Here is a 561513-nt window from a genome sequence, read left to right on the forward strand (position 1 = left end):
TGTTGTGTTTCCTTATTAAAAAGTAGGTCACAGGCGTTACTCTGTGGTTTGGGAAAATGTCATCAGCTATGAACTTTAGTGATTTAGCCACTTTGAGGTAATAATTAGTACAGATGGTGACAGTATTGGGAATACAACATATGAATGGTTTTCCTTTATTATAGGCAGAATCAAGGGCCTATGAAAAGTATGTGAGATTTAACAGAGAAATGAGGTGGTTTCTCTGAAATGAGTAGGGTCTTTCACCAGTAAGAGACCCAGCACAAAAAGTATTTAATAATTACAATTGTTTAGTGACTTTTATTTAGTTATCTCGGAGCACTTTGCAAAGCAGAGTCAGCAGCCAAAGAAGTTGAGTTGCTTCATGGTCAGTGTTACAAGGTCAATCAGTCTGGGCAAATCAGGAACAGGATCCCAGTAACTCTGATCCTTGGGATTTGCTCCAAACCTACAGAGTGCAGATTCGTCAGGATAAGCGGTGCAATATCAGTTAACAAAATCATTAACTATCAGGAGGACTTTTGCATATTCTGAGAAGATGAAAAGGCCAGTCCTGGTTGTTTTTTCATAAACTATTTATTGTTCAGAAGCCCAGACAATTAATTCTACTTTGTTTGAATGTGGTGATGTTAAAATTCAGATAACAACAAGCCTTTCCTATAACTCATTTTGCACATTATCCTTTGATAGTAATGTATTCCCTGCTTCATTCCTACTGAAAAATAGTCTTAACCTCATACTGGTTTAAAAACACTACCTACATTGACTTTATTGATCTAGTTCTTAACTTGAAAAAACTTCCACTATGTCCCCTTGAAGACTCTTTAATAAAAAGAAACACAGCTCCTTTAACTTTACAGCCTGTTTTTGCAGAGCTAGTGCAATCTTTGTTGACCTGGCCTGTACCCGCTCCAAGGTAATAACAACCTATTGATGTGTGCAGGGACCGATGCAGCACTCAGGATTTGAAATAGTGCTTGACAAGTGTCTTATACAGAAAAAGCATTGCCTTTTTGTAGTTTGTCTTTTATTGATACAACAGTAGGTGCATTTTTCTTTCTGAGGCATTAGCTGGCATGAAAATTCCAATTATTGTTTTCATACAAGCTCCAGGTCTTATTTGATTGTTCCATTTAGCACCTATTTCTTGGGCTGTTTCCTCAATCTTGGACTAATTATTTTACAGAATTCTACACTGAATTTCCTTTACCATCTGCTGGTCTAATCAACCTAATGATCCATGTCCTCTTCAAGCAGATTGCATTATTCCTCATTATTTGCTTTGCTTCTGATTTTACCATAATTCGCTCTGTAGACTGATGACTTGGCTCCAGTTCTTGGCTACTAGTGAGGGCAGTGACAGCACAATTTTAAGCAGATGCTAGCTAAGGTTACCTCCAGAGGTATTAGTATCATCTCCTAGCACAATTCAGATTAGCCTAAAAACTACCTGAAATGAGAGCAGGGACCATTGATCCCCACGTCTACAATCACTTAAATCAATGGATTCAACAAAATCATGGGGATTGGTGTTTCTTAGCCATGCTCTAAATGATGGCAGAGGAGGAGGGGTAACACAAAAGCCCAGTTAGTGCCTATATACTACCAAGACTGACTTAATGGCAATTATATACTATCTTCAAGGTGTAAAGCAGCTGAAGTGCTGTCAACATCAAACCCTTGGTTTTAAATGCTTCTTTTGATTGTCTTGATGTAAAATTGTTGACTATATGAATCGGGGCCCTTAAAACTGACTCAACTACTCTAACTGTAATGCCAGTGAAGCAGTAAATAATTGCTGAGATTCAAAATGTCACTTTTTTTTTTCTGTTTTAAAAGCATACAGCTCAACATTAAACAGAAATAAGCTGGAGTTTCTGCAACAACTGGTGTTTAAGCCCAGATCTAAGGTCTAACATAGCTACTTGTCCTCACTACTGCTTCTGCAGAGGCAGTTCCAGTGAACACGTTGACCGAAAAGGAAAGGAAGGACACATTGACCGAGAAGGAAAAGTACTTCTTATGAGCTGAATGCTTCTCTGCTCAAGTATAGGAGTCACCAAAAGTATTCTTAACATGTCTTCAGAGTAAAAGTCTACAGCAATGAAGTTTCTGGGGGGTTGGTGTTATGTCACTGGAATTAGTTGCTTTAGAAAGGTACCAGGATTTCCATGTATCTTAGAAAAGAGATACCTGCTTTAGTTACTCCTGCAGCAATGAACATTAAGGGGTCTATATTCAATTTCCTGCAAATAGGTGGTGAAATACCCTAGAGTACTGGAAACATGGGAGCAAATACTACTCAAGACCTATCACAGGAGACCCTTCTGAGATGGCAGCTGGAGGTGAAACAATATTCTCTAGGTGATGTTAAATAGTCCACCTCATTGAAGTGCAGGCAACTGAACTGACCGCCTAAATATAGCTTCAGTGTCTGTACCAAGGGCTGCTCCACCATTGCATGGAGATACTTTGCAGAAAGTATCTGTGGAGGTAAAACCTCCTAAAAATGGTGAACAGTGTCTAAGAAGGGCAAAATGGTGGGGAGAAGGCATTTTGAATGGCACGTTGGTTATCTCTACAATGTCAGGTGTTACTTTCGCAAAAAAACAGTGAAGCTTCACATACTGCGAGCCTATCCAGGGCACTGCACAGCTAATACTTCTTTATCAGCTGTGATTTATACGATCTTTTAAAATGACGAGAAAGATTTCTGTTGCACATCTGACTGCCTGGGAGGGTAAAGCACAGATAAAAAAATCAATGTTGCATGGAGGCTCTGCAGAGAGAGTGCATCCTGGCCCCAGAAAGCCTGACGACGTTTGCATTCTCATGGAGAAGAAGAGCTAATCAAAGCTGTGACACGGTTAAGTTCCCCTAAATTAGAAGATAAGGAGGAAGGGGAACTGAAGTCCCCAGGAAATTATTTGGTACTTCATTTGCACTCAAGAGACAACCTGACAACTGTCACTGTCATAGGGGTGACAGAAATGCAAGAGAGATGCTGATTCCTTAAGATAAGACTGAAGGAGCGGAGCACTGCTGATTTGAGCACTGCTGATTTGTTTCCTCGGCTTCTGTGCCCCAGAGAAATCTCACAATGACAAGTACACTGCAAGTTGCTTTTGTTGTTTCCCTTCCAGACCTTGCTTTGTAATCAGGAATTTAACCTTTGCTTTTCCATGTAGCTTGTATCATAGCTAAACTTGCTGAGCTTCTGAACTTGAGGTGAATCTGGCAAATCTATAGCACATGCATTGCCTCAGAGGGGGTGAATTCAGGGAGAGCACAGCTTGCAGGCATGCACTGGAGGGGAACAGGTCTGGAAATCCAAAAAATGGGATGTGTTGCTCACCATCTGGAAGTTTGGGTTTGGGGGCTTGCAAAAAGGAGAGAACCGCTGCTGGTAGAGCATTTACCAGAGCGGAATACAAGTGAGAACCATGGCATCCTGGTGCTGAAGATTATTTAATACAAATAAATACAACAATATCACTTCAAATGCTCAGTTCCATACAAATGTGCATTAAAAATTAAAATGTGTTTGCAAGTGACTGCATTCTTTAGACGAGAGTTTGTGAACACCAAGCCAGCCTCTTCTGCATTATAAAACAGAGTGGGAGTTGCATGACCTACATAGTTCAGGCCAGAAGACCTCCTTAAGTAAACTGCATTTGAGAGAACATCGCCTAGAAAGACCTCTGTTCATGACCTGAAGGGTTCCTGGCATGCAGGAATCACAACAGCAACTCTCAAATTCTGCCACTACTTTTAAGAGCCTATATCTAGCTGGAATTTATCTGAATTCAGTTTCTAGCCAGTGAATCACCATCTGCTCTTGTCTGATGGTTAGAAGACATCTATTACCATGTTTCTGTTCTGAATGTATAAGTGGGTTGATCAAGTCCTCTTGTAGCTTCATCTTTGCTAATCAGACAGACTTGGGATCCAGGGTCTTTCAGGTTAAAGCATGTCCTCTCCCTTCACTGTTCCAATCTTTCTGTGAACCATTTGTAATTAATTAATATCCTTCATTAACTGGGGTACCAGCATTACACATACCAGTTGCACCACTGCCAAATACTATCACTTGATTTTCTTCTACTTGTGCATCCAGAATCACATCTATAGAGATATCTTCCATAATTCATATGTGATGTAGATTTATAATTTTAATTTGTAAGATGAAATGTTACATAGAACTAAATTAAATAACATACAGAAATAAAGTAATATTGTATAAATAGTGTTAATAATATTTCTCTAAAAGCAAAGACACAACTGTAAAGTCTTTTAAAAGACTAAAGATTTTTTTTTCAGATGTGTGTAGAAGGTTGGTCCAACTCCCATAAGAAATTGTTATCTGGACTTAATGCTTTGTCTGACTCAAGAACATCTAACCACTACATTATTATAATGTATAATTCTCTGAGTGGGACTTGCAAAGACCATGGTCTCTGTAAAATTGATCTCTGGAAGTGATCCTAGGAAAATGGCTTTATGGAGAATTACTATTTCTTTTGTTGGCATAATGCAGTTAATGCTGCTAGTCCTACAAATCTAATGTAGTGACATTACCTTTCATCTTTCATATTTTAGTGCCCTCAAGGTTTTTGTTCAGTTTTACCTTGGGATTATATTTTGCATATGTGAAAAAAAAAAAAAAAGAGCTTCTATTTCTTATTTGTCAGGACAGATATGAAATTTTATGGCATCTATTGGAGGGAGATATCACTCATTTAATTGTTGTCTCTGGTGTTAAGGCACATGACAAGAATAGGTAAGGAGTCAAATGCTCAGATGATTTAGAGCTATTATGATTGAAACCACTCAAAAAAATCGGTCCCATGCAAAATGGAAAATTAAAAGACTAACCCCTGTGTGTAGATTTGCTGTGCAGAAAGATGAAATGTTTAGAGGCTGATCCAGCCTGTAAAAAAGTATCTGTTGCACACTTTCAGTAGCACTTAAGAGACTTTTAATTATTATACTAAAAAGCTATTAGCCTATTCAGTATCATGTTGAGATTGTGAATAGCAGGTGGAAGGATTAAATGTGCAAGTCCTTCAGTAAGGAGATGTCGTTCTGCTAGTGGCAGTGACGGCCGTTCCTCTCCGCCCTGTCCTGGAGGGATGCCAGCTCCTGGGGGGATGCTAACTGCCCCACGCTCACGGCAGGGCGTACCTGCACCCTCCCAGAGGAACGGTGTTTGCAGGCAGGAAAGGAAGGCATCTAGGCAGCCACTCACTGAGAACCAGAGTTACACCAAATTCCCATGCGGAGGGCTCTGGGAAAGCAGGGAAAATCCAGCCAGTGATGCATTATCTTAGAAGGCTGCAGAGAATGAATTGGTCTCCTGCCTGGGAGCTGCTCCCTGCTTTTGTACTGATGAGCCTTTTAAAATGTACAGCTCAGTTTGACCAAACATTTCAATGCTCAGGGGAGTCGCTGTGGACGTGCCAGAGTTGTACCTGAGTGGCACTGAGAGTCTAGTCTCTAATGTCCACAGTCGTTCTGGCATTGTTCCTCTTTCCAGTCAGAAGGAAATGTATCAATTAGGGAACAAAGGGTTTTTTCAGTCTACGCTTGCTCTAGATTGAATTTACTTCTGACTTGCAAACATGATCATGTTTCACTTCATGCGATATCTAGGAACTAAGAACAGTCTTTTTTTGGTCACTTGTCTCAGAAGATCTGTGAACAGTGGCAGCAGGTATTTTATCGTCTTTTGAACTTACAAAGGAGGGATTTTTTTTTTTAGGTTTTACTTTGCTTTGATACAGTTATGTATTAAAAATAAAATAAAAAACCAGCAAGAACTGGGTTTCAGCAGTAACACTGCACAAAACACAAGTAAGGAGTAACAAGAGGAGGTTATCATTCAGCTTGCCAATTGCTCTTTCCCAGGCTGGTGCCACTGTCACTTACTGGCTGCCACAGAGGCAGCCCAGGATGTGCCACTATGATACAGGGTGAGAAACCACCAAGGTTCTTCCTGAGACCAACTGTTGACACCCACTTCTCCGGAAACAATTTTTCTGAGCATCCAGATGGCTGGGAGGAAGTTTGGTAGCAGGAAAAGGATACAGAGAAGAAAGTGCAGCCTTGGAAAAGAGTAAAAATACTCTAGAATAAGGAAAAGCAAATGTGCAGACAAGGATACCAACCTAAAAACCCAACACCCAGAAGAGCAGGCTCTGGCTCCCCTGCAGTGCACAGCTCTGAATACAGAAGACAGGCCAGAAAAGGCAGTGAAGCCGACAGCTGGGTCAGGTTTGCCAAACAGAAGGGACATGGAATTACCTAGGGCAACAAAACAATCGTACCTCCTTCTGAAGGCAGCTGCATCTTTGCAGCGGGTCTGACGCTCTGCCTGCAGCAATGCCCATCTTGGGCACTGGCAGCTCCGGAGGGTGAACGGCTGCTGCCAGCGCGGCTCATCAGCCCTGAAGGTAGGGATGGGGCTGAGAGCACGGCAGCGCTCGGCACCGCCGCCCTCTGAACCAGCTCAGAGGTGCCAGGATGTATTAGATAAACATCTTCATCCAATTGAAGTGAAATAATTTATTCATAAATGCCTCATGAGAAAGGAAGGCACACCTTATTCAATATTTTATGTAGCTGATGTAGTTTGCAAAGAATTTGTAACTTCCCAGATAGTAAACAACCCTTTTCAAACTCCTGCAGAAGAAGCAGACAAATTCATTCAAATTCCTACAGAGAACACTGGGACCCCAGACACTGTCATGTCTCCTCACTTTTAACAACAATAGAATATGTTTACAGTTTTGCAGAATGTACAGCAAAAGAACAAAAAGGTAGGAGCTGTTTTCTCTAGAAATGCAATTGTGCTGCACTGTGTTAAAAGACTACATCAATTTCAATTACATTTGAAAGAAAATATCCTAAAAATTCAAGGCTGAGACGGAATCTTCCTTATGTTTAATTCCTTACAACTATATTTGCTATTGATATATTTAGATGTTTATATTACATATTTACTATTTTTCTTACTTCATTTAGTGCAAGCAAAGCAGTTCAGCAAGGTCATATCGGCATTTATGAACACAATTATTCTGTGATTTCAAAATTTTCACTTTTGGGCACAAAAATCAATCCCATCGCCAATATTGGCCTTGGTGGTGGAGCAAACCGTGGATGCAGAGTGCAACCCAAAGCACTGATAGAGAGCGTAGCAAGGTCAGGAGAAGATCACACTGTGGGACTTCAGAGTTCCTTATTCCTTGTCATGCATCCAGCATCCGTGGGAGCAGACTGAAGGAGACAAAAATCCAAGCGAGCTCTGCACAAAAGAGGCTGTCTACAAATAATTGGAAGTGATTTGTAGTGAGGTCTTTAATTCCAAGTCTGTCTGCTTTATAGAAGAGTTGGGATTTAACGATACTTGTTGCAAAGCTTTCCTCACATTCTTGAGATTACTGAGCACATACTTAAAGCAGCAAACCCTGCAAACCACTAATGTTAATTTTTCTTTATAGATCCTGTAAAAATGGAAACACTGTTTGAAACTGATGTGGCATTTTTTAATCATCCTAAATGGACTGCCAGCAAATTGTGGGTCAGTCAGCTTTGCAGTGATTCCTAGCAAAAGAATGGGAAATTGTTTTTTGTCAGATTAGAGTGTCAGAGTGAGAATTCCACATAGCATTTAACCTCCTGTTGTGTGACATTTTGATTTAAAAATTAACACTATCCAATATCAATATTGCAAGTACTAAGTGCATTAAAAAGTAACCAAAATGTTTTATGGGGTATTTCTTAAAGAGAATGCTTAATGGAAGAACGTATCTCTGAAAAGCTCTGCAGTGACGAGTGCCTGGCCCAGTACTGTTCCTTTTTTTTTCTTTTTTTTTTTTTCTGAAATAAAATAGGAACTGGCTAATAAAGTTCGCAAAAATTCATGCACTAGCAGAATGGTAAATAATGATGAGAACTTCCACCGAGTGATTCTGGACCAATCTGTAAACTGAATATATATTGCAGGGGGAAAAAAAAAAAGAACAAAACCAAACCAAAAAACCTTACTGCAGCCAATGACAAGATTCTTGCTGCCTTTGACAGAGATGGGGTTTACATGACTTGTTTTAACGGGAGTCAGACAAAAGGTTAACATATCTGTAAACAGTTCTGCCTGTGAAGACTGGGGCATTGCATTAGGATAAACAGGATTGAAAATATTCACGAGTCACGAGAGATCAACCAGCTGAATGAAAGTGCTGACGATAACTCTGCTGCTGCAAGGCTCACTGGGAAGGAAGAACGTTTTAGCCTCGCTGGAATGGAGTCTTTGGTCCAGGAGCATCCACCGTGTTACCAAACAGCTGAGTGGTCCCAGGGCAGATGCTTCACGTTTTCTGCTGCTCATTCTGTATTTCCTAGTTAATGAAGCTGTGGGCCAGCCTGGATGTTTCTTCCATCTCAAAAGCCAAACGATCACTGATAAATTGGCAAAGGCTCAGAAATGAGACAGGCGAGTAATCCAAAATCTGAGAAGTGCATATTACAGTGATTAAGCATCTCTGTCAGTTTGGCTTTTTGAAAGAGCACGAACTTGATCAAGGTCTTTAGTTACAGCTGTGTGAAGAAGATAGCATCTGATACATTACAGTTCTGTCATCTACTAGACAAAGTTACAGCAAAATCTAATATCTGGAAGCCGAATCGAGACAAATAATTACCATTATATGATATCCTACATCTTGTTCGGGGTCTTGTCACAGGCTGTCCCTAGGCACTTTTCTGGACAAGTAAATCTGCAAAACAGACCCAATATTCCAGTGTAGCATCCAGATTTCAAGACCTACATTTAGCTTCTGACAAGTTATTGTCCTTAGCTCTAGGGCCCCCAGGCCAGGCACAGATAGGAACACTAGAAAGGAAATAACCACATTATTTTTTACTCAGAATAATTTTCATTTATGAGCTGCAACACTGGAAACAGCCAAAGGCTGAAGGCCGCCTCCCTCTGCCAGATCTCCCCAGCCCAGGCACGCCAGCCCTTTATACGTCCCTGGCCAGGACATTTGCCCACCATGGGCTTCTGCAGAGAGACATCCTGCATGGCCCTGCTCTAAAAACCTCCTCAGTACAGTGGGGAAGAGCTGCATGATGCTGATGGCCCTTGACCACTTTGTCCCATCTTCTCCATCCCTGGTGGCTGGCGAGGACCAAGCCAGCACTGTCAGGTGGGGTCTCCAGCCGACAGTTACTTCTGCAGGACTTTTGCAAGACCAAATGGGATTTGTAGTTCGACAAGGAGAGCTCCTAAGCCGTGAGATGTTTTCCTAAATACATAACCTAAAGACCAACCAAAAGTTTTTGGTGTGGAGGCAGGATGTTCTGGGTGAATTATTACAACTTGGGTTTTTTTTGCAAATGAGTCTATTACATTCATTTCTCAAAAAGACACATTAGGAATCAAAAATCAATTCACACACTGTGAAATTCATTTTGAGTAATAGTACCAGGAGGAAAAAAAACAAACCAGATGTGCTCTGTTTCAATATTTTCAAAATTAAATGGTCTTGGTTTTGTTATCTAATACTTCTTCATTCTAAAATTGATCTAAGTTTAGTGTTAATAAATGGTAAAAATAGTGAAAAGCAAGCAACATATCTGACTGGATATTAGTTTTCTCTAATTTATTTTCAGTTTGTCCACCAAACAGAAAAATCAATTATTCTCACAACTCTATTCACTATAAGTGCGTGCCCCTCTTGCAACACAGCGCTCTCCACGGTTTTCTTCTCTTTTATGGAGACTCTTATTTTACCAGATATAGTAACTTGTGCTTTTCCCCAGATGATATCTTCTGATATTTCCATTCACATAAGTTTCCCTTAATTTCTTCTACTTCTGTTAGTGGTGATTATAACTAGTTAGCCTCTACAGTAAGTTTCATTAACGTGATGTTTATTGCATCTTTCAGATAATGAAGCTATTAATTAAAATTGTATCTAACAAGGATCCACTGGGTATGTGACTAAATATTGCTCCAATGTGGTTAAATGTTGGGTTTGATTATTTTCATTGTCTTTCAGAAGGTTTTCAGTACACATTCTAATGAGCCCATCCAAGTCTTTTAGAAAATTTTGGACAAGATACTACAAAACACAGTATCACGTTCTTCAACGAAATCAGAATGCAATCGCCCTTCCCTCCTACTGCCATTTAACTGGCAAGAAGTATGTTGGATAAAACATATATTGTGTATACGCCTATTGTTTACTGCTCATTGGTTTCATTAGCCTCTTCATTTTAGTGGCCATCTGCATCTATTTTCCCCATCATTGTACGCACTCTTGTTTTATGCAAAGAGTGTGTAATATTGCCAATTTCCGACTGTGAAACTCTTGATACTTTTTCCAGAGCTATTAAAGTGTTGGCTCCGCTCAACAGCTGTTTACCTCAGTACCACCATTAAGATGAAAAATTAGTTTAGACTCATTTTTGGGCCAAAGATGATTTCAGCAGTACACATGAAGTAAAGATTTATTCAAATCACAGCCTGGGGCTAAAAACAAGGAGACATTCCAGAAGCCTGCCAGCACCAGGAGAAAGACCAAGAGACTACAGAAAGTGTTGTTTTACTTCTCAATGGAAACAGAAAATTTGTAACAGGAGGATGAGATGACAGGAGGACTGAAATTTGGTAGGGATTTTTGTTGCTTTATCATGGATATTAAATTTGATTATATGGTTAACGCCATTAGCATCATTACAGAGAGGTAAAACTCCAAGTGTGGCATAGGAATAGTAATAGGAAAAGGAATAGGAGTAGGAGTAGCAACACGTTAAAGACCACATAGATGGGTCTGCTGATCAGGGGAGCCCATGGAAATTACTGAGGGAACTGTAAATCTTAAAGGCAAGAGGCTGAGGCAATATTATGGTATGCATGGGGGATGAGGAGTTTTAGAATATTAGAAAGGTTATAAAAAGACATACAGTGTCTGCGTTTAGAAAAGGATGAGGGAGGCATATGAACATGGAGAACAGAACGGAAGGAGTTACAGATCAGTCTGCCAAGCTTTAACTCCTAGAATAATATGGAAATAAACAATGTTTTTTATGAACACATGGAAGATAAAACAGGGATGAGTAACACCTAACATGGATTTATAAAGGAACAATCTTGTCAAATTTAATTAGGAATCATAGAATAGTTGGAAGAGACCCTTAAAGGCCATCTAGTCCAACCCACCTGCAAGGAGCAGGGACATCTCCAAACAGATCAGGTTGCTCAGAGCCCCATCCAACCTGGCCTGAAATGTTTCCAGGGATGAGGCATCCACCACCTCTCTGGGCAACCTGTTCCAGTGTTCCACCACCCTCATTGTAAATTTTTTTTTCCTTATATCTAGTCTGAACCTACCTCCCTCTATTTTAAAACCATTACCCCTCGTCCTACAGGATAACTCGCCTTGCAGCTAAAGACAAGGAGATAGGTGTCCTATATATTGGCTTTTAAGGCTTTTAATGCCTTAAGAAAGGTTGTTTAGGTGAAGCTCCTGGAAGGTGAATGCATAGGTATGTGGCAAGGAACACTTTAAAAGAGTAGCTACTGGTAGCTCACTGATATATCGAATGTGTGTATCTTTAGCAGTTCCACAAGACTCTGCCTTGGGTTTGGTGTTAGTCAATACTGTTATTAATGGCTTGAACAATTAAATAGGTTATATGCTTATTAAATCACTAGACTATATTAACCTAAGAGAGCTGCAAGCACTCTGGAGACTTAGGCAGCTAAGTACATAAGCATGATGCTGTGCCCAGGTTAGTATAACCTGCTTGTCATCAGGGTTAATTAATCGCATTAGCATCTTGCTAATGTGACCACACGGCTTGCAGTAGCTGTGATATCCCTGAATGGCACTGCATTATGTCACAGAAATACTCTGAAAGAGAGAAATTCCGTACTTTCTCCATTTAATCTCCTTCCCCAGTCTGCTCCAGATGAAAACGCTGATTTATGGGCAGGTTACTTAGGTATGTTTAAACATTTTACCTTAAATCCTCCTGGAAACACAGCAGACTTAGTTGTGCCGTGTTGCATAATGCCAGGGTGAATGCTCACTTTATGCTAGAATATCATCTTGTGCGGCACCAAAATCACTCTCTGCAGCTCCCAAGCTCCCCTTGTAGATTCCTCTATCCAAGTATTGATCAGATCCTGCATGTTAGAAAGGTCTACATAGTCCCTAATACCTACACTAGAACCCTGGTAATTTTCCTGCTTTTCCTGAGTATATATTAGATAGCAGCAGGACTGTGATTCTAGCAGATCAATGCCAGAGGAGTTAATATCACCTACTTTTGCCTCCCTGTAGCATAGCTCTAAAATTAGAAACAAGCAGAAACACTATGCAGCATCCTAATTGGCTTGTCACTAGGGTGAAGTAATTGGCCAGCTTCTAACTTACTGGAGATCAGAAGGTTCTTCTCTTGCTACACTCTCACTGGTCTGTTGTTTAACCTCTCAGGAAAAAAAATATTTGGAAATAAATGTAACACAGATATTTAACTGGATTATAATGTTAATCTAATTAAAGCATATTTTTTTTTTTTTATCCAGTGTGAGGTAAGGTATTTTTCATCATTCTCTACTGTGAAAAAAAACTATCTGAAAACATTACAAGTCACATCCTGACTGCAGCAATATTACCTTGTTAAAGGCAGAGAAGAGACTTCAGCACTGGCAGGTACAATTTTTGAAAGCCTCATCGATGTTACATTTACATTTAGCATCATATAATTCCTATTCAAATGGCTGAATGTTGATGGCAGTAAAGTTGCAGCCACCTACATGATGCTTGGGGGTCTGAAAAGAAAACCTAAAATGCATCTTGTTGTCAGAGGATTTCATGTACTTACCTTCAATTAGGCTGGTCTAGAGAAATAGAAGTCCTTCTCCATGTGAATTCCAGCCTAGGAGACATATCTTAACTAAACTTCTATTGTATCAAAAACCTGTCTAGACACCAGCCTTAACTGTACAGCTGTCTTTGAAGAGGTGCAGTAGATAGCCTGCAGCACAGTATTTCACAGCGCCTTTTGTATTGAATCTACTGACCCTCTGGCAAACAGCTGCCACCGCAAGAGGCAAAATTTCCATCATTTCAGGAGGAGTCTCTGATGGTCTCTCTGAACAGCACAACATAGTAAGCCACCTGAAAGCTCTGTCTGGGTTAATTAGCAGCACTGACAAGCTGGCTACACTAGCGAGGCAGAGCGCTGCACTGTGTGGCCGCTGTTGGGAGCCAGAAGTCCTAGATGCTGCGCTGGGCCATGCAGAATGCCCTTGGCATTGCAAAACACCTTAGCAGGCCCCGAGAGGAAGCATTGCTTGGCGGGCAGGGACTGGAAAGTTTAGATCCCGAGCTCCCAAACGACCCATAAAGTGTTTTATTTCAGCCAGTGTGTTTCAGAGTCGTCCTGCAACTCCTCCAAGTTAGAGAGGCTGAGGGAAGGAAGCCGAAGCAGGTCTTAGCTGAGTTGTGTGTCAGAGTGCACTAAGATTTCTTCTCCTTCGCCATGGATCTCAATAACCATGCTCTCACTTCCTGTGTACTTACTTCATCGTGTTTATCTGTATTCCCAAATGCTTTCCCCTTCAACAGCCACTGTTCATCCCGCTTTTTTGCAGGTGAGCCTATCCTGGGTTATGAAGTCCAATCTTCTGCTGTCACTGGGAACCCTTTCCCATGTTTTTCTTTCTGTTAAAAACTGGTGGGATCTTTTCTTCCTTTCAATCTTTGCTTCCACATGCAACCCAGGTACTTCTAACTTTCCTCACATCAGCCACTGCTCCTTGCCTGACCACCAGCCTCTCACCAGCCCCCTCTCTGTCTACTGAAGTGCACTTCTGGCATTTGCAGCCAACTACCTTGGTTCAGGGCAGACTTTGGGATATGTGACTTTTTCCTGATGAGTGCACCCCATTCCCTAGTTCTTTGGGATATCTACTCCTGCTTGGGATGTGGCTGTAGCAGGGCCACGCTGTGCTTCCCGGCTCTGCCCTGCCTTACAGATGCCCTACAGAACTCCCCCTCTGCTACCACCACCAACAGCAGGACTAAGTTCAAGAGAAGTGGGGCAAATCTTCAAAAGTCACTCACTCCCCAATTTTTAAGGTAGGCTTAAATTGGACCACTTCTGACTGAAACAGTGACGGCAACACCAGTTTCACTGACACTGGCAACAGTAATTCTAGCCAGCCCTTTGCTGTACATCTCCCACAGTTGTAAACACTACAGAAACAGAAGGAAATGCCATTCCCCAGTCACTAGGAAGGAACAATTCAGTAGTGCAGCCGGGCCCTGGGGGGAAAGGAAGCAAAAATGTGCAGAAACTATAATAAAAAAAGACATAATGTAAAAGTTAATGCTTTTTGATAGACAGCAAGAGCTCATCAGTGGTGAGGCTGTGGGTTGCCATGGTGACGGGGCTGCACACTGGGGCTGCCTGGGCTCCCCGCACTCCCTCCACCGCTGGCTCTCAGGCTTAAAGGGAATCATCTGCTGCTCCGGGCAAACACACCAGTGACTGTCTGTAGCCGTCTCCAGACAACGTGATACAAGGCAAAAACAGAACTGATGCATGATTTAAAATGCTGCCTACCAGTGCTGGAACCCTGCTAAGCTGTAATCAAGCCCAAAACAGGCTTAGGTTTTCTCGATCATCAGTGAAATGGCACAAAAATCCCTGCTTGGCCTTTAGCATTGTCCCAGCTTCAGCTCACACCGACTGCAGGAAAGCAGGGAGCAGGGTGGCAACTTTCTTCTTTTTCAGCTTCTGCTTTGGGTGCCTGCATGTTCTTGCACAGGGGTGGACACAACCTCGAGTGCCTCAAGACTGCCATGACTTGCCTTCCTCCTCTTTCAGCCTCAGATTTTAGGACAGTTCAAATTAGATGAGTTTATTCTTTGGACATATCTATATTAGTTGTATTAAAAGGTTGTAATAGGTATATGCAGCTATTTCAGTGGGATCAGAGTGACATTACCAGTTGTTGACAGGCATTGGGTGAACAGGATGGCCAGTGACTGATTCCACAGAAACCTGGGAGGAAAGTCACAGAGAAGTGGAGCAGTTCACGTGCTCTAACATGCAGCTACAGATACGAAAAGCTACCCGGTAGCTAGATCCACCTGTGAAACAAACAAACAGAAAAGCCTGTAAGGCAGAGCTGCATTTTAAGAGGACCGGATGGAGGAAAGTGCTCAGAGAGGTGGGCAAGATGCAGTTGCGTGCCTGAACGGGGGCATCTCCCTCCCACGGAAGTTTGCCTGTGTCTGGGTGGGCACGTTCTCATGCGCTCAACAGGTTTTCCCAGTTCCCTCAACTGTCACCCTAGCAGGGTACAGCCCCACCAAAACTGATCATTTCTTGGCAGACACCATTATTGCTATTTATTCTTTAACACATAACTTCCTACTGCCCCATTCCCTCCTCACAAGCTTCTTTATTTTCTGTGTAAGTGTCCTCTCTTGCTAACTCTTCTCCAGACATGCATTCACTCCTTCTCCCCGCTATCTTTCTCTTCGTTTCCCACCATGCGAATATCAGTGAATTCCCAGATGTGCATTTCTCGCCAGACACCGCCCACGGCCCAGCAACTGCATTCATTTGCTGTTCTTACCCACCGTATCCAAGGATTTCCCCAGCCCTTTCCCATAGCACCCTGAACAAGATGTTTAAGCAGTTCTCCACCACTGCAAGTAAGTGACTAGTTAAAGAGGAATGCCAAATTAACCAAATAATAAGCTTTTGGTTTGTGTTTTGTGTAGTGATCAATATATATAAAAAATGAGCACATTTGTGGTTAGATAAAATGACCAAAAGTATGGTCCAGGCCAATTTTGGGCACAAAGTATACTTTAAGAGATTATATAAATTATCTTTAAATGTGCCAATTTTTAACCACACATGCACACAAGAATGTTTTTAAAAACAATATTATGGTTGTAAAATCCAGTACTGAACAGGATGTGCCAAAAAAGAGCTGTCTGTGCCACTTGATTTACATCCCCTTTGTTCTGTGTTGCGTGCTCACATGCTAATTGGTAAACAGGATCCTGCCTTATCAGGTGCCTGAGACAGCATCTGCTGTCCAGAAAGATCAGGATGATGAGAATCCTGTTTCACCTGTTGAAGAAGCTTTTGGTGAAAATCCTGGCTTAACACTGACTTTTTTAGATAAGACTAGATGGCAGCCACAGGGCTGGGACCCAGTTAATTGCCGGGGAGAAAAATGGTTGAGGTACAACAGGTTGTTGGAGTGAAAGGATCATCTTCTGAGGATTAAGATGATGAAAGCTGTCCTGAAGAGCTGGAGACTATCCCTGCTTCTGCCACAGAATTCTTCTGTGATGCCAGGCAAGATGCTTAAACCTTTTATAGATGAGCAGCAACTCCGTATGGTTCCTCCTGAGGCTTCATTTGCAGAACTGCTGCAACCAAAATCCCTGGAAGCTCTGCTTTGAGAAATGAGGTCCCAGCTGCCTTTTAACTGTTCTGTCCAGAATAGACCAACCTTCTGTCTCAGAAAGACATGATATTTTCTAAGACTGTGAAGCACACATATAATTGTGGTAAGAACCATAAAAAAGCCTCCTGAGCCTGTCTCCAAGTATTCTGAAGAAATTTGTGGTACCAAAGAATCAGACTAGAGGACTGAAAGCTCTGGAGGGACACAGCTGGGGTGATTCAGATGCCCCCAAAACCAGAGATCTAGTACCACTTTCCCATTTTCAATGCACTAAACTAAAGTGTCACTTAGAGTCCATGTGAAATCTGTGCCCTTTTGGTGCTGGAGACCAGAGAGGACATCCTAGGACAACCAAACCAGCCACTGCCTGGACACAGGCAACTTTGTCTTCTTTCCCACACTCTTTTACTCAGCTTGTCAGCAGAATCCTAGTTTCTTCCCCTTCTTCTGACCTTTCCTTTTCTTGCCCAGACTGGCTGCTATGTTTCCCTACCCCAGTCTGACTCTCTTTCCCTAGCTTCTCCTCCAGTCTCAGTATTTTGCTCCCCTCAGCTCCCTTGGCCATTTCTTCTGCAGAGCATCTAATTTCTCCTCTCCTGACTCCTTCCCAAGTCCAAACTTCTTCCTCTTGCCTTACCAATTCCAAACTTCAACTTCCTTATGTCACATTCACAGGCCCACTATCCGTAAACCTCCCATTTGGCCCAGACCCCTTGCCCATCACCTCCTTTCTTTTTCATCTCTCAGAACTTCTTGCTCAACCTTGACTCCGACCTCCATTCCTGAACTGTTTGTTTCAGGCCACTTCAGCCCTCCACCTGCTCTGGCTTGTATCGTCTTCACCTCCAAATCTGATGGCCCCTTAGAGGGCAGGGAAGACAGGCATCCTGCAGCGAGCCCTGGGGCCCAGCCTCAGCCTGGAGAAAACAGGACGGAGCACCAAAGGGAAAGACCATAACTCCTCCTGCCACTCAAGGCTGCAACAAGTTCAGTTACTCTCTGAAGGTGGTGAATGAGCAGTCTGGTCACGTGCAGCAACTGCAGCAGCAGCAAGATGAGGCAGCGGAGCACACACGGCCCCCTCTGCCAGTGTTGGACAAAGCACCCTCGGTGGGGACTGAATCTCCAGGAATCTTAGCTCTAGCTGGCATGCTTGGATTCACCTCCCTCAGAAAGTGAGGTAAGCATGAGTATTCACGGTCTGTGCTGCCCACGTCTGAGCAAGCCCATGCCACGTTTACCACCCCACTGCCCTCCATGAGGGGAGCGCTCCCACGGGAGGGCAGTAGCAGCACGAGTGCACTGAGGCAGCTCCCCTTCTGCTCCCACCGCTCAGCAACAGCTTTCAAAGCTCTGACTTCGTCCCTGACACGAGCACGGGGGCCTGAAAACCTGTTCGCTGGTGCTGCCCCTTCTTAGCCCCTCTGCGGCAAACTTGGCAAGGGCCAGAGTGCTTGCTCTGTTGGGTTGCACCCGTTTTTTGGCAGTCGTGGGGCACAAATCAAACTTTGAAGCGAACGAAAATTTTTTAACCACTGCCAGGAGTAATTTCCGCACGAGTCCCCTTGCTCCTGGGCGCTGATGAGCACTAATATTTAATAGAGTGCGGCCCTCTGCCGGCACCCACCGGCAGCCTGCAGCGGCTGGCGGCCAGCGCGGCCGCGCACTCTCCCAAGCCTCCCTCCGCTCCGGCGGCGAGCACATCCCGGGAGAGGACAGCCCTCAGAGTGCCATCAATTACTGTTGTTAACTCAGGCTCAACGCATAGGTCGGGGACTGCAAATCCAAGTGTCACTGGCATAGGAATGATTATTACCAGATGCTAATTGCTCATTAATATATGCTAATCGCTGCTGCACACCAGCATGCTCAAGGCACCAAGTGCCAGGCCTAAGTCATTTGACTGGAGCGGAGCTGCTCTTCTCCACTGGTGCCACCTCACCCACCCATGCCACGAGCAACCACTGTGGCCCCACGGCCGCCCTGTGATCTTCTCCACGGCCGCCATCCTGCTTCCTGAGGCGAGGAGCAGCCCTTCGTTTCCCCGTCCCTCAGCCCCAAGCCCTCGCCGTGGCAGAGGTTTGCTGCAGGCAGGAGACACACGCGTCTCGCAGCTCCACCTGTGCCAGGCCGCTGCCCTCCTCACCGCGGGGCATTCAGCAGTTACAGCTCCCGGCTGAAGACAGGCTCGTGTTTTGTGAGGGAACGGATCACACAGGTTTTTAAAAAAAAAACCCACACACGAGCTTTAAACTCCAAAATCTGTCTCCCAGGACCAGGAGCACGAACAGAGCCGGGAGCAGCTCAACCGTTGCCCCGGCCGCGGGAGGCGCCCCGGGAGGCCGCCGGCGCAGGGTCTGAGGGGAGGCCCCGGCCGCAGCGCCCAGGCTGCCGCGGCGCCGGCCCTTCCCGCCCGGCCGAAGGGCGCCAACGCCCCCCCGCCCCCTGCTCCACCGCCTCAGGGACGGCGCCTCCGCCGTGCCCTCCCCACCCTCCTACGGCGGGGCTCCCCCGGCCCCGCGGCGGGCGCTGTGGCGCTTGGCGCCCGGCGCGGCGAGGGGCCGCGGCCGGCGGCGAGAGGGCGGGCTGCGAGGCGGGCGGTGCGCGGCGGGCGGCGGCGCTGAGCCCCGATAGGCGGCGGCGGGCCGCCTCGGTGCTGCCGCCGCCGCTGCCGCCGGTGCTGCTGGCGCGGAGCCGCTGAAGCCCGGCGGAGGGGCTCGCACGCAGCGGCGGCGGCGGAGCGCGTCGCGTCGAGCGGGGAGGAGGAGGAGGAGGAGAAGGAGGAGGAGAGGAGGAGGAGGAGGAGGAAGGGGAGGGGGGATCTTCTCGGCGAGGATGCCCGGAGCGGCTGCAGGGACGGCGGCGACGGGAGCAGGCTCGTCAGGAGCGGCAGCAGCGGGGATGCTCCCGGCTCAGGAGGCGGCCAAGATCTACCACACCAACTACGTGCGGAACTCGCGGGCCATCGGCGTGCTCTGGGCCATCTTCACCATCTGCTTTGCCATCGTCAACGTGGTGTGCTTCATCCAGCCCTACTGGATCGGGGACGGCGTGGACACCCCGCAGGCGGGCTACTTCGGGCTCTTCCACTACTGCATCGGCAACGGCTTCAGCCGGGAACTCACCTGCCGGGGCAGCTTCACGGACTTCTCCAGCCTGCCCTCGGGAGCCTTCAAAGCTGCCTCCTTCTTCATCGGGCTCTCGATGATGCTCATCATCGCCTGCATCGTCTGCTTCATCCTCTTCTTCTTCTGCAACACAGCCACCGTCTACAAGATCTGTGCTTGGATGCAGCTGACTTCGGGTGAGTGGGGGGCAGCGGCCCCGGCCCTGAGGAGGGAGGGGGCTCCGCGTCGCCTTGCCCAGCCCTGCCCTCCTCGGCCCCGCGGGGGGCACGGGCGGGTCCGGAGAAACTTGGGGCGGGAAGGGGCAGGGGGAGCGGGGCGGGGGCGGGCGGCCCGGGCCCGGGGTGCCCCCCCGGGGGAGGCGGTGCTCGGGGAGGCGGGAGGCGTCGGCCGCGGTGCAGAGTGGAGCCGGTGCCTTCCCCGGGCCGCCCCGCCGCCCGCCTGGCCACCGGCCGTGGGCCGAGGTCGGGCTCAGCCCCTCGCACTCTCTGCCCGGAGGAGCGGGGATACCCGGGAAAACTGTCCGATTTCGGCCTGTGAACCCACCCAAGAGCGTCAGAGCCCCTCAGGGAGGGCTGGCGGGCAGCGGCAGCCCCGGGCTGTCCTGCAGCGCTCGGTCTGGCGCTAAAGGTCAGGAGAAAATGGCAGTGGGGGCCGAGAGGACGCCTCAAGTAGGTGACGGTGGGAGAGGGTAACGGCCAGCCTGTTGAAGGTTCGTTCTGGGGCCAGGTTTCCACCTGGTCAAGGCAGAGCCCACTTCGGTTCAGCAGGACGGGATGGCGAGGTCTTCTGCTGGCCAACTGGAAGGGCAGCTGAGGTCGTTGGATGTTAAGTGCATGAGTTTGGGTTGGGGTCCATTCCCCCTGTTCGCACAGTTTATTTTCCTCTGTATGTTCAGAGTGTAAAGAAAAAAAATAATTTCAGTTGCTGGTTTTGACTCAGAAGGTCTCCTGACTTCATTTGACTTTCCCCATCACATCCAGTGTCTCCCTGGGGAAAGCACATGATAAGAAAGAGGGAGGACACCAGGACATCCCTTTCTGCATTTCCAACACAGCTTTCCCTCAGAGTTAGTAGAGAACTGGTGATTCGTGTGCAGCTGAGAGGCAGAGGAGAAAAGGGTGGTCTCTAGACTTGATATAGTAATAAAATCAGTTTCAGCAAAAGAGAAAAGATCAATGCTTCAGTAATTTGGAAAAAAAGTCTAAAATCAAAGCATACCTTCTAGTTGTCCTCCCAATAAAACCCTGAAATGGAGAAGTTTTGGCTTTGCAGGAATAAACTGTTAGGAAAACAGAGCAAAATGTTTCCAAAATGGGCTCACAATCACTTTTTTTCGGTCCCCTTAATTGACCTACATTCATTTCAGTTTCTGAGCAATAATTCTTCTGAGTTGTTTGCTGAGCAGCTTCAGCATTATTCAATTTGCCACATAGTCCATGAGGCTTAGTGGAAATTTCTGGTTTATATGAAACGGCTTTATCCATTTCTCTCTGCGATGCTGTTTTTATATGTGTTATGTACATTTTTATGCTGTTTCTGTCACTTAAGTTTCCGTATAGTTTCTTTCTTAATCAGTTGGGGTTTAATCTGCAGTCACTTAAGCTTGGTAGGGTTTTCCCCAATTCCAGTGAGACTGGGTTTGGGTTCGTTATCTCTGCACCGGGGATCCTCTTTGATGCTGGTGGCTACTTTGTCTGTTCAGTAACAAGCATTCCGATACAGTATTATTAATTGTACACAGTCATGTCACTTGGCTCCAAGGAGAGCAAACTGTTTCTTCTTTGCACCACTGATGTCTCCTCTGCTCCGTTAAGGACTTTTGCTTTCAGCTGTCTCCTCTGCTTATGGCTCCACTGGTAGAAGGTGGCATGAATATTCACTGGTTTGGTGCATCTTCACCCTGTTTTGTTCATGTCTGGTATGCAGTAGGACAGCACAATTTTCAAATCCCTTATACTTTCCAACATCAGAGATAATGGTGTTTTATTTATATGGTTCCACTGCTTCATGCCACCAGAAGCTAGTGCAAGGTAGATAAAAATTATTCTGATTCCTTTACTGCATTTCTGCACAGGTGAATAATAATTTTTAGAAACTACTGCATGCAGCTGATCTATAGGAGGCCAGCTGATCTGTACCATGCTGCACATATGCAGGTGTGACATGTTTTCGGGCAAAATAGCACATAATTTTTGTCATCTCCAAAGCTGGTACATGCACTGTTGACATTAAAAGTCAACAGAATGAGTTTTACATCAGCAGCAGAATCACTTTTCAGACTGCTTACCTCCAAAATTAAAATAGTAAGGGAATACATGTATGGCCAAGTGGTTATTGGCGTTCCTGAATGCCCTGGAAGAACTGCAACAATGTTGGGTGTTGAAAGAGCCTGACTTTGTTCTTTGCTGAATGTTGTACCTTAATTCAGCATTTACCTGACTGTTCCTTTCTGTATTACCTCAAAAAAAGTTTCCTTAAAGAGAGAGAAAACTACCAGGAAATTCATATTGGTTTGGGTTGCGTCCTTTGAAGGAGAAAACAATGGTGGTGGGACAGAAGGATAACTTAGAATAGAATGTGCAGGACAAGAGTTATAGTGAGTTCTGATAGGTTTTCTATGAGCTATATGACCTACTTCTGTTATGACTTTACTGTTTTGAGAGTATAAGTAAGTAATAGGCAATAGTAGGCTTAATATGCTTATCTCACAAATAAAAATGTAGTGATGTCATCTACATATGGATATAGTTCTGTGTAGTACAGGAGCAAAATTTAACCTGAAGTAGTAAAATAAACAAGTATGTGAATACAGCTTTGATTTTGCTTACTATTATGCACCTTAGTAGTGTTAGCATTCACTTAGATGGTATAATAATACTTATAATTGATGTAATTTAAATCTCCTTAGAAGCGTCTTTTTCAACAAGGGATCATGCTTGATTTAGGATTGCAAATAGAGGCTTTGGAATTAATGTCTTTAAAATAAAGATTTTGATCATATTCTGTCCTGCATGAGTCATGATAAATAGTCAGCATGATATAGCTCTTGTTCTGAAGAGGTGTTTTTTAAATAAGGAAAAGATAAACAATGTCTTGGACACAGCATTTTCAATCCTTGTTGCTGTCTAGTCATGTCTATGATATGATTAGGCAGAAAAATCATAGGAAAAAAGCTATTTCCTTTGTGTACGTGAGGACAGCATATATTAGACTCCCTTATGATTTTACCGTGGCTTAGACTGCTGTTTTTTTTTCTTGCATGTGCATAATACTGCCAGGGTACACTTGATATCTTGAGAGCCAGAGTTGGCAGCCTCATTGTCGATCCCTTAGCCTCCTCTTCTGCAATTTCAAAATTATATGGACAAACACTTGCATGTACGCTTGCCTAATTGGAGCAGCTGCATGAACATAAACACTTAGTGAAAGCATTAGAAATGAGGTGTTATTGCCCTTTACTACCCTACATCTAAAGTTTGCAGGAAACCTCACAAATAAAGATACTGCTTGAGATTTACTCCCTTGTAAGTTAAATAAATTAAATGCTTTGGTTCTCTCATTGTGATGTTTTTGATTACTAGGCATTTGTCACTACTTTTTTTCTTTACTAGGATGTTGCAAGTTACAGGAAAGAGAAGAGTAGAGAAAGCAAAAGAAAGGCATAGAAGTGTCCCATGGACAAGTAGGTTGAAACTTTGAGGACACAATAAAAGGACAGCTGAACAAAACAAGATAAAACTTCCATGCTTTGTCAAACCACAGTCCCATCTAGTCCAGTGATCTCCGACAGTGATCTCCCACGTGAGCCCACAGAAATATCAGAGCAGCAAAAGCTCTGGTACTCTCTGTCCTCCAGCACTTGTGTTCAGTGATTTCCTGAGATAAGTCTTGGCATTTAAAAACCCTTGCTGGAATTTCTTTTTTATGACTTGGGTAATTATTTGAACCTGTGTAAACTTTTAGGGTTTACAGTGCCCCAGAACGAGAAGTTCCATAGCTTAATATGTATTGGGTGAAGATTCAGTAGGGGTTTTTTAATGTTTTAAACCTTGTACCTGCCCTGCCCATTTTATTTGATCCCCTCAGCTCATATAGTGGAACAGGCTGTGAATAGGGAACTCCCAGACACCTTTCCTGTGCTGGTCCTGAGTACACCTCTGCTGTATGTCCTCAGTTACCTGTTTTTGAGACCTGATGAATCTTTGGCTTCTTAATCATTCCTTAGTTGTTATGTTGTACCGTGCCTGTGATCGTCCCTGCTGCCTTGCCCGCAGCCATTTCCAGTCTACTGTGTCCTTTCAGAGGCAGTGGGAGCTGAACTACACGCAGTATTAAAGACAGACAAACCAGCCATTTATACAGTGGCATAATAATATTCTCTCTTTCATTCTTTGTTCCTTTCCTAGTAATTCCTAATACTCACTTTTTCACTGTTAGTGAACAGTGGGCTGATGTTTTCACAGAACTGCCTATTATAACCCCAAGATCTCAGTCCTGAAGCGGTAATAGTCACCTTGGAGTACATCATTGTGTGTAGTTAGGTTTCTTCCCCTCAGAGAAATGACTTCGTATTTGTTTATCTACATTGACTTTAATTTGCTTTTTTATTGCCCAGTCACTCGGTATTGTAAAGTCTTTCTTCATAGTCAGCCCTTATCTGAGCTACCCTGAATGAGTAGGGTAGCAGCAAACATTGTCACCTCACCGTTTACCCTGTTTTCCAGCTCATTTATAAATAAACGACCAGCTCCCAAGTTCCAGCACAGATCCCTGCAGGACTCCACCATTGACCTCTCTCTGCTTGGAAAATTGACAGTATTCTCCTACCATCTGTTTCTAATTATTTATCCTTCCAAGGACAGTTATTTTTATCCTCTGTGAGTTTGGGTTTTTTAAGACTTATGAATGACAGATTTACCAAGTATCTTTTGGAAATCCAGGTGGACTTTGTTAATGAAAATCTCCATGGTATGCATTATTTTTTACTTCTTTGGAGAACTCTAGTAGTTTTGTGAAAAATGACTTAAAATAGGTGTCTTGGTCCTACCTTACTCATTTCCTTTCATCACACAAATATGCCGTGTGTGTGCACATGCCGACATACGCTGTTGTCTCTCATAGTTCTTACTGATTTACGTGGTACAGACATCAGTCTTTCTGTGGGTCCTCAGGTTTTCCCTGGACCTATTTTAACCAGTTTTAAAAACTAGTTTCATATTACTCAGTTGCCACTTCTTTGGAGCCAAAGCAGCCATAAGAGTTTATTACGTAGCACAGTTAAAAGTTCATTTAAGAGGGAATTGTTTCAGAATGAAAAGGTGAAATTCTTCATTGCAGCTGTGTTGTTGTTCGCCTTTATACTTCAAATCAGTCTGCAGGACCAGGTGACTTCTTTTATATAAGAGTCTTAAAAGGCTTGACCTTGATGCTCTCAGAGCCTGTGTTAGTGCTGTTTGTCAGATCTTGGTAGAGGGGTAAATTCCAGAAGGCTAGGAAGAAAACCAGTCTTGCACCAGTGTTTGAGCCAAGTGTCTAGTGGAGTCAGGCAAGGATCTTGCTTGTAGTCTTAGTATCCTTAACAATTATTTGGGAGACTAATATACATTTATGGCTGCTGAACTTTGCAAGTGGCACAAAAATAATTTGTTTAGCAAATTGTAATCAGCTATGGGCTGATTTGGATGTCATAATAACCCGGATTTGCTTTAACAGCCTGTATTTTAATACACCAAATGCAGTGTAACACTTCTGGGATCAAAATGTAGGAGGTGTCCGACTGATGGGAGAATTATGGAAATTATATGTTACGGAAAACAGTTATTTAGAAGAGAAATTAGAGGCTGTGGTAGATGGGCATCTGCATGTGAGCTCTCACTGCAGTGCTGCACTTAAGAAATCCAATGTGGTCCTGGAATGTGTACACAAAAAATGGGACTGCCCTTGCCCACAGTGCTTCCCGTGCACGCTGTCCAGGTCAGATATCTGTCAAGACTCCCTTTCAAGTATAAAGTAGAAAGGGTTTCAGGGCTGATTTCAATAAATGAAAGAAGAAGAGCTAAAAGGATGAATTTTCTTGCTATTCAAAAGAAGATTAAAAATTGACAGATTATGGTGTATGAGGACCTACAGGGAGAGATTTTAAGTTGTGCAGTGCTCCTTAACTTGACAAATCATAGAATAGTTTGGATTGGAAGGGACCTTTAAAGGTCATCTAGTCCAACCCCCCTGCAAGGAGCTGTTGGAAGCTGAAGTGACACAGATTTGCGTTAGCTGTGAGATATATACATTTGTAACCTGTTAAGTTTCATTTGTTAATTATCTTTGGAATTGTTTCTTCTTTGGATTGAGTGCCTCTTTCTACGAGGCATGGCCTAACTTACCAGGAGCAAAGGACCTTAACCAACACTGCGGCCAGCCTTTGTTCCCACCCTGTACCCCGCCTGTAAAGCCAGAGGCACATGGGAGGCCAAAAGGAGAGGAACGCAAGTCCAGGAACATCAAGCAGGCTTTTGAATTGAGTTTCAGCATTCATGCTGACTTTAATAAGAGCATTAAGCGCCCCCCTACCCCACCCACAGGGTGAAACAACAGGTTATTTAGTGGTCTGTGAGTAGCAGTGGGTGTTGGACCTTTGGGGAGAAAATTCTGAAAAATCAGGGATATGGAGGGCTCTGACCGTGGTAAAATGAGGATTGTCTCTGCTTCTTGGGGAAATGGGGTGCTGGAGCTGTGTGAGCGGGCAGAGAGCAGGGAAAGAGCCTGGTGCCCTGCTTGGCAATGCACAGATTGTCTTATCAAGCCTATAAGGACATCTAATTCAAGCGGGCCTGGTTCATGTGGTTCTTTTTCCCAGAGCAGAAATCATGCTGCCAATATGATTTTCTCTCCGTTCAGCTCCAGAGGAAAGTTTCCCATGAGGTTTAATGGAGATCCCCAGTGCCTCCCTCATCCTTGGGCTGGGAGTGCCCCGTGGCAGCCTCCGCTCCGCTGCTGTCACACTGGCTGCGATGAGTATTGCCATACTGGCTTGGGAAGTGCTCAGGTCCTCATGGAGTCAGAAGGTTAGCTGGGTAGGTTAGGAAGATGAAGAACTGAAGGTTTTATTGGGAGGTTGTGGGTAAAATGTATTATGGGCTGTGCAGCCTTTTTGGTTTCATTACTTTCTTTGAAGCAAATATTTTCATGTATTTCATGTTTTGGCTACAAAAATTAAGCTAAAAGATGTATCCAGTGAACAGTGGAAATGAGGGAGGAATGCTGTGCCCCATTGTCCCCTCTGCAAGTCATTTCTTTCCCCAAATACCCTGTCCCCACAATATCTGAAGTTCTCGCCTACATTGATTCATCCCCTGCCTTTGGTAGCTAAAATCTCCAACTCCTCACAGGCTCTTTATCTGTGTAGCTGACAAGCACACAGCAAGTGTTATAACTGGCAGCTATTCTTGTGTTGATTTGATGTCCTGAAGTTGCCACCTAGATTTGTTAAAGGATAAACTATCTCTGAATTTCCAGTTGTGGGAATTTGGGATCCTTTCTGCTCTGCCTGGGAACCAGCTTTTTCACAAAACTTGCAGAAGTTTAGTATCTTGGGGGCTTGTAGCATCAGTCAAATTTGGTTGAAATTGGGCATCAGGCTCAAAATCACACAGCCACAGCAGTCTTGATCCCAGAGGGAACCTGGTTAAAGTGTATAATGTAAGAAGTGTACATAACTTGTTATATGAGTGATTTTGAGATAGAAAAACTTGGTTTTGAAGAATAAAGGTGTTTTGGGAATGGAGAAGAGATATTTTCTTTTGTTTTAGAGTGCAATAAAAATTTCAGTCTTGTAACTCTCCCAATTGGCTTTTATGAATAATCTGGGGTCTGTGGTCCACTGTTTGTAAAACACAAAGATAACAGAACAGTAAGATATAGAAGGAAATGCATGAAGTTATCCAGGCAGTGTGACGACGAATTCCATTTCACTGAAAAAAAAAATATGTTTAGGAGAGAAGAAAGAAACTGGGAGAGAATTTAAGAGGGGAATTTTCACCTATTGAAATGTGGGGAGCTGAGAACTTGAGTACCATTCGGAAAGAGGAGGGAGTGAGGTTTTGGAAAGCAGCTGGTGTTGGCACAGCTCTACTTTCTTGCAACTGACGGGGCTTCACTGGCATAGGGTACAGCTGCTGCCAAGTTCTTTCAAAAATTCCTTCTGAAAGTTTAATGGAGAAAATTGCTATATGGGAAAATGAAGCCAGGAAGAGGAGAAACATATGCATATTATCAGTTATAGAAGGCATGGAATAAAAGAAGGCTAGATTTCAAACACTAAGGTTATTTTACCTTTTGAGAAGTGAACCTTTTTAGCACTGTGGTATAAGCAGCATTAGCTTTGATCTTGCAAACATAAAGACAGCAAACATATCAGAACAGAAAATCTGTGGTGTGATCAGGCAGTGTGGACTCAATATTGAAAACTAACAAGATCCAACTGCGAGGAATGGCAGGGTCACGGTAGTGAGGCATCACAAAGGAAAAAATAAAAACATTTTTGCTCAGAAAAGGTGAAATGAAAAAGAGACGTGAAGAAGCCTAGAGCCTGAAAAGTCTGCAGAATTCGATAACATCAGTTGCTATCAGCATTGTTAAAAATGCAGTGGCAGCATGACAGAGTGAATAGCTAGAATATGCATTACTGTGTGGAACAGTGTGCAAATCTCAATTACTAAGAGAATTATGGCTAGAATCCTTAAGAAGGGGAATATAATAGACTTCAAGATCTGTCTATTCTACGAAAGATATTATCTGTCTTCACGTTGGCATTCAGAGATGCAGAAGACTTGAGACAAGCTGGGCTTAGAATGAGAAGGTCATACATACTGGGGGAAAAGGTTCCTTTATTTTCTCCTTGAGAAGCCAGATGCAAATTTATGAATTTCATTGATTTTAAAAGGTAGCGGATGGCCTCTGTGGAGAGCCTCTTTGACACAAGCACATCATGTGCTATTTCAGAGGATATTATTCAATCAAGTAATTGAGACTGCATCAGAAGGAGAGAGCTGCAGAATAAATGGTTTGAAATAAATTATTACAAACCATTGATGAGTTGTCACACATGCTACTTTCCTAGTTTTTCTGGTTATCTTTCAGAAAGGAAAAGTTTATAGAGAAGAAAGCTAGACATACTGTACTTGCAAGGTTAAAGACAAATATTCTGAGTTGAGAGGTTTAGAAAACGCTACTTGTGAAACCTTGGGAGGTTCTTTTGTTTACTGCTAAAAGTCAAAAGTCATGTGCCTTACTTGTAGAAGTTCATTGAATAAGATGAGCGATCTCATGAGATTAACATGGCCAGAGCGTGTCCGGTACTGCTGTGCGAGGCTGTACCTCTGCAACCTCGGCCCTACAATACTTTGTTTGTCGTGATGAATTTGTGTGCAGCAGAAGTTTTAATAAAATAGGACAAAGTCTCATAAGATCAGGGAAGATTCTAGCAGGAAGGGGAGGAGGGCAGGCTAGCAGCAGTGTATTTTCCTCCTGTCTGACCTCCTGCCTCTTCCTCTGCAGTAAGAGGCTTCTGGAGTGGCTGCAGGAAAGCGAATGCTCCTCAGTTCTTTGTAACTTGGAGTCTCTTGGTGTGAGCCAGAAGAGTCTTGGAGAGGGTTGTTTTGCAACAGCCCAAATGACAGCGTATAAACATTAAACACCTACATAAATGATCCTGTGCTTCTTGGAGATTAACAGTCTTCAAAGTTAGGCTCAGACATTTCCATATCAGGTAATCTCCTCAGCTTGCCAGGGCCCAACAGAGGGATGCAGTGGCTATGTCTGTACCTGCAAATTAGGCATGTCCAGAACCACCCTCTGGTGCGGAGTCAGCTGGCACACTGGCCAGTGTCCATATTATTACATTTTTTTACCTTCTAAAACTGGGTCACCAAACTCATACTGCCTATTTGGAACCATTCCTAGCATGTCCTAACTTGCAAACTGTGCCCTGGCAATATTTTGGAAGATTGTTAGTTGGAACAGACTAAAACCACTCCTGTGACATGTGCTGTGGGACAATTCTAACAATTTAATAGCATAGACAGTTGAATTTCAATGCCTGGGAATGCTCCCCAGCACTGCTTAATTTATCCATGTAGACATGACCAATATGTAGCAAAGTCTCAAAATGAGGAGCTCAAGAATTATCTGTGCAGGAAAGGGAAGGTGACATGGGATTTAGTTCTGTAATTAAAACCAATTTATAACTGCAACTCAGTGCCATAGTATTCCATTCTGATTTTCTCTGGTTAAATTAACAATAAAAAATCTGAGGATGAAAAATTTGCATGAAGTGTAGTTAGCTTTGAAACTAGACTTAGTAATGACCTTGAAAAAGAAAGATGTTTGTAACCTCTGGCAAGAGGGAAGAAGCGATCAAATATGTAGACCAAGCAACAGAAAAGTTTTTCACCTAGAGATAGTGGGAGAATGTTACCCATGAGCCTAAAAACCATAAATTAATCTTCTCTCTGATGTAGACTGCGTGTTTCAAAATGAGATTTCCCCCAGGTATCTTCAGCTTGGCTAGTGCATCTTTGAACACTATAAAACTATTATGTGTTGAGTCTTTACTTGAGAGACATTCAGTGTAGCTTCACAAAGAGTTAATTCAAAGTTTTAAGATTGATTCCATGAGAGAAATATTAGACTTTCCATGAAAAGAAAATTATTCATCTGTGTATCTTTATGTTCCTCTAAAGTAAGTTAATTATTACTTGGTTGCTGTGTCTTAGTGTTTAGCCTTCCTATTACTGGTGAAGTTCTATTAGAACATCAGTAAAATAAAAAAGCTTAAAATTGCAATGCATGGTCATTATACTAGAAAAATTTAGTCCAAACATGCTGGTGGCTTACCAGCCACAATCACTTGACTTTAGTTCATGTCAGGCATTTGTATTTGATTAGATTTGTCAGTTAGTATGGCGTCATCAGCCGCTCACCAACAGTCATTTCCAGGCTGACACTTCACCGTTTATCAGCCTTGAGGAGTGAGACAATAGTGGTGGCATGGACTTCTGGTGCAGAATGAAAGGCCATGCGGCTGAGGATGGATGACAAGGAGTGAAGAGAGGACCTGAGTGTATCTGTTCACCAAAGGATGGCAATGGCATGTCAATGTAATGTGGCTGTGAAGAGGGCGTATGGGATCTTGGTGTGTATTTAATGAAGTATTTCTAGCTGATTTCGGGCAAGTTGAGATCATTACATGATGCACTGTGATTTTTCATGTGGGATTCTGGACACTGGTGTCCAATTCTGACTGAGACGACGATAGCTGAAAAAGGAAAATCAGTGACCAGTGACATTTCTTGCAAGGAGAAAACTAGGAAAGCTTGGGTAATTTAATGTACAAAGAGAAAGGTTGATAAGATGTCCAAGTCTGCTGTCTGAAAACACATGGAAAGGCTAAAAAAAAAAAAAAAAACAAAAACCAAGAGGAAAGGAAAAGAACTCTTTGAGTCAGTGATTTTCATTTTTATTTTATTTGATCTCCTAAACTTTTTCCAAAGATGATGCTACATGGCCTGTAGCATTGTCAGAGCAAATTACAGCCTGTTAGGCCTGCTTTGCTTCCTGACACTTTAAAAATCTCAGAAGTAGTTTATGAACCCCTCCTGCATCCACGGACTGTGCAGTGAAAACTAATGATTTTAAACTTGTGGCTAATGGTGGGACAAGAACAAATGGATATTACCTGGATATAAATCACTTCAGCCTGCAAAATAAAAGAAGGTTTCTAACTATTAGAGTGGTGAGGTTCTGCAACAACTTTCTAAAAGGAGGAGATTTGGTAAAATACTGAGCTGTACACTGGAAACAGATGAGCGTCTGGAAGAGATTACAGAGTGTGGTGTTTGTAATGGCCTGCCTTGTTCCTTTCTTCCATGTTTCTCAGAACTAATTCATCTAGGTGAATGCGCTTTTCTATTCTGCTCCCATTTGTTCTGTTTTTTAAACAGTATCGCTCCTATCTTGATGCCTTCTAGGATTAAAAGTAGACAGTGATCAAGATCTGTAGAGCTGTCAAGTGGAACTCCATTCCTGCCTGGCATTCTGACCAAACAAGCCAAGGTTTTCCTTAAATTCCCAGCAAAACTGTAAAATGCTGTCAACAACAGCTGGTGCAGTAATGTGCTTCACATTTTCCCTTTTCATGTGACTTGGATATTTAATTTCCTTTAAGAAAATTTAATTTATGTCAGCTAAATACTGAAATGAAAGTAGTTGGAAAAGACATCTTTCAAATATTCTGAAATACCATGGTTTCAGGAAATCTGTTTACAAATAATTAGTTCTATGACTAACCTGAGATTTAGTTTTGCTAAGGATGCTTCCTAAAGAAGTTGTCCCTTGTTATCTCTCCATGCATGTAATTATTTTGTGATGCCATGCTGCTACCTAACCAATCTTCCTAAATAGCTAATAAACATGTAAAATCTCTTCATCTTGTTGATGTGCTACCAGATGCTTCATTTTTTTGTGTGAATAGGTTTGTGTCAGACGCATTGGATGTTGTTGAAAGAACAGGCTCATCAAGTGGTCTTTGCTCACGCAGGATGGGAAGTGGAGCAATGCAGAGTTCCCTATTCCGTCCTTGCTGCCTCCTTCCCTGCCTTCTGTGGCCATTGGAGAGGGAGAGAGAGGAGGGAGCACTTTGTCAGTGGGATAAACAAGTGTTCAGTGCATCAAACAACTGTATACAAGGCACACCCTGAGCTTCAGATGAAACACTTTTAATCTTGTCCATGTCTGTGAAAGCTATTGCATGCAGTATGTATACTTAAAAATGTCCGTTCGGGATTTTAGACCCTTAGGGACAGATCTGCTGATAGAAGTGTCTGGGTTTAAATTTAGCCTCACTGAATTCCCTGAGTTTCTCTGTGAACCTAAGATGGTGTATTTAATAGCTGAGTGTTAAACATATAACACAACATTTCATCTAGTTTTAAATATGTGGTATGTTGGAGGAATTGTAACTGAGGCAAAATTGAGGTTGTCTGGGAAATTTGTCTCTTCCCAAGAGGTGTAATCTTTTTTATTCCTTAGGGCTGCTTTTTCCCAAATCAAGTCTGAACCAAATGCAAAGCACACTTCTACAGACAGCTCTATTTTACTTTACACTGCGTCAGGTGATGGATAAGCATAGATACAACAGCAGGGATGTGCCAGAAAATGTGCGGTGAAATACCTGACTACACACATCTGGCTTAGCCTGTTAGATTGCAGTAGGGTGGCATCACCATCGGCCTTGGCAGACCTAACCTGGCTCTGGCAAGGCCACTGGAGTGTTTCTGCAGTGAATCCAGGAGTGTTCAGGGTCCTGGGATATGATGTCAATCTGTGGAGGCCAAGCCATCAAGCAGATAGCTAGATCCAGGTATTTGTGGTTAAAGTGCCTCAAGGATCCTGTCTGACCTCTAAGTGCTTTTCCCGAAGGACACAGATCTTCTATAGGTTCTTTGTCACCTGCACATGGGTGTCTCACAAGTGGTAGAACAGCTAAAGTGGCATTAGGCACCAACGTGCTAGCTTCTCCTATTAACTTACCTGCAAACACTTTCATTTAGATTTCTCAGTCTGGAGCTGAATCCCACTCTGTGGTTGCGAAGCCGGCCTGGTCTCTGACACCTAATTAGCCCTGGATGTGAGCTGTCCTGAGCAGAGCCACCATGCATGGGTGACATGGCTGTTCTGTCGTCTGGATAAACCTTCAGAGATCCTGGAGCTGACCTAGTGCTTATGCAGCCAGCTAAAACTGCCTGCTTTGGCCTGTGGTCTGCAAGGGGACCATCCATGGGGCTGACTGTCAGCGTGTTTTAGTTTTGGTCAGGAGTACATTTTTAAAGTTAATCTTCCAGTTGTCCCAAGTTACTACAATTTGATTCACATTTGGAGCTGTCTTGGGATAAGCAGACTGGGTTTCTTTCTAAATAAAATAAATGCGATGTTCTCCAGGAGTACACCTGGTGCACTTCTGCCACTGCTGTATGTGCCTTCCACCACACCAGACTAGGGCTGGTCCAGAGTGAAACCACTGTGAAAGGCCTGTTGTGGGTATTTGGTCCTAAGCCCTGCTTCACTTCTTAGATCCGCTCCGTTGCAACACACAGCTTTCTAATGTAGGTATAGGCTATGCTTTCATACATTGGATGGTATTAAGTTATACTTGCCTGTGTCTTGGATTTATAAAGTTGAGTTTAGGGATGATTAAACAAGTATTTTGTTCTGAATTAGCAATATACTGTTAATCATAGTTCCTCCTTAATGCGCTTTTGCCTGGGATTCAAATAAAGCCGCAGTGTCATAAATGCAGGTATCAAAAACATTATCGAGGAATTTTAATTACCTGATGCTGAAGGAGATTAGTGGATAGTATATGAAGAGCTGCAAAATAGGTATTGACAATTGCTAAATGAAACTGTTGTTATTTATTGCTTCCATTAATCATAGTACTAAAAGTGAGGTTCTAATCATTTAAGTAAATACTTCAGTTCTGCTGACCTTCAGTGATACCTGTCAGAGAGGAATAAAGGCAGGTAGTAATGTGTACCTAACATCATTTTCTGAAAAATGTTAGTAGTCTAAAATGAAATTGCATTAGTAATTTTTATGTAAGTTCTGCAGTACTTTAGTTTTTGCTGCTGTATCCTCAACAGACGTTGTGATAGTTCATTCATTTGTATGTGGATTTAGCCAATTGAGAATAAGAGCAAGGAAAGTCATTGTTTTGTATTCTTTTGTTCTGTAAAATAATGTATTTAAATTGTTATTTCTCAAGCTCTTCTAAAGGACATTATGGTATTATTGTGCTGATCTAGAATCTGTTAACATCAGTGAAAAGCTGCCCCTTTGTTTCAACAGACTCCATCAGCTGAGCAAAGGATTTAAGCATGTGCCTTGATAGGTTGGAAACATTTTTCAAATGCATGACTTAATTGAAATCCAGAAAAAATACTCACCCATCTGAGATTATGGATGTCAATCAAGTATTTCCTGTATATCGTTTTTCATTATTTATACAAATACCTGCATTATCATAAATAATGGTATAGCAGATCCATACCAGGAAACTAAGAGGTTAACTTTTAAGGACTGTTCAGCAATCTTGACTTGGTACTGAGCAATCTTACTCTTGAAAATAATCCCATTGTGTCCATGCCATTCAGTATTAGAGGAGCTATTAATTCTTACACTGTATGACATTATATCAAAATCTCACTGCACACTTGTAATGTTCAGTATCCTGCTGTACCATCAGATGAAACGCAGTGTGACTCCACAAGAAGAGAAAATTTGTCTTTATGATGTAAACACAGAGCGAGCCTTCTGCAATCAATTTTATACCCAGTTAAGTCTTGTAAAGAGCAATGGCTATAGGGTCATTTGGTACGTAACATACTGCTAGCGTGCAGCCACATTGGGATGCGGTGACAGACGGTAAGGTGGGAGTTAACGCACATTGTACTACTGCAGATCTTAGTAAAAGCATAGCTCGTATACCAAATTCTCACGTGCTGAATATTGTGTAAGCACATATCGCATGAAAAGGTCTACAGCAAGAGTTGCCCTAGCGGCAGATAAGGGAGGGAGTTGTAAAATTAAGTATAGCATCACTCTTTAGAATGTACAGTGTAACGTAAGTATGGGGTGGGGTTAGTGCGGTGTGAGTCAGTGCCCGGAAGAGCGTGTAGCGGGATCCAGTTGCTGTCTGACAATGTCATCAAAGACCATAGGAGGGAAAGTAAAGCGTTTGCGCAATTAAGATTATGAAGATAAACTGCTACCTAAGTAACTAGACAGGTGGCTGTCAGTAACATGCTTATATTTCTTACCCACCTAAATAATTTAAGTAATAATAAGCTTCCAGACCTCACAGTTAATCCAAAACAACATGAAACTTTACATGCAGGTTACTGCCTTGTTCCCCTCTCTCTCCTTCCCTCCCTTTCCATTGCGTTTTGTGTTCTCACAGAATTACATCCCTACTGGGACTGCAGGCCCCCCGGAGCAGGGGCTGGATTAGATCTGATATTTGAACAGAACCCAACATAAGCTGAATCCCGACTGTGGCCTCCAGCCTTGACTGCTGTGCAAATTGCAATAAAAATAATAATTATTCTTTGAGTTTTATTTGAGTGGTGTGAGTAGCAAGAGCTTGATGAGCTAGCCAATTTCCAACAATAGTAACTATGTACTGAGCAGAGCCTGCTGTGCGACCTTGGGGAAGTCATTTCACCTTTCTGAGTTTTCCTAGCTGTAAAATGAGAGTGAGATAATTTCTTAAAAATACTCTATGGGCATGGCTGTTATTACTGCAAAGCACTGATTGCATGCGGATTCTGGGTCTGCTTTGTGCAACATGACTTCTCACCCTTAGAAAAACTCAGAGATCTGTAGGCTATCTTAGTAGTAGTCAGTATAAACAAGGAAAAATGGTAATTACCTAGAATAGGAGAAAGCAAAATTAAACATATTTGTGGTTGTACATCACTGTGAGCAACCATCTGTACAACGATAAATAGTGGCATACATATATAAACACACTGGGTTGTCATTCCAAACAACATATTCTGTGTGTTTATCTCTGCATTAATGAGGTACGCAGCTCAGTTTTGACATCTGTCGCTTTACAATCATGGCAGTGCAGTGCTGAATCTGAGAACAAATTCAGGGGGATTATTTTAGCCTTTCATCCCGAGCACAGGAAGTAGGTGTGATGCAACACATTTGGCCAAACCAGGTTTTTCCCTTGGATGACAAGACCAAAATGAGTGGATAACGTAAGCAGATGACATGGCTTGAAATGCATCAGTTCAGGAACCCAAGTGAATGCTGAGGCCGTGATCATCATAGGCAGGCTTGAGAGGGCTGCTGTCATACAGGGAGGAATGACTGACAGATGAGCAAAGTTTAGCTGATCCTATTTGTTTGGTCACTTCAGCATTCAGCAGAGTGTTACACTTCCTTTTGGACTTGCTTTTTCTCTCAGAAAAGAACTGCAGCATATCCAGATACATAGCTCATGGCTCATTTACTCACAGTGCCAGCGAGTGCTACCACAGTGCTTCTCTTTTGAACTTACATGAGTGACAGATTGTTCAGATCACTGGTTTTCAGCATCTCCAGCATATTGGCGTGCAGTAGGGTTTTCTGTTGGCAAGAATTGCTGCAGGGAACAGAAGTGCAGTTGATACCCAAGCAGTTACCAAAGATACTCAAGCCACATCCTGGGACCATGCAGCTGGGTGCACTAGCTTTAAGTTCCCACAAGATTTAGCATTTCACTTTTTCCTTCTTTCTATATGTGTTCTGTTTGTTCAACCATGCCTGCTTTCAGTGGAGAGATGGTGGCATGCAGGAAAGATGACACACATAGAGAAGGGGATCTACTTACAGAGTGACTTAGAGGAACAGCAGCCAACACTGATTTTCTGCAACTGGATGGAGAGGGGCAACCTGACCTTCATCAGAAGGACCATATCTTGGAGTCTTTCAGTGCTCTCCACTATAAATCAGAATTTAATTTAAGTCTCTATGTAGAAGGAGGACTTTCTCCTTCTTCACTATTGGCTCCACTTAATGAAGTATTTTTCTTAGAAATACATTTACCCTTTTTGAAAACAGTCTATGCAACTGAGGTGTTTCTCATGTAAGACATGCTCATGAGAAAATGCAGGTAGCACAGAATTACAGGAATGGGTAATTAAGCACCCTTTGTGCAGTCATGGTTGATGGCTGCCTAAGTGGGTTCCACTGTAAAATTTTAAAAGCAAATGGGAAGTCATTTGTGGTGCATTGCTGCAAGCTAGATTCCTGGTGTCTGAAGAATAGAGAAAAACCTGCAGATTGTCTCTTAGAAATTCTCAAAGCCTGTTGATGCTGTGTGTGCTCTGGTTGTCACTTTACTTGCAGTTCTGGCAGAAAAACAGATGTGAGCCGGGAAGTAAAAGGATAATAGTGAAACTCCAGGTAAATAATCTTTGCTATTGTACTACAAGTATATCAGTTTCTTCTCTAATGCTAATACCCATCTGGGAAGAGTTTCCTTCCAAACAGCACGAAAGCAATAAGAAGATAACAGTGTTCACCCAAGGCTAGTAATCTGGCAAAGATCTGGGTACTATTCCTGAGCTGTGAGTTATGGAGCTACTTGCTCCAGAGATGGTGGATGGATAATTTCAATCACAAACACTTCGAAAAATCTGATGTGGGGCACTGTTCCAGGAAAGCAGTGCCAAGAAGGATAATTCTATTTTTCAGTGAGTTTTTGTGTGGTACTTACCTTATGCACTGAGAACCCTTTATAGGTTATTTCTTGAACCATGTTTTGTCGATGAAACTTCTGCTCCACAACCAGGGAACACATCTGGCTGGGGGAAAAAAAAAGATCTATAGTGTTGGCAGCAAGTTTTATGACATATTGGGTGATGTCATTAAGGGAGCTGTTAGCAATTTGTCATTTAAGGAACAGCTTTGGCTAGTCCAATGTAAGGGAAGTGATTTAATTTCATGTCTGCTTGGATTTCTCCTACATAATCAGTGGAGGCCCAGGAGTATTAGGAGGCACAGCATGATACTCTCCTGATTACTTTGCTGTCATCTCTAATTTATGGCCTGAAATGCATGAGAATAAAGTGTTCATGCCCAGAGGATCTCACGAGGGTTTGTTTCAGGGTGCTCCCCTGATTCACTTAGCTATGGTGACTGTACAGGGTAAGCACTCTTGCGCAAGAAGTAACTGAGAAGACTGTAGCATCTAGTTCAGGTTATGCAAACACGATTGCTAACAAATGGCAGGGGAAGAGAAGTCTTCAGGAGTGTCCATGAAGAGGTGGACACACATATACATGAGGAAGTGCTCTTCCTAGTGGAGGGCTGCACATTAACCCAGCTTGTACCCATCCCCTGAAGGTTATTGTGACCATTACAGCTTTCTATCAGCCTTCATTTCACCTCCAGGTAACTTAATCTTGTCTTCTGTGAGTTTTCCCGTGAGGCAGGGAAGTGAAGGTATGGGTGTCCCTCAGGGAGGACAGCTCACTAGAAATGGAAGAAGGACACATTCTTATGTTGCCTCTTGGAAAGCTCCTCAGCTCTTCAGTGCAATATTCTGTTTCTATTGGTTATTTGTGTTCTAGATCAGAGAACAGAACAGCAGAGAATTGTCCCACATTGTGGTTTGGACATGCCGCATGGCACATCCAACCTCCCTCTGCTTTTACTGTAAGATGCAGAAAGCTGGTTCGGGAGTACCACCATCAGGAACCAAGTTAGTCCTTCTCCCCCTCCCCGCAGAGTGCAGAGCACAGTGCTGTGATGCTGGTGTGGGGCTACAGGGTGATAGCTCCAGTTTGTTGCCAAAGGATGTGGAAAGCAGAAGCACAGGTTGCTTCAGAAAAGGATTAGACGATGAAGAGAGAAGAGATCCAGTGATGGCTATTGAACTTACTGGTCTGCATGTTAGTCACTGATTCACTGTCTGGGAAACAGATCGGTGGGAGTAAGGAGGGTGTGATGGGGGAAGAACACTTCGTATTTGTCTTGCTTCTAAGTGTCTGATACTGTCTGCTGTCGGGAATGTCATTTCAGGCTAGATGAACCTTTAGTTCCACCAAGTATATCCATTGTTGTGTATTACTTGATACTTCACAGGTACATTTAATAGAGATTATTTGTTCTTTCTGTGAGCCATGGCGTATTCCAGCCTGAAGTGTCAGTCAGAGGATTGCCTGACCATCCTGGTTTGAATCTTGAAAGTTCTTTGGGAGACTTTTTATCTTCATAAAATCGACAGACTTGAAGGCCTGACAGGTCCGTTGGTAAGCTTTACTGCCAAACATACACTGTAGAATTTTACCAAGCTATTGCTGTACTGAGCCCAAGTACGCTAATATTTGTTCCTTTGCTCTGATAGAACCTGTAATGAGAATGCAGGGAGTGTTTGCTGCTAGAGTTAGGGTAATTCTTTTCCCTTCCCAGGAGATGGCTACTGAGTTTATCTCCTCCAGATATCCAGTGATTTAAAAAACATAGTTGAGGTTGATTTAGTAAATGGTTTGTGCATAACATCTGTGAATGAAAAAGTGCCCTAAAGCAGGAGCAGTATCTAATCATAAGTAGTTAGCATTTATATAGTGGCTTTCAACCAGCTGTTTGAAAGTATTTTGTACCTAAGGATAGGCATGGTTATCACTCTCCCAGTTTTTTTTTCGGTCTCAGCAACTGAGGACAAAATGCTTTACTGTCTGTCCATTCTTGTGTTGTACACCACTAGCAGAACCCAGAGTAGAATCCAACCTCGTCCTCTGCTCTGTTGTCGTCTGGGCCTAATCAAACTGGTACAATTCAGGCACAGCCTTCTATAGGGCCAGTTCTGCAAGTTCTTGAGCTTGAAAGGAGTGGAGAACCTTTCAAGACCTTCAGCGACTCAACTTCTGAAATGCAACTGTTGTCCTCACAGTCCCTGGGAGATGGTGAAGATGAGATCAGAGCTGGGAGTGGAAGTCATGACAGGCAAAGATGTATTGACATTGCAGACCTGGCAACAATGTGAACTCAGATGCAACCGTTAATGATATTTGAATTCTTAAATCAGATTGTAAACTAACCATGAGTCAACTAACTATGAGTAGTCATGAGTCAAGATCCTCTAGAATCAGAAGTCTGCATAAAAATACAACATCACAAACCCCAAATACATTTGGTAAGGACTAATTGCCATTTAGAGTCATACCCTTTCAGATTCTCATTTCCAGAGTTTGGTCTACAAGTCTGAAGGTTACCGTGACATTCTTGTGCACTCATAGATCTCTAAAAACTGTCTCTTTGATAAATCATAAAATATCTGAGATACTTGGTGAAATTCTGAGTGAGCAACACTGAGGACAAAATGACAATTATCCTAGGGAATGCAGACTGTGCTTCAACGGTAAACAATTCAAAACGTGCTTTTTAGAGGGGAAGAGTAGTTCCTGAGCAAGAAAACCAGATAGTGGAAGAAAAATTTTGAAATCTAGGTAAAGTGACAGGGCTGGATGATGATGCTATTTAAAAAAAAAAAGGGTTTATGTCAAGGGCAGAAAAATGGCAGAAGGGGTAAATGTGTCTACAAGAAAATTTACGACAGGGAAGTGCTAGCATGTGGGGAAGTGTCAGAAACTGGAAAAATACCTGCCTAAGAGGGCTAAATTTGGCTATGCAATGATTGTAAAAGCAAAGTTTAGTACAAAAAATCAACTCTTGTAGGTTTTTAAAAGAAATCTTAATTGTGTGATTTCTAATAAGCTGTAAGTCCCACATCCTTATCATAAAATTCCTCTAAGTGAGAATTAAAAAAAAAAAGTAGAATGAGATTTTCAGTTTCCAAAAATAGTTTGCCAAGAGTGGAGATTTTTCTCTCCTCCTGATTGCAAGAGAAATCACTCTGCAGTGTTTTATTGAAGAACAAGTAGTATTGAGTAAAAGAATAATTGATAAGTGATTTTTCTACCTTTCTATTCTGTTAAGCTGGATTTTGTTGTGCTGTCTAGATGAAATATTCACGATGGCACTGACCCCTTTCTTGTGCAATTTGTCCAATGTTTGCTAGGAGATGTTCAGAAGTAGTGGAGCAGAAAATCCCTTGCTACAGCCAGCATTTGCTGGGGATTACTCTTCACACTGGTATATGTTGAAGGAGATTCAGTGGACAAAGTGATGAAATGGCTGTGTGGTTTCAAGACTAGAGAACTTTTGTGAGTGTGATCCAACCAAACACAAAGATGGACAGCTGTGTTCTATTTTTATGAAAGGGGTAAAAATACAGATGATGTTGAACAGTTCTTTGAAGCGTGTACCTTTGAGCTCCAGGTTAGCGAGGGAAGTGAAGATAGTGCTGCCTCTTTGCTTCTACCCTAGGAAGAGTATTTTGGGGGTCAGCTGGGGCTCTCCATTTCTCAAGTAATGCCAAGTTTTTGCTGATGCATTGTACTTGACCATACTGACTTTGCTGCATTGCTACTGTGAAGGGCATTCTTAAGCACGGGGCTTAAGTCTCGGTTAATTGAGCTATCGAGTTAAGTATGTGTAGAAATAGGTACGTATCTTTCAGACAGACCAAGGGATTTCTTTTCTCTCTTCTGATAATTGGCCAATTTTGCTAGAATTCAGACTTGGGAGCTCATCAGAGCAGTGACAACTCCTGCTTTCTGAGAAGCACATGCTTCTCTTTGGGTGCTGACAGTCATATTGCAAGGGAAACTGCAGTCACTTACTGACTTCTGCCTCTGTAGCCTGTCTCCATTACCATATTGTTGCCTTTTGCTCAGTAGAGGCAGCTAACAATGGCTGACAGCAGAGCAGGTGCAACCTGCAGCATGAGCGAGCCCTTGGCTGCTCTGTTCTCTGTGTCGAATGTGTTGCGATGGACACCTGGCTCCAGTACTGGCATTTGGGAGCTGGAAATAACAGCGTTATCCCTTCCAGCCTAAGCAGCTGTCTCAAAGAGGCAGAGAGGACAGCATCTCATATCCTGCTTCCTCCCTGAACTTCTCTTATGTTCCCTGGATTTCTCATGCCATTTTTATTTCTCTATATAATCCTTCACAAAAAAAAATCTCTTCTCTCTTTTGACTCTGTTCTGCTAATTGACCAAAAGGATTTGTGGCAAATTCCCAAGAAGGCAGGTCTTACTGCATTCAGCACCAGTTCCAGGAACTTACTGCTTGTCAGGATAAAGAGTGATTCCTGATGGGAATGGTACCCCTTTGGTGATGGTGGAGGTCAGGGAACCTTTCAGTGAAGGCTCGCATCTGCTGTACGCTCCTCCTGGGACTGTAGGCAAGTAATGTTCTGAATTTTATTTCTTATGGTCAGCCGAGCAGAAGAGGATGTTATTTCAGCAAACTCTCAGCTATGCCAGGTAGTGAGGAGGTTGTTGAGACAACCTGGATGATGCAAAATGGATGGTATCAAACATGCAGGTAAGGCAGTAGGAACGTGCGTGTGGAGGACAAGCAGGCCTGTGATGTTGTTAGTTGCATGGTGGAGCAGTCCCTAGGCGATGTCGGAGTAAGTGCATAGAACAAGGTGCTGTGTGAATGCAGCTCTACTGTTCCCTTTATGAGATACCCATGGTACACAGCACAGAAGGTGTCCGGCTGGGATCTGAGCCCTGTTGTGCTGAACCCTGTCCAGAAGGAGGTACAAAGAGACCAGTGTGTCCCAAAAAGTTCATGTTCAGGACAGGCAAGGCAGGAAATGAGATAGTGTCAGAGAGAAGAGAGATGGCTTAAGCACAGTGTCCCGGAGAGCCAGAAGCGCAGTCTCCATCCTTTGACTCATGGTCCAGTCCCAGCCACTAAGCTCCGCTGCTGGAAAGCAGTTTTGAGAGGGCTCTTTGGGCTAATGTCTGTGGATTGAGCTGAAGTGTTTCTAAAGAATGTTCTACGAAACTTTGCTGAGAGATATTGGTGATAATTACATATCATCTTGCACCATGGTCCTCATTTCTAATTGGTTGGTGTTTTCCTCTGCATCACTGTAGCACAGCTTGGTTCTGCATCCAGTCCATCTCTGCTCCACTGTACTCATGCCTGCTAAAAGTTGTTACACTGAATAGCTGCCATAAATGTACAGTATCAGCTTTCCCAACCTGGTTAACTCTGTATTTTTTTCATGATTTAATTATTACAATATCAAAAGGTCTGAGTGCCTTTGTGGATGGATGACTAAAGAATATATTTTTGTGAAAAGGATCTCTTTTTTTAGTTAAGAAGCAATTCTAAAAATGCCTGAAAAAATCCTTAATGATATTTATTCTACTCATCTGTCCTAAAAATAGCTACAGCAATTTGAGTAGGAATCAAAAATTGTTTGCATGTGGTGCTTCAGCTCTAAGTGGAAGGCAACCTACTCTCAGATCAAACAGTGAGGTAAAAGTCAGGAATTCCTAGTTTAGAATCACAGTTTTAATACTTTGCAAAAATATTTGTGGCTTTGAGCACATCATACAGTGACTCCTTCTTTAAGTCAGGTATGTGGATTACTTACTACGTAGATCTGCTGTAGAAACATGATAGTTAACATTTCTAAAAGTGCTTAGCAAATCACGTCGTGCTACTTTGTAGTTGGGATGCATTTGGACATAGCCGTAGCTTAATTTCATGTAGATCACATCATGTTAGTTGAGTTTGCCTGAGAAGTACTGTTGGAGAGCAAGAGGTTAATATGTGACCTGCTAAAAGCCTGTTTGGGCCTCAGGAAGAGAAAGATTTCTCACCTCTGCTTTGCTCTCTGATCTGAGAGCAATGGAGCACTTTGCAAATGTTCATGAGCTGAGCTTCTTAACCCCAGTGGAAGGGCAGCTCTGCTGCTACTTAATGAGCAGAAAATTGAGGTTCAAAGAAACTTACACCAACAGCTTAGACTCAAGAGTCTAAGGCTGAAGATGCTGGTTTTCTGAGACTGGGTCAGGGTCTCTTGGGAAAGATGTGACATGTCCAGGTCCGTAGCCTATAGCTCTAGTCTCTTAATAACCGGATTACCCCTGCTGTGACTGCCCCTCTGTTCCTCTAAATGGAAGAGTTATAACTGCTTGAACCTGGGAATATCGACACTGTATTAGCTAGAACACAGCCAGTGACCCTGACGTGAAAATATGGCCTAGATTAACCAAAAATTCAATGCTGTATTTTCAATGAGACATTATTTAGTATTGAATGACCTTTTCCGTCACTTTCTTTCTGTTACTTGTAAATGAAGGTGAATCCAGATTTGTCTAAGGTCACAGCTCTGTGGTGTGGCTGATGATAATCTTACAGTAAAACTATGTAATGAAAAGCCTGTTATTGTGAAATCTCTCAAATGACAGTCCTCTTGCGAGCATGCAGGGAGCTGGGGCCTCTGTGTGGTGTAGTCTGTAGGAGTCTGGTGCACAGAGGCTAAAAAAGCAGCACACTATCTATCTGCACTGCTGGAAGGACCTTACCTTAGCTCAGGGTAAGAGCCTGGAGAATAGCGTAAGAATGCAGTATGAAGGGATCAGTGCCTTTTTAGTGACTAAGACATTGGGCACTGGTCTTCAAGCTGATCTGTCTGTTAGAATCTGCTCTGGAGAGTGAAGTGCCTTTTCTTTCATCTGGAAACTCCATCTTCATTGATTTTCACAGACTGTAAGGACAAAGGGGACCAATTTGAACCCCTAGTGTGACCTTGTAGTTAATGTGGCCCACAGAGCATCCTGGAATTAATTCAGGTTTGCATTAAAGCAGAAAAAAAAAAAGAAAAAGAAAAAGAAAAGAAAGGAAAAAAAAAGAAACTAGATTCCCCTGCCAGTCCGTCAGACTCCTAACCAACTCATATTTCAAAACTTTTAATCGTAATATTTCTACTGCAGTTACTATTTCTTCTCCAGTTTCTTTCTAGTTCAGATCTGGATTGCAAACACAGTGTGTGGTTTTTCCATTCCTACCAAAGGCTTTGCATAGGCAGGGGTCTGTAAGGAGGAACTCATTGCAGAAACACTCCACCATTGAGTAGGGGCAGGATGAATCTAGTTTGCTTTGCTGCCATGTGGTTGAGAAAGTGTAAGGGAGCAAAGAGACCCTGCACAACAGCCTGGGAGCAAACGACTGTAAGAAGGCAGAGGCTGGGTTTGCTTACAGTGAGATGAGCTGAAATTCCTGTCCCTAAGGCCTGGAGGTGAAGAAGGAAGCTATATAAGTAGCTTGTCAGGTTAAGAGTGTTTTGATAAGCTTTGAAGCTCTTCAGCAGATGAGATTGGTCAGGAAAAAGATACTCCGTGATGCGGCACCTTCTGGGCTTCTGACCAGAAAACCCAAAGCTCATGGACCTCAGAACCTACTTCTGGCTTCTGCCCTCTCACTTTGTAGGAGGAATGAGGCAACAGCAGCTGGACTGTCTGCAAAGTCAGAGGTCTGTTTTCCATTTCTGCTCTTCTCCATCCCTTCTTCTCAGGGGAACATGACTCAGCAGCCCTTCAGGGGCAGGGCTGCACTCAAGCCTGAAGCATGAGGTCAAGATGCCTAGCTTTGCTTGGCTGCTGGAAGCAGTACATTCATTCCTCTTGACAAGAAGCAGCAAGAATCATAGTGCACAGAAGTCAGTGTAGTCCGTGTGAGATAACTGTCTAGGGTAAAAGCAGCCCTGAAGAGAAGGACTTGGGTACTGGTGGATGAGAAGCTCAACATGAACTGGCAATGTGCACTTGCAAACCAGAAAGCCAACGGCATCCTGGGCTGCATCAAAAGAAGCGTGGTCAGCAGGTCAAGGGAGGTGATTCTGCCCCTCTACTCTGCTCTGGTGAGACCCCACCTGGAGTACTGCATCCAGCTCTGGAGCCCCCAACATAAGAAGGATGTGGACCTGAGCTAACCACATTGTGTAATTCCAAGATAATCCATATGGCTGATTAGAAGTTTTAACAAAAAGGTTTTCCATTAGAAAATGCTGATTTGCAATAATCAAAGTCCAGAGGAGGACAGGAAGATGATGAGAGGGCTGGAGCACCTCACTTATGAGGACAGGCTGAGAGAGTTGGGGCTGTTCAGCCTGGAGAAGAGAAGGCTCTGGGGAGATCTTATAGTTGCCTTCCAGCACCTAAAGGGGACTTATAAGAAAGACAGGACCTGTTGTGATTGGACCAGGGGTAATGGTTTTAAATTAGAAGAAGACAGATTCAGATTAGACATAAGGAAGAATTTTTTTACAGGGAGGGTGCTGGAACAGTGGAACAGGTTGCCCAGAGAGAGGTGGTGGATGCCCCATGCCTGGAAACGTTCAAGGCCAGGTTGGACGGGGCTCTGAGCAACCTGATCTGGTTGGAGATGTCCCTGCTCCTTGCAGAGTGATTGGACTGGATGACCTTTGAAGGTCCCTTCCAATCCTAACTATTCTTTGATTCTAAGTATCAACATCTGACAGTTGTTTGCAGTATGAACATACTTTAACTGCTATGTATGGGACATTTTTTTCCCGCTGATGTGTGCTCCCCAGCAGGAAAGCGGAACGCAAACCAAGGTTTTCATAGAGGGAGGGATGCTGGGAGCTCCTGCTCTGCCATACCAATCATAATGAACTTTTCTCCTTTTATAGTTCAGCATATCCTGAAAATGTGGCCTTTGTCTGTACCTGATTCAGCTGCCAAAGTTCTTCAGTCATCACCCTGGTGCCAAGCCAGTCACTCATCCTATGCACATATCTGATTCACCCTGCTTTCAGCGGTGATGATCCGTGCCCTCATTCTTCCGTCTGCCATCGTCAGTGAGCTACCTGGCTGTCAGGTCTGTCCATCTGGGATGCCAAAGAATGAGTCCAACATTAATTGCTGGTATTTTACAAAAATATCTTACTGTTTAGTGAGTGAGAGTTTTTCTGCAGTTAGCAGCATTTAAAAGTGGTGCATAAAATGCTGGCTTCTAAGGAAGACCTCATTTCCAAAACAAAAATTGATTGTTTTTCCTGACTCTGTTTCAAATATATTCATGTCCTGCAACTCCCTAAAGTGGTGAAAGGTTGTGTAAAAGAGGCCACAGAATATTTACTATAGGATGTCAATATTATTATCTTCCTCTTAAATTTTAGAAATCTATTTAAAGAAAAAAAACTTTATTTAAGAAAAACATACGGGCTCATGGCTACCCCACTTTGCTGCAGTAGGTAACAGGGCACTTGCAAATGGCACTGACAGCCCGGGGCAGAGTGCTGGGGGTTAGTGGTGTCGTGACAGAGCTGGTCTAACCTCTTTCCTGACTGTGCTCTCCAGTCTCCAGCTTTGCTAATCACCATGTAGCACAACTAAATAAATAACACATGCTGCATTCCTCTGAACTTACAGATAGGCGAGCGTTACGCAATCATACAGACCTGCCCATTAATGGTGCTCTGAAGTGGCCTGTCTGCTTGAGTAGAGGCCACAAACAGAGACAACTGTCCTTCTGTTTGGTGAGAGACTCTGTGAGACGTGAAGCTTTTCAGCTTTTCTGCATTTCCCAAATGCGTGCTGGTAATGCTGTGCCTCACATCCCTAATCCGTAATGATACGGCTGAGAGCTGTTGATTTGCATGCATCACTCACATTCTGGCTTTGGTCACTATCAGTTCACACTGTGAAAGCTTTGCAATTGCTTTATCCAATGATGAACAGCAATAAGGAGACATTTCCAGTGTCTGTTTATAGGATTTAGTAACAACAGTGGTTTGGAAGTAATGTATGCAAAGGCATTTCCAAATCCATCAAAGTAAATGTCTTGGGAAAAATTGGTTGTTTTCTGAGCTAACCTCATTGTGTAATTCCAAGATAATCCGTATAGCTGATTAGAAGTTTTAACAAAAAGATTTTCCATTAGAAAATGCTGATTTGCAATAATCAAAGCCACATGTAGCACTGTGCCAGTTCCAGCAAAACTGAAGATAATGGGAAAGGGATCTCCTGTCTAGGGCAGGAATTACCAAGGGGAATACTCCACAGTAGCCCATTGTCTGAGATGCCAAACACCCACTAGCAAATCTTTGCCCTGAATCAGAAAGCCAGGATACTCAAATCTTAGAAATTCTTCCCTGCCCTGACAGTCAGCCTGTTGGCTGTCCCAGGATGTCTCTCACTTTTATGGAGAATTCCAGAACAGTTTTGGTTGCATTGCGATGAGGAGTGGGCATCTTTGAAGTTGGGCAGAAAAGCCATTCTCTCTCCAGGGTAACAGCACACGCACAAGACCATCCTGCAGTGCTGAGAGCCAGTGTAAACCATTGCTTCCCCCTTCACCTGCAAAACAGTGGCAGCATACAGGAGTTTCTGAGATGCCGTTTGCCGGGCCGCTACGCGTGCTGTGCTGCTGGGGCGGCTGAGCTCAGCACGGTGGGTCAGGGTCTCGGGCAGATCTTGGCCGAGCTGCCTCCGGCTCCATTCCTGCCCCTGCAGCAATCCTGCCTGCCGCTCGCTGGGAAGTCGGGAAAGGAGGAGAAATCTTCTTGCATGCTCTTTCCTGCTGTGCAACTCAACAGAACCAGGTCTTAAGGCTATTGTTGTGCTTGCCCCTTATGGAGGGAATAAACGGGCCAAATAAATAAATGAAAAAGGCCAAACGCTTTTTGTCAATTATTGTTCTTTAATTGTGTTTGGATCTCTTTCCCTCCTGCCTTGTCACTTACAGGAAGCCCTTTAGTACCAGTTCTCATTAATAAATGAACGAGTCCTTATTAAAGACCATACATTCCCATACGCTTTTCCCAAATTTAATATCTGTCCTTCCTGGCCTCTGTGAGAATTTGAAGTATTTCTCGGGGTGTTATTGTGGTGTATTGCACTGCCTTTTTCTGTATGAGGATAATAATGAAAGCATGCTGTAACCCCTATTTTGTCTATCTAACGTCTCATTACTGTTGCCTTCTGAATGGGAGAAAAAATTGTAATGTGGGTACTTTCCTCACTGAAAATTAATTTCCTTGATCACGTAGAGAGAGCAACGTTACCTGTAATTATATGACTGAGAGCTACAGTCTTTAGCAATTTTCGTAAGCTTTTCCATGTCATTACATAGATGGCAATGCAGTCAGATTAACTGTAAAGAGGAATGTTTTGTCCTTTATCCTTTTGTGGCTGTGGATGTGTCACAAGGTCACATCCATGTTATTAGTATGTTTGGCCTGCATTTTTCAGTAATTAATTCAGTTCTTATTACTCTAACTTGTTTAGATAGTATTTTTTATTTCAGTTAGTGCTTTCCCATTTACATTAATATCTGTAATATGCCAGATAAAAATACTGTAATGACTTTGCCGACATAATAGATGCGCTAAGGGTGCCTCTGAGGAGCTCCAGAGGGACAGCTACCCACTGGTGTGTGAGTAACTATGTTTGGTTTTAGGAATTTTTCTATTTTTTTAATCTGTTATTACTGTGTGTGCTTGATAAATAGATCAGATGGAAGGCTTTAAAAGGTGTACAGGAGCCTAGCAATCCTTAGCAGTTCAGATAATTCTGTTTGGCTGAATACTGATATAGGAAATTTAACTGGAATGGTCTCCCATTTCCCAGGCCATTTGAAACTGATGAATTTGATGTTCCTATGAATGCTGGCCTGATTATGTGGCCCAAATATTAACTTAACTTTGATGTCACTGAACTGGTAGCTATAGCACATCATTTTCTGTCCTGTGAAGGCAAGTCCTGAAGTTCATAAATTCAGCTGACTGGAGACCAACCGGTTGGGTTGCAGCCTGCAGAGCTGTCGAGGTGTGACAGGAGGCAGTGTTACAAACCCAGCCTGGCTGATTCATTTCTTCTGTTTCACTAATGCTGACAGTGTGCTAGGTACCGTACCGGCAGCACCTACCCCAAATAGTTTGCTTTCCTAAGTCAGCAGACAATAGATAAGGGACAAGGATAGAATATATTTTCAAGGGTGTCTCTTTGAAAAAAATATTTTAATGGTTTCTTTATTTCATCATCAGTGCTTGCCTATGTTTCTTGTGTAAATCAGTGTAGAAATTATTCTAACTGGAGGCTCAAAGAGGACATTGTACCCGTACAGAGTGAGCAGATAATCTGCTATATAGCCAAAGGATGGTGCCTTAATCGCAAACAGCATTCTTAGGATTATTTTAAATTTCCTTAAAAACTTACCAGTAGACCTCTAAGATATTTGTAGTGACTTAAAAAGGGGTAGGCATAACAGCAATAACGGTGTTGCGGAAATGAATCACAGAAGTCTGCTTTTGCAAGTTTCTTTGCTATGGCAGATCCAGACCCAACAGTCTGTCCATGGGCCTCCGTGCGCAGGGTGGGATTCTCTTTGTAAGTTAGGTAAGTTTATAAAATCTGTCCTCAGGGATGCCGGGGCAAACCAGTGATTTCCTCTTTGTCTCGCTCTTATTCAGTCTTTATCAAGGGAAACAGTGGCTGCAGTAAAGAGTGACGGGTTCCAACTTCATCAGTGTGTAGAGGACCCTAAATCCAGCTCTTCTGGTGAAAGCAACCATTGTGAGTCTTTGCTTCTTGAGGGAAGTGTCACATTGAAGGGAAGACCTCACCGACTGCAAAACTGCTAATGCTTAACTGAGCTCAATTTTCCAGTGTCCTGCTCCAGTGAATACTCTATACAATACATTCTATTGCAAAACTTCTACCATTGTGCTGAAATCTTTGAGCAGTTTTAGATCTGGCTGTCTTAGAGACTGTCCCTGCCGTTAGCCTGCACTGCATCTGCTGCTGTGGGATGTTGAGAGCACGCAGGCAAAGGATGCTTGTCCCGGCTTTGCTGATGAGCTACTGCTGGATGTTGATGAGTGTGATGCTTTAGCCCGAATTACCACACAAGTTTCTTGCTCACCCTCCTCCTCTCCAGTGGGATGGGGGTGAGAATTGGGAAGGAAGGAGAACTCATGGGTTGAGATGAAGACAGTTTACTAAAATAACAAGGGAAAACTACAATACTAACAGAATATAAGGATATTAAAATATACAAAGTGAACAATATATGTTTTCTCACCACCCTGTGTCCCAAAGACCGATACAGCCCATCCCGAGCAGCGATCATGGAAACAAAACTGAGCGGCAAGCAAAGGAGCAAAAGGGAGCAAGCAAGGTAGAGGGAACGATGCCAGCAAAACGAGGAGCAAATATGGATGCGAGGAAGGCAGATACCCACCCTCTCCTGCCCCCACTTATATACTGAGCATGACGTTTATGGCATGGAATACACTCTTTGGCCAGTTTGGATCAATTATTCTGTGTCTTTCTCCTAGCTTCCTGCATCTGCAAGTTAGCGAGACTTGGAAAGCAGGACCGTCTCCTTGGTCTCATTCACAACAACTCATATCATCAGAGTGTTTATCAATATTCTTCACACACGAAATCCAAAACATACCGGCTACTGAGAGGAAAAATTAACTCCATCCCTGCCAAAACCAGGACAATGAGGAGCATTGCCTCCCCAAGCCTTCACTTCTCCCTTGCCCTTTTCTGTGTTCTCCAGACTGTGGGTCTGCTTCTTACTCTTTGGCCAAGCAGCATCTAAGTCTGTGAGACTAAAATCTGAACAGGGACTTTTGAATGTCGCATATGTGACCATAAAAACCCACAATGCACCCATTTATTAATGCGTACATTTCTGTTGTAAATGCTGCAAATTTGTGCTTCCCTGTTTATAACTGTTTTTTTCTCCTTTTAATTATTTGTATCTTTTTATATTGAAACAATTTGCATCTATTTCTGCTGCAAGATGGTGTAGGGTAATGATAGGCATTTATGGGTCTCTTTGTTGAGCTGCAGAAAGTGTTTTAAAAGCCTTGTAGCTTTATTTTTCTCTTGGAATGCCATGCTACTTACAAACTAATATCTTCATCAAGGCTCACTTATGAAAGGACAATGCAACTTCCTGTGCTCATTGACAGTCCTTGGAGCTTATTTCACTCCCTGCTTTTTTTCCGGAGACTATATTTGAAGTAGGTAAGATCACTGAAACCATGGTGAGCTGTGAGAAGCTCCAGAGAAATTAGATGGCTGAAGTAACAGTGATTGCTTTTAACTTGATTTCTCTTTTTCTCTGTTTGCAGGCAGATGGGAGGAAAGGTCTGTATTGCAGTCATTTACTTGATTGCCTACTTTATCCCTTGACCTGGGAACCTGAGTAGTGGTAGGTAGCTAAGCTCCAGTCAGGAAATGAAAGGCCAAAGTGAACAAGAGGTTTCTTTGTTTAACCCTTCCCTACTGCTTCCCTACTGAATGCAGCTAATTTCTGTCACTTCCGTACAGAGGCATTTTAAAGTTGAATAGTGATTAAAGGGACATTTTAATCTATCCAGCTTTCTTTGTGTGGAAGATCTACATTTAACAGTTGATTTTATTAACAATTCAAATGTAACTGATGAGTTTTCTGTATATTGTGTCAATCTTTGTGGCAAATAAACATTTCTGCAAACACTAAAGAGCTCAGAATGTACATGTGATGTACGTCTATTACTCATCTGAATTCATCTTTTCTACCTGAAATGGTGGTGGATGAGAGTCTTAGAATTGAAAACAAAAGTATTTAGCAAGGTAAATTTGAGATGAGAGCAACATCATGAATTTTGAAAAAAAAAAGATACAGAAGCAGAGAAATCCAGTGAAGAAAACTTGGAATAGACTCTTTGGGAACAAGGAAGCTGGAAGGGAATCGGACAGGAAAATCTCTCTTTCCCAAAATTTTGGAACAGGTGATGAGGTTGCTTGCGCAAACAAGTGTATTTGGTTTCATCCCTAATGCATATACAGGAATGATGGAAGCAGACTGAGTGACATGAGTCATAGCACCGCTGAACTGCTGTTCAGCAGTGGTGAAGACTACAGAGATTAAGCCAGTGAAGCCCCACAACCCTGAGGGCAATGGAGCAAGGAGCGCACCAATGAACATGCCTTTGGGTGTGTCTCAGGTCGACTCTTACGCATGCCAGATCTATGTGTAGAAGTAAGGGAGATTAGCTTTCCAGCTACAGACAAGTAATTCAATGGTAGTTATCTTTCCCAGAAAGGTTTTTGAACAGGATTTGTTTTTCTAGGCAAGCCGACACCTGAGCAGCTAGAAGGCAGTTTTTTTTTTTCTGCCACAGAGCTAGTGATTTGTTGACTGCCTTAAAATAAGTTATCTAGTAAAGGAAGCCACAGTTTAATGACTTGCTGCTTTTGAGGTATATTATTTGATTTGATATTAGAAAGGAAAAGATCATTCTAATACTTTATTAGAACCTTTAAAATTGCAACCATAATTGCTGCTATGGTCAAATAACTTTCTGCTGCTGGAGTGGGATAACTTAATTGCATACAATTCATGACTTAGGTAATTTTCTATAAAAACTATATACACAGATATGCTTGAATTTTTAAAAATAATTAGAATAATAATAAACATAATCAATGAGTGTTTTAATAATGAGCTCCTGTTATTTTAAATCTGAATATAATTCCAGAAGTCCTGGACCAAATAAGTATTAGACACGTAGAATGGATACATATTTATATTAATCATAGTCTTTGTCATGACCTTTTCAGAGTTCAGGTAAAAGTAGGTATCTCTGGTGTCATGTCCAGGTACTGTGTAACTATTTTGGGGTAACTTGTAGAAATCTTGAGGATTTTTAATGATGATTGAGTAAAATGTTTGGAAGCAGAAATGATGCCTCTGCTTCTTAAAAAACATGTTATTTTGCTCGTCAGAGTGGTCCTTGAAGACATCATGCAGTTTGCCACATTGCTAATTCCGTTTATACACCTGTCAAACACAATTTATTTCTAAAGATTTTGAAATGCCTTGCAAATGGAGTGTTCTCTTGTTGTCATAGTAAATCTGAAACCTGGAACAGCAGAATTCATACAATGAGTGAAGTGAGGATAACCAGGGTCAGCCAACCCTCAGGAACCACCAGACATGTCTGTGGTGAGGAGGCAGCTCCAAGGTCAGGCAGGGAAGTCTGTGAGTGAGGGCTGGCATGGCACACGGCCAGGTGCTCCCATCCCTGCAGTATAGCTCAGCAAGGGCCAAGAGGAAAGGTCTAAGCCCAAACACAGCTCCTGAGGCAAGCCTTCTCAGCTTCTTGTCAGAGCAGAGCAGAGCAGCTGCTCTCCACTTGCCTGGCCCCGGAGGCTGCCGCTCTGGGGACATTTGCAGGTGCTCCCCATCCCCAGGGGAGGCTCCTGCCAGCTGCACCTTCAAGATTGCTGTTTAAATAAAAAATGGCAATTGATATTTGTGACTGCTGCTGTTTTCCATTGAGAAGACTTGTGTAACCTTCAAATTCTTGCTGGTGTTTTTTGGGAAACTGACACTGTTCCCAAAGTGCTCTTCATGCTGGTTATTATTCACCCCAAATCACCATTCAGAGAGCTTTTAGTTGCGTCCTCTCTGGAGATGCTTCCTGAAATTCGTCTGAGCTGATGCCTATCTTAAGGTACATGCCGGTCAGGAAGATAAAACCACACAGTTTGTGGATACATGTTTCACAGTGGATTTGATCATGATTGTGAATATGGTTTCCATTCTTTTAGTGAGAAGATCTAGCTGTCCAAGTAGGCAGAAACTAGAAATGCTAACCCAGCAATTATATCCTCAGAAAATAACCGTGACTGTCACGGCTAAAAACTTACCTTCAGGGAGCTGATGAATTCCATTGATGGGGACTTCTTTAAAGAGTGTATATGCAGAGCAGGGATTTTGCTTGTTTTGTTCCAGAGCATTGCAGTAGTAACAGGTGAGGTTTCTCAAAAAAATGAAAAGACTAACTCAGGGTTCAGTAAAGAGCCAAGTGAATGACCTGGAATAATTCCTTCCCACTGCTTTTCTGAGATGCTGCTCTTTATTAATTTGAAGGGAATCTAGGAGCAAGGCCTGTTAATAGGCACTGAACACAGATACGCCAGGGAAAGACTGGATCCTTGCATTTTTGTGAAGTTAAACCTTTCCCAAACTGCCCCCCCCCCAAACAGGTAGACATAAGATATTTTGTTTAAGAATTCAAATTTTAAATATATATAAAACCAAACTGCTTTGACTTCTAATAAGTCTTGGATCAACAAGGGCAAGATGTAGTGAGATTTGGACATTGTAAGAAAAAACTCCATGTCCTGGAGAAGTTCTTCTGGACTGGGAAAGAAAGGATGCCGAGGAAATTGCTGATATAAAAATGATAGCCCTTCAGATCTGAGTACACAGGCAAAATCTAGGATTGAGTAGGTAATTTTCTGGAGTCTGTTTTGGGATGTCTCACTGTTTCTCCACCTGAGCTCTTACTTTCTTATTTCCTTATCGCACACATCCCAGCCCAGAGCAGCGCTCAGCAGAGCTCTTCTGCCCAGGTCATTCAAATCACTCTGTACATCCTTGCAGATAAGCTCATCTGGGCTAGTGCTAACCAATCTTTGCCCTCTGTCTGGAAGGCAAAACAGTGGCTAATTTTGTCACTTTCTGCAAAGTTTAATCCAGACATCGTAATTAAGGCTCTTCCTTCACCTTCTGTCATTGCCCACTGGGCCTCGAAAGGTAATAATGTGAACAATTTGCTGAACAGAAAGCAGAGAAATAGTTCAACACATGAGAGGTGGAATTAATATACTGACAAGTTCTGTCTGCCGGTTGATTTGTTGTAGTGAACCCAAACAGCCTAAACCACTGAAGCCTCTGTAGGTACATCCACTGTCTGCTGATTTCTCTTTCAGCCTCCAGAGAAGTCAAAAATTCCTTTTCTGGGTCTGACTGCAGGGCCAGAGGACAACATAGTTGTTACACAGACCATGATGCTTCATCATAGAAACTGAACTAGTGAATACATGGAGTACATGGGCATGGAGACACAGCATTGATTTCAGCTTAGGGTCCTTGCCCTTTGCAGAACCCTCTTGAACTCACCATCAGAGTGTCCGTCGTTTGGTTTATTTTATCAGAGGCTGTCCTCTCATAAAATTCCCTCTAGAAATCCCCAAATTTTCAGTGGTTTTAAAATTATGAAATATATTCATAGTGATGTGAGAAGAGAGGAAGGGGCTGCACTTTTATCTGTTTTATTTCTTATGTAGTCTGGAAATTGAAGTCCCTTTACATAGAAGGCATCTAGCTGCTCTGGCATCTGTTCTTCCAGTCCCACTGTCACCAGTGGGCAAATCAGCAACATTTCCCTTTCTGCAGATTGCAGGATGAGAGAAGACAGTAATTTTTTTTTTCTTGTGTATGCTTGCTCCTTTGAGAAATCAGGTTTTGGTTTCCTGCTTAGGGCAGTGTTTGCAGTCTGTCACTTCAACGAGGCTGTCTTGACAGGGCATCAACATTGCTTTCTGGTGGCCATGTGAGGCTACACAGGCACAGTGGTACAGTTTTTCCAACTATGCAGCAAATTACTCCTCAGGCTTGCAGAATCTCTTGGAGGCGTTGTATGCAGAGAGTCTTGCAATAATGATAATCTATTTTTTAAAAGATAGTCTATAATAGGAATCGGGTCCTACAAAACTGTACATACTTGTGAACATTTGAAGAGCTGGGCAGTTCAGTGCACAACCTCCTTTCTTTATGCTGATGGAAATGTTTGTTTTGCTGATGACATACCTCCAATAAACTTCCAGGCTTTGGAACCACTCTCAGTCATTTGGCTTTAGGTTCAGACTAGCGGTTGTCAGTTTATCTCAGATCGATTTTAAGTATTTCAGTTCCTGCAGAAACCTTTTTTAGCTGGCCTTAGGGTATCATTTGCAGATAACATAGGGGCTCAGAGAGGCGGACTGTGTAATACTGCCTCTGTAACTGTTGGATACAGCAGGTACTCTGCCCAAGCCAGAAGTATGACTGTACATTGCTGCAGTCTGTGTTCAGCTGTGAAAACACTGTTTTCTCACTCCTTTCTGTCCACTTCACCTTGCCAAGACCCGTTTTTGTATCTCACTGGGTTGAACCTGCTACTGAGTTAGGTTATCATCTATCTGTAATAATGGATAAGAATAATTTCAAATTACTTTAATTTTCATAGACTCATAGAATAACCCAGGTTGGAAGGGACCTCGAAAGATCATCTGTCCAACCTTTCATAAGGTATCTTTTCTCCACTTCTGATCTGATTTTATCATATTTTTTTTCTTAACCAAAACTATAGATGAGCTTAGAGACTGGTTAAACTCAGTTCTGCATTTCCTTACTGACTAGCAATGCGTTTCCCTCTTGGGTATTTCTGTATGGCAAGGTGGAAGGGGAATGGGTTGATGTCCTCCAGTGTCATTCCCTTGCTGCCCCTCCCACAGGCAAACTAAGTGGGACTGGGAGAATGATGCCTGCTTATTAACCAGAAACATCTTAGACCTCTATGCTGGAACAAGTCCTGTAGGTTATATCTTAAATGATGTAGAGGAAGAGCTCTTAGCTCTTGGTGCATATCCTGGCTGTATCTTAGGCCTGCACTGGGGTAGGACTTAAGTGCCTAGCTTTCCAAGGGAAGGAAATACCAGCACATAAGCCATATGCTCTCGTCAGGCCCCTTCTCTGTAAAACTGGTGGATCAGAACCTTTGGACATGACATGTACTCTTCATGGCCATAAAGTCTCTTGAAGCTTAAGCTTCTACTCTTTATTCCCCACAGTATTCCTTTACACCAAACAGGATGACTGGTTTGTTTTTTTTTAAGGTTTTCTTCCATCTTTCATGATCTTTGATCGCCTTCTTCACAGCAAAAATATGTCTCTGTTCTTTTCACCTAAAGGGCAGTAGCACCCCCAAACTCCCCAACATCCTAGGTCCCAAAGCTGCTCTATCCCATCTTTTTCCTTCTGGAAACTATCCCGGTAGTAGATAACTATTACATGGAATTTTTCCTTGAATGAAGAACAATTTGTTTGCTGACATACAATTGTGTTTAATTTGTTTCATCTGACCCACATCTCTCCTTTCTTTTTTCTCTTTTTTTCTTGCAATACAAAATAACAAGTATCTAGCCAGTTCTCATATATCTCAACTTTGGTGCCCTATCTTCTTCCATTTAACCATCTGCTTCCTGAACAGAATAGGGACTTTTGCCATAAGTAAGTCTTTTCTTATGCTTAAACTATTCTTATTTTTCTAGCTATTTTTCCACTGTGCAGGCATTAGCTAAATTAGTTCCTATAGTTTTTCTACTAGGTCCCTATTCCCTTTGGCTAAGAAACCACTTTTAGCTTCTTTTTTGTCTACTAAATATCATTAATCCTTCTTTAACTTCATACATATTGAACACAGAGCTGTGCTTACAGAGCTTGTGGCAGTTGGTTTTTCTCACCAATGCTGCCTTCCTATTATGGGAAGCTATCACAAGGAAATATTGCACGTCCTCTCAGAGGCCTCCATTTCCTGATCTCACCAGTAAGTCCAAGCCCAGCTGATAAAGTACCTGCTGATTCACTGACACTTCATCCTGTAAATTCCCAATGGTACTGGCAAGTTTTCTGCATCCTTTAGCCTTTTTAGTTCTCCCTAGACAGTTCTGGTTTAAAGCATTTTTGCCTGTACTTCAAGCTCTCTGGACCATGTTCCTCTCACATGGGAACTGGCTCCATAACGGACAGAAAGGGCAGGATCCCAATCTGCGTCATTCAGTCTCTTCCTAAAGCATAGGTCCTTTGAGTGGCCCCAAATGGGCATCCGGTGGCTCCCTTCCATTCTTCTCTCTTGCATATCCTTTGATTCTTTCCAGAGCTGATGTTTTGTGAGGTATTTTCTAATATCCTTGCTATAGCTCATCTCTGTTAGCAAATTCCAGACCAACAAAAGTATTTTTCCGTACACAGGAGGAACGGTTAGTCTTCAGTAGATACACAGATTGCTTTGCTTTGCTTACTGCTCCAGCTGGGAGTTTTAACCAGAGCTCTGCTCTTACTTGCGTTGTCCAGTGCAGCCATACCCTGGGGTATGTCCTCCTGTTTCTTCACGTATGCAGTTTCCCTTAAACATGCATGGCCATGCAGTCCCACCTACACCCCCACATACATCCCTGTACCCCAAAATACTCAGCATTGTTGTTTCTTTCAGAAAATTTGAATACTTGCTGTGCACTGTGCCTAGATTTTAACTAGAAAGAAGGTAGATTTAGACTAGACATATAGAAAAAAAATTTTACAATGGAGGTGTTGAAGCACTGCAACAGGTTGACCAGAGAGGTAGTGGATGCCCCATCCCGGGAAACATTTCAAGGCCAGGTTGGATGGGGCTCTGAGCAACCTGATGTGGTTGAAGATGTCCCTGCTTCTTGCAAGGGAGTTGGACTAGATGACCTTTGAAGGTGCGTTCCAACCCAAACCATTCTATGAATATAAATGAGATGGCACAGTAAATCACAAGATGTAAGAAGAGGAAGCTTTTTGCCGATGAAGGTAACATGTTTTGTTCTCTTAGTCTCGAGACTTGAGAGACTGAAAAACCGAAAGAAGAAAAATGTAAATGAGCACTTGGGGTTTAGTGATGGGTACAAACCACAGGCTGGAGTCTTGCCCAGGCTTCTGTAAAACCAGAGGTACTGAACTGAAATTAGAAAAGCTGCATTAATAGAAAGCTGATAAAAGTGCTAATCAGACTCTGTATGAACAATCTGGAGTTCATCGTGACAGCTGAAGGGTTTGTACTAGACAGGGATATTTCAGGTGGCAATGGAAGCAGTTCAGAAGAGGCTGGTTTAGCCAAGGAGGAGATAATTTATCTAAACATTGTTATACATTTTCTGGCTTACATTAATGGCTGTAAACATTCCAGTAGTGAGTCAGTAAGTGACTGTTTGCCGTGGCCAAGTTCATTAATAGAGAGATCTGGAACATCTGTTTACGCAGGCAAATTAGCACCCCCTCATTGCTTCTACTGAGCTCTGTAAGTGTTTTTCTGAATCGGAGGCTGGGAAAAGTGGTTTGTTTTTTCTTCTCAAGTGTGATTTACCTTGTAAGATGTCTATTTAAAAATATTATTCTTTTAAATCCTTTGCCATCTTTTTTTTCTTTCAGATGTAGTTCATGTGGAAAGACTGATGGTGGAAGCAAGATGTATGATATGGCAATGTGACTCTCATGCAAGAGTCTGTTACTCAAATAATCTGTAGATGGGAATTACCTTATTTCAAAGATTGCGCTGAAAATTTTCAGCTTTTCTAAGGGAGGATTCTAATTCTTAAAAGATTTTTTTTTGTTATCAGAGAAATTCTAGACAGAATCAAAAAACAGTAAAGTATGTGAGATCCTGAGCTGTGTGTTTGTGTTGCAAGTGTGGCTACGAACAGGGTGAATGGAGGGAAAACTTATTCTCACCAGCAACAGAATATTCATTTTCCTTTGTTCCTGAAAAGATTCTGTTGAGAAATGAGATCAGAGCAGCCCCTCATGAAATCTCTTTACTTTTTTCTTAAACCTTTCCTCTTCAGTGAGGTTCCTTTTCAGTTAAAGGAGAAATGAGCATCATGCTGTTGTGTATAGAATGTGTGACAGAGCAGCCTGGAGATCTGCTGTCTGAGTATGTTTACAGTCTACTGCAGTGTGAGGCTTTGATGTACAGGCACAAGATTGTCTTCATATTGCCGTGAACATCAAGAGTTATTGTTCCACAAAGAAATTATTGACTGCAGGTTGCCTTGCTAGATATTTACCCTGAGGTCCGTAAATCTTGATATTGATCTGAGCAGAAATCGGTATCTACTTATTAGTGTTATTTTTTAAAGGAAGATTGTTGATAAGAGTACAAAATAGCCAGGTGCAGGTGGCAGGCTGCTGATAAACATCTTGAAGATGTTAAATCAGAATTGTCATATGATAGAGAGGTAAACTACTAATATCTAGAAGATGAAGTCTGTTTTCTGAAATACATCAACTACAATCGAAATGTAGCAAAACACAGAATGCAAGTGCTTGCACCTCGGGCATCCGGGAAAAGAGGGAAGTGCTTGGACCTTGTATGTTTACCACAGAGAAAATTTACATGGAATAAATTTTGAAATTCAGCAAAATAATAATATGTGGACTGTTTCGTACATTCAGTGGTATTTATTATTGTGCATGCTTCTTATAAGGTAATGGCTAGAGTAGCAAAGAGACGTAAGATCATTAATTGTCTTGAGTATGTGGTGTTTTCTCCCATAATGTGGCAGATACTATATCCACTGATAATCAGGAATATTGTGCTTACAGCCAAGAGAAAAAAAGCCTAGAGAACTAAAAATATCTTGTAATGGAGCTTGTTGGCATTTCTAGTGGACCTTTCATTGTTGAAGCTTTCTTGGAAGCAGGGCAGAATTTCTAGTCAAAGCAAGGAGAAATAAAAAAAGGAGAAATAAAGAAAATAACCCTACATTTTATTTCCTTTTCATCAATGGACATCAATAAAATTCTTAGTTGGATGAATTTACACTCTCTCTTTCTTTCCTTCAAAAAATTACAGAAAATAAAACAAATTTTGTTTTGATAATTCTTATTTCTCCTTTTTTTATTTCTACAGCACAATAGAAACCAGAACAATTTACAAAGCATCCAGATCCATCCTGGACAAAAGGCTGCATGTTGTTTGAATTGGTAATAGTCATATTTCAGGATACCTTTTATGTTTCTTGATCACAAACATCTATAAGGGAAGTAATAATATTATTTCCTTGTATAATATCCATTTGTTGACTATTTTGCAAGTCACAAGGGAAGAAAAATAAAGAAAATACTGGATTTTTAATGGTGCTATCCTTCTGAAGACAGAAATTCTCAAGAGAAGTCGTAGTTGAAGGAAACTACCTCATGATACTTTTGATAATGTAGGAAGGAGGGGAAAAATCAGATAGAAATAATAATTTGGCTTTAAAAAGACACATCAAGATAGAAGATTCTTCACAAGAATACAAGAATCAAAAGCAGTTCAAGTCACATACATGTAAATGAAAAACTTACTGTATACTGACTGAAAAGTGCACCGAATAAAACTAACTGAACCACATTTTATGAAGAGAGTATCGAAGCTGATAAAATTCTGGCTTATCTACAGGGAAGAAGGAAACATGAGGAAGAAATTTGTTAAATAATAACTGAAAGTAATGTGATAAGACATTCTAGTTCTATTTAAATCTGCCTTTCAGGGTTCCTCATAAATGTGTATGTATCATGAAAAAGAAAATCTACTAGAGGATTTAAAAAGTAGAAGTTTCAACCTCAAGAAAGCTGCAGTTGCCTTCAAGAAGTCAGTAGCCTAAAGAGAGACTGAAAGGATTGTAAGCAGTTTAGAGTTTGGGAAAAGCCCAGGGCTACTTCTGTACGGTAACAGTCTGTAAAATTACAGACCTAATTACACCAGGTGTTTGTTAACGTTCTGACAAAGATGCTCACCTAGAAGCATGCACTGACTTACTATCAGATGACTCACAGGAAAATAATGCCACAGATGGGAATGCTTTTTTTTTATTACTAGTGGCTCAAAGATAATAATTTTAAAAAATAATTACATTGTATGCTGGAGAGAATGACCGCTGGCCTTGTGACCTCAATGAGGCAACTTGGGTCTCTAAGGTAGACGTCTACATCTGAAGCTTCCTTTAGAGCTAAGTAAGAGAGAGAAGTTGCGTTGTCCTATTTTCGGATTAGATAAATATCTGCTCAGACTCCTCAGAAGGGTCTGTTTTATTTTCCATTGTCTCCTTTTGCTTTGCCTTTAAACAAAATCTAGCCAGCAAACTTAGATGTACCTATTCACCAACTTGAAGTCTACCTTTGAGCGGATGCTCCAAATGCTTTAGACTGTGAACATACTTATTTCTTAGAGCCACTTTTCAGATAACTTATAATATGTACTGATGTTCCCTTGATGCAGTGAGGGCCTTTGACTTAGCTGAAAGACCGATTTTGATCTTTAAATATTTCTACCTGTGGTCCTTTGTGTAACAGTAGCTAAATGTTTTATACTCAGTCTGAGATCTAATTTTCTAGCAAAAGGCTACTTTAAAGGGAAAGTGAGTAAATATGATCTTTTGAAAACTTTTATTTGCCTAGTTAACAGAGCAACTAGTGATACAAAAATCTTGTGTGTCTGCTAAATAATCTGAAACTGAAGTATAACATGAAATGACCTTATACTTAGATGATATTTTACTTCATTTTGCATGAGTTATACCTTCTGTATCATCTCCTTTCTGGGATAATTTTCATTTTGGCCAAGTATTGAGCTAAAAGTACTTAGTTCTTAGAAATGTTATTACTTACACTGATGAAGGAGAAAGTCAAAGTTCAGAAGTTTCATCTCGTACTACAAGGGCCACTACAAAAATATTTTTTAAAGTACGTATGTACATAATTTAACAGACTACTTACTGAGTATTACTTGTTTTCTGAAGTGATCACTGTCTAAAATAAAATATATATACATTGGCTAGGCAGATAGCATCCTCTACGTATGAGTTATTTGCCTCATGTCTTACACTTTTGCACGTGATTTTTGCACCTCTAACATTTCTACCTGGAAAGTAGAAAAGGAGATTGTGAGAAGGAGACTGCAAACTGAATTTAGGATTATTATCTTCTATTTTAAGAGTCATGGTTTCTGAAGTAGAGTTTGAAGGATGTTTGTGTTTCCAAGAAAATAGTTCTCCTTTGGAAAGCATTTAATCAGCATTAATTTCAGGCAGGTGATCCTTTAAGGGTAGAGAAAATACACCAACTGGGGAGGAGAGACAAGGCAACTGTTTAGTGGTAAAACTTCTCCAAACTCCTCCATGTGGCACCTCAGTTTTTATAAACCATCTTTTTGAGTCCATGTGTTTACACTGCCACTGGCTTGTAGGGGTTGGGTTGCAAAATGACTGGATAGATGGCAGGATGATAGATGTGATGCCACAGACTTTGTTCAAAGTAAATGGCCATATACATAACGGCAACTGTAGTTGGCAACTGTAGTCATGGACAAAATCTAGAATAAGTGGGGTTTATTTGTAATTGGACTTAAAATTTTATCTTCCTGCATTGGCATCTGACCATGCCGTGGAGTGAACGGAACCACTGGCTGTGCTGTGATGTCTGCTCACGCTGCCGCGAAGTTTCACGCACCATTTTGGTTTTTTTCCCAGCTCAGTCCTTCCAGGTTTCTAAATGTGTTTGTTACAGCCATTGCAGATCCTGAAGCACTCTGGTAAAAACATCAGCTCGGTTACTGGTGTTCAGCCAAGAAGTACAGTGCAGGCACTTTGTTTCAGTAGTTTTTCCTGCACCCGAGATTGGTCACAGGCAGAAAAAAAAAGCAAAGACCTTCTCAGGCAAACTCTTTCTACAATTGTGCATGTTGTTCTCCTATTCTGATTAAGACAGTCCAGCATTTAGTCTGTACTTTGGTTAGTAAAACTTGCTATATACATCTGTTGATCAGGTCTCTCTGAAACTTCTGGAGGACGAAAGTCAAACTCTTGCTTTCACTCTTTATTGACTGACATTTGTAACGGGTTGAGCTACGTCAGTCCCAGTTGCCCACCACAGGAATGGAGGGTGCTGGGCTTCTCCCTGGCTTGCATCCTGTGGGCAGGGTCGAGGTCACCAGCCTGTGCTCACCCTCCAGCCTCGAGCTGGCGGAGCGAGTCTCCACAAACTGCAGAGACAACACTCCAAACAGCAAATTTAGGTGAGCTTAATTACCCTTTCTATAAGGAATACTTGATAGTCTCGTAATCTGTACAGCAAAATGCAGGACTGTTGCTAAATATCTTCACCTGTTGTGGGATGTTTAGTATATCATTGTTTAATGATTGCCATTATTGGTGTTAAAATGGTGCCAAGAAGCTCAGATTGGTCATCTATGCCCATCTTAGTTTTGGCGTTTCCTATCTATGGGATGCTTAACTTTGCAAGCCTAAACTTCTTACTTGTACCTTGGGATAATTAGCATTATAGTTCGTAAGAGAATACACAAGAATAAAGGATTAAACAGAAACTATTATCTTTAATTAAAATAACAATTTAACTAACGAATACTTTTCCCATAGCTTTACTTGCGTTAATGATGCTGGTGGGGAAGGTTATTGGAGCATAATAGCAATATATGCATTGAAATTGCTAAACAAAACCAGATGAGTCAGTTTCAGTTAACTCCAGTAAAATAATTAGCATATGCTGAAGGGAAAAAGGACAAAAATCAATATGGAAGAAAAATATTTATGCCATCCAGAAGGGATTGAAAAATGAAAGGAAAAAAAAGAATCTTTAGAAAAATGCACTTTCAAGTGTCTTTGAGAAATGAATCAGAAACAAAGTAAACAACCACTGAATGTTCAGAAATTCAATGTGGTGAAAGTGAAAATCTTTAGGAATAATTAAGGTGGACAAAATCTCCTTGCATTGTGAACAGTAGAAACAAAACCGTAATCGCAGTAGGAGTCAAGCTTGATAAGACAAAGACATCACTGACGGTGTCACAAATAAATCGTTACCGGGCTGTGATCTTACTGTCACTCCACGGATCAAATTTATAATTTTTTTTTAACTGGGAAATTTGTTTGGATGTGGACTGCACAATTCTGCTGGATGTTTTTAGAGTGTTTTTGCTTATGCAAAGTAAGGAACATCTGGAAGCCTGGATGTAAAATAAAACTCAGTGATATAAATGAAAGTATATCTAAGATACCTTAATAGGAATTTATCCTTATTCCTACAATTACCATTTTGATAAATTTTGGTATGCTGAAGTCAAGGATGGCCTTGAAAAATTTAGCTGAAAATTATGAGAATTTGGGGTTTTTTTTAAGAGAATGTATTGGGCAAAAAATGTTTCATAGCAAATGTAATGTGTACAGCAGAGGGAGGATGTTCCAAAGAAAATCTATTCAAGTGAGAAGCATCAAAGCATTCAAGCAAGACCTTGAATGAGTTATTAAACAGTAAATAGTCTGGGAATGAAGGTAGAAAAATAGATACGAAGGGGAAGGGACTGGATGTGATGAGCCTTCTGCAGAAGCTGTTTTTTCCCCTGCCCTGTAATTTGGATGTGAATTTATTCTTCACTGCACGTATTATTTATATCTTTTCTCACCACCTTTTTATCTCATGATTTTGGGTTTGGAGTGACTTTAATGGGAGCAAGGAACAAGACTTAGCATAAAATAAAGATGTGATCCTGAGAGGCAGGCCAGGGTTTGGCCTCTGTGAGGATCAAGTCCTGAAATATTAAGGGTCATAACAGTTGCTGATTGCCTGCTGGAGTTTCCTCTAAATTATTACTTTAAAATACTCCAAGTTTAAATGGAAAGTGTCATTTTCCCCCAGTAGACTATTTCTTTTTAGCCATTAATTGGAGAAAGAATACTGTGAGCCATCTGTTATTCTGCTCAATTTCTGCAGGTTATGTAGCAAATTTTAGTGATTTTTTTTTTTCCAGTTCACTGATTTCTCTAGTAGTATAATGTTTTGGGGTAATTATTTTGGCTGCTAAAGATCTTTTAAAGTATAGGTTTGCTATAAATATACACATGCACAAAAAGCATAGCTTAGTTGGAGGGCAAGGAGAAAGCACATTGATGAAAAGCGTTTCATGGGTAGGTTATCAATATAAATCCAGCCAAGCCCTGTAATAATGTAAAGCTTTAAGAAGGGGATTTGTTGGCCTATCCAGCCCTGTTTAGGACAACAGTCTTTTTCCAAACAGCCTGGAAGCAGGGCTCAGAACTGAGGTCTCTTGTCTACAGCATCCCTTTCTATCCTTTCCCTCTGTGAATCTTGCATGTTTTGTTCTTGGTAGCTCATTTTCATCAGGACTTTGCAGACTTCTGGACACTGGGATTTGGAATAATTCATCTACAACTGACATCTTACAACTTTGGGAATGGGTGAAAAAGGAAGATGTTGGTTGAAAAGAAAAATAAACTTTTCCAGGAGAAAGAAAACAGAAAAAAAAAACCCAACTTTTTTTTTTTAAAAAGAAATTTGTATCACTGATACATTTTTCCCTGATAAATAGACACATTTGTAGAGTGGTAGATTTTCAGGCTCCAAAACCAGCTAATACACAGGCCATGTGTTTTTCTGAAATGAGTTTAGGTTGAAATAGGACATACCATTCAGAGAAAAATCCTGTGAAGCTTTTAGTTTCTAGTGATGTGACATTTATCACAGAACTGAAAAGCTGTTCCAGTGGTACATCACCCTCCCTGTATGAAGTGTACACCATATATCTGAACGGATGGTCCTGACTCAGTTTCCAGTTCTTGGATCTGTTTGCCAGACTGGGGAACTCTCTAAATCCAATTCATATATTCGCCATGGTGCATCTTGGGCTGTGAGCACATACTTTTTGTTCTTAAATATCTTACGCACCTTGAACCTTTTCACATGAACTGTATTTTTGAAGTAGTACTCAATGGAGTACTGCATCCAGCTCTGGAGCCAACAACATAAGAAGGACATGGACCTGTTGGAGTGAGTCCAGAGGAGGCCAGAAAGATGATCAGAGGGCTGGAGCACCTCACCTATGAGGACAGGCTGAGAGTGTTGGGATTGTCCAGCCTGGAGAAGAGAAGGCTCTGGGGAGACCTTATAGCGGCCTTCCAGTACCTAAAGGAGGCTTATAAGAGAGATGGGCTGAAACTCTTTAGCAGAGCCTGTTGTGATAGGAAGAGGGGTAATGGTTTTAAAATAGAGGGAGGTAGATTCAGACTGGACATAAGGAAAAAATATTTTACAGTGAGGGTGGTGGAACAGTGGAACAGGTTGCCCAGAGAGGTGGTTGATGCCCCCTCCCTGGAAACATTTCAAGGCCAGGTTGGATGAGGCTCTGAGCAACCTGATGTGGTTGAAAATGTCCCTGCTCCTTGCAGGGGAGTTGGACTAGATGACCTTTAAAGGTCCCTTCCAACCCGAACTATTCTATGATTCTTCTGTCTCTTTTCTGAACTCCCTTTGACTACCAACATCTGCCTTGAACTCTGGGCATCAAAGCTGGATGCAGTATTGCAGGGCTGAACGCTGAGGTAAAAGCCTGTTACTCCATTCAGCATTTCCACGTACAGGGATCACATTTATTCCTTTAGCAGAAATGCCTGTTCAGCTGAAAACCCCTCAGTACCCCCCAGTTCTTTTCAGATTTGTTTTTTTCTGAGAATAGAGCACCCTCTGTTAACAGCATGGTCTCCATAAAGCTCTGTTGAAGTTGTTGTTGGTTGGTTGTGCTGATTCCCAAAGCAATCCAGTCCCCTCTGTACCGCTGTCCCTGTCTTCTCATTATTTAGCCACTCCTCCAATCTTTTTCCCATGTCATGATTTTATGTTCTTTTGCAGATCAGTGAAAAAATGTAAAGAAGAGTAGAGCTAAGAACTAACGGCTTTAGGATCCCACTGGAAACACATGTTCAAGAACAATTCCCTAATGAATGATCAATTACTCAGGCTTTAATCCTTTTAATGTATGTCATGTTGATTTTTATATCATTCAGGTTCATCAAAACATTATGGAGTAAGCACCATCTAAAGTAGCTTTTAGAAGTCTATTATAGCATCATGGTTTCTTTTAGCAACTTGAAACTCCATAAAAAATCCAATTAGTTTGACAAAATCTGCTTGCTATAAGCCTGTGTTGATTGGTGTTAATTATATTAGCCATCTTTATTTCTTTATTAATCAAGTCCCTCTCAGCCATTTCATTATTTTCTTTGGGATCACTGTCAGGCTGACAAGCCTTCAATTACCTGAGCTGCCTGCGTACTACCCGCTGAAAAGACTGGCACAACAGGAGTTTTCTTCTAGTTTTCTAAAAGTTTATGTCCTCACATATGAAGAACAATATTGATGGCACAAGCACCTCTTTTAAAATTCTTTGTCACCTGTGGAGCAGATTATTTAAAATGTTGACCAAACTAAGAGGGAGAAGGTGTGGCTTTGTTGCTTACAGGATATCTCCTTAGAGGATAACAAAAATACATAGCGGAGTTCACATTAGATGAGCAAGTAAAAATAATTAACAGACGTTAGGAATCAGGGCACATTACATGCAGGAAAAAGGATAGCATGTGTCTTACATGGAAAACAATTTTCTGATTGCAGAGGATTTTAACATTCCCTCATTCATTTGGAAATATGAGAGACTTGATAAGTGGGGAAATGTTACATGAAAGTAGCATTTATAAGTTATTACTTTCTAAGCATTTCTCCACTTATCTCTGGGCCTGTCAATCAATTTTTTTTTCTCAGCCACTCGTCAAAAATAGAAACAAATTAGAAAATTACTGAAGTTTTCTGCTGAAGAAACTTTACTAAAATCCTTGCTTATATATTAAATTTTTCAAATATCAAAGTCTTGCTCCAAATTGCTCTTTTTGCTCTCTGATAGAAGTGAAAAATGCAGCTTTAGTTACTTTAATTCATAATTAATAGACACAGATTTCCAAACCCAATATGGTCAAGGAGAGATCCCACTTTCTTCTGCTCCCACTCTCCTGGCCACAGTGTCCTCATCAGCTGGACGCTGTTAGCAGGGCTCTTGGACAGGGGCACCCACCAGGCTTGCGTAGGGCTTCAAAGCTCGGCGTCCCACAGGTTGGCTGTATTTGTGCTGTTTTCCTTTACTGATAGCAGGTTTTTTCTTGTGCACCAATCTGCCGAGCCACGTTGTACTTAGAGGTTCATCGTGCCACCTTTCTCCATGGTTGCACCGAGATCTCCTATCAGAAAAAAAAAAAATTACTCAGCCAAAGCATGGGAGCAGACTAGCACTAATTATAATCAATTATAATTATACATTAAATGTGCCTCAGTGCTCTGGCACTTAACAAATGTGAAAGTATTCATAAAGACACTAAGCTTTAAAAAACAAAAAGGAGTGGTATTCTTTACTCTCAGGTTACTAAAACCTTAGTTTTATAGTATCCTTACTAAAAAGATGTGATTTTAAAACTTCAGTCCTTGGCTTTGACCTGACAGTTGATGTGAGCAGACTGCTGTGCTCGCCTCAGATGTCACCCTGCCCTGTGGTAGCTGTTGTGTGGACAAACAGTTGGTCAAAGTCAGAGGGGAACAAAGCCTCTCAAAATCATGGAATGAAAGTCTCATCTTTGCCTCAGGACGCGATGTTATCTTTGTGGTGGGGAATCTTCCTGGCCTGTATTGCTGCCGTTCACTTGCAGCAACTATGGCTTAACTATGACATTGAAGAATCCTTCTTCCTTAGGAAGAGGTTTTATCACGAGGATGCTAATTTACAGTGTAAGATCGTTGTGCTTTTCCTTGTACTAATCATGGATGTATGTATATTTTTAGGTACTTTTATTTTTAAATGTTCATTCCTATATAAAAACTTGGTTTTATAATTGCTAATTATTTCTTAGGATTTTTCATATCATGCCCATTATTTTTTTCTTATAAATAAAATGTGCTCAGAGACAGACGTTCGCACAGATGGTATATCTTAATGGGCTTTGTACCAGCCTGGTAGTAGATACTGTTACCCATAATAGTTAACTTTCAGTTTTGAAATTCAGAGGTAGTAGCATTTTACCAAGGCTGGTCGGATACAGTGACATTGAAATCCTGTAAAGTTTATTATTATACTCACTGCTCTTTAAATTAGATTTGTTGGTTATGTCATTCAGGGTTTTAGGTTACCTACTTGACATTTCTTTGTGTATAGCACAAAATGTGCTAATTTTTGTATTCATAAAGTAAAATGTGCTGAGAACATGACAGGTTCTCTACAGCTGTATCTGAACACAGCATTTTTCTTTGTATGTCAAGTGAAGTCAGTATTCACAAAGAATACTATGTTAAGATCCCAGTCCAACAACTTTGGAAATCTGGTTTTGGTTTGGATTTCTAGCGCTGCTCCTTGTATCCCCAGTTCTCCTTTGGCTCACAGGCCGGTACAGCTGGAGGAGTCAGTCCTTTGCCCAGGGCTAAAGGAAGAGGAGAATGATGCTGCCGTGTTCACATCCTGATTCCCCGTTGGGTGTTAAGTGTGTTAAGTAAGTATTTTTTCCACTCCATAAATATTCAAAAGCAGAGGGAAAATCCTTATCTTTGCAATTATTTGTCAAGCTATCAAAATTTAAGGAGCATATGAAGGACTTTTTACAGAGATTGTCTTCTGTATAATTCACTCATCTAATTTCTTATCAGATCAGTCTTAACCAGATCTTTCTAGTGACTCAGGCCGTGGTGATCATGTAATCCTACAAAATGTTTATGAAAACCACAGTTTCTGTTCATTGCAGAGAAAGGTACAGAGTATATTATGTCTGATGTAGGGATTGATCGCTCTTCTAATAAAAGGAAATCAAATGTTGAGTGATTTGTCTTAATTGCCTATGAAGATGGTTTACTTAACTTGATCAAATATTCTCTGGAACCCACTCTAGTCCATTTTACTGAGTGCTTATTGTGGACGACACCATTGAGGTTACCTGCATAAATGACAGGACGTGAAGGACTTGGCCCTAGATATGAGGAGAAGCCATCATAATTTGATACCCCTGGTAATTTCCATCTGCCCCTTCTTTTTTGTTTCTTGGACTCCAGAGCAAACACCTGTATGCACATTTCATGCTGGCACACAAGAAATCCCTTCTTTGGTAGCGTTTTTTGTGTTGAGGCAGTGGGTGGCTGTAGAATTCCCCAGGCAGCAAGTGGGGTCTGACAGCAGCTACCTCCAGGTCCACAATGATTTCTTGCATTCATGCATATGAGTACCTGCTCCCACAAATGGAATCAGAGCAATGACTCCAGTGTCCACACATTCACTGTTGTGGAAACCGGGCACATAGCATTCTCCAAGTAATTCTTGTTGAAGAGTCCACACTTTTTTTTTACTGAGATATGCAATAAAGTTGACATATTGTGAGGTCAAATGATCAATAAATGATTAATTTTTGCTTTCTTATCAACTTCTGTGGGAGCCAAAAAAATACTTTCCTGCAGGCTGGATCTTGACAAGCTGTTCTTGATTTTATTAGGAAAGGATGTGGAGTTTGGAGTCCCTAAATGGGCGTCTTTCAGATGATGTTGTACCTGATTTTGGTGTCTAGGAAAAGGCTACGAAGGGAAAGCCAGGTGGTGTTCTGCTTTATTTTTTTCGTTTGATAAGTGATAATTGTGTATACCCATCATTGGCTCTAATGAGATCCTTTTTGTCTTATTTTTCCTTTGTTGCTTTTCCCATTATTCTCTCTCTCCTTGGACATACCTTCCAGGATGCCCGGGGAGTGGATGTACTGGCCTGGTTTGTCAGCTCCGTTCAGTGTTTCTTTAATCAGTGATCACCTTGGCTTGAAAAGATTTAGTTTTCCTGCTCAGGCTCTCTCTAGAGCTTTCTTTAGTTTTATTGATGATTTTCTGTCCAATCTGAGTTTTATACCTCCTTTTGGTAAAGGATGAGGAGGAGTCAGTATTTGTATTTTTAAATATTTGGAGATGTTTGGCTGGAGGGTAAAATCCTGTTAGTTTTTCTCAGCTGGTAAAGTTCAAGTGGATGGACTGCACAAAGATGAGGTGCAGGATTTTACCATGAGCTTGTGTATCGTATCTAAAATAACAAGAGTCCCTCAAAGAAATCAGTCATGTGTTCCAGAAAATACCATTTAGAATTCAGGGACACCCTTGCCCAAATCGTGTCCTGTGGTCAGCCATCAAAGTGAATTACAGATATCTCCCAGCACGATCACTCCTCTTTGGTATACTTTACAACAGAGATTTTTTTTTTCCCTTTTGAAAGTCTCCAGCTTTGTCTAATGGCTAGGCTCAGATGGTCACCAACTCGCTATTTCAGCTGCAGTATCATCCCTCTAGAAATGTCTGGCAAAGCAAATGAAACCAGGGTAGTTTTGATTTTCTTTGGTGAGAGCAGTGGGCAGTGGGTCTCTCCGACTTTCTGGAGCTGCCCCCCTCTGCCCCAGCATCCCCTGCACCTCCTAGCTCACCTGGGTGGGACGCACGATCGCAGCCACTTCCCGCAGCATCTGTCTACATTTGGTTTGGTTTATGGCAGCAAAGAGCCCAGTGTGCTTAGTCCTGGTAGCATTAAGAACTGAGTCTGTCATTTGGAAAACAATGGTCAATCCATCATGTGGAGATGGCGCTTCTGTACCAAATGTTGTATTTCCAGCAAAGAAAAACATTTGTGCTCCAGTGGTGGTTGCCAAACTTCAGCTCTCCAGCAATCAAAGGGCGTAGGAAAAAAGTTTTCTTTAATTTGTTAAGAAACTCTCTTCACTTTGTGGTTGCCATTATAAGTTGGAGGCTGCATGTGTTCTCCATGCACTGCGCTGGGCGGTTGTGTGTCAGAGGAGAAGGGGATGGAGACATATGGCTTGGTGAGCAGAGTCCTCAGACATCTGCAGGCAAGCTGGTGGCACAGCACACCAGCTTCACTTCACAGCAGCCCCTCAAACAAGGAGCAGTGCACCTCAGCGTGGCATTTCGTGTTGATAAAAGTGTGGCACATGGGGCTGGTTCCTCCCTTCATGACTGCTCACGGTGTCAGTCGTAATTGCTCCTACATGTAGAAGTAATGAAGGACTAAAGTCTGCTTTATTATCATTGTTTTATTGGAGACGAGCGTAGATGGTGCAGTTCTGGAAAACACTGCATAGGCAGTAAGTATTTTTTTTTTAACCTCCGGTTCACCTTCCTCCTTCTTAGCGTTTAAGTCTTGCTGCCAACAGATCTAATTGAATAGAAACCTGTGATGGAAATTAAACATTCAAAACACATGCTGGTCACAGCAAAATAACCATTATCCTTAATGGGAATTGTGTGTGCATATTGAGTGAGGGATTCGCTGCTTTGCTTTTAATTCCATGTCATTTAGAATTACCGAATGAATAGGAGTGTGTGTATCTGGGCTTGTTTTCATCCCCCTGATGTGCAAAAGATCAAATTCTAATTAAGGAGAAATAATTATCAGTCCATCCTCTCACAGCTTTCCTTGCTGTGTTCCACTGATATGGTTCGAATACATAGAGATGGAGTCAAAGATTAACAGTGCTTTATGGCCAAATTCTGATTTTTAGTCTTGCAGCAGGTCTGTCTCGTTCACTGGTAAGCTCATAAAACAGTAAATATGATGACTCCATAATTAGCCTGGTTTGTAAACAAGTACTGCTATTTAGCTTATAGTGCAAAATGCTCTTCAGCAACATTCATCAAATAAATACTTATTTGGGTGTATCTTTTGAAAAATGTGGATTATTTATTTAACAAACTGAGATTTCTTGTCAGACCATAGCATGGAGCTAAATTGCTAGCTTGTGCCTTCAAACCACTGCCCATGGTGAGTGGAAAATGGGGTGCCTGAAGGACAGTAGGTCGTTGGAGGCTGCACCTACAATTACCACACTGTTGTTAGGACACCTCGTTTGCACAGGGCAGTGCTCCTGTCTATCCCGGAGTTTATCAGACATGCCTGTCTGTACTACAGTCCTTCCATCCTTCAGTCCTCTCACCTCATCAGCATATGCCAATCCCAGCCTGAAGCAAAGTCAAGAGGCCTGGGTGCCTCTCCCTCCTCCATGTACCTACACGGCTGTCTGGGATCATGGAAGCAACCACGGCATCTCATTTTGGCTTCGTTCATGTCCACATGACAGCACTATGTCAGCTGTCTGTACCACAGCGAGGGCTGGAAGTAACGATGATTTATAGCAACTGCTCTGTCTCACAGCTTGAGGAAGATCATGCCGTAACAGGAGCTACAACACATGAAATGTCTCTGGTCTTGTAGTCACTGTACTGGAAGAGCACAAATTGTTCTGAAAAATAGCTTTAAAAAACTGGATCCTCACTGACAACCGTATATACTCGTTTTAACGAATGTTTGTGGGTGAGCTGGAAAGGATTTGGAAGGAGATGTGTGCAGCACGGGCACCTTTAGAGCAGCACCAGCAAGCATGAAGATGCCCCCAGATGCAGTCAGGATGACCAGATTGACTTCTTCCAGTCTGGAATATGACAGTGACTTTAATTTACAAGACATTTATTGTCTTAAGAGAAAGGACTGGGTCAGTCTGGCTGGAGGAAGAGAGATGTCAGACCCGTGGGATTTCTCTGAGAAACCTCCAAGAGAGGCAGAGGGGTAGAAAGCTCAGATTGCCCCTTAAAATGTTGTAGGTGGCAGTTCATGGGAGAGAGGGTTTGGCTTGATTCTCAGATTGCACTGAGAGTTTGCGAGGTGCAGGACTGTGAAAGGAAGTTTGCTTTTGCATTTTGTGAAACGAGCATACTTGAAATTGAAAGAAAAACTTGAAATGCCACAGACCATGAAATTAAAATTTCAAATGATATTTCTGAACAGAATTATGTGTTGGATGCTGTGCAGTGTCGGGATCAGGCTGCAGTCCACCTACAGTGGTCACAAGCACTTCCAATTTTCTCCAGCTAGTAAAGGCATTTTGGCTCATGCCACCAAGCCAAAGAAATCTATGAGTGTGTCACCATGAAAATGGGAGAGCATTACAATACTTTTGATCTGTCATTATTTAGGAAACACTGAGAAGACTGGAAATGTGGCGATGTTGGACATGGAAAAGCAGTGTCTGGAGGCAGCAGGTTAACGTGGAGCTGTCTGATGTGTTGGCTGACATGGAGAGGTGAGCAGTGTGGGGCACAGCAGGATTTCAGTCCTCGTACCCAGTGACAGTTGCCTCTCGCTGTGGGTACAGCATGTTTTTGTGTTTAGGAAGCTAGCTGAGGCCAAGGGAACATCTTACACCCATCACTTCCGCTGCCTTTAACTCATCTGTTGTTGGAATGAGAGCAACTAAACAAGATCTTAATAAAAAAAGACTGTCGTCTGAATGTTGTTCTCTTATGGGATCCCTTCAGCCTCAGTTACCTTGTGCATGGTAATTAAAAGAGCCTGCTGGAAAAATTAGAAAGAGGTGGGAGGAAAATCTCTACTGGAGCATGTGGAAGGCAAGAGTATTTCCTCTCGGTAAGAGTCATGCAAAGGCCAACCCTTAATGTCACAGAGCAGAGTACGCATTTGCCACTGCATTAAAAGGTATTGCTAAAAGATTTTTTTATAGCCTCATTTCCATAATATCTAAATGCCTCACAATCCTTATTCATCTTTATCCTCAGTTGGTGAAGAACAGAGCAGAGCAGGTTCTGTGTAGACATAGTTGGAAAGATGTAGTAGGCTGGAAGACTACCATAGACTAAAGGCAGATTGCTGAAGGTAAGAAGCAGATCATTTTCTTTAGCCTAAGAGATCTCTCTAAGGTGACATGGGATGATTGCGCCGTAGCGGGGAGTTGAATCCAGGTGCACTGAGTCCTCGATTAACCTTTGCATTATTATGCTGCCAAAGCAGGGCAGTTTAGAAATGCAAAGGTAAATGAATGTCTGTGTGATCCTTATGCCAGTTTGATACAGTGAATTTAGAGAAGATGGGGTTTGGGTGATCTCGTAATATTGTGATCAGCATATTTAGCACTTCTGATCCATGCTGGTAATACAAGAATTGTATTTCAGAGATGTGGAACAGCAGGCAAAGTTTCTTATTTTCAAGCCGTGTTTTATTCTTAATCAAAGCAAGGACAAATATTCCATCAAAATTCGTGCCCTGAGCAGAGAAACTGGAATGAATGATGTGCCGGTGATGAATAGGCCTATTACCTTGTAAATTGTATTGTATAGTACCTCTCATAACAACACAAGATGCTGATGCATTTTTTTATTTGATGATTTAATGCCTATTATGTTATTTTTCTCATTTTGGAGGCGTTATGGACAGGAAGACAGGTATCTGATATATATTGAAGTTAAAGTGGAAAAGTTTGTTTCATAAAACTGTGTGAAAAGGAACTGTGCTTGATATTAGTAATAATAATAATAATAATAATAATAACAGTCTGTAAGTTACACTTTTCTAGTACCAAGGTTGGAAAATTTCAAACAAAGCTACTTGTCTCTGTCGCTGTGGAATATTGCCTGCTTACAGACAGTGGAGAATTTTCAGGGTTATAAAGTCAGGATAAAAGTTTACTATCTAAGCTAAAGTTTTGCCATCCCTATGATGTTTGGATACCTTCTGTTCTGGGATACCATTGTTACAAATAATTCCAGAAAGGAATGCTAAATAATTCTTTTTATAGATAAATCAGTGATATTTTGGTCTACTTAGGTCACCTTGGTGTGAGGTGGAACCAGTTAATTTGCTGTATTTGATGTAGGGAAGAAATTACTAAATTGGATAAAATGGCTAAATTTGATTAGTTGCTTTCATCAGGAAGTCGAGGTTTCTGCTCCTTCAGAAAAAAAAAAGCCCTGCAAACCAACTTCTTTGTATGGAATCATAGTCACAGAATTTTTTTAGGTCCAAGTAGCATCTGCAAAAGGTCACATGGCAAAAGTCCCACTGGAAATCAGGGCTTTCTGCTCAAGCTGGCAGTGGAGTGCAGGCACCAAAACAATGCGCGGAAGGGGCCTCCAGCCCCCACGGGTGCTAGCAGTCATCTCATGCGACTTCTTCCATGTCTGTATCACCTTGTGTCTTACAAGTAGGCGTCACTGCTCAGTTCACATGTTGATTAGAAGTGCCATTCTTCCTTTTGGTGTAAATATGTAAGCAATACACCTGTACCTGTTTGTTTTCTTAGTGTCCTCTAGCTTTACCAGCTCTTTTTCCTCCTTGATAGTAAATATGCAAATTCTTACCCCACTACTGTATTTACACTGAATAATCACAATCTGCTCTCTGCTGCCCCTTGCTATCCAAACACATTGTGTTCTTTTAGTCTCTTTCTGTAAGTCAAACATTCTTAATCTTCCATAGCATCATAAATGCCTCATCTCTATTCTTGTTCCACTTTGAGATCATCTCAAACAGGTAGGCATGCTGTATTTTCATACACAGGATTGTCGGGGGAGATCTCACCATTTTCTTGTGCAATGCTGTTAATGCTATGTTAATGTGGAAATACTTCTGGTATGTTCTAAAATAATTTTTTTTTGTCATTTCTGCCTCATTTTCGTGGTTTGCAGTGATTCTATGATCAGCCAGGGCTTCTGGATATCTAGAAGTGTCTGTCTAGACATCGAGGTGTCTGTCTGCTACCGTTTCCTGATGACGAGCTCTGTTTATACCAGAAATGCTCTTTATTAGTCCCTACCTGTATGGTGTTGCACTTTGCACAATTGATTACCGTTTCTGTTAGTTCAGATCTCAAGGTCATCGGGTTATTACTGTGTGCAATCCCAGTTTTCTTCTGAACTGACAGAACTCCTCCGAACTAGGTATCATCAGCAAATTAGTACTTTGGTTACAGTCTTTAATGAGGTTGATCCCCAAAATGAATCTTTGAGGAAATCCCTTGGTAACCCAGAGGTTTGCTCTCAGGTTTCTTTGTGAACTGGCATCTACTGGAATTTATCTGCATCTTTTCCGATATTGTTGTCTGGTTTGTAGTAGTGTCTGATGACGACCGGCTGCCCCTCCTCGGCTGCCCTCTCCACCATGCCGGCAGGCTGCAAAGCAATTTCAGAGGAGACAATGGGATGGGATTCTCCACCCCAACCCGTCCATCCCCAACTCCTCTTCCCTCTTCTGTTTTCCCCTGCTGACAATTTGTCCTTACCATAAATACTTACACTCTATGGTAACTTTTAATTCACTGTAAATATCAAGATTGACTTAAAGTCAACACATTTTTCCATAAATAGAGTGCATTTCATGACAAGTACATAATTAAATTTTTCCTAATTAGTTGTTGGCTGCTTGCCAAATTAATTCAGTCACAATATGTATTATAATTTAGGATAATACCAAGCAAATTACTAGTGTGTCAACTAATTGAAAACGTTCAAATGTCAAAACTTCAGCAGCCTGCAGTTTCCATTCGGAGGGAGGTTAGAGAGGTGCTGCAGTAAATTAAAACAGAGAGGTTTTGTCCATAGTTTTTGTGTGAGCAACATTTATTGTCTGGGATTGATGCCATCCTCAGAAGTTAGAACCTAAGTCTGTAACTGGGTAAAGCTTGATCCTGGAGTAACTGGTTTCCATAAAGTTAGCTTAAGGGTGAGTTTAGCCTTCTCCTTATATACATAGAGTGCTTCCAGCAGAGCATGGCAGGCCACATGCTTTTGTGCAGTAATGAATGCTATTACCAGGTGGCAAGTGATTGACTTTAATTAATAAAAAATAGAAATCAAATTGATACATCTTAATTTCATTATTTGAAAACAGAAGTTTGATTAGGCTTGGAACAAGCCCCATTCAGTGCTCTGCCAGGAAATGCAGGGCTTTCCTTTCCCTGGTTCCCTGCCGTACTTCGAACTCCAGCCCCGGCGTTCCCTACTCCTGCTGCCATTCCAGCATGCAAGCAAGGGCACAGACGAGGCATCTGGCTGCATGGTCTTGCGTTTAGCAACTGGTGACCTTCAGCTACTGGAGAGATCCTGCCCTGATGCGTTTTCCAGGGGATCTCATCGGCAGCAAGACCATCACTCGGCGTACCGCAGCGTCCCTCTCCAGCAAGGCTCAACACCATCTCACGTGGTGCTCAGGGCAATGTGACCTTGGAAAAAAAGACTTGTTTCTCTCTCACTGGCTGGACACAGTGGCTGCTGGCAGCATGCTGCCCCACCACACCCCGCTTTTGTGCGGTACAGGCAAAGGATTTCATCTGTAAAGAAAACCTTTTACTGCTTAGACCTTTTTGTGGGGCTTGCAGCAATCACTGCCCTTCAGTTTTCCCATCAACCTGGCGCATTTAAAAAAGGTAATGATGAAAGAGGATTAAGGTATGTAATGCATTGTTGGTGTGATGGGGCAGTTACAGTGATCTTTTATTTTACTTTTGCACATGTTAAATTAGAGAGCAACAGGGAAGAAATGCTACACACCAGTTACAGACCTGTATTTTCTTCCATTTCACTCCTTTGCACTTCGCCAGCCTGAGGTGTGTTGACATGGCTGCAGTAACAGCCAGCGTGTGAGACGCCTTTTTCTTCTCTTTCAGCTTCTGATTCAGAATGCTCTGTGTGTGGCAGCACCTGGAGCGTCTGGTCTCTTCTCGCGTGGGCTTGCTCCGCGCAGGCTGAGCGCTCTCACAGCCACATCTTGGCTAGGCTGGAGGGGAGAAAGGTGCTCTGGGCCATATGGCAAATAAGTGTCCCCCTGTCCTCCAGCCCAGTCATTGCCTGCCCAGGAACTGGAGGAAGGCAGGCACTAGATAGCCATTAAGCCCAGCGAGCAGCAAGAAATGAAGTTCATAGACACAAGGTGTGTTATTTGCCAGTAATTGTAATTTGGGTGAACGCTAGCAAATCAGCCAGAGAGCTCGTGTCATTTTCTTAGGAGCTTTGCTGTGTAGTTAGGAAGTTAGTAATGGCAGGAGATAACAGAAGTACTCTGGAAGACCTTAGAAAATGGGCAAAATCCAGGTTGGAAGGAGGAGTCTGGATAGAGGCATGGTTGGTTTAGTGTTGCTTACAAACCTGCATCTTTAATTTCCACTTGATGTAAAAGGTTGGTAAAATCCGAGCAACAGCACAAGGTGTCTAGAGGAACCAGAACCTTGTCGCTGGCACAGGGGCTGCAGCCCTGCAGCGGAGATGTCCCTCCAGGTATCAACTGGCTCTGGAGAAGATCTGGCATGCACCAAGACTTTTCCTTGACCAGGAGCTATTTTCATGTGACAAATTGTCTAATTTCATATTTTAGCTGTAATACCACATAGGCATTGTTTTTGGTTGAGTTAATCTAAATCTGAATAAACAGCCTAAACCACTGAGCCCATTGTTTGGCTGCAGTAATCTCTGCGTGCGGCAGTTGTCTCTCAGGGTTGCAGTGTTGAGCTTGGAGGCTTTGTGCTGCTCTGAAAGTAGATCTGTTGCAACGATGAATCATTTAAAATCTCTTCCGTTGATGAAGCAAAGAGCACCCCAAAGGGCTGGATTCTGGTCTCTGCTGCCTCAGTGTGGTTTCTCTGGTGTCTCTGGCCTCTGGTTTTCACCCCAGAGTGAACCCACTGATTTCCACTAGCTCAAATGAGACCCATGTCTATGCCTGAGGTGAGTGCCCGCACGTGTGAGCAGAGCCTGTGCTAACGGAGGCCTCACATGACCGTACACAACGGGTTGTGCACCTCTGGGAAGACAGGAGGTCTGGCTGTTAGGGGTGGCAAAAGTAGGTGACTTTGGATTTTTTCCTAAACATGGCTTTTTGCAAAGCAGAGATCTGATGAACTTCATCCCCAAAGTGTATTTCTCTGCATTGACGTATGGAACTCTAAAGAGATTTACTTGAGTACAGAGTTAGGTGAGGTGAAAATATCCCTGTTTGGTATCAGCATTGTGGATATGATAGAAATTTCATATCTGCCTTATGTCTCCTTTTTCAAGTATAAATTATAAACTTTTCAAGGCAAGGTCCATCTTTTAGAGCCCTAGGCACAGCACCTTGCAGAGCGGGCGCTGAGCTCGTCTGAGGTCTTAAAAGGTCACTGTACTCCATTGTCACCTATTTTATCACTTCTCTATCATAATCTGATGAGTAGAAGAAGTGAAACATTACGCATTTGCGTTCTGTTAATGAACATGTCAGTCTTTAGTCATGAAGAAGTTGGGTTTAAAACGGTTTTTAAGCTAATGGACTGCAGTGGTCCCTTTTAAGTTAGCCATTATAATATACATTAAATGTCAAAGTGCTCTGGACTGAACAAAACAATATGTCAACATTACGCAGCAGCTGAATGCTAGATGCATTTTAGATGCCCAGCAAAGAAGGAGAGATGCTACATCATTGGGAATTCTTCTTGACTTTCAATCAAATAGCTGATCTGAAATGCCGAACACAAACTGCATTTCATTTAAAAATGCTGCTGGGTAGTCCTTGATTGAACACTTTGAACCTGATCAGAATTGAATTTGGTTTTGTATTACAAAAGACACTTATATTAGCACTTCTAGGAGATCACTAACAGATTTTAATGCATACTAATAAAAAAGGCCCTAATTCCAAATAGAGCTTTAATTTTCTCAAGAGCAACATAGTTCTTGCTAATCAAATATCTTTGTTGAACAAGAAGCAGTGAAATATAGTACTGTTTTCAGACAAATGTCTCGGAATTATACTAACAAATGCTGCAAAAGGAAACCACACTAATCTATTTTTCACAGTTGTGAGTGCAATTATATGACACGTTTTAGGAGAAAACGCTTCCTCGTGGGGGAATCCTGACTTCTTCCTGACGGTTAGTGTTGCTGCTCAGTGCATGTTGCAGTAAAAAGTTTCCCTTTACGACAATAAAAACTGTCATCATCTCTAGAATTAAGAAAATATGGAAGACATGATGTCCATACATGATTGCTCATACTAGCAAGTAGAGTATTGACTGGCAGAATGATTTTGCTCAAAGGATTTGCCATGGTTGTATAAACTCCATATTCAGCTAATTGATAATGACACAACCCTTCCTCTCTCTTCCATCCTACCCCAGCCAACGCTTCCTTGGCAGACGAAAGCCCTAGGAGTGCTGCTACAATAATAACTGTATGTCAATTTAGTAATATGTTCATTCAAAATTCTATAGATAAGATGCAATTTGATTTTCTTAGGATTTATTCTTATTTTCTATGTTGGTCTGTTAATTACATTACTGGATTTGGTGAGTAAAAATTGAACGTACCTCCCAGATTTCAGCCACCGATGCAAAACTCGAGAAATTGATCTTGGTGGTTTTGTGTAGGACTGCAGGGGATTCACTGTGTGGGAGGTGGAGGAAGATTTTATTGATCCCCATACTTCTATCATCCCACTGAACTGACCATTCCTTCTCCGCTGCAGTCATCCACATGTTGCAGAGCCCTGCTCCTCTCTCTGGTGCCTCTCAAGGAAAGATGCTCATGACTCTCCTTTACTTTACTGAGCCACATCTATTCCTTGGGACTTGCATTTCTACTCCGTGTTGTCGCTGGTTGAGGTTTTGGGGCTTTTTTGTGTGTGCATACAGTCCAAGATGATTTTTGCTGGGCCTGCAGGAAGAATTACACCTGTATAGTTTATCATAAAAAATATCGGACACCTAAGTCTGTATCTGTTCACCAAAGCAAAGAAAAAGTATTCGGAATGCCTGGGATTATATTCATAATATGATAAGGAGGAGGCAGACTCTGTGAATATAAATCAGTATTTGTAGGTTGGAGCCTCTGCTTCTGTAGTTCAGGCTTTTTCATTCTAGAGAAAGCTATAGTGATTTTCAATTAACAAGGCGAAATTGTTTCTGCAGTTATGTAATTGAAGCTCACAGTACGGTTGTGTTTCCATAGACTGGGGCGGTGGCGAGTGGAGCGCTGGTGCCTGAGCTCCCCAGGGAACTGGGGAGAGATGCCCTGGAGTAATTCAGGGATGCCCTCCAAAGCCCCCATCCCACTGCATGGAGGTTGCTGCAGTGAATGAGGAGATGGGGTGTGGGATGCTTTGGGTTTAAAATGCCCAACCTTTAGCATGGCACTGCTGTCAGCTAGCCTGGACTCCACTGGGAGAGACGGCCCTGCTACCACCAGAAATGGTCCTTGCAGCTGATTACACCAAAATGAGCACAAGGTCCTCCAGGCAGGGAGGATGCTTACACCTGAAAAAGAGAAAGAAATGGTCCCTGGAGAGAATGTTCCTCAGGTCTACATTGGTATCTCTCCCCTCCACCTCTCCATGGCAATCTGCCAGGCGGAAGTTACAGTGCCCAAGGCTGAGCACAGCTCTTGCTCCCAGGCTGGCTTGGCAAGCATGGCTCTGGCCAACAGCTGGAGTACCCACCAAACCCATCCCTACTCCAGGGACAGCTGCTCCGGGGACAAGGTGGGCTACAGTCTGGAACTACTGCATGCAGTGCATCTGGCAGTAAAATGCATCAGGAAGTGTCTGTGGTTTAGTTGGCTCGTAGATTCATGGATGTTTTATATTATAAAACTTCACACATTTTGGTGTAACTGAAACACAGACTGCTTTTGTAATAGGACGAGTTGACATAGAAATGGATGGATTTCCCTAACCGCAGGTCGTTGGCAGTGCTACGCTACAGCCGCCCCCAAAGTTTCCACTCATCTCAAAAGAAGTTTGCTTGTCAACCTCCGTGTGGTATTTGGTACTGTGGGTTTTGTTCTCCATACAGGTACTTTTTGTCACTCTACCTCAGAAAACAAAATAAAACAAAACAAGGACAGCAAACATATTATCTGTGAAGCTTGCGTACCCAATGGGATGGTTAGAATTTGGCTCGAGATTAGAGGCTGCTACAAATGGTGACAAATCTGATAAGGAGGTGTCACTGACAGAGTGATATATTGCTTAAGGCAAATTTTGCTTTGATTTCATAATTGAGGATTTCTTAACATATGTACAGTATTTTATATTATTTCCCTGCTGATTTTGTTCAGAAATTAATGTCTTTTTTTTGCATTTGTAGTTGATATGAGTAAGAATTTATCACTTAAAATTTTTTCCTTTACTGTTATTGGTTATACTGGAAACTCTTATTTGAAAGAAATAGATTTTGGTTATTGTTCATTCTGCAATAGCAAGGTTACTAATTAAAAAAAAAGAAATCTAGGTACAGTCCAGAAGTTTTTATTAACATTTTATTTGCTGATGACTTAAAGTCTAGAGGTTATATCAAGTTTAAACTATATTAACATTTTTATTGAGCATTAACTATTCCCTAATTACTTCAAAATTAGAGTTTGTTGCCTGTGAATAATTAATCTTGCTTACTAGCTTTTAAATTAGTGGAATAAATGCTGCTAAAAAGAAAAAAAAAAGTAATTCAAGCTATGTACGTGGTGAGGGTTTTGCAAAACTATATTTTATTATTAAACCTGCCGTAGTATTTGAAGTTGATTCAGGACTTAAAGGACATACTTATTTTTCATGGAGACCTATATGTGGAACATAAATAATTCTAAATACAGTTCAGCCAAATATAAATCAGTAAGAGGGAGGACAGCCCTCATATGTGTATCATTGCTTCTATCTCATTGCTTTTGCTACCTACTATATACAAAAAGAAGACCCAAATTCTTAGCTTTAATTGTTTCAGGGATATGTGCTCTCTTAGTACCCTGGTACTAGCATTGTCCATGTCCATTTGCAGCTTGGGAGCCTGAATCCATGGAAGGCGATGCCTGCCTTTCCCCAAGAAAGCCCAGGTGTGGTGGTGTTAGAGGTGCCTGTTTCACCCTGCTAGCAGCGTATCGTCAGGAAAACTGTTACCAATTTGCTGCATCCAAGCTACAGAATAAATTGCCTGAAACCCTACCAGCCTGTTACACTCGAAATGTTGCTAGGTGCAAAAGGAACACTCCTGAGATGTAAAGCCCAGAATTCAGTCTACTTTAAGTCTTAAGAACCCAATGAAAGACTTATTATTACTCCATTTACAATGATCGCAATGAGCATAAGTGCAAATTATATACACGCAAAACTTTCTAATACTCATCCAGTTCTCTGGTGTTATGCTCATCCTTCTATTGCTCTGCTGCGTCCTGCTGTCGATGGCTTCAGTCTTGGGGTCCGGAGCATCCTCAGCATTCTGAGTTGTATGATGTTGATGATTTCCTCCTGGGATCCTCTTGGGATTGTTTTTGTCTTTGCTAACGTGTACTGCAGCTTGGCTTTTCTTCACTGGCTTGCAAGTCCATGTTACACCCAAATTTACTGTGTCTCTTACATATAGTGGATATTTGGTCTTTATTCTTCTTGTTACTCCCAAAAGTGGTTTTACTCAGCTCTCAGTCCTTTGGTGACCAGTAATGCTGCACTGGTGAGCTGCTTATAGCCCTGTGGCCACTGGTATCATTGCTGTTACGAAATTGTGATCATTTAGAGAGAATTTTAAGGAATGTTCTTACTTTAGAGTGAGTTTTACTGAGACGCTGATAAGAAAACTGATGGGACTGCTTTGTTAGGCTGAGAGGGAGAAGTCCGAAAACCTGGAACATTTTGAAACTTTAATTGCAAGTAATTCTTCTTGCAATGCTTATCAGGTGAATTGTACGTATTACATAATGTGAAACACCGCTTTAATCATAGCAGTGATTATTATGCAAAGCCTTTTTCCAAGGTAGGTCTTGAAATGCCCTAAGGACTCAGCAGGGAAGCACTGGGGAATTCAGGATGCCTTTTCACACTTTCATTCTATTTTATTCCCTCACATTTCACACCACTCCGTGCCAATCATTTGTTAATGAAGGACAGGGACAATGAATCTGAAACATCCAGCACTTTTCTTGTTGTCATTTATTCTTGAAATTTTACCTTACCTCTGAGATATACACTGAAGGAAGAACTCTCCATTCAGATGTTGCTTTGCTTTCAATCAACCTTTGTAGATCAGATACAAAAAGAAGGTGACCTTGAAATGCAATGACCTTCTTGGTGCTGCAATCTCAAATCAACAAATGTAGAAGAAAATAATTAGGAGCTGTTCTTTGATATCATAAGGCTGTAGTATTCAGTTTGCATTTTTTTTTCAGTGAAAATATTGAAAATTATGATACAGTGATGCTCAGAAAAAGCGAGAGTATGAAGGTGTGGGATAATAACACCATTGCCTTCTATGACTAGGCTAGCATCTAGGTTTCACATAAATTGGATTATTCCACAGCATCGTCACTCTAAGTAGACTATTACCCTATAGTCTCCACATGCCAGTGTGCAGTGAAACCCAGCACTGGTCGCTGTGGCCGGGCTGCGACTCAGGACAACGCAGGTTCTGCTTCCAGCTGCCTCTGGGTACTCAGGAGGACATTGGTCTTTCCCCTTCACTCACTATTGTGTGCATTTAATTTTGCTCACTGCTGCAATTCCCAGAATTATACTTACTCTGAATTCTTGCATGCCAAATGACTGTCCATTTGTACTGTAAGAAGGCAGTTTATTCACTTTTCCAGTGGTGCCCCTGGCATAGCAATGGAGTTGGTTCTCTGGCCCGTTATTTATAGGAGTGGATAGTTAGGTACATGGACTGTCAACCATTAACTCAGTGTATTTCCTAGGGCATGTGGTTGGTCAAAGTTCAAAATGTGTGACTTTTTTTAATACTGGGGATTGTTTAAAAGCTTAACTCTATTTGTCAGGTTGTTTTTCTCTTTCGTTTAGTTGCTGAGTTGTTGAAACGATAGTCTTCAATCCTAGGGTCTTTCTTCAAGTCACAGCTGTAGTGGCTTTCCGTTAGTGATATCTTTGCCTGGAAGTGGTAAGTAAATATTTGTCTACACGTACAATGGTTTGTGAGTGAGTATTGGAGAGTATTGTAGGTATCCAGTCTGCCTGGAGGTCCAGTCAGCCTGTGGGGTGACCAGACTCACATTTCTCATCTCCCGGGAAAGCTTCCCACCTCCTTTTAGATGCAATATTAGGAAAAATTTCTTCACTGAAAGGGTGAATAGTTACCAAGCACTGGAACAGGCTGCCCAGGGAAGTGATTGAGTCACCATCCCTGGAGGTATTTAAAAGTCATGTAGATGTGGCACTTAGAGACATGGTTTAGTGATGGACTTGGCAGTGTTAGGTTTAAGTTTGGGCTTGCCGGTATTAAAGGTCTTTTCCAACATAACTGCTTCTATGATTCCATCACTGTGATTACGATGATATAAAGCCTTAGCCCTTGTGGAAAGGTGACAACTAATTTCTCTTCCTCTTCGGTAAGCACTTTAATCAGAGAGACAGGTTTTGTTCTGCTCCCTCTCTTTGCTCCACTTAGTCTCTGGTTACCTCCTACCAAGTAACAGCATTTCCCTCAGGACAGAGCACCTCCTGCCTACTCAGGAGGGAATAGCTGAGGACTTGATTGCCATCACCTGCACAGGTGGGTTTTCCAAATCCTCCATGGCCTGGAGTATTTCTGTCACCCCCATGACGTTTCAGGATGGGGAAGAGGTCAGGGATGTCCCTGGCCCCACCAAAATCAGCCACATTCACAGGGAGGTGTCTGGATGCCTCTACTCTACACACATCTCTCTAGGCAGGATGGGTCAGGAGCATCCAGAGAAGCTATCTGCACTCATCTCCTCCCAGGGCTGGTGTAGGAGGGTCTGGCTGAGGCTCCTGGTTGCACTTAGGTCCAAAGGAGGCACCAAGTGGTGCAAATCTGCCATAAGAGCACTCACTGTGAGGGACAACTCCAGATGTAGGCACCTCACAGGATTTGGCCTGATGTTGAGTGCCTCCATGGGCTGAGGCACATAACTTCAAAAATCAACTGAAGCCACCAAGTTCCTTTTGTTGCTGTGGGTCCAATCTGTAATGGGGCTTGAATTTCCAGTTTTCACTGTAACCCTTGACATCCCACTAACCCCTGTGAGGAGGGGAGGCTGCCCAGGTTGGCATTAGGAACCTGAATACTGTTGTGGTTCATGGCTCTGGCGAATTAGTTCCCTACTGGTAAAATGGCAGCAGTTGTCCTCCCCTTCCCAGGCATGCATTGACACCGGCTGATTTCTGGAGCATGAGGGTGGATCATGTTTCATCCAGCTTCCTGATTCTAGATGGGGCAAAATTCCACTCCAACATTTAAAGCCCAAATAAGCAAGTTTATAAACAAGACCACGGGCACATCACTCTTCCTTTGTCATAATAGAATCATAGAATAGTTATCATGGCAAATAAGGCTTTTAGGTTCCTCAAGTCATACTTTGCTTTTTTTTAGTAGGTCAGGGTTCTCTTTTTGTTTTAACGTGGACATTTATTTTTGCGCTGTTTCTGTTAGCTGTGCATGCAGGGATGCTGTGGGATGGTAACCATAGTAACTGCAGATCATGGAAGATGTAATTTCACCCCAAAATGCATACCACTGGGTTTGTGTTTGCTGGAAGTGAATCGTCTCATTCTCAGAACAATAGGAAGAAGTGAAAAGAAGTTATTTATTCTGCAGTGATTAAAGGAGAAACTCAGACAGTTAGCATCCAGCGGGAGAAATGTGCATTAGGTGCTGTTCTGGTACAGAAGCCAGTGTAAACAGATAAGATCAAACAGAAATCTAAGTGTTATTTCCACACAGTATTTAATGGCAATGAAATAACCTGGTCTGAGGCTTTCTTACCCACACTGGGCATTTTGTGGTCTTTGTGACTGTTGTCAGGGGTCTGGTGCAGGGGACTTCACTGATACGCTGCCCGTGGTTCTGCGTTACAGGTAGCGTGCAACTTCCCCCTTACTCCAAAGCAGATGCACCAGATACAGCAATACTGCAGTGTGGGGCTCAGCCCCTCATCTTCAGTGTCCGGCTTTGAATGTTCATCTACAGCAGGGGAGTGGGGGTCTCCCAGGGGCTGACCCCAGGTGATGGAGCTCAGCACCTCAGGAAATCACCCTGGGCACCGAGGCCCAGGACGGGGAGGGTGAAGTTGGGGAGTTAGAGCTGGAGTTTGTTTTATGTGGTTTAAAACTGCCTGGGAGGAAATAAGACTATGAAATAACACTGGAAAAGCCAAGAAGTGATTCCGCTGTAATGACATCTCCAGCCTGATAGAATTGGCCTGTTGTGTGACAGGTCAGATATGATGTTCTGCACAGGACCAAAACCTTTCTACGTACTTGATGGAGGTCTCAGTTTGACCCAGGGTATTATATCATATTGCTGCAGAATCCTTGTTGCAAAAAATCTAGTGCTTTTTCTCCCACCCTCTTTCTCCATACAAACAATCCTATTTCCCCCGTGCACAAGTGTCCAGAGGAGGTAGTACGGGCCCTGTGACTGTGGTGTTTGCTGTTTCCAGCTACACAACAGACTTGTGTGTTTTAGGGACCAAACCAAAATCATGACAGTACGTAGTAATGTGAGTTGTTATCATCTGTCTTCCCCTTGATAGCACTGAGACAGATAGCTCCATTTATTGTTGAATAAAAATAACTTATTATAAAAGCACTTCAGTTATAGGGATTTATTTTTGTGTGCATTTGAAAAATTAATGCCTTGGTGATTCATACACGAATACTTTTTTTCTTAGAAATACCTTTATTCAGGGGACTGTTAAGCCCAGCCCTGAGGAACTTAAAAAATTATTATAATGTTTAGAGTAATGAGATTCTGTTTGTAATACCAGATTTGTAACAACTTAAAAAATAAATTGCACTTTGCTTTTACACTGATATTTACTTTTTCTTCCTCTCAGAGGGAAACAAACTTTAAAATGAGAGAAGCTGAGTTTTACAGAAAAATGAGAAATCCACAAGTCAGATAATAATGGAAAACAATAATAGTGAGAACTGTTGACTTAATAAGAAAAGACAAATGAGGCAGCTCAGTACTCCTTAGCTGGTCCAACGATGAAATTTGATTTACTTATCTTTTTGGAACCTCCTCCCATTATGACTTTTCACAGACTTTACTTTAATATTAGTATTTTCATCATGTGGAAAGATTTGTTTCTCTCTGTTACACCCAAAAAATGTTACTTGGGGACAAACAGAAGTGTTTTTGCAACGGTACAGAAGAAGAACACGCAAAGCAACAGATGCATAACAACAGGCACCTTTCAGGCCACATTTTTTGCACTTCCACGTGGATGAGCAAGAGCACCTGCAACTCTCCAGCGAATATTTCAGGGGTTTGCATGCTGCATTTCTTCCCTACTTTGATCCCTGGTACACGTTCCCCATGAAAATGTTGATATTTCCCCAAATTCTGCTCATGGGTCTGAAAAAAATGGTACAATTCTCTGTTACTCAGCAGAGAAAGTGGGACAACACTGCGACAACTGCTGTAAGTTCAATAATAATAATAATAATAATAAAACCAACAATAATAATGGTTATTCACTTCATAAAACAATTACTATGAAAGTGCTAAAATGAGCTTTTTTTTTAGAGAAATAAACGTCCTTTAGAAGACTTCTGATGTACAGTAAAGGGTGAACAATGCAACAAAAATACTGACGATGACAATAGTTGATGAATAAATTGATTACAAGAAAAAATATGTTTTAAAGATCTAAGAATAAATGCAGTTAACTGATTCACTCACCATCACAATTAGCAAACCATGCCTGTGAGAAAAAATGTGTTGTCAATTAAATGTTTTGTAAGAAAAATCCATAAAGGAGGCTGGCTCTTGTACAAAAAGGAAAGAGTATTAATTGGTATTTTTAACTGAATTGAATAATATACTTTGTTCTCTGGAAGAATTTGATTTCTCACCTCAAAATTCACAGCTGTTCCCTTTCAAAAGGTTGTGAAAATATTTTTTCCAGCATTCAAAGGATGTCTTTCCATGTCCCTTCCTCCTAGCAAAAAAAAATAACAAAAACATCTAAAGTTCAGATGCTTAGAAAAATATTGCCCTGAGGTCTAAAATCAAGTACAAGAAATTTCCTGCTGAAAGCATTTCTTCTCCGTGCAAGACAGAGGCAGTGACAGGTGTAATTCTTTTAAAGGGAAGGTGCCCTAGCCTGTCTGCAGCAGAGATTGGAAGAAAACACTGGTAACTGCAACTTCAGTGGCTGTGGAGCTGCAGGCTTGTCAGTTAAAGAGGTTGCTGCGTCAAGGAGTAACATTACAGGAGTAACATCATAGGCATCCACCATAAGTGGATGAGGAGGAACAGAGCAGGTTGGATGTCAGATCTACGCTGGGTTATTTGCTCCTCATTCTCCGAGCCTGGCAGTGAATGAACAGGACCAACCCTAGCTTTGATATCTCTGAGGAAGCTAGTAAATAGTCTGCTAATCCAGCTGATGGAGGCGTTGGTTTCAGTGGCATTTGTCTCTTTCCAGATGGCATTGACCCAACATGACCAAAATGGGAGCTTGCCTTGATTACCTTGACTGTCTACCATACACACCTACTGAGAATGAGCCAGAGTATGGATGAGCAAACATGTTCTTAACATGTAATTTCTCATAGTAATTAGAAATATCCCCAAAAGTAGTTGATTTTGTGAGTTCTCCAAGCTCACCCTCCCTGCTGGTTTAAGACTTCGTGTTCAATTTATTTTGGATTGCAGTCTATCATTTATGCTGACATGATTTGACTTGGTTTTGACATTGTATTATTGTCTTCCCAGCCTTGCACTGCTGGCTCTCTGAGTGTCTGATGGTACTCAGTGGCATGCAAATAAAGAGACAATTACGGTTGGTACAAACATCCATTGTGTTTCACAATGTGCAGGCTCTGTAGTTGATTTCCAAACCTAAACATGTGTAAGCGGTTTCAATAAGCTGTTTTCTGAAAATACACATTACTGTCAATCTAGGCTACCCCATGGAAAATTTCCTTTTTAAATGTCTTTATTCTGTAGTTAGTTTTTGATCAGCCCAAAGATCTGAGAAGAGTCCTGCTTACCTGCTGGGATGCTGCATCACTCCTTCAGGATTGCTCTCACATTGCCCACAGCCCTGGCTCCCATCCCAGCAGATGGAAAGCTCAAACAACTTTCCATGTTATGTTTTTTTTTTTTGAAAAAACTCACAGTATTTGGTATGTTTCGACTCATTTATACTGGGAGAATGATCCCAGGTATCCTTCCTCTTACGTCCCAAGTGAGTATTAGATGATAAAAGAAGGAATGGAGCTTTTTCAGAGTTTAAATATTCAGTCCAACATGCCAGCAGGCTTTTGTGCAGTAATACTGCTCTGAAGATGTGACTCATGCCGTGGTATTCTCCATGCTGAATATTAGATGGCCTGGATCAGTTACACAGCATCCAGCTCTCTGTCTTTGTGGAAAGTATTGCTTCCAGGGTTAACGAAGTCTCCGTGGAAAGCTAACCTAGCTCAAGCCTTCATCTCTCTGTCCCTGGAGGAAATTTTCTACATGCTGGCTTTGGTCCTCCAAGAATCTTCAATTTGTTTGGGGGTCTCTTACACAATGTAAAGAAAGGAAGCCATGGTGACAGAGCTAGGAAACTGAGGAGTCAAGCCCAAAGGACCACTGAGAACTGTGGGCTGTCTCTGCTCACTGCAAGTAGTTTTCACTCCCACAGCTACTCCATGTGACTCTTCCATCCTACCAGGACATGGTGTGGATTTGAACAGAATCACTTTATTTCAGGATTGCTTTTGGGTCTTTGTCAGATTGTCTCCCATTTATAAAGTTCCAGACATCTAGAAACAGGAAGCTTCTTCCAGTGCTTTCCAGTCCCTCTCAGCGTGACCAGGTCCTTGGTTACAAGTGCCACCAGGGAACTGGTCCCCAGCAGCAGCAGCTAGATTGGTCTGAAGAGCACCTCCATCCAAAGAGGAGCACCTTTGCAGTCTCAGTACAAGCTGGATTTAAAGAAGAGAACTGTGAAACCACAGTGTGGTAGTGTTAAAATGGAGGATAGTCATATACAAGCACAGCGCAGTCTTGCATACAGACATTTGTGTTTCTTTCCTGTTGACCTAAGTTGCAAAGAGGAGAGGTAGGATTCACCGCTGCTAGCTGTGTGGTCTTCACTGCAGGTTGCCAGAGGATTCTGTGCAGAGCAATCACCTCCTAGGATAAGAAACAGCATGACACAATGGTGCTATTTTTCACTAGATCCCAGGACTTCTGTCCTGGCAAAAAATGTGTAGAGGAGAATCTGACTCTTCTCCATGGAGTGTCAAGTTGGTTTAGAGAGCACTGTCAGAAAGTTGTAGTATTCGGTGATAGGATTAAGGAAGCAAACTATGGCTGTCTGAAATTTCCGTGCTGTCCACCAGAGCTACACGGTACAGCCCATCTTTATGCTAGTTTTATTCCTAGGCTTAGCAGCATTCAGCCAAATCTACTAATAAAACTTCACGGATCAAATTATCTATTCCACATTAAAAAGTTGTGTATGCTCAGAGAGCTAGAAATAGAGCAGTTAAAAAAGACAATCGACTGAAATGTGGAGTCAAGTGATTAAAGAGCTTTACAAACACTCAAGTTTCATTTTTCTGGAACACATAATGAGGAAGCTCATCATGCAGATCCTCTGGCTTGCAAATCCTGGTGCTCGCCCTGTTTTACTTCTCCTCTTCTCTATTATGAGTGTCTTTTCCATTTGCTGTAAGTAGGATCCTGGCCCATGAAGCTCAACTTATTGACCACTTTCCTCCCTAGCTATCCATCCCATGCTGTCTGCTTGAGTATGGGAGCTGATCTGCTGATCTCGTGGCAGTTCAAAGCAAATGAGACAGCTGACTGTGACACGTGGCCTATCAGTTGTCTATCACTCCGTAAACTGAGGTAGAGAATATATGGAGATGGGACAAAGAGATATAACGTGAAGGGAAAATTCACATTGAGGAAGCAATGAAAGAAAACTGGAGAAGACTGAGGTTGGTCAATTGGAGAGAAAGCACTCAGCTCAGAGAAGAACAGTCACAAAGGTAGAGAAAACCTGGTCTGGGCAACTGAAAGAATGATGAAAAATGGAATTGAAGTTTTGAATTCAAAGCTGACAGTGGGAAGGAAAAAAAAGACAGAACCACTGCCAGGTAGTCCAAAACAGAAAAAGCAAATCTGGTTGTACAGAAGAAAACTGTAGCCTGATTGAAAGCCTGAGCTACACCTAATAAATGTTCTAAATTGTTTCACATGTAAAATAAACTGATGGGAACCAGGGTAACATCCTTATATGAGGACTTGCATCAGTTTGAGTAAACTGATTTAAACATACCTCCAGTTAAATTGTCTAAACAGTTTGAACATGGAAGAGTTCCAAGAGACAAGAAATCAACAGATGAAGTTGTCCTTAAACCTTCCTCATGGTTCTGGGCGTGGTACTGAATCCACTCATGCTGTGCAGACATGCAGTGGGACTGACTGTAGTGTGAAAGCAATCTTTCAACAAACCAGTTCATTTTAATATTTGCATTTTGAAGTAATATGTTAAAATCTCCACTATGCTTCATCTTAAGTTCCCATCTGTGCAATAGAATAACAGAAAATTGGAAAACTCTTCAGCAAGGATCCCCAAGACTTGAATTCAAACACAGCATTTCCATGCTCCTGCACCCGATTCCCTTCCCTTTCAGGTTTTCCAACTCCTAATAGAAAGTTTCAACAGTAATAACTGTCCCTATGTCAGCCATTAACCACATCAAAGGAATGCAGTTTAATACTGAATAGGTGTTCGTTACAGAGAGGTCACCTTGAATAATGAAATCCCAAGCACGGTGGCAGTAACGCTAATCTCTGTTTTGCAAATATTCCCCAAGGCCTTTTTCCATAAAGGAGCTAAATGCTCTTCTGCAAACATCAGATCTTCTTTAATTTCTTCCTTCATTTTCCCTTCTGTTTTTATAGCTACTATCTATTTTTTCGTTCCTAACTATCTGCTTAACCTAGCAGTGTTGGTTTGCACTCTTTGTGATGGCCTTGCAGGGTTAAATTTAGCAATTACAGACCCTGCAGCCCCCGTAATGTCAGTTTGGCTACGTGAATGCACATTTGTGTTTTTTTTATGCTGAAAAGGTTAATTTCTGAGGAAGGAAAATCACTGTTTGACTTCCCAGCAGCTCATTGATTCACTAAGAAACACAAAAGGTCATCTGATTTGTCCCTAAGTGGTTGCAAGTCTGTCGCTACTTCTTGGGGAGGTGTTCAGCAGGGATCCTGGAAGAGGCAGGATCATATCCCCACTTCCTTCCCCATCCATGTGAAGAGTAGTGCTGGCTTTATGGATATGTATTTTTTGCAAAGAAGCATGGCTATGTAATATTGCCGCACATGCTAGAAAATCCAGAATGGCCTCCAGGACTGGGTGGATCTGTGTGGCCGAACACTTGGGACAGTATCCAAATCTTGAAATACTTTTGAACATATTGGTAATCAGAAGCAATATCAAAAGTGTAATATGAGGTTGCAGCCTGTGTTGGTAGCTCAGTTTTAAATATTGTAAACTAGAAAAGTATGCATAACGGTTTGGTTATTTCAATTAGTATTCGTATTGGATGGACTTTCTTAGTTGATCATAAAGTCACAAATCAAAGCTTAGGCATGGTTGCCTTTTGGGATATTGATCCATGTCCACGTAGGAAGCCTGGCAAAGCCTCTATTAAATTAATGCAGCTCTCAAGAGTGACTGAGCAAAGGATTAATGTAGAAGACTGTTAATCAAATTAAGTGTTTCCTAAAATTCTGTAATACATTTTATGCACAAAGGAAACTTTGGTAAGAACTCGTTATTACAACAGAAATTATTTATTCTATTGTATTTCATAATACCAAATGGAAATTTGTTCTCTTCTTCAATGAAATCTGGTGTTCAAACACTATAGCATGAAACCTGGAAAAAAGCCTTTCTGCATAATGATTTGCAGCAGGAAAAGAGGATGTACAATATGGAGAAAAAGGCGAAATGGAGGTTTATATCTTGTTTAGTAACTCGTAAGTCACAGGGAGAAATTTATAGGTGTGTGTCTTTCTACATCTTATAAAACTGTCTTTGGTCTGAATTTCCCAGCAACTTTGGTGGTTGGTTTGTGCAAGGCAAGCAGGTTGTTGGCCGAAAAAAGTGGACTCTAGGCCGTGTGAGCAGCGACAAGAGAGCTGAATCAGCAGCGCTCTCCTCCGTGCAAAGCCCTTGTTACTGCTCCACCTGAGCACCTGAGCTGGGCAAGCGTGTGGAGAGGGATGAGGCCAGATTACGGCACAGTGACACTACACAGCGGTTCTGCAAAAGCTTCGGTCCATGTGGTAGCCTCCAGGTTCTCAAATTGTTCCCAGCTAGTCTGGTGAACGATGTTAGTCACACTTGGGAGAGTCAGTCCCATGCTGCCACGCTGGCAATAACCAGAGGAGAGCTTGCCCGTGGACAACAGGTTCAGCTGTAGCCCAGCCTTACTAGTGGTCTGCCGTCTCCTGGTTGTGGATCACTGAGGTGCTCTTGTGGTGACGAAGGCTACCTGGGTCCTGGGCTGTGTTACTAAGGGCAAAAGGACCTGACTGTTACCCTCTGTTCAGCCTTGATGAGGCCTCATTTGTTACACTGTGTCCAAGGTGGAGCTCCCCAAGGCAAGAGAGAGAGGCTGGAGCTGACATACTGGAGCAAGCTCAGTGAAGGGCCAGCAAGGTGGTTACGGGGCTGGAGCACGGGACATGTGAGGGTTTGTTAAGTTAGAGAAAAAAAGGCTAAGGGATGTTGTAATTCCTGTCTTTAGCTACCTTCAGGAAGGTTGTAAAGAAAGCAAGGCCAGATTTTTCTGAGGCCCACAGAAAAATGAGGAACAGTAGGGGACAGGCAGCAAGAGGAAATTCAAGAAGACAGAAGGAAATAGTTCTTGATAGTCAGAGTGGTCAGACACTGGAGCAGGAGCTCAGAAAGACTATGGAGTCTCCGTCTTTGGAGATGTCTAGGATTTGGCTGTTCAAGGCCCTGAACAGTCTAATTAAGCTTCAAAGTCATCCTGCTTTGAGTAGGTGATTGGCTTAGATGACCTCCAGATGTCCATCCCAACCTAAATTATTCCGTGACTCTATATTCCTGTTCAACTCTCCTGCTAGGCTGAATGGAGATCTCCACTGAACAGAGGCGAGGAGCAACTTCTGTCTTTCTTCATAGAAGGGACCGTTATTTTTTGTGTCTCCAAAATTATTTTGTATATCCACAAAGAAAAGGGATGAATTTTCCTTTTAATGTGTAGGGTTGTGGAACAAAGGTAGAGGTTCCTGTTGGTAGCATTTAAGTATATATCTGTAAATAAGTGAGTAATAGTGTTATTAACCACTGCACTCCTTCAGTTTTTCCACCAAAAAGATCCCCTTTCTGTTCCCAGAGTATTAGCAAACAGTATCTTTTTAAGCCACTGATAAACACTAAGAAGGGAAAACTGGTTCTCATGTAGGCTGAATTTTATAGCCACTTGTTATGGCACACTTAGAAATCCTTTCTCTAATGCAGACAATATACAGTGACACTGCCCTGTTGGCAAAGGGGTTATCCACGTAGAGATGATCACATTTCTTACAGGAGACACACACCTGGCTCCCATCCTCATGCCCAGCCTGAATGAAAGCATCAAATGAGTGATGCCAAGGGCTTTGGCACCGTCACAACTATCCCTCATTGGCAGCAGAGTCACAGTCACCCTTGAGACGTGAGTCTCCAAAGTTGCCCTCTGGCAGTCTGACACTGGGAGTTCTGTATGTTCACTGCACGCATGGGTGAGCTTTTCATGTGTGGTTTGATGTGCTGCAACAGGTTCATCCATTTTTTTCTTTTTTTCATTCCTAATTTGCAACTTTTACTCCAAGCTCTGTTTTGATCACCCTTATTCCCAGACTGTGCAAAAATGCATTGGACTTCAAGGAAAAAATTCAGACACATGGAATTGATATGCTCTTTGCATATAGGAAACTGCTTATTAATTTAAAGGCAGCCATTTGATATGTGAAGGGTTCATAATATACATGAAGTTTACATAACTTAACAATTACATATAGAATAGAATAGAATAGAATTGTTTGAGTCAGAAGGGACTTTTAAATGCCATCTAGTCTAATCTGCCTGCAAGGAGCAGGAACATCTTCAACCAGATCAGGTTGCTCAGAGCCCCATCCAGCCTGATCTTGAATGTTTCCAGGGATGGGGCATCCACCACCTCTCTGGGCAACCTGTGTAAACACCCTCAATGTAAAGAAACATAAATAAGTATCTGGGTCTGTGGTTGACAAGCCTGACTTATTTGGGCTGATAAATTACAGGCTGCATTAAGTAATTGGAGTGATTTAAGACTATTCTGCAGAAATGCAGCTGAGAGACATTACAATGGGTCTTTTTATTTTTAAAGTGTATATTTTAAGAGCCTAAATCGCTACCATAAACACTGTTTTAAACTTTAACCATACAAGTAGGTCTGTTTTCAAAGAAAGACAATTGTTTATTTGCCTAGCAATAAACAATAATTTATGATACTCACTCTTGGTTTTCATTGACTTCCCAGCTCTTTGGCAGCAACATAATGCTGTTTAGTTGCTTTTGCTAAAAAGACTACGTCATTATCATTTGTGTTATTATGTGAGACAAAAATACTTCCTGTGTTTAAGAAAATAATGGTCTGAAGATTGGAGGGAGGCCTGAGGTTTGTTTTGGTTTGAAAGTCCCAGTCCATGGCAGAAGTCTATTGGGAGACTTTCCCCTTCCTACGGGCACTTGGTGACGATATGTAGGGCTGGAGGACAGATCCTCCCGCTCCTGCAGCGTTCCTGGGGAGATTGGGTTAAATCTCCTTGGCTCTTGGGGCAGGTCTTTTCCTGGTCCCACACAAGCAACATCCAAGAGACAGCATGTGTCTGGACTGGGCTTTCCGAGTGCTATTTTAATGTCCGAGCGCTAGCAGGAGATTTTTTTTCTTTGATATATAAACCACCTAATAAATTGCATCTTGAATGTATGCAGTATTTCTTAAGGTCAAGTTACGCCAGTAGCTAATAAAATACAATCAATAACCATTGCGAGAAGCCCGTAGGGTGGTGTATCATTTATCTTCAAACCTTCTGCTCTGAATAAGAATTCTGACTTCACTTTTCAGTGCAAATCATGATCTCTCCTAGCTTCTGCTGAGGATACCATAAAATATGTCATTATATTAATCAAAGTCCCAGCATCCTGGAAAATAAACTATGAATTATTTCTGTAGTACAAATGTTCAAGAAAGAGTACCTCATCTTATCCCAGCATTGCTGAAAAGCGTAACATTTACAATGTGATGGTAGAGAGGGCAGGAGACTTTGTAAAAATGCTAATTAAACCCTCTCTTTGAAGATTAGATTTATTTGATAAATACACTTTAACACTTATTTCTCTCTTTATTACATGCCATAAACTACCTATGATCCTTTTTAATGTTTTAGAAATAAATTAATAGATTAATTAAATATTTCCTATAGGTTATATTATAAATAAATATTTCCAAATAGGCTTATGAAACATGACGTTCACCAAAAAGATCTATGCATGATGTTATTATCTAAAATATTTTCAACACTTGAATTAATGTTCAAAAGAGTTTGAGGGCAAAATCAGAGTCATAATTTTTGGAGCCAAAGCCTCCTCAGCCTTTGTAAAAGACTGCTCCAGGATTTTCTGTGAGTGACTGGCCTCACAAATTAAGTCTGAGCTTTTTACTTCATTTGCAGGGAATTATCTTATTTAATTTGTGCAGGGACCAGCTATGTTGAGCATTTACGTGGAAAGGATCAGCAAAACACAATAATGTGTCTCTACGTAAATATTTTTATGAACTGTGAGTAGACTGCATTAAAGATTAGGTAGGAAATATTTGGTTAATTCATTTATGTATGTATAAAGTTCTTTCATGTGTTTGAAATGGATTACAGAGAGGTAATACAATGACAGGAAAGAGCCAACATCAATTTGTCTAGAACAAACCATGTCAAAACAAAGTCATTCCTGCGTAGAACAAAGGCAGGAGATTTTGTGGACAGAGAGAAGCAAGGGATGTCACCTAAGGCTTTCAGTGCCAACTTGCAGGGGCATCTCAGAAGCAAGCTGGAGAAGGTCTCATCTAGGTGAAGCTGTGGTAGGGTAGGTGAGCACTGGCTTCTATAACCTTGTTCGCAGAATGAAGTCCAGGGTTTAATTTCCACCAAGGAGCTCCATAAGGCTCTGTCCTGAGCCTAAAACTGCCCAGAGATTACATCAGTGATATGAATGGGGGACAAAGGAGGACGCTTATTAAATTTACACGTGACCAAGACTGAAAGGAGCTGGAGGACAAGTTTAGAACTCAAAATTATCTTCCAGATTGGGACAAAAATCTGAACTATGTAGCATGCAACTCAGCAAGTTTTGATTACTTTTTCTCCAGCCTCCTTCTCCCATCGGCCACCGGCTCTAGCAGTGTCTAATGCCCGCGCAGTAAGTGCTGCACAGCGCATTGCTCACCCTCCAGGTGCAGGTGCCTTTTCCAGGTCCTCCCTCTAATTCAGTTCTTCCAGGTAGCAGGCCTGTCTGCTCAGAACAAAAATGACTTGGCACCAGACCCATCACTTGGCTTTCTGTATCCAGACAGCGTGGAAAGCGGTGAGCTTGTGACTCTGCAGGAGACTGACCAGAACACGCTGAGCCCAAATGTTCAGCAGCCTGAAACAAAACCAACCCCAGCCACAGCTTCCCTTCCTGTTCCTCTAATGAGTTCCACGAATGTTGTACCGTGCATTTCTCTCATGCACTTTTTAACTGGGTGACTTTGTTATCCATACACAATGCATACAGTCTCCTTCCAGGAGTCACACTGTTTGGCTCATCCAGTTTGTCTTCATGTTTGAAATTTCTCCAGGTGCGTGTCCCTCCATACAATGCTGTGTGTGTCTGTGTGAACCTCTGCCAGTCTTTTTGTAAGCTGCACACATCCGCTTGTCAGTACATGATCTAGCTGCTCATCAGCTGCACTTACATGTTCCTTGCTACTCCCGTTGGACAACTCCAGTAATGAGCCTGCGTATCTTTCAAGCTCCACAGCATTGCTCTGTGCAGTGGCAGCAGCTCTTGCAAAGCGCTGAGCATAGGTGGATTCCTGCTTAACCGTCACTTCGTTACACAAACAGTCCAAAATGAGGAAGCAAAGTCCTCTGGGTGGCAGAAAATAATGTAAGACATGCAGGGGATCTCAAGCAGAACACGACTCAGCTATGTCGTCTTCTCCAAAAAACAACAACCAGCATTGTGGGATGCAGAGCCATGATGTATACAAGACATTAAATAAGTAACGAACGAAATGTTCAACGCGTGAAAATTTAGCTGGAGTAATCAGTCCAGATTTGAGCACCGCACTTCCAGAAATGGAGTGGATTATGCTGGAGAGCAACAAAGGCAAACAATTAGACTAATCAGAGATTTAGAAAATGTGGTGTAATAGGAAAGCTTGAGAGAAAACTGCTTGTTTAGTTGTCGTAGTTCAGCCCCAATCGGGACCAGACTATGCGGTCTCTCTCTCACTCCTCCCACCCTCCGGGAGAATAGGGAGAGATAATATAAGGAAAAACGGCTCGAGGTTTGAGATAAGGACAGGGAGAAAATCCTTAAAGTTACCGTTACGGGCAAAACAGACTCGACTTGGGGAAAACTATTCATTTATTACTACAAACAGCAGGACAATGAGACAGAGAACAAGATAACCTCCATCCACCCCTCCCTCTTCCCAAGCTTAACATTATCTCTGCTACCTTGCCTCCCCGACCAGCACAGGGGGGAAGAGGGAATGGGGGTTGTGGTCAGTTCATCACGCGATGTTTTACGCCGCTGCTTCATGGTTGGGGGAAGAACTCCTCACATTTCTCCCCTGCTCCATCATGGGGTCCCTCCCATATGCCACAGTCCTTCATGAAACTGCTCTGGCGTGGGTCATCTCTTCCATGGGGTGCAGTCTCTCTAGAACGGCTGTCCCAGCGGGCCCTCCATGGGCCACAGCCACCTTCAGGCATCCACCTCCCCTGGTGTGGGGTCCTTCACAGGCTTCAAGTGGATCTCTGCTCCTCCGTGGGCCTCCATGGGCTGCAGGGGGACAACCTGCTCCACCATGGTCATCACCACAGGCTGCAGGGGAATCTTGGCCAGGAGCGGCATTACTCCTCCCCCTCCTTCTGAACTGACCTTGGCGTCTGCAGCTGTTTCTCTCACAAGAGAGGTCCACAGAGCTCTCACTGTTGTTCTTCACAACAGGCTGGCAGACGCCTCTCAGAATCTCTTCACATCTCATCTCCTCTCCACTTCTTGCAGCCAGGCTGGGCCAAGTCGGGCCCAGTCGGCCACCTGGCGAGAGGCCAGAGGGTGAGGCCTGCGCCTCCCCCTCTCCACCTCTGCCTCTGCTCGGCTTCTTCACATCTTCTCTTCTCTTTCTTTTTTTTTTTTTTCTGTTTTCTCCTTCTTAAATACGTTATTGCAGAGGCATTGTCATGGAACATTCTGCTACCAATTGGCTTGGCCTTGGTCAGCAGCGGGTCCGCCCTAGGCCCAGCCGAGTCCACTGAACAAAGGGGAAACAACTTCTAGCAGTTTCCTACAGAAGCTACCACCTTAGGCCCCACCTCACTAAACAAAACCACCTCACTAAACAAAACCACACCTCACTAAACAAAACCACAACATTAGTCTAGACAAGAGATGGCTGATGGAAGCCACGTGTTGCTGCACACCATAACTCTCCTATCCCCTTTTCTAGTGCCTCTCCTGTGAACGAGACTCTCTGTATCACCTGTGAGCTGAATGAGAATATACTGAAATGGAAAGACATGGAGAATTAGGTTTTATTTTTGAATATTGAAGCTCTGGAAGAGCTTGCTGAGGAAGACTATAGTATCCTCATCACTGGACAATCCTGAGAACAAGTCAAGGAAATTTGCGTGTCAGGAAGGATTTTAAGTGTCGTTGAGCCTAACTTGGATCTGGCAGAGATCAGCCCATCACTCAAAGACCTTTCCTTCCTCTCTGTGGGAAAACAGGCCTTTATCCTGAGGAAAACACTGGCTGTGATACCAACACTTAAGCTGTTGTCATATTTGCCCTGAGGCTCCTTTTCTTGGAGGAATGGGTGATCACAGAGCCAACTTTCAGTTTTTAGGAAATGAAGATTTTGTGATTTTTATTTTCAAAGTAGTGCTTAAAAAGTGACACTAAAAAGTACAATTATCAATAGAAAATTATATTAAAAGAATCTTTCAAATCTCATAGTTTTCAAGTTGACATTGTTATTTTTCATTGGACTTACTCATGTTTTGAAATGTTTGGTGTTGGCAGGCTGGTAATCTGATACTTCGCATTCACAAAAAAAATCCCTGGTCCCATTGAAAATGAGGGGAGATATCACCGAGTAAGAACTGCTTGTGTGTCTTGGGTCTTTGCAGAATTAAATCCTTCTTTGCAAATTCATAAGAACTGTCATCCGTGGACCTCAAAGCAATTTAGAAATATTATTTAATGTTAAAAACCAACTTGGCTCAGGCCGTAACTGAGTTCAAGCAGCTTTGTGGAGCTGGCTGCTTTTCAGTGGAGAAAAAATAATCCCTTTGGAAAGCAATTGGGCTGAGTGTTTGTAGTATTTGGAGTGCTAAAAAAAATTCAGGGCAGATATTCTTAGATTCCCACTGGCAACCATCTAAGTCAATTCACTGATGCAGTGAACCTTGGGTAACCTTGTCAGGGCTTATTCCTACAATGAGAAGGGAAGACTGGGGACAAACAAACTGTAGCTGGTGTAAACTTTTCACTCATTTTCTGGCTGTAGCTCCAGTACAAAATGTCCTGTGTTTCCACGTGTAGGAAGCACCCAACAGTCCTGGCAAAGTGGACCCTAGCACCTTGTTGCCACCTTCCTGCTCCATCCACACCACCCATGTTTGAATTTTCCAATCACATACTAAGGATTCGTATCTTCAGATGCAGAGATACTATGTTCAATAGCAATTCATCCAAGAGGATGTATCATAGGATTGTTCAGGCTAGAAGGGACCTCAGGAGGTCTCTTGTCCAACCTCCTGCTCCAAGCAGGATCAGCTATGGGATCAGACGAGGTTTCTCAGCGCTTTATCTAGTTAGGTCTTGAAAACCTCCCACAGACTGTGTGACCTCCCCAGGCATCCTCATGGGGAAAAAGTTTTTCTTTATATCCAGAATGAACCTCTAATGTTTCAGCTTATGCCCATTGTCTCTTGTCCTCCTGCTATGCCCCACTGTGCAGAGCCTGGCTCTGTCTCCTTGATGACCTCCTCATAGGTACTGTGGGTGCTGCTGTCAGGTCCCACACTACTGTCTCTTCTCCAGGCTGAGCAAGGCTCAGGTCCTCTGCTTCTTCTCACAGAGCACATGCTCCAGACCTGGCCACCTTGATGGCATTGTTTTTGGAAGCCTCAGATTGGACATTGTATTCCAGATGTGGTCTGATAAATGCTGAGCACAGGGAGGTAATCACTTGTTTTACTGGCTGTGCTCCTGTTAATTCAGCCCAGGATGCTGTTGGCCTTCTCTGCTGCCACCGGCTCATGTGTAGCTTGCTGTCTGCCAGGACCCCAGGGGCTTCCCCACAGAGCTGCTCCCCAGCCACTCAGTTTTCAACTTGTATCACTGCAAGGTTTTCTTCCTAGGAATAGGACATTGCATTTGTCCATGTTGAATTTGATAGGATCTGTCTTAGCCCATTTCTCAGGCCTGTTTGGGTCCCTCTGAATAGCAGTCCTCCTTTTGACCATATCAACTGGTCTCCCAGTTTGGTGTCTGGTGCAAACCTGACCAAATGGCACTCTTCTGCCTTCTTCAGGTGACTGGCAAAGATGTTAAAGGGGTTATGTTCCAGGACAGACCCCTGTGGTACTCCAGTTGTCACAAGTGTCCAGGTAGAGTGCAACCCGTTAACTACTACTTTCTGAGCCCTACCACCCGACCACTTAGTTTCCTATATAGTTATCCATCCATCTTGTATCTACTTGGATACAGGAATATTGTGGGAGATGGTGTTGAAAGCCTTGCTGAAGTCAAGGTAAATGGCACCATTGCTCTCCCCTTGTCCACAAGTCCAGTTATTTTATCGTAGATGGCCATCAGGTTGGTCAGGCATGATTTACGCTATGTAAATCCATGCTGGTTGTTCCCAGTCACTGCCTTTTTCTTCATGTGCACACAAATGTGTTCCTGGAGGACTCACTTTGTGATTTTCCAAAGGGGAGCTGGCTGACCTGTGGTTCCTCACAATGACTTTTGCCGTTTTTGAAAATGTGTACAATCTGCTTTTCCCTATTTATTGGGAACCTCTGCTGATCTCTCCTGCCTTACAAAGATAACATATAGCAGCCTTGCAAGGGCATTGGCCAGCTGTGAGGTTCCTTGGGTGCAGCCCATAAGGTTCCAATGCACTTGTATGGGTCAAGTTTTCTGATGTAATTCTGGTCTCAATCCTCACCCACTGCTGGTAGCAGCTCTCCTTCTTGAAACCTTTCACAGCACAGAGACTTGGGAGACCTTCCTGGTGAAGAGAAAGGCACAGAAAGCACTGACTGCCTCAACCTTACCTCTGTTCACTGTCAGTATGTCACCAGAATTTGTAGCAGAAATAGTTTTCTTCCACCAGTCTCTTGGTTTAGGAACCAAAGACACTTCTCGGTGTGAGTAGGCTGCTGGAATGAATTGTTTTCTCTTGCCAGATTATGGTTATTAGAGGGGTTAGGAGGAAGCCTGATGCAGACGAGGACTAATCAGAGAAGTTCACAGGCCCTGCTGGGTGCTCTAAAGATTTGGGTGCTCTGGATCCAGATTTAAGCAGACTGATGTGAATTATCCAAAGAAGTTTATCCTTCACTAGTGCTATGGATTTTTATTATTTAGAAGCTTATGGGGAGGCAGGATGTTTGGTTGGTTGCTTTTTTTCAATGCAAAATGATATACTGAGGCTGCAGTTCACACATTTTGCTTCACCCTCTGTAGTAGGAGAGGTTGGCTCAAGCTTAGTAACAGGGAAATGGAGATAATGTAAATTCAGCAAGTAAAAAATCTGTGGCTTACATTAGAGAAACCATGTAAAACACATGAACTGAGTATGCCACAAGTGTGCACATGGAGTTTATATGCAGTATGCTGTGTAGTCCATACTCCTTTATCTGAGCTCTTAAGCAGCCAGAAGCTGCAGCGTTTTTCTTTGTGCATAACTAAAAAAATAAAGGCATGAAAAATTGTAAGAATGTTATCCCAAAATAATGTAAGATGTTATCCCAAAATTTACTGTACTAATATAATCTGGCACATGCTGATGTGAAAGAAATAAATTGAATAGCGCAGACGATAATGAATGAAAAGTCTGGAAGTGACTGCCACGAAGCACAATCAGGACATCAAGCACTTGAGGACTAAGAAGAGTGTTCCTGCAAGAAAACATGGGAAGAATTTATCTAATTCTTTTGTAAAAATTTATAAGAATTTGTAATTAAAAAAAAAATTTACAAAGGAAAACATGGTGAAGGTGTTACCACAGGGAAAAATAAGCTGCACATACCAGTGCAGATACTAACAAAGTGCTCTGGGAAGAGGTCTATGCTAGCACTGAGACCCCGCCAGAAGAATATCTGAACCAGGAGAATAAGTACAGTATAGAATCATAGAATGGTTAGGGTTGGAAGGGACCTTCAAAGGTCATCTAGTCCAACCCCCCTGCAAGGAGCAGGGACATCCCCGACTAGATCAGATTGCTCAGAGCCTCATCCAACCTGGCCTTGAAGGTTTCCAGGGATGGGGCCTCCACCACCTCTCTGGGCAACCTGTTCCAGTGTTCTACAATTCACATTGTGAAAAATTTTTTCCTAATATCTAATCTAAATCTACCTCCCTCTATTTTAAAACCATTACCCTTCGTCCTATTACAACAGGCCCTACTGAACAGCCTCTCGCCATCTTTCTTGTAGGCCCCCTTGAGGTACTGGAAGACCGCTATCAGGTCTTCCCGGAGCCTCCTCTTCTCCAGGCTGAACAGCCCCAACTCTCTCAGCCTGTCCTCATAGGAAAGGTGCTCCAGCCCTCTTGTCATCTTCGTGGCCCTCCTCTGGACCCTCTCCAACTGGTCCATGTCCTTCTTATGTTGGGGGCTCCAGAACTGGACACAGTACTCCAGGTGGGATCTCACCAGGGCAGAGTAGAGGGGGAGAATCACCTCCCTCAACCTGCTGGCCACGCTCCTCTTGATGCAACCCAGGATGCAGTTGGCCTTCTGGGCCGCAAGGGCGCATTGCCTGCTCATGTTGAGCTTCTCGTCCACCAAGTCCTTCTCCTCAGGGCTGCTCTCAATCCATTCTCCACCCAGCCTGTATTTGTGCCTGGGATTGCAGGTGCAGGACCTTGCACTTGTTGAACTTCATGAGGTTGGCACGGGCCCACCTCTCTAGCCTGTCAAGGTCCCTCTGGGTGGCATCCCTCCCTTCCAGCGTGTCAATGGCACCACACAGCTTGGTGTCATCATTGAACTTGCTGAGGGTACACTCTATCCCACTGTCCATGTCGCCGACAAAGATGAACAGGGCCGGGCCCAACACGGACCCCTGAGGGACGCCACTCATGACCGGTCTCCACTTGGACATTGAGCCATTGACCACCACTCTCTGAGTGCGGCCGTCCAGCCAACTCCTTATCCACCGAGTGGTCCATCCATCAAACCCATGTCTCTCTAGTTTAGAGAGAAGGATGTCGTGTGGGACAGTGTCAAAAGCTTTGCACGAGTCCAGGTAGATGATATCCGTTGCTCATCCCTTGTCCACCGATGCTGTCACCCCATCATAGAAGGCCACCAAATTGGTCAGGCACGATCTGCCCTTGGTGAAGCCATGTTGGCTGTCACCAACCACCTCCTTGCTCTCCATGTGCCTTAGCATGGTTTCCTGGAGAATCTGCTCCGTGACCTTGCCAGGCACAGAGGTGAGGCTGACCGGCCTGTAGTTGCCCGGGTCTTCCTTGTTCCCCTTTTTAAAAATGGGGGTAATGTTCCCTCTCTTCCAGTCATCGGGGATCTCACCAGACTGCTACGACTTCTCAAATATGATGGCCAGCGGCTTGGCAGCTTCATCCACCAGTTCCCATCCGCCAGTATGCCCTCTTATAGTGTTCTTCACATTTACCAGTAGTAAGATGGTCTAGGAATATATACAAACTCAGCCCGAAATCCTACAAAATTACTAAAAGTCCCTAAATCAAAATAACTAAAAATATCTTTCAAACTGCTTTTGTAACATTCTAGGAGATAAAAGTTGCCAGGAAAATATTCTGAATGTGATTGCAAAAGCATGGGTGTTTGGATCTTTGTATTATATCCATCACTTTTACAAGTTACCAGAAAGACAAAGTCATCAGGGCTTCATGACAAGCACTTGTTTGAAATTAAATTAGAGTGGTGCTTTTATAACCCCCTCTGAATCTTGTGAAGCACTTTGAGGTGTAAATCTTGGTGTGACCCTCTTGGTCCAGAGTTTGGTTGCCAGAAAGTCAGCATATCTGGTCATGAGTGTCGTGCAGTTGTTGGTGTGGGGGAAACAACCCTACAGCTCAATAAAGCACTGTCATGCTGGTGCCACTCTCTATGTCTGGACTCAACTTTTCCTAGAAAAAAAACCCCAGCTTTTTGTTGAAATTCTGACTCCACTGTAGTCAAATGGCAAAATTATGAATCCATAATTTCACCCTCCTCTCTTGAGTGACTGTCTGTCATATGGAAAATTTCACCCAAAATATCCATTCTGGGCTGCTTTTTTTAAAGATCTGTTTAGCTGTTATGAATGTTCACTGCCTTTCCTGATGTTTCTTATGGCATTGAGTTAGTATGGAACTTGATCCTGGCATGCAGAAGTTGGAGATTTCTTCCTGACCACCTCAAAGACACATTTCTGCTTCAAGATCTGAAAAAAATCTCCATGAAAAAGACCTGTGACAGATCTGTTGTGATCCTCCCACTAGAAACTCTTAGGGGTCCAGGATTAAGCTCACCACAAACCTGCTGTACACTTGCATTTGGAAGGCTCCAAGGAGACCTTGTTGTCTTCTTTCAGTACTTAAAGGGGGCTTATAAGACAGATGGAGAGAAACTCTTTAGCCAGGCCTGTTGTGGTAGGACAAGGGTTAATGACTTTAAACTGAAAGAGGGTAGATTTAGAGTGGACATAAGGAAGAAATTTTTTACAATGAGGATGGTGGAACACTGGAACAGGTTGCCCAGGGAGGTGGTGGGTGCCCCATCCCTGGAAACATTTCAAGGCCAGGTTGGATGGGGCTCTGAGCAACCTGATCTGGTTGGAGGTGTCCCTGCTCCTTGCAGGGGGGTTGGACTAGATGACCTTTAAAAGTCTCTTCCAACCAAACTATTTGATGGTTCTGTTCTTCAAAAAACTACTTCCTCACTGGATTTACCTTTCTGGAATCTTGTCAAATATTCCCTCAAATCTATTAAAAGTGAAATAACATTTCATGCTGTATTGAAATAGCAAATTTTATTTGTTTGTCATTTACCAGCAAGGAAACACTGCAGAGAGTAATCCTACCAAGGATTACAGAGTATTTTGACAAGCAGTAAGCGCTCAGATTCAGCTAAAGCATGCTTCTTTCCAGGCTCCTCAGTAATCCTGGTTTAGACCTGCAGAATAATTAAGATGTTGCAGGAAAACAGTGTCCTTGAAAGGAAAGATACAGGTGAATTTGTAAAGTTCAAGAGCAACTGGACCATGAGAGGTAGCAGAAAACGCAAAGAACAGTGCACGTCTTGAAGAAATACCATTTGAGGAAGACATTTCAAATTATTTGTTCTGAAGTAATTCAGAAATCCTAAACTTTTTATTAGAGCAACTAATCCTCCTTCACTCCAGCACTAAAGTTCTAGGTGTTATATATGATAGCTATTAAAGAAAAAACTACAGTTTATCCTCTACAAAATGCATGTTGTATAAAGGCTGGATGAAGAAACAGGTACCAGTAAAATCGTTCTGAGAAAGGTAGTTTGCCTTTGTGTAGAAATTTGCCAAAGGAAAACATGTGTTTGAAGCTCTTTATTCCTAAGTTCTGGTTGTGGTATTCAACCATTCTTGACACGTTTTGTAGTGGTTATTGCCAACTGAAAAGATTTTATGCTAGATTCAGCGATAGATTGTTCAGAGTGTAATTACCAGTCTTACAAAATTTTAAACAGGATTATTGCTTGTGAAGCTGAAATTACATCTAGCATCTGGACACACTATCCTCCTTCCTCTTTTTCCTGCCCTTTCCTGTTCTTCAAAGAATCAGCATAGCATGTCATTATTGCTGTTGGGAATAAAAATCATGAAAATTCGTAAAAGCATTTCCAGAAATGTCATTTTCTCATTTCAAATTTTTAAAAGCCCAACAAACAAAGGGAAAACAAGAGATTACACTTGAAAGCTACCAACAGCTTCCACTAGCTTTCATTTGAGGAAAGATATTTTCTTACTTTTTTCATTACTGCCTATTGATGGTATTTGATAACACAACTCCAGTCATCACTGATGATGTATAACATACATAAAAGGAGCGAGCTACCTAGTACCAGGGTTTGCTTTCCTACAAAGAACCACAGTATTTTTCCAGAGGGCATCTGAAGTGGCATACTGCTGCTCTGATTAATTCAGCCCAAACCATGGATCCACCGCTGTTCCTAGTGATGTAGGTTCAGTAAATGATCTATGGTTCTGGGGGACAAACTCTCCAGAAGAGATGGTGGTACACCTTGCCAGACCACTGGGTGGTCGCTGCATGGCCCAAGAGTAAGTTACCTCAGTAGAAATTGTCCTTGACAACCTTTGGGAGGTCTGCTTGTCAAAGACAGTTGGAGGAAAACCTGATATGAAGATGATAAAGATTATAAGGGTTATTTATTTAAGAGCAGGCGTCACAATAAAAAGATGTAAAATAGGAATAATATCAAGGAGTCACAATGGCAAGTTGGAGGGCATATTCAATGAACCTGAAAGATGGTGATTCAAAAGAGGAACTAGGAAATACTTTTACTGGATTGTAAGTGGTGAGAATTGATATTCCCATGCCATTAAAAATTGTTGAAGCCAGGAGTTTAGTAGGATTCAAAACCACATTGTATGTTTATATGGATGAAACGTGGAATAGTAGGGCTTTACAAGTTAAGGCTAACAACAAACTGTTGGGAAACTGTAAATCCTTGAGTTTTAGGACTTGTTTTCAGAGCCAGGAGGAAAGTCTCCCAGGAGAAAGATCACCTTATAACTATTTAACATCAGGCCTCCTTGTAGGTCATGCCTAAATATCTGGTATTTAGCATTCAAGCATTTACTGGGAAAACTATTTTGATCTTTGCATTCTAATAGTTTGCATCTTTGGGAAATGTGGCGGTGTAGAACATTTGGAGTGCTGGTTTCTGGAAAGGCTTCAGTCCTTGCCAGTCAGCAGAGCAGTTTTTAGTTTATATTCCAAATAATCCTGTACCTACTATTTTCTAGTTGGGTTATGTTCAGGCAAAGCTTGCCTGAAAGCTTTTAGCTCACCTACTCTTTACCTTTGCCTTTACCCTTTACCTGAGCTAACAATAGATCTGGATAGAACACTGTTTATAAATAATCTGCTCCCACCGTTTCCTTAATGGATCCTTTTAGTTTAGGCTAGAGTCCTCCACGATATTCAGGTCCCTTACAGCTTTTCCAGATCACTGGAGTCTCTCTCATACACATCATCTCCTTGAGCTGCTTCCTTATCCTCTCTCTTTGTCCTTTGTGTCCCCTTTTGTCCCTTGCCCTTTCTCTGTCTGGCAGAAACAACATCTCTCTCACTTTGTGTGTATCTTAAAGTAATAAGCTTTGCTACATGTAGATCCACAGTCATGTAAAATCCAGAGGCAGCTTAGGGAGCTTAGGAAGAATCTCAGTACCTAGGTCCAAGAGTATGAACCTCCTTGTCCCATCTCATCGTTTTGTATGGGTCTATGTGTTGACACCTGAATTTTTAACACACAGTTTCCCTGGAGCCAGAAAAATGTCCAGAATGGCTCCAGCCTTGCCAGCGTTGAGCAGTTTGGTGCCCGTATCACATACAAAATGGGAGATATGCAAAATCTGTGTGACCAAAGTGACTGCAGGGTTGTACCACACCTTCATTCATGCATCTGCTTCTGTGGTTTCCCACAGGTCTCATTTTTCTTGGCTGTTTTTCTCCTGCAATAGGAGATGATGCTGCCATCCTTGAATCCAAACAGTCAAATGCTCAAGAATTTGCCAGAATTTCCAGTGTAGATGACGTAGTCCCAGATTTCTTATCTTGAGAAGAAGATAAGAAACCACAAACTGGGATCACCATTGGGGTCATGTTGCTTTGCAGCAGTGAAAGGAGAATTGATTTGACCCAAGAGAGCTTCACCACGGCCCAAAGGAGCCTGCAGTGCTCTCCACAGGCTGTTGCCATGAAGCAGTCCCTGGATGAAAGGCAGATTTCTGATGTGCTCTACCAGCCAGGTCATGTCACTGGCTGGGCACTGCTCATGGTTGTCCATTTCAAAGGCATGTGTAAAGCCTCCATCTCCCTGCTCCTCAGCACGAGGAGCATGAAGGGCAAGTCTTTTAGGCCTTTGAAGTATCATCAGCACTGACCCAAGGGCAGGCCTAACACTTACTTTAAAATCTACTTTTATTTTAAGCTTTTAATTGGATGTTTTTGGCACAGTGAAGGCATACTCTTTACCGTACTGATAACAGAAAATTCAGTCACTCACCTTTCACGTATGAGCATGATTCGTCTTTGAAATTGTCTAGATTAGTTGCCAAAACTCAGAGGCCTGCCCTCTACTCATTAATTACTCTTGCAAAACGAAAAAAGGACACAGCATTAGAGTAATGCACGTCACCACTCTTTAAAGGTTGAAGTTTTCCACGTGATAAATTTTAATCTTAGAAGAAACTTTTGCAATACCAAAAGAAGCAACTGTAGTGAAGGGTTTTGATCAGATCCAGAAAAGACAGAGGTATCTACTGGTTGTGTGTTGCAGTGCCTACCATTTAGGGTGCCTGATCCAGACAACTGGGTCCAAAACCCAGAGTCACTATCTCAAGTTCCTGTACAGTCCCTTGCAAAAGAGAGGAGACACAAGGAGATACATGCTTAATACTGTACAAACTCAAAACATATTTCGTCTTTCCCAAGGAGCCACTTCTCTCTCTAGAAACTGTCTTAGCTCTGAAGAGAAGAGAATGATAGGACCGTAATGTGCAACAGAGAACAATTTCTCTGCAAGAGCTTGAAATCAGGAAAGACATTACTTTCCCTCTAGTTCAGCACCATGTTTATGGAGAAACCAGTTTTTCAACCATTGTATCAGATACTGCCATCAAAATTCCATGTAATGTCCTTGTCCTTTGCCAACTTCTTTGTGGGGACTTTGTTATATTAAGTCTCTATACAAAGAATCACCCTGAATTCAGGTCCAATTTAATGAGCAAAGGCAACTCTGTGCAAGAGGATGAGGGAACTCTCCCAGCAGGTATAATTTGTGCTCACAGGGCAGAAGATCATAGCTGGTACCTACTCCCTCTATTATTTTTTTTTAACATTTTTGCTTTTATGAGGTTTTCCACAGGTCTCTATCAATCCATAATTTATCCCATCAAAACCAGTCTGACGTATATTTCTTCAAAGTGAATAGAAACCTAAGTTCCCATGGGACTGTGAGTAGAGGTGCACTGGAGTCAGGAAGAAAATGTAAGGGTGAAAAAAGGACATAGCAGCAAATGGAAAATGTTAAGAAAATAAGCGGATCTGGGTAGATTGAAGAAGGACTTTGCAAAGGCAAAAGGTGCAAAGGCAAAAGGTACAAAGTCAATTTTGTAGGCACACTGAAGTTCCACATCACTGAATTATGATGAGACTTAGATGAAATTTTCCTCTTGATTTCCATCTTGCTGAGTGCCAGTAGTGAAATGGTATTCAGGCTTTGAGGACTGTTTGTCCTCAGCAGAGAGTTTCCGGCTGTTTCCTATAGCCACTCGATTGGCTGTAGCATTACTGCCTGGAAACAGCCTGGGCTGCCTTTCCAGGAGAATTATGAAAACCCCATAACTTTGAGAGTAACTTTTCTGTGTAGACAGAGCATCCCAACAGCTGAAGCAAAAATTTAAAGACATGTAGCTTTTTCTCCTCAGCAACGACCATGGCTCTGTGCTACGGCAGTATTAAAGCTACTGCACAGATGTGCTGGGCACTTGCTGCCATGGGCAGGCAAAAAATCGAGGTTTAACAGTAGAGGCAAGAGCTGGGGAAGAGTGAGCTGGCAGGGAGCACAGGAAAGAAAAACAGGTAAGGTGGTGTTCCTCAAATAGCGATGGTATTTATGTTGGAGTATGAGGTTGATGTTAAGGGCTAGGTGAAGGAAGCCCATGCCTTACATTTATTGCTGAATCTGATTTCTTAAGGTTTGTCTGGTATTTGTGCAATATGAAAAATCCTTTTGAATCTCTGTGTATGTGTTTGCTGCAGGAGCGTGACAAAAAGACAGTGAAATTGGCAGCCCAGTGGGGTCAGAAATGTTCCAGGGCAAATCTGACACTTGAACAACTCAGCTGCAATAAATTCATTTGTGCAGGGTGGAAATGGAAGGAAAACATTGTTCTTTTCAAGGCTTTTGGTAGGCTTTTTTTTCCCATCTGTTCACTCATTCTTGTGACCTACAGTCATAGTTTAAGATATTTCCCCTTCCCAGAACCCTGCTTTGCACTTTTCCTTGGGTTTCCTTTTACTCTGTACTTTACTGTATATTTTACTGTGGTCAGACTATACCTCTGACCACAGACTTCAATATCAAAGCATTTTTTCCAAGAATAAACACTTTACAGGTTGTTCCAAGGCTCAAATAATGTTCAGCTTTCTGGTAACATCCAGCTTACTATCTGCTCCTGAGTTAGTACAGAAGAAAGAGTGGTATATTCTGAGAGGTAAAAAATGAAGTTTATCTGTCTAAAAAAAAAAAGGAATAATACAGAACATGGCCAACTGATAAATTCTGCACTAACAAAAGTGGACTTCAAAGCATACATAATTTCTCTTTAATACAAATTAATATGGCATGCTTTGTAAGATTTTAGCTTCCAGTTGACTTTAGAAGTGTAAAGATCAGTTGCATAACTTCAGAGGTGTATTTAAGCCCGAAGGATGACATGTATGTTACAGCATTTTAAATCACGAGAAAAGCTCTAGGCTGGCCTGGGACTCCAAAGTGCTCAGACAGAAATTAAAGCTGTAAAGAGAAGCATCAGAATCCTCCAGTGCTCTCCAGAACCCCACAGATGTCCTTTGATAGTGAAATCTGTCCCCTTGCAAGAGCCAACATGCCTCTTGCTGTCCTGTCCCTTGGAGCTTTTGAAAGGTGTTTTTAAGGCCTCTGAGCTGTCTGCAGAGAATTAATCATGCTGCATTTCTGGGGAGGGCAAAAGTCAGCAACTGGGAGGTTTGTACTTGATATAGGTTCACCCATAACCTGCAGAGAGCTCAGCTTTATAACATACCTAAAAAGATGCTTGCGGTGATCAGTAATTTCTGCCCTGGTAGAACGCCATGTTTCTGCACAGCCTGTTATTATCTGTTGGCTTCGCTGTTGTTTGGAGGAGCCCTCATCACATGGCGGGAGTGGGTACTGCTCAAACACAGGGCATAAAGGCAGCCAGGTGTAATACAAAACAAGACAGCGGATGAATGTATTCAGAGGAGTACAAAAAGCAGTGAGATAATATAGCTCATGAAATGCCATCAGATGTCAAGTTAGATTTTTTTAAGATGTCCCGATAAGTTGAAAGATTTGCCTTGCCTGGTTTGGGATAAACAGGATGTGCCTGCTAAATCCCCTGCTCCCTGTAATCCATGGAGAGAAATGGGCCAAAGTAATTGTCTCTGGCTGGTGTCTGAGCCACTCAGGACATGTCTTGGTCAGAACGAGTCCTTGCCAAGGACTCTGCCTTGGGATCAGAGACAGGATTCACCAGGTTTAATTCTCAGCTGAAGTTAAAAGGTGATCTCCTACCTGTGGGAAAAATGCAGAGCATCAGCATAGCCCTGAGCACCACTGGTATCAACACCCCCAAAACGTGTCAACTGTCATGCTCTGCCATCCTGTTCAGTCCTGTCAGCTCACAATACCCTCTTGGAGCTGCCCAGAGAAGATTTTGTAGCCGTCCTACCTTCACACCTTCTGGCTGAAGAAAATCTCCTCCCCAAAGGACCTCACGCTCTGCACTTTTGTGCTCTGGATAACAGGTTGACAACATGCGCTCCAGATCAACTTCCTAACTATGTTCGCTAACCTTAGTTGTGTCTTTTGGTCGCAGTGGTTTGATCTGTCACCCTTCCCATCTGTGGGGCATTTTGGTATCCATCTCGAGTGCAGGAATCTCAGGACAATTTCAGTTCCCCTGGAGTTTCGCTTTCTGTGGGATTCCCGGAGATATGATGATAAACTCCCAACTGATGCAGCAGAAACTACTCCAGCTCATTTTTTTTAATGTAATGCACAGCAAAGACACCCTTGCAAAGAGGAGAGAAAAGGAAATAATTAGCTCAGAGCTGAAAGCAAGGGAAGATTGCAGCATTATTCTTCAAAACACAGGCACTCTATGAAGAAAAAAATTACAGTTCTTTGCTTCTGTCCCTCCAAGATGGTTGAAAAGCCACAAGCTTCTTTCGTTATCACTTCTTCAGCTTTGTGTCAGGGAGTGTAATCAGGCATCCCCACAGACTGCCTGGCAGCGTCTTCTGTCCGAGTGCTCCTGGCACCAGGGAGCAGACCTGGGCTCCCCTCCCTCTGCAAAGAGACAACGTGGTCCTGGGTGCAGCAGCCTCACGCTGCACCGAGATCCACCACCCATCTCCAGCTCCCTTATGTCTAACACAGTAAGAAACCAACATCACCAGATCCATGTGGGCTCCTGTTAAATTCTTCCTTAAACTGAAAATTTTTGCTCTCTCCAGCTGCCCGAACATGCCATCCTAGTGCTTGCTGAATGCTGGAGGGATTCATCCAGCTTTTTCTATTTGCAGCTTAATACAGAAACCTGTTCCTTTGTCATCAGGAAACAGCGGGTAAAACAATTTCTTGACCTCTTCTGAGCCGGTGTGAGGCTTTCCTCAGCCCTGCCCCACTCTCTGGTGGTGTTTTTCCCTGGGAACAGAGCAAGTTGCTTTTAAAAGCCGTCGAAACGCTCGAGTGCCACCTGGTCTGCTTTAGCATATTAGTGGAAGCTGCTTAGGAGATCAGCCAGGAAGAAAATTCAGATTACAGTCAGTCTTTCTGAATAGGTAATATTCAGAGTATAAAAATTATTTAAACCCCATCAAAACGCCTTTCCCAGTGAAGATCCCATGCATGATATATAGTATTGACAGCTTTCTCTTCTCCACAGATATATACTGCTAATATTATTTTTACATTAAAAGATAAAGTCTGCCCTTACTGCACTGCGGACAGAGCTGGTCTCCTCTGTGCTGAGGAGGCAGCCGAAGTCATGGAGGACAACAGGAGGAGGAAAGCCTTCAAGGGTGGCATTGGTGCCCTCTTCCAGGAAATTTTCCGCTGTTTTCTGAGAATGGCTTGCATGAAGCAAGAGGAGGAGATTTAATAAGCAAGAGGAGAACCCACCAGCGAGCCAGCTGAGCATTGGCGCTAGCCCATGCCTGGTGAAGGTGAGCTGGGTTCTGCCTGCACCGTGCAATTCCCTGCCTGCTTCCCAGCCGCTGACAACGAAGCTCTCCAGGCACAGCCCTGGCAGGGTTCAGGGAACAGCACGTCCCAGGGCCAATGCAGTGTCCCTGGTCTGCGCTGTCGAGCTGGCGTGGGCTGAGCGGCTGGGGCAGGATGGTTTCAGCACAGCTTTTGTGCCTTTCCCTCTCCCTGGTTCAGAGAGGGAACCACGTGCAGGTCAGCCAGGCTGCACTCCCCCTCCAGCTGCATCGCGCATCCCTGAAGATGTGTTCAGTGTCTCTGCACTGGGCCTGAGTGTGGAGGGACAGCAGAGGAGACATAGATGGGACAGAGGTGTCCTTAGCCCTGGCTGGCAATAGCCCGAGGTAGATTTTCAGGGCTGTAGAAAGGCACTTTGCAGTGTGGCTTCTCTTGCAGTGAAGAGTGTTTTTTGTGCGTTGTCTCCTGTAACTGAGATGCTGATGATCTCCTGTGGGTGAACAAGACATCTGTATCAGTAACCCCATGGCAGGTGGGATGAGATTGTTGCAGGAGCAGTTTTCCACCAAGGCCAACTACACCGTTTTTCTGCACTCACAACTCGACAGCTTCGGTGAATGGCTCTCTCACACAAAATTGCTGAATATCCAGGCTGTTTTATATGGTTTCTAACTCAGATTAGTTCTTGTGAGGCTATGATATTATTTTTTTTCTGCTCAGTAGCATTTCACTCTGGCATCTCAAATGTGAAAATATAAACATAAGAAATGCCATCCTAGGCATAAAAAGGGTCTGCGTCACCCCGTTCTCTGGCAGTGGCAAAAGAACTTGAGAACACATGAGCCTGGCCACTTTCTCCAGCCACTGCCTTGCGCTCCTCCAGCATCCCCTGCCTACACCTCTTCCCCATCCACTGATGTCCTGCCTATTCCTTTTGAAAACTTGTTGGTGCTGCCTGCTCCCACAGCCTCTTCTGCGCAAAGAGGGCTTGCTCTTACCTCCGCCTGTACTGAATATATTCTCCTGCTGCAGTGGGCTTCAGTAAACAGCAGCTCTGCTGCCACCTTGCCCACCACCATCCTTGTGCTGTGTCACCAGCCAGGAACATATCCCAACACCATCCATCCTTTTCTCCCCTGCTTCTTCCCCAGACAGATTGTCCTGAACTTTGCTAGCACCTACCTTCTTTCTGCAGTTGTCTTAATGGCAATTGAGAACGCCCTCAGTGGGAGACCTCTCCAAGGACTTCCCAGTTTGGCCCCATTTTCAGAAGATGATGTGATAAATTCCTGTAGCTAACATTATGCTTAAATATCTAAGATATCTGAAACTGCTATCTGTGTCAGCCTTTTTATTCTTACAAAAGCTTGATCCTGCAGTAAGAATATTCAGTGGTAACCACCACTGACCAGATGTGTGTAGGAAGTTTTAGCCAGAGTGCAAAACCCAGCTATTTTCCCATTGAGTGATCTTCAAAATGGGCATATTTAAAATTCTACACCCTTGCAAAAACACCACGATAACAAAGATTACATGACTTTTAACGCAAGCTGCCTGTATTCCGTATCTGATCCAAGGGATCCATTTGATCTTTAGCTGTGTCAAACTTTGCCAGCCAAAAAAACATTTGTGAGCAATCTGAAATAATTTATGGAGCTGCTCACCTGTGCAAGGTTTACAGTGAAAATGAAAGGAAATAAATCCTACAAATTAATCAGGAAGTCTTTTTAAATTATTAAAATATTCTGTGCTTTCAATTAACTTTTTAAAATGATTTAAAAGCTGCAGAACATATAAAATAGGAATACATTTAAATTAATTCATAATTTTTCTATTTATGCATTCATTTACAAGCTCCCTGATACTGAAGCTTAAGATGTTTTCTAGGTTCTTGAATGACTTTTCAATGCTATAAATATTTTTTATGTTAGTAATAAATACTTATTTATATACTGGGAATTCAGCTGTGTATTTAAATGCTGTCATAAAGATACAACTAATAAAAATATGATTTTTGTGCTTTCCTTTATTGTCAGGAGACTCAGCAAGCTGTTGTGCTTTTCTTAGTGCTGAATACTGATTTCCATCCTGGCAAAGACTTCATTAAGGAAAATAAATTTGGTGTCAGTGCATTGAAAAAGCTGGCAAAATGCTGACAAAGTGGAATGCATTTGTCTTCAAAGAGCTACAGATTTTTAGATAATGCCATTATCCTCTGAGGCCAAAGATTTGGAATCAAGGAACTGTACCTTTGCTAACCTGCTTCTAAATAAGTATGAAGGGTCAACAGTTATTAAATTTAGCCATTGGATTAAGAAATATTAATACCTTACTTGTAACCACAACAGAATGTGACAAGATGCAGAACAAAACCAAAGGCAATCCTTTTATTAAGTTTCCAGAAAAAAATTATTGCTCTCAAGTAGAGAAGTGCCCTATTTTATGAAGCACAATATCATTCAAAGCAACTAAAATATGAAGAGATAGGTGTGACAGGGTGCAACACACACATGTCTACCATCACGTGTCTTCTCCATCACCTTCACTCCCTCTTTTTCTGCTAGCTGGGTTATGTTTAGAACAAACTTTCTCCATGGTCATTGTATTTCCTTCATTTTCCTTGTATTTTTGCCAGTTTGTGTGTATATCTGATGTTCAGTAAAGACAGGTTAAGCTTAATAGCATTCTTTACTACGGTATAGATTAAGAGCTTTTAGGGATTGTTGGAGCAGTTTGTGGCCCATCAAAATATCCCTCTGTAGTTAAGATGAAAAAGCTTATGAGCATTCAAGTGGAACAGAGAGAATCAGCCATCCCGGCAGAGGTAAATGGAGCCACTTATGTTTTACATTAAATGACATCTAAATCCTGGCATCCCTTATGCACGCAAATCCTTACCTGAGGGAACTTGCTGCATATGTTTCCACAGGGTTTATGTATGAGTTAGGTCAGGGATAAAAATATTTTGAGGTCTAGTCAGTCCCAGTGACTCCCTTGATAAAGTTTCTCTTATGAAGATGACTTGAAGCTCTTGTTTTCGGAAAGCCGGTGTTTGTTTCGGTTGCAGGTGTTTGTATCCATACCTTACTTTCACAGACTCTGGTAGTGAAGTGCAAAAAATATCTCCTTGCCTCTTACAGTACAAGAGCCTTCAAAACCAACAGGATGAAAAATAGATCTCGATAAAGAGCATGTTCTGAATATTTCAGTTATTTGTAAATAATCTCACAAATTTTAAAGTGTTGGTCGCGAATGAAGATGTTTTGCTAATTAAGACTTGTGCTTGTTTCACAGCACAGCGTGGTTGCTGCGTGAATCTTTGTTACCAATATTTTGCTTGTTTTCGTGTTTCTGGCTCTCTTAGCATTTACATGATCTCCTTTGTATTCAAACCTGCTTAAAAACTCTTACGTTAGATGAGATTGCTTCCACTTTACGGGAAATTAGGGAGAGTATTGTACCTCAGGAACCTGGTTTATTTTCCTCTTCCATCTGGTCACAAATTTTTTAAAGGGATTTTTAGTGTCAATTTTGCATCCCTTAAGTATATGTTAGCTTGGATTTTGGTGTGATCTGCAAAGTGATCAAAAAATACATTAAAAATATTATGGCTTGTGTGATGTTACTGTTGCCCAGTCCTTTGCCTATGTAAATTCGATATATAATATTAAAATCAGGTCTTGCTCATTTATCTTCCATTACAAAAGGCCATCTGTTGTGAATTCCACATTCAAGTGTTCTGAAGTTGTGCAAATACAGTATTGCAATGCCCATAACTCATGGTACAATATGAAAAAATAATAATACTCAAAGAGGTTTTAAGGGAAGGATTCATTGCCAGTCAGCTGATGCGAAGGCTGTGAAGAGAATTATAAAGTGCCTTTTCTAACCCATGCCATATGGTGACTGGGGGGAAACCAATGCATGGTTAATTTATGTGATGTGCGTTGAGGTAACCCAGTCAGTAGTAAGGGCTTTAGAAACTGAGAAACGAATAGCAGGTGAACTGGAAAGTCTCTGTTCTGATTTACTGGAAAGGAAAGAGATGAAGAGGTGAATATAAGAGAGGGGACATATGCTGTGAGAGGGGAGTAGCCACAGGGTGGGGTCTGCGATGTAGCCGTGGGTCCCACCAGCCCTGTGACGGCAGGACGGCCACCGCTGCCACGTCTTCTGCAGGCTGCCTTTCTTCTCTGTCCTCCCACCATCATGCTCCAGCTCACTCATAATACAAACCCTTATGAAAAGTATATTGGAACTGACATTCTGCTGTTTCATTTTGAACTTCTTACATTTTCTTTCCCTCCATGTTCAAGGGAAATAATTGTTTCACTGTAATTTGAGTGCCATTGTAGCTGAGGCTTGCAAAAAGAAGTATATATGTGTCCATGCAGTTGAATTGGCAAAAAAAAAAGGTACTGGAAATAAGAGCTTCTTGTTTCCTCTCATGCATGTATTTATTGATAAATCAGATCTTGCAAATATCATCCAGAGTTTTTCAGGAGAAGTCAAGATCACCATGTTCCTCTATAAGCTGTACATCCAGTAGGAATGCTACATAACTCACAGTGTGCACATTTTAAAAAAAAATAGGATTTTCAAACAACCTTGATGTTTAATTAAGATAATTATGTTCTATTTGTGCAAATTTGCTGTAGATATTTCTGTCTGTAAGTATCTGACACATTGCTATTTCCAAGACTTGATTGATACAGGGATTTGTTACAGAATAATAGAAATGCAGGCCTGGAAAAGACCTAGGCCCATTTCATTGCACTGACACAGAAAACTAATAAGCTAAAACATCTTAATTAAAAACATATTTTATCAAAAAAGTTGTATTATTTATCCAAAAATTTGTCTCTGATGTTTTTTACCCTTTATCTACTATTTCACTATTTAAACTGGTCCAGTCAGGAAGCACAAATAACACCATGTAGCTTAGTGAGGTACACAGAATAAATTAAGTCTGGTTATGCATTTTAATGCACTGCTTTATGGCAACTAATATGTCCCTACACTTAAGTGAATATTGAGCAAACTTTTTTGTTGGACTAGGGCAGAACAAATGCACGCTGTCTTCTCCTGACCAGTGAGAAATCCTGACTTATTTCTGTAGATCAATTTCCCTGCATTGATCTAACAATAGGGCTCATTATCAGATGTTTAATTGGCTCTAGGAGTTGTAGAGATAGCAACTACAAGAGCAGTTTGAACATACGCAGACCGTAACTATGGGTGGAGTTGAAGCTGTTTTGAGTGCATAGAAAGCTCTGGATGTTATTGAACTTGCACCGTCAAAGCTTTTTGTGGGGGTCCCATTTGCTGGACTGAGACCTTCACATCACAGACCAACAGGGCAAGCATCCCAGCATTTAATCAGCCCCGTTACCCTGTGCTCCAGCGGGTGATCAGCACTTGCTCCCACAGCACTTTTTCCTAGACAGTCTGCAGTGGCAAACAATCTCATATGCAGGCATGCTGGCTTTAGAGGAACAAATTATACTCATTGTTCTAAAAAGCTGAAATAATAAATTATGTCCATGAATCTCTGTTATTACTGAATTGTTGTTCAGCATAAATACGGCAACCAGTTTTTGGCCTGACTTCCGCCTCCTGGTTCTGTAGCAAAAAAAAATTGTAAAAAACCCTCAGAATAAAATAGAATAGAATATTTCAGTTGGAAGGGACCTATGCTCATCTAATCCAACTTCCTGGAATATGGGTATGAATTTATCCTCTGTAAATTGATTTTTCTAGCCCTTTTCTTATATATATAATTATTTTTTTACAGCATTCTGCAGCGTAGAATTCACAGTTCAGTTACTCATTTTGTAGGGGGAAAACATACCAATCCTTTTATTTGCTGTAAACCTCCTGCTTGACAATTTCACTATGTTCCTCATAGTTGTTGTATTACTAGAAACAGAAAAAAATAATTCCCTATGCACCTTTTTCATGCCCTTCAGGACCGTGTTGTCATCAGTCTCAGCATCACAGGAGCGTTCCCACTGTTGTACCCCGCCTGGCTGTGAGATGGGACAAGGCCTCTCCTGCTGCGTAGCTCAGACAGAGGCCAAGGCTGGGAGCCTCAGCTTAAATGCAGCTCCTAAGAAAAGCTGAGGGACCTGTACTAAGGTTTCCGGCAGCTGTCTTCAAGGCCGGACACCTACAGCCCCTCTAAGCTGGCTCTGAGCCCAAGCAACCAAACCCCAAGGGAAGAGAGAGGAGACCAACCCCCAGCTACAGCCCTCTGAAAACTCAGTGTCTTATCTGTTTAATAGTACCACAGCTCTTGATATCATCATTATCCTTTTCTATTACTTGTGCCACGAAAGACTCAAATACGTACTTATTACTAGGCCTCAAATAAACTCTTTCTCCAAGTCTTTTTTTTTGTTATGTTTTGTTTGCAGTCCTAGTTGGAGACTTCAGCATGTAGTCTGAATGCAACTACAGATCTGGTATTTAGAGCTGCCCAATAGTTCTTTCCTAAGACTTTAATTCTGTGAAGCATACTGCAATTTACTGGCAAAACCACAAATTCTTCTAGGCCAAAGGAGTAAGTTTTGGGGAGAAGGAAAGTGGTTGTGTTCTTCCAGAGACAGCTCAATTAAAAAAAAAAAAAAATCACTTATTTGGGATACCAGACTGCAAAATCATGAAGCATAGGCTGAGAAGATCTTTCCGAAGCCATCATCCCTTCAAGTCATAGAATCGTAGAATCATAGAATAGTTTGTGTTGGAAGGCACCTCTAAAGGTCATCTAGTCCAACCCCCCTGCAAGGAACAGGGACATCTTCAGCTAGATCAATGTCATCACCTTTTCCCTTTATTGCATCCTCCAATAATTGAATTTGTCTTGGCAACTAAAATGAGCCAAGGACCATTCTGTGGCCATGCGGCCAACTGGCTGGACATGACTTAAAAAGATATAGCTCATCTACCAGACTGCATCCAACAGCCTACTTGAACTGACGTTGGCCTGCTAAGCCCTGAGCCATTCGTAAACATTGTATGGGAGAAAAACTGGTGGTTGTGCCAAAACCATGCCAGGAATTGAACTAACAGTGAAAAATAATAGACAGTAATGGGCCAGTGCGTGTGCCCATGCCCCACCAGTTTGGTTTACTTGTACTGATGTAGGGTAAAATATTGTTTCACTTCTGCTCCTGCAGTGGCCGCTGCCTGGCAACAGCTCACCTTCTTTTTAAGTCTCCTCTTAGCATCTATCACAGTAGAGAATGGTTCTTTCCTCTTATACAATGGAAATTGGGATAAATTTGCACTTCCCTGTAGAGCAGCCATCCTTTCAACTCATCCTTTCTCCCGCAGCTCTGCCTCACTGGGTTAGCAGTTTGTCTTTAGAGCTGATGTGCTCTGGCAAGGGTAAGAAGGATGGTATCTACAGATGCTGCCTCTCCCTTGATGCCTGTTCCTTGGGGCATTTCTATTTTCATTGCCTTTCAATATATGACATGCAGGGAAGCATGTAGCCCTAATTCCCTATTCTAATCTGAGCCTTTATTAACATATATGAAATTTTAATGAATATTGCTTTCTGCTACCGTTGAAGTAACACAGGCAGAAAAGAGCTGGTTGCCAGTACAGCTGTCAGACATGCCTATGAAGGAGAAGTTGGAAATCTCTGCTAGAGAACTGGTATCTGCAATTCCTTACACTGGGTCATTAATGCAACACATTGCTGCTCAGTAACGCTATGCACCATTTTATGCCATCACCATCCTCCAGCACTTTTATTTAAACACACCAGCATCAGCTATAGGTGACACCAGTCACTGAAAACTTCATTAGCATGTCTCTTTGGTCTCCAAGAAGTTTTGGAATTAGGTGAAGTCTTTACATGTTGACTATTTTGGCAGACTATATTGTTCTACAGTTTATCAGTTGATAACTTTTGCTGCCTCACAGTCCTTGTGTTTTCCCAAGTGAAGAACCTTTGGCTAAGCTCTGGAAATATATGCGTTTCACAGAAATGAAAAGTTATTAAGTCAGTACTGCAGGGGAATGCAGAGGAATGATCTGTTTGTAATTCTGGGAAAAACAATTTAGAACACTGTTTTTAAAGCTTAACGAAATTACTTAAAATCTTTCACAAAAACAACCGACCTTTTTCATCTGGTCTCCAAGGATTTTGTTTATCTTTCAGATCTAGTTGCTGCAAAATACTGATAACGCAGAAATTCCATGAGGCGTTAAATCTCCGTCTACCAGTGGCTTGCCGAATTAATCAAATTACCTTTTAAAGTTAATGCAGTCGGTGAGAAGAGTTTAATGATATTCAAAACCTTCATGGTAATAATTACAGATGAAGAGGGTCAGTCAGTTGAGAATTAATGCAAAAAGTGCACAGAATGATAATCTGAATTAATGTATCAGACTATGCAGAAAGCATTGGGAGAGTGAGCCATGAAAACAAAATTCATTTGCTTCCATTCAGAAGAGTGAAATAAACTTGCGTGTGTGAGAATTTGAAGTAAAGGATGTATTTGAGGCTTGAGATATGCTAGAGAGGAGGTGGCGGGTTGAGAGAGGTGGAGGAAGGGAAGAAAAGGAAGAGAGAAGATGAACAGGGATTAATCTGGATTATCTCACAAAGTTTCGAGCTGTCAGTCTTTCTGTCATGACTTGAAGAGCGAAGCTTTTCTGTGAATTTCTCTCACCCTGAGGCTCTCTCACCCTTTTGATTTTCTCTATTCTGCATGCATTTTTTTCCACAGTTTTAGGAATGATCAAATACCCAGTGATAGCAGGGTTTTAGGTGTCCTTTCCCATGAAGTTCATAGTGCTTTTGCTAATGAATAAATTGAACAATCCTGAAAGGACTTTCTTAAAAATTAATACAATGTGCTCCCACTTAGAATCTGAGTAAGTTCAGACTGCACTCAGGGTTTCACAGAACTGAGCAGAAGAGCAGTCTGTGTCCGAGCGAACACGGAGCTGAGAATGTAAGCAGAGACCACTGCCTCTGAGCACCTCTTCCTTCTGGTGCCTGGCTTCAAAACCTGTCACTGAGAATGTCACGGTTCCTGGCTGCCCAGTTTCAGATTTGAGATACATTGCTGTCAGAGGAAAGTTACTCAGCATTTTCTGAAAACAGTCCTCTGTTGCAACTTGACTTCCCTAAATATCTTCAAAATTATAGCCAATTTTTGAAAACCTTGTCCATCTTGATCATTTATTTCCCACTTACCATTTTTGTCATGTATCTGTGACTTAAATATACCTAAGTTTGTTCTGTTCCTCTGAGAGATGTTGTCAGTTGCTGCCTTTTCCACACTATTAAATCAGCTCAGGCATCACACTGTAAATGCTCCTAAAAACTGAGGCAGTGTTGCTTTTATGGTTAATTGCATATTGAACTTTCCATGTGCTGTTTTCACATTTCAAGCTGCACTGCATATCGGTAGTTGTTTTGTGTCTATGAAGGGATTATCAAGCCCACCGAGCCCCCTGTAGAGAGCTTCTTTACATAGCAGTATGATTATGCAGTTGGACTACGAGGGTATAAGTGATGTTTCTACATAACTATGTACTGCACTCTTCAGATCAGCAGTACTCAACTTGCAGCAGCCAGAGAATTGCATTGACATTAGAGATTTCCAAAGACTGAAGTTGATCATGGATGGATCCTTCATCACAGTTGTGAAGTCATACCAACTTTTGATGATGTGCCATTGTTGTAACAGTCTCATTGCTTGAGGCTGCTTTGTTGTCCACCTGTCTCCCTAGGGGATTACTCTACTCAGGGGAGCAATCATATGCTGACATGTGCTGGTAAGTGTTAAACCCTCCCTTCAGGGGAGGTTTAGGTTGGATGTTAGGAAACACTTCTTTATTGAAGGAGTGGTCAGGCACTAGAACAGGCTGCCCGAGGAAGTGGTGGAGTCAGTCACCATCCCTGGAGGTGTTCAAAGAACATGTAGATGTGGTATTCCAGGACACAGTTTAGTAAGTGTGGTGGTTAGGTTGATGGTTGGACTTGATGATCTTGGAGGTCTCTTCCAACCTTAAGATTCTATGATACTCTTGCTGCTGGTTTTGTCCTCCAAGCGTATTCCCAAGAGAAAACTCAGCAGCTTCTTCCAGTTCTTCCATGAATCTCACAGTGTGGCTGTGCCTTCCTGGGGCTGTTCTTGCTGCTTTATGAAACAACCAAAGGACAAATTGAGCACATTATACTCTGGCTTTGTGCTGTGGTAGTCCAAAGTAGCGACATAAGGGCATGCTGCAAAATCAGAGGCTGAATATGGTTCAGCTTCATTCAGCGGAGCTGACTTTGCAATAACACCTGACATATTGTCCCGTTAGGAGTTATAACTTTTAATCAAAGCACTTAAAAATACTGCAATTCTTGGTTTTTTGTTGCATTACAAAGACATTTGGCACTGTCCTTGCTTTGCTGCAAATATTTTTGTTTGCTTGTTTATCATTTGAGAATTGTGGATATTTGGTTTGGCTGTGTTTGATCTCACAATCTGGCAAAAAAAAATATAAAATTCCTGTGGTGTAAGGGTTTTTTTTTATATGAATTGCTGAAAAGTAAAAATTATGCAATTATAAAATGTTATAGTTAATCCCTTAGTGATCTTGACATTTGCAAAAGGGAGAAGTGTGGAAATACTCTTGGAAGTCCTACGATTTACGAGCATATCCAGCATAGGTCGATAGTTGTTTTAAAAACAAGTATCAGTGTTTTGTGTGACACATAGGTTATGTGGGTAGAGGTTAATACCCTCTTCTGCACTGATTTCATCTGGAAGATACAATAAGATTTTCCAAATAAGAATTCTGTTATTGCAGCTATCAAATCTAAGGATTTGGTTTGAAGGGCTCTCTGTAAGGCTCGTCAAGATCTTGCTTCAAACCATTTTCCAGTAGCTTTTTACCTAGACACAGACTCCAGCGAAAAGTGGCTGTAGACAACGTAAACCTTTCTTTAAAAAAATGAGCATGAGAATAGTTTTAGCCAAAAATGAAAACCAAATCCAGGTTTGTGATGCTTCAACCCTAGATATGCTTCAAACCAGTTAGAAATGCCTCCTTCCCCCTTCCCCACTCCCATCACCTCCTTCCCAGCACCATTTTGCACCAGTTAGGCAATGGAGGAGACTGTGCTGCAGAGTGTAGGTGCAACCTGGTTTGATGTTCTGGTCCAGATGTTATTGCAGGCTGTGAAGTGACAAAATACAAACATCTCCTGTCGTGTCATTGGCAACAAAGAACTGACCAAGGAGATGTTAGGTCTGGGCAGATTGTGCCCATCTTTTATTTGCTGCTGCCCAATCAGTGTTTTCCTGGAGCAAAGTGCTTCGATGGTGGTAGTGGAGTAACTCGCACAGAGACATCACAGCTGCCATGTAGCAGATGGACTTCTCTCATTTCATATCCATGTCGTAGAACCAAAGATCAGATTTATCGGCTTTAAAGTAGGTTTCCGATTTCAGTGTTCTTTAATAATTCTCTTTGATGTAATGCCTTTCATTCCTCACCATTTGTGACAGCAATGCATTAAAGTCAGCCTTATACTTTTGTCGAGGAAGTTCACCAGCTCCCACACATAAATTGTCATCAACAGCCCTTTGTTCTGATCATGGGGAAGAAGAAAACTAACAGTAATTTACTTCCTCCTTAGAAAAAGGTGTTACTGATTTGGGTAATTAAAGAGCAAAGCTTTCTGCATTCGCTTTACAGCTTTAACTACTACTAAAAAATACCAAACATAATGATGCCTTTGGCCAAGTGTTTCTTACTCATGCCCTCTCCCTCTCTCAGGGTGGCAAAACCCAGTCCTGGCAGTCCAGGCAGGTCCGTGCAGGCAGCACACCCAGGACTCACAAGTCTTTGGGATTACTCAGCTAATTTCCTCCTTGAGCTGGGACTGGAAAAGCGCAGTTATCATCTGTCCTGACAAAACCTGTACAGCTCCAGCCTTAATGGAGTTCAATGGTTAAATGGGAGTTCTCTAGCATGCTAGAAGGTCACTGCCACAGCTGGAAGCCTGTGCTCGGCAGAACATCATAGGGTTACTAAAGTTCAGGTGTGCTGGTAGGGCCCCGAAGGCGAGTTTGTCTGTGCAGACATGGAGCAGGTACACTCGGATTTATTAGTTTCTCAGTTTCATTTCTGACTTATGCATGGCTGTGACAGCATGTACACTTTGTATAACACAATGCAAGTTCTTTTAACGCTTATCAGCGTATGTCATCCTTGCCCAGGGCTGGGTCCGTGATGAAAGCAAAACTCATGAGCTTTGTACATTCCCATTTCTCATTTTCAGCGGATATCTAATCCCACTCCTGTGCTTCCCCAGTGCTATCTGCAGTCCATGAGCAGCTGTTTCTTCTACCTTTTTCTTTGCTGAACCCAGAAAGTCCGTTTACATGGCATATGGTATCTCTGGCATCAATCATAGAATCATAGAATAGTTCGGGTTGGAAGGGACCTTCAAAGGTCATCTAATCTAACCCCCCTGCAAGGAGAAGGGACACCTCCAACCAGATCAGGTTGCTCAGAGCCCCGACCAACCTGGCCTTGAATGTTTCCAGGGATGGGGCATCTACCACCTCTGTGGGCAACCTGTTCCAGTGTTCCACCATCCTCATTGTAAAAAATTTCTTCCTTATATCTAGTCTAAATCTACCCTCTTTTAGTTTAAAACCATTACCTGGCTTAAAGCATTATCCTTGATGCACTCCAGGAGTCTCCTGCATTGCCTACATTCCTCACCTGTCTCTTCTTTCTTAAAAAAAATAAAACTAGTAGAAAATATCAGCTTTCCCATGCTCCTTGGTTTCTCATGCCACCTAAGGTTGAAATCCAAAATTATGGTCAAGTGTGCATATCTAGCTTTGTTGTCTGAGACTTAAGCTTGAAGGAATCTCAAATAAAATACTTGATCTATGGAAAATAGTACTAAAAACCACTTATTCACACACAATACTAGCTGAAAAATAGCTTTTGAAGTGAAAAATTAAGTAATCCTTAGCCGGTAGTTAGGAAACAAGTTGTCCAAGCCTGCAAAAGAAATGATCTGTGAGTATGAGGGATAATTAATCTATACCAGTTCAAAAATTCTTCCTGAGATGTCAGCTGGTATCTTACATTACAGAATGAAATATTTGAACCATATAGTTTCAAGAATAATCCTAGAAAGTCAGTAAGAGTCCTAAGGATAAGATAGCTGTTCATTGGGCAGTGCTATATTTCACTTCATGTCCCGGTTTCTGCAGCGGGAAGAAGACCGTGCTTCTGTGGTGAAGGTGTGGCTGGGCTTCCCCAGCCGTGGACTCCTGACAGACCAGACTTGGAGACCTGAGCATTGGGGAACTCTTGATGGTGGCCAGGGGCACGAATGTTTCTGTATTGGTCTGAGCTCTGGTGAGGTGCTGGATCTTCCACTGCTGCACTTGTGCCACCAGGGACGTCTTTGGGGCAGGGTGTGGTGGTGGTGGTGGACTTTCAGGTGCTGCGGCACTTGCCCAAATGTTTTTGCATTTCCAGGAAGCTCAGCAGAGCTGCAGGCAGATGTTATGGGACAAAGATTGGACAGCCTAGAGCGAAACACAGTTCAGGGTTGAATGTCTACTTGTCTTGGGTTCCTCAGCTGTAAAAGGAGGAGAGGATCTCCCTCACATGGACAGTTTAAAAAGAATAAAGCTGTAATCTATTAGAGAAAATCCTTGAATAGACAGTACTATGAAAAGTGTGCAAAGCACAACTTTCTATGTCGTAATGTCCTTGAGTTGTGCCTTTCTTGACATTAATGCAGGGAGAGTTTGTGGTAGGGAAGTCCTTTGTATTTACAGCTTTGCATTGCCTGTCCATGCCCTAACTAGCACCTGCTCCTTCCCAGTTTCAGCAGGCAGCTTGCAGTCTTCAGCCCTTCAGAAATAGCTCATTTTTAAAATTCTCATTCCTGTTCCAAGTAAGTGTCACCTCTTTCATCCTCTGTGCAGATCCAGCACCACTCCTGGGCTGATTGCAGAGGCTGTGTGTGTGGGACATCCCAACCTTGAGATTCCAAAGCTCCATTCGAGTTTGAGCCCTTCCACCCCCCAGTCTCGCCCTGGAGGAGAAGACAGGGGCAGTCCACCATGATTCTGCCAGCAGATCATGACCATGCATGTTGCTGGGCTGGACGTGAGGCTGCAATGAGGGGGCTCTCTGAACCATGCCCTCACCTGAAACCTGGGAACACAGACTCTGAGGTCACCATTTTTGCTAGCTAATGGCTTGCTAAAAGAAGGCAAGTTAGATACTGGAGTTCTTTCAAGGTCCCTAAAGACTGGCATTTTCCTTATAATTAGTGAGCCTGTTACATGGTCGGGCTATTGCATTTCCCAAGGGTGCAGGGTGGGGTTTAATTACTTAGCTGTACCAAATACTGAGAATGTATAATGCTCTGAACATGAATTTTGGTACTGATAGTTATAGAAAACCACTAGGAAAACTTTAAAATCAAATCAAGAGCATGAGCTCAAATTTGTATTTTTTTTTAATTAAATCAAGAATAATTTAGCTCTTTATTGGGCATGCTACAAAAATCAGCAGGATAAAATCCATGCTTGCATAATACTGAGCTTTTATCCTCGTGTCTGCATATTGAAATTCTGGATTAATTAATTCTCTGTAGTCTGTTTTTTAATTTAGTTTTGTGAACAATTTATTGCTCTGGAAACTGAAGCCTTTTTAAAGCAGAGAACAGGGGGGGGGTTAGCAATGACTATGTGAATTTCCCCAGAATACATTGCCGGTGAATTTTAGCTCCACCGTTATTGATTAAGAGGTTATTTGGCATTTGTGCTCTTTTGATCTTTGACTCTTCACTGAGATTGGAAAACATCCCTTATGGTGGTGTGTTGTCAGGGGACCATTGTATTGATAGTAAGTCTTATCTTACATAAAACCCACCTGAATGTAAACTCCCAAATACTTGTTACATTTGCTAAAACAAGCTATAGAATATATAACAGAGTAAAGAAAAAACGTCAGTTCCAGTTCTTGGAAAGAAACAGTTGGATTTTGGCTTTGTTTGGGAGAGCAACTCTGTGTTCACGGTGGAGATGTACACAGAAAAAGAGGAATGTGGTGGACATGCTTCAATCCCTCCCTGAACCCCTTCTTGTTGACTGGAAGCCAAGGTGCCACCATCTTGGCAACTGAAATAGCAATAGCTACACTGTGGTGAGGTTAAGTGGTAAGGGCAAAGATAAAATAATGATATTAATCAAGGTAACCAAAGTTGCCCTCCAGGGATGAGCACCCAGACCTCTGTACTGTTGAGGTGCTCATTTTCATGTCCCTGTGTGTTGCATTTTCACACGTGCACCCTGCACCCTAGGTAACCGGCATGCCCTTGAAGAATCTCTTCCTTCAGGCTTGACAAGAAGGAGATGGCTGTGGGGAAGCCGAAAAAAAAAAAGCAGGGGAGATGCTGGGTGGAAAGAGTGCTCGCAGTAAACCTTCCCTTGTGAGACTACACGTATAACCCCTTTTCTCTCTGGAACTGTAGAGAATCAATTTTTTCTGCACATCACTTGTGGTTTGTATGCATGAAAATACAATATTTCTGCTGCAGTGAAGAGCTTTCCCATGTAGTTTTACAAATTGTTTTGTTGTATTCATGCCTTTTTTATGGCTTTATTCTCTTCTTAGAAAGAGAAATAAGGCAAGTATGACTCCTTATAAGCTGCTCGCAGATCACAAACTGCAATCCATAGAATTATCTCCCTTCGAGTCCTTCATGAATCTCAGTAACTTTGGACTCACGAAGCAGTAGATCTTTTGTATGCAACCTGGTTATAAAAATGTCATGCAATAGTCTACCACATCCATTGATCATGTGTTTCCGTGCTATACTACTCTCCCTATTACAAATGCATGAGTTATTTCTTGTTTTCACCAAAGATTCATTTTTAGGAATGAAGAGCATTTTTAAGAGGAAAAACCCTAGAACCAAAGTACTTGCCTCAAAAAAAAAAAATGAATGGGACAAACAACTCCCCACTGTGTATGCATCTGGTAGCCAGGATCAGAAAACTCCTGTGATCCAGGAGGCCCAACAGGAGCAATCAATGCACCCATCTGCTCCTCCCCAGAGCAGTGTGCTTATGTACGGTGCGCAGAACATTCCTTCTCATGGGGACGTGTTCTGCGGCTTATCAGCTCCCAGTGGCAGACATCCAACTTTCGGAGCAGAATCTACATTTTGCAGCCAATATGCAAATAATATCCAATCCCTGAAAACATCACCTTTTGTGCTTTTGTTGTATGTACTTAAATCCATGTTTAGTGGAGTCTGCGGTCATTGAAATACACTGGTTTATCCAAAAATCCTGACATCCCAGAGACTTGTATTGAAATGCGTGAACACAGCTGTTATTTGGCTAGACTGAGTAATTGCTCCTAAGCTATCTGACGAAACCCCCTCCTTGCTGAATTCAGGGAAACATGTTATTTAATATAACTAATCCTTTCTCTTTCACAAAAACAGATCAAATAAATTCATACTGTATCTGTTCAAACATCCTGGTCTCTCTTTGGCTTGGAGGAGGTTGAGTTGTTCTTTGCTGTTAAATGAGGTATTGATTTCCTCTTTCTGCTGGCTGACATCCTGTCATATGAAAGACTTTAATCAATACATCATATGTCGGCTATAGTTATTTCACATATCATATTATTATTAACATCATCATCATTTTTATTAGTTTACATTTCTACTCCAGAGTATTAGTGTGTTTTTCTTCTTGCTCCTTCCTCTAGTTCCCTTTCAATGTAGGAGACCTCGCATGAGAGCTGGATTGAATCTTCATTTCTGTAGAGAGACATTCTGCTGCCCGTATTGTCAATCCACACGCCTCATTTTTCGCAGGATCCGTTGGGACTCCGAGCTGCTCAGAATTAGCCCATGTAATTTGTCATATCTCCTTTTCCCAGGCTTTTCTACAATGATGCATTTCTGTTGTGTCTAACATGTTGCTGTCTACTTTCAAGTCCATTATTGGAAAAAGACACAGCTGGAATCTCTAACAGAGGAATAGCAAGCAGAAATTCATTTCTACTGTCGCATCCTTTTTTTAGCTATGGTGTCCCTTGCGTATCTAGCACCTAATTAATGGCAAACTACTCTTTTAGAAAGAAGTTAATGCTTCAGCATTTTCAGATGATATGGATATTCAGGGGAATTTATTCACCTTGTTTATGAATGTATTTTTTTTTTCATTTGCAGATACATAATCTTTATTTTGGTCAAGAAAACAGCAAAGACTTATGTTAGAGAAGTGATTTATGAAAAATATTTAACTTATATAATTAAGACTATCTTAAGAAAATTTGCATTTCTATTTTAAACATTTTTTGTAGCTTACATTCAAAATAAATTATCTGCATAATGAATACATTTTAGAACATCTACTAATGAGTTTTATGAGTCTTTTTTCTATAGTTGTAGACATTTTGGCTTCTAATTGATAGCAATTCTACCTTCTCCTGCTTCCAAGAGGGCAAAGCAGCATTCTCAGAAATACAGAGAAATCCTGTAGAACATCTGACCTTCAGGTCTTGAGAGACAGTTATCCAAAACATAAAGCTTTGCACTAGAGCCCAGAGCAAGTCTTGTGATGCAGAAGCAAATCCTTTCATTCCACTGTCTGCAGCTGATAGTCTAATGATGAATTTTTTTTCATTTTAGGCTGTTTAAAATGTCCATTTAAATGACAGAGAATGTAAGGCGTTTAAATTATTTGACTTAGGAAGAAAATAGGAGCTAGCAAGATCCTAAGTTATATGCTAAGACTTAAATTGTGTATGTGCATAATTTGAAATTTATACGTGAAACCGTCTGTTAGGTACTCATCCTACATTTTCAGTTTGTTTTCAAGTTGTCATACCGGACTTTTATTTCAATGCAGTCATGAAAAAAACCCTCTGTACCTGTAATTTCATGTAATTGGGCTGTGATGGGAGCTAATGGACAGATGAAATAGCTTTTGACAGCTTTTCAAAATTCATGGGGAAGGGAAAATACCCGTTCTTTTTACATAAATTCATCTATGACTAACAGCTGTGATTATGATACTCGTAACTGGGGGAAACAGTACCTTATACCAGGATTACTTCTGCCGAGCTGAATGGGGCCACACAAGGAATTAGTCTCCCCAGCCTGACAAAGGGGCTATCTGACATTTTAACTTTCCTGCTTTCACTTGACCTTCAAAATCATACCCTCAAGATTTTTACTTTTGACTTTGCAATGAACTTCTCCTAATTTTCCTGAAATTCTTCCTTTCTCTCCACAAACTATTTGTGAACACAAAACCTTTGATTTCTGGCCTTTCAGAAGGCATCAGTAGTCACCCAGTGATCAACAGGAAAATCATTGAGTACTGATATGAAGCGGTTGAAAATGTTGACTTTTTGAAGTCATTAGGAATTTTGTCTGTGTTACTATTTTTGAATTTGTTCCCAAATAGGTTATGTGCTTTCACAGGGAAAGAATGTCCTTTCAGATAAATCCAAGCCCAATGATAAGTTGTATATTTGTTTGTAAAATAAGGTCTAAACCTTAGTTGTTAATTCAGCCAAAACTCCCCATAACCCGAGTAAATCTGTGGGTTTTTTAAACTATTTAAGCAGCAACTTTTTTAGGTGTTTTCACTGGTGGTTGGTATTAACTCTTCGTAGATGAAAATTTCATTTGAGCCAGAATGAGGAAAAAAAAACAGCTGGGATACCCTGACTAAAGAGTTTAGTCTTCAGGACACCGTCAGGAGGAACGTGCAATGCTGAGTTATCACTTGTGCATTTTCATTTACTGTTTTGGTCTGTAGATTCAGGCAGAAAATAAACATTCACTTGGAGATTATTAGCAACACATAGAGAATGGCTAGAAAAATTAATTTGCTAACAAGGAGTTTTGTAAGCACCTGTTCTAAAAAAGCCTAATTTCCTATGTATTTCTGTTTCTTGCTTGATCGGCTTTATGGTCGAATTATAGTGAGATTTTCTGTTGTCCCTGCTTATATGTGCGATCTCCTCCTGCAGAGTAATTTGACAGCAACGTGCAGGCAATGTGCATCTCAGCCAAGACTCAAAAGTGACTGGGGTGAGCTTGTGGGTATCTGAGCCATAGTGTCTCCTCTGTGTAGCTCGCAGCTTTCTGTGGAGTCTGTAGGAGCTCAATTCTCTTTGATACCTTCACTCTTTTGTCCAATATGGTTGAAACTGGCCAGTGGATTGGGAAGTTATTAGTAGCCAAGGGAAAATGGGGTCACATGTAAGTATGCTTTTCAGCGCAGTCCAGAGTGATGTGAGAATAACCAGGAGCTGGTCTCCAGAAGGAGTATTTCCCAGGTCTGCTGAAAGGTGGAAATACATAAATAAGATACTCGGGATCACTCAAGATGTAGAAAACCATGGCACATTTTACCAGGCCTCCCAGGGCAGAGCTGGGTAGCTCCAGCTGAGCCCAACCACACTTCCTTCTCCAGAGACTGCCGCTGCTGCTGACCTGGAGGATGATGCTCTGTGGCTGGTGGAGACCCGTCTGGCTTTTCGAAGTGATTTGCAGCCAGACCCTTTGGAGGCTGCACCTCTAGACACTACAGCACAGAGGAGATGAGTGACAGGAGGCAGCGCTTCACTCAAGCTTGCCGTTCCTTTGTAGCTCTAAAAGTTTTTTACCCCCATCACCCTTTTCCTGGCTGAGGACTTTGAAGGTGTCTGTCCCTCCTGTGAATCTGCTGATGTCTTGTACAATTACTGCCTCAGCTCACCTGCTAGACCTGTTCTTTGTCCTGCTTTCGTTCCTTGATGTCATGGAAGATGAGATACCAGCTGATAAGCTTGACCTTAAGATTAATCATCCTTGCTGCATGGTGGCGTTTCCTCTCGTAGTCTGAGCCTGGCTGCCCTAGCGGTCCCGCAGCTCCTAATTGAGGAGGTATGACTTTATTCATCTGAAGATTTCTCTCTCCTAATGCAGTCAAGGTCTTTATTCCTCTGGATCACATGGGAGGCCCAATGTAATATTCAATTCCATTTAAAAAAATGAATCTAGACATTTAAAAACAGTATTTTAGAGAATACTCAGGTAAGCTTTGGATTGTCAAGAGTCTGCTTGCAGCAGTTTAGATTTTAATATATTTCTCTCTCCTGGACATCCGTCACTTCACAGGTTTCACAGTTGGGATGGATTTCAGAATTATGTCTGCCATTATTTCAGTGTTGTCTCTGACAGTGAATCACACAGTGAATGCTGGATGGTAACTGAACTGTGTGTTGCTTTTTAAGGTTCTCTTTATGACTATGCCTCAACAGTCTTGCTGCAAAGAGGCAAACATTTTTCCAAGTTAAGATTATAAGGACTTTTTAATTGTCATGCCAGTTATGACAAACCTACCTAAACATACATCAAAACTAAATTACTTGATTGTAAATTTTTCTCACAGTCAGGGAAGCTATAGAGGAATGTCAGTGCTACTCAACATCGGTTTTCATCATCGTTTAAAATCCCTAACACGTACCTGAGTTTTCCACCTTTGGAAAAAGCATCATAAACCTTCATCTTTCTATGTTGTGGCTAATAGCTGGAGGAAAGGCAACAGAAATCTTACCTCAAAGCTCACTACTTCTAATAACTATGGTTTGTTATGTTAGCTCAGACTGGAACCTTTTACTATTTTAGAGAGAGATTGTTGGGCTAATTTCAGTTAGGTGCTCCCATAGGAAGTCCCCTATATCTCCTGATTGATGGAAATCTATTTTCTCTGCAAAGAAAGTTGTAAGAATTGCAAATTTCATGGTCTATGTCTCTGGAATTTCAATAGCGTCTGGAAGATTTCGGAGATCCTCACTCCCTTCCTGCAAAGCCTCTAAATGCTGCAAGAGCGGAGACCTTCTGGTCCAGGTAGCATGTAGAGCTTATAAATTTTACAGCGACAGGGAGAAGTGCTGGAGGCAAAAGTCTCTCTAGTACTCCAGCTTCATAAATGCCACAGGTGTCATTAAGCTGTTGGGTATTATTGATCCTAGCCAAAATAAGATCAAAGAGGGATACCTTTTGATACTTCAATATGAATACATTTTACTCTCTTCTTGGTTTCTCAGCCCTGAACTGTAAAATAAGGGTCAGCTACATTGGAAAAAAGTTCTGTCCTTCTGATTCTCTACCAAAGAGAAGAGATTTCTTGTGAAATCAAAGTAACCTATGAAGAAAACAGCCATTTTTTTGTAAAAAAATGCTTGTGTACTATATGTGAATATGGATGTGCATTTTCATAAAGCTGCTAAGCAAAGTGGTACATTTCTGTTTCAAGAGGAAAAGAGACAAAAATGAATAAACAATACAAGATATTCCCCCAAATTGGCAGACTTATGCAATGCATTTCATTCCTGGTAGTTTAGAGGTTCTTCTACAACATCTTTTTTCTTCAGCTACATTGATGCAGATGGGGCCCATTGGGACACATCTGAGCTTGGTCCAGCCTACCAGGGGTATTGATGACAGAGCAGCCAGAGCAGCACAAAGGGTAGTGCGAGCTTGAGTATTTTGAGCAAGTTTTGCTGAAATTCAAATTGCATATTTGTGTCCACCAGTAAAGCAGTACAGTAGGGCAGATGGACCTCACCACACAGCTGCAGGGGAGAGGTTCAGTTTGGTACGGGTAAGTACATGCAGAGCAGGCACCTGCAGCTTGGGCAGACTGGAACATCAGAAACCATGGCAGGGAAATGACAGAGGTGGAGACTAGCCTCTTAATTTTACATATATTAATTTTTCAAGCAATAGTCAACCAAAACAGATTCACATTTGACAGAATCCATTCAAAGGGAGGTTACATGTTTTGTGGAGTCGAAAGCATTTCATTAGTACTGTTTAGGAAACAGGATATTATGCTATACAATTTAACAATTTACAAGGAAGTCATGCTCTCTGCAGCAATCCAAGAAAAATTACTGGCTTCAATAAGGCTGTTGAGAGGAGGAAGCAAAGAGCTTCTGGCCAAACCAGTTGTAACAGCTATTACAATTTTTGGTGAGATGAATCTCCAAAAATATAAAGAAATGTTCCTGGAGATCGATTGGCATTCATTACATACAGTGCCATCATCTTCATCTTTCAGACCTCACAGTCTGTTGATATTTTAGCTCTCTGGATCATGGTATTTATTAGTCACACATTGGGTTCACTTGCTGTCATTGCTGCCCTCATTGTTGCTCTGCTCAGTTGTATCTGTTCATTTTCAAGCTTTTAAGTAAAATTTCAGAACTTTGTTATGGCAATGTAGCTTCTGGAACATCTAAAAAAAATACTGATATTCTGGAAATTTCAATTAGAGATTCATAACCAATTCTTAGCCCCACACTACTCTTAAGCTCCGGCTTCACCTGAGCTAACTCATATGTACACTATTGTACTGAAAGAAAATTAATCACTCCTTGCATTAAAATAGTCCTAGATCAAAGATTTGCTTCAATCTTGTGTCTGCCTATATCCAAGTATTGCATTTGCTGTAGGAGGGGATTTTCCCATCAGCTTTGCTCCCCTGGTATGCATGCAACACAAGGAGCCAGGTAAAGCCAAAAGGAGAGCTCTTGCTTCACCCCCATATCATGTGCCCTTCTGAAGAGCACACAGGAACATTTTGTGGTCAGCCCATCCTTCCTGGCAAACATCTCCCCTCCTGTGTCCACAGCATGATACCTGCCAAGTGCACCCGTGCCTTGGACCAGTACATCAGCTGGAAAATGATGTGATTCTGTCATCTGCCACTCTTCACCCATCTGGGGCTCTGGGAACATCACCACCACCAGGGAGAGTGGCCAGGGAGCCTCAGACCTGCATCTCACACCACCACCTGGTACCTTCAGTGAAGAGACGTACACCTCCAGCTGCTGTAGCTGCCCTAGAAGCCTCTGGCTATGTCTCTGTGCGTTCTTTGCAAATGGAGGGGTTTGGAGTGACTCCTTGGAGCTCCTGTCTCTGGGGACTGCAAGGGGAGCATGGGATAACAAACCAACTCACGTCGTCAGCCCGAGTAGGTGGCTGTGCTCTGCTGCAGGCTTAGCGTCTGCCCCCACTCTCCAGTATGCAGCTAAAGGTTGTCTTACTGGTTATACGGATGCTCAAGTGCAGGCTGCTGCAGGAAAGCATCCAGGTGCTGAGATGGTCGGTGCTTCTTGCTATATAAAACGTGTCTGCTGCACAAGTAGATAAACATCACTTCAGCTCTCTGCTGTGGGCAGGAATGGACTCAGTCACCCCCATAATATGCAACGAATCAAATCAAATAAATAATGAGACTAAATAATGATGTGCTTTCACAGGCAATGCTATCAAGTCTCACTCAGGCTAGAAATGCCACAGCTTGGGGGTATCTGCCAGGAAGAGAAAGAGAGAAACCCAAGAGTTTCTGGCAGGTACTTCGTGGATGGTATCATGTGCTCAGTTATGCCAGAGATGTGTTACAGAAAGCTGCGCATACAGAATATGAGCGTGCACGTCTATCAGACAAGCACTTTCTCATTCTGGCTCCTGCATGACTCTCTGGTATAAGCAACTGAAAATACTGGTTTTTAACTGCTGGCTCTAGCAGGTGAGACTGGAGGTCTTAGAGAAACTGTACAATTGCAACCCTACCCTGGCATCTCTTTCTGCTAGGAGATGGCTCCATAGATTCCTTTGGAGAAAGAACTCCGTATCTGATGTTGCAGACAAGATTTCTGGTCACAGGAAGATCAGGCAGTAGATGAATGCAATCCCATTCTGTCTCCTTCAGATCAGAGTAATATAACCTGTTCCTCATCCCCACGGAGTCAGGATCAAAAGGATCAAGCTTTCACCTGAAGCCTCTAACAGGTTCCCTAATGGACATCACCAGCAGACAGAATTCAATAAAATAAAAAAAAAAAAAAAGGTTATTTGTTAAACTGAAAAGCAGATGTGAACCCTTCCAGGAGATACATGTTTTTCAAGCAAAAAGGTTCTGTATTCCCATGTTGTCCACAGGTCCAAAAAAGGGATGTTTTGAACTTCAACATCTGACACTGTCTCGTGCACACTGGCAAAAAAATACCTGATTTCAGGACAGAGAGGCCAGGGTGAGCTGTAGCCTGATTTTGAGCTGTGCTGCCAGGGTCAATGACCGTAGGAGCACCAAACCTTGCTCTCCCCAGGCATGGTGCTGGAGGGCAGCTGCGGCACCAAGGTCAGCATGGCTCCTCTGGTGCAAGGAGCTTCCAAGAGAGGAAAATCAGCTGCAGGCATGTGATAACAAAACTGAGGAAAAGTGCTAAAAATACTGATAAAATCCCTTGCCATTCCTACAAGAGTTCAGGTGCCAGGAACTGGTGGTCCCCAGCTGGACACCAGGTCTCCTCGGCCCCGGCACAGGTGGAACTCCAGCCCTGACCTTCCTTCAGCTGCAGGTTGCTTGCTCTGCAAGCGCTTTTGATCCATTTCCAGCCACGGTCAGATCTCTCTGGGGTTTTTCTCAAACTCGCCTTGTTACGAGGTTGCGAACATAACCTTGCTCGATTTTTCTCCCCAAAGTGCTGCGGTCTTTTTCAAGCCTCTTTGAATGAAGGACTTTGCTACGCACAGAGGTGTTTCTGGGTCAGCTTTATCAAATAATCCTGATACTGGAGGCACATTTTATACCAGTAAGATAACTTATATCACTTTCCCAAATGAAATAAGTTTTAGTGGAAAAGGAACTTTTTTTAGCGTGACTGTTTCTGACCTTATTTTATTAGTTGTGGGAATACTTTTCTTTCGTACTACCAATTGAGTCATAGAAATGACTCAGCAAGTTTGCCAATGACACCAAGCTGTGTGGTGCCGTTGACACGCTGGAAGGGAGGGATGCCATCCAGAGGCACCTTGACAGGCTGGAGAGGTGGGCCCGTGCCAACCTCATGAAGTTCAACCAGGCCAAGTGCAAGGTCCTGCACCTGGGTCATGGCAATCCCAGGCACAAATACAGGCTGGGTGGAGAATGGATCGAGAGCAGCCCTGAGGAGAAGGACTTGGGAGTACTAGTGGACAAGAAGCTCAACATGAGCCGGCAATGTGCCCTTGCGGCCCAGAAGGCCAACCGCATCCTGGGCTGCATCAGGAGAAGCATGGCCAGCAGGTCGAGGGAGGTGATTCTCCCCCTCTACTCTGCCCTGATGAGACCCCACCTGGAGTACTGTGTCCAGTTCTGGAGCCCCCAGCATAAGAAGGACATGGACCAGTTGGAGAGGGTCCAGAGGAGGGCCACGAAATGACAAGAGGACTGGAGCACCTTTCCTATGAGGACAGGCTGAGAGAGTTGGGGCTATTCAGCCTGGAGAAGAGGAGGAAGACCTTATAGTGGTAGCTCAAGGGGCTTCTAGTACCTCAAGGGGGCCTACAAGAAAGATGGGGAGAGGCTGTTCTGTAGGGCCTGTTGTCATAGGATGAGGGGTAATGGTTTTAAAATAGAGGGAGGTAGATTTAGTTGGATATTAGGAAAAAATTTTTCACAATGTGAGTGAAAACACTGGAACAGGTTGCCCAGAGAGGTGGTGGATGCCCCATCCCTGGAAACGTTCAAGGCCAGGCTGGATGAGGCTCTGAGCAACCTGATCTAGTTGGGGATGTCCCTGCTCCTTGCAGGGGGGTTGGACTAGAAGACCTTTAAAGGTCCCTTCCAACTCTAACCATTCTATGATTCTAAATAGTCATGTGACCCCAAGTGAGGTAAATAGTCTTTCCATGGGAAATGGCTCCCCTTTGGATATTTGCCACCAAATATCACATGCAAGTGAAAAAGAAAATACAAACCATGCTTCATAACACATTTCCCAAAACCAGACTTGGTTATCACAGGGTAATCACACCTTTTCATCATCTGAGCTTTACCTTTTCCGCAAGCACAGCTTTTAAATGCACTTGTTTGCTCTGTGTGTTTTCTGAAAGCAGGGGATTTGTTTCCTTTCTGCTCTTACCCTCTGGAGCAAAGAGCATGGCACTTCCAGGCCTATCCTGGAGATATACGTGGCTCGGCATGCCACATATATCAGAAACCTAAAAACTTCCAGATTGGTTAAAGGCCAAAAGGGTCCATGGGTGACTGTGAGATGCTGAGGGGTTGCTGTTTCACTGAAGTCCCAAGGATAAAGCCCTTGAGGTACCTCTCAGAAGATTTAACTCATTTCTCCAGACCCATATAACTGTTTAGCAGCTGCACACTCCATCAATATGGTTGCGGTGTTACTGGTGCACTTGCAGTGTGCCCCAAAAGAGATGAGAACCTTCTCCACTCCCAGTCAGCATTTTCAGACTGCTCCAATGATTGTGTAAAAGTGGGAATTTACATAATTTCCCCACCTGACAGGGAGACAGTACCCGGAGAATCATTTTGCAGGTGTAGCTTTAGAAAAGAAAATCTGAAAAGAGTTACTTTGAAAAGTAAGGGGGTAACATTCATCAGAATTCAGGTTCCCCCAGAAATTTAGGCTTAGTCTCTGAATCATAGATGTTCTTCAAAATTCATGTTCACTCCAAATGAAGCCATATCTGCAGCCTAATACATTTCTTCTGGTGAGCTCAACCATCCATCTCAAAAGTTGAATACTCTAATTCAGAGCATTCAAGATTTACTAATGTAGCTCTCAAATTGTAATGCAGATAACAGTGCCTCTCTGTGAAAGCATTCAATTTAGAGATAAAATAGAAAAGGACTCTATTCTGCGTTTCAGTATTGATATCATTTAAATGCCGCAACAGTGCAATTCATTCTTGCATGCCTTTGGCTAACTGCCAGCACAGAAATGTTTTGTGGGGAGTGGGAGAAAAAGAGAAGGCATTACAGAAAATAAAGCATACTGGGAAAAGGGTGATTTTAATGGTAGGAACTGTACCTGTGCTATTATTTTTGTTGTACAACTCAGTAAAACTCTGCCCATAAATTGTTCGTGTGCGGGCTTGACCCATAAAGTGCGTAATTTTTCAAGGTCTGCCAACTATTTGCCTATTATCAATTCTGGTAATTACTGCATTTGCAAACAAAGAAACAGGAGAACTGAGAACTGAAGAGCAAGACACTCAGAGGTCGCCCAGGTTCAAAAAGAGCTGCCTTCAGTAGGCAGCTCAAACGTTCTGATGTGGGGCAGGGCTGAGGGGGCTTTCACCTACATGTGCTGCAGGGCTAAGAGTTGGGGTGGACCCATTATCTGAGCAGGAGAAGTTGGGATATTTTGCACTGAGATTTCCCTGGTTGGATTGTTTTAGAATAGTTTCTTCACATTAGAGTCAGTGCCAATAAATTATTTTTAACTAACTAAATATTGTGACTCATGCAATAAAAAGAGATGTATACTTGCACTTTAGCAAACCTGGAAACAGTCTCGTAAAGATTAAAGAACAGTACACGCTTTCTGCAAAGTCCCTTTAAGTGAGGCTGCCCGTTTCCAGAGGGCAACCATGTCTCACGTCTGTTTAAATGAAAACTGGCAATCATGTTCCTTTTAAAATAAAAGATGGGGTGAAAGTTTCTGTAAGAGCTCATTTCCAATATAACTCGCCCATTCTCAAGACAATACTGTGGTCCGTAACAAATGTTCAGGTCATCCACAAGGTATTTCTGTCAAAACAATGAAACAGCTGTCAGTCTTCACCGTCTGTTTCCTTACAGTAATTCTTGTTTTCACTTGATTTCCCATCTTACAAGTCTTTCAGGTTGTCCAGAGACAAGCTGGTTTCTGCAGTCTGCAAATGCTGTGTGGTTCTCTAGAGGAAGCCCCAAGTGTGATCATTTGAAGTTAGTGAATTTTTAGAACACAGAATTAAATTGCAACATATTTTGGCTGTGTTACAGTAAGAATTGTAGCAGTAAGGAGTGCTGTTTATTTTTTATTAGGAAAATAAAGCGTAAAGTGACGAAATAGAAGAATGCAGGTAGGGAGTTGTACTTGTTCTAATTGTGGCCTTAATACAATCTCACTGCTGTCTCTGCGTCCAGTGGTAGGGTTACTATCGACGTAGTGTTGATTTCTATTTGGAAACACAGGAAGCATCCTGTGAAATAAGGCTAGATGTCTACCTGGTCCATCAGGTATGCCTGAGTGCCTGTGCATACAGTGAGGTGGAGCACAGCAGAGAGTTGGTGTGGAGAGGGTCGTGGAGCAGTGCTTGGTGGTCTTCAGTGCTTGCAACCAAACTTATTGTGGTCATGTGAAGCTGATGTTAGCACAGAATTATAGAATCACAGAATAGTTTGGGTTGCAAGGGGCCTTTAAAGGCCATCTAGTCCAGCCCCCCTGCAAGGAGCAGAGACATCTTCAACTAGATCAAGTTGCTCAGACCCCCATCCAGCCTGGCCTTGAATGTTTCCAGGGATGGGGCATCAACCACTCTGGGCAACCTGTTCCAGTGTTTTCACCACCCTCATTGTAGATTTTTTTTTTAATGATATCTGGTTTGAATCTACCTCCCTCTATTTTAAAGCCACTACCCCTCATCCTATCACAACAGGCCCTACTGAACAGCCTCTCCCCATCTTTCTTGTAGGCCCCCTTGAGGTACTGGAAGACTGTTATAAGGTCTCCTCGGAGCCTCCTCTTCTCAAGACTGAACAGCTCTCTCAGGCTGTTAGCACTCCTTGGTTTAGGCAAAGCACTGTGCTGGTGTGGCTGGACCACACCTATGTCAAAGACGGTGAAATCCAGGTAGCCCTGCGCTGCGCTGCGCTGCGGAAACACAAGTCTCTGCTCATTCAGGCGTGTCTCCAATCACACACCATTTGGTCGCATACGTTCCGAGTGGCCCCTGAAACTGTAAAAATCTTACAGTGATGAAGCTAATGGCTGGCTTAGAAAAATACATGGGAGTTTATATCTGGTTTATTCTACCTAATGTCAGTGTGTGCTATCTCTAGAAATGCTTGGTCCTCTTGTTGACTCTATAAAGCTCTTGGTTACTTGATACATTGAAATAATGATATCCGTGGGTTATTTGGCCATTCTGTTTTCTAATTAAAATGAAGACATCTCTGAATCTGAGATTTAGATAAATGCTGCCTTCCAAACATTTGAAATGTTACTTTGCTTTTGACTTATGACAAGACGGAGACGCTTACACAATATTCTTTAGTATATCCTCTTTTGTTCACTTACTCTCTGAACAGTCTCAGGCTTTTCAGTTTCTCTCTGACGCAGTACTTATTTTCTACCTTTATTACACTGTAGCCATTAGTATTTGTGCTATCCCTTTCTGATATCTTTCTATTTAAACTCTATTCTTTTGAGATACGAAGTTCAGAACAGACACAGACACACTGTTAAAGGAAAGGGTGAGCATCTTTTTTACCCTGGGACCTTATCAGTTAAGAATTGTCTGTTCTGTTCCTTGTGCATCCCAACATTTTGACTGTTTCTGTAAGCAGGAGTTCATTCTGAGCACACACGTAGGTCTTTTTCCTTTGTGGCTGCATTCCATTTCCAAGCTAGTAGTGCAGAGTTGTTCAGACCACTTCCTTTGCGTTTGTCTGTGTCCCAGCTGTCACATCACTTTGTCAGGACTGTCTTGAGCAGTTCCTCCTGTATTTTTCTAGTTTTGATTAATCTAAAGATTTTTTTTTCTCTTTGTCTGTTCTCTAGTTCTCTCAAGTCATATATGAATATAATTACCCCCACTGGTTTCAGTCTGGGACTTCAGCACGCTCAGGTGTAACCTTCATTCATACTGAGAAGCGACCCTTTATTGATGCATCTGTTCCTACCGTGTTTGCAGGCCGTGTCACTGCTTATCTTTCGCACCATGATTTACTTATCTTCTTGTACAGAACTCTGGCAGTGTGTTTTTGAAAGTGCTGCTGAGCCACATCAGCTGCTTCCATCCGCTATCTCGTAGGGTGGTGAAAAATGAAACGATCTCTCTGAGCCCCTTTGTCTAAGCAGAAGTCTAAGAAGGAGTGCAAGAATCATGGCTGTGACTGATCCATTTGCCTTTTGTTCCTCTTACTCGAGAAAAGGACAGTTGAAAAAATCTTCCCTACTACAACATTTGACTTATGCCTTTCTTGTTGACTGATTCTCACTTTTACAGCCTTGTCTTTCCCTATCTTAAATTAAATCAACATCAGATATCATTGAAGCCAGGCATCCTTAGAAACTTCATGCTGATAGGCAGAGGTAGATATCAGCTAAGCAGCAGGAATTAAAATACCAGGATCAGCTTTAGGAAAGGAAGATATAGCTACTTTACAAATGCATTTTCGTTTTTTTGTTCTTCCCTGTGCTCCTAAAAGGAAAGCAGCAGCACTCTTTGATCTTAGAAGACTGCAACACGTTGCAGAGCATAGCAAAACTGTTTCTTTATGATAAGAGCCAAAATGTTTTATTCTTTCCCATTGTTTTAGTATTAGATTGCCCTGCAAATTGCAGAACAAAGCAGCTGATATTAAAAAGCAATACTTCATCTCTGCTCATTACATGAATAAAAAAGGAACTGGAGAAGGAACTGGAGAAATGCGTGGCATGAAAAATCCATTGGAGCCATTAAATACTGCCTCTGGCTCAAGGAGTCCCTGACCTGCCACATGCTGCTGAGTGGGGCAATATCCCTGTATATTTTCCCTGTGCAATCTTTCCTTTCTTTCTGTGCTATCTGCTATTGGCAGCTGATCAAGAAAAGGTGCTGGGCAGAATGGAGACCCTCTGCGGAGTCCCGCTCTCCTGAGGAACGGAGGAAGGACAGTTATTGAGTGGTGGCACCTGTCTGGATGTACATGGAAAGCCAGGTTTGTCCCGGAGAGACGAGGATGAGCCGTTATACCTTGTTGTGAGGCAGTCGGGTCTTCGCTCTTTACTTACGTGGCACACGGGAACTGGAGCTGCTTGGACGATTATCTGATCGTTTCCACCTGAGCAAAAGCAAAAGCTTCCCTAGGAAGGCAGACAGAGGGTATCGCTGCTTTGCTAAATTCTTTAACAAAGATTATAGAGACTGTATTCAGCAGCTTTGAAATACGATGTCTTTAATCAGCTGCGTGTGCAAAGATGGGCTGAGGTAAAAGACAGGGAGAGAATGCACGGTTCCTTTTAATTAAAATGATTGATTACTACAGTGTGTGATAGTCCAAAACTGATTAATGTTCTTAATGAATTACTTTAATCTATTTGTGAGTTTCTTTTTAAGTCTCTGGTGGGTATATGTTATCAATATCTTCCTTTGCTAAAGCAAATTATTTTTCCTCTTTTTTTAGGACACTTTATCCAGAGAGCCACATTCAGAATTACAGATGTTAGAAATCTGAGGTTGCTTATTCAGAGGCAGGAGATTTAACTAGTTGTTATCTAAAACATACAGCCTTTTAATGACCTTCCCCAGAAGGGCAAGATGCAGAATGAGATGGTAGTAATTAGAGAAGTCATGAATGTCAAATTATAGCTTCTGAGTAACAGTTTAATCAGTGATTAGTTAATGCTGGTCAGTGTCTTGCCCTTTAGGAGGACATGGTATAAATCCCAGTTGATGAGTGACCTTATTGCCCTCCTGCATCATGGGGTAGTAGGGGAGCTCCTTGCCACAGCCTGGTCCTGCTGGAGCATCCCCTGCTTCCTGTGGTGACGCCCAGGAGGTGATGGTCCTGTGTTCCCCCCGGGACTCAGCAGCCCTTCTCAATGGGAGGATGCTGAGGAACCACAGGTTTTTCAGGGGTCACTGCTCTTGGCTGAATCAAGAAGAGGAGATATGTCTGCACCTAGGATTTGGAAGAGGTGATGGCAAATTGGTCACCTTATTGATATTGTTTATGCTCCATTAGGAAAGCATGAAAACAGCATGTCTTCACTGCAGTCCCTGGGCCCGTCGCACATCCCATGCACAGTGACAGCGCTGTGCTGTCCAACCAAAGGTCCCAGTCTCTGCAGGATTTCTGTCTCTTCTCTTTAATGGAAGTTGGTGGAAGGAAATATCTCTTAAACTTCAAATTTAGTAACTCTGGAACAAGATCTTTGAGTCACCCAGCTGCTTAACACCTGGTTAAATGCCGCTCAACAACTTGGCAATAGTTAAATTCTCCTTCATTAGGCAGATTTGATGCCAGTGCCACTCTCCCTAAACTTCAGTCATCACCAGTCAGTACCGGTCCCTTTTAAAGATCCCAGAAGATCTCTCACCAAAGGTGATCAGTCATTCCAAAAAGGACAGAGGATTCTATAATTTTTCTTTTATCACTCGTCCTTCCTTCCTACAGCCAAGGCATCTCATCCTGTGTGGTGCAGAAGCTCATCTGCTTCCTGTAGATCTTCTCTCTCCTTTCTTTATAGACATGCCTCTGTTCTCACAGGAGCCTTTCACAGTACAGATGTGTTATGTCTGCATACCCAGCGTAACTCTGAGACGCTACGGAGACTTGGCAATGGAAAAAAATACTCATTCTTCCCAGCGTAGGGTGGTCTGCTGCTTCCTCATGCCAGGCGATCAACAAGCAGGAGTTGTTAGATACAGCCACCGTTGCTGGAGCAGCCAATGACTTTGGGAGTCTCATTTTACCTGGAGTACTGCATCCAGCTCTGGAGCCTCCAACATAAGAAGGACATGCACCAGTTCGAGCGAGTCCAGAAGAGGGCCATGAAGATGATCAGAGGGCTGGAGCTCCCCTCCTATGAGGACAGGCTGAGAGAGTCGGGGCTATTCAGCCTGGAGAAAAGGAGGCTCCAGGGAGACCTTAAAGCAGCCTTCCAGTACCTCAAGGGGGCTTGTAAGAAAGATGGAGAAGGACTTTTTTAGTAGGGCCTGTTGTGATAGGATGAGGGGTAATGGTTTTAAACTAGAAGGAGGTAGATACAGACTAGATATAAGGAAAATACGAGATTGATGGAACACTGGAACAGGCTGCCCAGAAAGGTGGTGGAGGCCCCATCCCTGGAAACATTCAAGGCCAGGTTGGATGGGGTTCTGAGCAACCTGATCTAGTTGGGCATGCCCCTGCTCCTTGCAGGGAGGTTGGACTAGAAGACCTTTAAAGGTCCCTTCCAACCCTAACCATTCTATGATTCTATGATTGCTTTCTACATCCTACACAGAGCCTGCAGGCAAGTATTCAACATTTTGTTGCCTGGAAAAGGAAGTGGATCAGCTCCATCCATCCAGAAGACTTCAACATTAGATATTTGTCTTCTGCTTTAAATTCAGCCTGAGAATGTAGTACCCCTACCTACAAGGGTAGTACCTATGATCTGATGAGTGCTTGTGTCCAGGGCTGGCACATCCCCACCACAGTCACCCGTGCTGTGAGGTGGTTAAGGAATATTATACAATGAGGAAGTAGGCTGCTTTTTTTCTTCTTTTTTTACCCTGAAGTTCTCCATGCTCATCAAGTTTGAAAGCCTAGGGCAAGATTAATTAAAATCAATGGAGCAAAGCAAATTAAGCACTTAAAAGTGCTCTTTGGGGGCTATCAAAAGCAGAATAACTCAAAATAAATATTCGAATGTCTGGGGCTTGTTATGAGACTATTTTATCGTTCAGCCCATTCATCCTCTCTCTCTCTCTCCCTTATTTCTTTGTCTGCTTTTCACATGGCTCAGTGGATGCTCTTTCCTCAGCATTTCACACCAGCATCTCTCTGTGCAATCTCAGGACTCTGCTCCCACGCACCTAAAATAAAAATCACACTCCAAACACACAGCCTAATCCGGGAACTCTTACTCACACTAGTAGGCCTTGCAGAGATATAATTAACACTGTTCAGGTTAATGGGATGGTTTGTGAGAAAAAAGAGTAGGCTCACAGTTCTAAGTGGCAATCATGGGATGAAAATCTGCATTTTGTTTTGACTCGAAGAAGCACAATTTTATATTGTGTATACATGATTATCAGGAAAAAATCCTATTACTTGCCGGTATCTCCACATGCCTTAAGCTGTCTCCCCAGTTGTTTTCCAGACTGAAGCCCAGACTAGACTCAGCATGCTACGCTAGACTCAGCATCCTCCATACAGGAGGAGTTGTAAGGTAAATATTCATTCTATGAAATCTCAGCTCTGTTTGGTTTTGGTTTTGAATTCAGTCTGTGCTTCTGTGCCACCTGAGTGGTCCTATATGACCTTGTCCAGTAGGAAAATCTGCTAATTAATATATGCCTGCTTCTGCTGGAGGTTTTAGTGACTCTTAAAGTGATTCCAGCCGTAGAGTCCATCACTCGCGAATGGGCTTATTCGATACTTCCTAGTATAATTTCAGATGTTATGGGAGGACTATGAAGGTGATCATTGAAATTTCTAGCAAAATAGTAGTTTTCTACTTAGGCTGTGCTCAACCTGATTACACAGGGTGAGCTGTGGCATTCAGAACTCTGTTGCGTATTTAGCAAACCTTATATTGAACTTTTGACTTGAAGGAGTAGCATCCTGGAGCTAAATTGTCCAGATTACACTATGTCTTTGGCTCCATGTGGTAGGAAGAAGCTTCTGAGTCCCCAGGGTCCTGGCTGCTTGTCATGTGCTGCGCTGGGCTGTGTATATTCTGAGTCACCAGGCTTCTCTGGATGCTAAAGAAGTGATGCTGCATGGTGAGTAGGAAACACTTTCAGTTACCTGCAGCCCAAACGATGCTCTTCTTATTTTTGTGGTATCAGAAAACAGATCAACACACATTTTGAGCTACCAGATAGAATTGTTACTTCAGATCTGGATTTTTTTCCCTCTCTTAAATAATTTTTTCGGTCTCTCCTTTTAGCTGGGAGATTGCAGGGACACTGAATGGTGTTACACTTGTGCCAGCCAGAATGAAAACTTACTTTCAGAAGGCTCCTTTATTCCTGAATGTGAGAGATATTGCTACCACAGAAGTGCTCTGGCTCCTGTAATAACCTTGTAGCCCCTGAATACAATTTTTATTTTGGAGAAAAAAAAACCCAACAAATCAAATCTATTTGTTTGTTTGTATGGTTTTCTCTGCTGAAGTTAAACGTGCCATGGTTTGCTTAAATAAATGTGGAGGCAGGACCAAAGCTGTGCCATACGAGCCACTGCACAGAGGCTTCACTGAGGGAACAGTGCGGTGTTGACCCCAGACTTCATTAGGAGGATACTGCCATTTTCGTCCTTACTGAATCTCTCTTCTTCAAATGCAGACATCTAAAAGTGTGAAGTACAATTTTCTATGTGATGCTTGAACAGAAAATAAACTGAGGGCTGATGTGTGACCTGGGTGAAGAAATACACACACTGAGTTCTCCTAGAGACACACCAGTCTAAAAGGTTCAGCTCAATAATCTACAATTAACAGTTTCTGGATGAATAAATTTCATCCTGAGGCCTGATGGAAGGCGAGCAAAGGTAACGCAAGGGGTTCCAGGGGCTTAGCAGCTCTGATCGGTTGCTGGATTTTGTAAGTGTAGTTGACAGACAAGAGAAATTAATGAAAAAAGTAGTTAATTCAGATAAAAACCCTTTTCAATGGTAAATGGCACAGCTGTTACTTTACTTTTAGGACATTTTGATGGAAAAATTAACAACTTGGTAAAAAAAGTGAATACTTTCAAGATTTTAGTTGTTGAAAATCTGGAGAATACTGAATCTAAGTCTTCAGAGACCTTTTCCTCTAATTACCTTTACAAATTATTTCAAGGGATATTGCTAGCAAAGAATATTCCTGTTAGCTATCTCCATGGGAGAGAAAAATACCTTTTGCCTCTCCTCACTGCTTTTAAAACAGAGGAAGATAAAAATAAGCAATTTACTTAGATGCATTTCTGCATTAAGGGCTAACAAAACTTTCTTATTTCTAAAGAGCCTTTTCAAGATTTGGGTGTTGTATTGGCATGTTACCTTTACAAAAACTCAGCTGGATAGGGAAGGGCTTACTGAGAATTTACGTTCCTGAGGGAAGTTTAGACTTATTCCAGTTAACAAAAATAATTCAAACATTACAGAAAAATTATTTCTGATCAATTTATACTTTCAAATAACTAGTTGAGTTTGGGCTGCCTTGCACCCAATGTTTGCTTTTCATAAACATTTGAGTGATGAAATTTTACTAGCATGGATGCTCACAGGTAGCGTATATATGCACTAAATATTCAATTGCTTTCACGTAGAGATTAAAGGCCCCCACTGGGACTGTTGCCCCCAGGAGCCTGTTTACACGAGGAAATGCCCAAGACTCCATCCTATCATTCATGGTGTCCTTTTGAAGGCCACAGTCTCTGCCCTTCCTCTCGAATTCCTTCTCCCCTCTCTGGTCCCACATTTAAAAAAAGTCACAAATGAAAAATAAAAAAAAAATTAAATCTAAGTTTCTTTCTTCCTATGCCCTGTCCAAAACTTGTTTTATCCTTGTATCTCTTTCTCTATTTTTAGTGTTAACACAACCCTTTAGTTTCTTTGGAAAATTCCAATTCTGCAAATTTTAATGTTCAGGTGTTTGTAGAGAAAAATCTATTTTATCTAGGAGGCATTTGGTCTTCTGCCATCCTCCGAGGTGATATAAATATTACGATCATGTACTGACAAGTAGACATACAGCTGCTGTTCTCCTGTCTAATAAAAAGGAATATGAAGCAGAAAGGCTTCACCTTATATATTTTTTTTCTTTAGAAAGGTTACTAAATTGTAGATTGGTGGCTTCCTTAGACCAGCAAACTGACCAGCCTTGCTCAAACAGCAGCTTTTGACAAGAAAATGTCCCAAAAGGGCAGACACAATGCAAAAGCTATCAGAGCCCTTTCTGTAGTCTTCCAAATGCTGCCTATTTTGGTGTGAAGTAAATAGCTGAGATTTTGCTCAGTGGAAAGCTAAGGCCTAAAGCCATCTCACTGGGTTCTACTTTGAGAAAGTTAATCTAGTATAAGAAGGTTTTCTAGGCTTCCTCAACAGTTAATGAAGAGAGTGAAGTATCTCCAAGGAGTGAGTCTTGCCATGCTGAGATCAGTGCCGGAGCTGTACGGGATGAGTCATTCATCAGATTTGCTTTTCTTTTCACAAAGTTGCAGACAACAGGCTTAGGTCAGAAGAGCTCTGCTCCTGGGTGTTTTTTGTGAAGCAGGACGGATGCCGCTGAGCAGGTGAATGCTTGCTGCAGTTCTCCATAGAGACAGGAACCATACAAGAAGCTCTGGTTCCTGCCAAACAGCATCAGTTACTGGCAAAAGGCTACAGCGGAGCCCCAGCAGCACACAGGGTCATTGTGCCCAGATTCAGGTGCCCTCCACAAGCCGATGACTGGGAAGTGTTAAATGGGTGACAGGCAGCCTGTAGTGGGAGGAGAGCAGACCTGGACCCCCGAGTCAGCCCTCAGAGGCAGAAACTGCTGGGAGGGGTCCATGTCCCCATCCCAACATTGGCAGATTGATGGAGAAGGCTGAAATAATATGCAAACAGTATTTGCTGCTTTTCAGTATTTTCTTGCTTTTCTGGTTTTCAAGTTGCTGCTGGCATTGTTGCCTGTGTGCACGTCTGTCGCAGGAGAGCATCACGAGCTGTGGATAATGCTCTTGAAACTGCTGTTAGAGTAGGGGTCCTGTCCTTCCCTGCATTACTGGCTGTAAAAGTGGCTGCCAAAAACATTTTAAATATATTCTTGTGATTAAGTCACAGTTGAGGGTTGCAGAGATGAAGGAAAATGGCTCATGGTGGAAATCCTGCCCACAGCCCAGCTCCTGTGTCTGTTAGCAGGGGACTGTGCTGTAAGCGTCATCCCCATGTGCTTGCCAGACAAGAATATTTTACCCATCATGGTCTGTGACAAGGCATTTTCACCTGTAGCAAATCTGATCCATAGAGAAATTCTATATGTGTATTTGAATACTTCTCCCTAGACACAAAATTCTTCCTCACCACCAGAATTAAAATGTTGAAGTTACAATGAACTACTGTTGTTCAAAAACCAGTATCCTCTAATAATCATATTAATTCTCCCCCATCTGTGCTTAAATGAAAACCTGTCCCTGCCACTGTGCGGTTTCCCTGGTTACAGTGACTTTCTGTTATTCAGGTGCGAATTTCTGATATTAAACACAGTGTCTTATTGCTTTTGTGCTGTGGTAAAGGTTAGAGGGGATAGGTGAGCTTTTGTCTGAGCAAAACCAACATATTCTTATTAACTTACGTAAAAATTCTAGTGTTTACACTATGTGCACGTTTGTGTTTTTTAAACAATTAGAGGAGTACTTCTTAATCAACAGGGGAGTGAAACTGGGAAAATATTATTGTGCTTGGTTACCAAAGATGCAAGTTTTTGTACAAAATTTGATGAATATTTGATTTACATCTTTGTAATCTTAAGCAAAGGCAAATGGATATTGTGAGTACATAGTAAAATTTTGCCTTTGGTGGTCATACGGTACCTTCTGTATTGCTGCTTCAGCTTCAGCAATGAATGAAGGGTGGCAGCTTTCTCACCTGTAGTACTGCGGGTTGAGAGGGTTAGGAAACAGTTTCAGAATCCCCTTTGCCAGCCGTGTGAAAGCAATGGGGACAGCTCGCAGGATTAAATACTTTCTCACATTTATACTTCCACCCCACCATCTCTTCCAGTGCTGGTTCAGATGCAATGATTGCTCTTGCCTCAGGCTGCCATTTAGACCATCCCATTTTAGAAGGTTACAACTGAAAAGATTGCAAATCTCATTCCTTCTTTCCTCTCGTGATGTAACATACATTGCTTTTCATTCTACTTGGACAATGAAAACTGGTTACACAGAGGGTTTTGCAACTTCTGCTCTGGCACTGGAGGAGAGTGACTGGAAGTGAGCATCCTTGACTGTTTGCACTGTGTGGTTCCATGATAGCATTGCTTTGGCTAGTAATTTCTTTTGTACTAAGAGATTGTTTGGGGATTTGCTTATTTCACAAATATTCCTGCTGTGCAAAAGGGAAAAGGCCGTTTATTATGAGTTTTATCCAATTACGTTACGTAATTCCTCAAAAGACAGAAATTAATCTTTTCTGTTTTGTCAACTCTTGTACGCTGTTCTGATATTACCTGACATGCTCTGTCCTGGCTCATGTCTGTTGTAGGAGCATAGAAGCAGCCATTTTAGATCAAACCATAATTTCCCTATGCCTAGTATCCTGTCTTTGACAGCTGGGTGCAGAAAAAGTATAAATTAGAGTGAACAGGCCTTCATTGTGGGATTTTTCTTACCTGAAAGAGTGTAAGGTAAGATTTACAGATTAGGGAACATCGTTGGTTTTCCTGGCCTGGTGTGGGGTTATTAATGGATAATTGTTTATTTTTAGGCTTAAATAAAAGTTTTCCATCCAGAAACAGTATGGAAGACTTTCTATGTGACGGATCAGGAGTTAATAATCTCCTAGGCAAAGGGCTGATTTCTGAGAAGATACTACAGTGAAAAGTCAAATGCCCATCCTAGCAGTTAAAGCGAAGTCCCGGCTCTGATGGCACTCAAAGGGTATGGACATGTTGTGCAAGCACTTCCATCTTACGGACGCCCAGGACAAACCCACACAAGCGCACCTGCACAACCCAGCACAGTGCTGCCCAAAGACAGTGGCTGGCTCTGTAAGTCGTAGCCACATCAGCACAGCGCTATGCCCAGATTCACCATCTCTGCTCCTCAGCAGAGCAAATATCCCCAGGCATAGGTCCACACTGAAGACCTGTGTTGCTCCCTGTCTCAGAGCTTGCTATGTCAGCATTTTCTGGGGAAACTCTGCACTTTCTTGTACTGCGCCTTACCAACCTACCTGCACACTCCTTGGGAGAAGTGCAGATGTGCTTTCTGACAAATAAGCTACAAGGCAGCTGTGCAACATCCTTGACCAGGCTGGTACAAAAAGTGCATTTCCAGTTCAGAGTTGCTATTTTCCTCCCCAGTGCCATTTACACAGTGGAAATGGGCAACCTGCCTATACCCAGCCATCCTGGGTTGAATTTCCTTCAGACATCACCCAGTCTGTCAGGGTCTCCGTGACTGCATGTATTTGTGTCAAGTGAAGTGGTGTTAGGAGGGACCTGCAGCTGGAGAGCTGGATGGAATTGGAATTGGAAGATCAGGGAGACGGTAGTAGAAACAAAAGAGTAACTGGGAGCAATCTCTCATGTCAGTAGCTCATGGTCTTCAAGTAAGTTGTACACACCTGGATGGCAGGATGAGAGCTTTGCTGGTAAAAATAACCTTTAAAGCAATACCACAAAAGTTTACACCAAATAAAATCTGATAAATTAGTTTATTTCTTAACACTTGCACATCCTTCTTTACATTAAAGACACTATCTAAATATTTAAAATTCAGTTGCACGAGTCAATTTGGTTGAGATTCCTTTTACCTAATTGTAACTGTCTAGGTGGCTTTCCCCCAGTAATTGCTGGAGGGAGAGAGAAAGGCGCTTGCAGGGTGATTCATTCAGACAACCTCTGATGTGGGTTCCCCTACAAGTGCCCAGCGAGGCTGTCATATTCAGCTTGTCAGCATCGTGTGACCCTGTGAGAAACACATAAAAATCAGTCAGAAACGCTGCATAAAGCAAGAGATACAGAGAGCTTTCAGTTTAGCTTTGTGTAACATTGAACAAAAATACCCTATGGACTCTTCTGTATAACAAGATTTTTAGCCTAGTTTGCCCTTGAAATGAGACATAGGCAATCATGCTGTCTTCCTATCTGTAACGTCCTTCTCAGAAATTTTATTATCAACGGGTGTACTTCAGTCAGATCTAACAAAAGAGACCCAAATGTCATATCTTCCTGAGAGGTCTGACACTGACTTTTTTGACAAGAAAGTCCCAAATTACTGTGTTCACTGGATGAAAAACAGCAACAAGGGCTTAGTGGTTATCAGTTTGACCTCATGGTGTACTGACAAGTCAATAAACACACATGGAGCTGAGAACCAGTTACAGCATCTGCTGCTTTTTATCTGGTCAGCAATTAGAGGACAAGGGAGTAAGGAGGTATCTTTATGTTTGGAGAATTTGAACAAGAGAAGTAGGGACTTGGAGATACTGAGGTGTTGCATCTGAGAGCTAGTGGTGTAGGACACAAAGCCATAAAAAGGTTGCCTAGTTCTGCTGCTCCCCAAAAAAAAAAACATTTTAGCCTGGATTTTTAATGTCTCTGGATTAAGTACTAACCAACATTTTCACTTCACAGCACTTACCTTAGAACTGACACAGAAAATAATTATGAACCCACACAGCTGTTTGTAGAGTATTCTCAAATTATCCTCTCATGTATCTGTATGCACATTGTTCATGTTGAATTTTCTGAATTGAGTGTCCTTCCAGGACATGATTACTTAAAGCACTGCCCATATACCAATTTCTCAGTATAACCTAAATGTTAATATTTTGCAAGTTTGAAATGGTTGAGCGTCAACATGATTTACAGAGTCTGTTTTAATTATCTTGAACAAACAGTTATCATTTCAATTCTGTAACTATGGAAATGAAAAGAATAAGACAGGATGGAAAAATAAATGACAGAATTACCTGCGCAGAAGTTATAATACATAGGTTAAATATAGGCCAAGAGAGCAGAATGGTGGAAAGTGGCAAATGGTGAGCCAGCTTCCAGAAAGATTAATAGTAAGGGCCATTATTTTGCTGTTCAGTTTGAAATGGGATTCCCCATTGACCTAAAAATTGAGCCATGATATTGCCAGGATATTCCCATTACTGCCTCACTCATCTTTTGCTGTTCTTGAGGAGTACTCTCTTGTTGGCATAATATTTTTTACTATTTTTCTTTTCTTTCCTCCCGTATACCTCCTCCTGGCTACACTTTCTGTGTTTCTTTTAGCAGTCTTCTCTCCATCTCTCCAGCAGAGCCACCTGCATCAAGACAGCCTCTCATACCCCTCCTTCCCACTTTACCCAGTCCAGTCTCTTTTCCAGCAGCCTACTCACTCTTTGTATTCTCAAAGGCCAAAGAGCTTGTCAACAGTTCAGCTTTTCCCTTCCTCACTCAGTGCCCTCCAGAGTATTCATTTCTGTCATCTTCCCTATGTAAAGTGAGAGAAATTTAAGGAAATAAATGTGATAATATCTTCATGCCCCACTGAACTATCCCATCATCTTTTTGTTGGCACCCTTCTCTTTATTGGTTTTCCCTTCTGCCATCTGTCTGCCTTGTCTTGGGTGGTAAACCACACGTAGACCTAGGCAGCAAACTCTTTGAATCAGCAAAAGTATTTTTCCATTTCAATGTTCTGTGACAAGGAATGTAAGTGAGAATATGTTCCATACTTCTAACTACTACATATTTCACAAGCTCTGATTTTGATGAGTCGACACCAGGGAAACCCTCTATTTTTCTATTCCTCACAGACTGTGTTTAGATTTTACTATTTAATCAAGCGACACTTAGCTCATTTGAACTGACTTATGTACAATACTCAGTCTTCAATGCCTGCATTCTAATCAACAACTTAATAACACACAGTAAACGGTCATCACACTCAGTCCTAGCAGAATGCTGCATGTTGAGGCAGCGCTTTTGGATTCAAGGGCAAAACTCACTCCGCATCCACCCTTGTTGGGCCAGAGGCTGATTTTCATTTTCAGTGGCAGCCTGGAGGACAGCATGTCATGCAGTGCAGTAGATGTGTAAATTTCCTTTTGTTTTCTTTTTTTTTTTTAGTCAAAGAGCAAATTTGGCACAGGGTTGTACTTTCTGTACAAAAAAAAAAGAGTACCTGGAGGGAGTTAAATGGATGCTAGTGAAAGCGGCTGTAGCTCCACAGGCTTTATGAGTTGTAGAATGTTTGGGCAAAGCCTGTTTGAAAAGTGCTAGTGCAAGTAAATTTAAAAGTGATTTCTGAAGCTGAGTTCATCAGTTATTTCCATTAGAAGTCAGAAATTGGAAATATATACTGTCCCCCTGAAAACTCATTATGTAGTTGTTTCTTTTCATTACAGCATTAAGTGAAACATCTATATGAAAATATTTCAAATTATTTGTGAGGAATACACAGCTCTTTAATTTGTTCAGTCTTCTCATAATCTCATATTATAAGAATAAATTCACCAGGTGGATACATTGATGACACCAGGATGTATTTTTATGTGTTAAGCTGTAATGACATCATTATGCTGTAATGGCATCAGTGCCAGTAATATCCCACTAAACAACATTTTTAGTTAAGGAACACTAAATCCATAAATTTACAGGCTAAATTTACCATTTCAGTAAACATACATCACACATATATCACAGGCAGAGTTATGTGTGTGCGGGTGCAAATGGCAAAACTCTGCCTGGAGTAACCTGTCTTTAGTAGCTCAAAATCTCTGTGTGTTATGGTTGGTGAGTCAGAGATGTTGTTTGAATTCCATCGTTAATTTTCTAGTTCTGAATTGCACTCAAAATCATAATGTTGCGGTTAATAACTAGCAACAGTTTGACAAACAGGATGACATGATTTGTTGCCGAGATAAATCATTTCTTCCAACTGGAAAACAGAACATCACTCATAATCTAAAAGAATTGTGTAGGGAAAATGTATCTTTTAATGGGAAAGTGGCACTGATGTAATGAGTGTATAATTACATTTTAAAAAATTATTTCCCAAACTTCCCTCAGCAGGGGGATGTCTCTTTGGATTGGCATTTATATACTTTTTCTTGCTTAGGTCCTGCTCCTGCGGTTTAACTTTGCATTGCTAACAGACAAAATTAACTTTCTATTCATAATTTTCTATTCAAAGAAAAGAAATTTTTTATCAGAGGGAAGTTACAGTTTTTGAGAATGTAAACTCAAAAAGTGTTAGGAAATTTGGTTATGGACTCCACATCTGGTGTGACTTGCCTCCCTTGCACTTTCAGTGCATTGTTCCTTGGTGTTTAAACTTGCTTCAACGTTTGCATGTGTCTGAGGTACCATGAATGGTTTGGGACTAATTAAAGAGAGAAAACACAGTTACATTAATAACTCCAGGGCAGGGGAGGTGGATCAAAAGAAGGGAAATCCAAAGTTCACCAAATTTTTCAGTCCAATTTTGATGATAATTCTGAATTCGGAATTATCAGACAGAGTGCATTTGCATTTTAAATGTTTGGACAGAACTTATCCAGAAGCAAATAGTCATTTGGGGGTCATATTGAGCATTTTAACAAGGCTGAAGGATAACAGAATAAATTGTGCACTAATATACATCCTACTTAACTCCATCAGAGACAAAAAAAAATGCAGAAACATGGGGCCAATGCCTGCAGTAATGTTTTTCTTTTCAGACACACTGTAACAAAATGGTATTTCTGTATTATAAATATTGGCTTAACCAAATCAAATATTAAAATCTGGTTAAATTGATATCGCTTACCACGGGCACAACATGTAAACCTATCTAACATGTGAGTGTAAGTTTATTACACAGCAGATGACCACACAGTTTGTGATGGAAAGCTGTGTGTCGCCTAAGTTCCTCTGAGGTGTCTACCTGTAGCTGAAGAGGACTTCGACCAGAAAAAGAAAAACAATTTTTGAGTAAAAGTATCTGAAATATCCCTTGGCTGAATAAGATGAACTGCCATCTTCTATCTCTAAAGCTATCTGTCTTGTAATTCCATACAGCCATATCATTTTTCTGTGGCCCAGATTCTGTTAACATTATATTAAATTTATTGCACATTCATTATTCTGTTTAAAATACGGGACTGACTTCAGTGTGACCACACTGTGTGAGATCAGAATTTCTCTGTGGTTCGAGTATAAGTGGAAACTCCTGTACTTTGGAAATAGATATGTTGAGGGAACTGAAAACTCTAAAGATATAAAGGGAGTTGTATTTAAGAAGGGTTAAGCAGGCTTTACTTTTAATCCTTTTTTAAAAAAATAGACATGCTAAACAACTATTCATTCAGAAATGGTAAACCATCAAAAAAGACAATGCTATAAGGTAAGAAGTACAAATGAAGTAAGGCCAAAATCCCTTCTAACATGATCATGGTTACACATTAGGATATTCATGATCTATCAAGAGCATCCAAGCCCTGGCTTCTCTGCACACAGTTTGGTTAACAGAGCAGAGGTAACATATTTAACACAGCTGAAGCCAACGTGTTTGTTTTCTTTTACAATAGTAAATGCCTGGCTTTGCTGCCTGGCTTATTATTTCTGCAGCAAAGGAAAATAAATCCCTAGACCATGGAGTGGGAGGCAGCAAACAGGCATGACGAAACCTCCTAGGGTGATGAATAAATTTCTAATTAATGACAGAGCTGTTGGTAGTGCACGGGTACTCTGGCCTTCTTCACCTACAGTTAGCACTTTGTGACTTTCTTCATGGCATTTCATGCAGTTCAGATTTACACTGCAGAAACATTATGTTAGACAGACCAGAAGAAAGACTTCAGGAACAGTAGTTCAGAAAAAAGTAATAATACACCCTGGGGGAAAATGAAAGTATCTTCCGATTCGCTGGGATGTGTGTAGTACTTCAATAAGTTGCTCTAATCCAAAATCACTTGTGACGTGCTTCAGAGAATGTGCAGGAATGTATTTCGGTTTATCATCTTTTTCTTGACCAAAATTTAATTCTGTCCCTGACACAGTGAGAGCTGTGTTAGTCTCTCATTTGCCCAAATGCCAGTGTTAATAAAACCAGGGGAGATGAGGCAGGCAGGATTCAGCTTGCAGGGTAATACTTCAATTTAGATGTCTGTATGTGGAGGGCTACATGCAGACTTAGTGTCCAGTAACTCCCAGTATAGTTACAGGAGATGCAGTCAATACAGTCAGTGGAACCTGGAGAGCTTTTCAGCTCACCTGGTAGCAGCATGTACAATTGATGAGTGAATTGCCACCTAGACTCTCCTAACTGTATTGACCACATCTCCTTGGACTGCAGTTGGAGTGTAAACAGTTCAATTCAGCTGTCTTAACTGTGTACATTGCCGACATGTGTGTGGGTTCTTCTAATTCATGTCACAATGAATTACTGAATGGAGCTAAAACAATCCTGAATTATGTTGATATTACTTGGTAATATGATGAGCAAGAATCTCTTACGTAGCTATGGAGTTTGGCTGCTTAACCAGACCTGCCTGAGTGTTTGAAGCACCCAAAGCTGATGTGCTTAAAATCCCCAGTTGCCATTTTATATCTTTCCGTACGTAATTACACACGAGTTTTTAAAGAGCCAAAGGACCATAGCGATCATCTATGTTGTCTCTGCTGAATACAGATAATTACTGTGTCAGCAGGTCAAGGGCATTTAAAGGCATCATTGCCCCTAGTCGCTCCCCTTAATGCTAGTAGATATGGATCCACTCCAGGTCATGGAGTCAGGCAGCTGCGCAGCCGTGTACCTCCCAGCATAGGTTATGGCTATTGCCAGTCCTCCACTTATGGAACAAATGCATCTCAAAATTTTTTTTCTCCCTGCACTGGTTTGGGGAGGGCACAAGGTGAGGAATAGATGCACTCACGTTAGAGACTTTGAAGCTCTAGTCTTTGAGACAAGGATTGTATTTCTGCAGGTTGAACTTGGATGCTGAAGTACCAAAAATGCCCTACATGTCCCCATGAATAACTGTTCACTTTGAATATTTTTGATTGAAGATATCTAAAAAAAATTGCATCTTGTAACAATTTTTATATGAACTTTATGAGACAAACTCCCTGTTTCGCCATAATGGGTGCAGAGGGAATGACCCTGATGCCATTTCATCAATTTTGCACTTGAATTGTAGAAGCAAAGAATGGGCCCATGGTGAATGCACATCCTGGGGAAATTACACCCAGGTGCTTTTCAATGAAATATTTGTCCAATTTAAACTAAATTACTTATTTCTTTGTTTTGACAGACAGTATTCTCAGTTACTTCAGTCTGGCTTATACATGTTGCCTTTCTCTACAATGTATTTATGTAGAAAAATCTAAGCTCAGCTGCAGCCTTTGATGCTGAAGGAGGTGTTTATACATGACTTTACTTAGTAAATTCTTTCCCAGCCAAATCTACTGGAGTGTCACACTGTGAAGCACAGTTTGAGTAGTTAATATTACCTGGAGTGTACAGGGGAAAGAAGGTTTTGAGGATATTCATGCTTGCAGCTTTTCAGGTCTTGTGTGCATGTATTTACAACCCTTAGATATCTTGCATGTATTTCATCAGTGTCAGCCATAATATAAATCTTCCCTGAGTGAATTATAAAATATTATCTACATAATGAGTAAAATGTACTGATATATCTGGAAATGTTGCCTGGAGTTAGGAGCTGTTACAAGCATTATGATCCTAGACACTATTATTAACCTATCAGGTTGTTTAAATATGTCAAATTAGAAGTCTGACAGCAGAAGGCTGGTTAACATTGCAGAAAGAAAAAAGGCATGTGTTCAAACATTTCTACTTGCATAAAAGCTTTAGAAACAATGTTATGTATCGGGCCTGGAATTAGTCTGCTCAGGCCTGGTGTGTTTTAAAAGAACAATAAGTGAATTTCGTGTGTTTGAAAGTGAAGCTCTGGTAACGCTATTCTTGATTCCTCTCCTGAAAACCAGCCCAGTGTGTGCTGGCACCAGCACACTTGCACCAGCAGCTCACCACGGCCATGCAAGGAGGGTCTGCCCACCTCGAGATGAAGCTGTGCCTCCAGGGCTGGTTCTTCCAGAGCAGGGCTGAAGTACGGTCTTCAAATGATGTGTCTGTGCTGAAAGTTTCCTACCATAAGTATCAGGATTTGGGGTGCAAAAACATGGTGCCCTGAAGGTTCCCCTTTCTACAGAAGGGTGGGATGTAGGAACAAGATGTGGTATGCAGAGCAAACCCTACAAGGTGCCTGCCAGGCCGTACTGCCTGGAGAAGGAATGGTGCTAACAGTGCCACAAGTGCTCTCCTGCTCGTGATGAGCATCGGGGTTGAAGATCTAGTTCATGGGTCTCTATGGCTGCGGGAGACCAGGCCAGGCACAGGTTCCTGTGTGCGTTGGCCCCGGCGCGGTTCCCAGCAGAAGGCTGAAGTGGCAGATCTGTTTTAACTTACTTTTAATTATTTTATCTGCATACCACCCTTCAAGTGTACTTTCAATATTTATTTTAAGAAAATGTCAAAATCTTTCACGTTGAAGTAACTATTTAAAAACATTGCGAGATTCACACTGAAATCATGAGAGCTGACCACACAGATACGTGGCGTGCCTGAAACGAAGGCCGCTCTCAGGCCCTGAAGTGCTGTCGCACACCATTCCCACGCATTCGGGGCGGTCAGCCAGAGGCGACGTTTGAACACTCTGTGATTTTTCTCCAGCAGGAGCAAATACATAGTTTCTCTCATACTCGAAGATAAACATTGCACTTATTAATGTGTCTCACAGAATTTATGACTGCTGCATCAGCAGAGATGAAACGCAGCAATCGTGGACTAAAATATTGCATCTCCTAGAACAGGGTTTGGGATAGCAAATTTACTAATTTTTCTTTTCTATATATCTTGGGAGATGCAAACACTGGACAGCATCTGAGTTTGCAAACCCTTACTATGACTGTTCATAAGAGCAAATGGAGCACTGGGCCCTTACCAGTTCAAATACTCCCTTTAGGGGATTAGGCCTACAGCTGTAATTTGTGAATGCTGGAGCTTGGGGGAAAAAAAAAAGATAACTTTAAACTCTGGCAATTTGACTTTGAATTCAAGCATAATGAAGCAGAACAAAAAATACAGATTTGAGGAACAGCTAGTAAAAGGCATAAAAACTACTAATCCTTCTGGAAAAAAAAAAAACATCAAAAGGAGGAAATTTTCCAGAAGGCCAGGAACATGATCAGAGCTTAAAGTCTCTGAGAAGTCTCTGATAAAAGTCTCAGTGAAGACAGGGATATTGTAGGAAAAGAACCTAAAATAAATCTTCTGTAAACACAGTTACTTTGGAGGAGTTTGGGGAGGTTCCCACAGTGGAAATATTCCCTCCAGGAGACCTATCAGATGTTCTTTTTCAGACTGAAATGGAGATAGCAGAGTTCATTGAATAAATGGACAAAATTAATGATAACGTGTCAGAAGGATCAACAGGAACAGGTAGGCCGAAGAGTTTTAAAGGAATTCAAGGGTAAAGTATTAAACATTTCAACAGCACTGTTTAACCTCTTGTTTAAAATTGCCTTGGTACCAGTAACTGGGAGATAGTTAGCTTGATACCAGTTTCATAGTTAATTTGATACCAGTTTTCAAGGAGTTCAGAGGAGAAAGAAGAAACTGCAGAACAGTAAGTTGATGGTTGTACTGGGAGAAGTGGTAGAAATTTTGAAGTAGTGGCCACATTGGGAAACATGATATAAACGTTGGGAAGAGTCAGCATGGATGTTAGAAACAGAAATTATGGTTTGGTAAAGTAGCTCTGAAAATACTCAGACGGGGCAGCAGAGATGAGCAGAGACAGCAAACCTCTCCCATACCAGGACAGACTGAAAAGGACAGGACTCTCCATCCTTGCAAAGACATGATTCACCAGACATAGGAGAAGAGTTTTTGTAAAAGTAGCAGCCACATGGATAAGTCTGGTAGAAGAGTATTGTCCACTGTAATTTCCAGTATGGGAATTAGGAACCATTAATAGAAGCTAGCAGGTGAAAATTTGGAAACAAAATTATTTCTTTTATTTTCGTCATCTAATGGATAGCTGAGCTGTGGAACTCTTTACCTTGGGACATTGTGGACACTGAAAGTTTACAAGAATCAGCTGGAAAATTTAATTGAGAAAGGAAAAATTAATGAAATCTTGCTAATTGTAAAGATACCTCCACTGAGCTGCAGATTGTTTGAGACTGGCAGAATGCCCTGGGGAAACACTGCTTGCTCTCTTCTGCTTCCCACTGCTGGCGGGATGGGAACGAGGACAATTATACAGGAAGAAATAGCTGACCTGGTGCACCTGGAGTTATATTGCTATGTTCTTCTAGGCTTTTGATTACACTGTCCTCCTCAGTTGTCCACACAGAGATACATGGAGGATCAGATCAATAAAGACTTTTGGGTTACCCATTCCAGCTGATTTTCAAATGAGCTAAAACAGTCAAGTAGTGGTAGGCACCTAAATAATATATACTCATTTACTGTCCAAATAAATTATTTTGCTTTAAAAAATAGCATCAGCAGTGGCATTTATTCAAATGGAAGCTCACAGACAAGTGATATAGAGTCTATTACCAAGAAGTTATGTGTCAGCAAAGGGAGGTTGCTTCGTAGAGGTTAGATGTGTTATTGCAAGTGACAGGGCTGTGACATCATAGCAGTCCTGCCCATCAGTGCTGGAAGAGGAACGTCCCTGCGGGACCCATTCTCGCCGTTGAAGTGAGCAAGCCAGTGAGGTGCCTCTTGGTTCATGCACTCATATTTTGAAATAAAAAGAATTAAAATGTGATGTTAACAGAAACTGCTAGAGAAATGTGTAGCACTTACATTTGTTACTGATTTGTGAGGATATTGATACATTGATAATGCAAACTAAGGATAGTTGGGGGGCCTGGACTCCAAATGTATAGGCATGTTAAGCATTCAGATACAGATAAAACCCTACAAACCCTAAGTAAAGCCAACTAAACCCAGGTCCCAACAGAAATATTTGAGTTTTTTCAAAAATATACGTCTGCAGCTCACTAGAAAGGGAAAACAGGAATGTGACTGAATGACTGACAGGAACAAGGGAGCAATCAGCCTGCAAATGTTGCTGGTGTGGTCAAGGAAGAAGATAACAGGCAGGAGAAGACAGAGAAATACCAGGGGGAAGCACATGGAAACATTCCACTGAGAAGTAGGGAAATTCATTGCAGAGAGGTTAGAGAGGTAACATGTAAACAGAAAAATGAGAGAACAGAATGGAAGACTGGGAAAAAAGAGAAGGGAGCTCAAGAGCACTTCCCAAAGTTGAGAAGACCATCAGATGCCACCTCTTATCCCACCCTCCCATGCTCTAGATTTGTCCACTGTAGTCCCTCTTAAATCTCTTGCATCTTGGGTCCTCACCAGCTTGTAGATGTTCACACAAAAACCATGACAAGCTGTTAATTTTTATGTCCCCATTCAGCTTCTTTGGGGAGATGGAGATCTCATGACAATAACTGTGGAAGCTGAAGAAGCTGGAGACAGCCAATGCTCCTGCCTGTCTGGGCCAATATAAGGGCACATTACAATTGCACTCATTGTCGTATAGTGCAGTTTTGGATTAAAATCAAGATACTCTTGCAGTGCTCTATGGGATACCAGCACTCCTCCTAGGAAACCTCTGGAGAAGTTTCCACCATAAGGATAGTCATCTTGAGCCATCTGTAAAGGAGTCAGGTGAAGGCTCATCTACCAGTCTTGTGATTAAATGGACGATTATTCACAGATGGGACTGTTTCGGTACTGATGTGCCTGCACAGGGAGGGGACAGGAGAGGATCCTGACTTGTTGAGTTTCAGTCATAGCGTTTTAGCTGGGTAACATCCATGACACAAAGTAATTGAGTCTTCAGCAGGCATTCGTTCACACTGGAGGCTGCATGAGTTCATTCACCTTCACAAATATGGTACACATACCCAAAATATTTAATAGCAGCACACATCTGTGAGAGAGAGAGGTTTTTCCACTTCCCCAATTCAGACAAATATGTTGGAAAATATGAAACCTTGGATATAATCTGTCTGTTGTGTTGTATACAATGTATAAAACCCATCCATTGTGTGCTGAGTGATAAGAGGGTTGGCAGACAGAGAAAATATCCTGAGCAACAGATGGTAGGTGACGTGATAACTGAGTAGTGATAACCTTAATCTAATTAGTTTCCTAATCAAGATTAAGAAGACAGCAAAGGTGTGAGAGAAGGGGAAGAGGAAACCTATAATCTATAAAACAAATATAAGAGGATGAAAAACATGCTGATGGATAAGATGTGAGAGAGGAGGGAAATAGCAAGAAAAATTACTGTGTGTCTTGTCAATATGAAAATAAAGCATCAGCAAACATGCACAGTACAAGAAAAAGCAGGGTATATGTCAGTATTGTAAACTGTTGTATGGATAACTGAGCGACAAGGACAGAAAGTTAAGCAAAAGTGGTAAGAATAATTTTAACAGTGTATAGACATTTGGTAAGAATGAGTGGTGTTACCATTCAAACACAGTTGGAGGTCACCAAGTTTCTGCTGGGATTGTGAGAAATTGAAAGATAAGTGAAAGGAGGGGCTGAGGGATATCTAGATGAAACTTTTGCCCCAAGCCATGTCTACAGTAAAAACTGTTAAGAGGACCGTTTCCAGCCTCGCCCTTCCCCTAGGAGCTGTGTACATTTAGCTCCTTGCCATGCTGGGTTTTTTACACCAAAAGCCATCCCAGCAAAACTCCCACTGCTCCATCAGCACCCTGTGAAACCAGTGCCACTGATCAGCTTAAATCTCTGCAGTTGCATCAGCTGAACTCTCCTCTCTCTTTTATATATGGGACAGATGATCTGGTTTATGCAGCTCCTATAACTGCTACAACATCTGCTTCTGCAGCACTGAGAAGGGGCACGTGCAGAAGGCGCAGAGCATGGACATTGCCAACATGCTCCAGGCATTTGCTTCCCAGATGCAAGCGCTGGAGTGGAGCATGTGTTTATGAACCAAGCTTCAGCAGGTGGGACCAGGCCAGGGGACACATCTGGAAGACTCAGCAGAGGCTGCAGAGCATTTGTTTGTGGAAAGTGGCATTTCTTTCTTGAGCCATGCACTGCCAAACTTGGCAAGAAAAATCAATTGCAGATGAACCTCAAATTACATCTTTTCTACCTCTGGTGAAAATGCACTTTATTTTCGAGGGATTCTCAATAAAAATGGAGCACTTACAGTTTTTCTCAGAAATGCTTTTGGTTTGCGTTTGGTCAGTAGAGTTCACAATGATCAGCCTGAATGTTTGAAATGTTCCCACCGACCTGCTGCACTCTTTATTGGCAAAAAAAAAAAAAAAAATTTCAGACAAAATGTTTCACTCAGTAGTGCCAAAAAATGAGAGGTACTTTGACACTGGTAAGAGGGAAAGCATTAGCTGGCAGCCTTGACTGGCAAAGGGTGTAAGGGCAGCAAATCTTTATTGAGAGAAGCTGAAATCCAAGTAAGTGAGGCTGTTAATGGGTCTTTCTGCACAAGACTATGAGTAGGGCTTTGCATAGGATCTGCCAGAAAGGTCTGCTCACTGTCAGATTGGATTGGTGAGATTCAATACGAATAATTATGTTTCTTAGGTTTGCCTCTGACTGGCCACAAAGATATTATTACAGAAATAATAGTTTGCTTAATCAGGAAGAAAGAAAGCTCCAAAGAACCAGTCCTTAATTGTGCCTTTTAACTAATTCATGCATTCATTTTCAGGAGGATGTAAGTTAACACATGACAACATAATTCTTGGATACACAAATTAGTTCCATCAAATTTGTATCAGCACTTTATTATTTTGTTCCCATGGCTACACTATTAGTACGATTGAACATGGCTCAGTCTTGCTTACCAAAAGCAATTCTAGCAATCAACACAAATAAAAATACTTTGTTGTTATTGTCCAGTTTAACCACTGGGCAAGGTCAGTATAACTTCTCTGGTCAGTGAGGTAGCTCTTATATATGAATATACCAACAGCTGAGCTTACTTTCATCCGGCGCTGTTAGATGTCCATTTCTCTGGTCTCGGGTTGCTACAAAGCTGCAAAGAGCCCCATCTGCACACTGTCAATAAATTTGATGCAGTGGATTTCTAGAATTGTAGTATGTCATTAGTTACCATTCAAACTGGGATTCCATTCCACATGCACGGACTTGTCAAAAGGAAACTCATCTGTGGTGGTTCACAAATGCATCCACCATCATGAGTTACATAGGTACTAACATAGAATGATCTTGAGAGATTCATTTTTTAAAAGGCAGCACTACAAATAAGAATGTTTCTTCAGAGCATCATAGTTGGAGTGGGAGGGATCACAGCACCAGTTGTACGCCAAGGAGTCCAAGATGCTCTTTGCATCTGTGACTCAGTCCGCCTTTCAGACTTGACTAAGAGTGAAGTTCACTGTTGTCTGAGTAGTTGCATGGATGAATGCTAAATGTGGTTCTCATTAGGCTGAAAACATATCAAGTTGGTCATATTTCAATTGATGTGAATCAAATATTTATATTATTAAGGCTGTGTGGTGTATCTTTATGTTGTACTCATGAACTCAGATGGGAAATATTATTCTCGTGGTAGATAGGCTAAGGGGAAAGACTGTCTGATTTTGAGGGGCTCAACAGCAAGGTAACTCAGGTGCTGAGCAGCTGGGTGCCCTCTCCACACACTGTGAGTTAGTTTGTGCTGTTCCTGAATAGACTGTACTTGCCTTGCCTGGGTATTGTAAGCAAACTGTTCACACATTTTAGTGAACCTGATGGACTTATTCAGGGACCTTGAGATATCAAATGCCAGCTTTCAAGGAAAAACATTATACAATATTTTAAACCATGCAAAATTAAAAGTGCGCACTTGTCATAGTTCAGCCCCAATCAGGACCAGACTACACAGTCTCTCTCTCACCCCCCCCACCACCGAGAGAACAGGGGAAGAATTGGTAAACAAAAGAAAACCAGGGGAAAAAAAAACAAACAAACAAAAAAAAACCAAACACGTGGGTTGAGATTGAACAAAAAAGTAAATTTAACAGTAATAACAGAAGAAAACAAAACAGTGATAGAATACAAATACAGTATAATGGCTTACAACAAATCTCCACACCTAGTTTCTTCCAAGTAGCAGGGAGACTCCCTTCAGCACCCTCCTCACTTATATACTGAGCATGATGTCAGATGGGATGGAATAGCCCTTTGGCTAATTTGGGTAAATTAACCCCAGCTGTTAGCTAATTAGTTAACTATCCCAGCCATAGGGGCCACCAGCTTCAGTTCTCCACCCAGCTCAGGTGAATATTAACTCTATCCGAGCCAGAACCAGGACAACAGTGTAGGCTGCTATTCCTGCATGAATTACAGGTTGTCCCTGTAATCTTTATTGGCTTAATGAGAGGCAAATTGTGACATGGTATTGTGTCTTCAAACTCAAATAGAGAGAGTCCATGCAGAATGACTGCTACTGTACAGTTTTTAAGGAAATTTGATTTTACATTCTCTGTATTTGATATCTCAGGAGTTGTGTAGCATTTTGTTACACTTCTGTGCATTTCTTGGAGTCCTTGTGTTTCCCCTGAACCAAGCACTCCAACCTCTTCTTTCCTTCAGAGTTTGAATTTGGACTTTTGGAGAGAATTACAGAACCTGTTTTCCATACCCCCATGTCTTCATCATCATGGTTAGGGTGTTTGTCAGCAGATTGAATAAGGTGCCTCCCCAAACTAAAGTTTTCCAGAGAAACTGTCATGAACTCTGAAGTAAGTTGGATTTACTTCCAACACACTTGTTTGGAATAGGTCAGAAGCTCTCAGCCCCATCACTTTGCAGTGCTGCTTTCCAATGCAAATAGTCCTGTGAGACTGACAAATTAATTCACAGGTGTCACTGGTAATAGAGGTAGGAATAATGCATTAAAGATTGCTAACTTACTATAGCCTGTGGTAATTCTGATAGGCTGAGGTGATGTTTATATTTACTCTACACATTTGTTTATAAAAATCAAGCAGTCTGAATGACAAGTATCTACTGAATTGTTCAGAGGCAGACATTATATTTTCTATACATTTATTCTAATGCTCAAATATATTTTACATTGTATTTCAACTGCTTGCAGTGTAGTGATAGAAACACTTGCTGCCTGATGCATTCAGGAATATTTTGAGTTGTGAAATTTCTTCTCTTTTTTTTGCTGGTGCACACCAACAGAGATAAACTAAACCAATTTCTTCAGAAAACAATTCTATTATACATGTTTTCAGCCATTATGTACTTACAAAGAGAGTACTGGAAAAAGGACGGGACTCCAGGACCTATGAACATTTTTGAAAGAAGACAGAGTTATTGTAGTCCCAGTTAAACTTGTGTTTCCTCTGGCTCCATCTCTGGATCCAGTTGGGTTAGAGTCCTCTTACTCCCTTTGGAAACACCACATCTCCTAGTTCACCCTTCTTAATGAGCTGGTGGGCAGCACGCACTCCTGGCATTTCAGAGGTCACCTAGCAAGCCCTCAAGCTTCATACTCAACTTTGCAGGTACCCACCTTTTCTGGCAGCCCATGTCAGTCTCATTGGTTTTGGTGGGACTGTCAGATTTTCCCTTTGCCTTGCATGCTGCTTTGCCTTACGTTATTCCAGTTCTTTCAATGTCTGAATAGATATCTTAATTTCCAAGGCAGAAACCACCAGCATACATTAACAGACATATGCCAGAAATTTTTAATGGAGGGAGACCTACTTTCTGTAACTTTTGGCCATCAGTCCTGAAAATCAGCACCAGAGTGGTTATTTGCTGTGTTGGAAGTACTAAGGATTACTTTACCTCAGAGGCATTGCAGCACTAGAACAGTACATGTGCTGGACTTACAAAAATGTTCAAAAGGGTATTACAACTTGATGTCATAAACCTAGGCAGGGCTTGAAATTTCATGTGCATGCACGCAAGGATTTGCTGACAACTAAACTGGTAAACTGCAGTATAGTGCAAATCTTGGGGTCAACCAGCAAGACTAAAAAAAAATAAAGGCACAGAAATGTACCTCTGTAGAAGTGAGAAGACATTTCAAATTAACTCTTACAGTTAGGAACTGGTAGGAGAACCAGGATTACCAAAGTACCAAGACAAGGATTCTTGCAGTTATACTGAACAAAATGGGACACATTATTGATCAGACAGACTTGATAGCAAATGGAAGATGAGATGTGCTTGCCAGTATAGATGAATTATAATAAGATATTTAAAAAATTAATGCAGATTTCTTCCACATTTTTTCAAAGATTTTAAATTTTCTCACCTCTGGCATGCCAAAAGCAATGCATTCAAGAGGCTCAGCAGTCTCGTAGGCTTGGCCCTAGGTAAAAGGAGAGTCTTCCCTTTAACAGGAAAAAGGCAAAAGAGAAAAAAGATCACCAGTGTCACTGGTCTCATTCTCCAGGGCTCTCTCCCACCATCCAAAGCTTGGATGCTCAGTGGGAGAGACATTGCCGCCCCTGATACCTCTGCTGCTGTTAGCTTCAATGAGACATCAGCTCCTGAAAAGCACTAAGATCTCGCTGCCAAATGTCAACTTTAATGAAGAAGCAGTGCAGCCGAGCGCTCTCAGGGCCTATTGTCCATTTCTCTTTTCTTCCGAGCGAGGCTGTTAGGAGATCAGGAAGAGCTATAGCAGAGATAAGTGAAGAATAGCACATGACAAGCTATGCAGGCATAAAGACAGATGCGTGCACCTCAGGGGCATTGGAAGGAACTATACAGCAGTCGATGCCTTTATCATCCATTCAGAACTTGCCTTGCCTCTGTGCCGGTCCATGTGCAATATCGGCCTGCATTGCTTTGGAAATCAGATTTAAAAGATTGAAATTACTTTAGTTAAACGTTAACATTTCCAGCTCAAGAACAAGGCTGCCTCCTTCTGCTTCCACCTTTTCATAGGAGACTGCCCCATATTCCCGCCTCCCAACTGCCCATCTCCTCCTCATATTAAGGTCCTCCCCTCTGCAGGCCTTTAGCTTTGCATTACCCACTTCCACTTGCCTGCAGCGTAAAGGTGCTTCTCAGTTTTTTTTCCTATCCGACAAACCACTCTGAAGTACAAGCATGGGTCCCCTCATTCAGAGGAGACGGGGAGCAGGGTGCAGACTGGCTTTGGGAAGGCTGCTGATTTTAAAGAGGGGAATGAAACTAGTCTAGAGCCCAATCTTCCCATAAAGAGCTAGCTGGAGCCCTCTGGCAGAGTACATGGAGAGATCCCCAACCCTGAGGAAACTGATGAATCCTGAACACATTTTAATTTTAATACTTGGAGGATGAGACAATGTCTTGGAGAGGGTGAGTCCAGTTCCCACTTGTCCAAGAAAGCACAGCATTTAGTCAACTGCAGGTAATTTATAGCAAAACATTAATGCTTTACAAAAGACAAGAGGGACAAGAGCCTTCCCCTTGCTCTGCCAATGCACACAATTACTTCTCTTTTCCTTGCTATTGTGGTTTAACTCAAGTTGGCAATCAAGTACCACGCAGCCGCTTGCTCACCCTCCCCCTTCCCAGAGGAACAGGGGAGAGAATCAGGAATAAAGAAAAACACATAGGTTAAGATAAAGATAGTTTACTAGGAGGGCAAGTTTGGGTCAACTACACTGGCTATATCACTCCCAACTTCTTGCACCTGCACATTAGCGAAATCTAGGAAGCTGAAAAAGTCCTTGGTCTCTTTGGCAACAACTAATAACATCAGTGTATTATCAACATTCTTCGCATACCAAATCCCATACTAGATCCAAAACACAGTAGCTACGGGGAAGAAAATTAGATCCATCCCAGCCAAAACCAGGACACTTGCTGATGACAGAATGTTTCCTTGTCCATCATGTCATCTTTCTATTTGACTTTAGGCACTTCCTCTGAAACCTAGCTCTCTCCACTGAAGTACATGGGAAAAACAAAGCTCCAAGTTTGGGCAAAGGGAATGTGGCTGTTGTGCCCACAAACAGGTTGTTGAATGCCTATAAATTGTAGATCTTAAAAGACTTCTTCTTTCAACATTAAGTCACATTTCCTTATCATGATGCATTATGTTCTGGGAATAATAGCCGTGCTTTGGCAGAGAACATCACAGTGACCATGAACCTCCGTCTCAGCTTACAGCAGAGAAACCACACCAGTGGCTATTTATCTTATCCACTGCCAAACAACTCCTTTAATCACTCGATCAGCTTTCATAGGAGAGATTTCTCCGGCTCCTCAGTGACCAAGAGCAGGAGCAGGGATGTGCCCGGCAGCTGTTTGTATTGCACGTGTTTCACTGCTCCCCATCTGCCACCCAGCATGCTGAGTCAGCGTTCTGCACCAGCACTGTGAGGGGGGCTGCAAAGATGGAAGAGAAGCTCAGCACATTTAAGAAATCTTTTTCGCCCCCCTCTCTCCTTTTATTTCATTTCCTCTTGCAAGTGTTTTTATCATTTGTGTTCCTTTCATGGCATGACAGGCAGCGAAGTAGAGGTCAGATAACAATTGGTTAAATTCTTGGTGGCTATTTTGAAATTGGTCACTCAATTGTTGACTACTGACCCGTGCTATTTCACATACTGGATGGTTGAGTTACCCCATTTTCCAATCATTTCCAATCATGACTCTCAGATACCCTTAAGTGGACAAGTAAATGAAACGGTGAACACAACCAGGACGTCATCCCAGATGTTCCTCTGAAGCAGTAGTTGTGGGGGCTAATTCTTTAATGCATTAATATTGCTGTTAGTGTGCTCCATGGCACATACCAGGTGAGACGCACACAAGCCCCTGCAGCTGAGGGCTGCAGCAGTGTGGATGGAGTTGGGTAACAACGCCATCACAACCAGCAAGGGAGGCCTTGCTGGTTATGAACTCAATGGTTACACAGTGTAAGCTGAACTGATTTCACAGCGTGTAACCATAGGAAGAAAAACAGTCAGCAAGATGCTTTACTGACTACAATACAGGGCAAGGTTTATCCAGGTAGAGTTTTACTAAGATTTATGGTCAAAGGACAATAAATCTGAGGTTTTTCAGCAAAATGGCAGTAGTGCTCAAGCCTGGAGTTTGCCTTCAGTGCTGCTCCAGCCCTAAGGCTCAAACAGGTGGTGTTTGCGTTGTCCTTGTGTCCAGCTCTGCAGCTACGGCAAAGCTCATATGCTGAGAAAAGTGACGATCCCAGTTTCTGATGTCTGTAGATACATGGTGTAAGACCTTTAAGTTCTTGCAGTTATTTTAAAGTCCCAAAGTAGCTGAATTTAGCCTCACAGAGAAACATATCCTAATAATTATTTAATACACTGATCAAACTCCATCTTTAATAACTTTAACAGCATCAACTTGGACTACTTAAAACTTTTCAGCCTGGCTACAGCTACAGAGTTTGTGCCAGCACCTCTCCCCTGACAATTCAAAGCTGCCTTCTATTTTGCAGCCTAAATGTATTCCTGGACCGTTTGTATCCATTTGTTCAGGTGCCAAGACTGCCCTTCCAGTTAGATAGCTCTTCCCCCTCTCTGGGATCCATTCTCTTGTGTTTATACAGAGTAATCGTAAAATTCTTCAGTGCACCAGCACCATAAGGCATGCAGATTTGTTTTCTAGGCAACACTACGTGGTTTTTTAGAGGTTTTCACCTCCTTTTTCTGCAAGTGAGTACTTACTGACTGCGAAGTTGTTAGTTTTCAAGAGCAAAAGACTGAAACAGTGGTATTTATTATGGACTCTGCTGTAGACTGAGTTGTAGGAATTCCCTTTTTGTATGAATATCTCTTGCTTCTGCATCTTGCTTCCATCTCAGAAGCCTGCAGAACTTTAGCATGTTTATCCTGAAAATGGTGGGTGGTGCACTCCCAGGCTTCCCCACTCACCAGCACATTTAGATTTGTGTGCAATTGCAGTAGCTTCGGAAAGAAGTTGAAGGCATGCGCTTCCCAAGTACAAACCCAGGCTGTTGTAGTTGCTTGATGTTTAAAGGGAAGTCAGGACAGCTTGGATGAGGATTGGCAAAAAAAAAAAAGAAAATTACTTTATGCCTCTCCTCTTTCTTTGCCATCATGTTTTCAAACCTTTAATAAACAAGGGAAAGGGCAAATTTCTATAAAGACCACAGTGGGAGAGTTCAATAGTGAACTCCTTTGCCTCTTACCCTCATTTATCTGCTAGATTTTCTTCTCAGTTTGATATAGACAACACTATTTTTGATCTTAGCTTTCTGTAGTTCCATCTAGCTCATAATTCTTTGGCTGCTATTCCCCTTAGATATTCTTCTTTATTAATTTTGAAGATGTTTATCTCTCAGCCTTCTCATTGGAACATAGGCCTGGAAAAGACCTACTAAATCATCAGATCTGATCCCCTTATGGGCAGTTATAGCATCATGCAATATCTTTCCTCAAGTATAACATCTTAAAATTACATCTTAAAATAATCTTGCTCTGATTAACTGGTTGTTCCAAACATCACTTTTTTAAAGATTAGAACCCACCAGCACCAGATGACTCTAGTGCTTACATTATGCTGCAAAAATTTTCCCTGGCACTGCCAGTGCTCAGGTTTACCTTTTTCACAGGTGCATTTTACCGATGACTCATGATCCTCTAAGGGCTAATTGAGATACTCATGTTTTCGCTTCCTTACCATTTGTCCCAATAGTCTTCTGCATTGATAGTGTCTCCCATCTGTCGATTTTACTACCAAACCTCCTCTCTTGCCAAATCTCCTAATGAAAACACTAAATGATTGACACCCAGGCTGATCCTTCAGGTGCCCTATGTATCCTCACAACAGCTCAAGACTTTCCCTTCAAGCAAAAAAATGTCAGCTCCCCATGAACAAGTACCGTAAGCACCTTAAATTCTCATGCTAATCTCTGTTTTCTCCAGGTTAGTAAGAGTTTCTAGATGATACAGCATCAAATACTTTCTGATGAGTGTGTTACTTACTTTTCTTTTATAAAGTTACTGCTTCCTAGCTGTCAGATAGAACCATACTAACATCACTCCACTTTGTATTTCTTTCCATGTCTTTAATTATTCTTTCCTACAATAATTATTCAAAGAACGAAGGTCAAATTGATGAGTGAGTGTTTGCTCCAATTACTTTTCAATTCTCAGGGTTTTTTTTCCTAAAAATTATGTAGCACATGTACTGTTCTCCAGTATCTCAATAATAAATTTGTTTAAAAAACCTTCCAGTGTTGGTTTTTTCAGTATTTAGGGTTGGAGGGTCCATTCCTCCAGCTTGAGCACATTATGATCATTTTAGGTTTGCTATGCGCTTGGAGGCAGGAGGTCCCCTTTCCAAATGTTCATGCTCAGCTGTCAGGGCATTGAATTCCTGTTCTCTGTCATCCTCCTCATTGAAAAATGAGGCAAAGAATTAGGTCCTAGCCCCAGCCTCACTCCACAACTGCTTTTCTTCTTTCTTTGTTAACCTAATTGAAGATTATTTGACTTTTTGTTTCAATTTCTCTTGAAAGATTTAGCACAGTTTGACTTCTGGCAAGTTGTCTTTTAGATCTGCATTATCTAACATCCAAAATGTGTTTTTCTTTGCTAGCTAGTCCCTTTTCCTATGAATTCTAAGGTCTCTGCTCACACCTTCTTTCCTTTTTCCAAAGCTTTTTAGGGGATTAGATAATAAAGATAGACGGAAACAGAGTTTACTACTCATTCAGATGAAGCTGAAAGTACCCTTGGAATTTTATTCATCTTGTCAAGATACTTCAGAAAATTTACATCTTTGCCTGAAAGAAATTCATGGCATTCCCTACAATTAAGTATGGACTTCTTCAGTCTAGTTAACTTGTTAGCTAGTTTCTTTACCTTATCAAAGTTTGTCCCTTTGAAATACGCATTTTCTAAACTCAAGTTCAGGATCATTTTTATTCATATTCTCATTTTGTTTAAATCGAATTGACTCATGGTCACTGAAGGCAAGATTATTTTCAGCTCTTCCTTCTCTTTACCAAAACTGTGTTTAAAATAGCTTCACTGCTTGGATCAGTAACTTGTGATGAAGCGTCAGCTGCATAAATCCCAAGCGATGTCTAGTCTATGCCATTCATAGTAGCACCTATTCTCCAGTCTGTCTGCTGTAGCCCACACTGTATTTATATTGAGTTTATTCGTTAATTAAATCGAGTATGCTATGGTTTGATATGGTTTGGCTAAAGACCAGGTTCTACAAAGAGAAGTTAACATTAAATTAGAAAGCTGTAACACGCCTCTGTGACAGCATTCAAAATAAACACTTTCAAATGTAGGTTTTGTTTCCAAGTAAAGCCAAGCCAAAATTGCATTAGATGGCTGTGATCTGACAAAAAAAAAACCCCAAGGATGCAATATAAACAAGTAGTTCCTTCATTACTTATGCAGTTCTTTTTCAGGAGACTCTAGCATGTGAGAGAAGCGGCTTTTGGAAATCCTTGCATTGTCAAACAACCTGGCTTCATGGATGTTGAGTTCCAGGTCGTGGCCCTCTGAGCTCCTGCATTGCAAGCAGCTTTGTCCTTCTGTGATCTCTGGTCATGGACCTTGAGCTGACACACAGAGCTTGTAACACGCCTTCTGTGATACAAAGACATGTTAGAAAAACTCTGCTGGGCTATGACACAGTTTTCGTGTTATTTTAGTCACTTTAAACAGAAAAATAGGAAGAAAAAAATTATTAGATCCCAGGGCCAGTGAACACCACAGGAGGTGAAAAGGTGTAAATGTAACTTTTGACACGAACCTTCCTGTGGGCTTCTAGCTGTACCACCTCCCATACCTGCGTCGTTGTAAAGAAGTATTTTTATCTCTGTTCGTATTTTCACCCATTTTTCACTACTTAGTAATTTACCTCTGCTATAGCTGTTAGCAACTCGTTGTCATGACATTTCTAGGGATTTTTTGCCCACATGGTGATTAGGCCTGCATCCATTAGTAGTCCCTGGTTTCCATATTTTTTCTGGGAAAGGCACTATAAATACCTGTTGCCTATGACCATGACTGGAACACCAGAAGTTGTGATCTTTTGCAAAGAGTCATTGGGATGCATCTTGTGAGTCACCTGCCGCACACTCATAAAAATCTATGATACTGTTATATTATCTGTATGCTCAAGCTAAGACAGCTGTTGTACTAACTAAATTATTCATAGAGCTACATTAATCTCAAAGTTTAATTACCATGGCTAATGATCAAAACTTGGAAGTTAAGTGCTCCCATGATGATACAACCCCTCACAGAATTTCTGTATCATAGCAAAGAAATCTGTATCCATACATGAATCCAACACTTGAGGTCTAAACCAGGCCCCCTTAGTGCAGTAAAATGTCTCTTACAGACCTTCCCCCAAGTGATCTTAAGTAGATTGCACTATCTTTGCTGTTCTTTTCTAGGTATTTACAGCTTAACACGTTCCTCACATATAACATTACTTCACTTTCCCAATTGTTTCCATGTTTCTGAGCAACTCGTGCTCTTTAGTGCTTGTGTTTGAGAGTGGCTGTTGGTCAACCATATTTCTGTTGTCCAGCTTCACATCATGCAACAGTTGATCAAATTTGTCCATTTTGTTGTCTAAACATAACTAGAAGGCATCCAAATATCTCGATTGTCTGTTGACTCAGACAAGTTACGGCAAGTCTTCTACAGCTACCTCACTACTGCTTTTCACAATATTATTTTCTTTCACTTTGCTGTCCAGTCACTGAATATTTAGTGGTTTTTTTTTCCTTTTCTTAAAATCTGCATGGGAAATACACGTATCTCTTAATATAGAATCATAGAATGGTTAGGGTTGGAAGGGACCTTCAAAGGTCATCTAGTCCAACCCCCCTGCAAGGAGCAGGGACATCTTCAGCTAGATCAGGTTGCTCAGAGCCTCATCCAACCTGGCCTTGAATGTTTCCAGGGATGGGGCATCCACCGCCTCTGTGGGCAACCTCTTCTAGTGCTCTACAGCCCTCAGTGTATATGTTCTTAACAGATTTGGCCTCAAAAAGTCAGTGCCCTAATAAGTCAAGTGGCCATAATTGTATCGGGTCTTTTGTTTTATCACAGGAATGTAGTGCGAGGTTCTTCTCCTTTTCTCCCCCATAGCACTGTCTATAAATGTTCTTAATCCTGTGGAGAGTTTCAGACTTGTCTACATTACCAAGTAAGATTATGTAAAATAAGAGAATATTTAGATTAAAACAGTTACTGCTGAAGCCTCTCATATCCTCATCATATGTGGTTCTAGGGTTTTACTTCAAATGAGAGTACTCTTGTCTCCTAGAGCAAGTGTCCCCATTATACATTTTGTTTGAAGCTTTCTTAAGGAAGATTAGCCCACAAATCTTTGCTCCTTCACTTGGGTGGGGTCAAGGGGGAGCATTTTTGGGCCTCTCTAGGAAGGTCTGCTTTTGTATGTGTCACTTAGATCAAGGTGGCACATCAGTGTCCTGGAGAAGTTCCACAGGGCACCTCCCTTATCCCACATGGGAGCCCAGGGCACAGAAGTCCAGATGTGATTTTGTTATTCCAGCTCTCCAAGAACACTGCCCTTGAGTCTTGAATTTTGTGCCACTTTTCTCACTGACTGTCTCATACCCAACAGCAATAATGTGCTTAGCAACCCTATATGAGCACCAGCAAGATATCCTGCTGCCAGAGAAACTTTCAGTCTGCTTATGGCACAAGTTAACAGACTGTCTCATCTCCTTGGAGAGCCAGTTGGCACCTCTCTGAAGAACCTCTCCAAAGCTGGAGACTGGATCTGGCAGTCTTCAAACAAAGCAGCAAATAAAAGTCTTATATGACATTTGCTTTTTTGCACAAGAACCGTTTCAGGTGTTAAAGCAGCTCTGCATGGTTCAATAGCCTTCTTCTAGGCACAGGTTTTGTGGTGATGAAGCCTGCACATTGAGTCAGAATTTTAAGGTCCCCATCCAGCACTGAAGAACTTTTGGAAAGGAACTTCTAAGCTCCTCCGAAAATAATCTGGTTTACATGCACCAGAACTGTTTCTGTGAATGGAATCAGTAAATGGAGAGAATCAGGGGGTTTGCCTCAAAATTACACATTTGCTCCAAGCCAGAACACAAATGTAAACACAGAGAATTATTCTCCCACTCGTCAGTACAGTTCATATCACTCAAAGCAATCGCAGCTGCATGAATGTGCAGCCTCTCTGTTCACTCGGGACTGATTTGATCCTTTCTTTCTTTCCCAGGTACAAGCTCCTGAAAGACTGTAGTCCCAATGAATGTACCCTGCTAGAGTCCTCACTTTTCATTTCACTCTGTCCTGGAATTTCACTCTGCCAACACAGCTGGCAAAAACTTTATTCAATTTGTTGGCATTTAATGGGTCTCTGTTTTTGTAAATAACATTTTAAAAAATATCTGAAAGCAAAGAACCTCTCAGTTTTTGGAGCTGTGGAGGTTTGGAGGCTCTTGCCTGTGTGAGTATGGAAAGAAAATTACAGTCAGCATAATTCCCATTGCATTTTTTTTGACTCCCTGTCAAGAAACTTGCCATCATCATACTCTACATGCAAGCAAATTGGGTATGTTGTCAGGAAAAGATTGAAGATGAGAGAGGAGTCCTGCCAGCGGGAATTTCTCGGCACTGGTTTCCTGTATAACAGTCAGCCTTTTTATAAATAGAACCTCATTCCATGCAATGATACAATATTAATCTGTCACCGTATTTGGCACGACCAGAGGATCATGAACTACTTGCTTGCTGATTACCATTTCAGCTCATGCACAAGAGCGCGGGCTGTGATAATATTAGCTTGGTCAGAGTCACAACTTTGTCAGTGCCAGCAACAACTCAGTGTCTGTTTCCAGTCTCTGAAAGTGTCATATCTGCATCCTTTCGTCCCAGGAGGTAAGATCCTGGACTCCCTCTCTTAGTATGAATAATTTGTCTTGTCACTCAGAGCCCTAAAGGAAAACCATGTGACAGTTTCTGTTAGCTGTTCGTAGGATAAAAAAGCTTTTAACAAGAAAAGAAAATGTATATCAGGAATGTTTAGCTACTACTTATTCATTATTTTTTTTAAAGCTTGAAAAGCTTCATCAGACTCCAATGTGTGGAAGAAACAATTTGTTACCCTTTGTTTCCCCATGTCTTGTATGAAAATTAGAAGAAGGACTGGAGGAAGCCCAGGGCCATCATTACGAAGGCACTACTCCTGCCAGGAGTTTTCTCGAACAACCAAAGGGAAAACAGTGTGGATATGATTCTTGTTTTACAGTTGCCCAAATAGTTCTGAATGGTGTCGGTGGCACTAATCAGTCATTTATCAATGTGCCCTTGTTGCTTCTGAAGAAAGCTCTTAGTGAGCTGCAGAGGTCCCAGGCTGGGCTGTCTGCAGGCTCGGGCCGATGTTGCTGCTGCGAGGTATTCAGCTCACATGCAGAAGACTGCCTTCAACCAATATAGATTTAACTTTTTCCTTACTTAAATTTAAAAAGTCTGTAGGAACTGATATTTGAAGTCTTTTCATTCAATAGGTGAGCTTACCAAATCCAAAAGTTTCTGAATTTATTAATACTGGATAGTAGTAAAACAGTAGTAGCCTTTGTTACATTTCCTTTTCAGTGACATTGCCATTGGAGTCTGGAAATTTAGACAAAGATATGGGACCCATGTCTGTGTAATAAAATAATCTCTTAGCAGTTTCACTGAGATTGCATAAAATGGTTTCCATTTTTCAAATTTGTATAAAACTGAAAGTAATTTCCTTCTGGAGAAGGATCTTCTAATCCTCTTTAGAAGGATTAAAATGTAAAAATTTCTAGCAATACAAAGTCGATCGGTAGGTGGATTTTGTACCTATCTTTTCGGTCCTGTAGCTGATAAATGAATCATTACCTGTTTCATATTATTGAGTGAGTCTGTATTCTTAAAGGCATTCAGTGCAAAATATTCCCTCAGCAAGACTAGGGGTTGAATAATCTTATGTATGTTAACATCTGCAGGTAAGAGATGATACCTGCATCTGAAGATGTTGGCCAACCAGTCACCTAGTAGAAGGCATTTAAACTGTATAGGCAAAGGAAATAATAATAATATCCCCATTTTGATACCCGCCTTTATGTAAAGGAATCTAGTCCAACCACCATTTCCCTGTGTGTCTTACTACCAAGAGAAGTCCAACTGCAATCAATAGAATGACTCCAGAAAGTTAAGCAAGAATATGAAAGGGTGCAGGAACAGAATTCAGGAAAGATGAGTTAATTGGAAATCTGAGGAGCACAGCTTGGAAGCTGTGCACTGAGTTCCTGAGATAAGGGCCCACATTTTTAATTACCTAGGTGGAAAACAACGAAGTTGAATTATTTTTAGAAAGTACTAAGAACATATGTCTGATGTGCTACGTAATAAAAAACCACAGAGATGTCAGTGTTTGCTAATTATTCTTGCAAAATTAACAGAAAAATCCCACATCTATTGATCATTAACTGAGTATTAAGCTTCCTCTCATTTTGAGGATGATTAATAAAAGCAAGCTGGCTTTGGTAGTTGCTGTTATATAGTAAATCAAGCTTTTGTCAATAGTTACCTGGGTAAATGTGAACATTTTCGTGAGCACCAGAAGTATGTAAATTTGCTGCATCATTTCAGTGGAGCCCCTTGCAACTGTGAGGGCAATCCTTATGTGTTGACTTTGAGAAATAATCTTTCTGGAAGCGTGTGTAACCAGCTCAAGAAAGAAAATTATAGAATCATAGAATCATAGAGTGGTTAGGGTTGGAAGGAACCTTCAAAGGTCATCTAGTCCAACCCCCCTGCAAGGAGCAGGGACATCCCCAACTAGATCAGGTTGCTGTACAAAATTATTGTACAGTTTGGCTCTGAAGTCTTTGGAACATCTTATGAATTTGTGTTAAATGAGTTAAGGCAGGCAGTAGGCAGCTTACAATTTGTCCAACCTGCATGTTCTGAGTAAATCAGTCCTTATCTAATTGTCCTTGTTTCTAAGCCTAATTGTCCTTGAAAGTATTATAAGCTGTTATATTTTCACACAAATTAACTGCTCAGGAAGAATTTGTCAAATGTGCTAGGTGCAGCTTTTATTCTACGTCAGATGCTTTCTGCAGACGTGCTACTGAGGCTTTGTCTACAGCAATTGTGGAGCTGTCAAAAGCTCTGGTTTCCCATCCTTCTTCCAGCATTTCATCGTATTGATTCAGTGCAGATGTGTTTCTGTTTGTGGACGTTAGAGGTACATGAAATGACAGTGACTATGCTTGTCCAGAAAAGACAAGAAATCATTGCTATTCCCACAGCGATGGCAGGTGTGGTTGCACAAGCGACTCTACGTATAAACTATGTTTTCCAAACAGAGTTCTGATTCAGCAACCACTTCAAAGGCTGAAAGCCACACAGTGTATTTTTTTCAATTAGCACATATACTTGCAGTTTAGAGCACAGTGTGCCGATACAACATTAAGACTTGTAAAACATGGTTTAGGATTCATTGTATCTCATCAGCCATACTAAGAAAGAGGAGCTTATGCTGGGAATATGCTTGTTTCTAAGTTAGAACAGACAGTACAGATCATTACTGAAAGCATATGAATTTTCTGATTATCCTAAATGCAATAAAAACTGAGGAATGAACCCATTCAACATAATCTTTATTTTTAATTTTTTCTTATTTTACTTAATTTTTGTATCCTGTCCCCCTTTACTGAGGATGCCGCCATGCCATTGCCCTGGCTAGTGCTGTTTGCTTCAGCGAAGCCAATGAGTCTGTCAGCACGACCAAGGGCTGCAGTTAAGCATATCCCTCCACTATTCCCATTGCTCTGAAAGGAAATGTGCTGTGAGTACGCAGCTGCTCTGCCCTCTGTACTAATGTGCCACCTCCCCACCATTCAGGTTGGATGGGACCTATGGAGACCACCTGGTCCATCACCTCACTCACAGCAGGGCCAACCCACATGGGTTTTCCCAGGGAAATACATTGTCCAAAAGCAACTGGCAAGGTACAAGTCATGCCTTTGCTGCACTCCTTCAGCTGTGCCTGGTGACAGTGCCTGTGGGCAGTGGGAAGCCAGATCCTACGCAGAAGTACATTTGTTCCAGTCCTTTGGGACTGGCGTATTGGCATGTTTTCTCAGCCCATGGATTCTCTCACTTAGTGACTCAGTAGGGAGAGACCATGTCAGTGAATATTCAGTGTATGGGTTTTCTGTTTTGTGTGTGTGTCTGTAATGATGCATCACCACCTTAGGACACATCATATCCTCTCAGGGGCAGAAGCCCTGCTGCTGCATCCCTGTCCTGGTCCCTCCACTGTAAAGCACACACTCCAGTAGCAAGAGGAGCAAACAATCTTCATGGAGGCTGCTCCCCAGTGACCACAGAACACGTGTCCTGTGGTCAGCAAGTCTTGTGCCAGCTTCCACGTGGGCAGAGGCTTTTCGTCTTTCTTGGTGTTAAAAGGATCAGCGCTTTTTCATGTTTGAGACGTCATGTGGTGATTTCTTAGGTGAACTAGATCAGAAGTTGACAGCAATGTTGACAGCTTATTTTTCCTTGCAGAACACTTTCATTTCTTGTGTTTTTGAGGAGTACAAACCTTATGCATAAAACATTTCAGTTAAAGGTGTACTGCAAACTGACAAGAAAAAAACCCTTGCTATTTCCTATGTGTGTTACAAGCATTTAGATTACCAGAAATGATGGGTAGGTTTTTTCCTCTATTTTTCTCTGGTTTGTTTTCCTGACCATTTGACAGTAATCTGATGTTTCCTTTGAATATCTGGGTTATTAATCATTTTCCCCTTTTGTTTGTGTGAGCCTTTCATATTACAATGAAGAAATCAGTCTCACCAGGAAAATGTGATTGTCCTGGTACAAAAACCAGCCAGGAATTCAGGATGTATCTTCTTTTTTTTAAGCAAGGTACACAATTGATGTTGTATCTTAGGTTTTTGTACTAAATACTTAATCACAGCATGTAATTCTGTAACTTATTTTTAAGTAACCTGGCTTTGAAGCTCAGGATGGAAAAGTGTGTTGCTTTAATGATAACTGTGTAGGTTCTCATCAAAATGAAAGTTTGGTCTCATTATTCCATTGTTCTCCTTTTCTTTTTTCTCCAAGCTGCCTGTCTCGTCCTGGGTTGTATGATTTTTCCTGATGGCTGGGATTCAGATGAGGTAAAACGGATGTGTGGTGAAAAGACAGACAAGTACACGCTGGGGGCTTGTTCAGTCCGCTGGGCATATATCCTGGCGATTATTGGAATCTTGGACGCCCTGATCCTCTCATTTCTGGCATTTGTGCTTGGCAACAGACAAGACAGCTTGCTAGCAGAGGAGCTCAAGTTGGAAAACAAAGGTAGGACTGCTCTAGAAACACTATTATGGGGTGGCCTCAAGGGCAATTGCTTAAAAACAATGATTGTTTTCATTTTATTTATGCTTAAAAGTTGGCATGCTGACTTACTTCCTAAGTTGCTGGGAAAGAAGAAATACAAGGAAGAAGAGGAAGTTTTGTTTTTCAGCCTCCAAAATCTAACAAAGCTGGAAATTGCCATAATTGCTGAACTATGCATGACTTATCCTTAACAGTTTTTAGAGCTGTAGATGGGATGGTTTTGTGTAACCCACTTGTACATGATTTCATTAGCATGTAAGTGTCACTGTCACCATCTTTTCTGCACCCCATGCCAGATTTGTTCATTTTGTTCCCTTAGGATTTTGCGTTGTAGTATGAATGGCTGTAATATGGCGTATGTGTTAGCACAGTGCATGGTTTGGAGGGAGTGTTGTCGTGGGAGATTTTCAATGAGCTGTGTGATGGGACTGCCTGTACAATGAGGCACTGGTGGGCTAAGGATCGGAGCCAGGAATGAAGAGGAATCCTAGTTCTTGTTTGATTGTGTTGCTTGGAGTTCATTAGTCAGCTCACAGGAATCTAGGATGTTGTAGTAACTGAATATTTATGCAGCGGGTTAGGGGTAAAACGCACTTCTAGCTGGAGAACATGAAACTGGCTCAGGCCAGTAGAGAGCAGAGCGTCTGCAAGCCTGGCCGATTTCTGCAGCCCCTTCGCCTTGTACTCCCCCAGCATCCACTGCTGTGTGTCTGATATGACAGGTACCACAGAGGGCAAGTCCCTGCCTTGTCTTTTTAATGGGCCCCTTTTCCCTGAATCTGTCTAATCCCTTCTGAACCTACAGATACTGTCAGCTTGTACAGCATCACGCAGCAACGAGTTCCTGAAGCTCCCTACTGACTGCTAAAGAGTACTTTCTTTTATCTGTTTCAAATTGATTCCCTACTAGTTTCACCGAGTGTCCCCTAGATCTAGTAGTGCAGGATTCTGCATTCAGCTCACCCACCTTTGTAATTCTGTAGGTTGCTTCTAATAATAGCAAAGATATTAGGAGCCCTTCACCACTGGATTGGAAATCAAAAGCTGTTTGGCAGCCTGTGCTCTACGAAACCAGCTGGTCTCAGTCCTGCTCCAGAAGGACCATTATCCATACATCCGAAAGCACTAGCACACCGGCCCCGGCTTGCTGAGTTGCAAACAGTCAGCACACTCAGCGCAAAGATAAATGGACTTGAAGATTGAATCTCACATGCGATTCCAGACCTGGTTAGAGCCTATTAATGTTGTAGGTTAAGGAAAGTGTATGTCTTTTGCAATTGCGTGTGTACATCTGTCCTGCAGGTAAACTGAGGGCATCAGTTTCAAGGACTGTCCTTGTCGCCCTTTTCTGTAAGGATAATATTCATCTGCATTTTAAAATTAAAATACTTATCAAAATAGCATTCACAGCTATGTCACAAGTGCTTTTGGCATCAGCACTGTGTGTGCGTACGGAACTATGTCTGTACCGTACGGAACTCATGAACCCTACAACTACTCGTATGAAAGAACCTAATCTGTTTTGGCACCTTATGAGCAAAAAGCAGCTTCTGGAGGCTCATCACATCTCACGTCGCTGGCACAAGCTCCTGCCAGAACATTTGGTCCTCAGCATGTCGGACAAAATCATTCAGCAGCTTATTTTCCTTGAATTAAGCACAGAAATGTACCACACCCCCAGCTTCAAAGCAAACCAGAACTCAACAAAAAGGGACTCACCCCACTTTGTCCTTCACTGTCAAGCCTGATGTTCACCAGTTTTTCAAATGAAAAGAAAAAAAGGCAACTTGTCTTCTAAAAAGGCCATCCTCTTCCTGCTCATCACAAAAAGCTTCTGCTAAGCAACAACAGGGCAAGTATACATACTCCTGCAGCCGCCCTGGCCTTTCTCCACCTGCATGTGTTGCCACCAGGCACAGCCACAGAGGAGTCCTAGGAGAGCAAAGTGGGGGCAGTGGTGGACATCACCACCCCCATCAGTGCAGGGGATGGGGCAGGTACCAGTGCCAGCAGAGCACCAACTCTCACTTTGCTGTCCAGAGTTCAGTTCTTCTTCTGGCCTTTTGGATGCCAGGAAACCTGCCTGCGTCCTAGTGAGCAAATTCCTACCGAGACAACAAAGCACAAGCACTTAATTCCGTCCAGTGGTCTCTGATCTCTGTACAAGATCTCCTACAAGAAAGATGGGGAAAGGCTGTTTAGTAGGGCCTGTTGCGATAGGACGAGAGGTAATGGTTTTAAAATAGAGGGGGGTAGATTTAGATTAGAAATTAGGAAAAAATTTTTTACGATGCGAGTTATAGAACACTGGAACGGGTTGCCCAGAAAGGTGGTGGAGGCCCCATCTCTGGAAACGTTCAAGGCCAGGCTGGATGAGGCTCTGAGCAACCTGACCTAGTTGGGGATGTCCCTGCTCCTTGCAGGGGGGTTGGACTAGATGACCTTTGAAGGTCCCTTCCAACCCTAGCCATTCTATGATTCTATGATTCTATGATAAGATGGACTACAGCTTGCTATCCCAAACACTGTACTGATGGAGCAGGGCTCTGGGCCATGGTCCCTGCAGACCAAGGAGAGATTTCTGCCAAAAAGTCTGCACTCTGAAGCAGGCACTGGGATGTGTAAGCAGTACTCGTGTTTTTGCAGCTAGAAGTCATTTAACAGTGTTTAGGAGGAAGATTTTGTGTTCATATGGCCAGGATTGTGAGGCAGGTTTTGTAATCCTGGCAGTCAGTGGCTCAGGTGACCATTTTGGGGCTGTGGTCTGTGGTTAGGGAGGATGATGATTATTTACACTATAATGCTGAAGAAGCTGGTAGAACATGAGGTGACTCCACCACTTCCTTGGGCAGCCTGTTCCAGTGCCTGACCACTCCTTCAGTAAAGAAGTGTTTCCTAAACCTTCCCTGCCGCTACTTGAGGCCATTTCCACTTTTCCTATTACAAGTTATCTGGGAGAAGAGACCAACACCCGCCTCCCTACAACCTCCTTTCAGGTAGCTGTAGAGAGCAATGAGGTCTCTCCTCAGCCTCCTCTTCTCTAGATTAAACAATCCCACTTCCCTCAGCTGCTCCTCATAAGACTTGTTCTCCAAACCCCTCACAGCTTCCTTTCTCAGGGAGGAGTCTGTGCAATGCTACTGTCTTTCAAGAGGCAAAAAATGTGGCTGGATGGTCAGGGTGGGACCCCAGTGACCCCTTCCGCTTGGTGATGGTGATGTCCTCTGGTCACAGGCCTGGATATCCCATAGCCTATGATAAGCAAGGTGTCCCCTTAAGGGACAGTCATGGCTCCATCAGACTTTTTGAGAGAAGGCACCTGGGGAGCAACCAGCACTGTACCCCAGAGGAACCTCAGCTTGCCCTGTTAGCTCTTCCTCTGCTGCTGGGGCTTTGCCCCACGCATGTAGATATCTTTATGTGGTAGCTCAGTGGAGGGGAAGAGACAATAAATTAGAGTCACAGCAGTGTTCATTTATGTGGAAAACCTTTCAAGAACAAGATATTATGAAGCAATGATCAGACAGCTGGGCAGCTGTTTTCTTCATCAGGTAATAGTTCTGTCTGGAGGCTTCATTGCAGGTCAGCTCCCTCATTAGCAAGAGTCTGCGGTGGCTGTGTGAGTACCTGGCACCACAGCTGGTTTTGAGCATTGGTGACAAGGAAACAGTTAAAAGTATATGAAGCACACCAAGATGGCAAAAAGGTGAGAAGATGACAGAAAAAGAGCAAGCTGTTCTTCTCTGTAGACTTACTGTGCTGAACTGCCCACCTGCTCTGTCCTTTTGATGACTACAGTTCTGGATATTAACATGGGTTAATGAATGCTCCTAAGTAAGGAATTTGACTGTTAAAATTATTCATGGCAGAAAACGGCTGTATTTTTGCTATAAAAGAAAGTTTAGTTTTTCGCTACATGATAAAAATAGTGCTTACTCACTTCTTAGTTTTTAGGTGTGAGAGTAGACTACCATACGGGTTTCACGTCTGAGAAACAGAACTCAAGTTTAGCAGACTTTCTTCAGGTTATAGTCTATGTAATGCAATTTCCTAATCATGCAAATTTTACACAACAATCTGTACCTTTTTCATTTAAAAAACTTCCTTTTGAAGAAAAAAAAAAGGTATTTCTAAAAAGACTTTCACATTATGTTTATGCCAGTAGCAAAAGGAGGGGAGACAACAGTAATACAAGGTTTTCTTTAATTTATAGGAACTAATGCTGATACCTTAAAGGTCTGTATGTTATTAAACTAATGGCATGCAGGGTGATAACAAAAATAGTCAGAATTCATCTTTGCTTTAAGCTTCATCAACACCATTTTCAGTGAGCCATCAACATCAGGCATAAATCTTTATGTGTTGTGTAATGACATAATTTAAATTTTGAACTGTAATGTCTTAACAACATACAATTAAAGATCTGGCCAAAGGCTACAGAGACCAAATTAGAAGTTTCCAAAAAAAATTGAGAGTGCAAAGCAATTACTTTTATGGTTGAAAGTGGTAATATGCTCTGCATTATGAGTGATAAATACAAGAGAATTCAGAAGAAACTATCCTATTAAGTAATATCAGTCAGAGCAGGTGGATTATGTGCTTCGTGGACAGCTGTGGCTTTTCTGATGAATAGAACAGCTTCACAAGATGTTTATGTGTAACATTTGACTCATCTTTGGGGTCCGTATGGTCACAGATAAGCAATTTGCACTAAAGATTTCCTGGAGTTTCAGCCAAGGGCTGAAATAGATAAAAGGATGAGGGAGCTAGACAGGAGATTTGAAGGATTCATCTGCCTTGCAGTGATTGCAACTCACACAGACTCAAAGTACACCACATCACTCCCAACAGCCACGTTGCAGAGAGCTCGTCGCAGAGCACAGTGCAGGATGCCCAGCCCAGGACTTGCCAGTTGACGCTTATACCTTCGTAATTCTCCATACCAGTGGTGTTAGGGCCTGATCCACGTTGCTGAAGGCTGGCTCCACACATCTGCCTGAGCTGCAGTCACTGCAGAATAAAGATGCTTAAAGACAGAAGCTAAGGGGAAGTTGTTTCTTGATGACAAAGCAGTTTTCTGTAAAAGAGAAAAAATAGTCTTGCATGGAGATTTGAGAACTTTTGGCTAGAGAATTATCTTCTTTAAACAGGAATAGTCTACCCACATGATTGTTGCTGCAACAGAAAGCCATCTGCAAAAGCCCTAGTATCTGAATATTGAGTGACAGGAGGCCAGCAGCATGCTTGTCCCATCGAGGGACTACATGACAGAGTGCGCATCAGCTGTCATTCTTCAAAAGGAAAATAGCTCAGGTCACAACACATGGGCAAACTGCTGCAAAATTGCAAAGCCCTGTTGATTCTCATGTAGTTCTTGTGGTGTACGCTAACAAACATCCAGGCTAACTTGTTCAAAATTTGGTGAATAAACATGAATATTGATACCTGATTTAAGTTTTCATGTATAGCTACAATGCATAAAATAATTGCCTAGTAGCAACAAAGAGTACAAATCAAGTCAGAGCACCATATGTATCCCTGTATACTCATGTTCTCTGTCTGATAAAGTTATATAGTCCCTTCTTTGTAAAGTTGTGTATCCTTTGACTCCTCTTGATACACAACAAATTCAGTGTACGCAACTTTTCATTTCAGTTAGCATGTACTTTTCAAAAATAAAAATACTTTCAAAAATAAAATGCACAATTTCTGTTACTCTTTTCCCTTTCTTAGACTGATATTTCTCATCATGTTGGCTGGTCTCTTCCCATCCTTCCTTTCTAAAGAGTTTGAAAGTCACCCACTTCAGCCTCTTGCTTCTTCAGTGTGTGGCTCCATGTTCAAAGCTCTTAAGGTGACTTTGAACTCAGAACCAACTTGGCCACTTGAATTTCCACTTGAGAAGGGAAATGTGGAAAAACACTCAGTGGGGAGTGATCTGTGATGGATTGCTGTAGACAGCCCGCCACATGCACTTGCCAGGCTGCAGCTGGCCAGAGGAAGCTGGAACTACGTCAAAAGGTTTCTGCTCTTGCCTCAAAGGAGAAGTATTTAGGTACTCTGCTTTTCAAAGGCAAAATCAAGCTCTTCTTTGAAGCCCACAGCCATAGGTTCAAGGTTGAGAATTTCTGGCCTTCATTTATAGCTTCAAAACATGATTCTCTGCCATGTCAGCCAAGAACAAAGTCTTGTCACAGCTGTGAAGAGTTCACATGTTGTCTTTCAGCTTCAACCAACAAGTGACTCATCTATCTTAGCATCCCTGCAATTAGCTCCAGGTGTGAATTTCTTTGTTTAATTACAACTTATTTTCTTCAGGTAGCACCTCCATGAGCTGGAGGTGCTACTTGAGGAGCTCTGAGTATAAGAGCAGCAGGCAAGTAGTGCAAGATGTATTTCATCTAGAAACCCACAGCTAGAAGCCAAATTAACAGTGGTTTGGTTTTTTTTTAATTGAGTTTTTCCCCAAAATTTCCTGCTTTAGATAATGGTGACCATTTGGTTGTGATTGCAACTATATGAATAACATTTTATAAAGATAAACATGGAGATTTCGTTGTGGTGGTGTCAGGGTGAAGTTCATCTCTCCAGGATGAAGATTCTTATAGCACTGCTGTAGCAAGAATACATAGTGGTGGAATTATTATCGAAGTATGTATTCTGAGACTAAGCCTTGATAAAAGTATTTTGTCAGGGAACTACTTTGCCAGTGGGCTAAATGATGATACTTTTAAGGGGAGGCAAATGAGGCATCAAAACTAAAAGTTGAAAGCTGATTAAAATACCTTATTAAATAAAGGTCAATCTTGCAGTAGTGCTGATTGATACATCAGCTGATCCAACAATTCCTTTCCAGCTCTACTTTCTATAATAAGAAAGTAAAATTAGTCCTAAACGTATGCATTAATTACTTAACTGAAGAACTTGGAGACCATGAATAAAGAGTCCTAGCTCCCCACTGATTAATGAAGGAAAAACATGGTGAACTGCTTTGTGTCTCATGGAAATATGGATCCCACCTTTTAAGGAGTCTCATACAATAGTTCAGTTAAAGAAATTATAATTTTCATTGAATGAGCTCATGATATGAGGGACCAACTATGGGAACCTGAAGGCAAGCTGGTAGCAAAAATTTAGGCAGCCTCAAAAACATGCTTCTCAAACAGTATAGGAAACTCAGTACATTGCACAGGCATTGTGCTCAGCTGAAAAATTCTGTAGGGCAGCAAGGCACAGAGAGGTTGAGCCTTACAAAGCGGAGTGGCATGATGCATGGGAATGGGGGGTGAAGTCATTAGACAGTGCTGTTACAGGCTACAGACAGATCTCTGGGCTGGTCAAGACAAGTCCGTACAAAGCCTGGACAGATCTGGCGACCTGTGCTGTGAACTTAAAAGGAAACCTATGGCCTGTTACAAGCAATATCATATTTACTGAGCTGGAAAATGATGAGTCCGACGGTGCCATCACTGGTAGTTGCATTAGAAATGGTGTTTTGAAGCTTGGACAAAAGATCAGAGATATTTCACAAGACATGATATGTAAAAGGAAAGTAGCTGGCACATATTGCATTCTGGGTAGGGCTAGTCACACACAGAGATTATCATACCCCACCATCCACATCCCCTTCCCTACTGATAGATAGATGTGATATTCATGAGTAATATTGCACTCAAGATTGCTATAGATGTGTACTAAATTCATTTGCTAGAAAGGAGCACAACAGATAACAAGTGAAATTATAATCCAAAGATGTTTTCCCTATCTCTTGTATATATATTTTTTTTTCTTAAGTCGTGTTTTTAAATGAAATAAATGAATTTGCTCGTATCACATGGTCCATGTTATTATGTTTAGTCTTTCAGGCTTTTGGAATGCAAGCACTCCAGCTGTCAGAAATATTTTTATGCACCTACTTCAAGAGCATTTAGCATGAAATGTACTCCACAGACACAGCAGAACTGAAAATAGAGGTTTAGCTGCAATCCCGTTTGACTAAACGTGTTTACAACGCCAGAGCACATTTGATTTTACGAATGATCTTCACCTTAGTTCTGTAAATCTAAAAATTTTCAGGATCATTATGAGCTGGCATGAGGATCTCATTGCACGAAGTTATTCACCTCAAAATGCTCTTTCATCTCAAAGCACTTGCACCTTTCTAGGTGGCAGCATTTGACATTTGACATTGCTCTGGTTCCTGTATGCTATTTCCCTCAGTTCCTGCCTTCTGATGTTCCCGGCTGATTCTCTCCTAATTACTCAGTGTATTGTTCCTGTCTAGTACCTGCACACTGAAACCAAAACTCATTGCTTTTTGTATAAAGCCGTGTCTGGTAAGAGGCTGAAAGGATCAGCATGACCATTTAAACTACTTTCATACATCACACAGGCTGTAGGATGGCCTGTGTCCCCTCCAGTTTATTAGCACTGCTTAAATTGTGGGACCAGAGCTGGACACTCTTCCAGGAGTAGCTGTGACTCTGCTGTGCCCAGAGGTGACTTTCAGCTGACTTTCCACGTGCCCTCTGTCAGTGTGTGGGTATGTTTTGTGCTCCCTGATCTGTCATTTTGCATCAGGCCATGCTTACAGAAAGAGCCATTTGCTAATACACATGAAGACTTATTCAGTCCTCTTCATCGCAGCAGCTGAGAGAGAGAGAAAATGGACATTGCCACTGGCTCCCAGCAATCTGGAGAAAATCTTGATGGTGTAGTCTATCTCCTCCTCTTCCTCACTAGAAGGAGATTAAAAGACCTAAAGAAGAAGAGGAGACCAGGAGCCACCTTCTTTCTTTTCCAGAAGAAAGAAAGGTGCTGAATTCTGTGCTGAATTCAGACACAAAAGCATCCAAACGTAAACCCTGTTCTCTGAACTAACACAGTGCCGGGGCACTTTGGGCCTCCCTAGGACTTTGTTTGCTGTCCTTCCCCACTCTTCCAAGTATTTCATAACCTCTCACTGCACTTGGACAGGTCAGTCAGTAAAGGCAAATCTGTACAGTATGAATAATTCCCACTGTCTGATGTAGCTGAAGACCCTGAATGCCCACGGTCTAATAAGGGGACAACCATCTTGAAATACTGAGTAAATCCACCAGCAATGAGGTGTAAAAGCAATTTCTTGCTTCCAGAACACAAAGGCAGTAGTTTAGCTGTACTTTTTATATTTCTACCGTAATAATATATGTGAAAGATAAGTGCATATTGGATAAGAATTGAGAAAAATACCTGTGTTATGTAAATGCCTGCTAAAATGGATGCATCTGGAATCTCTGCATAGTACAATAGTTCAGTTATTTAGTGGTTACTTCAAAAAGAGCACATTCAGAAAGCAAATTAGATTGGCATAGCTAAAGTGGACTCATTTTATATGAAATGTTTACTACTATTCTTTTTATTTTTAAGTACATTATTGAATCAAAAGCTCAAAGCTTTTCCGCTGGGCACGTTGGACATAATTATGCAGTGGGGGTTTTATTCATCCTGTGAAATCAGTAAGAATTTGAGAGAGTGGGAGTAAATGGAATCTGTTAGAACAATTCATATACTTTTTAAATGGTCATGAATCTTAACTACACTAATCCTTGAGCACAGAGTTTCAAACAACATTTTTCAGGTGGTTTAATATTTGAGATGTATCAAATATGTTCACATTTCCTTTGAAAAATTATCATAACGCTCTGACAATAAGAACTGACCAACCCCTTGCAAATAAAACTCTGATAAAGCAATACAGAACAGACATCATATATGCAGAGACAAATATTGGTCTACTAGAGGAAGTGGAAGTATTATTGTCAAAGAGTTCATTGGAAATTCACTACAGGACTCATGCTGGCAAAGTAGAAAAGTGCCATACTGTCATAGTTCAGCCCCAACGGGGACCAGACTACGCAGTCTCTCTCTCACCCCCCCCCCCCCCCACTCTCTGAGAGAATAGGAGGAGATTTGGCAAACAAAAGAAAACCAGAAGAAAAAAAAAAAAAAACAAACACATGGGTTGAGATTGAACAAAAAGTAAATTTAACAGTAATACAGAAGAAAACAAAACAGTGATAGAATACAAATACATTACAATAGCTCACAACAGATCTCCACATCCAGTCTCTTCCAAATAGCAGGAGACCTCCCTTCAGCACCCTCCTCACTTACATACTGAGCATGATGTCAGATGGGATGGAATAGCCCTTTGGCTAATTTGGGTAAATTAACCCCAGCTGTTAGCTAATTAGTTAACTATCCCAGCCATAGGGGCTACCAGCTTCAGTTTTCCACCCAGCTCAGGTAAATATTAACTCTATCCTGGCCAGAACCAGGACACATACTTAGGAGAAGAGCCACAAAAAAAATCCCCAGTACTTGCATCCTTAACGGACATGCTGGAATTGGCAACATGGAAAGATGTAATGCCAAGTGGTTAAGGAGCAATTTTGCTTGGGAGACTCAAAATTTCTATCAGCGTTAAGGCTGCATTTCTGTGCCCTTTCAGAACTAGCTTGCAGCATCTAATTGTTGAATTTAAAATGATAGCTGAAAACCTCTGAACATTCCCTGTCCTGGAGTCTCAGCACTTCCAAGCAGAGGCTGTAGCTATCTAAAGAGCAAAACTGCCCTCCATTGTTCTGCCTCAGTTTTATAAGTATGCTCCCTGCTGCTCCATAGATGTTAATTCTTAGCCCATATGGGCAAAGATGGTGTGTTATTAAGTACAATAAATCTTCCTGTATAACCATCAGCGCAACTATTTTCCTGAAGAGGACTGACAAGCTTATCTTAAATAAATCCCTAAAAGGGCTCTGTCAAATGATTAGAAGTTGTATGTTTACAATGATGCCGGAGAATCAGCAGGTTTATACACTGATCAATCATTTACACATTAGTGAGCAGCTGCCATCTGAGGCTGTGTCTGCTCATCTATCACGCAGTTCTCACAAAGGTTAGAGGTAGTAAAGTTGTACTTAGACACAAATATAGGCATAAAAATGCTAGGTATTAAGAACTAACCTTACGGTTACCAAACTAGGCATTTATAATAAATAATATTAAATATTCCATTTGCTTTCCCAACCAGCTTTCCTGGGCTGTGCCTCGATTCCACCTTGGTTCCCTTTCGTCTTTCCTTTCCCTGCCTTTCCCACCTCTTTTCTTCATAGAGCTTGTATTTATATCCCATTTGCTTAGCAAATCTCTTTTATCACTTTTATTTCAGACCTTCAACTTTCATAATCCCGGGACTAGTTGTTTTCTTGATTTATATTTTCATAATTATAGAAAAAAGATTATATCATCATTTAAGCAGACAAAAAACAGAATTGAAAGGGAATTTTTCTATTTTTTTTAATTTATATCTCATATTACTTTCTAAACTCTAACAGTAAAAGCATTATAAATGGTGTTGTCATTCTTAGCCTTCTTGGGAAGAGGAGGTGAATGTTATCATGTAATAAGTATACGTGGACCGTTATAGCTATCACTCAGCTCAAAGCCCACTGCATTGACCAATTCCATTTTTTTTAACAGGAAAAGAATGCAGCGATTCATCACTTGCCCAGTCAAGTTAATGTTTTGTGGCTTTTTTCTAAGAGAGGAATTTGTGAACTGGCTAGCTTTGACAGCCTGAGGTACTTGGTACTTTTCATTTCTAGATCATTGACTCAAGTATAGCATGTATTTCATGAAAATTGACCGAAAATTGAATCTGGAGGATGATTGATGGCTGAAGTATGTAAAAAAAAAAGCATTGTTTTCTGCTCAGCTGATAGTAGACAGATGCCAATAACCAAACATATATCATAACCCTGTATTAACAAACATTCTAACTAGGAAGACTCAGAAATGAACGGAGAACACGTCTACCTTTGGATGCCTTCATCATTGGACTCCTAACTTTAGCTGTCTAGTATCTATTTCCAGAATTGGAATTTACCTAGACAAATCTCTGAAAATCACATTGTCAGTATTGAGTCTCATGCACCCAAAAAGTGAGGTCTCTTCTGAAGAACAGTAGCTGCTTGCTTCTGACAGGACTGTCCTTGCAGGTTTGCTATGTGATGGAAATGGATGCTGTGTAAATATGTTAGGAGAGAGCTGATGCCTTTTGGTAGGGCTACGTGGTAGAGCTAAAGGTCAACTTTCAATGGCTTGTGTCTGCTTTGGAAAGTACAGTAGTCTCTCTTCATTCCCACTCCACCTCAACATTTGAATCCTATTGAATTAGTAAAGTGAATTAGCCTAGTATTCGACACTTCTTTCTTGAAGTTTCCAAGAAATTTAATCTCCAGTGGTTACGATTTTGCTTTGTCTGCCATTTTCTAGTGACAGATTAACTCCCAGTTCCCGATGAACATAATGAGGTATTTAAGACAAAAATAGTCCTCCTTCTGTGCTCCACTATCCCATTTGGATAATCTTATCTTTAACTTCTCATTTAAAGAAAGAATTTGTACCTTATAGCAATGGATGGCTGACTCTCCCATCTTTCCAGGACTGCATTAATATTGTTGCGTTTAAAAAGACAATGACAGGGAAACCAGCCTTGGCACCACAGTGGCAGGTCGTACGCTTGCATGCTGCAGTACACATTTGGATAACACAAGTAAAGGAACTGTAGTTCCCTGGTTAGATTTGCAGCTTGTCCAAGTTCTGGAGTTAAATGCACATACTTTCAGAGCTGGTAGCAAGGATAACATTTCTAATTGTTGTATTTCCCTGTCCTCCAAGAAACAGAAGGACTTTTTCAACAACAATCAATATGTTCAGAAATTTGACTTTAGTTTCAACAACGTTGCTGTGATTCCTTGTGGCATGATGCATACCAGCTGGATCTCAAACCAACACAAACCCAATTATGGACTCTTCTGTGACAAACTGCAATTTCAGTGAGCAGTAGTATTTCAAGAAACAAAGCCTTTTAATGGATGGCTGTTGAATTTAATACTTTGCTTCAGTTGGAATTCTTTTTTTATGCTAGTACATTTCATTTTGCTCTCTGAAAGCAAAAAATTCTTATTTTCCCATCAAAATAATTTCCTTATGAAATCACACTGCTTATCTGCCCACTTGTTTATCAGTCCTCCTTCCTAATAACTTTTAAATCCATTGTCCAGTTTCAACAGAATTTAACAAAAGGCTAACATCTTAAAAATATCCAACTCCCAGAAGTGTTTTGAAGTTCAATGGTTGGATAAAAAAAAAAAGAGAGCATTAGCTAGTGATCCCACTAAGGGAAAGCCAGGAGATTCAGCGCTTAACGGCATTTGGCTGATCAAGTCCACTCCAATCTCATTTCACATATGCTGCACTGCTTGGTGTTTCTTGATCATCTGTCATGCTAAATAAAGTCAGGTAGAGTATATGGGAAACATGGCAAGTATTTCTCTCTGTGTGTGTGTGTGTGTGTATCTATCTATCTATATATAAAAGTATTAAAAAATGTAGGGAAAGTGGAATGAAGTCAAAAGTCCTGTAGGAGGGAGGCTGTAAGAGACGTCTGGGGCATGTGGGAAGCATGGAAGTTTGGAAAGGTCCTGTGTGTGAAGGGATCTGAGGAGATGAGAAAGACGAGTATCACAGGCAGAAGATGCATGGGTGTAAGCGCAAACAGGGAATTGCTATGGAGGTGTCATGGGCCATGGCAAAGGAGCTGGGTCGTTGTGCTCTGGCCATGTAAGAGGAGGAGGACACATGCTGTTCATTGAACGCCAGGCTTCACTGATTCCTTGTACCACTCATGCAGTGTCAGGTTCATTTAAAACTGACCAATAAAAAGGTTATTCAAGTATCTAAATAACACACAAAGCATTTAATGAAATATTTCAGTTTATCTTTAAAGAAAACAATACAATAGGAAGCATTAGAAACCAATTTTTTCAAAAGAAACTAAAAATTCTGTTTCGGTTCAGCCCCAGACTCTTTTTTCCACTGCTTGCTTCAGCCATTGAACTGAAAAATTGGTTATTTACCTAGCAGTTATACTTTAAAATATTTGCAACATAGGCAAGACCAGTACCTTTCATTCAGAGCTTTGCTGTGGGGGTAGCTCACAGAACGTGGCATGGAACTGGTGCTGCCTATTAAGTTCTGGCCGATAAGATCTCAGGCTGTGCTTTGGAGAATTTGTTCCCTTGTTCAGCAGAAGATAAACAAGGTGGAACCAACCGATCTGCCTCCACTGATGATAATCTTCCTAGGAGATACTATCATTTCAGCAGCTTCTGTAAGAAACTTTTCTGAAGGTCAGTGCATACAAAATAATCAATTCTCATCTACAGATCACAATTCTAATGTGCCAAATGCTACCAGAGCTTATGTTACCGGGTTCGTGAGATGAAGTCCACGATGTTTGCCGCAGCTGACAAACTAAATCCACCATGGACCATGCCTGGGGAACTTTCTTTAGCTTCCAGAAACTAGATATTAACTATTCCTAATGAGCAGTAGGCAAGCAGTGCCACCGTATAAGTGGTTTGTAGATAAGCAAAAAGCTGTATTCACAAATGCTGTCAATCAACACTTTGCAGCAATTTCCTTTAAAGAGAAAAAGATAGAGATGGTCTAGGAAATTCAGCATTTTGAAGAGGCAGCACTTCTCTTGTTACGGCTGAGGAAAACGTGAGATAAAAGCAAGTGATGTTAGCTTGCAGCCTTGCCAGCACCGCACCAGGATGTGCTGTGTTCGGCAGCTCCATCCAGGCTTCACCCACTGTTTAGACTGAACTCAAACCCAGCGCCTCCAGCAGACAGCGTGGGGCGTGAGTGGGTTCCGCCAGTGGACTGGGCATCCAGGATCAACCTCCATCACCTGGTTTCTGCTGTAGCTGCGATAAACTACTTCAGCCCTCACAGAGGTGTGAGCAAGATCTGAATCAAGCCGGTAATCTTTGTTCTAACAAAGCTGTGAAGACAGTTTTCTTCTCCTGAAACAAGCACCTCATTGTCCTCTGTCTAGCTGACTGTACCTAGAGATCGACCTGCAGTCAGCTTATAACTCCAGGTTCAAAGCATCTAAAAAAAAAGATGGGCAGAACACGAAGTTGTTGGTACCCAATGGAAAAATCTTCTTAATTGAATTACTTTGCATGCTGAGACAGTTTTAGGAGAGTGTTATGTACATCTAAACTTAGCCTGTGGCAGCGTATTATTCCATGCACGTCCCTCCCTGAACTTGGGAGGGAAGGAGGTCGTGGCAGCGCTGCAGTGATGCAGTGGGGTTTGGAGATGCTGGCCCTTCAGGGACGCTGCTTCTTCCAGGCCTGGAGGCAGCTGCAGCGGCATGGCTCCGTACCAGCACCCAGCCCAGAGGTGACGCGCCTCGGCACGGCATTGAGCTGACACAGCCATATTGGGTTTAGGACTCAGCTAATATCCACACAGTACCTTGTGCCAAGTGAATGTTCTTTGAGCTGCTGGTTTGGTCTCTGCATTTCAATTTTGATTTGTCATTTCCCGCCTCTGGATGTTGCTGAAATGCTATTTCCATCTGGAAAGGAACATTTTGGGTATTTTTGTCCTTGGCCATGTGTTTATCAGTTAATGGAGCACAGTGCGCAGATCCCCTAAGCTCCCAGCAGCCCACGCAGACACAGGGCAGAGCCCAGCTCAGATCTCCACAGCCCCATAGCTGCTTCATTGCAATATTGGCTGAGCTAAGAAACCCTGTTGGCGTGCAGAATTTGTGGGCTTGAGCAGAGAAGTGACCTCCTGTTGCGGCTGCATTCTTCCTTTCAGACACAGGCAGCTGGGCAGGGTCCTCTGAGTTCTGTCATTTTGTGTGACGAACAAACACCAAGGGTCCCCCAGCATCACTGCCCAGTCTGCCTTGTCAAGAGCGTGTCCAGCCCTCTGCAGTCAAAGGAAATACAGTTAGGTGCAGGAAAGGGAGAAGTAATTCAGTGCTGGAATAACTACAGTTGCCTGGATTCAAAATGAACACCTTATTTTTGCTCAAAAGCACCCACAAAGCAGAACAGGAGGAGGCTGGAATCAGCCCTCACCTTGAGGCCAGAGCAGAGCAGTGGGCAGTCGAAAAACTGTTTCTAGTTCTGAATGACTTTGGACAAAGCACATAGCTGCTCCGTGCCTCGGTTTCCCCTGAAGCTCCAGTACTACTTGCTTGCCTCCTGCATCTTCTGTAAGGATTTTTCAATTAACACTTCTGAAATGGTTGGAGTTCCTCACAAGGAAGGTATGGTAAAAGAGCGTATTACTGTAAAAAAACAATTTGCTGAAAATAACTGTCATGAAACGTTTGTAAAATAAAGTTGAAAGGAGGAGCTGTTTTGTTCAAATAGCGTAAGGGAGAGCCAAAGAGGAAACGGCACGAATCTCATCCTGCTCAGAGGGACGAGGCCAAGCGGCATTGCAGGTGCTGCGTCCGCACGGCGCGGCTCTGCGTCCCAATGCGACCAGTGTTTCTCCGGCAAAGGCAGGGGGTGAGGTGCATCTACACAGAGCAAGCAGGACAGGATGTGATGGGAGGGCAGCGGTGCCGGGGGGCGGATGAGGTGACGCCTGCTCCTCGCCATGCTGAGCGGCTTGGCAGGCAGCTGCCAGTCAGGATCCAGCCGGGGCTGAGCTCTGCGCTGATTAATGCCGTGCTCTCATTAATGCCACGCCAGGGTCCTCTGCACTCTGGTCAGCCCAGGGCTTTTGCTTTTTCACTTGCACAAGCAGCAACTCCCGAATCTGTACTGTACGGAGAAAAAACTGTGTTTCATTGATCAGCGGGTTCAGCAGGGCCCGTGCGCAGTGAGTGATTGCCATGAGAAAGTTCTGCTGCTGTAGCAACTGCTCTGGCTGAGCTGCTGGAGATCGGCCATAACAAGCGTTCACCAAGACACGTACAAATAAAACTCGTGCAGCTGCTTTGATGTCACCGTCTTTGTTTGCTACAAGCAATTATATCAGTGATCAGCTAACTCACAGCAAATTCCAAGAAAGAGAAAGTTTGACCAAAAAACGTTGCACGTCATGCAGAGGTTTTCTCTGTGTGGCTTCACTTCATTAGTTAGAAATGTTTGATTTTTTTTTTCTACTTTCTCTGAAAGTTTCAGATATTTGATCAGGAAGAAGAAAAACACATCATATGAAGTTAGGAACCATCCTCCTAGAACAAACAAGAGTAGCAAGCAGAAGATGGAGCAGCCCAGAATAGCACAAGCAGAACAAGCAGGTTGAGCTGCAAACAGCAAACATGCGGAAATCAAACCCTGTTAGCACATAAATAACCATCAGAAATCATGGATGGTTAAATTCAATGAATAAAACGTTTGCTCAGAGAAGTTTTCCCCTCTCCCAGTTGAAGATAGAGTGGTTTCCGTGCAGTTTTCCAGCAGATGTTTGGTCCAAGACAGCGAAAACTCGGTCTGCCCAGCGAAGAAATGAGTGAGTTTCTCCAGGAGCAGCCGTTTCTGCCCTGAGACCAGTTAGGGTTGGAGTTGCCATGCGCTGTTGTGCACCAGCGTCTGCCATCACCCCAGGAATGTCCAGACCACTTTGGCCAGGAGCTGGATAAACCAGCTCTGTCTCCAGCTTATACGTCTTTCCGTGATGATGAGGCTGTCACGATAAAGGAGGTGAATTGACCATTTTAAGGCACATTCTAAATGAAATACTGCCCTGTCCATGAGGAGGTGCCTCCAGCCCTGGGGGTTTTTGTGCTCTGTCAGTGGATGGATACACATCTTGTGCTAACAGAATTCCCTCTAAATGTATTTTCCTTGCAGGCTGTCTGTACAGCTAACATTTTAGTAGCATCTGAAAACTCAAGCTTTAAGAGCCTGAAGGAGCTTTACAATATGTATCATTCTATCTGTATCTTCTTGAATAACAAAAAAAAAGTATCAATTGGTTAGAAACCAATCATTTTTGATGTGTGGCTTTCCATCTGAACCACTAGTATTTTCACTTCGGGGAGAGGAGAAGCAGCTTTTTTCTAACACAGTGGCAACACAAAAGTAAGATTTTGATTCAAGTAAGTGAACAAAACCAAGGATATTGGATCATAATTCTATTTATCATTTGCGTACACACTTTTAGTCTCCATAAGAATATTTTTACAATGATACTTTTACATATTACAAAATATTTTTACACTGAGGGTGGTGGAACACTGGAACAGGTTGCCCAGAGAGGTGGTGGATGCCCCATCCCTGGAAACACTCAAGACCAGGTTGGACGGGGCTCTGAGCAACCTGATCTAGTTGGAGATGTCCCTGCCCCTTGCAGGGGGGTTGGACTAGATGACCTTTAAAGGTCCCTTCCAACCCAAACTATTCTGTGATTCTATATAGTCTCCATTAGCAATCAATGTGTTGTGGCATGGTAGGGTGCTTTGGATGTTCATATTGATAATGTGCATTGGGTAGGAACTCAGCTCATCACCACGAAGTGAAGGAGGTCCAGTTGCCTTCCCCACCTCAACACTCTGCCCCCAGGTGCAGGCTCCATCCTCCTGCCCCGTGGCTGCTGGGCTGCATGTTGGAGCTCACAGGGCAAAACAAAAGTGAGCACATTCCTGTTGTATTAGTGATCAGATCACAGAAACGTCCTGCAAGCACCAGCAGGACCCGGACTGCTATTGTACAGCACACAGTCTGTGGGTTCATGGGGGAGGGAGGGTCAAACCTCCCTTGATGGCAACATGCTGCTGCTTGCTGACCAGAGATGTCTCTCAGACCCCGTGGAAAGACTGGCGCATCCCAAAGCGATCAGTACATACTGCAAAGGAGGTCTTAGCCAGCTGTGTGGTTTCATCTGAGGCAGTGTTAGGAGGAGTTTTCCACTCAGGTCACTGCACAGAAGCCTTCCAGCATTGGCACGTGTTTGCATTAAACGCTGTATTCACTGTGGTTAACTGCAGCGTCAATGTGTGAATGAAGCTGGGCCATCCTTCCGCAAAATCTGCATATGGCATTATTAACATGTCCATCGGCTGTCAGGCATGTGATACGTTTTGCAAACTGCTCATTAATTCTGTACAAAACCAGTGACAGGCACGGTATTGTTTCCACAGCTGGGGGTGAAGAGTGTCTCACATGCAAACCTGCAACATCTGCCTGGTTTGGGGATTTACCAATCCTTTTCGTAAAATGAGTAAAATGTGGATGAATGTTGGAGACATTCACCTGAACTCCTCGAAGTGAGTCAGTAATTACTATAAATCCCATTGTACTTTAATTTTGTGGGTTTTAAAACACTTTTGAGTGTCAGATTGTCTGATCCACTTGGGAGCTGATGAAACCTAACAGCAATGAGCTCTTTCTTTTCGAGACACATTGCTCTCTTAGAAAAGTACATGAATCCAAGTGCCTTACCCCCCTGAAACTAAGGCTGATGTTACCAGAGCAGGGGGCAGAGAATAGGGCAGTGATTTCCCATGGGTACAGGGAACCTTAAAGCCTTTCACAGAGTGAGCTCAGCCTCGCAGAGAGTGTGAGCCTACCCTGCTGAAGCTACTGGGAGCTTTTCACTGACCTCAAGGAGAGCTGGATCAGGCCAGCGTCCAGTTCCACCATAAGAGGAGAGTTAGACCATGTGATAAAAGCACTGTCATCCTTTGTAGTGAGGGCATCCATGCAGGAATTAAGTGTGCTTTATAATCACATCTTCAGCTAAATTCCCTCATTTTTCCTCAGCATCTGCCTTTAGACATTCCCACCTGAGCACAACCATTTCATGTTGGCACCACACGATTTAATGGGGTTGATTGCCGAAAATATTTGGTGTCTCCCCTGCAGCCTTACAATAACATATATTCCTGTATTTAAATATTGCATGATTGCACAAGGAAAACTGGAATATGTGTAAGGAAATATTTACAGACATTCTGGGACTCACAGTTATGGTTTTGGAGTTATATGCATGCTTTTTTTTTCCCCTCTGTGTTTAGAAAGGATATGTATAACAGTACTACGATATTATTACACATTGTAATTACACAGCCTAATTACGTGATTATATGTCTTTACACTAATTACACAATTAAAAACCATTACAGAAATGATGTGAATGATTTGAATCAATTAAAATACTTTTAAGCCCATCGAGGCAATTGCCTAACAAAAAACCATTGAGGGGTAGCAGGCCAACCTGCCAAATACATGGAACGATTCCCCACTGGGTCCTGTCAGAAGCGCTTTGGCGCTGTTGTTTTACTCTCAGATGAATGGGAATGTGGAACATCACAGGTAAATGTTAAAAAGAACCATTTTGTGCTCCATGGACCCGGAGCAGAATTTTGTAACGCCTCTAGCATGGTTGCTCTATAGCAAAAGATTTATAGCCAAGATCTGGTGCCAGTTCTCTCTTGAGAACCTGGAAAAGGCATGTCGTTAGTGCCGAGTCACACTGCTGATTCACTGGACTGAATCCAGCCCTGTCTGTCAGGGCTTGAACCAAGTAGGATGGCTGTGAACATGTGCAGAGCGGGGAAATTATAGAGCAGGGCTATACCAGGAGACCTGGACAGAAAACAGACAGCCTCTGGCTTTGGTGCCAGCAGAGAAGATGGGGAAGACAGAGACAACGCTGGGCTGGGGTGCTGGTGGCAGCTCCACTGCAGTCGGATTTACTGGGGAAGGATGCTGGAGGCCATCACCCAAGCAGCAGAGTATGAGCACAGGTAGGCACGTACATCCACTCCGCCACGCGACGTCTGGGTGCCCTGCGGTGAGGAGCACAGATGCTGCCTTGCTCCATTGAGGAGAGTCTGCAGAAGACACAAGGATCTTCCTTCTGCTCTTAACAAGAGGCATGGGAGCCAATAGGTGGGAAATGGCAGAGAAATCTGTCACTACTGGGCATGCTTCTGCTCTTTGGAAGCAAAGACTTAATTTTTCAAGGTTGTCAGTGTAATATTTACTGTAAGCATTAGACTCACCTGAGAACATTCTAAGCCCTGGGACATTTGCGGACTGAAAGGGAATGTGACTGGCTCATTTATCCAACACCTTGCCAAGGAACAGTCTCATTATGATCACTAGCATAGACAATGCATAGAAAACAATAATTTATTGGGGTTTTCTATATCTTGCTTTATTTCTGTCTATGCAGTAAGGGATATTAATGCACCCACAGGATTTGCGTATAGATTAACAGCGGATCAGTAACCAAATTGATGTAGAATTAGTCGTAGGCTCCCAGCCCTGCCAGCAGTCAATGAGTAGATATTTTTCTGGCACGAGCCTGCTTTGGGGAATCCCACTCCCAGACTTTACAGTTTCTCTTTATGTTTGAAAGCGAGAACATTATTTAGGCTTTGATAAGCAATGTCTTCTACCTGCAGCATAACCATTAGAGGCTCAGCAGATGTGTTTCATGAGATGTATAACCCTTTCAAGCTCCTTTTTATCCTGAAGGCACAATAAAACCTTCACACAAGATACAGATAGTGAATCTAACTTCTGTGCTTTTGTTCAGCTTCATGTAAATTTGTTCTGTTTGCAGTTCATTTTGCAGTTTCTTTCTCCATTTATTCCATATGGTTGTTCTAAAATACCTGTATCGCTGTCTCCCTGTGTGTCTCCCATTCCATTGTGGGCTTTACTTTTCCTTTTTGAATAGCAGGACTGCTCTGTTCAAGAAGCTCTTCCTTTTTCCTCTTCATTTCTCGCAGTTCAATCACATTTAATAAACTTCAGAAGGCACTCCTGTGTTTTTCTCACGGTGACTAAGGTGCCTCCCCTGTAAGTCCAGGCAAGGCTCGGACAGCAGCACTAGACGTGGTGTAGGTATGGAGCCCATACGCTGGTTTCACGCACACCACACCAGCAAACCAATTTCAGCTATGTCTCTCTTGGCCAAGGCTTCACACATCCAGCGGGGCCAGCTCTGCTTCTCTCCCTGTTTGACGTGAGTGGATGTACCAAGTTACACAATCACAAGATCTGCGTTATGGTTGGAGCCCCGTTCTTCAGCCCAGTCTGGGGACTTCATTTCCACTCCAATTCAGAGATGCAAACAGATTCCACGCAGAAGGGCCAGGGCTAACATCAGGCTAGCTTGTGCACGGCTGAATGTGTCCATAAATAAATGCATCTGGTTGCTGGGTCATAGAAGTGAATGACACCTACATCATTGCACCTGCTATTGCTGTTAAGTCTCACAAGGTGGAGGATAGGTCACGACTGTCCTTGTTTATTCTTGATTACAAGCTGCAATCACATTACCAGATAGCTGTAACGTAGATGTATCTTCATTTGGTTTTGCCTTGCATACGTCTCTTCTGCAATAGCATGGCCAATGACAACACAGCCACTAGCACAGTTCGGATGGGATTCAGATCCAGAAGAAGGCACCTCTACATAGACATCTACACATGTGAGGTACCTAAGCTCATGTATCAAGGGAAATCTAGTCAGTGCTTGCCAGTGGAGGGCAGAGTGCAGAAACAGCTCATCCTTCATGGGATGCACATCAGGTGCCCACGGTTCAGTGCCAATTGCCATTTGAGATTCCTGAGTGGATACGAGATATCCACAACAGACCCCTAAACTACCATCTGGATATACCTGTTTTGACTTTTAAAGGGGCCTGAAGGTTGTTTTTTATTAGATTACTGGATTTTAAACAGTTAATGAACACTGCAGCCTTCCTCCCAGTGTAAATGAAACTGAAATACAAAAGCACACCATCCAACTCATTCATCAGAGAAGGGCAAACACATCTTCCACAGCATGTTTGGGCTCCCTGGCTACAACTGTATTAATAACCTGTACATGAACAAGGGCTGAGGCACTGTCCCCCATTGTCCAAGCTGTTAGTATACTGTTGGTGTGTTCTCTGGGCCAGTTTTGACTCATTCTGGATAGCAATGTCTGAGACATAATTTGTGACATAACATGGCCTGGAGCTGCTAGGTGTTAGGGAGGAGGTAATTTTGGGTGGAGAGGACTGGAGGAAGACAGGGCTGGGGAGGTGAGGACGGATGCACACCATGCTGTGCCACTTCCCCTCAGGACTAGAGAGCAAGATTTGGCCTGTTTTTATCTACTGGTGTAGATGTAACCCCAGGTCCCAGCATGAGGACCTAGTCTGGCAGGTTGTGTGAATGCTCCGTATGCTGCAGCAGTCCCTGTTACTGGGGCTTTTCCTGCTATCTCTGCTGGTTTTTCACCCATGCCAGCACCCTCTGGTAAGTCTTCCTCCACATCCTCTCACGTCACTCCTGCTTAGTCCCTCATGGCAATGGGAACAGAAGATTTCCATTCCAGCTTTACCTCACAGCAGTAAATACACATTGCATGTGGTCTAAATTCATCCCTCCTGCTGGAACTTACCTTTGTTTACTTGAATAATAGCACAAGATAAACCTTAATCTGAAATTCCTCTTGACCTTGGCAGTTTTCAGAAGCTTTTCCTCTACAGGGCTCCCAATGAGCCGAAGAAAAGTGTTAGCCTTTTGGGCAAGGGCAATAGGCATTGAAAAGTGCAAATTATTAAGTATGTTTAGCAGGCTGACTGGATTTAGAAAAACAAATGTGATAAGTAATTGGAAATTAAGCCAAAGAGCAAGATTTTGTGGTTGCATCTGCCTCACTGAAAAACAAAGGCATTTCATAAACATAATGACATGTGGAAACCGAGTTAAATTAGGCATCAAATACATCTGATAGTGTATTGTTACAAATAAAATTGAAAAATGAAAGATTTCAAATGGCAATTCTTCAAATGAGAAATACAGTGCTTCATTTGGGGATCCCTGTCTGCTGTGGGGTTTTTCTTGAGGGCAGGAGAGGGAGCAAGGGAGCTTGTAACACCTTGCAGCCATAACCAAGGCCTCGATCCTGCATCCCTCATGCAAACTAAATTCCCAGAGCCCATTTTTTAAGCAAACAGAGCAGGACCTTTCCTTAAATATCTGCTGCTGAGTCATCAGTGCTGGAGGATGAGGTCCTCTCTCTGCTCAGATGCAGCAATAGGATTAACGCCCTGCTCTCAGGCCCTCCTGCAGCCTGTTCATCCATCAGTGTCAGTTCTGCTTTTCCCTCAAAATTAGATTAATCTGTCATTCTGGAAATGACAGCTTAAACTATTTTCATACAGTATTGCTGCAAAGAAACCGTCTGAAGAACTTCTTTCTCCACTCACTGATTGTGCGCCTTTGCTCCGGGTGGCCGGCAGCGACTACACCAGGCTGAGACCAGAGCAGATCCATCTGTGTGACTGCCTGATTTCATTAAAACCAGACTCTCATCCTTTTTAGTTCCTGAGTGCCCCAATACAATTTCTTGAAGGGTTAGATTGTGCCATTTACTAAATATTCTGTATCTGTAACTAGACCGGATAGCAACCTGAAGCCTCCCATAGCTTTACAAGGCAAACTTCCTCCCTCGCATCACCTCAATCAAATTACAGAGAAGTTGCCCCCATGATATATTTGACCTAACTAAGGTGATTTAATACAGTCCTGATTGATTTAATCTGTGTCAGTAGGCAAATAACTTGAAAAGTTCTGGCACTTGAATAACTTGTGGATAAATTTTGTACATCTCAGTTACGTAACAAAATTTGGCAAATAAGTTCTTCAAACCACAGGTCTGGCACTTGGGTTCCCGACTTTGGTTTCGACGGTTTACCTCAAGCAAGGTTCCCAGCCCCTCCACAGCATATGATGGGTTTTCTCAGTATTCGACACTTGTAGAAAGCTCCAAATGGAAATTTGGTACTTGAGCAAGCCAGTCATTAAATTGGACAGCAGACATTGGTGAGGCTGGCTGACATAGGAGACAGCCTGCCACTGACCCTTCTGCTTTTCACTGGTTTTCATGGTTCAGCAAGTGTGTTGTGTGCACAGATCATAGATAGCATAGCTTCTGAACACAACTAAAAATACAGAAAAAATGAAAAAATGGTAGATGGAGACAATTTTTCCCTGTTGGGACTCCTGCCAACCTTGATATAAGCATTGTTGATTTTCTGTTTTCCCCAAATATTTTTTTTTTCTAGAAGAAACAAAAGAAAACTTTTCGTTTCTCTTTTGAGATAAACTTAATATCAAGGAGATGATGCTGTGTGGGCACAGCAAAATAAAATCAAGCTTTACTTTCTATTAGAAAAAAACCCAAATAATTTATGACTTCAGGAAGGGAGTTTAGCTAAGCTCTAACTAATTCGACTAGTATCAGCTATTTAAGGTTAGAAGTGCATTCCTTGCAGATAGAAAGATTCTTTTTTGATGGTGGAAAACAAAGACTGCTTACAAATTGTGATTGACTTAGTGATACAAATGATTTTTCTTTTTTAGACAAAAATATTTACATTTCAATTTAGTTCACGATCTTTTTTTTTTTGTTTTTAATCCATTCACATACAAAAGCTAACAGCAATCTAGAGGAATATGCATAACGTTTAGACACCTCAAGGTTATCTTTATGTGTGTATTCTATTATTAATGTACATAATAATTTTTATTTTCTTCTAATCTGTCAGCATTCAGGAGAAAATGTGCTGGAATGTAAAAATTCTCCACAATTTGCAGGCAACAAACAACAAGATTTTCTTGACATTTATTTGGGAAGGAGAAAACATTTCTAAATAATTTTTTAATAACCAAAGGGCCAATGCGTAGTTTGCTCCCTGTCATTCCTCAGCCTGAAGTGAAGCACAGGTAGCCCCAAGTGTTCATAAGCCTGATCCCACACTTCATATTCCAGAAAAAAAAACAACCACTTTTTGCTTTCTCCAACCCAAAACCCTAATAAAAGAGCAGAAAAACATTTTTCTCATTGAGGTCAAATTAGAATCATAGAATCATAGAATGCTTAGGGTTGGAAGGGACCTTCAAAGGTCATCTAGTCCAACCCCCCTGCAAGGAGCAGGGACATCCCCAACTAGATCAGGTTGCTCAGAGCCTTATCCAGCCTGGCCTTGAACACTTCCAGGGTAGGTCCCAATCCACTTGGGAGCTGGGGATTTGCAGGCACTGACGGTGTGTCCCCAAAGGCTGCTTCCCCGTCAGTCTGCAGTGAGCATCCAGGATCTCAGCCTTGCCCCATCTCCCTTCCGAAAGGAAAAAAATAATTGACATGCTTAAAAAAATTAAAGACGTATCTACTCCAAAAAGAAACTCTGAATGAGACATTATTTAATGTGAGAAGTACTTTTTTTTGGTGTGTATATATAGTATATACTATACTAACAATGCTTTGCATTGCTTCGGCACAGAAATCTTACTGCTGGTGTAAGTTATGCTGGCAAAGAAATGCAGGGGAGGAGGGAAGCTACGGGAGGGCCTGGCTGTGAGAAGTGACGTTTCCATAGCTTCCATCTCCAGATCTCATGGCTTGACCAAATTCCACCCCGCTGTGCATGGGACCATGCAGTGAGGGGGCTGCGAGTACGCTGAAATGTGTTTAAGCTCCCTTGGGGTACAATCCTGTCACCTCGGTTCAGAAAAAGGTGCCATATCGGGGCTGGGACATTGGGTTTGTGACCTGGTCCTCTAGGACACTCATTTCTTTGTGCCTCAGGCAAGCCTCGGCTCCGCTGCGCAGTTATGGATGAGATGCATGTTCCCTAAGTCTCTCCCTGGAAAGCCCTTTTCCTTTCCCTCTCTTGCCCTCACCAGGTAGCCCATTGCCAGGAAAGAGTATGCAAGTGGGTTCTGCACTTCATCTTGCAAAAAGGGGTCAATAACACTGCAGGGGAAAGGAGAAGCCACTGACCCACCGGGAAGCCCTGGGGAGGTGATGGAGCAGGGGGAATGGGGAAGCAGCAGGCTGATGCTAATGGGACAAGGGACCTGCTGGTAACATAGCCAACGGGGAGAGCAAAAACTGAATCAAGTTACAACTTGCTGGCTGACAGCGGGAGAAACACAGGGTCTCTTCAAAGAAGGTGTTTGATTGTTGCTGTGGTAAGGGCCAAATGAAGGGTGACCTTCAGCAACCTGACCTGGTGAAAGGTGTCCCTGCCCACGGTAGCAGGGTTGGACTAGGTGATTGCTGAAGGTCCCTTCCAACCCTTATGACTCTAGGGTTCGTAAGTCCTTTGCTGATGATGGGCTAGGACATTTCTTCACATGAAGAATTACAGTGTGGTTTTACCCTTTTTGTATCTTGAGAGCAGGGTGAGGGAGTGAGCCATATGCACAGGTGACCCAGAGCAGACCACCGTGACCACCAGCCCTCACTGCTCCCAGGGCAGGTGCTGCGGCATGGCTGGTCATGCGCAGATCTGGCAAACCCTGCGCCAAAGCTACAATAGTCCCTCCCACTTCTCCCTCAATTGGAACCCTTTCACTGCTCCATAAAGGAACTTGTGGTGTTGCAGCGAACAGAAATCACCCAACAGCAGTAACTTCACTGGAGCTCCGCCACCCCAGCTGTTTGCAAATCTAGATTTTATGAAGCCTGATCATTTCAGTGAACAATCTCTTGACCCTGGTGTCCATCTGTCACGTAGAGCAATGCGTTTGCCAACAGGAATATCCAGTTGGACAGTCAATCATTTAATAAGCTTTTCTTTCTACACAGAGTTTGTTGATTTTCTCTTTTAGTGAGAGCAAAAGCCTATATTGTCAGAGTAGGTGTTCTGCAGCTCTTCTATCCTTTCTTCATGTACCCTTTGTTTTATTTCCCTCTGTATGATTTCCATCATCCCTTATTACCACAGATATGCTTCCTGTCATCTCTATCCCCCGGAGCATCTCATTTTCTTTTCACTTGTACCTTGATGAATGTCTTCATAAATTTTGCTTTCCTCTACTTTACTGTGGAGTAGTTGCCCTAGAAGGCTCTTTCTGTAAAAACCGTTGGGTTTTGGTTTGTTTGTGGGTTGTTTTTTTTTTTTTTTGTAATTGTCATTAATTTCCACTTCTCCATTTCTCTTTGGCAATTCCAGATATTTTATCCTGATCTCTCTATTGATTTCTTTGTTGTACAAGTTAGCAAGGTTTTGTTTAATTGTTGTTAAATCAACTGATTTAAATGTTCATCTCTACTAGACAGAATGCTATACTTCTAATTGCCTGCAAATGTGGACTTTGTTGCTAATTTGCACCTCACTTCTGATTGTTTAATTAGGACAATTATAGAAAAGTCAATGGATTGCACCACAGCCAAACTTGTAGAGTCCCATGACAGAAACTGCAATCAAGCCTTCCAATTTTCCATCAAATAACTCATTCTCTATCCTTTTGAAAACACATAAGTGACTCTAGTTTTACTGTTTGTTACTCCTCTCTACCTCCTTAAAAAAAAAAAAAAAAATCCGGAAATATTTCTGTGCTTAACCACACATTAGTGAGTGATATTGCTCAAGGAAGAGCTTTTTTCCTTGTAACTCATCTACCTGCATCCTAGGAGCAGATATAGCAGCTGCTTTCCCTATGAAGTCCTGGGAAGAAAATATGTGAGGGCTCCTGGAGGAAGGAGTGTTGGCTGGGAAGAGAGTAGGATTTTAAGTTTCTGACTATATCATCATGAGACAAGGCAATTGCCTGCTGAGCACCCATGGGTGGTCAGTGGAGATTACTATTTGGGAAACATCCATGAGCTGGAGGAAAGTTACTCCCTCCAAGTGTTGAATCCTCAGGAGTTCCAGACATGTAGTCTGAGATAATGCAAGGTACTGCAAATTCAATCACAGTCCACATGTCTTTCTTCTCCAAGGGCTGCTCCACCATTGCTAGCACTGTTCAGGTTTTTGCTCTTCTGTGGCAAATGTATGGAGGTTTGATAATTTGTTTAAACTTTGAATAAAGGACTTTCCATACTGAAAAAGTCTAGAAACGTCATGATCTAGAATCATAGAATAGTTTGGGTTTGAAGGGACCTTTAAAGGTCATCTAGTCCAATCCCCTTGCAAGGAGCTGGACATCTCCAACCAGATCAGGTTGCTCAGAGCTACATCCAACCTGTCCTTGAATGTTTCCAGGGATGGGGCATCAACTACCTCTCTGGCCAACCTGTTCCAGTGTTCTACCACCCTCATTGTAAAAAATGTATTCCTTAAATCTAGTCTGATAGGGTGTTAGCATTCCCTGTTTATTTCCAGCCTAGCTCTCCTCTCACTAAAGAGATGTCTTTTGTCGAAGATAAATTTATGAAAGCCTCAAACATCATTCCATGATGCCGTCACCTTCCTGTTGCAAAGCCAAGTGTGGGAGTTAATTTTTGCCAGCACCTTGCTATGAGACTGACAACTTAAAGGAATAAAAAATAGCTACAGTCAGCTTCAAAGAAGGTGGGGGTTATTGTTTTGCCATAGGTGACATCATACTCATCTTATTTTGAGCCTTTTAGCCTGTTGAGTTCAATCCTGCTGTAGATTGAAAATATTATAATTCTATTAGAAACCATTTGCTAGACAAAAAAAGGAACAGCCACAGCACAGCGCAGCTGGCCTGGGCTGCAGGACTGACTCACAGACAGAGAGTGCACAGCTGAGCTCACCGACAAAATGAGGGTGAAGCTTTCTAATAGGCATTTGAAGGATGTATTGCTCCTCTGGGGAAAAAATAATTGTTTGTCTCTGTGGAAGATGGGGACATGGAGAGAGGAGGAGGGGGAGGAAATCTATTTCAGTTAAGAAAAAGTATTGAGTTTCAGATAGAAAACTCTCTTAGAATGAGGAGACATGTTTTGTTCCTGAGTAATCCCCCCCGAGGAATGTATCACCAACGGGAGTCGGGTCAGCCTGGCTCAGTGCCCCGAGCTGCCTGCCCTGCCGGGGATGGGCGTGAGCCGGTGTGGTCACTCTGCAATGCCCCGCCGTTTCCTCTGCTCGTTAGGAAGAACTTCAGTGAGGACAATCAAGGGGTTTGTTATGCTGCAAGGCATTTTGGAAACACAGCCAGACAGGTTTTTAGGAGTTAATCACAGTGCTGGTTCATAGAATCATAGAATAGTTTGGGTTGGAAAGGACCTTTAAAGGTCATCTAGTCCACCCGCCCTGCAAGGAGCAGGAACATCTCCAACCAGATCAGGTTGCTCAGAGCCCCGTCCAACCTGGCCTTGAATGTTTCCAGGGATGAGGCATCCACCAAGAAAATGTTGGGCCCCTTCTTATGTTGGGGGCTCCAGAGCTGGATGCAATACTCCAGGTGGGGTCTCACAAGAGCAGAATAGAGGGGCAGAAACACCTCCCTTGACCTGCTCCTGGCAGTAGGAGGGGAGAGAGAGAAAACGGAGGCCTTTTCTCCCTGTTTAGACCCCCAGCCAGGTGCATATCCCTCTGCATCTCCAGACAGCTCATACAGGGTCCCAGATCTTAAAGTTGGAAGAGAGAACTAGATTTTATCACAGGTCTTAAAATTTCCCCCAGTTGTGCCTGTATTGGGATGGATTGAAACATAGCAGGTGTACAAGAAAATTGTCTCTCTCAGAAAAGCATCGTGACATCTTCATCAAGCACTGCAGACTCCTTCCCTTCCCTCAGCAGCTTGTTTCCAACCCTCACTATTAGCGTGTTTTGCCTAATTTCCTCTTCAGATATATCTGGTTTTAGCTTTCAACCATTCATCCTTTTCCACCAAAGAGCTCTCTTCTCCCTGTGAAGATAGTTATTCACTGTAATCAAGACCTTTCAATCTTCTTTTTTGCAAGCTAGACAAATAGTGTGTTTTAAATCTCTCTCTCCATTAGGTGCCTTCTCTAGTCCTTGGCCCACTTTTGCCATTCTTCTCTGCATCTTTCCCAGTCTTTCAGCATCCTCAGTGATACGTGGATGCTAAGACTGGAGACAGCACATGCATGTCAGCCTCGGCTCCTGCCTCTGTCTCAACATCCCCTGCTTAGCCATCCAAGGTCTCATTACCCTTCTCAGCTATTAGAGAACCTGAGGTTTCATCTTCTTCTAAATCCTCTAGAGGAAAAATAGCACTTAGCTAGACCAGCCAGTATTTCTTCGTCTGTGGATTTTAACTCTGTATTTGGCTGTACTTAAAAACAGCAGATCCGGCTGACCAAGCAGCAGGTCTTGCATGACTGCCTTCTCTTCATCATTTAAATATAACATTGGTTCTTGTGCAAGCTACAGATTTTATCAGCCATAATCTAATGTAACATCTGCACTGCTGATGAACAGTTTTAGGTCTAGGAGCAATCTCTATGCATCACTACTAGGAACACCCCTGTTTAATGATGGTGACTCTTTGGCAAATGGTGCTCAGAGAAAGTAGTTCTTCATCTTTGTTTCCTCTGTGCTGTTTTAAACCGACATAGTGCTAGTGTTATACCCTGCTATGTCAAGTCAAACACCTTAGAAAGTCTTTTATATTGCTTAAGTCCACATTTTTATAAGCTAACTTGGAATCTGGGACAGTAGCAAAATGTTTGTCTACGCTGCGGGCTGCACTATCTCCACGTTAGATCGGCAGCTGGAGGCGATCTCTAGCCGTAATAGCAGAGCACGCTGCGTGTGCTTATTTACCCTGGCAGCCTACCTACCTCATTAGCAGCGCAATTAAAGAGCCAGTTCAAGAGAGAAACTCCTCCACATCAATTCACTGGGAAAGTTATGACAGTGTTAGAGAGAAACAAATGTAATTTGGTAATAAGCATTTTTCTGGGGAAACATAAGCATTTACTCAATGATGATTCCCTTACCCACACAGAGGGAGGACCTACCTGTAGGAGATACTTATTTAGGTGTGGAAGGGAGACTTGGAGATCTCCAGGGAGCGTTTCCTGCTACCCAAAATCCCAGGCGGCACACTATGAATGGGAAGATCCACACAGCCAGAGGAGGCAGCTGTGGCTAGGAATGAGTACTACAGCCAGGGACCAAGGTTTGGTCCGTCCTGGCCCTGCGGAGGTCTCCAGGAGAGCTGTGAGATGTCCCAGCAGACTTTTCATCATGATAGCCACCTGAGAAGATTTAATACAGTGGAAGGGAAGAGGAACAATACCTACCTTCCTGGAATACAAGGGTAGGAAACAGCAGGGGTCCATAAAAATGCTCGAGTAGAAGCAGCCCTCCAGCAGCCAGGAAAAGCTGAACATTTCCTCTGCATCTTTGTGCAGAGCTCAGCAGGTTTGCATTTCAAATGCATCCTGGCCTTTACTTTTTCCATCATCTAGCATAGATGGTCCTTCTGCCTTGTATTGGCTTTTCTAGATCCCAAACTTAGGAACTCATCTCTCCTCTCATACTGCAAGCTACCTGCCTGTTACATCCTGCTTTGAGAATGCTTGAGGAGGGTTAGATCCCTGAAAGGTGGGTGCTACTTCATCATGGCACGGCACTATGACCACTTTGTGAATCTCACCCACAGGGCACGAATAGCCTCAGAGCGCTCTGCACCAGCACAGCAGTGCTGGGATGGGTCTACATTGACATTTAGTTGTCAAGGTCTTTATGCCTGATTTTCACAATCAAAATTCAGAAAAACTCCATCCAAATGTAATTTGTTTAATATTTGAGTACTACTGCGACAGCCACAGGAAAGCTGATGAATTTTGTCTTCTGTCGGAGTCAGGAACTCCTTAGGCAATGATACAGGTTCTCAAAAACTGCTGAACTGCTGTGCTGAAACTTTAAAGAAAAAAAAGCAACCTGAGGCAGAAAGAAGTCACAGAAGATTCCAGCCCAAATTATTAACGTTGTGAGTATTTATTAGCAACTGCAAACAGGAGTGTGCAAAGCACTCGGCCAGTGGCGGAGTGGGCAGCAGAGCGCTCGGTGCCTCTGCCTCCCCTCTGCAGCGGGGCAATGACTGCAATTGGGCTGTGCCGGGGGGACTCCCCCAGCACCCCACTGCTTCCTGCACTGCCTGGCTGCTGGCCATTGCCTTCTGATGATAAAGCAAATTTTATGAGTCCCTTTGTTTAAAGCAGTTGTTAGAGTTGCATCACTAGCTTGCTTCCTGCGAAGAAATAGGTGAAGTCTAGACCTAAGGCATTCCCGCTGAGCTGGATGCAAGTTTTCTTTGGGTTCCTTTGAAATCTTTCTCTTCCGTTGCAGAATTTCAGACTAATAATTCTTCCTTTTTCAGCCTTTCCTGCTGGAATAAGGAGTTTTCTCCCTTCACATGTGTCAGCAACACAGCTGCTGTGGGGCTGTGAGGAAGAAAGCAGTGCAGGAGGCTGGTGGCAGTTAATCTTTTCAAAAGGACTTTTGGGGGACCCAGTATGAACTGGGTTGAGAATGTCCAACAAAATCAATTCCTGTGCTGAGAAGTTTAACGCACCCAGTATCGTTAGCTACTTTTGAGAAACCTGGTCACAACATTCAGGAAAAGAGAGGGGCAAGGTGCAGCTCTTCCATCCTGCGTGAGCATCCTGGGTGGTCCTGGGTGACCTCCTGGTCTGTTTGTCCATGTTGAAGGACAGTGCTGTCACCTCACAGATAGAGTTTCTCCCTGGGCTGCTGCAGCTGTCGCTGTGCCATCCTGACTGGGTACCTGCCCAGCTGTGCTGGGGTGACCTTTATCACTCTGCGCTGGGGAAGCTGTCACACTTTTTATAAATGTCTCGAAATTCACTGCATGGAGGAACTGAAATTAGGGCTTCCTCCCTCTGACACAAGGAGTAGGACTGGCTGCTTTGAGTTAGACCCCTTGGTCTGCAGCCATGAGCTGATACAAAGAATGGTATTTTCCTTCCCCCTTCTGCACACAGGTGGTACTTGGGTTATAGTTTCTCTGAATGCTTTATTGTTGCCATTTTGCCTTTGAAATACACACTTTTTGGAAGTCACTCTAAATTCTGATTGTGTCTCTGTTTCTCCTGAGGAGATGAGGGAACACACTACCTATGTCCAAATTACATAGTTAGTTACCCCGGTGCCACACAGAAGCCAAGCGGGATGAGTGGTGGGAAGAGAGGCACGGCAGCAGTTCGCAGCCTTTGCTGTGTATTTTACTCCTTGTACTGTTAGCACATTAAATTGCTACTTGAAGAGAGAGCAGGAATGCCCATGAAAAACTGCAGACACAAGGATGCCAGGAGGGAGCTGTGACAGGCCAGCTGGCTGTCAGCTCGTTAGACTCAGCACTCGTCCTGTCTGCCAGCCTGCAATTTCAGGGGAGCTGTAGCTGCTCATCCCAGGGTTGAATTTGGGTCACCACTTCTCTTTGAACATTTTTTATGATTGCCTACCACATTTGCTAATGATAACTGCTCAGCATGGGGGAATTTACAGGCATGGTGCTGCTGCAAGCGGAGAAGCAACTTGGCTGTGACCAAAGAGAAGTAGCCCACATGGTTTCTGGGTCCCCTGGCCCTAGGCAGCAAGAGGCCGGTGGTGAGCAGCGCTGGCAGTTCCCAGCTCCTGCTGGAGAAAGCAGAAGGAAGCCGGTGGCCCACACTTGGATGGTGCAGGGAAGGCACTCTCCCTGTGAGGAGGTGCCTTCCATTGGCCGTGCCATCCAGAGGAAGACCACAACAGTAATGTCAGCTGGAAGACATCTGTTCTCGTGGGGTGGAAAGTCTCTTGGAGTTAATTACAATGACCGAAGTATTGCAGTTACACATAGCATTTATCCAATATTTGTCTAAATGAGTTTATTCTGGTTCCTGTATAACCGTGATTCCTGATTTATACAGTTTGAGATCCAAATCTGACCCCTTATGTAGTGTGCTGCATACTGATGTCTAGAAAACATAATTTGTCCTAGAATAGCCTGATTTTGCAAGATGATGTTGCACTGAGAGCCTTTCCTTGTATAATAATTTTGCTTTAGAAACTGATTACTCATGGTTTCTATCAGATCTGAATTGCAGATATCTGAGGGAGTGTAGCACTGGGATATTTTAGATTGAAATCACTCTGCTATCTGTTCTATTGCAGCTCTTTTCTAAAGTAGACTTTATGTTATAAATTACTTTATAGATTTGTAAAGCATGACATAGAAACATTATATATCCTGTAAGTGCTTTAAAATTAATTTGTTCTTGAACATGTCCATGTATGAATGAATTTGACATAAGCCTTTCAATTTTATGCTTCACTACAGAAAGTGTACAAAGTACAAACAGTAAATCAACCACCACGCTTGCTGAAATGACTACTCAGCTATGAAAAGAGTCTGCCCAATATTTAAAGAAGATTTAGATAAAAAAGTAATAATGTGTACAAGAGAGCTGACATACAGCCTTTGGACTTTCTAACCTAAAACGGTGAGAAGTAGCATCAATGCGCAGATCCTTCAGGTTGGGGCTGGCTCGCAGAGTGGCGAGGAGATTGCAGGGAGGCAGCTGAGATCATGATTCTGTCTTGACCACAGTGTTGGTGGAGCTGAAGGATTCACCAGGAGCCCTCCTGCGTGTGCAGATAGAGTTAGCAGGCATGGGCTGTCATGTAAAAGTGGTGGTTTCAATGTAGGTGATTGATGTTCAGAGGTGGTGAGCAGCACGTAACAGCGATATTTTTTGTTCTTTTATTAATTTAAAAATATAATAATTCTTTATGAATTTAGGTCAAATTAAGCAATAGTTTTATCTGATAAATAGTTTGGATCTTGGTGGTAGTTTCCCTTTTCCCTCTGGTGCACCGATGATGGTGATGTGTGACTCCAGCCCTTCCTTCTCTGGGAGAGAGGAGCCACCACTGCCCTCCTTCAGAGCAGCCACTGCTCACCCATCACGCTGCCAGGAGTTTTTGAGGAATATGTCTGAAATCTCTTCCTTCTATATGGTTTAATTTGGTGTAAATGGCTTCAATGGCCATTGTCACTGAGCTACAACCCCATGGTGCTGTGTCTCAACCAAAGGCTGTACCAGGCTGCAGAGTCACTCGAAGACTGCTGAGCATTTGTACAGTTGCAATGAAAAGTAAAATATCCACACTAGGAGAGCTGGAGAACATCTTATTTCAGGTGAGCTCTGACTCGAACTAGGGAACAGCTCTAGTAAAAGAAGGGCTTTGACTCAAATGTGTGGTTTTGACCTCAGTGAACGTTTTTTTACTTTGAGTACTGGGTCAGGGAAGAGTAGCTACTATACGTGACTCTTCTGCTCTTTGATGCTAGACTTTTTTCCCTTTACTTTTATATCATGTCCCTCAAATTTTGTATTTTGCTGTTCTGAAATTAGATTTTTCAGGATTGCATTTCGGAAGATTGATAGAAATCTTTTTCTTCTGGTTCTGCTGCTGAACCAAAAAATGATTGTTACAGCTGCTGCGCACTGCTGTGTCTCTGCTCACTTTGCCGTGAGTGATGCTGGGAGTCTAGGGACCACCCCTCCCCGCCCCCCCCCCCCCCCGCCTCAAAAAAGCAAGAACTTAAAAGGGAAAGAAACTAAAAGGGACCTCACCCAACTGCCGTAGAGATAAATACTGACATTCCTGTTGACTGTAGTGATTCAGCAAAAAGATCTTTGACCTTAATAACACAGGCAAGTTTACTATATGACATACAGCTCAGAAACAAAAGCAAACATTTTGATGGGGGAAATAACTTCAGGAACAGATCTTTTAAAAATCATACATGGATAATAATAACACAAAGGGATGAAAACGGCAGGTGTGATTAAACAGATTAAGTCCAAACTTGGTTGCTTCTCTGAGAAGACAATGGAAATAAGCTTCAGACAGGAAAAGATGTAAGAAGCACAGTTTTTATTTTCAATAGGGTGTTAAATGCTGTGTTCTCATAGTAACAGGCACAATGTGATGCTTTTATTCTCTAGTTTAAAGGATGTTTAATAGCTTAGGTAATGGAGGTTTCAGCACCCCTGTGTTGTACAACTTAGACACCATCCTTAACATATTTTGCACACAAAAGAGCTACTTAAATGAAAGTATTGTTATTACAAATACCCAATTTCTACTAAAAACTCACCAATGCTTTTTTGCAGGCAATTATTATTATTACTACTAGTTATCCTAGATACAACTAATATTACCACTACTGTTAATAGTTGCCTGCATAAAACATGTTGTTGAGTTTTTAGGTGTTTCTTTTTTTCCAGAGTAAATAGGGAAAGCTTTTCTACAAATGTTTTTATTAAAAAATATGGCAGAAGTACTAAGAGGCGGTACACTGCTCAGTTCAGCCTTGCTATTAGGGTGCTTCAGGATCCGGGCAGGTGCTAAGACCCTCATGCTCCTGTTCCTGCTTTGCTGGCAGCAATGCGCTGCCTTCTCTTATGCCAAAACCCGGTCAGTGCTCTCTCTGCTTCTCTCGCCCATCCCTTTCCTAGCCAGCATGGGAGAAGGAGAAAAATGCCTTCTCCTCCTCCCTGCAGGCTCCAGCAACGAAGGTAGATCTGGCTCTAGAGTGTGGGTCTCCATCCAGCAAAGCTTTTAAGCATGCAATTAATCCATCCCCATTTAGAAAAGTGCAGACACAGCTACATTTTGCCAAGCGGGAGCTGGGAGCGTACACTAATTAAGGCACTTTGGTAAGTGCTTTGGTGAGCAAGGATGGGCAGCTGTTATGGGACCGCAGAAGAGCAACAGGGAATGGGAGAGAGGGACAGCAGTTCTGGTGGCATCGGGGCAGCGGGAGCGAGGAGCACTGAGAGTCAGACTATGACTCAGAAAAGCCCACTTCTATTTCAGTGCCTTTGTTGGCTCCAGTGTCATCTTTTCCAAGTCACTTCACTGTGCCGTTAGACTCAATAACAGCGACCTACTTGACAACATCCTTCTGAGATTTACACACACAAAAAGCACATTGTGAAAGCCAAGTGTTGATGACATCTTTGGTGAAATTACCTGGCTTTGGTGGTAATTTCCATTCTCTCTGTAGAAGTTGCTTAAAGTCCTTGATTCTGACCTTGGGGACTCAGCTGAGATCTCACAGGTATCTTCCACTACTTCACACATTCGCAATCAGGATCTGCCCCATCAGCTCAGGGACATGGAAGGAAACACGAGTCTCCTCTTTTCTCAAAATGATGAGCTCATGGGCTTGGACTAACCCTACAAACACCATGGGCAGATTTAAGCGCAGCCAAGAGAAAGTAAAGCACAGTCCCTCTGCTAGCAGCAGGTCACGCATGTCATATTCGTGGGATCCAGCATCAACACCTGCAGGGAAAATGACAACTTTTAGGCAAGTTATTTCCAAGAATGAAAACAACTGAGTGGATAGGAAGGAGGGTGAGATTTTGTTGCTGGGAGAAAAAATGAACATGATAAACAAAAGACCAGATCGGCTGAAGAGCACAACCTCTTTCAAGAGGCAGTTAGCACTGTCCGGGGCTGAACCCCAACTCAGCAGAAGAGAGCAAGGCATGAATCCAAATGTTCATGTTGTCCCAAATTATGCGCTCAGAGTACTCCCCGATACCCAGGCAGCCTGTCACTGCGACTGCTAACTGCCTTTGGTACGTGGGCCATTAACTCACTGGTACGTTTGAAGGGCCTGATAAAAATGTCTCTGATTATCCCAATTTGGAAACCTTTCTTCTATAAAATGCTTCACAGGAAAGTTTCATTTTAGGAGATGTACATACTCAAAAAGTGCTAAAGACTGTATTGTTCAAGAGAAATATATGAATTGCTGTCATCTAAAATAAGCAGCTAGTGCAGTTTGATGTACAGCAGAAACTTTCTGGATGTTATAAAAATAGCCCCTTGTATTAATCTGACAGGCCTAGCCCCCACAGAGGTGTACAAAGCCTTGGCACTAGCAAATGCCTCTGATGATGCCTTGCTGAGTCACTACATCACCAGCTCCTGACACAAAGCCTTCATCTAAATATACGCTATATGCTTCCCTAATTGCTGTGATGTGTGAAATAGGGCATGTGAGGATGACACAGGTTACAGGGGCTGGGCTGTGATGCTTAATTATAAGCTACAAAATCTCAGCATCATAAAGATTGTTTCCATTAGTGATCTGATAAGGCTTCTTACATCTTACTGCAAGATGTTCGTGGCTTTAACTTAGCAAGAGCTTTCTTTTTCCCTCGAGAATAGGAGAATTTCATCTTAAGAAACAAATTAAGCAAATACTTTTTATACTAAATATGCTTAACCTAAAGCTTTCTCCCTGTTACTTCATAAATGCCTTGAGATTATAGAGGCTCGGCTAGCTTAGTAAAGATGAATTGCATGTGATCCTGGGCATACAGCCATCACATTAGTTATTCTTCCTTTCCGTTGCGTTAGGCTTTTTGTAAATAATCTGCATGTTTAATCAATGGAGACTAATTAAGAAGATAGGGTATGCTTTATTGTTGTATTAAAACCTGTTCATTGCCATAGGCAAGATGTCATCAGTATTTCTAGATTAAAATTACTGCTTGCAGTATACATCATGGAGAATTTTACTGTAATCATTAAAAAAGCTAGAGGAATATTTTGTCACTAAGTACAAACAGTGATATGTAGATTTAGAACTATGCAACCAAATGCATAATTCACCCATGTGTATGATAGTTTGTAAGAAAGGGATTATAACAAACTTGATTACTTCTTCCTATAGCTCTAAATTCAAGGATCCCAAAAGACAGAAGAATCCCGTTAAACTAGCTCCAGAGCAAGGCTGCTCTGTACATCTAAATAAAACCAGTCAAGTGTTAACGTCATTTATTCCACTGTAAATATGGACTTTCTTCAGTGACTTTAATAGATTTTTTCCTAAATTCACAGTGGTAACAAAACAGTTATCACTGCCTCAAACAGTTGATTTATATGCCAAATAATATGGTGGAGTAAATGCCACTTAGGCCCAGATGTATCAACTTTACTCGTACAAACAATCACATTGATTTAAACAGAATCAATCAAGTCAGAAGGATTCACTCAGGCAACGTCTACATTAGCAACAGGAGCAGCGCTGAGGGGTGAAACATCTTGTGCTGGGGGCCCAAAGTCCATGCCAGCGGTGTGGTGGAGAGAGGACATTATTCCAGCCAAACTCCTGGTTGGTCCCAGAGTTGCTCATTATCAGCTGGAACAAGCACAGTAAATGGGAAATTCTCCAGATCCCCACAGAAACATGGATGTGGGCATATTCACAGAGAGCCCCAGGCCTGCCAGTATCCCATGCGCATTGTCACAGTTTACCTAAGAAAAGAAGCTGGGGATTGGTCTTCCCAGTTCACCACCAAGTGCTGGTTCATTCCCACCACTGGACTTGTTCAAGAGACAGCTACCAGCTGCATGTACTTAACCTGCTTAGAAACCTGTATTGTATGTGTATTTTGGGGTACAGACTGATGCAGAAGGCTCAGTGAAAGGCACATCCCTTGCTGAAAGATGCCAAGGAGGAGCTCAAGGAAGGACCAAAGGAGAACAATGTTTATTAACCAGTTAAAGGCCAAAAATTATTCCCACTATGGCTACATGATACTTATGTACGTATGGAGGGGAAACAGTCCTTGACCTATCTAAGGGTGGCAGGAGAGTCTCCTGCGGAGAGCAGGTGTTATCTGTGCAAATCCCCCAGGAGACTTGAGTGGTGAGATAATGTATGTTATGTGTGCTTTATGCTGAGTGATAACTAAGCCTTCAACTCCATGGCCATGGCAAGCCTAAACTAAGGCCCATGGGACAGGCAATAAGCGCTTGAGCGTCTTTTCCACTGCATTCCAGGGGTGGAACCATACGTCCCGTGTCCCTCAGCGGCTGCACAGCCAGTATGTCCAGGGGGACAGGACAGGAAAGGACATCCTCAGGCAATCCTGGGGAAAGCTCATGTGTCTGGGGAAAGGCAGAGCATGAGGAGGGTCGGAGCCTTCGTCAGTGCTTGAATAGGTTTTCCTAGGATATTTCCCAAGTGTATCCAGTTGGTGTAATGCTGCTGAATCAGAACGACTGCCACCTAATCTGCACAAAACAGCATCAGTTCCACTTAACCAGGATGTGCTGGAGGGAGGCAGGGAGCCAAGCACAATTACATCGCTACAAATTCCGGATCGTTTGCTCTCGCAATGCAGAAGGAGCAAAGTGAAATAAGGGAAAAAGTAAAATAGTGTTGATATAATTTGTTTGATAAGGTATTTTACCTCATTTTTTCCAGCATTATAAATGAGATGGCTGCTTTGCTTTGTATCTCAGTACTCAACCAGTGTGGCATATCCTTTAGCACCTCTGCCTGTTCCATGTTTCATTGCCAAAATAATCATAGAAGACAAGCCAATGGAGACACTCCACTACGAGTGTACAAACAGTCACAGCTTCCAAGAAAGAAAGAAATCCAGCAAATTATTTTAAAATAAATATATGTACATGCATACAGAGGCATATATATATTTTCTTGCTGCCTACTGTGAATCTTTAGAAAAGTTAATGTATTTATTATTTTCACCAGAGACATGCCAATCATTTAATCAATGCATTTAGATATTTCCAGCTACTGTGCCTAATTTCTGTGCTGTATTTTACAGTTCTTCTGCATTAGACCCAGCTAGAAAATACAATTCTAATGTTATTTTGACTATTTATGATTTATATGTCAAATCCTCTTTTAAGTTCTTAAATTATTTTCAAAACAGTTTTCAAGCAATAGTAGAATGTGGTGGGTTGACCCTGGCTGGACGTCAGGTGCCCACGGAAGCTGCTCTGTCACTCCCCTCCTCAGCTGGACAGGGGAGAGAAAACATAGCGAAAGGCTCGTGGGTTGAGATAAGGACAGGGAGAGATCATTCAGTTATCGTCATCGGCAAAACAGACTCAACTTGGGGAAATTAATTTATTACCAATCTAATCAGAGTAGGATCATGAGAAATAAAACCAAATCTTAGAAACATCTTTTCCCTACCACTCCCTTCTTCCTCGGCTCAACTTTCCTCCCAATTTTCTCCATCTCCTTCCCCCAGGTGGTGCAAGGGGATGGAGAATGGAGGTTGTAGTCATTTCATCACACGTTGTCACTGCCACTCCTTCCTTTTCAGGGGGAGGACTACTCACACTCTCCCTCTGCTCCAGCGTTGGTGTCCCTCCCACAGGAGACAGTCCTCCATGAACTGGGTACTTCCCATGAGCTGCAGTTCTTCACAAACTGTTCCAGCGTGGGTCCTTTCCATGGGGTGCAGTCCTTCAGGAACAGACTGCTTGAGCGTGGGTCCCCCATGGGGTCACAAGTCCTGCCAGCATGGGCTCCTCTGTCCACAAGGTCACAGGTTCTGCTAGAAGCCTGCTCCAGTGTGGGCCCTCCATGGGCCAAAACCTCCTTGAGGCATCTGCCTGCCCTGGCATGGGGTCCTCCACGGGCTGCAGGTGGATCTCTGCTCCTCTGTGGGCCTACATGGGCTGCCGGAGGACAACCTGCTCCACCATGGGCTGCACCATGGGCTGCAGGGGAATCTCTGCTCCGGCACCTGGAGCACCTCCTCCCCCTCCTTCTGCACTGGGCTTGGTGTCTGCAGGGTTGTTTCTCTCTCATATTCTCACTGCTCTCTCTGCCTGAAGTTGCACAGGTATTTTCCCCCTTCTTAAATCTGTTATCCTAGAGGCACTGCCACCATTGCTGATCGGCTTGGCCTTGGCCAGCGGCGGGTCCATCTTGGAGCTAGCTGGCATTGGCTCTGTTGGACATGGGGAAAGCTTCTAGTGGCTTCTTATGGAAGCCATCCCTGTAGCCCCCCCCACTACCAAAACCTTGCCACACAAATGCAATAAATAGAATCATTGGTCTATGTTCTTAGTTAAGAAATGATTGCTTTAAGATAGTCTCTCAAATTCTGTCTATTTTAGCATCTCCTTTGAGACTGCTCTGAATAGCAGAAGTTTAGGCCAATTGATTTCTCTGCCACTCCCTCAGGAGTAACTCTTGTTTCTTCCACGCTTGCTATGGATTTTTAGCTGTTTAGCACTGTAATATATAGATATACAAGTACACATTTTTTCTTTATACAAATCCTTCAGGTTGTATGTCCTCATCAGACACACAAGGTATATATACCTACACAAAGTACTATAAATTCACAGTAAATTATATGAGTAGGTGACTGAAGATACACTTCTCCAAGGTCCAAAGTATCTTCAGGTTCCCCTGACCTTTCTCAGGGCATCACAGCATCACGCAGGCTTCTGTGGGTGCATAATTAAAAGCACAATGCATGGCTGCCCTTAAAAGCTAAGTCATTAGGTTAGTTTGTGCATATAAGGATTTGGCAGGTTGGGTCTTTCAAATGGTACCTATGACTTTGGAAGTATAGTAAAAAATTATGAGCAATGTGTCAACAAGATCCAGATGTATTACTTTTATTACTGTCATTTCTCATCTAGAAGAAAGATTTCCATAGATTTTGTACATACTGAGATGATAACTCATGCAGTTTTATCATTGATCTAATTAATTGTTCTGATTTATGGTGTGGTTTTTTAAATTTTGCATCTTTATTCAAATATTTTTGAAGTAGTCATATCAACATAGTGTTTAAAATTGCCCACTGATCAAAAGATAGCACTGGGAGTTTTGATTCTGTCATGAGAGCAAAAAAAAAATGCAGTGAGAAACAAAAATTCTTCCCTTTTTTTATGTGTTTATTTATATTCTGTCACTATGTTTCCTCTGTTAATCCTAGTTTTTTTCATCTGCCTCCTTAGTAAGCCATTGAATCACTCACCTGGCTTTCAGCGAGTTCTTTTCTGGATAAATTGAGACAGAAGCCTGAACCATTCACACTCTCCACACTACAGCCAATAATGAGATTATTTACAAATTATACTACAATGTGCAAGATCTCATTTGATTATGCCTTAACTATTCTGTTTTTCCCTCCCTACCTCACAGATGATGGAAATGCTTAAAACAAGTTAAGGTAGTGTGACACTGACTAATGTAAGTGTGAGCATGGCATCCAGGGGCCAAGCTGTGAAATGTTTGCGCGCTTCTGCCAAAATACATTGCATGGCTTTCTGCTGTTGTCTCGTGTTTCTGATGTTAGGCAGCATGTTCAGCAACATGTAAGCGTTTTGTCTGATATTTATATTCCCAGCTTTGGTTTCGCATAGTCTTAATAATCCACCTTTTTCAGTAGCTTGTGGCAGCTGCTAGTGGCAAATCTGCAAGCTGTGTGTTTTTCTTAAGTAACGTTCAGAAGTACCTGGAAGAATCAGGGCCCCGTTGGATATGGCTGTTCAGAAACCCATTGTAGAGTGCAAAAAACCCATTAAGTGTGCAATTCCAATGGGTTAGAAACAGCATTGACACTTCTGTGCTTGCCAGTGGAAAGCAGCAGCTCTCAGTTTGCCTTTTCTAGAAGTCAAGCCTGGTACTCGTGCAGCTGGCTGCTGCGTGCGGCTCTGCTACCCGCGGCTCTGCTACCTGCGTCTGTGCCTTTGCAATGTAAATGCTTTGGGACGACTCTTCTGTTGTCAAACATCTTGTGTCCTGTGACCGATGCCACGTTGGAATTAAAAATATTATTTTTCCACAGCATTCTGTTAAAAAAAAAAAGACTACTATGGAGAAATACATGTTCTTTTGTGTTTGTATACTTCTTTTAATCTTAGTGTATGTAATGCTTATGAAGGTGAGACCAATCACAATATCCTGAAACATACTTGTCCACACGGGTCTTCTGGTGCTGCCTGGTATTGAGAGGCAGAACTCTGTACCTGGGATTGGCACTCGTATTTTAAGCACACTGTGTTTTTTTTGTCATGAGGATGATCAAATATTGGCCAGGTTGTCCAGCAAGATAGTGTCATCTCCATCCTTGGAGATACACAGAACTTCACTGGACATGACTCTGAGCAACCTGCTGTAGTTGGACCTGCTTTGAGTAGGGATTGGATTACACGACCTCCAGAAGTCCTTTCACAGTTGTCAATGATTTTGCAATTTCATTACTGTACGTGTGGGGAGTTGAGTGAAGCCACCAAAACAACTTTTGCTATGCCATAAGCTATCATTTGAAACCAGATCACCAGAGGTCAGTTCACTGGTCACTGTTCCACTCTTCTGAGATTATCTAACACTGATTCCTACTCTCAGTATATCCAGCTCAGCTCAACTGAGCTACACATGTAGGTATTTGTTGTATTTTCTTATCAAGTAACAAAAATATCACTTCACCCAATACGTGTGGACTTACAGCATGTGTTGTGTGAGAACAGGATGACTTATCAGAAACACATCTACTTTTGAATTGTTGAAGCTATGCTAGTTGACACTGACAGCTGTCTGTGTGATGTTTTTATAGCTCTTCTCAAGTTTCCCATGTAAGACTCTGTTCCTAAGACATTAATGATTAGACTGTCAGAGCTGAGGAAATCCACCTGGCAAGCAAGGTCACCTTCGCTGTTCTCAGTAACAAAGGAAACCACCAGGCTAACAAGGCTAAGGAAGTCCTAATTAACGTCAGTGGTGAACTCAAAGCTAGGGCTGGCAAACTAAGACTCTACAGAGGTAGGACTGGTTTTTGAAACCACTGCAAAAGAAGCCTGGAAGCTGTATTTTCAAATATGGTTAGTGCTGGGGATGGATTGCAGAAAAGAAAGGGAATCAATAACATGTTTGTGATTTCCCTGCCTCCTTCCCCTTGGTGAGTTCCTACCAGCAGTCAGAGCCTCTGAGACTCAACCAAGGCCCCAAGGCAGGGGCTCCATAGATCTCTGTTCCCGTAGATCTCTATTCCTACCGTGCTCTTTCTTCAGCTCGGCCCCTTCGCTCCCCAAGAAATGTGCCTCCTTGGGGAAGCTGGAGCCATGACACACACCCAGAGCTAGACCACCTGCAACTTCCCACCTCCTGCCCTCGCTGGCAGGAGACCCACCTTCCCCTATCCTGCACAGCAAAGCAAAATGACATGCTTCACTCGTCATGCATGCTGAATGGATGTCCCACAGATCGTTTTTGATAGGAGCCAGCTGACAGATCTGTCTCTAGTAGGAGACAGACTCTCACTTAAGGATCCTGAATTTGCCTTTGAGTCTTGCTGTGCTGTGCAACTGTGACAAGAAATAATTCATCCTCCTAAGGCACCCAATTAAGCATTTTTGCTCCCATTTTCTTCCCCTAAACTACTCTTAGTCCAAAGTTCAGATTCCCTGAATTGGGCTAATTTCCCTGGTTGCTGCCTCCCTCCTCTCAATTCTCTGACCCCCATTACAGGATTGCTGCAACCAGTCATCTCTCAGACACCCAGATCTGGCAGAGAACTTGCTGAGCCATGCGGCATTTCAGCCCTTTCATTTGTATAATCTGGGTGTTTTCTGCTGATCTCCTTACTCAGCCATCTCTGGTTTCTGTGTCAGCCCAGCGCCGCTGGAAAAAGCCTCATTTCCCCACTGATTTCCCTTGCATGGCAGGGATGTCTCCAACTCAGTTCTCTTATTTTTACAAGTGTGAGGGAGCAGTCCATAAATGAGAGTGACTATTTTTGGTTTTCAGTGCCCATATGTGGATAATGGCACCTGCAACCATGTTTTAAATTGCAGAAAGAAATATTCAAATCAGATATGATGAGCAAAAATCTCACAGCCTTTTCAGCAGTGGGGAGAGTGAAGCAGAGGAAACAATTCCCTAAGGGTTTGTGAGCTTCCAGTGTTGGAGAGCCTTAGGGACAGATTATTCAAACACATCAGAAGTGACACTGGTGCAATTAAGCCTACCTGGGGACAAGAAGTGGTCTGTATGACCTCCTGAAATTCTCTCCTGCTTTGTTTTTGTATAGTTATTTTAGATTATGTTAACGGTCTCAGCCACAAAATTTAATCACCATTCTAAATTGCGCACACGTATAAGTGGCTGACACCAGGACACAAATTTGCCTGTAAGAGAGGACAGACCTGAAGAACCACAGCAGACTGTTGAATGTCACCATATCGCTTTTGCACACGTACACACAAGGGGGTAAGTCCACAGCACACTGCTTCTGCAGTTAGCGTAAGAACAGGCCAGTATTACATACTCAGCCAACGCCAGCAGCGTCCATAGAGCCAGCCATTGTGGTCCACCGGATGATGCTCTCATGTGCTCCTCTGCAAACCCTGTTATCTTGGCTGGCTCCCTCTTTGAGCCTCAGAGCATCCATCCTTCAACCAAATCCTGCCACACAGTTACAATCTCCTGTTACATCACTCTGAGCAAATGACAGGAATAGCTTTTCTAATGACCTACAGCACAGTTTTATCCCTCACATGAAGGTTAAATCCTGAGAAAATTTGTCACAGTCTGCCATCATTGATCAAAATGGTCTCCTACAACTTCGTTCAACCTTCAGCCACACACATCTCTGACCATGTCAGATTAGGAGACTGGTTTCCAACATCTCTCCCACGTGGCTTCTCTCTGCAGTCCTGTGCCTTGGGATTTTCCATGACACCCTCTGCACTTCCCAGGCAGGGACATAGCTCTTCACAGTGACTGGGTGGCCGTGAATCTGTGAGCACTGCTACTGCCTGCCGCTTCATCTGCCCAACAGCAGCAGTAAGCAAAAGCCAGTGCTCTCTGGAATGGTCACTCTCTGGCTCACTTGCCTACTGTTCAGTTTTCTCTGTTCCCTATGTTTAGATATTCTCTGCACCACGGAGCTAGGCATGCCCTCATCACGACATTTCTTGTGTGATGCCCTAATCCCTGGCAGTCCTTTTCTGCTAGATACTTATGTTGGTTTCTGTCATCTCCACAAGGTCTTCTGTCCTGACATTTCCACTTGACCCATCCTGTCACGCTCACTCAAGCTGCTGTTGCAGTGCCACCTTTGGGGCTCTGGGATCCATCTATTCCAAAAAGCATTACACACCATCTCTTCCTCTGCTCCCACCTGCTGTTTTCAGCCATGTGCTGATCCCCTCCAGCATTGCCAACTTTGAGCTCAAAGTCTTATTATTCAGGGAGTACAGGTGTTTATCACTGGAACAGTGCAGAGGCACATCTTTAATCTTCCTGATGCTCATATTGCTTGCAACCCAAAAGAATGGTACTTTTTAACTTTAAGCAAAAGCATACTCTACTCATTCATTTCTGAAAGTGTGGTTATGACTCAAGCGAGCAGTGCAGTCCCAGGCAGTGTCCACAGCCCATCCAGCATTTTAATGTGGCTTCACAGGATGTGAAAGAGCTTTACGCAAATGGGGACATGAGGGAGGTGCTGGACCCAGCCCAGCAAAGCCCATTGTTTCCTGGAAGTGCGTAAGGAGCCCTAACGAATTCAGCAGGATGATCCATGGACTGAGAGGTGTGCTTGCATCTAAGTGCTTTGCTGGCTGAGGGCCACAGACTGACTTGCTCCTGAAAGCCCATGGGACAGCTGAGAAAGTGAAATCTGCCCAGCAGCATACTAATGCCTCCCTTGCCCAAAGACTATCCAGCTTCCCGACATGTGAAAATTGTAGGGTCTTTATCAAAGATGTTGAAAAGCTCAGCCAACCTCAAGCCTTCCTTCCTTCAGCAGAGCACAGTTATAATCCTTCGTTAGGGCTGGCCAAGCCACAGGGCTGAACCACTCATCAAGCATAGCCAAAGGATTAGAAGTTATCCGCTGTCTTAAGGGTTGCATTTGCTGTCTATTGTTGGCTTATTTTATAATGGCAGCAAGTGACAGCCCTTCTTTCCACTCAGACTACCCAAAGAATTTAACAGGCAGAAGCCTGGACAGACCAGTAGTATCTCACAAACTGGCAATGGATTAACCTGGCAAGTTACTATACATGACTTGAGCTAGAACTGGCTGATGCTGCTGCACACACTGCTTTACCTGTCTTCCTGGTGAACGGCTATTTTGGGTTTTCCAGTCATTCAGCATGCTCGTCTTTAGGAGCATTTTCTTCTTTCTTAAGATATATTTCTCTTTCATAGGGAAATCTCCTATTGACAATCATGCTAGCACCATGAGACCTCAAGTGCTGCTTTCTTAATCACGGCATTTTCAGCAGAAAATTATCCTCTGGAAGACTAGAGACAAAAAAAAAAAGACTCTATACTGGTGCCTGTGGAACCAGTTCTATTCCCATTCCAGATTTCTGTTTCATAGCGAAATGTACACTGGAAACCGTACCTCCTGCTGTAGAGAACCATCTTCAACAGACTTGGAGTGGTGCAAAGGGTAATTAGTAGGTTATTCCCGTCTCTAACTTCTGTGACACAATAACAAAAGTTGTAAAATGCAAGAATCTTTCCCTGCTGGCAAATAAGATCTGTCATTAAGTTTGGTCCTCACTAGAGAGGGAAGGGGTGGTTAAAGGCAAGAAAAACATGTACCTCTGCAGCTCCCCTTGTCAACCAGCAAGAAAAGGCAGCAGGTTTTTTTTCATTTTGGCTCAGGACACACAGAGCACCACCATCTGGATGCCAAGGAAATGTAGAAAAAAAGCAATTTAACTGAAATGAAGACATACGGCTATCTTCAGCCTGTTATATATTAAGAGGAGGGCAGTCATTCTCCAGAATGCCTGAAGCCAGCTCTGAAGGCAGAGCTCATATATTCTCAGAGGTGCTTGAGCTCAGATCAACTCTGAGGGGGAGAAAATATTGCTTCCATCCAGTTCATGCCAGAGGAGATATCAAGAAGTAAATCAAAGGACACTGGGGACAAATCCTTTATAAAAGCATATCAAAACTTTGTTTAATTTGTTTGCACTGCTGTTGTAAAGCAGACTCACCAGAGACAATATGATCTACAAATGGAATATGTTACTAAATCAAGACACAACTTACTGGAAGGATAAGTAATGATTTCATCTAAGTCATTACATCTCCCTATCAATAGCACATCTCTGTGGGGAGCTTGCTTACCTCTGGCTGAATATCATATAATCCCTGTAGGACAGACTTTAGCTGTCTGACTCAAGGACATGACAAACCCAACCACCCAAAAATCAGTGGGTCAGATGATCCCTGGTTGAGATCAGATGTGCATAGATACGTACACTCAGTGGTACATGCAATATCCAGTACATAATCCCCTCGGTTTGTAAAATTTGCTTCTGCCCAGGTATGTGGAAAGGGACACTTGTTAAGACAGCAGAGAAAGGAGGTGTTTCTCCTGGATACAAGCATGTTCATGGGCACTGTGACCTCTGAGTCTGACACATCCCAGGCACATACTCATGGGACTGGTGCGCGATACAGATTGGACCAGGTAAGCACGTGTCGCACGGTGGGTGGATCTGCGCATATGCACCTCCAATCTGCTAAACTTTTGAGGCAAATATCCAAAATCCTCAAATGCTGCCCCGGCAACATTTCTGAACAGAGCGAGAGTACATGAACATGGGGGCTGCACCACATTTAAAATCAGGGTGTTGGATAGCTTTTCAAACAGCCTTGCCTTCTCCCTGGATCCCTTATCTCTGTCCTTCATACTGCCAAAGTCTATTTTGTGCTCTTCTTCCCTTACTTGTTCTGATATAGCTTTTGTCCACGCTTTTCCTAAATCCTCCTCCTTAGCAATGGCAACTTCTGGAAACTTCTTTCATTCCCCTGGCATCTCCATCTTTGTCTGTTCTGGTTTTTAAAATACCTCCTTCCCTTTCTGTTGGCAGATCTCCACTCTCCGGGATGGTAATGTCAGATGTTTTCATTTAACTATATAGCTATAGCTAAAACTGACCCCCTTATCTTAACTCACATGCCTACCCTGCTTGATTGTGGTTGGGAAACCTATTAGCTTCTGTATCTAGAAATCACACATTCTCAGTGTTATTTTCAATGCAATCACCATCTTCCCTCTTCTCTCCAGACTGATGCTGTCATTTAATCCTGCTGACATTCCCTCAAGAGCATCCTACAAAAATATCTATTACTATTTTTTTCCCACAGTAAAGTCCTGATAGCTTCATCCTCAGTCTCCCCGACCTTCTCTGTTCTGGGCTTCTTGATGCTTGTCTTCCCTCAAAATGTCACAGCTAAAATCGATTCCTTGCTTCAATTCCTTAGCAAACCACACTAAATCCTTTCACTGCCTCACCTTCATCATCTTTGTCAAGTTCGTGGTCCAACCTTTCAAAAGTGTCCATAAAACTACTCCTCTGGCTTTTCCTGTTTATTTTCTCCTTTCCTCCAGACTACCTATTTCCCTTTCCTCTTCATGGTGCCTCCTTCTCCCATCTCAGGCCTTCCGAAAAAAATAAAGTGACAGCATGACCACAAGATACTGTCTGAGTAGATTTTGTTTAGCAGAGTTGAGCATACTACCCTCAGAATGTCTGGAGGACATTCATTCACCTCTACCTTGTATATGGTGCTTGAGCTGGGTAGGAGCTGGATAGACTTAAAAATATTTACTGTAACCCACACAATTTCCCTGAGCAGCTTATTTCAGCTCTCTGATTTCCAAAAATTATTTGCCTGACAGCAGCCGCCTCTGAAGTAGCTGGTAATTAATATGTGCGTTTTCAAATTCCTTAAAGACAATGTTCATAACAGTTTAGAAAGATCAGAGATGCCACAAAGATTGCTAAATAATAAGGATTAGTCATGATTAAATAGATTACTGTAGAGTGGCGAATAGACTTCTCAATTACATATCAAAGTTCATAAACAAAAAAAGAGTACAGTTATTTTACACTCATGATATAAGAAAGCATGTGCAAGAGTAATTCATTCAAGTCTGTGACCCAGAGTACTTGTAGGTGGCTGGCAATTTTGGGTGCCTTGTACTAGACTTAAAGGGTTAAGTTTTTAGAGCCTGGATATTTGGATATTTTATGAAAGTTGAAGATGCTACAAAAAATTACATCCAAAATCACAGGGTTTGAAAGAGGTCCTTCCATTTTGCTGATGTCAGTCAACAATGGACATTATGTCCTGCAGCAAAGATTTCTAAGTCATTTGTAATAGGTTTTCAATAATGTTGCAAAATATGTGCAAGTCGTAACTTAACTGCATTGCTTGTACATCTTATGTCTAATTAGTTATAGCTTTTATAAAATATTATGATGCTTCATTCACGTGCTTAGAATTTAATTAACTTTTAGTTTACATGCCCCTAATAATAAATGTCTCTCCACAATCTTGGTCCAGAGACTTATAAAAGCACACAGCTTTTCTTCAGCTTTAAAGGCAACTCTGTCACTGACAGTGGTAAAGTTTACAGACTCCTACAAAAACTGCCTCCCTCACATAACCTTTGATGAGCACATCGTATGAAAGGCAACTGGCAGTATTTATAGACTATCCATGTGAACAAAAGCACAGGTTGCACTCAGACTCCCTTGAAAAGCCTATGAACCAGGTAGTAACGTGCTGGTGCTGGCCTGGGGACTCATATTAGTGCAGTAAATAGCCGATGTCACTTCCCAGCTACAAAATTCAACACAAAAAAAATCATCCAGGTTGCCTGAATACACTTCATCCTAGTGATGTGCAGGGTATGACAGTCTCCTCTTACTACCTGTTGGGATAGGAGCTGCTTTTTCAGTTAGAGCATCCCAAAGACTTATTCCAGCCTCTTTTCAGGACCAGTAAACTCAGTCAGTCGGTCAAATATGTTTTTAAACATAGTCTAATAGAAACATCTTGGAAAAACATGAATCTTTTGCTCAGAGGAATAGAAAAACAAGGACCATATATTGCTTTGGCAGGATTTGCTAAGCACTGTGCCATTATAGAATAACACAGTCATGTTTCTTGCTAAGGATAGCAGCTGTCTGGAGGAACCCAATTAGGTAACTTGGCCATTTACCCAGCTAATCAGATATCCTCCTGTTCCTATTTTTTCTCACCATCAGTGATGCTCCCAGAAGGTGCAGCAAACTGTTTCCATGATCTGCAGAAAGTCTCCCTCTGTGCTTTATCATGGAGCACACACAAGATCACTGCAAGCCATGCTGCTGGGATTGAGGGACCAATCTTTTTTTTCCTTTTATATTTGAAGCTACACACACACTGCTTGAAAAAATAATGACTGGCTGGGTGAACGTTGTCTGCTGGGGAGTTTGAAGTGAGGTCAATGCTGATTCACCCTCAGGAGAGGAAGGTGGTTTAGTGGTTGACACAGTGCCTTGGGCTGTGGGTTCAGGCCAAGCAGGCAGCAGCATCCTGTGTGACCTTCATTTGCCCGTAGTTCCCCCTCTGAGACTGTACATGCTAAAAGGGTTCACGAAACGGCTGTATATTTGTGGAAGAAAGACTTGCAAGGCCGTTACATGCGACAATATCTGCTGGGCTTCTGAAAAAAAAAAAGATGGGGAAAGGCTGTTTAGTAGGGCCTTTTGCGATAGGACGAGAGGTAATGGTTTTAAAATAGAGGGGGGTAGATTTAGATTAGAAATTAGGAAAAAATTTTTTACGATGCGAGTTATAGAACACTGGAACAGGTTGCCCAGAAAGGTGGTGGAGGCCCCATCTCTGGAAACGTTCAAGGCCAGGCTGGATGAGGCTCTGAGCAACCTGACCTAGTCAGGGATGTCCCTGCTCCTTGCAGGGGGGTTGGACTAGATGACCTTTGAAGGTCCCTTCCAACCCTAACCATTCTATGATTCTATGATTCTATGAAATCCCCATGCTGCAAATTGTTGGAGTACAATATTCTGCAGAAACATCCCTATGGCTTTCCCTGTCCTTCTACACTGCCCTGCATATCCACTGCTGGCTGCTGCCAGAAAAAAATGTATGGACGGAACGGACCTCTGGTCTGACCTTAGACAAAAAAAGTGGAGAACTGCATTTTCCCACCTGCCTTTTCCTAGGAAATGCCTGTTCCCTGGGGAGCACTGCCACCCTGGCTCCTCCGGCTGCTGCAGACCTGGCCCTTCATGTGCCCTCATGCTCCTGCCGAGCCTGTATTTATCTCGTTACAGCAACACCTCGTCAGGCCACCCCACCACCCCCAGGAGTGCTGGCTTAGCAGAACATCCTTAGTTCCAAAGCTCAGCCCAGGTCACCCTCGCTCCCAGCACTCTATCACTCATTTCTTGTGCAGTAGAGATCTCCGTTTTACTAACGTGCACAACACCCAGATTTATTTACCAGACTTACGAAATATATGAGCTGATACAACAACCAGTTTCCACCAAGGCTGCAGGAAAAAAAGGTTGTAACTTTCCGTCAGAGCCACAGCTCCATCAGAAAATGGGAGGTTTTGCATAAGGGAAGCACAACACGTAACCACATAATAAAAACAACCCAAGCCCACTGGGGAACCGGTAGAATTTACAGACGTTGTGCTGGGAACAGCAATTCAGCCCTCGCAGCCAGCACTGTTAAAAAACACACGGAAGAGTTAATATTTTGAGGTTGGTTTAGCTTCATTTGTGTGTCTTGATAGGTGACATTTCCAAGACACTACAAGTCTCTGCTGAGCTGGACGTATTATTAGTTATGAACAGGCACCTGAACTTTGAAAAATCCTTGCATGGCAGAGAAATAAAGCAGCAAAGTTCCCAGAGTCATTTATGTAGGGAAAGTTATTCCCTGAGGTTTTTTATCAGCCTTCTAGTCCCACTCAACCAGAGGCAATTGCCTCATGCTGCTTCTACAAAAGTGCATCTGGAAACCTACCTCTGTCTTGACCAGGGATCAGCTCCCTACCCTTTGCCCAAGTCCATTTTCTCATTCATTTCTGTTGTCGTAGCTAAATGTGGGTGGGAGTTTTCTCCCGGATGATGTTCGTGGCAGTTATAACATCGTGTGGGGTTTTGTTCCTCGCTGGCTCCCTGGCTGCCTGGCTCTCAGCCATGCAGATGCCCATATGGTCTCTTCCCTGATGGCACTCCAGCAAGGAGAGCCAAAATCCTGCGGGGCAATCGGCTCTGTCCCGACTCCCAGGCACCCTGCAGATGGCCATGGGCGAGATGTTAGCCAGAGCCAGGCCTACGAAGGGATAAACGTAGGACTGTTGTTTGAAACATTGATGTAAGGCAGGAGCTGGACAACAGATTTCATCACTGTCACTTCGAGAGCTGCTGGCGACTCAGGTGGATGTGCTGGCAGTGGCTGGAAGGGGCTGCTGAAAGAGCTTTTCAGTAACAGCTATGAATAAGTGTCTCTGAGACTCCTGCAGACAGTTTAACTTAGGGAGTTCCCATTTGTGGGAGCATGGCCACATATGGAAACAGCATTCACAATCAGAGCCCTTCTGAACAAGCTACAGAGGACAAACTCCCCTCCCCAGCATTGTGCTTGCCCAGCTCTTCACCACGAGGAGCACAGGGGAAAGCCCTGAGAGGCTTCAGGCTGTTGTGGCCCAGAATGAGACAAATGGGGGGGGAAAATATATATTAAACAGTTGTTTCAGCAGCTGAGATGACTGTTTTGGTTTCTTAGCAACTGTGGAAAAAGAAGCTGCTTGAGATCTGAGCTGTCTGGTCAAATGCAGCAGGCATCCCTCTGTGGAGGGCCGTCCTCCTCTCTGCTCATCAGCACAGGGAACTCGCGCAGCTGGTGGGAAGCCCCCTGCACAAGGGAGGATGGCAAACAAGCCCACCTCCCTCCGCTGAGGGACAAGGGGACAAGCTGCCAGTCAGTTTTCATGTGTGGTTCCTCTAGATGTGGAAAGGTTACTTGGGGTTAAACTCATTTGAATGAGCACGGAAAGGATGAGGAAATCTTGCACTAGCAGCTGTGATCAGTGATGTTCCCAAGTTGTGCCCGAAATAGGAATCACAGCAGAGAAGTTGAGCTGCGGCTCTTCTGTGCCTTGGTGGCAGGGCAGGGCCAGAGGGGAGCAGGAGGATGCCCCTGAGGCTCTGGCCATCAGCCACTCAAACTCTGCAAACTAAAAACGAGCCTGACATTTTGGTGCGGCGGGAGCCAGGCGTCCTCCTATGTAAGGCACTCACCTCCTCTCCTGGCAATGCAGGTGGCTCAGTTACAGCATCCTTCAAAGGTTGCTGTTTTGTGATCTCTGCTTTCGAGTGCATGAAAAGCTGTTTACAGCTCTTTTCTCAGTGATGAGCAGTGTCAGTCTCTCACAAGTCCCTTGGGCAAATCCACAGAGAGAAAGGGCTGATTTTTTCCAAACAGGTTCAGATCTCAGTGAGCGTCTGCGCTGGAGGAGGTTTCAGCACTGGTGCAGGGTTTGTGCAGGTCTCTGTACAGAAACAGCCATTTCATTGTTTTGATTTCTCAGTGACAGTTTTTAAATCCTTTAAATTTATGCCTGTTACTGACATACTGGTTGTACTCATTGCTAATAGCTTGTTTCCATCCATACTAACACAATCTCTTTCATTCAGATGTAAGTATGAGGATGCTGACCTGTAGTTAATCCTACATCCCTGACTTTTAATTTAATGACTATTAAATATTAATGGGAGTAGAGAATGGAAGGCAGATCACCTTTTCAACAGCTTAGTGCCCCCATCACCAGCTACAATGTCATCCTTGATCTTGCTTTTTTATTCCTTTTCTCCCTGTTTCACTTACAGGACAAAGAAAGCCCATTTTATAGAAGATTTTGCAGTCAAACAGCTAGTGCAAGGATTAGAGCTGAACCAGGATCTCCCAGCTCCTGGGCAGATGTTCAAACCACCACCTGCTGGGTAAAAAGGAGGTTGTTTTTTCCAGATTCTGGGAGGGGGCCCTACACCCCAGCCCACAGGCCGTGCTAGAGAAGAGGAGAAAGCACACAGAGACACCCATAACCTAGATCTCTCTGCTGATGCTCTGCAGAAAATAATTCAGTATTCAAGGAGTGATGTGGAGGGTGTCTGGTTGTTACAGCCCTCCCCACGGCATAGGAGCACTGATCACGGATCTCCCAGGCTCTGCGTAGTTCATTAAATAAACTACAATCTAGTGCTGAGGGTGGACCCAGAGGCTCCGGTGCACGTCTTAATCACTGCGATGCCATGTGCCCTGTTGTGTTCCCAGCCTGGTGGTGGGGAAACTCTCCTAGCTGGTCTAGAGTAATTGAAGTGAATCCTTCCTTCTAGAGTTGAGAGCTGGACATCACCCTGATGAGTATCATAATGTCTTGATTCTTACAGGAAGCACCATCGCTTCTTCTGGTCATGCTTCAACAAAAGAAAGCCATGTCCCCCATACAACTGTCCAGAGAACATTTCATTTTCAAGCCTCTAAGTCTTGTGGTGGTGGGGGGCAGTGGTGATGGTAGTGTAGGGATCTCTTTCTCTACATCTTCCCATGCCTTTTTTTTCTCATGGTCTTTTATTTTGCATCAGGCAGTTGTGACTGCATCCTTACAACAGCCACATCTAACTGCTGGAGGTATTTGTCTGTGCTTAGATCTATGTATCTTTAGATGATGATATTTTTCTGATTATAAAGCTAATGAGATAAAGTAGAACTCAGTCAAAGCAGCTGGGCTTGAAGGGCATTAATACTTAATACTACCTTCTACTATTGTAATTATGACTTATTTACTTTTTTAAATTGCTATCTGGTTTACTTATCTCTATGAGAGACATTTCTCAAGAGTATCTTTCTGACTATAGTGTTTTATTTTTGCAGAAAAATGCAGACATTTAGTGAGATGGAAATTACTTCCTTATTATTTAAAATTAATTCAGCCTGTCAAAATGAGCTCATTGCCATGCACAGTGCTTCCTTTTTAATTTAGTCTCAGCCTTTCTAGCAATTGAAATTCTGTGCTGAGATGATGTACATAGCAGGCTTTTTATACATATTAAACCCTACGTATTAGGAAGATTAAGGCTGCATATACATTTTAGAATAGGGCACATAATTATGAAACAAGTTTTGCAGCAGGGATGAAAGAATGTCAGTTTTCCATCGGTCTTGTAAACTGCTTTGCTAGCCAGGAATGAAGCTGCAAGGATGCCTGATGGGAATAGAAGGGACTCTGTTGCCTGCTCCTGCAGGACTCCAAATTTTGCTAAATCAGGACAAAAGTAGAGAAAATATTTACATATAAATAATTGAGATGCCAGTGCTCCCTCCTTTTCTCTTCCTGGAATAAAAAAGAAGAGAATGGAAAACAGAAGAGGACAGAGGAGATTGAAACTTGTGATGGGTATAGGAAGAGAAAACCTTAATAATGGGAGAAAAGTGTCTGTCATCTGCAGAGGGAGCAAAGAAAATAAGGAGGGAAAGAGAGGAAGGAGCAGCACCCTGCCATTCAATTGGGCCCATAGGAGTTTCTTCAAGCTCAAGAATCAAGTAGGAGAGAGGGGAAAGAAGAAAAGGCAGCTTTAAAAGATCTTCATACTTCCTACTCTGTCCTTTGAGCTGCTCTCATCTCCCACTGCAGTTCCTCCTCGTAGAAGCTGAACACGCTTCTGGCAGAGGTTCGGTCCTCTGGAGTCAGCCCAGCGTGTGAGGAAACACCCCAGTGATTCACCTGCTCTGGGCTGGTGTCCTGGTCAGGCTCCCTGAATAGAGGAGAGCAGGGAAAGAAGAGCTAGAGGATGGAAAGAGTGGTCAAGGAAAACCCTTGCTTGAGAGGACACCTGAAAAGACCGCCATTCCCATACTAACATGACCATGGAACTTATTTTTCTATTCAGTGATCAAATCAAAAAAGTCATTAAAAAAATTGCAATCAGTTTGGACATACCAGAGACAAGATATTCAATGTCACTCCTGTCTCCAAGAGGAAGGAGCTGTGTGGTGCCGTCTATTTTAGCTCAAAGATTTCTTTCCTCCTGTGTTCAGAGCCACCTTTCTCCCACCGGCCATGGCATTCCCCCCGCAGAAGCACGTTGGAGGTGGGAAGCACCTCCCGCTCTGTGTTTTGTTTCAGGTGTTTGCAATTAGCTAAGGATCCTGCCACCAAACTGTTTTGGTACCTCAAAGTGTTGGCTTTTGCAGATTTAACACAAATTACTGTGATTCATCAGGAGCACTTTACACATAAAGTTTCTGAGATTCAACAGACTGTGTTTTTATTTAAAGTATTTAATCTGTGCATTGCAAAATAATATAGAAAAACTCCCACATTTTTCAGATAAACTAGTAGACTTTAATCTCTTTTTAAATAAAGTCTGGTAGCTTCAAAGTACTTTTTAATGAAGGAACCTAAACCCAAGAAGTTGGGTTTTTTTTAAATTTTGAACATTTAATAACAGTTTCTGGCATATTCCAATTTTACATTTTTAAAAATTATTAATTAGTTTTCTTAGTAGTGCCACTTATTTTGAAATTACCAGTATTGCTGTGGGCTGGTAACTCCAGGTCCAGCACTCCCCTCTAGTGGGTGAAATCAGATTGTCCCGGTTTTGCAGGACCTGCTGCATCCTGCTCATTAACACTGGCTGGAAATAAAAGCTTTACTTTTCCCTCAATATCCTGAAGACTCTGAGTCTATTTTATCTTTTTAATTTTTTTTATTTATGATACGTTATTTTTACTCTGAATTATAACGGGAAGAAAAGAGGGGCACTCAGAAGAGGTACGTGAGGCTCGGGTTCAGTTCCTACTTGTGAACCTTAGTTCAGAGCAGTAATTCCCTACATGCTTTAGAAATCCTCCTGCTAAAAGTGCCATCAAAACTAGCAAGGTTTGCCTGAAATACTTTATTTACACAAAACATTTGTGAAGCTAAAATTATATTTTAAAAAATCAACATGAGACTATGCAATTCATGAAGGATGGGTTCACCAGACATCACTGTCCAGCTCCTGGCTCAGCAGGTCATCTAAACCCTCTTTAAAATCCTTATGAACTCTCTGGTTGCCCAGAGAGGTGGTGGATGCCCCATCCCTGGAAAAGTTCAAGGCCAGGCTGGATGAGGCTCTGAGCAACCTGATCCAGTCAGGGATGTTCCTGCTCCTTGCAGGGGGGTTGGACTAGATGACCTTTGACTCTAACCATTCTATGATTCTATGATTTTCTGATTCAAAATTACACCCTTATAATATTCCCCTGTTCTGTGAGCAAGAAGCAGTGATGTTTAGATTTTAGAAAGCCATTGTGGTCAATATAATAAAGAATACCCCCTCCCCCAAAACCATGCCTGCCCATTTGTGACAATTCCGCTGTGCTACAGCTATAAGGGAGAATTGCTTCTAACACTTCCCATCTCTTTTTTATTTTTCTATGACATAATTGTGGTCATGTTTTTAGTTACGTTAAAATAGGATGTTGCACTGAGCTCCTAAACAGCTTTCTGAAATTTGTGATCTATCCCATCAATCGACTGAAATGAGAGCACCACCTCCGCTGGTACCATGGAGTGCAAGCCACAGATATTTGCATGAACCAATTTATCTCTTAAAAATATTTCTTCTTGACTGAAGCATAAATTGCCTTTACCCTAATGCGCTCTGTAATGAATTGCATTTGAAATATGTTTATTTTTAGCAAACAAATGCTAATGGCAGCTTGCTGTTAAAAATAGACAGTACAGTTGGCACAGAAATAAGCACTAAGGAATCTTTCTTTCCCTGCTCAGTGGAAATGCCCTCTATGTAAGTCATATGGGAAGAAAGCATGATGTCCCTATGGAAGTTAATCCCTCCAGCTGGGGAAATTGCGAACAGAAAGTCACCGTTTGTCAGCCTGAGCCCTGCTTTACAAATGGCCTCTGCAGTCCATCGTCCCCAAGGGGCCATTGCACCTCCTACGGGGGCAAGGGCTGTAAGATGGAGACAGTGCCTTTTCTTTTCCTCTCTTCCTGTCAGATGTCTGTGGATGTAATACAGGTTTTTACTGTGCTTCGCAGGGAGCGAGGACACTTTGGCGAGGAGACCATCAAGGGGCCCCCGGCATCGTCGTCTCCCACCCTCCTGTCTCAGTATCTGCTCTGCTGGCCACCAGCCTTTATCATAGACAAGCTTTTCCTAATGTCTCCGTTAAATTTCCCTGGCTGCACTTTAAGCCCATTACTTGTCACATCCCCAGGTAGAATGATTTATTCCCTTCCCTTTTGCAGCAGCTTTTTTCATAGTTAAAAGTGTTACATCCAGTAAGCCTCCTTTCCTCTAGACTAAACATCTCAATTACCCATATTTTCTCTTACATTAAGATTTCCAAGGCTTCTGACCCATCTTGTTGCTCTGCTCTTGTCTTTACCCAGTAGGTCCACTTCTTTCTTATAGTTTAGTGCCAAGTTTAGTGCCAAAAACCAACTGTGCAGCCAAGGCCTGGCTGAGTAGCCTGGTAGAGTCACTTTGCACATCTTGCAGATAAATTTTCCTGCTTGCACATCCTGGTGGGGCATTTCTCTTTTTGCACAACAGAAGGGCCCCATGAACTCATGTGGTCAGTTGGTCCCTAACATATTTTGTGCAACTCTTCCTTCTGCCCATGCACATATTGCTAATCAATTGTGTTTTATTTTTTCAGACCACTTCTCTGATTCGTTATAAACGTTGAATACTGTTTCTGTCACACAACACACTTGAACCCCCTCCTGGATAACTCGCCTGCAAATGGAGGAGGAGATCCTCTATTCCATTATCCAAGTGGTTAATGAAAATATTTCAATATCAGACCTAATACAGATTCTCATGGAAGTATAATAAATGCAGTCCTTCAGTTGGGCAGTGAACCACTGGTCACCACTAAAAGTATGTCTTTCCAACAAGTTTTACATTTATTTTCATAGCAGTTTATCTAAATAGTGTTTCCTAAATGCTATGAGAAAGCTTTGCAGATTGTAGCCCCAATGGTGAAAACCAGAGACAAGACTTGAAGGGATGGTTCAAGTCTTTTAGTAGACTGATTTGTGTAAATGGAAAACAGATAACCTTCCAAGCACACAGGTGCTACATCAGCCAGTGTTCATCAAATACTTGTCTATCCTTTTAATAGACTTATTTTCATTTAATCCAGCATTGGTGGGGCTGCTGTGATACAAGGACTGGTCTTCTTACCTGATTTTAATTCCTGGGTGAAGTATTGTGAAAGTGCCAGTTCTCGTGGTAATTTGGTTACACACAGATGCCCTAAAACAAGAGGCATATACTCACAAGGTCTAGCTGCACCGTTAAAATCTCCTAGATGTGGTAAATGACACCTGGGAGCAACCTAGCTGCCAAGCTGCTATTGAATCCTGCTGTCGGCCTTGGCCATGTTGGCGGTCCCCTCCCTCAGATGAGGAGCAGTATTTTTACTTGCAGGTGTCGTATGATTCCCAGCACTGCTGGGGCTGGATCTGGCCTGGGAAGAGTTTCATGGTGCATCATGGAATAACTTGCCTCCCACCCACGCCACACAGAGGATATGTCCTTCAGCTTCTGATAAAATATCCTAAAGCACATCTGCTCCTCTGCGTCATACATCCCACCTGGAGTAGGGACCCAGTTTGGTACCTGTGAGCCCATTAATTTCCCAGGCATGAGAGTTACAGAGAGCTGGGATCTCCCCCTCAGCAGCAGCACAGACCATGACAGACTGCAAGATCTCTTGCTCTCAGGGCTGAATATCTGCCAGTCTCCAACGGGTCCTTGCACTGGGGCTCTTCTGGCCCCAGATAACTTTGCATTGAAAGCCCATGGTTACACAGTTAGAAAGGGTGCTCACCACACTAGAGGCATGGTATTAACTTTCCTGTGAGAAGTTTTCAGTCACAGACAGGGAAGTGCTTTAGAAATGAAGATGTGACACAGGTCTGCTTGTACAGGCTCAAGTCAGGAGACTGGCAGCTGCCACCATTTCACTGCAGAAGCACTGCAATATTTTCTGGCCCCTGAACTTGTATGAGACACAACCCCTGCTCAACAGAGATTACAAATCTAATTTTGAACATTATTTTCCAGCTTTTTGCTTGAAAGGTATGTTCAAGTAAGGCAGCATCTCCTTCTTGCTGCCAAAAGATCTTACACACTGAGCTCCAGCCAACAAATGATGCATTCATTAGGCAAAAAGGACCCAGTTTTCATGGAGGACCAGACAAGAAAGCCCATTGTGAGTCTTTCCTAGTTGAAAAGTACCTAAAAGGCTAAAAATATAACATTAACCAGGGACATTCCAAAATCCTGAAAAATAATCCAGTAAATATGATTTATTTATTTCATACATAATCAAGAGAAGGTTCTTATCTGGTAAAAAAAAAAAGTCCAATGTGAAGTCCTTGATAGATCTACAGTGCTTCTCATTATCATATGATCTTAGGAGTTGAGTTGGCTCTACTCAGTCAAAAAGGAACCAGAAAGGTCCAAAAGGGTTTCCAGCAGATGTAGATTGTAAGAGAAAACATGGCTGGGAGCCTAGATAAAAAGCACTAGTTTAAGAAAAGTAAAACTGGTTCCTTATTTACAGGCTGTAGCATTTCCTGGGACCAAATTCATTACTTCATAATTCTGGACTGCAGCCTAAACTGGGGTTATAACAGTCAGAAGTCAGGAATCCCAATTAAAGAAGTTTCACCCACTCCGGCATGTGTTTCATTAGCAGGTAACATGAAGAATCAATATTTTATGACCTGTCACATATTTGAGTCATCTGTCATGTTTTATCCTTAGATGTTGAAGTTATTTGACAGCTCTAAAGTAAAAGGAAGCAAAACAGAAAAGAAGTTTTTTATTGGTGTCACACTTTCAGACAACTTTAACAGGTAATCGTCTACAACAAGCAATTAAAACACCTTGGTCTCTTATTACAGAACAAATTCTATTCTGTGGGGCCTGAGGGAAATGCATCTCATAAAATTTGCTACAAGAAGACAGCACAAACTATATTTTCCCTGAATGAAAAAAAAAAAAAAAAGCAGAAATGGTGCTACTTAGCAATGCACAGATGAATACTGATTTTGGCACCTTATGTAACAGGGAAGCAGAAAGATCCGCCTGCAAAGCCTGAACACTTGTCTTCTGCTGGGGTCCAGCTACTGAGTCCTCAGATGCCAGAGTCTGTGGAACCACAGACCTATATAGGAACACACCCATATGGAAGATACTGTATATCTGTTGTCCAGGTAAAAAGCCCAGCAAAGGAAGGATATTAGATTGTATAAGGAGGAGGAAAAGATGAAGATTAAATGCCTCTGCAGTTACCTACAGGTTTAGAAATGTCACGACTGCTCATGCTGGTTTTTTTTTCCAAGTTCCAGCTCTGAATCACATGTTACACTTGAATCACAGCTTTCAAAAAAAAAAAAAAACAAACCTTTCTGTTCCTCATAATTGCAAAGAAAACCTCTAGCTCTCAGGAAACATGAGGTAAATAAGGAAGAAATCAGACTTTTCAGAAGCTCATGTTTGTGCATCTCCCTGGTTTGCGAAGGTTTGTGGCTATTTAAGGCTTTCTGTAAAACAAGGACTTCATTTCATCAGCAGTATTGACAAGATGGGTCTCTGCTCTCTTCTGGTGTGGAAAAAAAAAAAAAGGAGACATTTTCATTTTTATTTAGTTCTGAAGGTAGTTAGTGGAAAAGAGCCAATTTCCAAAGTAGCCAAGATCTTGTTATCAGAGCATTTTCTTTCATTTTCCACATCCCCCTAGAATAGTTCCTTCAATGTGATAAAAACAAGAACCCAAGAAAACCTCAGTCTCAACAAATTGGTATTTTGCACTGAAAATCCCTTCAATATAAGGTTCCTGTGGGCAATACCAGGAACACCTGGGAAAGTGAAGAGATCTGAATGACAGCATTTTTTCCTGTCTCTGAGCGATTGATAATCTGAGACTTTGCAGGGAATGGGTTTTAAGAGACACCTTGGAGAATAAAGAGGAGGGGGACACAGTGCTGCAGGGGGCTGTAGGAGCAACCACCAAGCTCCTCTCCCTCATTTTGGGAACTCCATGGGACAACCACATTTACCTGACTACAGCCGTGATGCTTTCCACAGTGCTGCCCGCACGGAGCGAGCCACCACACTGCCACAGGTCCCTGATCCATGGCGCCGGGTGCTCCGCAGCATGTCGCAGTGGCAGATTCTTCTTTTTCCCTTGAGTTCCTGCTTATTCTTAAATTTGGCTCTGCCCAGCTGCAGGGACTTTGCTGCCGGCGATCCCCTGCCCTGCAGTCTCAGAAACCCAGGCAGTCTTTGCTCTTCTCCAGGGCTGAGGTGATCTGAGAGGATGTGGCTGCTAGAAAAGGACTCCAAATGAGGAGATGTTTCAGTGTCTGAAGCGATGAAATATTTAATCCCTGCTCTCTCTGGGATATTCATCATCACAGATTTACTTATCTGCCGCTCACTGACAGCAGCAGCTGACAAGGACGATGACAGCTGACATACATTAACCCAGCTGCACAACACAAGCTATCACTCCAGAGCAGAAATCCATCATTATTATTTAAGCACCGAGGAGATATCTCGGTTGGTGCTGGATACCAAATGCAGGCAGCACTTTCACTGAAAAGTCAACATCACGGGCGTCCATTGGAAGCGATGGGCTCTTGGCATGACCCTGAGCCCTGGTAGCCTCAGCATGGCCAGCAAAGGTATGAGTCCCCAAGCAGCCCAGCACCGAGAGCATGCGCAGCACCTGCCATGCTCCCACCGCTGACCTGGCCCACGGCACTCGCTGCGGGGCCATACCCTGATGGAAGAAAACAAGAGGGAAAGATGGACAAAAAACACTTCTTTAGGAGATGGGAGGGTGTAGCTTTCCTAGAGCTACACAGCAGGATGATGCATTAACCCCTGTACTAAAGGCTGTAGGTGGAGGGAAAGACGTTATGGCACAGCTCCTCAGGGATTGCTTCTGCGGATGTAACTGTGCAGACCAGACTCGTTCTCTCTTTGTCTAAGTTCTCCCCTTTTGTAGAGATGAGCTTCATTCCTGAGCAAATCTATGTATTCTTTATCTGTTGGGTTGTTCTGAACTACTGCTGTCTCTGACAAATTCTGGTGAAACTGGATTTTGGTTTGAGATTATGGGGTGAGGTTTCTCCCCCTCCCTGTTAGTGTTTTCCACCAGCCTGGTTGCTTCTTGAGAGTGCTCTGATGTGTCTTGCTGTTACAATGGCAACGGCACCCTTACACAGAAAGGTGGCATTTACACAAGAATCACCTTACGGTCATTAGTAGGAATAACCAAACTAATGGAAAATTGTCCATGTGTGTGTGTGAATTAGGTGTAGGGAGGAAGGGAGAAAGAAGCCACCAAGGCTTCTAAGCCCTGGAGCCAACTTATGCTGTATGATGTGTGATCCTTCCAGAGAAGAGAATAAGGTGGGCTATTTACAGCACCACACAGATGCCACAGAAGGCTCCACTGGGGAGTGGGAGCTTGTAGGAAGGGATGCCCTTCAGACCGCTGATGATCTTCCCACTCCTGCAAGAGACACCACAGGTTACATGTGAAGTCCATACAGTTCAGGCTTCTCTATTCATGCCTTCACATAGACAGGCCTCAAGGATAGGGCTAGAAAACACTGGATGTATTGAGATGCTTACAGACAGATTACCTGGAGATTTATTTATTTTGTCTCCATCATGACGTCACGTACTGGATCAGTCACCAGGACTGGGACACTGGGAAGAGCAGAAAACATCTGTGAGGTGGCACGAGGGAGGTGATGCAATGCCGGGTGGAAAGGACAGCATACAGGGAACACCTGTGGAGGCCAGGCCCCTGTGGGAAGTGGGAAGAGGTGGGAACCAACAGCTTCCCTTCAGGGATGGGCTCCCACAGGCAGGAGGAAGGCAACACTGGGAGTGATGCTCTTTTCATTGCCATGGCCATTTCATATGCGTAGCAGTTGCTGAGCCTCGTATGCCTAAAACTGCAGGGCTTGCTGGATACACCAGGCTGTCACCTTTCTGTTCTGACCCAGAGGAGAAGGAGCACGACCAGGACACTGCACCCAGGCCCCTTGTTCAGGGCTGCTGCAGACCAGCCTGCTTTCCTGCACACTTTTCAGCTGGCAATTTCGTAACCCAGCCCATGCCTTCCTTCTCTGTGAAGGTTTTTTTTTCTCTCCACTGCTAATCACAATCTGTCTTCTGTGCTGAAAGCTCTTCAGGGAAGGAATCTCCTCTTTTCCTTTTGCAGGAGTGCACTTGACACTCCTACAGCAACTCAGAAAAATGTTTAAGGGAATAATATAAATTAATAGCAATAATAAATCCTTATATATTGTCCATAGTCTGTATAAATCAGGTTTGCAGCAATCCTGCAGGAAAGGGAAGATGACTGAAACAATGCCCGCAGAACCATAAGCATCCAACAGGCTCCTTGCTGTACATCAGACAAGTTTCCATGATGGATGGCGGTCACCAAAAACCTCGTCCTCTCCTTAGACTCTGGCTTTGCCATCTCCCAAATCCAGCCCCTGTTCTAGCTGAATATCACCTAATCCCACAGAGATATTTTCAGTAGTTTGACATGTAACCTTATAGCTTTGGAAATGATCATGGGCCTTTAGGCACCGCCCCAAATATTTCCTATTTGCCTAGAGACTATATAGCCAGTTAATTAATATTCCCATGCTCAGGTAAGCTAATCATTAAGCTGCATTTTTGCAACCTCAGACTAAAGCTTCTCCAGATTGTTATCTTTCTGTTTCCCATAAACACGTAACTTGGCAACTGTGCCTGTCACAGAGGCAGAAATGGGATCAATGTTCACAGCTCTTTAGCAGGTTTTGATTGAGACCTAGCATTACAGCAGCCAATCATTCTGAGAGGAGTTTGTGCTCAGGGTGAAGGACCCACAGCTTTGCCTTGGTGAGCCCCTGCCCCAGAGGTGTTCTGGATGAAGCCATCCGGCTCCGGGACCCTTCCCCTCCACAGTGAGCCCCAGCAGTCAGAGCCCCGCTCCCAGTCCCAGCCCACTCCACTCATCAAATTTTCTCTTCCCCCCAGCACAAGTCCCTACAAAGAGAAAGTCTGGAAAACCTTTGGAAATCCCTGGATGTGCATTTGCACAGCAGAGAAGCGGGCGGGATTTGTGCCGTGCTCCCAGGTCACACAGCTTCGGCACTGGCTGAAGAACAGGGTCATTCATTTCACACAAAGAAAGCAGATTTTTTTGAGTTTTTATAAATCTGCAGCATTTAAGATTCACCAGCACTGATATCTTTTACTATGCTTTCTGAGACACTTAAACTGAACTTCTTGTAGACCTGTTAATTATTATGTTATAATTAAAAACCAGCACATTATTTCAGGGAATTTCATTCACATAAATATCATTTTAACATGCCAGAACAGCCAGAGAACTGTCACGGTGCTGTTCCTTTCTGGTAGGAGGAAAAACTCATTGTACAAATTGGGAAATCATTTGGAGAAATTCAATCTGTTAAAAAAAAAGAGCAGAGCTCCATTTCTTTCACACTACTAAAATAAGCCCCATCGTAGCGGTTTCCTTACGCAGAGATCCTGGCTGGCACCTTCAAGAATCTGCTTCAGTATCTTGGCTTTCTCCCAGGGCCAAACTCCTACTCTCTCTCTGCTGCACAGAAACGCAGACTCAAACCGTGAAGCCTGAGCACCATGCTTACATCGGTGACCGGCTCTTCCCAAGCTCTGGCTTGCTCACAGCCTCCCGCAGCCCACGCTGGCCCTGGGCACAGCCTTCTGCCCTCCCTGATGGCCAAGCCTGGACAAGTAGAGGGTTGATATCACTGTCAATAAGATTTGTTTTTCCAGACTGAAGATACACCAACGTTAACTTCTAACATTACCCAGCACAGCATGAGAAAACTCCTGGAATATACAAAGCTAATAAAGCTAGACATAAACTGTTATAACAAAATGAAAAACCGTAAGAGTATACAATGATGATCCAAATATTTTCTGGCTGATCTGCCCAGGACCTTATGGAGGTACCTCCACTGACATGGCTGGATCCTCAGTGGGGCTCTCAGTACGTAAGTACAGATCAAAGTTTGTAACAGGTGTTAAATAAAGATGATGCAGATCTTTCTGAGCAGTCTGATCACACAGCTTGAAGGCTGGCAAAACAAACAAAAATACCTACAGATCCTCTGGGTTCCAGGGGAGAAACTGGAAAACAACACCAGCCAACGTGCAGAATATAAAGAAAGTAAAATATTTTCTAATTAAGCAGTTAAAGAACAGGAAGAGTTTAGGAATCACTGTTCAGGGACTCCTGTTTAGTGACAGCAATTTATTTGACCATCTGGGTAAAGAAAGACTGCAGCAAACCACACAGAGGAAATAAAAATGGATGAACAACAAGTAACTGATTTTGCTTGACTCGAGTCTACAACTCTGCAAAGCAGGAAGCTACTTCACATGAAAGACGTTATTGATGAAGGCATTTCAGCCTCTCTCCAGTCCTTCCAACAACGTACTAGATCTCTCATGCCAGCAAACCTGTCTTGAGACGTGACTCCCATCCCAAACTTACCAGAAACATCACCAAGTACAAAAGACAAATTGATGAGCCTTCTGGAAAGGGACCACCGGAGGAAGGAGCATCTCCGTGATGCTCCACAGTAAAAGAAAACCCTTTAGGCGAAGGAATAGGAGGCTTTTTGCTGTGTTTGTTCATTATGATACAAATCTTCCTTTTCTTGACAGGCACAGAGCAAATAGTGAAACAGAATAAACACTGCCCACTGTTCAGCGGGGTCTGATCACTACATCTCAGTGTTTTGGTACCCACCTCGAGCGGACACACAACCTCGTCTCTTGTGCAGGGCACATTGCGCTGTGTGTGATGGTAGCAGAGGGGTGGTTGTGCCTACTCAGGAGGTACCAAGGTGCAGGACCAAGCCGTCCAGCTGAGGGACCCAAAAGCTGTTGGTAGTGAGACATGGGTAGCAGAGCCATCACCTGAGGGAACCCTGTTCCCATCAGCCCAGACTGGTGCCAGCAGATGACAGGGATGACAGCTACGACTTTCTCCATCCTTGGATAGGTCTCTCTTCCCTCTGCCTGTCGCTCTCTTCCTGTCTTTCTCAGCAACACATACACATATGTTGTATCCTTGGAGCTGCATTCAAACCAGAGGAAAGCCACTCAAGCCGGGAGTAGGCAGGGTGGCATGAAAGCCTGAAGTCTGCCCATATTTGGGGTTTCAGAGCCTGTCACTGCCACTGGGTTATATTTAGGAGTAGCTGAAGGAGGATCCCTTGCAAATAGTAAAATTGTCAGGCTCTGATGAGGTGCCTTCTTTAAGCTGCTTTAACCCTATTTCTTGGGATTTCCAGTCAAAATTCATCTGCTCCCGCAGGCACAGTCAGGCTGACAAGAGCAGCTAAGCTGACTGCCATACGTAGCTTGGCTTATGCCTTCCCGCTGGTCTGGCATGCTCCTCGCATCTCTACACCCAAGCTGGTCAGCCCTTAAGCTGTTGATTTTATTTTACTTAAGCCCTTCTGGGCTGGGGGTGAAATATTAGACCAACCTTCTGCAAAGCCATTTGCTCCCCTATAAGGGCAGTCTTGGTACACAACTGCACACCCCAACAGGACTAAAAATATCTGTCCTCAAGCTGTGCCCAGGCGAGATAGCCTATTAAAAACAACTAATCCACAACTGCCTAATAATGTGATAGTTCAGGCTGAAGATTATCTTCCATGTGTGGGCAGTAGCTTCTCTCTTTGTGTGTCCATGCATGCTGTCAGTCACTCTGTGCAGGATAATTACAAGTCCAGGGTTCACACACCTCACTTTGTCCATCTCAGACTGAGGCCTCAAGTCTCATCCAATGGTCAGCATTAAGTGTGCAAGAAGTGTAGCTTTGGGTCTGCCAATGCACTGGGTTTTTTCCTGTGAATGGCAGTGTATGAGCTGTTGATGGCAAAGGTCTGTCTGGCTGTATGTCATACACAGACACTCCATACATAGCAACCTGGCAAAATTGGCCTGACTGGATCCTTCAGCCATTTTTCTGTTTCCATCCTTGGAAAAGGATGTCTAATAAAATGGCATTCTGTCTGCTTAGTGGTTAACTCCAGCCGTCATCGCCCCTGTGGCCCTGAAACTTTCCTCTCCGATGCTAGAAATGCTCTTGTGCAGCTATGAACTGAGCTTTCTGCCTGCAAAACAGCCTGGGCCTCCTTTCGATGGGCATTTAGAAAATTATCAAATGCTCCTGAAACCATTTCCTACAGCCCTGGAAACACTTCCTACAGCCTCGGAAACATTTCCTACAGCCCGTGGCCTGTTTCCACTCAGCTCTGGTTTCACAGGGCTTGCACACCAAACCGGTAAAAATCTTGTTGTTTTGATGTGATTTGATTCTATTTTATTGCAAGGAAGCGCTGCAGCAAAAGAGCCAGCTCACAAGCCCTTCTGCTGAGATGTGCTTCTCCCCTAATGCCATACGGACAAAACCATCATGGGATTTCAATCCCAAAGTTTTCTAAAAGTTTTAGTAACCCCTCGAGGTTTGCTGTGTGCTCTCTTTCACGCCTGCGCTCTCAGAAGAGCATCAGGAGCTGTGAGTGACGGCAGAGCAGGCAGCTGCCAGATCCTGCCTGCTGGTTTGCCAGGAGGAGGAGGAAAGACGCTTAGGCAGCTCTGGTGTGGACAGGTCATTTATCTTATTTTGTTGAAAAGATGGTAAACAGTCAAACACTGAAAGAGGGCTGATAGCAAATTGATGTCCATTCTTCCTTCCACCTCCATAGGGCAGCCTTGTTCCCTCCTTCCTGTGTCTAAACTGCCGTGCAGGGGTAGGCACCAGAGAGCACAACTCATTCACCTCCTGGTCACACAACTATTTCCAGGGTGATCTGTGGGCAGCATCTCCAAAACACATGCTAGAGTTTCAGCTTGGATCACCAGGACTCATGAGTTTGGAGAGGACCCGAGTTGGTGGCTGGCTCACAGTATTTGCCCCGGGATGGCTCTCTGGGCAATGCATAAGCACCTCCCTGCGGTACCAGGACAAAGGATGCTCAGTGCATCAAGAGGGCAAAGGCACCCACAGCAGGTAGGCAAATGGGAACAGACATTTAAAGGCAAATGGGAATACACATTCTTCCTCTCTCATCACATGGAAAACAAAATCATTCTCTCAGGCCACTCAAATAGGTTTTGTTACATGTTTTAAAGGGAATATCTTCAAAGAAATAAGAGAAGATGGGACAGTGACTGCCCCATGCAGCTGGGCATCTACCTGCCTTTCATGTCTTTTAATTACACACATCGGGATATTGCCCAGGTCCTGAATACATGTTGCTATTTGAATTTTGGGGTGCAGTAGCTGCAAGCAGAGTTTTAACACGCTTAGCATTGCACCAACCCTGATGGAAGCAACAAAACCTGTGGTTACAAGGAACTGACCCAGATCGTAAGCAGAAAGGCTAGAACTCCAAACACCTCATTAAAACTGAACTTGTCCAAATTTTTTTGGGCTACTGCCTGGGCAGCAATGTTATCCAAGGTGCCTCAGCATGTCTACTGCAAATTGCAGACCTTCAGCAGCAATGTTTCTCTCCTCCTTCATCTCCTCCGCTACACCAAACACAGCGCCGGCATTCAAGAGAGATAAAGCAGCTCTCTAGGCTGGAGGAACACTGGCGGGGCACTGGGAAGAACTCTCTGGTACTCCATTAGCCCACGGGTTTCTGCCAGCTGATGTGGTTTTTGAATAGCAACAATTTTGGTATGACCATGACTGCCAGTTGCTCTCTAGTTCAGTAACTGTGTGTGTTTGGAGACAGCAATAAAAGATTAACTCTTGGAAAGGTGTTATTTTCTAGATGTCAGTCAAATAAATGGCAAAGGAAATGGTATAAATATGGCTGGTGACAATTAATGGTGCAAAGTCTTGAGATTGGGGTCTTTTCCCCCAAATAACTAGTGATAGGACAAGAGGAAATGGGCTCAAGTTGTGACAGGGGAGGTTTAGGCTGGATATTAAGAAACATTTCTTTACTGAAAGAGTAAAGTGAACCACTGAGTGGTGGAGTCTCCATCCCTGGAGGTGTTCAAAGAACGTGTAGACATGGCACTTCAGGACATGGTTTAGTGGACATGGTGGTGTTAGGTTGACGGTGGGACTTGATGATCTTGGAGGTCTGTTCCAACCTATGATGGCTGGAGAGAATATACATTCAGACCTAAAACATCTGCCCTTCTCTGTATATTTACTATCCATCTGACTGCCTTTACAGTAACACCATGTAAGGGACGATCTGAAATTCAGTGCGTGCTTTATACTTTGGCAGGGAGCAACCTGGAAATCTCACCATGATTCATCTTCAAAACAAAGAAATACCAGTGGCCTCTCTCTGAAAATGTACATAAATACTAAAATGCTGTAAATCTCTCCCAGGGTGACTGTACCACAGCTCTGCAGTCAACAGAAGTGACTGCCCTAATTGAACAGGTCAAATATGAATAATAACTGTGTTGTCAGGGTCTCAGCCTAACAGGCAGCCTTTGAAGTCTTTAAATAGAGAATTTAACAGCAGAGCTCCTAGGTGGTTTGGGTAATAGGGCTTTCACAAAGACTGCTTTCATTAACTGATTTCTAGGCAACAGCACTAGAAAAGAGTTGTAAGTAGCCCTAAGAAAAAAAACTTCAAGGAGTCAAAAGCCTATGATGTGACACAGAACGGACTGAGGGATGTGGGATGTGAATGACTTATTTCTGCCTTATCAACTGGGCACCTCTAGCATTTACTAAATTCCATTTCCATATGTATAACACCTATGTGCAAAATTTGCCAAAAGAACTGAAAGGTTTTAGCATGTTACAACCCCAACACTGAGTACTGCTGGAAATCCAATAAGCACTGTTAAGTATTTGAACAACACAGGCACATGAAAGTATGGTTTAAAATAATTGAAAGAAATGGCTCATTCAGTTCTATGAAGTTTAGATTGTGCACAGGTGTATCAGGGCACGCACTCCTCACCACGCAACTTTGGCTTTCCCTGGATTTCAGTTTTACCAACTATGAATTGTTTAAGAGGCTCAAAAAACCAACACATCACTTAGCAAATAAACAGATTGGAGGCTCAAGCGCTTTTTGTTTCTATTCTTTTATTTATTAGTGCTACTCACGTATAGTAATAATTACCATATTAATTACATTAATAATCATATTAGTACAATACACCAAAATTCCCAACTCAGACAGTTTATAATAGATTTTATTTATCACAAATATGTTTTAAAGGGGGAAAGGAAACTCACAGAGTTATCAGTGACAGTTTGTCATTCACAGTTGGAAAGTACCAGTCCCACTACGTACTTACATCATAAAAATGTTGATACCACAGCAAACACTATATTGCATAGTCATTTTCTGACAAAAGCAAAACAGATCCATTCGTCTTCTGCAGGACCCTCCTTAGCTCACCTTATGATTCTTGCACAGCTTACTTGCTACTTTCTAGTCTCAGCAACATCAATTAAAAGTGTCTTCTTTGTAAAGTATATCGGGGCTACGGATACATGTTGAACACGTGTAGGCTATAACAAGTCAGAAATTTTCCCCCAAAACAAACCTTGCTTGAAAAATATCAATTTGCTGGAAGTTGATGGGGAAAGGAGAAACCCAGGGTCTGCAGCAGAAGGGTTGGCCACCACCCGGCTCCCCGGTTCATGGTACCACCATCCCGAGTTCTCAGGTCTGGGCATTCTGGTCCAGGGCATCACTCTCCCTGGCATTCCTGAGTGAATTATCAGCAAATCAAGGTAACCATGAGAGTCAAGGCATGTAAGGAATCAGTAAGAATGGGAGGTGGCTGTGCCACATAACGTGTGGGGGGATATTAAATATTTCAGTCTTCTTACACAAACATTTTTAAGAGTTTCTAGTTCTGAAACTCTTGGTTCACTGCCATGAACAATGAAATCAGTTATTTTTCTTTTATGTTCACAAAAATTGTGATTTCCCTCCCATTCTGCATTCCAGCAGTTTCCGGCAAAGGCCCCTGAGTTATGATCACAGAAGTGGGGTTGTGATGAAGGTGGTTGTCCTCTCCCCTAGGCTGCAGCTTGTAGAACCCATGACCAATGACCCTTTCACAAGAGGCAAAGGGCAGAGCTTATTTGGTGCAAGAACCTTCTGTTCAAGGCCAAACATAGACATGTTTTTATATTTGCATGTGTGTGGGTACCTGTAAATAGACTTTCTCATTCAGCCCCTGTTCCCATGTGCTGCCCCCTCCGGTGCAGACTTACAGGCAGTCACCTCCAGTGAGGAGAGGGAAGCCGCCTTCTTCAGTGTCCGCTCTTCTGCATACGCAGCTCTGTTTGCAGTACATGGCAAGTGGATGGGTGAGAATTAGTTTTTAAGAGAGAGTTTGGGTTGAAAACACCTCTGTCCTCACTGGGGTCTGCTCCATCTTTAACACAAGATATTATTTTATCTGGTTTATGAATGTGGATTGTGTGCTCACGGGAGTGAAAGAAGTTATTGATATAGAACAGAAATGTCAGGATTTTAGGTCAATTTGTGATATTCATCTCACAAATGTCATTCTTGCCCCATACGCATTGTGTCTTTGTTTTTATATTGTTCAAACTTTAGATGAAACAATCCCATTATATTGACTTCTCGTGTCAATCAGCTGATGAAAACTGATTTTTAAGAATTCAGATTATAAATCCTTGTCATATATGAAGATTAATCTTGTCGGGTTTAGTGATAAATGGAAATGCAAATAATGAAGTGTATTAGAATATTGATCAGAGGCTCGCCGTGAGCCAAGCACAGCGTGAACATCTGTATGTTTGCTGGCAGTAAACCAGCTTCTCTCTTCTCTCTGTTTTGCACAGTCCTACTAAGCCAATCCTCACTAGAATGAGCACAAAACAAAACGAATAACAGCTTTTGTACATCAACATTAAAATGGGAAGAAGCCTGGGAAAGGGCCTCCGACAGAGAAGAACACTGACGAGTGCAAAAACGCCTGATGGGTAAACACCACCTTCTAACCATAGATCAGCCAGACGTGGAAGTGATTTTCAGAAGAGAAATGCAATCATGGATTACACACCAGCTCATTAGAAACTGTTGCTGAATACAGCATCCAGAAGACATGCATGAAAAGTCACATTTGGGGAATAAATTAAAAGGGGTGTAGTTGTTGCTAGATAAACATATGTAATATATATGCATTGAAGAGGTTTGTAAATGTCATTTTTTTTATTCAGACAGAAATCAAAAAGCTTTAAAACCTTTCACAGTAGAGAGGCAGTTAACTCCAGACTATTCCAATCCCAGTAGCCAAGAAGCTGATAGGACTTGTCTCTTAAATTAGCATTTATAAATAGACTCTCTCAATGTTTCCATCACCTAGTGGAAAAAGCGTAACTTTTACTGCTACATTGCTGCACTTCATTTACTTCGCTGTATAATAAGTTGACTAAAACTGTAAAGCTTCTCAATTTTTACTGCATATGTGTTCCAATTAATCTCTGTCTGTAACAAACTTACGACTGAAAAATTATTTCTGACCTATATCATAGTTCTATGAAGCATATATACTATAAGATATGTCTGACCGAATATCATGTTACTATAATTTCCCAAGACACTTAGAATTGTTTGCATTTGAAGTGACAAAATAAAAGCGCTTGATTTCTTTTTTAATAGGAGAAAGTAATTTACTCCTTAAATGTAACATACAGCTGCTCGCTGCACGGGCATTTCTATTCTTTTCCTTGTCCTGCCGTGTAACCACCGAGTGACACTCTCTGGCTCGTGCTAACGCCCATCAGGCGAGGTGATCTAACAATCCCTCCTGGCCTTATACTCAATACATAAATTAAGAGACTAGTGAGCAAATACACATTGCAAACAGCTACGTGAGGGCTGGGTGCCTGGAGCCCCGGGCCACTGCTGGGGGAGGTGCTTCCATCCGCAGGGGCTCAGTGGGTTGCTCCCCATGGCCACCTTCATTTCCAGAGGCCACTGAGTGGTAAAATGGGGAGACACAGGGTATGAAGAAAGCGAAAGGCCTGGATGCCATGCATCAGACACAGAGCAACGGAGGGAAGCACGGCCCACCTCTGCTCTGCTCCTCTCCAGTACCTCCCAGCATGGCACGTGTCTCCTCCTGGCTCAGGACCAGACAAGAGCACGCTGCTCCTTGCATTTCTTCCCCTGTCTCTTGCATATTGCAGCTGAATCCAGCCCCAAATGAACACTGCAATGCTAATTTCTTCATAATTTTTTAAGCCTGTTGCTTCATTCTTTGGCTCTTGGGGGGAAATGGCTAAAACAGTAATTAATTGTTAAAGTTGATCCCAAATAATACAATACACTGAAGATATGAGTAAAACATGAGTTAAAACTAGTTTTTAACTATTGGCTGCACAACACAAGTTATCCCAAAATTTAGTGCATGAACAGAAAAAAAAAAGTTTTATTTTAAAATTATCTTTACACAAACTGTCAATAAATAAATGCAAGGAATTAGAGAACTCTTCTACCTAACTACCAAGATAGCAGTGTGGCACTGCTCATTTTAGAGACTGCACACTGATGTGGATGTCTGCCAAGTAAATTTTTGTGTGAATCTGGGCAGCATTTTTAAAAAACAGTTGGTTTTAATCCAGATCTGCTCTTGTAACTGTGTGTAGGAAACTCTCTGACTCAGAGGGAGTGTTAGAGTTGGTCAACAATCCCACCCAAATCAATCAGCTACCATAAACCTGCTACTTCCTGGTACTTGCTACTGACCTGAAGGGGATGGAGGGTAAAACTCAAGTAGTTTACACATGAGGCTGCATAAACTCATTAAGGTCCCACTTCAGACAGGTTTTTTAAATCTGTGATTAGTCCAACCAGTGTCAGCTGGACAACGCACATCCTTAAGGACTGGGTGCATTCATTCAGGAGTCCCTGTTGAATGGTCTCTGGATGAAGCCTGTCCTCATTCACTGCTCTCGTTGGCTCACAGCCACGCTCTCACCTCAAGAGCCTGTGAAAGGGTCTGCTATCTGGATGTCCTATTGTATCATCATCTTCATTTGCTCCTTCAATTTACCTCTGTCCCAAATGATTGCAGCCACAGCACTTTTGCTGCCAAGAAATCACCAAAACAGGGTTTTTCTGTATTATATTATTTGTTATGGACTACCCAGTTTTGCATCATGGTGACTGTGTAATTTAAAAGCCCCTTCTAAATATACACAAATGTTGCAAAAAAAAAAGTGTCATCACCAGACCTCCCAACCCTGCCAGGGTAGCTCAGTGACAATGTACCATTTGTACACAGTCAGAAGGGGAGACATACCAGGATGTGCATCACTAAATGTTCACTCAGTAAGAATAGTATGTTTTATCTTTTTAAATGTTACCGCTTTCCCATCCAACTCCATTGTAATTTGTCAATTGTAATTTTTTTTTAAGTCAACAAACTGTAAAGAAAACTGTTGAAATACCTGATTTTCTCTAAAAAGTAATAACAATAATAATTTTTGTTACTTCAAAGTATGCTTGGTATTAAAGTACCTAATAAAGTTCAACAACGAATTTTGTAGCATACTAAAATAAAGTGTGATAGTGCTTTTCTCCAGCTCATCTGTGGTAACGGCTGCTGTTTCGGGATTACTGTCCTCCTCCTAAACACAAGCCTGGCCATCTCCTGCACACCTGTACCTACACAGATCCCTGAGGTATGTAAAGTCCAGGCAAAACCTCATTCCTCAATGAGTGCAGGGGTTTGTATGCATGGGTCAAAGGCACAGTATAAGACCCCTTGTTAGTAAGTTATCTCCACTCTCTGGTACCTGACTATATATATACACGCACATATATACATGGGCAACAATATAAAGTCCCTGATTACTTTGTTTGTATAAAACTTAGTTTATTGTAAGAGAAAGGAGGGGGTACATAATTTATGAGTTAATTAAATAGAGAACTGCCAGGTTTGTAGGATGCTGAAGTCCTGTTCATTTTTATAGGCAATACATTTCAGTTATTCCTAAATAGATTGGAAATCTCAAGCAAGTGATTTGGAGGACACAGCAAAGTTCAGAAATTGGTTCCCCCTGATTTCACTAGCTGCAATTACACTGGAGCTGTCAGGGTGGTCACAGCTGTACACCATCCCAGAGCTTGCATCAACAAGAAGTAAGTACTTTCTTATCAAATAGATGCCAGATTTGCCTCCACGATGCTGTTATAGTGGTGTCTACTTTTGGAGATGATCTAGAAATGCTTGTGACTGGGGTCTAATTATTTCCAAACTCCCAGGCTCTGCCATATTTTGATCAGGGTAATGGATCATCTTCCCTCACATCATCCATCTTCCCCTGTTCTAGGTAGGAAAATGTAACGGTGGGACCAGCACCTTTCTATCCATTTTCACTCTGCTAGTCTGATGCCCTTTAAACATTTAAAAGTTTTAGTAGTTTCAGCTGATTCTCTGAGGATTTGAAATGGAATAAGAACTAGAAAATTTTAAATTAAAAAAAAAAAATTCAAAAGCCAAACATATTTGTCCTGACTAGTTTCTATATTGAAAAGCCACCCATATGCTGAGTAGCTTCTGAGGTAGTGCCAGAAAGCAACATAGGTTTTTTTCCCATGTGCTAAAGCCTAGAGGTTTACACATCTCTCCTTTCCAAGGAGCTCTATGCAGAAGAGAATGGCTTTGCCTGCTTTTGGAGTAGCTGACAGTATCTGCATGCATTAATCATCCTTGCAGCCATTCCACCTTGATCTTTGATCCTCATTGACTTACATTAATATTTTGAGAAGATACTTTCACGGAAGACCAAAAATTCTGCAGAAAGTAGATGTAATTTAAAAATTCATGCTCTTCCCTTTATATCAAACAACACTAGTTTCGTGCTGCTGAATACACAAATCCAAGGCTTGCAGTGATCAGATACTGCTGTGACACTTTCTATTACCCATCTGTCTCCCTTGAATTTTTGCTTAGCGTTACTTCATACTGCCTTCTGAAATGCCTTTTGCATTTTAAAAAGTAAACTGATATATCCTTCCTTTCTTCCACATAGTCTCATACACCGCTGTGGGCAGTTACATAGCTTTTCCACTTCACAAACTGACAAGGGAAGTATTGCTTGTGCAAGAGACAGATTTCTGGGGAATAAAGCATAAGCAAGCACATGCTCATCAACTCCCAAGAGGAGTTGTGGCTCCTAATTACCTACAAGACACGAAAAAGCTCCTCTCCTGTTGGAGGGGATCCAAAAGCTGCTGCAAAACACTTCCCAAGACTACTGGTGTGAGACTGGCCTGGAAGTCTGAACATCACCTCAGTCACCTACGAACAGTCTGGGAGGAAAGACGCTCCAGAAAGCTAGGAGCTGGGGCAGCATTTACCTCCACAAACTGGTTTTAAATTAGCATAACAAAATGGATTATTGCTCCTGATTGTGTCAAGTTATCTTTACATTAGCCTAACATAGGTGCAAGAATTATTAATAAAGAAAATTATTTATGTATTGATAAGTGTTAATAATAATAATTAATCTATTATCTTGCTATTTCTTAGGGAAAAGATTGAAATATTTGATTGTCAAAATCCTATATGCTAGACTGATGTCTCTTTGATATGATTACCACATATTTAAAAAAATATTTCCACAGTTTAACAGCAGAAGATGCTCTAGAATATCGGTTACATTACCAGTTACACAGACTCAAGATTTCCTTATTGGGTCTTAGCACAGAAAGATAGGAGTTCTGCTCTGCCATAGAGAAGATCAGGCATCTCATTACTTTGATGATTCTCAAATGTGGACTTCTCGCAAGATACCAGGCGAAGCACTGGGATGTTAGCACAAATGTCAGGTTTACAGGTATGCAATTAGCACCTTCATTCTCCTTTATCTGACATTATGACAACACAATGCAAAATTAGTAATGAGCTATGTGGGAGACATTTAAATTTGAAAAAGAAAACTAGCTCTTCTCTCCATTTGCTTCATTTTTTTCCATTAATAAAATGAAATTAGAGTGTTACTGGAATAGTCTGAGGCTCAATTAAGTGTCTGCTGTATTTACTGAGTTTCTTAAATGGCAATTGAAAATAATGTAAAATATTATGCGCCTCAGGCAATAAGCTGAGATGGCTGGTGGCATCAAAATGAGGGAGTTTTCTGGAAGAGCTTTTAGGCTGTAAGCTGTTATATGTGTCATCAAGAAAGGAACTGGTTTAGTCAGTACAGCTGAATTCCGTGTATGCCTCAGAAGGCTAAGGAATAAAATAATTCAGAAATTCTGAAAGAATTCCAGCTTAATACATGCTACCACTGTTCTTTTTTTTTCTTTTTTTTTTTTTTTTAGCTGCGGTAATATAATAAGAAATTCCTCATTTGGAGGTTTTAATTAATCTTGCATTAACCAATGTGAAAATTCTTCAGCCACGCGATACCTTGGGGACGCTGAAAGCAATGGAGGGGCTTTCCTAGAGCAGCACCCGGCAGGGCTGGCCATTGAGTATATCTGTGCTGCCATCTCCTGGCCAGCCGCTGCGGGAGGGCACTGCCTGGGAGCTAACGCAGCTCTGCATTTGTGCTCATAGAGATCAAGGTAACAAAACCAGCGCACACATCACCTCCTGTGCCTCCCAGACACAGGGCAAAAATCAAGAGGTGAGACTGTCAGCGTATTAACTCGCTCTGAATAGCTGTCAAGTTTGAGATCGTCTACATTTTTATTTGCATTTCTGAAGACTGAAGGAAACAAGCTTCATCTTTGTAAATGTGGATGAGAACTTTGCCTAACATTTTAAAAGTAGTTTGCAGGGCTATGCAGCCCAGCGCTTCCCAGGGACAGGTTTCTGCATTTCCCAGATAGGACAGACACTAATCCTTAATTTACCCTCTCAAAGTCGGGGACGATGACATTGTCTTCCCTCTTGGGCATATGACTTCAGTTCAGGCTTTCAGTGATGGTATATATGGCTTCTCTCTCACTTCACCGTAATCGCATCGCTTTATTAGAGAATATTTATCAGCCTTCTACTTTTTCCAGTTTGTGGATCTCTAAAAGTTTTCCAGATCCCTTTCTAGATTTCCTATACAAACATGACCGTACAGAATATAAAGACTTGTTTTCAACAAGTGATCTTTTGCATATCTCGTAAAAGCCATCTGTGCATCCTCAGACTGAAAATTATTGTTCCAGAAACATGCTTTTTGGGTCTCAGTGTATTCCTATACTCCTTTTCCCACGAGTTGTTAATTCCCACTGTTTTCTTCCGTATGCCTCCCTTTCTCTCAGTTTTTCCCTACTCAGATGTTCTGTCCAATCCATTCAATCCCTTACCCAGAAAACACGATGCTGAAAGCTGGTTCGGGGGAAAAGGGATGATCTACGTTGATCATACAGCTTAACATAAAGTAACTGGTAGGAGGACTCTCCATCACCTGAAAAGGCTGGGGAACACTTTTGTGATGGCTAGCTAAGAAAAAACAAATAATCTGTCAATCATATCTGAAAATCTAAATCCTAACGAGCAGAATAATTTGGCCACAGGGCCCCGCTCCTCAAAGAACACGATGACTCAGCAGGGTGAAGACCACCTCTGAGAAACAGGCAGGACACCAAAGCTACAGAAATACCTCAGAGGTTGAGCCCACAGGGCAACATGAATTATAGAGAGACATAGCAGAAGACAGAAACCAGGACTGGGAGAGCTGAATGGGATCTCTGAAGAAGAGTCCCCTACTGCCATCCTAGAGAGTCCTTCCCATATCCCACAGCCTTTCAGACCCACTCTCAGCTCCAGCATAAGCTGGGCAAGAGGCCTGTTCTGAAGGCTCTGAGTGGTGTCTAGGAGCATGAAATGGAGGGATAGAAGAACAGAAGTAGCAGGCACCAGAAAGAATGGAAAAGTTAGGGAGCTTAAGTCAAGTCAAACCCCTGTACCAGAAGATAACCATAACCTGTCAGCATTCCTTCCAAATTGCTCTTGTTGAAAGACCAGAGGTTAAGGAGGCTACTGAAATAACAACTCTGAGACAATACTAAATATAGCACTGATGAGCTATGGTCATGCAATAGGAGACTCATGACCATCTTCAAAGGTGATAGAACATGGAAAATTGATGGTCCCTAAAGGAAGAGGACATCAGATTTGGCCATCCTAGACAGCATTTTCTCTGAGCACACTAAAATCTGATTAAATTATGGATTACCAGGCTGAAGGCTGGAAGCTGCTAAAACCCCTAGTGCCAGAGGAAGAAAGCAGGGACTCTAGAAGCCATTAATACATTAACCATGAGCACAAGTGTGCTGTGATGGTGCAGTGAGGCCACCATGCTGTGGCAAGCATACCAGTAGCAACAAGTCCTTCCTCCCTAGTGAGGCTGTGCAGCCTTCCACAATCCCAAAGTGATGTCCCCAGGCCCTTGCCACTCCCTGGCAACTCCAAGGGAGTGTCTGGAGAACAGGAACCAGTGGCAGAGCCATCCTGCTTGGCCACTGCCTGAGGAAGGAAAAGGCTGGGGATGTGGCAACGCCTAGAAAAGGGAACTGGAAAAAGTCCAAAGCCAACACTGGAGTTTGGACAGGGTTTCTAGCAAAGAAGTTCCCAAAATGACAAGGAGACTGTCACCACACACGTATATCTTTCATACTGAGGCACCTGATAGTCTTCTCAGAGGCCTTAGAAAAGAGGCCGCCAAAATGAGTTTGTAAAATAAAATGACATTGCATGTATTTAAGCCAACTGCATGGCTCTGCCAGCTGCTTTTGCAGGAGAGGAGACACTGCTTTGCGTTGGGCTCTGAGGAACTACCACGCCAGGAAATGTTCTGGTTTGCCAGTCAATCTTCCTTGCACTGTGCTTCTGTTCCGACAGGGAGACCACACCTCCAGCTGCCACCGCACCAAATAAAACATGCACTTCGATTTCTTGTCCTTTTTGCTGCTTCTCTACCCTTATAGGTTCCTCCAAAGTAGAAGAGCAAAATATTAATAATATCTGTACTTGGCACCCATTAAAAACTCACAAACACAGCATGTTTTACTGCTTTTCAGTGGCATGGGTTCTTTTTCCTTTTTACAAGAATTATGGAGTGATGAAGAGGCTGTGCTAAACTTTTACAATGCAGGGGAAAATCTCAGAACCTGAGATCCATGCCTGAGAGGCCTGGAATCATGGCACTGCAGGAACACGTATGTGTGAGGGGCCTTGGGAGGCCTCTAGTCCAGCCTCCTGCTCCTTGGGGTCAGGGCTCTAGCCGGTCTGGTATTATAAACATCAGTGTTGAAAAGTACACGGTGTTTCCGGACAGCCTGCTCCAATGCTTAATTAGCCTCACAAATGAGTCAATAATTAAGTAAATATCAACCAGGAGACACTGATATGTTATAGCAGAGCAGCTGCTACGTGTGTGGCTCTACTCTCAAGGGAAACCATTCCAATCTTCTTACAGTATGTTTTTAACTCTCAGGCATGTGCACAGAGGTAAAATTTTAATACATTTATAGTGCTAAGTTGTAATTGGTACAGAATTATATTCTTGCTGTGGTTGGAAAGGACGTATTTCACCCAAGCTTGTCTACCCTAACTGGAAGAGCTAAAAGAAGAAAGCTTTATTACTGTGTTGAGAAGTAATAAACACATATAGACAACAGGAGAAATTATTGGTCTGTAGCCCTCACGCCTGTAGCTGTGCTTTCTGGAGAATTCCCCAGTGAGGAAGAGTGAGGTTGAACTAATATGTGGCTACCAGACCCATGTCTGCAGCCTGAGCAGTAAATAAAACAACTCTGCCAGCATGCTGTACCTCAGTTTCCAGTTGTGTAAAAATACCAGGTTTTGTGAAAACTGTTCCGGTTTGCAGGGGTAGATTGGAAGATCTGCAACAGGTGATCAGTGAAAACTGAAACACGTTGTTATACAAAGCTGCTATTGAAATCCAGAATGATGTGAAAGAAGCCAAGGACAAGTTCCTCATGCTTTGATGCAACAAAGTGATGTAGGAGTGCACACACTGGTTTGGTGCTGCAGAAGATCAGTGTAGCAGCCAGTGGTGTCCATTTCCAGACCATGAATTCTGTTCATCTAGGACCTCTTCTCTGCTGGTGGAGGAAATCTTTCCAGACATGGGAAAGTACTCAAAATCTGGAGATAACCCTGTGGGTGTTACACCATCACAGCCCCTGTTTCTTCCTGGACGTAAGCAATCTCTTGAAGGTAGTGAGTCTTCTTTCCTGTTTCTCCAATTTTCTTATCCCACTATCTCCCCTCTACTTTCTTAGCAAGATTATTGCCAATTATCCTATTTTTTTAACTGACAGTTTCTGATAACTGGTATTATTCTGAAAGCCCAAAAAAAAATTTATTCTGGATTTCTCAGTGAAAAGATAAGGATGTATTTTGTTTGGTTTGGTGCTTTTGTTGTTTTTGTTGGGTTTTTTCCTTCCATTTTTAAAGTGATTTCTGAGCACTCACAGTCATAACGAAAAGCAGGAAAAGACGCACATCACATATTCTAAATATTTCTAAGCCAGAAAGCAAACAAAAAGAACTCAAAGCTCAACTGTACTTAAACCTCATTATTTTTAAGCCAATCTCACGCTATTTTGTAATCTGATCCACTATGTTTTAATGCCAAGGACTGCAGCAACCAGCTAAGAAGAGCACTCTTCCCAGGGTGTGGAAAGAACACGCCAGCCAGATGTCGTCCCAGGCCAGAAAGTGAAGTAGCACGCAGCAGTGAAAACGAGCTCCTGGTCTGCGCCGCCTGATGCAGTGCCTGCTGGGCACTGCGCCGGGAAACAGCAGCCTGAAGCAGAAGTTTTCCCAGTTCTTACTCCTGTTCCCTCCTTTTTCAGCAAAGCCTTTAGGCTTTTGACGCACAATCCAGCATTTAACTTGTCTTTTCTTTGTCTTCTCCTCTCCCCCAGATGTCAGAGGGTTAGTATCAACAAGAGACTTTTTAAACAAAGGAATTTATTGACTACAACAGGAAGCAAAGGGAAACTTTACAAAGTGAATGATCATTCCAAAAGGTCAAGGGAGGAGAAGTATTTATGAAGACAGAGTAGACCAGAGCCCCTGTACAGCCCAGACCAAGATTAATAGTTTGCAGATTGTGGTAGCTAAATGAGAGGCCCATGATACCTCCAAGCCCCCAAAGCCAGTCAATGTCAAGTGAAGGCCCAGTCAAAGACACTGATCTGCTACAGTTTTTTAAAGATGTGATGGAAGGAAGGACAGAGATCATGGAAGGAGAATCAACAGGGACTGAGCACCAAGACCCAGAACTTCACTGCCTGAGTTAAGGAGGACTGTAGCAGACATGTAACTGGAAAAAAATATTTACTCAGTATGCTACATATGTGAAAGATCCATATGATGCTTTTATTGGGACTGGTCAGTAATTTTAACTAGGAGAAGTTAAGGAGATGCATTACTCAAACCAGGTGCAATTTCTGTCTCCATGTATGCCCAGCTATGTGGTCGGTGGTTGTGGTTCTTGTGGTATGCAGAGATCAGTCCACTCTGTGGCCAGGCCAGCTCCACTCAGAACTACCAGTCATCCCAGTATCCCTGTTATGTCCTCTTTACCAGACAAAAGCAGAGGAATTTGTCCATCAGTCTCAGGTCTTCAGCAGCTTCATCACAGCACAAACTCTTGCCATAATTTTGCCTGGGCTGTCTGGCATGCTAAAATCCCAGAAAAATCACTGAGGGTCAGTGTCATGGTTGGCTTATGTCAATATAAGCATGTGCTATTGTCAAGAGGCGCAGTCCTGCCCTCCCCTGTCCACTCTCATCGCCTCTCCTGTGTCAGTCCCAGCACTTGTGTATCTGCACGGTCAGCACAGAGACCAAAAGGGAAGCCTGCAAAGACTGATCTATTTTGTTCAAGAAACCCACACCATGACTGTGTGTGCAGAGTAAATCTGGTGCATCCTGGTCCCACGATGACGCACACTTACTGTGCATAGCCTGAACAGCCCACCCAACGCCTGCACAGTAGGCCCAAAGCACCCTAGGCGTATATCAGACTTGATGGACATAGGCTATGAAGTCCATCCCTGTGTGACCACTATGTCTACCTCATACGCACAGACTGCAATGGACAACTCTGACCACCTACGCGGGACATGCTGGATGTGCCTGATGCTCCCTAGACACAGCAGGACCACTCATTTATCTATGGCAAGAGCAGATCCACCGAGGGCAACTTGCCTCCGTACTCCTGCCTGCAACTTCCCAAATTTCCTATCTTTACCTGACTCTTTGCTCAGGGCTGTCCTGAAGCAATGCGCTGTGGCATCAGGTGAGCCAGGTGCAGATGAGTCAGCTGTAAATGCCACCAGTGAAAAGGAAGAGAGATGACTTCGACTGCAGAGGTTTTTAATCTGACAACAAAGCCTTCCATACACTTGGAAGCTGAAGACATTCAGACAGAAAAATACGACAAAAATGTGTAAGTAGAAGGGTCATCCATTGTTACTACATGGTGAGCTGCCTCCATTTCAAGTTTCAAATCAAGATCTGCCTGTCTTCTTCAGCAAAGCAACATTTGTCCTTGATCAAGGCATTTCTGAGTAAAATGGTATGTGTACAGAGGCTGTATCACTGCACATAAAAACCCCAACAGCCTGGACAGTCAGGCTTTAGCAGACCTGCCTGCTGTTATTCAGGGAAGGCTTGCCCCTGGCTCTTCCCTCCACCCTACTGCCAAGGGTTGCCAAGCTTATCCTGGGGCTCGCAGAAAAGGTCCCATGATTGTCAGAAACTGGCAATTAAGATGAGTATACACTCAGGACTTGGCCAGGGGTAGGGGTCAGACTGATGACTCCTCTGAGAGCATTAACGTCAGCAGAGGAGTCAGGAGGGAGGAGAAGTTACTTTTAACTGAAGGATGGGGGCTAATCAGAGTCCATTTACCAGTGCCCTGCAAAGAGCTCACAAAGTGGTCTGGCTTTCAGCTGACATAAAATGTGTTATGTGAATATAGGATAATAAACATCATATGACTGAAAAAAAAAAATTTCCAAGTTTAATTAGGTTTATATGTAAATAAACCTAGTTTTAGCTGAATCTGCCCAAGCAAACAAAGAGTTGCAGATTCAAGGTTGATATTGTTTGCCATGGAAAGTTTTTTATGTATAGATGCTAGTAAGTTTACTTAAATGCTATTGAGTCAAAGAGGAGCAAACAAACTTTGACCAAGTGTGAAACATGCAGTGCACCGAGCACCATCTTTCCCTCAATGCAGTCTGTGCTCCCTCAGCTTCCATTTTATAGATGCTTGACTGAACCTCAGGTTCACCAGAAACACGGGAGTGAGTCCCAGCAAAAGGATATTTTCCCCTCATTTTCCTGCATCGTACACAAGCAGGAGCAGTGAAAACAATGAAAAGCCAAGCGGCTGCCTTTCACTCTGCACAACTTCCTGAAATTTCTCCCGAGCGAGATAAACTGTGCTACAGCAAAACACACGTCACGGTCAAAATGGCATCTGTTAGTTGTGCTGTGCAGTTTGTAAACAGCCACATTTTCACCCCGTCTGCTTCTCTATGAAAAATTGTTTTGTTTCCCAGGTGTATAATTAGATATAAAGGGGAAGTTTAAGTTTAATATCCTCCTAGCTTTTACTAGTCTCACCAGGGAAAAAAACAGAAGTCCTGTTTCAAACTATGGAAGGACAAAAAGCACTAAAAACTGCACGGGAAATGGCCCAGAACTGCACAGGATTTGGATGAAAGGCTTTCAGGGCTGCGGGTGGAGGCCTGGCTGGGAAGCGGCAGAACCAGCTGCTCCTCGTCACTGCCCTGGAGCAGCAGCCGACCTTCACCCGCAGCAGCGCGTGTGTCAGCGCACTGCCGGCCCCGCCAGACAGACCGACCCGCTCGGATTAACCAGTTTAAACTGGGTATTTGAAATAAGCCGCAGGAACTTTCCTGGAGGGGATTAGCAAGTCCCCGCAGCGCCTGCCATGACTTGACAGCAGATCCGAGGGTATCCCTGGCATCGCAGTTGCGACGAACAGCTGAGAAGGGGTCATGTCTTCGTTGGGCACCAACCAAAAATGCAGCAGACAGGGTGGCACTCCACAGGGAGCGGTGCCAGCTGGAGCTTTCCATTCCCGCCCAGCTGTCACTGCCCTGCTAGGTCACCACGCTCCGACCCGGCTGCTGCCACTTGCTCTTCCCTGGCTGGCCAGCGAACAAACAAAAACGGGGAGCTGCGCCATGGGATGCAAGGAGGTAGCACGCTCCAGCGAGGCAGCGAGGACGACCCGCCAAGAGAGGCCCAGAGGGAGCTGCAACATCCAGGAGCTGATGTCTACCCGCAGCCCAAGAAGTGCCCAAAACTGTTTTCACTTTAAGCCAGTTTTGCAGTCTGGACTGGACTGGGATTTAAATGTATTTTATGTGGCCTACACCACCCACTGTGCCTGACAGGAGATGACAGTTCCTGCCACGAAGGTTTACAGCCTCAGAGCAACTGCAGATGTCCAAAGACCAGGGCGAAGCTGGCTCGCTCCTTTCTTTCTGTGACTCTTCCCATGGCTGGCCAGATCACTTGGCAGTTTCTACATCCCTTCCCTGCCTTGGGGCAACATCAGCTTCTCCACACAGGCTGAACAGGCTTCACACGCTTTCTCTTGGAGTCTGGAACAGCCTTACGAATCTCAGAGCTGCGCAAAGGTACAGGAAATGTCCTGCTGGCTGCTGCCACCACCCAGGACGAGGGATGACTGTTTGTGAAGTGGGAGGTGGTGGTGGTGGCAACATCCAGAACCTACTGGCCCTTAAATCTTGCAACATCTCTGCTAACGACACCTTGTTTTCTCAGGTTTCTTGCTTGTGTCCTGCTGTCACCAGTCTGTACAATTCCACAAATTCAAAGCTGGGATTTTTTTTCAGGTGAATCTAAGGGAACACAGCTCCCAAGAGCACCACTTCCCCAGCCCAGGACTGCACCTGCAGTACCTGTACAACCGATGACTGCTCTGCATGCATGCAGAGGCACACTGCAGCCTGCGGACACATTGCTCCCCTGGAGCTGCCCCAGGACAGGAGTACCTTAGTACACACCAGAAAAAACAGCATTGAAGAAAAGGCAGGTAATAGAGGAAAGTGGCACACAAAATAATGTTTGGGGTCATCCAAGGAAGACGGACAGGATGGAGGGCAGGTAGAGCATGTACAGCATATTCCTTATTACCCTCTTGTGACGTGCAGCAAGGTACAAAGGTACCAAATCGACACTGGGTTCAGACCTTGTCTCACCAAGAACTGACATGTTACAAGCCACAAGGTAAAAATCAAACACAACGGCCTCACCTTCTTAGTAAAAATAGTGAAAGTGGTTTCTTTCTATCTAATCCACTGATAAGGGAGGAGATACACGGCCTGGGACAGCAGAGCTGGAAACTGTTTCACAGGAAAGAATATAATCCAAAGTCCTGTATATTTTAAACTTGTTCAGCCCTGCCTCCTCATAAAGCAGGCATTTCAGCAGGCGGTGCTTCTGTTAATCAAATGCCTTCTTAAACGCAAATGAGGAAAGCCACACTAAAGTCTCTCAAGACTCCAGATAAGATTTGCAGCTGATATAAATAAGTGAAATGTCACTAAGGCCAGAGGAACTGCTCTGTTCCTCTCTCTCCTGCCACCGCAGCCTCTGAACTTGACCCTACATTTCCATACTCCTATGAGGAGTGGGGCGCAGCGTCAAAGGCGTTGCTGCAATCCCTCCTCCCTCCAGCCTCAGCCTGCCCTTGCCGTGCGCGGCTCGAGCCCTGGCCCTTCCCCTGGGACACGGGCCTGCCAAGTGGGCTGGAGGGAAAAGAGCCAGGGAGTGTCTGGCCTGGGCGGGAAGGGAGGCCTGAGTTCCCGTCATTTCCTTTGTGATTACTTCAAGATTTTTCAGTAAAAGTCTTTACAGGATGGGCTGGGCTGCTTTACCAGAGCCAGGTTTTGTCCGACCAGTTTTCAGTGAGGTCCTTTTCACCCTGCAGCCCTCGGCCTGAGCTGCAGACCTTCCCTCCCCAAACCCAGCACAGCCTTGCACAACTGATGGCAGGATCTGGCCCTGCTGTGGGAGGCAGGAGAGACTGCTGATCCTCCCTGCACGAGGACAGGCTTTTGCTTTAATTTAAAAAACAACACTTAGAGCTTGACTGGTGACAGGCAGTCCTGATGGTGCAAACATAAATCTCCAGGTCACTTGCTTGACAAGGGCAAGCTTGTTTCTTCATAAGTTACAAGAATGTGAAGGCACTTGAAACTTTCCAACCAGAGCTTTGCTTTCCCATCTCTCTCTTTTCAGCCTCACATTATAAGCAGAACAACGGCTTGCAAAGCAAGCAGGAAGCACCAGCTCCTTCCTGCTCCACAGCCCCCACCACCAGCATGGGGAGCTCACCTGCTCTGGGGCTGGGTTTGGGTATTGGCCAGTGCTGGCCAGCATCCCCGTCTGAATCACAGAACTGTTTGGGTTGGAAGGGACCTTTAAAGGTGATCTTGTCCAACCTACTGTCACTACCCCGTTGCCATTAAAGATAAGTAAAAGACTGGGAGACAGATTATCCCAGCTGAATCCCAGTGAACAGCAGCAGAGCAGCAGCTCTGCAGCAGCTGAGGTAGATAATGTTTTTTGTTCAATTGTTTCTAAATCCTCTACATTTCACATACCTGTTCAGATTTTTCAGAGATTTTATGTCACACATGACAGCACAGAGTAGAAATAATTATCTCAGTTTGGGATATTTTTAGATAAAATGTTTTGGGGAAGAACCCTAGCTTTTAATGATGACACTACTGTTAGCTTATTATGTTCATTTGAGAGCCCCAGACACCAAATAACCTTAATTCCTCCTATCTGATTGATGGTGCCCTCTAGACATTTGGGAAACAAAACTGAAGATGGCATTCAGAAAAAAAGTTAAGCAATTTGGTTAGATATATGCTGATGAACAAAGATAATTTCTTGATGTGCAGACATGAACAAGATGGACGAGAAGTTTTTAACAGGGTTAGGTTTCATGTGAGCTCCAGCACCTAGGCAGATGTGCAGAAGTAGAGGGTCTCTCCCACAGGGAGAAGAATAGACATGAGCTTATGGGTAAGGTCAGAGACCGAGGCAACAAAGGGAATCTTGTGGCTGGTGTTTACTACAGGCTGCCCGATGAAGGGGAACCTGTTGATGAAGCCTTTAACTCCAGCTACAAGAGGCATCGTGCTTGCAGGCTGTCATCCTTCTGGGGGACCTCAACTGCCCCAGTATCTGCTGGAGAAGTAGCACGGTGAGCTGTCAGCAATGCAGAAGACTCCTGGAGTGCATCGAGAGATGAGAGATGCATGAGAGATATGGCTCAGATTAAGAGTAAAGTCAGGACCCTGAATTTTAGGAAACCAAACTTCCAGCTGCTCAAACAATTAGTCAACAGGATCCCCTGGGAAACTGCCCTCAGGGACAAGGGAGCAGAACAGAGCTGGCAGATCTTTGAGAACATTTTCCATAGAGCGCAAGAGCTCTTGATCCTTAGGTGTAAGAAATCAGGAAAGGAAGGCAGGAGGCAGGCATGGCTGAGTCAAGACCTGCTGGTCAAACTAAAAGGCAAGAAGGAAATGCACAGGCAGTGGAAGCAGGGACAGGTATCCCGGGAAGAGCATAGGGATGCTGCCCAGTTGCCCATCTCGGGGACACTACCCCTGATGGGGTCAGGAAGGGCAAGGCGTGGCTGGAGCTGAACTTGGCAAGGGATGCAAAGAATAATTTAAAAAGCTTCTACAGGTATGTCAGCCACAAAAGGAAGGTCAAAGAAAGCATACCCCCTCGATGAACAAGACTGACAAACTGGTAACAATGGACAAGAAGAAGGCTGAAATGCTCAACAACTTTTTTGCCTCAGTCTTCACTGGCAACGTCTCTTCACACACCTCTTGAGAGGATGGACCACAAGACAAGGACTGGGAGAGCAAAGTCCCTCCCACTCTAAGAGAAAATCAAGTTCATGACCACCTGAGGAACTTGACCTAAGTCTATGGGACCTGACAAAATGCATCCCAGAGTTCTGAGGGAACTGGCTGATGTAGTTGCCAAGCCACTCTCCATGATATTTGAAAAGTCATGGCAGTCACATGAAGACCCCGGTGACTGGAAAATGGAAAAGATTGCACCCATTTTTAAAAAGGGCAGAAAGGAGGACCCTGGGAATTACCAGCCTGTCAGCTTCACCTCTGTGCCTGGGAAGATCATGGAACAGATCCTCCTAGAAGCTATTCTGAGGCACATGGAGGACAAGGAGGTGATTGCGGACAGTCAGCATGGCTTCACCAAGGGCAAGTCCTGCCTGACCAACCTAGTGGCCACCTATGATGGAGTGACTACATCAGTGGAGAAGCCACCTATCTGGACTTCTGTAAGGCCTTTGTCACAAACCCCACAACATCTTTCTCTCTGAAATGGAGAGATATGGATTTTATGGGTGGACTGTTCAATGGATGAGGAATCGGTTGGATGGTCGCATCAAGAGGGTAGTGGTCAATAGCTCAGTGTCCAGATGGAGACAGGTGACAAGTTGTGTCCCTCAGGGACCAAGACTGTTTATTATCTTCATCACTGACATGGACAGTAGGATTGAGTGCACTCTCAGCAAGTTTGCAGATGACACCAAGCTGAGTGGTGCGGTTGACACACCTGAGGGATGAGATGCCATCCTGAACCTGGACAACTTGAGAAGTGAGCCCATGCAAACCTCATGAAGTTCAACAAGGCAAAGTGCAAGGTCCTGCACACAGGTTGGGGAAACCCTCAGTATCAATACAGGCTGAGGAATGAAGAGATTGAGAGCAGCCCTCGTGAGAAGGACGTAGGGGTACTGTTGGACAAAAAGATGGACATGAGCCATCCACCTGTGCTTGCAGCCCAGAAAGTCAACTGTATCCTGGGCTGCATCAAAAGAAGTGTGACCAGCAGGTTGAGGAAGGTGATTCTGCCCCTCTACTCCGCTCTCATGAGACCTCACCTGGAGTACTGTGTCCAGCTCTGGAGCCCCCATCATAAGGAGGACATGGATCTGTTGGAGCAAGTCCAGAGGAGGGCTAGAAAGATGATCAGAGGGCTGGAGCACCTCTCCTATGAGGACAGGCTGAGAAAGTTAGGGCTGTCCAGCCTGGAGAAGAGAAGGCTCCAGGGAGACCTTACAGTAGCCTTTCAATACCTAAAGGGGGCTTATAAGAAAAATGGGGACATTTTTTAGCAGGGTCTGTTGTGACAGGACAAGGGGTAATGGTTTTGAACTAAAAGAGGGTAGATTCAGACTAGATTAAAGGAATAAATGTTTTATAATGAGGGTGGTGGAACACTGGAACAGATTGCCCAGAGAGGTGGTGGATACCCCGACCTCGAAAACATTCAAGGCCAGGTTGGACGGGGCTCTGAGCAACCTGATCTAGTTGAAGATGTCCCTGCTCCTTGCAGGGGGGTTGGACTAGATGGCATTTAAACCCAAACTATTCTATGATTCTATGAATCAGAATCTGTTAGGAGAAGGGAAGGTGCTGTGCCAAAGACTGACTCCATCAGAAAGCATTTGTTTGAAAAGAAATATATTAATAAAGCAAAGAAATCAGAAGGGTTCCAACTATTTTCAAACAGAAAATTATGGAGAGAACTCAAACTGCAGAGTATTACAGGTTTAGTCAGCATGAGGGAAGAAGAATGGAGGGATGATTTAGAGTGGCAGGACTATGGAGCAGGAGAGGTTTTTAACCTCTACGCTAATTTTACTGTGCAGCTGCATCGAAGCTCCCTATTTTCTACTCCTACGGCAGACACATAAAATCATGTGTCCTGGATGAAGAGAGCAGAGTTGAGCCACATCCCTTCCCCTTGTCCTGGCTCTTGAAGTCACATTACTATTTTATATTGCCTTGCTGGATGCTCCTTATCTTGGCTCTTATAAAACCCATGTAGGAGAGCAGTACTGGGCACTTCGATATTTTCTGGGCTTTCCCATGCCCAAGGGTGTCCTGTTTGTGAGGATGCCATAACTTCTCCTGTTCTTCCCATAACCGCCACCTGAAGTGTTTGGCTTTCTGCCTGGGCAGCTGCAAAGAATTAGCTCAGCTGAGGTTCAGTCACACAGGGAAGGAGTGCAGAAGGGACCTATTTTTTTTTTTTGCCATGCAGTCCACTCGAGCTTCAAGAAACTCTGGAATTAAAGCCCTAAGTATAAATGTTTAAATTTACCGTAGGGTCAGTGCTGCCTGTGGCAGTCTTGGTTTCACTGGTGCAGATCTGCATCACTTCAAAGGTGTCCTGAGAGGCCTGAGTTTTATTTTTTCCTTGCATCCCATCCTTAGGATGTCTTTAGTGGTTCATATTAACTTAAACAATTTCCCCAAGACCTAAAGTGTCTTTTTTCCATTACAAAAGACTTTAGGTACTCTTTCAAAGGAATAACTTCTTTGTTTTCAGATGGTTTTGCCCATTCTCAAGTACACTAGTTTTTCCCAATGTCAAGCTGAACATATTTTGTGTGTAAAATTTTCCTTTCTACTTAATTTTCTGTCTGTATTGGTACTCATAGATTTTAAGTATTTATTTAGACTAAAGCATTTCAGAAAGTACATTTCTCATTCATCCTCAGATCGTTGGTCTTTGTCTTCACAATGGTTCCAAGAGCTGTAAAAATTCAATACTGGCCTTGAAAACTTCCTAGGTGTCCAAACATTCAGGAGTTTCAGGAAAAAAAAAAGAAGAGGCTTCCTAAATAATTTCTATAGCATTATTCTTAAAATCATACCTGGAAAGGACCTCAAAAATTATCCCAGGCCACCATTTTCCCCAAGACTGGGTCAGCCGTGCCCTCCAGATATGTTAACCTCTTAGCCAGTTCCAGCAAGGATAATTAGCTGCTGATGACCAAGTCAGAAAGTATTTCTCCCTGGACAAAGCAGTGGATTATTTATTTCTTGCCCTGTTACTGATTATTTTTAGTAGCTCTCGTGTTTCATTTTCAGAGCGCACAGGAATTGGTTCGAGGTGGACTGAATTATTCCTGCATACAAAGGGGTTTGATTTCATGCCTGGCAAGAAGCGATATAAACTGGAAACGGAAATCTAGTTGCAAGCAGAGGGAAACACAACCTTTGCTCCTTCTTCCACTGTCTTCTTCAATATTGATCAACGTGGACACCTCCACCCACCTGTCACCCTGCTAGGGCTGATACATAGATCTGCCCCATGGTCTGTCCCCCTGCCTACCCTGCATGGCATTAACCCAGGGCACTCTTGTCTTGCCCCGGGGTCTTCCCAGGCCAGGGCTAATACCAATACAAACCTTGCTCTGAGGATCATCACCGTTATTAATACCGCAGAATAAAAGCAAGGGAAGATGTGCCAGACAGTGGACAAGATGAGAAGTGCATGTCCTTTTACTGTCACAGGGAAAGCCTTTGTAGTGTTCCCACTCCTACTTGCCATCCTCCTGGTGACTGCATCCGCCCTGACACAAATAATCTACAGACAGAAAACATAAAACCCTCTTTAGTAGTCTGTCACTTAACAGGAAATAAATAATCGCACAATTACTCAGTAATGTGTCCTAGAAGCCATGCTAGTTGCTTTCACTGAAGCTCCAGGTTTCCTTATCAAACCTGCCACGCTGAAATTACTGAAAGTCTATAAACAGTCAATAATCAGCTTCAAAAATCTCCTTGCATCTCCTGGAGCCCCTTTTGCCCACAGTGGGGAATAGTTGAGCGAGAACTCACAGGATTTCTGCCAAGAACTTGTTTGCTCTTTGTGTCTCCTCAATGCCTGCTTTAAATCAACTTAACACTTATGAAAAAATTAAGTATTTAAAAAACACTCAACAGAGAGCAGGGGCTGGAGGCAGTGGGGACACCTCCCCAGCCAGGCCAGGCTCCTGCCACTGCAGGAACAGGGGCTGTCATGGCGAGGGGGCAGTAACCAGCCCCCCAGCCCCATTCCTCTGGGTAGGTGGTTTTTGTGACATCTTTGCATACTTATTCTTCTTTGCAGGAAGGTGCCAAGGGCTGGCACTTGGGTGAGAGCTCCCACCTGAAGGAACCACCACTCTCTGATGTGCTGCGGTTGGACCTGCAAGGAACCGCCGCGAGACGCTCTCCTTCCAGAGAAACATCTGCCTTCTCCCGCTCTGTGGTTTAATTAAAGCATTTTAGCAATTTCTGCTCAGCACCTTCGCACCATAGGAGCTCCATCAGCTCCAAGATCTTGCCTTAGGAGTGCAGCCATTTCAGGTGTTTGCCTAGGCATCAGGGCCCACCCCTCACTTATTTTTACCAGCTCAAACATGCTTTAACCCACAAAACCTCCTTAATGAAGTTGCACATTCTTAGCAAACCCAGCTCTTTCAAGACCGTGCTGGTACCTTATCTTTGCAATCGTCTTGTTTTCTGATAGGGCCTGCAAGCGTGTTTGTTTACACAAGAGATGCTGGTCCTCAGCAGATTTCTTAGTCCTGCCTTAAAACAGCCACTGCAAAGGTGCAGCTGAGGGAGGTAGATGGGGTTTTGCTGCTGGCAATCAGTTCATGTGCTTCTGTAGGCCGTGCAGCCATAGGTACCGTGATCTTTCCCATCCTGCCAGCCTATGCGTGTCAGTCATGACAGGTTTGTCAATACAGAGTAAAAGCTGAAATGTAGCCACTCTGTTGCCTGCCAGTAACATAGCAATATGCCTAATGAGTGTCTTTCATCAGTGACTGATGTCCAGCTTACAGGCTGTCCCCACAGCAAATGGAAACAGGACAGCAAGTCCCTACATGTGGCCCTGCTCTTTTTGGAAAGGTTTCCCTTCCCTCCCAGATCTGTAGCAGGGGCCTCCTCCAGCAAGCCAGCACCGCATGCGTTTGGGTATTGCTGTGACTCCTGCAATGGTCACCCTGCTTCCTCACACCTGCCCCTTTGCTACCACACTACGCCAAAGTACCTGGGACCCAGAGAGGTATTTGGGGGCAGGGGACACTCGGCTCCTGTGCGGCAGCGAAACATCCATGAACCCCAAGGAGATCGGAATCCCCTGGGGCAGGAGGAACGTCGAGGCAGCTGCATGCCCTGTCCCTCTGAGGATTCACCCACACTCCACAGCTCCGTGTATACAAATTAAAATTAAACTTGCATGAGACCATTCTCTGGCAGAGAACACCCCACACCCTCACTGTTGAAGTCTCAGCCTTCAAAGCGGCGTGGCTTCACCCAGCCTGCCCACTGGGAACGGGACCTGGCACATGCCAGTTCCCAAATCTTACCCCAGCCTTGTTTGGCAGACCACCTTTGCCTCAAGCCAAAACCAGGCTAGGTACAGATGGCTTAGCTCCCCTCCCCAGAAAAGCTCCCTGATGCTGTTTAGTTTGACACAGGACATTTTTTCCACCCAAATTTACCTTCCTACTGGACTGTGAAGCCTAGAGATGAGGTCTGACCCCGAATTCAGCGGGAGGTGACCCTGTTAGTCCACTGTCCTTAACACAGAGAAAACATTCCCATGGAGGTATGTCATTTCTAGATTTCTTAAAAAATCCGGGTCTTAAAAAATCCAGTTTCATCAATCAGTGTGACCAAACTTGCCTTCCTAGAAGATATTTCCTTATATACAAAACAGCCCACCTGGCTTTCTCCAGATTTGGGACAAAAGAGGCTTGCAGCTGACCCATAAAGTATGTTATTAACTTACACCTTGTTTTGTTTCTCCAGAAACCAGTCCCTGGGAACGCAGACCTGCCGCAGCAGACTGGAGAGTGACCCATGGTGCCCTGTGTTCCCCCTGGGCACTGCTCCGTCCCCTGGGTAGCTCCCCACATGTGTGACTCTGCTTTCAGAAGGAGTTATCAACCCTGCAGAAAGCAGTTACCCATTCAGAAGGTCTGTTTTTAACTGAGGCATGATTAATCCTTTGAGATAAGGCACGAGTGTGGGTTGATGGGTCTTCCAGCAAAATTGTCTACACAAGATATTTCTATTTTACTTCAAACGGTAGCAGATACGTTCAAAGCACTGAATGCTGAGAAACTGAAATGCTTAAGCTTAAAAATGGGTTGAATTATTAAATGCATTAATAGTTATGTAATCAGTTACAATTTTAAAAGAAGTGTTTTAAAAGACTGAAATTTAAAAAATAGTAAAAGAATGCAGGAAGGGCTAAGTCTTCACTGTCATCTGTACAGTATACTTACTTATGTTGCCATATCAGTATTAACCATCCTTTCTGTATACGAGTGGTTACACAGGTATAAAGACGAAGGGAATTAAGGTCACTGAAACAGCACAAGTTCTCCCTTGTCTCCACGCAGCTTTCCATCCCATGTGCTACTTGCGTTTTGCATAGGGCTGAGGCATTTTTCTGAAAAACTTCTGAGGGAAGTTATTTTAATAAACAGGTTTAATTTTTAATAAGGATGCTAAGAAGTTTGTTAAATGCTGTGGGCGGGCAAACTGATGGCATCAAATCTGAGAAAACATATATAAAAACCAAATACCCCCTGGTATTACAGAGGAGGGAGACGAGTAATTTTCAGTCGGATTTGGGCAAAACCCCCAATTATTAAAAAAGCACCAAGTGACTAATGCTGACTCACTGTCTTGGCGTGATGTAGGTAGGTTTCCTGCTGTTCTTTATGGCTGTGTTCTGGTCTGGTTATGACATGCTGTCAGTAGAGGAGTAGTTTGAAATGTGTTAGCCTGGGGTCCAATAGTTCTTTTGTGCCATTCCATGAGCTATAGAATATAGATCTTAATTTTTTTTTTTTTTTTAAATTTCCTCCCATAACTCAAAATTCAGCCACTTGTTTTCCTCCCGCAGCCCCATGTAATCCCCATAGTCCCTATAATTTGGCTTGCTAGCACTAGTGGAGTTCAATTTATAGGTTTCTTTCCCTATAAGCTGTTATGTCCTGTCTCTTCCCGGCTGCTTGCCCCAGGGAGGGCCTCATCCTTATCCCTGCCAGGAACAGGAACCCTTGGAAGCACAGACATTGTCCTGTTTTGTCTTGCAAACCCACAATCCTAGAACCAAGTTTCAGGACACTTTGTTCGGAGAGGAGACACTTTGGCTTGTGTTTATAAAAGAGCTCAAGTTTAGGAGCTATTTTTGTGCTTAAATTTTACAAAGGAATTGGGTGCTCACACAGCTTGTAGGATCTATGACCCTCACCCAACATAAAAGAGCAGCTGTTTTGGCATTACAGGATATCCAGTCCGCATAAGGAGACTTAATAAAGAGCAATGGTATGTTTTGCTTCATCTTAAAGAGCATAGTAAGGTATTTACATGAGAATGAATTAGTTAGCTAAAATGGAGATAAATACAGGGAATTACATGTTAAAGTACAATATTATACAGAGAATTTTATCCAAACAGAATGCACAGAAAGGGCACCTGAGCAGTATCTAGACTTAGGAGAAAGGGATTCTCTGATCTGCATGGTACCCAGCCAAAGCATCTCCCTTTCGGCCAGTGCGCCTGGCCCTCCTCCCCTCGGGAGCCAGGAGAGCCGGGGCAGGGGGACATTTAGTGCACACACATCTCATTTACTACGGGGAGTAAACAGCTAGAACTGGAAGCTGGGAAGGGCTTAGGAGTTGCAGCACATATCTTGCTATGACAAGACATTAAGGGAAAAATCAGTGAAATTGAAGGCAACCCAACAGCAAATGGCAGGTTTGGAAGAGCAGAGGAGGGTGACACCTTTAGCTAACCTACAAACTCCTTGTCAGTAGGTATTCTTGAGATGTAGGATCCAAAACATTACTGGATAGGTAAGTGGGTAATGAGGATGTTTGACATTTTTTAGGCAGGACTGAAAAACTCCTAGAGCTGTAAACCACTATGCTTCGGAGCCCAGTCCCTCACTAAATGCTCAGAGGCAGAATTCAAGATTATTTCCTATTTGTCCTCTAAGGAGCTTCTTAAACCTTCTTCTGAAACAGCTGGTCCTGGCTGCTCTAAAACCAAGATACTGCAATCCATGCATTGGGTTGGATTTTAATCTGCATTTGAGATTACAGGAACTCCTGTGAATTGATTGAACAAATCCTGATCCAATATTTAAGGCAAACAATATTCTAGACAGACAGGCAGGAAGATCAGCCTGTTTTCTGTCAAAAAGAGTGGTAGACTACAGCATCAGGGGATATTATCCTGCCAGATACAGATGCCAGACACAGATGTGGAAATCTTGTGTTTTTATCTGCACAAAACCGATTTGAATGAAAAAAGGTTCATTTGCTCTGCCAAAGGAGAGGCCAACAGGATTCATTGATTGATTGATTTAATTAAGCATCATGGCTTCAAATAGGTGCTCTTCTGTGTTTGGAAATCAGTTTCAAGGTCATTTAGCATCTGGCACTGTCTCACATAGAAGATAAAGAGCTCAGTCCAACAGCAGGCAAGGCAGTATCTTTCTCTTGGCAGTAGATTAACCAGAAAAAAATGTGGATACAAGGCAATGACACATTGCCCTCCTGAATATGCAGATGAGTCTACATCATATTTGGATACGGAAAGTGCAGCGCTGTTATCATTGCCACCTGACTCCACCATTTTAGAAATTTAGGTGAATTAAGGTCATGCAGCCATGGAGAGGAAAGGCCAGTGCAAAATGTATTGACAATAAAATATGTCTGGTATATTGTGGGCAATTTCAGCTGGGTCAATAGGACAATAATGGAGTAAATCCCAGCATTGTGAAGAGCAATCCCACCTACATATTTTGGAATTATTCCAGTTTGCTTAGCACTTTCCACGAGGCATTTCGCAGGGATGCCCTTTCACCATTTTGCTACAGGAATCTTCTGCTTATGTGGTTTCTGTCAGTTCCCAGAGCATAAATTTTAAGTCTCAAATGTTGCAGTTATGCTATCATTTGTTTCCCTGCATTTTTCATGCAAGACTTCATAATTACACTGGCATTTAAAGATTTAACATCTTTAAGTCCTTGGGAGAAATTCAAGTCTTTATAACTTGCTGCACAGTCATATTATTTCTACGGTTACAAACGTATTTCCTCTAGCTCCTAGTTCCAGTAGCCAGAGGGTAAAACACTAGGGTTAATGTAAACCTTCAGCTTCACTGCATGCTAGCTTGCACCATTTGAGAAGGTCTAGCTATACACGTTGCTGACTGAAGAACCCTGCCATAATTTAGCTTGTTATGGTCTGACCTTACTAAACGTGCCTTGTTTGCATTCTGCTGGAGCACAGTTCCCATGTGAAGCTGTTACAATTCCATTGTCAGATGAGATTCAGTTGCTCCTCATCTTGGAAACAGAACTCCCACATAAATTAGATCTACCTGGATCCTAATGGAATTATAACAAATGTTGGCATGCTGTTTCTCTCATTTTCTTTTCAATGATAAATGTCATAGAAAAATTAACTTTTAGGTAATTGCTTTTACTCACAGTTGACTTGATAGAGACAGAGAAAAAGCCTAACTTTTTTTCTTTAAAAAAAAAGCAAACTCATAAAAATCATTACAAAACTTGAGGTAGCTTTATCTCACCTAGTCTCACGGTACCTGAAATGCTTTCTGTCTCCTCTCTTGTCCAGTATGGCAAGAGAAAGTTAAAGCTACTTACTAGACTCCACTTCCATCTTTGTTGAATTTAAACTCTCCTCAAAGTCCCGTTACTGAACGCAGTATTGTGACAGTGTTATTGCAATAGAAGAGGTGACACAGTACAGCCACTGAGCAGGTTTGCTGGAGCTCAGACAATTAATTATTACCTACATCTAAGATTTCCCCAAGCCTCCTCCGTTGCCCTGAAGCACAGAGATACTAATTTTTCTGATATTAGATTTCCCAGGATTCCTAATACAAGCCCCTTGGTCTTGATAACACTGAATATAGCTAAGGCCCAACACATCTTGTAACTAGGCACTCCTCTCTCGGTCTTGCCTGTGAGCCCTGCAGTTCTCAGTAATCGCTCAAAGCAGACAATGTGCCGGAGGTCATCTTCATTCCGTCTCAAGGGTCATGATTTGATGAAGCTGAAGCCAGAGCAGAGCCTTTTGCAGCATGCTTCCAAGGCCAGGCTGGATGGGGCTTTGAGCAAATCGGTCTAGTAGAAGGTGTCCTTGCCCATGGCAGGGTGGTTGGAACTAGATAAGGTCCTTTTAAGGTCCCTACCAACCCAAACCATTTTACGATTCTATGTTGGAGGCTCAGATCGAGGACCTTACTCAGCACACTGGACACTGATGGGCAAGGCCAGTCACCTGCATGCAACTGCTTGTGGGGTTGCGCTGTAAATCAGATCAATGCCAGGCTTCTCTGGCTTTAAAGGACAACCCCACCCTGCCTCCTAAGTGTTCTGGTCTTCAGTGCAGTTTGTAGGGAACTGCATTCATCCAGCCACAAGTATGGTGCCCCATGGCATGGAAACAGGCAAGCAGGGACAGAGCACAAGAAAGAAGACTGTGAGCTGGTATTGCCACCAAAGTCCCCACTTCATCACATTGCAGGACGACTTCTGCTCTGCCAGACAGTTCCCTACAGCACCCAAGGCATGAGACAGTCTCTGATCCACCCCTCCACAAACAGCATGGACATCTTGCTGCTCCTACTTTCTCTGTCCCCAAAGCTCTAGGACTGGAGCATCTGAAACATTCCAGTGCGGGAATGCTTCTGGGGCAAGTTCAGCTTTCCTTCTGCCCATCTGATGTTTTTTTTATATTGAAGGGGTTTGGAAAAGATTTTCCTTCTAACCATGTGGAACAGTCCAGGGTGAAGGAAGGGTGGAGAAATGTGAGAAACAAAAAGAAATTTTTCTCATAGAATTTCTTACTTTCATCCTACTTTAAAGTCTCCCTAATAAATAATTCTCGCATGTAAACAGTGCCAGGATATTTCAAAAGGACAAGCTGAATTTTTTCCTTATGCAATAGTAACCGAAAACCCTTTTTTGGATATACTTAATCAATGCGTGTTGATATCTTACCACATGCATAAATCAGATAGTCCCCAAGGTGTATGTGTCAGAGCCAGGAAGGAGGAATGCGCCTCTGCAGTCACACAACCAGCAAATCACACGGGGTCTGTGTCTCACTTTGAAGCTGCTGATATACTGAAAGTTATTACTGTAAGAGAGCCAGTCCTGGGAAGCAAAGCAGCATCCTAAGGATACATGGAATCCGGTCTATTTTTCTATACCAACACAGGAGTTTGAACAAATCCAGGCAGAAGAGTTCAGAGATTTGCTAGATTGGAGTAGTCTATCAGACAACCACAGCTATGAAACTTTCATTTCTACACTTAACCCCATCCTGGAGGGAAAAGGTTAATGTACCGCCTGGCTTCCTAATCCCAAAAGACCTCTTTCACTTGTGTTGGTGAGGGGCTAACAAATTAAGACATTAACTTACACATCTGGCTGCACAGCGGGATGCTTTAGTTACTCTGCTTCTCCACCTTCTCCTATGCAGAATGGTGTTTGCAACGGCAGCGCAGAGACCAACTCCACGTGGCATCGTATTTGTTTTATCTCGTTCAGGAGATTGAAAAGCTGACAGCAAATAAAGCAGATATTCCAGACACTCAACAATTTCCCTTTCCATACAGAAAGTCAGCTTCCAGATGCTGACTCCAGACTGCTTCTCCACATAATGCTTGCCAGCTGGGCTCCTGCTAGCAGGTACCTATTGGGATGGGGCTTTTTGGTTTGTTTTGGTTTTTTTTTTAGTCTGCTGCCATATGCAGTGAGAGGACTTCTAGGAACACTAGCCATTTCAAACCAGGCTTAAAAACAGTTTGTGCTGCCAGAATTGGGCAAAACTTGATAACAGGAGTCAAGGATTCGTCCCTAGTATCTACATAACTGAGCCACTCCCTACAATGATTAATTTTTCCAGCCAAATTACTCTTAAATAAGAAGCTAAGAGATAGTGTCTATAGATAGTAAATACACCTTAGTATCAGTGCTATTGACAAGGCTGATATCTTTGAAGGAAAAAAAGCTGCTCATGAAACTATTCTGTCAGAAATATGCACGTATGTTTTTTTCCCAGAAGGGTGGCTTCCAGTACAAACATGTACGGTTCAGGAGATTCAGATACGCGAGGTCTCACTCTTGATAGTAACTCAAGTTCCAGCTAAGCCCATGGGAATTACCAGGCTGCAAGTTCTGCTACGCTCTGCTTCTTTTTTTCTAACAATTCCCCGAATCTTAAAATTACAAGTCAGTTGACTGCTGCCCAACCCATCTTGTGCTATTTCTGAAAGCTTTCATTTGTAACAAATCAGCAGTGAATAGCAACCACTGCCTCCTTTAATACACCTCATGTGTTTCATTCCTGATAAGATAAGATGATTACAAACTTGTGCAACTCTTAGGACTGAGAGAACAACTAACCTTTATTTACTTCACAGATCCTGATGATTACTGGTGTAGTCATACTGGAAAATTCATCACAGGCCTTAATGAGGCTTGCTTACAGCTGTGCATCCTCATCCCAGTGAGGACCCCAGTGCCTGCAACTGTGCCACCTCAGGCTCTGTCAACTGATAAGTTTTCATAAGCAAATGAATTCCTGAACCAGAACTTCCAGGTGAAGGTACTTCCAGGAAAGCAGCACTGAGGACAGTCTTCTCCACTACAGAGCTGAGTCATTTGTCCCAGCATGGCAGTGGAGGGGCTGACTGGAGATTCCCTCTCATCAATGAGATCAAACGAAAGTCCTCTGCCCACCTGGGGTGGGAAATTTCTCTGTAGCTCTGCATGGTTCTCTGTATTTCTAAAATCCTTCTATTGTAGCCAAGACCCTTCTGTTCAAAGTTTCTAGATCTACCACAGTGAGGCACAGAGAGAATTAGCGCTTTGCATTGACCTGATTTTCACAGCAGTTTCATCTAACCAAGGTGTTTTCATGTCCTGTCCCAGGGTAAGTGACTGCTGCTCTTGCCCAGGATGACAATCTGTAGTGGCAGCCATTTCACTGGTGGAAGATGCTCCTTCAGCGTGGTGGAAGCTGCTGTGAAAACTGACCCAACTCTGCTGTGAGTGAGTACAAAAATAAAAGCCACGGGCAGAGCACGCAAGTAACAGTAGAGAGAGAAGACTGACACAATAAAAGACAAACTTGAACTATTTTCTGAACAGCTAAGAGGGCAAATAATCTGATTCATAACAGAAGCAAAAATCTCCCTTCAGCAGTCTTCTCTGAAGAGCTATCTGCACACCAGAAGTTCCTACACTAGTTTTCCCAAAGGCCTAAACTTGAAAATGCTGTGTTCTAGTTCTCTTTCCATAGGATAAGGAAAGAAGACGTGTGCAAGAAGCAGGTTTACATCCAAATGCTTATGAGCTTCAGAGCTACTGCCTAAATCCTTGCAGAATACACGTTCCTCTCCCAGGTCTTACTCCAGGGACTAAGCCAGAATCACTTATCATGGGTGGAGGAGGCTGGAAAAATGAAAGTAAAGACCACTTAATGGGCATGATAATCATATCAGCTCTCTTTAATGCATTATTCATGTAGACTGCATAACGGATGTCCCATACAGCTGAGAAGATGTAGATGAATAGACAGTATTCTACAATCATACCAAAACCCATGTCTCCTTTCACTGTTTTTATAAACCCAAAGGCTGTCAGACCACGTGAAGCACAAGACATCACACATGTCTTTGATCAGTCACAGGCTGGTGAAGCACAGGGCAGGGAGCCTGATGGTCACCCTTCATTCAGGTTAAACAGAAGAGCGATTAAGTTCCATTATGAGGGAAGACGGTCGGGCACAGCAAAAGTCACTGCCCAAGTACTCCAGGTGGGACATGGACTTGCAATGGTAGCAGGAGCTTGGAGACAACTGGTTGAGCTACATAAGTCTTTGAGGAAAAAAAAAAAACCACCATCCCAGCAGACAGAAACTAAGCACCAATAATTTCAACCAAGAAGGAAGCAGAGGCTCTTTGAAACATCAGCTCAGCTAGAAATGCAAGGTTAGGCATAGTCACTGAGAAATGCACTCATTTTTGTGTGTTCCACCAACGTTCAGAGATACAGTGCTGCACTAAAGATGTATGCATTTATCAGTAGGTTTATTCTCCTAGAAAAACCCAGATAACTGTTCAGGCCAGGAGGAAGCACTGTGTGAGCACAAGACACGTACACTGAAACACTGCAAATGCTAGTACAGAAAAACCATCCTTCCCTGATGTATTATTATATCTCAAAATGATAGCACAAACTCTTTGACAGATATTAAATGGGCTGTAAAAACAAGAATAGGTATTTTCCTAAAATACAGACTGCAGTTGGAATAGAAATTACTGACTTAATGAAGTTGTTACTGGAGAAGATTCTACAGGTTGTATTCTGGAAGTAAGAATAAAATCATACTTGTACCTCACCTTAACAATTCTGATCAAAGTAGGCATCTTGTGAAAACAAGTATTTTGTTTACTCCTTTAGTTTTCCTTAGAGGATATATGCATAAAAGGCAGTTGATCTACACTGTGTCTAAGGGGCTGACCTGCAAAGTGCATGAATGGGAGGAGACACATCCTCTCCTAGGCGTGGCATGGGGGAACAGTGCTTAAAAGCAGAGGAGTTACTTTGCCTAACACAGTTATTTGGAGCGTGTGCCTAATTTGCAAATTCAGTAAGTAACAATTAAATGATTAGATAGTAACTTTATATGAAGGGCGAGTTATTAACACAGGTTTTACGGGGTTTTTTGGTCCCTTTTACCCCCTATCCATTATCTTGCTTGCATAAGCTTGTGGATGGTTTTCTGTTCGGCTAATTGTCTCAGAGTGCGATACTCTCATTACCTCACCAGTACTGCATCCATGTTAATTAGGACACAGCTTTGTGGTCAGGATTTGAAACAGAAGTGATACTGAAACGGGTTCCCACACCTATTCCATCCATCCCCAGCCACACATACTTGCTTCCTTCTGTCAGCTCTGGTGTTTGTATGATCACGGATCTGGCTGTAAAATAGCACAACCCCACAAATAAAAGCTTCCCTTTCACCCAGAACAGAGTAAGAGCCACATGAGCACTACAGTCAGTGCAATGAAGATCACGTATGTCAGTATGGTGGGAAATGATGGGCAATAAATGTAGAGACAGTAGATGCTGCAGACAGACTGTGCCTATAAAAAGAAATATCCAGGAGAGGAAACAGTGCATCGAGGAGATCGGCTTTCCAGAGACTGCGTGGCAGCCACACTGACTGTAGAATATACAAAAGACATTCTTTTGCACAGTTTGTTTATTTCTGAGGTTACATATAATCAATTAACATCCTCCACGTTCCCTGCATCAACTTTTGTTGCTTCATCTTTTCTTTTCTCTAGGCACTATAAAAGAAATTATCAGTTTGCAGTGTCAAAAGCCAAGTTTCTCTTTATTGCGAACGTACAAGAGATCACTCACATGGTACAGAGACTGTCTTACTTATCACAGCTCTGCTCCTGCAACACTTGGAGTTAGTCCTGGACTTCTGTATGTGTATGGCTTGTGTATATTGCCTGGTTGAGCTCCAATTTGTCCACAAATCTTTAATGAATAGTCCAACTTGCCAGAATACTTTCACAGTAGCAGGCCAAATTCCATCTTTTTTACAATTTCATTCTAGTGTAAAAATTTTTGCAGTCACCAGAGGGCACCATTATAGACAGCTTTATAAGTTTCATTTAACTGATGATGTAAGAAAATAGACTTTGGGAAAAGTGCCTGTTAATAGTCACAGGAGTCCTTACAGGGACTGTGGCATTCACAGGACAAGAGAGTATTTCCGATTGCCCTTTCCCGAGACTCTGCACGGTACCACACATACTCTGCATTGCAGCAGATGCTACAAGGAAAAAAATCAATTGAAAATCATTTTAACTGAATTATAAGCAGATCCAAATCAGAGAATTAGCAATTAAGTAATTAAAAATGTGCGTTTCATCTTCAGCCACCTCGTCCTTTCCCCACCTCCCAGCTGATATATACATCTAGGAAAGTATTTTGTATGGATTTAAACAACTCATTTTTTAAAAAGGCAGGAGTTAACTGCATCAATGCTGAGTAAGAACAGATGCACTGCTAGTAACCACAAACCAGCAGCTCTTCAGGAGTATCTGTGTACACACTCTTACCTGCCCCCTCCCCTCCTCCTGCAAATACAAGACATTACTTTTTAATTACGTTATGCTTACAATTGGGTATTATAGGGAGAAGCACACACACACACTTACTGTGAAACAACAGATGAACAGGATGCAAACCGTCAGTTTGGATTCAGCCTTTTGCAAAGTATGCGTTGCCCTTGTACCTCAGCAATGTCAGTTCTTACACACGCTCAGGGCACACATTTCAATCCACAGACCAAACAGACCTATGCCAATATGTGCATTACTTTGTTTCATCAAAACATTAAATAGAACTGCCAGTCTTCTGGAAACTGTTGATGCGTTATTCATTGAGCAGTAATTCAGATGCTTAGTAGAACTAAGAGGATAATTTACTCCCAAGTTGCTGGATTTGTTTGAGGATTTTTTTTGACCCTTCTCATATTTTGCTTTCTTTCATTGGATAATTTAGGAGTAAATCTGCAAATTATATTTTACCAGCAGCTGCATCAGACCTGACTCTGTCAGGTTTTCAAACACTGAGGTTAAGCTGTGCAGCCACAAGAAGCCTTTTGTGGATATTTTAAAGTAGGCAGGTTTAATGAAAGAACAACGACCACACACTTTGCTCAAATTATTAATGACAACATTCTATGCTTGGGAATGGCTGATTTTGCTAAGGAGATTTGTCTCTGAATTCATTTACATTAGCTACTTCAGCTATGCAAACCACACAAATGAAGTTGCACTGCCTTTCAAAGCGCTTCACCCAGTACTTTGCTAAAGACTCAGCTACTCAAAAACTGTTTCTTTCTTCATCTCTGCCTGGAGCCTTTCCCCATCCTCTTTGTGAACGGAAAAAGGAGGCACAGAGACTTCACTGGGGAACGGAAAGGCTCTTTTCACACCCCTCTCTAGTACTCTGCAGATTCCCAAATGCCTCTCTGGACTGTTTTTCATAGAATCATAGAATGGTTAGGGTTGGAAGGGACCTTCAAAGGACATCTAGTCCAACCCCCCTGCAAGGAGCAGGGACATCCCTGACTAGATCAGGTTGCTCAGAGCCTCATCCAGCCTGGCCCTGAATGTTTCCAGGGATGGGGCCTCTACCACCTCTCTGGGCAACCTGTGCCAGTGCTCTACAACCCTCATTAGAAATTTTTTTTTTCCCAATATCTAATCTAAATCCATCTCCCTCTATTTTGAAACTATTACCCCTCATCCTGTCGCAACAGGCCCTACAGTCTCTCCCCATCTTTCACGTGTCTTTTTCACATAGTATCAGGTATAGTCATAAGACAGTTCTTCATACTGAACAAAGTAGCTAACAACTCACAACACATGGACCCCAGAAAACTTTCAAGGGTTGGACCTGCTCTGCGGGAAACAATCCTTGCATACAATCCCCCAAAAATGCTCCTGCTCGGGTGTGGGGAGTTTTCAGCCAAGACTATGAAAAATTCTACCTGGTGACTAAAGGAATTTCTAGTCTTTACTGAGTCAAATTCAAACACACTGTCAGGTACAGTCAAATAACTTCTAGTAACTTCAGAATATACAGAAAGCCCTGATTTGGTTCTTTTTTGTTGTACCTGCTCTGTTGCTATGACAAGCAGTAACTCCTATTAGATTTAACTTACATAGCAATATTAATTCTGTGCACTTCCACAGCATTTTCTTTTTGTTTGAAAATACTTCACAGACATTACTTGCTCTCTACAGAAACACACCGTGCTGTGATATTTTCTGACATTCTATGAAGAAAGTAGAAAAGTACTGGAAAACACAGTCAAAGTCATACCACTATCAGCAGAGTCATATTTCTGTACAAAGCTTCACCTATGAGCAGTAGTAGAAATTATAATAAGGAAGAGAATTATTAAATAGAAAAACATTATATACTTTGGAAGAATCCAGATTTTTTTTTTTGGCAAACTGAAATCATAATCAAGTACAATCAGACTTCTTGGAAGGGCTCAACAGCCACAATGATGAGGATAGTTTGGTTGGTAAGGGTATTTAAGAAAGCTTTCAGCCATGTTCCTCAACATGGCTTTTAAGGAAACCAAGCAGCTATAGCATAAGAGGGAAGATCCTTCCAGGGTAAATAATGGTTAAAAGATGGGAAACAGAAGACAAGATGGTCAGTGCTCACAGTGGACAAAGCTCATCAGTGCAGTTCCTAGGAGATCTGTGATGGAGCTGTCTGGTTCAGCATACCTGGAAAAGGGGGTGAACAAGAGTATGGCAGAGTTTACTGATGATAGGAGTTATTTAGGGTGGTGAGAATGAGGGGTGATAGACTGGACAAAGAATCAGTCAGTGGGCAATAAAATGGCAGATAGAATGCAATATACATAAATGTAAACTGATGCACAGGCAGAAAAGCAATTCTAACTTCACATGTATGTGCTCATGCGTGTGATCAGAGCTGACCATTAGCACTAAGAAGTGAGAACAGTGGGGCTATGCTATCAGCTCAGTGCTCAGAGATCACAAGGATAATGCTGAAGTTTAATATTAGCTCAGTGGAAGACTGGACGATCCTGGAAATGAAAAGGTTAGCTAAATGCACAAACCCCCATATTCGGCTCAGGACGTGAAGATGGCTGGAGGCTCGGAGAGCAGTAGAGGAAAAAGCATTTTTGCCTGCTCTGTTCTTAGGCTTTCATTAAGGCATCCACTTACAGTGTCCACTGGAGACAGGATCGCAATCAGCATGACTATTCTTCTTTTATATTCTAGTTACTGCTCTATGAAACAATTGCAATCCTCAGGAGCTTTCAGGCTGAGAGGTACATTGACAGAAACTGCTACTTTGCTAGAAACGCCATCACAGAATAGCAGGTAGACCAGTCTAAAACCACTCTGGCTCAATAAGCCTGAAATAAGCAACACCTTTAATCCCCAAAGAGCCAGGAAGACACAAAAATGCTGGGAAGGGTAAGAGCTCACTGCGCATGTTGCACTCAGTTGTGTTTGCATCTTAGAGGTATCAGTAACTTACAGACTTTGCATCAGGCCAGAAAATAATATGGTATTTGTGTCCTTGGAAAAACTTTTTCTACATATAAAAAACAGTGAAATTTATTTCTTTAGGCAGCAAGCCACCAAAGGCCCATGTTTTCAGCAGTGTCATCGCTATTTAGTTAACTTTGTAAATTAACTTACTTCATTTACTCTGGAGTTTACACTTTTACTTATAGTCTGGTATTTGGAGAAATGAGGTATTTTCAGACATTTGCAGTGAGCAATCTGAAAAAGTATTTATTAACTAGAGTTAATAAAACTAATCCTAGAGTTTGACTTCCAGGCAGATACAGCACATTTTCTGGATATTATGCAGGGCAAGGAGGTGGACGATTATAAACACACAGCATAGTCTAAACCAAAAAAAAATGTAAACTTGCATCACATTTTTAACAGTCAGTGAAGTTTGAAATTAAACTTAAAATCTGGCCCATCAGAGAAATTCTATACTTAGTGAACATTGCTACTTTGAGTGAATCTAAAGATCTTATTTTTATCTTTTGGAAGATATAAGTCACTTCTTTCTGTTCAAAGCTTCATTTTGAATGAGCACATTGCACAGCTGGAGTGAAGTTTGTGGACCTGTCAACAAGTAATTCCTACACATCAGAACTGCACTGAATCGTGACGCAGGTGCCCAAGCACGTACCAGTCTACCTGCAAACTACAACTGAGGCGGAAGCTCTGCTCAGCCTCTGCTCCTGGGAAGCTGCTCGCCTTGCGATGCTCCTGGAGAAACAGCACAAGAGGGCGCCTGATGCCTCCAATATCCAAAGTCTGACTTTCAACACACCATCCCTGCTGCAATGATGTGTCATATTTCCAATGTCAAATTCAGATCAAAAACTGGTTACAGTAAGATGAGATGGGAAAGAATAAGACAAAGCCCTGAGCAACACCTTAGCTGCATATGATTTTTCCCAATTTTGCTAACCTACTGAGAGCATTTGAGAATATTTTAATCATCTATTAAATAGAGTGGATTCTCTGTTAACAATTCTGTTTTCTAAGTAAAAGCCCCTATTAATTTGGGGGAGGGTGGGGGGAATCCCTGCCGTATGTAGGATTCAAATGGTAAGATGCAGGAGAAACATCTCCAGAAAACAGTAACACAAAAGCCAAAAAGGGTAAAAAAATTTATGTCAAATTTAGCCTGGCAACCACCCAAACTGGACTTTGGCAGACTGCTTGTTGATTATAACAGAAGCCACTTCCTCTGCAGCAACAGGCACATCAACATTATTGTCTGCTTCCTGGGGTGTTTCAGTCCCAGAGTGGGAGCTCGAAGTTGCACAGTGTTGCCTATGTGGAGCCGAGTGACTGAAAAACACAAAGCGACAAATCCCCACCGGTGGCCCCGTGGGGAATTCTCCCATGCGTATCTCGTTAGGAAATGAATCGGGGTATTTTTCTCCCTGCCCTGGCTCCAGGCACTCCGACAGCTCCATTCAGCAGAGGGGAGGAAGGCTCTGCCCGAGGCTCCCCTACAGCTGCCAATGACTCATGCTGGAAGAACCCTCAGACTTAAGGGGACAAGGTCTTCCAGAAGTTTTTCCAAGTTCATTTTAACATGTTGATTTCTATCACTTTAAAGCTTTCTGCATAACTGCTACTTGCACAGCAGCACCTGACCTGGTGCACAACAAGTGATCAGAGCTGGCCCAAAGGAGCAGGCAACTCCTGCTCTCTCCTGGCAGTCATGCTCCTCCCTCTCCTGCAGCAACATCCCGAAGGAGAAACAGCTCCGTCCTTGCTGCCTTCTTGGGACACACAGTAGAACCAGAGAAACAAACCCGGCACCCTCCAGTCAGTGTCTGCTGCTCTCCTGGTCCATGAAAGGAGCACTGGGCAGATGGGGCTTTCTCAGTGCTTTCCTCCCATAACCACCACTGCCCGGCCACAGGACTAGGGACACATTTGTAGCTGCCATTCCCACTTTTCATTGCTTTGTTTGTTTTAAAGGCAAGCAGCTTCCCTACCCCTTCCTTCCCTTCTACAGCTCTGTACAGGGCTATGGAGGCACAGACAGGCTCCAGCTGCTCACCCACGAGGTGAAGACCAACAGTCCTCTAAGTAGCTTCCTACAGAAGATGGCATGAGGAAGGTACTTCTACTGCCTCTTCCTCCCAGTCTGCTCCCCACTGCCACACAGGGGATGCTCAAGAAAGGGCTCCTCCATTTGCATTTCAGCAGTCAGAGTAGAAGCAAAGTCTTATTGCAGGACAGCGAGAAAGCCTTTCTTGCAAAGGTTCAGGCAGAGCACGCTCCCATGCTCCCCCGCTGCGGTGCACAAGAATGACATCACTATGCTAATACATGAGACAGGAAGTGCAACCAAGCATAAAACCACTGAAAGTGAGTATCTGTGAAGTGCTGCCAAGAACACTAGCGACAACAAAAACAGAAAATGAGAAAAGAGGTTTAGTCCATCTAACTTCTTCCAGTTTTAGTAATCTCTAGTGTCAGTCCTAACAGTAGGTAGTAAGAACAGGTCCTCAGATAGACACTGCTCAGGGCCTTTGAACTTTACACAGGAAAAGGAAGATTTTTTTTTTTTTACCCCACCCCCAACATGATGGTGACCTTCTAATGTCTTACCCCAGCCCACAAATTGAATTCAGTACTTTGACACCAGTCTGATGATCCAGAAAACTTGCCCTCCCCTACTTTTTTTTTTTTGAGTTATACTAGTTCATTACCAACAATCTTAGTAATTCTTGCATGTCTTTTTACTATGTGGATTCCTTAATTTTCCAGAAAATTGCACTGAAGTCTTCAGTCTCCTTCAGCACAGCTCACCTGCCTAATTGCAGCTGCCCAAGTCTGAGCTTAGACTTCTTTACAATCACCCAAGAATCACTTATTTCATCTCATATTAATGGAAACACATAAACAGGGTCATCTGAACTACACTTTATCCATAAGACTTCTCTCCATCAACCCTAGAAATTTCCGGAAAGATCCTAGAAGCTCATAGTCAGCCAAGTTTGTGTCCCCTACCCACCTTTGTGTCAAGCAGCTGCAGAGTGGCAGTGCGCAGGAGAGGGGTGGCACTTGGCTGCAGGGAAGCGATGCCTTTAACAACCACGGCTTTCCAGAAAGTAATAAGATGTGCATATAACTTACAGATACAACTTAATGAAACCACAAAGCCAATCTGATTGCTGACTGCTACCAAAACAGGAGTTCCCTCCTGCTTTCCTTGCACTGGTACTCGTTTGACTCCACAGCAAGCTGTTCACAGAGCTACACTGGCATCAATCATCCACTACAAGAAAAGTGAGTTTTTCTTCCACTGACCCAGCTCACCGCAAATGCACCTGCCTGTCAGTGCTGGTACATCGGTGGACCAGGGAGGGAAGGATGCTCACATGGCCTGGGGTATGTGATTTGCTTGGCTGAGGCACTGAATGACGGACTACATACCTGAACAAGTTGAAGTGAATTGGTAAAGACCCCTGCACGGACATCTGTTTGGAGTTTACAAGTCTATTACTGAGCAATCGGATCTATTCGAATATGTTCCTGCTCCTTGCAGGGGGGCTGGACTAGATGACCTTTAAAGGTCCCTTCCAACCCAAACTATTCTATGATTTCACTTCGCATGCCCCAGTTTGCAGGTTTCAATTTCAATACCGCAGGACTAACGATGGGGCAGCTCACAGCAGCCAGAGCTGGTGCTTCAGCATTGTGCAGCGCCTGAGAGGTCCTTCACTGAGCACACCTCCAATTTCCCAAGGTTTCTAAAACACTGTTTCCCATACAAATCATCTTAGTTTAAATCATTCCTAATGGCAACATCTTTGGAGCTGAGGTCATGGATATGAGTCTGCTTCTTTAATTTACAATATACAATGTGAACAGCATAATCCAAAATATCACAATCTTAGCAATGTATCATTCCCCTCAAAAGCTTGTTCATAAAACGCTGTTTTCTACAACATAAACGACCCCACAAAGAAATTATAAATTAAATACAGACAGGTATTGCTGTTATTCACAAGACATTTTCAGTTCCCTCCTGTTCTATCTATATAATCTACCTAGAGTTTGGAAAATACAGTAATTAAATGTGTGGTTACTTCCCCTCATAATTCAGCATCAGATCCCATAAACGTGGGGGTATTAAAAATATAATTAATCTCCTTAAACACTAGAAAACTTGATTTAATAATCCTATTTTAACTCATACAGTTAAAATATGAAAATATCATTATTTTATGTAGCAAATAAGACAGATTAATTTAGCCCCAGCCTTTAAATGGGCTTCTGTACAAAATACACACAGAAATCAGAAACCTCCCAAAAAATCTCAACCTTAAGTAGAATTAAGCAGTCTTAGAATGACTACTAGTCTTATCAGCAGACTGACATCAAATTAAGGTGGCCTGCTTTCTCTCTTTTATACTCCCTTACAGACCACAGCAGAGAACCGGACCCTCCAGAAACAAAAGCTGCGTACCGCTGCGACAATGACATTACTCCTAAGTGCAGTCGCTTGTGTTATGAGCTACAGGCCCTGAATTTACTTCCCTTAATTTTGTAAATGTGCTCCCCATTGTAAATGCTTTGAAAAGAAATCAACCAACAAGAGAAAGAATAGCGACTGCTGATTTAGAACACATAGCAAATAGTTATTTGCTTCAGCTACGATAGGGGGTACAGGAATGAATGAAGGCGCAGCTTTTGAGGGCTGCAGGAACCACGTTGGTGTCCTTGTTCCCAGGGCTGTTCTCTCTACTTCTTCATACCAGGTGCAGAAACAAAAAGAGGAGTTTCTGGCCTGTTTCTTCAGATAACTGAAAATTCTCAGTGCTGCTATTTGTTCAAAGCTTCACACCGAGACCAAGAGAAGTTTCTGTTCAGAGTTACCTCTAAAGAAAGGTAATGGCAGTAAGCGTAAGGCTGTGCTGTCTCAAAGGCACCACGCAGTCTTCCATCCCTTACAGATCTCCACCACACTGCTCAGTAACACCCAGTAGCACACCAACGATGTGACTAACACCAGTCAGTCTGGAACAGTCACGTGAATGTATGAAATCCTGTTGTTTAAAGCAGAATATTTACAACTGCAGCTTTCCCTGTGGACAAAAGCCTCCATACCGTAGTATACAGCAGCACCTCTAGGAAGCCAAGACAAGGCCATCAGCATCTGAAGCCCTGCTACCGGCATAAGGGGACCACTACTGACTGAACCATTCCCCTGGTGATTAGCATCCACTGGAAAGGTAGGACAAAAACCATCTGAGTTTTGGTTTTGTTTTGTTTCAAATATGAAAAAAAAAAAGAGACAGTGAAAAGAACTCAACTCTGAAGGCTTTGTGCCCTGATATCTCACGCAGCATAATCCTGCAGAGCAGCAATGACAGTCTGAATTACCAAGGTCAGGACTGGACATTTCCAGGTCTGGAAACACTCCTCAGCACGGCTGATAATGTAATTTAGTCTCAACTAAGAACTCTGAAGTACTCAAACTGCAGACTGAGCCCATCTCAAGCTATGTACTTTCAACAGAACGGGCTGGATAGGACCACACAATCACAGAAGTACATTATTAGCCACCATATAACTGTGTGCTCGTAGAAGCACAAAGGTTTTTAGCCTTAAGCAGCTACTTACCATTGAACGCAATTCACAAAAGCATTGGGTCACTTCAGCAATATTGTACAGTTAATGACAGACACAGCTGTCCGTTCACTGTAGATTTTTGGCAGCTGTAGCCACATCATGGGACCGGTCATTTATTGCTACATACAGACACTGACGAGACACAGAAAGGATTATTTTCCTTTAACTTGTACTTGGGTGTGTCCTTCCAAAAACACTGCAAAGAGGACTCTGCTGTGCCAGCCAACCCAGGAGACCTATCCACAAAACTTGAGGATGGCCTAGGGGCTCTCACACCCTTGGGGTCCTCAAGAGGAGATGTAATCCCTGGCTGCGGAATGAGGATGCAGCGCTAGGCTAAAGCACACAAGAGCTCTGCACGAAAAAGCAGATCTCGTCCTGAGGGAATTTCTGTTCACTTGAATGCCTTCCCTGTAATCCCATTTTATGGGCCACATGTTTTGGGAATGCTGCACAGTCATGAGACTGAAAGGAATCACCTGCCTTTACTTGCTACCAGAGGACTGCAGAAAAGCAGGATACAGCCTCAAAAACTCTCATGGCAGCTTGGGGTTTAGCTAAATTGTTATTACTATAACAAATGTTTTAGTCTTAAATGGGTACTAAGCTCTAGTAAGAAATATAAGTTGTTGTTTTTAAAGTAAGAAAACAGTAATAAGAGGGGTTTTAAATTCACATTAAAACACTTCTGCTGTTTGAAAATGGAACAAGAAAACAGCACCTCAGCTTTTTAAAAAATAAGCTCCAAGATGATAATGTAGGTAAAATATTAAAAAAGAAAAATGAACAACTTTTACCATTTTTGGCTTGATAGCTCCCTTGTTTATCAATAGGTCCATTAACTTGCAGATTGAATAGCACACAACACAGCAATAAGCATGGGTAGACACTCAGAAACACTAACCACCCTATCTCTTCGGTGGAATATTAGATCCAGGTACCCCATTCTCTCCTTTTGAGTAAGGGCTGAGCAGAGGCGAAGCAATGTCAAGGAAAATTCACCATACTTGAGGCAAACTGCATACCCTGCAACTCCCGCCACTTTAAACACAGTAAATACTAATATGGCTGCAAATAAACAACTTTAAGGCTTAAAGTATGTCAATTATCAATTCATTCACATAACTAATAAAACAATCTCAGCTATTTTCACCAACAGAATACCTTTGTTCTCTAGCCAGGGAGCCTAATGGTTTAATCCCCTCTGCTCCCTCTTTCAGCAAGAGCAAAGCACTCAGTACCTGGCAGCACCAAGCACTTGTAAAGCTGCTGTGGTTCCTTTGCATTAGCATTTTCCATATAGTACTTTGAAAAAGAAGGCAGGCAGAAAATACAGTGACTTATAACCCTGAAGAACAATGGGCATTTCTGTGAGCTGGTTTTTCTACACAGGATGTGGGGTGGGCCTTCTTGAGCTTGTGTAATCTGTCTGGAAGTCCAAAAACCACACAGTGAAAACATGCTTTTCCTGTAGCAAACAGTCACACACACACACTCACATACAGGGTCTACCATTAGTTTACACAGTTGTCATTCACCATTAAGGATTTTTTTTTCATTAAAAATGCTTGAAAAAAATTCTTATTATCTCAAATAAGGTACATGGACCTTATCTAATTAAAATATGTAGCCTTTTTTATCCCAGCAAGAACTATATTTAGGGATGGAAACTTCACCTATTTAAAATGGAGTGAGAAGTTGCATCTCTGGTAGTGCTTTATGTGCTAGTTCATGTCCTAGATGACTAAAGCCCACAGATGAAAACTCGCAAGGCACTGGAAACATTTTCATGGAATGTGCTGGGAAGTACTTAAAGTGAAACACATACAGATTATCCTGTGAAGTAGGCTTTTCTAGATGCTCTGACTCTAAGACACCAGATTTAACAAGTTCAGGCAGCCCTTTGAAATCTCCTATTTCAGACACTCCACTAAGATCACCTCTTCTCCCTCCCTCCAAGCAGCACCAGGAGACAGTCTACCACAGGAAACTGCTTGCTGTAAAAGGACTGGATCCGATATAGCAGAGGTTAAAACACAGCAGAGAAATGGCTTCCTCCAGAGCTCTCCTCTGGCACTGCAGGGTAAAAAGACAGCACAGCTGAAGCAGCATATGAAAAGAGTGCATACACACTATTCCACATTCAGAAAGCTTAAGCAAGGGTTTTTGTATTTATTTCAAAAGGATTCCCATTTATCTAATAGGTTGCCTGAAAAAAAAGGAAGAACTTCCACTGCAGAAATACTTCCATCACAAACACCTGTCCTGTATCATACAGACAGCACAATAAGGCACTAGAGCCTTTAGACTGGTCCTTGAACTTCGGTCTCAGAGGAATATGTTTCCCAATAAACAGCAGGCTAATATTTCTAAGCATTGGAAGGCACGTCACCACATTACAGAAGTGCAAGACTTAATTGAAGTGACCACCCAGAAAAGGAACAAGTACCGGTTATGTCCTTCCTTCTAAAGATTTAGTTTATTGACGTTATCTGTGTGAAAATTTGACTACCTCCCCTTTCCTATTTGCCTCTTGAAGCTGCAAAACCTGATTTATCAAGAACAATTACTGAAGAAGTAGAGTTCCTAAGAATTATCTTAAAGTTTGCGTTCATAGTAAAAACAAAGATTTTATATTTGACAAATTCAGTACTGTAACAAACCTTTAAGAATACTTCTCTTCTAGGAAGTAAACAGCCATATGAAGCAGGTACGCGTTTCAAAATATCAATTTACTGCTGTAACTTCCTGGGTTATGTATCTTTAATTCCTACTGAAACCAGCTAGTAATTTTAAACTTTATCATATATTCAGCTCTCACAGTTTTCCAAGTTAGTATTTCTGAAGCTATAACTTTTTCTTCTGCAAGTAGCTTTTCTTTCTTTCTGTGGGAAATCGCAAAGAATGGAAGTTAAGATTGAGCAATTGGGAAGAAAAAAAAAAAAAAAAAAAAACACAACACTCCAGCATACTTAAATTTATTTTTGCAAAGTATCAGGTTTCAAATGGCTAGAAAAGATCAAGAAATCTTCCCTCCACTTTCATATATTCATTGAAATTACCAGATTATATTCGTTAGGCAAATCATGAAGGGATGAATACTAAGCAACGTTAACACATCGCAGTTCCTACCACACCCTATGATATTTTGGCAATTACCACACAATTTGAGTCACAAACTATTACATTCTACGCAGAACTGTTTGGCTTCTGTCTTCATCTCCAGCAAGTTCCTGCCCGAGCACACGCACTATGCAAAACCAGCTCCTGCAGCTATGGAGGGGAGAACTGCAAGGAAATCCCAAAGCCCAACAGGAAGCAATGTTTCTGTGATTCAACATGTCGAGTCTTTTCCGCTGAAACGGCACCAACCAGTGTAAAAAGAACAGCATTAACTAAATGAAAAAAAATCTTTCACCTAGGAGAGTTTAACAGAGAAAAGAAGAAAGATTTGTTACATGTTGCAAACCAACTGCATTTCACGTATATTAGCTGTGCCAGAAGAGCAGAGAGAAGAAAAAAACAAAACAAAACAAAAACCACAATACAAAAAAAACCACCCATAACCTTTGGCTGGCTGGATTTACTAGCTTTTGATTCTTTTACTTAAAAAAAAACAAATAGTCAATGTAAGACGTTTATACCATAGCCTATGCCTGTAGAGGAAGTAAAGCAACAGATCTCAATGGAGGTTTACAGCACTCACCCCAGCATGCTGGAAGGAGACTGCACATTACAATCACTGGACAGGAGGAAGGTACAAGCCATTTTCTATGCAAAATAACAATGAGAATACCCAAAGAGTTTTGTTAACCTCACAAGCCACAAAACAGAATTAAATTCCATTCTGCTCCCTGCAGTTCCCATCTGGCTTTAATTTGCTAGAGAAGACTGAAGCCTGTGTTCAAAACACAGACCGAGTTGTAAACATTAGTCTCTGCTAGCATTACTCGTGAGGTACAGGATTTACCAAGGAAAGCCAAGGGGGACAGTGGAAGAAGTAGTCTATGAAAGTAAAACTTGCTCTGTCATTAAGCTCACTGTTTTAATTGCATTGTTTTAATCCATGAAATGAAAGTGAAAAATGTTTGATGCTCAGAAGAAACATACTTGCAGAAAATCCAGTTCTACTCAACTCTATTATGTTTTGTAACATTACGAAATCTAACAGGGGAAAGTTGAGAAATGTCAGAACAAACTGCCTGGGCCACTGGACCCCCTCGTTTTATAAAGCTTGTAATTACAGGCCACATACTGTTGCCTAATTTATTTCTTGTCATGTTATCACTAAAAGAGCCCTGCTTTGTTTCCTGCAGAAAGTTTTCTTAAACTGTGACAAACTAATGAAACTCCAGCTAGGAGCATCTCATGGTGATATTTAAGAACACACCTTTGATGAGACTTTGTCCCCATCTCTGCCTTATACTTCCTATGAAACAAAATTCCTCAAGCAAAAATTTTTCATTGATGACCAGTCATTAGCTTCTAGTTGCCTATGCCCCTGACATGAGGCACTGATCTGCTTTCAAAATCTATTTACGAAGTTTAAATAGAAGTGAAAAAAGGAGGAAGATGTGTTTCTGCAGCAATATGGACCTGGAGGTGTTCTGTTTCACACCATGCAATAACTCTCCCTTCATTTTGACAAATCTTAGATCCACACTGAGCCTCAACTCAAAAATTCAATTCAGGGGTGGGAGAAAGCAATCTCCTTACTAAGCATATCAATCCCCTGTTCAGAGCATACTTTCACAAATGATCAACACAACTGAGGTGAGGAAGCACTATGCTCTGATGTCAGAACAATAACCCAGAGGAGTGAAGAGCAACCAGAGATAACACCTTAAGCCACTGCTGCCTTTCGCACCTGCAACAGGCCCTGACATACCACTTCCTAGTCAGGGCTCACTGAGAAGCTGGCAGTGTTCCAACATTGAGTTGAACTTGTTCAGTCACCATCATCATGGTCCTACTGTTATCACTTTTTACTTTGTTGGGTTACTATCCAACCAGTTATTCTTTTTTCCAACTAGCCGAAACACTTCCATGACTCACCCAGCCCCTAAAGCCAAGCTAACAATCCCACCAGCTGGCTCAATGCTGTTTTTGTCAATCCCATGCTTACAGATCCAGCACACTTCTGCACTGGCTTCTCGATGGCAGGTGTTACTACCTAATAACCACTAAGTTTCATCAGGTCCTCATTGTAAGGCTTCCTTTTCTTTCACTGTTGCTAAAGGTGGCTCTTTTCATCATAGGACATTTTCTTACTCTTCAATTTGCTCACCACTTTTCTGCTTTATACCCTCTCATCTCACCAATTCCACACACCCCCCTTCCCCACAGCCTCCCTCTTCTCTGGCTCAGAGCTGCCTTCATTCCTGGAAGTCCTTAATTTTATCTTAATGCACTCCCTTCAGCCTTATTTTTTATATATACATATATGTGTGTGTGTGAGTCAATCTACCACTTTATCCAAGTCTTCTAGATCTAGTTAATGTTATTCTTAACCTCCAAGAGATACTTGTGAACAGGCTACATTGTACATGGCTAAGTCACATCTGTTTCACACGCCTAAGGTATGTATAATCTGATCAGCATGGGGAGTTGTGAAAGGCTCATTTTGAAACATAAGCTTCTTAAACCACACCACCCAAAACCCCCACCCACTGCTTAGATACACTCATTTCCCATGAAAGGATCACAGCTTGGATAAAATTTTGGCAAGTTCTCATATAAATAGCAAGAGGCTTTAGAATAAAGCATAAAACTAAGAAATGAAGCACGATTCCCTCCACGTTACTTAGGGAGTACAAGTTCTACCTAGGTCTTAGGGAAACTAAAAACATACAGAGAACAACAGGTGGTGCTACCAGCCCTCCTTACGTTTGGACCTTTCAATACCCACAAAGGACTCGTGCAGTTAGCAAACCCTACTGTTTGAAGGGAACATATGTTGACTTAAGCCCCTGTCCTTCACACGATTCATTGCTTTAGCTTATGTTTATGTACTATTTAATAACAAATGGTTCCTTTTGATGAGATAGTTCTACCAATGTCCAACTAAGTGTTCACACAGTTGTTAGCTTATTACTAATTTCATATTAAATTACTGTAAGAAAATGAGAATTCTTCAGATGAAGCTGCAAAGCAAGCTGCACAACAAGCCCGTAGAATTACCTAGTTAAGAGTTTAACTAGCAACAAAATTCTTTATTTTCATCTGCAAATTAAAAATATATTTGAGGGCAAATGGAATTGCTCAGATTTCTCATTAGTCCAGTGTCCACACTGCTATGTCTTTTTAACTGAATTCACATGATTCAGACATCAACAGATTAAGGTTTTACTGTCTGTGCCCAACCAGTGATGCAAGAGGTTACAAGTCTTTCTGTAAGCAGACAGACAGTTTTTTCCAGAGGTCAAGATTTTGCAAATTGTATTCTCAATCAGCATCCTTTCACACATAGCTAGTTCTCCAAGGAAGCTAGTATCAGCATGAAATTTTTGCTTCAGCAGGAAAAATCACAGTAAGCAGCTGAGATCTGTTCAGTTTTCTAAAACCCTAACTTAAAATGAAACAAAAGCCCAGATGAAACTGCAAACCAACACCCCCCAATGGAGCGTGACCACCACTGCTAAATAAGTGGAAAATACACAGAAGACTGGAGGGAAAGCAGAGTTCTACTCAGTAGTGACATTTCTGTGTATCTGCTGGAGGAGCATGCTAGGACAAGCCTGCTCCACACACAGGGACACTTCTGTATACCAAAGCTAACATTTATCTGTTTCTCACCTGAGTGACTCCAGGCCTGTTCTGCATATGCTTTGCACTGCCAAGAGGCTTCATACTTTTAGGTGCATTGCTGCAGACAGATTTGACAGGAAGACAGATTATTCATACTAAGGGTATGTGCACATCAATTGCAAATCTATAATGAGATGCACACAATAGCCCCAGACACTTTTCATCACAAGTCTAACACCTGCGTACTGCTGTCAATAAAGGCACACAACAAGAAAACTGTAGTCTCATACAATTTTTACAGTACCAGTAATCAGGATCACATGCATTGTTTTGCATTTCTCCCTTAGGACAAAATCAAAGGGACTGCAAAGGATTTATTTATGCCTCTACGGATCAAGGTAGAAATTCATGGATTGTTTTAGGTTTGGGTGGGTTGGTTTGGTTTTTTGTTTGTTTGTTTGTTTTTTGTTTGTTTGTTTTTTTAAATGTTTTTAAGTACTTTGGCATAGCCCAAGCTAGACAGGTTCTGTTACCAGGTTATCCTATTCCTTTGCTTTATTGCATAGACATGTACTAAAACCTAAAAGTAGGAGTAATTTGTAGTTATGGATAAGAAGAGAAGTAGCAGCTGATGTGAAGCTATTAATGGTTAGTACCTAAATATATGCATGTTATAATGACTAAGAGGCACTAGAGTATCCAGTTTCACTGATTTCTCATGTTAGTCATGCCTGCGCATAAGCATCAAAGTTCCTATGACAGCAGCTGGAGAAGGAGTAATTGTAGTTATAAGCTGTAATAGTCACTTCAGGGACTGTCCATATAAAACAAGCTGCATTCTTGTTTCAGTTGAGAGGCTTGATGCTTGTGTGTTTGAAGAGAAAGAATACTGTTGAAGTGCTACAACATAACTACAGTGGTTGTACTACCTCTTCCACAAAGGAGGTCAGGAAATGTACTCAAATCATTCAATTGAAGTTGATAAACCAGCTCAGGATTGCTACTGTGCTTCCCCTTGTCTAAGGTACCCAAAGCTTTTTGGGGGAGGGAAAGACAGGACACAAGCATTCTTCCTGCTCCCAAAGCTAAAAATAACTGAGACAGTATTGCTGCAACATTTAAGCCACACAAGCACTCAAAGCCTGAAATATTTATACTCTGGGCAAACACTCACAGAACTTTTGGTTTTTGCTCAGTATCTTTTTATCATTATCCAAACAGATCAGGAGACTGTGGAAGGCAAGTTTACTTTTCTGAGGGTAGAGATGAGGCTGTTGCCAGCGGTGTTTTCAACTAGAGCCTTTTTTTCTGCCAGTATCTTGAAAGACAGTTAAGCAAAAACTACAAAAATATTCTGGCTTGTGAACTCAAGCACTAGCTTCCCTCCTCGAACACCCCTTGCTCTGTTGTCAACAATCAGCAGGTTTAGCAGTTTCTATTTCACATTAGAAAACAAAGGAAACAAACGCTTTAATAAGGTTGGGTATAGTGTTCTGGAGAAAACCTGAAGTTAATACAAACAGCATGAGTAAATAGCTAGAAAAAAAATCACATGTATTACACAAAAGTTAGGAAAAATGCATACAGCCAGCTGCCACTGGACAGATTTTTCATGACAGTATGAAATCAGGCTGCACTAAATCATGTTCTTTCTACTTCCATCTATAAACATGGAAATTAAATTCCTGCTAGTTGAGTGTAAGAGATTGATTATGCCATGCAGACAAATTTAAGTCATACAGATCATTTGCAGGACTCTGGAGGCGTGCTTACATGCTTCATCATTCCATCTCTCCTGCATTTAACAAGGCTACTGATTCAGTGGTTAGAGATTCTTCTCTTTCAAGAAAGCTACAAAAGGAGATTGGGCATGAGCATCTAGTTCAAAACAGGATTCAAAGCAAAAGGCAGACTTAATTGAGCAGCACAGAAAAGGAAAGTGGTTATGTTTATTCTTGAGTAATCTTTCTTATTCTTCAGACAGTTTCCACAGCTTCTTTATGTACTCCACACTATCTATTTGTTGCACAGGAAAGCTACAAGCTGATTTTGGAGAAGTCTGATAGGCAGCTGGAAATTTAGGCATAAAACTGTCATTCTTAGAGCTAGCCTCCACCCTAGTAATTTTCTTTTCATGTTTAGAAGTAAGAATGTCATTCAGATACTTTCAAAACTTAAGGTAGTTTTGCTGTAAGAGTTATTGAAAGTAAAAAAGCTTAAACAGGTCCTAGGTGCTTTATTGTTAGCCTATACCTACTACCAGTTGACCATGATACACCACAGCACATCTAGTTGTACCCATCCAGAAAGCTGGGGAAGTAGACAATCATGGAATGACTTTCTAATCCCACTGAAAGATGGCTGTCACCCTCTCCATCCCAAGACTCCAAAGCTTACTCAAATTTCACATATGGGCAGGAAACCAAAGTATTCAACATGGCAGATTAAGTGCCAAAAATCCGTAACAGTTCAGACATGAGTTCCCAACAGGAAGTTATAGTTAAATACAAATCCAATCTGTGTTTCCCTCCATAAGATGAATGGAAAAAAGCAAGGATTTTATGCTACACAATAGCTAGCAATCATTTGATTGAGGATGCAGCAAAACGGATTGAAATGGGTATTTTATTCACATACAGACCTCTAAACTGGTATTTCAGAATTCTGTAGTTGCATACAGTGCCTGTTTTTACCATTTCTATGATCTACACTAGACATAGCCTTGAGCTATTTAGAAGTTGTACACTGTTCAAGAACTACAGGTTAGGCCTGCATATTTTCCAACCAAGACAGCCAGATTTCAGTGAGGTTTCCTTAATATCCACCCTTTTGCAGCAGTTATGGGCAGGACCTCTAATGATGATGTACTCAAGTCAGGCTTTTTTGTGAACAACAGCTTAGAAAAATCTACAAATGCTGATGAGAATACTTTTCCAGTAACTATTCTCCAGTTAATATCAGGAATACATCCTTTGCTTCAACCCATCTATTCTTTCATCCCTCCTCCTGAAGAGCTGCGGTTACCTCCAGAGGCCTCCATCATCCTCCCTTCAGTCACCTATAATTGTAAGCAGAGTCATTCACACATACTGGTATTGTGTGTTTTGACTCTTATTTTACCTGTTCTAAAGAGCAGTTACCTTGAACAGGTTAAATGGATCTCAAGAATATGCTGTGAACCTTGTTTACAACATAATGTATTTAATTCTTTTTCCTGCAACAGTGAAAAAGGCCAGGAGTCTCCTTCAAGCATTTCCAGTTGAACAGAGTATTTGATACTAAAGGAGTTTCAAAAGGTATCACAAATCTGACATGCTCTTGCTTAATGGGACTCAAAAAATACATACTGAAAAAAAAAATCAATGCTTACTTTAGACTTGTGCAAGGGAAAAAGCAAACGAGCTTAATGAAGTACCTCATCTTTATTTATCATATGGCAAGTACAGCAAGACTTCAGCTTATGAGCTACAGTAGAAGTGTTTCTAAGCAGTAGAGAAACCTCTCCCTTTACTCCAGTGCTAACTGAGCATATCCAAAAATTCAGATGTAACCAAGAAGCTCAGAAAGGCACATGAAGAAAAATTAGGCCTACTGGACTTACCTTGCTGGACAGCCAATTCAGTTTTTTTGCTCTGCGATGGTCTATTACTATAGTGTGGACAGAAGATGCAGAAGGGTGAAGAATACCAACTCCAAAAAAAAATACTCACTCTTGCATCATGTAAGAAAAACCCACTACCTATTTTTAACTGTTATTTCAGACCTCCGTTAAAAGCTTTTGATTTTAACTATTTAATGGCTTTTGAACAGCTGTGAATCTGAAATAACCAAGACTGCAACATGCTATTTCTAGGAAGATGCAACAGATGTTTTATACTTGTTAAGATGTACATCCTGTTCTAAACAGGATGCAGAGTATACTCGTACTGAATGCAATCAGTACATAATTGTTGCTCAACACTGTTCAAGCAAAAAGAGACAACCAGAGCAAGATACTTCCTGTTAAATACATAGGCTGTCTACAGGGAAAAAAAATTCAAGCTTTATGCAGGATCTACAGACATGCACAAGTACCTTCCAGCAGGTCACTTCTAGATAGAAGGAGCATTTGTAGACAGCTCAATCCCTGCTTACTTGTGATATACTATTTACAAAATACATACACAGGATGGAAGGATTGGTCATATGAGACATTTGAGACAGTGTAGTTCTGATCAGAATAGGTAAAGCAGAGCCATTAAACTGAACTGGAAGACTCAAGTATATGAATATTCTTGTTAGGTTACAGAAGCGCATGGAGTTGAATTTTTCTTTTAAGTGAAAAAATAGTTCTAGAACACATGCTGCACTATCATTGCATTCTTGCTCCGTGCAGGGGGGTTGGACTAGATGACCTTTGAAGGTCCCTTCCAACCCTAACCATTGTATGATTCTATGATTATTGAAACGAAAGGTTAAGGAAACAGACTTAAACAAGAGATCAGCTGCAGAAGGTATCATACCCCTTAGATTACCTTGCTTTTCTAAGTGTAGAATGAGGTTGCAACAGGTCCAATGATAAGTTGTCTTCCTTCATTTAAGCATTGACACTTGGCCTATAAGGCAAAACTTAGGTAGCAAGCAGAAGAGCAGCTGTTAACTACTCCAATTTACTTAAATGAGAACAGGATTATTAAGTAGTCATACCACTGAAACAGAAGACAAAACAAACCAATTTAGCTAACAGCTGCACTTCCAAGGCCAATATTTGTAGTGCACAATGCACAGGAAAACAAAGGAGCAGCTTGCCTTTTCTAGGAAAAAAAAAATCCACAGATCGGAAGACGTTGCACAGCTAACTCTTACAAGAAGTGCAGGCTTCACTTCAGAGTAGAGTCCTAACAAAGCTTTGAAACAATGTTTCCCTCCCATCAATTAAGTCTACACTAGCAACTGCAGTGTTTGAGGAGTCTCTTGGAAGAGCTTTAAGAAATGTAGAACTCAGGATGCTGGTTTTGCACTGTATAATTCATCTTGCAGCAACATTTTTTTCTTCCTTTTCATAGTACTTAGCCCAGTTTGAAATATCCCTGTCAGTTTTAAAAGACAAAAGCAAGTCCAAATGCTTCATCAGTATTCTTTATTTTTGCCCAAAACTATACAACATATATTCTCTGAAGTGGTCCTTCAATTTTGGAATTCTCTCCCTAGCACAGCAAGAGTATGTTAATAGTCATACTCAGTGTTTGTATTTCAGGCCTAGTCTGAAGCAGATCATCTTGGACTCAGGGAGGAAAAACCTTAAAATACTATCCCTACTTGCCTACAGAACCCAGGTGCATTTTTATGCAATCTTCCAATGTTAGTGGAAATTTAAAGGTGGCATACAGTAGTGTCACACAACTCTAGTAAATATATTACTGCAAATCAGCAGCAGATTAAGCAAAGACACTATGTTTAAGACTCACCAGGAGAGATACCATTTAAAGCATTCCAGCTTTCAACTCTTCTTATAGTCCATTAAGTACAGCGAAGCAGGTGCCTTGACACCAGCCATGAGGATTCCCATTAAGGTTAGGCTAGTCTATCAATCACCATAGACCATTATCTTTTATTATAGGTAATCATAGCCAAGGACTCAATAGCCCACTGCCATTTCCTAGTCATCCTCATTTCCCCTCCCCAACAGAAATCAGCGCAGATTCAGCTTCACTATCTCTGAAAGGTGACACTCAAGTTCAAAAATTGCTGTTAGCTGAGCCCAGACACTGTGGCTCCTACATGAAGTATAGCCTTTCCTACACTTGTGCAGAGATAGGAGACAGAAGTGTTTCTCAGAAACAGTTTAAAAATAGGATCTGACAACTGCCCAGCATGCCTTTTATAAGCTTACAAGCTTGCTCCTGCATATGAATGCTGGTGTAACAGAGCACAGCTTCAGAGATGAACTCAAAGTATAGCACCACCCTGACAGAAGCAATAGCTTCATTTGGTGAAGAGGAATAGTCTCCTAAATCAGGATCGCTGTGACAATGACATTTTAAGTAACATGTTCTTATATAGTTTTCTAATTAGAAGGCCCATAGTTCTTCTTGATGAAGTTTAAGACAACCTACCCTGTCTGAGCAGGTAAGACTACATCAAGCAATCTATTATCAGCCCAACAATACTGGGCCACAAAACAGTTTAGCACTTACTGGGGAATAAAGCTGCTAAAAGACCTCTTAGCCTAGAGACTAAATTACTGTCTCAATCCCATGACCAGCTATAATCTGTCTCCTCAAGGCTCCTCTTTCCTTTGCCTGCACTAATAAAGCAGCACAGCTTTGCACCTCCAGGTTTGGTTTTTTTTGGGGGTTTTTTTTGTTGTTGTTGTTGGGGTTTTTTTTTTGGTTTTTGGTTTGTTTGTTTGGTGTTTTTTTTTTTTACCACTTCACTTAAATTTGGGGAAATCACAACAGTCATCTAACCTGATAAGGAAAGGCAGGCACACAGGAGGCAACGAAAAGAGGGAATTTAACATAGGAATTAGATGCTAATGCTTGTTTTCCAGGTAGTTCTTCAGCTTAAGTTCTTTTTGTGCCCTCCCCATTAGTTTTGATACACCCCAGATCTGCCACATAAGGCAGTTTTGGATTTCTACTTGGTTGGTCTATAGCAGTTGTATTAACACCGGATCAAGCAGCTATCAAAGACCTGCACACATGACAGCCAAACAAAGACACATACTAACTCCTGTAGATCAGATACTAAGAATTGAACTCCACCAATACAAAGCTTCATTAGTTGCCAATCCACTGAAGTTTGCAGGAAACAAATCCATTACTGTAGCCAGTGGTATTCAATGGCAGAAAGCAAGCCACTCTGAGTATACAGTTCTGCCATCAGACTTATGTACTTCTGAAACGGAGTCTTAATAGGCCGCACTGAGTAGGACTACAGCAGTCTTCAAAAGCTAGATCTTTGAAGAGACATGAAATACTACTGCATTCAAGCTGCATTTCTGCTTTTGAATGACTGGACGACTGTACATCATTAACATGTCAGCAGATAGTGCTTCCATACCTGTGAAATTTGTTGAGCCTGTGCTTGTTCCCTATCCCTATTGAAAAGCTCCCTCCAGACAAGTCACAGTAAGAAGTTTCAGCAGATATAAGGAACCTCTTCTGTCCATCACTTAACCAAACAAATACAGCAGCTAAGTTTCATTTGGTTTCCAAGCTTACAAGCAAAACAAACACTGCTTTCTGTGACAAGACCACCTTCAATTGCAGTTCTGGGATGCTGGAGCCCACAGTTTAGTAACCTCCTGACTCTAGCACAGCCCAGCTCTCAGAAAGTTGCAGTATTTTCCCTCATTTTCTCCCTAAAGATCCTCAAGAACTACCACTGTGCTTACACTGCCTACATCTTAACATTGACCAAGGACAGAGCTTAACACTGTTCTCCAACCAGAAGTTCATCAGAAACACTTTACTTCAAGTAACAAGGTCATGCTAGAAGGACAAAAACCACTGCCCCACTTCACTACCCAAAGGTCATACCAGTGAGCTGGACATGATGCAAATTCCCACTAATCCTGGGATTAGCAGGCCACACAACAGCTTTAAGCTTGCTCCTTTAAGTGAGTAACTCAACTGTTAAGAATTATAGAACCAGCAAATAACCTGGTTTCCTTCTAGATAAAAGTCTTACCAGTCTCAACTTTTTCAGAAAAGCTCATCATAACTGAAATGGTGTGTAAAGGAAGTTCCTGGTCTGTCCTGCTGCTGTTCAAGCCTTGAACACACTTTCCACATCCAGGTGGATAAACTGGTCAATTAGCAGTCACTGGACCTGATCTACTACATGCAAATAATGCATATTCATTTGACTAGTGACTACTTTAACCTACAAGTGTAACTTAAAAAAAAAAAATAAGATTAGCTCAGAACTCATGCAGTAATGCTTCACTAAATATCCCAACTATTAGATTATGAGCCACTTCTGGAAGGAGCAGGTCTATTCCAAGTTCTACCCTGTTAAAACAAATGAACAAAAAATGAACAAAATAAGCTCCTTAAGTCCAAAAATCCTGTGAACACTTAACAGTACAGTAGAAAAGAAATGGCATTTCTTTTATTTTTGTAGGCTATCATTTCAGTGAATTAAAAATAACCTTGTCACCTACAACTGCAGGTCAATCTAGCAGTACCTTACACATTCTTAGAAAGTGTTGAACTTTTTTGTATACTTGACTCCTCAAGCAGTGCTTCTGGCTGCACTAGCCAAGCGCCTTTTAAGAGCTGCCTCTCGAAATTCCCAAAGAACTGCATTTTTGCTAAATAAAAAAAGAACACATGTAATTTCACAGTTAAAACCCACAGATCTCCATTCTCCCTGCAGCTGCTTCTTCCTACTCCTGTTCAAGCAGGAGTGTTTGAGGCCACACAATGAGCATTCACACTAGAAAACAACCCATGACAGTTAAGTTTATGCTAGATCCATTCTTCTCTTCTACTTCACACATGACCACTCGCATCATCAAAAAAAAAAAAAGGGGTGGTGCAGAAGCAAGAATGAACAGCTGGGAAAAGGTGCAAGATCATCTTTCAGCATGAGCACCACTTCAACTGTTTCAACTATGGCATTTATGCATACTCAGATCTATTACACTGTTAGTATCTCTCTCCTTTCTCCCCTACATACCCTTGAACTCTTGTCAGTCCCTTTGTAAGGATAAAGGTAAACAACAGTGTTTAAATAACAGGTCTTAGCAAAAGCACAAACCACACATGCAAGCACAGACAGGCTTCTCATGGCAAGTTAGAACCACAAGTCTAACTGCTGGGGAAGGTCCAGCCAATTGAAATATCCTTATTAAAAGGAAAGAATTGTAGTTCAGTTGAAATTCTCTCCCGGTTAGGCTACCATAAATGCAAGCTACATGCCTATTTTTACCCAGTCTCTCTCTCTCCTACAGCTCCATTCCTTCTCCTCACCTTCCAGGTTAAGAAGGCTTGCATCAGACTGGCCTTCAGGCAAATCCCCTCCCCTGAGATTTCAGACTCTAAGTAGTGCACGCATTTATTTTTTTTCCACTCATCTCCTGCAGCAGAGACAATTCAGAACACATCAGACATTATTTTGAGACTGCACTGCAACACTGGAGTCACTGCTTCTTTGAAGATAACTAATACTGCTTCCCTGAGAACAGCCAGCAGAACAACCTTGAAACAAATACTATGAAGTCATTAAAACTTGCCTTCATTTCTATAGCTTTATAAAAGCACAGAGACACCTCAATTCAAGTACTGCAGCAGTAAGCTACCAGTTACACATAGAACTTTTAAAGTAGTTCACTTCTTGGTTTTCAAAGCAAAATCTGGTATTAGTGTGAGCTACCTAAAAGGGTGCTTTAAGAATCAAAGCTCTAGCTGCCATAGTTAAGCTTTTAATTCCCAGGATTTCTATATAAACTATTCCATAACTCAAGCAAACTGCTCCTTACAGTGAAGCAACTACTCCTTATTTTATAATTATAGAATACACACTTAAATGCCAGTACCAATAAAACAGCAATGCATTTTCTCTTCATTTTCAGTTGAAATTAATGTTCTTCATTTAACACATCTGCAATGAAAGATTTACAATATCAAGTCTCAAATAAATCTGTTCTGTATCTGTTTTGCAGACCAAAAGCCTCTCTGGAAGTTTCCATTACAAAGGGAGTATTTACCTTGTGTCTTACTATGTCTACACAAGAAGAATCAGTAATCCAGTCACTTAAATGTTTGGTCAACAAACCAACTGCCTCATAACACCCTTTCCAGTAAGGTTTGTGGTTTGTTTTGTTTTTTTTTCTTTAGGAAAAAAAAAAAAACAAAACAAAAAACAGTCCTCACAACCTCTAGGAAGGATCCCACTCTCTTTTGCAGTCTGCACAGAACAAAATTGGTCATTGCAATGCTCAGCTGACAGCCACCATTTGACACTCAAAAGATGGGGCTTGTTCTTTCAGGAAGCACAGCTTATATCCTAAAAGCTAGGCTCAAGTGAGACTTCAAACTTTCAAGAGCTTCACACTGTGTCATCCTTAATTACTGTCTCCTCCATTTCTTTCCTGGTATTCTTTATATAACCTACAAAGGAAAAATGTAGTGCTGTTAGATGCTTTCAATCCTGTTCTTCTATCCCTCCCCCAACACCATACAGATGCCCTGCAGGCTCTATCTGCAACTAATATGGACTACTTAGAGGAGCTCCCAAGTCCCCAGTTGGTTCTTATGTAACCGGGCTCCACCTCACCATATTACTTATGTAACACATATTAAGTAGCATCTATTATACAGGAGTCTTCTGTGTTAGTCATATACCCAGTAACTTCCATCCCAGTGGTTCTCACACAACACATCCACCAAATTGTCAAGCTTTATCCCCTACCAGGTTACTATTGTTGAGGAAAAAAACATGAAGAAAAAAAATATTCAAACCTATGGACAGACTAAAAACAGAAAAGCTGCTATGAAACATTTCTAAATGGAACAAACCACCACGCCCCTTAAAGCATCAGCAATTTTAACCATTGATTTGTTTGCTGGGTTAGATGCAGAGAGTAAATTTGCACTCTGTCATACAAGACGACGACATGGGAACTAGTACTGAATTACTTTGAAAACACGAGAATCCCACCCGAACAGTAACACGAGTTGCACTCCTTCGGATTGGAAAACATATATTTTTCACTTTGCCTCCATTAGACTATTGAAATTAAAAAAAAAAAAAACCCAGAAAATATATTTTCTAAGCTTACAAGCCTACCTGGACCTGTGTGACAAGTTCATTTTCCTATGAACCTCAGAAAGTAAGACATGGGGCATCTTCACACTATTTACATTAGGATAGTTTTCATTTTCATTAAGTATATACTTAAATCCCTGTATTAAAGATGCAGACTACCTGCGGCCTTTGTGATACACACCACACGATCCCACAGAAAAACTGCTCAACTCCTACAACAGGATCCAACAACACACAAATAAAAGAATATCGATCCCTTTTTCCATAATGAAGTTCTGTTCAAACAGAATAAAGTCATTAATAGTTTGCAGATTTTTCCAAAGGCCACCCCCCGCCCCATACCCCCAGTAAAGCAACACTGGAAATGCGACGACCTCCTCATCAGAACAACTCCGCATAGCCTGTACGTTGTCCTCAGCTGTTTTAATGAGGTCATTTAAACATCGCTTTAACTGACTCTTTCACCAAGGTATTCTGGGGAACCTAACTTACATATAAAAGTGCTCTCGTATACGAGAAGGGGAAGCCGAGCTGCTGGCAGGGCCGGCGCAAGGCCCGCGCACCTCCTGCTCCCACGCTCGGGAGGAGCGAGTAGGTGCCGAGGGGGAACTTTCCCTTGCCGTGGGTAAAGCCTTACGCAAAGAGGGGGCGGAATGGAAAGCTTCCCCCGAGAGCAGCTACACCCTACAGATGGGTGGAGAATAAGGAGAGAAGCGAGAACCTTCCTCGGCGGCAGCTACACCCTCCTGCATAAGGTTAATGGGGGGGAGGGAAATGGGAACCAACGCGGCACCGACGGCATTGTGCGCGGAGGGGGAGGGAAGCACGGACTCTCCCGGGCAGCCGCCGCCTCAGCCAGCTTGGTCTGCAGCCAAACCCCATAAGAATGCAACGCGGTCACATGACCTCCGGCGGACGTGCAACTCCCTTCCCTCTCCAGGGAGACCCTGCGCCATCTTGTACTGACGCAGCTACAAAAGCAGGCACGAGTTGCTCCTCTCTCGCTCTTCCCCCAGTCCTCTCCTTACAGCCCCGGCACTGTTTTGGAAGGAGTAGCCCAGGCCTGGTCCTGCTTTCCTTTTCATCAGCTCTTCGGGGATCCCCCGCCCCTGAAGTCCTCCCTGACGCTGCGATCATGGCGCCCGTTTTCTCCCTTTGCACCAGCCTCCCCTAGCAGCTCCCCAACCCTGCCCAGCTGCCACTTCCCCTGCTGCAGGATGATGTCAGCGCCAGCCAATCAGAGCGCGCCGGGCTAGCCCGGCCGGCCTGACTATTGGCTCCCGCGCAGCTCCCTCCCCCCTCCTGACTCAGTCTCCGCCGCGGTTCGCTGCGGAGCCGCAGCCAAGGCACAAGTGGGGGGAGGGGAATAGGAGGGGAAGGAGGAAAAAAAAAACAACACCAACCCTACACAAAAAAAAAACCGACAACCAAACCCATCAAGACGCCAGCCGCCATTTCGCGCAACAACAGGCAGAACCCGAGCGAGCAGCCCCGGCCAAAGCGCCCTAAGGAGAGAAAGAGAGAGAAAGAGAGAAACAAGAGACACGCACAGAAGAGTTAGACAGGAAAAAATACCCAGACTCCGCCATGATCACAAGACGTTTAATCGCCCCCCCTCCTCCCTCAGACTCAATGCCCCATTACAGCCGCCTCCTCTCCGTCCAACCAGCTAGCAGATCCCTTCACCTCGGCTCCCTCCTGCCGCAGCAGCAGCCGTTTAGAGCCCCAAACTCTCTCTGCCCAAGGTGTGGGGGGGACGCTAGTCTATGGCGCTGCTGCTAACTGCTTCTCCAGTCACCCGCTTGTGGCGGCTCCATCGAGGCAGAGCAAGAGCTGCCAGCCCAGCTTTTATCTGGTGCCCCGCGTTTGCGCACTGAAGGAGCCTCGCTCAGCCCCTGGTGGGCGTCGAATGAAACCCCAGCAGCCGCCTCCCCTCCCTCAATCAGCCGTATCGCTGGAGGGGCTGAAGCCGGGCAGGGGAGGCAGGGCGGTGTATGGGCAGAGCAGCGGCTGGGAGGGGACATGGCGGGAGGAAGAGGAGCTCGACAGGAACGGCAGAGGCTGCGTCTGCCCCGGAAGGCTGAGCGAGTCTCTCGGTTTGCTAGCTCCAGCTGGTCTGGATAAAAGCAGACCGTACCTGCTCCCCGAGCGCTGTTCCCTAAAGGGGAAACGAGGCTCCCTCACTGCTCGTCTCGTTCCCTGCAGAAAAGAACCGCCTTCAGGAGCGCTCTCCCACTCGCTTTAAGAAAAGAAGCTCGCTCCCACTTGCCTAATATATGAGCCTTAAACCCTTCGGGGAAGATTCTCAACCTCGAACGTCTTATTGACAGGGCAGATTCAGTTAAAACCTCCACATCGCCCTGAACGGGTCTCAGGCAAAGCTCCCGCTCCCTCCCCTGGCTCGCCCCGCTCTTTCCCGCCCCTCGAGTAAGTTCCTCTGCGTGTGAGATCCGGCGGGTCTGCCCAGTTTTTCGCGTACTTTGTGGCGAAAATTTACTCGTCAGGTTGAGATTCATGAAGAATAGGTATGCGGAGAGTAACGACAGTCGCGAGGAGGAAGCCGGAGGTGGGGAGGGGGGAGCAGCTGAGGAGGGAGTTTTGGCGTTTCTGCCTCAGAGGATGCAGTTCTGAGTCAGACATCCTCCCGCCCGCCTTCGGTCCCACAACGGCCAGGGACGGAGCCCCTGCCCCTCCCCCGCGGTCTGCGCCTCCGGGGCTGCAGATCGCCCCCGGCACCAGCCCCAGCTGCACTCGCCCCTCCTCCGCTGCCCTACTTCCCCCCCACACCTCCTCACAGCCCCCTGCCCAGCCCCTGCCGCAGTCTGGTATCTCGGCCGCGCCCAGACCAGAGCCGTTCGGCTTAACGTGCAAAGCGCTGTTGCAAAATGGACACTGATCGCTCGGCGAGCTCAGGCTGCGCTCCCAGCCCATAAGCAAAATGGCGGTGATTTGGCTTCGCTTTGGTAACCCTGCCCCTGCCAGGCGGGGCGGGTGAGCCCCGTGCAGTGGGAGGGAGGGGAGAGCGGACGCCATTTTCCCAGAGAGAGGCAGTGACATAGAGGGAGCGTAGGAGGCTGGAAGGAGGGAGACACGGGAGCAGCGGCGGCAGCGGGGTTTGTACACAGGTCCCAAGGCAAAGGCTCTTCCAAGCTCGTCCCTGTAGGGTTCTGCGCACTGATCTAGATTTGGGGGGAGGGGGGGTCTCCTCTTTCCATTCTTTCCCTTTTCTTTCTTTTGCCAGAGCCTGCTGAGGCTTGAGTCCTGCCTAGGGTAGGGATATCCGCAGTGGGGCTGTTACATTGTTTTGGTTGGGATAGAGAAGGGGCTCAGCTGAGGGGTCCTGCTGCCTGGCCTGTGACCATTACAGGTGAGTCTTTGGTTATTACCAGCGTATTCTGCTGTGGGTGCTGTGGGGAGGGGGGGTGGCAAAAAGGGAGTGAAATGCGACGGGAACGTTTCATTACCCTCGGTGCGAGTATAACTCCTTCCCACCTTGAAACGTGTTTAAATTCTATTTAAGTCGCCTTGATGTTTTTTTTCCTTTTGTGGGGTTTGGTTAAAAAATGGCAAGCTGTCGCTGTATCTTGTGAATATGGCGGGTTACTGTAACTGGAGGAGCTGAGGAGAATTTTTTGGCAGTTATGCCAGATTTATGCATTATGCTTGGAAAAAGAGCCAAAAGGGGCTATTATGTGACAACATACACTTCCTTAGACTGGTGGTTTTAAGGACGGGTTTGTGTGTTATTGGGACTGCGTATTGAGTTTTATGAAGCTTAGGGAAACCTATTCTCTTCCTCCATCCTGTATATTTTTGCTTTGTGGTACTAAAATGGCTCGTTACAGGCCTAATCTCTCTGCCTTCCACACCCCCGCCTCCTTTCCTCCCTCCCTGGTAATATCTCCGCTTCATGGTGTAACCTGGACAAACGGAAAGCAGTCCTCAAGAGTTTCTGTGCCAATTTAAAAGGGGATCATTCTCTCCACCCCCTTTCTCGAGGGTGTAAGTAGTTATATTGGTGCATCCCTTTCTTGCTTCAGTTTTTGCAGCCGGTGTTCGTGTTCGTTGGGTGGCATATTTCAGGCTCTTTCTTCAATAAATGCCGCTGGAGTAGACCCTATTGCAGCAGACATAGGGGAGGAGAAACGGTTCACTGTGTAGTACTAAATAGGATAGAGAAACATAATATAGCCTGATTATAAAGGTCCTATATTCCCCCATACTCAGCCATTAGGGAATGTGCGGTGGCTAAAAGCCCCGAGGCCCCTACAATGGTACATACTACGCGTCGTTAAAAGCAGAAGTTTAGTGCTGCATCTAGATTTAGGAATGTTTTAGTCTGTTTATTTACAGTACCTTAAAGGAATAATAACGAATCGTTTTTGTTACTCAGGGCTCAGGTCAGAGAAAAGAAAGAGATATCCATGGCTGTACTTACAATGCATGGTTAATTGTTTATAATCACTATACTTTTAAAGTTACTTTTTAAAAAATGTGGAGCAAATTTTTTAATTTCCCTCTTTTGTCCTTTAGAGATTCTAAAAATGGCGGCCTCAGGCTGATGTTGTGGTAATCTAATCAGCTCGGGTCCTCCACACCCCATGCAGTGCGTTTGTCTGCAGCATATTAGAGTCTTATTATGTTTAAATGAAAAGACTGTTCCCTTCAAATAACGTACAAAACGTCTCTTGACTTTACTGCGATTTAAAAATGCTGTGTTCCAGCTGATTAATTTTATTGGTTATGTGTGTGAAAGGCAAGTGAACGAGACCACTCTTGTCGGGGAAAAGGGGGGTGGAAGGAGGCAGCAGACTCAAGCAGCTTCTTTGAGGGGTGTGTATAGGTTGCTGTAAGGTAATACCTATGGCGGTTTAATAATTTGGAAAGGCTTCCGCGGTTGTGATGTGTACTGTACATCTGTCCATGCTATTAACGACCTAAAAGCAGTAATATTTATGAAAGTAAGTACAGGATTAAGATCACTAAAGCAGTCAGCTAAAATTCTTTGTGGAATCCCATTTGTGAACGTCATGTTCACAAGGAAATACCTTTGCTGGACATTGGGGTAGTAATTCCGTGTATTCAGTTTGGGAATACTGAAAGAACTTAATACTTACGGAAGTAACACAGGCAAGCTTATATCCTGTTATATTAAGATGCGGAATTTCTTCTGCCACTATGTAATCTTGCTATTACATTTTTTTTCTTCAATTTATTTTGCATATTACTGTATAAATTGTGTATGTGGTAGTACATATACAAATACTGAGGAAAAGTGCAGTTCCTAACCTCTAATTTTTTTCCTAAATGAAATATGAACCTTTTAGTATCACCACTATAAATATGTTTGGGTGGGGGGAAGGGAGGTCACAAGGATTTATTATTTGGTAGTTGGTGTAGTGTATTCTGATACAAACCATGGAGGCTGCAAACTGCACATTTTAAGCAACACAAAAAATAATTTGCTACTTTTTTTTTTAATATGCTTGTCTTTAATCTTGTCCTTGGTTTAATGAGGTATGAATTCCTATTCTAGTATAGCTTTGGAACCTTCTGGATTTAAACAATCAAAAGTGAGGTACTGAGATGGCAAAACTGTCTTCGATCTCTGAGGAATTTTAATTTAGATAGCATTTGGAAGCACTGTTGTATGGTTTAAAGTATACCTGAAGTTGAACAATAAGACTTTTAGAGTGTTGTTAATGCATGCCTTTCTTGTATTTTGAGACCAAAGGCTGAGTGATTTCAACCACGAAGTGATGCATTAATAGTCCAGTAATGCATGCTCCCATCATACTTTCCTTATTTATTTGATTTTTTTTTTTTTAATAAACCATGCCTTACTCTGTTTATTAAAAAGTATGTGAATAAGATTCTAAGGAGTGTAAGTGTGGGCCTTTTTAGAAACCTTTTGCCTTTTTGTTTCCTCTTCCTAAGTTTAAAGCTCCTGATCTTGTGAATAATTTTTTAACATTATGACTTAGAGGGCCACACAACTTCATGGCCTTGGTCATGTTCTCAAGCAGACATCTGAATCAAGATTAAAATCAAAGTAATTTTGTACGCTTTACAAAAATTGTGCTTGGGTGGGAAACATGAAATAAAAGTAGAAATACTCAAATTTTACAGCTTATCTTATACATTGCAAGTTTTATGCAGTAGGAACCTCTTGGGAATTTTGGCATCTTCCATAGTTTTCCTGTATGAGTTTTAGTGAGTCAATTTACCTTTGTGACTCAGTTTCTCCATTTGTAAAAACAGATCTGTGATCTGTTTTAAGGAGACAGTATGACAAAGGAAATTCTACCTTTATTTTTTAGCTCCATTGGTGTTAGTATGTTAAGTTATGTTAATAAAAAATGAAATACACCCCCCACTTAAAACTAATAGAAACTTCGTGAAAGAGGGAAGGTTTGAAATCTAAATTTTTTTTTCAAGATACATTTCTGATACACAAGCATTGTGTCACAAGTGCAATAATATGTACTATAGTTCTAAACCTGTTTATATATCTTCAAGCTTTTCATATCTGAAGGAAAAATCTGCTTAACTGTCAGTTAGCTTTTTGATGAGCTTTTTTGCCATCTGGGAAATTTCAGAGGGGGAAATAATACTGGCTTTTTAGACTACATCTAGGGGAAAATTCTCTTAGCACCAAAATTCAGATAATTTTTAAGAGTTACATTACCTCATATCTTTGGTACAGTTTTGAAACTCACAACTGTTAATATTCTGTTGGAAAGCAACAGTAATACAGAAGTCAGTGCCACGCCAAGGGCCGTAGCGTCTCTCTAGTCCTGATCTCAGTTTGATTTAAGGACAGTCTTAATTTTGCGTGCATGCTAATACTAATTTTAGTAGGGTCTATTTGTGGGACTTAGTTAAGGAGTGGTGCACGTAATTGTAGAATCGTGGCATTGTTCTAAATAAATTAATGTAAATGGAATTTTAATGAAAGTATTTTGTTGTTTTCCTGTAACTTTCTAACAAAATTGAATGGGTGTGTGTGTAGGTTGGTGAAGATATGAAATAAAACCCAATTCAGACTTTTGGAGAGATTCTGAGGAAGCCTATCTATGTTACTGGCCGTGTGACTTCCATACAGATGAGCATTTGTGAATCTCTCAAAAGCAAATTTTGTTGGACAGTGTTTTTGGAACAGGTACAGTGTTTCAATGTTTCCACTGTGCAAATAGCAGTTTTGATTTATTGCTAAGAATGAAACATAGAGCATCTGGGAAAAAAAAAATAAAATAGTTTCAGCATATGTATAGGATGTGGATTAAGAAAAAAATACTTTTAAGTAATCCAGAATTTGGAAGAATAAAAATCTTAATCGCAATGGGCTTTTGAATGGTGCAAGATGAATATTTCTGTCTACATCAGTGTTAACATTTCTTAATAACCAAAGAATTGTACCCACAAAAGTTAACCTGCTCTCCTTGAGGATCAAAAATTCTGCTTATGACCTTCAGACGACAAAAAAAATCTGCTATAGTTATGTTCAAAGACAAAACTTGTTACTTTTATGGCATAACAAACAAGTTATTTAAAAGAAACCTTGTCAAGATTTCGTGTATTTGCTAGGAGACATTGTGATGATTTTTATTTCCTCTTACAAATCTTACTGTATTGATTTGGTGTTAATGAAAACAGTTAAGATTTTAAGCTTTGCTGGTTGTTAGAAAATTTTAATAATTAAGGTTATCTGTAATCCTTTGAAGACAGTTTTGTTGTACAAAGTATTTTTTTTTTTTAGCATGCCTAACTTAAGTGCTTTCTTATCTTTTTTTTTTTTTCTTTAAATTCAAATATTTGGTAAGAACTATGGTAAATCACAGTATCCACTCAAGTTGTGTTTCGAAAGTGCAAATGAAGAGTATACTAAAGTAGCACATGGATTGCATGCGCACTTTTTTTGTTGTTTTGCATATTTTATTGAAAGAGTGCTAGCTCTCCTTTCATGTGATAGTTCATATGCTGCTTAGATGGAGATGCAGTGTTGTAAAACTTAGGTGAGACTTGCAGGGGACCAGCAGTTTTGCAGATCAGGCTACGTATGGGAATGCCAAAGTAGTATTGATCCTAGTTTTGTAATTTTAAGTTAGCATTTTCAATAGCTGTGAAGCTTTTCTTTTTTTTTTTTTTTTCTCCCCTCCCCTCATTTGTAGTTGTGTTTTCTGTATTGTTTTATGCCGTTGTAGTCTAGATAATCATTCACTTTCTTTATCTCAAAAATGAATTACCGTCAAGTTCAAAGACAGGATGATAAGACTAGATTTTAATGACGTTACTGTACTTTATATAACAACTTCAGAAGAAGGACGTATAATCTATTGTCTGTTGTTGGTTATTTCATCAGTCATAGAAAGTAATGAAATTAATATCTTGGATTTACAAAATGAGACTTTAAAATGTATACAGGATGGTAGGTTTGGATCTTTTACCGTGAGAAGCTCTGAATATTTAAATCGGTTTGACATTCATTACTTTGACTGTTCTAACTTGACTAGTTATAAATATACTTTATTTTATACATTTTTTTTTTTTTTAACAGTGGGTGATGCTCTTAACTTGCTTTGAGTAGACAAAAGGAGCCAACTCCTAAATAGTATGGTTGTAACAGGGCTGTGTTTAAAACCATATCACAAGACAGGTGATATTCCAAGTCTAGACAGTTAATCCTGTCTTAACTGTTGGTTTAAATAAACTTTTCCAATGAGGAATGTTTTTATTGGGTTCTACTTAAACCAAAGGTGAAGACCTGAGAATTACAGCAACTTATTTATAGCTTTTGGAGAAGGTATGGAGAGATTACACCTCTCATTTGGTTTCCAGTGCTATCATTCTAGAACTGTGAAAGAAACGTGAATACTTTCATACATAATTGCTAAAAAATAAAGTAGTTACTTAACTGGTTATAAGGATAAGGTTCCTCTCTCATATGCTTTACCAAGTAACACAGGTAATTGCTCTGGTTTTGCTTAGGATAGAAACACTTGATGTGAATCTTTCTCTTAATATCATTATACAGGATTTTTATGAATGACAATAGTGGTTTTTTTTGTAATGTTTATCGTCTGGTGTCTCTTACTTTCCAATCACATCTTCTTACTGGAAGAAATAAAAGAGAGAGTCTGCATCTTGTTTCCCCTTCTGTGTGGCAGTAGCATTGAAAGTTACAAGTGTTTTTGTGCTTTTATTGCTGGGCAGAATTTCTTTGTTATGTTTATTCTAAGATGGCCTATTTTGTATCTTTGTTACTGCAATTAAAAATATATACTGAGATTTCCTTTGAAAACAAAAAAGTATAAAGTTACAAATGCATGGAATCCAAATTCCTTAACACAAACCAGTCAATATAGTTTTGCAAGATAATTGCAATTCAGAATGAAATTATTTTTGTTATCTTGAAAGTAGGAAAGATCTTCTGAGCTTAAACTTCCGTTTTTTTTTGGCTGTCCTTGAACATGACATAGTTCTTTCCATCTGTTCCCTCACCCTCTCTTGCCCTCTTCCTCCCAAAATCTTAGTAAAGAGTATTGAAATATTGCCAAGTTGTTACCAAGAAATAGGGTCTAGGTTGAACTGTGGTTAAAATGACATAAGAGAGTTCTTCTAACTGCTTGAAAGAATTATAAAGATACTTTTTGAAAGAGTGGAACTTTCTGACTTGCTTGTGTTTAGATTCCTAGGCGTAAGTGTAGCAGTTAGGTGAATATTAACAAACTGCTTCCACAAGTAAAAGTAGAAGCGCTGTTGTGCTCTTCGTGTAAGTCAAATACCACTGATAAGACAGGGGAACTAGTTTTTGAAATCTGCCTAAGTGCAAGCGTGTCAAAATAGAAATTTTCTTGGCTGAAGTGTCAGACGTCAAGTAAGTCAACAGAGTTTACTTATACAGTAGGTACCTAATAATTACAGTAGACTCCCAAGTCTTATTAAGCAACATAGGAAAAAAAAAAATATTTTACTTGCTGTCATGAAGTCAGCAAAATATTTATATTGTTGAAAGCAATATCAATATGTATTTGTAGCCACATGTTTTCTCCCCAAAAAGGAGGAGGAAGGAATATTGGGCCTTGGAACTTAGACCTTCCAATCACTGAATCACCATGAGGTATACTGTTACATTTAATAAAAAATAAATACTCCTACTGTTGCAGACATGAGTAGTTGCAGAGTAGTCTTACAGAATGTGGACTGTATGTAGTTGCAGAAATGCTTTATATTTTTTAATGTTTGTGAAGAATAACTTAAAATAACAGGTGTAAATTCTGTTTTTTTGGAGAATAACTGGTAAGTCATATACAGGCATTTAGTGTAAGTTCAATCAACAGTTACTTACCACTTTGGTAGGTGGAGAAAAATGTTTGCAGTAAAGCAGTTGTTTTCTTAACCGTTGAATTTCTATTTAAAGGAATTTTACATTTCAGAACAGTTAGTAGAATTAGTATAATACACTAATGTTAATTAGTATATACTTCTCCAAGCAATAAGCAATGTTGCCACCAAAAAGTAATTTTTTTCTCTTCTTCATATGCTGTACTTGTCTCTTACAATTCCTTGACTTTCTAGCTCAAATAATTGCTATTTTTTGAAGGAATAGGCCTTCCCCCCCCCCCCCCCCCCCGCCCTTGGTTTATTTTAAGTAGTATTATGGCAGATGTTTAGTGAATGTAGAGACATCAAGTGATTGGCAGTTAGTTTTCAATTTTGAGGGTTGGTTTCTGTAAATAAAAAACCTGAAATCTCTCAGCATGGTATTCTTCTGTGTACCTCTGCTTACTGCTTCTTTGATAGATTTCTGTTCAATAAACTCATTCTTCTGTAACTGCATTTACCTTTATTTCCATTCTACCACTCATTCCTTTTTCTCTTCCTAGTCTCATATTTTGTCTAACTTCCACCGAGAGAAGAAAAGGAGTGAAGAGACAGAGGAGGTAAGGGGAAGTCTTCCATATTTTAATGGCCTGGCATAAATATTTGAGGAAGAGAGATCACTTTCCATTACTTCTTCAGGACTACACAAGAGCAGCACTCTTGGACCAGATAGTAAAGGGAAGATAGCCTACGCCCTGTGGAAACTAGCTCATCTGTATCGCAGAAACTTTGCTGACAGATTGGGGTTTTTTTTGGTTTTTTTTTTTGTTTTTTTTTGTTTTTTTTTTTAGGTTTATACTCAAAAGGGAAACTTTCCTTTCACTGAAGGAAAGTTATCCATTTTCCTATCCACTGATGTAATGTATGTAGAATGTATACTGAAGAATTGATATTTAATGTGACAGAAACTCCATTTTTGTAATGCATGAATCTTCAGTGCCATGGAGGTGGCAGGTGTTTGGTTTTTTTTCCTTTTTTTCTAGATCCCAAACTCAAAACCAATTCATGAAGTTTGGCTCTCATTCCAAATATCACTGAGGTCTTTGTTGAATGCAAAGTCTTGTATTTATTGTATCAAGGTGTTTGTAAGTATGCTAATGATCTCTTTACTTTATCATACTTGTTCTTAATCTATATTGGCACTGGATTAGAAGGAAAGTAGAAGGAGGAGCCTTACCCTGTATTAGTTTGGCTGTAAAAGCCATGTTTCTTAAATGAATTGGTCTAGTGCTCACTAGTACTGTCATTGCAACCAATAACTTAAAAAAACCCCCAGATTTGGTAGAATTAGGAGTTTAGTACCCTTGAGATCTCTAAAGCTTAATGAAAATCCGAAAGGGGATAGAAAGGGGGAGCTGTGAGCAGTGTGCTGGGAGAAGCAGGGAGGGGAAGCATAATGATTGTAACCATTACTTGTTCTCTGTGCTGATAATTGTAATGTGTGTAACTCTTAACCAGGCACAGCAGGTGCTTTTGTTTTGGTTGAGAATTTGGGTTTTTTGGGTTTTTGTTTGTTTGTTTTTGTTTGGACTGGGTTGTTTGTTTTTCATTGGGTTTGGGTTTTTTTTTGTTTTTGTTTGTTTGTTTTTTGGCTTAATTGTAGGACATGGGAGGAGGTGGTCTGGTGGACCTGGCTACTGACAGTGGTCAGTGTGCATATTTTAGGAGGTTTTTGAGGAGTTTGTGAGGCCAGGACGGGTTAATATTGTGATGAGGAAGATATTGATATTAGAGGGATGTAGAGAACCTTACAACAGTGGAAGTGTTTGGGCAAAAACTACAAATACATAGGAAACCAGATTTATTTTAGAACAATTTTTTTTTTTCTGTGTGATTTGCAAGAGTTGGTCAGTAATGGGTCCCAATTTGTATATTGTATTTGAGTGTGCCTACTGTGACTCATTTTTACCTACTACCCTTTTTCGTCTCGGCACAAAATTAAAGTAGACTGCTAACTTACCTCTTAGGTTACCGTAGAAAGCAGCGAACAGTAGCAGAGGTCTACATTTGGACCAATAGTTGTTTCTAAGCCTACATACATCATACTGCAACTGCAGTGGTGTAACGTTTGGAAGTTGGATATGCCTCCTGATCTCTTAGCGAAATATATACCATGGTGCAGCATATTGGGGGAAACAGTGAAGGAACTTTCTTGTGGGTAAGATTAGTCATTTATTTGTGTATTCTGCTTCTAGGTCTGATTAAAGATGAGTTATCGCCTTAGAAACAGACAGCAATGCATAAATATTCACATTACTTTTACATATGTGTTTATGCTCTGTATATATATGCTGTATATATTTTTTCCAGGTTACTTTGTGTGTAGATACATACGTATATATACACACATGTGCGCAGAGTAGTTCACTATTTGAAGGATATCTAGAGTGTACAATTAAAATGTCAGTTTCTATGACTAGTTTTCCAAATTACTATTGTATAGAGAAGGCCTGAGTGCTCAGAGCAGTAGTAAAAGCAGACGTTTAGCAAAACATACAATTTTTTTTAATAAAATCTTAGTTTTCTTCTATCTTCTCCCTGTTAACTCACTCCTCAATTTAAAAAAATAAATGAATGAGAGTTAAAAAAAAAAAAAAGGAAGAAGATTGTAGGCGGGGAAGCCAAGTAGGAAAGCTGTTTGTTGGCTCTGTGACAGTTCAGGATGGTAGTTTTCATGCTGGATTTATGGACTATGACACACTGTATTGATAGGTGCATTTTTACTTGGAAATTTCTCCTGTATGGATTGTGCTAGGGCATAGGTGTATTAACTTTTCTTAGGTCCATTCTTGTGGATTACTTTGTGGAAAGGGTGGTTCCCATGACCGGAGGTTAAAATTGTTGGCCTGTAGATCTGAAGGAAGGCATGACAAGAATTGCTTTTGCTAATCATTGCAAAATGTGTATACGCATATGATGTAATCGGGGGAAGGGAAGAGGAGAATGTTTAGATTGCATGCTCAATAAAAGGCAACGTATGTATAGGAGATGTTTTTAAGTGTTTGTCCTCTAAATTTTGGTTTTGCCATTTTTCGGTGTGTGTAGTAGGCTTGATTTGGTGTGTCTGAATTTTAAGGTATTTAACTGTGTTCCTGTGTGTTATGTTGAGTACCAGCGCTTCAAATATGTTTTTATCTGCCTCCTTTTATAAAGAAAGCATTTTTAAGGAGAAGGAAGACACCAGCACATCTTGTAGGCTATTTTTTCCTGGTATGGTAAGAAAATCAAACAGAGTACTGCCTCTTGGTCATCTATCTCTGTTACCTGATATGACTTATATAAACAGCTAACGCTAAGATGAGCAGGAGTCAGCAGAGGTCTGAAAGCAGTATGATCTTGGAAGTCTTTGTGTCTTGCCCAGAAGACCTTGTTGAGATGGGAAACTAGCTAGTTTCAGAGCAATCCTGTGTGACTCTGTGGTGCCAACCTGGACCCACAGTAGCATGAATTTTCTACTGGGAGCAAATGGAAGGTGGCGTTTTGGTTTGGGCTTGGTGCTGTATGAATACAGTTAGATTGTTTTTACGTTGAAAATTGAAGTTACAACCAGATTAGCATCTTGTGATGGTTGAACTGAAAGGTCTTGCTTGACTCAAGACTGTCATACAAGTAGTTTTGGTATTTTACGTCTGAATCATTTTTATCTATAAATCGGGTAACTCTTCTCTACCCCTCCTCTTCTTCCTTGGTTCATGCACAAGTGGAAAATTTAGGGTACAGATGACTTTGTTTCAGCAATTTAATGTTTATTCCAGTAAGCTTAAAGTTAATTCCCTTTGATTTGTACACATCCCTTAAAAATGTATTTTAATGTATATTGTGTGTATTCTCACGCTTAAATACTGCTCTAGGAAATTTACTTTTTTTTGCCTGTGGTTAAAGAGTGTGAGGCAATGGGTTTACTAGTACTCTTAGTTTAGCAAAAGAGAGCCTATTCCCTAGCTGTGCTGAAGGGAGGTAAGCTCTGCTTAAACATGGGGTGAACTGCCCATTTCTCCATAAGCTGGGAAACACGTTAGAACTTCATAGATGTTCAGGAGTGATGATTATTTTCAGGCATTTCAGTTACTCGGTTTACTAAGTATGATTGAATTATCATTTTTGCCTTTTACATATTTTGTTGTACGTATTTAAAGTTGTATCATTTTGCTTTTTAGGAAAGATAGCTGGCATATGTAGATGGATTAGATTTTGGTTATTTTTTCCCCCCTGTAGTTATGTATATTTTGTATATAGACCCTGTGAAGAAGCAGAGCAGACGCAGTATAGAGATGGTAAATTGGTTAGTGTATTAATCTTTCTGCAGTCACACTAGTTTAATGACTTTGAGGTAAAGTTGCGTGGATCAGTATAAAACCTAAATAATTTATCTTAAATCAGCACTGTTTCCTCTCATGAAATCCTCAACCTAATTATAGGCTAATCTAATTATAATTAGATTTTTCTCCCTTAAATTTCTGTCCTGCCTGTAGGAAGGCCCTGGTAATTCTCTCTGCAGACGCACTCTGCGATGAAATCCCCATGTCTTGAAACATCTAAACTATGAACAATTTTTTTTTTTTTTTTTTTAATCTTGTAATTGTCAATGGATGGTGATTGAGGTAGTTGCTAGAAAAAGTCATTGAAGAACTTCAGGTATGTACTGAAGTCATAAAAACAGGAACAAAAAGACTCAATATTTTTGTAATGCCTAGTGATGTGAGAAACTTGAACTGATTTAGATATCAACTTAAAATCAGCATAGTGTTCTGTGTATGTGGAAAAGTCTTAGATTTGAGCTAAGAAATAAGTTAATCATAAGCTTAATTCATGACTTCACTGATGTCCCTTTATAAATTAGAAAACAAATGTTGGATTGCACCTTGCTTTTTTAATTCTGTTCCAGACTTTTGAAGTGGAATTTTTTTCCCTAACTTTTAAATGCTTTGTGACTTCAGTATCTATCACATGACAACAGAATCTGGAAATTCATTTGTGGGGAAGGAAAGACAAGGAACAATGACATTGTCTGTGTAAAAAGCTGTTAGATATACTAAGAGGAATAGTAAAACCAGATTTAATTAATTTTTCCCCCTCTTTTGTTTTTGTAGTGTTAGGGAGAAATGTGGATTAAAAAAAAAAAAACAACTAGCCAAACTAACAAACAAACAAAAAAAAAACCAAAACAAAAAAACCCCCCACCTGGTTATAATAAGTGTATGATATTAACTTGATATACTAATTTTACTTTAGGATGTTTATCATTAAGGCAAAAAGCTGTCACTGGCACTGCTACCACCTCTTATCTTTGAGTTCTATGAAAAGTTTTGCCTCTGTGCACCCAGATGATAGCTTTAGTATTCTTACACGTACAACATGGGTTGAAAGCAGTTCAATGGCTTGTAGAAATGAGCTACAAATGTAGCATGTAACCATGTGAGTTGTACTTTTCCCATTATAGCAAGTATTGTTTGTTTTCTTCTGACTTAAAAAATATGCTTCATTATTAATAAAAATAAAGATAAGTGAGAGCTCTCTGAGTGTAAGTACTGGGAACTCAGTTTCTGGATATATAAAAGAAAATGCAAGTAAAAGTAGTTAATTTTTAAAAAAAAAAATATTTTTCCTACCTTCTTAGGAAAAAAAAAAAAAAAAACAAAGAAACTAACATGGAAAATACCCTGGAAGAATTTGTCTGGGTTCTTGACACTTAGAGGATGATTGATAGCTGAGATTATGAAACCTTGTTGGAGTCATCTGGACATTTTGGCTAGACTTCAAGTTCTTATTTTTCAAGTGTACTTTGTATCTAGGTGATCTATCATCTGCTTGTTTCCTGAAACTGTTCTATATAGCTTTTGATGGTCCTACAAGAAGCAAGTGGAAGGAGGAGAAAAAAAAATATGCTGATAAAGTAGGCTTGGAGTTCCTTTTTGCCAACATCTGATCATAGCAACAGGATTTCGTTTTGAATGTTTGGACCCTGTAGGATAAGAATACTGATGTAATTTCAGGAGATTACCCATTTACCTTGTGATTCAGGAGTTGAGCCTTCTATATTTGGGGTTTTTTTTCCTCCTCTGTACTAGTGAAAAAGCTGAGTTTTTTTCTTCTGCTGTCACACAATTGATCTTAAAAGGACATGGCAGAAAGAAAACATGTGGTCTTCGTTAGACCACAGAATAATGTTGTGTAAGTGGAATACCTCAGGGATAATATGTAACTTATTTTCTGTTGTTCAATGCATAAATGATGTTCTTTGTACAAAGCCACACAGATGATTAATTTGGAATGTATTGTGCTCTCACACTTCTGTTGTTAGAGCACAATTAACTTTTTTAGAAAAAAAATTATTCTGCTATCATAAGCAAAATAAATAATGAGAATTATGGTGAAGCTTCAAATGTTTTGGACTTGATATGGCTGTTGAGTCAAAAAGCTCCTGTGTATTCTCTAGAGAGAAAAAAGACTGCAATAGAAAATGTAAACCGATGTGATTGAATAGTAAAGTGTTATAAGTTTCTTGCAGGAGGTTGATCTTATGCAAGAGAAATCGTTTAACCAGGTAGAACAAAAAGTTTTGTTTTTTAAGATGAAAATTGTATTATTAGGGCAAGATAAACTTTTAAACTGCAATTAATTAGAAGCAAAATTTCTTCAAATAAGGAATGTGTTTTCATATAATAAAGCTGTGCTGGTAGAGTGATAATGAAGAGAATCTGATGAATCTAATAAATTCTTTCAATACTTAGAGTGCATTATCACTAAAAGAATAGAGTGGACCCTAACAAGATTGAAGATCCTCTGCTGTCGAGATTGGGGTATGGTAGATGAGCTACTTTGCCCAATAAAGACCTGATACTGAACTTTGGATGGGCATTTTTTCTATAGTGCCTTTTAGCTATGTGACCCTGAAATTAACTGGAAAAACCGATGTGGTCTTTCTAGCTTTCAAATCAAAGTAGTGCTCGATGAAATACTTTGTTAAACAATAAGTTCTGTATAATCTGCTTGGATTGTGGGAAAGCTTCTTCTCTAGCACCCTTTCTGCTCCTCACTGGCCAGTTACTTAAATGAAATGCACTTATGAAAACTGTCCTAGAAGGCCATAGGTGACAGATTGTCAGAGTTCTGAAAGACTAATGCATGAAATAGATGGTACTTGCAGAAAGTAGCATATTATGATAACAGATAGTATTTTATGACTCATCTAAAATATCAAGCTTCAAAGGATAAGCAGTCACTTTTAAGGTGGATAAAGAAGAAAGTTCCCTAATGGTTATATTATTTTCTGTTCTGAACTTTCCAATTTTTGTATTATAATCAAATAAAAATACTGGGACTATTTTGATGTGTTGTGAAAATATTCCTGGTTCTGACATGACAGAAAAGAATTATTTTCCTTCATCCCACATCTGACATCACTGTGGTGTCCATTGTGGAATGGCCTATAAGGTCACAGTTCTGTTAATAAGTGGGCATAGTGTCATAAATTTATTCTGGGTCTCCCCACCACCCGTATTACAGGAATTTGTTGAGGATGGCTGCTCGTAAATAATGAGCTATGTTTGTTTGCATTAACTTGCCTGTGTAAGTATCGCAAGCTGGTGACTGACTCCATTCTTCCATACCTACCTAAAGGCAGAGGAGAGGTGGTGGAGGGTTGTGTTTGTGTGTGGTGATGACCTGAAATCTTAAGGTGGTAAAAAATGATGAGGTAGTATTACAATGATGTTCTGCTTCCTTTTAGATGAAACAACTTCTGTTTAATGCTGTTAAGCCAAATAAATTTGAGTTCCTCAAGTCTCTGATTTTATTCAATGCAGATTAGTCTCTTAGAATTTTTGACTGGATTCTAGCTAAGGCTTAAAGATGTATTTCAATAGCTTGCAGTAGGGTAAGAAGTTTATCTTGGCTCTGTTCGTCGTCATCTTTTTCTTACAAGAGTGGTCATGTATTTGGTCAGACATGATGGCGTTAATTGGGCCATGCATTAGCAATTAATTTCCTATCTATACATAGCTTTACAAAACATATATATCTCTCTCTCTATATATATATCTTCTTTTTCTGCATTACTTAATTAAAAAAAATAGAAAACACATTTCACTTGATTCTCAGATTTGGTAACCACATCTCTTCTTTCTGTGTCGACAGTGAAGGTCTCTTGAATAAATGGTGATTGGGTAACTTCAGTTGTTTTATGTAAGCTTACAGATGTTGTAGCCCAGGAGGCAGCTAGTTGTCAAAGGCAGGTTCTTCACTTCCGTCAGTCTTCCATGCAGTTTTACCTATGTTAATTACCACTTGTTACTCTGCGTGGTCAGAAGTGTTTGAAGAAAATCCTGTTAGGAAAAACCACACCACCACCAAAAGCAATTTTAAGTGCAAGAAACATCTGTCTAAGTGAGGATCTTAATCCCAGGCAGTGATGTCCAGTATGTCTTTTAGACCTACTTTGAAACACCCTAAAACTGTTTTTGAGAATTATCTAATTACAAGCATAAAATAAAATCTGTATTATGCTAATGATCTGTTAGTGTAGGTGAAACTGCAGTTGGTAGTGCAACAATTTTTAACCTATGATAGTCATTTTACCTGGAGTAAAAAAGTTGATGGTTTCCTTTCAGTTATTGGGTAAGAATTAATATAATTTATTTATACTTTTTCAGAAGAAGAGAACTAAATGGTAAGCTGATTTTTCCTCTGAGTTGTAGATAAGGCCATTCAAGGTTCTACCCTATAAGTAAACTACATGGTGGCAGAATGAGTGCTTAAACTGTAAGAAGGGCTTGGTGTTTCTTTTATGCCTGCTACTAAAGATATTTTATACCTGCTTTTGGTTTAATAGGTTTTTCTTGCTGCTTATTCCTGAAAATAGTATGTTGCTTCCTTAATTCTATGCATAGCCAGTGCTACCAAATTTGTGGTATTTGATAAGAAAATGCCCAGTGTTTAAATGAAGAAAGCAAGATATCCCAACAGCTAGTTGGCCTGATTTCTTTCTAGTTCATTGTATTTGGTGACTCATGCAATGGGACCGAAACACAACTTCTGCTGCCTAGAGGGAGAATGAACTCCAAAAGGTTTAGGCACTTAAGAGCAAGCCAAGGTATTTGATGTTAATTGCCAGGCTTGAGTGGTAAGATAAAATTTAAGATTTTAGATGAGGACTTGGTGCTAGCTTATGCCTTAAAGATGCCCTGTAGATGCCACTTCATCATCCTGAAGATACCAACATTATTAATAAAACGGAGCAAATTCAGATTTAAGTCCACAATGCTTTTCTGAAGTCCTTTTTATAAGTACCACATTTTTCACTGGAGGCTTGTTAGTTTTCTCTTTGCTGTTTGGCAAGGATGACTGTGTTAAAATATGTTGATCTCAAAACTGCTGGACTTTTGTAGACTTCAGTTAAGATACTACGCTTTGTCGGATGGGAGGAGTGTATTTATTAGGCACTGTATGTGCTTCATCGCCATGTGATCTGTGTTCTTGCAGTTTCAACATTTTGGAAGCAGTCTGCAATTATTCATTATGCAGGTGTTGAAGATGGTGGTATTTTGTTTCAATTAGCTTGTAGACAACTTTGTCTATGTTAGGCTATGAAAATGCGTTCGTTTTCTAATCTGTGAATGGAGACAGCTAAGGTGCTGTGTATGTCTCCTCTCCTGTGCTTGGTTGGGTGTTGTGCCCTACTTGTTGAGGGGAGCGGGACACTAGTAATAACTGAGATACAGGTGGGATTGTTATATTCACTTGTGCAAGTCAAGCAGATTGTAGCGTTGCTCTACAATGAAAACTACTACGTCTTCTTTTTAGTTCTTTCTACTTAAGAAAACAAAAAGACACTTCTAAAAGTGCTCCCCAATGGGTATAGTATTTTCTGATGGTGATCTATTAAAATGAGATGGAAATTTTTTCATATCACTATTGTGAATCATCAGAATGATTTTTGTTTTAAAAAATACAGAATGGAAGTTATGACATTGTTTCTTTTGACATCCTTAGTTTGTATTGTAGATGTTGAAAGTTGGTTTGTTTGTTTGGTTTGTTTGTTTGGTTTTTTTTAAGTGCAAATCAAAAGTGATAAATGTTCTTTAAGAAATACTTTTAAAATTCTGTAACTGGGTTTCTGTTGAAAGTTACAGCAGCTGTACTCTGATAATAAAGAGCAATAAGCAAATGTGCTTGATATTCTAAGTCTGCTATAGAGGGAATCTTTGTCACCTCACTGTACATGATGAATTTTTTTTTTTTTTTTTTAATCACCAACTTAAATGACAATCTTTTTGTCAGTTTGTAATATTTTTAAGTTCAGGCCTTAAGATATCACATTCCTAAAGTAGGCGTATTTGAAGTTAACAGTTTTTAAAGAAGATTAATGTTTTCTTTTTGCTTGTGTAAAATAAAAATAATGAAATCATTGTGACAGATAAAAGTGATTTTTGTTTTGTTTTAATACATGATGTAAAATTGTGTGGTTTTAAAATGAACCTGGCTCAATCTTCTGTTTGTTTTTGGTTTTGTTTTTTTTTAACAGGGTTTGTGGATGCACTTAGATGTTTGCAATGAGCACTGTGGCTGGCATGCCCCAGTGTTTTGGATACCAATGCATAGGACTCCGTAGTAATCGAATTTATCAGAAACGAACGTCATGAGCATAGTGATCCCATTGGGGGTTGACACAGCAGATACTTCTTATTTGGAAATGGCTGCAGGCTCAGAGTAAGTATGTCAACATAATTTGTAAGTTTTCTTTTTCTTTTTATTTATTTATTTTTTTTTTCCCGGGTGAGTCTTTTTCGAATACAGTTGGAGAGGACTTAGGAGTCTCCTTAAATTTATTGAATCTTTAGTTACTTAAATTAATAACTTCCACTTTATTCTGAAGTCAATTTCTTCCTCTTGAGGGAGAGCAAAGGAGAGAAGCTAAACTGTTCTACAGGTGCGTATTTTTCTTGCTTATCGGACTGAGAAATACAGATGCTGCCTGGTTTGCTTTGCATACTTAAAATACTTTTCCATTTCAGTTTCCTTTTAACTATAGGGAAAAAAATATTTTTTATTTCCCATGTTAAAAAGCTAAATTCTTTTGGTGTGGTAAATTGCAGGAAAATGGCAGTAATTAGACAAGGACACCTTTATTTCTGGAAGTTGAAGACTTAGCTTAATTGCCTTACTAGCATCTCTTCACAAATTTACATATTGAAAAGCTAGTAGAAATTCACTTGTTACTCATTCATTTCAGATAGTAACAGTGGATAACTGTATATAACGTATTAAAGAGGCAATGAAATCCTGAATTCAAGAAACTCCTCCTTTGCGTGAAATAAGCATAGTGAATTTCTGGATTTGGGGAGGGGGGATTGTTTGTTTGTTTGGGGGAGGATGTTTCAGGGTTTTTTGTTTGGTTGGGGGAGGGGAGTTGTTTGGGGGTTTTTTGTGAAGTTTTTCGGGTTTTTTCTGTAGTGGTATCTGAATCTGTAGAGTGTCAGTAGGCTACAGTTTAGGTATTTTTTTTATCTCCAACTGGAGATCTTTACTTGTCAAACAAACATCTTTCCGTATGTGTAGTATCGACTTGGCTGTCAAATGTTATGAAGGAAGAAATAGCATTTTGGACAACTTGGCTCTTTTGAGAGGTAAAAGACCAAAGTGGTGTTACAGCTTTTACCAATGTACATAGGTACATCATCCTGTTGAGCTCTGTATATTTCAGAATTATATCTGGATTTTTCCCCTTGTTTTTGCTGTTGCTTTTGCATTAGTAGAATACGACAGGTGAGTTTTCTGGGAGGAGATGAGTGTCAGAAGATACTAGATGGTCGTGTTAAAGATCAAGAGTTTGTGTAAGCCACAGTGAATCTTGTGTAGTTCTTTGCATATACATGGGGAGAAAAAAGCCCAATTCATTTATTGAATGCAATAAAAGAAATTGAATTCATTATTTACATTAAATTGGGGTTTGGTCTGGGTTTTTTTAACCACTTGAGATACTGTTATTCTTTGCCTCCTCTGAGCCTTTCTGTAGTAATGTTACTTTCCCCGTCTCTGGTTATCACAAAAATACATTACTTGTTAGATATTGGAACAATGGATTAGACTTACTTTTCATGCATACTTGAAATCTTGCATAAACCAAAAATAAATTTCATAAGGTGGTTCTTCATTTACCAGGTGCTTTGAGTAACAGGAATTTAAATAGCTTACATGCAGTCTTTGCTTCAGAGCATGTGCTAAGTAATATTACTCTGTTTAAGGAGCAAATGGCTTTCCTTCCAGACTTTGAAAGAGTGTTTTGTGCTGTGAGCGGAACTCTTGAAGAGCTTTTTACAGAGGAGTTTCTCTCCAGTGCTTTCAGTTATATATGAGGCTATTCTAACTTTGCGCCCAGAATTTACAGTTTGAAGCTTTTTGTTGCATTAGATTTTTAAAGTTGTTTTGTTCTATCGTATTACGTATTACGTACACTAGCTTTTTAACTTGACTGACCTGTTCACAGCTCTCTTCATTATTTTTTCCTGTGGTTCTTTTTTTTTTTTTATCTTTAGAGAAGGTCATGATTCCCGAGGTTGCTGACATTCTTGCGGACACAGCATGCCATGTTGAAATTAAAATAAATAAATATAGTTGTCAGTATAAACAAGATAGAGTTCATAGTGTGTTATTTGCTTGATACCGTGGCATGGCGACCCAGTTAGGAACTGCTTTTCTTCAGATGTTAAGTGACTCTTACCTATCAGATGAATTTATATAATCTCTGCCATACTTATGCTGAAAAATGTGTGGTTGTACAATTGGCTTACGCTGGTTTAAAAGCCATGTCACTGTCTAAAGAAGTGTGACATAAAGGTGTGTCCCTAACCAGGTTATGCAGTTGTAAACCTTTTCTGTCACCATCTGTGCAATTTACATTTTTTCATACATTTTCTTCCAGAGAGTAGTATGTAGGATATAGATTGTATTGATAGCAGTCGTTGTCCTTGAGCAAGTTCTGGGGTTTTCCCAGGAGGGAGGAGTTGGAATTTCTTCACTGTGACTGACAGGAGTGATATTGCTTCATCAGTTGTTGGAGCATGAGCAAATGCAAGAATGGGGGAATGGCAACCTGATTATGTAGAAGGAGCCTGGGAAAAAACTTAACTTAATGCAGTTTCTTAGTGCTGAGAGATTTTTTTCCTTATACTTCAAGCTAAGGGATAAGCCTATTAAAAAGGTGGATAGTCTATGTGATTACATAATTTCACATATTATTTTAATAATTGTAGCAAATAGCTATTTGGAGATTAACTCTTATTAAAAGGTATGAGCATCTTAAAAATTGGGTGAAATAATCTCTCTTATGTTACTTGCACCTAAGTGAGCTCTCCAGTAATGAATAGATCTTCATAGTGCCATAGTAGTCAGAACACAAATGTATTTTGCCTTTATTTGTAAAGAGCTTACTGAAGATGAATATGTGTGACTTTTTACTGTTAGAGACCTTATAATAGTAAGCAGAGCCAGCCATTTTGGAACGTTCAAAATGCAGTTCCTGCTAGACTGTTAGTCTAGCTTAGAGCATGAGTATAATCTACAGCTTTGGAAATACCATTGATGGTACTGCTGTCCTGTTTTTAATATCTGTATATGTTTTTTAGAGAGAAGGCTTGTGTCATGAACCTAATGACCACAGTGTATGGATCATGGTATTGAGTTCAATATCCAGGAGAAAAGATGATGAACATCTTTGTAGTCTTAATTAATTTAAAAACTACCCTCCATTACTGTTGTTGAAACAGGGATTTATCTTTTCTTTTTAAAAGTATTTTGGGACAATGAGAAGCTTCTCAGTTCCTACAGGTGGTATTTTGCCAGCCTGTACTTGTAGGGCCTGCTATGAAATGCTTAGATAGCAGAGCCCACTCTGGTAGAGTAGTGCTCAGTTCTTTGTTGTCAAATAGTGAAGCCCATCAGATGTGTTTGGTTAGATGAAGTGTCTTGAAATAAAAAATACTGGTTTTAATACAGAATATATTACATTCCTTCATTTGCTGACCTTCAGCCTGATACTTCTCAGATGTGCTGGTGCAAAGGGAAAACAAACCTGAACTCCTTGAAAATTAGACCTATCAATCAAACTGCTTAAGGGTGCTTGGAAGTAAGAGGTTTAATTGGGAGCTTAGACAAATGTCTTCAGGAGGTACTATTAGCTAAGTTTTTTATAGTATACAGCTTGGATACCCACTTGGCATTGAAAATTTTAGTTTTAGTAAGATTTTATTTTTCTATTTGAATACATGCATTTTTATAGAAGTGGTTGGTGGCCCCAAATTCTGATTGTATTTTGGATATTAGTCAAAAACTCCTCATTATTATTATTATTATTATTATGTCAGAAACAAAACAGTATTTAAAAGGAATGGGACAGGGAGACAGGACTTTATAAAGAAGAATTGGCTATTGCTTAGAATGGTTGGTAGTTAACCTGTATCAAGGGAATCAACTGTAAGGTAGGGACTGAATTTTTATAAACTAGCTCATGTTGTGTGTTGCTTATTTAATTTCTCACCTATGCCATCTGCTGGCAACGTGCAGAATATTTTCAGTTTACATTGTCCTTTTAAGTATGAACAGTAGGAAATGGCCCAGAATGTGAGCGTTGTTTCACTTGCAGAATGAAAATTATTTAAGGGGCTTTTAAAAATACAAGTATATTTGCTTTTTTTATTCATTTGAGAAAATGCTATGTTCCTTTTTTCAGGTTACAGGGCCATCTTAATTGCAACCCAAGAGCATGCATGAAGCTCTTTGTGGTGCTTTTTCGTTTAGTCTTTGTGGATATTTAGCACAATTTTGAATTGCTAACCAGAACACATAAAAAATATATATGATATTTTAGCAAAATGTCATGGTCAGTTATTCATAGTAATATTTGTTTATTTTAGGGCATAATATTAGGATTTTGGACTACCTTCAGGTATGTGGTGTTGTAATACAAATATTTCAGTTTTGATGAAAACTGAAAATATCATAAATATCTCTCAGTAAGGGTGCAGATGTTTGAGGTGAAGCTGAAAAATGTGGTATGCTCAGAAGACTGACAAGCTTAGTACCTCAGTGTGTTACATACGTGGCTTTTGTTCAGAAATACAATACAAGCAAGGAAAACCTCATAGTGTTCTTTCATATCTGAGTGCTTGGGCTTTTTCTTCCTGAAAGTTTACTTTTGGGATGCCCATAAGAATGCCAGTGGCGAGGTTACGGAGGTTGTCTATAACACAGTAGTTAATGCCTTGTTACTTGAGCCCTGCTACTTGAGTAAAAAAAAAAAAAATTAAAAAACTTAAAAATAAGTTAAGTGATATGTCATGCTTTAATTGGCTATACAATGAAATATTTTACCAAGAGATATTCCTTCACAAAATTCTCAAATTCTGAGATGCCTGTTTGAGAAGAAGGCCTTGACCTTTGAATAAATTATAGTACAGAGGATGTATTTTCTGTTAAAGGCCAGGGTCATGCACATGGTAGGCAGAAGAGAGATGATAAGGAATTTGGTGAAGGGCGTATTAAAGCATTGGCAGACCTGTCTGCCAAAGTTAGAAAGTTGTCCGTAGTTCTGTGGAGAAGTGATACTCATTCTGTACTGCTTATGGGATGAGTATCGCTTTTCTTTTGACTGTGAAGGAAACCTACAGTGATTAAATTCTAGCTTCAGTGAATGCTCCACCGCCTCCTTTCCATGTTTCTCAGTCTTGTCTATGCTGTTTCCCACCCCAATCTAGTATCCAAGTGGATAAATGGAACAGTCACAGTTACATTCAGAGCTCTGGTGAGCATATATTTAAAGAAGTATCTGTGGCCCCCTTGGATAAGCATTTAAAAAAGCTTTGCTGAGTGCTGATTCTGCTCTAATTTTGTGTTTATGTTAAAACTTTTTTTAATACAAAGATTTAATTTCCTTTATATCTCACTTTATTTTCTCCCACCCTTTTTCTGGCTTTCCTTGCTCAAGTAAAGTACTCTTTGCTTTTTAACCCTGTACTCTGAACCTGTTTTCTGAGTATTAGAATATATGGGACAAATGCATTTGTTTCTGTGTTTCATTTTTAGAAGCTTAATGCTTCTGCTTTCCACAACTGTTATGCCTCTAAATACTAAACTTAGTTCTCTGAAGTAGTTTATAAATTGCTTGAGTAAGTAGAAATGGATTTAGGGAGTAGAGCGTATTGTCTTGCCTCATATTTTGCAAAAGATTTAGAATACTTTTTTAACTTCTGTAGTCAGTTAATGAGATATGCATGACATCTCTTCTTAGGACATTTCCATTCTGGTGTCTTTCACTGAGTGCTCCCGTGTTGAAGTATATGGTATTTAGGTCATGGTAATATTTATTTTTAATGCAGGAAAATCTCCTAAATAAAGCGTGGAATTGCTGGTGGATGGATTGTACCTGAATTCCCTCCCTGTCCTGTATCAGTAAGCTTTCCTGCTCTGAAAACTGAGCATTTCCCATATACTGAAGCAAACAAGACCTAGGTTGAGCATTGAACATATAGTGGATAAGAGTAACCATGTTACTGCTTTTCCTGTTCCATGTTGAAGAACAGCAGTAGAAGCAATACAGTTATCAAGACCTTCTTGAAAGTAAAGTTAATTTCTCTGCTAGCCATGATGGATGGATGATCAGTGCCTCATTCATTGGCATTTTGATTAGCTACATTTTCAGAAGGATTGACTGGGTGACTTCAATGATGTATTATTACTGCACAAATGCATTATGCCGGTAAATAGGTAAAGGCAAATCTGTTGGAAGGGTACAGCTTATCCAACTTTTGTCTGTTTCTTTTTAATCATGGATTTGATGAACCTGCCAAATTCTGAGCTGCTTCTAGAAGATAATTCCAACAGACTCTGAATAGTTATTTTCAAGTTGAGAAGTGGTGTAAGAGAGTAAATGAAGATTTTTCTGGGTTTATGAGGTAATAAGGGGCAGTGTCATCAGAGTTGGGTTTTGTCTTGTGCTAGTCAGAAATTGTATTTCTAATGTTAGTACTTCACATGATTTGTGCACTCAAGTATTCACTTGCTCTCCAGAAAAAATGCACCTGCTGAGTGTTAGGGAAACTAATGTTTTTAAAAAATAGATGTTTTCTTTGAACTCTAGAAACTAAAGTCTTAATTCGGTAGTATTTTATCATGCAGTAACCTTACATGAGGAAACACTAAGAAGAAATGGGCGACCAAAAAAGTTAGTAGGACACTTTGAGGTAGACATGAAAATACTGTGTTGTATTCAGAAATCTAATGGTTAGTTAGATACTTAATATTAGCAACACATGTAAGTTGCTATCATCCTTTTAAATCAAACTTAAGGACATAACAAAAAAGCCTCTATTTAATATCTTAATGTCCAAAAAAAGCCACTGGTATCTATTTTAAGTTAAGATTCAGAAATACCAATTTTATTTTAAAAATCAGTTCAAAGAATTGTTAAGATATTTGTGATGGGAAATAGACCTCACACATAATAAAACTAAAATCAGAAAAGTGAGCTGGGCTTGATTTGTGATGCAAGTCAAAAGCCACTTCAGTTTTAGATATTGATATAAAATCATAGAATAGTTTTATAGAATCAAAGTATAGTTAGGTCTGGAAGGGACCTTCAAAGGTCATCTAGTCCAGCCCCCCTGCAAGGAGCAGGGACATCTCCAACTAGATCAGGTTGCTCAGAGCCCCATCCAACCTGGCCTTGAATGTTTCCAGGGGTGGGGCATCAACCACCTCTCTGGGCAACCTGTTCCAGTGTTCTACCATCGTCACTGTAAAATTTTTTTTCCTAATATCTAATCTGAATCTGCCTCCCTCTGTTTTAAAACCGTTAGGCCTCAGGCCCTGCTGAAGAGTTTCTCCCCGTCTTTCCTGTACACCTCCTTTAGGTACTGGAAGGCCGCTATAAGGTCTCCATGGAGCTTTCTCTTCTCCAGGCTGAACAGCCCCAACTCTCTCAGCCTCCTCATAGGAGAGGTGCTCCAGCCCTCCGATCATCTTCCTGGCCCTCCTCTGGACTCTAACAGATCCAGGTCCCCCTTATGTTGGGGGCTCCAGAGCTGGACACAGTACTCCGGGTGGGGTCTCATGAGAACAGATCTTCCTATTTTAGTATTCCTCTATTTTTCTTGTCTTCCATGTTGTGGTTTTGTGCATATAAACCATAGTTTGTATCTTAAAGAAGGCACTGCCTTTCACTACAAAACCTTCTCTCACAAATTTTAATCCTTTTTTTTTTTTTTTTCTTTCTATTTAAAGACAAATTGATAAAGTGTTAGATAGATTTGCCCTGCTTAGGGTTTCTGTTTGTAGAAACAGTACTTGGCTGCCTTGCGTACTGGTTGGTGTGGCTGGTTGCGGTGGTGCAGGAATGCTACCGCTAGATGTCATTGCAGAATCGAGTAGGGTTGGTGGTGCTGCAGGGCTGTCTCAGTTCGCAGCTCTCCGAATTGCTGCTTCTATCTGTCGTCCTAATTCAGCAGAAGTCCATTCTGCAGCTTCTGTTACAACTCTGTAGACTTGGTCATACAGACCGATGACTCCCTGACAAAGTATGTAACGTATTTTTCTGTGCCAGATTTGCAGGTTATGTCCTGTGATTCAGTGGCATAAGTTTTCTGCCACTCTAAAAGTTTCATTTTATGGGAAAGGAGAAGATTGGGTTTCCTTTTATTTTTGAGGGGATAGAGGGGCAAATGGGGGTGTGTGAGTCTGTTCCCCCCCCCCCCCCCCGTCATCCCGTGTGGTCCTTTAAACAGGAACAACAGGCATTTAACTAAGGTTGTTCATTAAGTACGTGTAATTTATTAATATTAATTATATAGTAATTGTATTTATTCTTCTTCTATTTTTTTGCCTTACAGACCAGAATCTGTAGAAGCTAGCCCTGTGGTAGTTGAAAAATCGAACAGTTATCCGCATCAGTTGTATACCAGCAGCTCGCATTCACACAGTTACATTGGTTTGCCCTATGCGGTAAGTTTCATTCTAAGTATTTTGTATAAAATAAATTATGTAAAATCTACTGTTCTTAACTGGAAAAACTCTAACTCATGGTTACATTTTTGTAACTTTATTCGGAGTTGGGTAAACTGCCTAAAGATGGCTGATTAGAAACAGAATACAGAACATAGTGCGCTTACATGTAAAACATAGTTGAGAAGGTAAAAACCAAGAATGAGCAATGACAGAAAAGAAAATGTAAGCTGTTACTAAGAACCAAGAAGTCTCTGAAGTTCTTTATAAAGTGAATTCTTACACTTTGGCTTAAGTAACTATAAGTGTATGAACATTTAAGAGCTGTAACTTACCTTTCCACAAAAATCTAGGACCATAACTATGGTGCTCGGCCTCCTCCAACGCCTCCAGCTTCTCCTCCTCCAACAGTGCTTATAAGCAAGAATGAAGTAGGCATATTTACCACTCCCAACTTTGATGAAACGTCCAGTGCTACTACCATCAGTACGTCAGAGGATGGAAGCTATGGAACTGATATTACCAGATGCATTTGTGGCTTTACACATGATGATGGATATATGATCTGTTGTGACAAATGCAGGTAACGAATATTAAATTGGTTGAAAGGGTAAAAATCACTTAAAACTTCAAGCTGCACTGAAAGTAAGTGTGACTAAATGATGTTTAATTATGTTGAGTCATAGGAAATTTCCTATCAAAAGAGTGTTTGAAGGTTCTATGACTTTCTAATAGGCAAGGTAGTTGGTTAAGGCCATTGAGTGTTTTATACTTTATTCCAGTCTGTCTTGACTACTTGTATTAATTTGTTCACACCTTTACTTGTGCATTGTTGCTTAATAAGGATGTCTTTCCTTTCTAGAAAGGGTATCTTTTTGGTAGTTCGTCCAAGTCTGCATATACTGAGTAATAAAGCATCTTGGTAAATTACGTATATGTAAATCAAGTAACTTGTAGGATGGAAAATAATCTGAAGGAACAGTCTTAAATATTGGTTTCTCTGTGCATGATCTTCCTGATAAAATTGTTTATTTTCAAAGGACATAGTTTTCTCACTAAAATTCTTAAAAATCCTAGATTCTTACCGGAGGAGCTGAAGTTAAATGTTTAAACTTCCTTGTTCATACTTAAGCACCTACTTGATCATAGTAAAATAAGCAGGTGCTATTAAATACTTGGAAAAACAAGCTTAGAAATTTTTAAAGCTGATATAAGTAACAGAGAACAAATCTCATGTTTCTGGCCTTACTCAGTATTAGCCTGTATTTTCACATTCAGTATGCTTAATGAATGCTGCTGAATTAACTAGATCATTGTGTATTTCTAAAATGATTGTTACAGCTAATTAAAACATTAATTTGAGCTCCGTTCTCCGATCTGCTTACATAACAAGCTTGTTATTAATTTTTTATGGTCCTTAGTTCTGATAACCTTTTCCCTTATTTTGAAATGTATTTAGATGTTCTTTTAGCAGTGGAGCTGTATGCAGCACCAGTTACTTAGTCTGCCTCTTTTGAAGAAGAGATCCTCTGTGAGGAGTTGGAGAGAGTTACAGTAGATTCACAAGTGGGGACAACCACAACAATTTCTGTATTCCAGTTCCTTCTAGCAATGTGGGGATGAGCATAAAATACTATCCTAGATTAGCTTTCACTCTAGCAGGCGATCTCTTTTTCCCCTGACTGTGGGAAGCAGTTCCAGCTCTTCCTACGCTGCAGAGCAGCGCTACCAGTCATGTGGAGTGTGTGTATAAAAACATATATTTATATGTTTGATGAAAATATATAAGTAAATAAAAACTTATATTGTATTATATTTTATATAGAAAATAAATATTTATAAAATATTATTCTTATAAAAGAAATCGAATCAGAACTCCCATTACTATGTAAAGCGTAAGTCTTGTTGCTGAGGGAATTTATCCTTATCTTGTTCTCTGTTGTGATAATTTACCATTTTTTATTTCCAGTGTTAGAGAAAAATTTCCAAGAGGGAAATGAGTCTAAAGAAGCAGAGAGACACCAGGAGACAGCCACAAGATTGGAATTACAGTGATCAGTGGAATAGAAAATCAGCTAGCAGAGTGGTGGTGAAGACAGTGATTGAGATGTAGATTTAGGCAGTATTCAATCTGAGTAAAGAGAATGATGAAAAAGAGAATGATTCTGTGTGTGTGTGTTTGTTTGTGTATCATGCACGCAATTTTAAAAATACTACTTAAAATAAAAAGATGGTTTTTGTTTTGTTTTAAGCGTCTGGCAGCACATTGACTGCATGGGGATTGACAGGCAGCATATTCCTGACATATATCTGTGTGAACGTTGTCAACCAAGGTGAGTAGTTTGGTTGATTTTACGCTCTTGAGTAACTTTATCTTGAACTCTTGAGAATGAGTAGACAATATAAAACGAGGAAGTACTGGAACTACCAAGAGATAAAATACAGACCATGTAGCATAATCCGTAATAATTCTAGTTAAAGGAGCTGCGTTTCTGATGCAGTCTCTATTCCCTTGTTCACAGGAGTTGTTGTGACCTCACTAGGCAGCAGGGATAAGCCCTTGAAATGCTTACTGAAATAGCAATGATTCCTGCATCCTTCCTCAGGCTTACTGGTACATAGACAATCCATTACTATGGCTGTCACGCTTTGGGAGCCCTTAACAATAGTGTGTTCAGGTCAACTGCCCCAGCAGTATTTCTCAGTGTCTATTGGTTTTATGGCCCCGTTCCAATATGCTGCAGTACTCAGTTGGGGGATTTCTTGCTCTGGAATGAGTGTATGCACCCCCCAAACTTGAAGTTTTATGATGTGACAAGGAGGGCATTTTATTCTGATTGTGTGGTAGGTAGATCATGCATAACTGTAATCATAGTTGTCCTGTGGGGTGGAATATAAAATGCTACCTGTTACTTACATTGCAGATTGTTAATTAAACAATGAATAAAAGACATGTGTGTTCAGAACATTTTCATTACCAATAAATTATTCCTTTATTTCTGAGAAATAGTTTGGGTCTTTTGTCAAGTGTTTGTTTTGTATTGTATTGTGACAATTATTTTGAAGAGTCTGCAGGAAAATGGTTTAATGCCTGCTTACCTGTAATCTGTTGACCAACTGTCAATCGTTTTGAGCTATCAAGTTTCATTATATTTTCAAGGGATTTGGATACTTCTGTATGCTTTGCATTATGATGGAATGGAACAGTGCGCAACTGATGTTTTTCTAAGTATCTAAACATTCAGCTAGCCTACTGTTTATTCTGTAGTAGTCAATGGGAAATGGTAGCTATGAAAAGGGTCTGTTTTAATACTTAGGTGTATTGATGTATAACTGTGAAAAATGGAATAAAATTAATTTTATAATTTCAGGAGTTTAGATAAAGAAAGGGCAGTGCTGTTGCAACGAAGGAAAAGGGAAAATATATCAGGTGAGTAAAGCGTAAAGATTTTTCCTTAGTAAAGGTTATCAAATAAGTAGATATATCAAATGTATAGACTTAAGAGTGTATACACAGTTCCTGCAATTTAGGTAGCCTTCAGCATATAAGATTTAGTAAATCAATGCCTTTTTACTTCTAAAACTTATCATCACTAATTAGAATTGTGCACCACACAGCTTGATGTTGTTGGCAAACTTGCCGAGGGTGTACTCTATCCCGCTGTCCATGTCGCTGACAAAGATTGTTAAACGGGGCCAGTATAGTACCTAGGTGTGTAACTTGTTCAAGAATGTTCCTTTACACTGTCTAGTCTTGAAGTTGATGCTGATGAAATGACTTGCTGCTTATGGGGAAATGAGTCTGGACCTTTACTTGTGAAATTTGAAGAGTTTGTATCTTGCCTTAGAAGATACAAAATCTTCCCTTTCTGTGCTTTATTAAGGCTCTTCAAAGTGGAAGCAGGTTATGTAGGTTAGGAAGGAGTGTCTCAAAACAACTCCATGTAATTATATGTTCTATTAATGTAAATAGTCTTTACAGTAAGTCAGGGCACACTGTAGACAACAGTATTGAAATGTCTCCCTAAGGAAGACGGTGTTTTGTGGGGCTGTGGGGAGAGATATTTGCTTGTGGCATAATGATTCTGTAGGCACTGGTGTATGGACTACAAACATTGACAATTTGAAGAGGGCCTTGGGTTTTCATTTCTGAATTGTTGGTTCTTCTGCTATTCATTCTTTGATCAGACATTTCTTCTTTTCATGTGTTTTTTATTCTAGTTCAGAAAGTAGTCCTAGCAGAAATGTAAACAAGTTCAGAAAACATCGTCAGCTCCTAATATATAAAGTATAATTATGTACCTAATGAAGTGTTCAAAAGAACAACCAATATGGTAGAATTGGGTTGCTTGCTATGTGCAGAAGAATCTTGTTAAGGAATGTTGTGAGCAAGAAAAATCCAGAGTAACCAGTAGCTGGAGTTCTTTATTTAGTAAAGAAGGTTTCAAGAACTGGGTCCGTTGAGTGCACTGATTAAGGCAGCATCCTTCTGACCTCAGAAGGAATGCTTCCTCTGCTCTCATTTTAAAGCCTGCTTCTGAGCAATTTCAGAAAAAGTCTTGCTTAGTGTGAAGTATATTTACCGAAGGCAGAATATTTGGAAAAGCTGCTAAAATCTGAGGAGTCTGTACTGAGCACGTGAACAGCATTCTCCTATCTGTGTGCACCATCTCTCTTCCAATCCTCCCTGTACTTCACAGCCTTTCATCGTGACAGAACTAGGGTAATCCTGTTTCAGGTCAGGAAATTTGTTTGTCTGAAATAAGTGCTGAGGTATGCTAAATTTCAGGCTTTGGCTTTTAGGTCTGCAGATGCACAGCGCAAAGAAAAAAATATCTGTCAGTTTGTGTATGATGTTGTTTTACCAAGTGAAATAAGCTTCCCTTTTGTCTTCCCTGAGTAGCAGGATCTTACTGTTAGGGGATTTCGAGAAGAGAAGGCTTTTGGCTAAATTGGCATACTTACACTGAAAAAGGCCCTTGACGCTGTAATTTGCAGCTGAAATAGTTGATTATGACTCACACATGACTGATTAATAAGACTTCACAAGAAGCGCTGGGCAGTCATTAATTTTAATCCCCTCTAGAATGCAGTCATCTGAGAGAATAGTAAAGCCATATTACAAGTAAAATCTATATACAAGTGAATGAGTTAACTTTTTTTTTTAGTATTTTTTGTTCTAATTTTGCTTGGAATATAGTATAATTCCATGCAAAGAATGGAATTAGTCTGATATCTTGTTACTACTTGGCATTACAAACATCTGTTAATTACCAGCTTCTCATGGGTCATTCATTTTCATGCTGCTGCAACTGTTGGTGAATTTTGCATTTAAGCGCTTGAAGCATTGTCAGTACGCAGTTTTGGTTTTTTAAAGCAGATGTAGAGTAACTAGTGAATGTTCCTTCTATAGTATTTGATTGTTTACAGAATATTATTTGTTTTAAAGATGGAGATACCAGTGCAACAGAGAGTGGTGATGAGGTTCCTGTGGAACTGTATACTGCTTTTCAGCATACACAGACTACATTTAATTCAACCCCTCCAAAAGTTACAAAAGTCAATGATAAGAAAAGGAAAAAAAGTGGAGAGAAAGAACAGAACATAGCAAAATGTAAAAAAGTAAGTGAATATAATTCTGGTTTTATAATTCTCTTATAGATTATAGCTATGTGACACCTCCTACCAACAGACACTGGTTTTAAAAATAGACTGTTTTTACTAATGTTTTAATACCTGGGTTTAGATTGAATTGTAATACTATATAGTAAATGACATGGTCTTCCCTGCCTCTCCCCCCAAACAATTCAAGTTAATACGCACTAGCCGTGACAGCTCAATTTTATAATTGAGGCAGAATTTTTAAGGAGCAGTTGCATTTACTGGGCCACTTGATATAGTTAGAGGTGGGGCAGAACAGGTTTTGGGTACCCAAAGAAGAATTCTGTGTCTGAATTGTTTGGTTGTGGTTTTAAGTTCAGAAATGTTTGTTTTCAGTTGTCCTGATGTGACTTCATGTCCATTTATTTGAGTTGAAGTTGTAAGGAAGTGTGCTGTCGAAAAGTTAGCTACTAAACTACTTTGGTAGACAGAATATTGACATTTAACTGTTTAACTACAGGTGTAGATAATATAATGTTTATTAGTTTAGGAAATTCCATACACTTTACTTTTTCACATACATTACATTTGTGTAATATATGTGAAAAGGTAAAGTGTATGGAATTTCCTAAACTAAAAAGTTCCTTTCTGCAGTTCAGTTTTACTGGCTTGGGTGAGAATTTTGTCCTTTAAAACTAGAAGTCAGAATTAGTTACCAATATCTTTTGTGAAATCTTGAGTAAAACGTTTTCTTTTGAATGAACAGTTTTGAATGTAAACTTAGGACCATAATATTCTTCTGTTGCATTCCCAGCATTGTGTGAGTTGATTTAAAGAATGAGATTTTGTTGTAGAAAGACAGACTTCTTTCAGAAGTTAACATTATAGGACATCTGTGACACCTGCTTTCCACAAATAGTGTAGTGAAGGATATGGGCGTTTTTCAGATGTACCTGGCAAGTATGGAGCATTCCATAAGTAACTACATTTGCCTAGAATTCTGAAATTCTAGGGAGTCATGTTGTAATACGGGAGAACGGTAAAGGTGCCTGGTCTACTAGCTCTGACGTCAAGTGTGCACTTAGCTTGGAATGCTGAATTGGTTTTTTAAAATACATTTTGTGAGATGTAACCTGTTGCCTTCTTGAGATTTCAGCATAGTTTGTTCTGTTGTTGTCGTTGTCATCTTGCATGTTTTGTTGAGAATGGTGCACTTTTGAAAAGCTGTTAATGGATTAATGGATTTTGTGTTTCCTCCAAAGAATATAAATATCTAATGTTTCTTTCAGGCATTTCGAGAAGGATCCAGGAAATCGTCACGAGTAAAGGTAATGTGGTTTTGTTTCTTGTTTGTTTTAAACCTTAATTGTACATTACTTAAATACTGTGCAGCATCGGGAGTGCAGTTTGGGCTATACATTGAGAAATAAAATAGTCTTGATAACTAAGGTACTACATATGCATCATACCTTAATTTAGCATTACTGTCAGCACTGCATCTTTATGTCCTGCAGAGTTAACTGAGATAGTATAGAGTTTGGAGAATACTTGGTTTTCGGGGGGCAGTGGACAAATTGGGACTTGTTTCTGCTATGCAGGGAAGTAAAGTAGAGTGTAGACGTCATTTGAACTTTTAGTAGCTCCAGCTTTCCATAGCTGTAAGCAGCAGAAATGACTGTATTGCATTTGAAAGTTAAACTAGCAGTTCTGCTCTGTCATACCCCATGTATTCATCTGGTGGGAATGAGATTGTTCAATCTCATTAGCTGGTGTGGTTCAAGGAATTGTGCTGGGCTGTCTCTTTGTAAGATTTAAGTGTTACAGCAGTCTTTAAATTTTCTGTGAGGTAAAAATACGTATGGTGTGAAAACTAGGTATTTCCTATAGTTTACTCATCCTTGGGATATATAAAAACAAGTGGCACGCAATTTACACTTGCCAGTAGTAAAGACAGAATTGAGGAGGAAAATCTGTTTTATGCTTTTTGAATATGGCATTTGTAAGGTTCCAGCGTGTTTTTTCCATGGTTTTCTTAGTATCACACCTTTTTTTAATGGTTTTTTTTTAATGCTATTTGTGTGTATGGTTTTTTTGATGCACAAAAGAAATATCATCTGTAACAGGTAAATTGAATTGCTAAACTACTTGCTGTTTTATTAATGTTTAATAGTGTCTCTGCTCAGGTGGATAGAAAAGGGAGCGTTGATTGGCTGCTGCTGTCCGTAAGGAGCATTGGTTGGCTGCAGCCTGGCTGCTACTTGTGAGGTCTGGAGGTACAATGGCACTTTCTTTAAAAGTGAAAGGATCTGAAGCACCTCAGAAGAAAATTGTTTAGTGAGGATCAGATAAGAGGAGAAAAATTATCTATGCAAAGCCCGTAAATTAGAGTCACAACGTTAATGTAGTAGGTGTAGGATTAGTAAAGTTTAGTAAGATGTGAAGCAGGAAAAAGATACAGCGTGACCCTTGAAGTTGAAAGGGAAAATCATATCTGTATATTACAGGGTGGAAGCTGGAAGTTTTTGGTTTGCATATGCTCACAAAAGTTGAGCAGGAAGGGAGATCTAAGTCTCCAACTCCTGCAGTCATAGACTCATGATGCAGTGCAGTTGTGGGAAGAAACAATGTCAGTCTCCATTCTCATCCCAATAAAAGCTAGAATCCTTATTGAAGGAGGAATGTATTCCTGAACATTTCATTTATGAAATGATAAAATTCATTAAAAGACAAATGTAATGCTACTGAATTCAACTCAGTGCTTTTAAGTAATGCATAATTTTGTACTGGACTTCCTAAAACAAGAACCACCTTAAATTAATGACATACCTTTGCCCTTCGTTTTGTGTCTTGTTGTAGATTTTTTTTTTTTTTTTTTAAATTTTCTTATAAGTTTCTTACCTTGTAATATCTGGTCAACTACTTTAATTTTTAGGGCTCAGCTCCAGAGATTGATCCTGCTGACACTTCAAACTTTGGATGGGAAACTAAAATCAAGGCATGGATGGATCGCTATGAAGAAGCAAATAATAACCAGTACAGTGAGGGTGTCCAGAGGGAGGCACAAAAAATAGCTCTGAGATTAGGCAATGGAAATGACAAAAAAGAAATCAGCACCAGCAATCTGATTTTCAAACCTCCAGTAGAGGTAATGAACTGTGGCATGTTGTGTTATTGCTTGCTGGTTTTGTGCTGTGACAAAGATATCCATTGAAATGCCTTTTTTTTTTTTTTTTTTTTTTTAAAAAAAAAAAAAAAAAAGGAAAAAGGAGACTTCACATTAATTTTTTTTTATCTTATCTCACCAGATCTAAGCGTCAGCGCTGTAACATCTTTTTTGGAATTTGTAATTGATTTTCATATGTCCTGTATCACCCTTGGTTATGTTTACACTTGCATATCAGTTCTTACAAAAATAGCTCAGAAGTTAGTCTGAGAGATATCAGGAGCAGTTAGAGTAGATAAAAGCTTTGTAGTTGGAAACTTTTTTTCCTGCTATGTGTGTCAGCATGTTAATTCTTGACATTTTTCTGAAGATATGGTAAATCTATTCTGGGTGTTTAGGTACTTAGAGTAGAATTTAATTTACTAGTTCATGAATGATGTTTCTGGTGGTAGGTGATATTCTGGTACAGATTATCTTTTTTTTTTCTTCTTCTTCTTCTCTTTTTTTTTTTTTTTTTTTTTTTACTCTTGTCATCCTGTAGTTTCTAAAGAAGAAATTGTTCTGTGTCTTTTCCTGACAATCCAAAAATCAGAGCCATATAGCAGACGTCAGCATTTTGTAGCAGAAATCTCGAGGAATAGTTACTGTAGCAAATTAATGGAAGCATCTTTGCTTCTTTTCCTTAAAGACCATCATGGCATATGAGGACACCCTCCTTAGAGGAATATCCCTGTTTACGGAGCGTTTTGCTACATAGAGGCTACTTCCTTTTTGATTGGGGATAACAGTTATGAGAGGTGTGAGTTCACTAATTGTCAGGATATATGCAGGTTTTTAATTAAAAGCCATCCTTCCATCTAAAGATGTGGAAATAAGAAATTTGGAAACTCTCTCGACTTTTTTTTATTATTATTTTGATATTTTCCTGTTCATGAATGAATCATGATCGTCCTTTTATGTTTGCATGTTTTGTTTTCTTTGAAGGGATTGAAGCCTTTTGACAGTGTTATGCCAAACAGTGCAGCAATTTGTCCTAGTAGTAGTGAGAGTTCAGTGCACTAAGGGATATAGTACTTGAATTGTGAAAACATGAATATGCTGATGTTCAGCCATGTACTAGAGAATTAGGTCTAAAGTGTTCCTTGAATCTAAATTCGTAACTAGTTGCTTTGGTAGGGGAACAGAACAGTTTGATCAAATCAGTCTGGAGATTTAATCACAAAAAGGAGGGGTTTTTAGTTCGTGTAGAATTGTTTAGTAGTTGTGAAAGCATAATCTGCTGTTAATAATAATGGGAAAATGGTAAAAAATTATACTTAATAAGTTAATTTATGTCTTTATAGAGTTACGTGCAAAAAAACAAGAAAATTTTAAAAGCTGCCAAAGACTTGCCTCCTGATGCACTTATTATTGAATACAGAGGAAAGTTCATGCTGAGAGAACAATTTGAAGCTAATGGATATTTCTTTAAAAGGTTTGTTTCTTCTAAATGCTTTAATAAGGTAACTGTTAAAATGCTGTTTTGCCAAACTCTTGCCTCAAGTACGAGTCTTGGCTACCAGTATGTCTTGCATTTTACTGTTCTGTGATTACAAATAATTGCAACTGGAATCTGGTCTTTCCCTTCTCTTCTGAGTATCCTTACAGATCTGTTCAGGAGTTAATTTCCTCTTTCATTGTTCTTCCCTAGTAACAGGATTCCTGCATTCTCAGTTGGGTAGTTGAGCATCCTAAACCAGAAATTGTCAGGTTCTACCATCCTAAAATAATTCAAAAGCTAATGGCAAAGACATTATCTCTTGTGAGAGACAGATTTTAAGTCCATCAGGCCAAGAACAGCACTGGATGCAGGTCGACTTGGGGCCATGTTACTGTCAGAGTTCTCCAGCTGATCAGATTACTAAGCAATGTGGGATTCCTTCTGCCTGTGACAGACACACCTACTTGGGAAGCTGCAAGAGGCCTATTAGAGGAGAGAGAACACAGAGCTTCTGCTCAGTAAAGATGGAGGGGTTCCCTGGCACTTGTAATAGCAGAACTTAAAGCATGTCTTGGCAAAGTATTTACATGCCCCCTTGATTCAGGAGGGGTGGGTGCTAGTGATACAACAGGTTTTGGGCAGGGATGTAGAGGTGTTATTTTATTCTTTTTTTTTTTTTTAAGATTATTTTGTGAGGCACCTAAATTTCTACCTGCATTTGATATGATTTCCCATAAGAAAAATTTAAGAAATATTAAGAGTCTTAACTTTGTGTCTTCCGTGTCTAGTGCTTGCCCTGTTACTGTTCCTCCCTTTACATCCTGTGCAGAAGAATTACATTCAGAGCTGTAATTAAAACTTTTGGTGTTCTGAGAGAATGTACCAATTAGAATAATGAAGCTTAAATACAAACATGCCATTCTCAGATTAATTCACATATTTGGTGTATTGTGTCAAACATCATGTTGCAAAGCTATCTGATGTGAAAAATAAATGATACTTAGCATCTTTTAAAATTATAAAACTCTGGTTTTCTTGTATGTTTTTCAGGCCATACCCATTTGTTTTGTTTTATTCCAAATTCCATGGTCTAGAAATGTGTGTTGATGCAAGGACTTTTGGAAATGAAGCTCGATTCATCAGACGCTCATGCACGCCAAATGCAGAGGTGAGCATATACATAAAGTTAAATTAGGTTTTATTTACTTAGAAGTCCCCTTCTCCTTGAGTTTCTCAGCTGATAATTTAAGCAATCTCTACAATTTCTGTACAAGTACTTTTTAAAACAAAAATAATCAAACAATGTAATTATAATATAATAATGTTCTCCTGAATATAGGTGAGGCATGTAATTGAAGATGGAACAATTCATCTTTATATTTACTCCATCCATAACATTCCAAAGGGAGCAGAGATTACTATAGCATTTGATTTTGATTATGGAAATTGGTAAGTATTTGAGCGTGCTGTTCTAAAATATGTCTAATGCTTATAAAGTTATGCTGTGATTTAGAATGACTTTGTTTTTATATCATTTCCTTTCTTGCATGGCTAATAAAACAGGGTTCTTTAAGCATTGTACTTACATTGAACAGTGGGGGTGTGGGCAGGGTTTCTTCTATATCTTTATTACTGCATATCATTGCTAATTTCAGCCGTGTTGCAGTTGCTTATAGGTGATGTGGAAAAAATACAAACTTAGATGAATATGAGTAAAGATGTATTCTGAAAATGTATCTGTATATAGGTGTCCTGTAGTGTGGGAAGAGTAGAGGAAAGAAAATTTAGAACTATTCGGTAATGCCCTATTTATTTCAGAGTGCCTCTGTAGTATAACTTCAGGAAGACAATGTCTGTGGAATTTATTTATAAATAATATTTATTTAATATGTGATTGAGAGTGCTCAAATACACTGAATGCTTAGTGCCTTAGATTCTGTAATGTATTACTCACTTTCCTGAATATAACTGCTGCGTCTTTGATAAGCTCTAATAAGCATTGTTTTGAAATAGTAAAGGAACTAATCTATTAAAGTTCCACTCACATATGTAGGAACTGTTATTCAAGCACCTCTTTGAAATCTGATGGCAAAATAAAGCCTCTGAGTGATATAATCTAGTAATTTGCTCTTGGCTAGTAGGAAATGTTCCAGGGTATAGGTACATTGTGAGGGAACACTAGGCTAATACTAACCTTGGAAACTGAAGCACTGAAGAGCATATTTTGTATGTACGCTTGGTCAGTCCCTCAATTGTTTCATGTTTTACTGCACCAAGGTAATACACTTACCTGTGGTCTGCTCATAAGTCAGGTTGGGTGGAGTGCTGTGCAGACATGCCTCTACTACTTCTGGATCTCCAGTTGTGTTTTGTACCTGCAGCTGATAGCCTGTGTAAGTTGACAGTGTTTGAGTAACAGTTCCTGGAACTTAAAGTTGTACAAAGCGACTCTGAGTTCTTTCCAGTGTGCTCGTTCTGTAAATTGTGCCACCTGTCCTTGTGTAAAGCAAGAACTCTGCCTTCTCTGCGTCTGTTAATTTCTTTAATGTGGTGATTGCGTTTCCACTCAGGATATACTCAGGATTTAGATGTCTTCCATGTTCTAAGCAATTGCTAACTTTGAATTTAAAAGAATTTCATGTGGCAAACAGCCACAAATTCTGTTAACCAGTAGATGAAATTTTTGAATTACAGCAAGATTGTGTATCTTGATGAAAACTTGAGTCAGCTGCTTTTAGTATGGTTGGTTTGCATCATAGCAGATGTTTAATGTGAAGTGTATCAGGTTGTGTGATTTAGTGTTGAAAACTCTTATTGCTATACAGCCTAATCAAAATGTGCCGTCTTGCATTTAATTACTTTTAGTAAATACAAAGTGGATTGTGCTTGCCTCAAAGAAAATCCTGAATGTCCAGTTCTCAGACGTTCTGAACCTACAGAAAACATCAATACTGGATATGAAACCAGAAGAAAAAAGGGGAAAAAAGAGAAAGATATTTCAAGAGAAAAGGAGACTCAAAATCAGAATATCACATTGGACTGTGAAGGAGCAACCACCAAAATGAAAATCACAGATAATAAACAGAGGAAGCTCTCTCCCCTCAGGCTGTCCATTTCTAATAATCAGGTATTGACACAAAGATTATCAGGAATAAAAGCTTTCAAATACAAATACTCTTCTTTTGTAGTTACTAAAGGAATTTTAACAAGTCAGTGAGAAGGGGTATAGAGATTTTTCACAAATCATAATGATGGATAAGCTGTTTAGGATTTTTTTTTTATACCATTCTCAGTTTTCCTTAATATTTGTTGTATTTAAAGATATATTGGTTCCCATACCAATTCTAACTGTGCCTTTTTCCTCTGAATTTCTTTGAGGATCCCTAATGTGAAAGCCTCATGCCATGCTTTCAGGAGCTCCCAGTCCATCCTGAAGTGTCTTTTGGTTAGTTGCATATGTTACTCAGGAACACAGTATTTTAAACATAGCAATAAGTAGCCCTGCTCCTATAACACGTAAAACTTCAACTCACAATATTCAAACGCTGGCTGCGGCTCTGTGTTTGATAGAGCTCTGCAGCTCTATTAAATAGAGTTTGAGGAGTCAGGAGGAGGAAGGTGTGTTTTGAAGCTAAATACTGGGTAATAGGTGGGTAGTATGGTAAAGCTGCCTGGTAATATACCATGGTAGTCAATTTTAAATTAGTCTTTCTTTTAATATGTCAATTTGAAAGAACTAGTGGGAGACATCCGTGAGATTAATTATTAACTTAATTTTCTAGAGCAACTATTAGAGATAAATATTTAACATGAGCGGATGGTTACCTTAGTAACTATCTTTTTCTTTTTTTTTCTTTTTGAACGTAGTGGTGGTGATTCTTTTTTGTTATGTGATGGTTTTTGACGATGATTTAGAGGCAGAGAAAAAGGGGTTTATTCTGAGAGGGAGCCATTTCCTAGTTCTTTTAACATCACTTAGGAGTAAAGGAAATAAGGTGAAAAAGAGCATATTGACCCCAAGTTTTCATAATATGATCAAATTGTTGTGGGGTTTTAGTAGCTAAGTAGCTTAAAAATGCTTGGAAGTCCAGAAGGCATGGTATGTGACTGTTACAAAGGAAGGTCTTCAGAGAGGCAACACTTAAACTTTCTCATCTTAAGTGATTGTTTTTATGTGTGTGTGTGTTTTGTTTTTAACAAGTGATAACTGGTATTTGGAACCTTCTCCTGAGCTTTGTACAATACACAATGCTTGTATGGAATGGTCACAGGAGAACTCTTAACTGTTTTTCAAAGCTGAACTTAAACCAGTAGGAATGTGAGAAGAGTAAAGGTTTTTAAAAGGGTATCTGAATGTAGAAGCTAATCAATTAATAGCTTTTTATCCTGGGATGAGATATATAATGCTAAGGTAAAGAAAGCATATGGGAAAATGTAAATGTACTTTTAAGACAAATGTTAAAAAACTTTGTCCTTTATGTGAAAGTAAAATTGTATTTAGAACTGATGGACACTGAACTTTTTTCAAGTCACTGTTTCATAGTTTGTGGTTTTTTGCTTTCTGGGTTTGGTGGGGTTTTTTTGTTTGTTTTGGGGGGTTTTTGGGGTGGTTTTTTTTACCCCTCAAAACAGAAAACCATTATTAGTTAGCTAACTCTTTGTGTTTCCTTACAGTAATGGCACTGTCATTAGATTCTATAGTGAGAGTTTAAATGGAAGATGTGACTTTAATATGTTTTGGAGCTGAGAAAAACTTCTTTGTAAATTTTTGTTAACTTCTCCTTTGACATTCATTGTATTTCACTAAAACATTTTTTTTTTTTTTTAATGGCTGTGTAATGTAAAGCTCCTGATTCTTTAACCGATCATAAAGTGGCTAGATCAGTGGCCACTGTTAGTGTCCAAAAGTTTCTATTGGTTTGGAGGTTTAATCCTGAATTTTTTTTTTTTTTTAAATTTTTTTTTTTTTTTTGTGGTGGGGTAGTGGGGATGGAACCCCAAAGTTTCAGTAAGATCAGTATGCTAAAGAAAAAAGATACAGATGTGTTTAAGCTCCAGACAGAAAAGATCTACTCACATGATTATATTTGCAGGTTTATACAAAAGTACAAGTGCATGTTAAGGTTTTTTTTACATTTCTATCTTGATTGGCTTGGTTACTTTTGACGTAGTGATCTGAGGATTCTAAGTTCTGTGTGGCTTTCAGTTTTTCCTAGTTTGCAAGAGTAGTAGAGCTTCTGTAAAGCAGTCATTTCCATCTTTCAGGAGCCAGATTTTATTGATGATATAGAAGAAAAAACTCCCATTAGCAATGAAGTAGAAATGGAATCAGAGGAGCAGATTGCGGAAAGGAAAAGGAAGATGGTAAGTTGAGAAGCAAGTAGCTGCCTAAAGTTGTCGCAGAGGCTTAGTGACACCTGCTTTTCCCGTGTGATTTGCTGCGTTTTGGTAGGCTTGTAGAATCTTAAGAATACTTGAAGTCAGATCCTTATGTGAACTTGAGCTTAAAATGCAAGGCTTGCTATTTGAGAGCATTTCGTCTGGTTTGATCATTGCTTTTTGACAAAAACCTGCTTTTATATTCAAATGTATATTAGTTTTTTATTGCCTTTAAAAAAGACATTGTAAAAATCATCTAGATTTTTTCTTCGCTCTTTATTACTGCATGTTATTTGTAATGGCCATTTTTATAGATAGTATTGGGAGTCAGGATTTTTACCTGACTAATTTTTTGTTTGTTTTTTTTTTCTCCTGAGTTCCCAACTTATAAAGCCTCAGCAATCCTAATTTTCAGAGCTTAGTAGAACAATCTTACAAAAACTAGCATTTTAAAATGTGTGTTTTTCCTGTAGGCATTCAAAATGTGAGATACTTGAAATCACTAGTTAAATCAAAATCTTGGCCAAGTTGTATAATGAAATATTAGTATTTGGAACTTTCCTTTTATTGTTTGTGCTCACAGAACTTCTGATAAGTGGAGTTCAAGATGGCACCAAAACTATCTACATCTGCCCAGATCTTAAAAAAAAAAAAATAAAAAAATAAAGGGAGATGGGGACATACATTGCTTTTGGTCACTGTTTCCTACAACTCTGTCAGTAGCAAAATTGATGAGACTTGTGTTTTTTAGACATTAGAAAGCAAAGTCTGCTCAAGTAAAATATGTATTTTAATACAAAATCTGAAGAATGAGAGCATGAGCTACAGGTACCAGAGTGTCTTGTCATGCTTTTGAGGAATGAGTCTCATCGAACACTGTTGGATGTATTGGTTTAGCTCCAGAGGGTGTGCTGTCTTTTTTTTTTTTTTTTTTTCCTTTTTTTTTTTTTTGCGTTTTACTGAAGCAAAACTCTGTGTGAAACTTTGTTCAAGCAGAGTTGCTGTAGTAGTTAAAGATGTAATTATTTCTCTAGCTCCATTATGAGGATTGCAAATAACTGCAAGTTTGCTTGTATTTTACCAAGCAAACAGGCAGATTCAGTGGCAAAACAAAATTGGGTTCCTCATTCACTCATATGAGCAATATATTGGCAGGTATTTCCTTGGTGTAAACACATTGTTGCTGTCAATGCGCTGTTGAGCTGCAGGCATTTATTAAAATAAATAAAGTTTGTAATAGAAGCCCCCAATTCTTCCGCCTCTGTATTAAGCAGACTTCTGTGCGGATGAAAGGTTCTGCCTCTGTACAGCACTAGGACCTGAATTACCGATAGACAAAATTTAGCTTCTCTGGGTGAGCTAATGTTACCTTATTTCGAAGGAGTGAGCCTGGGGTGTTGATTGTATGTTTTGATGTACTTTGTGACACTTGCAAAATTGGGTCAGGAGTTAATGGAGCTTTCTGGGTTGTTTCATACATATATTAATATTTCGTATCTTTCTGGTCATTAGTGTTTTTGTATTGTTTTTAAGTACTATACATGCAAATAACTGGCTCAGAGCTATGTGTTCTTTTTATGCTTATAGGCCAGTGATCTACTGGTAAATAACTTTTTTTTTTTAGCAAGTTCTTAAATCCAAAGCAGGACTATCTTGTCAGGTTTGGCATGAATGCAAGCCTTTCAGAAGTCTGTAATAGTTGCAGTCATTGTAACATCTCCCTTTCCTCTGAGCTTCTGCTAAAATTGATCTCCATGTCACCATACACTGAACATGTTCTGAAGTACTTTAAAAATAATAAAAAAAAAAAATTACATATGCAAAAGATTATGACTGAAACTTGATCGTTATTATTATTAAATCCATCAGACAAGAGAAGAACGGAAAATGGAAGCTATCCTGCAAGCTTTTGCCAGACTAGAAAAAAGAGAAAAAAGAAGAGAACAGGCTTTGGAAAGAATCAGCACAGCAAAAACTGAGGTTAAATCAGAATGCAAAGAAGCACAGATTCTCAATGACGCTGAATTTATTCAGGTAGTTATCTGGAACTTTATTTTAAAGCTAGCTTTTAACATGGCATATTGTATCGGTTTGAATGTTGAGCTGCTCTTTAAGATGTATGAATTTTTTTCTTTTTTTTTTTTCTTTCTCTGAACTCAAATATATTAGACCAGAATCTAAATAATTCTTTGACATGTTACTAGGTTAGCTCCTGATTTTTTTTCAAGAAAATATGTATCAAATTTGTTTATGAGGAATTTAAGTTACATTAGTTTATGCAAATGTTCACACACACCACAGCTGTATTATTCAGTCTCTCTTCAAAGGTCAAGATAGATGTTTACCGATGCTGACTTTAGCCACAGGAGGTGGCTTTCTTCAGGCACCCTTTATAACTAGCAGAGAACAACTTGCTTCTTCAGGAAGCAAGTTCTTCTTTAGGAACACATTATAATCCTTTATTTTCTTTTAAAGGAAATAAATTATTAAGGTGTGGTTTGTTCTGAGTTCTTACAGATGATACTTAACGTTTCATGAACAGTTTTTTATTCTGTTTTTGCTGGATACTGAAGCTGGATGGTGCTTGCCTTGCAAATACTCCTACAGATTCTCAGTTCAGGTTGTTTCCCTGGATAATTTCTGTCGGCATGCTGTTAAGTACCTTTTGTGACAATATTAAACACTTAGTAAACTATCAATTACAAAAAAAGATACTGGACTGAAAGACGTCATTATGTGAGCAGCTGCTTTCTAGGTTATGGATGAATTAATGTGGTATGGCAGTTCTTACACGAATCTGTGGTGATCTGACTGGTGTGTGTGAGTACTCTGCCAGTGATATAGCAGGTGCTTGGGAGGAAAATAACAGCAAATCTTGTAGTTTGTGTTGAAGGAGGATACAAATATTATCTCTGAAGTATTTTAGTTCTGACAGCAAAAAAGAGATACGGGGTCTTTGGAGCTGTAACGGAAGGAGGAACTGAGATTTTGATTTAAGAAAGATGCATAGCTTTACATCTGTGTAGGATCTGTTTACTAGACTTTTATTTTGTACCAGGAACCAGCAAAAGAAGAAACTGCCACCAAGCCTACCCCAGCCAAAGTTAATAGAGCTAAACAGAGAAAAAGCTTCTCACGGAGTAGAACTCACATTGGACAGCAACGTAGACGACACAGAACTGTCAGCATGTGTTCAGATATCCAGCCGTCTTCTCCTGACGTGGAAGTAACTTCACAACATAATGAAACTGAGAATGCTGCACTGGTAGCTGAGCCTGAAACAGAAGCTGTTGTTACAGAAATGGTTACTGAAGCAGAAGCTCCAGCACTTAATAAATGCCCTACTAAGTATCCTAAAACAAAGAAGGTATGTCTCTTAAGGGATGACGAGAAGAGGATGGACTTTAACAGAGTTTATAAAACTAGACTACTGCATCAGTATGCAACCATATATAGATTTTTTTTTTAAATTTAAATATTGACTCATTTATTTAAAACTTATCATTACATAGCCACTCACTGATAATAAATTAAGAGATTAAAAAAGGTATGTGTAACATCCATTGGTAGCATTTATTTTGGATTTTAAGAGACTTCCAAAATACATATTTCGGAACAGTTTTGAAACAAATGTTTTCTAAGGGAAATGCTTTCTGAATGAGCTGAAATAATAAACATAAACATAATTAAAGCTCTTAATTTAAAAGGGGAAACAAAAGGAAATAAAAGTTGTCTTTCCTTCCTTTGTTCATCCTGTACTTCAGAAGATATTTTAATGATGGCAAACAGGATATCTCAAAGGAAATCATTAACTTCTAGTACGTCTGTTCTGAAGTGAATGGATTCAAACACTCGAAATTTATGTGCATATTTGGAGGGAAGATTCTTTATTCTTTAGTGCTTTAAAATATTGTATTGGACTGCGTTGCAAAAAGCTTGAAGAAATGCCACAATATTTAAAGAGACTTGAAATAAGCTTAAATCTGCGAGTGAGAATAGAGCAGTAAAACTTTCAACTTTAAAATTCTACAGATTGCATTAAGAAATTACTCTTTTTTCAGCATGTTTTACAAGTTCTTCTGAAAACTTTATTCAATGAAGGGGGAAGGGAGAGTAAGTCATAGGTTCAAACTTCTTGTCAAATGAACAGTAACAATTTAAAGATGGTTTTATCTTAAACCCCCAAGCATCCTTTTTTTCCAAAAGGCATCTGAGTCATCCTGTAACACTGCTTATTGCATTGCTATTAAATTCTTGTCACAGAAAAGACTAGAATATGTCTTCGTTTTTTGCGTGCTGCATAGCAAAAAAAGGAGATGGATATCTGAGAAGTCTGAATTTTACTGTGCTTTTTTGCTATTTCATAGTATTAAGGATAAATGTCTGTGAAATGTCTCATTGTGTACCCTAAGTGAAGAGAGAGTCTTGCTTTAACAATGAATTAATTAATACAAATAGGTTTGTAAAAGACAAGCAACTTAAATATAATAATGACATTAAGGCTTTAACACAGATTATTAATAATACTTAATGTGCTATTTTTGCGTGTCCTTAACGTTGTTGAACCATTGTCAAATCTAGGAGGTTAGTTTATCTGTTAATAGGAACTAAAACCCACTGGCCCATCTTTCAAAAACAGTGAACTGCCGAGGAAAGAATGCCCTTTTTTGACAAGTGTGCCTTAGTAAATGAGTTATAATTTAATACAACTACAGTAGTGAAGAGTGTTCAGGCATCTGCCTGACACGTTGAGTACAGCTTAGTCCTGACAGTATGGAAGTCTGATTAAGAGTTTACTTAACTTCGTTCTGTTAGTGTTACGCTATTTCCCCTCAGTTTAGGCGCAAGTTTAAAATTCGTCTGAGAATTCTCTTACTAAATTCAGATCATAAGTACAGTTGATCTGGGCACTTGTATAGTACATTCAGTGAGATTTAAATACAAAAACCCTGAATGTTAGTTTGGGGGGGGGGGGGGGGGAAGCAACAAAACAAAACCCCAGAAGTAAAAACCACAAAACTTCGGTATGTGAAGCATATCTGTATTGAATCTATATTTCTGCTGTCCCCATTATTTCACTAAAACTGTCTTCATTCTCACCCTGTGTATTTTTAAACTTGCAGCCTCAAAACCAGCTGTTTTCTGGTTTGTGTAGCAGTTGACTAGGTGAATAATTAGAATAAAAACTTTCTAAAGTTACTGATAAAAGCACTAATAAAACACTAATGTTTTTCCTCTCTCTCTGTCTAGCACTTGGTCAGTGAATGGTTAAGCGAAAAGAGTGATAAAACAGGCAAGCCTACAGACAGTCTATCAGAAAGGCCTCTGCGTATAACTACTGACCCTGAAGTTCTGGCTACTCAACTGAATTCTTTACCAGGTCTCACTTACAGTCCACATGTATATTCAACTCCAAAGCACTATATTCGTTTTACTTCACCATTCCTTTCAGAAAAGAGGAGGAAAAAAGAACCTGTGGAAAACATTACTGGCTCTTGTAAGAAGGTAATGCTTCCCTTCATTGTGGTTCCCTATCCCATATTAATTAAAAATAAGTCTTTATTTGCTACACAAATTCAGGCAGAAAAAGCTGATTGGTAAACCAATTCTGTCATCTGTAACGTATCTTGAAATGTTTATCCTTAAACTGTTAAGTCACTAATTTGAACTTGTTTTATTCCAGCGTTGGTTGAAGCAGGCTTTGGAAGAAGAAAATTCAACAGTGATTGATAGATTTAATTCACCATCACTAGAGAGATGTAGAAGTCCAGCCGTCAATGGTGAAAATAAAAGTCCTTTATTACTGAATGATGGCTGTTCCTTAACAGGTGAAGCTTTTACTAATGCAGTACATAAGAGCTATGTCAAAGTAGTGAAATGTGGAGGACCATGTGTTTTGGAGTGATGAGTTAACGAAGATTCCAGGGGTATTTGCACTGTTCCCTGATAACTTTCTTTGAAATAAATGCTTAGTTACATAGTGTTTTGGATTTTTTCCCCCCCTTTAATGTATCTCATAGTGTTTACAGTCAACAAAAGACTCATGTTTTTCACTATGAGTATTAAGAGGTTAGATTACAAATGCATTTTCCATGCTTTTGTGTCTATTCAGAATTTCATTTAAATTCAGTGGGCCTATGTTGCACGCAGGGGAAAGGCTGTGTAATCCTGTATGCATAATACAAAATGGGAACATGCTAAAATTAAATACTTCTGTAAGGATTTGCAGTGTATCAGATGATTCCTGCGTACAGTCCTGAACTTGGATTTTTCCACTTTTTAGCAGAACAGTCTTAAAAATGCATAGAAGTTGACTTTCCCTTCTCTGGAAACATAGACAGTTCTTTCCATCATTCTAGCACACGACTTTAAATTACTGATACATCTGTGGGCTGTTAAGAGTTTATTTTTCGAGAAGTCTGTAGGCAGTTAAGAGTTCGTCTTTGGGGAAGTCTGCCCTGAGGAGATTTTTGTAATCTTATTTTGTAATCTAATTTTTTAGTGTGGAGTTCATAATTTCATTACATCAAATACTTAAACTGTAAGTGATTGCTATATCTAGATCTCTTCTAGCTTTTTTCTATTTTCAACACACAGATCTAACCACACCACTAAAAAAACGAAGACAGTATCAGCTATTGGAGTCTGCATTCTCAGAAACCTCCACGCCTACTCCTTCTCCATATGCCACACCAACTCATGCTGACATCACTGCCTCCGAGCCATCATTGTTTGCTACTCCTCCTAGGGTAAAAACAGAAGATGAAGTGTGTAGAAATGGTTATAAACCCATATATTCACCAGTTACTCCTGTAACTCCCTGTATACATGGAAATACCATGCACTTTGAGGTGAGATTTACAATGCATTTCATTGTGTTTAGATGTTCTAGTGTAAATCGTACTTGTGCTCCTGCTACAAGGGGTTTTTTTTTTGCATTTCTCCAGGTTAAAAAAGGAACTGACTTGCAATTTCTTCTTATTCTTTAGAATATTTCCTCACCTGACAGTTCCCCAGAAATAAAAAGGCGAGCTTACAGTCAAGAGGTAAGGATCTTTGCCAAAAACTGCAAATGATATCTTGATTTCACCTGTATGGCTGTACTTTTCTTAGTAAATGCTTTTCACCAGCCATTGCAAGTTTCCTGGAATGTAAAGGGTGACTTCCCTGCAGGTATTGTGTATTTCCACTTTGCCTGTTTCATTCTCTTACTTTAAACTGATTTCTCTTTCTTTTTCTGTATTGCTGAAAAATCCTGATGGCTGTTACGGAAAGGAGTAACTACTGCAATTGATAGATGAGAACAGAAAAACACCACTTGTGCTTTTCAGGCTGTAGTTAGATTTACATTAACATTTCTCATTGTTACCAGCAGCTCTTAATTGTTTTTTTTGAGCCTAATTACACTTAGAGTGGGAGAGCAGAGCAGAAAGTGGATTAGTTCAGGTGCTGTTGGAAGGTGCTGGGGTACCCCCAGCCTGGTGGCTTGCTGTGTCCTGCTGTGGGGCTGAGGCCAGCGACCGGCCCACTGGAGGAAGTGTGACAGTGGAACACAAGAACTCCCACGGGACAATTCTGCCCCACACAGGGAGTGAGGAGACCTTTCACAGCAAGGGCAAGCTTGAACTCAGTGTGATGACTACACAACTTGCATAAAGGTGTTGGAACTATAAAATTAATAGCACCTAAAAGGAGTAGGTAAAAATAAGTAACAATAAAAAGATTTAGCAAGTTATATGAATGGAGAATTTAACTTTTGGTGAGTAATGTAAATGAATAATCCAAGTACTGTCCGTAGGAGATGTGCACATACATGGGGTTTTTGTTTTGTTTTGTTATTTTTTAGGGCAAAATCTTAGCAAATGATGAAATACACAAAATTTTTCATACAATGATAGCTGTTGACTGAATTTAACAATTAGTTCTAAACTACTGTAACAGAATATTTTAATGTTTATCTGACTCAAAAAGGGGGGTTTTACTTAAGAACTTTTTCTTTATATGACAAATAATTTTTAAAAGATTCATGAAAACCTTAAAACGTGTTGGTTTTCATGGATATGTACTGGGATGTTCATGTTTAATGCAGTTTTAAGAAGTACAATCATCAGTTTCTGTAACTTAAGAATTTTTTTTTTCCCCTCTACAGAATACCAGTTTTAATGTTGTCTTAAAATTCTAAAGTGTCTCAGGAAAGCTTTTTCTCTTTTTTTCTTCCCCCCTCCCCCCCCCCCCCCCCCCTTTTCTTTTTTTCCTGAAATAACTGCTTTGATACTGAAGATTCCTTTTGTGTTGAATTGAGGCAGGTGCTTTGTAACTTCCAGGCTAGAGACTTGCTCCTGTTGAATCACAGAATAGTTTGGGTTGGAAGGGACCTTACAGATCATCTAGTTCAAGGCCCCCTGCCCTGGGCAGGGTTACCTCCCACTAGAACAGGTTGCTCAGAGCCTGGTCCAACCTGGCCTTGAAGACTTCCAGGGATGGGGCATCCACAGCTTCTCTGGGCAACCTGTTCCAGTGCCTCACACCCTCACAGTAAAGAATTTCTCCCTTCTGTCCAATCTAAATAAGCCCTCTTTCAGTTTAAAGCCATTAACCCTTGTCCCATCACTACATGCCCTTGTCAAAGGTCCCTCTCCAGCTTTCCTGTAGGCCCCCTTTAGTTACTGGAAGGCTGCTATAAGGTCACCCCAGAGCCGCCTCTTCTCCAGACTGAACAGCCCCAACACTCTCAGCCTTGAAGCTCCTCCCCTTCTTCTGCCAGTCATAAATAAAACCTGTTGTTTAAAGTTTATTTTTACTTTGATTAATGTGCATTTTATTAAAATACTTTTACCTGATACATGGCAATAGTAGAACTTAGTGTCTGGCTGTAGAGCTGTTTCTTAAAAATAGATAAATTCATGGTACTGGAAGGCCTTTAGTCCCATTTAAAGGCACAAGTGAATGTCAGAATAGTTGCAGTTTTGTTGCAGTATGGAAAAGTAGTTGACATGCTTTTTGTTCACGCAGGGATATGACGGAGCATCGATTCTAGCACTGAATTCTTTCAGAAATTCCAACCTGACAGAAATGGGCCTGCAAGAAATAAAGACTATTGGATATTCCAGTCCAAGGAACAGGACTGATGTCACACGGCAGTGCACTGGAGAAATGGAATCTGTGTCAGACCTCCAGCTGGGACTCGAAGTAATTGAGCAAAGTGCACCGCATAAAAACCTGGAGGCCCCCACACATGATAGGACTGATTCAAACAGCCAATTAGAAACTGCTCATTGTGGACGGGGCACAATTTATTCTTCCTGGGTAAAAAGTCCCGACAGGACAGGTGTAAATTTCTCAATGAATTCTAATTTGAGGGACTTGACTCCTTCACATCAGTTGGAGGTAGGAGGTGGATTCAGAATAAGTGAGTCAAAGTGCCTGATTCAAGACGATGCTAGAGGCATGTTCATGGAAGCATCTGTTTTTTGTACTTCAGAAGATGGAATTGCATCTGGCTTTGGAAGGACTGTCAATAACGACAACTTGATGGATGGAAATTGCACGCCTCAGAATCCTCCACAAAAGAAAAAGGTTATAATTTTAAGAATCATTTGGTCTGTCTTACGTAGTCTGTTAATGCTATTTCTATAACAGAAACAACCATAATATAATAAAAAATGGCTCATCTTCAGATACTACCATGTAGTAGACATTATTCAGGGAAAATAATGAAGAGCAAAGAGTAAAGTTGTGTACACCCATTAGTAAATTTATTTTTTCCAAGTAATAGATACAAATTCCCTTTTATTTCAGACAAGTCTTAAATGAATTGCTCAATAAATAATTGCTTTTCAAGTTTGAAAATGGTTGCTTATGCCACCAAGTATTACAGTATTCTGTTATACAGAACATACATTAGGATCATAGAGGTCATATACTGTGAACACTTGTTATGAATTACTGCAAGAAATTGCACTAACAGATTGAGACTTTTTAAAATTCCATATTTTATATACTTAAGGTATCTTGGTTTCACTGTTAGAACTGCACAGAAATCCTTAGTTCCAATAAATCTTTTTCTTGGCTTTATTTATTTTTTTTATAAGATACTGTGTTTGAAAAATAAGCGCAATCTAAATTTGCTACTCTCATGAAACAATTCTTGTAGGTAAGTTGTGTAGTCATGGGCAACTCTGACCAGAACTGGAAGTTACCCTGCACAACTGCCTGCACTTTGCTGCCAGGTTAGACTCCTTTTGCTTGTTGCAGAAAGGATGACAGATATGAAAGGCAGTAGTTTCCAGTGCAAGAGTTTGCGAGTTCTGTCTGATAACAGACAATAGTAATCATTCTTCTTTGAAAGATAAGAATTTTCTTTATGGAAGTAATGATCAGGAGGTGGAGGCATATTCTGCCTGTGTACCTGCATGCGCAATGGAGTGTTGTGTTTTTTGGTCTCATCGCACCCCCCTGTACACACTGCCTCCTCTGCTCTGGGGGGGTATCCTGCTAGGGAGCACTCATGATTCTTCTTTCAGAAGTTATCTGTCAGAACTGGCTTTTTGTTAGTTTGCTTCAAATTAAGGCACAACTGAAGGAAGATAGTAGGAGCTCTGTTCTTAGCTGGTCTTGACCCTGGAAATTTTACAGACCCTACGCATGTTACCGTAGCCCTGCTGCTTTGGCAAAGCCGAAAAAACATAAGCCAAAACTTGTGTAGCTTCACAGTCGTCTTTGTCTGAAGGTTAAGTTAACTTCTGTTTATATCCCAGCCACACTTAGTGCTTCAGTAACACTCCGCCTTTTCTCATACTGACAAGGATTCTTCCAGGTTGTTACTGCTGAGAGTTTATGCTCACTAATCCCCACATGAAAAAAAGTGTGGTTTCCCCCTGGCACTGCCCCCAGGATTGCTCTCTAAAGGTCTCAGTTTGAGGAAAAAAACAGAAAATTCGGTTTGTACCCCTGAAAGAATGGATTTTAGGCTTTCCAAGGACACACACACACACACACACACAAAAAAAAAAAAGCAACTTTTTACAATGTAGAAGGCAGAGGGGGGAATCTCACCAAAGGAGAAGGTGAAAAATTCAGAAATTTTGTAGGAGAATAATAGAAGCCTTTCCCTAGGATCACATAAAACATGAATGCCCTTAAGCAGTTGTTAAATGAGGTTTTTTCATATTGCAGCATTTCTGTGGGCACTTGCTCCTCTGTTTGCTCTTACCATTTGTATATACATTCATCCTATTTCAATGCAGTCCTGTACATCGTGGCCACACTGCGTAACTTCATCCATCCTTAACGCCTAAGCTTTTTTTAAAGCGGTATTCTTCAAGGGATCCTAATCATGTGATGTAGAAAGAATACAAATTGTTTGAAAGCAAGATCAGTTCTTAACCTAAACTTTCTTTGGTGAAAAATCGAATATTTTTAACTGTTTTTACTGTGATGTACAGATGCGTCTTTAATGGATGGATCTGTTTAAAAGCAAACAAACAAAAAACCTAGGCCTGCAAGCAGAGCAGGCTACCTTGGTTTCTCTTTCTGTGGAGAAATGGATGTCCACTTTTGTTGAAGACTAAGCCAGTTAAATGTAAATTTTTTTCATTACTGCACTTTAGTTTCTTGGTTTGCATGGTATATCATTCAGAGTAGGTTGTTGATAACTAGAAGAAAAAGATTTAAAGACATTAAATGTCATTTCCACCAAACTAGTGTCACTACTAAATAAAGCAGGTCTGAAGGCCAGTATTTCAGCCTTCTGCTTCAAACCTGAAGATACATAGTGAGAACACTTTTAAATTTATTTTTCTCACTGAAGTAAATTTATGAGCATTTAAACTGTTTTCTATTTTATGGAAGCTTCTGTGTAGTGATTTTTATATATATAAAGTAGAAATTACTTTTCCCTTCCTGTGCAATCGTTTTTGGTAATAAAACTTACTTGGAATTTAGCTTTAAAATATGTTCTTCATCAGTCTCTTTTTAGAGTGCAGTAAAGACAAATTCAAAATAAACTGGGAAAAGAATGAAAGTTTAAGTTGTGAATTCTCTACATTAAGAAAAAACGTATGAAGAGCTTAGAGAATCCTTTGATTTATGCAGTAGAGTGAAGCAGAAGCGTGGTGGGTTTTTCATATGAGGGAGTCAGACTGAGAGCAGGATGTGACATCTCTTAAAATCAGCTGTACTGTATCAGTGTACTCTTACTAGTGCTGCAGTTCAGGAAAAACTGAAGTCCCTTGTAGCTTCAGTCAACAGTGTGACTTCAGCAGTGAACCTTTTGTTGACCTGCATCATCTTCTGCTTCTTCCTTGAGGCAAAATGCATAACTTCTTTCTCTTGGCAGAAGCTCTTCTTTATATCATCCTTATAGTCATTAGTACCTCAGTACTCTATAAATTCACTGCACATGTGGTGAAATATCTTCAATAAATCTAGCCCTGTTTTCTTTTAGAACCAAGTAAATTGTATGTCTTACTAAAAGATACATGTAATTGAAAGTGTCAGAAAGGAAACAAGTAAACTTCCCTTCTAATGTTTGGTGTTTTGTTCTTTTTTTCTTTCTTCTTCCATAGGTATCCTTATTAGAATACCGTAAGAGACAACGAGAAGCTAGAAAAAGTGGCTCAAAGACAGAAAACTTCCCCCTGGTTACTGTATCTCCTCATGCTGCTGCTGGAGGAAATACAAGTAGTAACAATGGTGCTAATGATGGGTATAACAACAGTGGTGAAAATGGGGAGCAAACGGATAACACTGCAAGCCTACCTTTACCACTGCCAGCTACTGTTTATAATGCAGCTCCAGAAGATGTTGGCAACAACTGTGCAATTAAGGAGTCTTCTTCCAGTGAGAAGAATGAACCAGAAGTTCAATGGTAAGCCATAAAACTACAGGAATAAAGTGCTGAAGAATTATTTAATTAATTCTAAGCCTTTTCTATTTAAAATCTGGTTTTTGTTGGTAAGGGTGCAGTTGTAGATTACTGATAGGAAGCCCTTCTTTCAGATTTGTAGAGTTGTCTTACCTCTTCACTCAGAAATGTAGCAGATACCTCATAAAGATTAGAATGTATGAAAAATCACCCATAAGATACTGGTTAACTATTTTCATTCTGCTTTGCTTTTTTATTTTCTAAGACCAAAATATGTACTGGTTTGAGCAAGACAAGTTGCCTAGTTCTGTAGATTATAAAATTGCGTAGGTAAAATACATTTATAAATCCATAGAAAATGGCATCAATGAGTAGGCGTGCTCCTTTCACCATTGCCCAAGTCGGGCTGTGTGTACTTGCTAAGGTGTGTGGAGGAGGGAGCAACAGTAGGATGGAGAGGACGCTGTAATGGCTGAGAGAGATCAGTGTCTGATTCTCAGCATAGCCTTGGCTGTGCACGCATGTCCTTGTATCTCCACTGCTTCGTCTGTGGGCTGAGGAGAGTATTTTTCATCGTAAAACCTTTCCAAAAGTACTGTAGGGAGGAAAGGAGGAACAGGAGAATAACCTGTATTGATTAGCAGAAGGCTCTGGAAGACTTCAGAAAGTCTGTTTTTTCGGTGATCTGTCTGGCATGTGTGGTGTTTGCTGTTGCTGAAGTGCAGTCTGCAAGGCTATATAGCATTTGCCTAACGGTCCCTCCTGGGATCCCTTCAGGTAAAGAGCATGTGGGGATACTTGCATCATTGTTTCTCATCACTAAATGGTTCCCCTGTGTGCAAACTGTGTGCTCTGTTGGATGCCACGCCAGATACTCCAACAACCAGAAATCCTGGGGAGGCGATACAGTGTGAAGGGGGATGAGATAGAATGACTTCAGTCTGGATAAAGGTTGCACGTTTTTCCACTCTGGTTTTGGTAGCCTTAAGGTAGATGGTCAGCCCTGGTGACACTATCTCCACAATGTTACTAGCATAAAATAAACCCTGCCGATGTTCTTTATGCTGTAGTGAAGGTCTAGCAGTGTTGGGGATGAACATGGGCTGAGGAGCTGAATTGCTCAGATGCTTCAGCTATTCCAGAATAGAAGGATTTTGTAGAGCCAGTTGAAGGGAGAATGTAAGTGCAGTCTTCAAAATTTCACTGCAAAGGGGCTGTAAGTTCACTGTGCAGAAACTAATATACTGTATTGTAAGCAAAGAATGTGGAAAACAGGCTAGACAGGGAAAAAATTATTAGTAAGTTTTTGCAGTAATCCTGCAGAAAGCACCAAAATTTGGCTTACTACAACAGTATTGCAGAGTAATTTTGTAGAGTGCTGTCATTACTGTTCTTCTTTGATCAGATTGTGATTGTCAGATGTAATTGATTATAAGAGAAAAGATATGACTTTCACTTCGTACCCAGTATCTTGGCAAGTTAAATGTAGAAGCTTAGAGATATATTTGTAGTTGTGCAGTATGGATAACTATGGATCCATTATTAAAGAGCAAATTTTTTAAAAAATAAGAAAAAGATTGTTTCCAGCTTTGAAAGAAGACAGTTTTTTACAAATGCAGAATATGAAGCAGTACCTGCAACGTTTATTTTTTGAAATGTAGTTCTTGACTTGTCAGCTGTTTAGAAAAAGAAAAAAAACAACCTATGCATCTACACATGTTCTTTCCATATTAAGAGGACTTGACAGTTCTTATAATGTAACAAGGCTGCAGGAAATAAGTGTATTTAAAGTGGGAGAAAATAGACACAAAATACTTAACAAATGGCATTCCTTGTACAACCAGTTATTGGGCTCTTACATGCAGTCAACACTGTAAACTTTCTCTGACCCAGTACTTGCATGTACATTGTCCTAAATTTGGTCCCTGGGAGTACATCCTTGTAAATGTAAAATGTGCTTCTCTCTTCCAGGACTGCATCAACCTCTGTGGAACAAGTGAGAGAACGAAGTTATCAGCGAGCTTTACTTCTCAGTGATCATAGGAAAGACAAGGACAGCGGTGAGTTGATTTATCATGTCGAAGGTAGATAAATCTAACCAGTTCCCCCATGGTAGTCCATAATCATTCTAATATTATGTTTGGGTCTGCTTCATCTGTAGGGGGAGAATCACCCTGTAGCCCATGCTCACCGTCTCATGTTCAGTCTCCACCTTCATCTCATTCAAATCTCATTTCCCAGTTGCAGCTTAAGGTCCCTTTCACTGAATTTATGGAAGGTCAGTAAGCAGATGACCTTGTATGACGGTTGACATATTGAATAGTCTCTTACAACAACTTTATATTTTACTTTAAAAGAGCTATTAAAGTGCTTCGTGATCTTTGCAAAAGACTTGGTATTTCCCACTTTTTTATATTTATCTCTGCTTTCTGTCTGTAGAACCTGATCCTGAAAATCCAGAACCTACTTCTGAATGTCCGTCCCCAGATACTTCACAAAAGACTTGCAAGAGTCCATCAAAAGCAAGCAAGGTAACGCACGGTGTATAGGAGGTGCATATGGGTTTTCATGTGTGTTTGTGTTTTATGATACGCATCTGAAGACGTACGTACATCTGATTTATCTTTAAAAAAGTTAATTTCATGATTTACTACGTAGATGAACACTTATGTATGTAACCTAGCTGTGCAATAATTTAACATAAACAAACATCCAAAATATCTGTGGTAGTCCATACATGCTAAAAAATTGGTTTACGTTCTATTCTTTCAGTAGCTTTACCTATTTATATATGATCTTGCTTCTGTAGAGACAGAAAAGATTGTATGAGTGGAGTCAGTATCACCGCAGTTCTGCAGGTTGAATGCTGAAGAACTGCCAGTCAGGACTGACAGCAGTAACGTGATTCATGTCCTTCTCACCTTAACAGGAGTTTGCTCTTGCCATGCCAGGGTTTGCCACTGTGTCAGTAGAGGCACTGATACCAAGAAAGATGTTGAGTAGCTGCCTGCACAGTAATAAATGAAATAATTTCGTTTGTAATGTTTAGTCTGTTTTCTTGCGCTATGCCAGTTTTAAAATCTTGAATCACTATAAAAATTACTTTATTTTTGTAAATGGTCTGGAATTCTTTCTTTCAGACTCAGGAATGTAAAGCCTTAACAAATAACAGATTCTGACTTAGACCTGCTGGGTCATATTTCTGTTACTACTTTAAAATACACCTGCTAGTCTTTGATTTTCAAGAATGATTGATATATACTTGCTGAAAATACTGTCCTGCTAAGTTAAGGCTTTCTACTGTTGCTGTTTTTCTTATACTAAATATATGTCCTGTGCCTCAATGCTTTTTTTTTTTTTTACCATCGGGGAAGAGAACAATATTCTGAGAAGTTCTTTCTGTTTCAGCACATGCGTAGTTGAACATTTTACATATTTTGCACTTACTTAGTTTCTTTTCATTCTAGCCCTCTTCACCGAGTCCTGTAGTTTCAACACAGTCGCTTGGGAAAACATCCACAAAACCAGATTCGCACTGGGAAGCTGCACCTAATGCACCTGAGGCCGAATGCGCGAATCATCCAAAATCTGAGCTGCAACAAAAACAGCTGGCAAACAACGTCCAAGCACTTTCAAAAAATCATCCATCTCAATCACATCTGCGCAGTTCTGCCGAGCAACTTTCACATTCACAGAAGTTGCCTTCTGCACCTTTGAAGCTGCATTGCCCCCCTTCGCCTCACATAGAAAATCCTCCCAAGCCCTCTACCCCTCACGCGCCTGTGCAGCATGGTTATCTTTCACCAAAGCCTCCCTCACAGCAGCTGGGATCTCCATACAGACCTCATCATCCCCAGTCACCTCAAGTCGGAACACCCCAGAGGGAAACACACCGAAACTTCTATCCGGCAGCACCAACCCTTCAGCCTGGTAATCAGCAGCAGGCTAGTGGACCCCTCTTTACTCAGACAACTTCAGGACAATCTTCAGCTTCTTACAGCCAGTTTAACCAACAAAATTTGAACAGCAATGCACCACCTCCCCCACCCCCTCCACCCCCTTCTTCTACTTACTATCAAAACCAGCAGGCCTCTGGAAACTTTCAGAGTTACAGTCAGCTGAAGGGCAGCATACCCCAACAGACTGTGTTTTCATCTGGACCAAATCAAGCACTTCCTGGCACTGCGGGTCAGCAAACAGTGCCAGGACACCATGTAACTGCAGGGCATTTTTTGCCAACTCAGAACCCCAGTATTCATCACCAGGCATCGGCATCTGCTGCTCCACCTCCTCCTCCACCACCACCTGCTCCAGGACCTCACCTTGTACAGCAGCAAAGTACTCATCAGCAGCACTCTGTAGCACACGTCGTCGGTCCAGTCCATGCCGTGGCAGTAGCTCCTGGATCACATATTCATTCTCAAGCTGCTGGTCACCATTTGCCACCGCCACCTCCGCCACCAGGTCCTCTTCCCCACCACCAGCCTCCCCATCCTTCAACTGGACACCAAGGTTTGCAAGCACAACACCAGCATGTTGTAAACTCTGCGCCTCCCCCCCCTCCACCCCCACCCTCCAACGTTCTAGGCTCGGGGCATCACCCAGCATCAGCACAAGGGTTACACCACCCATCTCAAGGACCCTCCCATTTTCCTTCCAGCGCTCACACGAGCATGTCCTCCTATTCCTCACAAGCCCCCCATCACACAACATTAGGACCTGGGCCTCAACATCAGCCTGCTGGAACAGGACCTCATTGCCCGCTCCCTGGTCAGGGTCCTCACATCCAACCTCAAGGACCAAACAGTATTGCAACACCTACTGCTTCGGGGTTCTGCCCTCACCCTGGCTCTGTAACCCTTCCCCACGGCGTGCAGGGGCCGCAGCAGGCATCCCCAGTGCCTGGACAGATCCCCATTCACAGAGCACAGGTGCCGCCCACGTTTCAGAACAATTACCATGGTTCAGGGTGGCATTAAAATGGATCCCTTTACTTCTAAACATTTTTAAAATGTTCTGTAATATAAACTGTGTATATTTCATATGTACCTGTTCAAGGTACTTTTTAAAGCTTGTACATGATACTTTGTATAAAAGCAAACACCAGTGCTCTTTCATTGTATTCTTTCCATTTTTTGCTTTTTAAAATTCCTGAAAATGTGCTGTTAAGCCAGTATTAGGTATTTCTTTTTATTTTGTAAGTGAACATTCCAGCTGTTTTTTCTGGCAGTAGGTTTGATGCTGCATAATCTTTAAAATTTTATTGTTGCAGTTAAATTCATTTAGTGAATGTTTTCTATATTACTTTTATACATATGTAATTAAATAAGTACACAGGCTAAGTGATGGCACTAACAATTTTTTTTCTTTCATTTTCTTCTGTCAACAGTTCTTTGTGTGCATAGAGATAGAAAACAAAATGCAATACAAATTTTTATAGTTTTGGTGTGGACATGGCTTTTTGTTTCATCAGTTATTTGCAGAAAATGTAATTTAATGTATAGACTGTTTCTAATGTCTCTGACGAGTGCTGTAAATACTGTATTTCTTTTGCTTGTAAAATTGCGTAAAGCTTCTTTCATTTGATATAGTATTGTATATAATAAGTCTCTTTTGCAAAAAAAAGAAGTGTGATCTTTGTGAAAGTAGTACAGTATATGATCTTTAATTTTTTTTTTAATATACTGTCACATTGCAGCACTGGTTGGGCATTTTAATTCATGTTAATAAATCACAATTATGTCGGTTTTAACTGCTTGTCCTGAAAGGGTGGTGCGTCTTCAGGGAACTGGCCTTATGCATGTAAAACAAGCTACGCCCCTGTGGTCACTGGGAAGCCATTTACTGCCTCGCAGTTTCCATGTGTGGCCTTCCTTCTTTAGTACAGGTGGATGTGGAATGGGCTGGAGGAGAGGGGGGTTATTTATTTCCCCTGCTGAGTCCAGAGGGGAGGAAAAATCACTCCAAGCACAGCAGGGCTTTGTGTCAGTTTACTGGTAGATTAATCTGCATGTAGCGGTGTGTTAGAGAGTATTTGTAGTACACCAGTGCCCTTGTGCACTGAAGCTGTTAACAGATGTGTTGTTCTGACCTTGGCTGCAGACTGCAGTACCACCTGCATGCTGCAGTACACCCCTGTTTTCCTCTTCTAGTGGATCTTCAGGCTCTCCCGTGAGTGCAGACTGTGAGGACTGAGACCTTATCAGGCTTCCCAGAAACTTTCAGAATAAGCTGAACAGTAGTTGTGATGGAGCCTTTCTCATCACTGCCCACCCAGCCCTGCAGAGATTCCCTCATCAAAGGAGAGCTGAGTGAGTGGTGCTAAAATGGGATATGAAATGTTACACACTATGTAGTAGTATTTTAATTTCTTTTTTTTATTTTTTTTTATTTTTTTTTAAATTAAGGGAAGTAGTTTATTTCTGCTGTGGAAGGGCAGCAGCTAAAATTGCACCTGGTAAGTGCAACAGCACAGAGTTACTCTGTAGTGGGTGCGTGACAACAGCCTTGCATCTCAGCAGTGTCTGCTCTAATTTTGCTCACATAACAGGACTGTGCTAGATTGCTGCATCTCAGACCCAGAGAACAAAACCAGAGAACACCTGAACTGGGAGAAGATGGGAAATGGCTGCTCCTACTCACTTAAAAAAAAAAAAGGTGGTAATTCTTTTTTTAACATGTACGAAAAAAAAAATAGGGGCTACTTTAAATTATATCTTGCCTGTAATTGTTGAACAATTTTATTAGTAAAAATAGGATACTAGAAATACTTCCCTGAACAACTGGGTATGCAAAACACCTGTCACGTGGACTGTTTTGCCCTAGCATGCAGTAGGACAGGAGTAGGCCATCAACAATGGTAAAAACACCACCCCAAACCACCCTATTCTGCTGCTCAGACACCAATTTTGAAACAACCTGCGTCACCCCATCTGTACAGCCCAAAGTTCAGATCTCGTTGTCCTGACCCATTTCTCCATGAAGTAGGTCATTACATCGTCTCAAATATGAGAGTATGTAAAATCCAAACTCTGCACTGTGAGGCCTTACAGCAGCATAAGGAGCTGACACACGCGGTTGCAGAACAAGACCAGGACTATGCAAGGCTCCCAGAGTTGTGTGTATCGCCCCAGCCAAGTGAAGGGCAGCACTACACCAGCACCGTGCTTGGCTTGCACTTGAACTGGCACTTCACTGCAGTGCTAGTGTTTGCTATGTACTCAAGAACAAATTTTTAATTAGTTGCAGCAATGAGGAGCTACCAGGGGCTAGTCCAGGTGTGAAGCCAAACATAATTTTTACCTCTGGCTCTGGAGTCTGTTGTGGCATCGTCGTCCTCACGAGGGTTGTCCTTGGGGCAGCCATTAAAAGTAGAGTGGAGGGTGAAGGCGCTCGGTCCTGACACCCAGCTGCTGGCAGGGCCTCAGCACGTGGATGAGTTTCTCCTGGCCAGTGTGGCTGTCTCACACTCTGGGGTGGCTTTGCAGTTCCTTTTTGGAGGAGTGACTGCACCGGCCTATTTGGGACGGGGCAATGGTTTGCTTGTTTGTAGTAATTAAACACCTTGTATGAAATACTCCTGTTCAGTTTTGCCATCTTTCACCTCACAACCTCTTAGCCACAGCCCCTCGTGCCCCCTTACCCACACCAGGTGGCGGATTTCACACAGTAACACAGAAAGCTGCTTTTCACTTTGGCCAGGCTAAAATACGCTCTCCCCCTCTCCCCCACCCCGAGTGACACGGACCTCTAGCAAACAAACAGTTGGAGCCATGGCTAGCAAAGATTCCAATGACCAGCACACTGTCTGAAAAAACAAAACACTTTAATTAGACAACTGCAAGCACCTCAAACAACTGGTTATTGTTACAGCATGGGGCTATCTTCTCACAATCTAGTTATTGCAAAGGCATGAGAATAAATTTCATATGGACAAAGTCGAGAAAAGTGGCACCGTAGTTACATGAAGATCAGAAGTAAGCTTACATTCATCCCACTGACTTCTAAAAGAGGCCAAACCAGACCTCTGTACTGTACATTCTAAAATCTTGTATTGCCTATAAGCTTCAGCCTATGCAGCTTTTTTTTTTCTTTTCCTAGGAAACACATAATTGTTGCGTGCAACTTACTTACAACGGGTAATGTCTGTCTAGGTATGGGAAAGAAGAAAGCTAGTGCAATTTGTTTTAGAAACATGTAAAGCTATGAATGGAATGAGCATGATCTTGCTTCTTGGATTATTTTACCCACTGCACTGTAAATATTTGCAGCTATATCCTTCCTTAACTGATGCCAAGCACACACTTTTATTATAAAAGATCAGTAATTCTACACAGAGAGTGGTTCTCATGCTCGACTTTTAATTTTTGTTTTTCTTAAGGTATAGTACAACTTACAGTGCTTATAAAAAGGCAACACCATATGGTACCATGTCTTCACTATCACATTGTAAGGGAAATTGCTATTTTTCTTTTCTTAAAAGCACTTAAAATAGGCAAAAGTTCTAAAAGGGAGTGCTAAATGATAATGCATACTTTATTAGAAAGAAGTCTAGCCTTCCTTTAAAGTGCCATTTGGGGAATGAAATCCTGTAAACCAGAGCCACTTTGTTTAAAATCCAATAACGGGAACTGCTACAGAATAGAAAGTTTACACAATTCCTTAAAGCAGTTTCAAGTCCACTACATGCAACTGGTTCGCTATAAAGCTCTCTAAAACTTAGTCGCTTTACTCTGAAATTGAGTCCCCAGTCCCATATTTAAATGGAAAGAAACATTTACAGGGTGCATTTACATACACTATAATACAAGAATGACGTCCCTTTGCCAGAAGATAAAATTGTACAATTCCTTGCCGTAACTCAGTTCTGACTTGATAAATTCCTTACGCTTGTAAATTATATAATATGCATCAGCTAAAATATTTTTTTTTTTCATAAATAGTTACAAAACTTGCCAAAACACATGGGGGGAAGTTTCCTTTGTTCAAAAATCTGACATCTGAATGCCACACAACACAAGAAACAATGCTTAAAGACACGTTAAGTGTTTTCTGAAGAAAGTGGGTGAGTAAACTACTAGCTGAAGACAAAAAGACTACCCTTCCCCAAGAACACAGTGCACAAAAAGCAAAATGTCAAACAGTACCTCAAGCAAAACAAAGGTCTGAGGATTGAAGCCAGCTCACGTGTGATCCTGCTAAAGAATTTGTGACAGTCACCATTTAGGTCCGATGCATTGGAAAGTGGTTGCTGGCTTTTTTTTTTTTTTTTAAATAGCTGGGAGATTCTGCTAAGAATTCAGCCACGGGTGCCTAAGGCATTCTCCAGCTGAAGCACGTTTCTCTGGAACCATTTCTAGCATGGGGATGAGGAAATCTGTAAACTGTGCAGCATCTTCATGAGGCCAACCATACTTCTCCACGAGCACATCAAAAAGACTCCAAGGTTTCAGCTTGGTAATGTGTCGGAGTTCTCCTGCAAACAGAAATATTACTGGCATTAGAAAAACAACTCGTTATCCCTGTTAGCGACTAATCCCTGTTCCGTTTTTCTCCCACTCTGCATTCACAGCACCTTGACCAGGCTGAGAATCGTTATTTAGGAAGGGCAGCACGTTGCAAGCTTGCTTGAGGTCCTCGAAGGAGACGAGTATGTCCGATGTCAAAACCAAGAAATTCCTACAGCAAACGGTAAGTTACACCTGGACTCTACGTATCATTTCTGACTTTTCCTGCTGTCTTCGTCCTCCCGCACACACAGGCAGTCGTTCACACGCCATGGGCAGAGAACACCACAGGCCTTTCCTTCTCAATCACCCAACGAACCCCAATCTTACCACTCCAATCCTAAGATGGAGGTCTTGGCAACACAGCTCGCTCTGCCTCACTACATGGGAGGTGCCAACAATCCAGCAGAGCGGAGATCCATTCGAAACCAAGGCAGGCACAGAGGTCTGGCACACAGAGATCCCTCTCCGTCTCCCAGGCAAACACACCCAAGAGGTGTGGTCTGAATCCTCCCTCTGAAGGAAGCGCCTGCTGCTACCATGTCTCCTTCCACCTGCCACCAACGCAAGCAGTGGTAGCAGCTACACAATTTCAGTTCCATCAGAGGGAGCACATAGCCACCCTGGCAATGCGTTTCAGACCAAAACAAAGAAAGAAGGTGAGGACCCTTCTACCATTCAAACCAGCAAGATTATCCAGGTTTATCCACAGGTCACCCCATGCAATGGGGAAGACAGACTCTTCTGGCTGCTCCCTGCTCCTCCACTGCTGTCTCCCTTCTCCCCCAGTATGCATCTAAGCCAGAGTCTCCATGTGATGCTACAAAAAACACTTCTGAGACCCCTGTGGAGATCCCGTGATGTCCCCTGAGCTGCTGAGGAGGGAAGTGGGTTCACCCAGTATCAGAAGCTGAACATGACTCACTCATAGCTTCACAAGCAGACTACACCATCCAGTATGGGAGCACACAGGCCCCATTATTTTTTAGTGAAGTGTTCCAGCAACTTGATTGTTGTCCCTGGCTGTAATCTACTGCCCCAAAAACACCACCAGGCGTCAGTTTGCAGATCTGAGTTTCTGTACATCCCTGAGGCTACAGAAGTTCACAACAGGGTAAGTAAAAGGCAATTAACACAACTGAGCTGGATGAGAAACTCAAAAGAATTTATTTTAATTTGGTGGATCCCTCCCATTTCTATCCCATAGTGCTGGAGAGCAGCCCAGGAAATGGAGGTGTCTGGCAACACGTATTTTCATCTAGTTCCTGAGGCTTGCAGTGTGTAGCTGCGGACAGCAAGGCAGTACTGGTATTTAAGGAAGACATGAAAAGCACGGGCCCACCAGCCTGATACCATCAGTACTGAGGGCACTAAAATGAATTTTCGAAGAAATGCTAAAAATGTAATAGTAAGTGTAAACTTCCTATCAGAAGCACTTGATTTAGATTTTTGACAGTGAAGCACATACATAGGAAATATCCAGAGAGGACAAGAGAGTTGTCGGAACCGTAACACCCTTATGTCCACAGCAGAGGCAGCAACAGACCTTCTGAAAAAGGAAATGTTAAGTCAGAAGGAAATTACTAACGAAATCTGAAGGACCTGAGGGGGGCGGGAAGGGGAAGATGCTTTTTAAAACTTTCTTTGGTGACCATGATACAAAACCCCAGAGCTAGTGTATGAAATTCATAAGACTTAAGATGTGTCACCAGGCAAGAGGAGGATGGATTATTGAACAGTAAGAAACAGATGACGTGAAGGACTGGGGAAGCAGCAGTGGGATATAATCTGCTACTACATATTTTGAGGACATGCTCCCAAGAACCAATGCAAGAGCTGCTGGTAAGGCCCCATGGTACAGTGGATGGAAGCGAGGGAGGTGGAGGAGAGCCCTCTCCTTCCCTTCCCGGCTGTTAAATGGGCAGCAGCACATTTCCTTGTTACAACTTCCAACAGGCAAAGCCAGTGCCAAGCCAGTATCTTGCACAGGTTTATCTCACGAGGAGATAGGGCTAGCAAACACCTGAAGAAAAATAAAAGTGGACCATAGTCTAGAAATATGGGGGGGGGCGGGGAATGGCTACACTGGCAGCTTCTGCAAGAATCTACTAGAAGTTTGCCCTTTGTCCAGTAAACCTGGCCGGGCCTAGGGCAGACCCAACACTGGCCAGGGCCGAGCCAATTGGCAGCAGAATGTTCCCTGATAACGCCTCTGCGATAACGTATTTAAGAAGGGGAAAAACAGGAAAAAAAAAAAGAGAAGAAGATGTGAAGAAGCTGGAGCGGGGGCAGAGAGGGAGAGGCATGAGCCCTGTGGGCCTTGCGGCCCTCACCCTCTGGCCTCCCACCGGGCAGCCGACTGGGCCCAACTCAGCCCGGCTGCAAGAAGTGGAGAGGAGATGAGATGTGAAGAGAACCTGAGAGGCGTCTGCCTCAGCCGACTGTGAAGAATTTCTTGTGAGAGGAACAGCTGCAGACGCCAAGGTCAGTGAAGAAGGAGGGGGAGCAGTAATGTGGCTCCTGGCCAGAATTCCCCTGCAGCCCGTGGTGCAGCCCATGGTGAGGCCGGCTGTGCCCCTGCAGCCCATGGAGGCGCACAGAGGAACAGAGATCCACCTGCAGCCAGGGGCTGGCGGATGCCTGAAGGAGGCTGTGGCCTGTGGGGGGCCCGCACTGGGGCAGCCTTTCCGGAGGGACTGCACCTCATGAAAAAAAGACCCACACCGGAGCAGTTCGTGAAGGACCCATGGGTGGGACCCCACGCTGGAGCAGTGAGTTCTTCCCTGGAGGAGGAAGGAGCGGCATAAAGCAAAAAGTGATGAATTCACTGTAACCCCCATTCCCTCTTCCCCCTGTGCCACTCTGGGGGGGAAGGAGGTAAAGGTAATTGACATAAAGTTAAACCTGGGAAGAGGGAGACCTGGGGGGAAGTGACTTTGTTCTCTTTCTCATTATCCTGCTTTGGTTTTACTACTAATAATAAACAAATGGTTTTCCCCAAGTTGAGTCTGTTTTGCCCATAACAGTAACTTGAATGATCTCTCCCTGTCCTTATCTCAAACCTCGAGCCTTTTTGTTATATTCTCTCTCCCACACTCCCTTGGAGGGCGGGGGGAGTCAGCGAGAGACTGCATAGCTTGGTCCTGAGCGTGGCTACATAGGACAACAAAAAACAAAAGGGTTTTAGTGCCAAAATGTATTAATCATTTTTACAGACAAAATTGCTTCCATGGAGGCACTGGAGAAAAGGGCTGGAGTATTACTGGATTAACTCCAGTAATAACTGGCGTTATTACTGGGCTCAGTCAAGATGAGACCCTATAAAAAGTATGTGAGTATTTGTGTTACAGGGACTAACAAGTAACTTACAAATGCTTTTCCTTTTTTCATGCACCCTCCTATGTGAACGTCACAAGCTGCCTCAGGCACTTACTGAGGAGGGACTCAATCCTGTAAACCCGTTAGTTGGTAACACCTTTCCTTTTGGGCCTGTCACTTCAGTGGAAAAATTCAATAGTTTAAAGCTTCTCTCTGAGGGTGAACTTGCTGATGGAGAGCAGTCACATCCATATCCTGATTTCTTGATTTTCACCCAAGGCTGATGTTTTCAGAATGGGAGCCCAGTTAGATTTCCAAGCCCACCTTTACACCACAGCGTGAAATTTTCACAAGAGCTTGAGGCCTGTACTACACGGCCTCTGATCTCACGGCAGATGGTGCCTGAGGAGCGCCACTGAAGTTCAGGCCTAGAGAACAGTGACACTTGGCAGTAGGAGATGCTCATGGAAGCACGCAAAACTCTCCACATCAGGGGAGTTTTACAAACGCCCCTCCTGCGCGCCACAAACACTGTGGTTGTTGTGTAACTGTCAGGTCATTTTAAGGTTCTGCAACAACATTAGAAAATGTCAACCCATCTCACGTAAAGTGAAAATTAGGAACATGAGACGCTTTAAGGGGGGTCAGGCTGATGGGGTCTTTCTCCTTCAGTACCTGACTCCAGCTGTGGCCACGGGGAGGGGCGGGTAGGGAGGGCAGGGGAGCCTTTCCCCGGGCCCTGTCCCTCACTCCGGCAGCTGCCATCCCTGTCGGGGGCGCGGGAGGTTCCTCCTGCCCAACCCTTTCACTGCTTTATACATTTACAGACCTGTGAGCCCGAGTTTGTTCATCTCTGTTAACATGAGATTATTTCTCAGCCTGCTGATGTGGCCTCTCTCTACAACCCCACGGCAGCAGGCTCCTGAAGCTGCGTAGGACAGCACTTGTTCTAAAGCCACCCCCTGCAAGCTTCACTGGGCGTCCCCCAGCTCTTATACAGTGGGCGCTGCAGGAAACTGCCTCTCTTTTCAACTTATCCACTGCCTTCCCATTTTGTAAACCTTTCCTCCAGCAACCTTCTCCCCTCCACACTAAAAAGCCCCAGGCGTTTCAGACTCCCCCCCCAGGCAGTTGCTTTGTCTCCTTGATCATCAGTGTTGCCCTTTGTCGCGCCGTTTAACGCTGTTACACACTCCTTAAGGCAATGACGGCACATAGAGGTCCCTGCCGTACCAGAAATATCCACACATGGAACGGGCAGCTCTCATGCATCGGGAAGAAGAATCACTGGATAGTCTCCTGCCTCACGGCCCCAGCCTCTCACAGCACAGCGCTGCCGCCTCAGCCTCCCCGGCACCGCACATGCTGGAAGCAGCAGGCGGGCTCTGGCCCCGCCGGTGAACTGTGCGCTCCGGCACGTGGAGTCACGGGCAAGAGGGAAGCTGCAGCGCTGCTCAGCAGGAAAGCGCGCTCACCAGCTGCAGTCGACTGCCCCAGATGCTCCCCCACCATGTAATGGTCTCCTGACGCACCCTTCCCTCAATACAACGCAGTGCTGTCTCTCATACATGGAAGGGACAAAAGACACTTGAAGCACCACCAAGTTCCCTCACATGTCAAAAACCCATCTCAAATTGCAGCACGAGCAAAGACAAAGAACAAAAAGATAAAAGAACCGTAAGGCCCAGTGCGTTTGCTCAGATTAATTACTTTGCTGTAGCAACTGACAAGGGCTTGAATTTTAGAGAGGTTGCATTTCTGTACAACGCCAAGCACAGCTAAGCCATCACTACGGCTGCGGCACTCACGTTACGGTAATTCAGAGTGTCTGAAGTGAGACAGCATGGTGCACAGCACAGCAGCCTTCTCCATCGCTCTGTCACAGAGCAACCTTTTCTGCACGCTCTCTCCTCAGGGATGTTACAGGAGTGAGAGGACTGACTGCACACAGCTGTGTGCGCACTGCCCAGGAATTCCCTTCCCACCTCGGCTATTCCTCATCAGTACCATCTGCTGGTCCACCGTGTACCACCAAAAGCAGCTGATGGATGTTTCTCCACCATGTTACGAGCTATGCATCACTTGACTCCTTACATTTACCTGAACACCGGACAACAGATTCACACAGACATTTGTTAACATCCACACTCTGTTGAGTACATCCCAAAATGAATTTTAAATGACATATTGAAAGGAATACTGCAAATTGTGGCCTTTCTCAGAAAGCCAAGCTTACACCAAAATTCTTCTTTAATAAGAGCTCTCCATTTAAATGGATCTATTTCTTCAGTACCCATAAATGAACATATTCTCCTTCTGGATAGTATTATGCTTTAAATTAGTGTTGCATAAATACCGTTACCTTTTTTGGTGAAAAACTCCTTGGAATATTTCCCCAACATAGCGTATTTTCGAGGGATTTTTCCCAGCAGTTCAATGATCAATGCTATGTGGTCTGCATTGGAGAACATTGCCAGCAAAACAGAAACATACAACAGTTTAATCAGTACATTGCATGCACACACTAACACTGGCCCGGTACAGACAGAAATAGATTGATCCTGGTAAAAAAAAGACACATGCACGCTGCTCAGTGGCTAATTTGGAAGGATTTGCTTTCAGCAAAACTTCCTTCTCAAAACAACATTTGAGCATCAGCTGCTACAAACAACTTTTGCTATATAATTTAAAATGTACCACTAGTCACTTATCAGAAAATTTAGCTAAAAAAAATTTTTGTCACAGATTCCTGTGTATTTTGTTTTTCAAAAAGAAATTTTTAGCGTGTGATTTCAGGAAATGCTCCTCAGCGGGAGATGCTACAACCAGCAACAGCAATTCCACTTCTGTCTGCATCACGGCACCTTTCAAAAAGAAGAGGTACTACCTCTGCGATTGAAGAATTCCCGAGAATATTTTCCAGATAGAGCAAAGTGCCTTGGGATATTGCCTAGCAGCTCTATGATGTGTGCTATGTGGTCTATGAGGGAGAGAAAAAAAGGATACGGGAGTGGAAGGGGCAGGGAAAGGATGGGATAAAAAAGAAGAGGAAAGAAACTGGAATTAGTAAAAAATCAGAAATAGTTTCAAATCAACAATGTTTGCAGCAAATCCATGCAGAGGTTTCCAGGATCAGCAGAGCTCTGGCATCATTAGTAGCATTTAGGAACAATGAATGATGCCCACATTACCACTGCAAAGAGCATTTACAAGCAAACAAGCATGAAAATGGACAGGTATACAGATGGAAGCAGGAGTTAATTCTGATTTTTTTAAAAAATTAGTAATTGCCTAATTCAAATAAAAATACACAATGTAAACATTATTCCAGTGTCACTCTTACAAAGAGAAATTACTATAAAGTTCAAATTTGTCGCTTCTTTTCTAAACTAAAATGATGTTATTCTCAATCAGGTTTCCACACATATGCAATCTTACAGGAAGGGCAGTTTAATTCCTTCAGGCAGTTGTTAAGTAGATGAGTATCTGCAGAAGGGAGTTTTTGCCCACCCATTGCTAGTGATGGAACTTAAAACTAAAAAGAAAAAAATCATATTTATATTCTGAAAACAATGTGTATGAACAGTTCACTCAAATATAAAACTTAACCCCACTGTAAGCTCACTGGAAATTTAAGAGGAGGAGTGTGAAAATACATAGAAACTCATACAATATCTCAAAAGCTTCGTACCTTCATCCCTGGAATAGTCTTCACCAGAGTGCGGTTCAAACAAATAATCTCCAGTCGCTAGCTCAAAAGCCTATAACATAACAGACATATTTATGGGGATTTCAGAAACACTGTTTTTAATCATAAGATGTCAGCAAAACATCACAACTACCTCAGAACCAAGGGGGAATTAACATTCAAAGCTGAAGGCCTACAACTGGATCTGAGACTGAGGAGAAGCCACTTACCTGGGGACCGTCACTCCTGCAGCACAATGGCAGCCTGACCCCCGGCTCTGGGGAGAGCGCCCCGGGCAGCCCCGAGCACACCCCCTCGGTACGACAGCCCGAAGGTCTGGCATTCTGAACGCGTGGGCTGCACGGGGGTGCAAAGGGGGCATCAGCGTAAGCTGACGTTCAACGTGTTTTAGCACACTAATGTGTTGTCTGTTGAGGATGTTAAACACGTGTAAGTTAATGAAGCTGAGAGAGAGGTATTTCTAAATACATAACAAAGAGCCACACTTGTATCTGCAGGCTGGTTATCTGTCAGACTGCATGTTGGGGACTGAGATAACAAAGTCTGAATCAGAAATAAAATCCATTTTAACTATAATTAATCACTTGAAACTAGCAAACAGGGTAAGTTGCCTTGATGACTCTATGTCTAGGACAGTCTTTTTAAAAAGTATTTTTGTTGAACTGTAAGTCATCAAAGTAAATACTGCTGTCATGGGGGTAAAATGAGTGGCATTGACAAAGGAACCCAGAGCAGACACGGTGAAGAGCAATCCCTTCCGGCCATCACAATGCTTCAGTGGGACGCTAACCCTACGTTAGGACAGGACAGGACAAAAGCGAGTTTCTCTTTATGGGTGTAATGCATATTAAAAGCCACAAAGCGCTGGAATAACGATGAGAGCCCATACTTGTGTACAAACATGGATTCACCCAGCCTGATCTGTTAAACTATTCTCTTTCCACCCTGGATCACCAATTACCCAAGCAGCCACAGGAATCTAATTCCTTCCAGGTGGTTTAAACATCAAACTACTTTCCATCTCCAAGACCAGGCAAGGCATGTGATCCAGAAAATCACTCCAAAAATCAGGCAGAACTCCCTGGCACAGCTCTAGGAGGGGATTTCACACTGTCAGAGTGTTTACCACAAAATATTTATCTCCTGAAAATACATACTTTTCTGTTCCAATTTGTAATCTGGAGTTGCTAAATCACCTGCAAATTTAGCCTATTTATGGGCACCTGGCTTTTTCAAGCTGTGAACTGCAGTGTCATCCAAGTGGGCTATAGCCAAAATAATTAATTGCAATCACACACAGCTGCCAAGAGAGCAAGAATGCCCCTTGTTGACATTTCTGTTGATCCTTCAACAGGCCTTTAATTTCTAAAGTCACGGTCACTAATGAACAGTCTTTCACTTTTTTCCTTATTCTACTCCCAGCTCAGGATTGAGAGTTTTCATTTTACAGCTTAAAAAAATCTGAAGGACTTAACAAATTACCAGGTATTTCAACTGACAACATTTTTAGAGTAGCCGGAAGAGAACACTGGTAGGGATGTCTAAACACAACATGGAGAACATTGTGATTCTCTTGAGATGAGACTGAGAAGCCCCAAGTGTCCACTCTGTATCTCATGGGAATACATTCACCGGAAGAGCTGGCCCAGCTTTCCTAGGAGAATACACGCTGATGGGGCCGATTGCTGAGGTCGTTAAGAAACTCACTGCTACTTAAACACAGATTCCTGGAGAATAACGGAAATGTAGCTGAATTCAGCCACAAAGGTAGACTCCAAAACAATACAGCTTCTGTCCCCAAAAATGAAATATTAATAGTTGAATATGTCTGCGTGGGACTAAAAAGATTAAACTAGAAAAAAACTGTAAAAACTACTCACAGAGAAGCACAAGAAGTAAGCATGCCACTGCGATCCACGGAATTTTAGATCTGTTTGTATATAATAAGAGCTGCAGGCTCTCACAGATTTGGGATATTTATACCAGCCTTTCGCTGAAGAGAAACTAAAGCTTTTCAAAATGATGCTGCTGCTTCATTTGTCTGTTTTGTATAGCTTTGACTCCATGCCCAGCACGGGCTGGAGCTGCAGCATCTCAGATGTTTGATTTCCTGACTCTCCTTAACGGACTTTGTGTCGAGAAAGGAGAAACTTCTGACTCAGAGGCACAGAGGGACATCCCAGAGACAGCTGCAGTAAATATCTGTAATAATACTTCTCAGCACTCCTGTAGGACAATGTCTCACAGGTTCATCTGTAGCAACCTGGTAACAGGTTCCTATCTGTACGATGGATTGGCTACATAGCACAAGACAAACAAAAGTAATTTGGCCTCATTTAAAAAAATCAATAAATCCTTGACCAAGGTTTTCACAATAAACTAAAAGAATCAGTGTTGAAAACACATTGATAAGCAGGTAAATAGCCAGAAAAGGATCTATTTCTGGATCCTATCAGTCAGAGTTCTCCAGCTCTTTAAGCTGATGTCCAAAGGTGTGGAGCACCAGAAAGCACGTGAAGTCCCATTACTGAGTGAGGGCCACCAAAAGAAGGGCTCTCTGCCGCTGGTACTCAGAATTACAGTTTTGGCAGTGCACTTTTCAGTACTTATCAACACTTTGCATCCAACTGCAGGTACACAAAACCACCCAGTCTCCAATTCCAAAGTTGTTGATACTCTGTGATAAATCAGGAGGTGGAGATCTGGATGGCCAGCAAGTTGAACCCAGGCCAGCAGTGCACTCCCACGAAAATGCAGGCTGACCATGTACTGGGCTCTGTGTAACACGTGTGCCACCAGCCCTCAGTGGGAAGTGACGTCCCCTCTCCTCAGTGCTCACATCTGCATCTGCAGATCTGTGACCAGCTTGGGGCCACCAGTATGAGAGAGATCCTGCCAAACTGGAGGAAGACCGGGGAGGACCCTCAAGATGTCAGGAGGCTGAACAGAGGATGCAGGAGGAGAGGCTGGTGGAGCTATGTTTATTCAGGCTGGAGAAAGGAAGGAGAAGAGATTTAATTGCTGCACTCCGCTGCCTGAAAGGCAGTAACAAGAGAGAACCAAGATACACTCTTCTCAATGAAAGGACAACAGAGAATAGACACGAGCAGCAAGATGGGAAATTACAATTGGATAAGAGAAAAAAAATTCTTCAGTGAGACTGGCTAAGCATTGGGACAGGCTGCTCAGAAAGGCTGTGGAAATGCCATCCTGACAAATACGTACACCTCAACTGGAGGAGCTCTGAGTAACCTCATCCACCCTGGACGTTAACCCTGGTCCAAGCAGGAGGTAGGTTCCTAGAGATTCCTTTCAACCTACATTTGGCTGTTATTTCCATGATGCTACAAATACAGATTAATCACATTTACTCACTTTCCCTTTGAAAGTATTCATTTATAAAAATTAGTTTCCTGACAGAAATGCCAATTTTGAATTACCTTGATCTTTTTAACTTAACGTTGACATTTACCACAACAGAAATCAGCATTTCAGTTATTACATGGAGATAACAAATGAGATACAGCACACTCAACATATGGCACACAAGCCCAAGGCAATCATCCATCATTACCGCCTGTACTGGCAGTCACTACTCATCACTTTTCTAAGGTTACCGCAGAAAAACAGTCTAGACTGCTTTTCTCCATCTGCAGATACAAACAACCTTTAATACAAATGGTGACACTGCTGCTTTTGTAGGCTCTGGACAGGCTATGATTCCTCTCCTGCCATGTGGCTGTATATGAACCTACCACAATACTGAACTGCTGGCATCACTGTCACATATTATTGATCCGTGTCTCATCACCCCATTGGAAATAGCTACATTTTCACTGCGAGACAGCTGGGTACTCAATCTGGGGAATGGAAATGGATGCATGCCTAGCGAAAGCTGTCCGGGAGAGGACTGAGGAACAATTCACTCGGACTGCATCAGCCTCTCTGAATTCCTCTTACGAAGCCTCAGCTGAAAAAGGACAACAAGCTATAAGCCAGAATTATTATTCTGACAGACGAGATCCGGCTCTTGGCCAGAGTTTCTCTGTCCCAGCTGAAATGACGGGCTGTGAATAAGAAGATTGTAACTGCTTTAAAAATGGGCTTAGTTTGAAGAACACTGCTCCACAGGTAAGTGGGAGCATGGAAAGATGAGCAAAAAGCTTTCTGCCATACACACACCAGCTGACAGTTTGATCCCCCATGGACATCTCCGAGGAGCCAGGCAATGGAAAGAACAGAAAAGGCATCTGGCAGGGTTAGTGCTTGGTAAGAAAGGGCAGATACACAAAACACAGACACACATGGGATGCCTGAAAAGGAAACAGGTTTCTATTATTTGCCGTACTCTGATCTGGGAATCGTGCACACGCTGAGTGGTTGCTTTGGAAAGTCAGTTTCTTTGGAAAATCATTTTCTTTTGAATGTTTCAGGTTGTCCACCCACCACCTTCAAAAAGGGTGTACAGTGATTAATAACAGCATTTTGCACTTTATCTGCCTACTGAAAAATATGTGCATAGTGACTTGAAGTTTTTTATCTTCTTTCAGATTTTTTATTTGCCATTTTACCTCAAAATACTGCTCCTGTGCAGACTGAGGCTTGCCATCACATCTTTGGTATGTGCCACTCGCACATACTAACATGATACACATGATCCCATGGAGACACGATCATTTTTTCCCCGTTTACATCACAGGAAGAGTAGTTAAGGACAGTTACCTCTCCACTTCATGTTAGAGGACATCACGCAAAGAAGTAACTTGGGGGCTGAACTACAAGCACTTGCATGTAGGTTTAATTTTAACATCATAAGTTACTCATTCTTCCTGTAGCTCATTCTTCATTCTGTCCCTCCGACTTCTCTCACATGAACAGAAATGCTTGTAATATAAAACACCCCTGTAAGCTAGCTTGCCTTGTAGTAGCATCTCCCCCATTTTGAGAGCTGTTTACCTGCCTCCTTTCCCTCTCACTTCAGTAGTATTTTCGTATTTTCCCTCATCATTTGGATTTTCTTTGGGTAGATAAAACAGCAAGTACAATTTTCTCCGTCTCTTGACTTCCCGCTGATCTACAGCTAAGATCTATTTGCTAGTTCTTATTATAAGAAGATCTTTCAGGAATCACAACTCGCCACAAAAGCCACCTCAGGTTAAGTGTTAAAAACATCGGCTTGTTAATGTCCCAGCTTGTGACAGTCATCTCCTCCCCGCAGCTCAAACAACACTGTACACAATGAACAGCAAAAGTCAGATGACGAGATTCATCATTTCAGGTGCTTTCCCTGTCTCCAATCCAAAGAGCATAAACAAGGAAAACCAGTGGAGTCATGGTGCTTGCAGTCATTTCCAGGAGCAATACAAAGGGATGCCCTCTGCCAGTACTAAGGCCCTTTTCCTGCCAGGATTTTTTGGCAGCAGCAGTGGAGTACTGTGTCCCATGGTTTTTGAGATTTAGGAAATGCTAAATCATGCAGTGCCTGTTCAGTTTCTGCTCCGCAGAAAGCAACGCTCTCAATACTGCAAATGTGGAAATTCAGACTGATAAAATTAAATGATCAAGGGTTGTTTCAATCCTGTCAAAGGCACTGCTGGCTCCAAATCTGTTCCTTTTTTTGGGTGAAAACGAGAGATGCACCTCCCTGTTGGCAGAACTAAAATAGGGCTTAGTACAGCAAGGGAACACAGAATTTTCTAGAATTTGATAAATGCAGAGAGAGATTCCCAGGGTCTAGCTTTCCATGAGAGCAGCTGAGTATCCCACTTAAAGAGGCCACATTGTTGAAAGAAAAAGAAAGGGGACTATGCAATTTCCTTAGCAAAACTTAAAATGTCCAGCAAACAGCAGCAATAATCACTCAGCCCTAGGTCACCAAAGTCTGGGAAAAAAAAATTAAATCACATTTTGTTGCACTCTCTGCAGAGCACAGAACAAGTGAACAACTCTGTCAGTCTGGAAATGCCCACCCGCATCTAACTTCTTTCATTAGCTTCATAGCACATTGTGTGTGCATTGATTATAAGCCTCCAAAGATATGCATCATCCTCTTTTTTTCCTCTGCCTTTTTTTGTTTTCTTTTTCTTAAAGACTCTGAGGCTCAGATCACCTGAGCAGAAGACTGGTACCGGCCTGAGGATATGCACTCTCATCCTTGAAATCTGACTCGAAGAGGTTTGGAGCACAAGAACTGGGCCATGCCGAATCATCTAAAATTAGAAGACTGGGCTCACAAGCTGCTGGCTTGCAATGCTACTTATTCACTGACATAACACCAAAAGAAACAGTTATTAGCACTGAGTTATTTCTACCTCTTTTGCTGTTTGGGTACAGTCTTGACATGGCTCTGTTGGTATACACTTCCAGCACAAGTAATCCTGATCAGAATCTCTGGCTACTCCCATACTAAAGACAATACAAATAAAACAGGATTATTCTTTTCCTGGAAGCCACATCAAAACCATGGAGCTGACGGCCAGACAAAGCCAACCCATACTGCCAGAGCCCAGGTGAGGAGAGCACTCCACAGAGACACAACATACAGCACGTCCTAAAAGCCAGATTCATAAAGGAGGTGGAGGTATTCTAAAAGTTGCTGTGCAAACATGAACACAGATGCTTTGCATGCTCAGGGCACCATTATCAGAGGCTTTTGTTTAAAAACATCATCATCTCCATCCTCATTACTAATGACTACGTAAAACTGATGAGCAAATGGTATGATGGAAAAAGAGCCTGCTGCTGTTGCGATAAAACACCACCTCTGTGCTTGACTTAACTCTTCAGGCCATAAATACAAGCCAATACAATAACCAGTGGCTCTGCTACTCTCATCGTCAGTGCTATTCCCAGTGAGTAAGATTATTTCACTAGCAAGCAAAAGGCAATGAAAAACCTTAGTCTCAAATAGAGATCCATAAAGCACAAGACCGAGTTAGGATCCCAGGTGAATCCTGGTCCCAAGCTTTCCAAGGGCTCCTTCATAAAATCCAGGAGACATCAAAAGATTGATGTGTTTTATATACACATAAACCTCTGACACTGAAACCCTATAGACTCGTAAGTTAATTCAAAGAAAGGCTCATTTTTATTGGGTTTTTTTTTTAATAGAGACACGACCTAGAACATCTGACACAGTAATGGATATATAACACATGGAGAATCTCTTCTATTTTGCAAGCTAAGCGGTCTTCATATGCGCTGTTTACTATGAAGCAGAGTGTTCTGCACTACCTGTGAGCAAGGCCTTTTAAGAGAGTTTGGCAGTCACATTGTGAAACTTAAACAATGCCCACTGAGATGGAGAACCTGACTACGACTCTGAAGCAGCAGATCTTCTGTCAGCAAGAGCTACACAGATGGAGGAGTGAAGAGCACACCGCAATCAGTCTCTGTGAGAACACTGGTCAGAAATCTCCAATTTGAAGGTTGTGGGCACACACAGATCTACAAGATATATTTACACACAATTCCATCCAAATGAGGTCAAAATATTTCGAACCCTCTTTCAGCGCAGGTTCAGGGAACTAGCTCAGTGATTCAGTTGTGAGTAAGGGTTTTAAAAACATAACATCTTGTCTTTGCTTTGATACTACCTTACTCTGCATTCACATTATTTCCCATCATTCATATTAGGCACACAATTTTGTAATACATGCATTATCATTCAGTAGAGAAACTGAGACAAGAAAGCTCATCCAAAGTCAAAATCACGATCAGAATGAAGGACAGGATCTGTAACGATGTAACGCAGCTCTCACCACAAGGCCACATGGCATCTTGCCCACCTGTCCACAAGTATAGTATTTCTGACAGGTGGATATGATCAGAGCAATTGCTTACCTAACCTGGACACAACCTCAGACTTCAGTCACTTAATAACATATAGCTACCCCTTCACTGACAAACCTTTTTTTTTAAAAAAAAAAAAAATTAAAAAAGGAGGAAATGAGAAGTACCATATGCAATCAGTACCAAGTCATCTGGTAGGACACCACTTCATGTGTGCTTGGTACTGTCATACTGGGCAAAGTATGGAAGGACGGAAAGAAACTCGCCAAGAAAAACGCCATGGCAATTCTGCTGGACCACTCGTTTCGCATAGTACTGCTTCCAAGAACATCCTTAATGACTTTGGACTTGTACAAGCGAAGCAACATGACAAAGAAGTCTCCTTGCTCTCCTTTGAGAGTTAAACAACATGGCTAACGGGGGATCTGAGCTGTATTTTGGCTGAAAATAAACACCACCTCCAGCTCCTATTCCAGCAGACAATCCTTTTGAAAACACATGTAACAGTAAACAATATGGAAAAAAGTCAATTAAATATGAAACAAGAGCAAGGTAACCTTGAAGGGCATTTTCTGAATGACATCTAGGTACAACAAGGACAAAATTAAGAAAGCAGGTGGGACTACACTGGCATTCAAACACTTTGGTATTCGCGGTTCTTGCCTGCTCTAGGGATTGGAGAGGATCAAATAATAATTTCCAAAGACAGCCTACATAAGGTAATTGGGAGTTTGCAGTTCCACATCAGGAGTGTTTCCCTGGCCATTAATCTCTCTTGCAAGTCCTCTGCAGAAAAAGCTGTTAAGGTCTCAAAGTCAATCCCTACCTCAGAGCTGTTTTCCATCTAACACAGGATCTGCACTCACAGTGCTCTGACCCATTTTCTCAACCACACAGTAATGAAAGTAGATCCTGAGGGGGTCTGAAATGATTAATTTTTGGGGTGAGTTTCAGAGACAGATCTCTGTTTTTTACATGACTATATGATGATGACAAGTGAAGCCAACAATTGTATGTCAGTGCTATAAGATTATACAATTGCTACAGCATTTTTTAAGGGCGAGAAACTAAAGTCTGTGGCAGAATACAGAATTCCAGTGTTTCTGCCTCTAATGCTTTACTACCTTTAAAGCTTACATAAAAAAAAGCAAAAGTATAATTTTCTCATTAAAATACTGACATTTCATAAATAACTGTGAATATGAATTAAGATATCCCTAGTGGCAGAGATGCCTTAGGCTTTTTTTTTTTCCTTTAGTTTGAGAAAGAACTTGCATGACGAAAGCTCTAACGCTCAAACAACATGGATGAGAATTAATGTGTAAGGGGCTGGATGACCCCAAGCATTGTAAGAACAGGTGCAATATTGCTATTAAGTACCCTACTTTTTTTAAACACAATCCTAGACAGACTTCAGCCTTTTTATGTGGCTTTAGCTACAAGACTATATAAAGTTAGCTGGAGGCAGGTACAAGCTCAAAGGAACATGAATACAGGGTATTCAATACCATAAAAAGGTATCAAGTTCAACCGAGGTTTACAAAATATCAGGTAAAACAAATGAATAGTCTCTAAAGTAATCTTCCAGTTAGTTAAGAGAAGAATCATTTAAAGAATTAAAACCAAAACTGCGGAAAATTTTCTATGCTTTGTTTTTAATGTAATAGAAAAATTATACATTTTGCCCCCAAATGGAAGAGTAAATTTGGAAATGTTCTTTTCTGTGTACTAAAGCACATGCTAGTATTAAACTCCAGAGAAAACACACTTGCAATTTTACTTATGGGTTTGCTGCTTCCAACACATGGCTTGCTGAGCTTATAATATCTGTAGGATTTTATGTTCCTTTCAATCCTCCTCCTCTCCCTCTGAGCTCTGCAATTCTTCTCATCACCCACGCCTGCAAACTGTGTCTAGTATTTGAGTCTTCTCCTCCTCCTCACACACTCACTCTTTTCAGACATGTATTTGTAAAATATAAAAATCTGAATAAGTTTTCGCTTTTAAAATAGACAAAGATATTTCTAAATGTATTTCCAAAACTATCTCTAATGAGAAGATGCACATAGCTTATTTGTCCTCAAAGAAAGACTAGAAACAGAATAAGCGTTTCAGAAAGCTGGATTATTACATTTTTATTTTTCTGTTCCTTAAAGATTTCTAGAAATATAAAATTTCAGTTTAACTGTGTTAAAATTACTTCTACAGAACGTTACCACATATTTTACCAATAAACTAAATTCCTTCTCTTCAAAGATTTGCAAGCCTAATCTGATGAATGGTTTCACCACACTTGGCAATAATTTGAAGGATTTCATTGTTTTGCTACTTTATGCAAGAAAAAAGGAATGGAAACACAGCAAACAACCGCATAGATTCTAAGATGGGAAGGAAACATGCAATTGTACTATTTCAGTCAGACTTTGACATTCAAAACATACATTTATTTCCCTCCAAACTTGCATACTTTGACTGCAAGTTTAACATGCATCAAATAAAATTAGGTATGTTCTCCAAAATAGTTCCTTTTGACTAAGAATCCTTGAGATATTTAAATAAAGTGAAAAGATCATCAGTAGCTATTTGATACGACATAATTTATGATAACGTATTTGTGTCGAAGTGTCAGAACCATTCTCACCAGATTTTCTCACTAAATAAACAACTCGTTTTGGGAGGTTTATTCTTGTAAAACATACATTGCATTGTTCTTACCATACATGCTGTACTCCAGATATCAGCAGGTGTACTGTACCCTGCTCCTATTAAAACCTCTATGGATCTATATTGTCTTGTCTGGATGTCTTCTGTGAAGTGCTTATGCTAAAACAGAAAGAACCACATTAATGGAAAAAATGAGCAATAAAAAGGCCTGTTCTAAATAGTGACGGCTAAATAGCTAAAATGATGCAGTCATACTTACCACCCAGCAGGCATTCCCCAGGTCAGCAATTTTAACTCTAATTTTATCTGCATTTCTTGGGTCCAGGGGATTCACCAGTAAGTCAGCAGCACGAGTTTTTGCTAACACGAGCAAAATGTAGAATAGTTAGTATTTTGAACGGACCATACGTAATCTCTAAGCAGTTTTGCCTTGACATTTTATCCAGTTTTGTAATACACTGAAGATATCAAAATAATTTGCTGAATGTTAAGAGAAATTAAAGTGACATAAATAGGACTACTTACCTTACATTTCAAGTGCAATTTTTTTTGCATTGTTTAACTGCCAAATAACTATTATTGGAATATCCTAAGGAGCTTCTAAGCCAAAACAGTGCATATGTTTCCAAGAATAGATTCAGACAGAAAATGTTAAAATTCAAACTCCAAAAACTCCACATGAAAGATACATTCTTGGAACAGTTTGGTTGAGAAAATAAATTTCACACTAACATTCTTTGCAATGGCAAATAAAATTTGGCTGTTTTTTTCTTTTTAAAAAAAAAAAAATCTGTCCCAAGGGGAAAAAGACTCACCAAAACCTGGCTAATTTAAGAGTCTAGGGAACCGTCATCCATTTCACAGGTAATTCAGCATTGAATCAAAGTTCTCTGAAGATCATATTTGCATTGAGTATGATCCAGACTAAAAAGGCAGAATGTTAATCTAATTAATCTTGCAATCCTTAGAGGCTCTTGGGACACTGACAACTCTAACACACAACACTGGAGGGCTGCTGCTTTTCTCTTTTTTTTTTTTTTTTTTTTTTTGACATACCACCTGATAGCTCCTTAACTGCACTGGAAAGAAAGTAGCTTGGACTTGAACGTAGAAGACAGACCGAGTATCACAAATCACATAGTGGTAGAGGATTCGTCTCCATTTCCTTGTCCCAGTGGTAAGATAAGAAAGAGGTACTAGATCCAAAAGGCACCTGGGATTCCAATGGGGATATCATGATCTGTTAAACTGGCATTAAGGCTTGGAAGAGGAAAATACAGCAGACATGGGACAAGGAGAAAAAATACAGGATGTCTGTCTAATGGTGAGTCAGGAATGACTGAAATCAGATGAGGCTCTTCAACTGCAGGGATTGCAAGACTGAATGGGCCAAGAGGGCACTGAAATACCAGCCAGCCAGAAAAGAAAGTGGCAAGATTCACCAAGGAAAGAAGGAAAGAAAAGACAGGACTAAATGGCAGCAGATAGAAGGGGCAGTGACCTCAACAAAAGAGTTCTCTAAAAAAGCTCAAACAGAGTTCAAGACTCAGGTTTTAAAAAAGCACCAAGATAGGGCATAAAAGTAAAATACACGAAGAGAACAAGATTGCAATCCAGCACTTAAAAGACAAGAACTAGTAAGCTTAATATTAAAGTATTCCCTCACAAGCATGCTTGTAGTACAGTCTAATTTTTAAAAAAAATATATAATCAGATGTATAATTCAAGAAATAACAGGACCCTTCTCAATTCTGTAGCCCTGGCAAAAAAAAAATAATAAAGACAGACAGTGCTAAAAATCCTTCCCACATGTCTTGTTGAAGGTGAGGGACTGCAGAATGGGGGGGGGGGGGGGGGACGGGACGGGACACCTCATCAGTAAGACACTTGAATATGACATTAGAAAACAGCTTTCTTCAACCTTCTTCTAACAGAAGGACCTGACAAGGTAATACACAAGTGCCTACACTTTCGTGTTTTTCTCAGGAACTCATGAAGTCTATGTCCTGTATTTTCCCAGAGATGAATATGAGACCTTGGATTCTGAATTTGAAAAATGTGGATCATTCAGAACTCAAAGTCAAGTTAAAAGGCACGTACTTTTTAGCATGTACTCTCAAAAAAGCATCCAAAGGAACTCAACCTAAGCACAAATTTAGTGAGCATTTCTGATTTTCACTTTTGTGTCTCCTAGTTCTGTAAAACTGAGAAATATCACCTCCTCTTCTCACAGTCTCAGCATGATAGTATACTTAGTAAACATTCAAGCACTGGAATGAGGAGGAGAGTCATGAGGAAATTAACAGATCTATCTTAAGGGCACTTGGTCACGCAGTGAAAACTTGAAAGAGAGGAAAACTTAATAGCTGCTCATCCACTGAACAAAATTGGTCTGTGCACTGAATGAGGCAAGTATCCTGAAAAAATAAAATGAGACTATGCTGCTTAGTAATTTATAGCAATGCCTTGAGAGAGAGGAACAAATAACGTTTACTTCTTAAGAAAAGGGCACTAAAGTTACAGTGAAAAAGTAGCACCATTTAAAAATATTGAATAGCCTGCAACTTTTCTATCTTTCCTCTTTCTAAATAACTTAATCTGATTTATTACTGTTTAACTCAGTATTATTATTGATGCAATTAGTATTAATAACGTTCAGCTTCCCCTCTTTCTGAGGGGGAAGTGAGCTATGGTTGAATTTACTGTCTTTCTTCGTTCTTTGCACAAAAGGTCTGTAAATTGCTCCTGATGAGATAACATCAAGGATGAATAAAGTAGGTTTGTTTCTCCAGCTATGGGGATAAGCTGCTCCCACGATGACAAAGCTTGCCTTACTCTCTGGAGACGCGACGATTTTACACATCACCCCAGGAAAACAGCAGTATAGGCTTTCTGCTTTTACACTGGCAGCAGCATAAAAGAAGAGGCTACTAGGCATCTAGGAGCCTCCTGTACACTGTTCACGGGAGAACAGAGCGCAAGGAGATGGACTGGAAGACTTATTAGCTTGGATCTTGACATCTCCCAGAAATATAGCTCTACTCAGTTGTATTTTATTTCACATTTCTTGTCTACATGCAGATTGCCCAACCTGTCAGACTCTGTAATGAACTGTGTGAATTGCTCTTCTAAAGAATTAAACCAAGAAATAACCTCGACTGTATTTTTCAGTACATCTCTATTTAAATTTAGTAACTTCATCTGGGACAACACTGATGCAGGCTTGGTGATCTTCTCCTAAGCAATTTCATTTTTTCCAACCACTTACAGATTTAGTCTCTCAGTATTTTCTTTATTAAAATTGAAACCCATATATTTATGATTTAGCCACTAGCACTATAAATAAAACCTATGCACAATACCCTGGAGCTATTTAATTCAATGGCAAAAATCCAGCTCTTTGCAATGACACCACGATTTCACCTTCTGTGTCTTCAATAAATAGGATTTATAGGCAAAAGTTTTGGATATGAGCAGTTCCAGATATATATGAGCAGTGGCCAGAATTTCAATGTCCAAAACCACGCTGAATACAGAAAAGTCATAATGAGTTGAGGTCAGCAACATGCCTTACAGAGAGAAAGAATTTGACTTGTTGAGTTTTAATAAAAGGTTAAGAGAAGAACTGTTTGAAACAGAAAAGAATCATTAATTAATTAAAATACAGCATATTACAGAACTTGTTCATATGACTGAAAAAAGAGGTGACAAGAAGTAACAGCTAGAGCTACAGGCAGACAAATCCAAACTTGCTACAATTCTTCTGAAACAACTCTGAGTACTGACCAGTGCAACACATTTCAACTACACCAGATTTTATATAATTTCATTTGTCCAAATCAAGAGTAGATAACTTTTTAGAAAGTATCTTTTAAGCCAAGCATACAGGTTAATGGGCTTAGTAAGTGGTGTATTACTGGCTTGTTATAAAAGGAAGTCAGGTTACACGATCTCATGACCACCTTCTGCCCTTCAACCACGGGAATAACACTTACTTGCAACTATAAACTTCCTTTTCTTTCCTGTGTAGACTGAACTGTGAATGCAAATATTTCATCTACAATAACTTATCTAATACCCTTAAAAACAAGTTCTACAAGAGAAAATAAAACTAAAAAAAAAAAAAAAACCATAGTTCTGCTTTCTTCTTAAAATTTAATGTGACAGATATGTTTGAATTTAACAAGACTGCTTTCGTATTGTGTTCCAAGCTGCATCTACCAAACTCCCAGGTTTGAATCCAGTTTACTGAAAGTAAGCTTAGCTATTGCCTTTAGTAAGGCTAATAATTTTTTTAACCTAACCACTGCCTTTCTATTCCACTTACTTGTCTCTTTTTTTAACGTAATACACACCCATGCTACTAGACAAAAGTCTTTCATCAACTCCAATCAAAAGTGCTTTCTTCCCCTCTCTACTTCTAAAAGCCACTCAAAACTAAAACATTTGCTTTTCCTTGAAACCCGGTCCTAGGAGGTCAAAATTCACCAGAATGTTGTGGGATCAAACTAACTTAAAAGCCTCCTCTTCGTTTCCAGATATCTGCTCTGCCTTTTTGACAAAAGTCTTCTAAGATGAAATACTAAATTTTAAACAATCATAATCGAGATTTTGCATTCACATGACGTATGATTCAGTCCGTAAGATGTTCAGTGTACAAGAAACCAAGAAGGTGAGATCAGCCAGCAATGAAAAAAGGGTTCCCAGGCATAACCCAGCCCTACCTATGGTTAATCTGACCCCACATCCCACCTCTCTCCCCAAGACTGAGGAGTGCCTAGGAAAGAGAGCATTTGGGAGCAGTCTGCACAGATTTCTCTGACTGCACAGACTGGCACACGGGCACCATCTTTTCAGTGGGCACTCTTCAGACTCAAGCACGAAGTAGGCGAGGATATTAGTAGGTTTGGCACCAACCCAGAAACTAAAAACATTTAAAACACTTCCCTGTAGAGAAAAATCAACATCACTGAGCAGTGCTAGATCTATTGTTAAATCAAAGTCAGGGAGGAGTTCTCTGTTACTGAAAGGTCCTTTTGTGTTACTGAAAGAAGCATGTGACAGCCTGCCCATAAGGCTTGGTACTGAATTTTCACCAAAATACCCAAAACAAATAAAAAGTAAAATCAGCATATATATGTCACTGAACACGGATAAAACATATACATAAGGTTTAATTCCACTGCTCGCTCTACATAAGACACCACCTACAGCTCCAAGAGACTTCAAACACTGTGTATGCCACTAAGTGGAATACTTACTTTTTGGCAAATCTCCAGTGCTTGAAGCTGAAACTGTTCTGCTCCTGTCGTGAGACGGGCTGCTCTCCTCTCTTTCGGTTACAGTTGATCCTTCAGAAACAGCAGAACCACAAGCTACAGACTCTAGAGCCGCAGAGAACACTGAAGCTGAAAATTCAGAGAACTGTGACTCTGGAATTTTATGACGTCCATTTGGCAATTCCCCATTAAACTGTTCATAGGAGCTACTATAAGAGTAATCACTTTTTGCATTTGGCTCATCAAGATTATACTCCTCTGGATTTGCACATTCTTCCTCTTCTTCATCTTCATCTTCAATCTGTTGTTCCAACAGGAATGGGCCGTTCACAATATGGCCATTTGTTTTGGGGGATTCTATCCACTTAGGGTCTGTAGGGTCAGTGTTGACAAGTTCCTGCTCAACGTCATCATCTTTTTCAGTATTTTCTTTCTCTGTGTCTTCTTTTTCATCCTGATCTTCTGCTTCACCTGAAAAATTTCAACGAGCAACATATTAGATCACACATCAGATCACACATCAACACACCGTTTGAAATTAGGCCATCATTTTTAACTCTTCAGTAACTACTTGACTTCTGACACATCACACAAGGAAACACTAAGGATCACTGAAATATGCAAAAATCTTAAAAATCTAAATTAAAGGCAAAAGAACGAACTAATAAGGCTGTTGGAAAAAATAAACAATGCAAAGTGGTTCAGGAGGGAACAATTCAGAAGAGAAGAATGTTATGAAGGGGAGATATATGAAGTCTTGAAAGCAATCTTTACAAATCAACAAGTCAATCTGTGACAAACAGGGAGTCATCATAGAAATAGGAAAATCAGTAGTAACAGCAGAACAAAACTAAATCAAATCGAAAGTCTCAGTAGTTAAGATTTTTATCAGAACTGGAGACAGCAGACAAGAAAACCAGGCAAGTCAGAACAGAGTTGGACCGTAACAATTACGCTCCAAACCTCTATGACTAAAAAAGAATTTTAACAAGATATCTTAAAAATTTTCATGAAGAAGCTGCAATTATTATTACCTAAATAGAACATTACAACAAATATTGTAACAAGAAGAGGAAAAAGTAACAATGACTATCACTGCATTAATGTTACAGAATAGAAATCCATCTGATTTTTCCCCTATCTCACCAAGATACTTGGTTATGCCACTTAATGTGGTATGACAACTGATTTTTCTGCTGAATTTTCTACGTGCTCTTTCGTGGGATTTGATAGCTAGACAGCTATTGATGTTTTTATTCACTTCTACAGTAGGTTTGACTTTTTTTTCCTTTTAGACTTTGTAGTTACGACTTTACCTACAGGAGAAAATGAAATTTAACGATCTAGGATAGTTTAGAGACTTCATTCACTGCATCAGATGCAATGCTGCAACTACTTTCCCTGCTGAAACAGTAAATTCAGGGTCAATAAAAGAAGGTAATACTAACCATCATCATTTCCAGGTTCTTCATCTACTACCTCTTCTATATCAGCTGTTTTTAGTTTCACCTCTGGGTGGTACTCATCTTCTTGTTCATTTGATGGTACAGCTGAGGTTACATTTTCTTCTATTTTTTTCCTTTCAGCTTCTCGCTCTAGTTCTTCTATTTCCTGCAGGCGTTTTTCTAACAGCTCAGCTTGTCTCTTCTGTTTTTTCTTCAGTTTTTTCTTTTTGTTTTTGGATATTTTTCCAACCTAAAATATTAACATAAACAAAAAGAAAAAAACACAAACTCCTAAACAATTATTCTCAAGGCATCTCAAACCAAATTCACTTGCAGTATGATTACTTTTTATTTGAAAATACTGAATGGCAATTAGTATAGTAAATATGTTGCTTCTTCCATTTTAGTTAAAATCAAGAATGACATATGGTTATACAAAGCAAAAAAAGCTATCAAAATCTTGCAGAGTTATGCATATTTTTACATGGTTGTTTATTAGATACAGAAGCAAAATACACCTAAGATACCACAGTAAAATTCCTGTGATCCTATAATCTCAACTAGCACAATAATCTTAAACTTCAAGGTAGATCGACAGATGACCCTGCATGTGGAAAATATTCTATCATATCTAGTGGTAAATTTTATACATGATTTCTCTCTCTGTACAATGCAGATAATCACCAGCAACAGTATGCTGAGAAAAATGATATGAGAAAGACACAGATTGAAAATGGTACAGAATTTTACATAAATCCTGTGTTGTTCAGCTATTTCCCTGTGAAAGGAAAGCATTTTTATTATTCATTTCTGGCCCAAAACATATGAATCACAAACAACAGATGGCCATTATGAAAAGTTTCGCATTTTATATAACATAAGGATTGAAAAACTCAGGTACAATAACAAGCAAAAGAAAAATTACTACATCTGAGCTAGGACTGAAACAGTTTCTTATATTTTTAACTGAATTCTGACTTCTGCTTTTACTGTTTGATAAATTAGATCTATCTGGTTTTCATTCATTGTTTAGACATAGTAAGAAATCCTCACATAATTCAAAAATAAAGTACAAGGAATAAAGGGTCATATTATTTTCTCAAAAGTTTATCTGCAAATCCTGTTATGTTCAAAAGAAACTATGTGATAGTCAAAACCAGACAGTTAATTTGACAATCCTGTTAATTTTCATCCATGGGCTATGCCCAATGAAACTATATATGTTTTGCAAATACAGATGTAGAAAGCAGGTTTGACTTTCGATATTTCTAAACAGCTGCATTAGCAGTGGTTATTTGCTGTACATATACGGCAAAAATATCTTTCAAACCTCATAAAAAACTCCTTTAAGGCCTTGACGTCTTTAAGCTATCTGCAATGTATGGTATTTAGTGCATGCACCCATTTTTGTCAGGATTTCAACGGAATGGATTATTCCTCGAGAGATGAAAATGGCAATGCTTAACTTTCTTTGACATAGCTATGGAATTTTAAGTATACGAGAGTTTCCATCAGAGAAATACTGTGCTTAAAAATGGTAAGGTCAAAGACCTTCAAAGCTATTAATACCTACAGAAATACAGAAAATAAGTCAGAAAATAAGATAGTTAATTTGAATTATATAACAATACTTACAGGCTTTTGTTGTGGAGCTGTACTCACTAAAAAGAAAAAATAAAATTTTAAAAGGTATATTTTTACAAAAACAACTCTGTGAAAGTAAAAAGTAGTAGAAATTCTGTAAAAATATTATTAACTAAATATAAGCAGTCAGTTTTTTTATTTTCAGTCAGATTTTTACTCTTTACAAGTACCTGCTGCCAGAAACCATTTGATGCCTCCATGAGAGCATCTGGACTTGGAAGGAGCTACCATCAATTTCTGTTCACTCTGTTGTGGTTGGTGGAGAGTTAATAAAAGTCAGAAAGGAAAGTCTGAATCAGTAAAGAGTGGACAGAAAACATTAAACGACTGCAGAGTTGCCACAGATGAAACGTATGTAGTCAGCTGACTGAGCAGGGATAGGCAGATTTTAAATAGTTCAGGGAATATCGGCAAAGACAACTACTGCGTTGCACTCCTCAAAAAAGTCAAATATTCATGTTTCCTTTGTTCTGAAACAATGTACCCTGATTGCTAGGACTGGAGGCATGAACAAGTGCCTACAACAGCACACGCCCACAGAAAAAGCACCTCCAGCACGGACCTCTTCCTAAGCATCTCTCAGAAGGGTATCGTCAATGATTAGGTCTGATGAGGTTACAGTACTAGCTGTGAAACAGAACAGCAATACAAGCACACACACACACACACACACACCCCGCCCCCTCCCCCCCCCCAATAATCAAACCCAATAAAAATAACCAAATATGAAAGACAGAGGCAAAGTGGAAGTGAGAAAGAGGAACTGAATGGGGGAGAACCTCTCACGAACTTCTTCAGATACACAGGCATATGGCAAATAACAAGTGTAAAATAAAAAATGGAGACAGTTGAGACTTCAGAGTTCTTTTACAGGTTCAGCTCCTGCTGCTAAGGTCAGGGGAAAAACCGCTTGTATGCCCTGAGAGGGCAAGGCTTTCAAAAAGTTTGACTTAAGGTTCTTAAACTTGAGTATCACCACTGGTCTAAAAAGGGAAATTCCGCAGAATCTGTTCTTGAAATGCTGTAAAGAAAACACATCTTCAGCTCTGAGTGGAAAGCCATAGGTTTAATTACACTTTGCTAAGAACAAAGTGTCATAAGAACTCCATCAATATATTCCTTAAAATAACACATATTTTAATGTTAGGAAGCAATATGAAGGCTGTATGAATAAAATGAAGTGACTTCCCATACAAATAATGTACAGGCTTTACCTATGTGATTACATATTATGTAAAATTCAATACAATGTATTCACTACCTGTAAGATTTTGCATCTTCGCATATATAATACTGTGAAATATTTACAGATTTTGATGACAGCATTTGTTCCTGATACAGCAGGTATTTTATTATACCTCAGAGATTTTAATCTGTAAAATATTTTCTGATAATATTATGAAGGCATTTAAATGTTATTATTCTCCATTGCCTGCAGGTGATATGCTGGATTAGCTAATAAATAGCAACCATGGTACTAAAGATCACTAGAAAAGCCACACTTCCTCCCTGTTTGTCTTTACTGATTTGCTGTGATCTTCTTTACCTCAGTTTCTCCTAGCTAAACATAATGTACAGTTCCTATATGAAGTCCTTGCAAGCTTAACATAAAACATTTCACATACAGTGCTAAGGAGAGAAGGGCTTATCACAAATTCAGTTAGGCACAATAAATTCCCTTTTCAAGGGTGAAAAACTATGGACTCTAGGACTTTTCACTGCATTCTGAGAGTAAGTTATAACAGCTGAGAAGGCAGATAATTTCACAATGATGCTGATTAACTTGCAATAGAACTAGACACATAATTTAGGTAAGATTATTAATTATTGTCAACATTAGAGATGCAAGGCTCCAGTGTGGCTAAAACCCAGCCACTAAAGCTTGTGGGGTGGCAGGAGAGTAAGTTTATACCAATAACTCTTTTTCTGTATCTAGGGTCCCCAAAAACTTGAATGTGCAAAGCTGAGAAAAAAGCATTTCCTGACAGTTTCCAGAGCATAAATAAGAATTAACTAGACATACATTTTTCACATGTAATTATTTAAAATGTTAATTTTCATTGAACAAAATATCGTTAGTATTATTGTACTAATGGAACTTTACTACATACTGTTTAAATATACTATCGTACCTGCTGAGCCAGAGGGAGGAGGAGCACCAGCTTTCTGCCACTCGGTAGCTTCAGCAGCCATTCTACGAACATAGGCATCATCCACGCACATCAAAATGTTTTCTGGCTTTATATCTGTATGAATGATCTTGCACTTGCTGTGTAGGTAATCTAGACCTTGAAGTACCTAATTACACAGAATGATTTTTTTAAAATTTATTTTAATTACCCAGACCAAGCTAAATGTATTTATTGTTAGTACAGAGATGTTCAACCGACTGCCCGCAGTCCATATGTGGCCTGACAAAATAATTTATTTAGCTCATAAATCCAGTTATTGAGACTTTCATGAGTAAGACGCTGGCTGGATGAATTGTCTTGATGATAGCAACCTGCTCTCAGACTTCCAAGTCCTCTTGAGTTGATCTGTGCATGTGTAAAAAAACTTCATACATTCTCCTGTGGAAAAGGAACGTGGCTGCTCAGTCAGAAAGGCTGATCCTCACTGGTTCACTATTTAATAGTTATTCCAAAAAACCACTGCAAGTACTACATACTATAATTGAAGTCTGGTTTGTGAATAACCATCTTACAATTGATTATAATAGAAAGCAAAAAGGTAAATGTGTTGTTGGGATAACTAACTATAGTTTTCTGTAGAATTACAATAGTAATTCAGTTTTTAATGTGGCCAAGATGTCACATAAGGATCTGTCTACCTGCATCTGTCACGCGTATTTTTCCACTAGTCTTTCATGCTCTCTGTAGGCTAAGTCTGCTAGCTCATATCAAACCTGTATATCCAAAGTCTTAAAAATGCATTCTGGGATGAAAATTAAAACACGATTTTTAAATAATTTAAAAATTTCTCAAATTCTGACTGAAAAACAGGAACACAATAGTCTGTGTGATTTTACAAGTATTTTAGTTAAGATCTAGGTTAACAATAAACTGTGGAAGTCAATTATTACAATTATTCAGTACAGAATACAATTCAGTACAGAATACGATTATTACAATTATTCAGTACAGAATCATGTAACAGCATAAACCAAGCTGTTGCTATGATAACCTACAAAAATATTATAGAACAATACCAGCAAGAAAGAAAAAAAAAAGCAGAAATCTAGCTGACCCCACTTGAAAGACTTCTTTTGATTTTTAGAGAGTGTTCTACAGCAGGAAACACACCTCCAGACTCATGAGCTCCAACTACAAGAACATCTTGCCATACTAGGTATTTTATAAATAAATTTGCAAGCTCCTTGCTCTCAGAATCCTTTAAGACACAACCAGCTAGGGTGAACTTCAAAAGCAAAACATGTTGGTTCAAAATACCAGTAACAGAATACAAAGACAATAGTCTATCACCCAGTCCTGAGCTGATACCAGCACCGGTACATCCATCCAGCACACAAAGTAGCTTAGGTAAGAGAAGAAGAGCAGTAGCACACATGATATTTACACTCAAACTAATGTGTATCCTAGAAATACCTCAAGTGCATGGCTCTGCTTTCTTGAATTCTGGAGCTACAGTGGAACAGCAACCTTTCTGAAAAGCTTTCTTTATATGCCTACAGAAAAACCGTATGTTCACGTGAGGAGGACTCGGCGTCAGTGGCAATGGTATATCTAAAATCTGCTGTGTTCTTGATAATCTGGACTTCTTTCACACAGATACAAAATATGCTTGACTACTTACCAAAGCAACTGAAAGAACATACAGTATGTTTCAAAGTAAGAAATGTTAGAGAAAGATTGGTTTATACTGGGAAGGTAGTTGGTGGTTAACTGACTTAAAATTTTAGAAGAGGCATTAACAGCAATAGCAACACAAAGACAGATTATAATAGTCCCTCTCCTCCCCCACTACACTACAAACTGTCTTATAAATTACCACTGAATGTCTGTAATTCTTAGACCAAGAAAAAAAGATTCCAGAGTACACTGAAAGCCATAAACATTCAGAAGAAAAAATATCTGCTCCACTGCGATATGCAGAAGTGGAATTAATGTGAAAGTAGATTGGGTATCTCCCACTTTAAAAACATAGCCTTTCCCCCTTTCAAGTAACAGTGTTACGGTGACAGCTTTGTCTTTAATTTGGGTGAAGAATCTTTTGAGGAAAAAAAACCAAACAAACAAAAAAAAAAATCCCCCAGAATATTTTTTTAAACCCAAATCAGTTCCACGAATTACCACAAGGACCACTCTGCTAAAATTTCATCATTAGAAAGAATGGCTTAGCTGTCTTGAAATGTAGATCAGACTGATTCATCCTAAAAACTGGAAGTACATTATACCACTAAAGCGTTATGGAAATATATACATGGACATGCATTGCACCATGCTCTGAGATGATGGAGAACAGGGAAAACACTCCAAGTTTTTATTTATTTGTCCACTGAAAAAGGAAAAAAAAAATATGAAAGGGGTAATGTGTTGAGACTCTGAAAAATGACGACAGCTGCTTTTACTACAATAAAAAATGTAAATTAGAAGTCAATATTTTTTCCCTTGTTAAAGTCACATGGTTAGTTTCACATTAAGAAATTCATAATTTGCAGTTTCTAATTAATATTCACTTCTTTTTCTTTCTTTTTAATTCAAGGAGCCACATCATATTGACCCATTAAACAGATTTACTGCATTGTAGGTCAAAGCAAAAGTGACAATTTTCATTGATCAAATACACAATGCTTGTTTCAGCATCAGTTTCAGAACATGATCCTCTCAAAAGGAGACCGATGCTATGCATTTTACAGTCCAAAGTAAGGAATTCAGAATTAAATAAGTGGACATTTCCAGTCATCTCCACTGCAAAAAGGAACTGCAGCAACCAGTCCTTTTTTCAATTCTGCAGGGTTTTCTCTTGCACAACAGTTCATATAACTCTGCCTCAGGGGAAAAAAAAAAACTGCTTAAAACCAAAATGAGATTTCTTACTAAGAAACTCAACTCTCAGCTGCATTTTAAAATAAACCTAATTTTGTCCCAATACTCAAAACTACTCAAGAACTGAAAAAATATCTTCCAAATCATAGTATAACACATTCCTTTTCAATTGTAGCATGGAATTACAGTACTTTATGAAACAAAATGGTTTGCTGTACCAGTGCAATAATTGAATTGTTTAATATTCAAGTTTCACAAATAAGTTTTTAGAACATGTGTGGCACAAATTTCGTCTGAGTAGAAGAAAGAATAAGGATCTCTATTTTCTTTAACGAGATGAACAACTTGGAAGTCTTACCAGTCAACGCCACCCTCACCAGTCCAAACAGTTCATTCCAGCCTCACAAAAGTTAAACCTTTTCAATCTTTCAGGACTCATCTGTTTCTCTTTTTTTTCAGATATCAAGTGTTTTAATTACTTGGAATTTTTACCTTTTCTTATCTTCAAAGAGTAATACAGGTTGAAAGACTCTGATTCAAACCCTCCCTAAGTCACAGCAGCTTCAAAGTTGTATCTCACCAGCTTTATCCAGTTCATTCCTGACGGTCTCCTAAGAGGCAGGCTGGGTAACACTGTGTAACACTGCAGACAATCTGTTCCAGGGCCTGACCACCCTCACTATCAGAATTCACCTTTTTGTAACTCGCATGCATTGCTTCTTGTCCTATCTCTGTGTACTGACAAGAGAAGTCTGGCTCCATTTTCTCTATCTGTGCTGAAGACATCAAAAGTTTCCCCCTTTATTAGCCTTTTCTTCTTAAAACTGGACAAACCAATTCTCCCAAGACCTCTTATACAACATATGCTGCAGCGCCCTTATCCTCTTGGTGCCCTTCCACTGGACTCACTTCAGTAAGCCAATGTCTTGCACTTGGACCCCAAAACTACATAGTCCTGAAGTGCTGAAAGAGAGCCCTCGTTCTCCTGCCTGCACTGTTGCTAATATGGCCTGCTGCATGGTTGGCTTTTGTCATTATGGAGCCCACCACGGACTCACATTCATCTTGTCTACCAGGACCACTCATGCCAAGGCTGCCATCAGCCTTCACATTTTCAGTTGATTCTTCCTCATTCATAACCAGTCCAACCTGTCTCCTTGCTGAGACAGAGCTCACCTCATGTTGAGAAACTGCCCTCAATACGCTCCAGAAACCTCCTTGATTGCATGTGCCCCACCAGAGCAGATACCAACGTGGTTAAAAGTCCCCCATAAGAATGTTCTTATCTACTTCTGACATTGGTAGCCTGTGGCAGACACATACCATGATGTCACCCTTGTTGGTCTCCCCTCTGACCCTGAGCCATTCTAGAGCAAAGATTAAAACACTGAAGCTCAAACCCTCCTCCCTGGCCATCCCTTCTAAAGTGCCTTTATCAGGCTACTTCTGCTCTCCAGGCATCTGAGCTATCCCACCACACCTCTGCACTTCCAGTGAGGTCATAGCTCTGCAACCACATATAGATTTCTAATTCTTGTCCTTTGTTCCCCATGCTGTATGCACTTGTACATGCCACTTGAGTCAGGTCCCCCAGTCATGACAATCAGAGAAAGCACTGAGAGCCTTCCTCATAATTCTGTCCTCCAGGCCCCTGTCCTTGCTGATCCCACTTCTCACTGGGTTGTGGTCACCACCCCTTAAGATCCCACCTGAAAGTCCTCCTCTGCTAGGTTACAGGGGTCTCTTGACTTGTAAGCTGTGAAGCTTACAAAAGTTCTCACCTTCCTTCCAAAAAGGGGTTGTTTTCAGCTTGGATCCATCCAGCGGTCCAGCTTACAGCCTGTTTCTGCAAACGGGCAAGGTAACTGAGATAAGAGCAGACTGCAGGAGGGAGCTCCTAAACCTGGCTTTGCTACTAAACCTGGTGTACCAAGAAATTACATTGTAATTTCTCAGGTTTTGGCCAAAGTCCACAACAATGGTGCCACTAAAGAGAAAACACTCCAAATAAAATAATGACAATGTTTGCTGAAAAAAAGCAGATATTATATGCACGTATAAACTAAACATACACATTCCCACTTCTTAGCAGGCAGCTCAGTTCAACTGGAGCACTGCAATACTACAGCTCCTTATTTTTAGTATCTGAGCCACCTAGTCACATAAAAATTAATGGACCTAAAATTACAACTGTATACTAACAACTGCATCAACCAGTTATTTAACTAATTCTGATTAAAGAGCTAATAGGCTGATATTCACCAGCTGACATACAATAATAGTTACAAAGAAAGTAACTAACAGATCACTTATTAATAAAATAGAGGTAATGTTGATAAATACAAGTTACCTAAGTGCCAAAATATTTTCTTCATCATTTTTAGGTATTAACTAGATTAATAGTATATACAAAATCATATATATAAATGATTTTTTTTTCCTTGCTGAGACTATTTCTCCTTATGATCACCTCTCAGCAACTTGATTTTCATAATACAGCAAAATAACATATTTTGAAAGAACATGTCCCAGTGAAATGTTCTGAACTGTTTCATCTTGTTAGCCCTCTGACTCTACAAAAACTTAACTACAGATAGACAACAATTTTCAGAGAACAGTTTTTCCTTTAGAACCTATTTTGCAGAGAGATATTATAAAATTGAACAAAAATAGTAATTTTTTTTTCCCCAACTGCTCTGATGTTTTATTTTCCAGAAGGTCTTATTAAGAAGCCTAATGTGTCAACCAAAACTGCAATTGAATTTTAATGTCCTTACATTGACGAAAAAGACTCATTGCTTCAACTTTTTATTTTCTAAAGCAGCTCAAGAAACTCCCTTATCAGTAGGAAATCCTGATTTAAAAAAAAAACAAAACAATCAAACAAAACAAACCCAGTATGCAGAAGAAATGCAGGCTATCCCCTAGGATAACCACTAAATTATCTTACCCTAGATATTCATTAGAAAGAGTTCAGTTGAACTATCACCATTCTAACCTTCAAACAGTGAACAATTGGGGAAAAAGTACTTAAAACATTAACAAATCTTACCTGTCGAATTATACTTTTTACACAACGAATGGGAAGGCCTTGATAATTGGACTTGATTATCCATTTTAGGAGATGATGTCCAAGTACTTCGAAGACCATACAGACATCTGTCATTTAATTAAGGATAATTTCCAAATAAACTTGTTGATGAGATCAACACAAACGTTTGTTAGCATACTAGCTAAAATAATCATCACCCTGGTTAGAGGGAAAACTTCCCTCTAAAATGAGCAGAACATGGTATATGCTTTGGTGCTACACTTCAATTATATGTAAACACGTAGAACAGTGCCTAAATGTAGAACAAATTAAAATAAAACATTTTAATTATGCAAATCTTGTCAGTTATTTCTACATGTTAACAATAGCATTAGGGTGAACAATGAAATAGGTAATTGTAAAAAATAACTAATTCGTTTTTGTATTCTTTGAAACAGTTAAAAGTACTGATTTGGTCTATTATCTCTAATTTCTAATAAATTTTAAATTATATGAATAGCAAGTTTTAACTACTAAAGGCTGAAGTAACAGTGTTTTAGAAAATGAACCATACTAAACATCTTTTTGATTAGGCTCAATTAAGAATCACTTGACAACAAAGACTGAAGTAGTAAAATGAATCTCTTACCACCTACAGATTTAACTGCAGAGAATAATGGTAATCACCAAAGAACTCAGGAACAAATAAAATGTGGAACTCTGAAGCAATATGCAAAAAACACAATGTCAAAAAGTTTAATTTGACCCAGCATTTACTATTGGCCACCAACAGACTACTGGTCACCAACAGAGGCCACCGATAGATGACAGGGAAGAGCATTAGGAAAAAACAAGATGTAGGAACTTGCAGTGATTTGTGGTTCAGGGGCTTCCTAAATTAGAGGTTCTATGCTTAGTATACCCACGTAGGTTATCTTTCTATTGAGAAAATATGTAGATATTCAAGATATTTCTAAGTTTCATCACCCACAACATTCCGGCAAGAAATTCTACAATTTGACTATACTGAGTTAATCCTCAGACATTAGCTAGGGATGACCTTAAAGACACCGGAAACCAGAAAAAAAAATATTAAAATCTTAACTATATTCTATTATAACCCTGCAAAGAATAACATAATACAAAGACCATAAAATCAATTAATTGATGGATACTGCAGGAAAATCTCAATGGATGGAGATTAGGCAGTCTGTATCTCAGCGACCACTCACAGGGAACTACACTGTCAGGGGAGAAATCTTACCTAACTTCTCTAAGTTGTATTAACTAGAGTCTTGGCAACGATCTTACAGTCACTGTCTTAACTTGCGTCAAAGTGAGACTTACCTTGTCTATGATTTACATTCTTCTCAAGTACTTACCTATATGCATAGAGTTAACTGAAATTCTAAAATCTACATCCTCTATGTTGGAGTGAGACCAAAGTTAAAAGTTCTCAAGAGTGGTCAAAATTAAAAGGTCTCAACACTGGTCAAAGCACATTGTGAAGAACTGTAACATTTTGATTGCTTCTACATGTTCATCTCAGTTTATGTCCCTTAATTCCTGTACTAGAGGAGATAGGGAATAGTCATTTCCCAAACATATCAGTCAAGTCTACTCAGAATATTACAAAACTCTATTCCATTCAGAAGAGGAAACAGTCTTGGTTACTTTATCATAGAAGCATCCAATTAACTGTCACTAGTAAAGTCACTAGTAAAGCACACAGCCATCAGAAAGGATGAGCAGAGCACATTAGCTCTGCAGCGCTTATTAACTTAGCCCACACAGCAAAACTGCAATGCTACAGCAACACAGATTTCAGGAAGGCAAAACACCGCAGCATTCTGAAATGAAATTTAGGACATCCGCCCACAGTCCTTCAGACCACTGCTGCTGCAGACTCTCCAATGCACATTCCTGCCATTCCTTGCACTTACCAAAGCACTAAGCCTTGCCAGTAACCAGAAGAGAAAGCAGAGCAGGGAAGTGAATAGCTGACAGGCAAGGAAGGGAAGAAGGAAGATGGAAGGAGGAATGGCAGAAGCAGACAAAGAGAGAGAGGGTCACAAGAAAGAGAAGTGATAACTACCCGAAAAAGACTGCAACGTTTTGTTGCGAGGACTTGGACAAACTTAAGGCATGCTCAGTACTGGGAAGGAAACTGGGATGCGGAGAAGACATACAGGAGACTCACTGTTTTGAGTAGGTATGCAAAAATGTGACTGTTGTCTGGTTTACTATCCTGACCTGAAAAACATTAACTGTAAGCCAGACTGCCCACAACAAGGACTTTGGGAAAAGCTGTACATTAACTATTAGGAAACCAGCCCTGCAAGCCCTAGGATCTTCCTACAGACCAACATCCTGACAGATGAGTATGTCCAAAAAGTCCTCCAGTAAAAATAAACCTGAAGCCTACCCAGCAGACATGCCTCTTATGAAACGCTCTTCAAAGCAGTTTGGGGAATGTCTGAAAGGAGGGAACTGAGCAGAGTAGCAAAAGTGAGAGCAAACATAATGTTAATCAGCTGACAGGCTTAAGTACTTAAAAATAGCCTTTCTTGACTAAAACCCTACCTGTAACTACCTATCTGCAAACACATTGCAGCAGCATTTAGAAAACTGATAAGGATTAAAGACTAGTTAAGCTAAATGAAATTTCCCAGTTGCCAAGAGAGGTGGTAGATGCCCCATCCCCGGAAACATTCAAGGCCAGGTTGGATGAGGCTCTGAGCAACCTGCTCTGGTTGGAGATGTCCCTGCTCCTCGCAGGGTGGTTGGACTAGATGACCTTTAAAGGTCCCTTCCAAGCCAAACTATTCTATGATTCTACAAAATAATGCTCTGGTATCAACACAGAGCACTTCTGGATGTATCTCAGTTGCTTCTGGATTGGTAGCATTTAGGCTCTGTGGCATTTAATTAATGCTGTCTCTCTCTGGAGATAAATTTATTACAATTATTATAATGTCTGATTGTGTTTGGAATGTTTCCTTCTTTATTTTTTCACCTGTCTCTCCAAACAATTGTTTCACCATGTGATTATCTGAATCTTTTATTAAAAGAATGCTACAATCAAATAAATATTTATTAAGGCTCTAATAAATATCCTGTGCAGACAAACATAATAATCTACACTTACTGAAAACACCGAAGTGCCCAAGTTTGGGAATTCTGTTATTTCCTGAAAAAATAATAATTGCAATCTACTAAAAACATACAAGCAGTTAAAAAATCACCAGTCTACTGTAGCATAACACACATTGTTAAAACCCTGCTGTATATAAGCACTTACTGCAGCTCCTAGGAGAAAGATGAGCTGTTTTCAGACACATGGTGCAGGCCAGCGGCTCTGCGCATTCCCAGCTCTGTGCTATACTGCTCTTGACAAGTTTCCCTGTTCGGAAGCTCCACAACATTTTGTGATATTAGCCATCCAAAGGATGCACCCACCTCTCTTCTGCCTTGCTTTAACTTTTAAATGTATTCCATAACCAATAAGCAAGTCTCTATGAAGCATATGTTGCTTTAATTTATAGTCAAGGAACAGATACTCAGTGACTTGCCCAAAGGAAGCTGGAAACAGTAGAGCATGGAAAAACTCAAATTACTGTATTTCTCTCAACCTGTTCTAACTCGGTAACACTAATGCAGCACTAACACAGCATTTTAAAAAGAGAAACAAACAGCAGCAAAATGTTAAAGTCAGTTACCTGCTCTCTCCCAAAAGAACCTGCTCCACAGATTTATTTTTTTTTCCCCTAGAAGATAAAAAGGACTTGATCAAATAACCAATGCAACCAACCACTGCTCAAATAAGCAAGGCAACTCAGGAGGCACAAACTGTTCACAAGAAAACTCAAAGCATAAGATACTTTGATATTTTATGATATTGTCACTGGTGGCCAGGACTTTGACAGACTTCCAGCTGCAATTTAAATTTGAGTCCAGTATCGGCCCATCCTGTCTACCATACTTTTCTGAAAAAGTACTTCTCAGGCAGGAATATTTCCCTTCCACATAAAACAACTCCTGTACTGCCAGAGTTTTCAACATGAAGGTAAAACTGAAATGGAATAAATCAATATCAGCTATCCAGTTTTAATCTGCTAACAGCAAAGCTATCTGAACCCTCATTTTTCCCTAGCGTGTGGTCTTTTTGGCTTTGTCAGTGTAAGTGCTATATTTCAAAAAGATAAAGTTTGGACATGCTTTCCAAATATTATCACTAACAAAATTTACTCTTCACACTTAGAAATGACTCTCGTCTTTAATACAGATGTATGTATATACGTGAATCTTAGCAATAATTTAAGAACATTATTGGGAAACTGCTCTGTTAAGCAGATAACTGTTATTTCTATGTATCGTTATGAACACATTTTCTTATTCTATTTTTCATATTAGTGTTTTACAATGTATACAGTCAAAATTTCTGATTTCTAAAAATAACTTTAATTATTCTTCAATTGTACAGCTGTCAGCTGAAGACCTGAAACGCTTTGGTCGCATTTGGTCACAACCTGTTTGTTGTAGCACAGCAGAAGCTCCAAGAAACTCTAACCAGGGTTGTTTGCCTCACCATGTTAAGCAATTTCTTTGATCACAAAACATTTACACTCAGGTTGAAATGACTACTGGCAACCATATGGTTTATTTTAATTTATTTTAATTTGATGATAAACCTAGGGGGAAAAAAAGCAATCTATACTAACTTCATTTACATTTAAACAGCTTTCTACCATGCTAGCTGACCACTGAAGTAACTGGGAAACAAATCAAAATGGGACAAAGGAAAAGCAAGCAGTTAAGACCCCGTTCTGCAACTGAGAATACTTGTCCCCACACTCTCACATACCACAAACCCAAAAGCTTCCTAACTAATATCAAGAGACAGACAGATGGGATGAAAACTGCTTATACACTTCTCCCTGAAAGGATGCTTTCTAGTGGGCACTAAGATTTACTGACAGTCACCTCCTAGATTCCTCTCCCAGAGGATGAGAATTGGTGAAGAGCATCCTAGCCTGATCTGATGAAGACTGAAGGTACATCACCAAAATCAACTTAGTGTTAAGCTCTCTAGAGCAGGAACTGTCTCTTTGTCTGGTAGCACAACACCATGAACAACGAAGTCTGTTATTAGGGCTCCAAGACACAAGCATACACATAAATACCAGCTACAACAGTAAATGAAAGCACAGTAATATAATAAGCTGCTAAAATATCTAATATAATTAGCAAGGGCAACTCACTTTAGCTCAACTCTAAAATCAAATATATTCATAGACCTAAAATTTTCCCTGAGAACAATATTGAGTCATATTTTACTTTGTCTCCTTTTTTTTTTTTTAAAGGATGCATGTGAAGGTAAAGCTTTAAAATCTTTGCTAAAAAAAAGGTTAACACCTGGCCAAAAGAGGATCACACAAACGAGAAGAATCTCCATATCCTCACACTTTCAACAAGAAAACAGAAACCAGCTTCTTCATGACACTAACACTTTATTTATCTTTACTAGTCTAGACCCAAACATATCTTCTGTGAGCCTGTTATTAACAAATCTTTTCAGTAAAATTCCAGTATTTAAGTAAACTGTATCTAGTTCTAGCAGACCATGACAGGATCCATGGGATTTTTTTTTTTTTTCCTTTGGAATTATGTTTAGAAAGTTAAGCTACTTTCACTCCAGCGAGTGCCTTACACAGTGGACTACTCTTTGCATCTACATATATTTTTGTGTTTCTGCATTACAAATTTAAAGTACAACTAACTACAAAAAAGCCATAATCAAATGCTTACTTATCTCATACATCATTTTAATGAAGATGCCATGTTTTCAAAAGGATACGAATTCCATTCATTCCAGAAATTTTGAAGTCATCAATTAGCTGTACAACCATATCCTTGTTGGGATCATTAGGGTCACTTTCACGAACCTAAACCAAGAATGTAAACACTGACATTTTAGGAATAAATTTGCTTTAAAATAATAATTAGTTAGCTTTTGACATGAAGTTCAACAATATTTTGGAATTTCAGAAACCATGGTAACACATAATAAGCCATAATAAGCCAGCTATTTAGAAAAAAAATGTAAAAAATGTTTAAAAACAATATTCTGCTACATTTTTCAATTCATTATTACTACTACTATTGGTATTGAGCACTGTACTGCATAAGTGATACTTACACATTTGAGCAACTTTATTTCATCCAAGGCTGTCTCTGTATAATGCTGGGCACTTTTTACAACTTTCATTGCAACAAACCTTTTCCCCCTTGAAGAGAGACAAAAACATATTTCAACACAAGCTCTAAGCTAAAACAGACATACTTTGAAGGCTGGGAAACTTTAAGTACAATATTTCACAACCTAATGTATTCTGAAAGAAAACACCAAAATTACACTTGAAAACAACTTTTAAAATATTCAATAAATCAGGCCATTAAGAGCATTGTTATCTCCTTCATGCTAATGTCTCTAAAAGAGGTATTTGGTTACACATTTTGTCATCCAATCAAGGTATAATTATATTTTTTCATTAAAGAGACAACAGAAATAAGAACATTAGCTTACTCTCAGATGTTCAAGACAGTATGTAAATTTGATAGAAAATAGAAAAAAAAATAGAAAGTCACTGATTTCTGAGAGCTTTTATAAACTACACCCTTAACCTAGAGCAAAATAAGAGTGCAAACATCTTTCAGCATGAAAAGATAGCAAACATTTACATAATTTTATCATGCATGTATAAGAAAAGTTACTGTGAAGAAAGTAACATATTAAGAAAAAAGTGAATAGAAATAAATAGTTTTCTTACTGCATATCCCAGCATAGCCAGACGGTAGAGAAGTGTCCCCATCCTAACTTTCTAATAACATGATACCGGCCATTGAAAAGATCACCGATTTTCACTGGATGATAGCCTCCTTTCATGAAAAAATGAGTAGAAAAAGAATATTCAGAAAACAAACAATAATACCCAGGTTTTCAAGTAATTCTTGTAGTACAAATTCTCCTCTTCAAGTTGTCCTGTACTATAAATAGGAAATCTAAAGAAATGTTCTCTAATGTTAAAAATTCTGCCTTACTTGGCCTGGAGGGAAAAAACTCATGTCCTGTAACTACTGTAGAGTTTATTCACCCTTCTCTCTCATGGCTTTTATTTGTGGTAATATCACCATCTGTTCTCTATTTCCCCAGGCTTATCTTCCACTTCACAGAGAGTACAGGAAAGATCTACATTATTTCTTTATCATTTTTGAAGCTTCTCCAGTCAACATATTTTGGATGATTGCAGAATCTCAACAGAGACTGTTTTAATTTCCATTTGCTTCATACTAATACAGGCAGCAATAAAATACTTTCTGAGAAAATGTTAAGAACAATGCAGACTTTATTGATGCTCTTCTGCTTAGCTCCTGACTCACAGCAGAAATGGATTTTTTTTTCATGTCTCAGATTTCTACAGTGAGGAAGAAGAGAGCAGGCAGCTACGGGCTTTGTCTGAACTCCTTTTTAGTTACTGAAGTCTGTAGTCCTAACTTGCACCACTACACAGGTCCTCAAAAGCCCCATCAGGCAGAAAGGTCAACAGGACAGAGCAGGCTGGAGCTCAGGTTTCTAGCTAGCGTGAGGAGGTGTAATGAAGCTTTTTATTTCCTTCATATTTTAAGAGGCATTCTTCCTCCCAGTCAAACCAGTGAAGACAGTTATTACACAAGATTATTATTCAGACCTTAACACGCTAATAATAACATCCACAGTTTTGCATAAGTTGCAGACAAATAACAAAGCTGCACCATACAACCCTCCAGGACATCTCCAGCAGCGGACTCAGAGCAGCTGTCAAGGAATCACCTCTCCAGCTCTTTCTGCTCCCTCACAATGTCATGCCTTTGGCAGGATCCTCAGTTATGACTATTCCATGTAAAATGAGGAAAACCTCAGACTACTTCCTCTAAGTTGCTATATTTGTTTTGAAAACCCCTGAAAATCTTGTTAGAAGCGGTGCCCTGTTAAGACAACAGTGTGAACTTATCACTTAATTCCTTGGATTTAAAACAGGGACTTCTCTCTTATCCCCTTTTTATCTGTGGAATAGCAACATCAAATCTGGATATATTTCTATCCTTTCCGTGGTAATAATATCTTTCGCCGTAACAAAAGCTCAAGAGTTTATTTGTGAACTTTTCTCAGATGCTTCCAGAATAGATTAATAAATCTAACACAATTGTGCGATAGAACTATGAAGATTACATATTTAACAGAATGATAAAGCTTAAACAATGTGTGGCTATAGATGTTGGTATGTCTAAACCAAAACTCTAAAACACACACAGCTTCAATATTTGTATGTTAAAGTGTAACTTCAAGCTTAGCAGATAGCAAACACTGGCTGGTTTGCTCACAGCCTCAACCAAAAGCTGACCCATCCGACACGGCGGCGGCTGCCCAAGCTCCCGCACACAATACCGCTGGGAGAGACTCAAAACAGCTCAGCCAGAGCACCAGGAAAGCAGCATTCACAAGTATTTGTGTCGGCAGGGGCTGGTCTGAACCAAGTGACAGCAACAAACAATTTCAGGTGGGCAGCGCAAGTCTCGGCTATACAGAGCTGACTTCACGCACCTCCCTGCCCTCCAGCCTCCCACTTGATACCACAGCAGAGGGCCAAGCACGTTCACGAGGCGCAGAAATGAGTCTGATGTGCATAGGTAGCACAGACAGATCCACAGAGTGCAGTCGCAGCTCCCCCAGCCTAGCAGTAAACGCTGAAGTTTCATCTTCTCCATGAAAATTTTGCACAAATCTATGAAGACCCAGACAGGAGAACAATCTTCAAACTTTCAACCCATGAGAACTTACACTTACTATCACAGACAGTATTTCATTTCATAAATCACTAGGTATACAGACACCACATTGTCAGTTACAAAAGAGCAAAGGAAAGAGAAGGCCCTGGTTCAGGAGTGGCGCAGGGCACCGCAGGAGGACCGAGAGATACAGACGCAGCCTAGGACTCCCCCGTGGGGGAAGACCTATCCTCCCCTCCAGCACTGGGAAGGAAATGTCCATAAAAAGCTGCCAGGACAACTCACATAGCAACCTGAAAAGATACCTTCATTTCCACTCTTGAGTTGTGTCAGCCTCAGTTAAGAACATGCAACATTGCCAAGTGGGAACTCCTTACTCTTCAAGGAAAAAAGAGATTGCTTTTGGAACATCTGACCGGATTTACACTCTAGGAAAGGGAATGGACACACACCGACTTACTGAGAGCAAGTGTTGACTATTATTCACTTCATTTGCAAAAAGAAACAGTACTAGCCACGTATGAAGCCTAAGTCTATTGAAGCTTCATTATTATAGGAATTCTGCTGAATAAACTCACATATACAAATCCATATGGACAGAAACATTAAAAACAAAACCAGATCTTAATTTAATTGTCTCTTTAGTCATCCTTGCAGTAACAGCTGATGAAAATATTTTAAAATTTGAATAAATATAATCGTATTTTAAGACAGGTATTGACTGGTCTAATTACTATATCGTAAATTCTTTCTATAAAACTCCATCTCGGATGCTGAAGGGATAGGTGTGAGTGGAAGGCTGAGAGATCATACAGCAATTCTATCTTTCCATTACTGAAAAAGTTTGCATTTGTGAAACAAATCACGTCTGCTGACCTGACAGCAAGAATTACGTAAAACACTTCCACGTAATTCCCTATCACAGTACAATTTCTTCTGGTTTGAGTTTTGTCTGGCATGAATCATTGCATGAAAACAATGAAAAAGTGAAAACCATAAAATGTTATGCTCTGTATAATCGTCACTCCTATTGCAAAGAGATAGAATTAAAAAAAACCTGAAAAATATTTAACATCTAGTTTTAACACCTCTCTATCATTTGCAAAATAGATTTTAAAATTCAATAATACAAAAATTTCTGTAACATTTTACAATTTTCCTAGCGATCTAGTCCTATTAAATCATCCCTTCGTAGTTCTATGGCTTCAGACATACACGAAAACACTCAGAATTCATGCCGCCTTTTGCACTGCTAGAAGGGTGTATGTGGGCCTTTCAAATATATAAAATGATACCCAAAAGTAATTTTTTTGCACTAAACAAAATATTTACTTTTTTGACCTGTTTAAAACCATATCACTCAATTATGAAGAATTTAAATATAGGTAAATGTATGTTTCTAAGAACAGTTTAGGTAAACAAGTGGCTGTCTGCCTCTCTGCACATAGCTTTTGGCATACTTGTACCTCAAAGCATCAAAAATAATCAAAAACTTGGGACAGTTTCTTCCCATCACAGGAGAGAGAACACCACCCTAGAGAGGAAATCAGTCAAAGACACCAAAGTCAAGCTAATAAACTGGGGGTTGATAAGTTATTTTAGTTACATCTACATAGTGCAAGAATACCAATACTATATATGTAAAAGCCATGTTATTTTGGTCGCTACAGTGCTGTCACAACTACTTACAGCAATACACCAGCATACGTTACAGATAGCAACAGCGGTAGCGTATTCTCTGAGCATACATACTTCACAAGATACTTTCTATTGTCCTCAGCCACAACAGGAGCACTACTCAAAATAATCGATTACCGCTCCTGTACACGTTACTCCCGGATTACTCACGTCAGCAATGTGTTCATTTACAGGTTGTGGACAACCATGTAACAACAGGCTTAGTTAAATGCATTTTAAAAACTGGTGTCATCCTGTGATGAATGCAATTATTTGAGTTCTTCATGATACAGAAAGTATTTCAAATAATAGTAACAAGAAAGAAACTATGCAAAATTAGTGGGCTGAAAAAAAATGATGTACTTTTGGAAAATCAATATTGGTATTTGAAAATATACAATATATAAGTGGCACTGCTGATACTGTAACAAAAAAACCTGTTGTGCTATTCACTGCAGTGCACACAGAAAAAAAAAAAGTCTCTCTCATAGCTAGCTAGCTACATGCACTCAAGGAAGAGCATCAGAAAAATAAGATCATTATTCCTAAATGTCTCCTGAATGTATTGGTAATTGTAGCTGGCTAGTTCTATGTTTGTATAGGGAATTATTCCCTTTGTGAACTGGATGAATGGGAGACATCTCCAGGGGGCAAAGAAGATGATCAGAGAAGCAAAGAATTCCAATTACATCCATGACATGACAAGCTCTTGAAAAAAATCTCCAAGTGTTTCAAGGCTTTTCAGAAAAGAAGAAGAAATAGCTTCATTGTCTAAGTACTCCTTAAAAAATCATGTAGTTGGACTTTTGATGTCTCCACTCCTTAAGCAAATAAAGATTTCAAAAGCATTTAATATAAATTCAGTGACACCAACAAAAGTCATTTCACAGATTTAAACAGGCCCTGGAGGAAGCCCCAGGGGAACAGAGGTTAGTCTGCCTTACATTGCTGGCTGTTAGTTGTCTCTTTGACGTCAGGTGCTAATTCAAACTAATCCAATTTCCTAATTAAAAACACTATTATGACTATTTACTAACCAACATGTAATGCGGTGAAGATGTCAGCCTAGCACATGGTAACATATCCTTAAAAATAATAAATAAAAATAAAACTAGAAACAAAAATATCATGGCAATGGGAAGTACAGTTAAAAGGTAAAAATTATTTTTAATTTAAATTTATTTTAATTAATTCATTTAAAAAATTATATACTCCCTCAAAGTTGCCCTCCTATGAAATGTCAGACTAAAGTTGAGAACAGGTCAAGTATGCTCTGTGCCTCACTCAAATATCCTGGGAGACTGCCATTTTGGAGATAAAATTAGGAAGAAGAGAGACACTCCAGCAATAAATTATAATTTCCAAATATTTCTCTTCCACTCTGTAAACATAGGTAAGGCTACCTAAAACAGAAAATCATATTCAAACTAATAAAATACCGCTCAAAAAAAAATGGAAACAGTGTATCTAAAAGCCATCCCTGGAATTCTTTACCAAATAACTTATTCCCCTTATTGAATATAAAATAAACAAGCAGAAAGTCTGTATGGCCCCAGATCATCCCAATCTGGCCTTTTGATTCAGATTCTTACACAACATGGTGACCTTCCCTTCAGTTCAGCCCCAGCAGACCAAAAGAAGGAAATGTACTGATCAGACTTACAGGAAATTATGGTCAGAAAATAGGTGTATCATCTACTGGAGCAACAAAAGCACTGTTCTTGCAGAAACCGATAATGATTACGACATCCAAATGAAACAAAGCTTGAACCATCTTTAACATACTTCCATCAATTTAGAGCTTCAAGACCAAGATTCCAAAGAACCTTTAGGCGTACAGAACTTCCCTTTAATTTTTCAAGAAACTTGCAAGTATTCTTAGTGTAACATGTAGTTCATTTTAAAAGCACAAAGATCTCACTACTGACTTGCTATAGTCATAGAGACTTTAGGTAAACAAGTAACTTACAAGCAGGCTGTAAACTTAGACTATATTTTTATTTGTTTTGTGATCTAGCTTCTCCAGATGGTGACATTTTGCTAGAGATACTGGAACATAGACAACAATGGATTGTTTGAAATTAAATGCAGCCCTTACTTAAGGGAAGAATTAAGTGGGGGCCTTGAAATGCTTAATCTCAGGGAAATACAGATGTTTACAAGTAAACAGATGTTTAAACAACAAATCCTTACTCACCAATGGTAGATGCTACAAATACCAACAGAGTTATCTTACGGAGCAAATGTGTTGTAACAGAAATAATTTTAAAAAAAATACAAACACGCTCTAGCAACATGTTTTTCTCTTTCCTGCTGCAGACTTCAATATTCAGTTTGAGTTTACTGTTCGGTTTTCACTATGGGTATCTGTAAGCCGCTTAAACGTTTGAAATATCTCATAATAATAAAACTTCTTACATCAAAATGAAATAGTCACTTTCAATTGTTAAATCCGAAAATACAAAACAACTTGTTCCCGGCTGGAAGAAGAGATACTTAAAATAGCACATCTCCAGGCCTACGTAGAAATTTCAGATTAAGAGGACATCATCATATTTGACACAGAAAGTGTTTCTTGATATGACGAATACAGAACACCTGATATAGCCAGTGTGCATACAGTTCTTTTTGTCTGTTCAAAAACATTAATCTGAAGTGACAAAATTGGGTGTCTCCTAAAGTAAATTCATATCCTTGAAATCTCCTACGATAGGTAACTCAAAGATAGACCTGTTAGCTATAATTTTGCATGTAAGTACAGTATACATTTTACTCTGATGTTCACTGTTGTTTGTTTTGGTAGTTTTGTTTCTCTTACAACTAACATAAATCAAGAAAGTTTCTTCTCTATTCTTTTAACTAGGACACCAGGAAGAAAACAGGGATGCAATATTTGTATATAGATTGCAAAATGTATAAATAAGCTATGGCTAAATGAAAAGGTAAAGCTGAAGACAGCTGCCCATCTGGATTTGAAAAGAGCAGTTGTTCTTAATTCTTATATAAATAAATTCTGTAATTAATGATCAGGTCTTTGAAAACCTCCCAAGAACCAGAGTTAAGACTTGCTTGACAATGGTTACCCTCATCAACACTGCTGAATTCCACACACCTTTACAGTAATCTGCGGGATCCTCTTGCTCCTCATCGTCAGACCCTAAAATCTCCTCCTCTGGCTCTGGCGGGGTGGGCTCCGGCAGGGGCGGCGGTGGGGGCGGGGGTGGAGGTGGAGGTGCAGAGGGAACTTTCTGTTGAGGCTCTGGCCTGAAAAGGAAAGAGAGCATACTTAGTAAAGAGCTTCCTCACAAGGGTAACCCGGACCTTCAGAGGGGAGGAAAAAACGCCTTGGGAAACACCAGTGAAGCCTATCTCACTTATGTTCTCGCTGTCATCTTTTGTATCACTGTGGGACCCCAGGGAGCATGGACAGAGATGCATCTGACCAGACCAAAAGCAGCTCCCAAGTGAATCTGGAATTACTCACTGGAAGAGGTTGTAAAAGATATATAAAGCATATAACCAGATACGGACAAGCCTCTAGAACTCCTGATGAGCAAATGAGATGTTAGACATATCTTCCTGAGCATGATTGAGAACAAATATTTTTCAGAGAATACCAAGTTATTCAAAAGCTCCTGCCTGCTAGCTGAAGGAAGAAAGATCTCATTAATACACAGCAACAATCAATCTTCTAGCAACACTGACCCAAGCCAGACGACTTAACGCATTTCACCTCATCTGTAGCTGCTGCCAAGACTATGGAAAGCTGTATCAGTATATAAAATACTAAAAACAGCTATTAAGAAGTAAGAAAGAAAAATTAATCTTCCTAGGCAGTCTATGATGCACTCTCAGAATAAACACAGCGTGCTTTAATAAGTACTAATTTAAAAAAAAAAAAAACACAAAACAAAACCACCAAACCCCAAAACCACCAACCAAAAGGTGTTTTTCTGACTGTCTTGAATCTCCAGGTTAGAAAAAATTAAGAAATTAAATGTTTTATATCCTATTCCGAGAAAGGCTGTACTTGACATTTCTAAACACCTACAAGTTACTCACATTTCAGAATTCTGAGTATTTTCAATATGCATAAAAAATTAAATCCAGGGTTGAAGCACACTTGTTCGTCAAATAATTAAGAAAGTCTTCTTCAAACAGGTTGATGCTGTTATTTTGTATTCATACCTCATACAAATAAAATATATATACACTTGCCAAATAATATACTTGTAAAATACATTTGCAATGTAACTTAAAGCATTTGTGCCATCAAAAGCTGCTATAATTTGCATTTACATCGGCTTCATATCTAAGCCATCTGAAAAACACTATGTTAACAGTATTTTGCCATTCATACACTAAAACCATAGAAATCTGTAATTTGCTAATTTTTTCAGCTCCTAAAATTTAGATTCAAATTCTTTCTTCATCATGAGTAAAAACTGTATTTATGTTTTTCCCATTCCTATAGACCTCTTCCTTATAATTCCCCCTACTACTTTTTCCTTTTTACACAGTGCAATTGTTCAAGACAGATAGAGCATTTGGAGTCGAAGACTACACAGTCGGTCAGAAATAAATTCCACTGGCAACATGCACCGCCTGCACAGCAGCTGCTATTATGCCTTTGCTTTAAAGGACATCACTGGAAGTTGCATGCATACCAAATTTATCTGCCTGCTACCCCTTGCAGATAATAACACTCTTCTGTTTGTTCAGTAAACGGTCAGATTTAAAAAGGACTATTTGGAACTAATTTATTAATGGCTTAAGTTACAATGAGAAATCTACCCAAATAAAGAAATGTATGTAATTTTTAACCACATAAAGCTGCGGCAGAAAAGAAGTGAGAGAAGGGATCCATTCGTAGGAAAAACAATAAATATGTTTGCACATGCTCCTACTTACATAAATTATGCTTTTTTTTTGCCTTTATCTTTCCTCTTTTGTTCCCAACAGATGTCTTTCTATTGAAACATTGTGAGGAAAGTAAACTGATACAGCAAATGGAAGACACAGCAAATTCCTGACCAGTTTATCGTACTCCACGTTAGACCAATGGCCCCCCAACAGCCTGGTTTCATGGTGCCAGCAAGCTGGCGGCCCCCCAGGCCCGCTCTGACGCTGGTATAAAGCTTTAATCAAACAAATCATAGTGTAAGGATCTACATTGCAAACCTTGAAACTTCATCTGCTGAGCACAAGGCTATTTTGGATACACAGATCAAGAATGATGAACACTTAAAAATTAATAATGCTAATGAAGAGCAAGAAAAATAAAGCATAGTAAAACAGCCTGCACTTCATCAACGTATCTGAAAGCAGTGTGCTAGGTAACAAAGGCACATCCATCAGCGCTTGGACTCCTTATTTTGGACGGTACCATCATTTTTACTTCATCCTGACCACAAGTTTCCATGTTATTATTTTGGTCACATAAGATGGCACAAATACAGCAAAACCTAGGGCAGGCTAGGGTAACGTGGTACAGGGGTCACAAGCTCAAAAATCGACTGAAGTTGTGTTGATTTTGTCTTTTAAGACAATAACTTGTTCTATTTCTTCACATGATAATGATAACATTTTAAGAGAATTTGAAGCATTGCTGGAATTGAGATTCACACATTTTGCCACTCATTTTGAAATAAACATCAAAGAATACCAAGAATCTCCTTCAAAAAGAGGGAGGAAGTGTACAATCAAAGATTTAAAAACACCCAACTAAACAAACAAACAAACAGTATTTGAATTTATTCCTAGGGAAATAGATTAAGAAAATAGAGTTGCTTCTGGATCTATCTCAAGCTACTATATTTGATTTTCTTCTGAAAAGGGTTATTTTTTTCCTGTTTGTATTTGATATTCAAGCGGGTTTTCTTACTGTCCTTTGTGGACATCAGGAAGGAAGGAAAGATACTACTGTATTTCCTTCTGAGGTTATTTGATTTTATCTGTGAATAACAAAACACTGATTTAAACTGAGGAAGATCCTTGACTTGTCCTTTTAGCTTTGCTTGCACCTTTTGAAGCCACCAAATACTAGTACATGAAGAAGGGAGAAGGAAAGAAATGCTGCTGAATCTGAGTGACAAATTCTGCATTATTGGCTTACTTTGCCAATTTTTTTGCTTCAGTTTAGGATTCTTAGCAAGGGATTCTTAGCATTGTTCTTCGGTTTTGTTAACTTTTACATTTCTGGGGTACACGTAAAGATCAAGTCTTTAACACTTGACTTGGCTGCTTAAATTCTGCCTACAAGTTGAATAACTCATCCTGGCATCACTGATGCTTGCTCTTCTGCCAATATACAACTTCACAGTGTAGGTAGGACATCAGTCTGAGAGAACTCCAGTTTTGCCACTTCTTACTAGCCCTTTTATTGAACTGGAAGAATAAGCTATAACAAATGTTTCAGTAATTTCTTCCTTCGCAATGTATGGCATGAATAGATACTTCATTCAGCTTAGATTTCATTTGTCCAATACAGAGTTCCTTAAAACGTGAACTATTTTTTCTTCAAAGTGGACTGTAAAAGATCTTTGGCATTAAAAATCCAGCCATTAAGAAAGCTGTGAGTAACAAACATGTATGCTAACCTCCATTTCCTTTTCAGAAACATAATTGTCAAAAACTACCATAACATACCAAGCTATTCAGCAGCTGCATTATTTCAAGTTATTACTCGTTCTTATTTCCTAAAATGTTGTATGTAATGACACGCATTAGGTAACAAATGCATGCAGAGGCATAGACTAAATCTGTTTTTCTTTTTTCTGAAATAATCACTTGGTGCTCTGTGGTCTACCACTACTAGGTTATTCATCACCATCCAAGCATAAACACTTAATTAACTGAAGAAGACACACTATTTCTAGACTCACAGTATTCTGTCAGTAGGTATGAAGAGAACTGACCATCTCCACAGTCTACAATGACAAACCTTGTAACTCTATTGAAAGAAGCATTACAATCAATTAACAAACACTAGTCAGGATGTCTTCTCTTTTATTTACTCTCTTTTAAAGGGACAAAAATTAATTTACAGCAGAATCCAATAGACATACAGTGAAATTATAATTTTAACCTACTCTTACAGGGAATGCTTAGTAAAAGACAAAAGAAACGCATTACTCCTCTACAGTGAGCTTGAAGGAAAACACACCGAAACACTGCATAAGGTCTTACAGAAAATCAGTCACCCACTTTACAAAATGTAAAATTACTGACAACTTAATTTTACTGTTCTCTGTCATGGACATGTTGCTCCATGTTCCAACTGGGCAACAGCCAACAGTAAAAAGCAATCTCCGTAACATTAAAACCTGAAAATTCTGGGAAAACTATACCATGAGAAATTCAGGAAGAACTGTTCAGTTTGTTGTTGTTGTTGATGTTGTGGAGTTGTTTGCTATTCTTCTGTTCTGGAAAAGGTAAAACAAGAGTAGTGAGGGTGATTTAAAAACACAAAATGCCTTCCATATGGGAAGCATCTGAACATACCAGAACTCTTCAGCCAGGAAAACAGACAGCAGAGATCTATAAAATCTTGAGAAGCACGGAGAAAGCGAATAGGAAATGACTGTTCATTGCCTCTCCCCACACAAATTGAGCCAAGTTGACAAAAAATGTAAAGAAAAAAAAATTACTCATGCCACATGATGTTGAAAACCAAAGGCACCTTTTTTCCTTCAAATACCACAGATAAGAGAAGCTAGTAAGCTCAAACAGGCCTCAGAAAAAGACATGGAAGAAAAATCAGAACCACCTTTGACTCCTGAAGCCCATCAGCCTGAGATTGCTGGATTTGGGAAAGTATTCTGCACACTGGGGCCCAACCCTGAGCTCTTCCCCAGGGAACGGCTCCTGGTCAAAGGGAACACAGATGCACCTTCGGTCTGACCTCATTCAGCCACTTCGTCTTCGGACATTCCTTCCTTTTCCTCAACAAATAAGTGACTTTCATTACTAAAAAACAAAACAAACTTCAGGCCTCTTTATCCAAAACCCTCACAGACAAAAAATATGGCTTTATTGTTATTATCAAGTAATGGATAATAATGCATTGCAGGCAAGATTGCTATATAACAAGAGTACCTGAAGAAATCCTCATGTTGTTCTCCATAGGGAACAGACATATATCAAGAGCAGCCTTCTCTGTGAACACTGTACTTCGGGCACGGTGAACTACTGAATTTATTAACTTAAAGACTACTTTCAGGTAAACAGAACCTTACCTTGAATGTAGCTAAAACCTGCATCTGATTCTCCAACCTTTAGGAGAGCACTGTCTCAGAAGGAAAATAAATTGAGTCAAATGAAAAAATGGGAAGGAGGCAGAAATTGGTGGGGTTAAGCTAAGAACTACCTCAACCTGAGAGGAAAACAAATTTCTCCTTCAGCTTTTCAGATGAACATATCCAGAGAAATTTTTTGGTAACAGAAAATGCAATTAAAAGGAAGTTAAATGACTCCATACATTTAATAAAATAAAATTTGGAATAAACTGCATTCTAACAATTTTACGAACCTCCTGATACGTCCACAGAGGCTCCTTTGGGAATTTCAAATTGAAAAGAAAAAAAACAGGAGGCAGGGGGAAGGGCACATCAGAGCACACATCAGGCCCATTTTTCAGAAGAAATGTGCTATAAACCTCCTAAAGCCGAAATGTGAGCTTTAAGAAATCTAGGAGTGGGTGTGGGTCCATCTGGAAGGAGCTCCAGCGACGCTTTCCTCCAGCTCCAGAAGGCAAAATCTTTCATGTTCCCGGGCAAGGCTTCCAGGTGCTGTAGAGCTTAAAGTCTGAAATCTCTATACACAAGTTTCTTCCAGCTGTTACAAACTGCTGAAGGACTCAGTTATTCGGATCTCTTTCTTGTTTGTTCAAATGGTGTCTGCTTTACTAGTTCAATTCTTGCCTGTTCTTTTTCCCAAATGCAGATTTAGCTTAATTAGACAGGTGCCATCTAACAGCGAGCTCTTTGAACTGGAGGCAGGCTTAAATGAAGGCTTTCTAAATAAATCCACACACATACAACAAGCAACAAAAAGACAAGAAAGATCAAAACAACCCCAAAGTTCTTGCTGAAGGAAAAAAATGATGTTGCAAATTTCAAGTAAGACTTTTACATCATTATAATTATGAATAATTTTAAATTTTAATAGCTATGATAAATTATTTGTAATTTAATATTATAATTCTGTTTAATTATGCCAGAGGTCATCTTACTGTTTTTAGAAACAAAGTCTATGAATCCAGAAGGAAACAGAGCATAAGGAGAGATGTTTTTAACTAATTGCAAGAAACTGTTAATGTGAACTTCCAGAGACAGCTTTGCTTTACATGAAAAGCACTATTTGTGTTCTCATACTAGTGCAAAACTATACTACAGTTTCCAATTCTAGAAAATCCATGCATAAAAAGAGAGACTGCAGGCGCATCACATGAAATAGTTTCTACATCTGATCATCATCAAACAAAACCATCATTCCTCCCGGGACTGTTAACATTGCTTCGAAAGATACAATCACATTGTGAAACATCAATCGAAGCACCAGTGGGCACCCCTCCTGAACGGAGCAGGCTGAGACGCTGTAGCTTCTGTAACCTCAAACTAACAGCAAAACAGAGAATGCATTTTTCATTCCCATTTTGCTTGCTAGCCTTTTGGAGGCAACCTTGGGCTTCAATGTAAACCCAAAGTGAAAGTAAAATGCCAAGGAACTCTGCCTTCTTCCGTTTAAAACAAGAAGTACTAAAAATAAATACCATTTCAAGCAGCCAGTACTGCAGTCTTAATCCACCACCCCAGCCTAGCAGCAGAGTGCTGGTGCGCACAGAGATCCTTCTTGGTTTCCACTCCTCAATACAGAGCTTTTCCCTTGCCTCAGTGCTGGATCTAGCGATTCCACAGCCACGACGGATAACAAGGCCATGAACTCTGCACACATCGGAGGCAAGGTGAGCAGGACGAGCACATAGTCAAGGGCAGACATGAAGGGAATCAGTAGCAGCCTACCATTGTATCAAATCACACATAAGGTGAAGCAGTAAGGTCTTCATGGTTTGTAGACATTACAGGAGGCAGATCTTCTGGGCTTTCTCTGACAGAGTTACAGAGAGTAACTCTCTGTACAGAGAGTTCCCAGAAGTAATTAGTTTCAAGCTCTGAAAGCCAATCCCACATTAAATTTTGTTCTCAAACACATGCAACTCTGTTAAAATGCTCTTAAGACAGCAAATCAGAAGCCAAATCTATCCAGGAAGCCTCAATCTTAACTGAACGTGCCAAGGTATTATGTTTTCCTCCTCAAATATTGCTTTCCTTACAGAGTTCTACTTTCCAGATCAGTCATCCATTATAGACTTGCGGAGCAAAAAAAAGTCAACAGTTAAAAAAGAAAAAACAGATCCAGCTAGTGATACAAAAAGAAAATACTTAGATGTTCACTCAGCACCTTGCACTTTCTCAGCACCTTGCACTTTCTAGTCACCAGTAAAGTGATGTAAAGGCTGAGAAAGTTTTATATATATTAAAAAAAAAAAAAAGTACAAATTCCTAAAGCCAAAGAGGAGAAACACAGCTGTCTTAACTCCAAGGAATGTGTACTGATCAGTGGAGAATACAAAGTTTCTTACACATGCATCCTGACATGCTCAAACGAAACCTCCACCTGAAGGAAGTCAGATAAGGAATATCACTCCAATGCAACGATAAAAACCTAGTTAAAAAACAAGCTACTCTCATAAAGCATCTAAGAAGCTTCACCTTCTCAAATCCTCTTGCAACAAGAGTCCCTCCTCACACTGCACGGCTCCTTCCTCCATCTCCACGCATATGCACCTCCACTTCTGACCCATGAGGAGACCTGACAGGAAACACCGGCACGCAGCAACAGAAGTAGCCGCTATTTGCTGCGACTTCTTTTTCCTCTTACTATGGTTAAGCTGTGTGGTGGGTTACTTTTAACAGAACTACTCAGAAGCGTATAAATGGAAATTAATTTTTTACTTTCTTTTTGGTGTGTTACGTTGTAGTATTTAATTTCTGACTTTCTCTTTGGCACATTAAATTATAGTATTTCTAGTCTTTCTATTAATAAGATATAATCAGGAAACACGGTGGTGTTGCTTCAGTATCTTACAGTTGCCACTAGCAACAAATTTGCAAGTTTTGAATGAGCGGGGGAAAAAGCACCCTCTGCTCTCCAACAGTCCCATCTGCCCCTGTAAAAGTTAGTAGATTTAATTTAATTTGCCATCAAAACCCCTTAAGCCAAGGACCCTTTGAAGTCAGAGATGAACTCGAATATGAATTCATAACTAAATTGTGAAACACGGGATTTAGCTTTTGTTTATCCGTACAAGCCAACAACTCCCTTAGTTACTACAAACACACATACACTACAAGGCAGTATATGTTCCATTCATGTATGTGTTAGAAACCATATGAAGACAACTGTGATAATCTTAGGCAAAATGAGGAGTAAATCAGCAAATGCAGTGTTTCACATCCCTTTTTACCTACTTAACAGCCTAGTAGAAAAGATTTCATAGAACAGTGAAACTGTAATCCTTCACTTATTATCAAATGCAGTCAGCAGCAGAGTACCTCTTGCTTCCCCCCGCCAAAAAGCATCCTGGTAAAATCTAATCCTGACTTCACGTGATCATCTCTACACAAAAAAAAAAAAAGCAGTTTTCATCTCCATGCTTAGTTAATGTTTGGAAGACCCATTCATCCTGTTAGTGCAAATGCATCATGCTCTGGATTATGTCTGAGAACTCAATTGTACAGGCAATGAGAAAAGGGTAAGCAGAGAAGCATTTTGGATGGGACAAACACTGAGGGACAGAACTGGCAGCGGGGGGGGAAAAAAAAAAAAAAAAAAGAGCCTGAAGGAACAAGGTTGCATGACTAAGTCAGCAATTTCTGCAGCAAATACAAAGCACCACTGCAGCAACGAATTCTAAATGCCATAGTTGGAACTCTATTGATACCAAACTTCACCTTGTTAATCTTGCTTTTGATAAGCTGGAATAAACATGAACTCCTTACGTTAACAATCGTAACTCCTTCTCACTAACAAGACTTTCTTTCAAAATGCAAGACTGATCTCAATCCTTCTGAAAACACACAACCATGCTCCCAAACTTCCAAACACTAGTAACACCTCCTCCATATAGCTTTACAAAGAACATGGTCACTCTTTCACTCTGAATTACAGTCCAGAAGATATTGGCTTTTCATCTCCAGCATGAGGACTTTCACGCTGTAATACGACTGACTCAATGAGGCCGCCTTCGTCTTCTCTGGTAACATAGCAAGCAATTCATGACTTGATCTTTTTGTCTTCTTGCCTTCACAGAGGCAGTAGCAATTATTACTGTTCAGATACATGGAAAGACTTTTTATTTGGATAACTGTTTGATAAATTGATCTAGAAGAAAACAGTAAACTTAAGCTCATGAGGAAAAAAAAAAAAAGTAGCTTTTTTAAAGTCCCTAGATCTCTGAATATTTTTTTCACTTTACTTTGCATACTTTTTAATGTAAAATTTACAGCTGATCTTTTGCCCAACTACCTTATAGAACAGGGCATCTTTTATTTATTTTATGCAACTTTCATGACATATGTTTCCAAAAGCCTCTGCATTCAGTGTCCTCTCCTGTCACATGTTCCCTCAACGCAGAGGTCATTATTCCTCAGTCTATAAGATTCCTTCATGTGCTGCGTTTCCTATTCAACATTCCCTGGGAAATGCCTTTCAATCCCTTCTTCCCATCCACCATTTGTCTTGTGGGTTGTAGAGCCCATTTTGGAGCTCTCCTTTTTTTTTTTTTTAAGCTTTCAAGTGAAGGTCCTTTCATTTGCCTGGATCTTCAACAAGGAGCAGCCGTTTCAGAAGAGTTAGGGAAGTCACTTCAGTATTTTAGAGCTGCGTCCAGCTGGTTCAGCTGGCTTGGCTGAGGCAGTTTTGGATACCAAATACTGTGACAATTCCTGATGAGGTTTTCAGAATCTCTTTTGTGTCAGCAAGTCTGAGAATAAGGGTTATGAGACCATCTGACTCATCCCAGTCTTGGCGTGCTTTACCTCACAGCATGGATGCTGGATGACTCACTTATTGGAATATTCCTATTTCTAACAGCAAGAGAGAGTCTCACCAATGTTGGAAAAGTACTCAAGGAATCCCAGCTGTCGTAGTATCCCAGATGAACGTTCTCCTTTGTAGAGAAGATGCAACTGTAAAGATGCACCTGCCGCCTAGAGTAAGATCTTTCCGTATCCTATGCCTTGATACCAAAACGCCGTATCTGAAGCTTTCCCTACGAGGTCAGTAAGCTGTATGCCTCAGTAAAGGAAGCTCATCTTGTAAAGGTAAATTCTGAACCCAGTTTACAACAGGAAGTGGACAGCAACTATTACAACCAGGAAGCTACTGCCTCCAGTTCACCTCTTTTCCATAAGTAACCCCATCCCAGGGTTTCTCAGGGAAGGACAACGGCGTCTGCGCCTGACTACTACACAGAGCTGTTTGCAAAAGTGAAGAACTTTCCAATTCTAGGTTTCAGAAGTCCGGGATAACTGGCATGGCATCATAAAGGTCAGAAACTCTCTGGTGCTGAGTCGTAATGACAGTAAAGGATGGTGACATCGTGACTTCAAACCCATTTCATACTACAAGCAGGAACTGAGGTCCAAGCAACATTATAAGTTTACTGCTGCTGAAAATTGAAACATTAAGGCGTTATAGTCGTGTCAAAGCTTTTGATCTGACTGGTGCTAAAACTAAGACACACTACATATGTTTGCAACGTATTGCCTTGACTTTCACTAAGCTGAGTCAGTGCCAAAGCCAGCTAAAGTCTGCTCTGGCATTGGCTCAGTTATCTGACAAGCCTCAGAGAAGTCTTCAAGAAACTATGTAGACTATCAGCAATAATGGATGGAAAAGAGCTGAAGGAAACTCAGAGCTGAACCACTGTGTTTCAAGAGACGAAGCTGAGGAACTGCAAGCATACCAGGCTCATCTCACCTTATGTACCTACAGTTACTGCACAGACAAGTTGTTTTTCTACTCCTGAATGAAGACGCATACATGCAGCAGATAGCACGCAAGCTATCACTTAGAGCTTTGATCTGCTAAACCTCTGAAAAGATGATAGCTGAAACACATGCTGATTGCAGGATGGGATGGAGATATTCCACTATAAAGTGAGACATTTTTAAATCATCAGCATGACAAGGCAGCCAAGCCTTGGACAGCTGTAAAATGCCTTCGAGCTTAATCCTGATTGATAGTACGGGTGCCAGACATAAGGAAGAGGCTAATATTCCTCTGTGAACATTTTATCTACTTGGATTTCTACAAGAATTCCACTTTGGATAAATCAGATCCTTTCAGACATTTGATTAATTCCTGTTAGGCGACACCAGACGCAGACTAACTGTTTAGTGCTAAGGCTGGGAAAGAAAGATGATGATTCATTGAGATGAACGGAGCCCTTCACGCTTCCGAAGAATACTACTTCCAGCTACATTCATCTTCTCAAAAGGTTCTGACTTCTCAGAACATCCCACTTCGCCAAGTTGGAGCAAGTACTTCACATTTTTCTACACCTCCTACACTGCAAAGAAACAAGCAAAGCTTCACCTTAATACCATCAAAGATAAAAGAGAAACTGCTGGCTTTAGAAATCCCTTCCCTTAGGTACTCCTGGTACCCAAAAGAAAACATTGCATTCCTAGAAAGCTTCCCAATACCTTTAAAGCATGCCTTCCTCACTCCTGACTTTTTCATTAAGAAAAAGGAAGAAAACTACCTGAAGATCTCATCAATGTAGTTTTAATTCTCCAGAAATATAACTTCTAGGGAAGTATAAGAAGCAGTCTTTTTTATCTTAAACACAATTTTCCCTTTCATCACTTCACCACACATCACCTGATGTCCCAGTCTATCCCTATAGCAATCTTCACAAGTTCATGGAAGACAGTTTGTAAAATAATGTCCATAGTTCTTTCAATTTCATCTGAATTCCCCTTAGGTATCTGTGTATCAGCTACAACCATTTCTTGAACAAATAATGATGACATCTAATACACAAATGGCAAACAAAAATATTCAGGGAGAAGCAATTGTGCAGAACTACTGGACAGTCTTCAGCAAATAAGAAGCATGAGGAGCCTGGCTTCCTCACCATTCTCAGTGATGGAGTGGGGGGAAAATAAAAATCCAGGAGTCTGTGTCAGAGTTCTCCCCATCCCTATGATCATGCCAGAAGCAGAAAAAGGTATACTAAGTGCCACTGAAAAGTAACAGAGGGTTGAAAGAACAAAAAAGCGAGGATCATCCTTTGAAAACTCAGAAAAAAAATAAAGCAATCCAGAGGGATAGGAATGCCATAAAAAAAAAAAGAGTTTTCTGGAAGTCCTCAAAGACCTTCATGAAAATAATTTTAAAAGAGTTCAGAAGGTGAAAACTAGAGTGAAAAGGCTAGGAGACTAAGCCAAAACTCAGCCTATTTCGTCCCTGTTTTGCCTCAGTACAAAACTTCCTTTGTCCTCAGTACAGAAGACTCCTTGCTAATTCCATGCAAATATAGCAGTAGTAATTGTGTATACATTTAACAGTGCTGTTCTGTAATGCTAGATAAAAATAAAAATTCATTTTCTACTGCAAACAGAAAACAATAGGTTTCAATTTCTATCGTTATACAAATCTACTTTTTCAACAGATTTATAAAAATTGTCAAATGTTTTTGTGCCTTGAAATAAATTTCCTATCTAAAAATGTAGGTCTGCATCTCTTCCCCTGCATAAAAATACCAACCACAGCACAGCATCAGCCTTCTCCCAGTGCCACCACGTTGCCATGGAAACTGGCCCTGATTTCTACTGCCAATATAGGTTCCATGTAAGCAGGAAAAGGGCTTAAGTAATATTTATATAATATGCAACAGAGAACATATATACAACATTTATGATTTCATTGGATGCCTGCAGACTGGCTGAAGTGGCTTAAAAAATTCTCAGACTGTTTCCATCAGACATTCAAAGTATATTTATATTACTAGCCTCAAAATCATGGCATAGGAAATACATACATATGTGGAATTCAGTAGATTCTTTTCTCCCTCTGGTTCTCAGTCAAAAAGACAGACAAGATCTGTACTTCGTAAGTAAATAAAATCATGTCTTCTCATACTGCACTGTGAAAAAACCTAGAATTTAAGTTATTCCTTTAAGAGTGAGACAACTCCCTTGTCTTATTTTCAAAAAGCTATGATAGAGGACTATAAAGGCTTATTTGTAACCGATTTTGAAACAAAGCAAAGCCAACCTAACCTTCAGTATTCCTCTTTTTTTAATAGGATGGCATGTCTGTCTTCTCTTCCCCCTCCCCCTTCAAACAAATTTCCTGTAAAAATATTGCAGTAAAAAAAAAAACATTGCCTCACAATTCTAGTGGGTTTTTTGTTTGGTGTTTTTTTTGCTGGTGGGGTTTTTTGTTTGTTTGTTTTGTTTTGTGGGGTTTTTTTTAAAGACAAGCTGCATATGCCCACACAGTTAGCCTTCACTGAATTACAGAACAGTTGAGGCTGGAATGGACCTCTGGAGATCATCTGGTCCAACCTCCTTGCTGCTCTAGCAAGGCCACCTAGAACCAGTTGCCCAGGATCACATCCAGATGGCTTATTTTGAATATCTCCAAGGATGGAGACCCCATCACCTCTCTGGGCAACCAAGCTGTGCCAGTGCTCACCTTTCAACACCAGGCATGAGATCAGGAGACACACTCAAACTTCTAAAGGGCAAACAAGTCACTAGGTAATGCCCAAAAAATGTTTTCAACTTTATTAGACAGCTTACTGCAAACAGACTCAAAATGTTTTTCTTCCATTCTGTCCTTTTAAAAGGGTGGTAAATGCTGCAGAGACTCTTACACAGAAGAAGGAAATGAAATCTAATTTCCCTCAGCTCTGTTGGACTTTCTCAGAACACTTTTTCAAAGGTGGCATGTTTTGAAAAGAACTACCGGTCTTAAGTATTTTTTTTTGTCTGGAAGAATTTCTGACTAGAAATATGAGAGTGGGAGACGCAGGCACACACACTCTCTCTCTACATGTAGACAGCTTGGGAAAGGCTCTCGAAGCCAGGTTCAAATCCTTGATCTGCATGATCTGAGACAGAATTTTTACTTCAGGTATCTCTAGTTCTTTTCTATACCATAAGCCAATACCCAAAGTCTATTACTCCAGTCAAGTCTTACCTTCTTTCTCACCTACACAGCTTTTCTTCCAAATAAAACGTTTTAAGTTACAAAGATTAACTAGAACTAATTATCTTTCTTGAGACAGAAATCCCATGGAAACAAGCAGGCCCAAGAACTTGAGTGCAATGATACTAGAAGTACTTTTCTAGGACAGACCAAAGACCCACATAGGCCAGGATCCTCTGTTTAGAAAAACAGCCATGTGTAGATGTCTGAGCCATGCACAGATGTCCAAAAAAAAAAAAAAAAAAAAAAAAGGTTAAGAGCCAGTTAAGCACACAAGATCCTTCCTCTCCCAAGCAGTCCCCTAGTCTCCCACAAATGGCAGCTCAGAGGCCAACAGATAGGATTCCTATGTATTTAGTAACTCTCACCTGATATTTATTCCACAATCTATCCAGTTCCCCCTTGAGCACACAGAAACACCTAACATCCACATATTATGGCATGAAATTCCAGAGCATATGGACACCTTTTACAAAGAATCATTGTCTTGTTTGTTCTGCATCTGCCATCTCACAGCTTCAACTCACATCCTTTGATTCTTCTACTGAAAGTGCCTGCAAACAGTCATTCTGCAGTCACGCACTCCCTGGCATACAATTTCATAGACATCTACTGTATTCTCCTCTGCCACCTATTTTTCAGCCTTGAAGAGTCTGAATTTTGTCTTTCCTCACAGGAAAGCTGCTCTGTAATTAAAGACCCTCCCCGTCACTCTTCCCCAAATCCTGTCACACTGTACCCTTTCTACGCAATATTCCACAGGTGATGCACGATGGGCTTCTATTTTGGCATAATGATATTTTCTACTGTGTTGTCTCCGTCTTTGTTCCTAATCATGTATTTGCCTTTTTTAAATCACAACTGACCACAAAGCTGATGATTTTATGAAACACCTATTTCAACGGTAGTTCCCTAAATAATGCTTATCACCTCAGAATCCATTATTTTATATGGAAAGTTACAATTATTTTTCAATGTATGTCACTTTAACATTTATCTAGGCTGAATCTCATTTGCTCATCTCGAAAATGCTGGTGTGAACACAGTGAACTAAGCTTGATGTTGGTTTTTGACCATGAAGCATTAATATAAAAAGGAAAAGAAGAAATGCATATGCTTTCACCAAATATTATAACCAAAATAAGCTTCTTTGTATCTTCTGGAAAACAAAGAACTAGTTTTGATTGTGGATTTTTTCTTGTTTTTAACATCCTAGGTCTATGACTAGCTCATACAACTGCGACTCGCCAGAACTGCCTAATTATTTTCTAATGAGAGTGTGATTATGGTATGAGTTATTACATATTTGAATAGAACTAGATTAATCAGTAGCTCTAAAAGGAAATGTCATTTCCTTTTAAAATATCATTTTACATAAAAATAATTACGTATCTCATCAAATTTACGTAAATGAGACTTTAGAATTGTAAAGAAACTTGAAATTAAAAGTATTTACCGAAGTCATACACAAAGACTCCTGTTGTACTTTAACTAACATCAGGCAGTCCTGAAAAACATATACTTTGCAAAATAATGCAGAGAAGGTATGTTCTTTAAGATCATTTTCTTTTTGCCTCAAAGATACCCAGGTGTTATCTCTCTTTAAAAGAACATATGCAATTTATTAATACAACCTGTCACCTCAAAATAGTTGAAATTCCGGTAATTGACATGAAAATCCTAAATACTACAGACAAAACTGAACGAGTAGAATAGTGTTCATCGTTAAATTCTGCAGCCAGATGCCAGGAAGATAAAATGTACCTACTGAATTTAGAAAGGCGAGTAGACTTTAACTGCCTCTAAAACAATGGCAGAAAAAAGGGGCAATTCACACATTAAGTAAGCAGTAAAAAGAGATATTTAATTTCAAATGAATGATGAGTGCTATATTAATAAATGAACAAACTTTATTTAAATAATTTAGCTTTTTATGGGTAGGGAAGAAGATTACAATTGAGACAGGACTACTTAACTTTCAGTGACAGCTAGATGTTTACACTCCCAGAACATGAATAAAATGAACCAAACATGTTACAAAATAAAGCTGTGATCAGAAAAACACTTCTCTGGAAACGGTTGCACTAAAAATATCATAGTGACAACAGGTAAAGGTAAATGAGAATAATTTTAAAAATCAATTGCAAGGGCTTCATCATTATCTATTTGCAAAAGCCTAGAAATCAGCTCAGCCAGTGCAGGCCAGACAACTCCAAGCTAATACAGATTTTGCCTAAACAGTCTAGAGAAGAGAGTAGTTATTTCAGGCAACTTATAAACTAGTAGAAATCTTCCACGTGTTTGTAGCAGGACAATATATTGACATGTTTATGAAATTCTGTAGCATAATATGTTTCATTTTCACTTCATTATTATGGAGACCTGGCCTTTATCATGCTATTTATTTATTATTTTTCAAGTGATAAGAACATATTTTAATAAAGACCCTACAAAACAGTAGCAGGCTGCAACTTAATCCAGTAACATAAAAAAGTCCTTTTTCCTTCAATTATTTCTGTACAGGCAAATTGCTATCCTCAGATGCCTGTTACTTACCTATGTCTATCATTAAATAAAAAATAAGTAAAATGAATCATTAAAATCTACAAAAATGGATAATGAAACAACTGTAGTTTGAAAGCAGCTGCTCATTTGAGCAAATGAGAACTCCAGAACTAGAATGATCTTCGTTCAGAAAGTCTGACACTCAGCAGGGTTCTCAACTGTATCTTGCACTGCACATGGACAATGCTTACATTTGTCAGCAGCACTAGGAATTTTATCAGCTGGGCAACAGATTAAGATCACTGTAATAAATACAACAAATGAACAGGAATTAATCCTGAAGTGAAAACTGCTTTCTAAATATAAAATATGAGTTTGCACTGAAGTTTCACGGCAAACCTCAGGCAGTTTGCTCTGACTTTAAAGCAAAGTTATTTTTCTTACTGTCAGGTCCCACTGGAAATAGCACCACACAATCTTATATGCTAACATATACTGAATTACATGTAGTTGAAATAGTTTCCAAAGATATCACCTAATATTCAGATCTTCAACAATCAGAATCAAAATTATTATTATAAAGTGGAGTTTAAGCTCTGTGGGTTGTGGGGTTTTGTTTTTTTTTTTTTGTTTCGATCCCGTTCCCCACCACCAAAAAAAAATCTGCAGAATAAAACACAAATCTAAGCTAGGAGAAAGACAGCTGAGGGGAAAACTTTCCAGTTCATCTTCAAGGCTTTGCTCACTGAAAACTCCAGCCTCTCCGCACACAGCCTTCAGTTGACCTGTCCCAGTGAGAGCAGAAAACAGTCATGAGATATAAACAGGAAGACACAGTCATTTATTTCCTGTATATTTTCTGACTCTACTAAGAAAAGTATTTAGATCAATTAAAGGAAAACAGAGATGTCAGAAATGTGACTTAGCTTATGTTTTCTGGCCAGGTTTTGAATTGTGACCGAGAACTGCAGCTACCACAGCCTCTGCCCAAAGGAAAGCTTTAGGTTGAAGAGCGGAGATCACAATAAAAGGAATTAATAAAATGACCAAAGATTTTGTCTCAGCCGAGAGGCAAAAAAACCTACACTGTTTTGCCCCTTCAGCCTCTGCCCTTCCCTTTTTGCCATTTATTTCAGGCATTTATCTATGGCAAGTGTTTAACACTCAGTTATGCTATACATTATCCCTATGAAAGTAAACCACGATTTTCCTAACAAAGTGTCAGGAGTAGACAAAAACTAAGCACTCCCTCCTCTTTTGCAAGGTATAGGCTGCTTGAGTTACATACATATTTGGTTTGCTGAACTGTGTCACATTAGATACAAAATTATTCAGATAGAATTAAATACAACTGTGAATTTGACGTTCATTCATCCACACCGCAGTTACTCCAGGTTCAGACAGCAGAACGACAGAAGCGAGGGTGCAACGGGTGGGCTGTGACCAGGACCACACGAGAGCAGCCAACGCCACTGTCACCAGAAGCAGAGAGGTCCTCCTCTGGCATCCTCTATAGCACTATAAATTCTCAAAGCACCTTTACTGTGTTGCTGCTATTTACCAGCTAGAGAATGAACTTACTGGTTCCTCAGGCAGCCAAGCTCCTTCCCCTTGCAGCATTCCATCTCCTACTTCCCTTTTGCTCAGGTTAGTTCCTGTGTCTATGTCACCTCACCAGAAACACTCCCTGCATTTGCATCACGGCATGCAAATCAAAAAGAAATCAAAATAGTAAGTGGCACGTTTTAGGTTCAAAGTTCTTCAACTGAAAAGTTAGTAAACTCTAAACAGAGATAAAGTGTTTTAGGAAACATTTCCTGAACTTTCCCAATATCCACTGCATTCAACACAACAATGACTGCAAAGGAGATCTGGCCTTTACTGTATTTATTTATTATTTCTCAACAACAGCCTATGGAACAGTAATTTGCAAAATATGGTTCTTAAAAGCTTCCATCAAGAATGTGTAAAGGATCAGGATATAGTATCATTCTGGGTACTGTAGTGAAAGGAAAATGTCAGAATAGACACATTAACAAGCAATGGAGCATGCACACACGTGACACCAACATAGATGCTTCAGAAAATATGTAATTTGGGGTTGTTTTTGTTTTTGTTTTTTTCAAAAAACAGATTTGATACATAGCCACCACAAAATTTTTAGGCTCAAGAAGGGTTTTAGTACAGTTCTGTCAGATATAATGAAAAGATAATCATACTCATTTTGCAGATGACGTGAGCATCCTTAAATTTTGCAACATAATTTTATTCAGGTCAAGGGAATTCTCAGGAACCAGAAACCACGTGCACAAAACTGCTGCTACAATTTTAAAGAAATATGTCAGTAATATGCATTGGAATTAATGTGCAATGCAAAACATGTGGACAGACTCCACATTGAAATAAAGAAATATTATTTGCTCCTTACAAAGTCAATCTAGGATTTTAGGGTCACACAAATGTTGGGGAAAAGGGCTTTTAGAATCACAGTGCAAGACATTATTCCAGATGTCCTTGAAGAAATACAGAAAAATATCCAAAAAGAGGTCTGAGGGAAGTGCAACGCTTTCATTTTTCTTCAGCTTACTTGTTATTTGAATATACAAATCTAGCTTAGGAAGGATTTTCTGTTAAATTTAGAACTCAAAGGCAGCAATCAGGCTGCATGTTTGTACGAATGGTTCTTTTGGAAAAACTGGAAATACTGGAGAACATAACTTGCTTGCTGCACCACATTGCTTCGCACGCTCTACTTACTCTAGTTTTATTAAATTATTTTAGAGGGTTTTTTGAATTAATTCTTTAGAGAAAAATCAGAACTTGGATGTACGTACTTTTAGTGCTACATTTGACTACACCCCAGAGTGAGCTCAAACTACAGCGTTCTGGTGCTCATACATGGAACTGTCACCTGAGTTATCACCTGAAAGGCAGGTGCAGACTCCCCTGTCTCCATTCCCAATGGTGGAGGAGCCAGGACAGAAACAAGGGAAGGGGTAAGGCCTGCAAAGCCATACCTTTTTTTAATGCAGAAGTGAATACTGTTGTAGCGACGACATATGTGAAATGAGTTTCTAAATTTTTTTTTTTTTTACCCTCAGCTTATGACAGTTCTGCAAGGCTCAATAACTCAACATATTACTCCATGTCTAAAAAAGGTTTATGGATATAGACTTAGAGAAATTTCTACAATGCCTGTTTTGTTTTGTTTTTAACTTAAATTACTCTGCTCTTTGAAAGAGACCAGAAGAAATTCATTCATGTGAAGGATCAATTCTAAAAGAGAACAGACTGCCTAAACTGTTAAAATCCTTGCTAAAACCCCTAGATTTACCAAACAACCTAGCTAAGATGCACAGGTACTAGAAAGACAGCAGTTTTATCTAGGCTATTGTTGACAATAAAATAACAGTTCTTCTGCCTATTTCCTTCCTCTACCCAGGATCAAACAATGATTAGGAACTACGCCCAAATGACCCACATAAATTTGCTAAATTTAAAACATCACATAATTTTTATTGCATTTTTCTCATTACTGTACACTTGCATAAGCTTAAGTAAAACTAGTAATTTCATCTTCTACAAGCTAAAAATCACCATAATGGAAATGAAAAACGACACTTAATAATTGTGTCATTAAGTATATTGCTGCATAAGTAACTATAAAGGCTGGACAAACTCCTCTGCAAGTTAAATGCTTCTAGTCAAAAAGAGAGAATGTGGCTATGAACAAAGTGTTTTTTCTGTATTTTCCCTTTAAATCAAAATACTAAAACCAGACCTGGAATGTAGGTCTTTGGAGGAAAATAAAAAAAAAAATAAAATAAAATTGAAAAGAGCAACTAATTAAAAAAAAAAAAAACAACCTTTTTTTTAAAAATACACTCTGCAGATCCCATTTTTACAGCGCAATAACAAGTTCAAACCAAAGGAGGCTGTGTTTTGCAAAACCAGTCCCCTAAAATAAGCATTCAAAAAGGACAGTAAATTTTTAAAACTCCTGCTGCAAGTGTATATGAATAGAACAGCAAGTGACAGTTTTGCAGGTCTGCTTTCAAACCAGCAGAATGTGCCCTCAATCCTTCCAGGACGGGGACCCATCTGAATACGGGGTCTAATCCATACCGAAAGCTTATAGACGTGGGCACACTCTTCTGCCAACTTCAAAGGCCATGGTGGGCCATGCTTCAAAAAGACTTGAATCTAAATCATAACAAAAAAAAAAGCTCTTAACCTTTCATCTCCTTTACTTTTTCCACCTAATCTACAATATTTTGGAAATATTGTACCTAATTAAATAGGTAAAACAGGACAAGCTATCCTGAACAGTAGGATGAAGAACCATTTCACTAAAAGTTTAAATGGATAATCAAATCTCAAAATGCAAAACAAAGTCAGCTGGCATTTGTTATAGGACTCTGCCTTCACTGGCACGTGCACCATGGTGGTGATAAAGCTGTAAAGGCCTAAAGATAAAAGGAAATAAAGCTTACCAAGAACAACCTTTTAATAAACAGTTCTTGATATTGGGAATGAAAAGCAGACCACAACACTAGCATTCACGCTTGGAGTTTTTCACCAAGATTGGCAGTATGTTCGTTCTTGTAAGAGCTGAGGAGAAAGCTCTGAGCCTAAAGATGTGTTCACTTTTTCTAACCAATTTGGTCTAAAAAAAGTATAAGGTATTCAATACTGTCAATGGTTTGCACAGCAAGAATTTCAGAAATGCATTCAGAAATGCACAGCAATGCATTTCAGAAAATCACCCTCTTGATAACCCTATATCCACCCAGGTGAAGGACTTAGCAGGTAGGTGTAGTTTTAACAATGATCCTTCTGCACACACAGAATACAGAAATATTCAGATAAAGGCTCACAGAGTTGACTTAATCTCCTTCAGCACTTCCTCAGTGACAACCACCCCAGAACAATGCCACCACATTCACCACAGGAAGACCCCTCCAGTAAGCTGGCTGCCACACCTCTGTCACCGCCCTCGGGCTCAGCTCCGTTCCCTGCTCACCAGCACATCCACCAGCTTTCTGCAGGATGAGATCTCTGGCCTCCTCTCCAGCACTGGGTCCCACGAATTTTGGAAGAGGATGGCACATATGGAAGCGCCTGAGCAGGTACACGCTGACGAGCACGGCCGGCTCTAGGCACAGCTCTCCCTGGGTAGCACGGTACGGCCTACTGGGCTGCTCACCTCACCGCACCCTGAAGTCCTCCCATCCTAAAGTTTTATCATCATACCTCTACTCACGCAGTAAGGTCAAACCATTGCAGATATCAGCAGCCCTGTTAGCACAACCAAGGAGCTTTAGAAGAAAAGTGGAGATGTCACCTTTGAACATAAAAAGCTGAGGGCTTTCGAAGGATCTACTGCTTGTATTATGGATTCTTTCCCTTCTTAAATTAAGAAATTAGGGGGGAGAAACTACTGTAGCAAAGAAAATGACTCAAATATAATATGAAGGCATCAAATTTAGACACTCATTTTGTAATTAGATAAAAAAAAAATATGTTCTCTTAAGTAACAGGATCATTGCATTTTCTGGACACGGACAGTTACCAAATGTCCTTATATTAATACCCAACAAAGTCCAGAGCTTAAGTCACTTGCCAATATATTGTACTCTCTCCAAAAATCAAAACAGTTCTTGTTAAAATAGAGCATCACTCGCTGGGTCTGACAGACAAGAGGCTGACTTAGAAAGGAGGCTCTTTGTAACAACACCGCAGAACAGTCTGTGTAAAAATCAAGCTAAAAATAAACTTGAATTTTGTGAGGGGAAGAAAAAAAAAAGTCTAATGAAACAAATGAAACACAATGAATTAAACTATATTTTTATAAGGATTTTTTTCTCCCTTCTGGCAGGAGGAAGAAACAGCAGTCCAGAGTTACACAAGTTATACAGTACCCTAAGTCCAGTTACACTACCTGCCTTCAAAACTGCGAATTGTTCTGGCTGAGTGCAACCTTCCTCTTGAGCACTGCTCACAAACTGTGAAAGGCAAAGTTTTGCTTAATATTTATTTCTAGTTTCTAATTAAAACTGATTTTTACACTTTTACTATATTTTGACTTCTCTTTACAAGAGAGAAGGAAAAAAAAAAAAGCACATAATCTATGCATCTATTAAGCACAGGGAAGGAGTGCAAGAGGCACAGCTGGTGTTCACACAATTCCCAAAGTCAGGACAAGCCAAACAGCAAAGCTTTGTATGGTGGTTTATACTCAGCCGCATAGAGGCCTTCTTTTAGTTAGCTATGCTATGTCTCATTTACACATCCTTTAAATGCAGATTCCCAAACAAGTCTGGGTTCAAGAAAACATTAATAAAGCTATAACTTCACAGTTTTTAATGTACTGGTTTTGCCTTTACAGACCCTAAACTGTACTGCATTAACATTATATTTTTTTAAAAGCAGGAAGTATCAAGAGTATCTTGTGAAGAAGATTTTAAGGAATATTTTATTTCCTTAAGTTCACAGCAACCATGTATTTTTTTTTATTTACAGAAACTTTTTGAGGAGTTCCAAGAAAGATGAGTGAGTAGAACACACTAGCAATTTCCATGGAAAACGTAATTAGATTGTCACTAATCTGAACAGTGTCAAAATTTCATGACTAACCTTGTAAAAGTATCTTCTCATTTTGCTACAAAAAAGGGAGAGGTGTAACTTATTTTTATACAAGGGTGATTTTCAGCATTTGAAAATACTGCTAAAGCTCTGGACAAACACAGTATCACTGAACTTTAGCTTTCAGTAAATAAATCAGTGTGTGGGTGCAACCAAAAATTTTGTGGCAGTACTATGGCAAACAAAGACTGAAGTTAACTTTTAAGACTCTAGTAAAACTGCTGCGAGAGATGGAAACTTAGCTGGGAAAATATCACAGAGATCTGAAGCACACACAAATGACAAGGTGGATGTGAAGCCAGCTACCATATGTAAGCACCAGAGAACGGAATTTACGTACCCGTTAAGAAAACAGGGAAGCAGCATTTGAATCTATTTAAATTAAAAATGGACCCCATTTATCTGTAGCAACAGGCTACATCGTAGCTTGAAACTCTTAGACCGTAACAGAAGCAAAGACTGAATAGAGAGTAGAAGAGTATTGCTCCATTTTTTAAGTTTTTAATTTTTAAAACAACTCAAAACCAGGACTGCAACCTAAAGCTATTAATATTAAGCTTTAAGGTTAATTCAGTTCAAGTTAGGAAGACAGAGCTGAAATTTTCCAAGAACTAATATTATTCTCACAACAAAAAGTTCTGGCTTTGGTTCTCTAGACATTGAACACTGTTATAACTTCATTGATTCTGTATGTATTTCCAGTCCTTCTATTTCTGTAAAAACACACATAAAATGTATACCATGCATACATAAAGCAACCACAAAAACAGTTAAGTACTGAAAAGATTTGTCCAGTTTTGTGTGAACCCCATGACCTTGCATCTATCTCATGCATACTGTAACTACCTTGCTACTGTCACCAAGAATTGTCTTGCACCTGCTTACCAGACTATTACCTAAAATCAAACAAAAAAAAACCCACCCAAAAAACTGTTAAAAACAGGAAGATGTAGGATCACATACTCTCCTTTTTACAAGTTCTTCACAAAGTTTGAAAACCTGTAAATTTATTTCTTTAATTTAAATTTTTTTCCTGTTTATTCTTACTTTAGACATTAAACTACCACCTATGTTAGAAGATTCTCCAGGTGGTCAAAAGAATCATGTGATTATGACTTTAGAGATACACTGCATGATTAACCTAAGAATCAACATAAGATATAAGGTTTTATTCTGTTTTGTCCCCTCTACCCCAGTCTGCCTTGACAAGGATTCAAGAACTCTGCCATTTCAATTAAAACAGTGAGAACTACTAATGCACATCTGACTCATGCAAAGAAACCTTCAGGAAAACAGAGAAGATACCAGACTAGAAATTCTATTTTAAAAATGTAAAAAGCTGGATGAGAGTATCAAAAACATTTTGGAGAGTAGGAGGGGAACAGTTCAGAACACCTTCATAACTTCTGTATACATTTTAAAAAGAAGGTACAAGTTGATTTCTTCTTTATTGTGTACATGGCATGTTCAAAATAATAATATTTAGGGAGAAAATAGTTATGGCCTTTTGCTTAGCACCCGAAATGGCTTCAACAACTTCCTATTCACCATTTCAAAATGGTCTTCACAATAAAGGACTATTACAGAATTATTTTCCAGAAAAAGAACACCGAGTTTGTTATTTTTACTAGATACTACTGATCACTCCCAAACTCACACACATTCATTTTTTCTTATCTACAGACCTGAGACTTCATTCAGTGATCTACCTTGACCTAGTTCTTTAACAATTTCCCAAGAAATTGCAACGCTCAGTACCTGTATATGTGATTTAACCAAAGTTCTGCAATTTTAATATCAAACAACACTAACAATGTTAATCTACCTGTAGAGAGAAAAAAAAAAAAAACAAAACAACAAAACAAAACAAAAAAAAACCCAGTTGTATATTTTTATTTAAAAAAAACCCCACAACACTATTTTTCTTGCCTGAAGAGTTCAAAAACTATCAATGCCAAGTAGGGTCCCTTAGCACTCAGAAGAAAAAGTCTAGATTTACTTGGGCCATTTTTACATTACAATTCAATCTTCTCAAAACCAAAACTTATCTTGACAACGCACATAGCTACCTCGAGTTCTGCTAGCAGAAGAACAGCCACATGGAGTCAGATCAAAGTTGCACCTAAGCCATTATGCTATTCCTGGCTGAAAGTGGACATTTTGGGAAGAATGCAGGAATGATCAAACACTTGACAACAGCCAAACACTGTCCCAGTCTGCAACAATTTGCCACAGGGACTTCTCGGGTCACAAACGGGACCTTCATATTTAACAGTCTTCAGTGAAGGATTTTTCTATAAACTTCTTCAGTCATCTCTTGAATTGATGGAAATTTAACATTAACATCCTGTTGCAAAGACTTCCACACACTTAACTGCCCACATTTGAAGAATAATTTCCTTTTGTTTGTTCAGAAACTGTGCAAGCTTCCTGTATTGGAAGAAACAGGAAAAAAAAAATTCTTTTTTACTCTTTTCATGTCACTCACAATTTTATAAATGCCTTGTCATTTCTCTCAATCATTTATTATATTCCTTCTGAGACAGCGAGCAGGCACTGAGTGCCATATTTAAGGCACAAGACACTGCTTATTTATCCACTGATCACGACTCCTTTCCTGTTAGTCCCCAACATCCTACTTACAGTCCTGTCACAGCACTGAGCTGTGACTTCCATGGATCCAGTACGCCTCCAACATTGATAATAATTGCACTAGATCTCATCACTAGATGTAAAGGTTTTTCCCCCATGAGTTTCATTTTACATTTATTACACTTTTACGTACATTATCTCTCTCTTGTAGAATTTTTTAATGAAATTTTAAAGCAATTCCTCCATTTTACTATCCAGAACAAATCCGTATGATGAGTACTAACATTACAACAGCAGGAGGTCACGTTTCCTACTCCAATCTTTTTCCACATGCCTCTACCTGTACTCTCCTGCTAAATCTGGGAAAAAAAATCCCCAAAGTATATCAAACTGGTTAACATTTCTGTCTCACAAATTAAAAGCAGTGCACAGAAGAGCCACAAGTGATAGAGTTGATGCAAGATAGGGCACGGAATAAACAACAGCAGAAGAAAGAATAAATCATCATCTTCCCTTCCTTACTTGTTTTGGCGGCAGGGAGCTAATCTCCCCACTTCTTCATTTTCTGGGGCTGAGAGTAGATCTGTGATTCAGTCACACGCACGGAGTCAACCCGATAGCTTGCTGTCGCTATGAAAGAGTCAGTCTTGCTCCTCTCTCTCATAGTCATGGGCATGCAGTCCTGCCCTCTCCTTTCCACCAGCTCTAGCACTCATTTATTCACTCCTTTTGGTGGCTGTTCTAACAAGCTGAAGCATAGCGGGCAAGTTGCGAAGTGAGTGCAAACACAGGGATAAGATGATGCAGACAAGACTGCACAGAAGATGGATCAGTTATTTCAATGGTAATGGGCTCTTGGATTTGCTGTTATTCAGTATATCTTCTGAGTGATATTTATTAGAATTATCTTTTCAGAAACTTTCAGACTGAAGCTTCACAACTGACTTAGGCCGATCCAACTTGATGCTTTCAGTGAGAGGGACTGTCTTGCCTTCTGCTTACTTCCAGGCATTTCTTCTGCCTGCCTTTGTGCTCACGTCACTATGCTATGTAGCTCCCTAATCCAGATTAAAACCTCCTCCCATCCTCTGTTGTAATTTTCGGGCTAATCAAATCTTGATCCAACTGACTGTATCAAAAGCATCAGTGCAGCACTAGAGAAGAACAGAAGAAGTAAGTGCTGGGGATAAGGCAAGGCTTTAAATGTAGGCTTAAGTCAACTGTGAAACTGTGCTCTTTACGTGTATTTTCAATATGAAGTATCTCCTCCATGAAATTTTTTTTTTTTTTTTTTTTTACACAGAACCTTAGAAACTATACAGTAACACATGCAGTACAAATGGCTGAAAGGGTAAATATATGTGGTTCATTATGGACTTCACATGAAGAACAGAAGTCTGAGGTTACAATAAGCCTCGGTGATTCACCCCAGTATTTCTCCTTTAACAACACTGAAATATTTACAAATACACACAAATCTTCTTATACTCTCATTCTGTGCAGTATAGATCGCCGTGTATTGAAAAGCTATTAGCATTCCACGTAGGTTTCAGCATCATCTTAACTAAGCCTTACTTACCTCATTAAATTGATATTTGTATTGTAAATTATGATAAAGAAGAAACAAAGCTTTTATCAACATATATTGACTTTAATAATGTAGAGAATCTACAAATGAGTGAAAATTTTATAAAGATAGATACTATCTCTCTTCGGAGCTGAGACAGTTTGCAGAGGTAGAAAGCTCTTACATTTTACTGTATTAACAGGGTTCCTTTGCCAGGTGTTGCCCTTCTCAGAATGAAACTGAATCTTGCAATATTTTTAGTCACTGATATTTGAACTCTAATTTCTCAAGTCCCTCTTTCTTTTAAACTGTTCCAGAGAGAGCAAATGCCATCACCCTCCATAAGTCATCTTGTCAAAGGTTCCATGAATTGTAAATATTCTTTTCCTACCTCCAAACAGGACTCTCAACAAGGCAGCACTGTTTCCTTGGGTTACTAAGCCTTAGATCAAATGTCTGTTCATAGTAGCCCAATCTAGTTATGTACTGTTCTAACTTGAAAGTTTAAATGTCTTGCCTGCAACAAAAACATAACAGGTTTTGGGCACAGTGAACCTGAAACAGTTGTTATGGTCGATAACGGGTACTTTCATGTTTCAACTTTGTCTTTGATGGCATTTAGATCTCCAGCTCCTGGCTGATGTACCCAGATCCCCAAAATAAGCAAACACACACATAAGATCATTTTCTAGGGTTTTTTGGTGTTTTTTTTTTCCTTTCCAGTCAGAAAACTTTTCTCAAAATGTTACTGTTGAACTAGTGTTAATATTTAGAAGAATTTTCCACTCCAAGACTGGTCTAAAAAAGCTATAGTATTGACTACAGATAAGAACACCTTTTCTCATTCCACAAATAACTACTCCTTGCCGTGCATGACACACTAAGAAGGATGTTATACTGTGAATGCATCGTTACTTGATACGAATTCTAACGGGATTGCAAATGCCTTGCCTTAGCAATATTTTCATCTTGAGAAATACGGAGGCAATGCCTCACAGAAGGTGTGCCGTACATGCAATCTTCATCGGCGAAAATGCTCCACTAGTAACTAACCTACAGCTAAACTAAACTACCAAGGGGATCTTGAATCCATCTCACTTGAATTCCATAGCCAACATGGGACCATAGATGTTAACATCAGCATTACTCCCTCCTCCTCCTTTCAAAAATGAAGTTCCTGTTCTGGAGGATTAAAATTGTTGTTCCCCAAATATGCACTGTGTCTCCGAATATGTATTCCCAAACAGCGATGGCACTGTTGTCAGTTCCACCGCTGTTAGTAAGAACTCCTAATACAAGAAACTAAATGCCTTATACCACATAGATTAATTGCTGATGTTGATCTGTGAAATAGAAGATAACAAAGGTGCTGGATTAATTAATGCTGAAGAGAGACTGTAAACATAGAAGCTGTGAAAAATGTAAGGACAGTCAGCTATCCTAGCAACTTTTGGAGAGAGGTGATAAAACATCATACTCATGATGCTCCCATCAGACACATAGGAGCCAGGAAAAAAAAAAAAAACAAACCCAAAAACAAAACCGCCCAAAAGTCTCAACTTTCACCCCCGCTAAACTGGAAGGAGTTGGGTGATAAGGCTCTACAAGAGCAAATGAGCCTGTGCTTTGTAGGTGACCTCTTCTTCCACATTGATCTTCAAGTAGTGGCTGAATTTGTAATTTCTGAGTGGGAAAAATACACAGAAAAATATTTGATAATTCTTCTTACTATTGTTTTATTTTAATGTACATTAAAACCAAAATACCGGAGCAGCATGCTAGTGTGAAAATCTCACCATGTAATCATTAAATAAATGTCTGTCTACGTAGCAGGTATAAAACAAACAAGTATTTATCTAGATCAACATACTCTTTTTTTTGTCAGAATTTCTGTTAAATCCTAATGTTTAAATTGTAACATTTTCTTTTAGCTAATGCTTTAATGTTTGCAAACTGCAGCTACAATAGTGGAGACTACAATTAAAAAACTCCACAAAACAATGCTGAAGTGTTACGGTTGACTTAGAACAACCACAAGAGAATTCTAGCTGAAGTCTTAAAACCTAAACATTAATGTTACACTAGGGAAAAAAAAAAGAAAGAAACACCTCGATAGCTCGTGGTACATGCAATGACTGTCCTGCTCACACACTCTCTGCTCCCATCCAGCACGCAGGCTCTGGCACTTACCTGATGCTGCAGTGAACTAACTCAGCTCTCACCGAGATGGAAAACTTGAGGGGGCAGAGGGAGAGGAAGACTGAAGCAAGTGAAAAAGCTGTGGCAGGACCGCTCATTTCAGTTGCAAAACTATTAGGCTGAGGTCAGCCCTTCACATGGAACCATATACAAGAGCTATTTATCCTTTGTAGTTTGGTGAGAAGCCTAAGGAATCTGCGTAAGCTGGTCATGTCACCAATACCAAAATCCTGTTACAGAATTTGCCAAGTGGAAATCCAGGAAATATCCACCTAGAAGACAGCTGGGACAGTGTAAGAATCACTAGCTCTCTAGATACTTGTTTCTGTGCCAGAAATCAGCCTTCTTGTAGGAAAGCAAACAGAAAAAGGACATGCTCAATTAGTACCATATCTAGAATTAATCCATCTTTAATCCAGATATGACCAGAGGCTGACTCCCTGCTAAGCCTAGGTAGACCCAAGCAGGGCAGCAGCGCTGCCACATGAACTGAGCAGCTCTCACATTCGCCTGCTCATTAGGGGCATGCAGACGCACACAGCGAGCACCTGCTAAAAGCTTGAGAACAGCTGTTACTTCCCGTTGTAATACAAAAAAAAAAAAAATCCAAGAGAGCACAAGCAACATCAAACAGTAAATCAAAGTATGTTAAAAATAGTAAAGAATCACCACAACCATGGCCTTAGTTCCTCTCTGATCCGTACCCTCACAGACAACCATGGAGAAATAAAAATGACACTGGTTGTAAGAATTAATAAAATGGCCTAAAGGGTAAAGCAGCATGACTACAACAGCGCTTGATAATTAAACACAGGCCTTTTGCTTTGACTGTCATAGGCTGGCATCATTTCAGACACAGTGCAATCAGATCCTGAGGGAGAATAACGACTTCTGGTGCTCTGCCTAAAACTCTAAGGACAATTCGAATACAGTTATTAATGAGTCCTGGAGGGAGATACATCAAGATTTCCTTGGGCAAGGACATTATAATTATCAACTCAGGTAAAAGCAAGCTAGAAGCATGAGTACAAGATGGAGGTGGATACTTACAGTCAATGTGGGTACAGACTAATACAGCTCATTGAAATCGCAGTTTTACCAGCCTCAGTCAGCATCTGTTTCTTTCAGCTAATGCTTTAATGTTTGCAAACTGCAGGTATAACAACAGTGGGGACTCCAATAAAAGTCATCAGAACACTGCTGAAGTGTTAAGACTGACTTTTAAAGTGCAGAAGAAGCCCAGGTAAATTTTTAAATTCAGTAGCTTTTGTTAAAAAAAGGCAAGAAATACTCAGCTAAGTTACATATGTAACAAATTTTTAAAGATCTATTGCATTTACGTGTGCCTTTACACTTATGCTTTACAGGAAACCATTAAACCTAATTTCTCAAAACTGAAGTCTCATTCCTTCTAAAAAGTAAAAACTAGGAAAAAAAAAAAAAAATCTTTCTCTTCAGAGTGTACGCATAGCATGTCTTTCTGCTAGTCATCTTTGTTTGGAACAAGCACATATACGCATCTTTCACACCAAGAATCCCAGTCTTTAAGAAAAATCAAATCATTTGAAAGAAAACTTTTACATAGACAAATCACAATCACACAAAGAGATGCTAGCAACTCTTGTGAATAAAACTTCTCTTTTGTGTTTATATCGTTAACGAACCTAATTACATTGTAACACACCATCATCTTAATTATGTTTACACATGCCAGTTCAACATGAGCTTGGACTGTTCTGAAGTATGCCGATACAACAATGTGCAATTCACTAAAACTGTTAAAAATTTTTAAAAAGGATAAAAAGAAAAAAAAAAAAACTATTAAAAAGAAACCCTAAGCAATGCACAATATGACTTAGGCAAAACAAAGTATAGTCAACAGATTTTGGAAAAATTAAACTACTCATGTCAGCAATACTAGAACAGTAATTAGCAATATCTAGACATATTTGTCAAACTTAACTAGAATGAATCCCATAAAACTAAGAATAAAAGATATTGTCGAAAGATGCATTTTTTAAAATAGTATAAATATTACTCTCTTCCCTATATTTCTTAACATTTTTTGCCTCTAAAGTAAAAAAGTGCATTTCATGATTTCTAGTAATTGCCTCTTCTCTTAAGATTTGCATTTTGAAATCAAATCAACACACAAAAGCTGACTTACAAACTCTGAAATTTTCACCTTCCTATCCAGTTAATGACTCACTCCAGAGGAAGCACCTCCACTGACACTTTGTCAACATCACCCACACCTCTACACAACAGCAGTTTAAATCGTCCAATCTGGCACAAGGAAGCCAGTCTGTATTTCACTGAAGTTCTAGCAATTTCTATTACATGCAGTTAAATAACGCTGTAAGTGAAAGCAGACTTCTGCATTACTATGGAATTACAGGATTGAATGCTAAACAACAGCAACAAACATGCCCAAAAAATAACTAGAAATAAACTTTAAGACTTTCCATCTTCACTTACATTTTAAATTACAAAACTTTGATTTCCAACTCAGGAAGAAAGGACTGGATTACTTGGAAAAAAAAAAAAAATACCTGTATCAATGCCTTCCTCCTCTAATTAATTAAACCACTCATCGCGACCCATTTACATAAGGCTTTCAAAAAAACCCTAGTGCAAAGGCATGCTACAGAACACAGTTTTTAGTTTTAAACAATATCAATTTTATTACAGTCAAAATAAGAAATACTTCTAATAATTGCACAAAGCAATCTGTGACTGAACCCTGCCAATAAACTGAATATGAAAATCCTGTTGATATTTTTCTCTAAGAATTCTGCATAATCCTGCTTCCAAAAAATCACTTGTACTTAGCAAGAATTATTTTATTTCTCGATTGCCTACTGATTCTTCAATATCTAGGTCATACAGCAGGCTACCAGCACTACTTGAGAAGCTGCAACGTAAGTTGATGTACTGTAGCCCATGATCCTCCTAGCCAACCAGTGCAGGAAACAGATCAAACAGAAGACACGAAATACATGCAGGTGGGGCTAAGAAGGAAGGAGACAACATTCCAGTTGATAGTACCAAATGCTTCCAGTACGCACAGTATAAATCACCGAGGTTTACATTTGTATAAAATTGCTGTAGCCCACTAATCATTACAGTGTGCCTATCCTAACCAAAATGCAGTGCGATGAATTTCACAAGTAAATCCTTGTGCACCAATAACGCAGTTAACTGCACTAGACGCAGGATTAGTTTTTACCTATCCCTATCTACATTAAATGTTCTCATTTCATTTAAAGCTAAAACACTTTAAATATTTATTCCATCTCCTTCTTTGTTTTTATAAAAATTTTCATTACCAAACTCATACCCATGAGCTGCTCAAACGAGCTGAGTGTTTATTTTTTTTGTGTAATTCAGAGTATCTGCAGTTTGCATTCCATTACTTAGCATGGGCTGCTATCACCTTAAAAAGATACAAGTCACAGATAAAAATCACCTTCTAGGTGTTTAATCACAAACAAGTTGTTATAGTTTGCCCAGTTATTACCTCACAGCAGTTTCCACAGAAAACCAAATGGTAATTTTGTTACCAGTGCATAAAGATAAGATTGCCCACGAAAAGGGAGAGTTTCTGTATTACTTGGCACATGACAAGTATATTAGTCACGTGTGTTGAAGGAGTTAAACTATCACATCATTAATATAATCTGGTAAAAAGCCTTAGCCATCATAATTAAGGCCATAAATTTACATAAATAAAAAAGTAAACAACCCCCTTCCCAACCCAAATCTTATTTTGGAATCTGCTGAATGTTTAATAAAGTGAAAAGCAAAATTAACTATGAACAACCCAGAGCACCAGAAATTAAGATGCAGGAACAGTAGATGCTTCTGAAACATCCAGGGCAGATGGTGAGCAATAACCCAATACCTGCCTTATTTATTACTTTTGTCTTGGGTCTGCTGTAAAACGTCTGCCCATAGATCTGAGACCCAATCCCTTCCCTAGATGCAAAACAGCTAAACGCCAAATACTGAAGTGAATTCTAGAAATAGCTAAAGGAAAAAGACAAAAAATTAGTATTGTAAAGCTAGTGAAGCCCTAATTACTGTAGAAGGGGAAACAGCCAGAGAGATAGAACTGGACCAGACAGATGTCTTTTGGATAGGCCTTTTTAGAGGGTTTGACTTTATGGCCAATAAACAAGAATATACAGAACAATATCAAAGAAAAGCTCTGTGCTCTCATACAAATTACTTGACTACTGAAAAAGTGCTTTCAACAGAAAAAGATCACAACCAACTAAAAAAGCAACTAGTCTTAGGATGACAGTTTATAGTACAGAAGTCGGAAAAACAAATTCCTGACGTAAGATGTAAGAAGGCTTTATTTAAAAAACAAAAAAAAAGTAATAGCGTTTAAGAACTCTAGCATATGTCTTTCCTGTTACAGTTTTAGCTGAATTTCAGAAAACAAGCTTTGTCCAAGTACTCTGCTTACACATAGTCACAAAAGAGTTGAGGCTGGAAGGTACCTCTGGAGGTCACCTGGTCCCACCCGACTGCTGAAAGCAGAGCCACCCTGAGCAGGTTGCTCAGGGTCATGTCCAGTCTGGTTTTGAGTATCTCCAAAGATGGAGATTCCACAACCCCTTTGGGCAACCTCTGCCAGTGTTCAACTACCTTCACAATAAAAAGTTTTTCTTACATCTGAATGGAGTTTACTGTGTTTCAGTTTGCACCTTTCTAACTCTTCTCTGGTCACCAGGCACTACAGAGAAGTCTGTCTTCTTTACACTCACCCATCAGGTATTTATTTATGCACACTGTTAAGATCCCCCTGAACCTTCTCTTCTCCAGGCTGAACAACCCCAACTCTCTCAATCTCTCCTTGTATGACAGGGGCTCCAAGTCATTCACCATCTTTGTGGTCCCTTCAGTGAACCCACTCCAATAGGTCCCTCTAGAGCCCTCTTGTACTGGGGAGCCCAGCACTGCAGTGTGTCTCACCAGGGCTGAGCAGAGGGGCAGGATCACCTCCCTTGACTTGCTGCCAATGCTCTGCCTCACGCTTTGCTGGCTCATGCTCAACATGCTGTCTACCAGGTCCTTTCCTACAAAGTTGCTTTTCAGACGGCTGGACCTCAGTCTGCACTGCTGCACGGGGTTATTCCAACCCAGGCGCAGGACTTGGCATTTTCCTGTGTTGAACTTCAGGAGGTTTGCGTCAGCCCATTTCTCCAGCCTGTCGAGGTCCCTCTGAACAGCAGCAAAACACTCTGGTGCATTAGTCACTCCTTCTAGTTTTGTATTGTGTGCAAACTTGCTGAGGATGCACTCAGTCCCATCAGCCAGGTCATTAATGAAGATACGAAACAGTACTGGCCCCAGTAAAGGATGACTGCTGGAGTACAACACCAGTGACTGGTCTCCAGTTGGACTTCATGCCACTGATCACAGCCCTTTAAGCGCAACAGCTCAGCCAGGCTTCAATCCACTTCACCATCCAGTTATCTAGCCCAGACTTCCTCAGTTTATCAACCGAGATGTTATAGCAGACAGTGTCAAAAGTCTTCCTAAAGTCAAGATAAACAATAGACACTGCTACTGTTTAATCAATGTTAAATATATCTTAAGTCTCTAACATTTTTGTCCTTCAGTAGATACTTAGACCATTTTTTTGCTACATTACAGTAAATCCTATTTGTGTTGTAACTCTAGCCATTACAAGCTGACAACCGAATTACTACAAAATCTTTGTCAAATATACATTATATATATATGCAGAGGCAAGTTAAGTACTACCATATTTTCATGTCTCTAACTTGCACTTCATGTAATCTGTACATCTTTCAATGCATCAGTACTTTAAAATAAATTTTCAAATAACCAGCATGAAATCAAAGGGAGAGGATAACAAAGCAAACAGATGACAGAGGATTGTGAGCAGCTGGTACCTAAACACAAAGGGGGACAACAAGAATGAGGATTGGGGTGGAGGGTAAAGGGAAAGCTATGGGATACACCTCCTGTTGTATTATCTGCATGTAAGACGCATTAGAACTCCACTGCAATTGAATCTCAGATTACTTTTTGCTGGCAACAGTAGACACGTGAACTGCTAGCTGTGGACACAACAACGAGGTCTTAGAAGAAGTTCAAAGAGTCAGGAAGTGGTGTCTCAGAAGCTTTCAGGAGTTAAGGAAGACAATGCATATACCAGCTACAGCTGACTCATACAGACTTAGACCAACGGAGCAGGATGACAAAGCATCACGTGGTAACCTAGAGCCAGGCCTTCTAAAAAAGAAAAGCAATTATTTATAGAATCATAGAATCATTTAGGTTGGAAAAGACCTTTAACATCATCAAGTCCGACCGTTAAAGTAGCACTGCCAAGTCCACCACTTAATAATGTCCCTAAGCACCACATCTACACGTCTTTTAAATATGTCCAGGGATAGTGACTCAACAACCTTGCTGGGTAGCCTGTTCCGATGCTTGATAACCATTTCAGTTAATAAATTCTTCCTAATATCCAATCTAAACCTTCCCTGTCGCAACTTGAGGCCATTTCTTCTCATCCTATCACTTGTTACTTGGGAAAAGAGACCAACATCCACCTCACTACATCTTCCTTTCGAGTAGCTGCAGAGAGCAATAAGGTCTCCCCTCAGCCTCCTCTTCTCCAGACTAAACAACCCCAGTTCCCTCAGCTGCTCCTCATAAGACTTGTGCTCCAGACCCTTCACCAGCTTTGTTGCCCTTCTCTGGATGCACTCCAGCACCCCAATGTCCTTCTTGTACTGAGGGGCCCAAAACTGAACACAGTATTCAAGGTGCAGCCTCACCAGTGCCAAGTAAAGGGGAACAATTACTTCCCGCGTCCTGCTGGCCACAATATTTCTGATACGAGCCAGGATGCTGTTGGCCACCTGAACACATTGTTAGCTTATATTCAGCCAGCTATGGACCAATACCGCCAGAACCTTTTTCAGCCAGGCACCCTTCCAGCCATTCTTTCCCAAGCCTGTAGTGTTGCATGGGGTTGTTGTGACCCAGGTGCAGGACCCAGCACTTGGCCTTGTTGAACTTCATACAATTGGCCTCGGCTCATCAATCCAGCCTGTCCAGATCCCTCTGCAGAGCCCTCCTGCCCTCGAGCAGAACAACACTCCCACCCAACTTCGTGTTGTCTGCAAACTTTCTGAGGGTGCACTCAATACCCTCGTCCAGATAACTGATGAACAGAACCGGCCCCAATACTGAGCCCTGGGGACCACCACTTGTAACTGGCCGCCAACTGGATTTATCTCCATTCACAACAACTCTTTGGGCCTGGCCATCCAGCTAGTTTTTTATCTAGCAAAGAGTATGTCTGTCCAAGCCACGAGCAGCCAGTTTCTCTAGGAAAATGCTGTGGGAAACAGTGTCAAAGGCTTTACTGAAGTCTACGTAAACAATATTAACAGCCTTTCCCCCATCCACTAAGTGGGTTACTTTGTCATAGAAGATCAGGTTAGTCAAGAAGGACCAACCTTTCATAAACTCATGCTAACTGGACTGTGTGATGGCACTCAAGATGATCTGCTCCTTAACCTTCTCTGGCACTGAGGTCAGACTGATAGGCCTGTAGCTCCCCGGATCCTCCTTCTGGCCCTTCTTGTAGAAGGGCATCACATTTGCTAACCTATAGTCAACTGGGACCTTTCTGGTAGGCCAGGACAAGGGATAATGGTTTTAAAATAGAAGGAAGCAGATTCAGACTGGATGTAAGGAATAAATTTTTTACAATGAGGGTGGTGAAACACTGGCACAGGTTGCCCAGAGAGGTGGTGGATGCCCCATCCCTGGAAACATTCAAGGTCAGGTTGGATGAGGCTCTGAGCAACCTGACCTAGTTGGAGATGTCCCTGCTCCTTGCAGGGGGGTTGGACTAGATGACCTTTAAAGGGTCCCTTCCAACCCAAACTATTCTATGATTCTACGAAAGTGGCTTGGTGAGCACTTCCACCAGCTCTCTCAGTACCCTCAGCTGGATCCCATCCAGCCCCAAGTGTCTAAGTGGTGTAGCAGGTTGCTAACCATTTCCCCTTGCATTACTGGGGCTTCATTCTGCTCCCTGTCCCTGTCTTCCAGCTCAGGAGGCTGGGTACTTGGACAAAAACTGGTCTAAGAAAGACTAAGGCAAAGAAGGCTTTAAGCACCTCAGCCTTTTCCTTATAATTTGTCATATTTAGAAGGGAAAAAAAAAAAAAAAGACACCACAAAAAAAAAACCCAAACAAACAAACAAAAAAACACACCAAACAGGACGGACTAAATCTAAACATTCTTGCCATAGAGAAGTCCAGTGAAGACCTGGCAGAAGCCTGGGAAGACAGATCCTAAAGCAGCTCACACCTGTCCATGGGAAAGGCCTGACTAGCGCTATTTGCAGTAAAGGGCAGGAGCCTTCAGATGCCACGCAAATATGACCTGGGAACAAACTGTAGAGTTCAGAAAGTGAATAAAGGTATTACAGTGTGCATAAATACATTTTTTGAAATTTATATTTTAAGTATGGCATTGTTATTCTAAAAAAATGTCTGTGATCAAGCTGCTCTCTAAAGAATTCTGTATTTGGCTGCAATCAAGGCTGATGGTTGTGCTGAATACACTCCTTTTAGCCTAAGTAAAAAAGGAACATTAGGTCTTTTACCGAACAGCTGTAAAAAAAAAAAAGAAAAAGAAAAAGAAAAAAGGAAAGAAAAAGAAAAACACTGTCCAAAGCACTTACACATCAAATCCAGCCAGACCGTGAAGTGTGTGAAGAATTAAGAATCTTATAAATAACAATTATTCAATTAAAGGAGTTGGGGGAAACTGTTGCAGTTATATATGCCTCTGTGTTTTAAGCAGAAAAAAGAAGTAAAAAAACTGCTGTGCCTGTAATCTCAGGAGAGAGGGCTGTGTGGGGTTTTTTGGGTGCTGTGTTTCGGAGTTTCGGGGTTTTTTTTTTTTTTAGTACAGTACTTGCTAGACCGGCAGACTTGAAAACATCAGCAAAATAGCTGCTTGTTGCACTTTGTTTCTACTCTGCTCAAGCAAACAGAGCTCTGTTTACATGCTTTGTAAACAAACAGGACTGCACATACACACACACACACACCAAAAAAAAACCTCACAATCCTCAAATCACAATCTATTTCTCTTCCTGAGAGAAGCAACTTGGCAAAGTCTCAAGTACCAGCTAGCTCTTGGGCTCTTATACTAGAAATAATACATGCCAGGTTTTCTGAATACAGATGTCAGATAGTCAAATATTGGCTAATACACATTATGGGTCTGTGTTTTTCGCCTGCTCAGCTACCTTGCAAAGGAATTGAGCAATCCCTTGAAGTTTGCAGGTCAAATTAACGACTGGCCTTCCTGTCCACCTTGGAGACATTACTCCCCTTCTAAACAAGGATATATGATTGCTTTTTGCCTTTTTTAAACTAGCCCAAGGAATACTTTTTGATTGCTATTATCAGACAGCTCTTTTCTGGACCAGAACGCATGGAGGCAGGATGTCTAGTATGAGCTGGTTTAAGCTCCAAAACCCATTATTATAATTATTATTATTATTATGTGTCCCTGTGCTATCTTACCTTGAATAGGTCTTGCAACAAGCACAGAGGACAAGTTCAGCAGACTGAGTAGCACTAATTGCTTGTGGTCATTGCTGAGCTTTGCCTTCATTAGATGTTTGAGTCTAACATCTCCAGAAAGTTTAAGTTCGAAGCATAAAGTACATATTTAACACACTGTAAGATACCTCACTTTTCCTTTCCAGAAACATAAGTCTGTAAACTGAACAGGAGTTAAGTAGTAGACAAAACTCTGCAATACTTCATTTTCATGAGATTGAGTAGTAGTAGCAGCAAAGGAATTGTGCATTTTGTATCCTCAGCTGATCTCAGTCTTTTGAATGCCCATATCAGATGGCAAAATATCCAAACAGACCTAGATCCAGTTTTAACAGGTGCTACTAGGCCCCTGGGAGACCAGTGTTAGGTCATCTGATTAAAGGCTAATCATCATAGAAACAGATCCAGCAAGGATCAGCAGAAAAACAATAGGTAGAGAAACCGTAACAACCTAATCAGTGAAAATGGAGCACCTGAATCTGCTACCCCCAAGATCATCAATTAGACCATATTCCTCCAGTGTGAAACCCACCAAGCCTAGCCAAGGAGGAAACTCTTTCCCCAGAAACACATTGAAAACAAAAGGTTATTGCCCTAAGCAGTACAGAACTTACGGGATGCAGGGAGTAAGAACATTTTGGCACTGGATACAACTTGCCATGGGATGGTGAGAATATACAAGACACTATGAAATGTTTAGGGGAAGGTACTACAGGCAGAAAAAGACAGGGACAAAGGTGGATAAGGGAGAAACAAGTATGGGAAAACAGCAGGGAAAAAGGTTAAACGGGGCAGGTCCAGTGCAAACGGGTGGCTGGTCAGCGCACTCATCCAACTGAGCCCTGCCCTTCATCACAACAGTCTGTCCTGTAATGTCATTAAGCCCTACTTCTGTCTTCTTTGCGAATGCACTTTCTATTCTGAGCATGTGTGTGTGAACTCAAGCAAACTTGAAGACAAACTGGCCAACAAGTAGATAAGAGGTGTAAGTACCAGCAACTGGAGTGAAAACACAAACCTCAGAGCTCACGGGTCTAGGTGCCAATGCCTGGGAGACACCAATGGGTCAAGGCTTCAGCAACTACACAGACCATTTAAAACCAGTTACTAGGAGGACCCACATAGCATGTGTGCGAGTTTCTGGGAAAATTCCACTATTGGACCTCCATCCTGAGGAGCTTGAAGGGAGGAACAGGACTGAGCTGTCCGTGCAGTTCTTGCTTGAGCACTCTGTGTATGTTTATGTGGGTGCCAGGAAAAGCACTGGTCTGAGTCTCCGTTGATCTGTGTGGCCAGCTGCGCATGCATTTTCTGTATGTGAGCGTGTGTGCATGCACGCACACCTTCTGGGAATAAGTGCTCAGTCTCATTACTGGCTGGCCCTGGGGACACACAACTCCAGCAGTCTTGCGCTTATCTATTTAGCTGGGATAGGAGGCATGCCCCTGGGACCCAAAGCCCTCCTCGTTTGGCTGCCTCTAACAACTGTCACGGCTAAAAGGACACACCTTTAGCAAGCTTCTTAGCAAAGCTATCAGTAACACTCTGAAGGTGAAGTGCATAAATGTGCCTTAGATTCGAGTTCAGGGTAGTCTATACCTGCTTAGGCTGTCCTGGGATCTACTGGAGCACACTCCATCCAGTTTTGCTAAGGCATTCTGTAAACAACTGAGTATTTAAATGATAGTAAAAAAACATATTAGCATTCTCAGGCATCATCCTACTTCAACTGGATGTCCTCTGATGCTTTTAATAGCCCTTGAAATTCCTATGCTCTAAACACATTTGAAAGGAATCTTGACTAGATCTTTCCTATGTGCTTTCTTTTCAAGTCAGGACTCAATAGTACACCATTATAACAGAAGGGTAACACAAATAAAGCAAACACACAGATGAAATGAAGTAGATGTAAATTAAATTACAGAAATATATTTAATAAGTTTGCCTTGGAGAAACTTGTAAACTTATTTCCACAAAGAACAACAGCACCTTTAAATACTATCGGCCTACACAAAAAATCATGCATTCTTTGACAGCATACTATAGCCAGGGTGCCCAAGGAACAGGGTCTGTACTAATTCATCATCCCATTAATCCACCCACTGATATCAAGAGTACTTGTGAGAAAGATGAAGAGTATTTTTCCTTGATCATCAATAATTCCTTTGTAACTTCTGCATTCTTTCACTTCTGTCATGAAACAGAAGCATTCTGAGGAAGGCTGTATTTTTTTTTTTTTTTTGGCTCTCTAGAGTAATACTCTGAAACATTCAGTACCTGGGAAGGAGCCAAGTGAGACTGTTTGTACTCTTTATTTATACTATATGAGAATGAAACATTTTAATTGATAAAAATGTACTTCAGAAACACTGTGGTTGATCATCTTTTTCATATAACTTAGGGAAGTCTTGGTCCAAAGCCCTATTAGTCTTCTTGGAAGTAGACACCTCTCGCAGCTAAGACACCAAGCAGCAGTGGAAATTCCTGATTCTTGTCACATACGCAACAGGAGCTGTCAGAAAGGCTTTATGCTGTCATACCGGGGATGACAAAGCACCACTCTGAGGAAACTACCACACGTGGTCTCCTATGGGTAAAGTAATCCTTTTATAGAAGGACTCATAAAGAACAGAGCTAATTCCAAATATCTTCCATTCTAGTGCATGGCATGGAATAAGCAAAGGTTGATACGTCTGTTTGGTATGTGGGCATGGCAGGAACCGAATGCTTCTGCGGACAGTGGCCGTAGCAGCTGAAGACAACAGACAAGGAGAATCTGCAGGTCCTGATGCTGGATACAGAATAACAAAACAGCTGTTCACTGAAACCCGCAGGAATTTCAGATCCCTTTTCCGTCTCGACAAAAAAAAAAAAAAAACAAAAAAAAAAAACCACCACTGCTGTATATTCTGATACAGTAGTTACAAAAGAAAGTAATACCATCTCTTTGCAGTAATAGTAATGACAAAAACAATTCTCCCTGTTTCTGCCAGAAGTACTATAATATTCAAGCTTTAACAACACAGAACACACACGTAGCTTAAAAAGACTTTCTGCACTAACATGGCCTTCTTTGCCCCCAAAGTATATACAGTACTCTATCCCCATGCTCAGTAGTACCGAGCAACAGAAGTGAGGACAACTCCTTGCCTTCTTAGGAAGACTGTGAACATCCTAGTACATCTGGAGCATAGGAAGTTGCTTCATGAAAACAAAGCACTTAATTCTTAGAATGTTTCATGGTACTCCAATGACATTTTGCCAATAAGAATTAGCTTTAAGAATTTCTCCTCCCTTCCATAGATCTACACTGCTTTAAGTTTTGGAAAAAAAGTCTTCAGGACTAACCAGCACAACATTAACATACAGATGTTTCACAAGCTTTCAACAGAAGAAAGCACGATCTTTTAGTAAGTGAAGGTATCATTAATTTACAGTAATTGGTTTTAGAAGACAACAAGATAAAGTCAGAATTAGGACACACTTATCACTACAGAGAGGATATTCAAAGTGTCTTCTGAACACACTATTAAACAGAACAGCCAAAATTTCACTCAAACAGAACTTCTACTTGGGATGTGGTTCTGTTCTCAAACATTGTCCAATCATGGAATAGAAGCACTAGATCTGACTGACCTAAAGCTATAATCAGATGAGAAAAACTGTGTAGACAAACTTGGTAAAAGAACTAACTGGCACTCCTTCCTTCATAGCACATATAAAGGCAGAGCTTGGAGCTGCATGTTTGTTTCGTAACTGGAGCTTTAAAGAATAAAAATAGAGGAAAAAAGTGAAGCAAAAGAAAGGGAAACACAATTCAGCACTGTTCATCACAATCAGCAGCATGAGTTTGTTAGGTATCCTAGATGAGATGAGTTTCATAATTGTTTTTAAGGTAACAGTGACTGTCTGGATTTTGTCAGAGGATTTACCCAAGCCTAAGGGTGAGTCTTGAAGAACGCACAGAACCACATGGGGCAGACACTGGCTCAGTGTCGTGGTTTTGTGAGTGAGGGGGGGCCTAAGGTGGTAGCTTCTGTAGGAAACTGCTAGAAGTCGCTCCCCTTTGTTCAGTGGACTCGGCCGGGCCTAGGGCGGACCCGCTCCTGGCCAAGGCTGAGCCAATTGGTAGCAGAATGTCCCGTGATAACGCCTCTGTGATAACGTATTTAAGAAGGGGAAAACAGAAAAAAAAAAAGAGAGTAAAAAGAGTGTAAAACTCCTTAGACAGAACTAGGAAAAGACCTTCTGGTCACAACATCCTTTGGACAGAAAAGGTATTTTTCAATCAAACGGAAAGACTGATAGATATGCTGTGAACTGGATATTGATCCCACACCCAACTCACAAGCTGGGATATTCCTGGTAATGCGCTTGTAATACAGAAAATACGCAGCAAAATGGAATGCTTAAATTGGCAGACATTTCCTCAACCTGTTGCTAGGCATCTCTTGCTAACTATATCAATAGTGGATCAATTAAAATATATGTATCACATCACAGTAAATTTACTGAATTATATTAATATTTAAATATTTTATTATTCATTTCTAAGTGTATAATGTGAAGATGCAGAAAACCACAAATGAATTTATCCTGTAACACAGCGAAGCCACAACAGAAATGCAGTCATCTGGCATAGGTACACATTGTTTTACGCAATCTATCACGTAACATTCTCTTACCATCTGTCTAGGGGCCTGGAGTGGACATTTTAGTGAAGTCAGGATTAAGACGGTGATTAAGCAAAAAGTTTCAAGTCAGGAAACAGACTGAATTAGTAACACGAAAAGCTTTGCTTAAAATGATCCCTTACTTTTTCACTGACCTTTTACTCTGAAGTGGAATTGGAATACAAATGTTTACCTCAGAAAGAGAAAGTATATCGTTCAAATCATAGTTTCCCATTTTTTTTACAGACATGTTTTTTTAGCCATTAACTAACTGTGTTCAAATCATCACTAGATTGCTTGAATTAGTTTCCGGTAAACAGTTCTCATACCAGAAAATCTCATACAACCCTCCCCCAGCATCTTCAATCTCTCCCAAAGTTCTCTCGTTCTAGTTCCAACAGTAAGTGCCAAAACACGAGATTCGTGTTTCCAGAAGGTATATTAGAAATCTCCCTGTAATAAATATCTCACAAATACCTGTATGATTAAAAACTCCTAAAGATTAAAAAAAAAAAAAAAAAGAAAGAAAAGTAAAACAAAAATATCAAGTAGTGCACAGAAGATCATCTGAATAGTATGGATACTAATGATATATTTCACTTGTGATTAAATATCAAAGTACATTATTTTCTTACATAGAGTAGAAATTCCAGACAGACACAGAAATAAACAAAGGATATCACTGAAGAATAAAATACTCTTCAAACTCTAAAACTTCAAAGCCTAGTGATGAACTGATATAGGCACTATCAGCTCTAAAATTAAAAAAAAAAAAAAAAAAAAAAAAAAAAGTGCAGTGACCCCTAAAAATATCCCCTCAAGTGAAAAAGCCACTCCACAAGTGGCTGCCTCTACATGTGCTATTTCCATTTTTTTCCTACACAAGCACAACAGCTAGTTGCAGCATTCCTTGTCTCTATATCCCTTTCATACTTCACTTAAAAGCCTCTGAAACCTTTAATATGAAAAATACACAAAATATAGGATTAGTTTTTGTCCAATTCTAGTAATCTAAAATTAAATATTTAGTCTAAGACAGCTATACAGGCACACTGTCACCAAACAGAGCACAGTGGTGGAATTAAGTGACTCCCTGGACAAATAGCTTAGGGCCCACATTAAAGATAGAATGACTTCCTCCCTACTTCTGAGATAAAATAAAACAAATAGCAGTACTAGCTTGCAATTTTGAAAAAAAAAAAAAATTAAAAAATAGGGGGGAGGAATACACGCTGTTCATTGTTATATTATTTTAAACAAAACCAAAAAATTAAAGTTGTATGACTAAATAAAAATTAATTTGAACTGCTCTGAAATGGAAGTTAGGCAGCATTTCTTTCACACTTAAAAAAAAAAAAATAGAGACAGAAGATAGCTAAAGGAAAGATGGTATTTTAAAAATGTGTTTAAAAGTTAGTGGAACTGATGAAATAGTTGCATTACTCTGGTAGTTATTTTTTTGTTTCAATGTTACATAAATAGCAATAAAATTATCTTAGTATCATCTAGTAATTACTCCAAAACATTTATCTGACCCATAGCAATATCAGCTGATACTGAATGCTATGAGGTGATGGTTCTTCTGCTTTTAAACATGTATTTTAACCCCATACTTCATTACAAGTGACACTTCTGCAGAAGTAGTACATCCACAATTAAATTCAATTAAAAAAAAGGAAATCAGACACACACAAAAAAGAACAGGAAAAAAAAAAATCCCACATGTTCCTAAACTTGCAGGAATCCTTCAGCATCATAACCTGTTTGACAAAACCTCTTGTATTAACTAACAGTAGATCTCTTCTTAGAAAATGAAGCAGACTGTATTCAGTCTCCATCTCTTTACTTCCTCCTCATTTTAGATTTTGTCCTCTTTTACTTTATCCCTGACTGCATTCTTGGGATGACCTGATGAAGAAACCACATAAAAGCACTGAGAAATACATTAATTCACACTGCAAAGATAAATTACAAAGAGAGAGGGGTATATGCAGCCAAAGGAGGAGAAAAAAAAAAAAACGCAAAAAACAACCCACAAACCAAAACCAACACAAAACAGTTGTCCTTAAACTTTGCCTGCACCACCCCACCCCAAATACTTCTACACGTTGAAAAACACCAAGTTTGCTGCCCTACTGTCATTTGAAACTACCTTCCCTTTCTGTTATTTATAAAACCCTTCAAAATAATGAAAATTGAATTATACACACATCAGTTATCTATTTTAAGACTGCTTATGAGTAGCTGCTTATGAGTTGGTTTTTTTTAAAAAAAAAAACCACCGAAGCAGAAATTTATTTTAAGGAAATATGCATACGCAGCCATTCCAGAGAGACGGGAAAAGAGCAGGTCAAATACTTCAGATTTATCAGCCTTGCTAATAACCTTTACGAGTAAATACCCTGTGGTCAAAATGCATTGCTATGATGACATAAATTTAAGAATCCAAAATCAGAGCTAAAAAAAAAAAAAAAAAAATACAGAGTTCTTTGTCCTAAGTATGAAAAATACTATATATACATTAGGTTTGCAGTCTAAAGAATAGAAAGTGATCCAGGTGGAAGAACTGACTTTTCTCAAAACGAAACAGAAATTTGCAAAGAATCCCACAAAGCCCTTAAAAAGGCAAAAAAAAAAGAAAATCTGTACAGCTCAAAGGATTGACTGTACTTCACAGGAGAAGAGTAACTCATACAACAGAAATGAAAATATTTTTGCTTTCTTGGAGGGTCCTTGAAGGACCATCCTCCTCCGTCTGGCTGCTGCTACTTGCTTTCTAATGACATTTGCAAGGCCTGGACAAAAACCTCAGGCAGCATCCAGTGAAACAGGAAGAACATGGGGGTACATGGTAGTTAAACTACTACTTATGAGCTAAAGAAACCAGGTGTGTGTCACTGTAAGCATGCCAGAGGAAAACATTTCCACGGTATACTTAAAGCTCAGACATCCAAACAAATCAATTCAGCGTAACAAGTTTCAGCAGGTTACCTGATCCACCGTAACCGTCCATGTGCACACGCGCATCCATAGTTACCCAGGTTACCTTATCAACTAGGAACGAGGACTTTGTCACAGGCTGCTAACACTTACATGGGCAGCCTTAACCACTTATAAATCTAGGACTTACAGATGCTGTCCGATTGTATCTGTTTAACGAAATATCCCGTAACACATCAAAACACAATTATCTCATCCCTCAGCTGCAGTTACAGCTTTTCTAGGGGGTAGGTGAGGGGAAAGGAAGGATGAATCTCACTACGAGAAATGTCTCAGCTCTGTATTAATCTACTTTTCAAGGCTGTGATGATGTCTTTAACATCTCAGAGGATGCTCAACAAAAGCGTTCACGTCACTTTCTTGCTAAGGTCTCCTAAAAGCCTCTTAAAAACATAACAAACAGCTATCCTCAGAAAATGCTACAGGATTTCTAACACGTTGAGCTTCCACAACAGCCAAACCATCCATCATATTCCAGCTTCCTTGCCATCATTTTTTCCTCCAGGATAGGATAACATGTTGAACTTGCCAAGCGAGCAGGAAAACCTACGCTAAACACTGAACTCTCTTGTAAAAACAAAGATCAACCAAAGAAACAGGCAAGTGATGGCCTTCTCTCTCATTCCTTCTCTATTCTAATTTCATCAGTTTCTGTACATGCACAGAGCAGCTCCTCTCCGCTCCCCTCCCCTCCTGCTATCCAAGCACAGTCTAGCAGCCTCTGCTTGTGTGGAAAACAAGAAAAAAGCCATGGGCTCTTTCGAATCTTCCACCCAGCATTTTCACCTGGAGAACTCAAGATTCTCAAAAAAATCCAACCACTAGGAGGAAAGGTAAAAAATTGATAACAAAAAAAATATGCAAGTATGAATTCCCTTTCTGTGTTTGTCACAACCGTGCATATTTTCATTTCTGTATGGTATGAACACACACTGCAATTTTGCTATAGAGCAGATTGTGGACAGTTTTGCAGTTCAGACACTCAATACTACTTTTTTTTTTTCTTAAAAAACATCTTAGACAGTAATTTTGAAAGGGCCTTGAAAAGAACTGGCAGCTAATAGGACAGACAGCACTGTTTCATAACAGCTTGCAAAAAAAAAAATCAGTCTATTTTTAGATAGGTGGAAAGAATGTGGTTTTTTAAAAAAAAAAATCTCAGATAATATAAAGTTTTTTCATTTATAACTGACCACATAAATTGCACAGCTGATGTGTCAAATCAATCTCCAAGTGAACAGTACCACATATTCAAATCCTCAAAAGAAATCTATGTGCATTTACAACATTCACATTTTAATCTTTATCGCAGGATAAAGATACGCATCATGGTCTTATAAAATCTTACTTTTTAATGGATAACATTTAAATGGATCTCAGACAAATGCATCCTTTCCTAATTATGGATTATAATCCTTTACAAGGACATATTCATCTAGGACTACCATTAGTTCAACTATGAACATGTTTTGCTCAAAACTAGACTGATCAGTTTTAGGGTACTGCATAAAACTAGTACTGATAAAATAAATATCTGTATTATAAAATGAATTCCCCCCACAGTAATGCCAACAAAAGCCTTTCCAAAAACAAGTTAACACCTGTTTCCTTTACTGTTTTCACTCCATCATCCCCTCTGTTCTCACCACCATTTTATCAGTCTTGTATTTAAAAAATTTAGGTATCAGGGTGGGATAGAGGTAGACAAATAAGCATTAACATTTTCTTTCAAGATTCTTAATTTTGAATAAATAAATAAAATATCTCTCAAAGATCTTCTTATATTTCTCCATTTTGGAAAGGTGACTTAACAACCTATTCCCCCCCACCATTTTATGTATCTCTCATTGCTGATATTTTGTTATACTACAGCTGATGAAAGGCAATGCAGTTGCTTCTATGTATCTTACACAAATATAAATCAAATTAAACTGCTTACTTTGTTTTTTAAAATCATGCATGCCACACAGCACTCATTCATTTTGAAAGATGTCTTCTAGCCTGTTTCCTTAAGATAGCTTTCAGTGCATTACTGTCTTTCTATGCTGAGCCATTCAATGAAATGTACTTTAGATAATAATTTCAGCTAAACATACAGTTTGAGTGCTTAAAATTATTATTTTTTTGCTAACATCCAATATTAAGTGGCAAAATAGAATATTTAGATGGTCTTTTGCATACAGCCAAAATGATTACTGTAAATAATTTGAAAAAAAAAACCAAAGATATTCCATTGCTCTGGATTTTGGTAATTTTGAAAATAAAAATTTATCTTAAAATTCAGTCGCAAGTAAAACAGAAGTGAGCGTGGCTGGATCATTTGAAATCAACGAAATAATCACCAGGAGTTATCTCACGTCAGAAAATTTAATGTGCATTTTGTACCTCGAAATATTCCTTTAAAACTAAACAGCTACTTGAAATTGTAATAATCTGATTGACAGATAAAATAATTGCTTTAAAAACACTTCTGAGTCATTTTGTCCTTACCTGCAGGCACGAACCATTACTGCATGCAGCGACTGCTCCATTTCCTAGCACAGACTTGAACAAGGCTCACATCTATCTCACAGAATGTGACTAATTGGAGGATCTGCGATTCCTCAGCTACTTTGCAAAGGACACTCCCTTTCCACATAACAGGACACGAAACGCTTCACCAAGTTATATTTCCTATGCATCTACACTGAAAGGAACCCTTTGCAACCGTGGAACGGTTTCCTGCAACACAACAAAAACGCGAGGTCTTTAAAAACGGATTTGGAAATCGAGATACTGTTGCATGACAGTGAGAAGGAGCGAGGTCTGCAACACCAGCACACAGGAACCAGCAGCCTGCTGTAGCATGATCTGCATGCTGCAGCCCAGTAGGCTTCCTTAAAAAAAATAAAAAATAAATTAAAAATAAAAAAAAATGCAAAAACGCACACAGCTTAACCAAAAAAAAGAGAGGCTCAATTGGTACGGTACAATAACCAGCATGCAATACGTAAACAATACCAGCAAACTTGACACGGAAAAGAAAAAAAACCACAGCCCTGCGCCGCTGCCTGGCAGTGCCACACCATGAAGGGTTCATGCAAGCGATGCAGCCGTACCTTTCTGAAGAGGACGACTTCTCAGAGTTAACTGACATCAGCAGCTCAATCTTCTGCTTGATTTCTGGAAAAATCAGAAAATATTCACAACCGAGACCGCCCGCCCTCGCTCTCCGAACTCGTGTTAACCGAGCGATCCGATTCCCCCGAGCCCTTTTGTTCGGAAGGAGGCCGCGGGAGCCGCGCTGCCTGTGCGAGGGCCGGCCCAGCCGCGCTCTGAGGGGACGAGGCGGGAGGCGGCGGCGGGCCCGCCCGGCCGCCGCACATGACTGGGCACGGCGGCGGGCGCAACCATTCCGCCGCCGGGAGGGGGAGGATGGGGGGGGGGGCGGCTCCACTCAGCCGGAGCGGACACGGTTACCGGGCCAGTCCCACCGCCACCGCTGCCAGCGGGTGCGCGGAGCTGAGTTTCTGAGGGGGGAAAACCTGAAATAAGGGATTTATGGCGCGGATTGTCTTCGCGGTTGGTTATCTACGCCGTACTAGACACCCTCGGAAACCTTCAGATCAAAAGCCCTGAAAAATATGGCTCTTTGAATCATTTTTGTCACAAAGAATGAAGTATTAAATCACTACTTTCATGCATGGGTTGGAAATCAGGCATGGAAAACGCTACGCATACCCAGATTTTATTTTTCAGTGCTCTGCCTCTTGATTTCCCCCAAATATAATTTGACAAGCAGTATGTAGTTTTCCCTCATTTTTAATATAAACGTTAATTACCAATCTAGCGCTTGTAACGAAGGAGCCGGCGCGCCCGCCAGCCCGCCCCGGGCTGACACCGCCGTGACAGAACCGGCCGGGCTGGGCAGCCCAGCAAGGACAGCTGGACCCTCCGCCACCCAGGGGCAGGATCCGCCCCCCCCCCCCGAACTATGGGACTACCCGAAAACGGATCCACCGGGACCTCTGGAGTCAAGGGGTGTGTGACCCAAGAAAACCAACTTCACGGGTGGGAGCATCACTTTGAGATCCCCGCCTCGCCAGGGACCATGGTGCCACCTGTGGAAATGCTGGCGAGATCTGTGCAACGGTAACACTGCGTCCGCTTGTTCACAACCAACATGAACCTCAGCTATTTGGGATCAACCATTGCACACCACGAGAGCTTTAACCTGACTTCTTTTTCTTTCTTTACATCTATTTCAGATAAAGCCTCGGAAATTTCTGAAAACAAGAAAGAATCTAAATTAGATTTTTTTTTTCCAAAGCTAAAAAAAAAAATTGTTATTACTGCTTCATAGAATGATAGAATGGTTTGCGTTGGAAGGGACCTTTAAAGGTCATCCAGTCCAACCTCCCTCATGCTCTTGTTGAAGCCTTGCAAGTCAGTACTGATCGTCACTGGGATAAGCGTATGCCACTCGTTCTTCCCAAAACATACAGACTAGAGAAGCCTCCAAAAAGAATCTCAGTTCTTGCATCCAAAGTAGATGCTTCTCAGAGCTTTCAAGAGATTTCTTTGAAATGTCCATATGTCCACAACTGGCTCCACTGGGACCATGTTAAACTTCCTTTACCATTGCCCATCCCAAGTGCTCCTCCAGTCACAGCAGCTACAAGGAGACTTCTCTGCCTGCCCAGACTCACATCCCAACACAAGCAGAAGTTCAGCTGCCACAGGAATGTCCAAGCTGGTAGCTCGGAAACCTCCCAGATTCTGGGCAGCTCCAGAGCTGCAGGGTGCTGGAGAATAAGCTTGCTGGTATAGTCTCTTGGACCTTATTACTGGAAGTCCACGGCAGTTCTCGTTTAGGCCACGTGCATCTTTCCTTCTGTGCCTCATTTCTCCAGCTATCAAGAGGGGATGACAGCATCAACAACACTCCCTGGGGTACTGGGCTTTTTCAGTTAAAAACTAACCCAACAACCTATGATAAAACACCAGTTAGCACCCCCAAACACCAAATTATCTGGTTTTGTACTCAGCACAGTCTTGAAAACGGCTATTAAGACTGGCTACTAGAACTTAGAACAGTGGCCAAGAACTGAAAACACTGAATATCCACCTGATCACTGAAAGACCACTCACATTACAGTAAAAAAAAAAAATTCTGTCATGTCATTAAGAACTATGCTGTACTGCATAAAGGCTTCATGAACAGGCTTAATACCTCTGCATTTTCAGCTACACAATCACACTGTTACTTTAAACCAGATTTTTAGTGCAACATTTGACATTGGTGTTGATCATACAAATTATGCAATGCATTGGCTATATTGTTACTTTTTTTAAAGATTGTTTTAAACAAGTGGAGGAAGGCTAACCCTGTAATATTAGGGTTATCTTAACACAGTATTTCCTAACAAATTCATGTTTAAACTGTATGAAGGCAGTGCAAAAGATCAAACAGACCAAAAACAGTGGCATGGTGCTCTCAAAAACATCTACTGCAGGACTCAACCAGGTATTTGGAACACTGCAAAAACATTTCTCTGAAAGAGACTGCCTTCAGGAAAATTCAGATAAAAATTACTTTGACAAATCTCTGAATATTACACAAGTTAAAAGAAAGTATATGTACTTTTTTTCCTTTAGGACCAGCACACCTGCAATTTCTCATGGATTTTCTCTTCATACTCTGACTCAACACGGTTCAGTAAGAACAGAATGCTTCACTACATACTGTCATAACACATTTGTGTTGTCAGTACTAAAAGCCACAGAAATTTTTGTGGGAATGAGGAGACTAAAGGTTAGGACAACTTTGTGGAGAAAGCTCTGAAGTTCTTTTCCGCTACCACAGATCCTTGACACTGACTGACTAAATATGTTCCTCAATCTCATAATCCAACAATTCTTAAAACTCCTTCTGAAGATGCTTAACCCTGTTAAAATTTAAAATGGATGCTATAAACAGATTTTATAGCAAAACAAAATCCACAAAGCTTGGAATAAAGTGATCAACCAATCCCTTCCACAAGCAAGCCTCCAGATAGGCTCTTCAATGGATGCCTAGAGATTACTACACTTAGACTTTATTGCTAACAGCACACTATAAGATGTTAAAAATAAAATCCAAGATACAAGTTACTTCACTGCAAACTTGAAGTCCCTAGATGCTCTAAGAGATGAACAAAGACATTTCTCTCTGATGGTACTCCAGCACGTAATTTAGCTTCACATTTGGCAACAGAGATTTTTTTTAATATAGCAATAAGAAAAATTTAAATAAAATGAGACTTCAGAGAAAAAAAAAAATCTAGCATCATTAATGGAGTGTTCCATTTCACAAGCAGATAAAACTTCCATCACAAGGTTTTGGGTTTTTTCTTTCTTTCCCCTCTCTAGTTCTGTCCTGTCAATTTGAAATATTTTCTTACTTGGGATTTACCTATCTTTTGTCTCTGCTGAGATTTTTGCAAGTGGACCCATTTTGTTCATTTCAAAAGCAAATCTGTACCTTTACAGATCCATACTGCACCCCAAGGTCAGGCTGATACCACCATTATCACTCCTGATACAAACCTAATCATGGAAATAACATAATCCAAATAAGACAGATGAGTTTTACATTAAGTGTCTTTCAGGCCATAAGAGAAAAATGGCTGCAGAAATAGCAATGTTATCACTTGTTTATTTTGATTATTTATAAATTACATATCCAGAAATCTGGGCTCATTTACAGAATTTATTAGAACATACAAATTGCACCCCAAGTCCAAATAAAAAAAAAAAAAAAAAAGAAAAAAGCCCTCCAAATGGTGGTTACCCTACCACCGACACAACCAGCCTTTGCAGCCCAGAATAATGCAAACTAAAGTAATATTTGTTACGAAGAAAAACAAGAGCAGCTCTTCCTGAAGGCCTCTTGGTTCAAGCCCCTCTGACCTGACACACAGAACTAACACTTCAACTTTTGATTGACCTCAAGTGCTGTGGCACAGAGGTAAAGGCTGGGCTACTTAGGACCAACATTCGTCACCAGCACCTTTAATGACTTTTATGAGTTAAGTAGGTAAGTGTATTGATCAGCACACAGATGTACAGTGAACCTCTGCTTAGCAAGCAAGCACTTACGTTCTCACCAAAGATTTTTGGACTGTCCTAATTTCACAGGCAGCAAAAAGATAGCACTGTAAGTAGAACCACATCCAGAGGAATAGATCGTATCACTCTGGCTGAAAAAAGATGAAAGTGAATGAAAATTAGTGCCTGCAAATCCCAAAGCAGCAGCTAATACAATAAATTTCCCAAGCTACAAGCTAACAATAAATTCAGGTATAGGCAGCAGTATCATTGTCACCAACTCCTCAATCATTCCATGCACTTTATCATCCCACTTTGAGTAATTTTATGTTGTGTACAAATCAAGTGGCAGACAATTGGCTCTAATTCAAGACCTGAGCAAAGCAGATACACTAAGTCTCTAAAGCCATACTATTCAAGCTGCAATTGAAAACAAAAAACAAGCTCAGAAAGGCTCTGCACTGCCCAAAACGGCTTCATAATCATCACAGTTTTGTTTTGTTTTTTTTAAAACAAAGCAAAGCAGAGACTAACCATTTAGAGGAATCTGTGCTCACAGGTTTGGGTTTTTTTAGCCCAGTTGTTTGACTACTCTGAGATGTTCAGGTGCAGGTTGTGGGTTAGATCAGAGAAAAAAGTATCAGATAAAATTAAAATGGGAAGAGATCTCCTTTTAGAGAGAGATCATTTGCTCTGCCAAAAGAGAGGAGACAAGAGGGTTGGAAAAATGGAGAGGAGAGCCCTACAAAGACATGCTAGCAGTTTCTAAACTCAGAGGATTTGTAGGAGAGCATCATGCCAAAGGCAGCAAGAAACCTGAAGTTTCCACAATGAATCTAGAACAAACTACCTCAAAAAGGATAACAGAAGAATCTCTCCAGACAAGCCAAAGAAAACAAGCTACTTTATTTCAATAACGTGAAAGAAGAAGAAAAAAAAATTTGATATGGAAATTGGGAACCTTTGAGGAATATCATAGAATCACAGAATCATAGAATTGTTTGGGTTAGAAGGGACCTTCAAAGGTCATCCAGTCCAACCCCCCTGCAAGGAGCAGGGACATCTCCAACCAGATCAGGTTGCTCAGAGCCCCGACCAACCTGGTCTTGAATGTTTCCAGGGATGGGGCTTCCACCACCTCTCTGGGCAACCTGTGCCAGTGTTTCACCACCCGCATTGTAAAAAATTTCTTCTTCATATCTAGCCCAAATCTACCCTCTTAGCTTAAAACCATTACCCCTTGGCCTATTGCAACAGGCCCTGCTGAAGAGTTTCTCACCATCTTTCTTATAAGCCCCCTTTAGGTACTGGAAGGCCACTATCAGGTCTCCTTGGAGCCTTCTCTTCTCCAGGCTGAACAGCCCCAACTCTCTCAGCCTGTCCTCACAGGAGAGGAGCTCCAGCCCTCTCATCTGGGAAAAGAGAGCAGGGGAGGAGGTCTAGTCTGCAGTTTTGTTTATTTGTTTCTACCAATAAGGAAAAAAAAAAAAAAGAGTTCTCCACAATAAAAGAAAAAAACCCTAGCTGCTGCTTAAGCACAGATGGAAAAGTGCGAACAAGGTACAAAACACTGCACAAACTGTTCCCTATTACATACGGGTAGGTATCAGTCACTACTATTTCAAAGTCAACTGACAGAAGCCACTGTTTCACTAAAAACTTAATCGTGTCTATTCCGAACAGATTATCTCGGTGCTCTACCACGTGTTAGTCAGTCAAGATTAAAATATCTTACTGACAATGCATATTAAGTTTATCCAAGGCAGAGGACCACTGTTGCAGAACTTAACTAATACAGTTTAATATAGTCTTCCCCCCATCCCTCCCCTTTGGGAGCAAGGGAAGAGACAAATTGGCAGCTAAACATACTACCTTAAATTTATTGAAATGTAAATCCCCGCCACACAAAATGATTTCTAGAAATCAAGAGAAAAATCCGATTAAAGTCGTTTGTTTTTTTTTTTAAGAAACTATAGGCTGCATGTGATCTTCTCCAAGCAGTCTCAGAGATACAGAAACACTGATTTTTCACATTTCCGATATACTTAAAACTCTACCGGAATCATCTGCTCAGGTACTTTTAAAGAACATATTCATAGTAACATCACTGTTATCCTTCCAAATTGAGTTTTCCATACCCGAGCTGAGGTTGAAAAATAATACTTTTACAAAATATTCTGAGGAAAACCTGTCTACCTTCAAAATGGTTGCCACTCTCTATTAGTACTCAAGAGACAAGTCTACCCTAATTCTTAAAGACAGACATCTTTCATCCAGATGACATTGCTAGCTGTTTAGCACTGTTCTCATTAACACAAATGGAGGCCAAAGCCAATCTGAGACAGCATATACCTTTAATGGCAGCCATTGCCTTGTTTTTACAGAGGAAAATGGAAGATCATTTATTGAGAACTTGCTGAACAATGGTATTTTATTCATGAAAAACAGCAACACTAGTACTATAATTTTAAAATGTCATTTCACTGAATCTTCACCATAAGGAGGACATAAAAAAGCATGGGATACACGAAGGAATGAAACATGGTAGGAAGAAGTCATGCACTGCAGGAGATGTCAGAGTGGAAATCAGAAGCTTGAGAACATCCACCAATACGGTCAAGTTTGTTCCTGTTACTCCAAAAGCGAAAAAAAAAGCATATGAAATACACATATTAATTTGCCTTTTACTTGTTTAAATATTTAATTTTGAAATATACAATTATACAGCCTAAGTCATACTTAATACCTCTGAAGAATTTTTAATAAAGTCATACTCTTGACTTTCTTGTTTACCTTTATATTTGGAAATTTTTGAAGGATGCTTGTAGACAAACTTGAAGAAGCATTAGGTATTTAAGAAGAAAAGCATTATGATATGCTACAATTACTCTAAAAATGGCCCCTTGTAAACCCAGGGAAACAGAATTACAGTTAAATGTAACTACGTATTTGAATTTCTTTTAAGTCATCCATGTAACTTTAACTAAGCTTTGTTGACATAATCTGGCATTTGATCTTTTGCCAGGCTGTAGTATTCGTTAACAGAGTGCTTACTGAAACACAAAGATGACATTAAGAGGAATTCTTCATCCTGTTAGTTCTCCTGGGTATGGCAACATTCGCTATACCAGACGCGTGCCCAGCACCAAGTTGTTGCTTTTTCCTCCCTCCTCTCATCTCAGCCCAGTAACCAACTCTGCCCAATGTTTGTTTGAAAATGTGTGGTTGTACAAAAAGTCATTCTTCAAAGACAAACAAAAATACAAAATTTAAACTTCTTTTTACGAAACTACTTGTCAGATTAAACACCAGTAAAGCACACCAAAGGAAATATTACTAACCCCAAATATGACTGCGCTTGTTATTTTCTAATTATTTAGGTGTATTTAACTTTATTATTTACATGCATTAACATTATATTATATTGTTTATATTATTAATATTGTATTAACTTTACTATTATTTATATGTATTTAACCTTCATGAGAAAGGTTTTGTTTGGAGGGGACAGGGACAGAGTTGAGAACATTTCTCAGAGTTGCAGAAAGCTTATTCCTACACGTTTATCCATTCTGGGAAAAAAAATATATATATTCACTAAGTATGTTAAAATGTACCTTCCTGTCCTTTAAAATCAGCTGCCAATTGCTTCCTATTACTAGGCAAAAAACATCCTCATATGGGAACACTTACACACAAGGTAGCTAGAGGCAGTGATTTAAGAAGTTACTACTGTTAGTTAAAACACAATAAATGATTAGCTGTATTTGCCAAATTTTGCCTAAAGTGAGGCAAATGGTTTGCTGAGTGTGCAGGCTCAGCTTTTCTGCCAAAGCGGAAAGAAATTCAACCTCCAGCATAACAATGAAGTGTTAATTTTTTTCATACCCCCAAACTACATCACTTCTAGTATCTTTACTGTCTTAACTCACCAGATAGAACGGATAATTTCTGATTTCAAATCTGAAATATTTATAATTTATTCCTTTTACAATCTAGGGTACAATTGTTACTGTGTTAGGACTCTTTTGACCATAGCATTTTCTTTCAGGTCTGCAATTTGCCTAAATGCCTTAAGTGCTATTCAAATTTTCAAATACTATTATTTTTCCACTCATTTATTATGTGCTTTTTCTTCAAAATTCAAGGAAAAAAAAAAGTTGCTCTAATGTTGCAGAATGACAGATTAAATTCCAGTCTTAAGAAAAAACAGGGTTCTACTCATCCAAATTGAGTCAAGCATATGTTACCTTCTAAAGTCTAAAGCAATGACTCATAAAATCTTGCACACTCTCTGATTCCTGCCTCTCCTAGGAGATGAAGCTACACGATTTACCCAAAAGGATTAAACTGGGTCACAATTATTGAATACATGTTATAACATTAAACTCCAGGTTAGAGTTTCTCCTTAGCCTTACTTTTTATTATCATTCACTGTTCTAAAAAACTTTATGTTGTCACTTTTTGTTACAAATTTTAGTTAGAAATCCTTATAGTAGAAATATTTTTAAATTGAGATATTTTGACAAGATATTCACAGCATGTTTTTCAGTATGTTCTGTCACAGTTTTTATATTGTGATTATCACAACAGTATCTACATAACTGGCTTTTCCAAATATTCTTGCAAAGCTTTCAAAATTTCTTGTCCAGCAGATCATCAGGCTTTCATACTCTTTGAATCCTCAGCTGTAAGGAGCACATTCTCAGCTCTGTTCTTCTAGAACAAGAGACAGGACTTGTTTCACCTTTCCTGGCCTGATAAAAGACAAACAATTCTCAGAAAAAGCTCCATCAAAAAAAGTACATGTCATCCTGAGCACAAAGCAAGCTAAAAACCTCTCCGCTTTAGCAAGTTGTGCCACACCGGGACGTGGGTCCACATGGTGATCGTCTTACCCAAAGTATAACCCTTCAGGAACACTAGGGAGGTTACAGAGTTGTCTCTGTCAAACTTTCGTTAAGATCATAGAATCATAGAATGGTTAGGGTTGGAAGGGACCTTCAAAGGTCATCTAGTCCAAACCCCCTGCAAGGAGCAGGGACATCCCCAACTAGATCAGGTTGCTCAAAGCCTCATCCAACCTGGCCTTGAACGTGTCCAGGGATGGGGCTTCCACCACCTTTCTGGGCAACCTGTTCCAGTGTTCTACAACTCGCATTGTAAAAAATTTTTTCCTAATTTCCAATCTAAATCTACCCCCCACTATTTTAAAACCACTACTCCTTGTCCTATCACAACAGGCCCTACTGAACAGCCTCTCCCCATCTTTCTTATAGGCCCCCTTGAGGTACTGGAAGACCGCTATCAGGTCTTCCTCCTCTTCTCCAGGCTGAACAGCCCCAACTCTCTCAGCCTGTCCTCATAAGAGAGATGTTCCTTACTGTTTACCAAGAAGAAGACAAGCAGAAACAGAGAAATTTTAAAAGTTTACATGAAGAACTAACGACAGTGTCTGTGAAAGACGGCAGGAGAAGCATCCTCAGCAGCCTTTAAAACTGCCAAAACCAAGATACTGATGTCAGCTGTACTATGCCACAGTCACCAAACAACATCCAATACTTCTGGTTTTACCTACGGTTCCTTCATCTGGACACTGTACAACTCCTGTGTAAATAAGGAGTCCATGTCCATGTCCACTGTGTACTCTAGTTTCTGGGAGTCATTGGCACTAACTGTAATCATACCTGCTTCTCTGTGGATCTGCCTTCCTGCCACCGTAACCATTGCCAAAGAAAGCAAAAAAACCCCAAAACATTGCACACAGGAAATCATTCTCTATTGTAACAAACAACTAGCAGCCACAGTAAAGCTGTAACAACCATACCTGAGAACAAGTATGATTCTCTGTTAATATAGCATCTTTGCATTATTTTAGAATACTATATTAGTTAACTAGATAGATCTATCTATTCTTAAATTGCATCTTGATCAAGTTCAAGCTTTTAGAAACAGTATTTTTAGTAAAGCAACGATACAGAAAAATTAAATTTGAAAACTGTTTCTAGAGATAAAATTGTACTGATGACAAATTTTAAACATGCATGCAGTGCCCACAAAAGGAGGACCCCTCTAATTATATTTCAAGGGTGTTTCTCATGTGTACTATTTTCAGTCTTTAACTGCCAGTGCCCTGGATTTACACAGTAAAGACACCAGAGATTTTTCCGTTGTGCTCCTCCCTAGCTAACAGTGAACACAGTAGCAACAAAGGAAAGTATCTATTCAATCTGATACAAACGTTAAACACGCTAACACTAATAACTTTGCACTCAGCCAAAATCTTGAAGCAAAGGACATTCTTCTATTTACACTTCCTTTTTTCGCAAGGAACAGAAACACCTTTAATTCTTCAGACACCTGTCTTTGTAAAGTCTGAATGTAATTACAGTAAAATACACACACGTATTGAATATCTATCATTGAATATATAGGAAAAGAACATATTATACTCACAAAAATGGAAAAAATATGAGGTGCCTCCAGCTAAGGGAGTACTATGAAAGCCTTCTACTCCTGAAAGACTTCCATCAGGAATATTTTTAGTTTTATAAATAAAACATACAACACACACAAATACATGCCAAAATATCCCCTTGCATTGCTTTTGCTCTGCTCTTCAAAGAAATGGGGTGCTGATTTTTTTTTTTTTAAGCAACATTATACATATGCAACAACAATAAGAGATTGGAAAGGACTCTGGAGAAATATCTACAAATTTTTACTGTAAGATTTGAGAAAAGGAGTAAGTGTAAGATTCTTTTAAATCTTATCAGAAAAAATTTTGGCTGCTAGAGACAAAATATTTCCATAGAAGAGAGTTAAAGGTAACCACAAAAACGGAGGTATTTATACAAAGCAGAGGTCTGTCTAGACATGAGATCTGATTTTGCAATTGGTAAAGCTATTTACATATCCACTGTTTGGGGTTTTTTTTCATTAACATCTCGTCTAAATTATATCATAATCAGTTATTGCTGATGAAGAACTCAGAATGTGCTTTTGTCCTGGTTTTGTCCTTGCTGGTCTGCAAGCCCACTCTTGAACATTAAGACTTCAAGTTGTTTTTGTTTGTTGTTTTTTTTTTAGCTCAATCTTTTTTCTTTTCACGCCCTCTCCCTCTTCTCCATCTGACTTCCCCATCACTTATTCAGCAATCACATGAGAAAGCTGGTGTTGCCTTGTCTAAAAGCTGGCTACAAATAGTTCCTTCTGCAGTGAAGACACAGTGATGTAGGTGGTGAGTCATTACCATCCACTCTGCAAATGTGCGGTGACATCATTCAGTAGCTAGTCATGGTCCTTCATTACCACTCATCTTCTCCTACGTTGTATGAAGAGGATTTTGTTGAGCGATGCCACTAAAAGCGGAGAGGTAAATCACTCAGCCTTCTCCTCCCCTGCAACCCTACCAGCTCCTCTCCAGGTCTCAGCCCTGGTGGCTAGCATCTAATGAGTCAGCAAATGATATCACTTACACTTCAAACCACAAAGTTAGAACTCCTATGCATTTCAGTCTTTTCCTGCACACATGAGGAGAACAAAATACCGTGACTTCACTGTTGGCAAGAAGCATCTATAAATTCAAGTTTTCAACAACAAGTCCTAATTCTGGCAGCTGCTAGAGCAACAATTAAAACAATACACAATGTTGAACAGATTGCCAACAGCGTCAATTATGTCTTTCATAAAAATAAAACCCTACTGGAAATAAAAGAAGCTTTGTTGAAAAAAACAGACCAATGCAGATAGGCATAAAGACATCAAAAGGATAAAGAAAATGGGGAAAAAAAAAAGCAGACTGGCAGGTAATCCTCTACCTACTACTCTACTTTTCTCAGAGAAAGGGTCCATCCTTAGAGCATTTCCCTTTTTATAAACACAGGGGAAAAATTGAAAACTATGTTAAATAAAATAACAACCCCACAAAAGAGCACCAAAAGTTACATTATCTGAATTCTCTTCCAGTTTCACTATAGTTTTCACCATTCCCTAAAGCATCTAAGTTTACAGTCATAGAAGATACGTGCTTGGAAATCAGATCATTCAAGTTTCAACAGGACTAGCTCAAGTCTAGCCCAGACAAAGCCTACCAATGATCATCCTGGCTCCCTTGCAGTGAGGGAAACAAGCTTCAAAGATTGTATGTATTTTTAAATGCCACTACTACTTCACACTACTTACAGGAAACCTAGAATATAAATAGATTTATATAGTCTTTATTTGCTCCTGCTATTTAACACTCATAACGAAACACTTTTATACATGCATAAGAAGGAAAGAAAAATGAAGTAATGAACAAGAGAAGAAGAACCAACCTTACAAATCGATTTTAAACAATGTCATTTTGTTAAGGCATAAGAATCACCAATTTACCTTCAAATGTTAATTAAGAACCAGATGATGGAAAAGAGAGGAGAAAGAGTACAGAGACTGTTGGGAGACACAGGGAGAAAAACAAAGTCAGCAGAAACAGGACAGGCTGAGAGAGTTGGGGCTGTTCAGCCTGGAGAATAGGAGGCTCCAGGGAGACCTGATAGCGGTCTTCCAGTACCTCAAGGGGGCCTACAGGAAAGACGGGGAGAAACTCTTTAGCAGGGCCTGTTGCAATAGGATGAGGGGTAATGGTTTTAAAATAGAGGGAGGTAGATTTAGATTGGATATTAGGAAAAAAATTTTTTACAATGCAAATTGTAGAACACTGGAACAGGTTGCCCAGAGAGGTGGTGGAAGCCCCATCCCTGGAAATGTTCAAGGCCAGGCTGGATGAGGCTCTGAGCAACCTGATCTAGTCAGGGATGTCCCTGCTCCTTGCAGGGGGTTTGGACTAGATTACCTTTGAAGGTCCCTTCCAACCCTAACCATTCCATGATTCTATGATTCTATGAAATCAACAAGAGCAGAACAAAATCAAGCAGGAGAAAAATAAAGCAAAAATTCAGTGAGAAGGAGAAGAGGAGAATGTTGAAAGGGAGAAAAGTTATGTTGCTGAGGCAAAAATAGATCGCTGAAGACAGTAGACAAAAGAGGATGAGAAAGCTCAGGAGAATGTAGGAAGAAAAGGAATCTAAAAAAAGATGAGGACTAAATCTTGCAAGGGAAAACATTGAATGTAGCAAATGCGCTCAACTTAAGTGAGTCGATGTGTGGTTGCTTAGGAGAAGGAAGGCAAGGGCACTTTGAATATTTTAAGGAAGATCAACGTGTGCTCTTCCATGCACTGGCTACATTATTGTCGTGGTTTTGTTAGTGATATATACTGGAAAATAACACAATCTTCCTTTATTCCCCAAAAAAGGGACATGACAGTAAGCAGGTTACTCCTGCCCCCACCCCTGAACTGTTCTACTCCAACAAGCAACCAAGCCATGACAAGAGCAGCTGAGGAATCGACAGGTCCACAAGCCACATAGCACCTTACGTTTAAAACCATGTTTTGGAGGTTCCTATATACTGGAAAATATGATACATTGAGTACAATTTATACTTATTTTAAGAGAGTTCAAAGTATATTTAGAGAACCTGTAGCATCTGCTTTTTTACATTAGAAATTTAGCTTTTATCCATAAAAAAAAACTTGTGAATAAGGCAGTAGAATGATATCATGGACAAAAAGTAAAATGTGAATTTAAAAATAGAATTTTTTTTCAGACTTCTGTTTATTTTTGCTGTTATTTTTCATGTTTGTTTTACTAGAAGACTGGGGAGAAGAGCTTGCTTTTTTTTAATTTTTTTAAATATACAACACCCCCAATTGCTATGTTAAAATTGGAAAAACTCCCAATCAACATGAGTCATCAAACCACTCCTTCAACGAGAATAAAGAGATGGCAAGACTTAACATTGCCCTCGTTTATTTTCACTTAGAAATATCAACAGGAAAAGTGACTGAAAGTGATAAAATATTCAGACTTGCTTTATCCCTCAAGGATAATTATTACAATTATTTTCTTCCTTTGTTAATCTGCTTAAGAAAGCACACAAGGTGACGAGATAAAGAAAAGGCCAGATCCAGAAGTATGTAAGAAGGTGTAAATTAAGTTATTTTACATTACACTTGGCTATGTCAAAACGTCCTCTTGAAAATCTAGCTGGAACAGTTTCAAAAGCTATGAAATGAAGCACTTGTACTGTGTAAATCACTAGTGTACTATGGAGATCATTGAGGATACCAGCATTATTTTTAACGAGAGGAGAAATTGCCTTCCTACGGTAACTTGTTCCACTGACTGAAGAGGCACGATGACAATTTTCAACTGCTAACTTTTAGACAAGTTAATTAATTCTGCCTGTTAGTGCCTACCTCTAAGTTACCATCGGCTCCTTTTGCCATAGACAGGGAAATTGGAAGTTCAGGACAGAGTTCACCTCATTACTTGGTTAATCTAATCCCAAACAAGATGAATCACCCTAAGGGCCAGTGTCTCTCCACTGATAATAAGGAAGTCTCGGGAACCAGATCGGACATAGGTGCCCGCACTGCAGATATCCACGTGAGGTCAAGTGAATCCCATCCTTACCGTATGGATTCAGGTAGCTGTATCAATGCATATGATTTTCACCTACTCAGTTACCAATTCCTGTCGTAATTTAACATGAAATTAAAACATCATTTAACATCACTCTTCTTTGTGTATTAATTATACCCACTCACTTTCCTTCCATAAGGTATAAACAAGGAAGGCAGGCTATGGCTTTGATGGGGATTTTTTGTTTGTTTTACGGTGGAGTCACTCAGATACTCAGAAATGTTTTTTAAAACTGCTATTATTCACTGCAATCCACATACGAGAAAGGTTAGGAACAGATACTAATATAGCTACGTTAGCACATAAATCCCTCTATATAGAGGCAAGCCATCAATCAGACTAACACTTATTCTTCTGTGAAAAAGAAAAGAACATGGATATGACAAAGTTTGAAGACAGGAAAGGCACAACAAATCAGGGAGAGTACCACTGGAGAAAAAAGTGAAGCACTTATAAAAGTTAAAAAAAAAAAAAGAAAGAAAGAAAAAAGAGTGCATGGGCACACTGGCTGAGAAAAATAATTTTTAAAAAAACTAGACGGGGAGAAACAAACTGGAAATTTCAGTTGTGTTTCCTTAATTCATTCTCATTCCTACATTCATATTTGTGTAAAGTAACATAGAGACTAAAAAGAATTTTTTTAAAGTATTGCGGTAAAATAAACAATTAAGTCCACAACAGCACAGGGAAATTTAAGTAGTGATGTAACTCCACTCAGGCTGACAAAGTTACATGGGATAAGTCTGAGTAGATACAGTTGCGGAATAAGAAATACATGCAGGACTAGAAGAACATTTTCAGCCCTGTATTTCTTCATATCTCTACACATACGAAACTTCTGGTTGTCAAACCAAACTCTTAAAACCTGGAATAGATAGATACAATAAAGGCCATGACAGAATCAGTATTTTTATTTATTGCTCTAGATAATTTAAAATTTCAATGGGAATAAATACGTTGTTGTTGTCATCAGCACAACATAAGAGCTATCAGTGTAGCCACTATATCGTTCCTAGAGGGCAAGCGCTCCAGAGCGGGTACAGCCGGGGTCTGTGTTCTGCAGGCAGGGCCAGGCTCTGAAAGAATCTGGATATTGTCACAGTTACAGCAACCATTGTTGTGAACCTTTTCAACTCAATTATGCATTTTATATAATTTTTTTAAACTTTGAAAGTAACATCACATTCTAAGTTAATGTCTGAACAAGTGAATTAATGTCAGAAGACAAGGCTTTAGACACACAGCAGGTTTGTGAAAAGGAATCCTCAAATTGCTACTTCTTGGAAAGACTGAAGTATCTTACAGTAGGGCACATTTTAGCAAACAGCAATTGAAAAATGACTGAACAGAACAGTTAAACAATAGACAATTTAGTCCCGTAACCATTCATTGTACTAAGGTTTTAACTTAACAAGTGTACTAGGAGGTGGCTGAATGACAGAATAAAAAAGAATCTTCCACAATCCAAGCAACAGGCAAAATTGAAATAGGCTAACGAACAAAGACAGCACATTCTGCTGTGTAGAAAAATCTATCCTAGAGTGCTGGTACAGTGTCTTTCAGTTCTGACTTACCACTTCTATTATAAATGTTTATACTGAAATACATTGTGTGGCTAGTTTAAAATACAGATAATATACAGTTAAAATTCAAGCAACTGATCATGTGATCACTAAAGTGAAAACGCTACCTAAATTGTAGCCAGCTTTTATTATTAAACCATGTCACAAAGCATAAATTATTTTATTCTGCCAATTAACCCGCAGTGTCAGAACACCTAAATATGTTTTAAAAATCTAACCAGAGGCCATCTAGTGATGGCACCAGGGAGGGTAGGCTCACGTCTTGCGTATTGCCATGCATAGAGTTTGGCACCAAAGCAAGCTGAAATACCTCCGTGTTACACTCCTGACAACAGTGTATGCATACTGAGTGTCCAAGCAAACAGTTGCATGAGATACTGTTACTCATATTTTAAAAATAAATAAATTTATAAAATAAAACCATACTCCAACTACTTCCTGCGCATTTCTGGCACAGCATCCACAAAAACGACTCAAATGGAAGATGACTTGTTTCCCTCTACTTCACTTTTTTTCTTTTCTTTTCTTTTAACTTCTTCTCCGAGATGTTTTGCAAAACAGTCTGCAATAGCAGAGGACTCACACAGGTGTGGGATTCTCAGTTATTCCAGGGTTACTAAACACCAGAAGCGCACCATACTCTAAAGCCTAAGGACTGGGTACTAGCCTGGACCATTTGGCCCTGCCTCCAGTCTCAGCATACGTGCAACCGGGGCAGAGCCTATTTTCGCCTCTGTCAGGAAAGCTTCCTTTATTGATTACTTTGTTTGAAAGCCAGGGCAATATTGGCATGTTTTCTGTAACTGCTTAGAGTTATACTTCTTTGTTCTTAAGATCTTTCCTCAAGCAAGAGCCTTTGGCTTAAACTGTTTTTTCAATACTGCTTGTCACACCAAGCTCTCGCTTTTGTTGGTGTGCTTTGAAGAGGACCTTCCTCCTCCCTCTTGTCCTTGGAACACCCACCACAATCAAATACTCCAAAATGCTGCTAATTTCACAGACTTTGCCTTAAAGGTTTGAAGGCTTACAACCAAGATTTGGCCCTCTTTGTCAATTAAAGTGTTTTTGGCAAGGCTAAAACTGACACAAGTACAAGACTATAAAATGTAATCGTGCTTAGGCCATACAAGGACACATAAAACCCTGTGCTCATTAGCTGCAAACATGTGCCAAAAGCAAACCTGTGATCTGCATGTATGACTCACCTGTGGTGTTATTAGCCAGAATCTCCGTTTAAGCCCTCCAGCAGGCCTTTGCTCATTTTTCCTTACTCAATTGTGAGTACATGTTCTTAAATCATGTCAAAGTTTCCTTTTTTTTTTTTGCTTTGTCCTTAGACTGTTTTTGTACACTAAATCGACCATCTATCTACATTTTAACCTCTACATGTTAACCTCTTAAGATCTACTCAGAGACAATGTCCTCAGAGAAAACATGTTTTAGACTGCTAGTTTCCTTTATATTGTGTAGGAACATTAATAAGAGAATTTTTAAAGGATGTTTTCCTTCCTCAAAGACCGTACGGACTACATAGTGACAGCAGCATAAAATTAGAGATGCACCAAAATCTCACTATGAACACTGAAGATCAACCCTTTACTCAAGTCCAGAGAACAACCATAAATATGCATTACAAACAAAGCAAATATTTTTTTATTCTGATGGCAACATCTATCAGGTTGACTTCATTTTCTCAAATAGTTTAAAACATTTTTAAACATGAAGCTATATACCCCACAGCTACCTGAAAATACTGCTACTGGTTATTACTGCATTATTCACGTCAATTTGTCTGACCCTCTCAGTCAGTTCGGTGTTTTCCAGGCTTGAAGAGCTCACAGCAGGTTTCATCACAGGTTTTTGATGCTGAGATAAGAAGGATTTCACCCTTGCTATTCCAATAAAGCTAAACCAGCTCTCTGAAAGAGGACATGTTTATCACTGACCTAAGTTTTGCCCTGTAAGACTTATTTTGACTAAGTACATGTTAACCCTTAATTAAAACTTTCAGCAGTACGGAGGAGTGGAAAAAGGGTTGAAATCAATATTTTATTGCTGTCCATGTTTAACACTAAATCCCTCTGGTAATCCCTGTTACTTAACAGTTTACTGTTTAAAAAAAAAAATCATTAATCATCTTTTTCATTTGGCATTCCTCAAGGCAGACTGATTATAATATTGCCTTCTCTCTCTTTGTAAGCAAAATGCTGCAGAGGACACTTGGCACTGACGATGCTGTTGAAGCACAGCTTTTCTCTCATCTCAGAGATGGCTGTACTGCATGCAGCTCCTCAAAAAAACTATGATCATGCCCAATAAGTATCAGGATACATTTGTGTTTTATTAACATAGCATTGTAGCAAAAGACCTTTCAAAATACAAAACACATTTTTTTCTAGTGACTTTGGAGAGTGCTAACTGTCAGGGAGATCACCAGACAAGTTTCCTTTCTGAAGACTGTTATATTGCCTTCCATTTAAAATCACATAGGATTTTTCCATTTGTAGCTATTTTTTGTACCTTTACAAAGAAATGCTAGGATAAGTATGCTCCAAATACATATCCACATTATGGTATCAAAGCTGTTCTAAGATACACTTTCAAGTTAAGTCCTTATTTTTATCTCCTTCAGCATAATATCCACAGAGCATCTGTGACAGACCTCAAAGCCTCCTAAGACTCCAGTTTTCCATATTCTAGCTCCAACACTGCCATCAAACAGAGAGTTCACAACAAATGCTGAGGCTCTGCTTTACACCAGTCAGGGTATCTTAAATAATAACAAAATATTCTTACATAGTGTTTACATTACCTTACCCTCAGTTAGGGTTAGAGCATACGGTTCCATATAAAAACACAGAGACAAGACTGCTTCCCTGAATTAAAGAGTTTACAGACTAAAAACACAAGCAGTATACTGCAGGGGAAGAGAAGGCAGGCATGGGAAAATAAAAGCACTTATAAATGCATTTACGCAGACAACATTTATAATCAGAGTAATGCAATTGCCACCCATATCCATCATCCCCTCAACTCCTTACAGGTATGATGGCAGAAATGGCTAAGGAGGTTGAAAAAGAAGACTGCAGCAGCTACAAATGTTGGTGATGGAGGGTATTTATAGGAAAAGGAACATCACAGGAGGAAAAATGGAGCATTTACAGGAGATAAGGAATGAGTGGGCAAGGCTTACAATGTTGACAGATACGAAGAGACAGACACGCAGTCAGATTTGCATATGAGGGAGGAACACAGTGGGCAAAAGCAGGAACTAAGAAAAAAAAAATGAGCTTGATCAGCTTAACAGAGAATGTTGAAGAAATTTTAAAAGGATACTTTGGTCAAAATAAGAAGTAGAACACATTCCTCATGCTTCTTGGAAGGACTTGAAGGGATGATCCTGCAGTAATCAAGTTGGTGGAGAAGTATACATATTTTCTTTCTCTCATAAATTGGTTCTACCCACTTGAGAAGCTGCCTTTTAGCATATAAATATGTTTTATTGCTCCTAGCCTCAATTAAGATGTTCGTCTGCATTTTGTATTCGAAGTGATAGCACAACATCAAGCACTCTTTTTTAAAGAGCTTTTACGTACTAACATTACATAAAACAAACCGGTAGTCTAACACAATTTCATCTGCAAGATGGCATCTTTAGCAGCACGCTGTTCTTTAACATATTGGATTAATATTCTGCAAAATACAGAATCTTGAAGGAGAAGGGATTGGTAACCTCCTTGCTGTAATGTCTCAGAGAGCAGGAATAGGAAAATATTATTAATTAAATGATTACATCTTCTAGAACCAAATACTTTAAACTAGTTCTTGTATTATGTCATTGGGATGACAAAACCATGTCTGTCTCTTAAATAAATGTTTATTTCTTCTAAATTTCAACTTAATTATGTATTTACTGAGTTACATGCCTGAACAGTAGTTTACTAGTGACATTTCAGTAATATTGTTTAACCTTTAAAACACTGGAGCATCCATTCAATGCTATCTATATCTGCTTTCTGCCTCTAAGGATGCAGCAACTGCTACAGCACCTTTATATTCGAGTATCTTTCTTGATTCACACATTTCTGTTTCATGAAATGGGTAACTGCACAGTGTCACTGACTGCTTGTAACTATCAACAATGTCACACGACCAGTATTTCCTTTCTACAGCTGACCCCGAACCACAAAAGATATTAAATTACTCAACTAGCTCTCCAAAAGATGGTCACAGGTCTCTTTTCTCAATTCTCTGATGACACCAGAGAAATCAAAGTAGATTTTGCCCACTACAGCTTTCACCCTGAATCTACTCTCAACATCCAATGTTATAATAAATGCCTCTACTTAAGAGGGCTCAAAGTACCACTTCAAGGACAAACTTAGCATGCAGAATTTCTAACTGTGTGTGGCTTGCCAATTCATGCGAGAGAAAGGTTAATTAACACCTTATGTATATCTGTATGAAAATCAAATTATTTTCTATAAACAAATACCAGCTAATAAACAACAAAGATCAAAACCTTTTCTGTCTATCAATTGCTTCTCTTCTCATTCTTGAGCTGAAAGCCTTATCTTAAATTAAGTCAAATTATGTTAATGGAGTGTAATGATCCTGTAGCATTATCACTGTCATAAGCACTACCTGCTCACTGAGGAGAGTCTCTGAAGACTTCAAATTGTAACAATTATCAACACACGGATGAAATGGCTCGAATTCTCCTTATTATCAGGACGACACAGTTCAAGTTCCTTGCTTTTCTAGCATCAAGGCAATCGACCAAAACAAGTTCCATGAAACTAAATCTCAACGTGAGAAAGTAATATAGAATGAAATCACTCAAACCACTGACTTTTAAGCGTGGCTGTCAGAGGTATTCAAGTTTTAGGTACATCTGCAATATTTATTTCAAAAAGTTTATGTAAATTCTGCTGGCTTTATGTTTGTATGTAGTCTACATACAAGCCTGAACTTCTTCAATGAGCTCCTTAACTGAACAGTGTATTTAATGTATATCCCCTAAAAATAAAGGAGGTAATGAAACAGCAAAAATGCAACTTCTGAAATCTAATGGGATATAGTTTCATAGGATAATCCTTTAATATTTGTAGATCACTAATCAAAACATGTAGGGGCACACTGAAGGGCATTCATTTTCAAAGCAGTAGCTATTGTAATTACTTAAAAATAAGTGGCCTATTGCACATTTAATTATTACAACCAAAAGAATACAACAATGTAGAAGAATTATCATTCTCTTTGAAGAAAGACATCACAAGCAATCTCCAGACTTGGGTTTATGCTCGACGTGTATTTCCATATGGCAAAGACACATCTCAAAATTCAGAGCTGCTGTTATTGATGGGGGAGTTCATGAGTTAGCATGAATGAAGAATGTCCAACAGGGCCTCCAGAGCCCTCAACTCAAAATTACCTTCTAGAAGGAGGCAAATGAATAAAAATAGAAACTACTAAGAGGGTAATTTAGAAGAAAGCAAAGTATTTTTAACTGTTGGAGAGCTGGCAGATTGTGAGCTATCACAACGTTCACTATTATTTACAGAAAACAATTACCGAGCTTATGATGATCTAAAAGGTAAGTCCCTGCATTAGATTTAAACTCCTGCAAAATGAAGTACATGTTTAGGAAGAAAAATTAAATTAAAAAAAAAAAAAAATACATTATCCTCAAAGCTAAAACAAAAAGCAAACAGTACCACAGCTTAATGCATCTCTTAACTGGTAACATGTTTTTTCCTTCTTGTTTTTTTTAAGAAGACAATACAGATTTTGACAAAGCTAGAAACCAGACAGGACTGAAGCAGAAAGAAAGGTTCCTAGAAAAAGCACTGAGTCTCAAATGTTCCCTGGCCAAATCACAATCGTGCTTAGGAAGTGCCTAGTCAATGTTGGTTTGCACATGCCATTTAGCAGTGAACAACTTACAATTCAGCCACAAATATGGTGAAGAACTTCTAACAGTGCACATGCCTTTGCATTGCTAACTGCTGATTCAGTCAAGGCTTTCTTTTCGTTCTGTTTTTCCTTTTTTTTTTTGTCTTTACAGAATAACAGTAAGGGGCAGGAGAAAGCTAAGAGCAGACAGAAATGCAGCTACTCTAAAATATATTATAATCATTTGCCAAAGGAATTTCAGATATATGTGTAACACCATGCAATCCTTGCACAACTGAGTCTTCCTTATACCAGTTACCTGTGTTCTGAAAGCTGAAATCAATGACAACAGGGAAATCTTTCAGATAAAAACTTGGAAGTAATGAGGTTCCAAAGTGTTTTTCTCTTGGAAGACAGACTAAAAATTAAATACTCCAAATCTAAACATCTTGAGAACATTTCTAGGAATTCATCTTTTCCCTTTACTTATAGGCGATTACTTAGCTAATTATTTTCTTATCAAAGCACTGGAAAAGCTTGCTTTCATCTATGATATATTAGGACTCCAAGTTTATAACTATACAGTTAAGATAAAGATATTGCTATACAGGACAATCATAGAATGGTTTGAGTTAGAAGGAACCTTAAAGATCATCTGTTCTAAGCCCCCTGCCCTGGGCAGGGACACCTTCCACTCAACCAGGCCACTCAAAGCCCCATCCAACCTGACCTTGAATACTTCCAGGGATGGGGCATCCACAGCTTCTCTAGGCAACCTGCTACAGTGCCTCACCACACTCACAGTAAAGAATTTCTTCCTTATCTCCAGTCAAAATCTACCCTCTCTCAGTTTAAAGCCATTACCCCTTGTCCTATCGCCACATACCTTTGTCCAAAGTCCCTCTCCAAGAACTTCTAACATCTTCAGTCATCTACAACACAAGTATCAAGAGTAGGCAAAATAGGCAAACAATTTCTAGAACACATATAATAAAAGATACATAAAAAATTTGTCAGTCCACAAACGAGTCCTACAAACAATTCTACTTTTCTACTTTCAGAAATTCTGTAGTACACGGATAAGTCACCTGAAGGGATTAAAAAAAAAAACAACACCATTTGTTGTATTTAAAACATCACAAGTGTTAAGCCCACCCTCTTAATTTTGATCTGCTTTGGATCTGACAAGTAATTTCTGCTGTGATGGAGAATCTGATTGTATAAATATTCTAAGTGCCTAAGACAGCATTTAACTTTCATTTGCTAATTTAATAACTGTAAATTAGATGCACATAAACAAAGAATTTGTTTGGAGAGCCCCACCAGCTGATGTCGGAGATGGGAAACTCTCCTTTTTCTACCTAAACGAGGCTTTTCTAAGTGGCCTTTGACATGTCACTTAAATTGGAAGTAGGAGCCTAAAGCATTCAGGAATTTGAGGTTATATTCCTATGTGACCTTTGCTAAAGGCTTTGAATTTTCCTAGCATAAGTCAATACCAAAAAAATTGTTTGTTCAATTTAGAATATTAATGTGCTACAAGTAACATCAAAAATGAGCAACATGAAGTGTCCAAAGCAAAATTATGTGTAGGTCTCATGCAAAATAAAAATCTGATTTACGGATGTCTTTAAAATAGTGATTCAAGAATACTTGATTCAAATATATGCATTGCTGCAAGTACCTAAAAATCAGTACAACAACATTGAAATCACAAATCTAATCATATTCAGCTCCTTATACTGGATTTATTAAATTACCAAAGGTCTTGATTTCAGTTCATCACCAGCAGCATCACAATCAAATAATGAAGCCAATTCCAAAGCAGGCTCATGCTGGAATAATCCACCGTGACTTAATATTTTAATTATGCATGTTTCAGCCTGATATAAGCTACTGTAAGGTTTTCCTTTAAAAGTCTGACATTTTTTTCCCCCTCATCATTGCCTAAATAAGTAGCTAAGTATTCCTAGTTGCTTTGGTTTTATATCTCCATGGAAGTATTTCCAAATAACATGAATAAATGCCCTAATGCCTGGTTTAAAACTTCCTTCCCCAAATCTGACCCAGAAAAATTTAATATGCCAATTTCTATGATTACTTTTTTTAAATAATTCCCAAGCAGCCTCCTCAGTGATCTAATTTATTTAAAGTAAAATTAGCTTTCTCTCCTTGTTCTTCTGGTATTAAAATTAAGCCATGTCCCATTGTATTTTTTGGTGGTTTAATCTGATATAGTAAGTCTAGCACCTTGATTGCTCTTCTCACACAACCGATTACGAGCCTTTCAACCACTTCTGCCCACTCTGTACTTTTCACCTCAGTGCAAGTGCAAAATGCCACATCTAAGGCAATGGCACCATCTTAACGGTATTCAAAAATTGAAACAACACAGTATTAGCTTCACTCAAACTAGTCATTTCTCTATGCATTGTTAAACAATACTGCACAAGCTAAAGAGCAGCATAAAATTTATACTCACAGCAGACCAAACGTACGTATTGCAGTCCTGAAACACCACATCTATAAAGCCAAACCCACACTCCTGATCACTGCGACTAAGATATTCAGGTACACTCGTAGTCTAAAGGAAAAAATAAAGCAGCATAGAAATAACTAATACTTGCTTTAAGTTTTAATTTAAAAACAGAGCTGAGAGTTTCCATAAGCTTTTCTTTCTACAGCCATCCATGATAGCCCAACAGTGAGCCACAAATGCAGTCACAAGTCACAATCCCTGTTAGAGAGAAGTTCTAGGTTTGCAGAACACAAAAGCATGTTTGCCAAAGCAGCACATCTCAAGTACAGCATAAGAATAATCTTCACAGCAGCACAGCTCCCTCTCAAGCACAAGGCAAATCTACAGCGCAGTTGGGTCAAAGCTGTGCTGCAACCAGACAGCAAAACTCTAGGTCAGAAATCCACTGAGTGGGTACTGCAACAAACAGATCCATTGCTGTTGATCAAAATCACCTCTTTTCCAGGGTTTTGTACAAGTCAAATTCAAATTCTCCATTAAAAAAACCTATGTATTAATGTAGATGTATTACTAAAAAATGCTTCTGTTTATGAAATAGCAAACACAAGTGCAAACCCACTGGTGGCATCTCAAGTCTGACAAGTCAGCCCTAATTTTACCAAGTCTTGCAGCCTAGTGGAGCCACCACCTAAATGTCCTTTAGACTGAAAACTGAAGGAAAAAAGCCTGAGAATTTCTCCAAACAATAGTAACTGAAGTCACATAAGCCAAGCACAAAAGTTCTCAGAGACAAAAACCTGGGCACAACTGCCTTCACGCTTAGAGGAACATTAAAACCCTAAAAACATCATATTCCAAGAAAACTCAGTCAAATACTCAAATTAAATATTTATATTTTGCAATAGTTTCCACATCTCCTCATTGAAATGCAAAAACTCAACAACAGGACTACGAAGAGCATTGTAATACAGTGAACTTACTCTTGCTATAAAACATAATTCTGCAATTTTCCTCATTCCTTTGGAAGTACAAGGAAGCACAATATGTTACCCACCAAGCACATTTTCAGCAGGAAGAGGGATAACAAGGTCATCCAGGAGTGTTTTTTTCTTAATGACAATTCTGGTTGGTATTTACGTTGATTTTAGGACACATTTTTATTTAACCATGTCCACAATTTAAGGAGACAGAAGCACCCTTTTTCCCTTTCCTTCTCACACTACTTTCCACAGTTAACAGTATTTATTAAAATAATGTAATCTATTTCAATTCAATTTCAAATGTATTAACTATTCAGATTTCAAGAATGTTCATAAATTAAATGGAAATGAGTAGAAATACTTGTAAAAATAAGTAATTGCAAGAAAGTTGTCCTAAATGAATTGCATAATTAACAGATTCTGATTTCCTACAATTTGAATCCTTTTTCCCCCACTGCTTTCTTAATCCAGTTACTGCAAGTTTCTCCAATATTTCTCTGATATCCATTCCCGACACAGGAGGGCAAAACTAGGTCAACCTGCCAAAACTAGGGGTGTGCAGTCCAACATTCCCTGCCCCGCAGGCAATTCCCACACATTTTCATGAAGGTTGGTCTTCGAGACCCATATCTGTCTCTGATTTGGTTTAAGGACTCTAGCCAAAAAAACGTAGTTGCTCACAAAGCCTGTTAGGTCCCTACAAGATCTTGAAACTCTCTTGACTTCTATGGAATACTACCTATATTTAGTAGTTACAGAAATATATATTTTAGTGCTCACTACTATTTTCAGTCTATGCTTGATTCATATGTACATCAAGGGATTTGTTAGCATGTAAAGTACATCTTAGCCCCTCAACATGCTAACATGGAGATTAGTTTTATTAGCTCACACAGTTTAAAGCAAATTAGAATAGAATTTTAAACATACCACAGCATGAAGAAATGAGATCTCTTCTACCTGACAGACTATTTTAGACAAAATCATAAGCCAGTGTGCTTCCGGCTCTTAAATCCACTAAAACAAAATATAATTCCTATACTGATGAACAAAAGCAAAAACAACCTCACTGTAGAAAAGGACAGCACTCACAAAAAATCTGCACAGGATAACAGTTGGGATCCTTCATCCATCTCAGAGTAGGATATTACTTAAATTTCTCATTCTTCAAGTGAGAAAAATCACTTCGGATATGGTATCATGACAGTTACAAGGACAGTTGCATTTCTTTATATACTCCCCACAATCCTAATAACAAACTACTAAATATCTACTTCTGTGAAGTATTTTATGTAGTGCGTTTTGACTGATTTTATTTATCATGTAATACAAACAGAAGCAGGAAAAAATGTCAGTGTGCAGCTGAGACGTATTGCTACCTGACAGGCAATGTCCCACTGGCTCCCACAGGACTCCTACACCTTTGTGGAAAGATTAAACAGAAAAAAAACCAAAGTACAGAAGAGTATTAAAATAAGCAGCTTTTTTTTTTTTTTGTGGAACTGACTCCTCTTTACTATTTGAGTTTGTCTTTATGTTCAAGTTATTCATAGCATACAGATAAACAGGTGTTTCATCAGCTAAAATTTCAATTTTAACCCTGCAAACATGGCCTGTCATTTACACAGCTCTTTACATCTCAGACTTCATTCATGTTTGAGAGTAGTTTTACTGCAGTAGAAATGAAGTAAAATTCAACACATGCCTGTAAACAAGCAAATACTTGAACACAAATAGAAAAAAAAATAATTTAATGAGAACAACCTAGATTTTGTAGCCTATGACTTTGTCATCTTTCAGACCAACACCTTGATCCTAGACTACTTGGATAATTTCCCTGTTAGCATCTGAGACAACAGAAGCATACAGCAGGAAACTGCAATACAATAGAAACACTATTTTTCTTTGTATTCAGTATTTACTAAATGAGTCATATCATTCCCTGCAGCCAAACTGCATTGCATTTGCTCTTCTTTTTCAGAAAAAGCAAGTAAGGAAAATAGCTCTACTACACACAAAGGAATGTTTTTGTATTGCAGCTACCAAAAATAGATCCAGGCTTTGCTGATCCCGTTTCTCAAAAGCACGAAATACTGAAGAATGAAAATCCACACAGACAGCAAATGGACAGAAGACTTTGAAGCCAAGATCCCTGCCATCCCTCAAAATTTCTCAGACCATCACATCAACGCTTACTGTCAATTTTGTGTTTCCTGTAGTTCTGCAAAGTCATTGTAAATCATTTTTCCCTGCCTGTGAGATCACACTTAAGGAGTCCCTGGAACACAGATGAACCACAGACTTTTATTTAAAAGGGTCTACAAACACACATACTGGTAGCACCTCCTGAGCACAAATAATAAGGTACAAGAAGCAGTAGTAAACTAATTTAAGCACTTCTGGTGATTTTAAAGTAATAATGGATCAATTATATTGGATACTGAGTGTTCAACCTCTACTGCTTTAGAGGATCTTCTCCTCTACAGAAGCCCCCATCTATCTCCCTTACCATAGAAGCAGCCTGCAGTTCCTGCTACCCAGGGCAGCATTGCTGGTAGGCACAAAACCAGGCACTGTTCTGCTGGATCACTGGGAGACATAAACGAAGTGCCTGCCAATAGAATTTACTCTATCTTTAAGAAGTAGAAAGGAAAATAACAAACTTGTTACTTGCATGGAAAAATATATTGAAGGTATGCGCAGTCTATAAGCTTTAAATTGGAAAATACTGCAAAAAAAAAATTAAAATCAGATTAAATTGAAGGAGTTAACAGAGATAACATTTGAAGCATGTGAGGCAGCCAAAAAAAAAAACCCAGACACCCCACAAAAGCTTCCACTTTCTGATGTGCCTTGGACAAAAATGCAGGACTATCTACAGAGCACCAATCCTAACTACCTGCTGAGGCAGGTAGTTCAAGCAGTCCCTCTGTTGGTTTGTTGTTGTGGGGGTTTTTTTAACCTATTCAAGTATTCTTGTTTCCAAAGGAAAAAAAAAAAAAAATGCTCTCCCAGACACTAGTGTAATCAGGGACCTGCTTAGGGGGTAACCCAGTTGAAGTCAGTAACAGAAGACCCACCTTTTACAGGAACAATGGCATTCAGGACTCATCCTTAAACGGATCCCTCAGAAGGAAAAAAAAAAAAAAAAAAAGAAAAAAAAAGAAAAATCCTAGTGAAGGACTATTCAAACATCAGAAAAAAACGCCAGAATAAGGAAAGCATGATGGACATTGAATCACAAGGAATGTTCAGTTTGTGTCATGTCTGTCTTGACCTGTATAGAATCAGGAGCTGCCTGAAGAGGCAAGGGAGCAACAGCAAGGTGGAAATTAGAGAAAAGTGTTATAAGAGTGTTAAAGGAGAAACATTTGGAAAGGCTCAGACACAGAAAGCCTGTGGTAACAGGACACCATGCTATCACAGAAAGCAAAGCTTTCAGAACAAAAAGCCAGGAGGGCACAGACACCCACTGTGCAGAGTACATGCCACACCTGGAAGAAAAGCTGTTAAGCAGAAATGACACAGCATTATGTTTGGCTACAATAGACCCTGAGAAAAAGGATGGCTAAGAGAAATACAGGTGTTCCGTTACAACAGAAGAAGAAATACCACCAGGATTGAAAATTGACACCATGACAGAAAATACATCCTAATATCTAACACAGGCAAGTTTCTATCCTGCTCTAACATACGGCACCTCAAACACAAGCGGGATACTTCACCTATAGGGACGTGCAACAAAGAATACCAATAAGAAAAGAAACATAGCAAGAAAGTCAGCATTGGACTCTGGGTCAGTCTAAAAACCTTTAACAGCTTTTCCTAACTAATTTCACCCCATCTCCTGAGTGAATTTCAGTGTTTACATTCCCTGCTCAATTATCCCAGATACAATATTGATCTGGCTCTATTGCTCCTCATGCCTAAGATAGCCCATCCCCTTGAAGCACTTTCTACACATCCTCTGAGGGTATAGTATATAAACTATGAATTATTAAACTTAATAAAAATCTTAATACCAGCAGACTCTACAGATGTAGGTCTTATCACAGAATACAGTTTCGGAAATCTTTTCTTTCTGCCCCAGTAGTGTTTAAATGTCTACCGTGATACAGCAAGATTAAACTATCTACACTTACAGAAGCCATAGTGATACCATTTATGATGTAAAAACTTATTAAAAAATATGGAGGAGTTGAAGTTAGTCAAACCTGTATTTAAAAAAAAAACAAAAAAAAAAACCCAAAACCCCAAATCACCCAACCAAGCAAACAAAAACCCCCAAAACAGGCATGATCCTTACTAGTCTAGACCTCACATACCTAGGCATAGCAACTGATAGAACATTACCACTTATTTTAAGAAGCACCACTCACAACTACTCTAACAAGCAGTCCATTCTGGTCTACAACAGAGTTAACTGGGCACAAAGACCATCAAATTAAGCATTTTCAACTCCACTTGAAAAAATAGTACTCCAAGGAAATGCTTCTGCCGCAACATCCACACCAGAAATACTTTAGGAGAAATTGCATGACATAAGGACTGAGAAGCAAAGTCACTGCAACACCCTAACACCCAGCAGACAAGGCAAAGTTTTTTCTGGACAAAAGAACAGAGAAAGGCAAAATATAAATCACTCCAAGATAAATTAGCTCCTCGGGCCACTGCCTGATAAAATTATTATAAAATCTGACAAAATAAAGACAAAGAGTTAAAGCAGGAGAAAGCACTATCTTCTCAAAATACCCGGGAATCACAGCAGGGTAAGCGACTCACCCATCAATGACAGCAGAAAGCATTGGGAATAAACCCCAAAGAACTAAAGCTCCCAGGAAGAGGGATAGGCTATCACACTCCAATTAAATCTAATGATAGAACAGTATACTGCATAGATGTTTCAAAAATGCATTTGGAGTGGTACAGGCAGGATGGAGCAGACAAACAGGAGCTGCAGTAAAACTACACTCAAGTAGAAATGTTACTGTTACTGCATGCCAGCAACTTCATTACATGTATTCCCAAAGTAATAACCCAAACGGGACTGGGATATAAACATAAACAGTTCCTAAGCAGGAACATTAGCCACAGTATCTTCAATATACTTGCTGAAAAAGGAAAAGGATATATATATATATATATATATATATCTCTCTCTCTCCAAATAAAAGGACAAGATACCTCTGATAAGACAGGTCCTACGACATACGGATATGGCTTCTGTATGTGCTAAGCCGTGCAGGAAGCAGATTGCATTCACAAGCTATTTAACAAAAAGTCTCCTCAGTCTTCTGTCTCGTGTACAAACCCAGTCTGTGCACTGTGCAGCGGCACCTACACCGAAGTAGACATAATCAGCACATCCATTAACAACTGTCTATTTGTAATAGACACATTCAATATTTCATAAGTTCATCCACAGCCATAAGTAAATTCATAATAATTTTACATTAATTAGTTTAAAATGTGTTACATTCACACCAGTGATTTGTTTTTCAAGCAGCACTGATACAATCCCAATTGATTCTTTCTAACTGGCAGTTTCATTCAAGAAGTAGCATGATAATAACGCACCTTTCCAAATGTCTAATATATATTGCAAGCACATGAAAGTGAAAACATTTCCTCTGTATCCAAGCAAATACACCTAGCTGTCCTCAGTCACCAATCACCCACACCAAGTCCTTTTGCAGAACATCTCCTCTTTAGATCAGGACAATTTTACATACAAGAAAGTTTAATGTTTTCACTTTAATGAAAGCTACTGTTCAGTGCCCCGTTTTAGATGAAAACTTTAATTGCACTTGTTGGAATTTTTTTTAATTGATATTGCCACCTAGCGGTTTGTTGTAACAATATTAAATAATCATAAAAGCCAGCATAAGAACATCAATGTCTACAGCAAGTTTGAAAAAATCTACCAGATATTTTTTTCACCAATACAGAAAAATCTAATACTGCTCTCCACCCAAACCAAAGGAAATGGCCAAGGACTACTTACACAATTAAGACTAAGATAGTACATTCTCTTTAAAATAAAATTATTTCTATGGGTAGAATAAAACAGTATAATCAAATAATTTGGTTTACATTATGTAATAACTCCATATTGAATAATTCTCCAAACACAATTTCAGAGAAAAAGTATTGTTACTAAAATCTATTTTTAAAGCTTATTTCTTTCACTTTCTTGAACACAAAATAGAGAAGAGGAGCTATTTCCCATCTGTCCGGTCTGTGGTTTACTGTAGGTTTGCTGTTATACATTTAATGGCAAGATGATCTAAGTACCCTAAATACAGGAAATAAAATGCAGAACAAGTCCTAGTTTACCTAATACACGAGAAAGTAACTTTCAAAATGTTTCTGCTACCAAGTTCAGCTTAGTTGTAAAAGAAGAGAGACAAACTAGACAAGAAGTTCTTAGTATTTATGCGGTTTTTCCGTTGCTATTTCGTCCTGATCCAAACCAACGTACACTCATAGGAGAGTCCTACAGTTACAGACAGCCCTGTTCTTTGTTCACATTACTGCCATCCTCAGTATCGCATGGAAACCCAGACGCTTATTATGCTGCATTGTTAAGAGCTGATTGCCAGGACTGTATGTCACTTTAATCCTTTCTGCTTCTATGTCCCTATTTCTAAATAGACAAAAGAACATACCAATTACATTTTTTTTTTTATTAAATTTTTCAAACAATTGGCAATAATGTTTCCAAACAGTTCAGTGGTGGTGATTTTAGTATTCTTGGAAATAAAACATGCATGCAAAAAGAAAATTAAATTTGTACAAGCACAATTATTTTCAACCAGTAATTTGCTTTTAAATAAATTTTTTCTTCTATAAAACAAATATAACTCCCATCTTTGTTTCCTTTCTACCTTGCCACTTAAAAAATACAGCTTATGTAATTTTCATGTCTATCCAACTTTTTTTTTTTTAAATCATATTCACCAGTTCTAACATTTCAAAAAGTGGATGGAGGCCTCAGACATATTAAGTTTCTATAAGTTTTGTGGTAGCCAAGAAGAAAAAAAACCAACTATTAGTACCTTGCAGAAGGAAAGTCAGGGTAGTCCAGCTCTCCTGTTTTCCATCTGGCTTGTCTAGCTGCTGAGGGTCTGTTGCTAACTGGTCAACCAGCCCAGATCAAAACTCCACACCAGTCACCACAAGCACTACACTTCTTGCCCAGCTAGCATATCACACAAAGATGGGTAGCAGCTACAGAAGAAGCTCAGATCCTCATGCAGATTAATTTCAGCAAGGGAGATTCAGTATGGCACTAGGTAGGCTTAGGAGATAAGGAACAGCAATGATTATTCAAGAGGGCCCACTGAAGAACAGGAGAGAGCAAAGACACTGAGACTCAACTTAGTGGGCATGGGAAGAGAAGTGAACACATCTGGGACTTGTGGTGAAGAGCAGAGAGGAGTATCTACAGTACATGCAAAAGAGAGCCAAGGTTCTCATTGTGGTGGTGAGATACAGGTGATGTTGGATATAAATGCACATGGAACCAGAATTTTTAATACAGCTTCTGTAACTTATGCAGCACTGAAATGAGTAATAGCACTGAATTATCTACTTTACATTCACTTTCCTTTATCTGTATTACCTGTTTTAACCTTTATCTAATTGGTATTATTATAGCACATCATATATATATATATATTTATTTTTTTTACACAAACATATATGTTTTATAGAGATTGGTTATTACGGCACTTTTTTTTTTACACATTTCATATAAAAATGCTACTGAAGTGATAGTCAAGAAAGAAAAAAATAATTATTTTTTCTCAACCTTGAAGAGATATATAGACCAGATCAGCTGTTGCTTATAACATCATTCTCTAAAATACCCCATTATTTCACCCCCTGCTGCCTCTTGCAAGCTTTGAAATCACCTGAGCAGCAGCACCAAGGTTCAGAGCACGGCAGCAACTTTATGAATTCAGCGTATTTGTATCCAGGTTACCTGAACGAAGAGCAGTGACTGCTCCTCACCACAGAACACGCAAAGCAGGACCGTGCAACCCATAAATATGCTGTTGCCATTGTTTGTAATGGGCCACATGCTTTGCCTTAAGCTCATAACACAAGCCTTGGGACTTACCGGGCTCTGACTGAACGTGCCTTGGCCTGCCTGGTGATTTGTTTTAGCATTCAACACCAACAGATTACTGATCAAATGACTACTACCTACTTTGTTTTAGCTTTGTACAGTTGTGTGATGTAGCATCTATTGTTACACGCATATCTGTAACTAACATAGCAATAATAATTCTTCTGTGTAAAGTGAATATGCTGGAATAAAAAGCAGCATAAAGGGGCAAAGACATGGAACAACTGCAGAGGACTACAGTCACAAGGTCATACAGATGCCCGGGGCCACAAACACCTCACCAACGGTCAGTTGCCGGCCACACAACCGCAACCCGGGAGCTGGGCAAAGCCGCTTACAAGGCAAACAAAGAACAAGTATCAAACGTATGTAAAATACACTATTATATAGTAAATCAGGATAGATTGGCATGGATTATAGCATGGATTTACAGGGCAGCATGAAAAGAACAACTTGTAGAAACATATAAAAATGACCCAAGTGGATTTCAGAAAGAGGAGGAAGAAGCTACCAACATCAACCTCACAGACCTCTCAATGGGGACTCAGGAGGCTGATGACTGGCCATGTCCCACCCTCCTCCCAAATGAAACCAACCTTAGAAGGGTGGGCATAGCACCATAGCATCTTAAAACAGAAACAAGGCAGCTTGCTCCTTTGTATTCTATTTGCTTGTAACATTGTCATGCTTTGATGAGAAGACCACAAAAAGCAAACTCATGAAGAAACGTGATACTACCAGGCAAAGAAGTGAGAGGGGACCAATTTTTATACTTTGTTGTTTTCAGTCTCTCCTGAAACACCACCAGACTACACACTTCATCCCTGCTATTACCTTTGTGGAGTATTAACAGACTTCTCATACTAAGTTTAAATGGTATTTAAAGACTCCCAAAATAATTTTCTTATGTAAAGGTGACATGTATATGTATACATACAAATATATACATATACGTAACCATTATTTATCATCTATACCAATCAACTACAAAACATGAAGTACAGCATACACATTTACTCAAAAATAAAATATTGGTAGAGTTGACAATGAAACAACTGTGGAGAAAAAAATTGATTAAGGATATAAACACTGAAAAACAATTAAATCTTTTTCTTATAACTGCAATGTTATTTAAACCAGCTCCTTTACTACCAATGTAAAATTAATGGCACCAAAACTGAAACACTGCTGTGGAACAAAATCTGAGTAGAGGCTTTGAAAAAACAAACTCTGAGAATCAGCTATCAATTCATCTTCCTGCTGGAGACTGCCGCTTTGCAGCAATCATTGCTAAATTAAACATCTTGGTGCCGGGTACACCACAGCTCAGAGTTTAAGCTATTAATTTGAACCGTATCCAGTTTCAATTCAACTTAATACCTCAAGCTGGGAACTGTAGTTAGGAAGAAGCTGTCACACATTCAGTTCCATCACCCTTGCATATGAACCTTGCTGTCTTAAAACACTCCGAATAAACTAACGGGACAGACAAGTTCTCTGTATTTTCTCCACCATGTCCTGATACTATGCAACAACTCTCAGAGGTGCCATTTGGTCTGGTTTGCTTTTTTAAGTTCTTGCTAACTCTGGTATTATTTCCATTATTTTGGTCATAATTAATCATATATTTGATTTAAGAGAGATGCTGTCAACATAAATAATGCCACTTTCTGATTTAAAAAATTCACACTCTTTTGCTTAAACGTGCATCCTGCAGAAAAATTAAGTCTGTCTTGAAGAGACCACATAAACTGTTTTTTAGCAATTTATAAATATCATAAATAAACTGGAAAAATTTTTTTTTTTTTGCTGTCACTTAAGTTTTCAGTGTTACAACAGTCATGAGAGAACTTTCTTTCATACAATCATAGAATGGTTTGGGTTGGAAGGGACCTTTAAAGGCCATCTAGTCCAACCCCCCTGCAAGGAGCAGGGACATCTCCAACCAGATCAGGTTGCTCAGAGCCCCATCCAACCTGGCCTTGAATGTTTCCAGGAATGGGGCATCCACCACCTCTCTGGGCAACCTGTGCCAGTGTTCCACCACCCTCAGTGTAAAAAATTTATTCCTTATATCAAGTCTGAATCTACCTCCTTCTATTCTAAAACCATTACCCCTCTTCCTATCCCAACAGGCCCTGCTAAAGAGTTTCCCCCCATCTTTCCTGTAGGCCCCCTTAATGGGAGGCCCCCCCTTATAAGGTCTCTCCTCCTTGTTCCCCTTTTTAAAAATGGGGATTATGTTACCCCTTTTGCAGTCAATGGGAACCTCACCAAACTGCCACAACTTCTCAAATACAAAGGACAGCAGCTTGGCAACTTTTCATACTTTTATTTTTAAGTTGACTGTACAGCTTCACATATTTATCTAAAGTGCTGATTAAATGTTTAGAGGTAGGAAAGGAGATAGCACAATAAATAATGCAAATACATCGAATTCTTTGATTCCAATGTGGCACAATTAGAAGAGTGAATTATTCCTTTTTCCATGCATACAGCCTGAGTTAAGCTAATGTGTGTTCCTTTTTCCTCATTTCCAAAGACAAAATATCAGACAAAGCCATTTAAGAGAGGTTTGTGTTTTTTTTTTTTCTCTAAACTGCTTTGAATTCACAATCTCAACACACTCATGTTCCTGTTGTCTTTTAAGTTGTGGGGGATGAGGTAATTCCAGTTTTGGTTGTATCAAATGTTTATCCTTGCACTCTCCAAAACTGCATCCCTGTTGACTCCAAAGCAATGAGCTTTGATTTCGTGTGGTGTTTGTTTCTAGAATCCATGTTCTTTTGTCTTCCTGCAACCTCATGGCAGCTCTGCCACCCTTATCTTTGAGCCCTCAGCCACGTTACAATGACAGGCACCAATGGTGGCTAATCCAAGGCCAGAGAAGCTGGCAGAAGACACAGAAAAATCCTAGCAGAGCAAGCACCAAAATTAAATGGAAGGCTCAAGGCTGCCTTACAAGGGAAGTCAGCAGCATCTGAGGATTGTGACATTGAAAAAGTGGCAAAAGAGAAGTGGCAAAGCCAAAAGTCAGATGTGCAACTGCTGGTCAGGCCTTCAAGTGGACTAGCAGGGAGAGAGAACAGCTAATTTACCAGAAAGAATGATGGATCAAAATTACCACAATTTCTTTATCATATTCACCTGGCAGTGTTACACCATACTGAGTTTACAACTTGTTACCTTTGGCCATAATGGTCAGCAGTGTGTGGCTTAAAACTAGACTTACCACCGCAACTGATTAGTCTTAGATTGTCATATTCTCTCCTATGGACCCTCCTGAGACAGATAAGCTTTCCATAAAGAGGTGTTTATTTCAAACAACCAATGAAAATTAAAACAAAGCATTTGGTTGGATGAAATATTATCCTCAAAATAAATTAAATCCATTGATCTTTGCCAATCCTACTATCCAAACTACATTCTCAGTTAATCACCAGTGATCTATGAAGTCATTCTGCACACCAGGCACTGATGCATGGAAAAAACTATAACGAAAACAGCAAAAGTCTCAGAATAAATCTGTCCACTTCAATATACATATTCAGTTGTGGTTTATTTTAATGCTCCTTTTAATTGCAGCTATTAAAAATACTTTGTTTCCACCAGCCTGGCAAAGCGCAGAGCAAGGGTTAAGACTAGTAACTATGACGGAGAAGGGAGTCTGGTCTACTTACACTTTTATCTCAAGTTTCCACAATACTACAATTAGGACAAGATACGGCACCCTGTGAGACATAAGCTAGCGAGAGCCATTGGGGAAACACAAAATTAGATCAAAATGATTCTTTTAAAAGCACATCATCTTTATTCTCAAGACAAATGTTCTCATCACACAAACCAGATTTTTCTGTCTTCAGAAATAAACATTAGAGAATACAGTTATTTTATTTCTCAATAATAAGAACAGGAGAAAATGTGATTTTTCTGCACCATGTTTCCTATAGAACACACAGAAATTTTGCCACTTTTGTTGCAACATTTATAGATAAACTAATAAATTCTCAACAATACTCATTTTAGACAACTGGGGAAAAATAGGTATTGTCTGCTGAATAAACAGTTTTGACCTAGTTTCTAGATGGTGCATTTACTGAACAACTTGGATTAGCAGTGAGGATGTAATGTTTAAAATGTAACTGATGCATGCTAAAGACTAGAATAGTTATCTAACAGGTATCTGGTGATCTAAAATATAGTGGTAGTCTCAGTCTATTTCTTTATAGCTCCATCTCACATTTTAAGTCGACTTGAGATTCACACATTGTGTTTTCATACCAGCTTCTCCAAGAGCCTTCACCGGCAGGTGTGCCCAGACTGTCTGCCCATAACAGCGACACTGACTTCATCACAAAGCTCCCAGTTCCCAGGACTTCTCATCGCTGATTAAAGACGGACTCTATAAAATGCACAGTGCTGAAAGCAACTACCAAAAAACAAAAAAAACACCGAACAAAAACCCCACCACTGTGTGTCATCTTCTCAACACCATTGATATAATCCAAGATTTACAAGTTGCTATATAGCAAACATTTCTGGACAACAACCACAAAAAAAACCAACCCTATCTAATTGACATAAAAAACAGAGGCAATGATCTAATAGCATTTGAGCAGAATTTGATTAAATGTCTAGGGCCAGTATCATGAAACTTGGACACCAACATGTGCTGGCACACTGTGTTACTAATATACAAAACAGGTTGCCCCAAGCAACAGACTACCTTTAAAAAAAAAAAAAAAAAAAAAGAAAGAAAACAAAACAATTTTTTTTTTCGGACACTATTATCCAGTAAAGATTATTCTTATTCTTTTGAGCTAGAACTCACAATAGTATCATGAAGCTCCTGGCCTTTTCCAAGTTTCCCTGACACTGCTAAAATATTAAAACATTCACCTGGGAATAGATCCTGGCAACAGGGATCTGTCATACTGTTCCTTCTGACACCAGGAAAGGGAACTTGAAAGCAAGTTTAAGTCTTTGATCTCTTCATGGCTCCCTCTTTCATAAAAATGCTGAACTGTGACTGCTATACTAAAAAGAAAAAATATTTTAATCACCCAAACAGCCTCATTCTGACCAAATCACCACATGTGGCTGGTAACTCAGAGTTACCTGGCAGCAGTCAACCAGTACGCTGACACCTGTGTATCAGTGAAACTTGATAGCAATGCTTCCCTTTTAGCCACTTGTCTTCCAACTCCATCAGTCTGTTGCTCCTGACTACTCCACAGAAGAGACGTAAAGCTACTGGCTGTCCCTTACACACCCAAGCCTAGCACAGCCTATAATCTTGATGTTGAAACTTGCATGTGGCAGGTTGAAATAAGCTTGAAATTCCTCAGGCATCTAACTCATTTCACAAGTGAGTGAGTGAATTACTGAGCCACTACATAAGCATGAGAACTGAAGCTTTAAAACAAAGCTGGTTGCTCATAACAACAAAGGAAATAACCCAAATTCTTAGATTCACAACTTTAAATCCCAGGCTCATTTTGGCATCAAACTCAGACCTGCAGATGGCATCAAAGTCTGCAGGAAAAGCAGCACTTCAGGCGTGCCCATTCCTTCAGTATTTCGCACTCCTTGGCATGCCTCCCTACACCTTCATCACTGAGCGTCTGGAAGCTCTTCTCAAACACATACCCCTACTGATTCACTGTAGACTCGGATTTAGTAGCGAACTCCAGTTTCACAGCTCCTAGAGCCAGGTACAGGAGTGCCACACATTAGATCATAGAATCATAGAATGGTTAGGGTTGGAAGGGACCTTCAAAGGTCATCTAGTCCAACCCCCCCTGCAAGGAGCAGGGACATCCCCAACTAGATCAGGTTGCTCAGAGCCTCATCCAGCCTGGCCTTGAACGTTTCCAGGGATGGGGCCTCCACCACCTTTCTGGACAACCTGTTCCAGTGTTCTGTAAGTCGCATTGTAAAAAATTTTTTCCTAATTTCTAATCTAAATCTACCCCCCTCTATTTTAAAACCATTACCTCTCGTCCTATCGCAACAGGCCCTACTGAACAGCCTTTCCCCATCTTTCTTGTAGGCCCCCTTGAGGTACTGGAAGACCGCTATCAGGTTTCCCCGGAGCCTCCTCTTCTCCAGGCTGAACAGCCCCAACTCTCTCAGCCTGTCCTCATAAGAGAGGTGCTCCAGCCCTTTTATCATCTTCGTGGCCCTCCTCACTCAAGCCCCATTTGGATCCAGGCTCACAGATCTTATCAGATGTTGCAAATGATCTACTGAGGTAGCCTTAAAAAAATTTAAGAACTGCCACACTAATTTAGATAAAATACTAGGCCAGTATTATACCACTAGGTGCCAGAAATATATGTTTAGAGACGAGTATACAAGCGGATCACTCTATATGACGTGACAGGGCTTCAAGCAAACACCAGCTTGGAAAGTCAAATTGCATCGACAGTAGTACACTTAAAAACTACTGATGGTTCCAGTGTCCAGTCTTATCCTTCTTAAACCCATTTATAATTTGGCCTCTACAACATATTGCTAAGTCACATTCTACCATTTGTACTGTATAAAAAAGTATCTTCCTTTGCATTAAAGTCACTCTTTGGATACCATTGGTTTGTAATGAAAAAAGGCAAGTTATTTGTTCTTCCCTTTCCATACCAGTAATGATTTTTCAGGCATGTCAAAATGCTCCTTAACCATCTTTACATACCTGGAAAGCACTAGTCATAAATTAAGCTGTCCAGTATCCTCAATCACCTTTACTACCTCCTTCTTTGAGCAATTTCCAGTTTTTTGGGATGGTAAGATGTGAACCATGTAACGTAAGCACAAAGATAAACCACGATTTATATAGAAGCACAATTTATTTTATAATTAGCTTTCAAACATTAAAATAGCCATTAAAAATCTGGTTTAAATAAAGTTGTCTTGCTACCTACTTTCAGCTGCACTTACTGGCATTCCTTTAACCACTTTCTACTTAGATTTTAATAACCTATTGTCGTGGTTTTCTTAGTGAGGGGGGGCCTAAGGTGGTAGCTTCTGTAGGAAACTGCTAGAAGTCGCTCCCCTTTGTTCAGGGGACTTGGCCAGGCCTAGGGCGGACCCACTGCTGGCCAAGGCCGAGCCGATTGGTAGCAGAATGTCCCATGATAACGCCTCTGTAATAACATATTTAAGAAGGGGAAAACAGAAAAAAAAAAAAAAAAAGAGAGGAGAGAAGATGTGAAGAAGCTGAGCAGGGGCAGAGGCGCAGAGGGGGAGGCGCAGGCCTCATGGGCCTTGCAGGCCTCACCCTCTGGCCTCTCGCCAGGCGGCCAACTGGGCCCGACTCGGTCCGGCCTGGCTGTAAGAAGTGGAGAGGAGATGAGAAGGGAATAAGATGTAAAAAAGATCCTGAGAGATATCTACCAGCCTGTTGTGAGGAACGGCTGCAGACATCAAGGTCAGTTCAGAAGGAGGGGGAGGAGTAATGCGGCTCCTGGCCAAGATTCCCCTGCAGCCTGTGGTGACGACCATGGTGGAGCAGGTTGTCCCCCTGCAGCCCATGGAGGTCCACGGAGGAGCAGAGATCCACCTGGAGCCTGTGAAGGACCCCACACCGGGGGAGGTGGATGCCTGAAGGCGGCTGTGGCCGGTGGAGGGCCCGCTGGGACAGCTGTTCTGGAGGGACTGCACCCGTGGAAGAGATGACTCACGCCGGAGCAGTTCCACAAAGGACTGTGGCCCGTGGGAGGGACCCCATGATGGAGCAGGGGAGGAATGTGAGGAGTTCTTCCCCCGACTATGAAGCAGTGGCGTGAAACAACATGTGATGAACTGACTGCAACCCCCATTCCCTCTTCCCCCCTGTGCTGCTCAGGAGGGGAAGGTAGTAGAGATAATGTTAAGCTTGGGAAGAGGGAGGGGTGGATGGAGGTTATCTTGTTCTCTGTCTCATTTTCCTGCTGTTTGTAGTAATAAATGAATAGTTTTCCCCAAGTCGAGTCTGTTTTGCCCGTGACGGTAACTTTAAGGATTTCTCCCTGTCCTTATCTCAAACCTCGAGCTGTTTTTCTTATATTTTCTCTCCCTGTTCTCTAGGAGGGTGGGGGGAGTGAGAGAGAGACTGAGTAGTCTGGTCCTGATCGGGGCTGAACTACGACACCTATGCCTTGTTTTTTTCTAGGATTCAGTGTTCTACTGTTTTGTTTCTACAGGATGCATGATCTCAAACTGTCCAACTGTCCCTCACCAAAGGTGGTAAGTGACCACTGGGTAGTCAGACTCCGGCAGCAGACAGGAATACAACCAGCTGCCTCAACAAGCTTCCACAGCCCCGCATAGCACAACAGAGCAGGACCAGGCCGCACAACTGCCCACTGCTCAGCAGGACGAATCCCAACCAAAGCCCAACCTCCTGAAGATCCTGAAAAGTAATTTGGAGTTGTTTCTTTCCTAAGCACTCTGGAAGAGGGAGGAGTCACCCTGCTCTACTGACTGTACCTCCTCTCTTGAAGATAAAGCTCAGTTATGCATTTGCTCCACTTACAGCAACCAGTCACAGAAGCAGTACTTCCATCATACCCGTCTCCAGGCTTCATGCAACTACCTAAGAATCTCTTCTATAATGATTTTATACAAAAATATATGTCTCAGTCTATAAAGACGAAATAACATCACATCTAGGTGAGCAACAGCAGGAGGGTAGTGAGTGGGAGACAAGCACAACTATTAAACAGAGAAATTACCGGGATGAGAGAGGAGACTAGAGGAAACAGATCAATGTGAAGGGGAAAAAAAAAGGAAAGTTTAAAAAAAATACATCCCAAGAGAGAATTTTCTTTAGAGCCATGATTACAAGAACAGTATAATTTTAGTATAGTTTGAAAATTAATAAAGTTTATTTTAATATCAGAATTTAAGGTACAGATATTGTACCCAGACAGCTCTGACCTTTACCTCTGCAATAGAGATACTACATTTTTTCCTCAGAGATAGGAAAATATAATTGATCTCTAACTACGGAATTCTCCCTTCCATTTTAGAAAACTGCAAACTAAGCACTGAAAATAGCTCAAGGCAACTGAAGCCCTTGATTAGTTTAGTCTCCTACATTTAAATTATTGACTTCCAATGGACTAACTTCAGTTGAGGAAAAAACAGTAAGGCATCAATACTGTCGAGAAGCATTCTTTCACCAGAGTCTATTCTGCGGTTTGCCTTTAACCAACAATTTCAAGATAAGATTCCTTTAGCACCGACACTCAAAGAGACTCCGTAGCAGAACACTACTTTATTGTGCACGACCTTGATATAGAAGTCAAAAGTCTAACAACTGCTTTGCTGGACAAAACCAGACTATGTGATATTTAGTAATATGCACTGTTTTAGTCACATGATTTCCAAATATGTAGGCTAAATTAAAAACAGTATACATGTAATGCAAAAAAAAAAAAAAAAAAGATACTACCTTTACAGGGGTTTACTTTGAAACTCAGTAGACCATGTTTTTCAGCCATAAAGCTTGTTTCTAACGTCTTCTGTTAAATATAAAAAAACTTTTTCTACAGTTATCTTAGGCTCAAACAAATACAGATTGCTGCAATTCTGCGCTATAACATGTGCTTTATCATACTATGCTTATCTTTCCAGTCATTTCTCCACATACCTTCTGCATACTGTCAGAGATCCATTCAAACACAACAGTTCCCAAAAGCGGAGCTCATCCAAAAAGGCATATTACTGGGGTAGAAAGCGGGGCACAGGAGGAAGACCACTACCAAAGCTCTGCCAACTTTAGAACCATCTCATCTTACAACGTGCTATAACTGTCAACAAATTAAAAGTGAAAAATGAGAAAACAAGGGTAAGGGTCTTAAAAAAAAAAAAAAGTGTCAGTAGGGAAACCAATAAGCAAGGGTAATCACTTCAAACATATGAAGGCTGAGACCAACAGTATTTTAAGGTATGAATATTGGGAATTGTAGAGACATATAGAAAGACAATTTTTTGTTCCTTCAAATATTTTTTAATTTTTTTTTTTTTATTTAAAAACAGCCTAGCAAAATAGGGCCTGTTCACAAAAGTCCCCATAGGCAATTAGCACAGAATTAGTTACTGATTATTAAAATATAGGTTAAATTACAAAGCTAATAGTTGGACAGAATTACAATAGTAGTAATAAGTTAAAAAAGGCAATAATTATTAATACAACTGCTATATAGTTATGTTTTCATTTTTAACAGTCCTGGTTCCTTTCTTCTGTAGAGAACTGAGGTCATCTCATTCGCTTTCATTAGATATTGGCATAACTTTGGGTGCTATCCTTCTGAATCCTTCCTAGTTCTCCTTTTTAAAAGCTTTGAAAAAAATTAGCATTTTTTCAGTAAATCATCCCAAGAACAAAAAAAAAAGAAAAAGCAACCAACAACCTTGCACACATTACAATCGAGGGGCAGATACAAGACCACCTCAGGCTGTGAGAGTCCATGGTCGCTCTCACACAGGAAGCCCAAGAGGTGGACCTCTAGCCTTTGATCAGGGAACGGAATCCATTCAGCAAACACCCATGGGCATAGCAACTACCTAATAGATGCTGCTTTTAAGAAAAACAACTTAGTTGTCACAATAAAAAAAAAAAATTATTATATTGTCTAAGCATAACAAACACACTTGAGGAAGCATTGAAACACTTCTGTCATTTTCTGGACAACAATTAACTTTCTAGGTTTCCCCATCCATTCAGGCTTCCTTCGAATAGGGATTAAAATAATTTTTAACTTCTACATGCACTACTATGTATAAATATGTGTGTGGATATGTTTCTATGCGCAATAGCATATCTAGTAGCATTTTCACATGAGAAGACAGGAAAAAGGAAGCTAGATAAGGCTTACTATCTAAAGCACATTGTCTTATGCAATCGGAGCCAGAGACTAAACGAAAACAGTTTTCAGTAGAGATATAGATTTACTTTTTACTACAGACATTAACAAGACAAACAGATCAGCAAGCAGTGAAACACTCTAAGTACAGGTATGCTTACAAGAAGCATGTGAAGTTTCCACTACCGCCCTACAGTTCACTCATGAATGTGGAAGTAGTTCACACCAACTTTTGCCACTAACTTTCTCGATGAAAAGATGACAATCCTTAAAGACTGCAATCCTTGAAAAACATGACTTGAATTTACAACAAAAATCTGCTTTTAAACACAAAATCCTTGTGTCCCCTTAAGAGTAAATTAATAAAACAAATGTCTTGTGTCTGTTCCTCAACAGGACCAGCAGTTCTCCTCTAAATGAGGAAATGGTGAGAGTTTAATATGATACCATATCCTGATACAATGTTCTCATTGTCCCATATTTCTGTTTAACGGAATCTCCAGCTTAGCTAGATACATTTCTTCTGCAACTCTTACTGCTCCAGAAAACACCAGAGATTGAACACAAAATTTATCTAAGAAGATTCATGCCGTAAGGCAGCAATCAAAAAGCTGAATATTTAGCATAGTCATGAGAAGAGGTTTCTCTCCGGGTTTTACTTTTGCCCTGCGTCTACATAATCTATGGCAACCATAAAGGATTTTGTGCATGCCTTCCAACCTTTTTTCCCACACACACTAAATCATTGAAATGGTCACAAACCACATTTAGGACACCATCGAGAAGCCAAGTCAAAAAGGAATTATTTCCTTCATGTTAATGTGTGGGAATTCAGTGAAGTTGTTCAAAACTAAAAATAACATGATTTTGTCCAATCTTTATCAAACAGAATTACATTTGTTATACAGTATGACATTCTTATTTATTCAGTAAACACTGTCATATACATCTTCAAATGGTAGGGTTGTTTTGGTTTTGTTTTTAAAGAAAAAAAAAGGTTGATAGCTTCTACAGTTTGTCATCATCTTGAGAATAAAAGGAAGAGAGAGATGCTTGTATTTCAAAATCCATGTCCAGATCTTGTCCACAAAATTTATTACCATCCTATAGTTACAGTAAATAAATGAGTTAAAAAAATAAAAATGCACTGCAGAACAAGTGACCCAGTCATCATAAACGTGACACCCCAGCAGCTTTTCTCACTATGACCCGAAACAAAATGCAGCCATTTTACCTCCCCCACTAAGGCACTCTTATTTAACAAAACTGCTGAACCAGAGTACTTTCCTTAATAAAATAACTGTTTTACTAAACCCAATGTTATTTCACCAAATATAATTATGACAAAAGAAATTAAGGTCCCAGGATGGCATCTCTATTCATCGCCTGTTCAAAATCTGACATAACCAAGGAGCCCAGCACAGTCTAGGATGTGCATGGCTGGGGACCAGTCTTGCTAACAGGGACTTGGAAGTCCTGGCGGACAACAAAGCCGGACACAAGTCAGCACTACACCACTGCAGCAACGAAGGCAAATCCAATTCTGGGCTGCATCCACAGGGGCATTACTAGCAGACAGAGAGATGTAATCATCCCACTCTACTCAGCACTTCTCAAGTCACACCTGGAGTACAGTTCTGATGCCCACAATTCAAAAAAATACATGGACAGACTGGAGAGGGTGCAAAGGAGGGCCACAAACATGTTCAAAGGACTGGAGAAGCCTTTGAGGAAAGACTGAAGGAGTTAGGCCTCTTCTCCGTGGAGAAGAGAAGGCTCAGAGGGGACCTCATCACTGTATTCCAGTACTTGAAGGGTGGCTACAAAGAGGATGAGTCTCTCTTTTCAGAAGAAGCCACACAGAAAGGACAAGGGGCAACAGGTACAAGTTGCACTGGGACAGATTTCATCTTGATACAAGAAAAAATTTTTTACAGTGACAACAATCAGTCACTGGAACATCATCCCCCGGGACATGGCAGAGTCACCATGCTGGAGCTTTTCAAGACACGGTTGGATAAGGTGCTAGAGAACCTCATCTAGGCTGCCTTTCCCACAAAAGGCTGGACCAGACGAATTTTCAAGGTCAGTTCCAACCTGGACTGTTCTAAGATTCTGTTCTATGAAAAAGGCACGAATCTTAGCAAATTTGTATGATCAGACAATATTTTAATAACAGATGTCCTGACATTCACATGACAGTAACTACTTCCATTATATAAATCCGCAAGTGTGCCTCTACAGAATATTAAAAATTCTGGAGCCATTTCCATTTCAGATATTAAGTTTACTAGAGCTGCAGGATGTTTTCTTACTATGTGACACAGAGTTCAAAATGGAAAGATGAACACACTTTGTAATACACGTGCTACTTTACACAGAAATTTACTCTAGATTCCATTGGATCCCATAAAAAGTCTTTGATATGTGTTTTATTATCACAATACAAAGGTGGACATTGGACTGACTCAAGCATTCAAAAAATCAAACATGTCACAACACATTATTTAAATTAAATTTCTGTAATCTCAATATATGCAATTATTTACTTCTTTACAAAAGAATTTTTACTGTTATATCTAGACAACTAAAATACACTTTGTTTCTTCAGTTGAATCTTTCTGTACATTGTACTCTTTACCGAAGGCAAAACATTAAGCACCTGAAGTCTAATACACTAAGTGGGCAAATAGCCAAGATAGAAAGTTACAGTCCTGCTGTAGAGGTAGCTTAATGAAATCTTAAAATTTAATAGAAATAGGAAGACAAAGCTACAATTTAAACATTCTTAGCAAGATGACAAAAGGCTATTAAGAAAGAAAACCAGAGTAGCAACTCCCATCAGCATCCCATTTTGAGTAAATACCCAAAACAACACTGAGTGGACTTCCTAAGCTGATCCACCCCAGGATATATATCCCCTCTAGGATATCCACATATTGTGGCCTCAGACCACTGGTGGGGAAAAAAAAGAAAAAAAAAGAAAAAAAAAAAAAAAAGGCAGCTCATTTCACATATACACACTTCCACCCTCACCCTCTCACCCTTGCAAAAAGCTAATGAAAAAGCTTGGGAAGGGTTCGCAAAGCTTCTGCAATCAAAAAAATAAATGATGCTAATTGAAAGTCAATGTAACACTGTGCAAGATGAGTATTTTTATTCTCCTCAAAGAGTTACTGAAAGAGGCTGAAAAACACTGTGGTAGAGAAACACTGACAAACAGAAGTAGTGAATGATTTTCAGACACTTACGATTCCGTAGTAATGTCATATAACTAAAACCTTAATAGCTGTACAATACCTGTGGGTCCAAGTAGTCATCTGGAAGTGTACAGTACAGAAATCTGGCACTTCCCATGTTATGTAACATACATTCTCTTCACGACTACAAAGCAGTATCGTATGGTTTCTATTATCTGTTCTGTTACGTATTGCTTAAAGACAAAACCAAAAAACCTACTTCACAAGAAAACTGAATTTTGAAAAGTCGGCCTTGGTATCTGGATTTATGTATTGAAGTATTCAACACACTTAATCCTCTCTCCATACACCTGCACATCATTATCTGGATTTTTTTTTTAATGTACAAAACTCTATCCTTTATCTTTGGATAAAGGATAGTTTTACAGTAAATGTGCTAAAGATGACAAATCTCTGGTTGAATATTCACTTGGGTTTTGTCATATTCACTTACAAATAAAGCAAAATAAAAATATTCAAGATAGAAGTTTGCTCCGGTTGGAGCCAGTATTAGTCTGAATACAAAGAAGAGCCTATGATTCTGCTGAATGCAAAAGGTAGACATACCTGAGGCCATCTCTTACATAACCGGGCTCTGCTAGCGCTAACTAAAGGACAGTAAACAGGTCTGTATATCTGTAAGCAAGTTTATCTCTGAAGATAGACCTGGACATCTGTAGAAAATGCTATTTCACAGACCTCTCTCAATGCAGATCTCCATTTTAAGGAGAAATCATTCACAGAGGACCCAAATTAAACATTTTGATTAATCTTTTGTCCAACTCAAAAAATACATGAGCAGTTTGTACACACTGCATTTAAGTCTGCCTGTTATAACCCAAATCAAGTGCTGTTATCTTAAAATAGTGAGATATGACTATTTTTTCAGTAGCCTAGATGACTGAATTGAAAGTAAGGCCATGCCAAGTAGGTTTTATTATTACACGCAATTTTAGATACAGTCTTGATTTGAGACAAAGCGCTTTCTCTTCAGAACATGAGCCACTTCTACTTTCTTATTTTTCCACCCTATGGCATAAAAAATATGGATTCACCTCCACCAGTTCTCATCATTGACTTAAGGGGTCAACAGTGAGCAGTTACAGGATCGAGCTCGCAGCCTTCTATGGCAATTAAGGTCATAACAGACAAAAAGCTATTCAGCATTAAAGAGCACTGTAATTTTTTCTTCTTCTTGTGTCATCATCTTAATACTTTTCAAACAAAAGCCTGCAAGTAAGCTGCAAAGGCGATATAACTCTCCTAGCCAATTCTAGAAGAGGAATCCTGCAGTTCCTTTGAAGCACATTGTTACCAGCAACAATGGAAGTTGCTCTATAAAGCTATGACCCAGCAGAGAAGACTCTTCCTAAGAACCACAGTTAGAAAGAAAACAGCTTCAGATTCAAAATCAAGTCACAATTTTCATGTAGTGAACAAATTCACTACAGGAACTTACAGTACAGAATTTCCACCCCTCAAATCAACATTTTCATTTGCAGCTACTGTGCATTTGATGTGCATCACAGATACCGTACAGCTCTAACATACTAAGATATGTTGTAGCAGCTGAATTTAAAGCAAGGCTAGGAACAGAACACAAGAAATACTTTTGTTGAGATTGTCTTCCGGAATAACGTCCAATGCTGACTTTATTTTGAGGGCCTAAACTATTTAGCCATATGCAAGGGCACTTAAAAAACTTTAAAGGAATTTCCCTTTCATAAAGAAGCATAAAACAAAGTAGAAGGTCTCCATAGCTTAATAGTGGTTTGAAGAGAAAAGAAAACATATGTAGCAGAATAGAAATTATGGCTGTTTTCTACCGCAGCAAAACCACTGCTTCCCGAGGCAACTGAACAGATTGGGCCATTGCATCTGGAAATGCTGACTCAGTATGGCAAATGGCCAGCTACTGACTGTGCACCCTGATTTAACACTAGCCAGTTTCTTCAGCAAACACGAAAAGAGTACCAGTTTTGTGCTTACTAACTGTCTGTGAAAGCAAACTTTTCACAAACTCGTTCAGCAAGACATCCCAAGGCAGCCCCACTAAGAAGTGTATTAAACACCGTTACCATCCAAGTAGAACATAAGTTTATTAATAACTTTGTGGTTAAGACTCACTGAAAACTACAAAAACAATTCTGAACCTAGAGTTACAATAAAATTTAAGCTATTTCTATTTTCAAAGCGGCAAAACAAAACCATGTAATCTCACAAACTGACTTTCCAAAAGGTTTTTGGAAACAAGAGAATCAATCCAACCAGACAACATATCTTGCACATAAAATTTGTTTCCATTGCAGTAATTCCAAATTCACACAACTGAAAGCATAACGCAGCCTTCATACAATGCTGGAGGAAATAGCAGTAGCAGAACAGGATGTGAACAAAAGTTAGCTGTCAAAGCCTGACAACCACTACACCAGCATTTCAACCTACATCTTTTTTACCCATCTTAAAGGGGAAAAAAGCCCATTCATCCTAACTTAAAAAAAAAAAGCAAAAAAAAAAAAACCACCACAACCATCCCAGGGTCAGGGATGTATTATTATTTCTTTACACAGAAATCAGAAAGAAAAAGGCCTTGCCCCTTGAGTCAATTACCATAGCATGTAGCAACATCTTTACCCCATCACATATAAATCCATCCACCCAAAACACCTTGCTTTCTATTTCCAAAGACTGGCCTATTAGGAGGAGACGGGGATGGGGAATATCAGGATGTATGTTTTCCTGTCAGAACAAAGTGGGTAGACTCAATCCCCAGGCAACAAAAACAGAGACAAGAGTCTACTGGTGACTTAGTGAGTCACCAATAAAGTTTCACTGAATAAAATACATTAAAAGTTAGTGAGAGAAGCACATAATCCTACAAGGAGAAAAAATAAAATAGCGAGGAGTCCAAAGCCATATTATCCTAGGAAACAATAGTTAAAGTGGGAACACTATAGAGACAAGAGAATGTTCCTACATGGTTCAGTGAAAACAGGTAATGGGAGAATGAGAAAAGACGTGACAAGAACAGGAAGGGTTAGCAGAAGACGGGGGAAAAAAAAACAGACCATGACTTCTGTCCATTTCTGCAAGATCAACAGAGATTTAAAAACAAACACACAAAAATACCGGTGTCAGCATTGCTGGCAATTAGACACATCTGGGAACAGGAAATAATCCGACGGTACCGAGGCGGCAGACAGCAGGATGGGTATATCAGGCTGTTAGCAGGATAAGAAAAAGGACTGCCTACAGAAAGGACAATGCCGCCAGAAAGGAACCAAGGCGAGAAAGAAGACCACGAAGACGAGAGAATGGGAAGGTGATTCAGAAGGGGCAGGAGGGCTGCAAAGCCCAAGTCTCTGCAGGTCCTGGGCAAAATGGGATTCCCCAGAGACAAGGCGAGGCCGGAGTGCCCGGCGCGGGTTTCCACTGGAAAGGGAGAGAAGCCCTGCCCGAAAGGAGCTGAGCCCGGGGCCAGGGCTTGGGACGGACCCCGGGGGGACGTGGCGACATCCCTCGTGGGAGGGTCCGGCCCCGGCGCGGTGCGAGCCGGGGTGGGGGGGGGGAAGGGGAGGTGATCTGCCCGGGGAGCTGCCGTCTGTCCCGGCGCTGGGGGAGCTTCCCCGTGAAAGCGAGCGGCGGGGCCGGGACAGCGCGGGGGCAGAGGGGCCGGGCCGCGGGACCGCCCTGACAGGCGTTACGGGGCGACGGTGAGGAAAGGCTGAGGGACGGACAGACAACAATGCTGTCCCGGGGCGGAGGCTCCGTCCCGGCGGGTCGGGGGTCCCTGTACTCACTTTTTGTGGGGCGGCGGGTGCTTGTCCCTCCTGCCGGCCGCCGCGGACTGCTTGGGCCGCCGCCTGCGGGCCTGCAGGGCCAGCACTGCCGGGGAGAAGAGAACAGCCGGCATCAGCTGCGGTCGCGCAGCCCCCCCAGCTCCCCGCTCCCGCCCGGCACAACACGGTACCTTTGCGAGAGTTCATCGCCCCGCGCCGCACGCTGCTCCGCGGGCGCGCCGTTCCCTGGCTCGCCTGGCCTTGGCCTTGTCCCTGTCCCCGGCCCTGGTGCTGGTCCTGGTCCCAGCCCCGCCGCCGCCCGCCAGTCGCAACCGCACGCCGGCTACCGGCCGGCAGCAGCGGCACCCCCGCTGCCCGCCCCGCGCAGCGCCACCGACACCAACTGCGCAGGCGCGGCGCTGCCGGCGGGGCCGCCGCCGGAAAGGCGGGGGCGGGGCGGCGGCAGGTGGAGGCGCGGGTGCGGCGGGAACGCACCTGGGGCGCGGAGCGGCGCGGCTGCGCGCCTCAGCGCCAGGTCATAGAGCGGGCAGAGGGGCCGCCGCTGCCCCTGCCCCTGCCCCTGCCACAGGTCCGCATCTGTCATCGGGCTGTCGCCGAGGTGGGCTGCGTCAGGCCGTCGAACCCACTGGAAATTAATTTTGCTAAACACCGCTTCCCTCCCCAGCCGGCTCGGTTTGCGGTCAGGGTAGCGAAGCGATCCACCCTGTGGCCCCAAAGTGCAGGGAGCTGCGAGAAGGAGAGGAGGAGAGAAACGGAGGAGGTGGCGGTGGCGATTTGCCTCCCGGGCAGCGGCCGGGGCCTGATCAGCTTCAGCTTGTCCCCAGACCTGTGTGGGGGGAGATGCCAGAACCAATTAACCTCATGACACAAATCCAGGGAAATCAGATGTCCTTAATTCTGAGTCTCACTGAGTTAGTTGATTGCCGTGATGGCCAACTCTTGGCAATTGTTTTCTTCCTGCTGCTGATGTCTTGTTGGGCATGATACCAGGCTTTATTCAAATTTGACCTACTAATGACCTGTTGAAACCTGTCACTTCTTACTTGTGCTGTGCAAAGCATGGCTCAATTTTTGACAGCATTATGACTGAAATTTTGTCTCATCTGTAACTTACATCCGGTGCAGAAGCTGATCGGGATCATACCAAAAACTCCAGTATGAGTGTAAGGCTTGTGTGGCTTGTCTTCAGGTGGGACTGGAGTTCAAAGGCACAGTAATTGAGAGATAACTGGGGACAGTCATTAAATTTTGAGGCAGAACCCCCTCCCTAAATGGGAAGACAAAGAATCCATAAGGATGAAGATCTAAAAGCAGCTGAGGTTAAGGTATTATGAGAGTGAAGGGAACTAGCAGTAATCACTGGTCTTAAGTAATTGGATCGTTGAGATTTCAACTAGACAGAAAATTGAATCCCTAGTTATGCTTAGTGCAGCTTAGGATTGGGACAGGAAGAGAAAGATACAGCTAGACAACTCAAAGAGGAGCCACCACAATGTAGAATACTTTTTTTTGTCTGACTAACGAGACTAGTGAATAGAAAACAATAGGACCGTGAAGTTCCTAAACTATAGCTCTTATGAAACACTGCAGTGCATGTTTTTGGTGTCCCATCCTCCATCATTAAAGAACACAGGAAAAAACCATTTCTATTCTAAACTCCTACTGGGTAAGGTGCTGTGTTGATATGTTGTTTATATAACCTCAATAACATGTCTCCCTTGTTGTGGTTAGTCTTTTAGTGATAGTTCAGTGTGATAGGTCAGGCAACAGAATGCTGTACTGAAATTTTGAAAGCTTTCTGCTGAGAAAGTTTAGATGCATGAAAATCAATAATAGTTGAATGTTAAAAAGTAGATTACATATTTACCCTTTGTTTCCAGGCTAATTTTAACATCATTGGTTCAATTGTGCTCCTGCATGAATACTTGTGCCTGCACAGAGAATGGTGGAAACAAGCAGCTGATGATGGAGAAAATGGTGAGACTGGGTTTTTTTCTTTGTCAGGGGTGCTGCTGGCTTAAAGTTAAACTTGCAGCTATGGCTATAGAGCAGAAACCATATCAAGGTCCCAGTCACCTTTTCAGCTACTCATGTGCAATTCTGTTTACTTCAATAGGAGGTCTATATGTAGAACTGATTGGACAACTGGGTCTTAGATAAGTACAGTGAGCTTTGCTTACGTCAAGAGGATTAAAAATTTGTCAAATCTGGAGTCAGAAAGGAATTTCCCTCATGAGCATAATGTCAGCAACATCATCGGGGTGAGGGAACAATCTGCTAGCGCACTGAGAAGGAATTATGTTAGGACCAGGTGGGTGTATGCTATGCAGCAAATTCCTTTCCATTCTAATGGGCACATATTTTGGAACTAAATTCTTACTAGTTTTTGTTGTTTCCTCCTCACTCTGCCCCTACCCAGAGGATGCTCATGCAGAAGTGCAAAAAAATCACTGAGACTCTATATGTATGTATGTGCAATTAACTAACTGGAGAGTAAATTAAGGTCAGTAGGGGCTAGAGGTACTTCAAAAAAGAAAAAAAAAACACCTTATTTCTCAGACTCTTGAGAGTTTAATACCCTTCCTGAGAAATCAAGCAATAAGTGAAAATTTAAAAAATTACAGAAATAATTCAAGATATGTGGTTGTTAAGAATGGATCTATCTTGAATTATGTTTATTTGAATCCACTCATTTCAGTGCAATTCTCTATTCTTATTTCAGTATATGTTTTATTGTGTGTAACTTCGCTTTTTTAAAAATAAATTATGAGTCCAGAGAGAAGACAGACTAAACAGCAAAAGAAGGCATTTGTAAAACCAGTACACAACATAAATAACTGTGGACAGGGTCAGAATGTATCTGTTTCTGGCTGTCTCTCTTTGAACGTAATATAGGAACAGGTGTCTGTTTTATTACAAGGATTACCATAGAGCTCATTTACTCTGGGAAAGGGAGCTATGAGATTTAGGTGATATGACTTACTCAGAAAGGAGGGGCAACAGCAGAGGAGATGAAGGAGAAAATACCAAATTGTGGAATTATATTTTTACTTGTTTATAATATAGTTTGGACCAGTCACCTGACACCCCACAGATGTTTGGTTTGTTTCCTGTTCACCTAGCTTTGAAATATCTCACTTACACAAGAAGACATTAACTTTTCAGATGTGAATGGAATACATTTGTGCAGAATAAAATGTTACCTAGCAGCAATCATGTAAACATGATATTGTCATTTTTCTGAGAATAATTCAAAATTCTTCCTTCAGCAGAAGGATATTAGAAGCTTTTGCCTTGATTTCTCTTCCAGTTCCTTTCAGCACTGCTTTTTCCCACTGTGTGGTAGCATGCTCTCTGAACTGCACTTTCTCAGAAATGAGGATATGAGCCAACTTCATGCTGCTCTTGCACAGAATGGAACAAACGAGACATAGCACATAAGGCAGAGGAAGAAAAAAAAATGATGGTAGAAAAAGGAAAAAGAACAATGTAGTGAAAGGAAATTCCCAATTAAAGGACAGTTCTTATTAATATGCACATCCAGCCTTCTCATCCTCTCGCCTTTCATGGTTGCCTCTTGTTCCTTCAGTTCCCACCCCCATTCTGCATTTCTTTAAGTATGATACACTTGTGTAGGCATACAGACAATGAGTCTGTCGTTCTCTTATTCACTTAAAGAATGTGCTGGCTACCAACCTACTTTTTTTTTTTCCCTCTAGTATGTAAACAAAGCAAAGAGGACAATTCTCCGCTTGGTTTTGAGCAACACAGACAACGAACTTACAGAAGTAAGGAATACAGGAAGTATTAAGCAACAGTAAATAATAAGCTGGGTTTGCTTTTAAAGTCAGGAGAACTGTTGGCTCATCACTGCTTGAGTATAACCAGCTAACGTTAATAGGAACAACGCACACGTTAAACAAGAAAAGTAGGCTTGTTATCTCAGTAGTGTAATAAGAAAAAATAGCAGGAAGCATGAGTTGGGATTTCCAGAAAAAAATAGGAGGTCAGAATTTAGATTCCTGGCTCATTCACTGATTCATTGTGCTCTTCTTAAAGCAAATTACATGATTCACCTGACTCATTTTTCTTCGTCTATAAAATGGTACAGTGTATGCCAGCTGCACAGAGTTAACATTGGTAGAGAATTCTTGTTTATCAAGTTAATTGGGATTACTAATAAAAGAAGAAAGATATAAGGACAACGCAGACCAGTTTAACACCAATTTGACATTAAATTAAAGACATACCTATGCCTAGAAATAGCCACATCAACCCAGATACATACTGTACGTAGTCTAAAATAGGGCATGAACTGGCATGACTTAATTCAGATCTGAAATAAGATTAAACCAGGCTGTAGCAATGTTTTTACAATAATATTTCTTCTAGTGTTGAAGTACCCAGATTTCCAGAATGACTCATTCTAGCTTCCCCCATTACTTCCAGCAGGTCCCCAAACACTCCTTCAGTTAAACTTCCTCCAGTTTCCTGGGTCCTTGTCTAAAATTTCCTCATTAGCCCCCTCTCCTCTGGTTCCCAGCTCTTTCCCCAGCTTGCCCTTCTCATCTCACCCTCCCTCATCATCAACTTGTTCCAATCTATTGCCTTTTTTTTTTTCTCTATTTAAATTGGATGGTTTCTTCCTTCATGCTGATTAAAGGTCAGCAAGGGAAGAGAGGATCACCGAAAGATTAGTTGCTGCTCTTAGTTTCCTGATCAAACACAACATGAGCAATTACAGGGAAAGTTCTTCAGCAGTGATGCAGTGGTAGTTTGGACTCATGCCTACTCTTTCTTTCTGAATGGCAGCTACGCAGTCTGGTCATGCGTGAGAGATTTATCTGCTAAGTGAGCATGCAATATTTTGAGACTTAAGTATTAAACTCTAACATATCTCTATCCAACATGTGTAAAATGCTGTTCTACAACATCTCATAATTTGTCCAAATTTGAGAAGATTTTCATAGGGATTGCAAAGGCACATCTTTGATATTAAGGCCTCTTTCTATGAAATCTCAGCTTCCTACTTGAAGGTAGAGATTGCCAACCAATGAGATGAGAATCCATTAAAAATCAGATGCAGGCTTACCCAGTTTCCTTTTCTCTTGGCTTGGACTTCATAAACAATAGTCACAATGAAAACAACAAGGGACAAACTGTTAAGCTCAAGCTTAATGTAAGAGGAAGCTATTGACTCATTTTCTCTTGAAGAATAAAGCCTCTTTCTTCTCCACAACCTTCCCTGTACTTTTACTGATACAAGATGTTTTCACAGCCTTCAGAAAAATCAGACGCCAGCTGACTAGTAGGATGATGCCATGTTATGTCAGTAGTGCCCCAGATCTCCTTTCTTCACACATCCTTCAGTGTGACATCGCTACAACGCCCTCGCCAACACCTTTCTGGGAAATTAACAGCCATTACCCTACCATATCTCAGCAAGAACCGATGTTCCTGTACAAACTTTCTGGTTACAATGCATTCTGAAATAAACTTCTGTTAGTGGAATGGCCAGTAGAGAAGCACTGGCCGAACTGGTTTGTCTAGGTACAGTTCAAGAACTTCATCTCCACAGCACAGTAAGCTTGTCCAGTTTTGTAGGAAGTAACCATCTGGTAAACAGTGGCTCAGTTACACAGGCAACATACGTTAGCAGCTACGGTTACCGGTACACTATTGTTTCCCATTAAGGCACAGAACAGCACCACTTTTGCTGAATTAGTCTTGGCTACACACTGGATCCAAGGGACTACTGTGTTAGAGGGGCATTTCCAAGAAGTATCTCAGGATTCTTTTAATATGATCAAAACAACAGTCTTTTAAAAGTATGAATTATTTCATTACTCAGCATGGGATATTTCATCCCATATGATTAAACTTTTACAAAGTTAACAGTAACTGGATCTTACAAAGTGAAATGTCAGCCAGCTTCAATAGTCAAAGACATCAGCAGCCTCGTTCATAACAGGTGTGAACTAGCCATTCAGTTTCATTCTATTGGATATCTCTATACCACATAAACCAGCAAAACAAATTTTGTAAAAGCAGAAAATGTTACAGCTAATCATTAAAATAAAAGCATAACTGGCTAGGCTTGTTAGCCAACCAGTATTTCTTTCCAGCCTTCACAAAGAACACTCATAAATGAACTTTGTTACTTTCAAAGAACTGAATAAAGGCTGATTATCCACCTCTAGGCACGTGAAATTCCCCATGTTCCTAGTATAAGATGTGTGACATCAAATAACAGTGAAAATATTACAAACAATCAGCTGTATTCATTCAAAGCACAGAGAATTAATCCATTGCAATTTGGCCTTGTGCATTGTTTCTTAGAAATGAATTCAGTGTGCTTGATTTTTTTGGGTTTGATTTAATCATGTTTTACACCCACTTTGTCATTCATTGCAGTAACACAAATGACTGCTAGGAAATACTCACAGGCTTTTGCCTTCAGAGCTGCAAAATATAATAAACATTAAGAATGTAAATATTGCTACCAAAGAGTATGTCTTCATTGCAGTATTTACTGAAGCCAGCCCTTTAAAATTATTACAATATAAAACTGCATTCTCACGATATGTCCATCTATTTACAGTAACTTCTAAGTATCAAGATTTTTACTGACCTTCCAGAGCACTCAGTACTTTACTAGCTGGGCTGCCCTGATACAGAGAGGGATTAAGCACAAAGCTTCACTTATGCTTAACTTAAGTGCAAAAAAAAAAAAAAAAAAAATTATGGCTATTTCAATTCCTAGTGAGGAATTCTTTGTCCCAATACCTGACTTTAACCTGTTTTGAAAATAAGAGCTTTTATTCCCTTCAAACTCTAGTTACAATAGGCATATAAGTCCATTTCCTAAAATCTCTTCCTCTGTCCTAACGTATGCATTATTGTTAAAGTAAGATCACAATTGCAGAAAACAGCAGAAAAAGCAGAACGTGAGAACCAGTTGCAAAATGGTAATAGAATGGACATCTGATTAGTTGATGGTAGGATACATCCGAATTTATTTGTTTACCAACGTGCTCAGCACCATTTGCATCTAATGGAACAATGCGCTGAACCATTTCTGAATGCACTGTACCAGTTCTATGGGGACAGAAGCAAGAAATGATCTTGTGAACTCAATACACTACTAAATCCAGCGCATACACTCACAGCATGCCTCTCATCACTGAAAATCCAGGAGAACAGAGTGTGCCTTTTCTGCCTCTTTCTTTGAATTGTAGTTGAAATCCATGTGGAAATGTGATGTTGTCAATGGTTTTGTCCACATACCAATTTATCTAATACTGTTCTGATTATAGCATCTTTGTCTGCCCTGATCAAAATTTTGAGTAAGGCTCCTTGTCTCTTCCTTTTCCCAGAATAATACATAGTTCAAGATCAAGAACTCTTCTACAAACTAAAGTACCATATGAAATAGTACTGGGAACCTACCTGCAAATAAGACCTGCAAATAAGAAAAATATGCAAAAATCTTCTTTGCAGTGAAATTAACAATAATCTCAATTGTAATGGAAATCTGCATTGCCAGCATGGTATTCTCCTTTTCTCAAGAGCCAGACTGGTACTCATGTAAAAGAAGTACATCTGTCCAGGTGGCCTTCCATTTCAGGAGTTTATGGTTGGCTCTTACCCTGTAAAATCTGGAATTGCTTAGGCAGCTGAACAACCTGATTATGTGAAATATATGTCCCCTGTATATCACACAGCCTGGTAAAGATGTACAGGCTGCAGCTTATTGGACATGAGGGGAAAGAGCAACTCAAGAAACTATACTCGATTTTGTAACTTGTGTATTCTAACTTTCCAGTTGTTCTCTAAATTATTTGCAAACACTCTTTCCTTCTTCCCAGCTCCTCTTTCAGTAGAACTCAAGATGCACATTAGGTCCAAGGCTTATTTGCAGCAGGTTATCCTTGAGTCTTTGTTGTTTTGGTTTCATTTTCTGTTTTTGGTTTTTTTTTTAATTTTTGCTAGATCAGGGTCCTTTTCACCAAATATGTGTCTGATTTTGCCCACAGAGAAAATAAAATAATAAAAAAGTATTACCTTGTAATATTTTGTATCATACTAAGCCTTAAATTAATATTTTATGTGTTTGCTGTGCTTTCATTTCATCTCTTTTTTCTGTTTAGAAACATTTGTATCCCATCCTGCCAGTCTACAGAGTCTATAGTATTTCATATTACTGCATTCTTACACAGAATTTGTGACAGTTAGGAGGCCCTTGCTGAGGTACTGGGACTGTCAGATAAAAGGGATGTTTACCAGTTGCAGTTTCAAACAGCAGTGCCATGAGAATATGTTAATCAGCTCAAGGTCCCAGACTTGAAGAAGAAACATTTTTTTCCAGCATCTGGTAGAAGACAATTACAATCTGGTGACCAATTAGCAAGCCACTGAACGGAGAGAGCCAGTAAGTTGTAGAATAGATACAGGAAGTTAGCTCTCTCCAGCAATTTCACTGACCACTGTGATTTTCTCATATTTCAATCACTTGTAAGACTCGTCAAGTGGGAACAGGGAAAAAATAAAGTTGAATATTAAAAGGATGCTGAATTAGGATACCAAGGCTAGCTATAAATAAATCTATGTCTTATCTTTTTGTCTGGAAAGCACACTGTGAACTAAAACTGACAGGAGACCAAGAAATACTTGCAAGAACACTGCAAGAACAAAATTACTTCTTCATTTAATACAAGTGGGACTTGCCATGGACACTCCCTGGAACAGTGCTTTAACGCTAGCACCTGTGTAATACAGAATTCAGTAGGTATAGATAAAAAGATAGGCACTTGGTTCTCACTAAGCCTCTAATCCCGTCTTTGAATAAGTTTAACAGTTACCAGTTAAAACATGGCTAGAGTAAATAATTAATTGCATAGGTAGTTTTTCCTCAGTTGGAATTTATATTGGATCGTATGTGCACATGCTCACTAGAAGAAGGGGCCAAGGGGGAAAAGGAGAAGGGGAGTGATGCAACTCCTGTCCCTCACCAAAGGAAGGGTCATACTATGCCGTCTGCTGTCCCCTGCGCTAATACCTGCATAGGTTGTACTGTAGCAATGCTGTAATTCTATCCTTGACAAAGATCAGACCTTTGACCTGGTGGCTCTGTCATCAGTTCTGTTTCTACACACATCCATCCTTTGATAAATCCATGGTCTCTGTCCATTTCGTTGGTTTTCAGGCCTGCTCCATATGTAGGTTATCACTTCACTACCTTGGCTGCAGGAATTTCGCACAGCATGGCCCGTTTTGCCCCAATCTAAAATCTGAAACAAACTGTTCTGCCTCAAAAGTGTCATTGTGCCTATAGATGTATTAGAAGCTTTTAATTTTCTTTTTCTGCCATTAAATTACTCCCTACTTCATCCTTTCCTCCTCAAACTTACAAAAAGTAATAATCTGTAAGTGTGTGCCATCCAGAATTATCTTATTTGCTGTGCTCACCCCAGAGGACTATGAGAAGGTTGTGCAAGTCTTCAGCTAGCTCACTGCATGCTGGAACACAGCTCTCCCAGAGAGTCTCTCTTTGCATTGTTTGATTGAAATAGATGTACAGAAATGGACAAAGTTATGTGAAAACAGGGACTTAAGCTGCTGTATGGTCCCTCATACTCAGGAGCTAAATGGGAAATGACTAAGCAGACAGATGAAAATAGAAGTTGTCTTAAATTGTGCAAGCCTCCAGAATAATACCACAGCGCACATGCTGTAATTTGTGTTCACACTGCAAAGCAGGTGGGATGGATACGAAGTAGGCAAAACATAACTTTGATTTATCCCCTTAGCTATGCAAAGAAGACTAGCCTCAGAGGACTTCAAGAACATTTCCTAATATGACTTTTGCAGGAAGAGATCACAAGGTATAAAAGTATGTCATGTTTGCTTTCCTGTCCTATTTTTGGACATCAGTAGCCTTGTGTAATTCTTCACTTTTCCTCTCTGAGAAGAAATGGTTCAGCTTTTCATCATAGCCTAGTAATTTTACTTCTTAGTTGTCAGGATCAAACATGCCTTCCTGAATTTTTTTTCAACACCCACTGCAGACAAAAGATACATGTACAACTCGCATGAGCAGGTCTGTGTTAGCTTTAAACGAGCCAGCCTGGGCACTACAGCAGCAGCCTGTTATTGATGACCTGTCATTACTCTGTGCTAAATTATTGAATTAATGAATTAGTAACCTAGAAAATTAGCAGGCTAAACTGCTGGATAAACGCAAGCTAACTAGTTAAAGTTAGCTTAAATTTGTTAATACAAGCTGTAGTTGCACAGGATCTGCAGAGCTGAGAACTACTTCTGTGATCTTAGACCCTAAATTAGTCTTTCATGTAGCAATACATTGCAGTCTCATTGGCCGCCAGATCACTGAGTTGATCTGAAATTCAGGACCCAGAATCCTCAGCTATTTCCCAGCCTTACGTTGAGATGAAATCCAGCCACGCCTGACCTTCTCCACCACCTGGTTTTGAGAGGTGGAATAAGAATTGGGCATGAGGCCAGAAAGCAGCTGTACCGCACTCTGGTCTGGTCTCCAGTCTGGAGGAACCACAGACATAGTTTTTTATTCAAGCAGTATTTAATTAAATCATCCTTTTGTAGGGCCAAAGATGTTGAATCTAAACAAAAATGTATGTCAAATTACTCTCTCCAGCATGTACTGTAGCTCGCAACAGAGTCATTTTAAAATGCCACAACATGCTAGCACTAGAACATTCGCAAATGACACAAGTTTTTAGTTAGGTTCCTAAAGCTTTAACTCTAAATAACTTATTCATCTCAGAACTCATTTAACCTCTTTCTAAATGATAATCTTAAGCTTTTTTCTCTGAAGTGGAAACAGTTATTTGTACTGAGTGCAAGCAATCTAATACTCTAAACTAATTAAAATATCTAAGTGAATCATCCCTAAAGCTACTTTAATTGCTATTTTACTCGTATTTTGATTTTTAATAGGATTTGTATTAATATTTTCTTAGCATATTTCCTTGCAAAACAAGGTTTGTATGAAGGGTTGGTACCCATCTGATATTTTTTTAATTCATTGGTGACTTTCACATGAAGCTGGCAGGTTAGAAGTCTCAAAGTTACTATGAGGGTTCTAAGGATAGACACTATGGATGTCTCCATTGACAGCAAGGGAAGGAGAACGCAGGGGCCTTCTACTCTTTTTGGCAGGAGTTGCTGTATCCTCACCAGTGAGTCAAACCATTCTCCTACTGTCATCCAGGCAACAAGTTGGAAAAGGGCAAGCAGGAGGCAAAGGTGACATCTAGAATGATGTACAAATGAACTAGAAATATTACAAGGTGAGGGAAAAGACTTTCAGGGTATTGGAAGAAAGTGCAGGAGGAAAAGAGGAAGACTGAGAGGGTATTTTGATGGCATCATGGTGGGAAGACGTAGGGAACACAGGATGCTAATTTATCAAAAAAGGACCTTCAGTGGTTTTACTACTCATAAAACAAAGTAGTGGTTTCATAGGCCAGCAGCTTCTTAGCACTTTTTAATGGAACCTGTCTGCATCTTAATTGCCAAAGTTGTTTCAAAAAAGGCTGGGATTTCTACATCTTTTCTTTAAAACGTACCTGTTGAACTTGGAATCATAGAATATCTCAAGTTGAAAGGGGCTCATAAGGATCATCGAATCCAACTCCCTGCTCCTTGCAGGACTACCTAAAATTAGACCATACAACTAAGAGCATCATCCAGACGCTTCTTGAACTCAGACAGGATTGTTGCTGTGACCGCTTCCCTGGGAAGCCTGTTCCAGTGACTGACCACCCTCTCAGAGAAGAAGCTTTTCCTAATGTCCAGTCAGAACTTGAATCAGTATGTAAAATTAGAAGAGATTGGTACAAATGATTGTGTAATTTGGACACTGTCTTGGGATTTCCTTTTCTTTTTCAAACTTGAGAAAATACGATTTGCAAATCAGAGAGTTCTACCTTTACATAGTTGGGAAGCTGAGTGATCAGAAATTGGTTCAATTGTGATCATATTTATTTTCAGCTAATGAACATATTTGATTTAAAAACAAGGGAGGTTTTAAAATTAGTATTGAACCTGACACCTTGATTCTGATTGAGGGATGCAAGAGAAATTGCAGGGTTATGATTCTAAGGTAATACTTTCTCATTTGCACCAAGTTCAGATCTTCTCATTTATTCTTTCATGGACTAGTTGAACTGCATTCTTCCCAAAGTCTAAATTCTGTTCACATTTTTACCAATGTGTCTCAAATATATTTGAAGTCAAATAAATAGAGATCTTTTGTGAGTATTCTTAGCTCAGGAAGTACAGCTGTCTCCATGTCAGTTATGTGAACTGTCTAGTTTCAACAGAAAAACAGAATTTAGCATCTTGTTCTTTAAAGCAAATCATGGGTTTGTCAGCCTGTGCTGCAACTTTGCTTAAGATGCATTGTTTCAGTCGCAGCCATGCAGTCAAGCTGCCTGCTTGTTGAATGTGTATTTATATGGCAGTTCTTGCTGAGAAAAATTGAGTGTGCCTTTATCAATAAGCGGTTATTGAGCAGGGTGGTATTCATGCGACTTGCCCTTGTCATATCTGCAGTTTTTGTAAAGTGATGAAAAATCCTGAACCTCAATTCTTTTGACTTGGCTGCAGCCCTGTGAGCTGGTTACCCTGAGCTGCCTGGAGCCATTCAGTTTTCCTCAACCTACCTGGGGCATAACATATTCTAAAAATATGTCGGCAATGTGTTGTAAGGCATTTTTTCTTAGTATCATATCAATGGCAAATACTATACGCTGCTAGAGGATGCAGCTACTGCCCACACATTACATAAGTGCATTTTGTAGAAGTACACATTTACAATGTGGGTGGGTTTTTTTTGAGGGATCTCTTCTGATTGTATCCTAAGTGAGTATGTGATTGAACAGCAGTGTAGAGGGATGCTTCAAGATGCGGGAATAAGCTTTTGTGGTTTATTAGACTATATGGTTGTCAGCAAGAGAGAAAGCACTGGAAATACAAGGCATTTGTACAAGATAATCCATGTTGTAATTGCCACTCTATCTTCAACTGTGCTTCTGTAGCAGGAAAGCTAACACCAAGATGAGTGAAATTATTATTTGTAGAGCAGAGATGACTAACAGTGGCACCAAAACTTAATGCACCTTTGCAAAGAACAGTCTGTTCACAGAGGAGTGCACTGCGCATGGGAAAGTCGCTATATAGAAATTGGCTGCCTATGACTGCTGTGCGATGTTGCAGTGCAGCGGTGAGCCTCGGTGTTTCTGTGAAGGCTGTTTATGTGGCATGGCGATCATGATTTTCAAATGGGACTTTGATACTGCACTGGAGAGAGCTTTTGACATTTTCTCAGTTTGAAAAGGGCAGTTCCAGACACTGTTGTAGGGAGGAGAGTAGAGCCAAACTGCTACTGATTAATGCCTTCTGGTTTGTGCCTGATTAATTTTATGGATTACAGTGAATAAAAGGCTAATTTGTCTCCTAAAGCATACATTGCTACAAATGTGATCACTTTTCTGCACTACCTAACTTGGGTTAATGGAGTGTTGCTTCAATGTATTGTGTTTGTGGCATGTTCTGACTGTATCAATAATGTCTTTGTGTGTCCTGAACTTCCTATTCTTTACAAATGGGTGAATAGCAATAAGCACTTCAACAAATAGATATTTCTTAAGCTGTCAAACTCAAAGCCTGAATAACCTAAAGAAGAGTGCAATCAGACCTACCAGCTGTGAATAAACACTCTTATAAAATGCAGAATGGGTTACAAATCAAATAAAACTGAAAAGTTAGGTTGAACTGCAACTCAGTTGTAGTTTACGAAAACATTAATACACAAAGAATGAAGGCAGCAGCCGGTGCCTCACACCAACTGCCTGCTTTTCTGCTTTTTTTTCTTTTCCCTTCCTGCTTCTTTCATGCACAGTGCAACACACTACGGGCACACAAAGGGAAAGAACTGCGGGGTTCCCTGAATTGTTCCAGTTAACTCGCTTCATGTTTGACTGCTTACTCCCATGCATAGAGATTAGAGAGAGACTTTAGGAGATTGTAATGTCTTACTAAGAAGCTGAAGCAGCAGCAGAGCAAGAAGCAGATGTTCATTGCTCCATGCAGAGGTCTGAACATGCACAGCTATGGCCCTCTAAGTTTACCCCTTCCCTTTAGCTTCTATCTGTAAGAAATTATTCTGAAATTCTTGAGTCTGTACACTCTTACACCTTAATTTGAAAAGATATTGTAATTTCCTTAGTTACTTTTTCCCCTTAATCTCCATTCTTGCAAGCTACTTTTTCTGTTCCTTCCGCTTTTCCTGCAGTAATTCATAACCCTCTACTGAACTTCGGACATAATGTTACGTGCCACACATTTCCATTTGGTCCTCTGTGGCAGCATGTGTGTTCTGAGGCTAGACAGGAAGATGCGCAGGCTCCTCAACCTGGAGCCTCAGACTGCAATGACAGTCCGGCCGTTTTTTGTGTGTATGTGGTAGAAACGGACCCCTCCGCCACCTTCTACTTCTACAGAATAAGGCCATCATCACAACTGTATCATGTTAGAATTTTCACCCTGGCCCACACCCACAAGGAGCAGGCAAATACTGGTTAACAATAGAAAAATACCACAATATGTTCTTTTGTTAGTTTAGATATTATTTTTAAGAAATATGTCGTACTCTAGGAGAAAGCAATGTGACTCAGTGAAACAGTTATTTAGGGAACAGAAAATAAAGAGCTGAGTTTATTAGTCAAAGCTGTCTGTCTGTCATAGCAATTCAACAAAAACATGCGTATTTTGGAAGCCCCAGAATGATAAAAAGGTGTCTTTTCAGTCTTGGAAAAGGAGAGTGTCCTTTCAAGGATACAATGGTGCTTTTCAGAAGACCAGGGGCTGTACAAGAAGTCTGTCAATGGAAGGCTCATTTCAGAGCAAACCTTGCTTTGCCACTTTAGGTAGCTATTGACTAGCATTACTGATTGACTACAATTCTTGTCACATAAAAAAAAATCTGTAAATATCACCTCTTTAATATGAGTAAAAATCAGGGAAAAAAAAAACAGATAAATTGCTTAAGCAACTACTTTATGAATGGCATCTCTTGAACCAGGCTCCTCCCTTGCCACAAGTTAGGGGGAGGAGGGAAGAAAACTGTCTGGACTTTAGCATTGAGGGCTTGCTTGTCTGAATTACCCCAGCTGAAACTGTGACTGGCCAACGGGACTTCTGCCAAAAACACTTCACCTCTCTTTCTCTCCCTGCTGTTTTTCCTATTCCACTCCAACACACAGTTTCCACAGAAACAGAGTAGCATGAATAGTACAGGTTTTGGGTGCCTTTCTGCAGAAGTAAACGTTTTTTTTTTAACAAAAGAGTCTGAATATAGTGTTGACTAATTAACATCTCATTTTGGTGAAAAGCTTTATTAGAGTTTAGATTCAGAGGTTATCCGGATACTAAAAATCATATTTTTAATTCCTCTCTCAACATTTTAAACCTTGTACAGTAACTCCATGGATTGCATGACTATCTGGCAGCAGAAATACAAAATTAATATTGTATTTTATCACTTGGTTTAGGGCTCGTTCAGATTTCTTTTTCCCCATACGGTTGATGAGCAACCCAAGCAAGTGTCTGACACAGAAACAGAATCAAGCAAACCACTGTATCAGCCCACTATACGGCTTCCACCATGCCCCACAGCCCTCCTTAGACTCAAAGCAGAATCCTCCCTAACGTTGCACTTATTTCATAATTACAAGGTAATTTTGTACACTGAAAAACACAGTGAAGGTGGTTGCTCTTAGAACACACTGCATGCTCCCAGCTGACGGCCAAGCAGGTACGTGAAAGACCAGCTTCACTGAAAGGCATACTCTAGGTTTGCCACAGAGCCAGCCTCCTGACCTCGTTACAGACCCTCCAACTGCCTGTAAATAATTTCCCTGACAGAAGAATGTTGTCATGCCAGTCACTAAGCTCAATGATTAAAAATTGGCAAGTACCTCTCACTCCACGTGACAGGCAAACTTTGCTGGGATATTTTCAGGGTTCTGGTCCTCGTCCTCAGCTGCATAGGAGAGCTTATTTGTGTGCTCCCAGTACGGATGCAGTGGCACAGTGAATGCCCAGCTAAACAAGCTGCTGCAAAATGACACTGTGGTAGAATAAGTTCCTATTACCTATTTCCTATTTGAAATCATGAATGTTTACTGTATTCCTTCTAGACAGTAGCCTGAAGCCAGTTGAGCTCCTTTTCTCAAGTACCCAGGAGAACCCAGGGATTACTTTTGCCAGTGCTAATCAGTTTGGACAACTCCCTAAGTAAATGAAGGATCAATGGTATCTCCAGGCAGCAGGAAAGAGAAGAGTGATAGAAAGGTGGAGGATCACCTGTATTCTGGGCTTTATAATCCACAAACTACATGAAGAATTAGGCATGTAAAGAGGGAATACTACAATGTGGCTACAGCCTAGAAGTCAGCCAAACACAGGTATCAGGATTTTCTGTATGGATGATGGGGAATGAAATTTTAAAGTAATTCACAGCTATGAGTAAAAAAATACCGCAGATATTGCCATCATCCATTTTAGTTTAATGTCTGTAAATCTTGACATGAATGGTGTGACTTCTAAGGTGTTTTTTGTGACCAGATCCAGTCATACTGAGGACAACAGGCATGTTACCAGGAGCTTAATAGGGGACAAAATTTCATACCATTAACAGTGATCAAAGGCAGCCAAAAAAATTAATGGAAAACCAAGCGTGACAGCAGGCACAGGCGAGGCAGGCAGACATACAAAGAGCACATTCTGCTACCCTGCAGGTCAGCGCTTGAGCAGCATGCACTGCCAGGATCACTCATTTTCTCCCTTCACCTTTGCAGCACTCTGCTTTTCATCCATGAGGCAGCAGCTTTGCTGCAGGAGACGGTCCCACTTGGCATCCTCGCTGTTTCGTGGCCCTTACGAGAGCAACGAGAGCAGCCAGCCCTGCTCACAGCTCATACTGCAGGCTCTGCATCCTCTCTCAGCTGTTTTCCTCTTCCCATGCACTTGGCACTAACCCAGATACACAGCCTTTCAGCCCTTGGAGGTGAAAGGCCTTCCAAGATAATTGCAAGTCAGGGCAAAAATATATATAATTATTCCCCCAGCTCAGATTCCTATTTCTTGTAATACTTGCTCTTTACTGTCTTTGCAAAAATTGAATGCTGCCACTCAAAGATACTTGAGCTGTGGGCGATAACATCCTGTTTTGTCTACACTGCTGCAAAGCTTTACAACATCCCTGAATCAAATTTCTAACAGCGAAACAGAGGTACAAAAATAAAATGTATTTCACAGTCACCTCTCAGTTCTACGGTTAAGGTTTTACTTAATCTTCTACCGTCACATACATTCTTAATTTAATATCCTTGATATTTTAGAGAGGGACAAACTTGGTCAAAAAACCCCCGAGTCCTCCCTGCCTAAAATTCTCGTTGTCTGTCTAGATAAAATGCTTTTCCACCTTTCTTCCATTACAGACTAATTGACCAAGGGATTTGGAGAGAAGGATTTGAAAAATAAGAAGCTTTTCATTTTAAAAAACAAATGGGGGAAGGGAAAAGGGGAAGAATCAACTTAAAGGTGATGGCCTATTAAAGAGCTATAAACCTTGATAATTTGTGTTCTCTGAAAACAATTTTTTGTCATTATTTTGAAAACCTGTATGATACTTTTTGGATTGTTTTCAACATACTTCAAAAAACCTCCTCACTGAACTTACTTACCTTGTGCATTAAGTTCTCTATCTCAGAAAAAAAAACCAAATAGTTTTTTTTCATAATACTGTACGTTTTGATTTTGCATGGTAATGAATTATCACCTCCACTTTTCACTTCACACAAGGCTTCAAAATAAGCATTAGAAATGCAAACAACCTACATATGAAAAATACATTAGGCTTTTAATAGTTCTTTCATTTTAATTCTCTGTGGTGCTATTAGTGACAGGTAAAAATCAGACCGGTTAAGTGCAGCTCGTGCAAAGAGGTGTAAAATTACAACTTATCTGCCTGATTGTCTGTGCCCCTGGGAGGCATAAAAGTGAAGAAGAGTGAGTGCACTTATTGTTACTCTATTTTATTAGGTTTTTTTTTTTCTGTGAAGTGGGAACAGCTCAACTTTGTACTTTTGGGTTTTTGAGGAGCATCTTAGGAGGAGACAGACTCAACATGCTTCTCACTTGTGTTTTCTTCCTAGCCAGATTTATGCTCCCATCTGCCAATACGTGATATGTGCTATCCTGATTTCCCCTCCTGGGGAGCCTGAGAGTAGGAAGACATTATAAACTTATTACAGGCCGTAACTATGGTGGGTCATATTTTTTTTTCCACAAAACAAACTTCCTTTAGGTTGCCTTTCTATGGGAACGTACTGATATTCACATTTTAATTGAGATTTTTAAATATTTTAACAATACTACTTGATGAGTATATTGGACTATTTATAATAGAGTATTTTTAATTGTTCAGACAACCAGAGGAAAAAACCAAACTGAAGTTCCAGACATATTATTATTATTTTCTTATTATATGTCCTGGTTCTGGCTAGCATCCAGTTAACACTCACCTGAGCTGGGAGGGGAAGTGGAACTGGTGACCCCTGTGGCTGGGGGACACAGCTGGGATAGGTTACTAATTAGCCAACAGCTGGGGTAAGTTTACCCAAATTAGCCAAAGGGATATTCCACCCCATCTGACATCATGCTCCCGGTATAAGTGAGGAGGGTGCTGAAGGGAGTCTCCTGCTCTTACTTGGGAGAAATAGGGCATCAAGATTTTGCTGTGAGCTATTGTACTACATTTGTTTTCCATCTCTGTTTTGTTTTCTTCTGTTATTTCTCTTAAATTTGTGTTTTGTTTCATCTCAACCTATTAATTTTGCTGCCTTTTGTTTACCAATTCTCTGTTATGCCCCACTGGGACGGGGAGTGAGCAAGAGACTGCGTAGCTTGGTCCTGAGCAGGGCTAAACTACGACACATAATTTTCCATATAATTATGTACGTAAAAGGAGCACTTCACTAATGGAAAGAGAAAGTGGTGATGACTGTGTGCCCTTGGCCAGCCTGCACTTGGAAACCATGTTGGGGTAGACTGTAACAGGTGACTGATGGTCTCCACATGTGAGAATGGCTCAGTTTTGTCTCAGAAGCAGAACTAGTGATTGTTGCCTTCCAGCCCCTAAACCACAGGAAGAATAGTCTCAAGGATTTTGTCTGTAGATTCTCAGATATAGCCAACTAGTTCTTTACTATGTTCAAGATTGCTTACTGATATTGAGAAAGGAGCAATAAACTTTGCTGAATATATTAGAAAACTTAAGAAATGCATAGTAATGATATTATTAGCTATTTACCTTGTGATAGCACCTGCAGGTCCTTCAAAATGCTGGCTTTTCAGTGTATGAGGCACTTCATACCACTCCAAATTCTATTCAATCCAAGTTGATGGGATGATAGATGAACATAGTCAACACGAAGAATTAACAGTAGGATAATTATCATACCAAGCACATGTTGTAACATACCAGCTACTTAATTACTGACAGGGATTTTGTAGACAGGAAGGTACTTATGTAGGCATTTGGAGGAGGAGAAATAAGTATTTTAGGGAACATCTCCTGCACAAGGTAGTAGAAGTAAAAAGTTACATGAGAAAAAAAGTTAGACTGATGCATGGTAGAAGTCTTGCTGAAAGATCCCTCCAGCCAGATATTTTCAACCAGATAATATGTCTTCACCTGGGTTGCATGGTTTAACCCCAGCCAGCAACTAAGCACCACAGAGCCGCTCGCTCACTCCCCCCCCCCCCCACAGTGGGATAGGGGAGAGAATCAAAAGAGTAAAAATAAGAAAACTCATGGGTTGAGATAAAGACAGTTTAATAGGTAAAGCAAAAGCTGTGCACACAAGCAAAGCAAAAATGAGGAGTTCATTCACTACTTCCCATCAGCAGGCGCATGTTCAGCCGTGTCCAGGAAAGCAGGGCTCCATCATGTATAAGAGTTACTTGGGAAGAGGAACACCATCACACCAAACGTCCCCTTTTACCCCTTCTTCCCCCAGCTTTTATTGCTGAGCATGACGTCATATGGTGTGGGATATCGCTCTGGTCAGTTGGGGTTAGCTGTCTCCCCTGTGTCCCCTCCCAACTCCTTGTGCACCCGCAGTGTCCTCGCTGGTGGGGTGGGGTGAGAAGGAGAAAAGGCCTTGACTCTGTGTAAGCCTTGCTCAGCAGTAACTGAAACGTCCCTGTGTTACCAGCACTGCTTCCAGCACAAATCCAAAACACAGCCCCATACTAGCTACTGGGAAGAAAGTTAACTCTATCCCAGCCAAAACCAGCACACTGGGCGCGGTAAAGGAACTATCTTTCAACATCTACATACCACGGCTATAGTAATTGTCAGGTGACAGAAACATTCAAACAATGCATAGCTCTTTTTGTATTTGCCCCACCACCAAGACAGCCTGGGAGTTGGGCAATCCTAGTCCTAGCTCTGGATGCCACCGTCTTCAGAAGTACCATACTCTGCCTTGTCAGTCGCTAATGTCTATGACCGTTTCCAGCCCATTGCTGACCTGTTCACAGGAGCACGTTAAACCCAATCCTGATACCCTTTCTGGTTTCCAGTAGGTTATTTAAATTCCAAGTATGAAAGGTGGACAGGGAGTAAACAGCTCTGAGATTAAAAAAAAAAAAACCAGCTTTGATCCCCTAGAAGTTGATAATATAAATCTCTGTGGATCCATCTCCACTTAGAACTGTGGATAGCCACAAATTTTTGTTCCTTCCTTCCTAAATACAACGTGCGTTTCTTTGGTGTGGTTTTTTATAAGCTAGCCACAGAGCAATGCACACCTACCTGAGATTTTTTAAATCCAAATGAAAGCACTCCATTGTGTTACCTCCCCTCTCGGAGTCGAATATGGAAGTGAGTACAAGGGATGAGGAAATAAGTCAGCCATGTATGCATAGAAGTTGTAAGTCTCATCACATATGAGCGTGATGAACAGAATACAGCTAGGGAATGGGAAGCATGCCAGGCATTAATAGCCTGGCAAAGAAGTCTGAGGCTGGCTAGGATTAAGATATGACACAAAGGGTCTTAAAAGTAAAGACAAATCATACATGTTGAAGTTAATGAAAAGATGTTCTTTGCACCACTGCTGAAATGAAAAGGAGAAGATGACGTTCTGTGAATGTCAAAAAAGACTCATAGTACAGATCTGGCCTGGTTTTATTGAGTTTTAAAATGGCAGCAGGATTCGCATAGGTATGGTGTAGGTTTTGAAATGGCACTTG

General features: G+C 40.9%; 3 protein-coding genes and 1 long non-coding RNA gene across 17 annotated transcripts; 2 read left to right on the forward strand and 2 right to left on the reverse strand.

Moving 5' to 3' along the window:
• The first annotated feature begins 19121 nt into the window (after positions 1–19121).
• On the forward strand, positions 19122–267063 carry LHFPL3 (LHFPL tetraspan subfamily member 3). 3 transcript variants are annotated; one of them, XM_086746188.1, is made up of 4 exons: positions 19122–19814; positions 188836–189072; positions 232691–232738; positions 264317–267063. In XM_086746188.1, the coding sequence occupies exons 1-3, from the start codon at positions 19346–19348 to the stop codon at positions 232705–232707; spliced, it is 723 nt and encodes a 240-aa protein (XP_086602314.1). In that variant the 5' UTR covers positions 19122–19345; the 3' UTR covers positions 232708–232738; positions 264317–267063. The 3 variants fall into 3 exon arrangements, with proteins under 3 accessions (XP_086602314.1, XP_086602305.1, XP_086602297.1); XM_086746179.1 differs by lacking the exon at positions 232691–232738; XM_086746171.1 differs by lacking the exons at positions 232691–232738; positions 264317–267063 and adding an exon at positions 189917–190041.
• Positions 267064–324127: 57064 nt separating this feature from the next.
• Positions 324128–326496, reverse strand: LOC147601974 (uncharacterized). Its single transcript, XR_015258391.1, has 2 exons — positions 326203–326496; positions 324128–325922 (listed from the first exon to the last, which is right to left on the reverse strand). It is a non-coding gene; the product is annotated as an uncharacterized LOC147601974 (long non-coding RNA).
• Positions 326497–326842: 346 nt separating this feature from the next.
• On the forward strand, positions 326843–387336 carry KMT2E (lysine methyltransferase 2E (inactive)). Of its 7 annotated transcripts, XM_086746220.1 has the most exons (28): positions 326843–327090; positions 334610–334666; positions 334898–334968; positions 344629–344813; positions 352985–353096; positions 353450–353679; positions 355349–355429; positions 356468–356526; positions 358546–358718; positions 359987–360025; positions 361630–361842; positions 363204–363334; positions 364391–364508; positions 364680–364789; positions 366206–366467; positions 368606–368704; positions 370589–370753; positions 371778–372086; positions 373970–374224; positions 374403–374547; positions 375317–375570; positions 375709–375765; positions 377732–378295; positions 381286–381587; positions 383556–383644; positions 383746–383862; positions 384024–384115; positions 385052–387336. In XM_086746220.1, the coding sequence occupies exons 4-28, from the start codon at positions 344743–344745 to the stop codon at positions 386561–386563; spliced, it is 5559 nt and encodes a 1852-aa protein (XP_086602346.1). In that variant the 5' UTR covers positions 326843–327090; positions 334610–334666; positions 334898–334968; positions 344629–344742; the 3' UTR covers positions 386564–387336. The 7 variants fall into 7 exon arrangements, with proteins under 7 accessions (XP_086602346.1, XP_086602329.1, XP_086602322.1 ...); XM_086746203.1 differs by lacking the exon at positions 334898–334968; XM_086746196.1 differs by lacking the exons at positions 334610–334666; positions 334898–334968.
• Positions 387337–389392: 2056 nt separating this feature from the next.
• On the reverse strand, positions 389393–540437 carry SRPK2 (SRSF protein kinase 2). 6 transcript variants are annotated; one of them, XM_086746256.1, is made up of 17 exons: positions 540315–540437; positions 540145–540229; positions 438593–438744; positions 431808–431916; positions 431177–431264; positions 430835–430922; positions 424999–425105; positions 419073–419238; positions 416932–416957; positions 415300–415546; positions 413834–414322; positions 408832–408932; positions 408624–408731; positions 398100–398169; positions 397296–397388; positions 396771–396863; positions 389393–391059 (listed from the first exon to the last, which is right to left on the reverse strand). In XM_086746256.1, exons 1-17 carry the CDS (start codon positions 540328–540330, stop codon positions 390875–390877), a joined length of 2223 nt encoding a protein of 740 aa, XP_086602382.1. In that variant the 5' UTR covers positions 540331–540437; the 3' UTR covers positions 389393–390874. The 6 variants fall into 6 exon arrangements, with proteins under 6 accessions (XP_086602382.1, XP_086602400.1, XP_086602418.1 ...); XM_086746274.1 differs by lacking the exon at positions 540315–540437 and adding an exon at positions 488689–488752 and having other exon boundaries at positions 540145–540218; XM_086746292.1 differs by lacking the exon at positions 397296–397388.
• Positions 540438–561513: the final 21076 nt, after the last annotated feature.

Source organism: Chlamydotis macqueenii, chromosome 1 (assembly GCF_036417535.1).
Source record: "Chlamydotis macqueenii isolate bChlMac1 chromosome 1, bChlMac1.mat, whole genome shotgun sequence".
NCBI lineage: Eukaryota > Metazoa > Chordata > Aves > Otidiformes > Otididae > Chlamydotis > Chlamydotis macqueenii.

What these genes read in the sequence shown, in the direction of transcription:
- LHFPL3 (XM_086746171.1), top strand. Translation starts at nt 19,346, where the DNA reads ATGCCCGGAGCGGCTGCAGGGACGGCGGCGACGGGAGCAGGCTCGTCA. An exon ending in TTGGATGCAGCTGACTTCGG is followed by an intron (nt 19,815 to 188,835) that starts GTGAGTGGGGGG and finishes TTTTTCTCCAAG; the next exon opens with CTGCCTGTCTCGTCCTGGGT. An exon ending in GCTCAAGTTGGAAAACAAAG is followed by an intron (nt 189,073 to 189,916) that starts GTAGGACTGCTC and finishes CTGAACCTACAG; the next exon opens with ATACTGTCAGCTTGTACAGC.
- SRPK2 (XM_086746256.1), bottom strand. An exon ending in CAGCTCCACAACAAAAGCCT is followed by an intron (nt 415,547 to 416,931) that starts GTAAGTATTGTT and finishes TTAATATTTTAG; the next exon opens with GTTGGAAAAATATCCAAAAA. An exon ending in TGGGGAATGCCTGCTGGGTG is followed by an intron (nt 408,732 to 408,831) that starts GTAAGTATGACT and finishes TTTCTGTTTTAG; the next exon opens with CATAAGCACTTCACAGAAGA.
- KMT2E (XM_086746220.1), top strand. Translation starts at nt 344,743, where the DNA reads ATGAGCATAGTGATCCCATTGGGGGTTGACACAGCAGATACTTCTTAT. An exon ending in ATCTGTTGTGACAAATGCAG is followed by an intron (nt 353,680 to 355,348) that starts GTAACGAATATT and finishes TTTTGTTTTAAG; the next exon opens with CGTCTGGCAGCACATTGACT. An exon ending in CGGAAAGGAAAAGGAAGATG is followed by an intron (nt 368,705 to 370,588) that starts GTAAGTTGAGAA and finishes TAAATCCATCAG; the next exon opens with ACAAGAGAAGAACGGAAAAT.